Here is a 469,459-nt window from a genome sequence, read left to right as displayed (position 1 = left end):
ATTTTGAAATAAAAAATATACAGTATTTACTCACAAATATCAAAGTTATGCCTTTATCAAGAGTAATGTCACATACCCATAAACTAAAAATGAAGATATTACCCAGGGAGATACGTTGATGTGAACTTATCGCGGTTAGTCTGCGTCATTCACCCTTTGTGTAGGCCTACAGTAGCCTACATAACAAAACCTCAATGAATCAATGAAATGAATTGACAAATTTGGTAAAAGGGGATCCATATCCTTTCTTTGGTAGGTGTCATTCACTCTATTCTATGAAATGTCAATAATAATAATAATACAACTACTGTACTGTACCTAATACAAAATTTGAAGACGCCATTATTGAGCTCCGACAGATGTCGTCCCGGAAGGTAAAAAATAGACATACGTCGGCCGATGTGGGCGTGCTTTTATTATCAATTTTTAGCAACATTTTAATAATAATTATAATTAAAGATATTTGGTAATTTTTTAGTAGATAATCTTTTATCTATTTATGCATTTTATACTGTAGTTTTAAACAGAAAATAGACCTTTATTAAATAACCACTTAAATTGGTGGGGGGGAGGGTAGCTGTGTCTCAAGGACTTGGTGATTGATGATGATTGTGCCCCCCCTCCCACCTCCCACCTCTTTATCAAAAGACTGGATCTGCCTCTGCTCAAAATATAGGGGAAAATGTCACCTTTTTATAATAGGCTAGTAGGCCTACCTCAGTTTTTATATCTAAAATATCATTTAATACATTTAAAATAAAGTGAGAGTGCCATTTCCGACCATCTATATTTTCATCCCCCTTTCAGAAAGCCTGGATCCGCCCCTGGATAATAATAATAATAATAGTTCATTCTTATATAGCGCATATAAGCAAGCTCTCAATGCACCTTTAAAACATTAACATATATTTTTACACAGGTATTTTAGAGTGCTTTCAAGTTTAATCTTTCACTTGGGTACCGGGAATGCAGTAACAGCTTGAAGCAGTCAACCATAAAAAACCAACAATTGTTATTTAACTGTAAAAGGCCAATTTGCATCGGGTACATTCATTGTGCTCAATGAATATATAAAACTTAAACTCTAATAAATTGTAACATGATATGAGGAGATAAGTAAGAAAAAAACTAAGAAAGTACAAAAATTAACCAAAACATATGTTTCAATGAAATATATTTATTATTTAATTTTAAAGTATATCAACCATAACAAATGAAGTGTTGTAAATGAAGAAAATAGTGATGAATCTCATAAAGGAAAAATATTTCAATTTGCTCAAAGAAGCCAGCTAATATAATGATTTCTCAAATGAATTACTACTACATGACTACTTACTAGTATGGCCTTATTTGTATGCATCTTATTTTATCCAATCTTTTGCCTGGGTGTAAAAACAAACAGGATGGAACATCCAAAAGCGAACTGGATTCGATTATCCTACACAATACAATCTGTGGAATACTGATGTAAGCATAATTAGAGATAAAACTTGTATCCAATCACTTCTCGTTGTATGTATTGGTTGTAGTAGACGTGTGTCGACTTTATATTATCGACAAATTAAATAAATTAAAAGTAAAAAAGAACCAGAGCGCCCTCTATTCTACTACCGACGTACCGCGTACCTGGAAATTTCTCTTTATATAAGGCCGCCTAGGCCTAGCCTATCCTATATCTGTTTATTTATTGGCATTTTATAGGAGATTCGTTTTATATAATAAATAGGCACTGCACTGAGGGACAACTCCCTGTAATAACTGACCCAAAATTATTACAGAAAGTTAAGAAAAAGTAAGTGGCCTAGGCTAGGCTAGCCTGCCCCCTCTCCCTGTGGCCTGCTGGTGGAGTATTGGCCTAGCCTAGCTAGCTAGCTAGGCTACTTGGACAGCATTCTTTAATCCATGGACAGCTTAATTGATACTAAATAGGCCTTATTACTAATACTAGGCCTAGCTAGATTACATAAGGTTATATAGCTAGGACTAGCCTAGCCTTAGTACTAGTAGCTGCTCTGTTTGGTTGTGCAGCTTTTCGCTTAATAAAAAGTAGGGCTAGGCCTAGGCCTAGACTTATCAATTTTAAATTGGGGACAGACAGTCTTTCTTTCTTCAATTTCTTTTGCCCGTAACATAGTCAACGCAGTTTTAAGATAGGGCATAGAAATCATCATGTCACTTCTAATAGCCTAGGGCCTATAGCATACAGTGTGCATGTATTTTTTGTTACCTTTAATGTCATTTCTTTTTGTGTTATAGGTCTTGTGATTGATAGATAGATAGATAACGATATTATATAGAAACAAGATGGGAAGTTCAATGAGTAGGCCTACAGCCAACCTTGTCAGATGTGCCGCACTCGACCTAGGTATACAGTGGGTAATGTTTGCCGTTGCTGCTACCTTGAAGACAGAAAAATTTTATGATTTAGTAGGTAGGCAGGCCTAGGTATAATTTTTTACAATGAGTTATATCTTTGTTTTGGAGCGGTTGTGCATGAATATTTTTTTTCTATTTAATTTTTATTTATTCGGTATAAAACAACATCACAACAATCCCAGGGCAACCTGTGATTTACAAAAACAGTTAACAACAAGGACAGTAGGAAAGAACAAACTTAAGTAAACAATTCTATTATTTACTATTCTATTTTTTAATGGAAATAAAATCACACTCAATTTCCCTTAAATTCTTGCATTCTTATCAACATGTATGCTTTCAGGTAGTGGTACATTTGCTTTATTGGCTGTGCAGAGTTTGAGATGGGGCGGCCACTATCACCTCAGACAGAAAGTTCAAACTGGTATGGTTGTCACCTGGGGTCTCAGGTACATATGAGAATAATTATTATTTCAACATCATCCAACAATGAGCCGAGTGGGCCATAACAAGGTTCATACAATGAAAAAAACACAAACCTGGGTCTCTCTGTATGACAGTCAAGTGTCCTAACTACTCGGCTACCAAACTCCACCCATAATTAGAAGGTCTTATATGAAAATAATTTCGTTTATGGTGAAGGAACAAGGTAGTATAATACTATTGAAAAAGTATTCCTTTTGATCATTCATTTCTTAAACAGACTCGGAGGCTACTTGTTCTCAAGGGTAATGGCTGCTGGTGGGGACAGTCGGTTCAACAAAGTCAGAGGAAACCCTAAAGTATTCTTCATATATTGGACTGTGCAAGGTAGTAACATTTCACATACCTTGTAAAGCTTTGTCTACACTATCATAGTTTGATAAATTTTTTGTCACATAAAGTTTGATATTTACATTCGATGGCTTTATATTTTAAATTGACAAAGAAATGCCGATAGTTAGCAAGTTAAAAAGTATGCAAATAAGATGATATCATGATATCTATCTATCTTTTTATCTAGAATCTTCCGATGGACCTCCATTCTTTTCAGTGAAATGTATCTTTTTGCAGAAGATCTACGAATGTTAGCTTTCCAATTGATCCTTTGCCATGGGTTTGCCTCCATGTCACCAGCGCAGAACAACGACCACAAAACCAATGGGGTTCAACAGCTTTTTCTACTGTTGCTCCAATAATCTGGAATGGCCTACCACATTATATTCGACCAATCCGTAGAAACTCTGGCAGCATTTAAATCACAGCTCAAAACACATATGTTCAACTTGTTAATCCTCTTTCTCGCTTTTCTTTGACTTGGGAGAGCGCCATGAGCGGATTTGGCACTATGAAAATCTACATTATTATTATTACTACCTTGCGCCTTTGATTCCTAAGGTTTTTTTCTATTTTTTTTTTCAGCTTTATGGATTTTAGCAACTTTGTTGCCAACACTTATTCTAAATTTGGAGAAGGAAGATAAAGTTATTGGAATAAGAGATTATATTGGATGGGGCTTGTGGGGTGCAGGATTTTTACTAGAAACATTAGCTGATCGCCAAAAATCTGTGTTCAGGGCAGATCCTGACAATGCAGTTAGTTGATTGGTTATTTAAAACCCATAACAATTTCATTGGTTGCTATAAATACATTAGGTAGATGGATGGATAAAAATACACAATTTTGATTGGATGCTATAAATACATATTAGGTAGATGAATACAAATAAACAATTTTGATTGGTTGGTATAAATACATTAGGAAGATGGATACAAATACACAATTTTGATTGGTTGCTATAAATACATTAGGAAGATGGATACAAATACACAATTTTGATTGGTTGCTATAAAAACAAATACAACGATTAGGTTGCATGCAAGTATGCATTATATAAATATTGAAATAAATGATATAGTCTCGAAGAAATAGAGTAGTGTATAACACAAAATCAGTTGAGCAGTTTCATTACAATAGGTTTCCACATTCTTGAAATGAAAAATTCAAGATATATTCAGAGATCCATTGCATTTGTTTAATGTATAATTGTTTTTGTTTCAGGGAAAATTTATAGACTCCGGTTTGTGGAGTGTATCTCGACATCCAAATTATTTGGGAGAAATTTTACTTTGGAGTGGGATGTACTTGTCTGCTTCGTCCGTCATGAGTGGTTGGCAACACGTTAGCGTCATTTCTCCGTTCTTTGTGTGGTTCTTGCTGACGAGAGTCTCCGGAATTCCGATTCTTGAGCGACAGGGAATGAAGAGATACGGAAGTGATCCTAGATATCTGGAGTATTTGAAGAACGTTCCTGTTTTATTTCCTTTCTTTAAAAAATAACAATGACGACCAAATTAAGAAATAATCTCAAGGATAATGATGAAAAAGTTTATTGAAATAATTTATTTTTGAGAAATGTACTAATTAACAATATATAAAATGTAACTTTTTTTAATAATTTTATTGGTCATAGTTACATGCCAATCTTACTGAGACATTGGAGAGTTTTTATGGGAACATGTAAACCTTAAAGATATATTGTCCCCCAAAAACATGAAAAATGAAGATTAATAAAATCAGACTTTGAATAGACCATTTTGTAATTTTAATAACTTTAATCATAAAAATAATGTTTTCACTTGACAAACAGCAAATTATACTATTTTTTGCTTTAAATTACAGTATTTTCAGGTAAATAAATTTTGTTTAGATCCAAATTTGTGGTCAAAGTGAAAAAAGTTTTATTTTTCATTGGAGGAAAATATCATATTTAAATTTTTATTGTAAAAAGTACAATTTCATAAATTTTATCAATTCATCCACCCCAAGTTTGTACAATCATGCCCTGGTTATCCATGGTCCAAACCAATGCTCAGAAGTGTGTAGATACCATGGAGTTTATTCCATGGTAGATACTGTGTAGGGGTACAAAATATATACCAATTAAAGGTTTTCTATGTATATCATGTTTCTATAACTTTTATAACATTCAATTCAACCAATTTGCAATTTGATATATTAACATTTTTTACAAATAAAAATCAGAATTTTAAATAAAATTTGATTGTAAACCCTTATATATTATATTATATATTATTGTTATTATACTTCTGTTGAATATATATATGAATGAATAAACTGAAACCCTTTATAATGTTGATTCATATAAATAACATGGATTTGTGTTTCTTTGCTAACCTTTTCTTCTTCACTCTTTGGAATATCTACTTTAAATTTGTGTTTGGTATTTTAATTATAGGCCTACCATTTCTTTTACTTTTGATTTCCTATGACTTTTACAATGAGTACAATGTTATAATTACATTTTTTTCAAATGACAAAATAAAATGCCTCAACTAAAAATAAGATTCGCTGCTAATAAGATTGGAAAACAACCTAAAACCATGGAACTATATCCATGCTAAAACTGACTGAAATGTTTAAAATAAAATGTTGGGAATTTTTTTAATTACTTGTTTACATTGATTTGTAAAAGAAAAAAATAACAGTTACATATGCATTAACGCAACTTTGAGAGACTGAGTTCGCCCGCTATATTACGTAATAAATATATAAAATACAGTATGAACTTTCAACTATAAACTAGTACCTGGATACAACTGATCCGTAATTTACTTCCGGTCGTGTCATCTGCAATGTTATTGTTATGTAAGCTGCTGTTGAACCTTATGTAACTAAAAGAGTATCACATGTATACGTCGTGTATGTGTGGAATTCTCTAGTATTTTGTCGTTCAGTTTCTGTCTTTAGGTGCTACAGTGTAGGTGTTTCTGTTGTTCCTTGTATTCACGATAAATATGGAAACATTATTTGATGTTGAAAACGATGTTACGAGTAGTAATTCTACGCCTGGAAAGGGTACATTGGATGGCAATATTTTGGCCTGGAGTGTTGGGATAGATTTCGCTATCCAGTGGGTAGTATTCGCCATTTCTGCACTTTTAAAAACAGAAAAATTTTACGACTTAACAGGTATGATTTTGAATTAATCAATTTGCAACAGTATATTGATTGTAATGATAAATTGATTAAGCCAATCTGCTTATATATCGTTAGCCATAACGATAAATAAACAGTAAATAAAAAGATATAAAATAATAGTCTAGGCTGGGTAGCTCCTAAATAGTACTACACATATTCCTACCTAGCTAGCTAGGCCTATGTGTCAGGTACTGGTAAATTGATTTGTGTTTCAATTAATCTTTGGTTTCTTTTTTTGTTACCTTCATTCCAGAAAAGTTAAATAGAACAGTCAGTGAAGAGCCCTATCTTTTGAAAAAGAAGATTGAAGAACATTTTTTCATGCAGACTACATAAATAGTTGTATCTTGGTGTAAAATTCAAAACAGCCCACTAATTTATACCTATAATTGCTTTTTAGGAAGTGGTACGTTCATACTACTGGCTGTGTTGAGTTTGGTATTGAATGGTGAATATTATGTAAGACAATGTGTCCAGACAGGACTGGTTGTTGTATGGGGTCTTAGGTAAATCAAGTCTCTTATATAATCATAGCAACCATAACCTTACACTATATGCTAAGTGATTGGTTGAAGCAGTCAAGGCAAATTTAAATATAAATGATTACAGATCATACCTTTTGTGGAATTATAATTGTGGCCCTAAAGAAAAGTCTGATGAATATCTACTGTACTATATATATTGCTAGAAGGCCAGAAGACATGATCGCTACCCCCAGACCATCCATCTTCTTTACCTATTTCAAGTCAATCCTATTTCCAAAACTTTTTTTTCTTTGCTAATTTTCATTCTTTCTATAATTTCCAACTTCTGTTCTTAATCTCTGGTTTCTGTTTCTATTCTTTCTCCTTCATTTTTCTTTATTCCTTGTTTTTAAAACACATGTAATCTCTACCCCTGTTCTCCATTCATCCCTTTATCCATCCATTCTTTTATCCTTCCATCTATTCTTTTCCCTTCTATTCATTTAAATGTAGTATGTAACGTAAACATTGAGGAAGTCTATTTCAAGTTTTTCTAAAGAGGAAACAGTCATCCCCTGTTAATCTGTCCTCCCTCTGCTCTGCATTCTAAATCTGCACCTAATATAATTTGTTTCTTTGTATTAATTTACTATTTTTGTTATGGAACATTTAGGCTTGGGATATTCCTGTTCTCAAGAGTTATATCAGCTCCAGACCGAAGGTTTGATGATGCTAAGAAGGACCCTAAGGTTTACTTTATTTATTGGACCGTACAAGGTAATCTAGTAGAACAGTCTTATCTATTTATTTTATTAGATGGAAATCGGCAGCACTGAAATAATTAATAGTAAATAGTTGGCCATTTTGGGAATATAAAATTGACAGTTACTTGGTCACAATAAACTTTACAATACAATGACAAATAATATAATTTGTACCCCTCTTTTTCTTTTCTTCTCTTCTTTTAAACTGGTGACCATATCCTAAAAGTTTATTTCTGCAAATATAGTTGTGTTTGCACTAAACAATAAACAAACAAAACTATAATTTAGATGATTACGAATTATTTTGTAGCTGTTTGGATTTTTGCCACTTTGGTTCCAACACTGATGCTAAATGCTGAGACAAAAGACAAGAGTCTGGGGGTTAGAGACTACATAGGTTGGTCAATATGGCTGATTGGATTCCTGATGGAGACTATCTCAGACATCCAGAAGACGATTTTTAAGAAAAACCCTGATAATGCTGTAAGTTATTTTATTGCTTGGGGAGTATTTAGTTCTATTTGGGACTCTTCAATATTGAGACATTTTTTTCCTTTGTGTATTCCAAATGTGAAGTTATATCCTTTTCACATCTGCATAAATTGTTACAAGTTGTAACAAGTTTTAACAAGGTTTGATCTCCAGACTTATTACACGTTTTCACACATGCATACGCGAACCATGTGAAATCTAGAGAGGAAAGAATAGTTGCGCGTCAGTTAACACCAGGGCAATACACGCACGCACAGTAAGAACTCGGAACATCTCGGAACAAAAACACAGGTCTCTTGTTAGTGTTTTTCTTCCGAGATTTCACAATTAGGGACCCCTGTGAAATCTCTGGAGCTTTTCAAGAAAATTGTATTCACACTATGCATTGTATGCAAACCTGGTTACAAGTTGGTACAAGTTGTTACATTTTGCAGATACGAAAAGGGTATTATAGTACTTAACAAACAAGCTTTTAGATTTTCTGTTTAGATTTTCTTAGATATTCCAAATGAATAGTATACAGTAGTTCGCAAAAATAATATTCTTTGATAGCATGATAATGGATTGTAATACATTTGTCACAATAAATGAACAGATTTTACAAACCTCTATCAAAAGTTTGAAATGTGGTATTTAGATTGTAATATTTTAAACATTTGTGAAACTTATCAACTATTCGTAAAGAAACTTAGGGAATGCTTGGCACAATGCACTGTTCATCTGCCATTACTACTCGGTTTGTGCAGTAGGACTGTTGTCTTGTGAAACAAAGCTTGCAAGTTTGAACCATGTTAAAAGCGAATTATTTTTGTTATTTTTTTATGAAGTTTTAAAAGTTTTCTACTGGACTTTATTTAATATAACACTTTTAGTTGCATTGCAACACAACAGAATACTAAACTAGTAGTTATTATAGTGGATATCCTTTTTCAGCGACACTCTACAGGTTTGGCCCATTGTGAAACTACTTGTACATATGGATATAACAACTTGTGTTCTGCGGAAAACTCTTTATCTATTGTTGACAGTAGTATTTTAGGCCTAATGTGGTATGTGTTAATTATGTTTTTTAGGGGAAATTTATCAACACTGGCTTGTGGAGTATTTCACGCCATCCTAACTATTTTGGTGAAATTGTTTTGTGGATCGGTCTCTGGCTTTCAGCGTCCTCTGTCATGACGGACTGGGATTACTTCAGCGTGCTGTCCCCCATCTTCGTTTGGCTTTTAATTTCCAAAATTTCCGGGATTCCTATTTTGGAACGACAAGGAATGACTAAATGGGGAGAGGACCCAGATTATTTGATATATATTAAAAAGGTACCAGTCCTTATTCCATTCATTGGAATGAAAAAATAATGAGGTGTATACATTAAAGTAAAAAATAACATACCATATTTATTCAATTAAATGTCCTGGGCGTTTATTGTTCAAAAATGTTTTTAGGGAGGTTTTATTAAAGTAAAGGGAGGTTGTTTATTTGAGGGAGTAAAATGGTAACCTACATACTCAAATAAACACAATTATCAAGACGTGAGAAAATACAGTACAAGTTGTATAAAAATGGAATCATAGGCTCATCAATACAAATAGAAATTTGTTGTTATACAGTATTGTGTGTATATGAATGTTGCAGCCCTTTTATTTGAGGAAAAAACACCCCCGTTTATTCCAAATCATGTTGCATGGGGGATGTTTATTTCAGTGGGGCGTTTGTTTGAATAAATACGGTACAGTATACTCTATACCACGGTAAGTTTAATATATAGTGGCACTGTAGGTTAGTTAAAAATGCTTGCCTTTTAGTTTTATAGTTATGGTTTAAACCTCTTTTTAAAGGGAAAGTATGCTATTTATCCCACCTTTGTATGTAAACAGGCAAATAGATATTTACTCCTCTTGGGGGGGGGGGGGGGGGGACCTATTAAGGCAAACTAGTATGAATTTTGAATACTAGTACGTTACACACTACACTATTTCCAAAAAAATCGAAGCAACATTTGTTGATGTTTCAATGAAGTTTCAATAATTTATGTTTGAGGACATCCTAATGGCATTATTAAAGGAAGTGGCTATCGGTCAACAATGCCAATCACACTATCAACTCTGCATGTAATTAATTGGACTGTGTATCTAATGTTCAGTTTTCTATTGGTACAGTCAATCTGATTGAAAATAGAATAAGGTGCACAGTTGACCATGGCTGACAATGCAGATAGCCTCTACACCAAATATTGGTAAACCATGAAAATACTAAACTACCTCATGGTGACCACGATGATAGCAACTACACCAAATATTAATCAGCAGCACGGTCAACTGTGAAAATACTACATTATTTGATTGCCGATAGCCTTATTCTTTTAGGAAACCAAAATTACTAGATTTAAAACAAATGTTTAGTAGGTACTATTGTCATAGAATAGATATTATATATGTTTAAACATTTTTAAAACACGACATGATATCCGAGATTTTAATTTCAATTTAACTGTTTAATGTTTGTATTTATACTATGTTTTATAATTAGCAAAGATTATTTTTAAACTTCTTACAATCTTTTGTACTGTATTTTGTTATTCACTGACCTTTGAAGGTGAATACTGGTATAACGCTCAAATATTTGATTTGATTTTTATTCTTATTTACATAAATAAATACATAAATAAGCATAGTTTGCTACCTCATTCTTCTGATAATAAAATGGTTGTTTCTAAATTGTTTTGTGAAGTTAAGTTTGTTTTTCAGATGTGCAAAGTTGTTTTTAATTAAGCCAAACCATAAGAATTGTTCATCGCAATATACTATTTATCACCCAATATGCAAGTTAAAAATGCCTAGTACCTAGGCTCATAAGGCATTCTGTGATTTGTTTTAATGCGAGCAGCGTACAGTATGTTGCGTGCACGACAAATGCGACAAAGCGAAATCAAAACGCAACTGTTCGCTGAACTACGCTGTTATGCAAATTAGTAGAATGTTGACGTCATCCATTTACGTGCTTGCGAAAGCTTCCTATTTAATGACACTTTTAGCTGAAAAAAACCTGCGTAATGTACTGGTAAATTTCTTTTGTACATGAATATTAATGACTTTTGCCACATGTATTCATAACTATTCACATTTTTTTATAAAATTATTGTTACAAGAAAGAAAAAAGGATTTATTTAATACATTCTTTGGTACATATATTTATTTTCAATTTTTAAAACTTCTAGAAGAGCTGTCCACTTCATTTCAAATAAATAATTATATTATAAAATATTAGCATACAATATTAACTGTGCTATGGTAACTATATTTTTTTAATTGGTCAGATGTTTTGCCCTACTCTGACATAATTTGTACTTTATACAGTACATTGAGAATACTTGCAAAAAAATATGCAAGTAATTCTCGGTATTATTTTACTACACATTTTTACTTGTACTGTAAACTATTACACAAGACACTACCCCTTTCCTCCACAAAATATTAGAAACCATTATAAGATTGGTTCAGACCCATTCCAATTCACTACAGCACCAGGCCATCTGTGGAGAACAAAACAAAAACTAAGCATTAGTAAGGCTAACATACAGCTAAAATCACATTCTTGGGCCAACAGCAATGTTTGGTTTCCTCAAATCACTCCTTCCTCATTCCCCCTTCCCTTTTCCTTCCTCATTCCCCCTTCCCCTTCCCTTTTCCTTCCTCATTCCCCCTTCCCCTTCCCTTTTCCTTCCTCATTCCCCCTTACCTTTTCTTTTCTCACCTTTGACACAATGTTAGTAGAGTACTCCTATCAACTCCTAAATATCATTAAGGCTAAACCTCTAAATACCTTCTAGAGTACTAAAGTTCATTAACGCCCTAACCTGGTACTATTATGTATATCATTGTGCGATGTGTGGTGTTTAGTAGGACCGTACTTACTTAGTCCTTATACATAGTTCCAATGGTGGTATAAGATCATCTTCACTTGGTAATTCTGGATTTACTTGTGTTGTGTCTGAAAGATAATATAAAAGTAGATAATATAAAAGTACATAATAGTTTCAACACTAAAGTTGTCTCCAATAATACGCATGAATAACTTGTTTCTTCCAATATAGTTTTTATTTATTTTTTAGATTTGGGGTTCAATACGGTTAAGTTTTACGCTAGGAAGGGAGTTATAATAAAACTTTGTTTTTGCTGTGTTATATGGAATGTACCTCTCTCGGGTAATCATTTGCTTGGTCATTCTGGTCGATTGTTAAGAGAAAATATGTTCACTACATTTACTGTATTGCTTTATGACTTTAAATTTCTTTTTTTATTACATTTCTGTCAACTGTTACAGTACATACCAACTGTAAGCCTAATCTCCTCATCTTGCCTAGCTAGGCCATCGTAGTAGTAAAGGTCAAAACGTCTTTCAACCCTCCAGTCACTGATGAGCTCTTTCTTCAGGCAGAAAAGTACACTGAAGTGGCTCTCACTGCACACCACCCAGATAGGGTATTTAGGTGTCTTGTAGTATCTTCCAACCTAGATTTATAATGTTAATGTTTAAATACTGTTTACACTGTACTGTTAAAAAATATGGCTTTCATTGTATTTTATGTATTTCATTTTATTATCATAAAAACCATAGAAATACGGTCATTTAACAAAATTTAAATGTAGTATCATAAAAAATAAGTGAAGGCTCCCTCTCTCATTGGCTGATAAAAAGATTATCCTCACCTCACATGATTTGTAATGCTCAAATAGAGAAACAAGTCCAATATCACTACGCCTGCTTAACCCCTTGAGAAGCATACTGTCTGTACCACCAGAATCTAGTTCCATTATATCATTGAACACATTTGAGACAGCTTCACCGGTTAAATACAAGTTCACCATTTCCTGTAGATGAGGTCAAAAGATGGTTTTAACTTGTTGCCTACCAGTACTTGAGTTCTATGTTCAAATCAGATGTTTTCTCTCAAGGCCTAAAAATGTTTCCCAAGCATACAGTACCTTTCTATGGTTAGATTTTTAGTGGTGTGCAACGGTAAACACTAACTCAAATTTGAGAACGCGACTGCAGCCATCTATATGGCCTTGTTATTGATAACATTAAATGTAATGCACAGAAAAAAAAAAAGTGTACAGTACACTGGCGATCTCAATGCACCCTTCAACCTATGTTAGAAAAAAGCTTGTTTTTCTATCAGTATAAAAGAATTGATGTTTAAAGTTACCTGGGTACAATAGCCATGAGCTCCCATAAGCTTATTTGTTGGTTCATCCATGTCTACAATAATTCTGAAAGCACAAGTTTTTATTTAATTTCTCCTACATTGCAGAGATAATAAATGTTCTGGTAACACCCCAGAGGTCCCAATTCATATATTTATAGTAAACAAAGGATAGCAGACATGGCAAAGGTAGAAAATATGTTGGGGATAGGCATTTTTCACCTTTAGTTAACAAACTATGTCCTAGTGGTAGAGCGTGGTAGTAACATAATTATGCATTTTATCGAGATGTTTCTTTCCGTATAGAAAATAATAATAATAAAGAAATTGTTCTATTACTGGACAGCATAATATCAGGAACCTCCTGCGATTATCTGGAGACTTCAGAGATCACCACTACACCATAATTATTTATTTCTTGTATTATTATACATACTTATCAACAGTTCTTGAGAATATGACTGAATATAAGCTGAGAATTACTCCTGGGCTGTTTTGCCCTTCAAATGCGCCGATGTTTGCTTTCAAAAAGTTTGATAAATCCTCATACATCGAAAATGTGTTCAAATTCAACTGAAATCGAAAAGGTCTAAAATTAGAAACAATTTACAATACAGTGAAGTATGTAACCCTAATAATATCCACAAATTCTATTAATATGTACAGTAGCATGCACCCTTTGACCCTCCTACCCTAATTCCCATCCTACCCCGCACTGTCTTGGTAGACTTACCGTTTCAGTAAGGTTATCTGTTTTATATCTTCCACCAGAAGTGAAAACTGTTCGACCAGATGACCTGGTGAAAAAAGTCGGTAAATAATAAATAACTTAGTTATTATGAAACATTGAAATTTCACTTTGTACAATTGTTAAATTTTATGAATACATTATGGTAATTTACATATTTAGGCAGGTGTGCCAATATAGATAGAAGGCAATATGTTTAAGTTAAGTATCAAAGGTAGATGCTAGAATGATGGGAAGGTAGAAAATAAACATAATAAATTCAATGAGTACCCACAAGCATACAGTTGCACTTTTTCTGCTACCTGCCCGCCAGAATATATCTGCTAGGCCACCAGCAAGACATTGAGATCGTTCAGTAGGGAGTGGCTGAAGGCTTGCTGAGCTGGCATGCCTCCTTTCTCCAAACAACAACTGTTGCAACATGCAGGCCTGGACTGATGCTAATATACCACAAGGACCACCCTAAAAAAGATTTTTTAAATGTTATATAATTTAATATAAACATTTTTAATAACATAATGTGGTCCATATTTATGAGAACATTATATATAAATATATTAAAGGTGCTACATTTTAGTCTTTCGTGCTTGACTGGTTTGCTTAACATGGACATGTGATTGGTTGAAAGAGCTTCATATGATTAAGTGCATTTTAAACTATTTCAGAATGTTGGAATGTTTGACTAATAATAATAGTTCTAAAATACAATTTGTAAAATATATATAGTATTTTTCTGGAGACACATCTAGCTGCCCATAGTTTCAACCAAAAACTATCTTGAAGGCAAAGTATATTTGTATACTATTCTTGTGTTATGTGTGTCTATAAGTGTGTGTCTTACCTTCTGTTGGACGATACCATATTCTAGCCGTGCTGCATTTGAAAAGCCAAAACCTTGCTTGTACCATTCGTCATTGAATGCTGATTGCGAGGTTCCAAATATTAAATTCTTTAGTTCCTATAAAGTTTGACAACAAATAATATTTCAATATATTGCTACTTTTAATACTTCAAAGTTTTTGTTAATGCAATAATGTACATGTACCAACAATCACTTTCAAAGTTCTCAACTCAGCTGTGACCTCAAGCATAGTTTAACGCTTTCTTTTATCCACTCACATCACATCCCTAGGAGCATATCTGTTTTATACAATTTTCTTTGGTTTCACTATTTAGATACTTTACCATTGCTTGATTCAAGGTGATTGGCTTAGAGCTAAAATTAATTTTGCTTTGCAATCCAGAAGGCATTGTCTTTGGTCCAACTTCCTCTGTTATGCCATCATCCAGATCATCCACATCTCCAAGCTCAACATCTCCCAGTGTAGTGGATTTCTCTGTCATTTTAGTGCTGGATTTTCTCCTTCGACTCTGTGGTCTTTCTGGCATAGAATACCCATCCAGGTCCCTGCTTTTTCTAAGGTCTTGGTTCTCGTCTTTTTTGGAGTCTTTCTCATTTTTTTTCTTTTCTTTTAGTTTTGAGCTCCTTGAATTGGCAGCTATCAGGAGGTCTTGAAAGGAGTCTGTAGATGATTTAGTGTCTGTTTTATTGTCCTTTTTATCTGTGAGGTAATCATCAACTATATGAGTACTGTACTCAGACGTGATGTCATTGTCAAAGGTCAAAGAAGAATTTCCAGATATGTTTGCGGAAGTTTTCTTTTTATTTTTTCGACTTCTATCCTGCAAAGATTTAAAAAAAATATTACATGTATTCATACAGTATATTTAAAGAAATAGGCTAATTGTTATGTGTTGGGGAAAGAAAATGGACTACAATTAATGTTTTGTTATAAAATTAGACAGTGTTGTCATGTGTTCCAGTCATCATTACAATGGTTTTTTAAAAATCCAGTATAGGGCTGTAGCCTTACTTAAATGCATGAGATTTTTCCAGTTAGTGCCGAGTTGAAAAAGTCTAAAAATTAGGCTAGGTAAAATAATTTGGTTGGATCTAGACAAATATTCCTTGCCATCCACAAAAAAGAAAAAATTAGTTGCTACGAAACTTACATCTAGATTACTAGTAATAGGACCAGACATTCCTCTTCGCCTTGAGCTTGAGGGCCTACTTGTAGCTTGTGCAGGGGCTTCTGTTCTTGATCTATTTTGATGAAAAGATTGCCTAGGCTTGTTGTCGTCTTCATTATCAAACCTAGAGCCAGGCCTCTGAGCTGGCATGTGTATTACAGTGGCTTTGGCTGCTTTCCTGCCTGACACATCTTCTGGAGGTAACCCACTAAAAGCTGATAAGAAAAAAGGCTTATTTAAATTTACAATATTGATTATTTTGTATTATAAGTACAGTAAAATAAACAGAAAGTTCTAATAAAAACAGATACTAATATTAATTTAACTAGACAACAACTGATTGGACTATGAGATCTCACGATTGGATGTGAAAATAAATTTAGAAATGTAAAATTGATAGATTTTTAAAGATGGTAAGGTTAATTTTTTACTTCTAAATCCGGTCAAAACAAAATAAAATTAATGTGAAAATCCACTAGCAGTACTGTATGTATAAATTGTACAGTGTCATAGGAAAATTCTGTAATACACTGTAATTTATTTCCCACATAGTTTTTCAAGTCATCTATCATTCAATTTCTATTCAAAATCAATAACTACTTCCTTACCAAGTTCACTTTGATCGTACAGAGCAGATGTCTTGCTAGCATTACCGCCAGATAGTGAAGCACTGGAAGAGCTCTGGGTTGGAACAGTGGTGTTCTTACTGTTATGTTTCTCCAGAAAATATTTAGTTATAATTTCTATCATGGACCTTAGAGGTTCCTCCTGTTCCTGAGAATTGCGAATGTTCATATGGTTGATTTAAATATTTATGAAAATTTATTTAAATATTCATGATATTAAAAAGTTTTTTTAAAATTCGACTCTTTAACTTAACAGCCATGTTGATTTTTAAATAAAATAGTGACCATTTTTATTTTTCTGCAATCCGACGGATCGTTTTTATCATTTATTAAATATTTAGCACCTCCCCCGCTCCCCTAATCAATTATGCTGGATCCGTCCTTGATATTCACATTTGTGGTATATCACTTACTTTATTTTTCTTCATCAAATTATTGATATGGATTTCCTTAGCAAGTTGTGAACGATTACTTATACTATAATCGTTCCTAGGTAATTCTTTGTCCATTGATTGAAGAGTAGCTTTGAGGCTCTGGATAAAAAACAAATATAAATGCCTAGGCCTAATAATAATACAGTATATTACTTTTTTTTTTATACATGATAAATGGCTATATATAGGCCTAGGTAGTCCTCTATATTATTACTATTACTAGGCCTAGTATTATTACTATTATTATTATTATTACTATTAGTATTATTATTACTATTATTATTATTACTAGGCCTAGGCCTAGTTAGTGGTCTCACTGTATTTGGCATAATGAGTCATCAAAGTAAAATAGGTAAGTAATTTCTTAGATAAGCAAACTAGATAAACAAAATTGTTATAGCTAGGCCTAGGGCTAGGCAAAGCGTGTCCTAGTACTAAGCTAGCTATAAAATATGGCAGATCTCATTTGCGTCAGTGCGCCATGGTAACAGGACACAGGCTTGACCGGCTTGATTGATTGCCAGCAGGTGGTGGTATTTACCTTTCTACTGAGATATTCCCGAACCAATGACGCCGAAACACTTTCCACGTATTCATTTTGAATCATCTTGATTGATTCAATTATTTAAATTAATCTCTAATTTGATACATTAAAGTGATATTTCTGCTAGGCCTAGGCCCACTCATTAACAATGTAGCTACGGGACAAGACAGCTGAGTTTGCCGCGTGGAAAATAAAATTACTGCTAAACAAAAATAGCCTGTAGAGGGCTCACTTTAGTATTATGACTAAAACTGTGAGGTATATTCAGAGCGTCATTCTGACGATGGAGCATTCTCTACTTTTCTACGGAGCGCCATTTATGCCTTTATTTACTTCAGAAATAGAAATAGTACTACGGTAACTGGTCCAGTCACGGAATTTTAATATATTTTGTATGTTCATACACTGTGCTCAATTGAACCCAATTTGCCACCAGGGGAGCACAGTGGTATAAAATAGAAATAAAGTCACTACATTTTAATAAATTTAAGAAAAGAAAATCCTTTGTTGATATAAAGTTTGCGGTACACCACGTATATTAGTTCTGAAAAGAACTGTTGAGTTTCTCGACGTTTCGATCAATATGCTTTGATCGTCCTCAGTCCTCCTAATATCCTTTGTGTTTCCTTTAGCAGAGTAAAAAAGTTAAAATTTTGAAGATTGTTCAAATCATGTAAATAAAACATTTTCCGGATGAGAACCTATCAGCTCCCCTCTTTTAGTTTGCAAAAGTAATATGCCGTGCGTTGTTATGCAAATGAGTTTGTGCAGGTGTATTATGGACAAGATGGTATGTTAGTCATTCGCGGTCAACACGCCACACTGTTAAATGTTGGTAGCAAAAATGTCCGATTCATGCAAGATATTCTATTGTAAAATGTTATGAATAAACTTTGATGGTAGTTGCTGTGTATGGCCGCACCGTCCCCAGAATAAACATGACAGTTTGTCTTTGATGGTTTTTGTATGGGGTTAATGGAGAGTGAAATAAGATCAAATATAGAACATTTCCAAAGATGCCGATTTTTAGACCAATTTCGAAGCTTAGACGAATTCCGCCGCCGGGCTAGGCCTTAGGTATATACGAAGTCGAGTTTTAAAGTAGAAAACCACACCTAAAATTTTGAAGTCGCATCTGGATAGTTGAAATTTTAACATTATCATAATTATCATAGGTGATTATGTATAGTTATAAGTATAAGTGCAATTCTTGGCTCTATTTTCATTATTAGCTCTGCCCCCAACCATGGTGGGCTAGTACTGGAGACTTAATATTTAATTTCATATGTTAATGAGTTATAGGTGCACTTTCCGGGGACAAGCTCTATTGTCCCTGGTGAGTCTTATATAGTTTGTTTCATATAATTTAAAATCATGTAAAGTGCCATTTTTTTTGGGCGGTAACCTATGCATCTCTATTTTTCAAAATTATCTTTGCTCAGCCCCAAGCATGGTGGGGTACTGAAGAGTCTTATACATGTTTGAAAAAATAATAGATGTCATTTCCGGAGACCTTGCAGCTCTATTTTAAACAGTTTGGTATGCCGTGCGTTGTTATGCAAATGAGTTTGTGCAGGTGTATTATGGGCAAGATGGTATGTTAGTCATTCGCGGTCAACACGCCACACTGTTAAATGTTGATGTTGTTAATCTTTACATTAGAAGATTGTTCAAATCATGTAAATAAAACATTTTCCGGCCGGGAACCTATCAGCTCCCCTCTTTTAGTTTGCAAAAGTAATCTCGAAAAGAACTTCATGTGGAAAAGAAGCCCACCCAAGAGTACCACTAAATGAATGAGCACATGGGCTTCTTTTCGAGGATTTATGGTAGTCTATTTAATGGAAAATAGTGCCATGCAACTTTGTTTCTGATTTTAAAAAAGGTCCTGACATTTACAACCCTCAAAATATCTCTCTTTTAAAATAAAAGAAAAACAATATTCATTATTTTATTTATTTATTTATTTTTTATTTATTTTTTTTCATTTAAAAAAAAAATATTCGTAGAGGGGTTCGAACCCAATCTACTAGAGCTGAGAGCACCTAAACCTGAGCATTACCCGTTAGGCCACAAAGTAGTACATGACTGAACAGCTGATAATAGTCTATTTATACGTGTATTACGTAATTCATCAGTACGTCATAACTATCATATTAACCTTCTTAAAACCAAAATGATCAGTTAGCTCAGTCGCCTGAGCGTCGTGTTGACAACACGTATGTCGTGGGTTCGATTCCCACGCTGGTCGGTGGAATAGAGTTAAAGGCATGCGGCCACTGTGTTTGGGGTTCACAGAATTATACGTCCCCCTTTCCACCACACATCATGAGGCGACAACATCAATGCATCTGGTGATGTGCTGGAAACGACCCCAAAAGGCTGTGGCAGGGCCTTAGTGCTGAGGCAGGGAGAGCACATTTAACATCTTTTTTTTTATTTAATTTTTTTTTTCAACCTGTATTCGATCTCGTAAATTTTATGTTTGCCGCCCTCAATTTTAAAAGAAATTGAATTTATATTTTCATCGCAGGTGTACGAAACGGTTTGGTATGCCGTGCGTTGTTATGCAATGGTTGTGCAGGTGTAGTGGGAAAGATGGTATTGTTAGTCATTCGCGGTCAACACGCCACACTGTTAAATTTTGATTTTGTTAATGTTGCTACATTGGTAGCAAAAATGTCCGATTCATGCAAGATATTCTATTGTAAAATGTTATGAATAAACTTTGATGGTAGTTGCTGTGTATGGCCGCACCGTCCCCAGAATAAACATGACAGTTTGTCTTTGATGGTTTTTGTATGGGGTTAATGGAGAGTGAAATAAGATCAAATATAGAACATTTCCAAAGATGCCGATTTCTAGACCAATTTCGAAGTAGACTAATTCCGCCGCCGGACTAGGCCTTATACGAAGTCGAGTTTTAAAGTAGAAAACCACACCTACAACTTTGAAGTCGCATCTGGATAGTTGAAATTTTAACATTACCATAATTATCATAGGTGATTATGTATAGTAATAAGTATAAGTGCAATTCTGGGCTCTATTTTCATTATTATTAGCTCTGCCACAACCATGGTGGGCTAGTACTGGAGACTTAATATTTAATTTCATATTTCCATGAATAGGTGCACTCTCCGGGGACACTAAATAAGTATTTATCTAAGACAAACGCAAGTTATTAAAATAACTGATATGGCTTGAAACTAATTTTTATAGAGTACCGATATTTAACATATATACCTGGAAGTTTGAAATATTTTTGAAGTATTTTCAGAAGTATTTTTCAAAATTCAAACATGATGTGGTTCCCGTAATTTCATCTATGTTACACTGTATATAGATATACAGTACACTGTAGAGTATAGAGCATATATTCTATGACACATAATCGGTCCACTTGAGCACAGTGTATTAACATACGAAAAGATATTGAAACTTAAAAGACTTTATTTCTATTTTATATCACTGTGCTACCCTGGTGCTAAATTGGGTCCACTTGAGCAGAAACCGTAGTACAATTTCTATTATTGAAGTTAATAAAGGCATAAATGGCGCTCCGTAGAGAAGTAGAGGATGCTCCAGTCGCCAGAATGACGCTCTGAATATACCTCAAACTGTGAGAGAAATTCAAAACAATGACGCAAGATCAATGTTTCAGAACTTTTTTTAATTCGAGAAATAAAACACATTTTTGGATACCCTTGTAAATACAGAATCACATGATTATTTATTTTTATAACATCAGCCTCTATTTAAAATTAGGCCTATTGAATACTTGAATAAAAAAACACAAAGGCGATCATTTTAGTTCAAAAAGGAAAATTATTAATTTAGTTTTATATCATGTTAATATAAATTATGCCACACATGACATTTAAAAATGTGCCTATAGGTAGCCTACTTTTTATACAAATTATGCAATTTACCAAGATAAACTTAGGAAAATCGTAGGATTTAAGAGCTGCGCTTAATTATTGGACCGAGTGACTAAATATCATTTACTGTGTATTTATTTAGTTTCATCATCGATGCATATACAGCCCATTCACAACAGATATTACCGCTGTCATCTGTTGCCAATATCTGAAGAATCCATGAATGGAGCTATAAAGAAAAACACAATGCGTTAATTCACCTGAAAATAGCTCAGTCTGTACATTGAAATACTATCTTGTATTTTCGGAAAGAACAAATATTATTTTAACACGTAAATGATAATTTACATTATTATATTGTCTGTATATCCCACTTCCATATCTCATAGTCTGCTTAATTCTTAATTTACTTCTTGATTTACTGTTTGGACGATATTTTTCTGTTCACGGAAAGAATAAAAAAGTTTTATGCATTGTGTCTACATAAATATTGTCGCTATCGCGGCGACAATATTTTTGCTCGTTTGCTAGCGTATGAAAGAACCATTTTATTCGGAAAGAAACAAGAAAATAATATAGTATTAATAATTAATATGATAGTTCGTTGAGTGTAGTGCACTTATAAAATGACGTTGGCTGGCAACCAATTTGACTATTTTTGCTTTAAATTACAGTTTTTCGGGTAAATAATTTAAAGTTTAATTAAAATGGCATATTCAACTACAAATGTTTAAAGAATAATTCTTTGAGGGAGGACAATACATCATTAATAGATGCAAGTAATTTGACTCACCACAGATGACCTGTCGCTTTGTCATTGGTCAGATCGCTTGCGTTGCGTCTACTCATGGAGAAATAAGCTTATTTCTCCATGGTCTACTCACGCTGCTGCTCTAGCCAGCTACGTCCTATGAGGACTACTCATTCAGAAGATAAAGCAAGCAGCAGTTATAGTATCTAAGGCCGACAGTTTTGCGACTTTGATTTGTATGTATTTTTGCGATTAAAGGACATCTTTTTAATAATTAATCATAAATATATCTGAAGAAAGAACAATGATTAATTTTAAAATGTCGAGCAGCGTTTTTTTGTAATAAATATTTCTTGTTTATTTATTTGTTTTTATTTCGATTTTTGTCTGTCCAAGCTCAAGAGTATACGTATGAAACGCCACATGTGCCAAAATATTTATCTTTTACTAATATTAAAACAAAACTCAGTCTGGAACCCAGACTAGATCGAATCTATGCTAGACTGTCTTCCTTAATTCTCAGGTGCATGGGTGTTAACAGTTCATTCTCACCCGAAGACACCGAATCTGTGTATACCTTTTCACCGGACATCATTACTTTAGGCCTACTATCATTAAAACATACTTTAAAAAATCACACAAAGTCCAAATCCAAATGTTTGCTTGCTAAGAAAGATTTATTAATTAAGATAATAAATAATTATCACTTTTGCCGCATGGCAACAATCTTTACAATTGAAACCCATCATTGGGTTTACTCATTTTAAAGACATCAAACAACTTGCATTTTTTAGACTAATTCTTAAGTATGAAATAAATAATTCTGCAATTCTACAATATAGATGACAATGTTAAAACACTCATAACACATTGCTCTTTGTCTTCGTAAAATAATTATATAAAAAAAAATTAAAAGCAATAAATATTGCTATCCCCGGCGTTATAGATACAATTATAGAAACGTATCTAACAATATTTAAATTCATTCTATATCTTGTGCATTATTATACAGTTTCCAATAAACCACTGTGCGTAACCAACTGATGGTGTATCGAAGGTACATTTTTAATATAACAATTTTTTGTTCTTTTTTGGTTTTTTTTAATTGTTGAGTAGTATCGATTACTATACTTGCATCATCTTTCTAAAATATGTTTTTTTAATAACATATTTTTATTTTTTATTGTACAGTATATCTTTCTATAAAATAAATTGAGGTACAGCTAATTCGGTTGATGGTACACAGACATACGATAATACCGATGTTAAATCTAACTACGTAAAAAGGTGGGAGTTCAGTATATTTTTGTTGGTTATGTATAACCATAGAAAAGCTATAATTCACTATAAATTTAGAAAAAGTATAAAATTACCGTAGCAGAACTAGTACAGGTAACTCTGTGGTACGGCATGAAGATAAAATAAAAGTAGAGATTAAATTAAATTAAATATTTAAACGGAAATTGTATGCTACATGCGCATGCGTCCCAGGCAGTATAATAAGAACCAAATCAACGCCCGGTTCAAGAGTCGTGTTTTTCCAAACTAACCAATAGAAAAACCTCTGACTGTGTGCTGGTGTCCGGTGGGGGAACCATTGCAGACGAGAAGCAAAGGATGCTTCTCTTTGGTGACCGTGCATCCCAAAGGAAAGTCCATTCCATCCTCTGGCTTGTCGATTCTCTTGAGTAACTTGCCTTCTGTACCGTACATACATATGCGGTTACCGCCTGAAACGATGATGCGGTCTTTTGGGTCGATTGCGATGCCACGCGGTTTCAGCTCTTTGTTCTCGTAAGCGATGGAGAAACTGTGAACGTACTTTCCAGCAGAATTGAAATGTTGTACACGAGCATTGCCGGTATCTACAACGAAAACATGGTCTTTGCTGTTGATGGCAATAAACCAAGGGATGCGGAACTTGCCAGGTTTTGTTCCCTCAGCTCCAATAGTACGGATGTACACTCCTTCAAGCGTGAACACCTTCACGCAGCGTGCCTTGTGGTCGACGACATGAACCAACCCCTTGGTATTGATAGCAACTCCAATTGGTCCTAGAAGCTTGTCTTTGCCAAAATGACACTTCAAGGTGCCATGTTTGTCACAAACGAAGATCTCATGATTATAGAAGTCAGCAGTCACAATATCGTCGCAGTCACTTACCGCTACGTCTTCTGGACTAAATGCATGCTGCATACCGTCATATCCAATGGTGATCTCTTCCTTTGTCTCGCCATCACCGTCCATAATTACCATTCGATTGTTGAAACGATCCGAGACTATGAAGTAACCTTCTTTGGTCGTGGTAACGCTACGTGGCTGGTTGAGTTGCCCATTAGACCCACCGTATTCAAAATCAAGTCCGCCACGAGGAGCAACCTTCACATCAAACGGAGACCCGGTGACTGCATCTCCGAACACGGTTGCGTGAACTTTGAACTTTCCAGCACGATGAGGGACAAACTTCACAGTGTACGTGCCGTCAGCATTGTCGTTTGCCAAGATAGGCATGACATGATGGTTACTGGATTCAAAGCGTGCAACAACGTCACTTCCACCTTCTGCAATCTGGGTGCCCATCTCATCACAAAGAGTAATCTGTGAAAATAGCAGAAAATATTAAAATGCGATTCACACACCATATTATGAATGATCTCTCATCAATATTTGCCCCAAAGAATCAGCAAACACAAGCAGAACATTTCCTCTAGATATGCCACTGGGTTTTGGTACTCAATTAGAAAAACTTCACCAGAATTCCGGACTATATTTTCAAAATGAAAATTCTTGGAAAATACAGTAACCGTACATGAGACCTAGTATTTGAATCTAAAATATATTATTTATGTAGTATGAATGCTATTATTTTTGGCCCATTAATCTGATTGACCAATATTTTCTTACCAGAAATTCCATTTCAATACCAACAGTGGCATCTTTTTCACTGATGTTCTCCAATCGTGATTTTTCAGGGTCAGCTGGGAGAGTAGTTCCAACTCGACCAACACAGTCCTTACGAAGGTCTTGTTCAAACTCATCATTTATCTGGAACTCCAGGTTGGAGGTTTCAATCGGGGCAATATTGATCTAAATAAAAATAAATACATAACTGCTTTAGAAAATTGTGATTGAAGGAGACCTTGCATATACTTGCATTGTATTGTATTTGTTTTGCAGAAATGTAGTTCTAAATTGTCAAGAAAATGTTAGAAAATATGTCCGCAATATCTGAATTCTGAAAATTAAGAATATTGGGTACGGTATCGATCATCGGAAAAGGTAATTTCTTAGACAGCCGCAACGATTTTATTAGCCTATTAAATATCTGTGGTTGAATTATTGGATTATCAAGTTAGTGTCCTGACAAACCTTTTTGGCAAGAAGATCTTCCAATCGGTTGATAGTCTTGGCTCCTTCAGCTGGCAGAGTGACGTGGTTACCGAACGTAATAAGATTGTCAGCGAACTCGCAGCTGTCAAACAATTCCTGACGAGCAGCTGAGAGATGGTGTAGCTGTTTTTCAACGCCGTCGTTCTTGACAGCGTAAGTCCTGTCGATGTCACGAAGAAGCTCATCCCGATACTTCTGAACCTACAAAATCAAGTTACATTTATTATTCACTATAGCATATCTGAATCATCGACAACAGTTTGACAAAACATTGACTTCATTTTTTTCTCTTTGGGAGCTGGTATTATCAAGTATTTTTGTTGATAAACTGGCATGGACCAGCATCAGCATCACCAGCATTCCTCCTAATAGATTCGATTCACCACCATAATGTGTGATAAGAGTGTAGCTACTAAGGTAGTTAGCTAGCTACCAATTAATGTTTACATCTGTTTAAAAGGAGTGTTTGGTGTATTAATTACCGTGAATATATTTATTTCTGATAGCAGTTGTAGATGTAGGCCTCAATGATCAAATTGGCAATAATAATTAATGTTTTGTATATTAACGATTTGTTACATATACATCTCTTATTAATGCGCTTATGTTTTGTTTGTGCAAAAATATAGATTTATCAATGTGTCTTCGACAAAAATGAAACTTACCTTTTCACAAAGTCGTCTTGCAATTCCTTCAACAGCAGACTTTGCGGCATCAACGTTTTTCTTCAATTCTTCGCCAACACTCTCCACTCGTTCATGAGCAATATTGATGGTATCAATCTTTTCACGGCTTTCTCCAAGAAGCCCAAGCACTTCCTCCCTCTTGTCGACGTAGGTATGATGCACATCTTCAAGCTTGTGTTCGGAAGGAGGATGAGACACGGTGATACATCGAGAGCAGACGACCTCCTGACAGGTAACGCAGAATTTACTGATCTCGGTGTTGGTATGCTTCAAACAGAATGTCTGCTCCATACAGATCCGATCACTACGCAGATTTCCATTTCCATGCTTATCAACGAAGAGAATTAAACTTCTCAGAAACATGCTGTTTGGCAATTCCTCAATACCGCCTCTTGGGAAAACATGCTCCTGTGCACATGAAGCACATATCAATTTTCCGCCATTGGAATGGACGGATTGCTCCAAGCAAGCTAGGCACTGAGCGTGCAGACAAGGTAGTGTTTTAGCGCGCTCGTATCTATCATTGTGAATTGGGCACTTGAGGAAGGCCTCGTCTATCGTCTCTCGGCGGATTGAATCTTCAGCCATACTTGGGCCTAATTATTTCTTGAGTCAAAGATTTGAAAACCAACAGAGACGATATTCGCTTCCGAGATGGAAAACATCTGAAGAGTTTGGGTGAGCTGGATACCTTTTAAACTCACGCAAGTTTTGATTGACAGGAGAAACAAAGCCATTTTAGGTAAAACTGCTGATCTGTGAAAATCAGTGCGATTCTGTTTGTCTCTGGGATTGGTATCAGTTTCAGAAACGATCCATGTCGGCGGTCAGCGGCAGCTGTGACAAAACCAGTGTCCAGACAAGGACAATTATACCTGGTTATCTGTGAAGATTACAACATAACAAAATAATTCTTATTTGACTAGTTTTTCTGGAATATTTTTTGAAATAACTGTAGTAAGCAAATAGTGAAACAAATTTACTCAGTTGTTAAACAAGTGTAGTGTAGTAAATGCAATGTTAACAAACCATAAAGAAAGATAAATTTATTTGCAAGCTGCTGTTCAAGAAATTCCTGATGAAGTCATGTGAAATTATTTACATATTTCTGTTTTTTCCCGCTTATTCTAAATGTTTGTTTTCATCCTTACTTTTTACTGAAGATTTTTAAAGATAATGTAGATTTGCCACTAGCATGATGATGTATTGTCCCATAAATAACATGAAACATGAAGATTAACAAAATCACTAATAATTAGTATTGACTTTCATAGGAAAAAAACGAACAAAAATAATGATTTCACAAAATGGCTGCGCTACACACTAGGAGGAAGATAACGATCGACGATAAATAGATAAGCATCATTTTCTTACATAAAACAAAACAGAAATTAGAAAAGTTAGTTAACCATTTATGCTGTCTTAAATCCAATTCTATGACGTCATTCATTCATTCATTTGGTCAAAATCTCAAATTTCAATACGAGTGCAAGATATTATTGTATACAATTCAAAATATTTAAAAAGTATAAAAATGCGAAAACATAGTAAAAAAAGTAAAATCCGTAAAAGAAGTGTTAAAAAGAGTGCTAAAAATTAGGCCTAAGGGTAAAATAACAATAAAATAAGCGTTAAAAAAGTGTCATAAAAATGTAAAAGTATTAAAATTGATTTTGACCAATAGCCCAATAAAAATTAAAAACGTTGGGATCCTGAAATAAAATAATACTAATTACACTAAATATTTAAGTAATGCTGTCCATTCATAAAGAGGCCAACTAGTAATACGTTTAGCAGCCTAAATCGCAGAAATGCTTTCATATTCACTATTTTTTCAATCAATGAGACAAATTGCTTTCATTTATGTGAATTGAAGGGGATATGCCGGTATCGAGCAGACAACAGCCTGCAAGTACTACGGGGTCATTTCAATGTCGCGGTCTGATTCTTTTGACTAAATTCTTTCATCTGGAAACTCAAAGAAAAATATATGTAACATGTGAATCTCTTATGGTCAATGGTTATTAGATTTAATGGTTACAAAAATACAGACCGTCTTTTTGAAAGAAAATGTGTGTACTTAGCTGGAATTTCATTTTTCATAGTTTTACTATTAGTCGCGTTATCACTATGTCGGTCGGTTGGTCGGTAGTCGGTCGGTCGGTAAACACTAACTCAAATTTGCGCTCGCAACTGCAGCCATGTATATGGCCTTGTTTTCTGAAGAAAAAAAATTCATCTACCACACCCGAGGGCCGACTGGGGCTCTCGGGCCAGCTACCATGGTATCCCTTTTGGATTCGCTACTAAACTATTTTTACTGTGTTATAAACAAATTGTATTTTTAGTATTTTTTATAAAAACTAAAACAAACAATATCTCTTCCAGATTAAATGAAATGATAATGGACTGTGGTAATGGACAGAGCCATGGCTCCTCTGGTAATGGACAGAGCCATATCTCATATACTGTATCTGGTAATGGACAGAGCCATATATATTTATATATTATATATATTTTATATATGGTTCTGGTAATGGAATCAGAATACCGCCCTCAATGTTAATTTATATATATCATATATCGCGCCAACTTTTTTTTTAGAGTAAAAATAAACATTTGCGTTAGCCTAGTTACATTTAGATAAACGTTTATTTATAGAACTTCGTTTTCTTTCACTGAAATGCCTCGTGAAATAATTACATTGCAATTAGGACAATGTGGCAATCAAAGTAAGTTTAAAATCATATCATGTTATGTATTTAATTTTTTTAAATATTGGCCTTATTACCTGTAAAAGTTAGGCCTCTACTGGCTGGTTGGTTGCTTGTAATTGTATCTGGGGCCTACCTAGGCCTAGCCTAGGCCTTATGGTATGCACTAGCCTAGGCTAGAAGCGACATAACAACAAATGGAACGAAACGACCTATTCTAGGCCTAGATCATTTTGATGTTTTTTCCCTCCAAAACAATAGTTGGGAATGAGTTTTGGAAGCAACTTTGCCTGGAGCATGGAATAAGTCCAGAAGGAATTTTGGAAGATTTTGCGACTGACGGAACTGATCGGAAAGATGTTTTCTTTTATCAGGTGAGTTACAACACAACAATGTGTCAAAAATAAGAATAATTGTCAGGCTGTGCTTCTTAGGATGATATCTATCAAGCAGGTGCAGACAAATCCTCTGAGTACCCTACACAGTATCTATGTATGATGATCGTTTTATTTCTCTTACAGGCGGATGATGAACACTACATTCCACGTGCCGTGCTTCTCGACCTTGAGCCGCGTGTCATTCACGGCATCCTCAATTCACCGTACTCAAACCTGTACAATCCCGAGAATATCTATCTTTCAAAACATGGGGGCGGTGCTGGAAATAACTGGGCATCCGGATATAATCAGGTAACGAAATGAGAAAATGTTTCTGTGCTGGGTGTATACGGTCACTTGAACAAACCAAAGATATTAAAGATAAATATATTGATACAGAATATTATGTTTTTGTTGTCTATAAAAGTTTATTCAAATGTACTACAAGGGTATTAATATAAGTGTAATATTGGTGCTGAGTAATAATAAGTAATGTAGTACACTCTACAGATACAATGTGCTTTTTTTTTTCCAGTACATACAAACTTAGCTTTTTGACACCCATTCCCAGCTTATTTACTGCATAGAATATGGCCTGAAAGAGTGACATCTAATGCACTTCCCCGAAATTAATTTCTTTTAGGCGGATCGTTTACATGAAGAGATCTTTGACATCATTGATAGAGAGGCTGATGGCAGTGATAGTCTTGAGGTAGAGTATTTCTCTTCATCTCCTTATGCAATCTCATTAAATAAATAAAATTATTTGGTAACGCAGGAAAATCACGATTGTCATCTATTGTGTCATCATAATTTGTCATTGTCACATCAACTGGGTCATCACAACTTATTGTCATCAACATCAAAGTTTTCATATAGTATATTGCCATCTTTTCCTAGGATAAAGTCTTGTCTCGTTTTTCTTTAGGGATTTGTTCTCTGTCACTCAATAGCTGGAGGTACAGGTTCTGGAATGGGGTCATACATGCTGGAGAAACTCAACGACAGGCAAGTGTTGTACTATGGCAATCTAACAACAGGATGCAGAGCTCCGGAAGTCAAAGGTTTTATATGTGGCTGTGACATCATTCTACATCGCTTACACAGACACTGCACACCGCAGAGAATATGTACATAGTTGTGGCAGCCAGACATAAAGGACTGTTACGAGTTCCTATCTTAGCAAGGAGAGCTCATCGTCCTGTTGTAAAATTGCCTTGGCTGTACTCTCTTATAGCTCGATGTGAACAAAAAAAGTGCATTCTCCATTTCTAGTTTACTTTGATAGATAGGAGGTTCTACTACCTAATTATTTATGTCAACACAGAATCGGCTTTATAAAGAAAAAATCCGACCAACCATGTTTTAAAATTAATTGATTGAACAACAATTTTTTAACAAGTCCTTGGGATATGGCCTGATATTGCTAAGGTACTGGCTATCAACTTTTTTCCTTTGTCTTTTCTTGATTGTAGGTTTCCAAAGAAGTTGATCCAGACATACTCCGTGTTTCCCAACCAACAGGAGATAAGTGATGTAGTTGTACAACCTTATAACTCAATTCTGACAATGAAGAGGCTGACACAAAATGCAGATTGCGTTGTAAGTTAATAATACAGTCCATGATTAAAAATTAAGAGGCCCATTCTCCCTTTAAAATACCGAAAAATATCAGTCATGCAAGATAATAGATGTTTGTTGCCCATAGACATTTTTTAAATATGTGTTACCTTTAAATTAAAAGAAATACTGTACACAACTATAAAAATAACTAGATTTGAACTCGTCACTACGGACGAGTTAGGTTATCCGCAGCCCAAAAGCCACGTGCACGTCATACGTTAGAATATTGCACACAGAAAAAGATTATTATGACTACTATACTATACTATAGGTCCCTGGACCTATTTGTTTATCACAAATAGCCAATCAGTACTTAGTCTTATTTGGCCTGCTACATTATAGCAGTAGGTAGGAAATAAATGATTTGGGCTATACCAAATGCCGTTACAGTATAATTATACAGTATAATCTTTATACGTACTACATACAGTGAAGAATTGGTGAAAATAAGTGGCCCAAGTTATTGACGCTTTTGGACATGATGACATCATCACAATTTTAAAAACGGTATATCATGCGAAAGATAATTGCTTGGCCTAGACAATATAAAAAAATGGGGGAAAATGGAATACGGATAAGTGGAGATGCGCTCTATTAAATGTGATGAGCTATGACGAAAGAGACAAAAATCCGATATTTTATATTCGAGTGGCCATACGATGACGTCACTATGTCCAGTTGGCCATATCGATGCATGATTCTATATCTACAACTCATTAACTTCCATAATATGTAATACAAAATAAACTTCATCATGTAGTTTAGAATCTATGACTGTTTAAAAAAAGGCATAATTTTGACGAATTTTTGAACTTTTTCATCAAAAACGCACGCAAATTATCCAATTCCACGTGCTCGTATGACGTAATTTTAAGTCGAAATTGTTTAAAAGTTGGTAAAATTACTAGAAAAGGCTTAAAAAACATAAATCACGCGAAAAAATTATATTTTTGCGCTACATGCGCACGCGCGCGTAAAATTATTGCGCGTGCGTGGGAATTTTTGAAATGCTCAAAATTACATGAAACGCGTAGAAAGTTGATTAGAAGTTGATTTTTCGCATTTTGAAATTTTAAACGCGCGTGCGCGCGTAACTTTTTGTGAACCATGCCATTTTTAATCCATAGAAAGTTTGCCCTTGATATGACTTAAATGTTCACCAAATGTCATTACAAAATGACTTTTGGTTTTTAGTCTATGTTAAATACGCAAAATTCATAAAATCGCTCGTAGCTTACGCTGCGCGACTCTAAAGTAAAAAAACGAACTGTCCTGCACTTCTACAGATAGAGGTAAATCTTCTGAAAAAGTTATATGATGTGATGTTGATCAGAATTTGAGATACACGTGACACAAAATTCTGGGAAAGAAAGAAGAATAACATAGAAAACTAGATTTGAACTCGTCACTTTGACGAATTCGGGTTATCCGCCACGCAAACTGCACGTGCACGTCATACGTTAGAATATTGAGCACAGAAAAACGATTATGCCATTGGAACAATTTTAGTGTGCTCTCTATTTTGTGTCACGTCTACAGAATACAGAAATATTAAGCATAACACTATATTGTATACGTACTACATTCAGTGCAGAATAGATGAAAAAAAGTGACCAAAGTTATTGACGCTTTTGAACATGATGAGGTCATCAAAATTTTAAAAATGGTAAATCATGCGAAAGGTAATTGATTGACCTAGACAATATAAAAAAATAACGGGAAATGGAATACCGATAAGTGGAGATGCGCTCTATTAAATGTGATGAGCTATGACGTAAGAGACAAAAATCCTCTATTTTATATTCGAGTGGCCATACAATGACGTCAAAATGTCGGGTTAGCCATATCGAAGCATGATTCGATATCTACAACTCATCTTCTTTCAGAATATGTAATAAAAAATAAATTAACCATGTAGTTTAGAATCTATGACTGTTTAAAAAAAGGCATAATTTTGACGAATTTTTGAACTTTTTCATAAAAAACGCGCGTAAATTATCTAATTCCACGTGCTCGTATGACGTGATTTTAAGTCGAAATTGTTTAAAAGTTGGTAAAATTATTAGAAATGGCTGGGAAAACATAAATCACGCGAAAAAAGCATGATTTAACGCTACGTGCGCACCGCGCGCGTAAAAATTTGCGCGCGCGTGGGAATTTTTTACATGCTCAAAATGACATGAAACGCATAGAAAGTTGATTAGAAATTGATTTTTCGCATTTTGAAATTTTAAACGCGCGTGCGCGCGTAACTTTGTTTGAGACATGCAATTTTTAATCCATAGAAAGTTTGCCCTTAATATGACTTAAATTTTCACCAAGTGTCAATACAAAATGACTTTTGGTTTTTAACCTATGTTAAATACGCGAAATTCATAAAATTGCGCGTAACTTACGCTGCGCAACTCGCACGGGACTGAAAACCTTATTACGACATCTTCAGATAGAGGTCAATCTTTTGATAAAGTTATACACTGTTATGTTGAGAAGATTTAGAGATACACGCGCAACAAAATTCTGGGAAAGAAAGAAGAATAAGAAAGAAAAAAAAAAAAAAAAAAAAAAAAAAAAGATCCTGACAATAACAAGGGGTTATCCGCCAATTACGAGACCCATCTTTTAAATCCAATTATTAACACGATGACGTCATCAAATTGACATATAAAATAACAATTTTAGAAGATAATTATCTAATTAATTACATTGATACAAATTTGAAAAATGTTGGGCACGTAAAAGTGAGATGCGCTCTCGTTTAAACGCAATGAACTTTTACGCAAGAGATGTAAATGTGACTTTTTGAATTCAACTGGCCATATGATGACGTCACAACATCTAATTGGCAAAATATTCACATGAATTTGTATCTACAATCCAATAGCTTCCAGAAAACGTTTTAATCATGATTATCACTTTTTATTCTGACGAGCTATAACAGATTGAAATTTACTGTAAAGATGAAAATAGGTGACCCATGTTATTTACATTTTTAGACATGATGACGTCATAAAAATTAAAATATTTTTAACTCATGCGAAAGATAGTTGATTGACCTAGACAGTATTAAAATATCTGAAGAAATGGAATACGTATAAGCGAGATGCGCTCTATTTAATGTGATGAGCAATAACGAAAGAGTAAAAAATTCTATATTTTACATTCGTGTGGCCATACGATGACGTCATAACATCCGAGTGGTAAAGATTCTGCATGAATTTATATCTACAACATATCTGCTTAAATATTAAATTAAAAAAATTGGGGGTCGTGGATGATCCTGAGGAGCTATAATAGATTAAAAATAGGCAAAATTTTGACAAGATTTTGTCACTTTTGCAACTAAAACGCACGCAAATGGTCGAAATCAACGTGTTCGTATGACGTCATTTTAATTTGAAATGATGTCAATATTTTTTTAAATGACTAGGAAAGACTAGAAAATCACAATTCAAGAGAAAAACACATGATTTTCATGCTCCGTGCGCACCTTACGCGTAAAATTTTTCGCGCGCGCGGGAATTTTTGACATGCTTAAAATGTCATGATCAGCACAGAAAGTTGATTAGAAATTATTTTTGCGCATTTTAAAACTTTAAATGTGCGTGCGCGCGTAACTTCTTGTAAAACATGCCATTTTTAATCCTTAGAAAGTTTGCCCTTGATATGACTTAAATTTTCACCAAGTGTCAATACAAAATGACTTTTATTTTTTATCCTATGATCAATCATTGAAATTCATAAAATCGCGCGTAACTTACGCTACGCGACTCTAACGTCATATAACGAAGTTTCCTGCACATCTACAGCTACAGATCAATCTTATGACAAAGTTATACAATCTTATGTTGACAAGGGTGAGAGATATGCGTGCAACAAAATTCCGGGAAAGAAAGAAGAACAAAGATGATGAAAAAAAAGATATTTACAATCACATGGGTTATCCTGCAACTAAGTTGCGGATAACCAACTAGATTTGAACTCGTCACTTTGACGAGTTCGGGTTATCCGCCGCAAACGCAACATGCACATACTTTAAACTATATGAACTTCGAAAATTGTTATGCCATCCTGTGACATAAATTAAGTATGTTTACAGTGTTGAATTGTACCTATTTTGTAGCATACAGCATATTACAGTATTTACAGAATACATTGTATGTTATATACAGTGTAGCATAGACGAAATTACGAGACCCATCTTTTAAATCCAATTATTAACACGATGACATCATCAAATTGACATATAAAGATATTTTATATTAAGATAATTATCTAAATAATTGCATTAATACAAATTTGATGAATTTTGGGCACGTAAAAGAGAGATGCGCTCTCGTTTAAAAGCAATGAACTTTTACGCAAGAGATGAAAATATGACCTTTTGAATTCAACTGCCCATATAATGACGTCACAACATCTGATTGGCAAAATATTCACATGAATTTGTATCTACAATCCAATAGCTTCCAGAAAACGTTTTAATCATGATTATCACTTTTTATTCTGACGAGCTATAACAGATTGAAATTTACTGTAAAGATGAAAATAGGTGAACCAGGTTATTTACATTTTTAGACATGATGACGTCATAAAAATTAAAATATTTTTAACTCATGCGAAAGATAGTTGATTGACCTAGACAGTATTAAAATATATGAGGAAATGGAATACGTATAAGCGAGGTGCGCTCTATTTAATGTAATGAGCAATAACGAAACAGTCAAAAATCCAATATTTTACATTCGTGTGGCCATACGATGACGTCATAACATCCGAGGGGTAAAGATTCTGCATGAATTCATATCTACAACATATCTGCTTACATATTAAATTTAAAAAATTGGGGGTAACGGTTGATCCTGAGGAGCTATAATAGATTTAAAGTAGGCATAATTTTGACAATATTTTGTCACTTTTGCAACTAAAACGCACGCAAATTGTCTAAATCAACGTGTTCGTATGACATCATTTTAATTTGAAATGATGTCAATCTTTTTTAAAATGACTAGGAAAGGCTGTAAAATCATAATTCAAGAGAAGAACACATGATTTTCATGCTCCGTGCGCACCTTACGCGTAAATTTTTTCGCGCGCGTGGGAATTTTTGACATGCTTAAAATGTCATGATCAGCGTAGAAAGTTGATTAGAAATTAATTTTGCGCATTTTGAAATTTTAAATGCGTGTGCGCGCGTAACTTCTTGTGAAACATGCCATTTTTAATCCATAGAAAGTTCGCCCTTGATATGACCTAAATTTTCACCAAGTGTCAATAAAAAATGACTTTTGGTTTATAATCTATGATCAATCATTGAAATTCATAAAATCGCGCGTAACTTACGCTGCGCGACTCTAACGTCATATAACGAAGTTTCTTGCACATCTACAGCTACAGGTCAATCTTTTGACAAAGTTATACAAAGTTACGTTCACAAGCAATAGGAGATATGCGACACAAAAATCCGGGAAAGAAAGAAGAATAACAAAGAAGATGAAAAAAAAAAAGATATTTACAATCACATGGGTTATCCTGCAACTAAGTTGCGGATAACCAAAAAAAAAAAAAAAAAAAAAAAAGATCCTGACAATAACAAGGGGTTATCCGCCAAGTGCGGATAACCAATGAAATGATTTTTAATTTTGTTTTTTGTTTCAAAGGTGGTCCTTGATAATACTGCTTTGAACAGGATCGCTACGGACCGCTTACACTTGGCAAATCCAGACTTTACACAAATCAACCAAATGGTAATTATGTAAAAAAATCTAATACTAAGGCTAGATAGGCAAAGAACCTGTAACACAAGAATCTCTTGTTCATAAAAAATATCTATCTAAATATCTCTGCGTCGACACCTTTGAGTAGTGTGCCCTCAATATGCTTTGGTAAAGCCTTTTCTCTACTTAACTGTATAGGAGATAATATGCATCCAGGACTTTTCGTCTCAGGGATGCTTCAATATTTGTATTTGTCTACAAGAGATCTCTATAGTCAGAAAGGAGATTCATGTGTTATTAACGATGACATCTTTATCTATATCACACTTTACATTTTAACTTGATAATGTTGTCTGTGTCGAAATAGAGGTGACCAGACCATGCTGTTAGTCAAGACATTTTAAGTGGGAAGAATCCTGGATGTGGAAACGTGATTGATATTTATTTATTGATATAATATAATTATTTTTTGCAGGTTTCAACAATTATGGCAACAAGTACAACAACTCTTCGTTATCCTGGCTACATGAACAATGACTTGATTGGTCTTATTGCGTCGTTGATACCAACGCCTCGTTTGCATTTTCTCATGACCGGTTATACCCCACTTACCTTGACCTCTGACACCAAGGTAGATATTACATGTTTGTATTCAATCATTTACTTCTTGAAAAACAAAATACACAAAATTATCTATTTAAAAATGTATTATAATATGCATACACAAGAATTATTTTATTGATTAAATATTTATTATACTTAAGTTGAGTACACCTACTGTAGTGAATAAACTTAATTTGCATATACAGTACCTAATTTGAATATATTTAATTTGAATACACCTAATTTGAACATACTTAATTTAAATATACCTAATTTGAATATTCTTAATTTGAATACACCTAATTTGAATACACCTGATTTGAATACACCTAATTTGAATACACCTGATTTGAATACACCTGATTTGAATACACCTGATTTGAATACACCTTGTTTGAATACACCTGACTTGAATACACTGATTTGAATACACCTAATTTGAATACACCTAATTTGAATACACCTAATTTGAATACACCTGATTTGAATACACCTTGTTTGAATACACCTGATTTGAATACACCTAATTTGAATACACCTAATTTGAATACACCTAATTTGAATACACCTAATTTGAATACACCTGATTTGAATAGACCTTGTTTGAATACACCTTGTTTTAATACACCTAATCTACTGTTATTTTTTAAGGCAATGAATGTAAGAAAGACAACTGTACTAGATGTGATGAGAAGGTTGTTACAACCAAAGAACATCATGGTGTCGACAACATTGCGGGACCGGCAGAGTGCTCACTGCTATATATCCATACTGAACATCATCCAAGGTGAAGTTGACCCTACACAAGTCCACAAAAGCCTTCAAAGGATTCGGGAACGAAAGTTAGCATCATTTATACCATGGGGCCCTGCTAGCATACAGGTACAGAGAGATACATAATATGAAAATATAAAAGCCAAACTGCTTATTTTTAACCATGTTTACAAATTTTGGGAGATCAAAACGCAGTTAGTTATTTTTTGTTGAATTCATAATTTATAGGTTGCCTTATCACGCAAGTCACCGTACGTGCAGACTGCACATCGAGTCAGCGGATTGATGTTAGCGAACCATACAAGTATTGTAACAGTAAGTGTTCTCTCAAAATTATATGTTGATTTTCTCTGATATCTGTATTTCATGTACAGTTTTGCCCCTGCTGACATCATAGCTCATCAGTAGTATTCATCTATATTATTTTCATAATTTGATGATTATTTCGATCGTATCAGTCACAGCAACATTTCTTAAAATTAAAAACAAACTAAAGCTCTGTCTACACTATTCAACTAGTTTGACAAAAAAGTGTGATGTGCCCAAATATATGATATGTCATCGTGTCCATACATGAGGACATCACATTTTTTTTGTCATATAAAATTTGATAGTGCAGACTGAGATTTTGTGATTACCATCTAATATTATACTACTGTAGGTGAAAAAGACCCTAATGCTCTGTCTATCAAACTATAATAATGTCATATCAATAGTATATTTTGGAATATCACTACCATATTTGGGCACATCACGCTTTTTTTGTCAAACTAGTTTGATAGCGTAGACTGAGCTTTAGTTTGAATTTATAAAAATTGAAATAAGATGTGTTTATATCATATAATACGCTAGAAGTGTAGGAGTTGTTGCGTTTTATATATTGTTTTGTAACTCTACGTACTATACCAGCTAGTCAATTTTTAGTGACATCATCATGGTTCACAATTTCCCTCAATTAAAATAAAGCATTCCTCGCATAGTCATTCACCTTAAATTTAATACTGATTTACCATTAATGTTTCTATTGATTAATTACAAAATGAATCCTATGAAGTATTTTTCTAATGAAATTTGGTTGTTATCCTAACTGTAATGTAAACTTAATGTAGGCATTGATAAATGCGAAGTTGAGAACATGTAGAGGTCAGACCAAGTTTAACATACGATACAGTACATAACCATTTCCTGACTAGGCTTAAAATGTCGTAAAAGTTCATAAATAATTATCGTATAAGACAGCGTACACACTGTCTTCTTCCCAAATGTATCATGGGACTGTTACGCTTGACTGCTTTTATACGTGAAGAGTTAATCATGACACAAAGATTCGTCACCATAAATCTTTTGTCTTTTTTAACCAAATACTTATGAAAAAGTGGAGTGGCCGAACCGTAGTCCACTATAATATTGTCATGTGTTTGAGGCTCACTCACTCCATGGTTCTGGTGGTAGAACAAGTCTTCAGATAAGTACTATTGTACTATAAATAGTAGGTCCAATGTACACAAAATGCTTTTGTGCACTTTGGAGAATCTAGTACATTTTTTCGAGATGATTACTGGGTAATACCCAGATGTATTGGGCAGCGTATGTAATAATGTTTTTGTGAAATCATTTTAATAGTAATTATTCACAAGCAAGTTTACTGCATCGTACAAAATTATCAAAATATTTACAGAAAACTAAGTGGGGAAATGTTACCTTCAATCTATTCTACATTTAGTGTATTCCATTGAAAGTTCTTTACCGTCTTTTTGAAAAACACAAACATGTGAAAAATTAAGTATAACCATAAAGTATATTATTAATATTATTTATTATTTTGAGTTATTCTTTGAAAATTACCATTTATGATCAACTACATTCAATTAAAGATGTTGTGAAACCTTTGGGTTTATTTTTATCCACAGTAAATCACATAATTCCAATGTTATTAATGTTTTCTGAAAGATAAATTGAACCTTTTAAACTTCAGTTGACTTCTTGTAATTGACAAATTGAACTTTTGGGAAATGATTGTGTTTGAGACATTTCATTTCTATCGTGCATCAAGGCTGTAGCGAGAGGTTAAAAACAGACGAGGCAAAGATGCTTTAAATATAATTATATATATAACGATCTGTGCTGGGAAATTGAGGTGGGTGGTGAAAATTGACAATTTCAGACGAGGTGTCTGCCTCATGCTGACTATGGCGCTGTGCATACCTAGTCAGATGAGATAACAATGTTGCAATATGTTTGTTAAATAATCACATAAACAGGTTAAAAAATAACTATGACATAAACTGCAACACAAGCAAATTGACCAATCAAAAGCAATGGATTATTCGAACTGTTGCTTGTGACTGGTCAGTTGTTGTTGTGTCCTAATGGGAACAGAGTAGTTCTGCAGTAGAATAATTCTGACGCTTTCAGTTTGAATTTTGGAATTATAAATGTAAATATATATATATATGCTGGTATGGGGCGACTTTTTCTCATTCTCAGAGATTTCCTCATCTTTATCGTTTCAAATTAATTTCAGTATGTCACTGGGCGGTTTAGAATTCATGTACTGTGCCTGATGTGTTTTAAAAGAGCGCGCATCCATATTCTACGTATCCAAATTTGTTCAACATGTTAATATGTTGTTACTCAGATAATTCCCTTCCGAAATTGCTATCTACGTGTTTCATTTTGATCACGTCATCATGTTAAACATTGGAATAAAAGGCGGGTCCCATTATTTTCACCCATTCTGCACTGTATGTAGTATGTATACAATATATAGTGTATACTCAGCTACTGTATATACTTAGACACAGAATAACGTGACCTACTTAATTTCGTATATACAGTATATTTCAATCTGTTATAGCTCCTCAGTATGAAAGTGACCCGCATGATTAAAACTTATTATGGAAGCTGTTATATTGTATAAATTCCTATAAAAATGTTGTCTATCTGATGTCATGACGTCATCATATGGCCAGTTGAATTCAAAAAGTCAGATTTTCATCTCTTTCGTAATAATTCACCTCATTTAAAATAGCTCGCTTTTTCGTGTCTAAAATTCTTCAAATTTTCATTAATGTACCGGTAATTATTAGATAATTATCTTCTAAAATTGCTATCTTTATATTACATTTTGAAGATGTCATCAAGTTAAAAATTTGATTAAAAAATGGGTCTCATAATTTCATCTTTGCTACACTGTATTATAACATAGATTATTCCATAAATACTGTTATGCTTTATGACACAAAATAGGTACAATTCAACACTGTAAACATATTTAATTCATGTCATAGGATGGCATAATAATAATTGTCGGCGTTCATATAATGTATGTGGTGCATGTTGTGTTTGCGCGGATAACCCAAACTCGTCAAAGTGACGAGTTCAAATCTAGTTTTGATTTAGTTTTTTTCGCTTTTTTTTTTGTATCTCCATTGAGATCCAGCCACTGATACCCACAGCATTGTCATTTTTTTCAGTAATTTGCCTTTGGATTTATATATACTGCATACTGTAATATATATTCAAGACTTAATTTATTCCTTTACGATTTATACAGAGTACAAGAAGATTAATACTGTGTATTCTGCTGAAATGCTTTTAAAATGATAAAATTAGAAATGAGAGAAACATGGAATAAATCTTTAGTTAAAGAGCAGTTAGGAATTGGAGGATAAATCAGAAAAAAATAATTTGTGAAGTAATTCATCAAAATAAGTAGTTTTACCGATTAGTATTTAGTCCATCCATTGACTTTTTAGAGTTGAATAGAAGGTGAAAAATGGTAGTCGTATACAAAATATATGTAAAGTAATAATAAATAATAATTTAATAAATATATTAAATCATTAAGATCATTAACTTTACTAGTTGGTACTAGTTGGGCCTTCATTGGTAAATAAGGATGAACTGAAATAAAAATTAGAACATTATGGTCCAAACATTTATGCTCTATTGATTGGTTGATCCTATTAAAGGGCAATCGAGAGCGGCCTGTCGAGAGTCACTCTCGATAGAATCCGCACTTAAACGACTGTTCTCAAGATGAACCGCTTGCGAGCCGATCAACCGATGCTTTAGGGCAACCCAAGACATGAGAACGCAGTATAAGAAAATAGGTCACTAAATTGTTTATTTTAAATATGCAGTTAATTTATTTCACCAATAGTAAAATACAGTTACAAAAGCAAATGAAAAATAGATATGATGATATGATATGATGTTGTAATATAAATTTAAAAAAATTTATAAAATATAATAAATAAATATACTATCTGTTTAATACATTGTGTGCATAATAAGTTAATATAATATTAATAGTGAATAAACATTAAACAATGTTACGTAGAAATATCTATGTTTCTGTACAACATTCTATTGCTTTTTCTAGCACATATTGTGGACATATATTAAAAAAGCACCGTATTAAATGTACAGTATATTTTATGTGGATAAATCATTTGTTGTTTTTAGATGAAAAATGTATTAAAAAAAAGCAAATCTAATAAAAAGTTAAAAACAAAAGAAACAAGCATAAAAAACATCAAAAGTCAAAAAGGCGAGAACGGTTTAATACATTGGGTAAAAGAGAGAAAGTGGAAGTTCATGCCAGCACCTAAACCGAAGTATGGAGATACGCCCTCATCACTAAACCAGGGTTAATGAACTGCGGTTAGCACCAGTTGAGTTTCGGCCTTCTTATGATGTGTCTTAGACTTCGTCTTCACATGATGACTTCGTCTTCACATGATGACTTCGTCTTCACATGATGACTTCGTCTTCACATGATGACTTCGTCTTCACATGATGACTTCGTCTTCACATGATGACTTCCTCTTCACATGATGACTTCCTCTTCACATGATGACTTCCTCTTCACATGATGACTTCCTCTTCACATGATGACTTCAACCGGGTGGACAATGAAGAGTTGCATATTATGTTGATCGGAGTCATAGAACCAGGCTTCATTAATTCAGAATTGTATTTCAGAGAGATGACAAAAGAACTTGGAAGGCGTGTTATAAAATAAGCAAGCAAGATCTAGGCAAAGAAGGCACTGCATTGTGATTTTGCATATTATATCTGAAAAAACAAATCATATAATGAATTATAAATAGTTGGTTTTTGGAAGATGCTATTATATATTCCTCTTTCATTAACCTATTAATCAAAAATCCTTCCATCATCACCTTAAGTTTTAATAAAATTAAAGCAGAACAAATCCATCCATGTCCATCATCACAATGAATTGACCAAAAATGATTTTAAGTTTATTATCTTAATCATAAGAATGTGTCTGCGTAATTGTGTCTAACGAAATAAATGTGAAACAAATCTACACGACACACAAGTCAGCTAGTACAGTACCTCCTGCCCAATGCAAGAGACTTGTCATGTCTAAAATTGTCAGCGTCTTTTTAGTGTTAATATAAAAAAAACACTTACACAGTTAGTATACTTTGCAGCTACATATAGAAAGCTAGCACTGAAAAGATAGAAATATATATACAGACTTATATTATTTTTTGAACAGCAACAAATCATTGTCAATAATGAACTGAATATGCCAATTTTACCATTCAATCCATTAATTGTCAAAATATGATTTATTATGTATATTTTGGAAATAAAGAAAGACAATAAAGATTATTATTAACAACTAATTATTTAAAAACGTAGCCATATTTATTTAAATGAAATGGAAATAAGATCATATTTGAGGGAAAATGACTTAGTTTAGTTTTTAGCAGTGATAGGTTTGTTGCTTTGGTTTTTTTTTTTGCTAGCAATATTGATTTGTTAATCATCAGAAGTTTTCATTATAATTTCTGTGCTTATAACATCATACATAAATGCGCTAAAACAACTTACCGATTAAAATAACAGCAGCAACAACAACAATCAATATGAAGAAACATAGCAACATTCTGCAGTTTGACATAACACATGGGAAATCAGCACCAGCTTCAATATTGTGTGAACTTTTCTTCATGAGCACATAGAGAAAAAAACATATTATTTTATAAATATTGTCATTTTGTGACATTGTAGAGCAATATGACTTGGTCCTGGTTATTGACCAGATAAAAACTTGGTATAGACAGCAAAAAATATTATGATTAGGAAAGGAAAAATAAACCAGGTTACTGTAGTAACAAATGTCTGTAATGCAATAGGAGGTGAGGTGACCCTTATATACAAAATGTGTTTGGTTCTACATCTCTATAAGTAATCCTAGGTTTTTAGGGCTTGCTTATTCCATTATTGTTTTTCTTTATTCATTACAATATATGACATTAGATTATGGCCATTAGAATGTACAGTAAAACAAAGAATATAGTCTTACCATTTTCATTCCTCTCTTATCCATTTTTCTTTCTTTTTTATTTGATTCTGTAATAGAAGAGAGAGAGAGAGTTTGTATGTTTGTTCATTATACAAATTTTTCCTACTGCATGCATCTATTCACATGGGGTTTTAAGAATTTAATCTGCCAACTTGAATCCAAATTATTGGCCAAAAACGCAGTCAAAATACCCCACTTCGGATGTTTGTTCCTTATACATATTTTTCCTACTGCAAGCATCCATACATATGGGGTATCAAAATGATTTGAATTGTAAAGTAACTTTTCTATCAGTTTCAAATCAAATCAATCGGCTATGCATCCATTTTGCTACTATTTAAAATTGATATCTTTAATCTGTACTGTACACAATAGCGTAAGTTTTATAATTATACAATACAGTATTATAGCATTAAGGGGTCTTTTGAAAGTGTGTTCCCAGGTAGCAAACGTACAGTATAAGCTTAGCCTAGAGGGTAATGTTAAATCTCTGATTTCTATAGTTTTTCTCTAAATTCCGAAAACATAATATGAATGATCATTCAAGTGAAATACCTAAATACAATTTTTACAATATTTTTGTACTTACTCCAGAAAAAATCTTTACTTTCTTTGCCCATTTTTTGTGTTCGTCTGTACCCTAAGGTTTGTAATAGTGATGCAATACGGAAGATGTTGTACTGCGCATGTGGTGTTGGTTTAGTCGAGCGTCACACGCCCTCTTTTGACAATGCTTGAATAGATTTTTTGTTGAATTTAATTGAGCAGTTGATGTTGTTATTGATTGAAAGTTTACTAATGTATCCAAAGTTTAAATTTGATTTGGTAACAGTTTTTTTTTTTTATCGGTTGGTCAAAATTGAATCACATGATTGTGTCTATCTACTATTTTCAAATGCCCTCGGACCCCCTAATTTTTGCTCAATTTGTTTTCTTCACAGCTTTTTGAAAGAACATGTAGCCAATACGACAAGCTTCGAAAACGTGAAGCTTTTCTTGAACAATTCCGAAAGGAGGAGATGTTCAAGGAAAATTTGGATGAACTGGATAATTCACGAGAAGTTGTACAACAGATGATAGATGAATATCACGCCGCCACCAAACCGGACTACATTTCTTGGGGAACACATCAGGTCAGAATTATTTTTGTATTTGTATGATGTATTTCCCCCTGAAAAAATAATTGTTAACAAAATTTTTGTTGAATATGCCATTTTAATGTAACATAATTGTTATCCACTTTCACCAAAAATTGGATCGAGAGAAAAAAAATGTATTTACCTGAAAAAACTGTAATTTAAAGCAAAAAAATTGTAAATTTGTCTGCCAGCCAATGGGTTTTTGGTTGAATTTAACCATTTATTTTGTCAATTTTATAAGTGAAAACATTATTTTTTTTCGTTTTTTTTTTCTAAGAAAGTGATTAACTTGATCAAAACTACAAAATAACATATTCAAAGTCTCATTTAATTAATCTTCATTTTTCATGTTTTTGGGGGAAAATACATCTTTAAGATAAAAAAAAATTATATGCTACCTTTTTTAATGCAGTAATTTGACACGGTATTTGTGCCGTAACACATTCATATTACTCTCTCTAATTAACAATTTAATTTTAATTACAGATTTTTAAAGGGTAAATGTTAAGGTATATGTTGTGTTTCTGAAAAAAATAATTGTAAGAATTTTTATAGGCCATTGTAATGTCACATAATTGTATTATAACACTTTATTTTCTGCATAATTAGTTTTTATGGTGTATTCCATTCATATCAATACAAATTACTACTCTCTTAAACATCAAGCTGAAATTCATATACTGTAGGGTACATTTATATATAGATAAATTTGAAATACTTTAATGCTAACAAATAATTAATTTGACTAACATAATAATAAACTAGAGGGTACTCCGAGAGTACAAACCTCCACCTACTGTAGTGTAAATAGGCTAACTGCACACTACAAAGTTGTGGATAAGAGTTTGGTGTAATGGTTATGTGTCCAGCCTGTCACAGTTGAGATCACTGGTTCAAGTCCTGCTGAGGTTTTTTTTGATTATTATTATTATTTTTTTATTTCTTTTTTTTTTGTGGACCTTGATCTTTGACCCTTCAAAATTTAACCACAATTATATGATGAGTCATTGATCATTGTGGCTAAGTTTGGTGAGAATCGGATAAAAACTGTGGCCTCCAGGCTGTTCACAGACACACACACACAAACATACAGGGGTGAAAAAGATAAATAGAAATAAATTTCACTAATATATCCAGATATTACAGATTGCATTTCACTAATGTTATTTATTGGTATTTTTTTTTCACAATAGGGCAGTGAGTCCGCAAGAACATGAAATTATTTATCAACATTACTGTAAGAAATGTATGTATTGTATATAGTTCATAATTTCTAGATGTAACTATACTTCAATTTGAAGAAAATGTTACAATTTCAAAGAAGATAAAATATTTTCTAACTAACTGATATATTTTCCTGTGAAGATCAGTTAAATCTGGAACACTTTAGAGGATAGTTCCGAGTATAAAGTTATAATTGTTTAGTATAAGATATAAATCATTGCAGCAACATTGATAAAAACACCTTTGTCGTCTGCGGTAAAGCAGAAATATCGTGAAATAAGCCAATAAGTCTTCTTAAGCTCTGTCTACACTATCAAACTTTATGTGACAAAAAATGTGACGTCATATCACTACCATATTTGGGCACATCACATTTTTTGTCAAACTAGTTTGAGGTTTAAAAATGGTACTACAGGACTTTATTATCATCAGGTAGAAAATTCAACAATATTGACATTTATGTAAATTTTAGGTATTTTTCTTTGGAAAAAGCAATATGGGATTGAAACATGTATATTACGAAACTAATACTTATAAATAATTCTATCAAAAGATTTCTACGAAATCTTTTAAATAATAAACGTAGCTATGAAGATTTATCTTTGTTTAAGACGGTAGATAAACTAAGTTAACGCGATCCAATTACTTAAAAATGCGCCTCGCACAATTACCAATACCAACGCAATTATTACGTTAATCATTGATGGATGAGAGAAGCGTTTCAAGTCGAAGTTCACTTTCGTTCGTCTGTTTGTGTTAAGTATGTCACGGTCCCATAGGTCTCTTTTCTTTCAGTTTAAAATCTTATAGTAATATAAATTCGAAAATTTCTCGTCAAACAAAACTTAAAAGCTATACATTACATTAAAGTGTTTAAGTGATGGAATGATGGGAATATGAGTATTGTTTTTTTTTATCAGTGCCATTATCTAATTTTCGATAAAGATGAAAACAATCATTTGACAATGTAGATAGAAAGACTAAAATAAAGACATGACAATTTGGTGCTTACTGATTTTGTATTGTGTTTATTTTCGTTGTAAAATCGTGTTTTTTTTTGCTTATTCTAATTTTGATGATTATGCTAATAATACAATTATAGTTTTGCATACAATTTAAATCTAATTTAAACAGCTAATAATTATACTGTATTTATTTTTGCCTCAATTGTTGTTTTTGCTTTGAAATTAAGTAGAAAATTAAGACAATTTCGTGCTTATGTGTATTGTTTTTGGTTTTTTTTTTCGATTAAAAATATTATTTGCTAATTATAATTTTGCTGATTATGCTAATTATAATTGTGCATAATTAAAAATCTAAATAAAAAAGAATGAGTTAATGATTTTTACCAAGATTGTTATCTGTGCATATTTTATGTTCGCATGGTAATCGAATTTCGCTTGGAATGAGATATTAAAAATCTACCGGAAGAAAATGATAGATTTTGAATATAAACAGGTTGTTAAATGTATGTTTTCCATGTGTTATGTTATTTTCGCGAATGTTAAATATGCCTGGGCATTTTATAATGAAAAGGCATTATTTCGCGAATGTTAAATGTATGTTTTTCGTAGATATTTTATATAATATAAAATACGATTATTTTTACGAATGATAAATGTGTTTTTCGTATTAATATTTTATATTTTTTTTTATATTGTTTGTTCTTTATTTTATGGGTTTACGGTACTGTAATATTTGTTTGTTCTAAATAATATTAAAATTCCGTCGTGGCACGATTACATTGGTTGTATATGGTTTACCAATCTACATATAGTAATACCTTCGGGCCACAACGAAGTGTCCCCTTAATAGGAGTTTCCTTTAAATAGGATTTGGCCATAATGTTAAAACATATTGCCTTTAATTTATTTCACGAGAAAGTGTCCCTTATTAGGGGTGTTGAAATGGTTGGCGTTCTACTGTAGTATGGTTTCACGTTTATTGAATAAGAGGTTTCCCTTATTTTAAAGCATAAGTCAACAATATGCCTGTATATGTTCCGCAAATTAATCCTACAGCCAATTATCCGTCATATAAGGGGAATAAATTTCAATAGTAATGAACTCTGATTAAATGAACTTCTACATAAAATCAATGTTTTATTTTATGTCAAAGCTACGTGCCGAAAATAAATTTGCGACTACATAAATGCTAGCAGATCGTGATTAGATAAGCCCTTTGAGGTAAACAAGTGGAGAAAAGTAACTTGTATGCTCATTCACTAAACCATTAATAAAGTCATGTACGACTATTACAAGACCAACTACAATGAGAAACATAATCAAATGGCCAAATGTAAACCTGGTTTAATGAATGCCGAGCTGGATGAAGTGATTTTGTCCGTTTTGTGTAAACAAAGATTTACAGATGGTTTTAGTATCGGATAATGTCTTTATTTTTACTTTGAATTTAAGCATTAAGCAATGAAAGACTTAAATAATAAATAGATGTTTTTATTTAGAACGTCTGCAAGATTGAAAAGTCGGCGAGTCCATTTTAGCCTTAAAGCAACACGTAGAGAAAAGAACAAATTAATGAATAAACCATGGCTTATTACATCATGTCGATTAAAGCTTTGTCTATACTATCAAACTATTTTGACAAAAAAAAAGTGTGATGTGCCCAAATATGGTAGATATGCCCAAATTGTGGTAGTGATTATGACATCATCATGTCCATATATGGTCACATCACATTTTTTTTGTCACATAAAGTTTGAGAGTGTAGACAGAGCTTTATTCCTACTATGTTATGCATGTTCTAATGTATCTATACTATAAAAGTTTGTTTATTACACTGACATGGATGTGATGCTGAGACTGCGAATATAATTATTTTTTGTCCAGAATAAATCTTCGTGTTTAAAATTGCTATTGTTATTATAAAAATATAACCCCTTTGCAACATTAATTTCAAGCTCAATTGTTTTTTTGTTGAAAATATTTATATTTCGTAATAAATAATATAGAAACTAAACCTGAAGCTACCCTTTAATAAATCGATGCCCGATAACATTGCTCATATTTCATTCCAATCACGCAAATTTCGTCGTTGGTATTATAACAATTTCGGTTAATTTTTCCGCTACTGTTTTATCATAAACCACAAACACTGCATATTGGCTGAGACAGTTATTTTGATAGACAGAGACTTAAGAATAAGCATACAACATCATTTTCTGGCATGTTGGGAAAGAATGAATGCAACTAGGGTATAGTGTTGCTACTGTCATTCTCGCGTTCAAAAGCTGATAAAAATCGTTTTTAATTTCTATGCGCGCGTAAACTGTGCCTCCATTATATTTAGCGATGGTGGATTGTTGATATTGCTTTCACTGTCAAGGACAAAATTTAAAGACGCGCGCGTTCACATTCTGATGAAAGCCAGTTTTAATTTACCGCGCGTGTAAAAGAATTTTACAGACGCGCGCGTTCAAATGCTGATAAAATTCGTTCGTTTATACGCATGTATCTCCTTCTTGGTGTACTAGTTCATTGTATAATCAGTTTGCTACTTGTACTGTATTGTAATTGTATTCTTATGTAGTAATTATGTGCATTAACTAGTGCAGTATAAACATTTCTAGGAAAACGTAATTCGGTCTTTGAAATGATAATAATGTTTTTGTTGTTGAAACCAGGTTGTTTATGCCTATTGCTGTTTCATAGATATTTCTTTAGATAGTTTCTTTACCTTTTCTTTTACATTTTACACCGGTTGATTTCTGTTACGTAATACGTTTTATCGTTGAATGAAGGGCTGTCCGCTATTTCAATTGTAATGATCTTCGCGAAACGAAGTTTACCTTTGATAATGGAAGATATTTCTTTTCCCCATTTGATGATCTATTTGTTGATGATCTGTCTCTGATTTCATAAGCTTCAAAATGAGCTCACTTTTTAGATTGCAGATTCAATTATTTTCTCTGCTTCACGTGATCTACTTTGTTAATGACTCCTTATGAACTACTTTTGAGGAAATTGATTTACTTACAAAATTCTTGGTGGCGCTATTATTAATTACTTGCGGTAATATTGAAGAAAATAGTAGGTGATTTCTTAGATGATTTAGTTTGCGATAGACTGAAGTTAAAATAACACACCTCGGGCAGCAGGTAAGCGTTTTATTTATTATTACTGTTGTACTGTAATTATATCATTTATAATGTATACAGGTTCATACTACTGTAGGTCTACAGTAAAACCATTCCCTTTGAAGTGGGTACTCAAACAGCAAGTCCCTAAAGCTTGGTTCCCACTAGGACGCAACGCAAGGACGTAGACGCAACGCAAGCGAGTTGACCAGTCACACGCGACTGTTTGAATAATCCATCGCTTGTGATTGGTCAAACCACTTTGCGTTGCGTTACGTCCTTGCGTTGCTTCCTAGTGGGAACCAAGCTTAACAGTTAACCCTTTCCAGAGAACACCCATATTGTATGAATTGAAGGAAACACTTCGTTGGTCTCCAAAGGTGTCCTCATAATAGGAGTTCTACTTATTATATTATATTTGTTATTTCAACATTCAGTGACTTACCAAGAGACATTTTTATTTATTTTTTTATTATTATTAAGTAGACGCGCGCGTACTAAAGTGACATTAATTATTTTTGTCAGTTTTTGAGCGCGCGCGCGTCACATCATGGTTGCCAACAGCTCTTCGTGGGATACAGACGTAAAATAGACCTAATGATAAATTTCAATCTACGGAAACATCAAATGATGTGATGGATGTATCGCAAGCATATTATTTTTATTTGTGCATACACCATGAAAACAATGATATATTTTTCAATGTGTAATTTCTTCACGGTTTAAAGAGTTCCAGGCCGGGATTAAGATTCTATCTAGTCTTGGTTCTCACTATGACGCAAAGTAAGGACGTACGCGCAACAAAAGTAATTCTTAAGCGTGGTTCCCACTAGCGACGCAACGCAAGGACGTAACGCAACGCAAGTGAATTGACCAATCACAAGCGATGGTTTATTCGCTTGTGATTGCTAACTGTCTATAACTTCGCTTGTCATTGGTTAAAACGCTTGCGTTGCGTTTACGTCCTTGCGTTACGTTCTAGTGGGAACCAAGCTTTACCTTGGCGTTGCGTACTGTGGAAAACGATTTGTTTATTTTAAAAGTTTAGATTCTATATAATGTATTTTTAATGTATATATATTTTCTCTTCAAAATCTTCAAATTGAAACTCATTTAAAACTAGTTTTGCCTTTTTTGTTTAAAAAATCACTTTATTCGGGTTCAGGTATTTATACACTGAGCATTTGAAAATGTTTGAATTGGCGCGTAATACATTGTTTGTCCATATTATTATTCAAGATATCCGAACCACTTATCAGATACCCCAAGACACACCCTTTCCCCATTAACAAATGTAAAACGTCGTAAGCCAATTCTGACGTGCTCCTATGCTAAAAAGAAAGCCGATTTGGCTGATTTTCATCATGAAACACGTTACAGGACCCCGTAGGCCTACATGAAGACAAATTGTTTTCTTCTTCGGAAACATTGGGTGTGATTTAAACCGGCCTTAAGCCTACTTTGTATAGTTTAATCGAAATGAATTTGTACTTAGGGCATTGGATTAATCATACCCATCCGGTTCCTTGCATCACATCTACTGTGTCGATAATTGCACTATCAAGGATTCTACAATACTAAGGTTTGGGCCAAATCAATTGTTGCTGATATAACATTTTATAAATGTGTTTATGCATAGCAACAGATTCTAATTCTCGGTACAATATCTAGATTTCTCCACAGTATCATGACAGGTCCGTAATACAGCGTTAAATGTGATTCACATGAATGCTACGCCTGGTATCATAACGTACCCATGATATATGCACTAAAATGTGATACACATGAAACTCTGTATCATGTAAGGTTATTGAGTGATGCTGTATACGGTATTTAGACCTAAATGCCTACTGTGAAAATATCATCGTAATATGAGGAGATACAGTAGGCCTACTGAGAATCAGGTCACTGCGAGTCTCTTAAAATCATTTTCTCATTTATTCCACAACATAATAATTGGTGTCCTGAATAATGATGTCGACTCTCTCATCGTATAATTAGGTACCTCAGTTGATTGCATATAATACTCTATGGACAGTACATCAATTTCAAGCACTATAGATTAAAATTATTCTTATAATATTATTATTTCTAACTTCCAATCATAAAAGCTTGGTTCCCACTAGGACGCAACACAAGGACGACGTAGACCCAACGTAAGCGAGTTGACCAATCACACGCTACTATTCGAATAATTCATCGCTTGAGATTGGTCAAATCACTTTGTACGTCTTGGCGTTGCGTCCTAGTGGGAACCAAGCTCAATAGGCCTAATATTGGTCTTTGGGACCTTGGGGATAACAGTAGGCTAATGTATTGATTTATGATTAATATTAGGGTTGTATGCAAACGTTTCTCTTCCTGCAAGATCGACATTTCACGGAATTTTCCAAATACTAGAATCCAGCAAACTTCGTCATTGCAATTGTTGGTAGAGTTTTTACATGTTATAGAATAGACTTCGGGAAAACAAACAGATCATGTGAGCATTGTGAATGATACCAAGATCAAATCTCTGGCATAAATTCCAATTTAAACAGACGAGAGGTAACGGTGGTAAGCGGAAAAACCGCGTAGCTTGTCCCACGTAGAATATGTATCTATAAACCGCTCGTCCGCGGTTGTGTGTAAATGGTCATAATGAATAACATAGATTCTAAATTTGTATTACCGTTACCGCTCGTCTGTGTAAATTGGCCATAGACACAGCGCTGGTTTTTTAAGAACAGTTTTACAATGATTGGGACTGATGGTGATACGGATGATAAGAATGATGACAACGACGACTACTGCAACCAATAGAAAACTCGGTTGCTCGTTTATGAGACGATTAATCGTGTTCCGTAGATTACATGATCAGTGCAAGATTTATGACGGATATTGAAGCTTTCGATAGTGATCCGATAATCAACGTTGAACTACGCGGATGGTTTTATTTCGTAGTTTAAACAAACATAATTGAGCTGAAGTCCAAGAAAAGATAATCTCACCGATATGCAAAATAAAGTGTTTTCAGTGCAGGGGCGTAACGACTATGCGCTCACTGGCTAAACCCAGGGGCCCCGGAGCAGTGCCCAGAAGAAAAGAGACATTAAAATATGCCGAAAAGGCTAAAAACGCTCGAGGCCGTTGGAACTTGGAGGACCACTTATAGGTTTCCTAAACCAGGGGCCTCTGTCTTACGCCTCTAGTTCAATGCGTACGTAAATGAACGTGCGTACAGTAGTATTTCAATGACGCCGTAATGTCTACGTAGCAAACTACTCTGCTTTGAGCTTAGTTCCCACTCTGAGACGCAACGCATTAACGAACACGCAACGCAAGTGTGTCATCGCTTGTGATTGTGGTCAAATCACTTACGTTGCGCTTACGTTCTTGCTTTGCGTCTCTATCGTTGAAACAAGCATTACTCTTTAAACGTACGTAGGTGTATAAGTTGCCCTGATGTAATGATAGCTCTTCAAAGTTCGCATACACAAACCGTTTTGCGCTTTATAAAGCCGCCCACACAAAAGAGACTACAAAATCACGAATATCAATTAACTAAACTTAAAATAAATGAAAAGTGACACTAGACAGCTAGAAGTTAATTTATACCGTATGTATTGTGTAGGCCTAGTTAACAGTAATTTAGATTGTAAACAACGAAATTACTGGTTATATTTTACAATGCCGTTGAGTTTTTGTTTGGAGTTTAGAGTGATATGATAAGGCATGGGTTCGAGCCTGCCTGTGCCATATTGATTGCATCCTTAAGATGCTTTACTCTCGTCGCCTCGTCCTTCAGATGGGACGTAAAGTAGTTGGTCCCGTGTAAATATTATGTACACGAAAAGAGTAGAGGATCGTCACCATTTGCACTGTGGCTGCCGTGGGTTCACGTAGGGGCCTCAAGTAAGCTTGAGGACGATTACATTTACATTTTAGTTGATGAGCAGTTTCATAAATAGGCATAAATATGCAACAACAAAAAAAACAATAGACGTGCTGTCAAGACGTGTTTTTGCTTCATAAACAATGTTTTTCAGCAAGAACGGTATTAGTATTATTAGTTATCACTTCGTATCTAATGTGTATACATTTCAGTATTTAGTTTTATACACAGACGTACTTTTGATGTATTGAAAATGATACTGGGATTTATCCGAGACAACAATATCGTTGTATCTGCTTTTTGAAAAGCTTAATTTTCCATCAAATTATTTTTACGTTTCTTGTTCTGAAGGTACTATTTTCTCCTTTTCACACTCGGCGTCTACTTACAAAAGTCTGCACATATTTAAAATAACATAAGGACTAAATTTGGCAAAATCAAAGTAAACTCAGTGAGTCTACATGAATCGTTCTTTTTTTTTAAACAAACCACAAACAAGCAAAGCAATCAGATTTAGACGATTTATTTTGATTTTCCAAACTTAATATGTGTTACGTACTGTAAATCTGTCTTTAAAGTCAGTAGGTGCGTTTTTAATTTCATATTAATTTTGTTATTATAGAATGGACGATAATGCTACCTTTCCAGCCGCTGGAATCAACGACTATGACATTTCGTACGGGAACGACTATTACGACATTGTTAACATGTTAGACGTCGAACAGATCGCCATACCGTTTACGTGGACGTTGTTCATTGTGGTTGGTTTAGGCTTTAACAGTCTTATCATTTACGTGGTGTGTAGGTTCGGTACAATGAGAACTGTTACTAACTGCTACATTGTCAATATCTCAGTTACGGATATTATGTTCCTGGTGTTGTGTGCTCCCTTCACTATCTTCACGTATACAAAACATGTGTGGATCTTTGGAAACGCGCTGTGCCGTATTGTTATGTATCTCATGCAGGTGTGTTAATTCTTTGTGCGTATAGCTTTTTTCCTTTATCCACTCGCTCTGTTTTCAATTATGTAGCTGGCTATTTAGTGTCACACGAATATTTCACGCATGGCAGATGGTAATACTCATTTTTTTCATTATATTGTTGGGTATCTTTATTATCAAAATGTAGTTCTTTTTAAGGTGTCTGTCCACGCGACGTCACTGACGTTAATGGCAATGAACATCGACCGATATTTTGCCATCGTGTATCCACTAAAATCCATCCGTTATCGGACGGCTACCCTGGCACTCACTATCAACATATCAATTTGGATCAGTAAGTACATATTTTATATTGACTTATATCGCACGAAGAAATGGCTAATTTTGAATACCGTTTATTCTTAGCCATTTTGTCCTGGAACCTATACACTCGCTCACCGTAGGTTCAGTGTCCACAATTGCTAGTGTCAATTGCTTGTGTGCACTAGTACTATATAATAAGTATTCGTGACACTTGTAAATGCGGCATAGTTTGTTAATAGTTCAACCATGGCGTACGGTCTAGTTGATTTAATACTCTGTAATAATTTAGGTTATTGATAGATATAGACAGTATTGGTTTCAAGATTAATTGATAATGAAAAAAGTATTGAATTAGTGTATGAGAGGAATGACACTGACTACAAGCTGATCGTAATAAGCGTGGTTATATCAAGATGTCATTAGTGTAAAGTGTGACTGACTATCGACAGTCACCTAGATACGAAAGTCCTAGGTAGGTGTAATAAGCATGATAACGATTAAATTATACATTCACATAATATACAGCATCTAATTTATATCACACGTGGAGCCTGTATCATGTAAGGTTAAGTTAAGGGTTCGGTTACTACTAGATACACATGTGATCTATTACCAAATATTCCTATGATACTTTGGAATAGATACAGTACCGATAATCGGCTGGTATAGACCTACTAACTCGAGTCTCCTACCTCTCCTCCCCTGTCTCAACAACAATGATCGTCGTGTTGATGATAAAGTTAATACAGATTACAGGAAAAACCGTTGATCACTGGAGGACGACGACGATAAATACATAAGCATGCATTTTTGTTACCATATAAACAAAAGAAAGTTTTCGTTTATAACCATTTATGCTGTCTTTGATAAAAATAATATTTTAAAAATTCCAATAAAATGACGTCATGATAAATATAAAATCGTTGTATTATCACGATGTCATTGCTCTTACTGATTATGACGTCATTTGATTGGACGTGTGAAAATACCATTTTCATAAAAGGAAGCATAGATGGTTATTCTATATTTCTGGAATAAAAATTGCTATTTATTTAATACTTTTTACATGAATTTTCTTCCATTTAGTTTCATCGCTTTTATCGATTCCAATTTCCATGTTTTCAACGGTTGTGGATTTCAACGGAAGACATTACTGTGTTGAAGAGTTCAACGAAGAAGGGTTGTTAGCGCACTACATTTACGTTGTGGTCAGTACCTACATAATCCCGCTCTCCGTCCTCGTTGTCTGCAACGTCAACATGTTGCGTCAACTGTGGAAGACGCGGGAACAGCTCCGAGATACAACATTAAGCTTGCACTCGATACAACAACGAAAAAAAGTTACCAAGATGATACTTCTGGTTGTTGTCTTTTTCTTTATTTGTTGGTTACCAATACATGTGGTAAATCTGTGGCAAAGACTTGGTAATAGTATCAACAATAACTTAGCCATTTCAAAGCTCAGGATTTTTGCTCTGACACTGGCGTACAGTAACTCGTGCGTAAACCCATTTGTGTACGCGTTCATGGGCGAGAATTTTCGCGCGTGTTTTAGAAGAGCATTCCCGATGTGTACAAAAGTGAACCGAGTGAGGAACAGTAGTATGTTATTAAACAACAATCGTACAAGAGAAACACAGGTACAAAAGGACACGGTTTAAGCTTCATACCTTTCCATTTCACTGAATGCTTTAGAAGCAGGTTGAATACAAATGGAATAAGCGTTGAATGCAGAGTAAGATTTGTTATGTCATTCCGTAACCTGCATACGGTACGGAATAACGACAAGTCAATTTTAATACTTTTTAATAATATAATTTAAAAAATGGCAACAACTAATAATAATAATAATATCTTAAAATATCATCTATGTCTTAGTTTCAAATATCTGACGATGGATAAAGCAAATAGTGTTTGCAGGCTCATAATTATTACTGTTTTTTATCGTTTTGATTTAATTTGATTTACCTTTTTGCTTATTTTATTTTATGTTACCATTGAGATCCAATAGTGGCTGTATTCACTAATCACACAACTGACATATTTCATTTCAAGAGAACAATAAAGGATTTTATTTATTAGTGGTGGTATTTAGGCCTACAAAGTTTTTGAGGTTTGAAACACTATCTTTAAAGGATCTCTACCAGCCTGGTAGCTGGTATAGTCTGCTGATCCTGGTGTTGATTTTCTCCATTCTTTTTACTTCTTCCGTGCTATAATTCTACTGTATAATTATAATTGACCCTTGTGCTGAAAAAAATCGACCACACCTAGTCTACAAATAAAATGTATATTTGTAAATTAAACTGTTCTTTTCTTGACAACCGTTAAAATGAACAAAGTGCGCCGTTTATATCTTTCTGATGACCAGTTTGCAGCAGGCCCTACTTTTGAATCAGTGCACTTGAGTGGTGTTAAAGACTAAATACAGTATCTTTAACTTCAACATGTGCGTGCACTAAGCGATCGCATTACATTGTTTGTGTCGGACGATTACTCCGCGAAAAATGTGTACCTGTACGCGCGCCCTCTCTGAGAATGCAGAAGGTAGCAGGTCAAAGTCAGGTAGGACTGTCTGGGCCTACTTATCTTGAGTTGAAGGCTAATTAATAATAAAAGCAAAATTATATTTTAAAGTTTTTTTTTAGTTAGGTGGCCCTGCAACAACTCTAGACTTAAAATAGGCTAGCCTAGGCCTACTTTACTTAAGTTCTATACACTCTATCCTAAATGGGAGTAGGCTCTACCGGCTCTACTATATACTACATCCTCTAGTCTAGCTTAGGTCTCGTTGCTTGTGTGTGTGAGGCCTGGTATCAATACAATATTTAGTAAAGGCCTACTCACTAGGCCTACCCTAGAGTGGTATAATTGCTAGCTCAGCCTACAAACACAGTTCAGTAGGCCTATCACAAGTTTATTAATATTTTTTTTAATCAAATCCATTTTTTATTCAGATCATTTTTTTTTATTTCTCTGTTTAATTTTTTTACACCATATAATGATATATATACAGTACATCTATTTGCTACTATACATTATCAAAATACATCTTTATAATAACTGAGGATCTTTCTATGACACGAAAGTAGTAAAAAGATGTCAAGGGTATTGTTGATCGAGGCGTTCTACGCTGGCTCCCACTCTCAGTTGATCGACACTCTTGAGAAAGGCCTAGAAGGATGCGCTGTCAAATACACTTTGCCAGGGAAGAAGTGGCATTGGAGAGCACGGACGTCAGCTCTATATTTTTCCGAAGTAATTGCACCAAGCCAAGAATACAGGTTAAGAGTTGAGCATTATATTTTGACAGCAGAGGTCATAACCTTAATTTTTTTATCAATACCCTTTCTTGAAAAAGTGAAAATCGAGGGAAATTTTAAAAGATACCTAAACAATAGACGTTACCATAAAAGTTGGAAAAGTCAGACTATAATAGAGGGCGCTATTAAAAACAATCAGCATTTGCATAATTAATAGTATTGTATTTACCCTACTGTATATGCTATAATTATGCAAAAATACATCAGATACTCACCTATCTGGGAAATTCTTTCCCACTTGGGGCAAATCCATATTCCGTATCAATAATTTAGTACTTGCTTTTTATAGCCGTCTATCTTGTCACCACGGCAAATTCCGTGGCTAAACTGCCCCGATTTCAGTTTTCTGCCAACAGTCTGCGTATGCCCCAGACGTCCATACGTCATGCGTTAGATCATTTGCGCCCGCAGACGGTAGGTATTCATTCATTCATTGGCCACCCCCCTGGTGTCGATACTACAATAGTAAACAATGGAGCTTACCAGACTCTGCAAACTGGGAAAATTTGTTACCTATATTTAAAAATAGGGGCTACTAGTAGAGTAGTAGTAACCTAAATTTTAAATCATTCATTTAGATGTTTTTTCCATGTAATAATAATCTGGAAAAATTGTCCTTATTTGCAGGAGGTGAGAGATGACTCGTAATATTGGGAACCTCCCGCGATTATCAAGAGATTCGGGCGGTCTGTAATAAACAATATTATATTGATTATTATTAACTGATAACTTTTTTTTCCTTTAGGATTTTGTTTACCAGCTCAGTATTAAATTTAGCAGAGTTGGTAGCACTGCGACCTGATTTGTCTAGGCTGACTAAGATTGTTTACTTCCATGAAAACCAGCTTGTTTACCCTGTCCGAAAACAAAAGGACAGAGATTTTCAATATGGATATAATCAAATAATAACATGGTAAATTTAAACGTCGCAAATGCTTATTTTAATCTGGAGTTATCTTTATCTTCAATGTAGGCTAAAAAAATAAATAGCACGCCCTCTGTTGCTCTCTGTATTATGAGTGCATACTTTATTCTTCTGTGCCCAGACAAGGTCAATATTTATGTGCAGCCTGTATACAAAGAGAAACTTTATACTGTATAAAATTAATTTTATGTTTAATATTTTGCATTTTTCTTTAAGTTTAGCTGCTGACATTGTTTTATTCAACTCAAAATACAACATGGATTCTTTCTTATCATCAATTGGGACATTTTTAAAACTTATGCCTGACTTCCGTCCTAAAGGCCTTGCTGAAAAGATACGACCAAAATCAAAAGTGCTGTATTTTCCAATAGAATTTCCTCAACTACAAATAAAATATGACATTACGCATAATGATCCAATAGCAGATGTTATGGAAGGACTGACGTTAGCGGAACAGGCCAGGTCATTGCATAAAAGTCAGGAGGTGGTCAAAAAATCCAAAGACAGGTCTACTAAATCGGGTATCACCGGAGAACAGACAGTTAGCTGCGGTTCAGTTTTATCACAATTCTCATCCCCATTAAAAATAGTATGGGCTCATAGATGGTACAGTCCTAGTGCATGTTTTGACTGCAGCACTTATAATAGACTTCTATACTTATTTGACTGTAGCACTTATTTAGTCTGCTATACTTACAGTATTTGAGTGCTATACTTATTGACACTGCTATACTTAGTGACACTGCTATACTTAGTGACACTGCTATACTTATTGACACTGCTGTACTTATTTACACTATTATACTTATTTGACTGCTATACTTATTTACACTGCTATACTTATTTACACTGCTATACTTATTTACACGGCTATACTTATTTACACTGCTATACTTATTGACACTGCTATACTTATTGACACTGCTGTACTTATTTACACTGCTATACTGTACTTAGATTTAGATAATTTATACTATTTTGTGCCTAGTTTACCTGAATAAGCCAACAATGCACATTTTTTTTTATTAGTGGTACTTATTCAGAAGCATTTTTTTTTTCATTTTGTAGGGAACACGACAAGAATCCTGACCTTTTTTTTAGAACACTTTATAAACTTAAAGATAGTGGAGAAGACTTCAGGATTTCTGTTCTTGGGGAAAATTTCTCAGAAATTCCAGGTAATTATAAAGTCAGTAGAGGGCAGTGTTAAAAAATATTGTCTGCGATTTAAAAACATTAAATATCATTTATTTGTACTGCCACTGTTTAACATTCCCAAAGAAGCTAGAATAAATCAATGTATTGTTCAAATTTGATTGAATAGTGACTCTTTAACATCCTCTGTGTGGTACGGTGGAACAGCACTAGTCTCTGAATTGTACGCATGCGCAGCAGAGATCAGATTGATACGCCCTCATCTTTCAGTATATTAATTCACAAAGTGGAATCTTCCTGTTTTTATATAGATATTTTCACTGATGCTTATGAGAGACTGAAAGATCATATAGTTCATTGGGGTTATCAGCAATCAAAAGAGGACTACTATCAAGTATTGATAGAGGGCGATGTTGCTGTATCAACGGCCAATCACGAGTTTTACGGTGTTGCAATGTAAGTAGTTTTATTGGTTGATTATTGTTTAACAGTTCGATTAGGCCCTCTACGGACACACAGAAGCCAGATGCCTATCATAAACGACAGGAGCTGAAATGAACCAGTACATTGGGGTAACCTCCTACACTCTACCGTAAGATTCTGTAAGATGGTTTTTTAAAATGTACACAAGGCAGATTTGTGCTTACTTATGTCACTAATTTCTTTGATCCAAACCAATATAATAAGTAGTCCTACAGGTACATTCATTGTTTTTATTTCATTTTTAATCAATTCAAAACAAGATTACAATTTAAAAACTTCAACAAACACTATTGAAAATACTCCTAAAATTAGATTAAAAACTACTAGAATATCATTAATTAAAATATAGGAAATACTGATTTATGATTATATATCAATTTGATTTTATTAATTAAAAAACAATAATAATAATGTTACTATTATGTATGTATTAGCATAGTTTTAAATAATAAAAATATTTTTTTACAGAATGACATGAATATACTATTTGGTATAATATTTAAAAATGATTAATAATAAAACATTCATTGTTACTATTATATAATTTAAAATACAAAATAAAAAATTCCATATATTAAATTTTAAACAAATCACAGTTGATCTGACAATATATTTGTTGTAACATTTGGATTAAATAACTAGCTTTTATTATAGTAAAAAAATAATTATTTAATGATAAGGCCAAATGTATAATAGGTAAAAGGCTAAACAAAAGAGGACTATATCCTTATTTTTATTTTTAGAACATCTAGGTGTTAATAGGTTGAATGTCTAGCAAATTTTGTTTTAGCCGAAAGTGATTTTTTACACTAATACATTCTAAGATTTATTTAAAAATTTTTAATTTAAAATTCAAAATAAAAAATTCCATATAATAAATGTTAAACAAATCACAGTTGGTATGACAATATATTTGATTATTAATATTGGATTATTATAATAAAATAATTATTTAATGATAAGGCAAAATGATATTTAAAAGAAACAAAGAGGAATCTAAATTATTCAATAATTACAGATTCTGATTTGTTATGGTGCTCTTTTAACCATCATCACTGTTGTCTTAAAAGATCAAAATAGCGATCCCAGTTGATGCCTTGTAATCAGCTGTACCTGGTGTAAGGTAAAGCCTGTTCAGGTCTAAATCATGACAACTCTCTTATGGTGCTCTTTTAACCATCATCACTGTCTTCTTGAGACTGTCGTGATTATTATGGAAATGCTTCCAGTTGATGCTTGTCCAATCATTTGTACCTGGTGTAAGGTAAAGCCCATTCAGGTTTGACAGATAACAGTCATTGTGCCACCAAGCACCTTTGTGGAACTCAGCACAGTTAACACTACTACTCTTATCATTGTCTCTATCGTACGTTGTAAATTGTTGACCATTGTGCCATGATGTCAAAGAGTCACCTAAACAAACAAAATATTAAATCATCTTTAGTTTACTTCATAAATCTTAAATTAAAATTCATTTTTAAATATTTGTTTTTCTCTTCTTTTTCTCTGCATTTCAATAATAAAGAAAACCCAAGTTATATGAAACTGTACTAGAGTATATACACACACTATGATTTTTATTTTGAATTTCAATTTGTTTAACTTTATTTTGTGCACCAGATTTATCAACTTTGAAGTCGGAGTGGTCCCTAGTAGAGTCCATTTAGTGCACATATTTTACCATTGTCTTAAAATGATTTTTGTGTGAGACATACTTTGGTACATCTGAAAACCCAATTCTTAAGTGATTCTGGTGATGCACTTTCAGGTCAGAGGTCAATGATCTATTTTTTCAGGTAATTTTACAAACATCTTTATTTTAAGGCACAGTATTTGATGAAATGCATCAATTGTTTTGGAATTGGGTTCAATGTAAAGCTGATTAATCATACTACACATTAATTGTCATTAAAAGTCATTTGAGTCATTATTTGACAAAAAATATGGAAAACTAGAGGATACTCCGAAAGTACAAACCTCCGCCTACTGTAAAATTCCTCTACATAAAATGTCCACGGAAAATATTTTTATTTTTTTAAAATTTTTTTTTATTAGTTCTAAGTGTAAATAGGCTAACTGCACACTACAAAGTTGTGGATGAGCGTTTGGTGTAATGGTTATGTATCCAGCCTCTCACAGTTGAGATCGCTGATTCAAGTCCCGCTGAGGTTTTTTTTTTTTTATTATTATTTTTTTATTTCTTTTTTTTTTGTGGACCTTGATCTTTGACCCTGACCCACAAGTATATGATGAGTCATTGATCATTGTGGCTAAGTTTGGTGAGAATCGGATAAAAACTGTGGTCTCTAGGCAGTAAAATAGTTTTTTATTAGTTGTGACCTTGACCTATGACCTTTTCCCCTCAAATTCGAACTCGTCCGAGCTTTTAGGGCATAGATCATTGTGACCAAATTTGGTGAGAATCGGCTAAAAACTGTGGCCTCCAGGCTGTTCACAGACACACACACACAAACATGGGTGAAAATATAACCTCCTTGGCGGAGGTAATAAACTAATTTTTTTTTTGGTAAAATTGTTTTTATTTTAATGAATAATAAATAAGATAAGATAAGATAAATCTTTATTGTCATGAACACAACAAGGCGAACATGAAATTTGTTTTCCTTGAACACATACAATATATAAAACATTAAAAAATATCAATACAATATCTTAGTAAAAAGTTATGTTTACAGAATGAATAAAAAAACAAACTATCTTTGAAATGTTGAGTTGGAAACATGTATAGAGATGTGGACAAGTGATTTCCTACATCGAGTGGTATTGCACATTAAAGGACGAATTCTATCTGATTTATTAACAACATATTTATCATTCAACAGGTGTGAGTTATCTTCCATTATTTTCTTAACTTGGCTAATATCATCGCGCCTGTAAACTGCGTCAAACACATTGACATTCCTTCCTATTATTTTACTAGCAGTTTTCATAATACGGTCAAGTTTCTTTATTATTAGCACTCAGACTATTGTACCAAACAACACAGGTGAAAGTTACAACACTAAGAATAACACTCTGGTGAAACAAAAAAAGGACATCATTATTCACTTTGAAAGAGTTCAGCTTTCTGAGAAGGTGCAGCCGTTGATTAGATTTTTTAACAATATTTGCATTCCAGTTTAATTCACAATCTACCGTTGTTCCTAAATATTTATGTTCTTTTACAGTTTCTATCTTTTTGTCGTTTAATACAATATTATCAATAACACTTTTCTTCTTTCTGAAATCAAAAATTAATTCTTTGGTCTTATCTTTAAGTTTAATATATATTTTTGTAACATATGCTTGATTTTTTTTCAAAAACTGCCCTAACTATATGGGATTGGATATCAAAAAGAAATTTTAAATTTGCATTACAATTAGAGCTTGTATATGTAAAATACTGATTTTACTATTTTTTTTGGAAAAAATCACAAAAAAATGCTTTCTCATAAACTACTTGTAGTAGAGTGCTAAATCATACATTAAATGAAAGCCAATGATAATGTTTATATTCATTGTAATAGAATTTTTTTGTGATAAACCTATCATAAATCATAAATTTAGAAAATACTGATTTTCATTTATTTTTGGTTAAAAATTGCCAAAAATGGTATCTCGTAAACTACTTGTCGTAGAACGCTTAATCATACATTAATGAAAGCCAGTTTGTTCCGCCAGTCTAGTAACGCATGCCATCAGACCTTGTGTAATGTGCTTAAAAGTGGGTTTTTTTAATTAGAACTGAACATGTAAGTCGTTGGTCGTTTTTGTACCTGATTTTGAATTCCATTTTCTATAGGATGATAAATAAGCTCTTTCTTAGGTCACTTCATTAAATTTTAAATTGAAAGAATGGATTTGCACGCAGTATCTTTTTTACATGTGTCATGAAAAAAAGTTGCCTCCCCTAAATTTGATGAAGACCTCAAATTACGCTAGAACTCTGTTGCTTCCGTGGACTTTAGATCCTGGCACCACTGCTGCTTAGGTACAGTACATGTCTCAAATTATGTCCCAGCAGTCAATGTCCTAATCATTTAAATGTGTTTAAGCAGTCATAATTCTAACATTATTTTTATTAAATAAATCAATGTTAACTTTTTGGTTAAACCAGTTGACAAGTACTTACTTGCTACGTTTCAGCTACTTTCAGTAGCCTTGATCACGCAAATGACGTTGACATGATGTTCTGTCATTCGTCATAGTTCAGTGAATTGCGCCATCTCTCGTCTGATGTTCAGCTTTCTGCTGGTGTCCCCCTTTGGATGCTCGGGTGTCCCTTTTTATTAAGTCATCGTAGATGTGGCTCAGTTCATGTCCTCCCTGGTCTCTGTTGATGTTCATATTTGTTTTTCTTATCCAAATGGCTTCTTTTATTTTTCTACTGTAGTGTTGTGTTGTTCTTTGTCTAATATTTTTGTATTTTCAAAATCCGGTATGTGATTTTCTATGGTGGCGTGATCTGTGAAAGCTGATTTGTGTAGCATTTTAGATTGTGAATGGCGATCGCTCCTGGTTCTTGTCCCTACCGTATTTTTTTCCACGTCTGTTTTGTGTTCTATTATTCTTGTTTTTAATGCTCTGCCTGTTTCCCCTATGTATACCTTCTTGCAGTTGTGGCAACCTACTTGGTAGACTATACCACACTGTTGATCTTTGTCAATCTTGTCTTTGGGATGAACGGGACTTTCTCTTAATTTGTTTTTGGGAGTGATATATGTATTTATATTGTGCTGTTTCAATGTTCTTCTTAGCCTTTGAGTCATCCCTTCGACATACGGTAAACCAATGTTGATTCTGGGTTTTTCTTTATCTGTTGTTATTTCTTTGTCTTTGTTTGCTTTTCTATGTTCCCTTTTGTCTTTAACTCTTTTAAAACTCCAGTCTGGATATCCGCATGTTGATAAAGCTGCTTTTATATGGCTCATTTCTTGTTTTTGTCCTTCTTCTGTTGATACGATGGATTCACATCTGTCCACTAGGGTGTTGACTATGCTAAGTTTGTGTTCGAGTGGATGATTTGATTGAAAGTGTAGGTATTGGTCTGTGTGTGTCGATTTTCTGTACACTGATGTTTTTATGTTACCATTGTCTTGAATAGTGATTAGAGTATCGAGAAAAGGGATGGTGTTGTTTTTCATGTTCTCCATAGTGAATTTTATTTGGCCTGTCTGGTCAATGGTGTTTAGATGTTGGAGGAGTTCTTCTTCAAATCCAATTGGTACAATTGCCAAGACATCGTCTACATATCTGCGCCAGAAAATCGGTTTGATATGTGATGGTGCTGTTTCTGTGGCACATTGTTCCAAGTCTTCCATGAATATATTTGCCATTATGGGGCTGACAGGACTGCCCATTGCCATTCCCTCTTTTTGTCTGTAAATATCACCATTGAATGTGAAATATGTTGTGTTAAGAACTAGGCTTAACAGCTCCATGATGTCCTCCGTTTTCAAATTGGTGTTTAATTTTCTTTGGACTTGTTCCAGGATCTTAGTTTCTTTCAGTAAAGTGTTGTGTGTTATGTTGATTGTTGGTTTTATAGGTGTCTTTGTGAATAGAGATATAACATCAAAGGATACAAGTGTGTGTTTTCCTATGTCTATGTTGTTCAGTGCTTTTATGTTGACTGCTAATTGTTTAGAATTTTCCACATGGAATTCTGTGTTTCCAACCAACGGTGATAATAATTTTGAGAGCAATTTGGAGACTTCGTAGTATATTGTGTTAATATTGTCTACGATTGGGCGTAATGGATTGTTCTGTTTGTGGATTTTAGGTGTGCAGTATAATCGTGGGATGATTTCTGCAGTGGGGAAGAGTTTGGTTTTCCATTGATATGTTATTTTCTTTTCTTCTAGTAATCTGTTTAAGATTTCCACAAGGTTTCTCTTGTATTTCTTTGTAGGATCCTTTTAAAGTTTTTCGTACACATCCCCATCTTTCATCATGGTGTTTACCTTACGTTTGTAATCAGGGGTGTTCATGATCACCGTAGCTCTGCCTTTATCTGCCGGTAAGATCATGATGTTTTTGTCTTTTTTTAGGCTATGTATGGCTGAATGTTGCTCTTTTGTGATATTTGTTTGTGGTGGTTTGGTGGTTTTTAAAATGCTAGTAACCTTACCTCGTACAATATCTCTTTCCGCTTCAGTTATTTGTTCACAGGCTACTTCAGTGGCTACGATCACATTCTGGATGGGTAGCGTTTCTTTGGCAATCGCAAAATTCAGGCCTTTTTCTAGTATGTCGTGCTCGATCGGTGATAGATTCCTGTATGACAAATTTACTACCCATTTTTCTTTCAATATCGTGCCGTTCAAATCTATTTTGTTGTTGATGTTATTTCTTAGTTTCTTCGCCTTTTCTTCCCACCATGAGAGTTTGTTTACATGTCGTTCCTTTGTTTTGATAAACTCTGACTCTTGACATTTCTGTATGAAGTTCCGGATATTGTTCCTCGAGCATCCAAAGGGGGACACCAGCAGAAAGCTGAACATCAGACGAGAGATGGCGCAATTCACCGAACTATGACGAATGACAGAACATCATGTCAACGTCATTTGCGTGATCAAGGCTACTGAAAGTAGCTGAAACGTAGCAAGTAAGTACTTGTCAACTGGTTTAACCAAAAATTTAACATTGATTTATTTAATATATATTTGAAACCAGATGAAATTTTTTGAGAATTATTTTTATTATCCTTTAAATGCGATATTTATTCATTGATTATTTTTGCTACAAGGTACAAAGGGTGTATAAGGCCTGCAAAAAAATGTTGATTCTTTGTTTAATTGAAATGTGTTTTTAGTGTAAAAATTGATTGAAGATATACTAACCTGCCGTCCCTGTGTATCCACTGACTGTCAATGTATATTTGGAGTCCTCAGTATCAATACCAAAGTGAGAATATCTTGCAAACTTGGTTACATCCAAGTGATCAGTCATCTCTACTAATAGCTCAAAACTACCATCAGATGTTATACGGTTGATCTGTTCATTACCAAGCCAGAACTCTGTGTTCACATTTCCAAAACCCTCTTTGTATTCTGCCCAATTTCGGTAGAAATCAACTGATCCATCTTGTCTTCTCTGTATCACCTGATAATGAAAAGATATTATTCTATACTCTACTTTACTAAAACAGTGATGGCAAGCCCATCAACTGGAGTAAATCAAAATAAATGAATTAAGAATCTGACCAGTAATATTAAGATTAAGGTACGTCAATATTTTACAATTTAATTTTGATGTTCCTCATTTTCTACAATTATACTCATTTTACAATAATTATGCAAGTTTTTAAACATTTAGTGTGATCGTTCTTGCATTATGTTTAGAACATTACAGTTTTGTTGGTTTTACATGTGACCTTCAGGCAACTTGGAGTGGAGTTGTGGCTTGGTGGTTATGATGCTTGGCTACCACTCCAAGGGTCCTGGGTTCAAGTCCCGTCACATGTCAGGATTTTTTTCTAAGGACAAAATTACAACTCCACTCCCAAAGACTTGTAATAAGACTTTGTTTATGTAGAGCATCTTGTGAACCTCTGAGGGTCCCTAAAGATCAGCAATTGCTGGATGGATCACCCTCTTTAAATATGGTAAAAAAAAAAAAACAAAAAAAAAAAACACATCATTAGGGAGCTTTCGCAGGAGTACATAAACGTTACCTTTAACGCTATTTCCCAACATGTAATGCGTAACCTCCGCGCACTTTGTAAACAAAACGATCTGCATGTGCGCATGTATAGTGAGTGTGGGTCAAGAATCCTATTTCTGAAAAATCGCATCAGTGAAAAATGTGGAAGAATCATTAATTTCTGTTGAACAATTGGTAAATCCAAAGTTATGTTTATACATTAATAAAGCCAAATATTATTAGGACTTGTTTATTGTATTAAGCTATTTATCCACAACATTTTTAAACATTCCTAGCTAGGCCTAGTCTCTAGGCCCACAGTATTCCATGATTTGTTTTAATGTGAGCGGCATATGCGTTCAACACTTTGCATCAAAGCGAAATTAAAATAAACAAGTATGTTAACGCAACTTTTTGCTTAACTATGTTGTGCAAATGATTAGAATGTTGACGTCATTCGTTAAATTTTACATGCTCGTGCGAAAGCTCCCTATTTCATTTATTCCAACATCTGAAGTTAAAAAAACGGGAGGTAGTTTTTTTTAGGGCAACTTCGCCCTCTATCTATTTTTGAGACGTAAGGAGTGCAGGGTGTGACGTCATATGAAATACTGAATCCCCTTACCGTTCATAAACAAAAAAATTATGGCCGAGATGGTCGTACAATGGCTTAAATATCGTCAATTTGCTTGTGTGTAAGCCTTTTAGTTGTATTTTAATGCAGAAAAGAACATACATCAAAATTCAGTTATCTTTGTAATCCGGAAGAAAATGTGGAAAAACAGGAGAACAATGTTAGGCTGGGAGTCTAAAATATGAGAGTCTCCTGGCCAAAATGGGAGTGTTGGCATGTATGCTATTATATCAGCCTGTAAAGTACTTACTTCTGGCAAGGATTCTCTCCCAAATCATGCCATCGTTCTCTATATTCAGGGTTTAGCTGGTGTCTCTTTATCTTATTACAGTAAGGTATTGTGATGTGTGTTTTAGTAATGAATTAACAAGCTGTTGCAATGATGTTAGATTTACTCCTGATATCTTCAAATGAATTTTAAGTGTCTTTCAAGGATACAAGCAAAATTCTATTTTTTTCAAGTAATAAGCTAGTGTGTTATACTGTAGATGTTGGATTTGCTCTTTCAGATATATTTACATAAATTGTTACTGATACTTACTGTCCATCCTGCATCACTCCTCATCTCACAGTACACAGTAAACTGTGGTCCTCCATCATTTGGCTGTATCACATATTCACCACTCACAGCAGAAGGATTATTTTGTAAAATGTTACTACACTCCCTCATAAAACACTCTAAAATTACAAAGTTTGAAGATCACATATTAGATATAACATTCAGATAAGCCTATACATTGAGTGAAACGTCCATTTGGTTATAAGATTGATTTTATAGTAGGTCGACAATACAAGTACTTTAGGAATATGAAAGAGAACATTTCCTATAGGCAGATTCAGCAACAAAATGTCACTACCAGCAGTCAATCACTAATAATAAATGTAAACCTCCATATGAGAAATAAATTTATTTAATAATAAATTGTATACTTACTCGTTTTGGAATCAGCGGCCAGGACATGAAGAAAAAGGAAATATAAAATAATTAACATAATGACATGATATAGAATGCCGCTATTACAGTAATTTAATAATTATAAACTAGTTTTCTTGGTGAGAGAGAGAGAGAGGAACAGAATTTTACAGTAGTTGAAATAGTGAACTTTCCATGGAGAGTGACCACACGATAATGTAGGTGCATCACATTGGCCAATTAGTGTAGATATGCTAGTTTGAAGTCACAACCAAAGACATTATTTTTGATCATGCGTCCACTACACAGTCACGCATCATGCATGCGTAGAAATGTATTCTGATCGAGAATTTATAAATTTATGACTTTTGGGCCCTCCTGTTATTGCCGAATTTTTTTTGCTGTTGGTTGGGTTTGGAAATAAAATAAAAAAAAAAAAAAAAAAATATTAAACATCTCACCATGACAGTAAATCAAGAACTAAATAAAGTTTCTTCTTTCAATAATTTTTTCTTTTGGATGATCCAAAAGAATAAAAAATTTGAATACTACAGTATACAGAGATCCAGATGAACCTTTTTACTAAGTTTCTTCTTTGCTCAAATCTAATAACTTATCACTCAATATACTTATACCATGTGTAGTAGACAACACATAACAATATTCAAATTTTGATTGACAATATTGCTATTTCACAGGTTTCCCATTCAAAATTATTTGGGCGTAATTATAGATGAAACACTAACATGGGGGCATTCCAAAGTATATATTTTTGTTATGGACGTGACATTTTTGAGAATATAACTAGCCATATCTTAGAAATAAAAAATAATACAGGATTCAAGTAAAAAACATAACATATATGGCCATGAATGTTAATTATGAAAGTCAAACAAATTTATAAGACTGTACAAAAAAATTATTAAAATTGTATGCGTCACAGACAGGCAATGGACATGACTTTTAAGAAGGTTTACGTATTGTAATATTTCTCCTCATTTAAAAGAAATTTTAAAATTTGTTTTGTATTATGATGTTTCCAGATAGTTGTTTTAGATGACTTTATTAATTAATATGATTTATATGTTGTTACAGACGGGATTTTCCAACGTCGTGGACAGGACACTTTTGTCCAGGTTAACAAATTGTATAATTTTGCTATTGACAAAAATAAAATTACATCAGTTTATTCTTTTATTACAAATCAAAATATTATTCAACCTTTGTTTAATTCATTTATTTTAAAAAACATCATTAATTTAAAAGTTATGTTTCGTATAAACAAATCTTCAAGCTATTAACACATTTAAGGCGAATCTTTAATTGACATTGGCATTTGACGTCTGAATTTCTTAGTGGATCCAAGTTGAAACTGAAATTTTCTTCTATCCTTGCTTGAATTTAATATTATTTCTATTAAATTCAATCTCTCTTTTTTTTGTCTTAATTATTTTGCATCTGATTTATAAAGGTTCACAAAGAATGAAATCTACCAAGTGAAAAAAAAACTTGTTTAAATCTATTGCAATTTAATATCCCTAAGAACAGTTGAAAAGTAAGTTTTAAATATTCAGATTTTGGAATCATTATTTCAGTAAACACTAAAATGAGGAAAAAACGCCACCAAAATTTCTCAGAAGTGACAATTATGAATTTTTAAATAAAAATTATTTATGAATATGAAATTAATGAACGAACAATTTTAATAAAATATTTGAATATGAACAAACTCGCCATTTCTTGAAGTGCCCTTTTAAACTATACTAGGCTTAGTCCTAGGAAAAATCCATACCAGCATTTGTTATTTATCCTTTATGAATTTTAAATGGTAAAATAAATTGATACTTGACTCTCTTTATATATTGATAGAAATATTTTTCTATTTTATATATGGATTTAATTTATATTTGGATTTAAGTGATTCTTCATAACATTTTAGTTCATTACTTTTATGTACTAAATACATTTTGGGGAGGTCCAATAATTTTTACATTAATACTTCACTCTGTAAATTTAATTGCTATGGTGTTGCTTAATCTGTATACAATTTGTTTTAAATTCCAGCTATCAATTTAAAACAGAACCCTAGATACAACAGATCACCAAAGTAAAGAAAACACTTTCAGGAGCCAAAGAAATTTCCTACTAATAGGCGTTTCCCCGAAACCAAGTTTTTTTTAATACACTACATAAGTTCCATCAGTACACTAAATCAGAAAATTTAACTCACCCTTTCGATGTAACAAAACTCCGGCTTTTGAATTACGTTGTTTTCAACTGATGCTTCTTCTAGTATTTGCTTACTGATTTGACAAACACGATCTTTCTGGTTATAGTTGACCGACAAACAATCAGATTTCTTGGAACATTCCAGCAAACAATTTACACGGGTTATATTCTTCAACTCATAACTCCAACCCTCAAGAGCCTGCCCCTGGATAACTGTATAGAATGAATTGGTCGAAAGAACGACAATAGGCAGAAGATTAAGAATGACAACCAAAGTTGCAAACATATGCATTGCGATGTTTTGTAAATACGTATTGACAAAATAAACTGTATGATGTGCCTTCAAATGCAACTTGTTGTACACCTTATTTGTAGTAACAAGGAACTACTGTACGTTTTCATCTTCTGATGTGCGTATTATAGATGTTCCATCCAAGTAAAATACAATAGAACTTTGTCTGCACCAATCAAAAAGGTGTTAGTAATAATAAGGTGTAATTACATAACAATGTCTGAACAAACTTGATGCTTTTTTTCTAATAGCCTATCAAATTGAACCATCAAATGCATGGAGTTATAGTTTTTTAATTATTATTAAATAAATTAAAGAAATTATCATTAAATCATAACTTAAAGCAAAAGAGGACACACATCATTTTATCAGTTGACATAGAGTTCTGCGATGCTGACGTCACAACAGTAGGTGGCGCTGCGTGGTTGCTAGCCAACCAAAAAATGCGTTCAACCTGCCTGAGTGACTCCAAGGTCACCAATGGTTTGATATAGGCTTTATTGAAGTAGTCATTTTAAAACTTAATAATTTTCAATAACAACAATCTAAAATTTCAAAAGATCACTAAACATTTGTTTTTAATAATCTATTTATTCTTCAACTAGAGTTTAAGTTTAAAAAAAATCAAGCTAAGATACATAATTTGATAGAAATACAGATCTATACAGTTTATCAACATAGTAGCATTGAACGCATTTTTTGATTGGCTAGCAACCATGCAGCGCCATCTATCGTTGTGACGTCACACCGCAGAACTTTATAGGGTCAAAGTCAAACATTTAATAAATATACGATAGTATAGGCCCCAATAGTTATCTGAAATAGATGGTCATTAAAGTAATCACAATATTTGACCAGTTAAGTTTAATGGTATTCTGATAATTATGTCTTGTACCAAATAAATAATTTATAACATAAATCGTGACAAAAAAACATGATTTTCTCTTCAAATGGTCAAATACAGTATTTGACTGCTATAAAAACAAGTCAGACTTTTTTTTCAGTAAAAAATGCTTTTTATTAATGCAATAATGCACTTTTATATTCTATATGCATAAAACATGTTTAAAAAATAATTTATCAACAAAAATATCTTGCCAGTTGGGTTGCACATTTTGCTAGTTATATACTAGCAATGGTAGTTAGTAGTTTTTGTTTGGATTAAATAAGGAGCGGTACTTTTTGCTTGAGCGATTCTTAAGTTTTATTTATAAACATCCCAGGGTTTATCATTGTTAATACTGTACATAATTATTTACTTTTTTAAGATGTAAAATTGAATTAACCATGTAGCCTACTGTAGCTGGATTATAACATTTTTTTTATATATAAATTTTTAACAAATTTAGTGTTTTCATGGTTCAAGTTTCTCTAGTTATTTATAGCCTAGGCCTAGTAAGAAATGTATGCTAACCTAGCATTGTATTTGGTGATTGGAAAAATGATAAAAGGGTGGCTCAAGCTTGCTTCGCAGAAGCGGCGTGCATGAGGTAGAAACAGGAGCAAGAATATTGTACTTATCACCCGTTCGATAATCATTTTTGGAATGCTGTCTTGACCTCTAAGTGACCTGATTCTGTGTTCAGAGTTCTCAACTTTCTACAATTGATTTCCTTAGTTTTCTGTAGTAATTACATGAAATAAGTAATTAAATATTCCAATATAAATTGGCTGGGTAATCATCAGGAATAGTCCTGAACAGGGAGATGAGCGCTTCTGCCCACCTATGAGTTTCGGGATCCCTTTGACCTGGAGGGAGAGTACTCGTCAGGGTCTCTACCTAGGGTTACAGGTCTCAGGTTTTTAGTTCTTTTAATTAATTAGTGTTCCATGACCTTCTCATCAAAATTAATGTCTCTCATTGTTGTGCTATGTCAACATAATGTCAATGACGGCGAAATGTCCCCAATAATGGGGATAGCTATGCAAACAAGTAAGTAATATTGAATTACCTTGACTCTTAAAATCTATTTTATTATATTATATGGTGATGCTATTAAATGACATAAAATGTAAACATATAAAGGATTATTGTCCTTTACTGAATTTTCCTCTTTCAATCTTTATAATATTATATAGTATTATATGGTGATGCAAATTCAAATATATTGTAATGTTTGTCTTCCACTTGTCTCTATTCTTAGATCTTGTTATTTAAAACACGCTCTCTGCATGTAGAATAATAGCATCTGCATAATTTAGTATCTTGTTTGAAAATTAAGGTTAACCTGAATTAATTTTCCATATGTTGTTTTCACATAGCTACCACAATATTACTTAATACACTGCACTCTCCTCACCTCTGCTGGCTTGATGACAACTTGAGCAAAAAAAACCAACCACCTGACATGTTTTAACTTTAGATGTTGACTTGTCCAATGGCATTGTCTAGTTAGGAATCAATAAGTAATACAGTACAATGTGGTATATATGATCTAGAAATGGATATACAGTATATAGCATTATAAGATAAAGTTGTTCCTATTGATTCTTAAATCAATATTTGAGTGTCTATTTTGTTTTCATTAATTCTAAAAGCCAGCAAAACTTCTTTTATCTTGTTTAAAAATCTCAATTATTTCTGTTTTTACCTTTAAATGTACTTACTTTAATTGTGTTAATTTGATTTTGATAATTTTAGGTTTAATTTTATATTTTCTTTTGTCCATTTATATACTGTATTTTGTTTATATTTATGTAGTTAAGAACTGAACCACTTTGGAAATCAGTACATTGTATTGAAAGTGTATTTCAGAATAAAGAAAGATTAAATAAATAAATTAAAAAAACAAAATTGAAGAGTCAATGAATGTAGTGTGCACTGTAAAATGAACCTTTGAAGCATGCAGTCACAAATGAAAAAGAAAACAGAATCTTGTTAATATATTTAAATATACATACTGTTTACTGTTTCTTCATTCTTGTTTTGTTTGTGTAAATATTTAAATTTATAGACGTTTATTATGTTACTGTTTAATATTTTTTAATGTCCCCTAGTCGCTTATTTTCTGTCATATTTTTGTACATTTATGCATTTTATTGTCGTCTGGGGAATTGTCTTCTTTTGTAAAGCTTCAAAAGCATGTTAGTACTAGTTCCGACTGGAGAACAGCTATTATCGGACTTGCAGTTTAGGAGGAGATACAGGAACAAACTTTGGCTTAGTGCTATTATAATATGATGATCAACTAACAAAACATCTTAAACAGCCCTTTTGCTCGAGATTACATATCCAACCTTTCCAGAACTTGGAACCATCCCTCACCCTCAATTTCACTTAAAATCCAAAACCCACTCCAAAAATCATTTCAGTGCACCTGTATTGAACTAATAGTATATTTTTGAATATCTTTTTAAAAAAAGTGACCAATAATGAAATCTGATGTAATAATAAAACAATTAAAGCGTTAAATTTGACTGTTATAAGACAAAGTTTAATGTACCCTACCCAGTGAGTTTACTGGTGAAATTATTAAATAAAGAAGTTAAATTTAATTTTGTTCTTCATTGTTTTTTTAGGCTTGAAGCTGTTCATTGTGGGTGTCTTCCATTGTGTCCTAACCAGCTGGTTTATCCTGAGATATTTCCAAGTAAGTTCAAATCTTATGAGTTCAGAGTTCTCAACTTGCTATAATTGATTTCAGTAGCTTGGATAAAAAAATTCTGTAGTAATTACACAATTTCAATAGTTGTCTACATGTTTCAGAGCATGTACAAAATGAGATTCAGAAAGGCTATCACACTGTGATTGTGTTTTAACAAATTGTAATTCAGAAATGGAAATGGAAATCCAGAAGAAGGGCTTTTCGTGGATTGTGGGTCGATGATTTGTCCATCATAATTTTGTGTTTTATTAGGGGTTTCTCATAATTTTAAGCCAAATCATAAATTTGCCTAATATGTATTTCCATAGTATTTGACGAGTAGTGACGAGTTATAAACAATCCTAATTAGCAGCATACTCGTGGTTTAAAATCTTTGTTTACTTTCTCGCGACGATTTTCCAGATGAAATGTAATCAAATTAATTTACCGGTTAATTACGTAAACTTGTTGTTTTTGGCTCGAATTTTTGACTTAAAGTGAATAACTTTAATATTACTTTGATATGGCCAATTTAAATTTAGAATATTTTGACCTTCATTTTTTGTGTTTCAACCGAAAATACATCTTTAAATTACCTCGACTCTTAAAATATATTTTATTATATATATATATGGTGATGCTATTAAATGACATAAAATGTATTGGCTATTTTTCGGAAAAATCCCTGTACAAAACATATAAAGGAGTATTGTCATTTACCGAATTACCTCTTTCAATCATTATATAGTATTATAGTGATGTTATTAAATAACATGAATTTAACGTTTTTCCTCCGCCTGTCTCTACTGTGTACTACGTACATTTCTCAGGTCCCTTTCTAGCCCGGTAGCAATCTCATTCGTTAGGCCTAGAGCCTGGCTAGCCTAGTGGGTAGTAACAAAGTGCGAGGCAAATGAGGCATGCGCGGCAAGTCACACATTTATGCGAGGCATCATTTTACCATCATAAAAAAATGCGAGGCATCATTTTATCATTTCTCAAAATTGTGAGACAGGAAATCACCGAAATTGAAGTAGCCTAGGCCTCGAGGCCCGCTAGTGGATAGTTCCCTTTTGCATCTGCCTTGTATTTTAACTCGAAATTTGTTAACCATGCTTTTCCTGAATACCACACCTTAGAATTAGTAGGCCTACTTTAATGAAGACTAAATCCATTAAATTGGTGATTTTACAGACGTTTTTCTCGAATTTCGCACACTCAATGTTCAATATTTTGGTTTCTATGGAACGCCAAAAGAGCAAAATTAATTAGAGGGCTAAAAACTCTGTGGAATCCATATATTTAACGCATTATTTGGTGAAGATTTTGTCAGTCAGTAAGGAAAAATGTTACTGTTGATACTGCACACGGTTTCTTTAACCTTTTAAAGAATAAAATAGAACAATTCATAATATCCTTACTAGGATGTCCTAGGTCTAGGCAAGGTAGTGATGTTGATTTAGGATCGATTATTATTCTTTGAAAACAGAACAGTATCAGCAGTAACATTATTACAGTATTTTTATTGACAGATTAACAAATATATTGAAATAAAACGTGTTTCTCACCAATAAATGCATGAGAAATTGACGGATTCCACTGAGTTTTAGTCCTCTATTATCGTAGAAACAAAAATATTGAACATGTGTGAAATTCGCAAACAGTTTAATTTAAGGATTTATTTGTTACTTTTTATGTGATTCTTTCATTAAAGTACTCATGAGGTATACTTCTAAGGTGTGGTATTCACACGATAAAGCTAGTTATCAAATTTGCAGTAAAAATACAAGCGAAGGAAACTAGCGCCAGGTTTATTAGTACGTACATGGACAACAATAAATAAAAATCGTAATATACCTAGCCTACTAAAACAGGAATAGTGTATCATTATTAAAATATTACACCAATTATTATTATAAAAAAATGTATTAAATTATTTTCTACATAGGCCTCTAGGTTAGGGCAAAGCATATTAGCTAAAGTTTAATTTTAGGCCTAGTATTACGATTGTCGGACGTAAGTCTTTTTCACACGCGCTTCAGAATTCTCTCGCAATTTTTTTTCTTTGCGGCATGTTATTTGATCGGCATATCAGTTACCGCCAGTTATTGAACTTGTCCTGGCCATCGCTGTTCATTTTATTTGCGAGAGAGGTACACGTGTTGATTTCCTAGAGAATGGAATGTCAAAAATGTCTTTCAGCGAGAAGTCTGTGCGTTGCTGCTGAAACCACGTGCTATATATAGGAGGGGAATCGCCACAAGGCCGAATCCTCTCAGGGCAGAATCACTCCGCCGCTACTTTCTAAATAGTAAAGAGGGATTTTCCATCTCTCGGGTCTACCGGATCGAGAAGCGGGGGTGTGACAAAATATTATTTTCACTCTGCTATGTTCGAGAGACATGTTAAATTAATTGTAAAGTGAACACGCTCGAAATGCCAACAAACATGGCAGTCATTTGATGATAAGTGTCGCTATAACAATTATTGTTTATCGAAAGTTGAAGACTGTCGTTCAGATTTTTAAAATATGGCGCATACCGAATTACGGATGCACAACTTTTGAACAGTTTGGGCACTTTTGTAAAAGTAAAATTTGACACGATATGACTTGAATGAAAAAAACAATCGTTACATAAAAATAAACATGTTGAGTGTATACACGAATCTATTTAGATACGCTAGGCCTATTATACAAATATAAATAATTGATTATTATGCCTATAATATAGCATAATAGCACGTTAAGATATGCCTCGCACCTTTTTGAAATTGTAAACTATATGCCTCGCATGCCTCGCACTTTTGGAAATGATAAAATGATGCCTCGCACAAATATTTGGCGTGCCTCGCATGCCTCGCTGCCTCGCACTTTTTCAACACTCTAGCCTAGTTATTCATTATAGAATTAAAAGGTGATATACTCGACTTATTGGAAGGAGTATGCTCCTTCTAATAAATGGACCACCGGAAGAGTCCCACACCCTAGTTTATTTTATGGACAGATAGGAAGTTTAATCCCGCTAGGCTAGCCTATCAGGTTCCTAGGTTCTTTCATTCCGTCTAGGTCTAAACACGTACACTCACTAAGTAATTATTGCTAGATAAATAAGGACTCTGTGATTATGACAGGTAGCGTTAGGTTCGACGACAGTGATATTCCGTCGGCTTCACATACAATGTAAATAGATAGATAAATGAGAAAAGTAAGTAGATTAAATTCTCTTTATGACTCTTTTATTCATAAACTTGCCAACTACAGTATTGATTAACAACAAAGATACAAGAACAACGGGATGGTAATAAAGTAAATTTACGTCTCACTCACTCAAAATCAAATTGAAGAGTGGTAGAGGTTTCTGGATAAGTTGTTTACCACAATTAAGCATGTAGTTAAATTATATATGCAGAGTAAAATAGCCAATCAGAACTTTTATATGGCTTGCTACATTATAACAATAGGTAGAAAATAAATGATTTGGGCTGTACCAATTTCTGTTACATTATAAAGGAGTATTGTCCCATACTGAATTACTCTTACAATCTCTTTTAGAAGACTGTTTATACAATACAGAACAACAGTTATTTAAACATCTACGACGATTCTGCAGAACACCAAATATTGTACGTAACTATGACAGAAGTACACTGAATGAAATCACTACAAAATGTAGCTGGACATCTCTCAAGCAACAATATCTATCATTGCTTTCAAGTCAAGAATCATAATGGTGTATCACAATACAATTTCAAGATACATAATTGGCGTGAATGGTAAATCAATAACTTATATACTACTTTTCAATTGGTATGCACTTTTATTATACCTGCCTTAGTACAATTCCGACTAATTTGATACGTCTCATAACCCCCGGATGCCAGAATCTCCCTGTATTCACCAACCTCCACCCCTCTTCAATCACATCCCTCACTCAGGTTGAAAAAAAAAATCCTTCCCAGTAACCCAACTATAGCTTCATAATAAGAGGCCAAGAGGATGATGCACAACTATGATAGACCTATGGTTTAGATACTGTGTAAATGAATAGGTGTCGTATTGGCTAATGATTAAAATATCAATACAGCTACGTATGATACTGCTGAATTACCTTTGCCCAAAGCTTCTTTCTCCTCTCCCTATCCCAGCCACAATCAACAAACCCTAACTCCTTTCTAGAACAGTTCAATCCCAATCCTTCATTAGCCCCAAAACGCCAGTATCTCCGCCCCTCCCCTCCCTACACACCCCACACTAGGTTTAAGACGTTTCTAGTATAAATTATATTGAGCCATACAGTATATCACTCCCAACCATAACCCCTCAGTGGCAGTTTTTTTAAAATATAGTTTAAAACATTTCCAGTAGAGTTTAAACCATGTTGATAGGCCTACAACCAACCCCTAACTCCCAACCCAAACTCCCAACCCCTTCCCAGAAATACTTAAAATTCAATTCAAATTGATAGCCTACTACCCTTAGCCCAAGCAAAAATCCCCACCACTTCACCGCAACTCCCCCCTCCCCCTCCTGACTTTGGGAATTTTTTAAATGTAGTTTAAAACCTTCACAGTACAATTGCAGTCATTTTGATATCCCATATGTATGGTTACGTGCAGAAACAGACATTTGTATAACGAACAGAAAAACACCAAATAAGTGGAAAAAAGGTTGGGAATTTTGACCCATAACTTGTATTCAAGATGGCGGATGATGTTCAATATAGTTTAGAACCTTCCCGGTACCATTACGGTCATTTTGATACCCCATATGTGTGCAGTAACAAATATTTGTATAACTAACATACAAACATCAAAGAACAAGCAGATTCATAAGTTAAAATTCATAAAAAAAGAATTGATCAAAGTTTTGTTTTAGCTGAAAGTGATTTTTGTCTATAATACATTAAAAGTTGGAATTTTTCTTAAATTTTGTAGTAGTTTATTTGCTTTTTAATGTTTAATACTTTCACTTTTACTTTGGAAAATACATAAGCATTCATCTTGTGTTTGCTTATGTCACTAATTTCTTTGATCAAAACCAATATAAGATATATAATATGTAGGCCTACATTCATTGTAACTTTTTATTTCATTTTTAATCATTTCAAAACAAGATTCAATTTAAAAACTTGAACAAATATTAGATTAAAACACTACTAATTAATAATTAATGAAAATATAGGAAATACTGATTTATGATTAGATATCATTTTGATTTTATTAATTAAAAACAATGATAACAATAATGTTACTATTATGTATGTATTAGCATAATTTTTAATATTTAAAATTGATTAATAAAATTCAAAATAAAAAATTCCATATAAATAAATGTTAAACAAATCACAGTTGATATGACAATATATTTGATTATTAATGTTATAACATTTGGATTATTATAATAAAATAATTATTTAATGATAAGGCAGAATGATAATTTAAAAGAAACAAGAGGAATCTAAATTATTCAATAATTACAGATTCTGATTTGTTATGGTGCTCTTTTAACCATCATCACTGTTGTTATAAAAGATCAAAATAGCGATCCCAGTTGATGCCATTGTAATCATAATGTACCTAGTGTAAGGTAAAGCCCATTCAGGTCTAAATCATGAAAACTCTCTTATGGTGCTCTTTTAACCATCATAACTGTCTTCTTGAGACTGTTTTTATTATTATGGAAATGCCACCAGTTGATGCCTGACCAATCACCTGTACCTGGTTTAAGGTAAAGCCCATTCAGGTTTGACTCATGACAGTCATTGTACCACCAAGCACCTTTGTATTGCTCAGCACAGTTAGTACTGCTTCTCTTATCATTGTCTTTATCGTATGTTGTAAATTGTTGACCATTGTGCTTTGATGTCAAAGAATCGCCTACACAAACAAAATTTTAAATCATCTTTAGTTTACTTTATATATATTTAAGTTAAGATTCATTTTTAAATATTTGTTTTTCTTTGTATTATAAAATAAAAGATATTTGATATATAAAAATGGAAAATAATAATATACAATATACCCTAAAATTCGTAATATATTTTATAATTAATTTAATTTTATCTGTAAAATTGTATGCCATAAATTAAATCATAGCACAATTATATAAATAGTTTTTTAAAAATGTATTTTAATATTTTTTGATTAACTATTCTTATATCATAGTTGCTTTATTTTAATATTTTATATATTTTATTTTGTCAGTTATTATACTTTAAAAGCAATGCATTTCAATAATGAAGAAAACACAAGTTATATGAAACTGTACTAGAGTATATATACACTATGATTTTTATTTTGAATTTTTAGACTTTATTTTGTGAACCAGATTTATCAACTCTGAAGTCGTAGTGGTCCCTAGTAGAGATGAGTCCATTTAGTGCACATATTTTACCATTGGTCTTAATATGATTTTTGTGTGAGACATACTTTGGTACATCTGAAAACCCAATTCTTAAGTAATTCTGGTGATGCACTTTTAGGTCAGAGGTCAATGACCTATTTTTTTCAGGTAATTTTACCAATATCTTTATTTTGTGGAACAGTATTTGATGAAATGCATCAATTGTTTTGGAAAAATAGGTCACTTAATAACTTAATAACTTTAACATGCGTTGTTATAAGGTACAAGGAGTGTCATTCCCTGTGTTTTTGTGTAGAGAATTAGTTACTGGCAGTAATTATATTTTTTTATATCTTGAACCTGTTTGTGCAATTATTTAGCAAGCTTTTTTTGGATATTGTTCATACACATACTGTTGACTGCCTCATAAATGCCTACATTAATTAAAACAAACTAAAACTAGAAAGCCACTCCGAGAGTGCATACCTCCGCCTACTGTAAAATTCTCGTACATAAGATTTCTCCGGGAAAAAATATATATATATATATTTATGTGTGTGTCTTAATGCTGTTTGTGATTTAGGCTAATTTCACTACAAGCATGTGTATGCGAGTTTGGTGTAATGGTTATGGAACAAGCCTTTCAATTAACAATAGCTTCAGATGACTAACAATAGAACAGCAACGCGAAAATCAAACAAGTGAATTTGAAAAGAAATAAGTTGTTTAAACTACTCGCATAAAAAAAGATGGACATTAAATCAAATTATGTTTTAAAATTACAAATCACAAATTATAACTCTTGCCTCTTGTACAAAAATGAAGTTTTTTGGACAAGTAGTTTTTGAGTAAATGCAATTTCAGTTTACTTGTTACTCGCCGGCTTTTGAAAAATTCTGTCCTATCTTTTAACACTAGCAGGTCTGAAAAGTATACTAAAAAGTGGTCCAGAATTGGAACCATGGTCTCAAATGGTCCCAAAATTTAATGGAATGGACCACATATCTATCTGTATATTCATTTTGGTAAAGATCTTGTAATTACTTTTTGAGTAATCCTGGTAACAAACAGACAAACAAACACACGCGATCGATTACATATACCTCCTTGGCAGAGGTAAATAAGTAAATGTAGTTACTGCAGTAAATGCTCAAATGTCCTTTGATCTTGTGAGTTGTTCCATTACAGAATAGATAAGTTGTACCATGAGTGCATTTGAATTAATAATAGTTAGGTATCTTGATATTACAGTCAACTCTCCCAATACCGGACACCCTAGGGCGGGCATATATTTTCCGGTTTTTCGAAATTCCGGTTTCCTGAAAACATATTTTTGAAGTTATCATGTTGTCACTGAAAATGCTTGAATCACCGGTCCGAATGCTGCCCGGTACGCGGTCTAGCGTAGGGGAGGCCTAGGCTATGATTGTGTCAAGCTGCTGTAGTTTGAATTAAATAAATACTGATAGGCCTAGGCCTACTTTATTAATATTAAGCTAATTTAATTTACCTTTTTTAAAAGTTACATTATGTACCAATAAAACATGTTACAGTAGTAAATTATTGTTTCTCAATGTGTTTCTCAAAAGCTCGGACGAGTTCGAATTTGAGGGGAAAAGGTTATAGGTCAAGGTCACAACTAACAAAAAACTATTTTACTGCCTAGAGACCACAGTTTTTATCCGATTCTCACCAAACTTAGCCACAATTATCAATGACACATCATATAATTGTGGTTAAATTGTGAAGGGTCAGGGTCAAAGATCAAGGTCCACAAAAAACTAAAAAAAAAGAAATAAAAAAATAATTAAAAAAAAAAACCTCAGTGGGACTTGAACCAGCGATCTCAACTGTGAGAGGCTGGATACATAACCATTACACCACACTGTCATCCACAACTTTGTAGTGTGCAGTTAACATATTTACACTTAGAACTAATTAAAAAAAATGTAAAAAAAAAATATTCAGGGTGCATTTTATGTAGGGGAATTTTACAGTAGGCGGAGGTTTGTACTCTCGGAGTACCCTCTAGTTTATTTATTCTTTCCTTAGCACTATTTTGTCTGTGAATTATCTTGGCATCAGTTTCATATAGCTAAGTCAAGTTTTCAGAGTATATTCCTTATGGCCAGGAATCGATGTGGTTATATTTTCACGATGCGCAATCAAAAATGATGCGGTCTATGCGCGATTTTATGAAATCACGTTTGTAATCATATCTTCACAAGCATGAATCACAATTAAACAAAATTTGGTACTCATAAATTTCAGGTCATATTTCATCATATGGCAATACAATTACGTGCGTAGCGCATATAACGCTTGCGTACGCGTGCTTAAAATGTTCAAAATTGTCAAAATTTATTTTCGATGAAATTAGAGTACGTTTCAGGCAATTTTAAGCGTTTAAAAAATTGCCATGAGTGCGCAGATTTTTGCACGCGCACTTTGCGTTAAACGTTAACACGCACTCATTTTGCCTGATTTCTGTTTTACAATCTTTCTTTAATAATATCATCACATTTGATTCACGTTTCAACTCGAAATTGCGTTATACGAGCACGTCAAAAGTGACTGGCTACGCACGTATAAGTTAACAAAATGGTGAAAATATGCTAAATTTTAAAATTAATATATATCGTCAGAATGCAGGGGAACACCTATTTTTTATTTCATTTTCTTGAAGTGTATGTATCATATGTATGATTTATTATCAAATTAAGAGAACAAAAGTTGATGAAGTCATCATTAATTGCATAATAAATTTAAAAAAATAATTTCGACAATCAAACAAATTATGACATTTTCTTAGGCCAAAATAACAAACTTAACATTAACTTTCTTCCTTCAAAAGTTCATATATTAAAGTTAAAAGTATATAGTTTGATAGTGCATCATTTGTTTACATTTTAAAGATGTCATCATAGTAAAAAATTATAATTCATTGCGGTATGTAATAATCCATTTGCACCAAAGTGGTTACTGCATAGTAAATACACGGAGGAATTTTTCTACAACTGTTAGTCAGTTGTGTATGGCTCGATGGTCTGTGCTCGTGTCTATGGCATTCAAGGTACCGAGATCGAGTCTCACCTTGGGAAACGAAATAAGATTTTTTTTTATTATCCGTATTGTTTGTTCAAATTTATTTCTTAGTGTATAGATTATACACATGATTTATAATGAAATCTAGATAAAAATTAACTTATGTATTTATTATTATGTAACAACAAATGTGGTTTATGACATTATACGCATATGGATCTTTGATCGCATTGTGATACCGGCTATGGTGTTCGCGTTAGCAAGGTCCTATCATATATTATAAATAATTAAAGATTCTGAGAAAGTCAATCAATCAATATATCTTTTAAAAATCAATTATCTTTATTTAAATCAATGCATATAACCTATAATTCGTCATAGTGACGAATTAAATCTAGTTTCTATTTCATTTGTGGTAAGATTCAATTTCTTTAAATTTATTTTGCATGCTATGCTATAGTACCCTAATATTAAGTTAAGCAACCATGAGTACAGCGGGGTGGGGGACTACCCTTGTCGGCAAAATCGAGTACTTTTTGTCAAGGAATATAATAATTATACAGTATATTAAGAATCTTTCAAGTTTAAGACTCCATGAACATACTGTCACATAGGGTCCTAAACACCAAACAGAACCAACTAGATTTGAACTCGTCACTACTGACGAGTTAGGTTATCTGCAGCGCAAACGCCACGTGCACGTCATACGTTAGAATATTGCGCACCAAAAAATGCCATTGAAAAAATGTTAGTGTGCTCTCTATTTTGTGTCACTTCTACAGTATACACTATATATTGTATACTTACTACATACAGTGCAGAATAGGTGAAAATAAGGGACCAAAGTTATTGACGCTTTTGCACATATGATTAAAAAAAAAAATTCTAAAAATGGTAAATCATGCGAAAGATAATTGATTGACCTAGACAATATAAAAAAATGTGGGGAAATGGCATACGGATAAGTAATTTGGTTTGTTCCACCAGTTTAGTAACGCATCCCATCAGACCTCGTGCAATGTGTTTAAAAGTGGGTTTTTTAGATTTTTTAGTTAGAACTGAACATGTAAGTCGTTGTTCGTTTTTGTACCTTATTTTGAATTCCATTTTCTATAGGATGATAAATAAGCTCTTTCTTATATTTTATTACATAACTACGATAAAGAACTTTAAAGGTCACTTCATTTTTAAAATTGAAAGAATAGTTTTGCACGCAGTATTTTATTTATATGTATCATGAAAAAAGTTGCCTCCCCTAAATTTGATGAAGACAACTTCAAATTATACTAGAATCTCTGCTGCGTCCGGGGACTTTAGCCCTGACTTTAGATCCTGACACCACCACTGCTTAGGTACATAGTACATGTCTCAAGTTCCTTTCCTAGACTATGGGAGCAAATACCAAATGACATAAAAGATTCACAAACAATTTCAATATTTAAGGCTGCTCTAACAAAACACTATATTTCATGTTATGTATAGTTTATTTGTATTTTTCTTGTATATGGTTTTATCTTAACTGTTTGTATTGTATGGAGTGAGTGCAGAATCTGTTTGGGCTTTAGCCTATTCTCATTCCTGGTTATTTTTACATTGATGACCGAATAAATATTATTATTATTATTATTATTCTGTCCCAGCAGTCAATGTCCTTTTAAGCAGTCGTAATTAGGTTATATGCATGATATGCATATAACCTCTTGATTCTGTCAGGATCTTTATTTATTTATTTATTTATTTATTCTTTCCTTAGCACTATTTTGTCCGTGAATTATCTTGATATCAGTTTCATCTAGCTAAGTCAATTTTTCAGAGTATATTCCTTATGGCCAGGAATCGATGCGGTTATGTTTTCACGGTGCGCAATCAAACATTACGCGGTCTACGCGCGATTTAACGAAATCACGTTTGTAATCATATCTTCACAAGCATGAATCACTTTTAAACAAAATTTGGTACTCATAAATTTCAGGTCATATTTCATCATATGGCAATACAATTACGTGCGTAGCGCATATAACGCATGCGTACGCGCGCTTAAAATGTTCAAAATTGCCAGAATTTATTTTCGATGAAATTAGAGTACGTTTCAGGCAATTTTAAGCGTTTAAAAAATTGCCATGAGTGCGCAGATTTTTGCAAGCGCACTGCGCGTTAAACGTTAATGCGCACTCTTTTTGCCCGATTTCTGTTATTACAACTTTCTTTAATAATATCATCATATTTGATTCACTTTTCAACTCGAAATTGCGTTTTACGAGCACGTCAAAAGTGACAGGCTACGCACGTATAAGTTAACAAAATGGTGAAAATATGCTAAATTTTAAAATTAATATATATCGTCAGAATTCTGGGGAACACCTGTTTTTTATTTCATTTTCTTGAAGTGTATGTATCATATGTATGATTTATTATCAAATTAAGAGAACAAAAGTTGATTAAGTCATCATTAATTGCATATTCAATTTTAAAAAATTAATTTCGACAATCAAACAAATTATGACATTTTCTTACGCCGAAATAACAAACTTAACATTAACTTTCTTCCTTACAATGTTCATATATTAAAGTTAAAAGTATATAGTTTGACAGTGCATCATTTTTTTAAATTTTTAAAGAAGTCTTCATAGTAAAAAATTATAATTCATTGCGGTATGTAATAATCTATCTGCACCAAAGTGGTTACTGCAAGTGGTTACTGCATAGTAAATACACGGAGGAATCTTTCTACAACTTTTAGTCAGTTGTGTATGGCTCGGTGGTCTGTGCTCGTGTCTATGGCTTTCAAGGTATCGAGTTCGAGTCTCACCTTGGGAAACGAAATAAGATTTTTTTTTTATTATCCGTGTTGTTTGTTCAAATTTATTTCTTAGTGTATAGATTATACACATGATTTATAATGAAATCTAGATAAAAAGTAACTTATGTCTTTATTATTATGTAACAAATGTGGTTTATGACATTATACGCAGAGGGATCTTTGATCGGATTGTGGTACCGGCTATTGTATTTGCGTTAGCAAGATCCTATCATATATTATAAATAATTAAAGATTCTGAGAAAATCAATCAATCAATATATCTTTTACAAATCAATTATCTTTATTTAAATCAATGCATATAACCTATAATTCGTCATAGTGACGAATTAAATCTAGTTCTAACATTATTTTTATTCCTTTAAATGTGATAAATGCAAAAGAAACCATACAGTATGTGGGTATTCCATAAATTATTTTTACTACAAGGTACAAAGAGTGTATAAGGCCTACAAAATATGTTAATTCTTTGTTTACTTTAAATGTGTTTTTAGTGTAAAAATTGATTGAATATACTAACCTGCTGTTCCATTGTATCCACTGATCGTCAAAGCATAGTTAGAGTCCTCAGTATCAATACGAAAGTGAGAATATCTTGCAAACTTCATTACATTCAAGTGGTCTGTCATCTCTACTAATAGCTCATAATCCCCATCAGATGTTATGCGGTTGATCTGTTCATTACCAAGCCAGAACTCTGAGTTCACGTTTCCAAAACCCTCTTTGTATTCTGCCCAATTACGGTAGAAATCAACTGATCCATCTTCTCTTCTCTGTATCACCTGATAATGAAAAGATAGTAATCTATACTTCACTTTACTAAAACAGTGATGGCAAGCCCATCAACTGGAGTAAATAGAAATAAATGAATTAAGAACCTGAATATTAATATGTCCCCTTCCCGAGCTTCAGAAAATTTTTGAAAAAATCGATGCTTACTACACACTGTTTAATAGGCTAGAACAACTGTTTCCATCACATTTAATAACAAATGTTACATAATGTAAATTTAAATAAATCCTAAATACTGTACGGATCTTTTTCGACGAACTAATAATAAACTTTGATCGAAAAACACTTCGAAATGAACATTTGGTAATGCGGTACTCCGAAAATGCCTCAATAGTGCATGTGTTGTGTACTGTTTTTTAGTAGTCTGTTAACCTCAGTTGTGGGTATTTTCCGAAGATTTTAAATCGCGTTTTCTTTTTAAACTCTTGACTTCATAAATAGTAATTAAACTCTTAGCTCTTTCACTATGTATGCCTATTTACACAACTAATGCTAACCCTAGCTCTAGGCCTACTCTTCTTAATAAAAAAAAAAGTGTCCGGTCCGTCGATTCCACGTCCAGCGACGGTCATGGGTGGTTGGTTGCATCTTTTTTTATTTTTTTTTTTTAGAATTAAGTGGGGTGGCTAACGTAGAAGAATCATTAATTTCTGTTGAACAAAATGATAAATCTAAAGTTATGTTTTTAATAAAGCCAAATATTATTGCAATAAGCTATTTATCCACCAATATGCAAGTTTTAAACATGCCTAACAACTGTTCGCTTAACTATGTTGTGCAAATGAGTGGAATGTTGACGTCATCCGTTAAAGTTTACATGCTTGTGCGAAAGCTCCCTATTTCATTCATGCCAACATCTGAAGTTAAAAAAACGGGAGGTACCATAGTTTTTTTTAGGTCAACATCGCCCTCTATCTATTTTTGAGACGTAAGGAATACAGGATCTGACGTCATATAAAATACGGAATCCCCTTTCCGTTCATTAAAAAAAACCAAAAAATTATGACCTGAGATGGTCGTACAATGGCTTAAATATCGTAAATTTTCTTGTGTGTAAGCCTTTTAGTTGTATTTTAATGCAAAATAGAACATACATCAAAATTCAGTTATCTTTGTAATCCGGGAGAAAATGTGGAAAGGGAGACGAGTATAAAATACGGACCAGAACAGGAGTGTTGGCATGTATGCTATTATATCAGCCTGTAAACTCCTTACTTCTGGCACGGATTCTATCTCAAATCATGCCATCATTCTCTATATTCATGTTTTTGCTGGTGTATGTGTGTTTTAGTAATGAATTAGTAAGCTGTGGCAATAGGGAGTTTTCGCAACCTTACGAATACGATAACGAAACCGGATACGTCACACATTTGTGAAACTTTTGAGCTGATCCCCATTTCATATTCGTAAAGCGTATTCGTGTTGACGAATATCACCAGTCATATTCATAACTACAAAACGAGTATAGTTTTTAATCTATTTTGCACATTTTGCATTTGAATCAGGAATGATTCATGATTATAATATAATTATACTTTTATTGAAAGTAATTTACTAAAGTAATTTACTAAAATGCCAGGTCAATTTTGATAAATAGCAGTTTTTAGAGTCCTCACTCGCTTTGATGTTACGCTAGGCCTAGGCAGCCAAGCACTAAGCAACATGTACATGCGCTTCGCTCAAATTTACCGCATTCATATTTTGGACGGCGCCCTCAATATTTTGTTGCCATGTGAAACTGGCTTACGAAAAACGAATATGTGTGCTTGACGTATCCGTTTTCGTTATCGTATTCGTAAGATTGCGAAAACTCCCTAATGATGTTAGATTTACTTCTGATATCTTCAAATAAATTGTAAGTGTCTTTCAAGGATACAAGAAATAGATGAGTGGAAATAGACTTTTCAGTCAAACAAATTGCAACAGCCTGTAAAGTCCTTACTTCTGGCAAGGATTCTCTCCCAAATCATGCCATCGTTCTCTATATTCAGTGTTTAGCTGCTGTCTCTTTATCTTATTACAGTAACATATTGTGATGTGTGTTTTAGTAATGATGTTAGATTTACTCCTGATATCTTCAAATAAATTGTAAGTGTCTTTCAAGGATACAAGAAAAATTTGATTTTTTCAAGTAATAAGCTATTGTGTTATAATGTTGGATTTGCTCCTTTAGATATATTTACATAAATTGTTACTGATACTTACTGTCCATCCTGCATCACTCCTCATCTCACAGTACACAGTAAACTGTGGTCCTCCATCATTTGGCTGTATCACATATTCACCACTCACAGCAGAAGGATTATTTTGTAAAATGTTACTACACTCCCTCATAAAACACTCTAAAATTACAAAGTTTGAAGATCACATATTAGGTATAACATTCAGATAAGCCTATACATTGAGTGAAACGTCCATTTGGTTATAAGATTGATTTTATAGTAGGTCGACAATACGAGTACTTTAGGAATATTAAAGAGAACATTTCCTATAGGCAGATTCAGCAACAAAATGTCACTACCAGCAGTCAATCACTAATAATAAATGTAAACCTCCATATGAGAAATAAATTTATTTAATAATAAATTGTATACTTACTCGTTTTGGAATCAGCGGCCAGGACATGAAGAAAAAGGAAATATAAAATAATTAACATAATGACAGTATATAGATATAGAATGCCGCTATTACATTAATTTAATAACTACAGACTAGTTTTCTTGGGGAGGGAGAGAGAGAGAGAGAGGAGGAACAGCATTTTACAGTAGTTGAAATAGTGAACTTCCCATGGAGAGTGACCACACGATAATGTAGGTGCATCACATTGGCCAATTAGTGTAGATATGCTAGTTTAAAGTCGCATCCAAAGACATTAATTTTGATCATACGTCCACTACACAGTCACGCATTATGCCTGCGTAGAAATGTATTCTGATCAAGAATGTATAAATTTGACTTTTGAGCCCATTATTATTTATAATTTATTTAAACGATATTGCTTTTTGTGCTGATAGTTTCTCATTTATTTATACGCAGATTACACCAATATAGTAGTCTCACCATGACAGTAAATCAAGAACTAAATAAAGTTTCTTCTTTCAAATAATTTTTTTCTTTTGGATGATCCAAAAGAACAAAATATTTGAATCCAGATGAACCTTTTTACTACTTTTTGCTTAAATCTAATAACGTATCACCCAATATACTTACAACAAATAATATCATGTGTAGTAGACAACACATAACAATATTCAAATTATGATTGACAATATTGCTATTTCACAGGTTTCTCATTCAAATTATAGATGAAACACTAACATGGGGGCATTCCAAAGTATATTTTTTTGTTACGGACGGGACATTTTTGAGGATATAACTAGCCATATCTTAGAAATAAAAAAGAATAAAGGATTCAAGTAAAAAAATATGGCCATGAATGTTAATTATGAAAGTCAAACAAATTTATAAGACTGTACAAAAAAAGATGTATTATTAAAATTGTATGCGTCGCAGACGGGACAGCAATGGACATTACGTATTGTAATTTTTCTCCTCATTTAAAAGAAATTTTAAAATTTGTTTTGTATTATGATGTTACCTGATAATTGTTTTAGATGACTGAATGTTAATTATAAAATTTTAACTGCAAATTTATTAATAAATATGATTTATATGTTTTTACGGACAGAATTTTTCCTATGTCCACTTTTGTCCAGGTTAAAAAATTGTATAATTTTGCTATTGAAAAAACTAAAAAAATAAATTTTTTTACATCAATTTAGTCTTTTATTTACAAATCAAAATATTATTCAACCTTTGAAACACTGTTGAGGTCAAGGGAAAATATTAAAATTCTTAAAATAATATAAAATATTATTTATAAAATTAATTATTCAAAGAGTTATAAAGAGAAGCAATAATTGTTAAATGTTATCAAAGTAATTTATTTATTTAAAAAAAGTTATGTTTGTATAAATAAATCTTCAAGCTATTAACACATTTAAGGCGAATCTTTAAAAATTGACATTGGCATTTGACGTCTGAATTTCTTAATGGATCCAAGTTGAAACTGAAATTTTCTTCTATCCTTGCTTGAATTTAATATTATTTCTATTAAATTCAATCTATCTTTTTTTTGTCTTAATTATTTTGCATCTTATTTATAAAGGTTCACAAAGAATGAAATCTACCAAGTGAAAAAAAACTTGTTTAAATCTATTGCAATTTAATATCTTTAAAAACAGTTGAAAAGTAAGTTTTGAAAATACAGATTTTGGAATCATTATTTCAGTAAACACTAAAATGAGGAAAAAACCCAACCAAAATTTCTCAGAAGTGACAATTATGAATTTTTAAATAAAAATTATTTATGAATATGAAATTAATGAACGAACAATTTTAATAAAATATTTGAATATGAACAAACTCGCCATTTCTTGAAGTGCCCTTTTAAACTAGACTAGGCTTAGTCCTAGGAAAAATCTACCAGCATTTGTTATTTATTCTTTATGAATTTTAAATGGTAAAATAAATTGATACTTGACTCTCTTTTATATCGATAGAAATATTTTTCTATTTTATATATGGATTTAATTTATATTTGGATTTAAGTGATTCTTCATTTTAGTTCATTACTTTTATGTACTAAATACATTTTGGGTAGGTCTAATCATTTTTACATTAATACTTCACTCTGTAAATTTAATTGCTATGGTGTTGCTTAATCTGTATACAATTTGTTTTAAATTCCAGCTATCAATTTAAAACAGAACCTGAGATACAACAGATCACCAAAGTAAAGAAAACACTTTCAGGAGCCAAAAAAATTCCTACTAATAGGCATTTCCCCGAAACCAAGTTTTGTTGAATACACTACATAAGTTGTTCATTCCATCAGTACACTAAATCAGAAAATTTAACTCACCCTTTCAATGTAACAAAACTCCGGCTTTTGAATTATGTTGTTTTCAACTGATGCTTCTTCCAGTATTTGCTTACTGATTTGACACACACGATCTTTCTGGTTATAGTTGACCGACAAGCAATATGATGTCTTGGAACATTCCAGCAAACAATTTACACGGTTTATATTCTTCAACTCATAACTCCAACCCTCAAGAGCCTGCCCCTGGATAACTTTATATAATGAATTGGTCGAAAGAACACTGACGACAATAGGCAGAAGAAAGACAATCAAAGTTGCAAATGTATGCATTGCGACGTTTTGGAAATACGTATTACAAAATAAACTGTATGATGTGCCTTCAAATGCAACTTGTTGTACACCTTATTTGTGGTAACAAGGAACTACTGTAGGTTTTCATCTTCTGATGTGCGTATTATAGATGTTCCATCCAAGTATAATACAATAGAACTTTGTCTGCACCAATCAAAAAGGTGTTAGTAATTATAAGGTGTTATAAAACTGTATAAACAAACTTCTAATAGCCTATCAAATCGAACCATCAAGTGCATGGAGTTATTGTTTTTTAATTATATATTAATATAAATTGAATTTACTATGTAGCTGGATTATAACATTCTGTGATCAATGTTCGTTGTTTTTTTTTTTATAAATTTTTAACAAATTTAGTGTTTTGGTTCAAGTTTCTCTATTTTTAGATCTTATAATGCCTCTAAGTCTAATTAAAATTATTTTCATTATTTAAAACACGCTCTCTGCATGTAGAATAATAGCAGCTGCATTATTGTAAATTTAGTATCTTGTTTGAAAATTAAACTTGACATTAATTAATTTTCCATATGTTGTTTTCACATAGCTACCACAGTATTATTTAATACACTGCACTCTCCTCGCCTCTGCTGGCTTGATAACTTGAGGAAAAAACAACAACCACCTCACATTTTTTAACTTAAGATGTTGACTTTGGCATTGTCTAGTTACTGACGTTGAGGTTTAGGAATCAAAAAGTAATATAGTACAATGCAGTATATATGATCTAGAAATGGATATACAGTATATACCCATTATATAGCATTATAAGATAAAGTTGTTCCTATTGTATTTCTTAAATCAATATGTGAGTGGATATACAGTACGTACCCATTATATACTGTAGAATTATAAGATAAAGTTAATAGTATTAATAGTTAATGCGAGTGTCTATTTTGATTTCATTAATTAAATTCTAAAAGCCAGCAAATTAAAAAACAAAATTAAAAAGTCAAGGAAAAATAATAATATAGTGCGCATTGTAAAATGAACTTTTGAAGCATGCAGTCGCAAATGAAAAAGAAAACTGAATCTTGTTTAATATATTTAAATATACATACTGTATATACTGTATCTTCATTCTTGTTTTGTTTGTGTAAATATTATAGACGTTTATTATGTTATTGTTTAATATTTTTTAATGTTAGTCGGTTATTTTCTGTCATATTTTGTGTACAGTAGTACATTTACTGCATTTCATTGTAGTCTGGGGAATTGTCTTCTTTTGTAAAGCTTCCAAAGCATGTTAATACCAGTTTAGACTGGAAAACAGCGACTTACTGTAGTTGAATATTCTTGCAGTCTCCTGTTGTTCAATTTGTGTAATATTTTGATTTGTGGTGGAAAGAATGTTTAATTTTTAGGATGAATAACAATGTTTTCTGGTGGTGTAATTAGAAAGAAGTAAATCATGATTGCAACTTCATCCTCCTTATACATCCCCTGAAAAGAAATTACATAAAACGAATAATTAAATATCCAAATAAATCAATCAAAATTCATATTGTAAAACCATATTCGAATTAGAAGCCTCTCCTGGCCAGGCATACAGTATATCGGCCCGTCACAGCTTCAGCTAGTTATAGCCTAGGCCTAGAAAGGAATGTATGCTAACATAACCTAGCATTGCATTTGGTGTTTAGAAAAATGGTTAAAGGGATGGCTCAAGCTTATGTTTCGCAGCGTGCATGAGGTAGAAACATGAGCAAGAATACTTCCCATAGCAAAAAAAATTAGTAGATTTAAGTAGCCGTAAGTAGAAATAGCTCTATTTTTAGTAGCCCTAATAGTTTTTAAGTAGTCCTTTTTATCTCGCCTACTAAGGATTTTAACTCAACGAGTCAACGATGGAATGACTACTTCCCAGCTATATAAAATAGATAGTTGATTAATAGTTACTGGCTATTAATTATTTGTTAATAGTCTATTGATAGGTCATTGGTAGCCCTTGTATAGCTATAATAAGTAAACAGTAGATAGATATGATACTCATAGATTTCTAATAGCTATCTGATAGTCCATATCTATCTATTGTATAAAATAGATAGTTTATTAACAGTTACTGGCTATTATCAGTTTGTTTATGTCTATTAATAGGTTGCTGGTAGCCCTTTGTATAGCTATTATAAGTAGACAATAGATAGATTTATACAAATGTGTTACTCAAAGATTAAAAATAGTGAAAAATCTATCTAATACTATTAGTGGGGGTTTTGAATTATGCTAATGAGGTAAAACCTATTAGGAACTATCTAAAATCTACTTAAAATCTACTTAGTAGGTGCTTAGATAGTTATAGCTCTATTAAGGCAATAACTTATAAGGCTAATAGATATAGAGCTATATCTACAGTACTAAGACTTTTTGTTATGGGTTACCACCCGTTCGATAATCATTTTTGAAATGGTGCATGTGAGTGCACATGCTGCTGACCACTTGCTGTCTTCACATCTAAATGACCTGATTGTGACGTAGTAAAATGGTTCGAGAATTTCTACGCAGCATTCAGTATTTGCAAAGAAATTGGTCTAAAAAACACATTTTTCATAAAAAAATGTGCCATTCTAACAGAGCTTAAATGAATAAAGGAGAAATAAAAGGTGCCCCAGCTTGAACAGCGCTATTATCGGACTTGCAGTTTAGGAGGAGACTTAGGAACAAACTTTGGCTTAGTGCTATTATAATATGATGATCAACAAACAAAACATTGATATTCTTAAACAGCCCTTTTGATCGAGATTTAACATATCCAACATTTCCAGAACTTGGAACCATCCCTCACCCTCAATATCACTTTCAACACCCACTCCAAGAATCATTTCCGTGCCCCTGTGTTGAACTATAGTGTATTTTTGAACAGCTTTTAAAAAATAGTGACCAATAATGAAATCTGATCTAATAATAAACTATTTGACTGTTATAAGACCCTACCTAGTGAGTTTACTGGTGAAATTATTAAAAAAAGAAGTTAAATTTAATTTTGTTCTTCATTTTTTTTTTAGGCTTGAAGCTGTTCATTGTGGGTGTCTTCCTTTGTGTCCTAACCAGCTGGTTTATCCTGAGATATTTCCAAGTAAGTTCAAATCTTATGAGTTCATAGTTCAACTTGCTATAATTGATTTCAGTAGTTTGGATAAAAAAATTCTGTAGTAATTACAAAATAGTTGTCTACATGTTTCAGAGCATGTACAGAATGACATTCAGAAAGACCATCACACTGTGATTGTGCTTTGACAATTGTAATCCAGAAATGAAATGGAAATCCAGAACAATGGCTTTTTTTTTTAAAGCCAAATCATAAATTTGCCTAATATGTATTTCCATAGTGTTTATCTATTTCCATACAAAAATGATATGGCAGCACTGAAATAATTAAATATTCCAATATTGAATTACCTCGACTCTTAAAATCTATTTTATTATATTATATGGTGATGCTATTAAATGACATAAAATGTAAACATATAAAGGATTATTGTCCTTTACCGAATTACCTCTTTCAATCCTTACTACATTATATAGTATTATATGGTGATGCTATTAAATAACATGAATTAAAAAATATTGTAACGTTTTTCCTCCGCCTGTCTCTACTGTGTACTATGTACGTTTTATCGGGTCCCTTTTTAGCCAGGTAGCAATCTCATTCGTTAGGCCTAGAGCATGGCTAGCCTAGTTATTCATTATAGAATTAAAAAGTAAGGTACTCGGCTTATCGGAAGGAGTATGCTCCTTCAAATAAACGGACCACCGTAAGAGTCCCACAACCTAGTTTGTTTTATGGACAGATTGGAAGTTTAATCTCGCTAGGATAGCCTATCAGGTTCCCAGGTTCTCTCGATCCGTCTAGGTCTCAACACGTACATACACTAATTATTGCTGGTTCTAGGACACCTACCCCCTAGACAGTTACCCCCGGATGTTTACCACCCGGACAACTACCCCCTTAGGACAACTACTCCCCGGACAACTACCCCCTTAGGACAACTACCCCCTTAGGATAACAACCCCCCGGACAACTACCCCCCGGACAACTACCCCCGGACAACTACCCCCTCCCTTAGGACTATATTTATGTTCAATCTTTTACTTTTGTTTAATTGTTCCTAGGGGGTTATTGTCCGGGGGGTAGTTGTCCTAAGGGGGTTGTTGTCCTAAGGGGGTTGTTGTCCTAAGGGGGTAGTTGTCCGGGGGGTAGTTGTCCTAAGGGGGTTGTTGTCCTAAGGGGGTAGTTGTCCTAAGGGGGTAGTTGTCCGGGGGGTATTTGTCCGGGGGGTATTTGTCCTAAAGGGGTAGTTGTCCTAAAGGGGTAGTTGTCCTAAGGGGGTAGTTGTCCTAAGGGGGTGGTTGTCCAGGTGGTGGTTGTCCGGGTGGTGGTTTTCCGGGGGGTAGTTTTCCGGGGGGTGAATATCCGGATACGATTATTGCTATGTAAAAGAAGGACTGTGTGATTATGACAGGTAGCGTCAGGTTCAGTGACAGTGATATTCCGTCGGCTTCATGTACAATGTAAATAGATACTGTAAATCTTCTAATTGTTTTTTAGGGTGGGTTAATATTAGAAGCGGGGTTACTATTAGAGTAGTGGGTTACTAGAGTAGTGGGTTACTATTACTAATCTTAAATTAGGCACCTGAAAATAGTAACCCACCCCAACTTTTCCGGTCAGCAAATCATACCAAAATAATAAAACAGTATGAATAAATAAATTTGTTTGAACTCTAACTTTATTTTGTAAACTAAAAAACACTCAATCCTTCCCACTCCCAAGATTAACATGCATTATCTCCTTGTCTTCAAAATATGGCTGCATCATAAACGACCAGTCTTCATAAATGTCATTTTGTCAATAGTTTTTGTGACTCTAATATTAACCCACATGGGTTATTATTAGAGTAGTGGGTTATTATTATAGATTGACTTATAAGTGTGGGTTACTATTAGAATCCTTCCCACTCCCAAGATTAACATGCATTATCTCCTTGTTTTCAAAATATGGCTGCATCATAAACGACCAGTCTTCATAAATGTCATTTTGTCAATAGTTTTTGTGACTCTAATATTAACCCCCATGGGTTATTATTAGAGTAGTGGGTTATTATTATAGATTGACTTATAAGGTGGGTTACTAGGGGGGTTACTATTAGAGTGTTTGTTACTATTAGAAGATTAACGGTAGATAGTAAGTAGATTAAATTCTCATTTATTCATAAACTTGCCAACTACAGTATTAGAATAACAACAAAGATACAAGAACAACGGGATGGATGGTCCAAAGTAAATTTACGTCTCACTCACTCAAAATCAAAACGAAGAGTGGTAGAGGTCCCTGGATAAGTTGTTTACCATAATTAAGCGTGTAGTTATATTATACGCAGAGCAGGACTTAGTCTTATTGGCTTGCTACATTATAACAATAGGTAGAAAATAAATGATTCGGGCTATACCAATTTCCGTTACATTATAAAGAATTATTGTCCTATACCGAATTACCTCTTACAATCTCTTTTAGAAGACTGTTTATACAATACAGAACAACAGTTATTTAAACATCTACGACGATTCTGCAGATCACCAAATATTGTACGTAACTATGACAGAAGTACACTGAATGAAATCACTACAAAATGTAGCTGGACATCTCTCAAGCAACAATATCTATCATTGCTTTCAAGTCAAGAATCATAATGGTGTATCACAATACAATTTCAAGATACATAATTGGCGTGAATGGTAAATCAATAACTTATATACTACTTTTCAATTGGTATGCACTTTTATTATACTTGCCTTAGTACAATTGCGACTAATTTGATACGTCTCATAACCCCCAGACGCCAGAATCTCCCTGTATTCACCAACCTCCACCCCTCTTCAATCACATCCCTCACTCAGGTGTAAAAAAAAAAAATCCTTCCCAGTAACCCAACTATAGCTTCATAATAAGAGGCCAAGAGGATGATGCACAACTATGATAGACCTATGGTTTAGATACTGTGTAAATGAATAGGTGTCGTATTGGCTAATGATTAAAATATCAATACAGCTACGTATGATACTGCTGAATTACCTTTGCCCAAGGCTTCTTTCTCCTCTCCCTATCCCAGCCACAATCAACAAACCCTAACTCCTTTCTAGAACAGTTCAATCCCAATCCTTCATTAGCCCCAAAACGCCAGTATCTCCGCCCCTCCCCTCCCTACACACTCCACACTAGGTTTAAGACGTTTCTAGTATAGATTATATTGAGCCATACAGTATATCACTCCCAACCATAACCCCTCAGTGGCAGTTTTTTTAAAATATAGTTTAAAACATTTCCAGTAGAGTTTAAACCATGTTGATAGGCCTACAACCAACCCCTAACTCCCAACCCAAACTCCCAACCCCTTCCCAGAAATACTTAAAATTCAATTCAAATTGATAGCCTACTACCCTTAGCCCAAGCAAAAATCCCCACCACTTCACCGCAACTCCCCCCTCCCCTTCCTGACTTTGGGAATTTTTTAAATGTAGTTTAAAACCTTCACAGTACAATTGCAGTCATTTTGATATCCCATATGTATGGTTACGTGCAGAAACAGAAATTTGTATAACGAACAGAAAAACACCAAATAAGTGGAAAAAAGGTTTGGAATTTTGACCCATAACTTGTATTCAAGATGGCGGATGATGTTCAATATAGTTTAGAACCTTCCCGGTACCATTACGGTCATTTTGATACCCCATATGTGTGCAGTAACAAATATTTGTATAAACTAACATACAAACATCAAAGTACAAGCAGATTCATAAGTTAAAATTCATAAAAAAAAGAATTGATCAAAGTTTTGTTTTACCCGAAAGTGATTTTTGTCTATAATACATTAAAAGTTGGAGTTTTTCTTAAATTTTGTAGTAGTTTATTTGCTTTTTAATGTTTAATACTTTCACTTTTACTTTGGAAAAGACATAAGCATTCATCTTGTGTTTGCTTATGTCAATAATTTCTTTGATCAAAACCAATATAATAAGATGTATAATACGTAGGCCTACATGCATTGTAAGTTTTTATTTCATTTTCAATCATTTCAAAACAAGATTGAATTTAAAAACTACAGCAAATATCCATTGAAAATATTCCTAAAATTAGATTGAAAATTACTATATTATTAATTAAAATATAGTAAAAACTAATTTATAATCAGATATCAATTTGATTTTATTAATTAAAAACAATAATAATAATAATGTTACTTTGTATGTATTAGCATTAGTTTTGAATAATAAAATTAATAATTTGTTTACAGAATGACTTGAATATATTATTTGGTATAATATTTAAAAATGATTACGGTAATAATTAAACATTCTTTGTTACTATTATATAATTCAAAATAAAAAAATTCCATATAATAAATTTTAAACAAATCACAGTTGATATAACAATATATTTGATTATTAATGTTATAACATTTGGATTATTATAATATAATAATTATTTAATGATAAGGCAAAATGATATTTTAAAGAAACAAAGAACAATTGAAATTATTCCATAACTACAGATTCTGATTTGTTATGGTGCTGTTTTAACCATCATCACTGTTGTCTTAAAAGATCAAAATAGCGATCCCAGTTGATGCCTTGTAATCAGCTGTACCAGGTGTAAGGTAAAGCCCATTCAGGTCTAAATCATGACAACTCTCTTATGGTGCTCTTTTAACCATCATCACTGTCTTCTTGAGACTCTCCCAATTGTTCTTAAAAGGATACCAAAATATGCCAGTGTGAGGATTAGTAGATGGTGTAAGATAACGCCCATTCAGGTCTGAAGAACCACATGTAGTGTACCACCAACCACCTTTGCGGTAGTTAGCAGCACAGTTATTACCACGCCTATCATTGTCTCTATCGTATGTTGTAAATTGTTGACCATTGTGGCATTCCAAAGAGTCACCTAAACAAACAAAATATTAGATAATCTTTAGTTTGCTTCATAAATATTTAAATTAACATTCATTTTTAAATAATTGTGTTTCTTTGTATTATAAATTAAAAGATATATAAAAGGGAATATAATAATTTTACAATATAACCTACAATTCGTAATTTATTTTATATTGATTTAAATTTGTCTGTAAAAGAATTGTATGCCATTACTTAATCATCTTTTAACTCTTATATCATTATGGTTGCTTTATTTTAAATATTTTATGATATATTTTTGTAAATGTAAATGTGAAATATAAATGTAAATGTGCCTTGACTTGTAGCCTAACTAGTGTGGACGACAACTTTCTTCTCCTCTAAGTATCTTTTCGTGTCGAGTGCTTCCACCAAACGGCGCCCGTTCGTCTGTCCACAACGACAGAGGATGAATGCACCAGAACACCTACACCCACTCTTAAAAGATGATCTGGTTTCTTTAGAGTGCACACGAGCCAGATATGTACACGGAACTCCAGTTTTAAAACCTTATATGTGAAGGTTTTGTTTGTCATAGAGTTACTATACTTTAAAAGCAATGCGCTTAAATAATAGAAAACACAAGATTTTTATTTTGAATTTCTATATAGAGAATTCTATAATTGTGTTGATCTATAAGGGAATATGTCAAAAGTATTCTACTGCAGACCTCGTGCAATGATTTCGTTCGTCAGCATTTGTACTTGATTTAGAATGCCATTTTCTCTTAAAATGATAGAAAAATAAATATATATATTCTATAGAATACAATATATTCAATATGTAAATATTTATTACATTACTACAATAACTACAGTACATGTCTCAAGCTATGTCTTTATGATTTAACTATGTTTATTTAAGCAGTCGAAATTCTAAAAATGTTATTATACTTTAAATGTGATAAATGCAAGAAACTCTACAATATGCTTGTTTACTTGAAATGTGTTTTTTAATGTAAAAATGTATTGAAGATATACTAACCTGCCGTTCCTGTGTATCCACTGATTGTCAAATTATAGTTAAACTCTTCGGTACCAACACGAAAGAGAGAATATCTTGCGATCTTTATTACATTCAAGTGGTCTGTCATTTCTACCAATAGCTCAAAATCGCCATCAGCTGCTGTTAAACGGTTGATTTGTTCATTACCAAGCCAGAACTCTGTGTTCATGTTTCCAAAACCCTCTTTGTATTCTGTCCAATTTCGGTAGAAATCAACTGATCCATCTTGTCTTCTCTGTATCACCTGATAATGAAAAGATACTGTAGTAATACTCTACTTTACTAAAACAGTGATGGTAAGCCCATCAACTAGCGTCAATAGAAATGAATGAAATGAGAACTGCCAGTAATACTAATTTGGTTCTTTGTATGCACGATTTGAAACATTAGTATATAATGATTGGTCTTTCTGTTAACACTTCAACATCATTGTCAACTTGAACGTTTCCACAGCCGTGTAAAGGCTTCCAAAGTGTTACAATGATTCTCTATATTCAGTGTTTTCTGTCCCTGGCACTGTTTTAGTAATTAATTATTAAGCTGTGCCCGGCAATGATGTTGGATTAACAGTACTTCTAATTTCTTTGAATAAATTGCTGCCTACGGTACTGTATACTTACCATCCAACCTCCATCTTCCCTCATGTCACAGTACACAGTAGACTCTGGTCCTCCATCACCTGGCTGTATCACATATTCACCACTTACAGCAGAAGGATTATATTTTAAAATGTCACCACAGTCCCTCATAAAACTCTCTAAAATAAAAAATAAAAAAGTTGATGTTTAAAAAAATACTGGTAGGCCCTATATTATTAGGAAAAATAACCATATTTAATGAGGGTGATCTATCCAGCAATTGCTGATCATTAGGGACCCTCAGAGGTTCACAAGACAAACATATGTAAACAAAGTCTTATTACTTCTTTTGGGGTGGAGTTGTAATTGTGTCCTGTCATGTGACGGGACTTGAACCCAAGACCCTTGGAGTGGTAACTAAGCATCATAACCACCAAGCCACAACTCCACACCGAGTTTGTATCTTTTATAAAGGAAATTCAATTTTCAATTGTAAAATTAATACAATTCATTAATGTGCACATTTTGTAATTTTAATAATTAATTTAGTAATTTATAATTCTGCAAAATTTAAACTAGTTTCCAGGTGACCATCAAACACAACTGAATCCCTAGGTGATAATCCCATGGGCTTGGTAGATATGCCTATAACGCGCAGTACCAAATCATGTAGTCTATACAAAACGTTCATCATTTGGTTTGAATTTATAGTAGCTTAATTTAATCCTGGTAAATGTACTGTAATATCTTGAAGAACACTTTTTTTATTGAATTATATGAAAATAAAGAGAACATTTCCTAGGCAAATTCAACAGCAACAAAATATCACTACCAATCATCATTGATGTGAACCTCCATATAAAGAATCAATTTATTTAATATAGAAGTTTGCAAATTGTATACTTACTCCTTTCAATGTAACAGAATTCAAACGTTTGAATTATGTTGTTTTCAACTGATGATGTTTCCAGTATTTGCTTATTAATTTGACAAACACGATCTTTCTGGTTATAGTTGACCGACAAACAATCAGATTTCTTGGAACATTCTAGCAAACAATTTAGTTTGTGTATATTCTTTAACTCATAACTCCAACCTTTAAGAGCATGCCCCTCTAGGATAACCGTATAATCATATGTATTGATCGAAAGATCACTGACAACAAAGGGCAGAAGAAAGACAATTATTAAAGTTGAAGTTAGCATTTCGACGTTTTAGAATTATGTATTAACGAATGAAACGGTTATCGTGCGACTATAATCTACAATTCGCCTTCAAATACTCGACGTACGCCTGAATGAGTTTCTTAACGTTGTGGTACGAACTATATTTTCATCTTATATGTATATGATGAGTAGATATTCCATTATCCAACCACATCAATAGACAACTCAGTGTGCACCAATCAAAATGCTGAGTGTAAGATATGATTTACATAATAATGTATGAACAATCATGAAGATATACATGCTCTTTTGTTTTTATAGACGCATTTTGTGTACAAATTACAATATTTAAAATAAAGATTACTTTCTAAAACTTTGGTTTGCTATTCGTATTTCACTTTTTAAAATTATTTCTGTTTTATTGAGAAGGTATGGTCTGATTCAATACCTGCAACAATTCATAATGCGTGGAATGTCCAGTTATAATATTTTATTTGCAAGTCCTACGTATTCCAATTGAATCTTCTTTTCTTTTTTCAATTTGTTTTTTCTGTATGCATTTCCACCACAAAAAAAAATTATATTGAAAAATTAAATTGATTGCAGACAGAAAAGTGGTACATTTGATGTAATGTTGAGGTGATAATCATGAATTTCTGTGTAATTTCTTTTTCTCATCTCTAAAAGTCTGACCAGTTAAAATATTAAATAATATGAATAATTTCAGTAGTCTGGATAAAAAATTCTGTAGTAAACACAAAATATAAATATATGGCCACTGCAATCAATAATTTGTTTAATTTTCCAATATTAAATCAACTCGACTCTTTGAATCTCTTTTAGGAGACATAAAACATAAGAAAATCTTATCTTTATCTCCAAGAAATTACATATATATGTATAGAATTTACGAACTATATAATTCATTATGTGATGAAGATGTATTAAACAAACAAATAATTATTTTCCTATATTGAATTGGCTGTTTCAATCTCTTTTGATGACTGACAAGCAAACATTATTTAAACAGCCACGTCAATTCTCTACAGCAACAATATCTTACATAGCTTTCAAGTCAAAAATCTTAATGATATCACAATTTTCAAGTTTGAAGGGTAAATCATACAGTTTGGTTTTCATTAACAAGTAATGGCTTAATTCCCCCCACCCCACTGATGACTGAAGAAAGTGCTTATTTTCAACAAGATCATGTGACACAAATAAATTCAAATAAATATGAAACATAGGGGAAACTATAGATTGAAAATTATTGGAATGTATGATCAATAGACATTTTTCCCCGCACCTGGTCATAAAGTCTTTCCGAGTCCATTCAGATGGACCGTCACAGCTGAACAATTCTGATAAACGACATTATTAATTTGAGGAAGCTTGTATCTTGCGATAATAAATAAATTCACATTCTCTTCATAGTAACCGCTTTGGTGATGTATTTCGTTTTTCTTTTTATTACATCGATTATAATCACGAATAAAATAAAATATAATAAAACAGTAAAAATCGAAATCGAAATGATAATAAAACGTTATATCCATCTATAAATTGTTGAAAGTATATGTATTGAATAAGACGCGCTTTATGTTATATTTGTTTTAATCGTCAATAATATATTTGAATAAAACTCCTTCATATTTACATAAATTAAAACATAATTTGAGTAAATTTATGATTTCCAAACAATTATTATGAAGATCCAATGTTGAAGTTTTTTTGTTTGATTGTTAATATCTTTAAAACAGCCATCTTCATTCATTGTATGTTTTTATTTCATTTTTAATAAATTTTAAAACAAGATTCAACAAACCACTTAAAGACTGAAATTCATACTCCTAAAAGTAGATTTACAAACTACTATTTATTAGTAATAAAAGGATACACTGATTTATTATCAATTTAATGTTATTTTGTAATTAAAAACGATTAATAATAATGTTACTATTATATATGTATTTGTAGCATAAATTTAAATAAAAATTAAATTAAAAATAATTGTTGTTATAAATCACTATAAATTAAAATAGGCCTACTAATAATGTTTAAACAGTGAAGTGATATGACAATATATTCGATTATTAATTTTGTAACATTTGGATTTATTTGATAATATAATTATTTAATGATAATTCCAAATGGATAATAGCTAAAAGAAACAAAAGAGGAATCTTCGTTATTCCTATTATTATTCATAAGTCAAATTATTATATATTTGTTGTAACATTTGGATTAAATAACTAGCTTTTATTATAGTAAAAAAATAATTATTTAATGATAAGGCCAAATGTATAATAGGTAAACGGCTAAACAAAAGAGGACTATATCCTTATTTCTATTTTTAGAACATCTAGGTGTTAATAGGTTGAATGTCTAGCAAATTTTGTTTTAGCCGAAAGTGATTTTTTACACTAATACATTCAAAGATTTAGATCTTAATTAAATTTTGTAGTAGTTTATTTGCTTTTTAATGTTTAATACTTTCACTTTTACCTTGAAAAATACATAAGCATTCATCTTGTGTTTGCTTATGTCAATAATTTCTTAGATCAAAACCAATATAATAAGATGTATAATATGTAGGCCTACATTCATTGTACGTTTTTATTTCATTTTTAATCATTTCAAAACAAGATTCGTGCGTATTATAGATGTTCCATCCAAGTATAATACAATAGAACTTTGTCTGCACCAATCAAAAAGGTGTTAGTAATAATAAGGTGTAATTACATAACAATGTCTGAACAAACTTGATGCTTTTTTTCTAATAGCCTATCAAATTGAACCATCAAATGCATAGAGTTATAGTTTTTTAATTATTATTAAATAAATTAAAGAAATTATTATTAAATCATAACTTAAAGCAAAAGAGGACACACATCATTTTATCAGTTGACATAGAGTTCTGCAATGCTGACGTCACAACAGTAGGTGGCGCTGCGTGGTTGCTAGCCAACCAAAAAATGCGTTCAAACCTGCCTGAGTGACTCCAAGGTCACCAATGGTTTGGTATAGGCTTTATTGAAGTAGTCATTTTAAAACTTAATAATTTTTAATAACAACAATCTAAAATTTCAAAAGATCACTAAACATTTGTTTTTAATAATCTATTTATTCTTCAACTAGAGTTTAAGTTAAAAAAAATCAAGCTAAGATACATAATTTGATAGAAATACAGATCTATACAGTTTATCAACATAGTAGCATTGAACGCATTTTTTGATTGGCTAGCAACCATGCAGCGCCATCTATCGTTGTGACGTCACACCGGAGAACTTTATAGGATCAAAGTCAAACATATAATAAATATACGATAGTATAGGCCCCAATAGTTATCTGAAATAGATGGTCATTAAAGTAATCACAATATTTGACCAGTTAAGTTTAATGGTATTCTGATAATTATGTCTTGTACCAAATAAATAATTTATAACATAAATCGCGACAAAAAAACATGACTTTCTCTTCAAATGGTCAAATAGAGTATTTGACTGCTATAAAAACAAGTCAGACTTTTTTTTCAGTAAAAAATGCGTTTTATTAATGCAATAATGCACTTTTATATTCTATATGCATAAAACATGTTTAAAAAATAATTTATCAACAAAAATATCTTGCCAGTTGGGTTGCACATTTCGCTAGTTATATACTACCAATGGTAGTTAGTAGTTTTTGTTTGGATTAAATAAGGAGCGATACTTTTTGCTTGAGCGATTCTTAAGTTTCATTTATAAACATCCCAGGGTTTATCATTGTTAATACTGTACATAATTATTTACTTTTTTAAGATGCAAAATTGAATTAACCATGTAGCCTACTGTAGCTGGATTATAACATTCTCTGATCAATTTTTTTTATATATAAATTTTTAACAAATTTAGTGTTTTGGTTCAAGTTTCTCTAGTTATAGCCTAGGCCTAGTAAGAAATGTATGCTAACCTAGCATTGTATTTGGTGATTGGAAAAATGATAAAAGGGTGGCTCAAGCTTGCTTCGCAGAAGCGGCGTGCATGAGGTAGAAACAGGAGCAAGAATATTGTACTTATCACCCGTTCGATAATCATTTTTGGAATGCTGTCTTGACCTCTAAGTGACCTGATTCTGTGTTCAGAATTCTCAACTTTCTACAATTGATTTCCTTAGTTTTCTGTAGTAATTACATGAAATAAGTAATTAAATATTCCAATATAAATTGGCTGGGTAATCATCAGGAATAGTCCTGAACAGGGAGATGAGCGCCTCTGCCCACCTATGAGTTTCGGAATCCCTTTGACCCGGAGGGAGAGAGAAATGGATATACAGTATATAGCATTATAAGATAAAGTTGTTCCTATTGATTCTTAAATCAATATTTGAGTGTCTATTTTGTTTTCATTAATTCTAAAAGCCAGCAAAACTTCTTTTATCTTGTTTAAAAATCTCAATTATTTCTGTTTTTACCTTTAAATGTACTTACTTTAATTGTGTTAATTTTATTTTGATAATTTTAGGTTTAATTTTATATTTTCTTTTGTCCATTTATATACTGTATTTTGTTTACATTTATGTAGTTAAGAACTAAACCACTTTGGAAATCAGTACATTGTATTGAAAGTGTATTTCAGAATAAAGAAAGATTAAATAAATAAATTAACAAAACAAAATTGAAGAGTCAAGGAATGTAGTGTGCACTGTAAAATGAACCTTTGAAGCATGCAGTCACAAATGAAAAAGAAAACAGAATCCTGTTAATATATTTAAATATACTGTACATACTGTTTACTGTTTCTTCATTCTTGTTTTGTTTGTGTAAATATTTAAATTTATAGACGTTTATTATGTTACTGTTTAATATTTTTTAATGTCCCCTAGTCGCTTATTTTCTGTCATATTTTTGTACATTTATGCATTTTATTGTCGTCTGGGGAATCGTCTTCTTTTGTAAAGCTTCAAAATCATGTTAGTACCAGTTCCAACTGGAGAACAGCTATTATCGGACTTGCAGTTTAGGAGGAGATACAGGAACAAACTTTGGCTTAGTGCTATTATAATATGATGATCAACTAACAAAACATCTTAAACAGCCCTTTTGCTCGAGATTACATATCCAACCTTTCCAGAACTTGGAACCATCCCTCACCCTCAATTTCACTTAAAATCCAAAACCCACTCCAAAAATCATTTCAGTGCCCCTGTATTGAACTAATAGTATATTTTTGAATATCTTTTTAAAAAAAGTGACCAATAATGAAATCTGATGTAATAATAAAACAATTAAAGCGTTAAATTTGACTGTTATAAGACAAAGTTTAATGTACCCTACCCAGTGAGTTTACTGGTGAAATTATTAAATAAAGAAGTTAAATTTAATTTTGTTCTTCATTGTTTTTTAGGCTTGAAGCTGTTCATTGTGGGTGTCTTCCATTGTGTCCTAACCAGCTGGTTTATCCTGAGATATTTCCAAGTAAGTTCAAATCTTATGAGTTCAGAGTTCTCAACTTGCTATAATTGATTTCAGTAGTTTGGATAAAAAAATTCTGTAGTAATTACACAATTTCAATAGTTGTCTACATGTTTCAGAGCATGTACAAAATGAGATTCAGAAAGGCTATCACACTGTGATTGTGTTTTGACAAATTGTAATTCAGAAATGGAAATGGAAATCCAGAACAAGGGCTTTTCGTGGATTGTTGGTCGATGATTTGTCCATCATAATTTTGTGTTTTATTAGGGGTTTCTCATAATTTTAAGCCAAATCATAAATTTGCCTAATATGTATTTCCATAGTATTTATCTCCATTTCCATATATTATATGGCAGCACTGAAATAAATAATTCAATATTCCAATAATAAAGATGTACTGTCCCTTTGACTAATTCGAACAAAATTTTGAAGTATCATAATAGTTATTAACTTTCACCAAAAATGTGTCCAAAAAAATCATTTAACTGAAATACAGACGTTTTTTTGTTAAAAAAATAACTTTGACTTCCAGTCAAAGTTTTCGATCAAAAAATATCTCATAATGCAACACACTTTTTTGGCTACTCTGTATGCATAATCATAAAACTTCCTCGCGATCTGTGTGAAAACACCTTATTAACCGTGACGAGTTATAAACAATCCTAATTAGCAGCATACTCATGGTTTAAAATCTTTGTTTACTTTCTCGCGACGATTTTCCAGATGAAATGTAATCAATCGAATTTTTGACTTAAAGTGAATAACTTTAATATTACTTTGATATGGCCAATTTAAATTTAGAATATTTTGACCTTCATTTTTTGAGTTTCAACCGAAAATACATCTTTAAATTACCTCGACTCTTAAAATATATTTTATTATATATATATATGGTGATGCTATTAAATGACATAAAATGTATTGGCTATTTTTCGGAAAAATCCCTGTACAAAACATATAAAGGAGTATTGTCATTTACCGAATTACCTCTTTCAATCATCATATAGTATTATGGTGATGTTATTAAATAACATGAATTTAACGTTTTTCCTCCGCCTGTCTCTACTGTGTACTACGTACATTTCTCAGGTCCCTTTCTAGCCCGGTAGCAATCTCATTCGTTAGGCCTAGAGCCTGGCTAGCCTAGTGGGTAGTAACAAAGTGCGAGGCAGCGAGGCACGCGAGGCAAATGAGGCATGCGCGGCAAGTCACACATTTATGCGAGGCATCGTTTTACCATCATAAAAAAATGCGAGGCATCATTTTATCATTTCTCAAAATTGTGAGGCAGGAAATCACCGAAATTGAAGTAGCCTAGGCCTCGAGGCCCGCTAGTGGATAGTTCCCTTTTGCATCTGCCTTGTATTTTAACTCGAAATTTGTTAACCATGCTTTTCCTGAATACCACACCTTAGAATTAGTAGGCCTACTTTAATGAAGACTAAATCCATTAAATTGGTGATTTTACAGACGTTTTTCTCGCATACTGTTTGCGAATTTCGCACACTCAATGTTCAATATTTTGGTTTCTATGGAACGCCAAAAGAGCAAAATTAATTAGAGGGCTAAAAACTCTGTGGAATCCATATATTTAACGCATTATTTGGTGAAGATTTTGTCAGTCAGTAAGGAAAAATGTTACTGTTGATACTGCACACGGTTTCTTTAACCTTTTAAAGAATAAAATAGAACAATTCATAATATCCTTACTAGGATGTCCTAGGTCTAGGCGAGGTAGTGATGTTGATTTAGGATCGATTATTATTCTTTGAAAACAGAACAGTATCAGCAGTAACATTATTACAGTATTTTTATTGACAGATTAACAAATATATTGTAATAAAACGTGTTTCTCACCAATAAATGCATGAGAAATTGACGGATTCCACTGAGTTTTAGTCCTCTATTATCGTAGAAACAAAAATATTGAACATGCGTGAAATTCGCAAACAGTTTAATTTAAGGATTTATTTGTTACTTTTTATGTGATTCTTTCATTAAAGTACTCATGAGGTATATTTCTAAGGTGTGGTATTCACACGATAAAGCTAGTTATCAAATTTGCAGTAAAAATACAAGTGAAGGAAACTAGCGCCAGGTTTATTAGTACGTACATGGACAACAATAAATAAAAATCGTAATATACCTAGCCTACTAAAACAGGAATAGTGTATCATTATTAAAATATTACACCAATTATTATTATAAAAAAATGTAATAAATTATTTTCTACATAGGCCTCTAGGTTAGGGCAAAGCATATTAGCTAAAGTTTAATTTTAGGCCTAGTATTACGATTGTTGGACGTAAGTCTTTTTCACACGTGCTTCAGAATTCTCTCGCAATTTTTTTTCTTTGCGGCATGTTATTTGATCGGCATATCAGTTACCGCCAGTTATTGAACTTGTCCTGGCCATCGCTGTTCATTTTATTTGCGAGAGAGGTACACGTGTTGATTTCCTAGAGAATGGAATGTCAAAAATGTCTTTCAGCGAGAAGTCTGTGCGTTGCTGCTGAAACCACGTGCTATATATAGGAGGGGAATCGCCACAAGGCCAAATCCTCTCAGGGCAGAATCACTCCGCCGCTACTTTCTAAATAGTAAAGAGGGATTTTCCATCTCTCGGGTCTACCGGATCGAGACGCGGGGGTGTGACAAAATATTATTTTCACTCTGCTATGTTCGAGAGACATGTTAAATTAATTGTAAAGTGAACACGCTCGAAATGCCAACAAACATGGCAGTCATTTGATGATAAGTGTCGCTATAACAATTATTGTTTATCGAAAGTTGAAGACTTAATCCTTAATCCGAATTACGGATGCACAACTTTTGAACAGTTTGGGCACTTTTGTAAAAGTAAAATTTGACACGATATGACTTGAATGAAAAAAACAATCATTACATAAAAATAAATATGTTGAGTGTATACACGAAACTATTTAGATACGCTAAGCCTATTATACAAATATAAATAATTTATTATTATGCCTATAATATAGCATAATAGCACGTTAAGATATGCCTCGCACCTTTTTGAAATTGTAAACTATATGCCTCGCATGCCTCGCACTTTTGGAAATGATAAAATGATGCCTCGCACAAATATTTGCCGTGCCTCGCATGCCCCGCTTGCCCCGCTTGCCTCGCTGCCTCGCACTTTGTCAACACTCTAGCCTAGTTATTCATTATAGAATTAAAAGGTGATATACTCGGCTTATTGGAAGGAGTATGCTCCTTCTAATAAACGGACCACCGGAAGAGTCCCACACCCTAGTTTATTTTATGGACAGATAGGAAGTTTAATCTCGCTAGGCTAGCCTATCAGGTTCCTAGGTTCTTTCATTCCGTCTAGGTCTAAACACGTACACTCACTAAGTAATTATTGCTAGATAAATAAGGACTATGTGATTATGACAGGTAGCATTAGGTTCGACGACTGTGATATTCCGTCGGCTTCACATACAATGTAAATAGATAGATAAATGAGAAAAGTAAGTAGATTAAATTCTCTTTATGACTCTTTTATTCATAAACTTGCCAACTACAGTATTGATTAACAACAAAGATACAAGAACAACGGGATGGTAATAAAGTAAATTTACGTCTCACTCACTCAAAATCAAAACGAAGAGTGGTAGAGGTTTCTGGATAAGTTGTTTACCACAATTAAGCATGTAGTTAAATTATATATGCAGAGTAAAATAGCCAATCAGAACTTTTATATGGCTTGCTACATTATAACAATAGGTAGAAAATAAACGATTTGGGCTGTACCAATTTCTGTTACATTATAAAGGAGTATTGTCCCATACCGAATTACTCTTACAATCTCTTTTAGAAGACTGTTTATACAATACAGAACAACAGTTATTTAAACATCTACGACGATTCTGCAGAACACCAAATATTGTACGTAACTATGACAGAAGTACACTGAATGAAATCACTACAAAATGTAGCTGGACATCTCTCAAGCAACAATATCTATCATTGCTTTCAAGTCAAGAATCATAATGGTGTATCACAATACAATTTCAAGATACATAATTGGCGTGAATGGTAAATCAATAACTTATATACTACTTTTCAATTGGTATGCACTTTTATTATACCTGCCTTAGTACAATTCCGACTAATTTGATACGTCTCATAACCCCCAGACGCCAGAATCTCCCTGTATTCACCAACCTCCACCCCTCTTCAATCACATCCCTCACTCAGGTGGGAAAAAAAAAATCCTTCCCAGTAACCCAACTATAGCTTCATAATAAGAGGCCAAGAGGATGATGCACAACTATGATAGACCTATGGTTTAGATACTGTGTAAATGAATAGGTGTCGTATTGGCTAATGATTAAAATATCAATACAGCTACTTATGATACTGCTGAATTACCTTTGCCCAAAGCTTCTTTCTCCTCTCCCTATCCCAGCCACAATCAACAATCCCTAACTCCTTTCTAGAACAGTTCAATCCCAATCCTTCATTAGCCCCAAAACGCCAGTATCTCCGCCCCTCCCCTCCCTACACACCCCACACTAGGTTTAAGACGTTTCTAGTATAAATTATATTGAGCCATACAGTATATCACTCCCAACCATAACCCCTCAGTGGCAGTTTTTTTAAAATATAGTTTAAAACATTTCCAGTAGAGTTTAAACCATGTTGATAGGCCTACAACCAACCCCTAACTCCCAACCCAAACTCCCAACCCCTTCCCAGAAATACTTAAAATTCAATTCAAATTGATAGCCTACTACCCTTAGCCCAAGCAAAAATCCCCACCACTTCACCGCAACTCCCCCCTCCCCCTCCTGACTTTGGGAATTTTTTTAATGTAGTTTAAAACCTTCACAGTACAATTGCAGTCATTTTGATATCCCATATGTATGGTTACGTGCAGAAACAGACATTTGTATAACGAACAGAAAAACACCAAATAAGTGGAAAAAAGGTTGGGAATTTTGACCCATAACTTGTATTCAAGATGGCGGATGATGTTCAATATAGTTTAGAACCTTCCCGGTACCATTACGGTCATTTTGATACCCCATATGTGTGCAGTAACAAATATTTGTATAACTAACATACAAACATCAAAGAACAAGCAGATTCATAAGTTAAAATTCATAAAAAAAGAATTGATCAAAGTTTTGTTTTAGCTGAAAGTGATTTTTGTCTATAATACATTAAAAGTTGGAGTTTTTCTTAAATTTTGTAGTAGTTATTTGCTTTTTAATGTTTATATACTTTCACTTTTACCTTGGAAAATACATAAGCATTCATCTTGTTTGCTTATGTCACTAATTTCTTAGATCAAAACCAATATAATAAGATATATAATATGTAGGCCTACATTCATTGTAACTTTTTATTTCATTTTTAATCATTTCAAAACAAGATTCAATTTAAAAACTTGAACAAATATTAGATTAAAACACTACTAATTAATAATTAATGAAAATATAGGAAATACTGATTTATGATTAGATATCATTTTGATTTTATTAATTAAAAACAATGATAACAATAATGTTACTATTATGTATGTATTAGCATAATTTTTAATATTTAAAATTGATTAATAAAATTCAAAATAAAAAATTCCATATAATAAATGTTAAACAAATCACAGTTGATATGACAATATATTTGATTATTAATGTTATAACATTTGGATTATTATAATAAAATAATTATTTAATGATAAGGTAAAATGATATTTAAAAGAAATAAAGAGGAATCTAAATTATTCAATAATTACAGATTCTGATTTGTTATGGTGTTCTTTTTACCATCATCACTGTTGTCTTAAAAGATCAAAATAGCGATCCCAGTTGATGCCATTGTAATGAGCTGTACCATGGTGTAAGGTAAAGCCTGTTCAGGTCTGAATCATGACAACTCTCTTATGGTGCTCTTTTAACCATCATCACTGTCTTCTTGAGACTGTAGTGATTATTATGGAAATGGTACCAGTGGGTGCTTGTCGCATCAGCTGTACCTGGCGTAAGGTAAAGGCCATTCAGGTTTGAATAAGCACAGGTATGGTACCACCAACCACCTTTCCTTTTCTCAGCACAGTTAGCACCAGACTTATCATTGTCTCTATCGTATGTTGTAAATTGTTGACCATTGTGGTATGCCAAAGAGTCACCTACACAAACAAAATATTAGGTCATCTTCAGTTTACTAATAAATCTTTAAATTAACATTCATTTTTAAATATTTGTTTTTCTTCGTGTTATAAAATAAAAGATATTTGATATATAAAAAGGAAAAATAATAATATACAATATACCCTAAAATTCGTAATATATTTTATAATTGATTTAATTTTATCTGTAAAATTGTATGCCATAAATTAAACCATAACACAATTATATAAATAGTTTTTTTTTTATTTATTTATTTTTTTTTATTAACTATTCTTATATCATAGTTGCTTATTTTAATATTTTGTTTTTTTCAGAGTTATTATACTTTAAAAGCAATGAAGAAGAAAGAAGAAAACACAAGTTATATGAAACTGTACTAGAGTATATAGCACGTCACTATGATTTTTATTTTCAATTTAAATATTTCTTTAACTTTATTTTGTGTACCAGATTTATTTATATTTACTTTGAAATCAGAGTGGTCCTTAGTTGTTATCACTGGGTCCTTGTTTAGGGACCACTGTCTACAAAATAACTTTAATGTGCGAGTAGCTACAGTATTTTATTGTAAGGTACAAGGAGTGTCATTCCCGGTGTTTATCTGATTTTTACAACAAAAATTATTTTGGGTAGAGAATTCTATAATTCTGTAGTTACTGGCAGTAATTATACTTTTTTAATTTCTTTAACTTTTGTTTGTGCAATTATTTAGCAAGCTTGTTTGAATATTATTCATGCACATACTGTTGACTGCCTCATAAATGCCTGCATCAAAACAAACTAAAATAAGTAAATGTAGTTACTGCAGTAAATGCAGTATAATAATTTTAACATGATACCTCTTGATAAGATAAGTTGTTGTACTGTCAGTGCATTTGAGCATTTTTGGTTATCCGCACTTGGCGGATAACCCCTTGTTATTGTCAGGATCTTTTTTTTTTTTTTTTTTTTTTCTTTATTCTTCTTTCTTTCCCGGAATTTTGTTCGCAGCGTATCTCTAATACTTGTCAACATAAGATTATATAACTTTGTCAGAAGATTGACCTCTAACTGTAGATGTGCAAGAAACTTCGTTTTATGATTTTAGAGTTGCGCAACGTGACTTACGCGCGATTTTATGAATTTCAATGATTGATCATAGATAAAAAACCAAATATCATTTTTTATTGAAACTTGGTGAAAATTTAAGTTATATCAAGCGCAAACTTTCTATGGTTTTAAAAATGGCATGTTTTACAGAAAGTTTAAAATTTCAAAATGCGTAAAATCAATTTCTAATCAACTTTCTACGCGTTTCATGTCATTTTGAGCATTTAAAAAATTCCCACGCTCGCGCGCATTTTTGTTCGCGCGGTGTGCACGTAGCGCTAAAATTATTTGTTTATGCATGATTTATGTTTTTCCAGCTTTTTCTAGTAATTTTACCAACTTTTTAAACAATTTCGACTTAAAATCACGTCATACGAGCACGTCGAATTGGATAAATTGCACGCGTTTTTGATGAAAAAGTTCAAAAAGTCGTGAAAATTATGCCTTTTTTTAAACAGTCATAGATTCTAAACAACATGATGAACTTTTCTTTTTTTTTACATATTCTAAAAGTTGATGAGTTGTAGATATCGGATCATAAATCGATATGGCTAACCGGACATTGTGACGTCATCGTATGGCCACTCGAATATAAAATATTGGATTTTTGTCTCTTCATAGCTCATCACATTTAATAGAGCGCATCTCCACTTATCCGTATTCCATTTCCCTCCATTTTTTTATATTGTCTAGGTCAATCAATTATATTTCGCATGATATACCGTTTTTAAAATTGTGATGACGTCATCATGTCCAAAAGCGTCAATAACTTGGGTCACTTATTTTCACCTATTCTTCACTGTATGTAGTACGTATACAATATATAGTGTAAACTGTATATACTTAGACGTGACACAAAATAGAGAGCGCACTAACATTTTTTCAATGGCATAATCGTTTTTCTCTGCGCAATATTCTAACGTATGACGTGCACGTGGCGTTTGCTCTGCGGATAACCTAACTCGTCCGTAGTGACGAGTTCAAATCTAGTAATATAGTTAGATTTGTTTCAGGCCTGTAAGTGGAAGCGCCATCCAAAAATGTACTTTATAGACAGTTTATGTAATGTAAGGCTTTTACATTATATTTGAGACGTGACATGAATGGGTAATCAAAAAGTATCAAATGATTAGTATTTGTTGTTTAAACTTTTAAATACTGTGGTCTAATTATGACATGACTGGTGAAAACATGGGGCTATGTCACAAAGGTGTAGGATTATTTTTGCATGAGATTCACATCAATATCATTATTACCTCCACCAAGGAGGTTATAATTTCACCCCTGTATGTTTGTGTGTGTGTCTGTCTGTCTGTCTGTCTGTCTGTGAACAGCCTGGAGGCCACAGTTTTTATCCGATTCTCACCAAATTTGGCCACAATGATCTATGCCCCAAAAGCTCGGACGAGTTCGAATTTGAGGGAAAAGGTCATAGGTCAAGGTCACAACTAACCAAAAACTATTTTACTGCCTAGAGACCACAGTTTTTATCCGATTCTCATCATACTTAGCCACAATGATCAATGACTCATATAATTTTTGTTAAATTTTGAAGGGTCAGGGTCAAAGATCAAGGTTAATAAAAAAAAAACCTCAGCAGGACTTGAACCAGCAATCTCAACTGTGAGAGGCTGGATACATAACCATTACACCAAACTCTCATCCACAACTTTGTAGTGTGCAGTTAGCCTATTTACACTTAGAACTAATAAAAAATTTAAAAAATATATATATATTTTCCGGGGACATTTTATGTAGGGGAATTTTACAGTAGGCGGAGGTTTGTACTCTCGGAGTACCCTCTAGTTAGAATTGTTTTGTTCTATTTTTCAGATGTTTTTAGAAGCTTTTCTTTTAACGTTTGTCCAATTTCTTTAGCTTTAATATGTTGCATAATAATACTGTATGGGCCTTGGCTATGATATTGGATGTTTATAATATGGCGGCTTGTCAAGAAAGCTGTAATCTATTTGACCTTTGTAATTACAAAAAATATCTTAATTTAGCTACATTAGGCCTAAAATATCAAGTTATTCACGAAAAATTCTGTACTTGAAAATAATGCCATTTACAGTATTCATTTGAAATCAGTTTCTTTTATTTCTAACCTAAATAATTTCCAAATATTTTGGTCAAATTCAATTTCTGTCTTTTTACTTGATATTTTTTACAATACATGATTTGCAAATAGAAAAATAAATAAACAAAAGACTGTTCCCATAGCTACACCATTATGGCAAACTTGGCTGGAGAGTTTCATTGGTAGGAAAACAGTAACAATGAGTGAACATAATTTAATACTATTACATTTTACCATGTGTTCCTCATTTTCTATTTCATTTGTGGTAAGATTCTATTTCTTTAAATTTATTTTGCATGCTATGCTATAGTACCCTAAAATTTAGGAACCTTGGTGGTGCTAGGTGGGGGACTACGTTGGGAAGCGTAGCTCCCCCGTCGGAAAATGCTAGTACTTTGTCAGGGAATATAATATACAGTAGATTAAGAATCTTTAAAGTGTACCAAGACTTACTGTCACATAGGGTCCTACTAAACACCAAACAGAACCAAATGAAAACAAACGGAAACAAACAAGACCAAACAAGGTTCAGAATGTTACAAATACGCACCAAACGAGGATAGATACTTTTTCATTTATTATTGAAACATTTACGTTAAAAATGATGAATTTCAGCAACAAACAAGCTTGTACACAAACTACCAAATTAGAGTATCTATCTACAGTGCCTTTATTGATAGGAGAACAAATAGTATATTGCACAATCAGTAGGTTATCACTTTGTGTTCATTCTTCTTACATTGATGTTTTTAACATAAAATTCAAAACAAAATATATTGTACCATGATGATGGAAGATTTGAGAATTTAAAATTCAACACTTATAAATTTAAAACTCTTACTTAAATTATGAAACATATTATTTCGCATACACCGGGCAGTTTAGAATTAATGTTCTTTGCCTGTTGTGTTTATATATAATTATATATCGTTTATATATCTTTATCGTTTCAAATTAATTAATTAAATTTCAGTATATCACCGGGCGGTTTAGAATTAATGTTCTGTGCCTGATTTGTTTATATATATAAAAAAGTATCTCTTCGGAGATCCCGCCTCGTGAATAAAAATACTGTAAGATGAGGGCGTATCAATTTGATCTCTGGTGCGCGTGCGTACAACTGAGGACTAGTGCTGTTCCGCCGTACCACGTCGAGAATGTTAAAGAGTCACTATCCAATCGAGTTCGAACAATACCATATAAGCCCCAGTGGTCTAATGGTTAGGAAAACTGCATATCAAGCAGGCGGTCCAATTCGAGTCTCGGTTGGGGCGACTTTTTCTCATTCTCACAGATTTCCTCATCTTTATCGTTTCAAATTAATTAATTAAATTTCAGTATATCACCGGGCGGTTTAGAATTAATGTTCTGTGCCTGATTTGTTTATATATAATTATATATATATATAGTCAAATAAAATAATAAACCCATTTTTATGCTTCATAGAATTTAATATTATTTAATATATTTATTTAAATTTATTGTTTTTTGCTAAAAGTTGGGTTTTAATAATAATGAGTATCTACCCTTTTTTGGTGGGTATTTGTAATATTGTTTGTTATTATTGTCTTTGTTTCCATTTCGTTCCGTTTTGTGTTTAGTTCACACACATGATACAATTAAAATCATTTGCGTTCATTTCGTAGCTGGTTTTGTAGCTTCAATATTTTAGTGTATTGCGCCAGTCTAATCATGCATGCCATCAGACCTTGTGCAATGTGTTTAAAAAAAAAGTTGTTTGTTGGTTTTGTACCAGATTTTGAATTCCATTTTCTATAGGATAATAAATAAGCTCTTTCGCTATTTATATTTTATTACATAACTTCATTTTTAAAAGTGAAAGAATGGATTTGCACGCAGTATTTTATTTACATTCACCTAACAATGAAAAACCTGCCTCCCCTAAATTTCATTAAAATTATGCTAGAACGCTGTTGCTTCCGTGGACTTTAGATCCTGGTACAATACATGTCTCAAAAACATTTAAATGTGTTTAAGCAGTCGTAATTCTAACATTATTTTTATTATCCTTTAAATGCGTTATTAAAATAAAACCCTACAGTATGTGCGTATTCATTGATTATTTTTACTACAAGGTACAAAGGGTGTATAAGGCCTGCAAAAAAATGTTGATTCTTTGTTTAATTGAAATGTGTTTTTAGTGTAAAAATTGATTGAAGATATACTAACCTGCTGTTCCTGTGTATCCACTGAATGTCAAAGTATATTTGGATTCCTCAGTATCAATACCAAAGTGAGAATATCTTGCAAACTTCATTACATTCAAGTGGTCTGTCATCTCTACTAATAGCTCATAATCCCCATCAGATGTTATGCGGTTGATCTGTTCATTACCAAGCCAGAACTCTGAGTTCACGTTTCCAAAACCCTCTTTGTATTCTGCCCAATTACGGTAGAAATCAACTGATCCATCTTGTCTTCTCTGTATCACCTGATAATGAGAAGATAGTAATCTATACTTCACTTTACTAAAACAGTGATGGCAAGCCCATCAACTGGAGTAAATAGAAATAAATGAATTAAGAACCTGAATATTAATATGTCCCCTTCCCGAGCTTCAGAAAATTTTTGAAAAAATCGATGCTTACTACACACTGTTTAATAGGCTAGAACAACTGTTTCCATCACATTTAATAACAAATGTTACATAATGTAAATTTAAATAAATCCTAAATACTGTACGGATCTTTTTCGACGAACTAATAATAAACTTTGATCGAAAAACACTTCGAAATGAACATTTGGTAATGCGGTACTCCGAAAATGCCTCGATAGTGCATGTGTTGTGTACTGTTTTTTAGTAGTCTGTTAACCTCAGTTGTGGGTATTTTCCGAAGATTTTAAATCGCGTTTTCTTTTTAAACTCTTGACTTCATAAATAGTAATTAAACTCTTAGCTCTTTCACTATGTAGGCCTATTTACACAACTAATGCTAACCCTAGCTCTAGGCCTACTCTTCTTAATAAAAAAAAAAGTGTCAGGTGCGTCGGTCACGGGTGGTTGGTTGCATCTTTTTTTCTTTCTTTTTTTTTAGAATTAAGGGGGGTGGCTAGCCACCCTATTCACCCCCTAGATCCGCCACTGCTATGATGCTACGTCAATATTTTACACTTTAATTTTGATGTTCCTCATTTTCTACAATTTGATTATACTCATTTTACAATAATTATGCAAGTTTTTGAACATTTAGTGTGATATTGTTCTTGCATTATGTTTAGAACATCATAGTTTTGTTATTACATGTGACCTCCATGCTTTAGGGACCTTTTGCAGGAGTACATAAACGTTACCTTTAACGCTATTTCCCAACATGTAATGCGCAAGCTCCGGGCACTTAAAACACATAAAAAATGTAAACAAAATCGATCTGCGTGTGCGCAGATATAGTGACGTGTGGGTCGAGAACCCTATTTCTGAAAAATAGCATCAGTGAAAAACGTAGAAGAATCATTAATTTCTGTTGAACAAAATGATAAATCTAAAGTTATGTTTTTAATAAAGCCAAATATTATTGCAATAAGCTATTTATCCACCAATATGCAAGTTTTAAACATGCCTAACAACTGTTCGCTTAACTTTGTTGTGCAAATGAGTAGAATGTTGACGTCATCCGTTAAAGTTTACATGCTCCTGCGAAAGCTCCCTATTTCATTCATGCCGACATCTGAAGTTAAAAAAACGGGGGGGTACCATAGTTTTTTTTAGGTCAACATTGCCCTCTATCTATTTTTGAGACGTAAGGAATACAGAGTCTGACGTCATATGAAATACGGAATCCCCTTTCCGTTCATAAAAAAAACAAAAAATTATGACCGAGATGGTCGTACAATGGCTTAAATATCGTAAATTTTCTTGTGTGTAAGCCTTTTAGTTGTATTTTAATGCAAAAAAGAACATACATCAAAATTCAGTTATCTTTGTAATCCGGGAGAAAATGTGGAAAGGGAGACGAGTATAAAATACGGACCAGAACAGGAGTGTTGGCATGTATGCTATTATATCAGCCTGTAAACTCCTTGTACTTCTGGCACGGATTCTATCTCAAATCATGCCATCGTTCATGGTTTTGCTGGTGTCTCTATGGCTGACAGTAACGTATTGTGATGTGTGTTTTAGTAATGAATTAGTAAGCTGTGGCAATAGGGAGTTTTCGCAACCTTACGAATACGATAACAAAAACGGATACGTCACACATTTGTGAAACTTTTGAGCTGATCCCCATTTCATATTCGTAAAGCATATTCGTAAAGCGTATTCGTGTTGACGAATATCACCAGTCATATTCGTAACTACAAAACGAGTATAGTTTTTAATCTATTTTGCACATTTTGCATTTGAATCGGGAATGATTCATGATTATAAAATAATTATATTTTTATTGAAAGTAATTTACTAAAGTAATTTACTAAAATGCTAGGTCAATTTTGATAAATAGCAGTTTTTAAAGTCCTCACTCGCTTTGATGTTACGCTAGGCCTAGGCAGCCAAGCACTAAGCAACACGTACATGCGATTCGCTCAAATTTACCGCAGTCATATTTTGGACGGCGCCCTCAATATTTCGTTGCCATGCGAAACAGATTTTTACTGGCTTACGAATACGTGTGCGTGACGTATCCGTTTTCGTTATCGTATTCGTAAGATTGCGAAAACTCCCTAATGATGTTAGATTTACTTCTGATATCTTCAAATAAATTGTAAGTGTCTTTCAAGAATACAAGAAAAATTCAATTTTTTTCAAGTAATAAGCTAGTGTGTTATAATGATGTTGGATTTGCTCCTTCAGATATATTTACATAAATAGTTACTGATACTTACTGTCCATCCTGCATCACTCCTCATCTCACAGTACACAGTAAACTGTGGTCCTCCATCATTTGGCTGTATCACATATTCACCACTCACAGCAGAAGGATTATTTTGTAAAATGTTACTACACTCCCTCATAAAACACTCTAAAATTACAAAGTTTAAAGATCACATATTAGATATAACATTCATATAAGCCTATACATTGAGTGAAACGTCCATTTGGTTATAAGATTGATTTTATAGTAAGTCGACAATACAAGTAAAAGTACTTTAAGAATATTAAAGAGAACATTTCCTATAGGCAGATTCAACAACAAAATGTCACTACCAGCAGTCAATCACTAATAATAAATGTAAACCTCCATATGAGAAATAAATTTATTTAATAATAAATTGTATACTTACTCGTTTTGGAATCAGTAGCCAGGACCTGAAGAAAAAGGAAATATAAAATAATTAACATAATGAAATGATATAGAATGCCGCTATTACAGTAATTTAATAACTACAGACTAGTTTTCTTGGGGAGAGAGAGAGAGAGAGAGAGAGGAGGAACAGCATTTTACAGTAGTTGAACTTCCCATAGAGAGTGACCACACGATAATGTAGGTGCATCACATTGGCCAATTAGTGTAGATATGCTAGTTTAAAGTCGCATCCAAAGACATTAATTTTGATCATACGTCCACTACACAGTCACGCATTATGCCTGCGTAGAAATGTATTCTGATCAAGAATGTATAAATTTGACTTTTGAGCCCATTATTATTTATAATTTATTTAAACGATATTGCTTTTTGTGCTGATAGTTTCTCATTTATTTATACGCAGATAAACCAATATAGTAGTCTCACCATGACAGTAAATCAAGAACTAAATAAAGTTTCTTCTTTCAAATAATTTTTTTCTTTTGGATGATCCAAAAGAACAAAATATTTGAATCCAGATGAACCTTTTTACTACTTTTTGCTTAAATCTAATAACGTATCACCCAATATACTTACAACAAATGATATCATGTGTAGTAGACAACACATAACAATATTCAAATTATGATTGACAATATTGCTATTTCACAGGTTTCTCATTCAAATTATAGATGAAACACTAACATGGGGGCATTCCAAAGTATATTTTTTTGTTACGGACGGAACATTTTTGAGAATATAACTAGCCATATCTTAGAAATAAAAAAGAATACAGGATTCAAGTAAAAAAATATGGCCATGAATGTTAATTATAAAAGTCAAACAAATTTCTAAGACTGTACTAAAAAAGATGTATTATGAAAATTGTATGCGTCGCAGACGGGACAGCAATGGACATTACGTATTGTAATTTTTCTCCTCATTTAAAAGAAATTTTAAAATTTGTTTTGTATTATGATGTTACCAGATAGTTGTTTTAGATGACTGAATGTCAATTATAAAATTTTAACTGCAAATTTATTAATAAATATGATTTATATGTTTTTACGGACGGGATTTTTCCTATGTCCACTTTTGTCCAGGTTAAAAAATTGTATAATTTTGCTATTGAAAAAACTAAAAAAATAAATTTGTTTACATCAATTTAGTCTTTTATTTACAAATCAAAATATTATTCAACCTTTGAAACACTGTTAAAGTTTAGGTCAAGTGAAAATATTAAAATTCATAAAATAATATAAAATATTATTTATGAAATTAATTATTCAAAGAGTTTAATATAAAGAGAAGCAATAATTGTTAAATGTTATCAAAGTAATTTATTTATTTAAAAAAAGTTATGTTTCATATAAATAAATCTTCAAGCTATTAACACATTTAAGGCGAATCTTTAAAAATTGACATTGGCATTTGACGTCTGAATTTCTTAGTGGATCCAAGTTGAAACTGAAATTTTCTTCTATCCTTGCTTGAATTTAATATTATTTCTATTAAATTCAATCTCTCTTTTTTTTGTCTTAATTATTTTGCATCTGATTTATAAAGGTTCACAAAGAATGAAATCTACCAAGTGAAAAAAAAACTTGTTTAAATCTATTGCAATTTAATATCTTTAAGAACAGTTGAAAAGTAAGTTTTAAATATTCAGATTTTGGAATCATTATTTCAGTAAACACTAAAATGAGAAAAAAACGCCACCAAAATTTCTCAGAAGTGACAATTATGAATTTTTAAATAAAAATTATTTAAGAATATGAAATTAATGAACGAACAATTTTAATAAAATATTTGAATATGAACAAACTCGCCAAGTCTTGAAGGAAAAATTTACCAGCATTTGTTATTTATTCTTTATGAATTTTAAATGGTAAAATAAATTTATACTTGACTCTCTTTTATATCGATAGAAATATTTTTCTATTTTATATATGGATTTAATTTATATTTAGATTTAAGTGATTCTTCATAACATTTTAGTTCATTACTTTTATGTACTAAATACATTTTGGGTAGGTCTATTCATTTTTACATTAATACTTCACTCTGTAAATTTAATTGCTATGGTGTTGCTTAATCTGTATACAATTTGTTTTAAATTCCAGCTATCAATTTAAAACAGAACCCGAGATACAACAGATCACCAAAGTAAAGAAAACACTTTCAGGAGCCAAAAAAATTCCTACTAATAGGCGTTTCCCCGAAACCAAGTTTTGTTGAATACACTACATAAGTTGTTCATTCCATCAGTACACTAAATCAGAAAATTTAACTCACCTTTTCGATGTAACAAAACTCAGGCGTTTGAATTACGTTGTTTTCAACTGATGCTTCTTCCAGTATTTGCATACTGATTTGACAAACACGATCTTTCTGGTTATAGTTGACCGACAAGCAGTATGATTTGTTGGAACATTCCAGCAAACAATTTACACGGCTTATATTCTTCAACTCATAACTCCAACCATCAAGAGCCTGCCCCTGGATAACTGTATAGAATGAATTGGTCGAAAGAACGACAATAGGCAGAAGATTAAGAACGAAAACCAAAGTTGCAAACTTATGCATTGCGACGTTTTGGAAATACGTATTACAAAATAAACTGTATGATGTGCCTTCAAATGCAACTTGTTGTACACCTTATTTGTGGTAACAAGGAACTACTGTACGTTTTCATCTTCTGATGTGCGTATTATAGATGTTCCATCCAAGTATAATACAATAGAACTTTGTCTGCACCAATCAAGAAGTTGTTAGTAATAATAAGTTGCTATAACAATGTATGAACAAACTTCTAATAGCCTATCAAATCGAACCATCAAGTGCATGGAGTTATTGTTTTTTAATTATATATTAATATAAATTGAATTTACCATGTAGCTGGATTATAACATTCTATGATCAATGTTCTGTTGTTTTTTTTAACAAATTCTATTTTTAAATCTTATTATGCCTCTAAGTCTAATTTAAATTATTTTCATTATTTAAAACACGCTCTCTGCATGTAGAATAATAGCAGCTTCATTATTGTAAATTTAGTATCTTGTTTGTTGACAGTTGACATAAATTAATTTTCCATATGTTGTTTTCACATTGCTACTACAACATTACTTTTTAGTAATTGTTGTTGATGCAACGATTTATAATAAACAACTACTAATATAATGTAAAATAGCTGTATGTATAATTTATTTCCAAGTGAATAATATATTAATTAGATCCAAATCGATGAACAATAGATAAGATTGCAACAAGCTAGAAATGATGTGTATCAGATAAGGACGAATGTTACTGTGTTAAAACTTTAGATGTCTGTGATATAATAGTTTCACTAGTCACATTCTATGACCAATAGGAATTAAGAATGTCATTGGTGTGCTTGCCTTATGCATAAGGAGTGACCACATTCTTACATGTAGACTGGTGGACTGTGGTTCATTAACAGTTATTGCTTTACTAAGAAAAGTTGGTAACTGTCTAATGAAAAAAAACAAACAAATTAAGTTAAGGGACAAAATGTACATATCTCTTGGGGAGATGAATCTTCCTGCCAGTAATTCTGACAGGGTCAGTAGCAGTGCTTGTAACGTTATCATTGATATTTGTATCAGATTTAAAAGAAAAATTAGCATTATTATTTACAATGTCCAAAATATGAGTGTCCAAATATGCACATTTTAAACGGTCAATAGAAACACTGTCCTGACGATTTCCTAAATCAATCTTAAAGTGTTTAGGTGTTCTTGATATAATGTAATGTTAATGTAATGTTGTTCAATTTATATACAATCAAAAGATTGTCCCAAAGCGCTCGAACTGGTCCAGTATAAGGTGTCTCTAAAGGTTTTCTGACCGCGTCTTTGCGCAAGTGCTTAAATCAATGAGTATATGATGGTTGTAGGTTTGTAAACGTGTGGTTGCTGGTTTTATGTCTTGAATGGTACGTTTTAATTGGTCAATATAAAAACTGGGGTCCAAAGTAGATGTGTCTGATGGTGCAAAGAATTCGCCTGGAAGGGATAAAGTTGTTCCATAGAGTCTTTTGGCAACGGTGTGTCCCAAATCTTCTTTCACCGTAGTACGAATTCCCATCAAAACAGTAGAAATGTGTTCAGACCAATTGTTTGACGTTTGTTTAGCCTTTAAAGAGGCTTTAAGTTGCCGGTGAAAACGTTCAATAAGACCGTTTGCTATCGGATGGTAGGATGTTGTTCATATTCTTTTCGCTCCTAACAGTTCAGTAAATGCGATGAACAGCTTACTCTCAAACTGAGCACCACGGTCTGTAGTCACAATAGATGGTGTCCCGAATCGGCATATCTAGTGGCCGTTTCTGCTGTAATATCGGGTAGTAGGATTGCTTAGGGCCAATGAGTAAAACGGTCAATGCAAGTAAGAATGTATGTAAATCCATTAGAATGTGGTAAGGGTCCAACCAGGTCTATATGAATGTGTTGAAAACATTCAGTTGGCGTATTAAACTTTGACAATGGTGCGTGCGTATGACGATGGATCTTTGCACGTTGACAATGTGAACATGATTTCGCCCAATTACGTACATCTTTGTATGTCGTTGAGATATCAATCGCTGTGTAGCTTTAATACCTGGGTGTGATAATGAATGAAGGGAATCAATATAATGATACATTGTTGGTACTTTACCTGGGCTTAATTGAATTGTAATACTATACTAAGAGTAAAATGTAGTTTTGATAATTAAATGTTCTCTTACGTAAATAAAAGACACAAACGTACGTTCTCTATAAAAATATATTACATTTTAATGAATGTTAACAAATATGCCTAATTAAATGATTTTACAATCAATGGTCATTTTTATTGGCACACATTTGCACAAGACCTGTAAATTAAAAAAGCATACCTCTCGTTTTGCGCCATCAAATCGGTCAGTAAGTAAGCCAATGGGTACGAGTAAGCCAAAAAAATTGGTACGAGTAAGCCAAATAATTAGGTACAAGTTTGCATGTGTATGGGTTGGTTTGGGTACGGGTTAGCCAAAGTGGGTACGAGTTGACCAGTTATTTGGGTACGAGTTAGCCAAGTTGGGTACGAGTTGACATGGGTAAGGGTTAGTTTGGGTACGGGTTAGCCAAACAAAGTGGGTATGAGTTGACCAGTTATTTGGGTACGAGTTAGCCAAGTTGGGTACGAGTTGACATGGGTACGGTTTGGTTTGGGTACGGATTAGCCTAAGTGGGTACGAGTTGACCAATTATTTGGGTACGAGTTAGCCAAGTTGGGTACGAGTGATCATAACGCCATCCTGATACATCCTAAAACAGAAGTCCCGCGAAATATGTGTCATAAAATTAAAACTCAACCGTACCGTGACAGCTCTTTAAGATGTTTCGGACAGTGGGTCACAGCATACGAATGGGATAACGTGTACAATATAGTTGTTGCTGAGTCAAAAACTGACGAGTTTATCTCTCTGCTAAATGGAGCATACTCCGATATGTTTCCAGTTATTACTAAGCGTGTGAGAGAAGCTTGTGGCTTGTTATTCTTGTTGCTCATTAATGATGCATGTGTCGGAAGCTGCAGAAGGTGGAAATACGTAGACGACCGCACCCTGGTAGAGGTAGTTAGTAAAGGAGCAAGGCCTGCAATGCAAGAGATGCTTAATGATGTTAATGATTGGTGTAGAAAGAATAATATGATCCCAAAGCCCTCTAAGTGCCATATAATGACTGTTATCTAAATGGCTCCAACCTTGATGTAGTAGAACATATGAGATTGCTTGGCGTCATAATTCAAAGTAATTTGAAGTGGGACCTCAACACTCAAGATATTGTCTCACAGGCATCAAGAAGACTCTTTGCTCTATGTATTTTAAAGAAAGTCAATTTTGTTCTTGATGACCTAATCACTGTGTACACTTCCTACATTAGGCCCATCTTGGAATACGCTTGCCAGGTATCGCATTGTGCTATTACCAAGAAAATGGCCAACAGCATTGAGACCATCCAGAAAAGAGCATGTCGAATAATGCTCAAGATTATCCAACATTTCCAGAACTTGGAACCATCCCTCAATATCACTTTCAACACCCACTCCAAGAGTGTATTGTATTGTATCCCCTGTATTGAACTATAATATATTTTTGAACAGCTTTTAAAAAATAGTATAGTGACCAATAATGAAATCTGATCTAATAATAAAACTATTTGACTGTTATAAGACAAAGTTTAATGTACCCTACCTAGTGAGTTTACTGGTGAAATTATTAAATAAAGAAGTTAAATTTAATTTTGTTCTTCGTTCTTCTTTTAGGCTTGAAGCTGTTCATTGTGGGTGTCTTCCATTGTGTCCTAACCAACTGGTTTATCCTGAAATATTTCCAAGTAAGTTCAAATCTTCTGTGTTCAGAGTTCAACTTGCTATAATTGATTTCAGTAGTTTGGATAAAAAAATTCTGTAGTAATTACAAAATAGTTGTCTACATGTTTCAGAGCATGTACAGAATGACATTCAGAAAGACCATCACACTGTGATTGTGCTTTGACAATTGTAATCCAGAAATGAAATGGAAATCCAGAACAATGGCTTTTCGTGGATTGTGGGTCGATGATTTGTCCATCATAATTTTGTGTTTTATTATGGGTTTCTCATAATTTTAAGCCAAATCATAAATTTGCCTAATATGTATTTCCATAGTGTTTATCTATTTCCATACAAAAATGATATGGCAGCACTGAAATAATTAAATATTCCAATATTGAATTACCTCGACTCTTAAAATCTATTTTATTATATTATATGGTGATGCTATTAAATGACATAAAATGTAAACATATAAAGGATCATTGTCTTTACCGAATTACCTCTTTCAATCTTTATTACATTATACAGTATTATATGGTGATGCAATTAAATAACATGAATTTAAAAATATTGTAACGTTTTTCCTCCGCCTGTCTCTACTGTGTACTACGTACATTTCTCGGGTCCCTTTCTAGCCTGGTAGCAATCTCATGCCAAGGAGTGGCAAAAGAGGTCGAAGGACCACTGTCGCCATAAGGCGTGCAACACCAGCACTCAAAGCATACAATAAAACATAAAACATAAATAATATTAAATAAATAAATATTAACCCCCATGGGTTATTATTAGAGTAGTGGGTTATTATTATAGATTGACTTATAAGGTGGGTTACTAGGGGGGTTACTATTAGAGTGTTTGTTACTATTAGAAGATTAACGGTAGATAGTAAGTAGATTAAATTCTCATTTATTCATAAACTTGCCAACTACAGTATTAATTAACAACAAAGATACAAGAACAACGGGATGGATGGTCCAAAGTAAATTTACGTCTCACTCAATCAAAACGAAGAGTGGTAGAGGTCCCTGGATAAGTTGTTTACCATAATTAAGCGTGTAGTTATATTATACGCAGAGCAGGACTTAGTCTTATTGGCTTGCTACATTATAACAATAGGTAGAAAATAAATGATTCAGGCTATACCAATTTCCGTTACATTATAAAGAATTATTGTCCTATACCGAATTACCTCTTACAATCTCTTTTAGAAGACTGTTTATACAATACAGAACAACAGTTATTTAAACAGCTACGGCGATTCTGCAGAACACCAAATATTGTACGTAACTATGACAGAAGTACACTGAATGAAATCACTGCAAAATGTAGCTGGACATCTCTCAAGCAACAATATCTAACATTGCTTTCAAGTCAAGAATCATAATGGTGTATCACAATTTTCAAGATACATAATTGGCGTGAATGGTAAATCATGAACTTGTACTACTTTTCAATTGGTATGCACTTGTATTGTACTAGCAATTATACCCGTCCCAGGTTGGGGGAGGTTCAAATTTAGTTTAAAACCTTCAGTACAATTCCAATTAATTTGATACGTCTCATAACCCCTCGGACGCCAGTATCTCCCTGTACTCGCCAACCTCCACCCCTCTTCAATCACATCCCACACTCGTGTGATTAAAAAAAATATCCTTCCCAGTACAATTTTCTATTTGAAAAAACCCAACTTTAATGATGCATAACTATGATAGGCCTATGGTTTAGGTACTTTGCAAACTGTGTAAATGAATAGGTGTCGTATTGGCTAATGATTAAAATATCAAATTTTGATACAGCTAAATTACCTCTGCCCAAGCCTTCTTTCTCCTCTCCCTATCCCAGCCACAATCAACAAACCTTAACTCCTTTCCAGAACAGTTCAAATGTAGTAACTGTTCCCAGGTACAATCCCAATCATGTTGTCCTTCATTAGCCCCAAAACGCCAGTATCTCCACCCTTCCCCCTCCCTACACACCCAATACTGGGTTTGAGACGTTTCTAGTACATATTATATTGAGCCATATATCACTCCCAACCCATAACCCCTCAGTGGCAGTTTTAAAATATAGTTTAAAACATTTCCAGTAGAGTTTCAGCCATGTTGATAGGCCTACGACCCACCCTAAACTCCCAACCCCTTTCCCAGAGATACTTAAAATTCAATTCAAATTGCTAGCCTACTACCCTTAGCCCAAGCAAAAATCCCCACCATTTCCTTTACCCCAACTCTCCCTCCCCCTCCATTTTGACCCATAACTTGTATTCAAGATGGCGGATGATGTTCAAATATAGTTTAGAACCTTCCCGGTACCATTACGGTCATTTTTATACCCCATATGTGTGCAGTAACAACAATTTGTATAACAACAAACATCAAAGTACAAGCAGATTCATAAGTTAAAATTCATACAAAAACAATTGATCAAAGTTTTGTTTTTGCTGAAAGTGATTTTTGTTTTAATACATTAAAAGTTGAAGTTTTTCTTAAATTGTGTAGTAGTTTATTTGCTTTTTAATGTTTATATACTTTCACCTTTACATTTGAAAATACATAAGCATTCATCTTGTGTTTGCTTATGTCACTAATTTCTTAAATCAAAACCAATATAATAAGATGTATAATATGTAGGCCTACATTCATTGTAAGTTTTTATTTCATTTTAAATCATTTCAAAACAAGATTCAATTTAAAAACTTCAGCAAATATCCATTGAAAATACTCCTAAAATTAGATTAAAAATTACTAATTATTATTAATTAAAATTTAGGAAATACTGATTTATGATTATATATCAATTTGATTTTATTAATTAAAAACAATAATAATAATAATGTTACTATTATGTATGTATTAGCATAGTTTTAAATATTACAATTAATATTGTTTTTACAGAATGACTTATAATATTTGGTATAATATTTAAAAATGATTAATAATAAAACAATTATTGTTACTATTATATAATTTAAAATTCAAAATAAAAAATTCCATTTAATAAATTTTAAACAAATCACAGTTGATATGGCAATATATTTGATTAATATGTTAAAACATTTGGATTATTATAATAAAATAATTTTAATGATAAGGCAAAATGATAATTTAAAAGAAACAAAGAAGAATCTAAATTATTCAATAATTACAGATTCTGATTTGTTATGGTGCTCTTTTAACCATCATCACTTTTGTCTTAAAAGATCAAAATAGCGATCCCAGTTGATGCCTTGTAATCATAATGTACCTAGTGTGAGACAAAGCCCATTCAGTTCTGAATCATGAACATTCTCTTATGGTGCTCTTTTAACCATCATCACTGTCTTCTTGAGACTGTGGTACCTATTATGGAAATTCCACCAGCTGGTGCCTGTCGAACCCTCTGTACCTGGTGTAAGGTAAAGCCCATTCAGGTTTGAATGATGACAGCTATTGTACCACCAACCACCTTTGTTAAACTCAGCACAGTTAGTACCGATAGTGCTACCGCTTCTCTTATCATTGTCTCTATCATACGTTGAAAATTGTTGACCATTGTGGCGTGATGTCAAAGAATCACCTTAACAAACAAAATTTTAAATCATCGTTAGTTTACTTCATATATAATATATTCATATATATGATACTGTACTAGAGTATAATTATACACACACTATAATTTTCACTCGGGATACTCGAGTCTAGGACTCGCTCATTTTCTCCTCCTCCATCTGGACACTATTGAGTAAAAAGTGCGATTTATAAAGTACTACTCCTCCCTTATTCATTGTAGTATTGAGCTGGGATTTGGCATGAATATACAACAGGGACATGTCCTCAAAGCTATAGAGCCATATAAGTCCTCAGAGTGGTCCCTAGTTAATATCACTGGCTCCTGGTTTAGGGACCACTGACTAATCCTATTGAATTAGAACAGGTAATGAATGCAAAAACAAAAATAACTTTATTGTGTGAGTAGTCTATGTTATTTTAAGGTACAAGGAGGGTCATTCCCTGTGTGAAACACCATGGCTTTCACCGTAGTTTTTCGAATGAACGTTGCAACATTTTGTAAGGAATTTAATCATATTTTTATCCATATATTTTTTTTAAATAACAAAAAATATAATATAATGTACCACACAGTGATATATTTTCGAATAGTTAGCCGTTATTGAAGAGATAATAATTTTTAACAAAAAGTCGCGTTGATCGGCGGGCTAGGCCAGGCCGAGCTAATCGGAGTCGCTACTTCATTGTTGATTTTCTCAAAATGAAGATTTCCTGAGCTATAAATAGTGACTCATATGTTTCATTAATGTGTTATTTTTTTTTTTTACTATTTATACATATTTATAATTTTTTATCAAATATTGCAAAATATTACTTTTCAGCCTTTTGGCTGCCGTTGTATTATTGATTTCTTTTTTATGAATAAATATACCTGAAGTGATATAATAAACCAATTTTAATAAACAACGCCTCATTTTAAAGCTTATTAAATATAGATTATAAATATATAAAAATCTAAAAATTGTTGACACTATGCCGATTTTGTGATGCCATGCCTCAATTCTTTAGTTACTGGCAGTAATTATATTTTGTTCACTCTTTATCCTGTTTGTGCAATTATTTAGCAAGCTTGTTTGTACACACACATACTGTTGCATTGACTGCCTCATAAATGCCTACATTAAAACAAACTAAAATCAGTAAATGTAGTTACTGCAGTAAATGCAGTATAATAATTTTAACATGATCTATTGATAAGATAAGTTGTTGTACTGTGAGTGCATGTGAACATTTTAATATTGTTAGATTCGTTTCAGGCTCGTAACAAGCTATTCTGGAATGGGAAGGCCATCCAAAAATGTACTTTATAGACACTTTGCATTCAAGGCTTTTACATTATATTTGAGACGCGACATAAATGGATAATCAAAAAGTATCAAATGATATAGTTATTTGTTTTTTAAACGTTTAAATATTGTGGTCTAATTATGACATGACTGGTGAAAACATGGGACTATTTCACAAAGGCGTAGAATTATTTTTTCATGAGGTTCACGTCAATATTATTATTAGAATTGTTTTGTTCTACTTTTCAGATGTTTTTAGAAGCTTTTCTTTAATGTTTGTCTAATTTCTTTAAGCTTTAGTATGTTGCATATACCGTAGTCCTACTGTATGGGCCTGGCTATGATACCGGATGTTTATATATGGTGGCTTTTCAAGAAAGCTGTCATCTATTTCACCTTTATATACAAAAAATATCGTAATTTAAGCTACATTGGGCCTAGAATAAATATCAACACACTAAAATGTCAAGTTATTCACGAAAAATTCTGTACCCGAAAATAACGCCATTTACAGTATTCATTTGAAATCAGTTTCTTTTATTTTTAACTTAAATAATTTCCAAATATTTTGGTCTAATTCAATTTCCGTCTTTTTACTTGATATTTGTTTATACAATACATGATTTGGAAATAGAAAAATAAACACCATTATGGTAAACTTGCCTGGAGAGTTCCATTGGTAGGAAAACAGTAACAACTGAACATTTACCATTTGCATATTTAAGCTAATTTGCATACCTTCGAGATGAGTGTCAGAGGTGTGATGCTCAAAAAATAATCACCTTATCATATGTAACCATTTAAAAAAAAAAAATCTCTGTTTGCAATTTGTTTCACTCAAAATCTGTCGGGGAATGCTAGTTCTTTTTGTCAGAGGGAATATAATATACAGTAGATTAAGAATCTTTAAAGTGTACCAAGACTCCATGATACTGTCACATAGGGTCCTACTATTACTAATCACCAAACAGAACCAAATGAAAACAAACGGAAACAATCAAGACCAAATGAGGTTCAGAATGTTACAAATACCCACCAAACAAGGATAGATACTTTTTCATTAATTTTTGAAACACAACTTTTAGCAAAAATTGTGAAAATTTATGTTAAAAATGATGAATTTCAGCAACAAACAAGCTTGTACACAAACTACCAAATTAGAGTATCTATGGCACACCTACAGTGCCTTTGATAGAACAAAACGTGTTGCACAATACGTAGATTGTTATCATTTTGTGTTCATTCTTTTTACGTTGATGTTTTTAACATAAAATTCAGGTGAACAAAATATATCATACCATGATTCAAATTTTTACAAAGATTTGAGAATTTAAAATTATAACTTTATAACTCTTACATAACTTATGAACAACAAACATCATATTATTTATTCAAATAAATAATAGACCCATTTTTATGTATTTAATTTTTTTATTAAAATGTATTGTTTTTAACATAAATTTGCAACATTGAGTATCATTTGGTCTTGTTTGTTTCTATTTGGTTCCATTTTGTGTTTAGTAGGACCGGTCACATACACAATACAAATACAATCATTTGCGTTCAATTCATAGTAGCTTCAATATTTGCCAGTCTAGTAACGCATGCCATCAGACCTTGTGCAATGTGTTTAAAAGTGGGTTTTTTTAGATTTTTAGTCGCGTGGAAGCGACTCTATAGTTCACTATGTCGGTCGGTCTGTCTGTCTGTCGGTCTGTCGGTCTGTCTGTCGGTCTGTCTGTCTGTCGGTCTGTCTGTCGGTCCGGTATCACTATGCATTGTAGCACACAAATTAATGGCTGTTGGCCTTGTTTAGTTAGAACTGAACATGTAAGCCGTTCGTCGGTTTTGTACCTGATTTTTTATTTCCATTTTATATAGGATAATAAATAAGCTTTTTCGCTACTTATATTTTATTACATAACTACAATAAAGAACTTTAAAGGTCACTTCATTTTTAAAATTGAAAGAATGGATTTACACGCAGTATTTTATTTACAATACATGTACCATGAAAAAAGTTGCCTCCCCTAATTTTGATGGAAAGACAGCCTCAAATTACGCTAGAACTTTGTTGCTTCTGTGGACTTTAGCCCTGACTTTAGATCCTGACGCCACCGCTGCTTAGGTACAGTACATGTCTCAAGTTCTTTCCCAGCAGTCAATGTCCTTATCATTTAGCTGTGTTTAACCAGTCATAATTCTAACATTATTTTTATTATCCTTTAAATGTGATAAATGCAAAAGAAACCTTATATGTGTCCATGGATTATTTTCACTGCAAGGTACAAAGGGTGATAAGGCCTTAAAAAAGGTTAATTCTTTGTATACTTAATTTGTTTTTAAATGTAAATATAGATTGAATATACTAACCTGCAGTTCCATTGTATCCACTGATTTTCAAAGTATAGTTAGAGTCCTCAGTACCAACACGAAAGTGAGAATATTTTGCGATCTTCATTTCATCCAAGTGGTCAGTCATCTCTATTAGAAGCTCAAAACTGCCATCAAATGTTATGCGGTTGATCTGTTCATTACCAAGCCAGAACTCTGAGTTCACATTTCCAAAACCATTTTTGTATTCTGCCCAACCACGGTAGAAATCGACCAATCCATCTTCTCTTCTTTGTATTACCTGGTAATAACCATAGATAGTACTTAATGAATAAGATAGTGTTGTACTTCACTTAATAAGATGTAGAGGTATAAATGCCAGGTTAGTGATCTGGTCGGTTGTAGGTTCGAGTCCAACCCAAGAATTACTTGTCGAAGTATTCTCAATGTAAAAGTAAAGTACAAATTATGTCATAGTAGGGCAAAACATCTGACCAATTACACCCTGACGCAAGGCTCCACAGTAGTTACAAACAATTTAAGATATGATCATGATGCATGACAAATGTGTAATTATGCATGTGTTTGTGCACAATGCATGTTTCTAAGATCACTTTGAAATGCAGGACCATCCCACACAATGCGAGAAGGTTGTTTACGATGGAATAAATGAATAAAGATAAAACCATAATGACAAAACCCATTTTACTGATGAAATAACCAACAATAAAGAAGATTAATTTAGTGTATTGTAATTTAAAATTTGATATACTTATTTTTTTTACAGTTAGGTGTTAGCTTGTAGTGTTTAACTGCGAATAGTAAGCTGCAGCCTAGCTGTATTACATTACTGTACCATCTCTAATATCTAAATTATTGTTTTTATACTTACAGTCCAACCGCCATCATCCTTCATGTCACAGTAGACAGTAATCTCTCGTCCTCCATCTCCTGGCTGTATCACATATTGACCACTCACAGCAGAAGGATCATTTCGTAAAATGTCACCACAGTCCCTCATAAAACACTCTAACATTACAATTTGTAAAGATTTCGATCCAAGTCGGCCCTAAACTGTCTCGGCCAAAGTCAAGCCGGCCCCAAGTCAAGTCGGCCCCAAGTCAAGTCGGCCCCAAGTCAACTCGGCCTCAAGTCAACTCGGCCTCACATCAACTCGGCCAAAAAATAATCGGTCAACTCGGCCCCGTTAAAGTATGGAACGCAAAAAGTGCAAAGGAAGGGGATTGATGACATTTTCGTGCGTCAAAATTCAATAAACATGTCCGATATGCGAGGACATTTATTAGGTGTAATAAGATTGTTTGGTTGAATCATTGATGTATAAAATAATGGTAACTCCATGGTTGAATCATGTGTAGATATTTTCAGTGTATGCATTTGATTAGGCGACAACATCTGAAACCAATTCGTAGCTGCGCCTCCCTCTGCGCCTTTGGCAGCTATTTCGATATCTAAAACTGCTACGTGTTTTCGCTGACCGGGGGATTCCCCTTTTTTAAAAACGCAAATCATGAAAAAAAACGATATGTACGATCATTTTTTCTATGGCCAAATGGTGGAACGTAGGCCTACGTCTTCGATTTACTAAAATGCGGTACCTGCACGTGTTTTTGTAACACGCAGGTACTTCTATTCATATCGGCAATGAGATCATTTTTTTATATGAGTATTTTTTTTATTTCTTCATTTTTTTTAAAGCTTGGATAGTAATAATCATAATAATGTTAAGCACTTTTTGCGTTCCATACTTTATTGTGACCGAGTTGACCGATTAGTTTTTGGCCGAGTTGACGTGAGGCCGAGTTGACTTGAGGCCGAGTTGCCTTGGGGCCGACTTGACGTGGGGCCGACTTGACTTTGGCCGAGACAGTTTGGGGCCGACTTGACCTGCACCCTTTGTAAATGATAAAAAAATATCAAAGTAAGAAATCATTCGGTTAATAGAAGACCTGCTTTACTATATAGATTGTAACGATAAAAAAAAAAGTATGAAAACAAGGAAGTTACAACATTGTATCCCACAACCTTACTATTTTGATTTTAAAATATGGGAGGTCTAAAATTGGGTGAAGCTTTGAAAAATTGGCTTTTATTTTATTATTATTATTTATTAAAATAAAATACAAGATTGTGACATTCTCTTTTGAGATATTGTCAGTCATTCATGCACTCTCCTACACCTAGCATCACTACACAAACAAAGTGTGAAGACGCGATCATGGTAAGACGTGATCTATACAGCTCAGCAAAAACAGCTTTTTAAACGTATTTTAATGCCTTCTTTTTCGCTGTATTTTACTTTGAAATCATCTTTTATACATCTCTGTTTTGACTGTGTGTGTTTTGTTGCATATTAAGACTTGTTTTGCGAAGAAACTATAATCTCTGTTTAAATGTGCATTACCCATGGGCATCAAAGCACAAATAGAGCCAACGTTAGGCTACAGCATTTGCATAACATAATTTGCATATCCAGCTGCAGCATATACAGTATACCAGTATGACAAAACAGAAATACTGGAGTTTATTTTTCTAGTCCAAGTAGTGGCAGAATTCCAGACCACCTGATTCGACTACGAGAGACAGTACAATGAGATCTTGTGCTATGTTTTCCTGAATATGAAGGAAGGAGCTTTACATAAGAAGGAAGTTAGCCCTTCTCGCAGAGGACATACCATCGGTTATTCAATTATCAACAAGATTCCCGACTCCCGACTTAATAACGTTTTTAAACCCAGCGCATGTATGTTGAACGACTCGGCTGCAAACTGATGTACAATTGGCAAACAACAATACCGAGGACTTAATCGAGGGTTTGCGCTATGTTAAAGAACCAAGTTTAACTCTTAACCAGAGCCGTTAGCGATCTTAGAATAAAGACCAATGAGTGTCTACCCTCATTAGTTGCTATCGACAACATTCAATCCATTCTTCAAGCTGATACGTCTAATAACTTCATCAGCCCAAAAAGTCCATCAGTCATTATGGATTTAACAACTGAAACTTCCATTACGACTACACCCGCAGAACTTTCTCCTAAATTGTTGTCTGGTGAGTTTGCAGCTGTCCCTGTCAACCAGGTGACAGACGATTTGATATCCCAAGCAATACCAGGCTCTGACTTCGCAAATTTTCAACTCCAAATAAACCAAAGGAGGAAGTTCAAACACCACGCTTATAGACCTACGAAAAGCCTCCATCGCTTTTTCATACGTTTAGTGGAAGACTTCATCAATCTACTTCGAATGCAGCGTTAAGAAAACATATACATGACATCGGTATCCGCAGCGTCACTGATATAATTTCGCTGAAAAATCGCAATCATCCTTGCCTCATTCTGTGTTGTGTTGGACAATGAATCTGATACCCTGATCATCTCATCACCTGAATCGTGGCCAGACAGAGTTCGCGTGAGGGACTTTACACCTAGAAAGCCGAGGAATAACTTACATTGCTTCAAACATCATTCTACCTGATGAGGTTGTGAAAAAGTTAAACACAATATTTAAAAAATTTATTTGGAATTAGATCGGAGCGAATATGAATTAGGTGGATTTCAAGTGTTCCACCTTGGCAACTATTTAGAATCTATTAGTTTATCGTGGATAATAAAATTGAGTTGTGTCTGTTGTGTCATCTGCAAAACAAGTCATTTTTAGCTCGTTCCTGTCCTCTTTCGACATTAAAGAATTTAGACACATGTCCGTTATTGATTAAAATGAAGGATTTTTCCAAAGTTTAGTCTTTTGAGAACATCTATTAATATCGCCTATTAATCGAGTCAAATGCCTTTTTAAAATCAACGCATAGCATTATTCTCGAGTTTCTTGAGATATCTTCAATTAATCTTATATTTTAGTGTATATTTCTTCCTTTAACAAAACCGCTTTGATCATAACTAATAATAGAATAACTTCTCGTTGCTAAGCATTTGGTTAGAATTTTATAGTCTATCTTTAAATGACTGCTAATAGGACGCCAATTATCTCGTGAGTGGCGGGGTAAATCTTTCCCTTTGTGTATAGCATTTAAGAGATTGAGATTTTGTTAATTCACCAAATTTGTATGATCATTAAATGAATTCACTACTTGTTATCCTACTTTAACCCAGAATCTTTTATAAATTCAGGTGAGAGCCCATCATACCCAGGGCTTTTATTATTTTCAATCATTTTTAGTGCATTTAAACATTCCTCATAGCTATACCTTCACATATATTTTTATCTTTTTCATCTAGTTTCGGAAAAGTAATTCCATCTAGAAATGATTCTATATTTTCTGTAAGAGTGTCGTTTTCAGATCTATATAGTTCAGAAAAGAAACTGACCTGCATGTTTAAAATGTCAGAGTTGTTTGTGATTTCTCTGTTGAATTTGTTTGAGTTTTTTTATACCTCTTATTTTTTCTAGATTAAAAAATATTTTGATGACCTTTCACCTTCTTCGCACCACTTTTCACGAGATCTTATTTGAATGCCTCTAACTACATGCTCGTAAAGCGTTTCATATTCCAATTTTACCTTGTTATATTGACGTCAAAGGGACAATAAGTTTTGTATTTTTATTTTAACTGATTTTTGTTTGATTTACTCGAATCCGTGAATTTTTATACCAAATTCATTTTTAATTTCAATTTTTTTTAAGAGAGAGAAGAGAGAGAGTGAAAGTGATAAGGTTACACTTCAGAGTCAATGGTTTTGGCTAACTCAATTTTTGCTTATATGTATAATAATGTTTTTTTTCTTTTATATAACTTTAATTTTGCATGCCACTATTATAACCATTTTTATATTTTAAATAGATTTTTTAAAAAAAAGGGAAACAGAGGGATGTAATGTAATGATATACATTTATAATTGAGAAATCAACCTTTGTATCAGAATTCAAATAAGTTCACAAACTTGGCCCAGAAAGTCCAGAGGAGAGTTTGTCCAGATGTTTTAAAAGTCCATTTAGCTCATAATTAAATCCCAAAAGTAAACAGTTTATTTGACCTCTCTAACCGTTCCCATCGTAAAACAATTAGATATTGACAGTTTTAAGCAAAGATTCGACAGGGCCAATTCATCATTGTAACCTCCCCAGATAAGATCAATCATTAGCTCCATAAATGATGTAATTGACATAGTGTATGCAAATGAACCGAAGCCAATATACCCCCAAGAGCCCAGACACACCTTACAGCCACTTCACGGAGCACACACACACCTCACAGCCACTTCCTCAGAAGCAGACCTACACACCTCACATCTCACCAACAGCATCACCTAATCCTCTGTTCCTTATCCTTATACTTATAATTGTATATTATATTGTATCAAGTATTATTGAATAAACAATATATGTGTTACTGCAGTCAAGCGAGTAAGAGTCTTCATTACAAGTCAGAAACCTCATAACACTATATTACACTACGCGAACATTTTCATTAAACCAAAGTTTGTTGCACAACTACATATGTACATGCATCTGCTGTCCAAGTTACAACATTACTGCTATCGCCGTTTTTGAGATCTGCGACCAACAAAAAATGAGCAGAAAAAATGAAATTTTTGACAATAACAATAGGCTATCACTCTACAGGGAGCGATAACCTAATTATCACTCTACAGAGAGCGATAGCCTAATAAATACAAATACTACTTACTTCTTAGTGGGCATACATCAGTATCTGCTATTGTTTGACTGGCAGCCAACACAACCAACATACAGCCAATTACTATCTTTGAATTCATTTTGTATCAAACTTAACTTTCTAATAGAAATATTTTTTATCCTGCTATGTCTCCTTTATATATGCTCCAAGCTCAATACTAAATCCGATTAAACATTGTACTTTACCAAGGGAGAGGTGTACAATTAATCCTTCTGTAAAGGAGATTAAACATTCAACCTTTGGAAGCAATTATTCCTGTTTTATAATTCTTGGGAGTGGTCTGGATTTCCCATATTTCCTTAAGTAGATTAAACATCACATTTGGAAGCAATTATTCCTGTTTTATAATTCTTTAATTAATAATTCTTTAAATACTTCAAGTCTCATTTCTCATTATCTTTTGGATAATGTATTTGGTTATTTCATCAATTATCTTCTTATCCTTTTTTTTTTACCATTTCTTAATTACCATTTTTTACCCATGACAAAAAAAGTGAATTGTGTTCCTGATGAGGGTAAACATCACTTTTATTTTTAATTAATGATAACATTAGGATACTTTCTTAAGCTCTGTCTATACCATCAAACTGTATGTGATGTGCCCATATGTAAATCATTACCATTTTGGGCATATCACTACCATATTTGGGCAGATCACACAGATCAAAAAAAAGTGTGACACTTTTTTTTGTCAAACTAGTTTACCAAAATCATGACAAATAAAGATTTATAAAAATGTCGTAGACTGAATTCATTCAAACTTAACTAGAACAGAGTAATAATATAGTTCATAAAATTAAGTGTTATATGACGATGTTCAATTTTAGAGCTTGGTTGTTAAATTACGATTTATACATTTATACAACGTTGTTATACCTTACATTACAAACTTTATATATATGGCTCTGAAACAAAGATTCAAGATGGCTGTGCCCATGTGGATCTATAGCGTCAGATTTTAAATGAATATTTTTAGAGTTTTGAGCTAATTATAAGTTGCATAGAAGAGTAATAGATAATTAGGTTGGTTGTTTATACTATTGTTGCTTATATTGATTATTGTTTTTAGTGTTTTGCACAAGTGAGATTTGGAGGGATTGAAATTTGGAGGATTACTGTACCGTCATTTTCTTGAGTTGAGGATTTAAGATAGTTTATCTCTAGTTGGGTAAGTCGGAATGGCCAAGTGCTAGATTGTTGATATTAACAATACATGTATTATTATTATGGGAACAATGCTACTGATTTAGGCCTAGTTAATGATTTTATCAGAAATATTCTTAATGTTATATAGATAAAGAAATGTTAAGAACTTGTTGTTTGTTTTGAGTAGATATTTATATAGTTGAGACAGATAATGTATTGTCAACTTCAATACATTTTGTTAAAGAATTTCTCTGATTGTATTTTAGGGGTTTTTTATTTTCGTTTCATTGCTGTTGTGTTCTTCACTTTGAGTACTTATTCATAAATAAAGAATACCAAATTGCAACCAATCTTTTTATTGTATCGTCGTTACTTCTGGTGTGTGCGCCCTGACAAGACATAAGAATAGAACCCGAACGACGACAAAAACAAACTTTGAATATGCCATTTTGCAGTTTGAATGACGTCCACTTCCACAGGAACAGAAAAATAATGATTTTTCATGTAAATTTATTTTTTCAAAAATACGGTAAACAAACATTCTACAAAAGTTTGTCCACTTTTCTTAAAAGGACATCCATGACTTACATAGTCTGATCGTGGAAGACAGCTAGCCATCACAAACATTCTGGAATCCATTCTGTATCAGCAGTTATTTTTGTGTTTGAATTGTCGGGGAGTTGCATAGGATTTTATTTCCTTTCGTTATGTGATAATGAATCCAATAATTTGGAAATGTTGATTTTGAAGGAATTAATTATTTTGTACGAATTTCTGATTTTTTTCTCGACGGAAAGGGGATTCCCCTCACATACTGCTTGTGACGTCACACACTGCAATTCATACCTCTTTATAATAGATAGAGGGCGCTGTTGGCCTTAACAAAACCACCTCCTGTTTTTTAAACTTCAGATGTTGGCATGTATGCTGTTGGGTATGTATTTTAAGACAACAAACATCACAAATGAAAGAACAATAATAATATTACAAACAACACATTAAGTTCTTAACTCCCAACAATTGCAATCACATGCAAAATTCACTTACATAATAATAAAATTTCACTAAATCTGTGATTGGTTTTCATTAGATTCTTCTGGTAAAAACCTAAAGTTACTAAATCATTTAAAATGTTGTGTTAAGAAAACAATCTCTTGCACTATTTGCTGTGTCAGTAGGTAAAGTAATTTCCAGTATAGATTATAAAATTATTAAATATTTTATACAATTACTACTGTACATAGTTAAAGTTCTCCTTTTGGTGCTCTTTTAACCATCGTCTGTGTAATCTTATGGCTGTATTTAGTTCCCTTGAAATGATGCCACAATATACCTTTGTCATAATTGGCAGCTGCAATTGTACCTGGTGTAAGGTAAGGCCATTCAGGGATAAGTGGTAACAATTTTTAAACCACCAACCAGCTTGGGAGTTTTCAGCACAGTTCTTACTAGACGTTCCATCACTGTTGTCTCTGTCTTATGTTGAAAACGGTCTGTCCTTATGGTATGCCATAAAGTCACCTAACAAAAGAAAGATCAGGTTTGTTTCAGAGTGGTCAGTCTTATTTTGTTTCGAACTTGGGTTTTTAGGTGTTGTTTCACACTTAGGTTTTTTAGACTCTGGTTTGAGTTTTTTTTCACACTCTGGTTGGAGCACACCCAGGTTTGAGTGAATGCTTAGTTTAAAGTAATATTTTAGTATTTTTATTTCATTATTTTGTTTTTATTTCCCTCAAAGCTTTTCCAATTCCTACCACTGAATACATCCCTGATAAAATTAATTTGTAATGCCTTCACCTGCATTTCCTGTGTACCCACTAATTCTGAGACCTTGCTTGTCTTGTTTGTTTCCGTTTTGTGTTTAGTAGGACCGATCACATACACAATACAATTAAAATCATTTGCGTTCATTTCATAGTGGACTTCGTAGCTTCAATATTTAGTTCGTTCCGCCATTCTAGTAATGCATGCTATCAGATCTTGTGCAATGTGTTTAAAAGTGAGTTTTTTAGATTTTTTAGTTAGAACTGAACATTTAAAGTCGTTTTTGTACCTGATTTTTTATTTCCATTTTCTATAGGATAATAAATAAGCTCTTTCGCTATTTATATTTTATTACATAACTACGATAAAGAACTTTCAAGGTCACTTCATTATTAAAATTGAAAGAATGAATTTGCACGCAGTATTTTATTTACATGTACCATGAAAATTTGATGAAGACAACCTCAAATTACGCTAGAACTCTGTTGCTTCCGTGGACTTTAGATCCTGCACCACTGCTGCTTGGGTATAGTACAGTACATGTCTCAAATTCTGTCCCAGCAGTAATTGTAATTCTAACATTATTTTTATTATCCTTTAAATATGATAAATGCAAAAGAAACCTTATATGGGTCCATAGATTATTTTCACTGCAAGGTACAAAGGGTGATAAGGCCTTAAAAAAGGTTAATTCTTTGTTTACTTATTAGTATTTGTTTACTAGTTAGTATTAGGCTTAGCCTAGACGTTTTAGCCTTGCTGGCCTAGGATTGTTTGGTCGTTTGTTGACATAATTAACATATTAAAATAGGTGTATTTATAAAATCCATATAAATATAACATTTAATATAATATTAAAAACCAAATGCTACTGTTTTAATCAATGTGAATGAAATATAGGCCTTGGCTAGGGCTACCTTTTATTTGATTCAAATGACAGGAAGCTATTTAGATGTTATATAAAACAAATAATGAATGTTTTATATTCATGTATTTAATTCGTCACTATGACGAATTATAGGTTATATGCATTGATTTAAATAAAGATAGTACAAATAATGGCATTTGGTGAATGATGAAAGGTTATATATCAACGAGGCAACGCCATTATTTGTACCATTACACTCATAAATATTCATTACTGTATTTGAATAATAACATACGTTATGATCATCTTATTGTATGATGCTTTAAAATCCAAGTTTTACCTAAATGTAAATTGAATTAAATTGAACTATTCAACATTTTGATTACTTGAATTCTGCCATATAGCCTATAATTGCTAAAACCATGTTAAATGGCTTTAAAATGGCTCGTATTTAAATTTCTAAATGTTCTAGCATGTCAGTTAATAACTTTTATATTAAGTATATCGAGACAATATTTACATGTGCAAAAATATCCAGTCGTCAAAGTGTTTGGCAAATGGTTGGAGAAAGGTCCAGTTGGCGAAAGGTCCAACTTTAAGAATAGCTATTTAGAGACTGAAATATCATATAGTTCATTGAGATTATCAATCAAAGTATTGATAGAGGGCGATGTTGCTGTATCAATGCCAATCTTTTGGTTTTTTTTATTTAATTAGATTTTTGAATCCACAATTGAGAAAATATTGACTAGGCCGCCGTTTCGCAACATATGGATCGCGACCCAATGTTTGGGCCATGAGAACAAAATGATGGGTAGAACATGGATTTACCTACCAACTGGTTCTACGACGACGCTAGTTTTCTGTAGTTTGCAAAAGAGTATGTAACTTGACTGAAAAACTGTGAACTTTGATGTACCGGCAGTCCAAATGATGTTATACACTTAGCGATGTTATTCAGGCCCTAGCCAGGGGAACTTTGTATGGTTCGGGAGAACCCCTTGATGTTAGCATTGAACGCAATTTATGCTGTCCTTAGTCTTGTGTGTTTACCGGTGGAAAATGTATGCTACAATCATTTTGTCAATTGCGAGTGCACTATTATTATCATTTCTGGCCAACTAGAGGTGCTGTTTATCATGATTTTTACGTGCGAGATTACCATTTCCAGTCATCTAGGGTTGTCATTTAACAAAATTCGCTTTGCTTTGCAGGCCCCACTACATGAAAAATTTACTTTCACCTTTACCTTGGAAAATACATAAACATTCATCTTGTGTTTGCTTATGTCACTAATTTCTTTGATCAAAACCAATATTATAAGATATATAACATGTAGGCCTACATTCATTCATCATTTCAAAACAAGATTCAACAACTGCAGCAAATATCTACTGAAAATACTCCTAAAATTAAACTAATTATCATTAATGAAAATACAAGAAATACTAAATCTATTGATTTAGATATCAATTTTATTTTATTGATAATTAAAAACAAGGAATAATAATAATGTTACTTTTGAATAAATTTAAATAATAATAAAATTAATAATTTTATGCAATCAATTATTGTAATCAAAAGTTGATATGACTTGACTATATTATTTGATATAATATTTAAAGAGAATTAATAGCACATGTTCATTGTTACTATTATTATATAACTTAATATGATAATAATAAAATTAATAATAAGAATAATAACAATAATAATGATAATATTTAATAATTTTTAAAAATAACAGTTAATTGATATGAAAATATAGTTGATTTTTAAAGAGAATTAATAGCACATGTTCATTATTATATAACTTAAAATGCTAATAATAAAATTAATAATAATAATAGTAATAGATTAAATTTAACTAGCTTTTATTATAATAATATAAAATAATTATTTAAAGATAAAATAAAAAATAGCTAAAAGAAACAAAAGATGAACTAAATATTATTCTAAACTTTAATAATTCATAAGTAATATTTAATGATTACATATTCTGATTTGTTATGGTGCTCTCTTAACCATCATCACTGTCATTTTTAGACTGATATAGTTTGATGACCAGGAAATTCCTTTGCCATCATGTGTACCTGGTGTAAGGTAAAGGCCATTCAGGTTCGAAATAACACAGTTATTGTGCCACCAACCACCTTTGAATGTCTCAGCACAGTTACTACCGCTTCTCTTATCATTGTCTCTATCATACGTTGTAAATTTTTGACTATCCTGGTATGCCAAAGAGTCACCTAAACAAACAAAATATTAAATCATTTTCAGTTTACTAATCAATCTTTAAATTAAAATTCATTTTTAAATATTTTTTTCTTGGTATTATAAAATAAAAGATATTTGATATAAAAAGGGAAAATAATAATTATACAATCCTATAATTCATAATTTATTTTATAATTGATTTAAATTTATTACTAAAATGGTATGGCAAAAATTAAATCATAACACAATTATATAAATGGTTTTTTTATAATCTATTTGTATTTGTTATTAACATTAACATTTTTTTAGTGTGTTATTTAGTTCGTAGTTCTATTTTGATGTAATTTGACGATTTTTTATGTTAGTAACTGTGCCTGATTGTGCTGTCTCATGTTTTTTAGTCTTGAGAACTGTTTTTTGCGTGTTATACTCTCCAACTAACAACCTGCAACATAGGCTAGGCTACCCCTCTTCCGCTGACCGCTACAATGTGCAAGCAGAATACCACCGGCACTTGCAATGACTTAACAGCATCTGGAAGCGTGTTCAGAGCTAGGCCTAGAGGAAGGAGAGCAGGGTGGAAAGCACGGCGAAGGATCCCTGTCATACTTAATGTATTCCCGATTGAATCTAAATGGCCTCACATTATTAAGGGTAATAGAACCACTGTGAGAACTATTATCCATATTGCAACTTCACCGAAGCAGGATAACAATAGGCTAGCGATAGAGAAGAATAAGCAACAACTTTTGCCTAATTTCTTATTAACGAACGCCCAATCGCTGATCAATAAGCGTAATGAATTTCATCTGTTATGAAATAAAGTAAAGCAAATTAAAGATTTAACATCATCTAAAATGGGTCGAGATCTAAATATTAATGTTACAGACATATCCGCCTCTGATCACATAGATATCGCTAATGCAATTAATTCCCAGTTTGCTAGCATTAATAATGACATACCCCCACTAGACTATTGTATTTTACCGGCATATTTGCCATGTAACAATCCTGTACAGCAAGATAAATGGGAGGTTTATAATAAGTTAAGAAAAACCAACCCACATAAATCAGCAGGACCTGATAAAATACCCCCTTAATTCTTAAAGAGTTTGCCCTTGAGTTAAGTGAACCCCTTACTAATATTTTAAATTGCTCATTTAGGGAAGGAAGTCTCCCCTCCCAATGAAAATCAGCTGTGACTGTTCCTATCCCCAAGGTACACCCACCAAAAATTGATAAGTTAAGACCTATCTCGTTAACATCTGTCTTTGCAAAAGTGGCTGTAATAGTAACAAAATTTCACAATTACCATCCAGAACCGCCCGTTTCAGTAACAGTCCAATTATTAATCGTAATCGTTTTTTCGTGGTGTTTTTTTTATCTACTCGACTCGACAGCGAATATATAAATAAATTTCCCACGGTAGAGGCATGATGGCACCACACGGTAAACTACAATGAAGTAGTAGTAGTAGTATAGGCTTAGGCCAACTTCTAAAAATAAAACGTCCAGTCGATCCAGAAACGATGCCGACAACAAAAAGATTGTTAAAATTCTAAATATAGTATCGGAACGTTGATCGCGCACACAGACCTAGATTTTTTTGGGGATCATATGGAAGGCCTGGAAAGCGACGAAGATCGTGTACCTAGATTTTGTGTCACATGACATGAAACGCTATACTCTCTACTCTAAATTAACTCATGTTTTTTTTCACTCAAAATTAATTATGGTCGGGGTTAGCTACAGGATACTAGGGCCATTTTCATTACACAGTGACATGTCGTAATAATTGTTAAATCTTAACATGGAATATATTGATTTTGCATATATTTTGTTTATGTTTACGTTGGCATATTTATAATTCGTTAGTCAAGGTAGGATTAAATAATTTAGCGTAAGCCTAGGCCGCTGAAACTAGACTCCACTCCGATGTTGATTCGGCGCACGATGTCGTCTCGTCCGGCTAAATTAGGCTAACCACCAAAATGTGTCGTCTCCTACTAGGCCTAGCCTTTAGGTAGGATTTTTAGGCGGCGCCGATTTTAATTAGTGAACAGTACATTGTTAATTTGCGTTGTCCATGTGTTTTCTAAAGACGATGACAATGTTGTTTATTAACCCTACGAACCACCCTACGATCGACGCGTTGATAATTATAATAACAATAATTATACGAACAATAGGCTACGATCTACATGCGTAAATATAGCGGTGGTCGGCGTCATGAAAATGGTGGTCGGAAATTCCGATTCCGAATAAAAATAAATAGTATTGCAATGCTATATCCATTCATCGGAAATCAATACATTTGTATAAATGCATAATAAATCTATCAAAATAGTATTTTTTTTAAAAGAAAATCAGCCTTTCTTCAACATTATGATGCTGTACTCGACCTGTTCAACCGGTTTTCAGCTAATAAAAACAATTATCGTAGGAGGAGATAGGAAAATGCGAAGCATTCTCGTATTATTGTGTGCGGGTATTTTTAAAGATGGACATCCATTAGACAGTGTATACCACGATCGGAAAACACCCTATTTGGGGGAAATCGTTGAACCTAAATTTGTTTTAATTAGTAAACAGGGTGGTTAAAATCAGTACGAACCAACTTTATATACCATCGAGTAAAAATTCTAGAAATAACCCGCGATTTACCGAATTTTGCCCTTACGTAAATTTATATATAGATTATATATATATATTATATATCATTCATAATTATTGAAACACAACTTTTAGCAAAAATCATGAAAATTTTTACAAACAAGCTTGTTCACAAACTATCAAATTATTATTTCACATATTTATATATTCAAATAAATAAAAAAGCCATTTTTATGCTTCATAGAATTTTTTTACATTATTTCATTTATTTGAATGAAATTTATTGTTTTTAACATATTTGCACGATTTTTGATTACGATTATTAATGAACAAGTACATGTATCTACCCTTGTTTGGTGAGTATTTTTAGTCGCGTGAAAGCGACTCTATAGTTCACTATGTCGGTCGGTTGGTCTGTCTGTCTGTCGGTCTGTCTGTCTGTCTGTCTGTCTGTCTGTCTGTCTGTCTGTCTGTCTGTCGGTCCGGTATCACTATGCGTTTTATCGCTTTCTGACCTTATCTTGATATCAGTTTAATCTAAAAAAAGTCAATTTTTCACAGAATATTCCTTATGGCCAGGAATCGATGTGGTTATGTTTTCACGGTGCGCAATAAAAAATTACGCGGTCTACGCACGATTTAACGAAATCACGTTTGTAATCATATCTTCACAACCATGAATCACAATTAAATAAAATTTGGTACTCATAAATTTCAGGGCATAAATCATCATATGGCAATACAATTACGTGCGTAGCGCATGTAACGCATGCGTACGCGCGCTTAAAATTTTCAAAATTTATTTTCGATGAAATAAGAGTACGTTTCAGGCAATTTTAAGCGTTTACAAAATTGCCATGAGTGCGCAGATTTTTGCGCGCGCACTGCGCGTTAAATGTTATTGCGCACTCTTTTTGCCCGATTTCTGACTTACTTTTCAACTCGAAATTACGTTATACGAGCACGTCAAAAGTGACAGGCTACGCACGTGTAAATTTAAAAAATATAAATGTTTTTAAACATTTCAACATTTTTAAACATGTTCAGTAATTTCGGTCAGTATAGTTTACTATGTCGGTCGGTCGGTCGGTCTGTCTGTCGGTCCGGTATCACTATGCATTGTAGCACGCGACTTAATGGCTGTTGGCCTTGTTAACATTCGGTCTTGTTTCTTTCCACCATTGGTGCCGAAATATAGTTGGGGAGCCAGAAAGGGTTCACTTGCACCCTCTAGCAAACTATACCAACAATGTTTTTTTGCTTCCTTATATCAATACAAATCAATTTTTTGCTGTTGGTCGAAAACAAATTGGGATGCTTGGTCAGTACAGTGGCCAAAATATCAATATGGTCAAAGTTAAGACTTTACGTAACTTGGTAACTACTGGATGTATTGTATTTGTGCCAATCTACTCAGAAGACCAATATTTCTATTCACTCTAATGGGAAACTTTTGCCAAAAGTGGACAGAAATCCCTTTTCTGACCACTGGTCAAGAAATTAGCCATATGAATATCTCAGCAACAACAATATATTGCTGAACACTTCTGTTTTAGTTTCATCACAATCGGACTACGAAAAGTTCACTATCTTACGACCGGTAATTTTAAGTAATTGGTAATATTAATAAAATAATATGCAATTTTTATATTTGAATTATCATATTGGGCTTCCACCTGCTGCCATTAAAAATTGCGTTAATCTATAGAATATTAAATTATGCATTTGACCATGTATGTTGTTATCGTGTCTTCTGTTCTCACGTACAACAAACATGTTTTTAATATATGGCATAAGCAGTGGTTTCTTCATAAATTATCGATGTGATTATATTTAAATTGTAGTTCCTGGTGATTGGCTAGTAGTTATGTCATCCACATCACATCCAATCACATGGTCTAATCGAAAGAAAACTGCGATCCCTGATCTGGGATTGGCTGGCTATGTATAGCGATACGTCACCACTGACTCTACTACTTTCTAGCGCTCGTTTCGTTTTGAAAAGTAGACGCAAACCGGGCAAACTTAATCATGAACAAACACGGCATAAAAGTACCTTGTCTATTACTGTATTATTATTCCCACAAGAAGTAGACAACAATGAGTAGGCCTATATAGATCATGATTACACGTTGATAGCTACTACACTTAAGATTAGCCTACCAATAGGCCTACCTAGGCCAATATCAATGTCGGCAAATCATAGGGTTTACTAGTAAGCCTAGAAGGCCTGGGCCTAGTATCCTTGCTGATTTTGTAATTTTACATGTATGCTGAGACAACAACTAGTTGTTGTTTCAGATGTAGGGCTATTACAGGTCATAAAATGCTACTTTAAGGTCATAAAAACATTAGTGTACATCAATCGCGGCAGATTTCGAACATGGTAAAATGAGTGTTTTTTTAAACCCAAAGGGTACTACAATTTAATCTTGTAATTACATTTATTAATAATCTTTTAATATTTCTGGGAGACCGTTTAATTGGAATTCAGAAAAGTTATATTAAATTTGTCGCATAAAGTTTTGTTCTTAGCCATAGCAGCTAGCGCTAAAAATATAAAATATTAATCACGCCACCAAGATAAGAGTGCGCGAAAGCATACCGGTAGCCAACAAGATTAAAGGTTGTTGAGCAATATATTAGGCACGCGACCATTTAGTTGTTAACGACGGTTAATTAAACTGTGTTTATTTTGTAACATTGTGGGCAGTCATGGAAGCTTTGATTTCAAACTGATGCATATTCTTCTATTCTTTAATCCATGGTAGGACCGGTCACATACATGATACAATTAATATAATTTGCGTTCAATTCGTAGCGGCCTTCGTAGCTTCAATATTTGGTTTGTTCCGCCAGTCTAGTCACGCATGCCATCAGACCTTGTGCAATGTGTTTAAAAAGTGGGTTTTTTTAGATTTTTTTGTTAGAACTGAACATGTAAAGGTCACTCTATTTTTAATATTAAAAGAATGGATTTGCACGCAGTATTTTATTTACATGTACCATGAAAAAAGTTGCCTCCCCAAAATTTTATGAAGGCAGCCTCAAATTATGCTAGAACGCTGTTGCGTCCAGGGACTTTAGCTCTGAATTTAGATCTTGACGCCACCGCTGCTTAGGTCTCAATCATTTAACTGTGTTTAAGTAGTCGTAATTCTAACATTATTTTTATTATCCTTTAAATGTGATAAATGCTAAAGGAACACTATATGGGTCCAAATATTATTTTCACTGCAAGGTACAAAGGGTGTATAAGGCCTTAAAAAAGGTTAATTCTTTGTATACTTAATGTGTTTTTAAAAATGTAAAAATTGATTGAATATACTAACCTGCCGTCCCTGTGTATCCACGGATTTTCAAAGTATAGTTGGAGTCCTCAGTACCAACACGAAAGTGAGAATAATTTGCGATCTTTATTTCATCCAAGTGGTCAGTCATCTCTACTAGAAGCTCATAATTGCCATCAAATGTTATGCGGTGGATGTATTCATTACCAAGCCAGAACTCTGAGTTCACATTTCCAAAACCCTCTTTGTATTCTGCCCAATTACGGTAGAAATCAACCAATCCATCTTCTCTTCTTTGTATTACCTGGCAATGACCATAGATAGTACTTTGTAAGAACTTGAGATGAGATAAGATGTATTTAGTGTATTGTAATTTAAAATTTGATATTCAGTACTCATTTTTTTACAGTTAGGTGTTAGCTCGTAGTGTTTAACTGCGAATAGTAAGCTGCAGCCTCTCTAATATCTAAATTATTGTTTTTATACTTACAGTCCAACCACCATCCTTCATGTCACAGTACACAGTAATTTGTGGTCCTCCATCTCCTGGCTGTATCACATATTGACCACTCACAGCAGAAGGATAATTTCGTAAAATGTCACCACAGTCCCTCATAAAACGCTCTAAAATTACAATTTTGTAAATGATAAAAAAATATCATAAAGTATAAAAAACAACACCTCCTGTTTTTACATTTAGTAAAACAAAGTGTTGTTATTCATATTTATTATTTTTAGTAAATTTTAGATTTAATTCATTTTTATTTTCAGATCCATTTCAGTTTAAAATCATTTTCAACTTTCAGTATCAATTTTCAGTACAGTAGTTTTTACATCTATCCAGTCATCTGTTTACTGAATATCTCTGTTTACATGTTCCTTCCCAAAATGCCAAGAATTGGCTTAATTTAAAAAAATTATGACAAGCAAAGCTGAACAGAAGGATCATTTTCCAAAATTTCACCCCAGTCTCGGATAAGGCACTTCTAAAGTAATTTCAGTTTTTTTTAAATATAAAATAGATACAAAACGACTTAACTTAACTTAAGCCTGTTTAAATGTGCATTACCCACCAACACACAAAGAGAGCCAGCGTTAGGCTACAGCATTTGCATAACATAATTTGCATATCCAGCTGCAGCAATGGCCGGGTCTAGTATTTTTTAGATTCTCACGCAGCAGAACAACAACGAACAGGAATACATTAAGAAGTTTGTGAGTAACCTGCTTGACATATACCAGTATGACAAAACAGAAATACTGGAGTTTATTTTTCTAGTCCAATTAGTGGCAGAATTCCAGACCACCTGATTCGACTACGAGAGACAGTACAATGAGATCTTGTGCTATGTTTTCATGAATATGAAGGAAGGAGCTTTACATAAGATGGAAGTTAGCCCTTCTCGCACTGGACATACCATACCAATTATCAACAAGATTCCCGACTCCTGACTTAATAACGTTTTTAAACCCAGCGTCTGTATGTTGAACGACTCAGCTGTTAAGCAATCTGATGTACAATCGACAAACAACAATACCGAGGACTTAATCGAAGTTTGCACTATGTTAAAGAACCAAGTTTAACTCTTAACCAGAGGCGTTAGCGACCTTAGAATAAAGACCAATGAGTGTCTACCCTCATTAGTTACTCACAGTAACTCACCGTACACCACTCTAAATGAGTGGTGCAAGAGGCTGGTGGGCCGGTCGTGGCCCTCTATTAGCCCCCCTCGTCTTCCGAAATTGTCTTTTAAATAGTATGGTTGTGTCAACTTCTACTGTACTGGCAGGGAGAGCATTCCATGAATTTACGACTCGTTGGGTAAAAAAATGACTACGGCAATTTAATCAAGCATTATTCTTTTTCAATTTATGTTTATGACCCCTAGTGGCGGTATATTCAGACTTTTGAAAAAGTAAATCACTATCAATAGCCTCTTTGTTAGAAAGAAAATTATATGTTTGAATCATGTCCCCTCTATGTCGTCTTTCTTCTAAGGTTGTTAAATTAAAAAATGTTAACCTATCTGCAACACTATATGGACAATATTGTCTACAAGTTCAACTTCTGTTAAGACTTTACCCCCATACTTCCTTAATTCAATTTCACTGGTTAACCCCCTAAATACTAACTTGTTAACTTTTCTTTCTTTTTGGATGGCTTCATTAACTTCATCGCTAATTAATTTATTTGATTTCTCATAGTCGACATGCTCACTAATACTGTTATTAGTTAATTTCATATTATCAATTTCACTAGATAGTAAATCAACCTTTGACTCCAGTTTCTCACAATGTTTTTGGACATTGAGTACCACAGCCATGACATTATTAACAGATCTACTACAAGACTTGCAATACCAATGAAACTGGTCCATTTCTTGATCTTTTAAATTTCCGATAGTAGAATACAATTCACTAGAAACCCCTTGACAATTACAGTGAAACCATAGCTTGCAAAGTCCACATTGCAATGCCTCATCTTTATCAGCAACCTCCAAATCACATTTACCACATAGACTACTTGGATCAGTATTAGTACTGCTATTAGGCTGGTCTTTTTTATTACTAGTCTTTTTTTTGCTAACTGAAGTTTGCTTCCGAAGCGCCGACGCCATGGCTCGTGAATAACCCTGATGTCCTACGGTCACGCTACTCACCAGGCGAGCTACCTGTGTCTCAGCCTAGGCTAGGCCTAGAACAAAATTCGCCAAAAACAACTTAAACAGAAACCATCCACAATCCAAAAATCCTAATCTAGAATAAAGGGAGACCCAGCTATTAAACACTGTAAATATTTATGAGAAATTGAAAAGAAAATTAAGATATATGCTGATTTAAAATTGCAAAAGATACCACAACTCGAAAACACGTCCGTTCTCTCCTGCGCCCTCAACCTCAATCTGTCCGTTCTCTCCTCCTGAGCCCTCAACCTCAATGATAGTTGCTATCGACGAAATTCAATCCGTTGTTCAAGCTGATAACTTCATCAGCCCAAAAAGTCCATCAGTCATTATGGATTTAACAACTGAAACTTCCATTACGTCTACACCCGCAGAACTTTCTCCTAAATTGTTGTCTGGTGAGTTTACAGCTATCCCTGTCAACCAGGCAACAGACGATTTGATATCCCAAGCAATACCAGGCTCTGACTTCGCAAATTTTCAAATCCAAATAAACCAAAGGAGGAAGTTAAAACACCACGCTATAGGCTTACGAAAAGCCTCCATCGTCTTTTCATATGTTTGTTGGAGGACTTCATCAATCTACTTTAAATGCAGCGTTAAGAAAACATATACACGACATCGGTATCCACAGCGTCACTGATATAAATTCGCTGAAAATTGCAATCATCCTTGCCTCATTCTGTGTTGTGTTGGACAATGTTCGCGTGAGGGACCTAGAAAGCCGAGGAATAACTTTTTTTTATTACTAAAACTAACTTACATTGCTTCAACCATTGTCCTACCTGATGAGGTCGTGAAAAAGTTAAACACAATATTTTAAAAATTTATTTGGAATTAGATCGGAGGGTTAAATGAGGCACAACGACCAGCGAATATGAATTAGGTGGAATAAAAGTGTTCCACCTTGGCTCCTATTTAGAATCTAAGTTTATTGTGGATAAAAAAATTGAGTTGTGTCACTGTTGTGTCATCTGCAAAACAAGTAATGTTTAGCTCGTTCCTGTCGTGTAAATTTTGAGGTAGTTTAATACACTTAATTTTGTCAGACTGTCTATTTGTAAGAAAGTCGTTTGTATGATCATTAAATGCATTCACTACTAGTTGTCCTACTTTAACACATAATCTTTTATAAATTCAGGTGAGAGCCCATCATACCCAGGGCTTTTATTATTTTCAATCATTTTTAGTGCATTTAAACATTCCTCATAGCTATACCTTCACATATATTTTTATCTAGTTTCAGTAAAGTAATTCCATCTAGAAATGATTCAAACTTTTCTGTAAGAGTGTCGTTTTCAGATCTATATAGTTCAGAAAAGAAACTGACCTGCATGTATAAAATGTCAGAGTTGTTTGTGTGTTCTCTGTTAAATTTGTTTTTTTTATACCTCTTATTTTTTCTAGATTCAAAAAGTATTTTGATGACCTTTCACCTTTTTCGCACCACTTTTTACGAGATCTTATTTGAATGCCTCTAACTACGTGCTCGTAAAGCGTTTCATATTCCAGTTTTACTATATTAAGTCTATTTTTACCTCCGCCAAGGAGGTTATATTTTCATCCCTTTATGTTGGTGTGTGTGTGTCTGTGAACAGCCTGGAGGCCACAGTCATAGGTCAATGTCACAACTAACAAAAAACTATTTTACTGCCTAGTATAGAGAGCACAGTTTTTATCCGATTATCACCAAACTTAGCCACAATGATCAATGACTCATCATATAATTGTGGTTAAATTTTGAAGAGATCAAGGTCCACCAAAAAAAAGAAATTAAAAAAAAACGTCAGCGGGACTTGAACCAGCGATCTCAACTGTGAGAGACTGGATACATAACCGTTACACCAAACTCTCATCCACAACTTTGTAGTGTGCAGTTAGCCTATTTACACTAATAAACTAATAAAACAAAATTTATTTTCCGGGGATATGTAGGGGAATTTTACAGTAGGCGGAGGTTTGTACTCTCAGAGTACCCTCTAGTTTATGTTAATTATTGTAAGAAAGTTAAGTCGCATTTTAAAAATAAGTTTTGTATTGACTACAATATTTGTGAAATTGTTATAATTTAATCACGATTTAGATAGCATTTACAGATTATTATTGCCATTTTAATATATTTATATTTTACATTGATTGTATATGTTGTACAAGACTGCTTCTCTTTCTGGAGATTTTATGAAATGAATAAATAAACCAGATTTGAACTCGTCACGGTGACGAGTTAGGCTATCGCGCAACGCATAGTATCATACAGATGATATTTATAAGGCTTAGCCTAAAGTAAGCTGCACCAAAACAATTATACAAACAGCATAGCATCGATAAAAATCGTTCAACAAGCGTCAACAGTTGACTGTATTGGCATTGTAAACGGTTTAGTTGACGGTTATTTTTTATTTTACACCACCCACCCATGTGTCTGAAGGAGAATGTTTTATTTTATTTATTTATAACATTATTGAAAATTGGAAGAAAATTGATTGAATTTGACAAACTGTGCTGAAAGAGATAAAAATCCAAATTCTAAATTTCACATGAATTCATATTTACAACTCATTAACCTTTATAATAAGTGATAGGGGCTCACCAGCCATCCGGGAGAGCTATAATCGATTCAAAATAGGCATATTTTTACACAAAATTGCATAAAATTAACCATTTTTAGGTGCACGATTTTTAAAGTTTAACGTACACGTGTGTCATTATTTTACATTCATAATTCATCAAAAATTAAAGGAACTTATCATAAAAGGTATACAGAACAACAATCGCGTGCAAAAATTTTTGTCTGTCTAAGCTGCATACGAGCTAAGTATGCAAAAGCGCGCGCGCAACGCGAACTTTTTTGAAAAATGTGAAATGCTTAAAATGTCCTGAAACGTGTAGAAAGTTGATTAGAAATTAATTTTGCTGATGATACAGGAAGATGACCCTTGACACGAAGCATCCGTGTGTCCATTTCAAAAAGGCTGTTAGTTTTGAATTTACAGTCAATTTAAGAATTTCAGATAAATCGTGTGTAGTTACGCGAACATATTTTCATTAAACCAAAGTTTGTTGCACAACTACTAATAATATATACGTGTATCTGCTGGCCAAGTTACAACATAACTGCTATCGCTGTTTTCGAGATCTGCGACCAACAAAAAATGAGCAGAAAAAATGAAATTTTTGACAATAACAATAGGCTATCACTCTACAGAGAGTGATAGCCTAATAAATACAAATACTACTTACTTCTTGGTGCTATACCTGCTATTGTTTGACTGGCAGCCAACACAACCAACATACAGCCAATTACTATCTTTGAATTCATTTTGTATCAAACTAACTTTCTAATAGAATATTTTTAATCCTGCTCAGATGTCTCCTTTATATATGCTCCAAGCTCAATAATAAATCCAATTAAACATTGTACTTTACCAAGGGAGAGGTGTACAATTAATCCTTCCGTAAAGGAGATTAAAAATTCCTGTTTTATAATTCTTGGGAGTGGTCTGGATTTCCAATATTCCCGTAAGTAGATTAAACATCACATTTGAAAGCAATTATTCCTGTTTTATAATTCTTGAATTAATAATTCTTTTAAATACTTCAAGTCTCATTTCTCATTATCTTTTGGATAATGTATTTGGTTATTTCATCAATTATCTTCCTATCTTTTTTTTTTTACCATTTCTTAATTACCATTTTTTACCCATGAAAAAAAAGTGAATTGTGTTCCTGATGAGGGTAAACGTGACTTTTATTTTTAATTAATGATAACATTATGATACTTTCTTAAGCTCTGTCTATACCATCAAACTGTATGTGATGTGCCCATATGTAAATCATTACCATTTTGGGCATATCACTATCATATTTGGACAGATGACACTTTTTTTTGTCAAACTAGTTTGATAGTGTATTGTCTCCCAAAATCATGACAAATAAAGATTTATAAAACAAACTTTGAATATGCCATTTTGCAGTTTGAATGACATTGTCCACTTCCACAGGGACAGAAAAATAATGATTTTTGCTTTAAATTACAGTTTTTCATGTATAATTTATTTTTTTTAAACATTCTACAAAAGTTTGTCCACTTATTCTTAAAAGGGCATCCATGACTTTCATGGTCTTCTCGTGGAAGACAGCTAGCCATCACAAACATTCTGGAATCCATTCTGTATCAGACTTTGAAGCTTGCTCTCACGATATAACTATACAGGTCTTTCTTAGCCCAAGACTGTGTCGGATCTTGACAAGTCTCCTTATTTATAGGCCTTTACAACAACAGGATGAAATCTTGGTTTCAATCACAGCAAGGTACTTGAAGTTATCATAACTTTCGTTAGGAGAGTAAACAGCACATGTTGAAAGCAGTTATTTTTGTGTTTGAATTGTCGGGGAGTTGCATAGGATTTTATTTCCTTCGTTATTATCGTATTTTAAGACAACAAACATCACAAATGAAAGAACAACTAGATTTGAACTCGTCACTACGGACGAGTTAGGTTATCCGCAGCGCAAACGCCACGTGCACGTCATACGTTAGAATATTGCGCAGAGAAAAAATTGAAAAAATGTTTGTTTGCTCTCTATTTTGTTTCACGTCTAAGTATATACAGTTTACAGTATATATTGTATACGTATGTACTACATACAGTGCAGAATAGGTGAAAATAAGTGACCCAAGTTATTGACGCTTTTGGACATGATGTCATCACAATTTTAAAAATGGTATATCATGCAAAAGATAATTGATTGGCCTAGACAATATAAAAAAATGGGAGAAAATGGAATACGGATAAGTGGAGATGAGCTCTATTTTATGTGATGAGCTAGGACGAAAGATACAAAAATCCTATCTATATTATAAGTGAGAGAGTTTGTACGTCTGTCTGTTTGTTTGTTTGTTTGTTTGTTCGCTATACAAATTTTTGTTACTGCACATAATCTTACATATGGGGTATCAAAATGACCTCAATTGTACCGGGAATGTTCTAAGCTATATTTGAACATCTTCCGCTATCTAGGATCTAAGTTAGGGACCAAAATGTGGTCAAAATGGCCCACTTTTCCCCACTTTCGATGTTTGTTCATTATACAAATTTCTGTTTCTGCATGTAACCATACATATGGGGTATCAAAATGATCGCAATTGTATCGGGAAGGTTTTAAACTACATTACAAAAATTCCACGAGTCCTGGTGTTTTTGTGGGAGGTGGGTGGGGTGGTTTGTGATGTCATTTTTGCTTGGGATCGGGGTTGTAGGCTATCGAATTGTAAAATTATACTACAAATGTTTTACAGTATTTGAATTATCCTCAGGAAGGCGTTTGGTGAAATATAGATATAGATATACATATTTTAATCATTAACCAATATGACACCTATTCATGTACACATTTAGCAAAGTACTTTAACCATATCCAGCTATGTATCGGTCTCTTGGATTAGTCTCATTACAGACATTCATTCCTGTCTGAACATATACACGTTCTTTACTGTTACTGTACTACTATATTTGAACATCATCCGCCATCTAGGATCCAAGTTAGGGGCCACAATGCATGGTCAAAATGGCCCACTTTCGATGTTTGTTCGTTTTACAAATTACTGTTTCTGCATGTAACCATACATATGGGGTATCAAAATGATCGCAATTGTGGTTGGAAAATGTTAAAGTATTTTAATTATCCCTGGAAAGAGGCTGGGAGTTTGGGGTGGGGATGTAGGCCTATCACCAACACCGAAACTGTATTGGGAATGTTTTAGACTACTTTTGAAAACTGCCACTGAGGGATTATGGGTTGGGAGTAATGGCTAACATAATTTTTATTGGAACCTTCTTAAACACATCACCCAGTATCTGGGGTGTGTTTGAAGTGGGAGGAGGAGGACCGTAAATGCTGGCGTAATGAAGTAGCCTATATGATTGGAATTGTAATAGGAAATGTTACTACATTTGAACTCTCCGGGGGAGGAGTTAAGGTTTGTTGATTGTGGCTTGGATGGTGAAAGGAGAAAGAAGGCTAGGGGCCGCAGTATCAAAATTAGATATTTTAATTATCAGCCAATATGACACCTATTTATTTACACAGTACTTAAACCATAGGCCTATCGTAGCTATGTATACCCTCTCAATTTGAAGCTGAAGTTGAATTGAATTTGTACTGGGAAGAATTTGTTTTTAAAAAAGAGTGTGGGGTTTTATTGAAGAGGGGTGGGGGTTGGTGAGTATAGGGAGGTAGGCCTACTGGCGTCGGGTGTTATGATTTTAAAACCCGCCCTGGGGCGGGTATAATTGCTAGTACTTTATATTCGAGTGGCCATACGATGACGTCACAATGTCCGGTTAGCCATATTCATGCATGATCCGATATCTACAACTCATCTACTTCCACAATATGTAATTATAAAAAAGTTCACCACATAGTTTAGAATCTATGACTGTTTAAAAAAAGTCATAATTTTCACAAATTTTTGAACTTTTTCATCAAAAACGCGTGCGAATTGTCCAATTCGACGTGCTCGTATGACGTGATTTTAAGGCGAAATTGTTTGAAAAGTTGATAGAAATTCATAAAATCGCGCGTAACTTACGCTGCGCAACTCCGACATCGTCGAAAAGCTTGGCTGCACATCTACAGCTACAGGTCAATCTTATGACAAAGTTATACAATCTTATGTTGGCCAGAATTAGAGATACGCTGAGAACAAAATTCGTGGAAAAAAAAGAAAAAAAGATCCTGACAATAACAAGGGGTTATCCTCCAAGTGCGGATAACCAATAATAATAATAATATTACAAACAACACATTAAGTTCTTAACTTCCAACAATTGCAATCACATGCAAAATTCACTTACATAATAATAAAAATTTCACTAAAACTGTGATTGGTTTTCATTAGATTCTTCTGGTAAAAACCTAAAGTTACTAAATCATTTAAAATGTTGTGTTAAGAAAACAATCTCTTGCACTATTTGCTGTGTCAGTAGGTAAAGTAACTAATTAATTTCCAGTATAGATTATCTCTATCTCTGAATATTTTATAAATTTATGAATTACTATAGTTCTCCTTTTGGTGCTCTTTTAACCATCATCTGTGTAATCTTATGGCTGTATTTAGTTCCCTTGAAATGATGCCACAATATACCTTTGTCATAATTGGCAGCTGCAATTGTACCTGGTGTAATTAGGTAAGGACCATTCAGAGATGAGTGGTAACAATTATTGACCCACCAACCAGCTTGGGAGTTTTCGGCACAGCTCTTACTAGACGTTCCATCATTGTCTCTGTCTTATGTTGAAAACGGTACTCTGTCCTTATGGTATGCCATAGAGTCCCCTACCAAAAGAAAGATCAGGTTTGAGACATTTTTTAAGTTCAGGTTTTGTTTCAGAGCGGTCAGTCTTATTTTGTTTCGAACTTGGGTTTTTAGATGTTGTTTCACACTCAGGTTTTTTAGACTCTGGTTTGAGTTTTTTTTTCACACTCTGGTTGGAGCACTCAGGTTTGTTATTTAAATATTTTGTTTTTATTTCTCTCAAAGATTTTCCAATTCCTACCACTGAATATATCCCTGATAAAATTAATTTGTCCTCACCTGCACTTCCTGTGTACCCCTAATTCTGAGAGTATAGTTAGACCATTCAGTACCAATGCGAAAGTGAGAATATCTTGCATTCTTCATAGCGTTTGTATGATCAGTAATCTCTACTAAGAACTCAAAATCACCATCAGATGTTATACGGTTGATCTGTTCATTACCAAGCCAAAAGCATATAATTCAGTTTTAACCTTTCGGTCTGAGATCGGTCTTTTAATATAAACATTGCACTTACTTGAAGGGCATCCATGGTTTTCAGGTTCCCCAATTGGCTTACTGCTAGCACAACCAACGTGGCGCAATTCATTGTGTCCCACTATAACTTCTTCAACACAAAAGACAGCTACCTTCCTATCAACCGTTTTCCACTACAACGCCAAAGCGTCGTACGACACGTTGTACACTAATCCCCAACTGTCCAGACACACATTCTTTTAGTCGAGACTCTGTTGGATCCTTGAACGCTCCAGCTATATTATCATGAAGGAACTAAATTAGTTTTATTTAATTTATTTCCATGGATATATCCGTGTTAAACCTTAATTCCTCAATGGCTAAACAAATCATGCTTAATTCCTTTAAGGAAATAAATAGAAATGTTGGAAGTAATTCAACTTTATACTTTTAATTGTTTAGGGGTTGGGCAGGGAATTTTTGATTTTTATTATTGATAATAAAATAAATAAAGCACTTTAGAGAATTTAAAATTCAACACTTATAAATTTATAACTCTTAAATAAATTATGAACATTATATTATTTTGCATATTTATATACAGTATTCAAATAAATAATAGACCCATTTTTATACTTCATAGAATTGAATATTACTGTATTGTTTTTAATATAAATTTGCAACATTCTGAGCCTCGCTTGTCTTGTTTGTTTCTATTTGGTTCCATTTTGTGTTTAGTAGAACCGGTCACATACACAATACAAATACAATCATTTGCGTTCAATTCGTAGCGGCCTTCGTAGCTTCAATATTTGGTTTGTTCTGCCAGTCTAGTCACGCATGCCATCAGACCTTGTGCAATGTGTTTAAAAGTGGGTCTTTTTAGATTTTTTAGTTAGAACTGAACATTTAAAGTCGTTTTTGTACCTGATTTTTTATTTCCATTTTCTATAGTATAATAAATAAGCTTTTTCGCTATTTATATTTTATTACATAACTACAATAAAAAACTTTAAAGGTCACTTCATTTTGCACGCAGTATTTTATTTACATGTACCATGAAAAAAGTTGCCTCCCCTAAATTTGATTGAAAGACAGCCTCAAATTATGCTAGAACGCTGCTGCGTCCAGGAACTTTAGTCCTGACTTTAGATCCTGTCACCACCAGTGCTTATAGGTACAGTACATGTCTCAAGTTCTTTCCCCATCAGTCAATGTCCTTATCATTTAACTGTGTTTAAGCAGTCGTAATTCTAACATTATTTTTATTATCCTTTAAATGTGATAAATGCAAAAGAAACCCTATATGTGTCCATAGATTATTTTCACTGCAAGGTACAAAGGGTGATAAGGCCTTAAAAAAGGTTAATTCTTTGTTTACTTGAAATATGTTTTTAGTGTAAAAATGGATTGAAGATATACTAACCTAGTTAGTTAGTATTAGGCTAGGCTTGCCTAGACGTTTTAGCCTTGCTGGTCTAGGATTGTTTGGTCGTTTGTTGACATAATTAACACTAAAACAGGCGTGTTTATAAAATCCATATAAATATAACATTTAATATAATATTATTAAAAACCAAATGTTACTGTTTTAATCAATGTGAATGAAATCTAGGCCTTGGCTAGAGCTACCTTTTATTTGATTCAAATGACAGGAAGCTATTTAGATGTTATATAAAACAAATAATGAATGTTTTATATTCGTGTAATGGTACAAATAATGGCATTTGATGAATGATAAATGTTAAATATCAACTCGGCTTATTGTATGATGCTTTAAAACCTAAGTTTTACCTAAATGTAAATTGGATTAAATTGAACTATTCAACATTTTAATTACTTGAATTCTGCCATATAGCCAATAATTGCTCTAGGCAGTAAAATAGCTCGAATATAAATGTCTAAATGCTCCAGCATGTCAGTTAATAAATTTTATATTAAGTGTGTTGAGACGATTATTTACATGTGGAAAATATTTGTCAAAGCAAATGGCTGGCCGGAGAAATTAACTTTGTTTTACAAGGGTAGCTCTAACAGCTGTACTATGCTGCAGTACAGGTGTCTTACAGAGGCCCTCTTAAAAACAATACAAAATGCTTACTACATTCAAACATCAAATTACAAGCAGATTCATAAAAGTTAAAATTCACACAAACAATTTAGAAAAGTTTAAATTCATTGAAGTATAACAATTTAAAATATAAAACTAGATTTAATTTGTCACTATGACGAATTATAGGTTATATGCATTGATTTAAATAAAGATAATTGATTTTTAAAAGATATATTGATTGATTGATTTTGTCAAAACCATATACCATAAGCCATATACACTTGAATAAAACAATCCGATCAAAGATCCCTCCGCTTATGTCATAAACCACCCTTACAGTACATAATAATAAAGACATTACTTTTTCACTAGATTTCATTATAAATCATGCTTATTATAATTTATACACTAAGATATAAACTAAACAAACAATACAAATACAAAAAAAAATTGTTAGACTTGATCTCGGGACCTCGAGTGCTATAGACGGGATCACATGAGACCACCGAGCCATGTACACCTGAATAAAAGTTGAAGGAAGATTCCTCCGTGTATTTAGTATGCAGTAACTACTTAGGCGCAGATAGATTATGACATACCGCAATGAATCATAATTTTTTACAATGATGGCATCTTTAAAAATAAAAAAAAATATGCACTGTCAAAGTATATACTTCCAACGTTAATATATGAAAATTTTAAAGAAAAAGGTTAATGTTAAGTTTGTTATTTCGGTCCAAGAAAATGTCATAGTTTGTTTGATTGTCAAAATTTTTATTTTTTAATTTAATATGGAATTAATGATGATGTAATCAACTTTTTTTCTCTTATTCTCTTATTTTCATAATAAATCATACATGTGATAAATACACTTTAAGAAAATGAATTGCAAAATAGGGGTTTCCGAGCATTTTGACGACCTATTTAGCACATTTTCACCATTTTTTTTACACCTGTCACTTTCGACATGCTCGTATAACATGGTTTCAAGTTTTTTGATTGCGCATCGTAAAAAGATAATCACATCGATTCCTGACCGTAAGGAATATTCTCTGAAAAAATGACGTAGCTAGATGAAATTGATCCCAAGATAATTGATGAACAAAATAGTGCTAAGGAAAGAATAAATAAATACAGATTCTGACAGAATCAATAAGGTTATATGCATGAAAATGCATATAACCTAGAAATATGAAATTCTTCATAAAAATTAAATTTTGCATAAATGAGTCAATTTTGGTGAATTTCCAAACAATTAAAATGATGTTTCTGGTGTTCTCTTAATCACTGCCCTCTTGTAACTGTTGCCAACTGATGTTGTTATTAGAACATCTAGGTGTTAGGTTAAACCCATTTAGGTTTGAAAGTGTATAGGAAAGTTTTGTTTTAGTGATTTTTTACATTTATACATTGAAAGCTTTAGATTTAAATCTTAAATTGTGTAGTAGTTTATTTGCTCTTTAATGTTTATATACTTTCGCCTTTACCTTGGAAAATACATCAACATTCATCTTGTGTTTGCTTATGTCACTATATTTCTTTGATCAAAACCAATATTATAAATATAATATGTAGGCCTACATTCATTGTAAGTATTTATTTCATTTTTAATCATTTCAAAACAAGATTTAACACTTAAAAACTACAGCAAATATCTACTTAAAATACTCCTAAAATTAGATTAAAAACTACTAATTGTAATAAATGAAAATATAGGAAATACTGATTTATGATTAGATATCAATTTGATTTTATTAATTAAAAATAATGAATATAATAATGTCACTATTATGTATTAGCATAGTTTTAAATAATAAAATTAATATTTTTTTACAGAATGACATGAATATATTATTTGGTATAATATTTAAAAATGATTAATAATAAAACATTCATTGTTACTATTATATAATTTAAAATACAAAATTAAAAATTCCCTATAATAAATTTTTAAACAAATCACAGTTGATATGACAATATATTTGATTATTGGTTATAACATTTGAATCATTATAATAAAATAATTATTTAATGATAAGGTAAAATGATATTTAAAAGAAACAAAGAGGAATCTAAATTATTCAATAATTACAGATTCTGATTTGTTATGGTGTCTTTTAACCATCATTACTGTTGTCTTAAAAGATCAAAATAGCGATCCCAGTTGATGCCATTGTAATCAGCTGTACCTGGTGTAAGGTAGAGCCCATTCAGGTCTAAATCATGAAAACTCACTTATGGTGCTCTTTTAACCATCATCACTGTTGTCTTAAGACCTGAATCAAATTGTTTCCAGTTGATGCCTGTGCCATCACTTGTACCTGGTGTAAGGTAAAGGCCATTCAGGTTTGATTCATAACAGTATTTGTACCACCAAGCACCTTTGTATTCCTCAGCACAGTTACTATTGCCTTTCTTATCATTGTCTATATCATACGTTGTAAATTGTTGACCATTGTGCACTGCCAAAGAGTCACCTATACAAACAAAATATTAGGTCATCTTCAGTTTACTAATAAATCTTTAAATTAACATTCATTTTTAAATATTTGTTTTTCTTTGTGTTATAAAATAAAAGATATTTGATATATAAAATCGAAAAATAATAATATACAATATACCCTAAAATTCATAATATATTTTATAATTGATTTAATTTTATCTGTAAAATTGTATGCCATAAATTAAACCATAACACAATTATTAAAATTTTGTTTTTAATTTTTTTTTTTTTTTTTATTAACTATTATATCATAGTTGCTTATTTTAATATTTTGTTTTTGTCAGAGTTATTATACTTTAATTTAAAAGCAATGCATTTAATAATGAAGAAGAAAGAAGAAAACACAAGTTATATGAATCTGTACTAGAGTATATACACACACTATGATTTTTATTTTCAATTTCAATTTCTTTAACTTTATTTTGTGTACCAGATCTATTTATATTTACTTTGAAATCAGAGTGGTCCTTAGTTGTTATCACTGGCTCCTTGTTTAGGGACCACTCTCTACAAAATAACTTTAATGTGCGACTAGCTACTGTATGTTATTGTAAGGTACAAGGAGTGTCATTCCCTGTGTTTTGTCTGATTTTTACAACAAAAATTATTTTGGGTAGAGAATTCTATAATTCTGTAGTTACTGGCAGTAATTATATTTTTTTATTTCTTTAACTTATGCGGAAATTCACCACGCGATGGAATGTTTAGGGGGCCTAGCGCTTTCTTGTCACGCTATGAACTGCATGGTTCGTCGTGATCATACTTTGTTGGAGGCCTAGAAAATATGAAAGTTACCGTACCGCCATGGTTCCTAAATATATTTTGAAGATTTTGTTTGTTGTTAATCAAAAGTACTTCACTGTTAAATTAATACTGATCTATAATTAACGATTAAAATTATTTTTCATGTATATAGTCCTGATGCGTAAAAAGTTTTGTAAGAAAATGGAAAGTGATATCAATGCGCAAAATTTCGTCTGCTCCTCAAATACTCTCTTGTCATTGGCCAATGTATAGCCTTTGTTACCCAGACGTGTGCAACTCAACTAAAAGCTCGACTTCATTAAGTCGAACTGCAAACTTTGACTACTTCTTTTATGAATCGAATTTGAAGTAATAGCTTGAACTACGACTTTTTTAAGTCGAACTTCGAACTACGACTAAAGTCCAGTTTAAGAATACGGGCGTTAATGTTTTTGGCTGTTTCTACAAATCTACAAATGCGACTTATGTCCGATTTCGCTTGCATGTGCCACAATTTATTTGAATACTAGTACTGTATAACATTTTAACATGTGTTCCTCATTTACATCCGCCAATGAGGTATATGTAGTAGGTCGCGTGTGATTGTTTGTGTGTCTGTTTTTCAGCAGGATTCCTCAAAAACTTATTACAAAATCTTTACCAAAATGAAAATACAGATAGATATGTCGTCAAGGACCACTCCATTAAATTTTAAAGGCAATCCGGACCACGGTCCTAATTCTGGACCACTTTTTAGTATTATTTTCAGATAAAAATATCTAACAGGGCCGGTAGGTAAGTGCTAAAAGATAATTTTAAAAAGTAAACTGAAATTGCATTTTCTCAAGAACTACTTGTCCAAAAAACCTCATTTTTGAACAAGAGGCAAGAGTTATAATTTGTGATTTGTAATTTTAAAACATAATTTGATTTAACGTACATGTTTTTTGATACGAGTAGTTTTAAAAAACCTATTTCTTTTTAAAATGTATTGAATGCACTAACCTGCAGTTCCTGTGTATCCACTGATTGTCAACTTATAGTTAGAGTCCTCAGGACCAATACCAAAGTGAGAATATCTTGCAATCTTCATTTCGTCCAAGTGATCAGTCATCTCTACTAAGAGCTCAAAACCTCCATCAGATGTTATACGATTGATCTTTTCGTTACCAAGCCAGAACTCTGTGTTCACATTTCCAAAACCCACTTTGTATTCTAACCAATTACGGTAGAAATCAACTGATCCATCTTGTCTTCTCTGTATTACCTGATAATGAAATGATCTATACTCTACAGACTTACAGTACTAAAACATTGATGGCAAGCCCATCAACTGGCGTAAATAGAAATAAATGAATTAAGAACCTGACCACTAATATTACGATGAAGGTACCATGTGTAAACTTGTGTATTTAACGCCATCATTAATATAATGAACGCCGAACACTTGGACAGTAATCCGTGGATTAGCTTACCACTTCCGTGAACCAAGCCAGTCTTGTGCCGTACATGTGAACGTACCCTTAGTTAGCTCTGCCAAGGCTTTTGGAATTGCACTTGCTGATATCTTTGAATAGGTTGGCCTATACTTACCGTCCAACCTCCATCTTTCCTCATGTCACAGTATACAAGTAACCGTGGACCTCCATCACTTGGCTGTATCACATATTCACCACTCACAGCATTAGGATAATGTTGTAAAATGTCACCACAGTCCCTCATAAAACACTCTAAAATTACACAGTTAGCGTTATAATAAAAACATTTTGTTTTGAATACACAATATTTCAACATAAACTGTAACTTATATAGGTTTCATTCAGTGATGTAGCCACAAGAAATAAAGTGGTGCGGTTGTTGCAAGAAAAAGGAACACTCCCCTGTGCAGCCCATGGTTATTAAAGGCCTTTGTAAATAAGTGGTCAGGTTGAAACCGTACCTACCTGCCTTGTTATTTCAAAGTATTTTTTAACAAAAAGGTTGTTAAATGTTAGCATAAAATTCATTATTTTAAAAGAGCATTTAATTTAAGTTTTTTCAACTTGTTTGCATTGTCGTGAGATGTTTTCCAGGTGATTGTACTAATGTTCTTGTGACCAATGAATCATTCATTCATAGAAAGTACTGATGTAGAAGTCGGCGACTGTAGAATGGACCAGAGACCCGAGTTATATATTTTGTTTGTCTCCATTTTTCGTTTAAATATTTTACTTACTTGGAGGAATTGGTAGACACATGTCATCCTGACATGAGTGACAGGTAGCCAGTACAGCTAACACACAGCAAATCATGAATGCTCTGGAATACATTTTGTGTTACACTTGAAAGCTCACTAAATACAATTGACAGGTTATTTTCATTTAACTAGATTAGAAAGTATGCAGTCAAACGACAAGTATCATGAGAGTTGTATTTTCACCTGATTAGTCAGGGAGACTATGTCGAATAATAAAGTCCCGTGCGATTTTTATGAATAGAAAATACCACCTATCTAGACATGTTGAGTACAACCCAAGTAACAAGAAAACACATGTTGACAACGTTGGAAGGGTGGCAGAGGCCCGCCATCTTGAATTTCAAAATGGCCGCCATTGAAACTCTAAGTGTTCATATCTTGGTAACCACAGACTGTAGAGACTTGCTTTTGGTCTCAAATTGTTCATAATATAAAACTTTATATCAGTTCTAATGGAACATTTATCCCCAAAATGACCGGAAATGGCTTTTCTGACCTTTAGCCCTAACTGACCGGAAGTTTTGTATCTCCTTAACTGGTGGACGTAGCGACTTGATTGTGGCCTCAAATTGTTCGTAATATAAAACTTTATATCAGCTCTAATGGCGCCTTTACCCAAAAAAGTGACAGAAATTGCTATTTCTGACCTTTGACCCTATTTGAATGGAAGTTTCATATCTCCACAACGGGTAGACATAGATACTTCATTTTGGTTCCAAAATGTTCATATCATACAACTTTCTATTTGCTCTAATGAAAACTTTCCAAAAATAATGACCGAAAATACAATTACTGACCTTTGACCCAGTTATCTGGATTTGTTCATCTCCATACCGTACTGTTGACATAGTTACTTGATCTTGATATCAAACTATTTAGAGCATAGTTCTGTTGTTAATTGTCTTTTTGAGTTATTATTATACAATTATTTTATGGACTAAATTGTTTTACGGTATAAGTTTAATACAGCAGTTCATCATCAGTGTCATCATCATCCTCATCATCAGTGAGACTTGCCTGCTCTTGGTTGTCACATAATTCCTAATCGTCACAGCAACTGCAAAGGTATGTGCAGTTTAAACCGGGTTTTTTTGCACTTGGATTGGTTGGTTGTGCATCGTGTTTTTGCACAGTGGCACTTCACTAGGTCGATAACACCCTGGGGTGCTTGAGGCAAAGATGTCATAACTGCTTTATAATTGCCATCTACAATATCCCAACCAAAATCTTGAGGCTCTGGTATAGTTGGATTAGCAATGACATCGTTGTTCCATATTATAGCATGATAGTGTGCCCTTAAAATGGCAGGCCGCAATGCACCCAGCGTTGGAGACAAACCCTTTGATTGGTCTTGTTCCTTCTTAAAAAGCCACCACCTAACATTAGCAACATTTTTTTAATCTGTGTTTCGTATATAGAGCTTACACACAAATGATGCTTCAGATAGTTCATTTGTTGTTCCTAATAATTTCATGGCAGTTGGATGTAGTTCCTCCAAAACCTTCCAGAATGTAGTTTTGCCTTTTCCAGAAAATATACGAGTAATATCTGCACCTGAGAAAACATGCAGTCCTGGAAGGACTGCTGCTTTGGACTCAAACAGTGTTCTGTGGATTGCACTAATAGAATTGTCCTGCGGGTTTTGCCAGTGCCTGTAACAAAGTTTGTATTTTGACATATAATGGGGTATCGTCTGATGGCTAGTACAAGTACGTAAATGTCAGGTGAGTATATATCTAGTGTGGTAGCACCATTCGTTGTTGCATCAACGGAATGCAAAATGAGTTTGGTATCAGCTTCCACCTGACTACTTGCAAGGTTGCTTACTTCCCTATGTGTAGCCTTCGCTTTGTTTCGCCAGGCAAACTACAAGATGCTTGTTTCTTCCACATGATCTAATATCTTTTCAGCTAAATACGTCGCCAGTCCATCTTTCGTTGATACATAAGCAAGAAGACCGTGCCTACTGATTGTACCGGTTGAAGTTGAATCTGTAATGTGGTAAGCTACAGCTTTATTGCCACCTAGCCGTCTCGCACGGTTTGAAGCTTTGAGTGATTCTCCAGTATCATAGCGGTCACATACCAAATGCACCTCATCACAGTTATTTTACCATACTTCTGCCAGTGTCGTTCAATGAAATGTTCTGATAGATCCAAGCATGTTTCAATATTCTCTAGTTTACTTAGTGATTGCAAATAAGCCATAGCATCGACAATACATACTTATTTATAGTTCCTGACAACTTTTTCTTCTGTTGAGTCATTTGTTTCGTGAGCGACTTCTATCGTTTTTGGTAGCTTTTCAAGAATCGTCATCAAGTCACTCTTCGACATTGTAGGAAACAATGAACCATCTGCTGCAAATAAAGCTCTTGGGACAACAAAAAACTGTACCAACGGCTTGTCTGAGTAAAATAACTGTTGTATTACTATTATAATGATGCTTTGATATTGATAAATATCTACTGGGAAGAAAAGTCATTGTCTCAGCTTCTTTAGCGAGAGCAAGAGCCACTAGAAAAAACTGTGTACGTGAATAAGGGTTTAACGAAATACCAGTTAGCCCACCAAGTACTTGATGAGACGTGATCTGGAACAATAGCACAAAATGGCAATGAATTTTTATCTACCACCCAGTTGCCATCGTTGAATTCTATCCATATTTCTGTATCTGATGCTCTCATGTCTGCCAGGTACGCAGGGATTAACTGAGCGTAATTTAATTTGTCATGTGCGACGAAATATGGTATAATGTTTCGGTAGCTTTAAGATGAAGACTCCAATTGGCAGTTCACACTGCGTGATGCTTGATTGTGATTGGCTAAAAGTTTAATCAACTGCCATGGTTTCCTTTTCCTTATTAGATACAGTATAATGGATATGTATACTTGATTCATTAGCACAACTGTAAATATGCATGTTATGAACAATTTCAGACCAGGATTGTTTTATGTCAAGCAGTAATGAAAATTTGAAAAATTCCACATAATTAGGGTCAAAGGTCAATAATTGCATTTCCGGTTATTATTTCGAAAAATATTTTATTAGAGTAAATAGAAGGTAGTATGTTGTGAACAATTTAAGATCAAAATAAAATGTCTACGTCCATTGGTTATGGACGTTATTGGTTATACTTCCGGTCAATTAGGGTCAACGGTCAGATATGGCCTTTCCGGTCATTTTGGCGGGAAATGTTCTATTACAGCTAATATGAAGTTGTATATTATGAACAATTTGAGACCAAAAACAAGTCTCTACAGTCTGTGGTTACCAAGATATGAACACTTATAAATTTCAATGGCGGCCATTTTGAAATTCAAGATGGCGGGCCTCTGCCACCCTTCCAACGTTGTCAACATGTTTTTTCCTGTTGTTTGGATTGTATTCAACATATCTAAATAGGTGGGATCTTCTATTCATAAAAATCCCACGGGATTACATAGTCTCCCTGACTAGATCTACCTTGCAGTGTATTAGAAATCGCCAAGTTTCTAGCCACATGCAAGTTACTGTTACAAGTTACAAAAACACCCGCAAGTTACTATCACATGTCTAATAGAGTCACTTGCTTATGGTGTTACTTGCCTATAGAGTGACTAGCCAAGGAGTCGCCAACCTAGCCTATGGAGTGACTAGCCTTTACAGCCACTAGCCTATGGAGTGACTAGCCTATACAGCCACTAGCCTATGAAGTGAATGGTATAATAATAGATACCTACCCTCATTGTGTGTAAATAATTGATTGATTGAAATAAAAGCACAAGTTTATAGAAATTGTGAAATTTTAGGGGCTCTTCAATCTCAAACATAAACTGTAAAATGAATTAAAGTTTAAAGACATCATCAACTTCCCTATCAATCTAAATTGAAAGAATGTAATACTTACAACTATTTTCAATGTTTTTTACACCTCAACTGAACGATGAAGCGATTGTCTCAGATCTCACAGTGCAGTATTGGAACACGTCTCTTTTATGGAGATTGGTTGGGGAACAACCCAGATGTTTTCTAATACACCCTTTCAACTAAAAGGTTTTTATAATAGGATTTCTCATGTAATCTCAATGTTACAAATTACATTATACTGAACAATATTTGAATTGCATTAGTTTGTTTGGATATTTGTAGATAATTTGTTTAGCTAATTGATTCGTGAATGAGATGAAACACTCTTGTAATTTGCTGTTTGTAAACACTCAAGATAGAATTGCTTTGTTGAGACTTTTTAATTTGTTTAGCTAATTTGTTCGTGAATGAGATTAAAAACTTTTGTAATTTGCTTTTTCAACACAGGATGATAATTTTGATTTTAATTAATGTGAATGAGTTCCTAGTTATCTATCTCTCTCTCCTAGTTTCTCTGTTCATATTTGTCCATATGGCCCAGTGTTATATCAACATTAATTAACACAGAAACACTCTCATGCATTTAGTTTGTTATATTTATAGCTTACTGTATGTAAAAAATGTTTGAGGTAGCTTTGTACGCTTATATAACCAAAAAGTTGTTTCCATCCACACTCAAATGAAATCAACCAGTCTGTATCTGATCATATTAAGTACATTTGTAATTAAATGAGAAGATGTGCCTAACTCTTGAATGTCTTTTTTTTATTTTAGTTGCATAAATGTTGTTATGTCTTATACTTCTAATGCTACATACTTGTTTATTTGCCATAAATGGTATTTTTAAAGTGCATTCATTTTTAAAATTTTGAAAGTATTAACATTTCAATTGAGATTCAGATACTGTAAAAAAATAAGTGACCAATAAAGAAATTAAATCTAATAATAGCAATAGCATACAGTCTAAATTGGACTATTGTAAAGACAAATGTTTCTTACATTCTCACTTTAAAATGGCTGACCGGTAAAAATATTTTAAAATAGAAGTTTAATATATTGTTCTTTGTTCTTCATTGTTCTTTTAGGCTTGAAGCTGTTCGTTGCGGGTGTCTTCCATTGTGTCCTAACCAGCTGGTTTATCCTGAGATATTTCCAAGTAAGTTATATTGTTCTCAACTTACTATATAATAATTTTGGTAGTCTATTTTTTTTTTGCAAAAGTCAATTTGTGCTGTGTGTACAGTAGGTCATAATTGATTTGTCTCTAATTTAGTTTATTCCATTTCCATGTGACAATATGACAGAACTACAAAAGTAATTCAATATTCCAATATTCTCTTTTATTATATTATATGGTGATGATATTGTTTAATAAATTTAAACAATGTTTGTTTAATTTTGTTAGGGTTACATGTTTAAAGCACTTTTGTATCCCATTCCTTTATTATTTTATTGTATTTGTATTTGTTTTTTTTTATTTTGGAATAAAATTTTTTATAATTGATTGAAAATAAATGATTATTGTCCCATACCGAATTACTTTTTTCAATCTCTTTTAGAAGACTGTTTATACAATACAGAACATTATTTTAACAGCTATGACGATTAGATTCTGCAAAACACCAAATATTGTACGTAACTATGACAGAAGTACACTGAATGAAATCACTGCAAAATGTAGCTGGACATCTATTTTTTTCTTGTTTTCAAGTCAAGAATCATAATGGTGTATCACAATTTTCAAGATACATAATTGGCTTGAATGGTAAATCATGAACTTATAATATTTATAATAAGAAATTAGTTAAAATGCAATGCAAATGAATTTTGCCATATAGCCAATAACTGCTCTAGGCAGAAAACCATGTTAAATGGCTTTAAAATAGCTCGCATTTAAATTTCTAAATGCTCCAGCATGTCAGTGTATTGAGACAATATTTACATGTGCAGAAAATATTCAGTCGTCAAAGTGTTTGGCAAATGGTTGGAGAAATTAACGATAAGCAAAATTATCGGTCGAAGAAAGGTCCAGTTGGCGAAAGATCCAATAGAATATAGAATAGATCTCTGCGGCTTATGAGAGACTGAAAGATCATATCATATATCATCATATAGTTCATTGAGGTTATCAACCAAAAGTATTGATAGAGGGCGATGTTTCTGTATCAATGCCAATCTTTATTTTTTTTATTTTACAGTGTTGTAATGTGAATAGTTTTATCAATTAATTAGATTTTTAAATCCTCAATTGAGAAAATATTGAATAGGCTGCCGTTTCGCAACATATGGGTCGCGACCCAATGTTTGGGCCATGAAAACAAAATGATGGGTCGCGAAATTGTTCCGATGCTGAAATTGTTTATCAATTATACACTGATCTAAGATGTGAATGTTCTCAGTTTTGTAGAATCTACAAAACTGATATTTAGAGTTTTTCCTTGATGCGAGCAGCGTACCGGCACAATCGGGAATCGACAATGGAGAAATCCCCTTTTAGAACGTGTATTTACCTACCAACTGGTTCTATGACGATGCTAGTTTTCTGTAGTTTGCAAAAGCGTATGTAACCTGACTGAAAAATTGTGAACTTTGATGTACCGGCGTGAGAACTTAACAATGAACATTCAATAAAAAAAAGTTCAGCCCAAATGATGTTATACTCTTAGCGATGTTATTCAGGCCCTAGCTAGGCAAACTTTTTATGGTTCAGGAGAACCTCTTGAAATTAGTATTGAACGCAATTTAAGCTATCCTTAGTTGCGTGTGTTTACCGGTGGAAAAAGTATGCTACAATCGTTTTGCCAATTGCGAGTGCACTATTATTATCATTTCTGGCCAACTAGAGGTGCTGTTTATCATGATTTTTACGTGCGAGATTACCATTTCCGGTCATCTAGGGTTGTCATTTAACAAAATTCACTTTGCTACAGGCCCCACTACATGAAAAATTAAAAAATAAGGTTTTATACTGTTCTACGATACTCACTAAAATCGAATTTTCGTAATATTTTCGGAGAAACATGAAAAATGAAAGTTTTTATTAAATTTACTAATTTCACATTTACTTTGAAAAATACATCAACATTCATCTTGTGTTTGCTTATGTCACTAATTTCTTAGATCAAAACCAATATTATAAGATGTATAATATGTAGGCCTACATTCATTGTAAGTTTTTATTTCATTTTTAATCATTTAAAACAAGATTCAACACATCACTTAAAAACTAAAGCAAATATCTACTGAAAATACTCCTAAAATTTGATTAAACTACTAATTGTTATTAATGAAAATATAATAAATACTGATTTTTGATTAGATATAAATTTTATTTATTAATAACTAAACACAATGAATAATAATATTACTAAATTTAAATAATAATAAAGTTAAAGACCCCTTCCCTGCAATTTTGGACGTTTTTTGGAAAATAATACATATATATCACTTTAAAAACATTAAACCATGTCATTCCTTGTCTTAAATGTACGTTTTATGGTAAATTATGATAAAAAGTGAGAAACAATGCACTACCTAAGTAGCTCGCGGCGATCGACCTCTCGTGGACGGTCTTAGGCCTAGCCTAGCTAGGCTTAGTTTTGTAGGCCTAGCTGGTAAACATCGGTAACGTACGAACATCGTACGCTAGATATATACCTAGCCTGACGTTGTATAGTTGCTGCATTAATTGTCTTTCTATTTTTGCCAGACTCCGTTGATACAAATTGGGGAAAATCCGGTATTTTCGCTGAAAAGTTAGGAGTCTTCCATTTGTTTTGGCCTCACGATCGATCGAAAAGTGGGCGAATTACAGGTGAAAAACAAAAATATCAATCCGCGCGCAATGCATTTTGGGATTTATAGCGGGCCGCTATAATTATTAGAATCGACTTATTTTTCACATTTTAACCGTTTAAAAACAAAATAAGTTATCGCAATAGGACCATATAGTATTATTTTTACATTAAATATAGTTTGTGATCTTAAATTAGATCTAAAAAACGTAGGGAAGGGGGCTTTAATAATTTTATAAAAGAAATTTAAACAAATCACAATATGAAAATATTATTTGACTATTAATTTTATAACATTTTGATTAAATAACTAGCTTTTATTATAATAAATTAATAATTTAATGATAAAGCAAATGATAATTAAAAGAAACAAAGAGGAATCTTCCTATTAATACTATTATTATTCATAAGTCAAATTATTCAATAATTATAGATTCTGATTTTTTTTATGCTGCCTTCTTAACCATCATAACTGTTGTCTTAAGGCCTATCAAAAGTATACAAGTTGATGCCATTGTAATCAGCTGTACTTGGTGTAAGGTAAAGGCCATTCAGGTATGCATCATGACAACTCTCTTATGGTGCTCTTTTAACCATCATCACTGTCTTCTTGAGACTGATGTTACTACGGAAATGCCTCCAGTTGATGCCACTGTAATCAGCTGTACCTGGCGTAAGGTAAAGGCCATTCAGGTTTGAATAAGCACAGGCATGGTACCACCAACCACCTTTCCTGTGCTTAGCACAGTTATCAATATCCTTATCATTGTCTATATCATACGTTGTAAATTGTTGACCATTGTGGTATGCCAAAGAGTCACCTACACAAACAAGATAGTAGATCATCTTTAGTTTACTTCATATATCTTTAAATTAAAATTCATTTTTAAATATTTACATTTATTTATATTACAAATAAAATAAAAGATATTTGATATAAAAGGGAAAATAATAATAATAAATATACCCTACAATTTGTGATTTATTAACAGATTTAATTTTTGTTGTCAAATTGTGTGCCATAGATTAAATCATAAACACAATTTATAAATAGTATTAATTTGTTTTTAAGTTTTAGTTATGAACTATTCTTATATCATATATCCTTTATTTTATATATTTTGTTTTGTCAGAGTTATTATACTTTAAAAGCAATGCATTTCAATAATGAAGAAAACACAAGTTATATGAAACTGTACTAGAGTATACACACACTATGATTTTTATTTTAGATTTCAATTTGTTTAACTTTATTAAGTGCACCAGATATATCAACCTTGAAGTCTAGAGGGTCCCTAGTTGTTATCACTGGCTCCTTGTTTAAGGACCACTGACTAATCCTATTGAGTTAGAACAGGTGATGAATGCAAAAACAAAATAACTTTAATGTGCGAGTAGACTATATGTTATTGTAAGGTGTTTTGTCTGATTTTACAAAAAAAATTAATTTGGGCCGGTAGAGAATTCTATAATTCTGTAGTTACTACTGTAATTATATTTTGTTCACTCTTTATCCTGTTTGTGCAATTATTTAGCAAGCTTGTTTGGATATTAATCATACACATACTGTGGCATTAACTGCCTCATAAATGTCTACTACATTAATCATACACATACTGTTGCATTAACTGCCTCATAAATGCCTACTACATTAATCATACACATACTGTGGCATTAACTGCCTCATAAATGCCTACTACATTAATCATACACATACTGTGGCATTAACTGCCTCATACATGCCTACTACATTAATCATACACATACTGTGGCATTAACTGCCTCATAAATGCCTACTACATTAATCATACACATACTGTTGCACTGACTGCCTCATAAATGCCTACTACATTAATCACACACATACTGTTGCATTAACTGCCTCATAAATGCCTACTACATTAATCATACACATACTGTTGCATTGACTGCCTCATAAATGTCTACTACATTAATCATACACATACTGTTGCATTGACTGCCTCATAAATGCCTACTACATTAATCATACACATACTGTTGCACTGACTGCCTCATAAATGCCTACTATATTAATCATACACATACTGTTGCATTGACTGCCTCATAAATGCCTACTACATTAATCATACACATACTGTTGCATTAACTGCCTCATAAATGCCTACTACATTAATCATACACATACTGTGGCATTAACTGCCTCATAAATGCCTACTACATTAATCATACACATACTGTTGCATTGACTGCCTCATAAATGCCTACTACATTAATCATACACATACTGTTGCATTGACTGCCTCATAAATGCCTACTACATTAATCATACACATACTGTTGCATTAACTGCCTCATAAATGCCTACTACATTAATCATACACATACTGTTGCATTGACTGCCTCATAAATGCCTACTACATTAATCATACACATACTGTTGCATTGACTGCCTCATAAATGCCTACTACATTAATCATACACATACTGTTGCACTGACTGCCTCATAAATGCCTACTACATTAATCATACACATACTGTTGCATTGACTGCCTCATAAATGCCTACTACATTAATCATACACATACTGTTGCATTGACTGCCTCATAAATGCCTACTACATTAATCATACACATACTGTTGCATTAACTGCCTCATAAATGCCTACTACATTAATCATACACATACTGTTGCACTGACTGCCTCATAAATGCCTACTACATTATTCATACACATACTGTTGCATTAACTGCCTCATAAATGTCTACTACATTAATCATACACATACTGTTACATTGACTGCCTCATAAATGCCTACTATATTAATCACACACATACTGTGGCATTAACTGCCTCATAAATGCCTACTACATTAATCATACACATACTGTTGCACTGACTGCCTCATAAATGCCTACTACATTAATCATACACATACTGTGGCATTAACTGCCTCATAAATGCCTACTACATTAATCATACACATACTGTTGCATTAACTGCCTCATAAATGCCTACTACATTAATCATACACATACTGTTGCATTGACTGCCTCATAAATGCCTACTACATTAATCATACACATACTGTTGCATTAACTGCCTCATAAATGCCTACTACATTAATCATACACATACTGTGGCATTAACTGCCTCATACATGCCTACTACATTAATCATACACATACTGTTGCATTGACTGCCTCATAAATGCCTACTACATTAATCATACACATACTGTTGCATTGACTGCCTCATAAATGCCTACTACATTAATCATACACATACTGTTGCATTGACTGCCTCATAAATGCCTACTACATTAATCATACACATACTGTTGCATTGACTGCCTCATAAATGCCTACTACATTAATCATACACATACTGTTGCATTGACTGCCTCATAAATGCCTACTACATTAATCATACACATACTGTTGCATTGACTGCCTCATAAATGCCTACTACATTAATCATACACATACTGTTGCATTAACTGCCTCATAAATGCCTACTACATTATTCATACACATACTGTTGCACTGACTGCCTCATAAATGCCTACTACATTAATCATACACATACTGTTGCATTGACTGCCTCATAAATGCCTACTACATTAATCATACACATACTGTTGCATTGACTGCCTCATAAATGCCTACTACATTAATCATACACATACTGTTGCATTGACTGCCTCATAAATGCCTACTACATTAATCATACACATACTGTTGCATTGACTGCCTCATAAATGCCTACTACATTAATCATACACATACTGTTGCATTGACTGCCTCATAAATGCCTACTACATTAATCATACACATACTGTTGCATTGACTGCCTCATAAATGCCTACTACATTAATCATACACATACTGTTGCATTGACTGCCTCATAAATGTCTACTACATTAATCACACACATACTGTTGCACTGACTGCCTCATAAATGCCTACTACATTAATCATACACATACTGTTGCATTGACTGCCTCATAAATGCCTACTACATTAATCATACACATACTGTTGCATTGACTGCCTCATAAATGCCTACTACATTAATCATACACATACTGTTGCATTGACTGCCTCATAAATGCCTACTACATTAATCATACACATACTGTTGCATTGACTGCCTCATAAATGTCTACTACATTAATCATACACATACTGTTGCACTGACTGCCTCATAAATGCCTACTACATTAATCATACACATACTGTTGCATTGACTGCCTCATAAATGTCTACTACATTAATCATACACATACTGTTGCATTAACTGCCTCATAAATGTCTACTACATTAATCATACACATACTGTTGCATTGACTGCCTCATAAATGTCTACTACATTAATCATACACATACTGTTGCACTGACTGCCTCATAAATGCCTACTACATTATTCATACACATACTGTTGCATTGACTGCCTCATAAATGCCTACTACATTATTCATACACATACTGTTGCATTAACTGCCTCATAAATGCCTACTACATTAATCATACACATACTGTTGCCTTGACTGCCTCATAAATGCCTACTATATTAATCATACACATACTGTTGCACTGACTGCCTCATAAATGTCTACTACATTAATCATACACATACTGTTGCACTGACTGCCTCATAAATGCCTACTACATTAATCATACACATACTGTTGCATTGACTGCCTCATAAATGCCTACTACATTATTCATACACATACTGTTGCATTGACTGCCTCATAAATGCCTACTACATTATTCATACACATACTGTTGCATTGACTGCCTCATAAATGTCTACTACATTAATCATACACATACTGTTGCATTGACTGCCTCATAAATGCCTACTACATTAATCATACACATACTGTTGCATTGACTGCCTCATAAATGCCTACTACATTAATCACACACATACTGTTGCACTGACTGCCTCATACATGCCTACTACATTAATCATACACATACTGTTGCATTGACTGCCTCATAAATGCCTACTACATTAATCATACACATACTGTGGCATTAACTGCCTCATAAATGCCTACTACATTAATCATACACATACTGTTGCACTGACTGCCTCATAAATGCCTACTACATTAATCATACACATACTGTTGCATTAACTGCCTCATAAATGCCTACTACATTAATCATACACATACTGTTGCATTGACTGCCTCATAAATGCCTACTACATTAATCATACACATACTGTTGCATTGACTGCCTCATAAATGCCTACTACATTAATCATACACATACTGTTGCATTGACTGCCTCATAAATGCCTACTACATTAATCATACACATACTGTTGCATTGACTGCCTCATAAATGCCTACTACATTAATCATACACATACTGTTGCACTGACTGCCTCATAAATGTCTACTACATTAATCATACACATACTGTTGCATTGACTGCCTCATAAATGTCTACTACATTAATCATACACATACTGTGGCATTAACTGCCTCATACATGCCTACTACATTAATCATACACATACTGTTGCATTGACTGCCTCATACATGCCTACTACATTAATCATACACATACTGTTGCATTAACTGCCTCATAAATGCCTACTACATTATTCATACACATACTGTTGCATTGACTGCCTCATAAATGCCTACTACATTAATCATACACATACTGTTGCACTGACTGCCTCATAAATGTCTACTACATTAATCATACACATACTGTTGCATTGACTGCCTCATACATGCCTACTACATTAATCATACACATACTGTTGCATTAACTGCCTCATAAATGCCTACTACATTATTCATACACATACTGTTGCATTGACTGCCTCATAAATGCCTACTACATTAATCATACACATACTGTTGCATTGACTGCCTCATAAATGCCTACTACATTAATCATACACATACTGTTGCACTGACTGCCTCATAAATGCCTACTACATTAATCATACACATACTGTTGCATTAACTGCCTCATAAATGCCTACTACATTAATCATACACATACTGTTGCATTGACTGCCTCATAAATGCCTACTACATTAATCATACACATACTGTTGCATTAACTGCCTCATAAATGCCTACTACATTAATCATACACATACTGTTGCATTGACTGCCTCATAAATGCCTACTACATTAATCATACACATACTGTTGCATTAACTGCCTTATAAATGTCTACTACATTAATCATACACATACTGTGGCATTAACTGCCTCATAAATGCCTACTACATTAATCATACACATACTGTTGCATTAACTGCCTCATAAATGCCTACTACATTAATCATACACATACTGTTGCACTGACTGCCTCATACATGCCTACTACATTAATCATACACATACTGTTGCATTGACTGCCTCATAAATGTCTACTACATTAATCATACACATACTGTTGCACTGACTGCCTCATAAATGTCTACTACATTAATCATACACATACTGTTGCATTGACTGCCTCATAAATACCTACTACATTAATCATACACATACTGTTGCATTGACTGCCTCATACATGCCTACTACATTAATCATACACATACTGTTGCATTGACTGCCTCATAAATACCTACTACATTAATCATACACATACTGTTGCATTGACTGCCTCATAAATACCTACTACATTAATCATACACATACTGTTGCATTGACTGCCTCATACATGCCTACTACATTAATCATACACATACTGTTACATTGACTGCCTCATAAATGCCTACTACATTAATCATACACATACTGTTGCATTGACTGCCTCATAAATACCTACTACATTAATCATACACATACTGTTGCATTGACTGCCTCATACATGCCTACTACATTAATCATACACATACTGTTACATTGACTGCCTCATAAATGCCTACTACATTAATCATACACATACTGTTGCATTGACTGCCTCATAAATGTCTACTACATTAAAACAAACTAAAATCAGTAAATGTAGTTACTGCAGTAAATGCAGTGTAATAATTTTAACATGATCTATTGATAAGATAAGTTGGTGTACTGTGACTGAATTTGAACATTTTAATATAGTTAGATTTGTTTCAGGCCTGTAAGAAGCAATTGCGAAGTGGGAGGGCTATCAAAAAATGTATTTTATAGACAGTTTAGAGAGTACTTTGCGTTCAAGGCTTTTACATTATATTTGAGACGTGACATAAATAGGTAATCAAAAAGTATCAAATTATTAGTATTTGTTGTTTAAACGTTTAACTATTGTGGTCTAATTATGATATGACTGGTGAAAACATGGGGCTATGTCACAAAGGCATAGGATTATTTTTGCATGAGATTCACGTCAATATCAAATATTAGAATTGTTTTGTTCTATTTTTCAGATGTTTTTAGAAGCTTTTCTTGTTTGTCCAATTTCTTTAGGCTTTAGTATGTTGCTATTGAAAAAAATGTTAGTGCGCTCTCTATTTTGCGTCACGTCAAAGTATATATACGGTATACACTATATACTGTATACATACTGTACTACATACAGTTCAGAATAGGTGAAAATAAGTGACCAAAGTTAATGACGCTTTTGACTATCACAATTTTAAAAATGGTAAATCATGTGAAAGATAATTGATTGACCTAGACAATATAAAGAAATGGTGGAAAATGGAATACGGATAAGTAGATGCGCTCTATTAAATGTGATGCGCTATGACGAAAGAGACAAAAATTCTATATTTTATATTTGATTGGCCATACGATGACGTCATAATGTCTGGTTAGCCATATTGATTCATGATTCGATATCTACAACTTATCACCTTCCAGAATCTGTAATTTCAAAAAAGTTCACGACGTAGTTTAGAATCTATGACAGTTTAAAAAAAGGCATAATTTTCACGAATTTTAAAACTTTTTCATCGAAAACTCGCGCACATTTTTCAATTCTACGTGCTCGTATGACGTGATTTTAAGTCGAAATTGTTTGAAAATTGGTAAATTTACTAAAAAAGACCGAAAAAAAAAATCAAGTAAAAAAATTGATGTTTTTGCGCTATGTGCCCACGCGCACGTAAAAAATGTGCACGCGTGGGAATTTTTGAAATGCTCAAAATGACATGAAACGCGTAGAAAATTAATTAGAAGTTGATTTTTTCGCATTTTGAAATTTTAAATGCGCGTGCGCGCATAACTTTTTTCGCAATCTGCCATTTTTAATCCATAGATTAATCGTATGACGTCATTTTAATTTGAAATGATGTAAATCTTTTTTAAAATGACTAAGAAAGGCTGTAAAATCATAATTCAAGAAAAAAACACATGATTTTCATGCTCCGTGCGCACCTTACGCATAATTTTTTTCGCGCGCATGGAAATTTTTGACATGTTTAAAATGTCATGATCAGCGTAGAAAGTTGATTAGAAATTAATTTTGCGCATTTTGAAACTTTAAATGCGCGTGCGCGCGTAACTTCTTGTTAAACATGCCATTTTTAATCCATAGAAAGTTTGCGCTTGATATGACTTAAATTTTCACCAAGTTTCAATACAAAATGACTTTTGGTTTTTAATCTATGATCAATCATTGAAATTCATAAAATCGCGCGTAACTTACGCTGCGCAACTCCGAAATCGTCGAAAAGCTTGGCTGCACATCTACAGCTATAGGTCAATCTTATGACAAAGTTATACAATCTTATGTTGGCCAGAATTAGAGATATGCGTGCAACAAAATTCGTGGAAAGAAAGAAGAACATAGAAAACTAGATTTGAACTCGTCACTTTGACGAGTTCGGGTTATCCGCGCAAACGCAACATGCACATACTTTAAACTATGAACCTCGACAATTATTATGCCATCCTATGACATGAAATAAATATGTTTAAAGTGGTGAATTGTACCTAATATGTAGCATACAGCATATTACAGTATTTACAGAATACACTGTATATGTTATATACAGTGTAGCATAGACGAAATTACGAGACCCATCTTTTAAATCCAATTATTAACACGATGACGTCATCAAATTGACATATAAAATAACAATTTTAGAAGATAATTATCTAATTAATTACATTGATACAAATTTGAAAAATGTTGGGCACGTAAAAGTGAGATCCGCTCTCGTTTAAACGCAATGAACTTTTACGCAAGAGATGTAAATGTGACTTTTTGAATTCAACTGGCCATATGATGACGTCACAACATCTAATTGGCAAAATATTCACATGAATTTGTATCTACAATCCAATAGCTTCCATAAAACGTTTTAATCATGATTATCACTTTTTATTCTGACGAGCTATAACAGATTGAAATTTACTGTAAAGATGAAAATAAGTGACCCACGTTATTTACGTTTTTAGACATAATGACGTTATAAAAATTAAAATATTTTTAATTCATGCGAAAGATAGTTGATTGACATAGACAATATTAAAATTTCGGGGGAAATTGAATACGTATAAGCGAGATGCGCTTTGTTGAATGTGATGAGCAATAACGAAAGAGTAAAAAATCCTATATTTTACATTCGTGTGGCCATATGATGACGTCATAACATCCGAGTGGTGAAGGTTCTGCATGAATTCATATCTACAACATATCTCCTTACATATTAAATTAAAAAAATTGGGGGTCGTGGATGATCCTGAGGAGCTATAATAGATTAAAAATAGGCATAATTTTGACAATATTTTGTCACTTTTGCAACCAAAACGCGCGCAAATGGTCTAAATCAACGTGTTGGTATGACGTCATTTTAATTTAAAATGATGTCAATCTTTTTTAAAATGAATAGAAAAAACTGTAAAATCATAATTCAAGAAAAAAACACATGATTTTCATGCTCCGTGCGCACCTTACGCGTAATTTTTTTCGCGCGCGTGGGAATTTTTGACATGCTCAAAATGTCATGATCAGCATAGAGAGTTGATTAGAAATTAATTTTGCGCATTTTGAAATTTTAAATGCGCGTGCGCGCGTAACTTCTTGTGAAACATTCCATTTTTAATCCATAGAAAGTTCGTTCTTGATATGACTTAAATTTTCACCAAGTGTCAATACAAAATGACTTTTGGTTTATAATCTATGATCAATCATTGAAATTCATAAAATCGCGCGTAACTTACGCTGCGCGACTCTAACGTCATATAACGAAGTTTCTTGCACATCTACAGCTACAGGTCAATCTTTTGACAAAGTTATACAATCTTATGTTGACAAGGATGAGAGATATGCTTGCAACAAAATTCCGGGAAAGAAAGAAGAACAAAGAAGATGAAAAAAAAACTAGATTTGAACTCGTCACTACGGACGAGTTAGGTTATCCGCAGCGCAAAAGCCACGCGCACGACATAAGTTAGAATATTGCGCACAGAAAAACGATTATGCCATTGAAAAAGTGTTAGTGCGCCCTCTATTTTGCTTCACGTCTGAGTATATACGGTATACACTATATACTGTATACGTACTACATACAGTTCAGAATAGGTGAAAATAAGTGACCAAAGTTATTGACGCTTTTGAACATGATGACGTCATCACAATTTTAAAAATTGTAAATCATGCAAAAGATAATTGATTGACCTAGACAATATTACAAAATTGAGGAAAATGGAATATGGATAAGTAGAGATGCGCTCTATTAAATGTGATGAGCTATGACGAAAGAGACAAAAATCCTATATTTGATATTGGAGTGGCCATACGATGACGTCACAATGTCCGGTTAGCCAAATGGATGCATGATTCTACATATACAACTCATCTACTTTCAGAATATGTAAAAAAAAATAAAATTGACCATGTAGTTTATAATCTATGACTGTTTAAAAAAAGGTATAATTTTGACAAATTTTTTAAATTGTTTATCAAAAACGCGCGCAAATTGTTCAATTCTACGTGCTCGTATGACGTGATTTTAAGTCGAAATTGTTTGAAAGTTGGTAAAATTACTAGAAAAGGCTGAAAAAACAAAAATCAAGCAAAAAAAACATGTTTTTGCCCTACGTGCGCACGCGCGCGTAAAAGTATTGCGCACGCGTGGGAATTTTTGAAATGCTCAAAATGACATGAAACGCGTAGAAAGTTGATTAGAAATGGATTTTTCGCAATTTGAAATTTTAAACGCGCGTGCGCGCGTCACTTTCTGCGCAACCTGCAATTTTTAATCCATAGAAAGTTTGCGCTTGATATGACTTAAATTTTCACCAAGTTTCAATACAAAATGACTTTTGGTTTTTAATCTATGATCAATCATTGAAATTCATAAAATCGTGCGTAACTTAGGCTGCGCAACTCCGAAATCGTCGAAAAGCTTGGCTGCACATCTACAGCTATAGGTCAATCTTATGACAAAGTTATACAATCTTATGTAGGCCAGAATTAGAGATATGCGTGCAACAAAATTCGTGGAAAGAAAGAAGAACATAGAAAAAAAAAAACTAGATTTGAACTCGTCACTACGGACGAGTTAGGTTATCCGCAGCGCAAAAGCCACGCGCACGACATAAGTTAGAATATTGCGCACAGAAAAACGATTATGCCATTGAAAAAGTGTTAGTGTGCCCTCTATTTTGCTTCACGTCTGAGTATATACGGTATACACTATATACTGTATACGTACTACATACAGTGCAGAATAGGTGAAAATAAGTTACCAAAGTTATTGACGCTTTTGAACATGATGACGTCATCACAATTTTAAAAATGGTAAATCATGTAAAAGATAATTGATTGACCTAGACAATATTACAAAATTGAGGAAAATGGAATATGGATAAGTAGAGATGCGCTCTATTAAATGTGATGAGCTATGACGAAAGAGACAAAAATCCTATATTTGATATTGGAGTGGCCATACGATGACGTCACAATGTCCGGTTAGCCAAATGGATACATGATTCTACATCTACAACTCATCTACTTTCAGAATATGTAAAAAAAAATAAAATTGACCATGTAGTTTATAATCTATGACTGTTTAAAAAAAGGTATAATTTTGACAAATTTTTGAAATTGTTTATCAAAAACGCGCGCAAATTGTTCAATTCTACGTGCTCGTATGACGTGATTTTAAGTCGAAATTGTTTGAAAGTTGGTAAAATTACTAGAAAAGGCTGAAAAAACAAAAATCAAGCAAAAAAAACATGTTTTTGCCCTACGTGCGCACGCGCGCGTAAAAATATTGCGCACGCGTGGGAATTTTTGAAATGCTCAAAATGACATGAAACGCGTAGAAAGTTGATTAGAAATGGATTTTCCGCAATTTGAAATTTTAAACGCGCGTGCGCGCGTAACTTTCTGCGCAACCTGCCATTTTTAATCCATAGAAAGTTTGCGCTTGATATGACTTAAATTTTCACCAAGTTTCAATACAAAATGACTTTTGGTTTTTAATCTATGATCAATCATTGAAATTCATAAAATCGTGCGTAACTTACGCTGCGCAACTCCGAAATCGTCGAAAAGCTTGGCTGCACATCTACAGCTATAGGTCAATCTTATGACAAAGTTATACAATCTTATGTAGGCCAGAATTAGAGATATGCGTGCAACAAAATTCGTGGAAAGAAAAAAGAACATAGAAAAAAAAAAAAAAAAAAAAAAAAAAGATCCTGACAATAACAAGGGGTTATCCGCCAAGTGCGGATAACCAAAAAAAAAAAAAAAAAGATCCTGACAATAACAAGGGGTTATCCGCCAAGTGCGGATAACCAAAAAGATATTTACAATCACAAGGGTTATCCGCAACTTCTAAGTTGCGGATAACCAACTAGATTTGAACTCGTCACTTTGACGAGTTCGGGTTATCCGCGCAAACGCAACATGCACATACTTTAAACTATGAACCTCGACAATTATTATGCCATCCTATGACATGAAATAAATATGTTGAAAGTGCTGAATTGTACCTATTTTGTAGCATACACCATATTACAGTATTTTACAGAATAAACTGTATATGTTATATACAGTGTAGCATAGACAAAATTACGAGACCCATCTTTTAAATCCAATTTTTAACACGATGACGTCATCAAATTTACATATAAAGATAAGAATTTTAGAAGATAATTATCTAAAAATTTACATTAAAACAAATTTGAAGAATTTTGGGCACGTAAAAGTGAGATGCGCTCTCGTTTAAACGCAATGAACTTTTACGCAAGAGATGAAAATATGACTTTTTGAAATCAACTGGCCATATGATGACGTCACAACATCTGATTGGCAAAATATTGACGTCATAAAAATTAAAATATTTTTAATTCATGCGAAAGATAGTTGATTAACGTAGACAATATTAAAATTTCGAGGGAAATGGAATACGTATAACCGAGAAGCGCTTTGTTGAATTTGATGAGCAATAACGATAGAGTAAAAAATCCTATATTTTACATTCGTGTGGCCATACGATGACGTCATAACATCCGAGTGGTAAAGGTTCTGCATGAATTCATATCTACAACATATCTGCTTACATATTAAATTTAAAAAATTGGGGGTCGTGGATGATCCTGAGGAGCTATAATAGATTAAAAATAGGCTTAATTTTGACAATATGTTGTCACTTTTGCAACTAAAACGCGTGCAAATGGTCTAAATCAACGTTTTCGTATGACGTCATTTTAATTTGAAATGATGTAAATCTTTTTTAAAATGACTAAGAAAGGCTGTAAAATCATAATTCAAGAAAAAAACACATGATTTTCATGCTCCGTGCGCACCTTACGCGTAATTTTTTTCGCGCGCGTGGAAATTTTTGACATGTTTAAAATGTCATGATCAGCGTAGAAAGTTGATTAGAAATTAATTTTGCGCATTTTGAAACTTTAAATGCGCGTGCGCGCGTAACTTCTTGTTAAACATGCCATTTTTAATCCATAGAAAGTTTGCCCTTGATATGACTTAAATTTTCACCAAGTGTCAATACAAAATGACTTTTGGTTTATAATCTATGACCAAACATTGAAATTCATAAAATCGCGCGTAACTTACGCTACGCGACTCTAACGTCATATAACGAAGTTTCCTGCACATCTACAGCTACAGATCAATCTTATGACAAAGTTATACAATCTTATGTTGACAAGGGTGAGAGATATGCGTGCAACAAAATTCCGGGAAAGAAAGAAGAACAAAGATGATGAAAAACTAGATTTGAACTCGTCACTTTGACGAGTTCGGGTTATCCGCGCAAACGCAACATGCACATACTTTAAACTATATGAACCTCGACAATTTTTATGCCATCCTATGACACGAAATAAATATGTTTACAGTGCTAAATTGTACCTATTTTGTAGCATACATCATATTACAGTATTTACAGAATACACTGTATATGTTATATACAGTGTAGCATAGACGAAATTACGAGACCCATCTTTTAAATCCAATTATTAACACGATGACATCATCAAATTAACATATAAAATAACAATTTTAGAAGATAATTATCTAATTAATTACATTAATACAAATTTGAAGAATTTTGGGCACGTAAAAGTGAGATGCGCTCTCATTTAAACGCAATGAACTTTTATGCAAGAGATGAAAATATGACTTTTTGAATTCAACTGGCCATATGACGTCGTCATGACATCTGATTGGTAAAATATTCACATGAATTCGTATCTACAATCCAATAGCTTTCAGAAAACGTTTTAATCATGATTATCACTTTTTATTCTGACGAGCTATAACAGATTGAAATTTACTGTAAAGATGAAATTGAGTGACCCACGTTATTTACATTTTTAGACATGATGACGTTATAAAAATGAAAATATTTTTAACTCATACAAAAGATAGTTGATTGACCTAGACAGTATTAAAATATCGAAGGAAATGGAATACGTATAAGCGAGATGCGCTCTATTTAATGTGATGAGCAATAACGAAAGAGTAAAAAATCCTATATTTTACATTCGTGTGGCCATACGATGATGTCATAACATCCGAGGGGTAAAGATTCTGCATGAATTCATATCTACAACATATCTGCTTACATATTAAATTAAAAAAATTGGGGGTCGTGGATGATCCTGAAGAGCTATAATAGATTCAAAATAGACATAATTTTGACAATATTTTGTCACTTTTCCAACTAAAATGCGCGCAAATGGTCTAAATCAACATGTTCGTATGACGTCATTTTAATTTGAAATGATGTCAATCTTTTTTAAAATGACTAGGTAAGGCTGTAAAATCATAATTTAAGAGAAAAACACATGATTTTAATGCTCCGTGCGCACCTTACGCGTAATTTTTTTCGTGCGCGTGGGAATTTTTGACATGCTCAAAATGTCATGATCAGCGTAGAAAGTTGATTAGAAATTAATTTTGCGCATTTTGAAATTTTAAATGCGCGTGCGCGCGTAACTTCTTGTGAAACATGTTATTTTTAATCCATAGAAAGTTTGCCCTTGATATGACTTAAATTTTCACCAAGTGTCAATACAAAATGACTTTTGGTTTATAATCTATGACCAATCATTGAAATTCATAAAATTGTGCGTAACTTGCGCTACGCGACTCTAACGTCATATAACAAAGTTTCCTGCACATCTACAGCTACAGGTCAATCTTATGACAAAGTTATACAATCTTATGTTGACAAGGATGACAGATATGCATGCAACAAAATTCCGGGAAAGAAAGAAGAACAAAGAAGATGAAAAAAAAAAAAGATATTTACAATAACAAGGGTTATCCGCAAAACCTTACGGTTGCGGATAACCAACTAGATTTGAACTCGTCACTTTGACGAGTTCGGGTTTTCCGCGCAAACGTAACATGCACATACTTTAAACTATATGAACCTCGACAATTATTATGCCATCATATGACATGAATTAAGTATGTTTACAGTGCTGAATTGTACCTATTTGGTAGCATACAGCATATTACAGTACAGTATTTACAGAATACACTGTATATGTTATATACAGTGTAGCATAGACAAAATTACGAGACCCATCTTTTAAATCCAATTATTAACACGATGACGTCATCAAATTGACATATAAAGATAACTATTTTAGAAGATAATTATCTAAATAATTACATTAATACAAATTTGAAGAATTTTGGGCACGTAAAAGTGAGATGCGCTCTCGTTTAAACGCAATGAACTTTTACGCAAGAGATGAAAATATGACTTTTTTAATTCAACTGGCCATATGATGACGTCACAACATCTGATTGGCAAAATATTCACATGAATTCCTATCTACAATCCAATAGCTTCCAGAAAACGTTTTAATCATGATTATCACATTTTATTCTAACGAGCTGTAAAGATAAAAATAAGTGACCCACGTTATTTACATTTTTAGACATGATGACGTCATAAAAATTAAAATATTTTTAACTCATGCGAAAGATAGTTGATTGACCTAGATAGTATTAAAACATCTGAGGAAATGGAATACGTATAAGCGAGATGCGCTCTATTTAATGTGATGAGCAATAACGAAAGAGTAAAAAATCCTATATTTTACATTCGTGTGGCCATACGATGACGTCATAACATCCAAGGGGTAAAGATTCTGCATGAATTCATATCTACAACATATCTGCTAACATATTAAATTAAAAAAATTGGGGGTCATGGATGATCCTGAGGAGCTATAATAGATTAAAAATAGGCATAATTTTGACAATATGTTGTCACTTTTGCAACTAAAACGCGCGCAAATTGTCTAAATCAACGTGTTCGTATGACGTCATTTTAATTTGAAATGATGTCAATCTTTTTTAAAATGACTACGATAGGCTGTAAAATCACAATTCAAGAGAAAAACACATAATTTTCATGCTCCGCGCGCACCTTACGCTTAATTTTTTTCGCGCGCGTGGGAATTTTTGACATGCTCAAAATGTCATGATCAGTGTAGAAAGTTGATTAGAAATTAATTTTGCGCATTTTGAAATTTTAAATGCGCGTGCACGCGTAACTTCTTGTGAAACATGCCATTTTTAATCCATAGAAAGTTGACCCATGATATGAATTATAATTTTATTAAGTTTCATGAAAGAATATTTGTTGGTTCTAAAGTTATGATCAATTATAGAAATTCATAAAATCGCGCGTAACTTACGCAACGCGGATCTGACATCATCGAAAAGCTTTTTACCAAGTTATACAAAGTTATGTTCACAAGCAATAGGGGATATGCTGTAGACAAAAATCCGGGAAAGAAAGAAGAATAACAAAGAAGATGAAAAAAAAAGATATTTACAATCACATGGGTTATCCGCAACTAAGTTGCGGATAACCAAAAAAGATATTTACAATCACATGGGTTATCCTGCAACTAAGTTGCGGATAACCAAAAAAAAAAAAAAAAAAAAAGATCCTGACAATAACAAGGGGTTATCCGCCAAGTGCGGATAACCAACTAGATTTGAACTCGTCACTACGTACGAGTTAGGTTATCCGCAGCGCAAACGCCGGTTAGCCATATTCATGCATGATTCGATATCTACAACTCATCTACTTCCAAAATCTGTAATTTTAAAAAAGTTCACAACGTAGTTTAGAATCTATGACTTTTTAAAAAAAGGCATAATTTTCACGAATTTTTTAACTTTTTCATCAAAAACGCTCGCAAATTTTTCAATTCTACGTGCTCGTATGACGTGATTTTAAGTCGAAATTGTTTGAAAGTTAGTAAATTTACTAAAAAAGACAGGAAAAAAAAAATCAAGCAAAACAATAATGTTTTTGCGCTACGTGCGCACATGCGCGTAAAAAAAATTAATTTGGGTAGAGAATTCTATAATTCTGTAGTTACTGGCAGTAATTATATTTTGTTCACTCTAGAACCTGTTTGTGCAATTATTTAGCATGCGCGCGTAACTTTTTGCGCAATCTGCCATTTTTAATCCATAGAAAGTTTGCGCTTGATATGACTTAAATTTTCACCAAGTTTCAATACAAAATGACTTTTGGTTTTTAATCTATGATCAATCATTGAAATTTATAAAATCGCGCGTAACTTACGCTGCGCAACTCCGAAATCGTCGAAAAGCTTGGCTGCACATCTACAGCTATAGGTCAATCTTATGACAACGTTATACAATCTTATGTTGGCCAGAATTAGAGATATGCGACCAACAAAATTCGTGGAAAAAAAGAACATAGAAAAAAAAAAAACTAAATTTGAACTCGTCACTACGTACGAGTTAGGTTATCCGCAGCGCAAACGCCGGTTAGCCATATTCATGCATGATTCGATATCTACAACTCATCTACTTCCAAAATCTGTAATTTTAAAAAAGTTCACAACGTAGTTTAGAATCTATGACTTTTTAAAAAAAGGCATAATTTTCACGAATTTTTTAACTTTTTCATCAAAAACGCTCGCAAATTTTTCAATTCTACGTGCTCGTATGACGTGATTTTAAGTCGAAATTGTTTGAAAGTTGGTAAATTTACTAAAAAAGACAGGAAAAACAAAAATCAAGCAAAAAAATAATGTTTTTGCGCTACGTGCGCACATACGCGTAAAAAAATGCGCACGCGTGGGAATTTTTGAAATGCTCAAAATCACATGAAACGCGTAGAAAATTGATTAGAAGTTGATTTTTCGCATTTTAAAATTTTAAACACGCGTGCGCGCTTAACTTTTTGAGCAAGCTGCCATTTTTAATCCATAGAAAGTTTGCGCTTAATATGACTTAAATTTTCACCAAGTTTCAATACAAAATAACTTTTGGTTTTTATTCTATGATCAATCATTGAAATTCATAAAATCGCGCGTAATTTACGCTGCGCAACTCCGAAATCGTCGAAAAGCTTGGCTGCACATCTACAGCTATAGGTCAATCTTATGACAAAGTTATACAATCTTATGTTGGCCAGAATTAGAGATATGCGACCAACAAAATTCGTGGAAAGAAAGAAGAACATAGAAAAACTAGATTTGAACTCGTCACTTTGACGAGTTCGGGTTATCCGCGCAAACGCAACATGCACATACTTTAAACTATATGAACTTCGACAATTGTTATGCCATCCTATGACATAAATTAAGTATGTTTACAGTGTTGAATTGTACCTATTTTGTAGCATACAGCATATTACAGTATTTACAGAATACATTGTATGTTATATACAGTGTAGCATAGACGAAATTACGAGACCCATCTATTAAATCCAATTATTAACACGATGACGTCATCAAATTGACATATAAGGAAAACAATTTTTGAAGATAATTATCTAAATAATTACATTAATACAAATTTGAAGAATTTTGGGCACATAAAAGAGAGATGCGCTCTCGTTTAAACGCAATGAACTTTTACGCAAGAGATGAAAATATGACTTTTAGAATTCAACTGGCCATATGATGACGTCACAACATCTGATTGGCAAAATATTCACATGAATTCGTATCTACAATCCAATAGCTTCCAGAAAACGTTTTAATCATGATTATCACTTTTTATTCTGACGAGCTATAACAGATTGAAATTTACTGTAAAGATGAAAATAGGGGACCCACGTTATTTACATTTTTAAACATGATGACGTCATAAAAATTAAAATATTTTTAACTCATGCGAAAGATGCGCTCTATTTAATGTGATGAGCAATAACGAAAGAGTAAAAAATCCTATATTTTAGATTCGTGTGGCCATACGATGACATCATAACACCCGAGGGATAAAGATTCTGCATGAATTCATATCTACAACATATCTGCTTACATATTAAATTAAAAAAATTGGGTGTCATGGATGATCCTGAGGAGCTATAATGGATTCAAAATAGGCATAATTTTGACAATATGTTGTCATTTTTGTAACTAAAACGCGCGCAAATTGTCTAAATCAACGTTTTAATTTGAAATGATGTCAATCTTTTTTAAAATGATTAGGAAAAATGTAAAATCATAATTCAAGAGAAAAACACATGATTTTCATGCTCCGTGCGCACCTTACACGTAATTTTTTTAGCGCGTGGGAATTTTTGACATGCTCAAAATGTCATGATCAGCGTAGAAAGTTGATTAGAAATTAATTTTGCGCATTTTGAAATTTTAAATGCGCGTGCGCGCGTAACTTCTTGTGAAACATGCCATTTTTAATCCATAGAAAGTTCGCCCTTGATATGAATTAAATTTTCACCAAGTGTCAATACAAAATGACTTTTGGTTTATAATCTATGATCAATCATTAAAATCTACAGCTACAGGTCACAGTCAATCTTATGACAAAGTTATGCAATCTTATGTTGACCATAATTAGAGATACGCTGCGAACAAAATTCCGGGAAAGAAAGAAGAATAACAAAGAAGATGATGAAGATGAAAAAAAAGATAACCAAAAAAAAAAAAAAAAAAAAAAAGATCCTGACAATAACAAGGGGTTATCCGCCAAGTGCGGATAACCAAAAAAAAAAAAACTAGATTTGAACTCGTCACTACGGACGAGTTAGGTTATCCGCAGCGCAAACGCCACGTGCACGTCATACGTTAGAATATTGCGCACAGTATAACGATTATGCCATTGAAAAAATGTTAGTGCCCTCTCTATTTTATTTTCACGTCTAAGTATATACAGTATACACTATATACTGTTTACGTACTACATACAGTGAAGAATAGGTGAAAATAAGTGGCCAAAGTTATTGACGCTTTTGGACATGATGACGTCATCACAATTTTGAAAACGGTATATCATGCGAAATATAATTGATTGGCCTAGACAATATAAAAAAATGGGGGAAAATGGAATACGGATAAGTGGAGATGCGCTCTATTAAATGTGATGAACTATGACGAAAGAGACAAAAATCCGCTATTTTATATTCGAGTGGCCATACGATGACGTCACTATGTCCAGTTAGCCATATCGATGCATGATTCTATATCTACAACTCATCAACTTCCATAATATGTAATACAAAATAAACTTCATCATGTAGTTTAGAATCTATGACTGTTTAAAAAAAGGCATAATTTTGACGAATTTTTGAACTTTTTTATCAAAAACGCACGCAAATTATCCAATTCCACGTGCTCGTATGACGTAATTTTAAGTCGAAATTGTTTAAAAGTTGGTAAAATTACTAGAAAAGGCTGAAAAAACATAAATCACGCGAAAAAATTATATTTTTGCGCTACATGCGCACGCGCGCGTAAAATTATTGCGCGTGCGTGGGAATTTTTGAAATGCTCAAAATGACATAAAACGCGTAGAAAGTTGATTAGAAGTTGATTTTTCGTATTTTGAAATTTTAAACGCGCGTGCGCGCGTAACTTTCTGTGAATTATGCCATTTTTAATCCATAGAAAGTTTGCCCATGATATGACTTAAATGTTCACCAAGTGTCATTACAAAATGACTTTTGGTTTTCAGTCTATGTTAAATACGCAAAATTCATCAAATCGCGCGTAGCTTACGCTGCGCGACTCTAAAGTAAAAAAACGAACTGTCCTGCACTTCTACAGATAGAGGTAAATCTTCTGACAAAGTTATACGATGTAATGTTGATCAGAATTTGAGATACACGTGACACAAAATTCTGGGAAAGAAAGAAGAATAACATAGAAAAAAAAAAAAAAAAAAAAAAAAAAGATCCTGACAATAACAAGGGGTTATCCGCCAAGTGCGGATAACCAAAAAGATCCTGACAATGACAAGGGGTTATCCGCACTAGACATGAAACTCGTCACTTTGACGAGTTAGTTATCCGCACGACAAACGCCACATGCACGTCATACGTTGGTATATTGCACACAGAAAAAGATTATGGCATTATGACCTGAACTGAAGAATATGATATGTTGTTATTGCTGAATTCTATTAATTTGATTCATATATAGTATACACAGTTAAATCTGTATTCATATCACATACAGTGTAGAATAGGTGAAATTACGGGACCCGCTATTTATTGCAATTTTTGACATGTTGACGGTTTTAAAATGAAACGCAAAGGTAGCAATTTTGGAAGGAAATTATCTCAGCAACAACATATTAACGTGTAGAAGAAATTTAAATACTTAAAATATTAATACGCGCTCTTTTAAATGTAATTAATTATGACGCAAAAGAGGAAAATACGACTTTTTTTATTTAACTGGCCATATGATGACGTTACAACATCCGATTGGCAAAATTTTCACATGATTTTGTATCTATAATCCAATAGCTTCCAGAAAACATTTTAATCGTGATTATCACATTTTATTCTTACGACCTATAACAGATTAAAATTTACTGTAAAGATGAAATTAATACCACACGTAATTTAAATTTTTAGGCATGATGACGTCAAAAAAATTAAAATATTTTTAACTCATGCAAGAGATATTTGATTGACCTAGAAAATATCAAAATCAGGGTGAAAATGGAAAATGGATAAGTGGAGATGCGCTCTATTAAATGTTATGACCTATTACGAAAGACAAAAAAATCCTAAATTTTATATTCGCGTGGCCATACGATGACGTCACAACATCTGATTGGCAAAATATTTACATGAATTTGTATCTAAAATCCAATAGCTTCCAGAAAACGTTTTAATCATGATTATCACTTTTTATTCTGACGAGCTATAACAGATTGAAATTTACTGTAAAGATGAAAATAGGTGACCCACGTTATTTACATTTTTAGACATGATGACGTCATAAAAATTAAAATATTTTTAACTCATGCGAAAGATAGTTGATTGACCTAGACAGTATTAAAATATCTGAGGAAATGGAATACGTATAAGCGAGATGCGCTCTATTTAATGTGATGAGCAATAACGAAAGAGTAAAAAATTCTATATTTTACATTCGTGTGGCCATACGATGACGTCATAACATCCGAGTGGTAAAGATTCTGCATGAATTTATATCTACACCATATCTGCTTACATATTAAATTAAAAAATTTGAGGGTCGTGGATTATCCTGAGGAGCTATAATAGATTAAAAATAGGCAAAATTTTGACAATATTTTGTCACTTTTGCAACTAAAACACGCGCAAATGGTCTAAATCAACGTGTTCGTATGACGTCATTTTAATTTGAAATGATGTCAATCTTTTTTAAATGACTAGGAAAGGCTAAAAAATCACAATTGAAGAGAAAAACACATGATTTTCATGCTCCGTGCGCACCTTACGCGTAAAATTTTTCGCGCGCGCGGGAATTTTTGATCAGCGCAGAAAGTTGATTAGAAATTATTTTTGCGCATTTTGAAACTTTAAATGCGCGTGCGCGCGTAACTTCTTGTAAAACATGCCATTTTTAATCCATAGAAAGTTTGCCCTTGATATGACTTAAATTTTCACCAAGTGTCCATACAAAATGACTTTTATTTTTTAGTCTATGATAAATCATTGAAATTCATAAAATCGCGCGTAAGTCACTTTGCGCAACTCTGACGTCATTCAAAATATGGAGGTGCACAACTTCAGGTAAATGTCCATATAATGACAAAGTTATGCAAAAGATATATTTACAAGAAATAGGGGATATGCTGCTCACAAAAATCCGGGAAAGAAAGAAGAACTAGACATGAAACTCGTCACTTTGACGAGTTAGAATATCCGCACGACAAACGCCACGTGCACGCACACAGAAAAAAGATTATGGCGTTATGACCTGAACTGAAGAATATGATATGTTTTTATTGCTTAATTCTGTTATTTTGTGTCATATAGTATACACAGTATAATCTGTATACATATCACATACAGTGTAGAATAGGTTAAATTACGGGACCCGCTATTTATTCCAATTTTTAACATGGTTTCAAAATGAAACACTAAGATAGCAAATTCGGAATGAAATGATATTAGCAAGAACATATTAGCGTGTAGAAGAAATTTGAATATGTGAAATATTGATGTGCGTCCTTTTAAATGTGATGAACTATTAACTATTATTAAGTATGTTTTTAACGATACGTGCGAACAGCACGTATAAGAATTTTTGATATGCTCAAAATGACAAGAAACGCGTAGAAAGTTGATTAGAAATTGATTTTTCGCATTTCAAAATTTTAAACGTGCATGCGCACGTAACTTCGTGTAAAACATGCCATTTTTAGTGCACAAAAAGTTAGCGCAAGATATAAATTAAACTTTTGCTAAGTTTCAATTTAAATTGTTATATGGTTTTCAATCTATGTTAAATACGCGAAATTCATAGAATCACTCGTAAGTCACGTTGCGCATTTCTGACGTCATTGACAATAGGAGGTGCACAACTTCACGTGAATGCCCATATGTTGCCAAAGTTATGAAATGTTTTGTTTACAAGTTTTTGAGATACGCGACTTCTTGTAAAACATGCCATTTTTAGTACACAAAAAGTTTACCCTTGATAAGAATTAACCTTACACCAAGTTTCAATTAATAATCACTTTTAGTTTTTATCGTATGATAAATCATTGTAATTTATAAAATCGCGCGCAAGTCACGTTGCGCAACTCTGACGTCATTCAAAAATAGGAGGTGCACAACTTTACGTAAATGTCCATATGATGACAAAGTTATGAAATATTATGTTTACAAGTTTTTGAGATACGCGAGACACAAAAATGGAGGAGAAAGAAAGAAGAATAATATAAAGAAAAAAAAGATCCAGGACGGTTACAAGGAGTTATCCGCTCAATGCGGATAACTAATTATCCGCTCAATGCGGATAACTAAAAATGATTTTTACAATCACAAGGGTTATCCGCAACTTCTAAGTTGCGGATAACCAAAAAAAAAAAAAAAAGTAACAGGACGATTACAAGGAGTTATCCGCTACTAAGCGGATAACTAACTAGACATGAAACTCGTCACTTTGACGAGTTAGTTATCCGCACCACGACAAACGCCTTGTGCACGTCATACGTTGGAATATTGCACACAGATAAAGATTATGGCATTATGACAAGAACTGAAGAATATGATATGCTGTTAGTGCTGAATTCTGTCAATTTTGTGTCATATAGTATATACAGTGCAAACAGTATAATCTGTATACATATTACATACAGTGTAGAATAGATGAAATTACGGGACCCGCCATTTATTCCAATTTTTAACATGGCGACGGTATCAAAATGAAACACTTAGATAGCAATTTCAGAAGGAAATTATCTCGGGAACAACATATTAACGTGTAGGAGAAATTTGAATACGTAAAATATAGATGCGCACCCTTTTAAATGTGATGAACTATTACGCAAAATATGAAAATACGACTTTTTTTATTCAACTGGCCATATGATGACGTCACAACATCCGATTGGCAAAATGTTTACATGAATTCGTATCTACAATCCAATAGCTTCCAGAAAACGTTTTAATCATGATTATCACTTTTTTTTCTGACGAGCTATAACAGATTGAAATTTACTGTAAAGATGAAAATATGTGACCCACGTTATTTACATTTTTAGACATGATGACGTCAAAAAAATTAAAAAATTTTTAACTCCTGCGAAAGATAGTTGATTGACGTAGACAATATTAAAATCTCGGGAGAAATGAAATACGTATAAGGGAGATGCGCTCTGTTGAATGTGATGAGCAATAACAAAAGAGACAAAAATCCTATATTTTACATTCATGTGGCCATACGATGACGTCATGACATCCGAGAGGTAAAAATTCTGCATGAATTCATATCTACAACATATCTGCTTACATATTAAATTAAAAAAATTGGGGGTCATGGATGATCCTGAGGAGCTATAATAAATTCAAAATTGGCATTATTTTGACAATATTTATAACTTTTTCAACTAAAACACGTGCAAATGGTATAAATCAACGTGTTCATATGACGTCCCGAGAACTACTTGCGAATTTTTTCGCAAGTATTCTCAAATGTACTTAGTATAAAGTACAAATTACGTCAGAGTAGGGCAAAACATCTAATCATTCAACTCCCTGACGCAAAACTACAATTACAATCTTGTTGGTGCAGTACCCGCTGCTTACTTGGGCTCGAATCTAACCACTAGCCATCAGCGCAAGCTCGGTGGTTTAGAGGTATGAACGCCAGGCTAGTGATCTGGAGGTCGTGGGTTCGAGTCCCACCCGAGAACTACTTGCGAATTTTTTCGCAAGTATTCTCAAATGCACTTAGTATAAAGTACAAATTACGTCAGAGTAGGGCAAAACATCTAATCATTCAACTCCCTGATGCAAAACTACAATTACAATCTTGTTGGTGCAGTACCCGCTGCTTACTTGGGCTCGAATCTAACCACTAGCCATCAGCGCAAGCTCGGTGGTCTAGAGGTATGAACGCCAGGCTAGTGATCTGGAGGTCGTGGGTTCGAGTCCCACCCGAAAACTACTTGCGAATTTTTTCGCAAGTATTCTCAAATGTACTTAGTATAAAGTACAAATTACGTCAGAGTAGGGCAAAACATCTAATCAATATATGATCAATCAATGAAATTCATAAAATCGCGCGTAACTTACGCTGCGCAACTCCGAAATCGTCCAAACGCTTGGCTGCACATCTACAGCTATAGGTAAATCTTATGACAAAATTATACAATCTTATGTTGGCCAGAATTAGAGATATGCGACCAACAAAATTCGTGGAAAGAAAAAAGAACATAGAAAAAAAAAAAAAAGATCCTGACAATAACAATAATAATATATCAAAAATTTATTAAATAATATTTATCGCATAATATACAATCTACGATAATTTAATTAATTGATATAAAAAATCATTATACCCAACTACTATCTTCGCTTCCTTATGCAGAACATCATTTGAATAAAAGAACAAATCACATACACATAATCAAACATCGTATACTCTATCTCTAACAATTTTTTCAATCTTCTATCGACTAAAGCCGAAGTATAGTCATTATCTCGGGACCGTTCTATGGTTACCACCAGGTAGGCTTACTTCATCAAGGCTTCTATGAATGGATGTACTGGTTGGGAGCAGAAAAACTAGTAGACCATACCCAGTACCTGTTTTGATTACGATCAATCGGGAAATTACCTCACAAAGTTACGCACGATTTTATAAATTTCAATGACTGATCATAGGATAAAAAATAAAAGTAATTTTCTATGGACAATTGGTTAATTCTTATCAAGGGTCATGTATTTGTGCGCTAAAAATGGCATGTTTTACAAGAAATTTTGCGCATTTTGAAATATTAAATGCACATGCGCGCGTAACTTCTTGTGAAACATGCCATTTTTAATCCATAGAAAGTTTGGCCTTGATATGACTGAAATTTTCACCAAGTGTTAATATAATCTATGATCAATCATTGAAATTCATAACTTAAGCTGCGCGACTCTAACATCATATAACAAATTTTCATGCACATCTACAGCTACAGGTCAATCTTATGACGAAGTTATGCAATCTTTTATGTTGACCATAAGTAGAGATACGCTGTGAACCTTTTGGATAACCAAAAAGACTGTTCCCATAGCTACCATAGGAAACTTGACTGGAGAGTTTCATTGGTAGGAAAACAGTTAACAATACAATGAGTGAACATTTACCAATTTATTTGATTTTGGAGGCAATCAGGACCACGGTCCTAATTCTGGACCACAGTCCTAATTCTGAACCACTTTTTAGTATTATTTACTGATCTGCTAGTGTTAAAAGATAGGACAGAATTTTCAAAAGCCGGCAAGCAGTCTTAGTAAAGTAACAAATAAACTGAAATTGCATTTTCTCAAGAACTACTTGTTCAAAAAACCTCATTTTTGTACAAGAGGCAAGAGTTATAATTTGTGATTTGTAATTTTAAAACATAATTTGAGTTAATGTACAGGTTTTATAGTTTAAAAAAAAAAATCTTTTAAAAATGTATTAAATGCACTAACCTGCAGTTCCTGTGTATCCACTGATTGTCAACTTATAGTTAGAGTCCTCAGTACCAATACCAAAGTGAGAATATCTTGCAATCTTCATTTCGTCCAAGTGGTCAGTCATCTCTACTAATAGCTCAAAACTGCCATCAGATGTTATACGATTGATTTTTTCGTTACCAAGCCAGAACTCTGTGTTCACGTTTCCAAAACCCACTTTGTATTCTGCCCAATTACGGTAGAAATCAACTGATCCATCTTGTCTTCTCTGTATAACCTGATAATGAAATGATCTATACTCTAAAGACTTACTAAAACATTGATGGCAAGCCCATCAACATGAGTAAATGGAAATAAATGAATTAAGAACCTGACCACTAATATTACGATGAAGGTACCATGTGTAAACTTGTGTATTTAACGCCATCATTAATATAATGAACGCCGAACACTTGGAAAGTAATCCGTGGATTAGCTTACCACTTGCGTGAACCACGCCAGTCTTGTGCCGTACATGTGAACGTACCCTTAGCAGGGAGTTGTAGAACTCCCTGCCCTTAGTAAGCTCTGCCAAGGCTTTTGGAATTGCACTTGCTGATATCTTTGAATCGGTTGGCCTATACTTACCGTCCAACCTCCACCTTTGCTCATGTCACAGTACACAGTAAACCGTGGACCTCCATCAATTTGCCGTATCACATATTCACCACTCACAGCATAGGGATAATGTTGTAAAATGTCACCACAGTCCCTCATAAAACACTCTAAAATTACACAGTTAACATTGTTATAATAAAAACATTTTGTTTTGAATACACAATATTTCAACATAAACTATAAAGGTTTTATTCAGTGATGTAGCCACAAGAAATAAAATGGTGCGGTTGTTGCAAGAAAAAGGAACACTCCCCTGTGCAACCCATGGTTATTAAAGGCCTTTGTAAATAAGTGGTCAGGCTGAAACCGTACCTACCTGCCCTGTTATTTCAAAGTATTTTTTAACAAAAAGGTTGTTAATAATGTTAGCAAAAAATTATTTTAAAGTTTTTTCAACTTGTTTGCATTGTCGTGAGATGTTTTCCAAGTGATTGTACTAACGTTCTTGTGACCAATGAATCATTCATTCATAGAAAGTACTGATGTAGAAGTCGGCGACTGTAGAATGGACCAGAGACCTGAGTTATATATTTTTTTTGTCTCCATTTTTCGTTTAAATATTTTACTTACTTGGAGGAATTGGTACACTACATATGTCATCCTGACATGAGTGACAGGTAGCCAGTACAGCTAACATACAGCAAATTACGAATGCTCTGGAATCCATTTTATGTTACACTTGAAAGCTCACTAAATACAATTGACAGGTTATTTTCATTTAACTAGATTAGAAAAGTATGCAGTCAAACGACAAGTATCATGAGAGTTGTATTTTCACCTGATCTACCTTGCAGTGTATTAGAAATCGCCAAGTTTCTAGCCACATGCAAGTTACTATCACATGTCTAATAGAGTCACTTGCTTATGGTGTTACTTGCCTATAGAGTGACTAGCCAAGGAGTCGCCAACCTAGCCTATGGAGTGACTAGCCTTTACAGCCACTAGCCTATGGAGTGACTAGCCTATACAGCCACTAGCCTATGAAGTGACTGGTATAATAATAGATACCTACCCTCATTGTGTGTAAATAATTGATTGATTGAAATAAAAGCACAAATTTAGAGAAATTGTGAAATTTTAGGGGCTCTTCAATCTCAAACATAAACTGTTAAATGAATTAAAGTTTAAAGACATCATCAACTTCCCTATCAATCTAAATTGAAAGAATGTAATACTTACAACTATTTTCAATGTTTTTTACACCTCAACTGAACGATGAAGCGATTGTCTCAGATCTCACAGTGCAGTATTGGAACACGTCTCTTTTATGGAGATTGGTTGGGGAACAACCCAGATGTTTTCTAACCACACCCTTTCAACTAAAAGGTTTTTATAATAGGATTTCTCATGTAATCTCAATGTTACAAATTACATTATACTGAACAATATTTGAATTGCATTAGTTTGTTTGGATATTTGTAGATAATTTGTTTAGCTAATTGATTCGTGAATGAGATGAAACACTCTTGTAATTTGCTGTTTGTAAACACTCAAGATAGAATTGCTTTGTTGAGACTTTTTAATTTGTTTAGCTAATTTGTTCGTGAATGAGATTAAACACTTTAGTAATTGGCTTTTTCAAGACAGGATGATAATTTTGATTTTAATTAATGTGAATGAGTTCCTAGTTATCTATCTCTCTCTCCTAGTGTCTCTGTTCATATTGTCCATATGGCCCAGTGTTATATCAACATTAATTAACACAGAAACACTCTCATGCATTTAGTTTGTTATATTCATTAGCTTATGTAAAAAATGTTTGATGTAGCTTCTTGTAGTTTCCATCCACACTCAAATGAAATCAACCAGTCTGTATCTGATCATATTAAGTACATTTGTAATTAAATGAGAAGATGTGCCTAACTCTTGGATGTCTTTATTTTATTTTAGTTGCATAAATGTTGTTATGTCTTATACTTCTAATGCTACATACTTGTTTATTTGCCATAAATGGTATTTTTAAAGTGCATTCATTTTTAAAATTTTGAAAGTATTAACATTTCAATTGAGATTCAGATACTGTAAAAAAATAAGTGACCAATAAAGAAATTAAATCTAATAATAGCAATAGCATACAGTATTTCTAGGTAAATTGGACTATTGTAAAGACAAATGTTTCTTACATTCTCACTTTAAAATGGCTGACCGGTAAAAATATTTTAAAATAGAAGTTTAATATATTGTTCTTCATTGCTCTTTTAGGCTTGAAGCTGTTCGTTGCGGGTGTCTTCCATTGTGTCCTAACCAGCTGGTTTATCCTGAGATATTTCCAAGTAAGTTATAATGTTCTCAACGTACTATATAATAATTTTAGTAGTCTATTTTTTTTTGCAAAAGTCAATTTGTGCGGTGTGTACAGTAGGTCATAATTGATTTGTCTCTAATTTAGTTTATTCCATTTCCATGTGACAATATGACAGAACTACAAAAGTAATTCAATATTCCAATATTCTCTTTTATTATATTATATGGTGATGATATTGTTTAATACATTTAAACAATGTTTGTTTAATTTTGTTAGGGTTACATGTTTAAAGCACTTTTGTATCCCATTCCTTTATCATTTTATTGTATTTGTATTTGTTTTTTTTTATTTTGGAATAAAAAGTTTTATAATTGATTGAAAATAAATGATTATTGTCCCATACCGAATTACTTTTTTCAATCTCTTTTAGAAGACTGTTTATACAATACAGAACATTATTTTAACAGCTACGACGATTAGATTCTGCAGAACACCAAATATTGTACGTAACTATGACAGAAGTACACATGAAATCACTGCAAAATGTAGCTGGACATCTCTCAAGCAACAATATCTATTTTTTTCTTGTTTTCAAGTCAAGAATCATAATGGTGTATCACAATTTTCAAGATACATAATTGGCTTGAATGGTAAATCATGAACTTATAATATTTATAATAAGAAATTAGTTAAAATGCAATGCATAACCATGTTAAATGGCTTTAAAATAGCTCGAATTTAAATTTCTAAATGCTCCAGCATGTCAGTGTATTGAGACAATATTTACATGTGCAGAAAATATTCAGTTGTCAAAGTGTTTGGCAAATGGTTGGAGAAATTAACGATAAGCAAAATTATCGGTCGGAGAAAGGTCCAGTTGGCGAAAGGTCCAACTTCAAGAATAGATCTCTGCGGCTTATGAGAGACTGAAAGATCATATCATATATCATCATATAGTTCATTGAGGTTATCAACCAAAAGTATTGATAGAGGGCGATGTTGCTGTATCAATGCCAATCTTAATTTTTTTTATTTTACAGTGTTGTAATGTGAATAGTTTTATCAATTAATTAGATTTTTGAATCCTCAATTGAGAAAATATTGAATAGGCTGCCGTTTCGCAACATATGGGTCGCGACCCAATGTTTGGGCCATGAAAACAAAATGATGGGTCGCGAAATTGTTTCGATGCTGAAATTGTTTATCAATTATACACTGATCTAAGATGTGAATGTTCTCAGTTTTGTAGAATCTACAAAACTGATATTTTAAATTTAGAGTTTTTCCTTGATGCGAGCAGCGTACCGGCACAATCGGGAATCGACAATGGAGAAATCCCCTTTTAGAACGTGTATTTACCTACCAACTGGCTCTACGACGACGCTAGTTTTCTGTAGTTTGCAAAAGCGTATGTAACCTGACTGAAAAACTGTGAACTTTGATGTACCGGCGTGAGAACTTAACAATGAACATTCAATAAAAAAAAGTTCAGCCCAAATGATGTTATACTCTTAGCGATGTTATTCAGGCCCTAGCTAGGCAAACTTTTTATGGTTCAGGAGAACCTCTTGAAATTAGTATTGAACGCAATTTAAGCTATCCTTAGTCGCGTGTGTTTACCAGTGGAAAAAGTATGCTACAATCATTTTGCCAATTGCGAGTGCATTATTATCATTTCTGGCCAACTAGAGGTGCTGTTTATTATGATTTTTACGTGCGAGATTACCATTTCCGGTCATCTAGGGTTGTCATTTAACAAAATTCACTTTGCTACAGGCCCCACTACATGAAAAATTAAAAAATAAGGTTTTATACTGTTCTACGACACTCACTACGACACTGGCAATTTTGAAAATTTAAACTCAGTTTTATAATTGCATTAGATAGCAGAATTAAACACAATCGTACCAATTAGTTAATTTAAAACAAATTCGACCCAAAGTCTAAATCTGACTGGTAACAGATTTACAAACTGTAGGCCTAATAGAATCACACGTACATGCATCTATTGAACTAATTTTTTGCTTTTGTTGAAACATATTAAAACACAATAAAGTTGTTCATTTCATCAGTACTCAATTAATCAGTTGATGCTCAGAACATCACTCACCTGATTAATGTGATTTAAATGAGACGCTTGAATGTTGTTTTCAACTGATGCTTCTTCCGGTATTTTTTTCATTGATTTGACAAACACGATCTTTCTGGTTATAGTTGACCGAGAAGCAATATGATTTCTCGGAACATTCTAGCAAACAATTTACACGGCTTATATTTTTCAACTCGTAACTCCAACCCTCAAGAGCCTGCTCTCGGATAACTGTATAGAATGAATTGGTCGAAAGAACACTGATGACAAAGAGCAGAAAAAAGACAACCAAAATAGTATGCATTGCGACGTTTTAGAAATTTGTTTGTTTACAGTTTTGGCGGCAATGCAATCTACAATCGCCTTCAAACTCGACAAGTTCCTGTATGAGTTTTTTAGTTTATACTGGTATGAACTATTGGAGATGTTCCATTCAACCACTTCAATAGACAACTCGGTGAACCAATCAAAATGGTGATAGTAAGATATGATTTACATAATAATGTATGAACAAAAATTAAGCATACAGAAGATGCATTCATTGCATTTTTGAAAAATAAATTTGGTGATATCGGGTTTCACGTGTCTAGGCTTCAACTTCATCGTTCTCGCAATCATCATGTTGATTATTACGGAACTAGTTGGAAATAATTCAGCAACAATGTCGTGTGAATGAAATATTGTCCCTGTAGTGGAAATATACTTTAGTTTAAGTACTGTGTATTTAATTTACCCTTTAATGTGTACCTCTATTGTAGTAAAATAACAGCCATGCTTTAAAGCTAACAAATAATGTACAATTAAAACAATAATGAAAATATTAACAATCATATATTAACAAAACGATTATTATACAAATAATGAATGTTTATGAGTGTAATGGTACAAATAATGGCATGAGGTGATTGATGAAAGGTTATATCAACGAGGCAACGCCGAGTTGATGTAACCTTTCATCATTCACCAAATGCCATTATTTGTACCATTACACGAATATTAAACATTCATTATTTGTTTTATATAACATCTAAATAGATTCCTGTCATTTGAATCAAATATAAGGTAGCCCTAGCCAAGAGGCCTACATTTCATTCAGATTGATTAAAACAGTAATATTATAATATTAAATGTTAATGTTATATTTATATGGATTTTATAAACACACCTACTTTAGTGTTAATTATGTCAACAAACAACCAAATAATCCTATACTTAGCAAGGCTAAAACGCCTAGGCTAGGCCCAGCCTAATACTAACAGGCCTAGCTAGGCTTGTAGTAGGCCTAGTACTAGATTGGCTGAAAGGCAAAACTTCGACAGACAATTGGAACTTATCTTGACTAATTATGGTTTTTCCAACGATTCCACGTCTTGTAGGGATGTCCCCATTAAGTAATCAAAATCCTAAAAATGATCTAAAGCTAATTTAAATGCCTTTTTGAATGAAATTAGTACATATATATCTCCAAATCGTACACAAAAATCTGCTGCTTTTGCATATCTGGCGGTGGTATTTACAAACAGAGGCAGGACGACAGGTGGCGCTGTTGTATTTCAATGTAATTTTTGTATTCTAATTTTTTTTTCATCCGCGAAACGTTTTTTTTTTTCGTACACAAAATGTTTAAAAAAGTACTATTAAACGATCGTTTAATAGTGCGTACTATTGCACGCCATGTGACCCACAATAATTGTCCAATCAAATGACAGGAATTTATTTAGGTGTTATATAATACAGAATGATCCACAAAGATATTCGGGAGTTATCCATGTTGAACACCCTTTAATGACCTAATATATGTACGTTATGCATTACATTTGTTGTCCTTCTCCAGCTTTGTAATTCGATTCTATTTGTTATTGGTAACAATATTTACAGTTACATTTTCTATGGTTACATCGTTATTGTACAAATCTAATAATTTATTTTCAAAGAAAAATAAAGGAATTATCATGTCATGTATAATAATTATAATCAACCACCTTCTGAAATGATTAATACGGCGCTTTATTAAAAGTGTTCATTGTATCATTAACTCAATACAATATCATTGTTGAATATGTATTATGTATTCTGAGATCGTAGAAGGTTGCAAAATACAATACTGTATTTGGGTGTATTATGCTGTGGAAAGTACTGCAATTGTGTAATTCTAATCAAAATTAGCTTAATTATTGAAAAACATACCTTTTGCATAGAATAATAGCATTTGTAAATTTAGTGTCTTTGAGAAATTAAATTGGATGGTATCGCAATAATTCATTTTTCATAATTATGTTGTTTGTATGCATCATTAAAACACTTTTTAAAATAAATATTATAGATATTACTAATTTTTTTATATTTTACTGCACAGTAAATGATAAATAATACAATTCATGTTTGGAGACCAAAAAGAAGTTTTAGACATTTTTGCCTAAAGTATTTGTGATAATTTGTAGAAAGTTTCACTTTTTGTCAACGAAATAACCCATACATATTCATCAGTACTACTACTTCAACTAGTAGGTAATCCAGATCTTTCTTTCTTCTGTTCGATTTTACTGCTTGCAATTTTATTGACGGATTTGAGGATTAATAAATAGGGAAGGTGGGCTTAAAAATTGTGAAATTAAAGGGTTAACTTAACAATACTATACTTTTGCATTGAAGTTTCCCAAATTTAGAAGGGCCCAGACAGATGAGGAACAATTTAAAAAATAAGAAAATGTCAGTTAAACTCTGGACGAATGCAATATTTGGTGGTGGGAAGTGCAAACGAGTCTCCACATCAAGCACACTTCATGGTTGGAGCTGAGGTATGAAAATTGTGAAAATATAAACCTGGAATTGCTCCCTATAATGTATGGATACTATACAAATTGCAGAAAACAATTCAAAACGCGCAGTTTACTTCAGCTTGTTGCGTTTTCTGTCCCTTTTAAAATAACAAACTGTTGGACTATCAAAAATCTTGTACATTTTTGTAAACACTACGCAAGAACCTTCTGCAACATAAATGGATTGCTTCTGCATGTTTAACTGACACACACACACACCTAGCTAGTCATCATCATCAGACACGATGGATAGCAAAGAAGCAACGTATTCCAAATCGTGCATAATACCATACAGTATTTTGATCTGATGTGCTTTCATTTTTAAATAAAGTACTGATAATTCTGTGTTATTCTGTGAGGAATACGTAGAAGTGTGATTTCAGGGCTAGATCATGTGGTTGGATGAAATATGATTTTTTAAAATAACGGTTGCATCTGTATAAAAGTGTAATGTAATATTTTCTATATTGACATGGTTGACCGTTCGTCTAGCCAACCAAGAATTCAGGTTAAGAGCTGTGAATTATCAAATAAATAGTTAAACTTTTGTGATAATTTTGTATTTGGCCATTTTATTTCTGTTACACATATTTGTTTTATGTACATTTAACCATATATTATTTGAGCTTAAAAAATCAATCACTAATGTAACAATTTCTTTAACCACTAACAAAACAAACTTCATTAACCACTAATGTAACACTAAATTTAACCACTAACGTTTTTTTTTCATTTTTTTGCGGAAAAATTCTTGTAAGTTGGAAATCTTAGACTTTTTTGTTCAAGTTCAATTTTAATCCTATGTGTTTTTAACAAACCTATGTTTAAATTTGTGCAAATACATCTCTTCACTTAGCTATCAGTCTCCACCTTTCGTAAAGCGACCGACTTTCACAAACAGCCATCTCGTAAGTAACCACCTCCCTAAAACGACCATATATCGATATGATGCCAGTGTTATTATAATTATGTACCTGGTGTAAGGTAAAGGCCATTCAGGTGTGAACGATAACAGTTATTGTACCACCAAGCACCTTTGTATTGCTCAGCACAGTTACTACTGCATTTCTTATCATTGCCTCTGTTGTATGTTGTAAATTGTTTACCATTGTGAATTGATGCCAAAGAATCACCTAAACTAAGCGGCAATCTCTCTCTATGGTCTATTACGAGAGGTGGTGGTCCTTTGGAAGAGGTGGTCGCTTACAAGTTGGTTGATCATGATAAGCTTTCCCTAATGAGAGGATATGGTCGTTTACGAGAAGTGGTCCTTTAAAAGAGGTGGTCACTTACGAGAGGTAGTGGTCGTTAAGAGAAGTTGTTCCTTAGGAGAGGTCACTAACGAGAGGTGATGGTCGTTTAAGAGAGGTGGTCACTTATTAGAGGTGGTCGATTATGAGAAGCTTTCCCTTAGAGAGAAACGTTGTCAGTATATTAGCCAAAAAAAGTCAAAGATTTTAGTTAAGTTTAATTTAGTTAAATGTAACATTATTTATCCAGTTAAAGAGAGCTGACAAACTCAGTTCCTAGATTTCCAACTTTCAAAACAAAAATATGTTGAGTTTTTAAAAGATTTCTTAACATTTTGTCCTGTTGTTACGTTAGTGGTTACATTTTCTGGTTAACATTCAACTTGTTGCAAAACAAAGATTAAAAACATCACTTAAACATTAAAAATAATTAGATTTGAAAACTACTAATTATCACTAATGAAAATATAGGAAATACTGATTTATGATCAAATATCAATTTTATTTTATTAATAAAAACGATAAATAAAACGATTAATAATAATAATGTTAATTTTATATATGTATGAGCATAACATTTTTATGTGATAAATTATTGTAAACACAGTTGGTATAAACTTGAACGTATTATTTGATATCCTCCTGTATAATCCCACCCCTACTTTATGTGTGCTTTTACAAACAGGCATATCCCCGGGTATAGTCCCAGTATTGACTTTTGGCCACTTCAGATGAGTTTTTACAATAAATGCTTACCAGTTATTTTTTTCATAAAGCATGGTTTACCCGGGTATAGTTCCATCCCCAAAGTCGGCCCAACTTCGTGTTTTAGCGGGATGAAATTATAACAGAGGATATATGGTAATAATAAAACATGTTCATTGTTAAAAGTATTATAACAATTAAAGTAATAATAAATCAATACAATTAAATACATCACAGTTGTTTTGATGGGACAATATTTGATTTAGAACATTTGGATTAAGTAACTAGCCTTTATTATAATTTAATGATAAGGCTATAATGTATAATAGATCTAAGAAACAAAATAGGAATCTATCCTTATTTCTATTATTCATAAGTCAAATAATCTAATAATAATTACTACCTGTGCCATCATGTGTACCTGATGTAAGGTCTGAATCATGATAACCCTCTTATGGTGCTCTTTTAACTGATACCAGTTGGTGCTTGTTTAATCCTCTGTACCTGGTGTAAGGTAAAGCCCATTCAGGTCTGAATAATCATGACAACCCTCTTATGGTGCTCTTTTAATCATCATCACTGTCTTCTTGAGACTGTAGTTATTAGTATGGAAATCATACCAGATGATGCCTGTCGCATTATCGGTACCTGGTTTAAGGTAAAGCCCATTCAGGTTTGAACGATAGCAGTTATTGTACCACCAAGCACCTTTGTATTGCTCAGCACAGTTATAACTTTTCTTATCATTGTCTCTGTTGTATGTTGTAAATTGTTTACGATTGTGAATTAATGCTAAAGAATCACCTAAACAAACAAAATCTTTAGTTTACTTCATTAATATTGAATTTGAATTTGTTTTTAAAATAAAGGATAATAATGAAAGGGAATATAATTTAAAAAATATTACCTACAAACCCAACTTTTTTCCCCTCAAAATATCAGTATCAATAAAACACCTGAAATGTGTTTATAACATCATGAAGGTATGATTTTATTTGAATAGGTAAAGAAGTCTATAATTGTGTAATAAAAATATTCTACTGCAGTTACGAGGTATGTGCATGTTATCAGACCTCGTGCAATGATTTCGTTCGTCGGCTTTTGTACCTGATTTTGAATCCCATTTTCTCAATTTCTTACTAGCTCTTTCATTCTGTATATATTTATTACATAACCACGATAAATATTGGCATATATATATTGAACTTTAAAGGTCAATTAATTTTTAAAAATGGATTTGCACACAAAAGTTGCCTCCCCTAAATTTAATTAAAACAGCACCACCGCTACTTGGTTACAGTACATGTATCAAGTTCTGTCCTTATGATATAACTGTGTTTAAGCAGTCATAATTCTAAAATTGCTTTTTATTATATATACTTTAGGCCTAAATGTGATAAATGCAACAGAAACCCTACAGTATGTTAGTAGTCCATGACTATTTTTACTGCTAGATACAAAGGCCTACAAAAAAAGTTAATTCTTTGTTAAATAAAAATGTGCTATTTTAGTGTAAATATTGATAGAAAGATATACTAACCTGCCGTTCCTGTGTATCCACTGATTGTCAAATTATAGTTATACTCTTCAGTACCAACTCGAAAGTGAGAATAGTTTGCGATCTTCGTTTCATCCAAGTGATCAGTCATTTCTACTAATAGCTCAAAATCTCCATCAGATGTTATACGGTTGATTTGTTCATTACCAAGCCAGAACTCTGTGTTCACGTTTCCAAAACCCTCTTTGTATTCTTCCCAATTTCGGTAGAAATCAACTGATCCATCTTGTCTTCTCTGTATCACCTGGATGATAATAATGATAAAAGTAATGTATAGGCCTACTGTACTTTACTAAACAACTGGAGTAAATAGAACAGAATTAAACGAGAACCTGACCAATAATACTAGGACTAAATGTCAATAATTACTGTACACTCATTTTACAATAATTTTCTCCTTGTTTCTTAGTACGCAAGTTTTGGAACATTTGTATAATAATTGGCCTTTCTGGCAACACTTCAACATAATTTTCAACCTGTAACGTCCCAGTGCTAGGCAACGCTTCTCTCCTCCATGACATTATTTTCTATAATAAATGTTTTCTGTCTATGCTGATCCGTAGCAGTACTTACAGTAATGATGATGCACGCATTTTCGTTTGTTTTTTAGAATGAATTAATAATTAAGGATTGATGTACTCGTGATATCTTTGAATATTGCCTACACTTGTATACTTCTTACCGTCCAATTGCCACTTTCCCTAATGTCACAGTACACAGTAAACTCTGGTCCTCCATCTGGCTGCATCACATATTCACCACTCACAGCAGAAGGATAACATTGTAAAATGTCATCACAGCCCCTCATAAAACACTCTAAAATGTACGAAGTTTGTATATTTTAGTAATTTTATTAAGAGAAGTGGACCAGTAAGGCAGGATACGAATCATCGGGTTCGAAGAGGACCAGTAAGGCAGGATATGAATCATCGGGACAGAAGAGGACCAGTAAGGCAGGATACGAATCATCGGGACAGAAGAGGACCAGTAAGGCAGGATACGAATCATCGGGACAGGAGAGGACCGGTAAGGCAGGATACGAATCATCGGGACCAAAGAGGACCAGTGAGGCAGGATATGAATCATCGGGACAGAAGAAGACCAGTAAGGCAGGATACGAATCATCGGGACAGAAGAGGACCGGTAAGGCAGGATACGAATCATCGGGATCGAAGAGGACCGGTAAGGCAGGATACGAATCATCGGGACCGAAGAGGACCTGTAAGGCAGGATACGATTCATCGGGATCTAAGAGGACCGGTAAGGCAGGATACGAATCATCGGGACCGAAGAGGACCAGTAAGGCAGGATACGAATCATCGGGACAGAAGAGGACCAGTAAGGCAGGATACGAATCATCGGGACAGAAGAGGACCGGTAAGGCAGGATACGAATCATTGGGACAGAAGGGGACCAGTAAGGCAGGATACGAATCATCGGGACCGAAGAGGACCAGTAAGGCAGGATACGAATCATCGGGACAGAAGAGGACCAGTAAGGCAGGATACGAATCATCGGGACAGAAGAGGACCGGTAAGGCAGGATACGAATCATTGGGACAGAAGAGGACCGGTAAGGCAGGATACGAATCATCGGGACCGAAGAGGACCAGTAAGGCAGGATACGAATCATCGGGACCAAAGAGGACCAGTGAGGCAGGATACGAATCATCGGGACAGAAGAAGACCAGTAAGGCAGGATACGAATCATCGACACCGAAGAGGACCAGTAAGGCATGATTTGAATTCAGTTAAATAACAAATAACATATCCTGAAATCAGAAAAAAATACAAACTTTTGTGACAATATCAGTATAACAAAAATGTATTCCCCAACGTTTTTTCGCCTTTTATCCATTCACACAAGGTCCATAGAATATATATAATCAAGAACAACGCAATTCAAGTGTTACCATAGACGTTGTGAAGCTCCAAACTTGGGCCAAAATTGGATTTTTTACCACAAGTAAAAACACCCCTATTGAAAATAAATGGTACGGTCCATTCCCATGCCCGACCAACAATTTTTTGCTTTCAGTTTGTTTATAAGTCTTTCATCATCTTGTATGAAAAATTAAATTTCAACAATCCGTGTAAGAGTCAACGTTTACCTTATTTGACAGTGAAATAACAGGAAAAATTACAAGAAAATGCTGTAATTTTTAAAATGACCGTTACTATGGCAACAAGACAGATATCAAAAATAATTGTATCTGTGTATGTTTCAATCAAACCTCTTTCATTGTGCAAATTTTAAAGAAAATCTATTTTTTTTACTTGGCCACCTAAATGTCTATATTTATAGACAACTGCTCTTAATTTCTTAACATATTGGTTTCTTATTCTATCATATTCATATCTTACCATATTCATTTTCTTAAGATATTAAGTTCTTAACATACTTATTTTCTAAAATTGCTTCATTCGCAATTTACAAATTTAGGCTGACATTTTATGTTTCAAAACCTGACCTTTTCAATTGTTTTTTAAATGAGCTGGAGATTAGATATGGATGAAACTTTACGCTATTTATTTATTATGTTGTTGTTGTTAATATTATGTACAAATATATATATAAAAAATATAATGCTTAAGAAATGAATATGTTTAAGAAATGAAAATTAATTAATTAATTAAATTAATATGTTAAGAAAATTAATATTTTAAGAAATAAATGCATTAGAAAATAAATATGTTTTTGTCTTCTTCTTGTTGTTGTTTCTTTGTTTTTTAAATATATATTTATATTGTGTCTTTAAGACTGTTATTGGCCTTGTTGGATGTAAATGTGAAATAAAATAAAAATATCTATATTTATTCTTATGAATGTGGTATGTATAATATTTTTTTGATTACAATTTATAAATCTAGTGTATGTTCTTGTAAAAAAAATGTGTGAAGTGGCGATAACATTTTGAATTAATAATACTAATAATTGATGATATTATACTGTACTCTCGCTGTGAATTATAACCGTTGAAAATCATGAATCTGTGTTAAAAATATACCGTTGATATGAATTAAACATCTCTGTGTATATTTTAGAAAATGGTCAAAACTGATAAATCGGACACCGTGACCACAGGAATTAATATAATTGTTGCGCTAACTGATATGTTAAAAGGTGTGGGTGTTCAAAACATATTGTACACATTATTATTTAGATTTGGATGTAAAGTATGATGCCATATTAAGTCATTTGGGGTATCGGCTAAGGAAACTAGGTACATTACCAAATGTCCATATTGGGTAAAAGAAAAAATGCTAGAAATGCCAAGTATTACAAACTTTTTCACCGTTCTGGGGGACAATTACATCTTTAAGCGTGATTTTAGTTAAACACCCGTAAAAAGAAAAGCATTAAATTCAATTAGTAAATTACCTTCTTTAAACATGACTGACAAATTAATAAATAACAATTTGAATTAAACTAAATATATACAGTAGAATAGACAGAAAAGGAGAAAGAAATACTAAAAAAAAAAAACAAAGAAGAAAATTCGTCAGTTTGTAATGAATTGGAATAGTTGTATGACTATGATAATATGATTAGATGTTTTGCCCTACTCTGACGTAATTTGTACTTAATATTAAGTACATTTGAAAATACTTGCCAAAAAATTCGCAAGTAGTTCTCGGGTGGGACTCGAACCCACGACCTCCAGATCACTAGCCTGGCGTTCATACCTCTAGACCACCGAGCTTGCGCTGATGGCTCGTGGTTAGATTCGAGCCCAAGTAAGCAGCGGGTACTGCACCAACAGGATTGTAATTGTAGTTTTGCGTCAGGGAGTTGAGTGATTAGATGTTTTGCCCTACTCTGACGTAATTTGTACTTTATTAAAATCAGGAATAAAAAATAATTTGGAGATTATTTTGCTATGAATTAAAGCATTTATTAACAAATGAATTTATGCATAATTTACATAAGGCTCAGAAGAAATGGACGAATAATATAAAAGATAAACTATTAAAACTATCAAAAGACTTGATGTTAATAATTTAATTATTTTATTGATTCCTTTTTTTCCTTACCTTATCGTAATTGACACAAATCCTATATATTAACGTAAACTCTGTTTTTAGGCATCAGTTATACTTTTAGGATGGCAATTATTCAAATACATGTATGTATATATGATATCCCGCTTCATGAATCATTTATTGTGGTTGGTGATGCAATATAATTGATGGCATGTCAATATAATCTGTATGTATTGGTATTTGTTCAATATATATATTTTTCTATATTTGCAATATTTTATACCGTAAATACAAATTGTAGTAGTTATACTAAGATGACAACGGGTATGAAGCGTCTTACATACGCACAGAGCCAAAATCGCATCTTGGACTTGCACAGTGTATGGACCTAACCTTACGGTTTTCATTAAATATATCATTTCATGCTATCATTATAAATATCTAACTTTCAAACTTTTGCATTCCTCTCTTTTCATTTCATCCTTTTTGTCTTGGGTGAAATACTACATTTTCCTCCACTGAGGTTATAGCCTCTCTACTCGAACACAAATAAGATAGTTTAACAAGAACATTTTAATCATGTATTTTACCGACATTTTTCATTTTTACATTTTAATTAACATCGTATCTGAAATTTTAATTCAATACTGAATTCAAGCATCTTATTTTGTAAATATACCTGTATTTTAACTACTTTAAACACTTACTTTCAATTGTCACAAATGTACTTATAGTCCAGGAGTATTAGACTTTGAGGTAGAAATAAATATGCTAAAGCTGAATTTTTCAGGATAGGTCCCTAATGTTGTCTGAAACAACATACTAAAAGTCCCCGGGTTTCCCTGTTGTGCTTCAACCCGATTGGGCCATTTTTCAAAATGGCGGCCATCTTAAAATTATTTACCATATGTTGACAACCAGTAGGTGTAAGTAAACGATCTTGGTGTCAAAATACTCAGAAGATCCATATTTATATTCACTGTAATGGAAAAGTTTAACAAAAAATGGTCAGAAATGCCTGTTTTGACCTTTGACCCTAAATTTGGATTATCTCAATATCTCATCAACGACTGGCCGTAGAGACTTCAAAGTTGTCCCAAATTATTTAGAATGCCCAACTTTCTATTCACTTTAATGAAAGAAAAATACCAAATTCCTTTAGAAACCTTCTATTTTGACCTTTGAACTATTGACCTAGACATATTTTAATTTTATAGACATCTTGATGATCGATAGGAGTACACAAGCGAAATTGGTGTCAAAATACTCAGAAGACCCACATTTATATTCACTGTAATGGAAAAGTTTAACAAAAAATGGTCGGAAATGCCTGTTTTGACCTTTGACCATAAATTTGAATTATAATCAATATCTCATCAACGACTGGCCGTAGAGACTTCAAATTTGTCCCAAATTATTCAGAATGCCCAACTTTCTATTCACTTTAATGAAAGAAAAATACCAAATTCCTTTAGAAACCTTTTATTTTGACCTTTGAACCCTTGATCTGGTCATATTTTATACCAAAATTGTATAGAAATCTTGGTGATCGATAGGAATACATAAGGGAATTTGGTGTCAAAATACTCCAAAACACCCATGTTTCTGTGTACTCTTATAGAAATAATGTACTAAATGCGATTGAAAGTGTTTTGACCTTTGACCTTAATCATTACATTTTAATGAGAATTAGTCTATTTTGTGCCTAGCTTACCTGTATAAACCGACAATAGCCCGTGCTCTCCAGAGGGAGGGCTTAGATGCAAAAAGTTAAATTTAAGTTGACATAAAGATAGACAGAATCTAACAATTCATCAGTATGGCCATTATTGCCATGAAAGGTAAAATTCATTCCAAATTGCTCAGATGCTAAACAGACAAACCAAGCCCCAATTTTAAACTATATATATATGATACATTTTACTGTCTGTTTGGGCTTTTGCCTGTTTTCACTTCTTTTATTCATTAGTAACCAAACAAATTTTATTATTTATTTATTCTTTAAATATTAAGGTTAGAAATTAGTCCTCCAAAAAATGCCACTCCTTCTCTATATGGCTAATGTCCATGTTTAAACTTTGGAGCTACACCAATTCTGAAATGTTTCCTCTTCGGCAGTGCCATTGAATATATAGCAGAGACCACTACTGGTTGATTTGACACACACTTATTGGTAAAATTGTTTTTTTTTTTTCAATTGAGCTGCACTATTACATTTCTTTGTGTATATAGGTCTGGAGTACATAATTCATCTTATAACATTTTTTAAATTGTCTAAAACTGCATACTGTACATAGTCACCCACCCAACCATTTATCAAGGTCTCAGTCTAAGTCTCATTTTAGGCTCTAGTCATACCTCCGATTCTTATCTGATATGATGCAATTTAATTTTAAAAGACTTATTGCATTTATATTTAAGATGTGAACATTTTTCTCTGTTTTTGTTCTAATCAAAATTCTCTAAAAATCGAAAATACTTCAGGACTATATGATGGTTAATAAAATAAGGGCATGAAAATCTGTTGAGGACCATAACAACTTTACAGTGACAATTTCTTTATAATCCATCTTGATAGATTTGTAAGAGTTTCATATTGTATTTTATTATTTAGGTGATTTGTCAAATGACACATTGTGACCCTTTGATACCTGAAATTATGGCCTCATATCTATATTGATGAATATTATTATTCGTCCATCGGACATTTTTTCTGGGCTGTTTCGGATAAATTTGACATCTCATGGCATGATGAATGGTATGATGTCCATCATGCTATTTGGGACTTAAATTATTAAATTATAATGTAGTGATTAAAGTCAAAGGTAAACAAACATGGGTGTTTTGGAATATTTTGACAACAAATTCGCTTATGTATTCCTATCGATCACCAAGATTTCTATATAATTATGATACAAAATACTGTATTGGCCAGATCAATAGTTCAAATGGCAAAATAGGTGGTTTCTAAAGGCTTTTAGTATTTTTCTTTAACTACAGTGAATAGAGAGTTGGGCACACTGCTTAATTTAGGACAATTTTGAAGTCTCTACGGCCAGCAGTTGATGCAGTATTGAGATAACCCAAATTTAAGGTCAAAGTTATACATTTTGAAACCAATTTCGTATCCTATCGATCACCAAGATGTCTATAAAAATAAATATGCCTACGTCAATAGTTCAAAGGTCAAAATAGAAGGTTTCTAAAGGTTTTTGGTATTTTTTTTCATTAAAGTAAATAGAAAGTTGGGCATTCCGAATAATTTGGGACAACTTTGAAGTCTCTACGGCCAGTCGTTGATGAGATATTGAGATAATCCAAATTTAGGGTCAAAGTTCAAAACATGCATTTCCGGTCATTTTTTAAAAAACTTTTCCATTATAGTGAATATAAATATGGGTCTTCTGAGTATTTTGACACCAATTTCGCTTATGTACTCCTATCGATCACCAAGATGTCTATAAAATTAAAATATGCTTAGGTCAATAGTTCAAAGGTCAGAATAGAAGGTTTCTAAAAGAATTTAGTATTTTTCTTTCATTAGAGTGAATAGAAAGTTGGGCATTCTGAATAATTTGGGACAATTTTGAACTCTCTACGGCCAGTCGTTGATGAGATATTGAGATAATCCAAATTTATGGTCAAAGGTCAAAACAGGCATTTCCGGTCATTTTTTAAAAAACTTCTCCATTACAGTGAATATAAATATTGGTCTTCTGAGTATTTTGACACCAAAATTGTTTACTTACACCTACTGGTTGTCAAAATATGGTAAATAATTTTAAGATGGCCGCCATTTTGAAAAATGGCCCAATCAGGTTGAAGCACAACGGGGAAACCCGGGGACTTTTAGTATGTTGTTCCAGACAACATTGGGGACCTATCCTGAAAAATTCAGCTTTAGCATATTTATTTCTACCTTTGGCCCTTTTTTTGTCTAATACTCCTGGACTATTATATGTATATAATATATTCATCACTGAAAATTTAAATAAACGTGACAAGAACTCACACAAGGCAAAAAAAAAAAATGAATTGGAATAGTTGTGTATTGAGGGCGCTGCGTTGTCATTCTGTAATTAAACATACAGGTGTGTGTGATGTAATGCCGTGAGTAAGCAGAGCGGGTCTTTTGTTCGTTATGTTATAGTTGTTATTTTGCATTTGCAGTTGTCAGCATATATGTAAGTTATCGTATTATATACTGTATTTAGCAACTGAATAACATGTGATTTACTTGGTTATAGTAACATTACAGTTCTTGTTCATATCGTAGGCCTATGTAGGCCTATAAGCAATTTACCAAATGTTAACTACTGTAATAATCATGCTGTGCTTAGCAATAAATGAGACTCACATTTACAATATTTATCTTAGTTTTGATACGTTTCGAAGAAGTAGAAGTAGTGCGTCCACAGATGTGTTTAGGGCGAGTTGCCGTGTCATGGTGTCACGAACACCAAGACAAATTAGAAACCCTGTCTAATGAGGAAAATGTTAAAAGATACTAACATAACTTATACACTGTCTTTTGTTGAAAAGCAAAAATGTATAAAATATAGTCTGAAATGCTCTATTTAATTATAAAGCGGAGCCTATCGGGTAATAAATACAATTGTTTTAAGGATGGGGATTATAATAGGATACACTTTTCCTTCTGTAGTTAATAAACTAATTAAATCCGCAATCAATTTGTTTTTCAGAACAAAGTCCGTGGTGTCCAAAGTATTGATGTATATAACTTAACAAAAATATAATCCTAAACTAAACTATAGTACTGTGCATATTCCGGGGTAGGGGAGTTACTTCATAAGGTCCCGAAAATCCTGTACAAATTTTCAAGAACCTACGGTACAGCCGTCGCTAATCAAACAATTCTTCATCTATACACACACCAGGGAAGAGGGTTCACACCATCCGCTAAAATGATTTACCATATAACAAGGATTTGACCATAAACAATGTTTTTGTTTGGCTGTTAATGGAGTCATTTTAAATCAACAGCAAAACGAAAACATTGTTTATTGAACAGGTTTATACACGCTAGAATACATCTCATAAACTCTCCCAGACGTTCTTTGGGGGTTGAGAATGCATGATCCTAAATTTGTCCTTTTTAGGTCATATGCATACATCAAAAGCAATATATATTTCTATATTTCTTTTCACATATACTTTAAATAGGTTAAAATACAGTTGGTCTTCTGGTTAAAATTAGTGTATTTAATACATCAAGACATATTCAGATACCAAAACATATATTAACATTGCTTAAAATGAAATCGTTGATTTCCAGAACAATTGAAGTTGTTCACAATCTTAAAATAAATGTGACATTGTTACAATTTAAAAAAAAAAAAAAAAAAGACACGTAGGTTAATCACGGTGTATTTTAATAATAATAATAATAATAATAATAATAATAATATCCTGGATTTGTATAGCGCCTAATGTTGTGAAACCTCTAAGCGCTGTACATAAACTAATACAAAAAAAGTGAATTCAAACCATGCCAAAAAAAAACCCCAAACCGCAGTAAGGGGATACGTCTTCGTCGCTAAAGCGTGGTTCCCACTAGCGACGCAACGCAAGGACGTAACGCAACGCAAGTGAATTGACCAATCACAAGCGATGGCTTATTCGCTTGTGATTGCTAACTGTCTATAACTTCGCTTGTCATTGGTTAAAACGCTTGCGTTGCGTTTACGTCCTTGCGTTACGTTCTAGTGGGAACCAAGCTTAACCAACCAACTAATTGAACCCCGGTCAGCACCAGTTGTGTCTCGGTCATCCCGGACTCAGGCGCCTCCTGCCCTACTAAAAATTGATCTAAAACAGTCTAGGTGGCATGGTAAAGGAGAAATAAGGGGATTAATATATAGGAAAATGTTTGTTGGTATACTCTTCTATGAAGAAATTTGAACCGGAAATTCGTTAATTAACAATTTATAGTACAACTATGCCATTCAACTTGTAATATTTGGGCTTTTCTCCCATTTTTGCATACCTATAGGTATACCAATTTCCATTTCCTTTTCCAACGTCTATTGTAGTTTATTTTTAGTTCCTGAAACCAATAATGTTTAAAGTGGCAAACAAACAAACAATGATGTGAACCTCCATATAAAGAATCAATTTATTTAAAATAGAAGTTTGCAAATTGTATACTTACTCCTTTCAATGTAACAAAATTCAGGCGTTTGAATTATGTTGTTTTCAACTGATGCTTTTTCAAGTTTTTTCTGACTGATTTGACAAACACGATCCTTCTGGTTATAGTTAACCGACAAGCAATCAGATTTCTTGGAACATTCCAGCAAACAATTTAGTTTATGTATATTCTTCAACTCGCAACTCCAACCTTCAAGAGCATGCCCCTGTAGGATAACAGTATACTTATATGTATTGATCGAATCATCACTGACAACACATGGCAGAAGTAAGACAATTAAAGTTAGCATTGCGACGTTTTAGAATTATGTATTGACGAATGAAACGGTTATCGTGCCAATAAAATCTACAATTTGCCTTCAAATACTCGTCGTACGCCTGTATGAGTTTCTTAACGATGTGGTACGCACTATATTTTCATCTTATATGTATATGAAGATACAGTGGATATTCCATTATCCAACTACATCAATACAGTGTTCACCAATCAAAATGGTGTTAGAAATGTCTGATTTACATAATAATCCATGAACAAAATTAAACATAAAGATATGCATGCTCTTTTGTTTTTTTAGACGCCTTTTTTTATAAATTGTGTTGCGTGAACTGTTTTGAATTGAATTCATAATGCGTGAAGTGTCCAGTATTTTTATTTGCAAGTCCTACATATTGCAATTGAATCGTGCATTCGTACGCATTACCTCTTTTTAAAATTTTTTCATTAAAAATGGCATTGATAATCTTTAATTTCTGTGTAATTTTTTTTTCTCACCTTTAAAAGGCCCACTGGTTAAAATATTGGATATAGAGGTTTAATATTGTTCTTTGTTCTTCATTGTTCTTTGTTCTTTATTGTTCTTTTAGGCTTAAAGCTGTTCATTGCGGGTGTATTTCAGGATAAATCAGCTGGTTTATCCTGAAATATTTCCAAGTAATTTGAAATAATCTATGATGATTACGATTAATTTCAGTATTCTGGATAAACAAAATTTGTCAATGAATAAGTCATTCAATATTCCAATATTGAATCACTTTCTCTTGGAATCTCTTTTAGGTGATTGTATTTTTATAATATATGATGAAGATGTTTAATCAAATTATATTGAATTACTTTTTTCAATATCTTCTGATGACTGTTTACAATACAAAACATCTACATCTATTTTCTGCACTGCTTTCAAGTCAAGAATCAAAATGGTATCACATTTTTCAAAATTGAAGAAAAAATCATATAAAACTAGATTTGAACTTGTCACTTAGAGTAGTTAGGTTTTCCACGCACACAAACACAACAACGTTCACAGTAATTTGTTATACCATCCCATAATCGGAAATAAATATGTTTTTCAGTGCTGAATTGTTTCTACCTGTACTTTGTGCCATAAGGAGGTTTCCTAGAAATGGTATAATCAATGTTTCACGTGCGTGCACGTTGTGTTTGCGTGGGTAGCCGAAGTGACAATCTAGTTAGCTTTAGGTAATGGAATACAACGTAATACAAGCAGTTGACCAATAACAAGGGATAGTTCGAATAATCCATTGCTTGCTTTGCATTATGCATTTGCGTAGTTTGTATGTATTTCTGTAGTATTTATCTCCATTTGACAATAATATTTCACAACTTCAATTAATAAGTTGTTCAACATTCCAATATTGAATCAATTCGACTCTTTAAATCTCTTTTAGGAGACATAAGACATAAGAAAACTTGTTTATCTCCAAGAAATTGCATATATATTACAGACTGTATATTTAGGCCTATAATATATTTAATAAAAATTAAACAAATACATTATTATTGTCCTATATTGAATTACGTGTTTCAATCTCTTTTGATGACTGTTTATACAAAACAACAGCTGCGACGATTCTCAAGCAACAACAAGTTAAGAATCAAGTCAAGTCAAGTTAAGTAAATGTATTGTCATTTGTAAACATATAAAAAACATTTACATTGTAATGAATTTGAACGGTTTCGGCTAACAGCAAATATATATAACTTTGTTTACAAAATTTTTCAGCCGTTGGCTCCCTTCTGTTTGTACTATTTATGTGTTTTTTTTTTAATGAATAAATACCCAATATATATCCCCCGCCGGACACCATCCCGGTATTTCTAGAACTGGTAATGGTATCACAATATTTTCAAGATTGAAGGGTAAATCATAAAGTTTGGTTTTTATTAACGCAAGTAACCTGACCAATAAGTAATAGATTATTGGAACTGTCGCTTGTCATTGGTTAATTTCTTGCGTTGCGTCCTAGTGCTTAATGCCAATTTTCGAAAATGGCCAAAATAACGATATGTTGAGGTAACATTAGGTGATTTTGACCCTTTGATTCTCTTTTAGGAGACAAGACATAAGAAAACGTATGCAAAAATATTCAAGAAATTACATGCATATGAATATTTAATTTACAGACTGTATATTATATTATATTTCATGAAAATGTTTAAAGAATCAAACAAATACATTATAATTGTCTTATATGGAATTACCTGTTTCAATCTCCTTTGATCACTGTTTATACAACAATTATTTAAACAGCTGCGACGATTTTAAAGCAACAATATATTACGTTGCTTTCAACTCAAGAATCATAATGCTGTTGCAATATTTTCAAGATTGAAAGGTAAATCATAAAGTTTGGTTGTCATTACTGTACCTGTACCACCCTGTACTATAAATAGTCCAGGCATATTTTTCAAAATGGCCAAAATATCGACAGAATGTTGAGGTAACATGCGCAGAACACGTTATGCGATTCTGCGCATGCCAATCATGAAAAAATAAAAGGGTCGGAATTTGGTACAGGGTTTTTGTTAAAAAATGGCCAAAATAGGCCTATAGACTTTTTAAAATATTGAGGTAACATGCGCAGAACAAATTGTTCGAGTCTGCAGATGCGCAGGACACATAATTCGATTCTGCGCATAACAATTATGCTAAAGTAACCAGTTATGTGAAAAAATAAAAGAGTCGAAATTTGGCTAATTTCTCTGTACTAGGCCTATAATACATTGATTTTTTCGAAAATGGCCAAAATATCGACTTTTAAAATATGTTGAGGTAACATGCGCAGAACATGTTATGCAATTCTGTGCATGTCAATTATGATATAGTAACCAGTTAGGTCTATGTGAAAAAATAAAAGGGTCAAACTTTGGCCAATTTTCGAAAATTTCCCTGTACTATAGTACAGGGTTTTTGTTAAAAAATGGCCAAAAGTATAGACTTTTTAAATGTTGAGGTAACATGCGTAAAACAAATTGTTCGAGTCTGCACATGCGCAGAACACATAATTCGATTCTGCGCATAACAATTATGCTCCAGTAACCAGAAATTTTTACTGTGCTATAGAGGACAGGGATTTTCTCGAAAATGGTCAAAATAACGACTTTAAAAAAATGTATGTTTATGCGCCGAACACCTAGTTCGATTCTGCGCATTCCAATTATGATATAGTAACCAGTTATGTGAAAAAATAAAAGGCTCAAACTTTGGCCAATTTTCGAAAATTTCCCTGTGCTATAGTACAGGGATTTTTTCGAAAATGGCCAAAATATCGACTTTAACAAAATGATGCAGAACAAGTTGTTCGATTCTGCACATGCACCGAACACATGGTTCGATTCTGCGCATGTCAATCATGATATAGTAACCAGTTATGTAACAAATTTAAAGGGTCGAAATTTTGCTAATTTTTGAAAATTTCCCTGTAGGCCTACTATAGTAAAGGGTTTTTGTTCAAAAATGGCCAAAATATAGACTTTTTAAAATGTTGAGGTAACATGCGCAGAACAAATTGTTCGAGTCTGCGCATGCCAATTATGATATAGTAACCAGTTATGTGAAAAAATAAAAGGGTCAAATTTGGCCAATTCTCGAAAATTGTCCTTTACTATAGTACAAGGATTTTCCGAAAATGGTCAAAATATCGACTTTTGAAAATATGTTGAGGTAACATGCGCAGAACACGTTATGTGATTCTGCGCATGCCTATTATGATATAAAATCATGACAAAATAAAGGTGTCGAAATTTTGCTAATTTTAAAAAAATTCCCTATATGGTACAGGGATTTGTTCGAAAATGGCCAAAATATCAACTTTAAAATGTTGAGGTAACATGCAACAGTAACAGTTTACAGTCTAATATCAGCACAGGTTTAAGGTACTTCTTGGTCATAGTTTTGGTAGTAGAATAAATCTTCTCGGATAAGGGAGGCCAATAGCGTAGAAGTTATCCCGGGTTTCTGGTACATGACATCTCATAGCTAAAGGAGTGACAAGATCCATTACACGACAATATGAATTCATGTCAGCGGATGGGACCGCTTTTATTATTATACAGTATAGTAATTATATACTACCATCGATCTCCATACTCTCCAAATACTGGACTCTCCGAAAACCTGAAAGCCCCCCAAACACTATACTTTTCTTGAGGTCCAAAAAAAGTATATAAATAGGTGTGTGTGTGTTTGTGTGTATGTATATATTTATATTTTGTTACGTTAATTGTTAAAGAAATTACATTAGTGATTGATGTTTTAAGCTCAAATAATATCTGGTTAAATGTACATAAAACAAATATGTGTAACAGAGATAAAATGGCCAAATACAAAATTATCACAAAAATTTAACTATTTATTTGACGTAACAACAGTTTAAGCTTAGTTCCCACTAGAACACAACGCAAGGACGTAAGACGCAACGCAGGCGAATTGACCAATCAAAAGCAATGGATTATTCGAACTGTCGCTTGTGATTGGTCAATTCCTTTGTGTTGCGGCTTACGTCCTTGCTTTGCGTCCTAGTGGGAACCAAGCTTTAACTACTAACGTAACAAAATTTAACCACTTAAGCGTGGTTCCCACTAGCGACGCAACGCAAGGACGTAACGCAACGCAAGTGAATTGACCAATAACAAGCGATGGCTTATTCGCTTGTGAATGTCTATAACTTCGCTTGTCATTGGTTAAAACGCTTGCGTTACGGTTACGTCCTTGCGTTACGTTCTAGTGGGAACCAAGCTTAACGTAACAAAATTTAACCACAACGTAACAAAATTTAACCACTAACGTAACCAAATCCGGTAACGTAACCAAATTTAACCACTAACGTAACAAACTTCATTAACCACTTGCGTAACAACAGTAGAAAATGAGATATGTTTGGATACAGACTATTCTGTATTTTTTTACGCAGAAATTCTTGTAAGTTGGAAATCTGAGACTTTTTTGTTCAAGTTCAGTTTTAATCCTATGTGTTTTTAACAAACCTATGTTTAAATTTGTGCAAATACATCTCTTTACTTAGCTATCAGTCTCCACCTTTCGTAAAGCGACCGACTTTTAAAAACAGCCATCTCGTAAGTGACCACCTCTCTAAAACGACCATACATCGTAAGCGACCACCCTCATTAACGACCACCTCTCTTAAGCGTGGTTCCCACTAGCGACGCAACGCAAGGATGTAACGCAACGCAAGTGAATTGACCAATCACAAGCGATGGCTTATTCGCTTATGATTGCTAACTGTCTATAACTTCGCTTGTCATTGGTTAAAACGCTTGCGTTGCGTTTACGTCCTTGCGTTACGTTCTAGTGGGAACCAAGCTTTAAGGGACCTCTTCTCATAATCAAACACCTCGTAACGACCACCTCTCGTAAGTGACCACCTCTCTTAAACGACCATAATCTCTCTTAAGGGACCGCTTATTGACATAATTGACCACCTCTCGTAAGGGACCGCCTCTTAAACAAAAAATATGTTGAGTTTTTAAAAGATTTCTTAAACATTTTCTCCTGTTATTACGTTAGTGGTTAAATTTTCTGGTTAACATTCAACTTGTTGAAAAAACAAAGATTAAAATCATCACTTCAACATTAAAAATAATTAGATTCGAAAACTACTAATTATCACTAATGAAAATATTTATTTAAAAAAAACCATAAATAAAACGATTAATAATAATAATGTTACTTTTATATATGTATGAGCATAACATTTTGATGTGATAAATTATTGTAAACACAGTTGATATAAACTTGAACGTATTATTTGATATCCTCGTGTATAATCCCACCCCTACTTTAGGCTATGTGTGATTTTACAAACAAGCATATCCCCGGGTATAGTCTCAGTGCTGACTTTTGGCCACTTCAGATGAGTATTTACAATAAATGCTTACCAGTTTTTTTTTCATAAACCATGGTTTACCCGGGTATAGTCCCATCCTCCAAAGTCGGCCCAACTTCGTGTTTTAGCGGGATGAAATTATAACAGAGGATATACGGTTTTAATAATAAATGGTCATTGTTAAAAGTATTATAACAATTAAAATAATAGTAAATCAATACAATTAAATACATCTCAGTTTTTTGGGACAATATTTGATTATTCATTTTATAACATTTGGATTAAGTAAGCCTTTTAATGATAAGGCCATAATGTATAACTTAATTTAGTGGCTATAAGGAACAAAATAGGAATCTCTCCTTATTGCTATTATTCATAAGTCAAATAATAATTACTACCTGTGCCATCATGTGTACCTGGTGTAAGGTTTGAATCATGAAAACTCTCTTATGGGACTCTTTTAATCATCATCACTGTCTTCTTGAGACTGTAGAAGTAGTCTTTATTATGGAAAGTTATCCAGGTGATGCCAGTTTTATTATATGTACCTGGTGTAACGTAAAGGCCATTCAGGTTTGATTCATAACAGATACCGTACCACCAACCACCTTTGTATTCCTCAGCACAGTTACCGCTTTTCTTATCATTGTCTCTATCATACGTTGTAAATTGTTGACCATTGTGGTATGCCAATGAATCATCTAAACAAACAAAATCTTTAGTTTATTTTTAGTTATTTGTATTATAAATAAAAGATATTTATGAAAGGAAATATAATTTAAAAAAATATAACCTACAAAAACAAATTTTTTCCTCAAAATATCAGTATCAATAGAACACCTGAAATGTGTTTATAACATCATGAAGGTATGATTTTATTTGATTAGGTAAAGAAGTCTATAATTGTGTAATAAAAATATTCTGCTGCAGTTACGAGGTTTGTGAATGCCATCAGACCTCGTGCAATGATTTTGTTCGTCGGCTTTTGTACCTGATTTTGAATCCCATTTTCTCACTTTCTTACTGTAATATATTCATATTACCAATTCAACGTCTGGATTGGAGACCAATAAAAGAGTTCTACAAGATGGCTGAACATTAGCACATGGTCTGATTTCTTAGTGAAATACTTAGTGTTCATTCATTCCCAGAGCACAATATATAACACTTACTAGATAAGCTCTTTCACTATGTATATATTTATTACATAATTACGATAAATATTTGCATATATATTGAACTTTAAAGGTCACTTGATTTTTAAAATTGAAAGAATGGATTTGCACACAGTAAAGTATTTTATTTACATGTACCATAAAAATGACAAAAGTCGCCTCCTCTAAATTTGATTAAAACAGCCTCAAATTACATCTTGCGCCACCGCTACTTGGTTACAGTTTCAAGTTCTGTCCTTATGCAATGCAACAGAAACCCTACATACCCTAAGTATGTGAGTAGTCCATGACTATTTTTACTGCAAGATACAAAGGCCTACAAAAGAAGTTAATTCTTTGTTTACTTGAAATGTGCTATTTTAGTGTAAATATTGATAGAAAGATATACTAACCTGCCGTTCCTGTGTATTCACTGATTGTCAAAGTATAGTTAGACTCTTCAGTACCAACACGAAAGTGAGAATAGTTTGCGATCTTCGTTACATTCAAGTGGTTAGTCAATTCTACCAATAGCTCAAAATGGCCATCAGATGTTATACGGTTGATCTGTTCATTACCAAGCCAGAATTCTGTGTTCACGTTTCCAAAACCCTCTTTGTATTCTGTCCAATTACGGTAGAAATCAACTGATCCATCTTGTCTTCTCTGTATTACCTGAATGATAATAATGATAAAAGTAATGTTTATATAGGCCTACTAAACAGTGATGCCAAAACCATGAACGAGAACCTGACCAATAATACTACGACTAAATGTCAATCAATTTTACAAATTGATTACTGTACACTCATTTTACAATAATTTGCTCTTTGGTTCTTAGTATGCATGTTTTGGAACATTATATAATACTTGGCCTTTCTTCAACATAATTTTTAGCCTGTAACGTCCCACTGCTGGGCAACGCTTCTCTCCTAAATCATTGACATTATTTTCTATAATAAATGTTTTCTGTCCATGTTGATTCCTGGCAGTACTTACAGTAATGATGATGCACACATTTTCGTTTGTTTTTAGAATGAATTAATAATTAAGGATTGATTTACACGTGATATCCTTGAATATTGCCTACACTTGTATACTTCTTACCGTCCAATTGCCACTTTCCCTAATGTCACAGTACACAGTAAACTCTGGTCCTCCATCACTTGGCTGCATCACATATTCTCCACTCACAGCAGAAGAATAACATTGTAAAATGTCACCACAGTCCCTCATAAAACACTCTAAAATGTACAAAGTTTGATGTGTTAGTAATTTACTTAATTTTGTACTTAAACTTTGTACTTTCAGAGAGAGAAGAGAACCGGTAAGGCAGGATACGAATCATCGGGACCGAAGAGGACCAGTAAGGCAGGATACGAATCATCGGGACCGAAGAGGACCAGTAAGGCAGGATACGAATCATCGGGACCGAAGAGGACCAGTGAGGCAGGATACGAATCATCGGGACCGAAGAGGACCAGTAAGGCAGGATACGAATCATCGGGACCGAAGAGGACCAGTAAGGCAGGATACGAATCATCGGGACCGAAGAGGACCAGTAAGGCAGGATACGAATCATCGGGACCGAAGAGGACCAGTAAGGCAGGATACGAATCATCGGGACCGAAGAGGACCAGTAAGGCAGGATACGAATCATCGGGACCGAAGAGGACCAGTAAGGCAGGATACGAATCATCGGGACAGAAGAGGACCAGTAAGGCAGGATACGAATCATCGGGACCGAAGAGGACCAGTAAGGCAGGATACGAATCATCGGGACCGAAGAGGACCAGTAAGGCAGGATAGCTTGCAAAACAACATGGTAAAACAAACATACAAATAAAAGATCAGACCACCCCACAAGTTACCTTTTATGATCTTCATTTAAGAAAACAATTTCCTTAACTACAAACGAATCATGGTATCTGTTGGTGGTAAAAGCAGGAACTCTCATACGTCCACTTCTAGGGATATAATGCCTGACATTCACATGGAGAGGATGAGTCTCATCAGTCATTATATGACAAAACAAATTTGTAACCCTGACTCTAAAACGAGAGTCAATTCAGAAGGCAATCAGACATCAGTGATTCTGCTAACTTTTCTAATAAGACGTTCTATTAATTCTTTATCTTTGTTAAAGGCAATACCTCCCCATCCCGTTAAGCAATAACTCCAAACCACACAAATAACTGACGTATAAAAAATGGTGATTATCTTGTTACAAACATTAAAAGCATTCATTTTTTAAAGACAATACATACGAGTATTTAATTTCTTACTAATATATTCTAAATTTAAAATTCATCAAAAATCAATCCTAGGTACTTATAACTACATACTTTCTCTACTTAATTACCTTCAACATCAGCAGATGCCTTTAATTTAGTGCGAAAATCTATAACCATTTCATTGGTCTTTGCAACATTAAGTTTAAGATAGTTTCTATTACAGAACATTACAAAACGGTCAATTTATATTTATAATGAATATAGTTGTCATGTTTGATAAGACCCAAGATGGTCGTGTCATCGGCAAATTTGATGACAGGGCAATCTGGGTAAATAATCGTGACCAAAGAGGATCAGTAATGCAGGATACGAATCATCAGGATCAGGCAGGATACAAATCATCAGGACCGAAGAGGACCAGTAGGGCAGGATACGAATCATCAGGATCGAAGAGGACCAGAAAGACAGGATACGAATCATCAGGATCATCAGCGTTCGTTTACCCTTAATTTTTAAAATGTTAACCGTTTTTTATTCGTAACCTTTGTCCTTCTGCCTGTTGTTTTCGTCTTCTTGTTGTTGTTTTTGTGTTTTTCTTAAATATATATATATATTGTGTCTTTAAGACTGTTATTAGCCTTGTTGGATGTAAATGTGAAATAGAATAAAAATAAAAATATCTATATTTATTCTTATGAATGTGTTTTGTGTAATATTTTGTTGATTACAATTTATAAATCTAATGTATGTTCTTCTTGCAAAAAATGGCAATTTTGAATTAATAATACTAATAATTGATGATATACTGTACTCTTGCTGGAAATTATAACCGTTGAAAATCGTGAATCTGTGTTAAAAATATACCGTTGATATGTTGTCTTTATGAATAATTGTTATTAGTTCTTTGTATATCTCCGATTTAAACATCTCTATGTATATTTTAGAAAATGGTGAAAACTGATAAATTGGATACCGTGACCACAGGAATTAATATTTGTTGCGCTAACTGATATGTTAAAAGGTGTGGGTGTTCAAAAATGTCCACCTCCTATTAAGTTGACTAAATTTAAGGTTCGTTCAAAATCCCCTGGTGGTGTTAAATTCCAGGAATGGCTCAAAGATTTTAAGACATTTTGTACATATTATTATTTAGATTTGGATGTGAAGTATGATGCCATATTAAGTCATTTGGGGGATCGGTAATGGAAACTAGGTACATTACCAAATGTCCATATTGGGTAAAAGCAAAAATGCCAGAAAGGCCATTCAAGTATTACAAACTTTTTCACCGTTCTGGGGGGGGGGGGGGGGACAATTACATATTTAAGCGTGCGATTAGTTAAATTTTTATTATTATTGCGGTTTAATTATAAATCAGAGCCTATCAGCTACTAAATACATAATTGTTTTGAGGATGGGGATTATAATAGGATACAGTTTTTCTTCTGTAGTTAAATTAATTAAATCAACTTGTATTTCAGAACAAAATCCGTGGTGTCCAAAGTACCGATGTATATAATTTAACACACATATAATCCTAAACTAAACTATAGTAGGTCTACTGTGCATATTCCGGGGTATCAGAGTTACTCCCTAAGGTGCCGACAGTCCTGTACAAACAACTCTAATTTTCCAGAACCTTCGTCGTACAGCCGTCGCTAATCAAACAATTCTTCATCTTTACACACCTGGGAAGAGGGTTTACACCATCCGCTAAAATGATTTACCATAGAACAAGTATTTGACCATAAACAATGTTTTTGTTTTGGCTCTTAATGGAGTCATTTTAAATCAACAGCCAAAACGAAAACATTGTTTATTGAACAGGTTTATACACGCTAGCATAAATCTCATAAATTCTCCCATACGTGCTTTGGGGATTTAGAATGCATGATCCTAAATTTGTCCTTTTTTAGGTCATATGCATGCATATTATTATTTTCAAAAGCAATTTATTTTTCTATTTCTATATTTCTTTTCACATTTAATTTAAATTGGTTAAAATACAGTTGGTCTTCTGGAATGTTAAAATTAGTGTATTTCATGCATAAAAACTATAATATCTTCAGATACCAACACATATATTAACATTGCTTAAAATGAAATCGTTGATTTCTTTCACAATCTTAAAATAAATGTGACAATTTCTTTGGTGCAAAAATAATGTTAAATTATTTTGTGTATTTTAAGGAAAATGTCTGATGATATACTCTTCTATGAAGAAATTTGAACTGGCAATTCTTTAATTAACAATTTATAGTACAACTATGCCATTCAACTTGTAATTGGGCTTTCTTCCCATTTTTGCATACCTATAGGTATACCAACTTCCATTTTCTTTTCCATCGTTTATTATAGTTTATTTTTAGTCTGGAAACCAATAATTTTAAAAGTGGCAAATTCAATGGTAACAAAATATCACCAATCAACATTGATGTGAACTTCCATATAAAGAATCAATTTATTTAATATAGAAGTTTGCAAAATTGTATACTTACTCCTTTCAATGTAACAGAATTCAGGCGTTTGAAATATGTTGTTTTCAACTGACGACGTTTCCAGTATTTGATTATTGATTTGACAAACACGATCTTTCTGGTTATAGTTGACCGACAAGCAATCAGATTTCTTGGAACATTCCAGCAAACAATTTAGTTTGTGTATATTCTTCAACTCGTAACTCCAACCTTCAAGAGCATGCCCCTGTAGGATAACAGTATAATAATATGTATTAATCGAAAGATCACTGACAACAAAGGGCAGAAGAAAGACAATAATTAAAGTTAAAGTTAGCATTGCGACGTTTTACAATTATCTATTGACGAATGAAACGGTTATCGTGCCAATAAAATCTACAATTCGCCTTCAAATACTCGTCGTACGCTTGTATGAGTTTTTTAACCATTTGGTACGAACTATACTTTCATCTTATGTATATGAAGATACAGTAGATATTCCATTATCCAACCAAATCAATAGACAACTCACTGTGTGCACCAATCAAAATGGTGATAGTAATGTCTGATTTACATAATAATGCAAACAAAATTAAACATTAAGATATGCATGCTGTTTTCTTTTTTTAGACGCATTTTTTTAAATATAAATTGTGTTCTAAGTTTAAAATACAAAATACAATATTTAAAATACAGATTACCTTCTAAAACTTTGGTTTGCTATTCGTATTTCAATTTTCGTTTTATTGAGAAGGACCTGATTTTCAAAATCTGATTCAATACCTGCAACAATTCATAATGCTTGAAGTGTCCAGTTATAATGTTATTTTTATTTGCAAGTCCTACATATTGCAATTGAATCGTGCGTTCGTACGCATTACCTCTTTTTCATTTTTAAATGAAAAATGGCAATGAAATTGATAATCTTTAATTTCTGTGTAATTTCTTTTTCCCACCTTTAAAAGGCTCATCGGTTAAAATATTGGATAAAGAGGTTTATATTGTTCTTTGTTCTTCATTGTTCTTTTAGGCTTAAAGCTGTTCATTGCGGGTGTCTTCCATTGTGTCCTAACCAGTAACTAGTAATTTGAAATAATCTACGATGATTACGATAAATTTCAGTATTCTGGATAAACAAAATTGTAAATATATGGCGCCACTGCAATGAATAAGTCATTCAATATTCCAATATTGAATCACTTTCTCTTGGAATCTCTGTTAGGTGATTGTATTTTTAAAATATATGATGAAGATGTTTAATCAAATTATATTGAATTATTTTTTTCAATATCTTCTGATGACTGTTTACAATACAAAACATCTACATCGATTATCTGCACTGCTTTCAAGTCAAGAATCAAAATGGTATCACATTTTTCAAAATTGAAGAGAAAATCATATAAAACTAGATTTGAACTTGTCACTTAGAGTAGTTAGGTTTTCCACGCACACAAACACAACAACGTGCACAGTAATTTGTTATAACCACCACATAATCGGAAGTAAATTTGTTTACAGTGCTGAATTGTGTCTACCTGTACTTTGTGCCATAAGGAGGTTTCCTAGAAATGGTATAATCAATGTTTCACGTGCGTGCACGTTGTGTTTGCGTGGGTAGCCGAAGTGACAATCTAGTTAGCTTTAGGTAATGGAATGCAACGTAATACAAGCAGTTGACCAATTACAAGGGATAGTTCGAATAATCCATTGCTTGCTTTGCATTATGCATTTGCGTAGTTTGTATGTATTTCATTTGACAATAATATTTCACCACTTCAATTAATAAGTTGTTCAACATTCCAATATTGAATCAATTCGACTCTTTAAATCTCTTTTAGGAGACATAAGACATAAGAAAACTTGTTTATCTCCAAGAAATTGCATTTATATTACAGACTGTATATTTATATTATATTTAATAAAAATGTTTAATAAAATTAAACAAATACATTATTGTTGTCCTATATTGAATTACGTGTTTCAATCTCTTTTGATGCGTGTTTATACAAAACAACAGCTGCGACGATTCTCAAGCAACAACAAGTTAAGAATCAAGTCAAGTCAAATTAAGTAAATGTATTGTCATTTGTAAACATATAAAAAACATTTACATTGTAATGAATTTGAACTTAAACTACGTGGTGAAACTATCCCCCGCCGGACACCATCCCGGTATTTCTAGAACTGGTAATGGTATCACAATATTTTCAAGATTGAAAGGTAAGCGTTTGCAGGATATGGGCCACAGCACCACTGCCTCAACAATGGTGGGGTCTAAGGCAAAGCGAATTTTGTAATTGTAGCCTACTTTTTCCTCCGGTAAAACACATCGACTAACAATAGGAACAGCTTTTTACTCAGGGTACCCGAGTCTAGGACTCTCTCATCTTCTCTTCCATCCGACACTATTGAGTAAAAAGTGAGATTTATAATGTACTACTCCTCCTTTATTCGTTGTAGAATTGAGCTGGGATCTGGCATGAATATACTACAGGGACATGTCCTCAAAGCTATAGAGCCGGATTTTTAAATTTCAAACCGGATGCAGCCATATGACGTCTCGAAGATGGTACCGTATAGCCGTATAAACTATTGGTAGCGAGGTTATTGATGTGTATGTGACGTCACATCCTGTCTTATGACGTCATTACAGCTTCTTTTGCTGTACCCCGAGTATCGCACATTCGTGCTTGTTAAAATTATATATTGAGGTAACATGTGCATACCACATTATTTGATTCTGCGCATGTCATTATGTCATTTTTAAATATAACTTGTTACCATGAGATGATACTAACATTTACATGTACATATACAGCAACTTTAGTGAATAATATTGAGTTTTAAAAAGTTTGAAATTTGGCCAAAAAAAATCTGAGCGGGTTTATAATATGATCAAAGCAATTTGTTACTTTAAATTAAAAAACTGTTGAAACAGTGTAGTTTGTATGAATAAATTCAACTGAATGGTAGACGTTTATTAAATCTATGTGACATGCTATATTAAATATCAAATGCAAGTAAATATATTATAATCCGTCACAGTAAGTTCAATAAAAAATCAAGCTAGTAGTAGTAAATACATTTTGTTTGGCAAACTATTCCTGGTAAACAGAAATACTAACACACACACAATCTATAGTATTTAAATTATTAGTCTTAAATAATTAATAATGGAATGTAATTAATACTTTATTTACAATTTTAAAAGTGGACGGAACCTGTAACAGTTTACAGTCTAATATCAGCACAGGTTTAAGGCACACCTTGGTCATCATAGTTCTGGTAGTAGAACAAATCTTCTCAGATAAGGGAGGCCACTAGCATAGAGAAGTTATCCCGGGTGTCTGGTACATGACAGGAATTATAGCTAAAGGAGTGACAAGATCCATTACACGACAATATGAATTCATGTCAGCGGATGGGGCCGCTTTTATTATTATGTACAGTATGGTAATTATAATACTATCATTGAGCCCTATACTGCAGGCAACTCTACAAATACTGGACTCTCCGAAAACCTGAAACTCCCCCGAACTCCATACTTTTCTTGAGGTCCTTACCGTAATTTCTGGAAAACCGACATATTAGGCCTGTACAAGGGTGTAAGCGTTTACTACCAAAACATATAGTGTATAGGCCTATATGTATGTGCATGTGATAGAGGGGGAGAAAGTGTGGACTCTAAATCAAGCAAAGTTTGATAGTGTAGACAATTAAGAATGATGAACAATGTAGGCTACAATTGAAAGAAAAACATTGTACTTATGTAAACAAGATCATAAATTTCAAGATTATGATGCAATGGTATTCCCTAACAATGCGCGTACCCTGTTAATCCTGCCATGGTATATTCGTCTATTTATTTATTCTTTTTACGGTATCTTAATTAATGTAACTAGTCCTTAGTGGGCCTCCTATCACAAGCCCCTTGGGGTTTCCTGGAGGTCCCTTTCATCTTTAAAACATATGTTTTACTCCTTGTTTGTTTTGTGTGTTTGTTTTAGGAGGTGAATAAAGAGAAATTATGTTATGTCAGAAATAAAGGTGGTGAATAAGTGAACAAAATATCACGCATTAATAACTGCATGAACTCTTAGCTGGTTGCAAACATCATCATCCAGATCTGATGGTAAATCAATATAGAGTTTCACATCTCTTGCATCAAGATAAACAGGGCACTTAAACATAGCGCCATCTATTGCAGGCATCTCCCATTTAGCAGCCTTATCAACTGGTTTTAACCAGATAACTGGCAGGGAGGAGGTCAGATTTTGCTGGTCGTTTGTAGTACTGATATTAAGACAAGCTCGTTTGCAATCCCACTTTGCATTGTTCAGTTCAAGACCTACTATGTATACTCCCTTTTCTGGTTGAACACTTGGTGGAGAAAAAGCTCCTAGAACCTTGAAAAAAAATGTAATAATTGTTTACTATACAAATAATGAATGGTAGTAATGGGAGTTGAAAAAATTAATGTTCAACCCTGGAACATTAAATGTTTCAAAAAGTAAAATGAATACAAAATATTATTTGTATGTTTATATTACTCTCTTCAAATTAACATATATTTAATCATTTATTCCGGTATTGGTCATCAACACTAAATCAACAACTTCCAAATATGATTTGGACGAGATACAATTTTTCCCATGTTGGTTTTTGGTGTCAAACTATTCATTGGCCTGTCATGTGAAAAAACTCTTAACTTGCTGGCTGTTAAAAAGAACCATTGAATATCACTTTTCCATTCAATGGAACAAAATGTGATATGAAATTAACTATTTAAAGGAAGTTAGTGAGATTTTTGTACTCAATATTTGATTTCATGAATTGATTGATTAAATTGATATTTAGTGCATTTACTTTTGTGATTTTTTATATTTCTGGAAAAGAAATGTGCACAAAGTCATGGAATAGTAGGTAACCTAAATTTACCTGCGTTTGTAGTTGAACTCTGTTGACCTCTATGTACTCCTTTCTTGCATAATCTTGAGCAACTATTTGCAAAAACAACTTTTGGTTGCTGAAAGCACTCAAATCAAAGAGGTATGTACTCTTTCCACTGCAATACTCTGTCAGAAGTCTTTGCTTCTTCTCTAAGCATTTCTTCCAACCATCAACTGTCTGAGGACACTTGTCATTGAATGTCCATGATGATGGAACATATCCAGCTGTCAAAATCTGAACATCGAGCAATGATTGTGGTGTAAGAGCACCCTCTCCATTGATGCCATCTAGAAGAATGCCGATGTCTGAAACTACTGTAATTAAATGAGATTCGTACGCATGTTTTTCCGATGACAAGTAGTTGTCCATGTGACTTAAACCATCTCCATCTTTATCAGGTATCTTCACTAGATTCTCAATAACATGTTTTATGACTTGGAGAAGGCTGCAAGCAGTCTCATAGTTGATCTTAGAAAGCGAGTCGTGCGGTCCCTTGTGAATTTCAATCAAATCGTTTATTAACAATCTAAATTTAATAAGAATTGGTTGGTATAATTTAATGTGTATATAAGCACAGTGGTCTAACGGTAGCTAACCCAGTATCAAGCAGAAGTTTCCAGGTTAGAATCTCATTTGGGGTGGGTTTTACACAGACTTTCTCATCTTAAACCATTTAAAAATTGATTAATTTCCACAATATTTGGAGTTCCTTTATGCTTGTTAAAAAAGTGAAACAAATTTGATTCTTGATTTTCTGATGCCCTGCCATTAGTTGGACTCTTCCCTGGCTGGACATACTCAATTTTGAAAGGATAGAAACACTTTTTATCCTCAATGTAAAACAGTGGAACATCAGCTCAATTGTGTACACTAATGCAACAGAGACATTGATATGCTGTCATATTTTCAACCTTCTATCAACTAAATTAAAGTTAGGTCTAGGGTCCATTCTATAGTCACCACAAAATACTGTAGACTTTCTATGAATGAGCGACTAGTTGTTTGCAAGAATAAAGACTTTTTTATCGTCCAGGAAAGAAATTACAAAAGAATTATAAATGAAGGTAATATACTGTACCTGCTTAACTCAATATTATGTTTCTTGATGGCAGAAGGTGGCATTCCAAGTAACAAAGGGTCTACTTCATCTTTCATGTTGTCAAATATACTTTGATATTGCCTCAACTGACTACTGCGTGGCCTTGTACTGTCATATAAGTCCTTCAGAAGACATTTTGCTCCAGTGTTTATACTTGTTGGTTGCTAAAAAGAGTCAAAAGTCATTAATACCGAGAGGAGTAGGAGGTTACCCCGGTGTGGACTACTGATCATGACTCTGAGTTCGTAAACGCTTGTCACATTGTGTTTATACTCAGGCAAGACACAAAATCAGTACTAGCTGTAACAGTATGGAAGTATGTTTCCATTAGGATCAAAAAATGGTAAAGAGTGCGTAGCTGAGCTTTGTGCATTATGCGCTATGCAAGAATGATGTATTGTTATTATATTATGAAGACATATGAATAATGTGAGGGCATATCACATTGAAATTGATGATACCACAAAATCTCAATGATCTTATGGTAAGGCATGGGTGTAATAAATGTGCGTAAAAAATTAATTGTCACTCATAATAATCATATAATTATTATGAAAGAAAGCTATACAATAACAATTATGATGAAAGATAAAATAGAAGACCCTAGTCTTTTTCTGCCAAAAAATGAAATGATACTCACTTTTAACTGATTTACAGGGATAAGGAGACTACGAACCAGTGATTGAGTGATTTGTAGATCTTGATGTTTGGTGACATGACCTCCGTAAACCAGTGATGTCATCACATCTTGGATGTGCCTATACTCGTCCTTGTCGCATCTTGATATAATGTTGCCTATAAACTCCATGGCTGATGTCAGATCCTCAGAATTCCTACAGACATAAATTAAGGAATACTTAGTGACTTTTAAAGTTCAGGTACAGGAAAATCATTTCTATTGATCATACAATCCAATAAGTATCGATTTTTATTTTTAAATTTTTTTTTTAATAATGTGAATTTACAACACCAAGTTAACTTACCATTGGTAGTCAGTTGCCATGGCAACATGTCCGTATCGTCTGCGTTGAGATAGTACAGCATGCAGTAGAGAAGTTGAAAATATCAGCTCATTTAACACCTTGCAATAAGAAGTTTAAATTTAGTTTATTTAAAACCCAGGAATAAACAAACTATCAGGAGATGTAATTGTATAAGCAAATTTATACCAGTTCACTACACATTATACATACTATATGAATTTATGAGTTTCACAGCTTTAAAAACATTTTATTGAGAAAACAGAAAGTGTTCATTTTGTATCTTTATTTTCATTTAGTTCATATTTTAAAAACATTTTTAAATATTTTATTCTAATGACAATACTCTCTGAAAGGGCTCAACATTGCTTTTGTTTATTATATTATAAGATATAATTTATAAATTTACATAATATTCAGTCTTTAGTGAAAAGGTTCATCAACATTTCTTTTGTTTATTATATTATAAGATATAAATATAAATTTGCATAATATTCAATCTTTAGTGAAAAGGTTCATCTGGATCTCTGTATAGTATTAATAACAATCTGATCTGGTAGGCGCTGCACTGCTGGCTGCCGTGGGTCCGTGGAGGGTCCAATCCGAATTTCCTCTGTTTCCAGTTAAACTTGAGGACCAGTAATAATACATTTATACATTTATACATTTAGTATAACTTTCTAAGAAGACCATATCTGACTGTTCTAATATAGATTGCGCTATACCAACTACAAGGTTTCATGTTAACATTCCCAAGCTACATTCACTCACTCATGATTAAGATGCGTCAATGAACCAGTGAAAGCTTGAATAAAAACATAAGTGTTTTTTCAATATATTGGATTACCAAAGAAAAACATTTATTAATAATATTCTTTCCACTGATTTTGTTATAAAAAAGTTTATATCAAATAATAGCAATTTTTTATTCTTATCTATTTTATACAGATTAAAAGCTATAGGCCTACCTTGCTATCTATCGATGGTCTCAGCGTGTCAGGCATTGTCTGAGTGTCTTTCATAGCACTGTTGAAATGGTACATGAAAGAACTTTTGAAGTTTGATGTTGTCTGGCAAAACACTTTAACCCCATGTTGGATGATGACAGCTGAATTAAATAACAAATGTATCATTGTAAAATACTATCAATCAATAGGTTTTAGGTTTACTGTTTTTAAAGTGTTGGGTCTCAAAGAAAGTGAAATCCACAGACTACAACCCTCTCAGACATAGAAAGCAATGTGACCAGAGTAAATGTCTACACCACTCTATAACTGCAGCAAAGTATAACTGTAGAGATCAAAGTTAACAACCAAATACCAGATAAGATTTCATTTTACCATACCATAACAGTTTAAAAACTGTTTGCATTGAAAGCAAATTTGTCCTGCAAAGACTGTCATCTGAGTAGTGTGAACTATCACATACTATACAATCTAATCTCACTGTCTTGTTCATGTTACTGTATATTTTTTCCACTCATCAAAATTACCAAAAATATGTAAAGTAAGTTCCCTCTAATAGTACTGCATTAATATCTCTACAAATTTTAATCCAAAAGCAAATTACTGAAAAAATGACAATGCTGTGGATATTAGTGGCTGTAAAACAGCCAGAAAGATTAGCAGAGCTTTATATTAGTACTTTAAAGAATTGTCTACACTATCAAACATATATGGGCACATCACATTTTTTTTGACACATACAGTTTGATAGTGTAGACAAGGCTTTAGACAATAATTTTTTTCATTTTCTAGAATAAAACCATTGTTATCATATAGTAGTATCATTTAACGAAGCAACTAAAAAAGTATACAGACCAGGGAGTAGGTTGTGACTGTCTGCAACAGTAATAATAAAAAGCCTGAAGTCAGCATGCAAGAAAACTGAATCTTGGTCTTTCTGAATGCCATCACCATCTCTACCAATCATATCCTACAGTCAAAAAAATAAGATGTTATACATAGTCTAATCAGGGAAGAGTTAAATTACTATTATTATTATTATATTATTGTAATTTAACTCTTCCCTGGTCTAATAAAAGATTCAATTCTAAATACAAATCCTTTCAGAGATGACTCTAATTTTCATAGACATTTCCCATTACAGGCACCATTGTTGGGCATGTTCAGTCTTAATAATTTATCTGGTTACGTTGGTATTAACCTAACCACCAACGTTTAGCGATTATTGGTTCAGAAGTCAACTTTCAGGTAAGTTAACTAAGCCTGAAGGGGCCATTAATGTTTCCTTCATATAGAGATGCCTTTAATAATTACATATCTCGACAATATACCCCATCATCAAAGACATCTCCAATTAATTATTCTTTCAAATTAAGTATATCCAGTAAAGAAGTGAAATTTGTAATTTCACTCTTCCCTGGTATGCAATTTTCACATAGCCATCTCCAAATACAAATACCATAAAAAAAAACCAGCTCCAATTGAATTAAAGATCTGTTTAATCATAGACCTCTACCACTATCGGACATCTAATCATAGAATTCCAAAAAAGATTAAGAACAAAGAGATATTTGAATACTAAGTGCTCTTTACCACTGTTTCATAATAAAATATTTGTTTTATTAGTTGAGAATAATGTGACTTGTGGAAGGAAAAAAGTTTACTACTTACCTTAAGCAGATCAGAAATGTTGTTGCTGTTGTGGTCCACTAAATGACAGTTATTTAGAACCAACCAATGACCTTTAATCTGGCACTCTTTGAGAAGTTTTTCTGATTGTGATGTCTGTGATGTCATCCCCATTGAAATGACGTAAACAACTTTGTTGTGGGTGGCACTTTTCGCTTCTTGAATTATTTCAGTGACTGGGTTGTAGGAACAATGACCTTGAAAAAATATAAAAGCAATATATTTTCATTTAGAAATAATCTTTTTATTTGACTGAAAACAGAATCCAGAATACCACAATATCATCCAGTCTAATTCATTCACAAAGGGACTCATAATGGCAATTAATCAACATCACAGACCAAAACAAATGGGAAAGATACTGCAGATTTAAAGTACAATTAACGCCATCAAGGCCATATATTCTTAAAACATATTTCCCCTTGTTCATTTCACAGAAAAGTTCCTATAGGAGAGGTTCTACTGTATTCTGTTTGGAATTTTATGACATTTGGATTGTTTGTTGAATGACATGTGACCAACTATCCTCTTATTAAAAAATGATAAGTGTATATGTTTCAGTGTGTTACTATAATGAATGTCAAAATTATTATAAATGATCTACCATCTGATGAAGGCAGAATAATGATAACAGGTTTTTTGCTAGATGACTGCGGAAGGACCTCAGCAACATGATGTTCATCAGTTTTGGCAACTCTTGATGCAACCTGATGCAATGATAGACATCTACATAGCTCTCTGGTCTGAAAAAAAAAAAACAGATTTAAATTATAATTTTAAATATTGAATATAAAGCATTCCAGTAATTTAAGCACTACTACTGTATCATATGTGCCACAGGTGTACAAGCACTGCAGTTATGCAAACTTAACAGCTTTTATAAGATTTATGCAAGTTTAATGCGATTTAATACAATAAAAAACAACTTACCACATTAGGTTTCACAATCTTCCACAAGAGAATCTTCTGAAAAACTGTTAAGCACTTGTCATCCATTTCCATTGGCATCAATGAAAGTAGGCTTGGTTCACACTATGCATTATACAAAATTACATATTAACAGGGACGAGTGAAATTACAATTTTATAATTTCACTCTTCCCTGATATTACTAAATAGATCAAAGGTTTTTGGCAGGTTAACTAGTTAGTTTTTTTAGAAAATTAGATTAAATAATAAAGTCTTTAAAATATACTGGTTGTTTGTGTTTGGCCGAATACATTCAAAATGATTAATGACAACGCCAATTAAAGAAAGAACTTCTAAAAACTGTCCTAAACCCTAGCCATCAATGCAAGCTCAGTGGTCTAGAGGTATGACAACCAGGCTAGTGATCTGGAGGTTGTTGGTTCAAGTTCCAAACTAGAATTACTTTAACTTGTTTACTGTACAGTTTAATCTGACATCTTATTATTCGAACTAGATTAGTAGTGGAAGCAAGATTTGTCTCAGTGTACCGTATGGATATTGCCTATAGTTAGTTAGTAATTATTGCCAAACGTACCTCAAAGTACTCTTTCCATTGCCTTGTATGTTTCTGGAGTGAATCAGTTAAGTTCTGAAAACATGGTAACAATGCTTCAAGCTTTCCACAGCTCTTCCAACTCTGAACACAAAAAAATAATATTTTTGTAGAATAAAATGAAATCAGAACATGAATATTTATTCAACATTTAATCTTAAGAAACACTATTATACTCATAAGTATCAACAACTTTTTGGTTCATTCATTAAGCATTTGTGTCTATTTGTCATTCAATGTGAATAATGTAATGTCGATGTCCTGTATTTGTTTTTAGTTCTGTTTAGTTCAGAGTATACTATAGGACTACAATCACATCTGTACTGATAAGGAGAAAAATTAATGGAAGAGTGTTACCATGTCTGACATCCAAGATGGCTTGCCATCCATCATACTGGTCTCCATGGCAGATACAAGGACATCATCTTGCTTTACAAACAAATCCCATTCAAGTGTTGTCACTTGACTTTGTGATCTTAAATTAGCTACTGCAACTAGAAAGATGAAGATCTCTGAATGCAGCTGGGATGTACCCAGTGAAACATATTTGTGTATATCATGCGTGAGGGCGTTCATCAATTCTGTCGCTCGAGCCTTTGGTTCTAGCAAGATACCAGATTCCTTTCTATGACTTTCAATGATTGACCGACAGATAGCAATGAAATCACAGAGAGATTGATAATACAGAGGGTTCAGTGGCATCATCGAGTTCATGACCTCATACAGAAGAGTAGCATGTTTAGAAACATCATGGTATTCTGTGACTTTGCTTTTAATCTGATCCAAGTAGAGTAGGCTTTCATGAAGACTCGTCTTTGTGTTCAGCATGTTCTGTTGGTATTTAAGAAGTTGCTCAAGCATGCTGGGCTCATTAAGAATGCCAACTTTCAGGTCAATGGTGCTAGTCAGAATGTCCATCTAAAGATAAAAATAATACATAGAAAAATATCAAATAACTGACATTAAATTTGAATCTCTTCCTTATCTTTTATCATCTATTGACTCTTTCCTTTTTGATAATCTTTAATTTGTTTTTTGTTTTGCTTATTTAATTTCATATCTATTTTATTTTGTATGTACTTGTCTAAATATCTTGTTTACTATTATAAATTTATTTTAGTTTAGATCATGGGACTGCTGACTCTTGTAGTTATAGTAATCTTATTTGCTTCAGCAGTCCCTGACCAATTCATCTCTGTATATTTTACATAATATGATTTGTTGGTCAAATAAATAAATGAAAATGATGCTCCTAAAAAATTGGAAAAACCATTATATTGAGATATGGTGTCTTTTCAGAGAACATACCTCAACCTTGTTAATGAAAAAATGTTGATCCCGAACATCACCCTCCAATGCCTTAACCTGGTTGTCATACTCGGGTCGTTCAATCTCAATTGCAATGTCTAAAATCTGATTGGATAAGCCTTCAGGGCTGATGGCTAAGTCTATCACTGAAGTACCTTCTGTAGGTATAGTGAAGATGTTAGCTCCTGTGTAAAATAACAAATATTGAAAACCACAATTGTCAATAGAAAAAAAAAATCCTTTGAGTGTCATGGATAGTGAATTATGACTGAAACAGGGCTTTCTTGGCCAATTACTCTTTGAGGATATAGGGACACTCTTCAGATGGACATGCTATTTGTAGTACAAGAAATAAGAGGCTGGATGGTGTTTTCACATGGCAACTCAACTCCGGAAAAATTAACTAACTATTAATTTTTTAACATATCATTTGACCAGATTACAAGTCAGAGATAAAAACAGAAAATTATAAAATGAGTAAACCTAACCTTTAAGCTTCACTGGCACTGAAGAGCTGAGAAAGAGATTGAAGTTAGGATGGCAGACATAGTCATGAAGACCAAACGTTACTCGTCTCTTTCCATCCAATCCAAGAACAAACTTCCTTCTCAATACATTGGCAAAGTTAGAGGTCAAAGGTCGTCGTTCAAGATTCTTAATGAGCATTGTCAAACCTAGTGTAATGCTCTGAATCAGCTTGATATCAATAGATGGATCATCGCTAGAGACTATCAAAATGTCAGCTTGAGGGCGCTCCATTTCAGGATCAATGAGAATGGTTGATGGTTCTGATTGGTCAGTTTGACTTGTTGTTTCCAAACCTACCTCACTCTCAGCATAGTTTGGGTGACGCGGCGTATCTCCTCCAATGCTATTTTTAAAAAAACATACCACAATATACAATTTTGTTTCAAATTTATTAACCCCACACAGTCTACTATAGGACAACAGATTTGTGGATGTAAACACAATAATAATAAGCATAACATTACTTTAAATCTGTAAGTTTTCTTAGCTTAATTCTAAGGACAAAAGGCAATGACAATGTTGTGTGAAATTGTGAACATTTGGTAGACGTAGTAGGATTGATATTATAAAGCAAACTCCGAAAAAAGTGAGGCAAGCCAATCATTCTATATTTCACCTTCATCTCCAGTAGGCTTGTATATCATTTTTAGATTGTCAAACTAATGGGCTGTTTATAAAAAAAAGCAATGATGTTTTGTATTAAAGTACCTTGTTCCAGTGACTGGGGTCTGTGGATAGTCTGTTTCTGTGGTTTCACCACCAGAGGATTCCAGAAAACCAGCTCTAGATTGGCCATCACTGTATTCTGATGCTTGGGCAAAGGCTTCAAGTACTTGTGATGTCAGAGGTGTTCTGATCTGGTTCTCCTCAAACAATGTATCTATGGATGAATAAGATTTAGGATTTTGAATATTAGGATCTCAGGAAGTAAAGGCTGTATGAACATATTTCTGTGTTTAGGTATGCAAATGGGAAGAAATCTGATTTAATATATCAATGTAGAAAGCAGAAGAGAAATAAGTAAGTTTTAACAGAAATGGAATGGTGTAAGTGACCAGGTTACAGATTTTATGTAATGTACATTAGTTCTTGACAAAAGAGTAAATCAGTGCACTATCAAATAGCATATGATTGTAATGGATGTACTGTATGTTGTGATAAAATTAGATTAACTATAGTAAAAAAAAAACAAAACTCAATAGTAAACCTCTAAAGGTGTTATGAAGACAACACAAAAACACCTTTAACAAAATGTTTTAATGTTGTTACAAAACCAAAGAAATTGAAATGGTTTTTGGACAAATAAGCATAATGGTAAAATAAGCCTTAAAGATGCATATTTTAACTTTTTTTGTAGAAAATATTAGCCTTAAAAAATACCTTCATCACTATCCACTTGTAACTCTTTGTTACTGATCATTAAAACCCATGTTTCAACTTGCTGATCTGGATCTAAAAGCAACGGCCATTGACGCCTCCGCCACTGGCAGCAGGCTCGCATTATGAGTGCATTGTCAAATGCATATTTATCTTGAGGAATTTCAAGACTCTGCCAACTTCTTTGTTCCTCTTGGTTGCTTAAAATTGCTGAAAAAAAACCATTTAAAAATTGGATTTTTACTAAATCAATAATTTAGTCAAAAAAGTATGTTACGGAAAATGACAACTAAGAGTCATAGTTACTTCAATTACAGCTTCAGTTTTTAATTATATTTTCTTCTCGAAATGTTATTAATTGTTGATTGTGTGTCAGTAAGGTTAAACAGTCTTGAAGGAAACTTTGCAAGATTACCTTCCAAAGAAAAGTCTTCACGAACAAGGCATGGTTGAATGACCATATTTGTCATATCATTCCTGGAGCTCAGGCTGAAACCTTCTGTACTTTCTCTTGAAAGAAAGGCAGGTATGGAGAGATCATCACCAGATATACTGGTTGAACCACCGGTTGCATCTATTCCATTTAACTAAAGAACAGAATTTAAACGATAGAATTTTATGCTAAATGAAATATATCACTTGTAACAAAATGATTTAATTTATAGTAGAGAGATGAAAAAATGATTAAAAAGTCACCCCAAGTTAAACTATTTTATGAAACATGCTTGTGAAAAGTGAATTATTAACTAAAAAATGACACACATGCATATCAACCTTTTCAGTCACTGCAATATCTTCTTTTGAACAAATTTCACCGTCCTGGTCTGGGTGGAATCTTCCATTCTTGCATCTCAACAGCCAATCAGCAAGCAACTCTTTCCTTGTCCTTTCATTCATTGGACCATGGTAGCAGACACATGCTGCTGCAAGAAGCGCATCGCCTGGAGCAGTTTCCAAATGCTTCTCGGACTGAGAGAGGGCATTTTTCCATGTAGAATGCAGTGATGACATGTTTGTCATCAAATGTGTAGCTCGACTAATCTTTTCCTCTATTTGCTGATAAAGAAAATATGAAAATTCACACATAGAAAGAATAAAATCAAACTATGTTTAATCTAAAAGCCTTGTATCTGTTACGAAGTGTATGATAACAAGAAACTTATAACATAATGGTCTTAGTTACCTTTATTGACATTTCAATTTCCAGAACACTTTTAACACTTTCATCATAAACTTGTACCTGTTCCTCTAGAGTAACTTTTACCTCCTGACATTTGACCCTTTTCTGGCCAAGGTGAGCTTTTGCCTAGAATACAAAAATGTATAATTTGAAATTGAATACTTCATGATAGGCCATATAAAGCTTACCTGAATAAAAAACAAATGTCCTATTACACTAATGACACCCTTTGGGAGAAATGGAATAATCTATCATGATATTCTCAAAGCACACAAAGTGTACAAACCTGATCCAGCTTAGCCTCAGCTACTTGAACCTGTTTTAACTTGGGGTTTAAGGCTCGATGAAGGCAGGCATATGCATACACTGCATGCACCCACTTGCACAGGGACTCAGCTGCGTTACTGACCACTGCCACAACTTCTGGCCTAAAGGAAGCATCCTGAATAAACATGATGTTTAGCTTGTAAAAAACATCATCTGGCATTCTGTCTTTCTTGTAAAATTCAAGATCTTCAAAGAAGTTGTCACGGTTGATGAGTAGCTTTCCACTTGCCCAGCTATAATATGCAAATTATATGCAAATTAAAAACAAATAATACTACAGTATTATGTCAATACAATTTAAAAACCAATCCAATAAAAGCTAACAAATAAATACAGTTTTGGAGGAAGTTGCTGAGATTCACAAAGACCAAGTCTGGTACCTATTTATAGTATTGTTATAAACAAGCAAAATATCATGTGTATTTATATCACCTAAATCATATCTATATATTATTAAGCAAATCTTAAAACTTTTCATACAGTATTATACTGTAAGAAAATAAAAAAGTCAAACTTACTCGTATGGCTGATGAAAGAGTAGACAGAGAGCACTAACAACATTGACGACAACCGCTGGTGGCGCTCTATATGATCGAATCTCATCAAGATCATGGGAGTTCAGACTCTTCAATGCTGTTAGAGCGGCTTCATATATTGGGTTGACCTAAAGCAAGCAATAAACTGTTTTAAATGTAGAAAATAAATAACGCACTTATAAATTAACATTCTCACACAAGGATTTCTTTATTGAATAGTCCCATCTTTTTAATCAAAATTCAGGAGGAAAAAACGGATGAGAGGACATGATTATTTCAATACCTTGTCTAGTTCATCTTGAGCTTCCTTCTTCATTTGTGCAAGAGGTCCTTCCATCTTCAAAATAGAAATTTCATCTAGTCTGCATTGTTCTTTGGCCTAAAAAATAACAAATATAAAAAATTCAATAATTTGTAATGACTGTACATTTCATATGATAGTGTATGGTTATGTCATTTCCCAGTTTTGCCATGAATTTGATATTTTCTGTTTGTACCATTATGTGGTTTTTATTCGAAATAGCAATCAATTCTTTTGTCTTCAATATCTACTGTCCATGGGGTGCGGTCGCAGCCACAAGAACTAACATATTATTCAAAAACTAGAAACTACACTTTTTGCAGAATCCTAAATTCTATCTTACTCCAATATTATAAAAAGTCTCTGGAAAACAGAAAGTTTTTGCAGGATTCTAAATTCTGTCTTACACTTGAAATACATTCTAAAAACAAGACATTTCCAGAAATTGGTACAGTTTTGGAAACTGCAGGAATGGTCTTATGTTCAAATTGGTCGAAATGGTATGACTACTGAAATTCAGTAGCAGACTCCTTACATCAGCATATTCTTTCTTTAGCTTGTCAACTTCTTGAAGCCTTTCTTGAGATTCTTGCATAGCATCGGCATGGAGTGGCTTCAACTTCTCCAGTTCAATATTAAAGCTCCTTATACTTTCATAAGCATCATCTATGCACTGTAATGCTTTCTTGTACATCTCAATGGTTTTCTGTAAGGAATATTAGAAACAGTAGGTATCAAGCAAAGTAATCATAGTACTTCAATACAAGTCTACTCCTCCAATCAAAATAGATGAATATTTCCTTTTTAAAATTAAATATACTTAGCAATTGAATTCATCAAAATAATTCACCTACAAAATTCAAAGATGTAAAAAAAGTTACTTACCATATACTTTTTGCCAAGACGTGCAGCGACAGTTTTGAAGAGGTCAATGAACTCAATAAATGTCAAAGGTGAGAAGAACCTGTAACTCTTGTGGAAGTGTTTATCAATTGCTTTGATGGAGGACTGATGAATGTAGGCCATGGCATGACTTATGCAGTGTACCTCAGCCTCTACCTTTTTGAAACTCCACGGCACCAAGTAAGCCTAAAAAGTGATTAAAAATGTGAAGTACTTAATACATCAAACCTAATTAATCACAAAAAAATGTATTGTACTAGAATTTCAAACTTTTTATTTCTATTATTTGTTATATTTATCAATTAAAAAAAATAATAATACCTTTCTAGATGACATACTAAGAGTTCTTTGATCCAGCCACTGAGTGGCAACACTTACTAGACCGTCATGGCTCCAATGCTTGTAGACATCCACACAACAACTGGAGTGTAAGAGGCTAGGATGTCGACTAAAGCAATCATGCAAAGAACTGATATCACCGCCTTTAAATAAAAAGCATATGATAAATAAATTATAACCTAAAGAAATATAACAACGTTATAAAGTATTTTTGTTAAATACATGACTTGAGATGCATTTTACCTGGACAATGAAGACTGACCACAACATGAAGGTTTGTCAGGACACGCCTAAAGAACCTTTCTTGAGCCATCTCCACTCGCTGGCTTCTATGTCCACTAGATTTTGATCCAGGCAGCATCTGTAAGGCAATCTGATCCAGATCGTCTTTGCTGTACAATCCAGGGAAAGTACCTGGAATGAATAAATAAAATAAAAAAGGCATGTAAAGCAAAGAAATATTCATAGAATGTGAATGTTGGCTAAAATTAAATTAATATGTTCAAAACTAATTAAATATAGAGATTCTTTAAACTATGCAATTTTGCCAACTGTACATCACCAATTTCTTGTTAATCAATGACAGCAAGAGATCAAATTGTGTAGCAGAGCTATACTGCCCTGATTTACGAAAGGGCATTATCTCAATTTTTTTCAAAATTGAGATTTTTGTCTTACATGACTTTTGAGGGTATAATCTATCATTTAAACTTAACAGCTACTAAAAAAATTTTCTATAAATATGAAAAATATTAAAAAAATTAAAATCAGTTTGGGCATTATCTTTATTCATACCTACAAAAAATTCAGCAGAAAGCATTATCTTAAAAAAACAATACACAACAGGAAATAATCGCTTGACTGCACACTGAAGTAGTAACAATTATCCAATCAGAGGTCGACTTGATGCATGCTAATTAGCACGCTCAAACTATGTTTGTAGATGTTAACTAAAATAAATTGAATCTTTTAATCAAAATATTGTATTTGACAACACTAAAATAAATTTATGCGGATACCAAACTAAAATGGAAGAACATGACTACAAAGGACATTTTCAAGTGCCTATTTAATGAGTAGGCCTTGAATAGAACTTTTTGGGTGTGGCTGTAAGTAAGCGTAGTCATTACATTGAATTCCATTACATTGATTATTCCTTTACATTGACTATTCTATTACATATTAATATATTTGCATAATATTAATAAATTTGTACTTTTTGACAACAAAATGTCTCATACCGACTTCTACGCATACCAAAAATTCATGATGTTAAAGAAGTACTATTTTAAAAAGTTGAAACAAAATTAAACCGGAAATGTGAATATATGGATACCAGTTATATGTCTAGAGAATTTTTAAAGAAAAACAGGAATTCCACAAATTAAAAAAGACAACATAATAAAGAAATTGATTCCACAAACAGAAAACTTTTGGAAAAATCTACCAACTTCAAACGTACGCAATCTGTTAGAAAACGAATAAATATATCAAATACAAAACTTGTAAATATAATGCATAAAGCAATAATCTGTATCAAGAGAGAAAATGCGATAAATCACTGTACATCGAGTTTTTATAAATGGTTGTTTTATGTTTTTGTCATCAAATTTCATGAAATCCTTCCAAAGTGAGCACCAAAATCCCGCCCCCCTAAACCCATCCCCACCCCCACAAACACCCTCCCCACCCCTCGCCCAACAGCCACATGTTACTCCCTCTCATTACCTTTAACCTATCCCTAATGCAACATATTTGTCTTGTGCTATTAGATGTTTTGTAGTGTACATTCTATGTAAATATAGAGATAATGCCTTTTGTTAAATTATCTATTGTTATTAGTTAGTATGAATAATTTACAAGAAGGAATTATCTCAATTTTGACCCCCTAAAAAATAAATTATTAAAATAAAATTCATGTTACATATTTTCTATATATGTACTAATACCTATTATAACTGAAAAACCATTAATTTGTATTTAGATTTTTAAAGATAAACTCAAACACGTTTTGCTTATTTACTCAAAACTACATTTTTTGAGATAATGCCCTTTCGTAAATCAGGGCAGTATAATACTCTAAGATCAAACATTTTCTTTTGCTGTACTAACACAGCAGTATCAATTGGTAGTAGTATTGATTCATAAAAGTAAAATATAAAACTATGGGTACATCGTATTACCTTCTTTCATTAGTGCTGTAAGATCGAATAAAGCTTGATCTGTAGGCTCACAGCTTACAAGCAATACAGAAGGTTTTCCTGCCAAACCAGCAACTGCACATGCCTTCTTTATGGCTTCACGGACCCTTACAGATCGGTCTTTTGTCAGAGAATTAGGCTTAGGTTCAAACATCTTAAACTTAGCTGCAGAAGCAGCAAGTCTAGTTAAGCTTGAACGTCCAATCCCTCGTGCCTGTCCAATTAATAATGCATTGCCACCTTGTGTTCCCTGAAAAAAATGTCTTTCATGGTAATCAGAGCGGTCTTATGAAATTACTCCCATCAAAAATTTGGGAACTAACCAAAGTTGAACAATTTGACAAAGCTCCTAAAACACATCTTTTGCTTGTTTAAGTAACTCTTTCAGGTTTCCATTCTGTTAAGCAATTTCAATCTTGCAAAAGCACTATATAATTACAACATATCAAACTTGTGCAAACACTTGTATTGTATCTGCTTAAAGTATGTACAGAGAGGTACAGAACTGTTACCACACTTTCCAAACCATCCCTCCTCAAACCAAAATCAATGAAATGCAACCTTCAGTTTAGACAAAAAAAAAAGTACTCCAGAATTTGTGGTCACCAATGCAAGAGGTCACCAGCCTGGGAAGGTGAGCATGAGGATTGCTCTAAACAATCTGAAAGTCACATAAATCAAAAGAATAAATCCCTACCAACATTCTTGTCAATTTGGCTATATGTCGCAAAGTCTCATCAAAGAAAACAAGTTCCATTGGCTGATTGGCACCTTCGTTGTATAGATTTAAACATTTCTGCAATCCATGTTGTATCTGACCTGGGTTGACCTCACCATAACCAGTAGCTGAAATAGAAAACAAATGCATATTGGTAACTTATGATTCTTTGAAAAATAAATAATAATAATAATAATAATAAAACCTTACTTTTATCAGAATCTCTTCTTGCATCAATGTTTATGAACTTTGTGAACAGGACAGAGGATAATTTTTCATCGCTAGAACAGATCTGTGGGTAAAAAACGATTACTTTGTTGATTGGTCACTTTTATCTTGAAGTTTATCATTTTAGTGTTGATTGGTTGATATCCCTTTCCTATCAAAATCAGTGAATTCTGATTAGCTCCACGCAATTCAACGCAACTTGCTGGACAACAGGCTTAAATAACCATCATTTCAATTTCTTCAAAACACATCTTTCAATTGAATAGAAACTGCTTACCTGGTGCATGGGGATAAGGGGCCCATTGAACTGCTTGTCTATTGTGAATGCATCCCCAATAAGTCCAGGCTTAAATGTCACACCCTTCTTCTCCTTTGATGACTTTCTAGAAGAGGATTTGGTCATGTCCTTACGGATAGGTGTTAAAGGTACAGAGCTGCTTTGCTCTGCTACAGACACGACAGTGGGCTTTGGTATGTCAAAGTTTGGTTGGGTATCATTATCTTCTCCAGTTTCTACAAGAAATATCAAATTTAACTATGAAACAAATTTACTTTTTGAAAAAGTTTTTTTTAAGCTATTTAAATGCAAACTTCAAAAACAAAGATCGACTGAGATTTTAATTTATTTAATGACTGTACAGCAGAACATTGGGGTGTTTCAAGATGATAAAGAGTTACATCAACTCTGTATCTCTTTGGGTTGAATTTGTTGTTCAATAAAAAAATTAACACACAGTCAAAAAAGCGCTTTCTAATTGGAATTCTTTAATTTGGGATACTTAAATAGTTATCTCACCAGAAAATTCCGCCACTGCAGTCTTACCTCCAGATTTCTCTATCACACAACCTGCATCTTCTAGTTGTGAATCACGGGGGACAGTTGAAGAATTTGTCAGTGGTGACCTGTCTGGTTCTGGAGAGGTTGCCTTTGCTGCAACGTTCTCAGAAGTTTCTGAAGTATCGTCCTGGTTCATGGATGTTGCAGATGTCAAGGTAGTGACTGCAGAAATGCTTGCTAAAATGTCAAAAGAAGGTTCACCTAGTTAACAGCAATCAATCAATCAATCAACTTTATTTCTATCAATATGAATACAAAAAGTAAATTGCTTGTTGTACCACCTTGAAATACATATGATAATAAGGAACAATTGAATGGCAGACCTTCGATGTTAAAGAAAGAAACCACTTACACAAGTTACTTTATTCTTTGTTAATTAAGTTTGATTAATTTGGATGGCTTTATGTCTGTGTCATGCATCAGAAAAAGTACAACAAAGTAAGGACAAGGGTCAGAGTTGGATTCCAGAATGTCTAGCCTATTATAGACATTTACTTTGGTTGTTATCAACGTCAGTTTAGAGTCAATTGTCTTTTGAGGTTTACTTACAGTCATTGGATGATGCTTGCTCCGTAGCCTCTGAAACAGAAGATGGAGTCCAAGGATTGTCAGTACCAGGAGTACTTGTACACTTAGAAGAAGTAATATCATCATCTCCAGCCTCCTCTTCATCACTATTAGCTACCTGTAAAACAAGAACAGATGTCCAAACTGGTTATTTTATTTGAGAGAGAGTGGGGGTGGAGGAGGGGGAGGAGTGGAGACATTGGATGATACCAAATAGATGGTGGCTTGTTTAGCATATTATTCAGGATTTTAAGTTTCAGAGTGCCGTCTCTAGCTATGTCTGGCCTGGATGCTTACTGTCCTTTATGGTAAATACATAACACTGAAGAATGGAAGAATGCATGGATTTAGCTTAAGTTACATACATTTTCTAATTTTAGCATACTGAGACATAAACATATTACTGTCAGGATGTGCTATATACAATACTTACATTGTATTTATAAATGTGTAATAATAATATTGGAATACAAAACCAATGCAAAAACATAAAATGCAGCAAGAATGCAAAGCACAAACACACAAGGCAATAAATTGTGTGATTAAATTTCTACAATTTTGGACTCTAATTTTTCGATAATCATAGACATAACATAATAAATCTTCAAATCTTTATTTTTAAATCAAAGAAGAAGAAATGTAAATGGGAGATGTCTTTGTAGAATTAAATTAGCTATACTCTTTGTATAATATCAAGAAAACAACCACACAATCCACATAAAACAAGGTACAAGGGTAAATATAGTATTAAGTGTTAAGAAGAATTAAAGAATTGTATAATTAAATTAGCTATACTGTTTGTATAATATCAAGAAAACAAATGCACAATCCACATCCAACAAGAGGTACAAGGGTAAATATAGTATTAAGTGTGTAGGGTGTTTACAATAGTGGAAAAATAGAGGGAGTTTTGTGTAGATACTGTATAGGGAAAGAAGTAGGTACATTATGTAGGTAAATTATCAAATAGAATGATTCTTTAATATGGTTGTCTTATATCTGATATACGAATGTGTGTTGTTTGGTATAAAAACAAAAAGAGTATTGAAATGTGTGCATGCAACAATTACACTATGATACATACATTGCCATATAGCTATATCAACTACAGCATGTTTAGTAAAAGTCATAAAGCAAGATCAAAGTATATTGATGGAAACGTCAAGAAACTCAACAGTTCTTTTCAGAACAAACTTTACATCAACATATTGATTTCGCATGCAAACCTTCAAACAAAAGTCATAATGTACTAAATCATTGAGGTACTTATTTGATAATTTACAGTAAGTAAGGGTAGATAAGCACGGGTTAACACTACCAATACACAACAACTATGACAAAATATAGTTTTTATTTGTCTTGACTTACAACAGGTGATTCACACACAAAGCCAGGAGAATTGGCTTTCGATGCTTCAGAAAGAGTAGGAGACAAAATCTCATCTGTCTAAAAACAACATAATGTGAACACAGTGTTTATTCATAAATATGTGTGTGTGAACAAGAGAATGGTGTGTCAAACAATTAAACAATTATTTGAATTAATCAAAATATCACAGTGTAGACAAATTATATATTAAATATTTAAAAATAATACAGTGTATTTGTCTATGTAGACAAAAACTATTATATGCAAAAGTAATAACATAGAAAACAGAAATTTGTATGGAGAAATTTAAACAACGAATTGGGTCAGGTTTATACCTCTATGATTGGGCATAAACTGTACTAACATTTTCACAACCATGTACTAACAACATCTAGTTTGAGAGAACCCTGATACATTGGGTGGACTGTTTGTAACCGATGTTCAAAGCGTTCAACAACATTTCTTCCTGATACATTTTGATACAGAATGGTTTTTCAGAAAGCAAACTGTACTTGTATTATACATTATACTGGTGGTGCTGTTTATTGACTTACTTGGATATCTTCTGCAATACTAATCATACCAGGGTTCGTTTCCCCAGAACAAAAATGTTTCTCTACCACCTGATGTAAAGTATCATTGTACCAATCAAAATCTAAAGAAATAAAGTAGGAATGTACATGAAATAAATGAAATGTTCTATTGTTTTCAAAAGAGGTGTTCTAACTTTTTGGAGAAGGGCAATAATAATAATAATTTTATTTTGGTATAAAAAAAATAAATAAAATAAAAAACGTAAATAAAAAAATATTTAAATTTAGGAATGTAATTTTTACCTTTTTAGTTAAAAAAAAATTCACAATTTTTTTACTCTACTCACCATCTTCTGTTACTAGTCTATCAGAAAATGTTCTAGTGGCTTCGTGACACCAAAGCCTGACAACCATTCTCATCATTGGGGGTACTGACAAAGCCTCAACTCTTCTTGATTTTCTTCTTCCATAATTTCCTTAAATATTAGATAAAATAAAAGATTATTTAATAAAATAGCAAGTTGATGATTTTTTAGCCTGACTAATTACTTGAAGACACTGAAAAGAAAAATTAAAATTATTCACACAAAACCATGCTGCCCATGGCAGAGGAAAAAAAAAGAAAAGAGATGAAACTAATGAATACAATTACAAACAATTGAAAACAAAAAGTTGTTTTTAAAAAAAGTAAAACTTAACTTAAACAGTAGCAATACATTCACCATACCTGCCAGTGATCTTTGATGTCCATGTCTAGGCCTTCCTCTTGTTCTAGCTGACAGCAAATACATACCTTGAACTACCTTACCAATGTCATGCAAGGAAAAGGTATAGTGTGGATTGAGAGGGCTTAGAGAAAACTGTTTCCTCACAGCGGAATATAAGTCTTGAGAGGCTGAGAGTATGGCCTATAAAATAGATTCATACTTATTACATTTTAACACTTTTTTCCCCTTTATTATACATTTACATACAGAAGTTGTAAGAACCCAAACATATTTTTTTTAGAATTATATTAAAAACGGCAAAACAAAGAGCAATTACCACCACTGCCATTGCACATATAACCAACATCACCAGACTGCCACCACAAGATACTTCATTACTTATAAAAGACTGCCATTCATAACCAACATACATGCCACAGCCAGACCTCCATCGATATCATACTGCAACCACCATCACTGTCATTACACACATAACCAACATTATCATACTGCCACCATCATCACTGTCATTACAAACAACCAACATCACTAGAGTGCCACCACAAGATACTTCATTATTTATAAAAGACTGCCATCCATAACCAAGATAAATGCCACAGCCATAGTTACATCACTGTCATACTGCCACCACCATCATCACTGTCATTACAAACAACCAACATCACCAGACTGCCACCACAAAATATTTCATTACTTATAAAAGACTGCCATCCATAACAAACATAAATGCTACAGCCATAGCTATGTCATACTGCCACATACCTGAACATAAATGTCACTACTCCCAACAAATTTCAATAAATTTTGAAGGAAAAAAACAAAGACCGACAACAAAATAGTTTATTACAAACCTGAGCTAACTCATGGTGTCTGTTTAACGAGTAAGCAGGAAATTCTTCCAACCAAGCCTGCATGGTAGAACTATATAACTTGCTGTATGAATCATGAGATAATGCAAAAAAGTTCAACACGGTAAAAAGTCGTGTAATGCGTGGAGAAAGCACATTTGTACACAATCCGCTACCAATGCCAGCTGATCCAGGAGCGTTGCAAGCAGCAATGAAGTTAGCTCTCTCCATAGGTTGGAAGGTGTTACGTGACCTGTGGTAAATACCTTCACAGTTGATTAACTGCCGAACTAGTTCTAGACAAGGTTGTTCTCCTAAGTTAGGAAATATAGAAATCAGCATTTACTTGAAATGTTAAAATGGTAAAAGTTTATATGGCCAGTGAGGTTCAGGGCGATGAATGAAATGTGTGCAAACATTTTCAGTAAGTTGAAAATATTTGAAGGCCTTACAAATTTAAACAATGTGCCAGTGCTTAGTTAGCGCATATTTCTGCACGTTTTTCTGAATCATAAATGCACAGGTTGCAGACCATGTGATTATTGCAAGTAGGCCAAAATGACCACTGACCAATGATGGCCACTATTCCATCATTCGGCCTGAGAAACAACCTGTTTACAGGTACCAATTACCAATATTTATACTACCTGGATGAATGACAATATCCATATCCAATTACAGTAGCCTGGTTCCCACTTGCTAGTAATTTGACCAAACACAACAGGATGGATCATCCAAATTTTTGCTTGTGACCAAAACTCTTGCGTTGTGCATATGTCTTGCGTTGCGCCGAAGTGGGAACCAAGCTTAGTGTTACTAGTTTTAGACTATTTAACATATGAATGAAATCGAATCCTGGAATGCATTTTTCCACAATTTATTTTATAATTATTGAAATTTTATTCTTACCAGTTTTTTTCTTTTTAGGACAGCAATTGAGATCATCTATAAAGATAATGTTGCTCTGTTTGTTTATTTTACCAGTGCTGATCGAGGAATTAGCTTGGTTCTTAGTTTGCAACTTACTTACAACAAACTCTTCAAATTGTCTGCATGAAAACTTATCTGAAAATGTTGTCTTTACGAAGTAATGTCTTGGCTGAACTAAGTTCTGTTTACAAAGAGAAAAATGACAATTATCAATTTAGTTATTTTTCTGGATTGACATCACAAAACAAAACAATAAATCATTAATTTGTTAAATTTACATTAACCCTATAAATTTATGTCATTAAATCTTAAATACACGTTCCCAATTAAAGACCATTTTTGGACCATCTCTAATTGCATCTGCCCTTTATAATGAACTTTAACTCTCTGGGTCTGCCCCTGGTAGCAATGAGGTATCACTTTATGAAGCTCACTACACTCAAATCCTAAGCTTATTCATCAAGTGTTTTGGTCTATACTAGGCTAGATACAACATTTCATTGCCAGGTTTTTTTTGTTGGCAAAATAGATGACTTTTGTAGAATTAATTACATTTTTCTTATTAGTTTGTAGGTTCACACTTGAAAAGAAAGAAAGCAAACATTGATTAGAAAAACAAACAAGTATTATCAGTATGCATTCCAGAGTGTTTGTAATTGGCTATATGTTGGTTGTAGGCCTACTGGCTACCTGTGACTCATCAGAAGAATCTGCAAGTCAGCTGGATGTGTGTACTCCTCCCCCTCCCTCTCCAAGTAAGTTGAATATGTATTAGCTAGATAGAAATAAGAGAATATATCTAGGGCAACAGACACTATTTTTTCTGCCCGCATACATATTTTAGACTTTTTAAAAATGTTTTAGTTAAAGTTGAAATTGATATTATTGTTAATGAAAAAAAAAACCTTTTACAAAAGCTTATTTGAATGTCGATCTTAAAAAATAATATATTTCCACATCAGATATTTGAATTTTTTATGGGGCTTTACTATTAGCTATTGTGATGTACTAAACACAAGAATGATAGTCTAAAAGTTCAATTGCTGAAATTGTGATAATTTGATGAGGGGAAACAAAGCCTTTTGAAATTTTTTATTTGGCCTAATGCGCTGTTACTTAACACAAACTTTGTATTTGTATAGGATATATATTTCGGGACTGCGACGAAATATTGCAACAAGACCCTTCTGCTGTGAGTGGTAATTATATGATACAACCAAATGGATCAGGGCTAGTGTTTATTGTAGATTGTGAAATGAGGATAGATGGAGGTTGGACAGTAAGTATCACCACTAATTTGTTTAATGATAAACACACCTTAAATCTTACACCAATCTTGCACAAAATCTCCATTAGTAACCAGCTTCCACTCCATATCTGTTAGTTTAAATTTCTTTAAGCAATTCAAGTCAATTCGAATTTTACCTTTTTGGTCTTTTAGTACTCTGAGACGTTAGTAAGCAGCGTTTTATAAAATTTTATTATTAATAATTATTTTTATTTTTATCTGAGTTAGTAAATCCAACACAGTGTTTTAAGGTTTAGTAATGTTTCAAAGTCAACACTTAAGTAGCAAAAATAGGCCCTCCAGGAAGTAAGAGCAGCAGAGTAAGCTAAAGAAAAATATATTCCTGCATTGCCACCCACACTAAAGTCCTACAAATCGAACAGTTTCTGGTCTACTATATGTTCTCCAGTAGAACATGATTGCAATCGGCATACGATATTAAATTACCAGAGATTTAACTGAGCACGGATATTTCTTGTGTTTAAACACACTGTACGCTTATAGTGTAAGCTTTCAGTAAGTACAAAATTGTCATTTTCAGGTGATACAAAGAAGAGAAGATGGATTAGTTAATTTCAACCGAAATTGGGCTGACTACAAAGAGGGTTTTGGAAATGTAAATTCAGAGTTCTGGCTTGGTAATGAACAGATCAAGCGTATAACATCTCATAGCAGTTTTGAGCTCTTGGTAGAGATCACAGACAAATTGAACGTAAATAAGTTTGCGAGATATTCTCACTTTAGCATTGGTGCCGAGTATTCCAACTACACTTTGAAAATTAGTGGATACAATGGAACGGCAGGTTAGTATTTACCAACAAACACATTTCAGAAAAAACAGACATAACCTTAGAATTGTCTCACAGATATGTACTACTGTTCCGGTAATGCAGAAAAAAATGCATCACTGCTATAATGCTGCTGTACTATAATACTTATCAACTCATAAAAAAAACTTAGAATAGTGAGTAAAACTTATTTTTGAACTAAACTAAAGATGATCTATATTTTTATTTAGGTGATTCATTGACTTACCACAACTGTCAACAATTTACAACCTACGACAGAGACAATGATGGGAGTGGTAATAACTGTGCCAAGGTTTTCAAGGGCGGCTGGTGGTACAATTCATGTTATGAATCAAATCTGAATGGGGTTTACCATACACCAGGACCTATTCGTTATGGCATTCCAAACAATGGCATTATTTGGTATCATTATGATGAAACTTTTACTTACAATCAGAAGATGACACTGATGATGGTAAAAAGATCAGAGTAACAATTATCATCATATTAATTGATTATTATCATTAATTTAATTGCTAGTACTTTACAGCATTTGTGATTTTTTATGAAAGGAAATTGGTACGGTCGACATAATTTATTTCTACCTATTTTAATAATGTAGTAGGCCATGTAAGACTAATTTCTGATTGGCTATTTCACTTTAATTAACTAGAAAAGTAGTAATTGATATGAGCATTGGGCCATCCATCCTGTTTAACAGCTATTTAATTATCATTAATTATTGTACCTGTTATTAATATTTGTAATGTTAATATAAAGTTTGCGGTACACCACGTGTATTAGTTCTGAAAAGAACTGTTGAGTTTCTATATTAGTTCTGAAAAGAACTCTTGTGTTTCTAGAGAAACTCAACAGTTATTTTCAGAATTAATATACGTGGTGTACAGCAAACATTATTTTGATTTCCCAATGCAAACCTTCAAACAAAATATTTGTAATGTTAATAAGTTTCATGAATAAAAGGGTTATAAAGACTCAATGAGAATTTAACCTTATTTGTACTTTCCTTAGTTATAATTTCTTTACTGTACAGATGCAATATCATCCTCTTATCTGTAAATTAGGGTGTGGGACATTTTCCCGTGGTCTGTTTACTAGAAAGAGCACACTCATTCGGAAAACCTGATCATCATACCTCTAACCTATAATAAATAAACTAAGCTAGGCCCTATACTTATGCGTTTATTATCTGGCTATAAAAGAACTACCCGACGTAGTAGAGAAAACCCTTTATTAAAAATAACACGTTCAAAAACACCTTTTTCAGGGTCGACTTGTATACAGACGCGTTTAGGATTAGTATAGCTCTCAAAATTAGGTTGGAATGACATTTCAAATAATTTGGCATAGATATCAATGTGATATAATCTAATGACAACATTTAAGTATTCATTCATTCATATTCTTTATCATGCACAGAAGGACTACTAGTCTCGCTAATAAATACCACACATTACCACAAGAATACAATCCTTTCTGCTGTACAAGCTTAATAAAGCGGCTTTAAAATCAATTTCAATATCATTTTGCGAAATGATGTACCTTATCTTGGCCAAACGTTACAGTTACAAACTTTTGTTGATTTAGGTCAAGCTTAATTATAATCCTGTCTTGTTACACAATTACAAAGTGTTTAATCCCATTCACGAATCAATTAGCTAAACAAATTATCAAAAATATGCAATTGCAAACAATATCTGACATTCAACATATTGCAATTTTTAACATTCAGATTAAAAGAAACGTTTTAGTCGTGTTGATTACCATCTGATTATTCCCAAACTGATCTCTATATAAAAAAAGTAGTGATATTACACTACATGAGACTAAAATTGTTCACCTGAGGTGCAAACAAACACTGAAAATACTTTGTAAGTATATTACACTTATACATTGATTTGGATTGATATGGAGATTAAAGATTGACAGATTTGAAAATTTCTGAAAATTGAACACATATATATTTTTGTGTCATTCTCTATTAAAGTGTGTGTTTAAAATAAACACTTTTTTAAACACTATTTCTCATTTAAAAAAAGGCATGAAGTTATGTGTACAGAATATATCGGTATATTACTCTCTTGTATATAGCTTTGGTTTTTACTTTCAATTATAGTGCATGCTTCTCAATGTTAGTGCCTTGAACCATGGAGGTATCCTCCATGCTTGAACTATAGGACTATAATGAATCAAATGCACATTTCTCACAAATAAAAGATCTGTTAAATTCTGTACACGATTTTCTATATTATCAAAACGATGCTATCTCCCATACATGAAACGGAATAAGTGTAGTTAAGCTAGTGACAGAAATTAGGCTTGTGTTTAAGTATAATTACATTTCACGCCAGGGAGGGTTAGAGGTTGATTCAAAGAATCACGATTCAAAGAATACTACCCCATTGAATGCATACTTTTTTATTATGAATTAATTACAGATCAACTAAAGAAAGAAATCAATGCGCTTCCAAGTTTCATACAAAATGGATTCCAGAGTGTTTGGAATTTGCTGTATGTTAGTTGTACTGGCTACCTGTGATCCAACAGAAGAAAGTTGGGACATGCGTCCCCCTGCAAGTAAGTGGGATTTGTAATCTAAATAATAATCTATATAAAAACATTTTGTTTGAAAAGAATTGCTAAAAGACAACACTAAATATAACAAATACTATTAATTAATGTTAAATTTTGTAATTGTAGGGTATTTATTCCGGGATTGTGGTGAAATTTTGCAAAATCATCCTTCTACTGTGAGTGGTGATTATGTGATCAAGCCAAATGATGGAAAACCTGAGTTTACTGTCTATTGTGACATGAGGAAAGATGGCGGATGGACAGTGAGTAGAAGCATAAATATATTCAGCTTTGATATTTATTGCAAATTCCTAAAACACTCACAAGAAAAATGAGCACATCATAAATACGCAAATTAATTTCCTATAGTGTATTATGCTTATCAAATTCCTTTGGGCAAAGATACCATTACTAAACTGAATAATAAACAAAAATTTATTATTACTATAATTGTCATTAAAATTATTATATTACGATTCAGGTGATACAAAGAAGAAGAGATGGGTCAGTTAGTTTCTACCGTAATTGGGCCAACTACAAAGAGGGTTTTGGAAACGTGAACTCAGAGTTCTGGCTTGGTAATGAACAGATCAACCGTATAACATCCGATGGTAATTTTGAGCTCTTAGTAGAGATGACTGACCATTTAAATGTAATGAAGTTTGCAAGATATTCTCACTTTCGTATTGGTACTGAGTGGTCGAACTATGCCTTGAAAATCAGTGGATACACAGGAACAGCAGGTAAATAATTTTATTGATCAATCAGCAGAGATATAAAAATATTGTTTTGGCATTATAAAGTGAATATACAGCTTTGAACATAGTAAAATAACAATTAATATATTATGAAAATGAGTATGAGTGCAAGCTTGATACAAAGTGTTAAAAAAAAAGAGTAGAATTTCATGTGACTCTAATTAAATAACAAGAATCTACACAGGTGTGTTATAAACTTACATACTTTATCCTTTTTTTCAATTATTATAATAATATTTTGTTTGTTTAGGTGATGCTTTGACACACCATAATAGTCAACGGTTTTCAACATACAACAGAGACAATGATGTGTGGAGCGGTGGTAATTGTGCTGAGTACCGCAAAGGTGCTTGGTGGTACAAAGACTGTTATCGTTCAAACCTGAATGGGCTTTACCTTAAACCAGGTACAGCAGATGCCAAAGGCATTCGATGGAATACTAATCATCTTTACAGTCTAAAAATTACAGTGATGATGATTAAGAGAACACCATGAGAAAACCTTGTACTACTTTTAGTAATTATCATTTGTCCTATATAATATTTAATTCAAGAATAACAGCAGTTTAATTTGAATTGTTTGATATATTGAGCAAAGAGCCACTATTGGCTAATCACGTTTGGTTTTATAATTATTATATATATTTATTAATAGTATTAATAAATATAGTTTTGGTCTAATTACAATGTTGTTAAAGTAATATTCATTTGGTCTTGGTTACTTTAGTGATTAATTATTAATGAATTGAATTTATTTGATTATACTGTTACCATATTAAATCCTCGAAATAACACCCCCCCCCCCCAACCATCTCTCTCTCTCTCGTCTAGTATTAATAATTATATTTCAATATAATACGCCATTTACCCTTACGTTTATGCCCTGGGCCAGCCCAAATTGTAAGTGTAAATGGGGTCTAGGCTATAAAAATAGTAAAAATAATATTAGTATTAATTATTAACATACTGTAGCTCTTGATATTCAAATACATTTTTATTAAAATATCATAAAACATTTTAAAAGATATAGTACATCCAGGCATTTTCCCTAATAGCTTATATACAAATTTACATTTTCAAGGGAAAAATTCGGTAAATCGCGCCTTACTTCTAGAATTTTTACTCGATGGTATACAAAGTTGGTTCGTACTTTCGGTACTGACTTTAACCACCTGATGTAACCCTGTTTACTAATTAAATTGAGTTAGATAATTAGTTATTGACAATTAAAATGAATTTAGGTTCAACAATTTGCCCCAAATAATGGTGTTCTGATCATGGTATACACTGCCTATCTTGAAAAAGCACCATAAGAGAGTTTTCATTATACATTTAGTAATTCAGCTCATAAACATATAAAATGCCATTTTTTTAAATTGTTACAAGATGCAGTGAGATAAAAAATCATGTTTGGTTATCATACTTTATGTGTTATATTAATTATTTTTAATTAATATAAAGACTAATTTTGGTGTAATTTTATAAATGTTTGTCTCTGGATGGAAAACAAATGTTATATGTTTATGAATGTTTTGACATTATGACAAAATAAAATGAATTTCAGTGAATATAATGTGCTTAAATTATTATTATTAGTGAGACATACTGTACAGTAGGGCCTACATACATTATGATTTGATGATAAATTAAATAATAATAATAATATTAATCATATCAGATTTGTTTTTAAATCTATTCTAATAATATATATTAGTAATACCTTTAATGAATTAATTTTATTTAATAATATAAGCTACTACTTTGGCTTGGATATGAATTATTTTATTAATATTATTGATACTATAGTTTTACTAATTTAAAGATGTATTGTCCCCCAAAAACATGAAAAATGAAGATTAATTAAATCAGACTTTGAATATGCTATTTTGTAGTTTTAATAAAGTTAATCACTTCCATAGAAAAAAAAACGAAAAAAAAATGTTTTCACTTATAAAATGACAAAATAAATGGTTAAATTCAACCAAAAATCCATTGGCTGGCAGCCAATTTGACCATGTTTTGCTTTAAATTAGATTTTTTCAGGTAAATACATTTTTTTTAAATCCAATTTTTGGTCAAAGTGGATAACTATTAAGACTTCTAGGACAAGGTTTACATTAAAGTGGAATATTCAACAAAATTTTTTTTTTTAAATATTTTTTCAGGGGGACAATACATCTTTAATAAAACGTTATCTACAGATGGTTTTATATCATAGATAGATGTGATATTGATATACCACTCAACAATAGACTTTAATCACATTATAAGAAATCTGCTGAGAACTAACAACGTACTTTTGCATGCCTGAAATTAACCAATCCAATATTAGTGTGGATGAAAAACTTGTTGCAAAACCTGTTGTAAAATAGTCTATTAATGATTAAACTAATTATTAATTAATTATGAATTTTTGACATAAGCAAATAAATACAACAAATTAGAGAACAATAAATGCATGAAAGTGTTTCTGTGTTATTTAACGTTGATATTCGTAACACTGCACCATATGGATAACTTGAGACAGAGAAACTAGTAGAAAGAGACAGATAGCTGAGAACTCATTCACATTAATTAAAATCAAACTTATCATCCTGTCTTGTAAAAGCTAATTACTAAAGTGTTTATTCTCATTCACGAACAAATTAGCTAAACGAATTAAACAGTCACAACTAATTCTGTTTTGAGTGTTTACAAACAGCAAATTACAAAAGTGTTTCATCTCATTCACGAATCAAATTATCAACAAATCTCCAAACAAACTTATACAATATTCAAATATTATTTAGTATAATGTAATTTGTAACATTGAGATTACGTGAGAAATCCTATTATAAACCTTTTAATTGAAAGGGTGTGGTTAGAAAACATATGGGTCATTCCCCAAACAATCTCCATAAAAGTGTTCCACTGTAAGATAGATTCATCTTTCAGCTGAGGTGTAGAGAACATTGAACATACAGTTGTAAGTATTACATTTCTACTTGTATATTAGTTTAGCCTACTGACAACTTAAATTCTAAAATTAGAGATTGAAGACAAGTCCATATTGACAGTTTTTAAGATGTCAGAATGTGGCATCTTTTGTGTCATTTTCTAAAGTGTGTGATTGGTTGAAATCAGTATTTTCTTGAAAAGATAATGACTTAGAAAATGAAAATGACATATTCTTTTGCATGTAGCATAAACATATTTATTCAACAGTATTAAAATACTCTTGAAATATTCATTGATATATACTTTTTTTCTGTTGGAACTAGCCTTAAAGCCATCTGGGCTTTATTCAAGTTTCTCCATGATAAGTGCATTCTACTTTAAAAAAAATCAGGTATTGTTATTACATAATGATGTTTTTAATATGAAAATAAAATTGAATTGAAAAAAATATGGTAGAAAATAAAGGTGAAATTTATATTAACTCCCAAACATTTATAAAACAAGATAATTGCTTCCATATTTGATTATTAATTGTTCTACTTCCCTTCTATTGGGTGATTTTGTGAGGAAGGTGTGATACAGAATGGACTCTAGAATGTTAGTAATTGGCTGTATGTTGGTTGTGGTGGTTGCCAGTGTCCAATTAGAAGAACATGAAAAAGATGATTGTAAATGTCCTTCAAGTAAGTATTTTATTTATAAAATATTAACTAAATATTGTTTAAATATTTGCATATTATTAATATACTTGATGAATATACTTTACGTAACAAAATCCAAAAATTATTAAACGTATAATAAAAAATAAAATAGATTTGAAGTTGTCACCAGGACAAGTAGGTTATTCACGCAAACACACACACATACCTGGTTTAGTTTTATTTAAATTTTCAACATAACATCAACAAATGAAAATAAGAATTGTGAAAGAGAATTGTATCAGCAATAATATATCTAAATTTGAGAGAAAAAAGACAACTGATGATATGCAACATGCTTTATTGAATATGAGGACCTACAATATGATGAAAGTGTTGAAAATCTATTTTATTTATCAAATATGGCCAATTGTATATAATTGTGGTCACATTTCATTAGATTTTGGAAGTTTATATGGGCTGTATTTTAGTTTGGGTATGGCTATTTATTTACTACCGAAATCAAAAAGTATAAATCAGTTAATTATAATAACAATAATGCTATTTTAATGCTTTAGATCAAATAATTCTTTAATATTTTGATGAAATCAGTAAAAACAAATTAGATTGATATTGAAGTTGATTCTAGGACAAGGTTTCATGTCATAAAATCTTCATTTAATACACTGATGTAAATATTTCGACATGAGCTGATCTGTGTCACTATCTATCATAAAACTGAAAATTTTCAATAATTCTCTGTTACTGGTTTTCTCTTGCATTTTTAGAAGATTGTGGTGGCCCCATTGTCAATGTATACGGTTGTGCTAGTGGTGGTGGCAGTTGTCAAAATACTAGCGATGATGAGTGTTGTAAGATGGTGTCTGATAAACTTGATGCCATGTCTAGTCAACTGTCTAATATTGAAAGTATGTTGAACAGCAGTGGACTCACCTTTACAAGTCAGTATACTATAATAATATACAAAGAATGAATGTTTATATAAGTTGGATGGTGAGAATATTTCGTGAGTTGATTAAGTTTTCAACAAATGAAATATTTTGTCCATTCAACAAATACAAAACATTCATATTTGTTTTATAAAAAATCTATTTTTATTCAAGTTCTCCTTGTAAATTACTGAAAAATGCTAGGCTGGAGGGAAGCTAAGCCACTAAGAAAATCGATGCTCCAGCTTTGGACGCAGAGTAGAACAGATATAGACGACGCGCACAGCAAATTGATTTCCGAACGCGACCAGCCAACAACGTCGCTTTGTAAAAATTCTCAAAATATTTACAGAAAGCTGAACATGCATTAGAATTAGAGCGCGTTCATTATCACCGTTAGATATTAATTTTTCGTTAGATAGTGCTAATTCCACACGTGAGCGTATTGACCAATCAAATTGCAAGAATACAATCAGGTGTGTTATACATAAAGCATGAGAAAATTATTTGATGTCATATCAACAGATTGGGAAGTTGTCTTCAGAGCCAATGCAGGAGCCGGTGGTCCAAACCTACTTCAATTATGGAAAGGTACAACATCATTGAATGATGATGTTCCAGGGGCTAAACAAATAGATGGTAGTTTTAAAGCACCGTATAAAAGCTCACTAGTGGAGAAATGGGGTACTATCAACATTAAAAAGGTAAGTCACTTGTTAATTATTTCGACTCAGTTGATAATAAAATGGCAGCTATTTTAATTCTCCATAAATCACATTTGGTAGGAGTTAAGTTCCTTAGGAAAAAATAGGCTTAATAAAATCTTGCGTAAACATGTTGCAGGGGCGGATCCAGGATGTTGAAAATGGCCAACAACAGGAAAGGGTCACCTTTGTAAAAACGTTTGTTTTGCCTCTCAAAAAAATAAGGGTATTAAAACTATAAGTTTGCTGTTACTAGTGTCAATTGTTATACTGAAATGTAAAATAATATACAAACTACAATATGTACAAGACACACAAATATATCATAATTATATCCTTGTGTAAATTATTGGTAATACAAACTCAAAAAAACAAAATCAACCTGTACCATATTATAGGTAAAATTTGCTTTCTACGACGATGGTGAAGAGGTGATGACGTTGATATTTAACGGTGTTGGAAGCAACAAAATTAACTGGTTCAACAAGGATCGTATTTTACAAACACCATACCCAGATATGCTGACTTCTACATTCAACTATTTTACTATTGGTCCAGTTGCAGGGTAAACTATTTCATTTTGATTCTTGTTTCAATGTTTTGCAATAACTTTTATTTGGTGAAGACATTTGATTCCAATTACAGACTTAGAAACGTTTTACCTATTGCATTCAGAGGGATGGCATTTTAAAATGTAAAGTTTAAAGTTAGAAATGAAGATAATAGTAATCAAATAGTATTTTAAAATCAGTTATTTTCTTCATCATACTTTTACTATTAGAAAAAAACAGAGGTACCGATTGATTTTTTGTGTCTCAACTATTTTGGTGACCTCTGTATTCCTAAAGTTTTGACAGAATTAAGAATGAAGCAATGAACTGTTATTATATAAATATATAACATTATAGTATTTGCATTTGTTATACAACAGGACATGCCCTGTGTGTCGTATGTGGTACATCAATAAGACCCATGGTGGATGTCCTAAAGATTCAGGCTGGGTAGTTGTTACTTCAGCAACTGCATGTGGTTGGGACAGAAAATTTGGTGCAGCACCCCAGTTTTTATTTTCCAACAGAAACGGTATCAATTTTTGGGAATCAGGTACATAAACAATTTATTTAAATTTCAGTAAACCTTTGAAAAATATTGAATTCACTCAAGAAATATTATCACTCCAACAGTGCATAACTTACCTACATAAAAAAGTTTTTTTTTTTTTTTAAATACTGTGCCTTTTAAGGTATTTAGGGGGTTTGGTGTAATGAGTAAACATGCATATAGATTTCCATGGTTTTCTTAGTTTAAATCATCATAATGATGACGGTGGCCGAACGGTTAAGACAGTGGAACCGTAATTACGTAGCTATAACATCGGCAGGGGTTCGAGGCTCACTCACTCCATGGTTCTGGTGGTAGAACGAGTCTTCTCGGATAAGGACTATAAACCGTAGGTCCAGTGTACACAACTAGCTCATGTGCACTTTAAAGAACCTAGTACATCTTTCGAGATGAGTAGGGGGTTACCCCGGTGTATTAGTACATCACAGCCACTGATCATCAACTGGGCCCTCTGGGAGACCAGTCTTTGACTGAAGAGGTTACCCAGTATAAATATATATTAAAAAAAAAAAAAAAGAATTAACTACCCCAAGATGATGGATCATTGTGGCCATGTTTGGAAAGAATCAGATACAAAGTGTGGTCTGAAAATATAAAGAAATAGTTTTTTGTAGGTTGTGACCCTCCACTTTCCGTCAATTTTGTTTCATTGTGGTAAGTTTGGTAAGATTCGGATAAAAACTATAGCCTCTATGCTGTTCAATAAATAGTAATAAGAATCTAATGCCGCTGTAATTTACTGTTTTTCTTTTTATTCACAGATAACCCATCCAGCGCTAGTGTGATGGCAATTTATATCACATCCTAAGTTTAACATTTTTGGTATTAAGTTGTCATGATCTAAACTTGATTGTAATGCATTGTAATCTGGTATTAGATAGTCACTTTATAAACAATATACATCTTCAATATAATATATGTAATTAAAGACTTCAGTTATTAACAATTTAATTCAAAAATTAGTTCCATAAAGCTGAATTATTTGCTATAATTACAATTATTTTATTTTACTCAGTGAAGCATTTAAATAAAATATTTGTGTTTTACCACAAGAGAATCTAAGCGTTTGTGGTGTTTATTTTGTTTGTTCTTTAATTCCTTGGGAGACAACGATGATGATTTGCTTAGCTTTTTGACTATATAAAACACCTGCTTGTATTCTTGCCATTGGATTGGTTAATTACGCCAAGCCATTCAATATTTTGCACCAATGAACGATAAATGGCACTATTTGACCATTCAGCTTTTTGCAAAAAATAATTAAAAGATACTTTTCACCATGCGAGGCTGTTGGCACATGTAATGCATGCCATCAAGAACTGTTCCCCTTTCTAACCAAAATTGGAGCACTGCCTTTTTGAATGGCCTAGCGTCCCAGCCTAACTTTAGACAATGATTCAAGATGGATTAATTGAACAAGTAATTTAGTGTATTATAAAACAAATAATGAATGTTCAGTATTTCAACTCTTGAAATTCCCACCAATCAACATTCATTATTATTTGTATAATAACAAGATACAGCCGCATTCGCACTGTTGAATTTAAAGGAATACATTAAAGAGACTGTGGTTAATATTTCACTCGGTCCCACAAACATATAAATTGTAACCATTCAGAGGAAGGTCAACAATATTGTGTGGGTATGTAAAATTATAAGATTGCAAGTATCAAATTATTTCTTTTTCGGAATGGGTGAAGTTTGAAGGTTAATATGCTATGAAAGAGATACATTTTTCTCGATGCAAGGAAACTATAATGCAAGGAAATATTTCCCAAGGGCAAGACATTTTCCCTTCAAAAGGCACATGAGCATTTTGATTACACCCCAAATAAAACATCATCCTCACCATCTTTCCAATATGAATATACCTTACACTATACTCCTTATACTGCAGTTTCAAGATGACAGTAATACAGTAGCACCATAAGAAGGCCTTTAATTTCCTCCGCCAAGGAGGTATATGTAGTCGATCGCGTGTGTCTGTTTGTTTGTGTGTTTGTTAGCAGGATTATTCAAAAAGTTATTGCAAGATCTCTACCAAAATGAAAATACAGTAGATATTTGGTCAAGGACCACTCCATTACATTTTGGAGGCAATCCGGACCAGGGTCCCAATTCTGGACCACTTTTTAGTATTCAGACCTGTTAGTGTTAAAGGCCAGGTGCGGGCAAAACATTTCTATAATTCCAATAATTATCGATCTATAGTTTCCCCGATATGTTTCATAATTTTTGGGATTTTATTTGTGTTACACAAGCTTCTTATCAGTGGGGGGATAGTTAAAATTACACAGTAAAATCTCTATTCTTTTGTACACAAATTTTGTAAATAGAGAGGCATTTAAAAAAAACTATGAAAAATAAACGGTGTGGTAAAAAATGTTATCAGGTGACTAAATATAGATATATAACTTGAATTTTACATTTCTAGTATTTTTATTCAACTTCAGAGTTTTATGTTCATGCTATAGCAAAAATTATCCACCATCTTTTTTCACCTTCTAGGAAGTCACCAGAGATACTATTATTTTAAGGGAATTTCATATTTTTTCGTTTTGATTTCTATTACAAATATTTGATTCAAGTACAATTAACCAGATATTATATTTAAAATCCATGCATGTACCTGAGCTTTAAAAGATAGGAGACAATTTTCAAAGGCCAGCAAGCAGTCTTAAAGTAACAAGTGTACTGAAATTGCATTTTCTGGAGAACTACTTATTCCAAAAAATTCATTTTGTACTGTAAAATTGTGATTTGTAATACCAAAACATAATTTGATTTAATGTACAGGTTTTTTGATACGAGTAGTTAAGCATTATTAAGACACAAAAAAAAATTGATATATATATATATATATATTTGCTTTTTCCTGGTGAAATCTTATGTAGGAGAATGTTACAGTAGGTGGAGTGCCATTCTAGTTTTCACAGTAATATTATAAATAATTTACCTTTAAATTAAAAGATTTTATATTAAGATGTAGTGATATTATGATATTAAACTCATCGCTACATTGTCTGTCCAACACTGTTCGACCTTACGACCATAATATCCTATAGCAAGAACAACATGGCAGTAGTAAACTTCAAGACAAACTGCAAATTACAACATTTCCAACCATTCTTTGGGGTAGAATAATTCCAATGTATGAATAGGAAGATTATTCTCAATTATTGAATTCATATTTAATGTAATAAACATGTAAAGGTTCAAGGTTTAACTTTTCCAGATAAATAAAACAATTGTTTTAAGATATAGTATAATTTGAAAAGCATTGGTAACTATATGAGTAAGACTAGTGATTGGAAGTGCTGCTCTATTGATGGTTGGCATCTGTAAGTCACATCAGTTCCAAGCGTTTGTGGTGTTTATTTTGTTTGTTCTTTAATTCCTTGGGAGACAACGATGATGATTTGCTTAGCTTTTTGACTATATAAAACACCTGCTTGTATTCTTGCCATTGGATTGGTTAATTACGCCAAGCCATTCAATATTTTGCACCAATGAACGATAAATGGCACTATTTGACCATTCAGTTTTTTGTAAAAATGTTGATACTTTCACCATGTGAGGCTGTTGGCACATGTAATGCATGCCATCAAGAACTGTTCCCCTTCCTAACCAAAATTGGAGCACTGCCTTTTTGAATGGCCTAGTGTCTCAGCCTAACTTTAGACAATGATTCAAGATGGATTAATTGAACAAGTAATTTAGTGTATTATAAAACAAATAATGAATGTTCAGTATTTCAACTCTTGAAATTCCCACCAATCAACATTCATTATTATTTGTATAATAACAAGATACAGCCGCATTCGCACTGTTGAATTTAAAGGAATACATTAAAGAGACTGTGGTTAATATTTCACTCGGTCCCACAAACATATAAATTGTAACCATTCAGAGGAAGGTCAACAATATTGTGTGGCTACGTAAAATTATAAGATTGCAAGTATCAAATTATTTCTTTTTCGGAATGGGTGAAGTTTGAAGGTTAATATGCTATGAAAGAGATACATTTTTCTCGATGCAAGGAAACTATAATGCAAGGAAATATTTCCCAAGGGCAAGACATTTTCCCTTCAAAAGGCACATGAGCATTTTGATTACACCCCAAATAAAACATCATTCTCACCATCTTTCCAATATGATTATACCTTACACTATACTCCTTATACTGCAGTTTCAAGATGACAGTGATACAGTAGCATCATAAGAAGGCCTTTAATTTCCTCCGCCAAGGAGGTATATGTAGTCGATCGCGTGTGTCTTTTTGTTTGTGTGTTTGTTAGCAGGATTATTCAAAAAGTTATTGCAAGATCTTTACCAAAATGAAAATACAGTAGATATTTGGTCAAGGACCACTCCATTACATTTTGGAGGCAATCCGGACCAGGGTCCCAATTCTGGACCACTTTTTAGTATTCAGACCTGTTAGTGTTAAAGGCCAGGTGCGGGCAAAACATTTCTATAATTCCAATAATTATCGATCTATAGTTTCCCCGATATGTTTCATAATTTTTGGGATTTTATTTGTGTTACACAAGCTTCTTATCAGTGGGGGGATAGTTAAAATTACACAGTAAAATCTCTATTCTTTTGTACACAAATTTTGTAAATAGGGAGGCATTTAAAAAAAACTATGAAAAATAAACGGTGTGGTAAAAAATGTTATCAGGTGACTAAATATAGATAATATAACTTGAATTTTACATTTCTAGTATTTTTATTCAACTTCAGAGTTTTATGTTCATGCTATAGCAAAAATTATCCACCATCTTTTTTCACCTTCAAGGAAGTCACCAGAGATACTATTATTTTAAGGGAATTTCATGTTTTTTCGTTTTTTGATTTCTATTACAAATATTTGATTCAAGTACAATTAACCAGATATTATATTTAAAATCCATGCATGTACCTGAGCTTTAAAAGATAGGAGACAATTTTCAAAGGCCAGCAAGCAGTCTTAAAGTAACAAGTGTACTGAAATTGCATTTTCTGGAGAACTACTTATTCAAAAAAATTCATTTTGTACTGTAAAATTGTGATTTGTAATACCAAAACATAATTTGATTGAATGTACAGGTTTTTTGATACGAGTAGTTAAGCATTATTAAGACACAAAAAAAAATTGATATATATATAATATATATTTGCTTTTTCCTGGTGAAATCTTATGTAGGAGAATGTTACAGTAGGTGGAGTGCCATTCTAGTTTTCACAGTAATATTATAAATAATTTACCTTTAAATTAAAAGATTTTATATTAAGATGTAGTGTAGTCAACAATGTTTGCTATCATACAAACAACTTTATAAATATTTAAAATAATGTAATTAATTAAAGATGTATTGTTTTTTTTACTTGGTTAATGGTTAATTTGACTATTTTTGGTTTTAAATTACAATTTTTTCAGGTAAATAATTTGTTGAATTCCAATTTTTGGTCAAAGTGGAAAACTATTATGTGACATTAAAATGGCATATCCAACAAAATTAATTTTTAAATTAATACATTTTTTCAGGGGACAATACATCTTTAATATTAAAAAAACTGTTGAGGTGAAATAACTTAATGAAGATTTACAAATAATAAGGGGAAAATCATTCCAATGGAGTCTTAAAACAAAGACAGAAATGGCAGCAGCTTTGGTTCTTCTATGGAATTTCTTCTATAGAACATCTAGTCTATGTGTGGGTGAAACTATCATTTCCATTTTCAAATAATTTAATTTCACCTTATTATTTTGCATAGAAACTATTAATTGTTCAATACTATCTATAGTATGAGATAATTCTCAATTAATATCAACTTGCAGTTGACAGATTTGTCTATCAATTATCATCTGCATTAATACTATTATGATATTAAACTCATCGCTACATTGTCTGTCCAACACTGTTCGACCATACGACCATAATATCCTATAGCAAGAACAACATGGCAGTAGTAAACTTCAAGACAAACTGCAAATTACAACATTTCCAACCATTCTTTGGGGTAGAATAATTCCAATGTATGAATAGGAAGATTATTCTCAATTATTGAATTCATATTTAATGTAATAAACATGTAAAGGTTCAAGGTTTAACTTTTCCAGATAAATAAAACAATTGTTTTAAGATATAGTATAATTTGAAAAGCATTGGTAACTATATGAAGACTAGTGATTGGAAGTGCTGCTCTATTGATGGTTGGCATCTGTAAGTCACATCAGTACCACCTAATAATTCTTAACAAAAACAACATAAATACTAAAATAAATGCCCTCTTGATATGAAAAACTACAACGCAATTAATATTATAAGTGATAAAAAAAATATTTGGTAAATTGTAGACTGACATCTACTGTCAATAAATTATACTACAAGTATGCGTTTATTCACAGGAAAGGTGGGGGGGGGGGGGAGGGTGCAGTAGGGCACATTTATTTGTTACATTTTATAATTATACAAATGACAAGAATGTACTTCAGAAAACAAAATTAAGTAGAACAAAACAAAATGAATCCTCCATATAAAACAAAACAAAGTAGATATCAAAGTAGGGGTAATTTATTTACTCCAAAAATATACAACATTATTTTCTCTATGATGTTTATAAAACTATAATTGGACAAAGTTTTGGTCAATAACCGGCTACAGAGCTTCATCAAATCGTAAATAGTTTATTATAATTAAATGCAAGCAAGTTTTTAAATTCTCTGGTTTTTGCTAAATGATGTTTTCTTTTTGTAATTGACGATTTCTTTGAATGTTTTGCTTCTTAAATTTTGCTATAACTTTATGTGTCCTTAGACCAGGATAAAATAAAATGTTTATACAGGAACTTCACAACACTAATGTAAATCAAGCTGGCTTATCATTCAAAGTGCGTATTTCTGTGTTATTTAACGTTGAAATGCATAATGTACACTGAACCATATGGACAAGTAACTGGAGACTATAGAACTCATTCACATTAAATCAAGCTTATCATCCTGTCTTAAATGTTAACAAAAGGAAAATTAAGTGTTTAATCTTATTCACGAATCAATTAGCAACACATATTATTTAAAACTATTAAAAAAAATCCAATATAAAAGCCAAACAAAGTGTTTCATCTCATTCACGAATCAATTAGTTAAACAAATTATAACAAAATATCCAAACAAACTTACACGACATTCAAATGTTGTTCTGCATAATGCAATTTGTAATATTTAGATTACATGAGAAAACAGAATATAAACTTTGTTGTTTGGCTAGAAAGTATTTGGGATTTTAATCCCCACAACCAATCTTTATAAGAGAGAGACCAGAGACAATGTGTGTATCATTTAGCTGAGGTGTAGAGAACATTCAGGTGTACAGTAAGTATCACATTTTTTATAACTTGTGTTCAGTTGAAACATAGAGATATTATAGTCTACTATAATATCTCTATGGTTGAAACCAGCACATCTATTCTATTCAGATTATTTAAGCAAGGTGGTACAATCAGTCTTTAAAAAGACACCTGACCCTGATAGACAATTATCAGTTTTAATGGTATGATGCCTGAAAACATTGACGATTACTATCTTTTTTATTTATTAATTTTGTAGTATATGATGCATATAGGCTAGAGTAAAGTGACTGTAGGCTAGTGACTTGGTGATTCTATAAGCTACTGACTACATAGGTTAGTAACTCCATAGACTAATAATATTGACTAGCGACTACATAGGCTAAATGGCTTCTTTATGACTACACATGACTACATGCTAATGGCTTAGTAAACTCAATAGTAGGCATAGTGACTGACCCCAAAGGCTAGTTACTTCATAGACTAGTGTCTACATAGGGTTAAATGAATTCATTATCATTATGCCATAGACTAGTGATGACATAGACTAGTAACTACATAGTTTAAATGACTTCATTATGATTACATAATGATGGCTAGTTACGCCATAGACTAGTGACTTAGGTTAAATGACTTCAATGATGGCTAGTTACTCCATAGACTAGTGATGACAGAGACTAGTGACTACATAGGTTAAATGACTTCATTAAGACTACATAATGATGGCTAGTAAACTCCATAGAAGGCATAGTGACTGACTCCATAGGCTAGTAGTGACGATACAACAGTAGGCTAATGATTTCATAGGATAGTGATTCTACCACTCAGGCACAGGATTAGTTGTAGCAGGGAGGTAGGTTGTAGCATTGTAAGAATCAGGCACAGGATTAGTTGTAGCAGGGAGGTAGGTTGTAGCATTGTAAGAATCAGGCACAGGATTAGTTGTAGCAGGGAGGTAGGTTGTAGCATTGTAAGAATATAGCATATAGTACTGAACCATTCTTGTACCTTTCTAGACACCAAAGAGTGTGATGACATACTGTAGGCTAATAAATCCATAGGATAGTGACTCCATACAGTAGGTTAATGAATCAACAGTGACTCCATCACTAGGCACAGGAATCGTTTGTATTGAATAATAAGAATAACAAATTTGAAGTAGCATTGAACCGTTCCTGTGCTTCTTTAGGTTCCAAAGGCACCTATGACGCTTGATTGTTTCAGTATTGAGTATCTCTAAAGGCTAGTGATGAAAAGGCTAGTGATAAAATAGGCTACCATGGGATAGGGATTCCTAATACATTTTCCCATTAGACATTTATAGTTATATAAATGCATACTTTTTCTAATTTAGTTAAATGATCTCCTCTCAGGTGTATTGAGTGAGCTTTCAAGTGTTCAGTATGGATTCCAGAGATCTTGTGATTTGCTGTATATTGGTTGGACATTTGTTGGTTGTACTGGCTACTTGTGATTGTGAATTTCAAAACATGTGTCCTCCTCCAAGTAAGTAGTACATTTTTTCAAAGCTTAGGTATGGAAAATAGATAAAAAGAGCAATGGTGTATCCATAGGTAAACACAGTATTTCTTCAGCTTATACACACATATATATTTCCTAAATGTAATGCCTTTTAAAACATATTTTGTTGAAGCAGGACAAAACATGCTTTTAATCAATACCGAAGTATTAAAATTAACCTTATCATAATTTTCCAAAATTAAACAAATTCTTGGCATTTTGGGAAGGAACAGTAAACAGGGATATTCAGTATTAACAGATGACTGGATAGATGGAAAAACTACTTTAGAGAAAATTTATACATAAAGTTGAAAATGATTTTAAATTGAAATGGATCTGAAAAAGCTTGAAAATAAAAATGAATTAAATCTAAAATTGACTAAAAATAATAAATATGAATAACAACACTTTATTTTAAATGTAAAAACAGGAATTGTGTTGTAATTCTTCCTATTGTTTTCATACTTTATGATATTTTTTTATCATTTACAAAATTGTAATTTTAGAGTGTTTTATGAGGGACTGTGGTGACATTCTACGAAATGATCCTTCTGCTGTGAGTGGTGAATATGTGATACAGCCAGGTGATGGAGGACCAGAGATTACTGTGTACTGTGACATGAAGGATGGCGGTTGGACTGTAAGTATAAAAACAATAATTTAGATATTAGAGTGGTCTAGTCTGCAGCTAATTACTATTTGCAGTTAAACACTACGAGCTACACCTAACTGTAAACAAATAAGTATATCAAATTTTAAATTACAATACACTAATAAATCTTCTTTACTATTGGTCAAGTTCTTACAACTTTTTTCTTATTTTCATCACTAAAATGGGTTTTTCATTATTGTTTTAGCTTTATTCATTTCTGCCATCGTAAACAACCATCTCGCATTGTGCGGGATGGTCCTGCATTTCAAAGCAATTTTTTAAACATGCATTGTGCACAAACACAAGCATAATTACACATTTGTCCGTATCATGATCATTTCTTAAATTTTTTGTAACTACTGTGGAGTAGCTTTGCGTCAGGGTGTTTAATTCATCAGATGTTTTGCCCTACTGTGACTTTTTGCTTTAAGTACATTGAGAATACTTCAACAAGTAATTCTTGGGTGGGACTCGAATCTACGACCAACCAAATCACTGAAACTGACGTTTATACCTCTAGATTTCTTTAGTGAAGTACAATACTATCTTTATTCATTAAGTACTATATATGGTCATTACCAGGTAATACAGAGAAGAGAAGATGGATTGGTTGATTTCTACCGAAATTGGGCAGAATACAAAGAGGGTTTTGGAAATGTAAACTCAGAGTTCTGGCTTGGTAACGAACAGATCAACCGCATAACATTTGATGGCAGTTTTGAGCTCTTAATAGAGATGACTGATAACTTGGATGAAATGAAGATCGCAAAATATTCTCACTTTCGTGTTGGTACTGAGGACTCTAACTATGCTTTGAAAATCAGTGGATACACAGGAACGGCAGGTTAGCACATTCAATCAATTTTTACACAAAGAATTAAAAGTATTATTTTTCTTTATAGGCCTACACCTTTGTACCTTGCACTAAAAATAGACTAATACACACTTTGTGCCTTTTTGTTGTTGCATTTATCACTTTTTGAGTATAATAAATTGAATTGTCAAAACAATTACGAATGCACATAATAAATTGAGTTAAATGATAAGAACATTGACTGGAATTAAATGGTTTAAACAAGCTTACAGCACAGTAAATTCAACATACCTTAATTTGGATTTTCAACATGTAACACATTGCCTTCATAAGAAGAATCCTACGTTGCATCTAGTTATGTACCAGTTTAAACTTTCACCCGAATGTAATGAAACACATGGCCAAGGTTCCAATTTAATTTTAAGGTACTACACCATATTTTGAATAGATTTGAAATATAACAGATTTTAGCTTGCCAACGAAATTGTTAAAAATGAAATAGAAAATGAGGAAAAATGTTGTAATAATATTAAATCAAATTGGCAAATGTTCAGTGCACTGATTAAGCTAGGTTATAATGAAGTTGCCTTTGGTATAATATAAGCTATAAAAACAGTTGTGTTTAATAATTAATTAATTTTGACTCTACAGCTCAATATGTCGGTCGGTTGGTTGGTAAACACTAACTCAAATTTGAGAACGCGACTTCAGCCATGTATGGCCTTGTTTTATATGAAAAATAAAGAAAAAGAAAAACAGAAATTTGAAATTTATTTAGGTTAAACTTAACAATATGACATCTAAAGATAAAAATGCAACATGATATCAAATCTGAAAGAAATTGGACCAATATTAAAGAAAACTACTATATAAACAATCAACTAAAATAACTAAAAATGGAATATAACAATTCTAAAAATGATATTAAAATGTTCAATGAATTTGCTCCCACATTTAACAACAACATTTCAATTTACTGTAGATAGCCATAATAAAAGTACTTGCAGTCAAAGTAATAACAACTTGCCCATTTAATTATGGAATAACTCCTAAAGGTAAAAAGACATTTATACTGTGGATTAACAAAATTATGTATTTTCAGATAGGCCTACTAAATCACATAACATCAGAATTTGTCATAATACATAAGTCTCACAACTTTGAAATACTCTAAACTCTAAACTGACTCATCTTCTAGTACCTCATAAATAGTTTTATTAAGTTATTAAATTTTATTATTTTAAATGTTGTAGTTACTAAACCACTTTGGAAATTAGTTTTCGCTTCCATTGTTGTTTTTGGAAATCATTACATTTGTATTGAAAGTATATTACGGTTAAAATATAAAAATAATATTAATGTTTTAGTCAATGTCAATTTTATCATATTTTCATAGTTGTATTTTATGTTGTATGTAATATGAATTAATATGGTTCATGTTAAAAGAAAAACAAGTAAAATAATAAGTAAACATTGAATGAGCAAATTATAATTATAATATATTTATTTTTTTTTTGAAAAAAAAAAGGTTTATGATTTAAAAAAAACAAAAAACAGGATGTTAATCTAAAAAAAAACATAAATTAATCAAAACACTCATTATATTAATTTTTTCCATGTTTAAATAAAACAATTGTATATGTAAAAACTTTATGTATGCAGTAAACTAAAGATGATATGTTTTGTTTGTGTAGGTGATTCTTTGGCATACCACAATGGTCAACAATTTACAACGTATGATAGAGACAATGATAAGTGGAGTAGTAACTGTGCTGAGAAATACAAAGGTGCTTGGTGGCACAAATCCTGTCATCAATCAAACCTGAATGGCCTTTACTTTACACCAGGTGCAAATGATGACACAAGCACCCACTGGTATCATTTCAATAATAATAAGAAAAGTCTCAAGAAGACAGTGATGATGATTAAAAGAGCACCATAAGAGAGTTTTCATTATCACTTTAGTAATTTGTCTAATTTGGCTCACAAATATAAAAAGTGGCAAATATTGATGTTATTAAAGATGCAAAAATCATGTTTGGTTATCATACTTTTTGTGTTATATTAATTATTTTAAATGAATAATAAAACCTTGGTTTAATAACATAATGACGAAATAAAATTAATTTAAATATACAGTGCTTCAATTTAATCACATACAGTACATAAGTTTATGATTACGATAATTTATTAAATAATAATTATAGTATTATCAGAATTTTAAAAAATATATGCCAATATATAATACTACATAGTAATATCATTATTAATAAAAGATACTACTGTACTTGGATGACGTGTTATAATCTTTAGTAAATCATTATTATTGATATTTTAGTTTTACTAATTTAATTAAAAGGGTATCTGGTTTTATGGTTATACATTCTTTATAATTCATTCATTCAATCTTTTATTTTGGAATATTGCAAGTAATATTGGATTTAAATTAATTAAAAATAAACTACTAATTATTACTACTCATCTCAGGATTGGGTTATTGGTACAACTATGGAGTTATAATAGTATCCATGATACAACTCAACAATAGACTTTATTCACATTTAATATCAGAAATCTGCTGAGAACTAAATTCTAAACTCTTTAGAAAAACATACTCTTTGCATGACCTGCAATTCAATATTAGTGTGGATAAAAAACTTGTTTTGGTCCATAAAATAGTACCAAAAGGTATCAAAGCCTCTTTGCCTGTAAAATTGTTTTTATTAATGCTTAACTAATATTAAATATTAATTATTAATAATTTTTTCTCATAAGCAAATAAATACAACAAAGAGAACTAGAAATGCATGAAGTGTTTCTGTGTTATTTACCATTGATATTCATAACTGACCATATGGATAACTGGGGACAGAGAAACTAGGAGCCCGTTCGGATGGAACAAATTTACATGTGTAATGGTCGCGTGTGGTGTAAATTTTGAGATAAACTTGCTGTTTCAAAAATCCACCTCATGAGGTGGATTTTTCAATTACACCTTAAACCGCAAGCTGATTAACCGCAAGATAAGGAGCAATTTGACCTTAATAGTGTAAAGAGATGCATGAAATTTGTTTTTTTTACATTACACATGTAAATTGTTCATCGTCTGAACGATCACTGATTACATATGTAAAGTTACACATGTAACTGATTTTATGTCCGAACACAGCCTAAGAGAAAGAGACAGTAGCTGAGAAAATCAAACTTATCATCATGTCTTAAAAAAGGCAATTACTAAAGTGTTAAATCTCATTCACGAACAAATTAGCTAAACAAATTAAACAGTCACAACAAAGCTAATTCTGTTTTGAGTGTTTACAAAAGTTTTTCATCTCATTCACGAATCAATTAGCTAAACAAATTATCAACAAATATCCAAACAAACTTATACAATATTCAAATATTGTTCAGTATAATGTAATTTGTAACATTAAGATTACATCAGAAATCCTATTATAAACCTTTTAGTTGAAAGGGTGTGGTATAGAAAACATCTGGGTTGTTCCCCAATCAACAACTATAAAAAAGGAGTGGATTCCAATATTGCACTGTCAGACCTGTGGCAATAGATTCATTGTTCAGCTGATGTGTAGAGAACATTGAAAATACAGTTGTAAGTATTATATTTAAAATTGTATATCAATTTAGAATAATATTAAAAAGGAATGTTTGATGACTTTAACCGTTGAAGTCTAATGTTGGGAATTGAAGAGTTGGTCACTATTGAGCAAGCTATGTTTAAATGTGATAGTACAGCAATACTGGTCCTGTTTTATTTATTATTAAACTCTATCTATATAAAGGTGAGTCCCGTGTTCATTCTGAACGTAGGGGAAGGAGCTGTTAGGAGCTCATTGTACTAAGCCTTGGCATTATGTGGTAGGGTGGCCAGTTTCTTTCCATGCCGCCTTTTTCTCCCTAGTATTTTCAACTAGGTACTCATTTACAGCTGAGTGGACTGGGAGTTGTTGGGAATTGAACCTGCGTCTATCTGTATGACAGTCAAGTATCCTAACCACTCAGTTATCCATATACACTATCAAAATAGTTTGACAAAAAAGTGTGATGTGCCCAAATATGGTAGTGATATGATATCATCATGTCCATATATGGGAACTTTACATTTTCTTTTGTCAAATAAAGTTTCATATTGTAGACAGAACTTTAGAGTTGCTTTAATTTATTAAGTTATTTTTATTTTCATCCTTTCTTAAAACTGTGGCCGTACTTGCGTAAGACCATAAGCTTCAATTGGCTAGTTATTATTATCTATAGGCTATTGATTTTGATTCCATATATTTAGTAACTCCAAAGGCAATTGTGAATCTAGGTACCTGAAAATTCCCAATTTTTTCATGTGTTTTTTTTAACCAAAGACACTGTCATAATATTTGTGTATATGGGTATCTTTTCTAATTTAGTTTAAATTTGTCAATTGTATTAAGTGAGCTTCCAAGTATGGATTCCAGAGCTTTAGTCATCGGCTGTATGTTGGTTGTGTTAGCTACCTGTCACCCAAGTCAGAATGTGTGTCCCCCTCCCCCAACAAGTGGAATATTTATTTGCTATTAAAGAATAGTATATAGATAACAGGGCAATGGTAGAACAGGAATATTACTTTTACAAAAGCTTGTCTACATAAATATGCCAGGCTTATATTCTAAATGTTACCTTAATCTAAGAAATTGTTTTTTTAAATATCAAAACATTACTGTACTATGGGAGATTACATAATGTAAAATAAACACAGGCAAAATGCTTTAGGATATTTTTGGATAAATGAAATGATAGTACTTCAAAAGAAATGTCAAAAATATATATGATATTTTTGGAACAATCATTTTCAATATCATGTTAAACAAAGTAACTAATTAATGTTTTGTAAAATGTGCTGTATTGTGTACTATAGCAAGCTTTTTTATTAATGCAAGACAAACTTTGTCATTTTAGGATCTTTTATCAGGGACTGTGGTGACATTTTGTTAAATTGTCCCTCTGCATTGAGTGATGAATATGTGATACAGCCAGGTGATGGAAGACCACGGTTTACTGTGTACTGTGAGATGAGAAAAGACGGGGGTTGGACAGTAAGTACAGTGGCGCAACGCCAAGACCCATGGTAGGTCCTCAAATGGTGGGGCGCAAAAAAAAACCCCGGAAAGGGTCTGGACAAAACCCCCTTGGCCACTCTAGCATTAAAAGCCTTTTTTGACATATTTTAATGCCCATTTTGATTCAAAATTTTGTAAGCAATATTATTTTAAACAGAATGTTTTATTTATTTTTTTCTGAGCCCTGCTCTGGCCCCTTGAGCTCCAGGGTCGCTGGGGTTAGCCAGTGAGCACTCTTAACCGTTAGGCCACAAAGTAAGTATCAGCACAAATTTATCAGAGGGGTGAACCTAATACAGTGTTGGTTGGTATTTTTTGCAAATCTAATATGGCATGATTAGGGTTAATACATGTGCAAGACCAAACCACACTTAAGTTCTAAAAATTGCATAGATAAGTAATTCATTTAAGCTAAATACTACTGTAAATGAATGACAATTATAAGTAAAATTACTGCGCAAGTTCTTATTGCTATAAGTATAAATAACATAAAAATATATAACAAAATATATTTATATATTGTCAATAACAGGTAATACAAAGAAGAGAGGATGGATCAGTTGATTTCTATCGTAATTGGAAAGAATACAAAGATGGCTTTGGAAATATGAACACAGAGTTCTGGCTTGGTAACGAACAGATCAACCGCATAACATCTGATGGTGATTATGAGCTTTTAATAGAGCTAACTGATCACTTAGACATAACAAGGGTTGCAAAATATTCTCACTTTCGTATTGGTACTGAGGACTCTAACTATACTTTGACAATTAATGGATACACAGGACCAGCAGGTTAGTATCTTCAATCAAACATAATAATTTCAAAATAAAATTTGTCAATAAAATGTCATTAATTAATTTAAGTACGTTAAAATTGGTTTAATATGTTAAAAAATCACACTTAATTATGTACAAAGTAGTCTTTAAAAAGAAATATAGTGGTACAATAAACATTCATATATAACTAAATAAACCAGAGTACTATCTTTGGAAAAAAACATACAATTTAAAAAGAAGCAATCACCTAAACTAGGAGACTCTAAACTAGGCAGTTGCTCTAATAATTATTTAAGAAATGAAAATATATCAACATGGTATACATATAATTATTATGGTTTTCAGCATGTATCTGACACAGTGATGTGACACTTTGTATATTGTATTTTTTTTATCTGTTTTTTAATATCTCAGAGCAAACATAATTTCTATGTATATTTTTACATGCAAATGACAATAAATGAAAGTAATTTTCTACTAATGAATGAATAAATCTAAAGAGTTTTCACGCTTTATACAAAAAACTTTAAAAAAAATTAATTTAAATAAAAGAATAAAAAAGTAAACTAAAGATGATACAATATTTTGTTTGTGTAGGTGACTCTTTGGCATACCACAATGGTCAACAATTTACAACGTATGATAGAGACAATGATAAGATGTCGAGTTATAACTGTGCTGAGAAATGGAAAGGTGCTTGGTGGCACAATGCCTGTTATCATTCAAACCTGAATGGGCTTTACTTTCCATCAGGTACAGATGATGACACAGGCATCAACTGGGTTAAACATTTTGATAGAGGTCTCAAGACAACAGTGATGATGGTTAAAAGAGCACCATAAGAAGACCTCTATTATACTACTGTAATTCATTAATAAAAATTAATTTCAGAAATTCAATATTAATATTATAGGCCTATAATGAAAGCTACTTATTGGCTTTATTGGCATTTTATTAATTATATCTACAGTATATATGTGATTTGTTTACAGAAACTAATAAATCATAATAATATTATTATTTGTATTTCAATCTAATTATAATATCTATAAAATTATAGATAATCTTAATGAATCATTAATTAAAAATTATTGTATTTCTTGGCAGTCATGGTATTAAAAAGTTATTATTAACGGATTCATTGATTTTCTAAAAATATCTGCTCTAGTGCCTACTGTACATTTAGTATATATAAGTTTTTGTGACAAAAAATGTGATGTGCCCATACAGACATGATGATGTTATATCACTATCATATGGGCACATCACACTTTTTTTGTCAACTAGTTTGATAGTGTAAACAGTGCTTTATAGTATTCTACACATCAGGGAGCTCATCAACATTAAGGGAGCTAATATAAAAAAATCCCAAAATCATTAGATGTCATAAAACAGGCAACTATATCCAGGGTTCACAAGCCAGGAATTTAACTGCATAGAAATAGTAAATAACATCTTCAGCAAGCAAAACAATAACTATAACTGGGCAGAAGAATCATGATGCAATCGACATTATAAAATAATGGTAGAATAAATAACAATCACAACTCCTTAAAAGAAGTGATAGGAGAACCTGAAAGTACAGTATTGTAACAGACACCTGTCTATTTGAAAGCTCTTTTCTCACTAAGTTTCCTGTCAAAGAAGTTTGAGGTAATAAACATACATGCATTTAATGCATTTTACTGTACATCAGCAGAAAACAAGGCTTTATTCTGTATTCTAGTATATGATGTGTATTTAACAGCTCAATGAACTGAATAGAATAACATCTGTGTTGTTCCCAAACAAATCAAAAGAGAGGTGTCCCAATACATTGTGAGACATGTGATAATACATTTTGTGTGTAGGGAACATTGAACCAGTTGTGAGAATTACACTTCTATTTGAAACTAAAAGCATTTGATGACCTTCAACAATGTTTGCATTCACAATTTTTAGCAGTGAACTTTGACTGAACAGACGTAAGTTGACTTGCTCCATCTAAAACTGACTTTAATAAGCTAAGTGATTATTTTTTGGCTCTTATAACTCTTGTCACCACACTTATTCACTGACGAACTTTCAAGTCAATTATGGTGAAAAAGGAGCCCAAGAACGTCGCCAAACATGACACGGTGGATGAATCTGGTTGGTGCAAATTTCAAAAGCTACCGACTGAATTCAAATGTGGAATTCAGGGGAAGCTGGACTCTGTGCTGAAGGATCAACAAGCCATACTTACGAAGATAGACAACATGGAGTCTAAGCAAACTCAAATAAAGCAATCGATTGAATTTATAAATAATTCACTAGCAAACCTGGAAAATCAGGTAGATATTTTAACTTTTAAATTAAACTACTTCTACTGTTGAAACCAGTGAATCTAACTGTTTCCTTGCAAAAACCAAAACAAGTTCGATTGCTATTCTAGATCTTTCAATTTGGTTTATTGGAAGACAACAATGAAAATGCAATAGATAAAATTAAGAATTTGATCACTAATAAACTGAACTTAGTCAATATTGTAATTAAAAATGTTCACTGGAATAACTAGGCACATAGTTGCTATTAAAATTCATCCATCATCTACAACACTGTAAAGATGTTGTTAAAAACAGCCCATTTTTGTCACATGACTTTAAATGCGCAATATATTTACATTAAAAAACAAAGCATTGAGATGTGCTGATCAAGGTGTAAAGTGAGGAGAAAAAGCTTACTTCCCGTAGCAGGAATCTCTACATAGATTGTCAGTTATACTGAGAACAAGAACTGATTGGCCTGGAGGTGGTGTAGCAATATATCTAGATCAGACACATAAATACATATTGCATAATGATCTTTATTTTATTATTTCCAACAATTCTGAATCTATTTTTATTAAAATTAAACCCCTGACAAAAAATATTTCTGTAACGAAACCCTGAATTAACATTAACAACTATTTCTAAAATTATTCATAATGAAAACTGCAGGGATTTCAATATTGATGTACTAAACTGAAATTCAAACATCCAAATTTATCAGTAGGTCTACTTTGTTCAAAACGTACACGCTTCCACAATGACTTCAACCCTTATCGATAAAATCTCCAGCAGCATTATTGTGAATTTTCTATTCAGATATCTGATCATTTTCCCATCTTCTTTCTAAATAATTCGTCTGACAATACAATGAAGTAGGAGTCTAAATGTATTCATAAATAAATTAATAAAAAACATTTATCTTTTAAAATAATTATAATCATTATATTTCTTGTGTATAAAATATAATTTCCTTGTATTTAGAAAAGATGAATAAATTAAAATATCATTTAATTCATTTACTAAAAATTCTTTTAATCCTTTATAGCACTTTGATTTTACGATATCTTTCCTATGGTAATGTTGCATGGGCAGTCTGCATTAATAAATTTGAATCAGTATGTCCTTGGCTAAGTACTGAAACTTCAAAATACGACTACATCTTGAGACTCATGCATTGCGTATTTGTGCAGGTGTTTCCTTCAAATCCAAAACCAAAAGTCTTTTTTATAATTTTTGTATTCTTAATATCTATGATTTGAATAAACTTGAAATAGCATATACCAATATTTATAGTACTGACTGTTTACTGTCTTCTTTTTTTTCAATTTAGTTCAACCCAAAGGAGCCACTTAATTGTAGAGCAAGGTTAAAAAAATGGTTTAATTGTTCTACAGGATTTATACCAGGAATTTGCTGTTTGTTGGTTGCACTGGCCGGTATCATTATCTGTAGTCAGCTAATTTTTCCTTTTCCGAGCAGTAAGTAGAATGTATATAAAAAAGCTTTGCTATGTTCAACAATTGTGGGAAATTCATTCATTCATATTTTTATTTTGGAATACCATGATTACATATCCATAGCAACAAAAGAATCTAAGAAATAATAAAGGAAAATGATCCGATAAAGGTAAATTTATTTTTGTTTCTATTCACAGTTCATCCTAGTTTAGCCTCACATATATATTATCTTTATATTAAAATTATGCCTAATTCTAAGATGTACATTTAAAAACATTATAGTCAAACTATATGATATTATAAAAGAAAAGAAGTCTCAAATGGAATATTTCATTTTTATGGTTGAATACATTGAAACTCAATTGGTCACTTCCACAATTTTCTAAGCAATGATTTTTTTATTGAGGCTTAAAATGTAGTTCAATTTTGTTGTATTGAATTGAAATTATCAAAGTTATGACTATTTATGAATGTTGAAAGTTGTACTACAAAGCAGATAAACATGTATAAGGTCTTTATGGAATAATATTTCTTATTAATTCCACAAATTGATATTAAGAAGCAAGCCTTATTAAATACTACAGTATGTTGTCTTTGATAAACTTTGAGTATTTCAGTAATTAAGGATAAACAACTGTCAAGGATTATGTTTTGGATAAAAAGACAATTGTATCAAATTAAATAATATCAGATATTTTCTTTTCAATCAAACTTTGTATTGTTTGCAGTTTTTCGAGACTGCGATGAAATTAAAAAAAAAAATTCAACTGCTCTTAGTAAAGATTATTTGATACAGCCACATGATGGAAGACCAGCGTTTACTGTGTACTGTGACATAAGGAGAAGGGGTGGAGGTTGGACAGTAAGTATAATCACTAATTTATCAGCGGTGAAAACTGTATACAGTGTTTTTGTGGCTCAGTATTCATTGCAAATCTAATAAAGTATTGTTACAGGCTATCATTCATTGAGAAAACAACATCACACATCAAGAATAATTTGCACAACATTTGTAAGAGCTACCAGAGGGAGTAGATTCATTAGATGCAAGACCAACCACACTAAAGTTTGAAAACTTGCAAGAACAAACAAAATAAAAATACATTTTAACAAATGTTTTCTATAGTAATATTACTGGTCAAGTTTTTTCCCTATTAGTAGTAGTGTATAGATTAGCTTACGATAGTATAGTATACAGATATTGCCTGCTTAGAGGTGAAATATAAGATTTGACATCCCCGAGGGAATGATATTATGTTCGAGGGAATATATATATCCCGAAGCGGCAGCTGAGGGATATATATAATTCCCCGAGAACATAATATCATCCCGAGGGGATGTTAAATCTTATATTTTACCGATATAAAAGGCGATATCTGTTATATTACATAGCCAAGAACAAGTCTGGGTCGGGTGAAGCTAGGCTAGGCTATATCTAAGCCTCCTTGTTGTATTGTATGTAAACAAGCTGCCTAGACACCTTACCTTGTGAAGAATAATATACAGATAATTACTAATTAATGATTCCTTGGCAATAAAATATTCACTAGCCTAGGTCGTTTAAATAATAACAGAAGAATTTCCATCAATAAGCCTACATTAATAATAATAATATTATCATAGGCCGAATAAATAACAATTCGTCTTCTTCCTTCAAGCCGAATCACCGGATGTTCAGTTGCAAGTATCGTGCGTCGCGCGCGTACCGGTTACTACTGTGAGTATTAACCAATCACAAATGGTCTTTCATCACATCTAGGGAGGACTAATAACAAATGAGGGCGCTATGTATGCATAGTTTAAATAGTTTAGTTGATTAATTTCTTCAAGCAAGTTCCGTGGCGCAGTGCGTGAAGCGTTGTCTGGTGATGGAGGTGACAATTCCACCGCATTCCATCGCAGGTTCAAGATCCAGTAGATGACTTTTGTTTAACGCGAGTGTTGCCACACGAAAATTACACAGTCAATATCATCGAACTCGAGAATTTATATGATTAATGACAGGGACACGATAATTACGCGAAAATTACTCAGTCAATATCATCGTTCTCGAGGATATATACGATTTACGATCCTCGCAGTGGTTGTCATGTGATGCAGTTTCAACCAATCACGTTCACGTATTTACATAGGCTATGTAATATAACTTATTAAGTATCATCTGTTATGGTTATCATCAGGTGATACAAAGAAGAGAAGATGGATCAGTTGATTTCTACCGTAATTGGGCAGAATACAAAGATGGTTTTGGAAATGTGAACTCAAATTTCTGGCTTGGTAATGAACAGATCAACCGTATAACATCTGATGGCAGTTTTGAACTTCTAATAGAGATGACTGACCACTTAAATGTAATGAAGATTGCAAGATATTCTCACTTCCATATTGATGATGAGGAATCTAACTATGTTTTGACAATCAGTGGATACACAGGAACTGCAGGTTAGTATCTTCAATCAAACATAATTACGGTAATATGAATTAATATGGTTCATATGTTAAAAGGAAAAAATGTAAAATAATAAGCAAACATTGAATGAGCAACAAATTATAATTATAATATAGTAAAATAAATCAACCATATTGTATAATTTATAGAATAAAAAAAGACAAAAACACTATTTTTGGAGAAAAAAAAGTTTTATGGTTTAAAAAAAAAGAAACAATCTCCTCAAAACAGGATGTGAATCTCAAAAAAACATAAATTAATCAAAACACTCATTAGGTATACATTATTTTACATAGCATATATTAAATTTGTCCATGTTTAAATAAAACAATTTTATTAAAAAAACTGTATGTATGCAGTAAACTAAAGACGATAAGTTTTGTTTGTTTAGGTGATTCTTTGGCGTACCACAATGGTCAACAATTTACAACGTACGATAGAGACAATGATAAGAGTAGTGATAACTGTGCTGAGCATTGGAAAGGTGGTTGGTGGTACAAAAGCTGTTATGAATCAAACCTAAATGGCCTTTACCTTACACCAGGTACAGATGATTTGACAAGCATCAACTGGTTTCATTTCCATAATAATCGTGCCAGTCTCAAGAAGACAGTGATGATGGTTAAAAGAGCACCATAAGAGAATTTTTATTATAACTTGACTTTAATTTGGCTCATAATTATATAAAAAATGGCAAATATTGATTTTATTAAAGATGCAGTGAGATCAAAAATCATGTTTGGTTATCATACTTTTTGTGTTATATTAATTATTTTAAATGAATAATAAAACCTTGGTTTAATAACATAATAGTGAAATAAAATTCCATTATAAATAAAAGATACTACTGTATTTGGATGACGTGTTATAATCTTTAGTAAATCATTATTATTGATATTTATTTTAGTTTTACTAATTTAATTAAAAGGATATCTGGATTTATGGTTATACATTCTTTATAATTCATTCATTCAATCTTTTATTTTGGAATCTTGCAAGTAATATTGGATATAAATTAATTAAAAATAAACTACTAATTATTACTACTCATCTCAGGATTTGGCTATTGATACAACCATGAAGCTATAATAGTATCCATGATAGATACAACTCAACAATAGACTTAATTCACATTATCAGAAATCTGCTGAGAACTAAATAACTCTTTAGAAAAACATACTCTTGCATGATCTGCAATTCAATATTAGTGTCGATAAAAAACTTGTTTTGGTTCATAAAATAGTACAAAAAGGTATCAAAGAATGTTTGCCTGTAAAATTGTTTTTTTTAATGCTTAACTAATATTAAATATTAATTATTAATAATTTTTTCTCATAAGCAAATAAATACAACAAAGAGAACTAGAAATGCATGAAGTGTTTCTGTGTTATTTACCATTGATATTCATAACACTTGACCAAATTGTTAACTGGGGACAGAGAAACTAGGAGAAAGAGACAGTAGCTGAGAAAATCAAACTTACCATCATGTCTTGAAAAAGACAATTACTAAAATCTCATTTACGAACAAATCAGCTAAACAAATTAAACAGTCACAACAAAGATAATTCTGTTTTGAGTGTTTACAAAAGTTTTTCATCTCATTCACGAATCAATTAGCTAAACAAATTATCAACAAATATCCAAACAAACTTATACGATATTCAAATATTGTTCAGTATAATGTAATTTGTAACATTGAGATTACATGAGAAATCCTATTATAAACCTTTTAGTTGAAAGGGTGTGGTTAGAAAATATCTGGGTTGTTCCCCAATCAACAACTATAAAAAAGGAGTGGATTCCAATATTGCACTGTCAGACCTGTGGCAATAGATTCATTGTTCAGCTGATGTGTAGAGAACATTGAAAATACAGTTGTAAGTATTATATTTAAAATTGTATATCAATTTAGAATAATATTAAAAAGGAATGCTTGATGACTTTAACCGTTGAAGTCTAATGTTGAGAATTGAAGAGTTGGTCACTATTGACAGTTGAACCAAGCTATGTTTAAATGTGATAGTACAGCAATACTGGTCCTGTTTTATTTATTATTAAAGTCTATCTATATAAAGGCGAGTCCCGTGTTCATTCTGAACGTAGGGGAATGAGCTGTTAGGAGCTCATTGTACTAAGCCTCGGCATTATGTGGTAGGGTGGCCAGTTCCTTTCCTTGCTGCCTTTTTTCTCCCTAGTATTTTCAATTAGGTACTCATTTACAGCTGAGTGGACTGGGAGTTTTTGGGAATTAAACCCAGGTCTATCTGTATGACAGTCAAGTGTCCTAACCACTCGGCTGTCCATATACACTATCAAAATAGTTTGACAAAAAAAGTGTGATATGCCCAAATATGGTAGTGATATGATATCATCATGTCCATATATGGGCATATAACATTTTCTTTTGTCACATAAAGTATTGTAGACAGAACTTTAGAGTTGCTTTAATTGATTAAGTTATTTTTATTTTCACCTTTCTTTAAACTGTGGCCGTACTTGCGTAAGACCATAAGCTTCAATTGGCTAGTTATTATTATCTATAGGCTATTGATTTTGATTCCATATATTTAGTAACTCCAAAGGCAAGTGACTCTAGGTACCTGGAGATTCCTCATTTGTTTCATGTTTTTTTTAAACAAAGACACTGTCATAATATTTGTGTATCTGGGTATCTTTCCTAATTTTGTTTAAATCTGACAATTGTATTAAGTGACCTTCCAAGTATGGATTCCAGAGCTTTAGTCATCGGCTGTATGTTGGTTGTGTTAGCTACATGTCACCCAAGTCAGAATGTGTGTCCCCCTCCCCCTCCAAGTAAGTGGACCAATCATTTTCAATGTCAAGTTTAAACAATTATTTTGTATAAATTTGCTATATTTTGTACTACAGCGATCTTTTTTTTTATTATTGCAAGACAAACTTTGTCATTTTAGGATCTTTTATCAGGGACTGTGGTGACATTTTGTTAAATTGTCCCTCTGCATTGAGTGGTGAATATGTGATACAGCCAAGAGATGGAGGACCACAGTTTACTGTCTACTGTGATATGAGGAAAGACGGAGGTTGGACCGTAAGTATAGTGGCCAAAAGACCTCTGGTGGGCCCTCGAAAAAAGACCCCGGAAAGGGTCTTGGCAAAGCCTCCTTTGCCACTCTGGCATTAAGTCTTTTTGACATATTTTAATGCCCATTTTTCATTCAAAATTTTGTAAGCTATTATTTTTTTTAACTTTATACCTGTATTAATTACAGAATTATTTGTTTTCTGAGCCTTGAGCTCAGGGTCTCTGGGGTTTAGCCAGTGAGCATTCAAAACTGTTAACCTCTGAGTAAGTATCAGCACAAATTTATCAGAGGGGCTATACCTGGTTTTATGGCTTAGTATTTTGTGAAAATCTAATACGGCATTATTATGACACTACTGCCAGGTTAATTACAAGACCAAACCACACTAAAGTTCTAAAGCTTGCATATAGATAAGTACATTAGCTAAAAACTGTAAATTAATGACAACTAATCGTAAAAGTAAAATTAATGGTAAAGTTCTTATTCCTATAACACTTAATAATAATACAGGTATTATTTATTATCATTAACAGGTTATACAAAGAAGAGAAGATGGATCAGTTGATTTCTACCGTAATTGGACAGAATACAAAGAGGGTTTTGGAAACATGAACACAGAGTTCTGGCTTGGTAATGAACAGATCAACCGTATAACAACTGATGGAGATTATGAGCTCTTGGTAGAGATGACTGACAACTTGGACATTAAACAAATTTCAAAGTATTTTCACTTCCGTATTGGAACAGAGGACTCTAACTATGCTTTGACAATCAATGGATACACAGGACCAGCAGGTTAGTATATCTTCAATAATAATTTAAAAAAGAAACAGAGATTTAAAACAATTAACAATTTTTGGCTGAGTTGGTATAGATAGTGAATATAATAGTGGATTGTGAGTACAGTACATTCATCTGATTTGTTACTTTTATGTTCAACGAATTTAAAAATACTTTTATAACTATAAAAGACAAACCCAAATATTAATCTAAAAAAGTTGACAGTTTCAATAAAACGTCATTAAGGTAAAATATAAGTACTGTATGTTTAAATTGGTTTATACAATATTAAAAAAAAATCATACTTATATACAGTAGAATAGAAGAAAAAAATATCTTTTGTACAATGAACATTCATTGTATAACCAACTAAATATGTAAATATATATAATGTATACTGAGTATGAATTTGGTTATCCGTTGTCAAGCGAGGTCATTCATGCTCACTGCTGATTGGACGAAAGAAAAAAATTGTACGGTTTAAGAAAACAAATGGCTTGATCTATCGCTACAAAGTCTGAGCCCGAAGCAGGTACAAATTCAAATCATACAAATTTGGTGTGAACGATCCTATTCTTTACTGTGATGTCAACACATCTTTAAGAAGAACTAACAATTAGGAGGCGCTAAACAGGGCAGTTGCTATAAGAGTTGCGCACATAATGACCTGAAGAAAATAGTGTGCTCTCTATTTTGTGTCTAAACAGTATACACTACACTGTATACATACTACATACAGTTTAGCATAGGTAAAATTACAGGACCTGTCTTTTATTCCAATTTTTAACATGATGACATCATCAAAATGAAACACGAAGATAGCAATTTTGGAAGGAAATTATCCGAGGAACAACATATTAACGTGTTGAACGTAGCATATAGATGCGCTCTCTTTAAATGTGATGAACTATTACGCAAAAGATGAAAATATGACTTTTTAAATTCAACTGGCCATATGATGACATCACAAGATCCGATACACAAAATGTTTATATGAATTCGACAATTCAACAGCTTCCAGAAAACGTTTTAATGAGTATCACTTTTTATTCTGAGGAGCTATAACATATTGAAATTTACTGAGAGATGAAAATAAGTAACCAACGTTATTCACACTTTTGAACATGATGACATCATCAAAATTAAAATGTTTGTAACTCCTACAAAAGATAATTGATTGAGCAAACAAATATTAATATCTGGAAGAAATTAAGTTACGGATAAGCGAGATGCGCTCTATTAAATGTGATGAGCTATGACGAAAGAGGCAAAAATCCTATCTTTTATATTCAGGGGGTATGTCGTAACATCCGAGAGGTAACAATTTTGCATGAATTCATATCTACTTGCATTATAAGTTTAAAACATTTTTTTTTTTGACATGCGCAAAATGCCATGATTCGCGTAAAAAGTTGATTAAAAATTAATTTTGCGCATTCTAAAATTTTAAATGCGCATGTAACTTTGTATGAAACATGCCATTTTTTAAGCATAGAAAGTTGACTCATGTTGCGCAACTTTGACGTTTTTCAAAAATAGGAGGTGCATAACTTCATGTAAATGTAGATATGTTGACAAAGTTACGACATTTTATGTTTTAGAGAAACGCACCGGACAAAAATAGGGTGGAAAGAAAGAAGAATAATACAGAAAAAAAAAAGTTGATGATGATCTCATACAATCACAAGGAGTTATTCGCCAAGGGGCGGATAACTAATAAGTTATGGTATACATATAATTATTATGGATTTCAACATCTTTCTAAAAAGTTTTCACGCTTTATACAAAAACTTCTTAAGATAAAATTTATATAAGATTAATAATAAGTAACTAAAAATGATTTATTATTTTGTTCTTTAGGTGATTCTTTGGCATTTAACAATGGTCAACAATTTACAACGTACGACAAAGAGAATGATGTGCATGCATCAGTTAACTGTGCCGAGTATGTCAAAGGTGCTTGGTGGTACAATGCCTGTGGTTATTCAAGTCTGAATGGGCTTTACCTTTCACCAGGATCTACTTCTACTACTAGCATATTTTGGTATCATTTCAAGAACAAGTGGGAGAGTCTCAAGAAGACAGTGATGATGGTTAAAAGAGCACCATAAGAAGACCTCTATCCTAATTCAAGCTATAAAAATTCATTATTAATACTACTGTGCCTATGTGAAAGCTAGTTGTTTGCTGTTATCTACAGATTATATTTTTGATTTGTTTACAGAAACTAATAAATTATTAATATTATTATTTGTATTTCAATCTAATAATTATAATCAAATTATAGATAATCGTATTATGAATTATTAATTAAAAAATACTGTATTGCTTGGCACGGATTCATTGATTTAAAAAAAATTAAAATAAGAGTATTTGTAATCAGTATCTGTTTAAGTTCTGTCTACATTATCAAAGTTTATGTGATGTACATGTATGGACATGATGATGTTATATCACCACCATATTTTGGCACATCTCACTTTTTGTTGTCATAGTTTGATAGTGTAAACAGAGCTTTATAGTATTCTACACATCATGGTGCTCATCAACATTAAGGGAGCTAATATAAAAAAATCCCAAAATCATTAGATGTCATAAAATAGGCAAACTATATCCAGGATCACAAGCCAGGAATTTAACTGCATAGAAATACTAAATAATCTTCAGCAAGCAAAACAATAACTATAACTGGGCAGAAGAATCATGATGCAATCGACATTATAAAATAATGGTAGAATAAATAACAATCACAACTCCTTAAAATAAAAGAAGTGATAGGAGAACCTGAAAGTACAGTATTGTAACAGACACCTGTCTATTTGAAAGCTCTTTTCTCACTAAGTTTCCTGTCAAAGAAGTTTGAGGTAATAAACATACATGCATTTAATACATTTTACATCAGCAGAAAACAAGGCTTTATTCTGTATTCTAGTATATGATGCGCATTTAACAGCTCAATGAACTGATATAGAATACCATCTGTGTTGTTCCCAAACAAATCAAAAGAGAGGTGTTCCAATACATTGTGAGACATGTGATAATACATTGAACCAGTTGTGAGAATTACACTTCTATTTGAAACTAAAAGCATTTGATGACCTTCAACAATGTTTGCATTCACAATTTTTAGCAGTGAACTTTGACTGAACAGACGTAAGTTGACTTGCTCCATCTAAAACTGACTTTAATAAGCTAAGTGATTATTTTTTGGCTCTTATAACTCTTGTCACCACACTTATTCACTGACGAACTTTCAAGTCAATTATGGTGAAAAAGGAGCCCAAGAACGTCGCCAAACATGACACGGTGGATGAATCTGGTTGGTGCAAATTTCAAAAGCTACCGACTGAATTCAAATGTGGAATTCAGGGGAAGCTGGACTCTGTGCTGAAGGATCAACAAGCCATACTTACGAAGATAGACAACATGGAGTCTAAGCAAACTCAAATAAAGCAATCGATTGAATTTATAAATAATTCACTAGCAAACCTGGAAAATCAGGTAGATATTTTAACTTTTAAATTAAACTACTTCTACTGTTGAAACCAGTGAATCTAACTGTTTCCTTGCAAAAACCAAAACAAGTTCGATTGCTATTCTAGATCTTTCAATTTGGTTTATTGGAAGACAACAATGAAAATGCAATAGATAAAATTAAGAATTTGATCACTAATAAACTGAACTTAGTCAATATTGTAATTAAAAATGTTCACTGGAATAACTAGGCACATAGTTGCTATTAAAATTCATCCATCATCTACAACACTGTAAAGATGTTGTTAAAAACAGCTCATTTTTGTCACATGACTTTAAATGCGCGATATATTTACTTTAAAAAACAAAGCATTGAGATGTGCTGATCAAGGCGTAAAGTGAGGAGAAAAAGCTTACTTCCCGTAGCAGGAATCTCTACATAGATTGTCAGTTATACTGAGAACAAGAACTGATTGGCCTGGAGGTGGTGTAGCCATCTAGATCAGACACATCAATACATATTGCATTATGATTTTTCTTCTATTATTTCCAACAATTCTGAATCTATTTTTATTAAAATTAAACCCCAGACAAAAAGTATTTCTGTAATGTACCAAAACCCTGAATTAACATTAACTACTATTTCTTAATATACAGTATATTTATTTTTTATGCATATTGTTAATTTTTATGTATTTTTTTCGTCATGAATCTGTTTTTTTCTGTGATGTTTAGCTTTTTACAATATGTACTACAATAATTTCAGACTTGTTCTGCCTTTTGTAATGTTTTTTTATATACCTAAATAAATAAACAAAAATAAAATTTCTAAAATTATCCATAATGAAAACAAAACTGCAGGGATTTCAATATTGATCTACTAAACTGCAATTCAAACATCTAAATTTATCAGTAGGTCTACTTTGTTTAAACCTACATGCTTACCACAATGACTTCAACCCTTATCGATAAAATCTTTAACAACATATTGTGAATTTAAATATATCTGATCATTTTCCCATCTTCTTGCTAAATAAATTGTCTGACAATACAATGAAGTAGGAGTCTAAATGTATTCATAAATAAATTAATAAAAAAACATTTATCTTTTAAAATAATTATAATCATTATATTTCTTGTGTATCAAATATAATTTCTTTGAATTTAGAAAAGATGAATAAATTAAAATATTATTTAATTCATTTAATAAAAATTCTTTTAATCCTTTATAGCACTTTGATTTTACGATATCTTTCTTATGGTAATATCGCATGGGCAGTCTGCATTAATAAATTTGAATCAGTATGTCCTTGGCTAAGTACGGAAACTTCAAAATACGACTACATCTTTAGACTCTTGCATTGCGTATTTGTGCAGGTGTTTCTTTCAAATCCAAAACCAAAGTCTTTTTTATAATTTTTGTATTCTTAATATCTATGATTTGAATAAACTTGAAATAGCTTATACCAATATTTATAGTAATGACTGTTTACTGTCTTTTTTTCAATTTAGTTCAACCCAAAGGAGCCACTTAATTGTAGAGCAAGATTAAAAAAATGGTTTAATTGTTCTACAGGATTTATACCAGGAATTTGCTGTTTGTTGGTTGCACTGGCCGCTATCATTATCTGTAGTCAGCTAATTTTTCCAAGCAGTAAGTAGAATGTATATAAAAAAGCTTTGCTATGTTCAACAATTGTGGGAAATTCATTCATTCATATTTTTATTTTGGAATACCATGATTACATATCCATAGCAACAAAAGAAATAATAAAGGAAAATGATCCGATAGGTAAATTTATTTATTTTTTTTTCTATTTACAGTTCATCCTAGTTTAGCCTCACATATATATTATCTTTATATTAAAATTATGCTTAATTCTAAGATGTAAATTTAAAAACATTATAGTCAAACTATACGATATTATAAAAGAAAAGAAGTCTCAAATGGAATATTTCATTTTTATGGTTGAATACATTGAAACTCAATTGGTCACTTCCACAATTTGCTAAGAAATGATTTTTTTATTGAGGCTCAAAATGTAGTTCAATTTTGTTGTATTGAATTGAAATTATCAAAGTTATGACTATTTATGAATGTTAAAAGTTGTACTACAAAGCAGATAAACATGTATAAGGTCTTTATGGAATAATATTTCTTATTAATTCCACAAATTGATATTAAGAAGCAAGCCTTATTAAATACTACAGTATGTTGTCTTTGATAAACTTTGGGTACTTCAGTAATTAAGGATAAACAACTTTCAAGGATAAAAAGACAATTGTATCAAATTAAATAATATCAGATATTTTCTTTTCAATCAAACTTTGTATTGTTTGCAGTTTTTCGAGACTGCGATGAAATAAAAAAAAAAAATTCAACTGCTCTTAGTAAAGATTATTTGATACAGCCACATGATGGAAGACCAGCGTTTACTGTGTACTGTGACATAAGGAGAAGGGGTGGAGGTTGGACAGTAAGCGCCAGTTTGGCTGTTATGTCACGTACGGCGCTCCATATGAGCTCTCTCGTTGTTGTTGTTTTACATACGAATGTTTACTGTTTGCTTTGTTAATAAAGTTACATTATTGTTATACCTCAAGTATCGGTTATTCAGTTGTATTATCTGTGTGAGTATTGTCTATATTATTACCAAGTTGGCGTGGTGGCAGCGTCAGGAGACGAAAATCCTACGCAACACATTTTACTGCCCACAAGAATATCGACTTACCGTCTACACAGGAGGCAGACTTAGGCCTAGCCTATAACTATAGTACTTATACTGCCGTTATCGCACATCCACAGGCGAGCAACTGACCGGCGCATACTGCCGTCGCTGTAATTCTCCGTTCGTCAATAGAGGAATAACGTTTTCATTCAGTACACTTTGTATAAACACCACAACAATGGCTGCATCCAATCGTGCCCCCAAGCAATGGTGCTTAGGTAAAAACGAAACAATAAACACATTTGAGAATTGGCGTCAAAACCTCATGTACACGTTAACATTAGACACTAAATTCGCCAATTTCCTGGTGGAAGGTTTCTCGTGGGGCAAGAAAACCAGAGCTTCCCCACTCCGAGGGTTCACTGATGACAATGGTTTTGAAGACAACGTAGCTAATGCTTTATCTGCACAACAGAAAGTAACCATGTTGGAACTAATGTTAGGTCAAATTGCTAACTATTGCCCTGTAATCTCAAGAAACACTATCGTAAAATCATCCACATCACTACCTTGCATCTGGCAGTGCATACGATTACATTACGGGTTCCAATCTAGTGGGGCTCATTTCTTAGAGTTTGCTAACATTAGTCTGGGCCCAGATGAACGCCCAGAGGATCTATACCAACGTTTGCTAGCTTTCATTGATGACAATCTTCTTCAAGCAGACAGTGTTATAACTCACCACAATCAACCTATTACGGAAGACGAAGAACTCACCCCTTCACTTGAAAACCTACTCACACTGACATGGCTACGCTTAGTTCACCCTTCACTTCCCCAACTCGTCAAACAGAGGTATGGCACAGAGCTTCGCTCACGTACACTGGCGTCCATCAAGCCTGAAATTTCACAAGCTATGACTTCCCTATTAGAAGAAATCAAAACTTCCGATGACACAAGAGTCATGCGTTCAGCGATTTTACCGTTTCAAAGACCAGCTTCTCTTCCTTCTCAACCACCGCGTTCCCGCTACCCACCTAAGACATTCAATACTCAGACATACAATAACAAACCAAATAAATGCTGCCCATTTTGTAAACAAGGTGGACGACCAGACCGCCACTTTCTCAGTGAGTGCAAGTTCCTTCCGGAACGCGACCGCCGCTACATGGCACGTGCCCGGGCCGCAAACATCTTCGACGATGACGACAGCTACTGCTATGAACAGGATTCCACCCGTGTCGAGGATCCCAACGACCCACCATCTGGTTCATCCTCAGCTCTTCGAATACAGGTACGTCAGTCGCCATATCTCGAAGCCTTTCACGGCTATAATACCGTACATATTACTATAGACAGCGGTGCTACTGGCAACATGATCCGTGAATCAACTGCACGTTTACTTGGCGTTCAGATTAAGCCCAGTAGTCAATCAGCACACCAAGCCGATGGATCTTCACAGTTACAGGTTATGGGCGAGACAAACGTCACCTTTACACGTGACAATAAAGACTTGACTTTCAATGGCCTCGTCATTAAGGACCTCGACGTTGAGCTACTCGCTGGTACACCGTTCATGGAACAGAATGATATTTCTATCCGCCCCGCTAAGCGTCAAGTAGTTATGGCCGATGGCACAACATACATCTATGGCTCCTTGCCTACCACTTCGTCCGAACGCCACTCGATCAGACGCGCTCATGTTCTCCGTGCTCCTTCAACACGCACTGTGATATGGCCAGGTAGTTACATTGAACTTTCACTCCCAAATGACCTCACCGACATAGACACTGTTGCTATTGAACCTCGCATTGATGCACCAATCTCGAAAACATCTTTGCCATCTCATGTTTGGCCTGAACCACGTATCATATCGTGCGTTGCCGGACGAATTCGCATTCCTAACCTGTCAGACGAACCCAAAGTGCTTTCACGCCATGAACAGTTTTGCCAAGCTAGCCCTGTGTTTACACCTAACCTACCTGACACTTCATCATCCCCGATTAAACCACCAAAGCTTAACACTACAACAGTTCACACTTGCTTCTCTGATAGCATTAAGCTGGATCCGGATAGCATTCTACCTCGCAACATACTCGAACAATTTACTAGCCTCCACAAGGAGTATGATGACATTTTCAACCCTTCCTTTAAAGGTTATAATGGTGCTGTAGGCCCGTTTGTTGCCACCGTAAATATGGGACCAGTCCAACCCCCACAACGCAAAGGTCGTCTTCCTCAGTATGCAAGAGACAAGCTCCTCGAACTACAACACAAATTTGACGAACTCGAAACACTTGGAGTTTTTGCCCGTCCAGAAGATGTTGGAGTTGCTGTAGAATATCTCAATCCGTCATTCCTCGTGAAGAAACCCAACGGCGGTTCCAGATTAGTGACATCCTTTGCCGATGTCGGCAGGTACAGCAAACCACAACCGTCACTCATGCCTGACGTCGACTCCACTCTTCTTAAAATCGGACAGTGGAAATACATTATAACAACGGATCTCACCAACGCTTTTTACCAAATTCCACTTTCAAAACCGTCCATGAAATATTGCGGAATCGTCACTCCATTTCACGGTGTCCGGGTATATACCCGTTGCGCAATGGGCATGCCGGGGTCAGAGACCGCATTGGAAGAACTTCTAAGCAGAGTAGTGGGTGATTTTTTAGAAGAAGGTTCAGCTACAAAACTCGCTGATGATCTTTACTGCGGCGGTAATACAGTTGAAGAGGTCTTGAACGTATGGAGAAGAATCCTTCATGCACTATCCAACTCAGGACTACATTTATCCGCTACCAAAACCGTTATCTGTCCTAAGACTACTAACATTCTTGGGTGGATATGGAGCCAAGGGACACTCCGAGCTAGCTCTCATCGCATTTCAACATTATCTAGCTGCCCGAGACCAGTCACCGTGACCGGATTACGATCGTTCATTGGCGCATTTAAGATGCTATCTCGCGTTCTCCCGCGATGTGCACCTATTTTGTCACCTCTTGAAGCTGCTGTCGCTGGACGACAATCCCAAGAGAAGATAGACTGGTCTGACGAATTGCTCGCTAGTTTCGCAAGTGCGCAATCTATCCTCAACTCACCACACACGATTGCCATCCCACGAGCAAGTGACCAATTGTGGATTGTTACTGATGGTGCCGTCAAGAAATATGGCATAGCTTCCACCTTGTATGTCTCCCGTGACAGCAAACCATTACTCGCTGGTTTTTATAGCGCTAAACTACGCGGACGACAAATGACCTGGTTACCATGTGAAGTCGAAGCTCTTTCAATTGCCGCATCCACAAAACACTTTAGTCCATTTATCATACAATCCGCACATCAGGCACACATTTTGACAGACAGTAAGCCGTGTGTCCAAGCCTACGAAAAGTTGTGCAGAGGTGAATTCTCTGTGAGTCCTCGGGTTTCAACCTTCTTATCCACTGTTAGCCGCTATCACGCATCTGTTCACCACCTCGCAGGTTCCGCAAATATGCCGTCTGACTTCGGGAGCAGGAACGCACAACCTTGTGACGCTCCTTCTTGCCAAATCTGCTCTTTTGTCCAACAAACCGAAGACTCTGTTGTTTTCCAAGTGAACATTAAAGACGTTATATCTGGCTCCACTAAGCTACCTTTCACTAGTCGTCCTGCTTGGCTGGCCATCCAGTCTGAATGTTCGGTCCTACGACGCACTCACGCTCACCTTTCTCAGGGTACTCGCCCCCACAAAAAAGTCACAAACATTAAAGATGTCAAGCGCCTTCTACGGTTTTCTACCATAGCCAAGGATGGTCTTTTGGTCGTTCGTAGGGATGAGCCACTCGCACCCGTACGCGAATGTATTGTTGTTCCTCGTGATGTCCTCGAGGGCCTTCTCACAGCACTTCATCTGCGTTTTGACCACCCTTCGTGCCATCAGCTTAAAACGATCGTTCGCAGATATTTCTTCGCTCTCGACATGGATGCCTCTGTGGAGCGTATCTCAGCAGGATGTCACCACTGCGCTGCCCTTCGCTCTATTCCACATACCGTTATCCCGCAGTCCACCGGAGACCCACCCGATGCAGTTGGTACCACCTTCGCTGCTGATGTAATTAAGCGTGAACGACAACTTATTCTAGTGATGCGAGAGTGTGTAACATCATTTACAGTCGCGTGCATTATCGACAGCGAACGTCACGACAGTCTACGAGACGGTTTAATCCGCCTTTGTATTGAGCTCAGGCCTCTTGACGGCCCACACGCTGTAATTCGCACCGACCCTGCTCCTGGATTTGCTTCGTTGGTCAGCGATAAGTTGTTAGCGCACCACAGAATAATGATTGAGCTAGGAAGAACCAAAAACCCAAATAAGAACCCAATCGCCGAAAAGGCCGTACGTGAAGTGGAAGACGAACTTCTTACACAAGAACCCACTGGTGGATTAGTCACCCCAACTATGCTCAAAATTACTATGGCTTGCTTAAACTCTCGACTACGCTCATGTGGTCTCTCTTCTAGGGAGATGTGGACACAACGCGACCAATTTACTAACGACCAAATTCCTCTGTCTGACAGTCAATTAATTATCTCACAGCACAAACGTCGTTTAGCCAATCATGCACATAGTGAAAGATCAAAGGCTCCAACGGGCCGTTTTCCAGCAAGCTCCGATATTGATGTTGGTGATCTTGTGTACGTCTTAGCCGATCGCAACAAGTCAAAGGCCCGTCATCGTTATCTCGTAACGTCGGTTGATAACACTTGGTGCAATATCCGCAAATTTATCGGTTCTCAGTTACGTAGTACGGCGTACAAAGTCAAGCGTACTGAATGCTACAAGGTTCCCTCGTCACCATCTCCTCGATCGCAACATTATTACCAAGAGGACTCGAACAGCGATGACGATTATCAAATTCCTGAGCCACCGCGTACAAACATACCTATTGAGCTGTCAACCCCAGCCGATCACGCTTACCAGGTTGATCCATTGCCTACCGGTACCGACTCAGAGTTCTTAACTCCTGCTGCTTCTGATGAGGTCCGCCCTCTCACTGACCTCCATAAAGTCGTTATTCCACCACCAGTGATAGAACCCAGACGATCTACTCGCAGTCATCGCTTACCCACTCATCTTAACGATTTTGTACTTGACAAGTGACTTCTGATAAGTATTGTGGGGCAGAATAATCCCCAAGCTGGAGGGCAGTCTACCCGATGAAAGCTCGTTTTTCAATTTTTTATATATGATTCACAGTTTGTCCCGATTTGCCGTTTTTGTTGTTGACTTTGTTTTTTTTTGAGAAAAGGAAAAAAGGTAGTCACGCCAGTTTGGCTGTTATGTCACGTACGGCGCTCCATATGAGCTCTCTCGTTGTTGTTGTTTTACATACGAATGTTTACTGTTTGCTTTGTTAATAAAGTTACATTATTGTTATACCTCAAGTATCGGTTATTCAGTTGTATTATCTGTGTGAGTATTGTCTATATTATTACCAAGTTGGCGAAGTATAATCACTAATTTATCAGCGGTGAAAACTGTATACAGTGTTTTTGTGGCTCAGTATTCATTGCAAATCTAATACAGCATTGTTAGGCTATCATTCATTGAGAAAACAACATCACACATCAAGAATAATTTGCACAACATTTGTAAGAGCTACCAGTGGGAGTAGATTCATTAGATGCAAGACCAACCACACTAAAGTTTGAAAACTTGCAAGAACAAACAAAATAAAAATACATTTTAACAAATGTTTTCTATAGTATTATTACTGGTCAAGTTTTTTCCCTATTAGTAGTAGTGTATAGATTAGCTTACAATAGTATACAACTTATTAAGTATCATCTGTTATGGTTATCATCAGGTGATACAAAGAAGAGAAGATGGATCAGTTGATTTCTACCGTAATTGGGCAGAATACAAAGATGGTTTTGGAAATGTGAACTCAAATTTCTGGCTTGGTAATGAACAGATCAACCGTATAACATCTGATGGCAGTTTTGAACTTCTAATAGAGATGACTGACCACTTAAATGTAATGAAGATTGCAAGATATTCTCACTTTCATATTGATGATGAGGAATCTAACTATGTTTTGACAATCAGTGGATACACAGGAACTGCAGGTTAGTATCTTCAATCAAACATAATTATTTCAAAACAAACAAAAGTTTATAATAATTTATTTTTGGCAGAGGTGGCAAGATAGTGGATGTTATAATGGATTGCGATATAATACTAGTACAGTAATTCAATACATTTATCTGGTGCTTGATTTTTTACTTTACAAACAAATAATAATATATTCAAATAAACAGACCAACCCAAATATTAGTCTAATGAAGTTGACAGTATAATCAAATAAATATATATACCTTATTACAAGGATTCTAAACCAAAGTATCATCTTTGTAAAAGGCGTACCTTACAATTTAAGGGTCACAAGAAATCACTATTTACTAGTTTACTGAAAAAACAAATTAAAATAATTTACAAATGGTATATTATGGTTTCCAACATGTATCTTAATTACTATGCTCTATACAAAATAAAAGAAAATTAATTTACTTTTAATTATAAGATTACTAAAACTAAAGATGATTGTGTTTGTTTAGGTGACTGTTTGAAATACCACAATGGGCAACAATTTACAACCAAAGACAGAGACAATGATAATAGTAGTAGAAGTTTAAACTGTGCTGAGCATAACAAAGGTGCTTGGTGGTACAATGACTGTCATCTGTCAAACCTGAATGGCCTTTACTTTACACCAGGTACAAATGATGAGAAAAGCATCAACTGGAGGCATTTCCATAATTATCCTCATGTCAGTCTCAAGAAGACAGTGATGATGGTTAAAAGAGCACCATAAGAGAGTTTTCAAGATTGTATATTGTATTGTATGATATTATTGTTATTTGATTCCGACGACCCTTTCAAATAGTAAAACATATCAGAACTTTTCAAGGGCTTTTAAGAACAACATGCACAACATAAATAACTGTAAACTAGAGGGTTCTCTTGCTTTGCTCATTTTACCTTCTTCTATGGAATATGCCTCTAGAAAACTTAAGTATTGCTTTGGAGTAAGTCTCTCATATATATGACATATTGAAATAAAATGATAAAAAATCTTCATTATGTTAATGTTGCACATCAATGCTGCCACAATGATTTACTGTGCTGTTCATGTTTCTGTGACTTCGCATTTAATTTGCTATTGCTTTACAAATTTTAAAATGCATCTGCCAAATTTGAAGACAACTATTTTATCTGCCACAACCGTCAATAGCAAACAGAGTGTTCATCTGATACATGGCATTACAAACTATAATTGTATACACTCCATTGGTTGAAATATAAATTATTCTAATTACTGCATAATATAGAAATATTGCTATACAAGATGCTGTTATATTGGTCTACCATAGAGAAAATAGTTGAAGGCTAGACAAAAATAAAGTTTGTGGGGTTTTTGTTGCAATTGAAATCAAAAAGAAAATGTATACTATGTATGCTATTATATTTATAAATTCATGGAAATGCAAAACATTGATGAAGTAGCCTATTATATTTGTACTATTTATATGGTCTTGACACTTACTTGAATTAGTGAGGTCTTGCCACATCCTGGTTGGCCAGTTAAAATTATGTGATAGTTGGATGACACAAGTAAATCAATCAGGTTGAAATATCGTTCAATCTGTAAAACAAAAACAAAAAATTGGATGAATAGTTTTAAAAGAGTTAATATTTTTTTGTTTGGAAAGGTGCAGAGTATTCGGAAACAATGTTTAATACGCAGAAAGCGGTTAACATTCAGTATTAATGGTATCATTAATTTATGTTTTCATTTTTTTTTTACAAAGCATCTTGTCTTTTATTGTGTATCACAATTACTGAACCTCAATGAACAACTTTTTAAGCATACCTCAGGAATAATGGTGTAGTTTGAGGGCAGAGTTTTCACTTTTTCTGAGACCTGATCACTGATGTCATGTACAACAGCCTGACTTTGGTCTATACACCAATTGAACACACTCCCACTGCTGGGTATATGGATAGTGTGTGTTGTCTTGCTCATAAGATTTCTAACAAATACGTCAAATTTATCTGCACAACTATGAACAAATTATAAATAAAAATTAGATGAAGAATACAATTTACAATATGAAACTTTACTATAAGCACTCATAAAATTAACATAATAGTTTGGAACAATTTGATCAAAAACATAATCTAAATAATATTCTAAAATTGATGCACTCAATTTTAAGCAATCTCACATGGTGAGATACGTGCTTGCCATGCAAAGGATATTTTGTTGAGAAACATACTATTTTCATGCTGTAGTAATAGATAACATAATACAGGCTTGTAAATATCCTGTAATTAAACTAAACAAAATCCAACTAGGCCCAACCTGCTACTAAGATGACCACCAAATGCCCATATGTAAGCGTACACAAACATTGTAGATACATGTCTGATTTGTGTAGGTTTTGTGACTGATGAGTCCGAGGAAACGCTGGCCAGAGGTGATGGTTTGTCATCTAGTTGAAAAAAAAGTATTTTATATGAATCCTGAAAACTGTCCGTTTGGTTTTATTTAAATTGTACTATATTGCAATTACTGAAATTAAAATAAAGTATTTATACCAGCACTTAATCCTGATGAAAATACATCTTCGTTGATTAATAGGAACCGATCACAGAGAGCAGACATTATACGAATAAAGGAAGCCACTTCCTGAACACCACTAGCAACCTTGTTATTTGTTCTTACTTCGCTATGAAGATTTGCCATCAAAGCTGGTGTGCATTGTTCAGTAATGAATTCAATTGTCGATGGAAACAAATCATTGATATGCGCTTTCAACAGTTGAAGACTAAAAATAGAAAATTAAATTGTTAAAATATTAGCTGATTGATATTAATGACCTAATCATAGAAATCTTCAAAATCGACTTGAAATTAGTACATTGTCATCCAGATATAATTATCTGTTCACAATTATCCAATAAATTCTTCAATATAATCCAGATGTGTAAATTGGACTTCCAGTTTTAGAGAGCCTTGAATCCATGCCGATTGTACGGCTAATAGTCGTATCCTTGGCCTCTCAATATAAACAATAACCCTAATAATTTGATACTTTATAATGGCAATGTAATCAAAATGAATACAAATCTAATATCATAATTAATCTATATCATTATGAACAACATTTGTTTACCAATCATTGGAAAGTTCCCAATGAGATTTAGCTTCCCCAAGCCATGAGTCGATCATAGATCTCCACTGGACAATGTCCATTCCGAAATGTACAATAGAACAGCGAGCGACCGTTGCAGGTGATGCTGTAGACAGGTCTGTAGTTTCAAACAAAATAGATGTGGAATCTACAAAAGAAAAAATAAAGAAAAAAATGTAATAACGGAAGTATAATTATAAAATAAAAAAATGTATAATTATTAACGAATCAGTGTCTGCAACCATACAAAGTAGTATAGTATGTCTACCATGATCAGCCAATCACAGTCCTACCAAAATGACTCAGTAGATATAACAGTCCTCAAAATTTCACTGAATTTTATGTCAATGACGAGGACACAAGAATTACACACAAATGACTCAGTAGCTATAACATATCTTGATTCACTGGATTTTAAATATTCAATGATGGGGACACAAGAATTACATGAAAATACTCAGTAGATAAACATCTCCTTGTAAAATACAACTTTTATGATCCTCGAAATGGATGTCATGTGATGCCAAGCCGACCAATTTCATTTCATGTTATATTAGGTAAAAACTAATGATTAACATTATTGAAAACCTACCACTTCTGTTCATAGCTATCCCATTTCCTAAATTGACTGTTCCATTTTCCGTGAGTATTGCATTTAGACTTTCAGACCACTCTGGGTCAATGGATCCATCCATTATAATCCAGGTATCAATGATACTCGGTGGGTTTAGTAAACCCTTAACTTTTTTATTTTCATTCTTTTCTTTGGAAGTCAGTATTTTGGCACTTTCATAAGTGGTGGAGCTGTCACGAAGTGATTTTGTGAACACACCATCTTTCCAACACTGCCTCTCGATATCGTAGCTTCCGAGCATCTAAAACAAATCAATGACAATTTACACACTTCCTAATTGGGTTTTATTTTAAATTTGATTAAAACAAATCTTTTTACAGGCATTGGTAATCACAGTTTTTTAAAAGTTTTTCTAACGCAATTTTTAATTACTCCTAATATTTACCTGTTCAGTTGTAAGAACAGATGCGTAGAGAACAGCAAGGTTCACTGGATTATAGCAAGGATGACCGGAAGAACTTGAAAATGCTTCACCCTTACGAAGGATCCGATCCATTGTAGAGGAACGCTGTAACACTGGAGACTTGTCCTAAAAATAAATAGGTATACTTATTAAGGAAAAAAATACCTGCTTATTGCTGGCTGTCACAAGGCTGTGGTACTGTTTTGGTCATAAGACAACCTACATCCTAGTCTAACATAGTCAGGAATTAAACACAGAACTCATATATTATATCATTATTTCACCTGACAAACATAAACATGAACAGAATAAAATGTAAAACAATGAGGCAGGATTACCTAAATGTAAAGAAAAAACAATCGAGTGACTCTTCACATTGAAATACTAAAATTATTAAAAAGTTAAAATGTTCAAATACAATGTACACACTTCAGATTCAATTGATTCAATACAATAATAATTACAAATTTAGCATCAAGTTGAAGAGTAACATTTACTATATGTTTTTTAATGTTCAATTTAAGATTTTTTGGCAACAATAATACTAATTTCATTTCTTTCTTCCAACAGTAAAAAAAAATGAAAACAAGACAATCATGAAAAAAAAAACAATCAGAGAGAGAAGAAAACAAAGAAGTAAACTGAATAACTATTGAGTGATTACTGTACATAAATATAACGCAATGCTAATCTATAATAACTTTAACTTAAAACAAAGTATAGAATAAGTAAACAAATCTTACATCAGTTTTTGTGGAATAGTGTGATTCCTGTATATTTGATGTATAATCACTGTGCAGCTTGTTTAACGTTCTTGCTAGCGTCTGATAACAGACTGTTTTCCCTGAACCAGCTGGACCTAACAAGATGGTGCCAATGGATGTCTGTAGGTTTTTGTATAATTCTAAAACCTGCCAAAAGAAAAAGAAAACAAAATGTGATAACTACACAGATTCGTTTGATCAGAAATCATCACTACAATAATAACAAGACATTACTCTTAAATTAAAAAGCAGTAGTAACCAGTGGCATCAAAAATACTCTATCTGTGGTATAATACATACATATCTATATAATATCTTAGGAATCAATGTTATTATATAATACCATTGCAGAGGTACTATTTTTCAACTCATTGGATTATGTTCATATATTACAAAAATGGATTGTTGGTTACTGTAAACAAACATTTTATTTCTAAATAATGTATAATATAATATTTTTTATATACTTCATTTATTGTATTGCATATATTTCATAAGGTCTGCTCTTTCACCTTTGACACATGTTGTGGAGTGGCTTGAAGTTTATCCTCAACAAACTGACTCTGTACAGCATCCATCAACACTGGATCATGTTCCTTAGCTGAGTTTGGCAGACTACTTTGGGGAAAGATACTTCTGAGTATGTTCTTAACTATCTGGGTTTCTTGCATGTTGGTTAGGTGTGGAGTGAGACACATCTGCAGACTGTGAACCAGTGCTGTTTCTTGGTGTTGGTCTTCATCTTTTTCAAAGTTACTGTAGTCCATTGGTTCAACTGAACCACCTTTTAAACAATAAATTGTTACTTTAAAGACTTTAAGGATGACTTTAGAGGCAGCAAACTTTCATATTTATTGTGTGAATGTACCTCAAATAGCAAAATACATGCAATGTGCTAAAATGTTAATAACAATGTAATTTAAAAAAAATAAACTACAATCCACTTTACATCACCTCCATCACATCAACAAATGGCAACTATTTTTAATATAAACATTTTTGGGAACTAATTCACACAGTCTCACAGACTTCACACTTTTTTAAAAGAAGGGCTACCATTCTGATTCAGTTTATGAGATCACACTGGAATCTAAACTCAACTATATAAGTTTAAATTAATCTCTGATTTAATTTATCTCTCCTCAAGACAATTACATCTGTAACAAACCCGATCTACATACTACATAAGCTCAAAGTAATCTTTTATTTGATTTATTATTTCCCTCCTCAAAGTCAATTACATCTATCACAAATTTTACCCATACTACATATCTTTACCTGAAAAAGATGATCTATTAGGCAGTCCTTTTGTCCCTGCAAAGCTGTTTGTAGCTGGTAACTGTACATTTCCTCTCTCATGTTGACTGGTAGCAGCTAGCCTTAAAGCCGTTTTTAGAGTTCCCAAGTTGATGTGATATTCTGGCCTGTGAGGGAGCTACATAAAATATATATATTGGATTATAATAACTGAAATTTGCATCGTTAAAATTTGCATTATTGTTGAAGGTGAAAAGTCTACAAATGGGTTGTTATGGTGTCCGCTGATATTGTGCAACCGATTGTCTTTATCAATATTTTCGTAATAAGTACAGTTTGTAAACTAATGTATACCTGGATTTCAAGACAATCTACCAATGTTGTTATTTTGTCTGCCAATGTTTTTGCTTCTTTAAAACCATTGCAAATTAGCATCCCTTCAAGAATAACACCAATGTCTGGTTTTATTATAGAAACTGGACGCATCAGTACCTAACAAAAGATAGTAGAAACAATTTATAATTTATCTTGAAGATTAGGACTTAGAACCGAGACCCCTTGTCCCTTCGATGTCATATTACTGAAAACTCTTTAATCTTAAATCTTTTTCAAACAAATATTACAAATCATGTACGTAACCGTAATCATTAGTTTTAGAATTAAAAAAACAAAGAAAACATAAAAACACACGCTGTCAATACAGGATTCAAATGATTAGTTTCACATTCAAATATACATTTTATATCCCACCTGAAATTCCCATGGTATGGTGGGGGACTTGGCTTGACAAAGATCTTGTTTGACATGGTTTATTAACCCGTCTACCCAACTATCTATGATGTATTCAAGGGCATTAGCTTACTACTTACCCTTAAGTTCTGCGGTATATCTGCTTCTGTGTGTCGTGAGGTATTAACCGTCATAAAGCAACCGAAATTGGCATTGGCTTTAACTAACTGACCTCCAAGGGTCAGATTTCCAAGATAAATTGGTTTGTATTTCCATTTCTGCAGTTGTTTAAAACCTTTGACTGAGCTAGACTCATCATCATTGCCAGCTGCTATTAAAACAATGATTTAATTGTATAAATTAAGGACATTCTAAAAATAAAGAAATGTAATGTGGTGTTTCTTCTATAACCCAAGTTTATCATAAAATAGTGGTCTTGAGCTTGCAGGATACAGAAATGGAGGGCTATTATATGTTGTCTGTTGAACATTCTTTTGTAAGTTGCAAGTTCATTTATACAACCATTCAGTCAGTTTAATTAGAGTAAATTATAACACTAAACAGAGATTTAATATATTTAATTAATACTATGCTTTCAAATTTTTTTTAAATACAACAATTTTAGTCTGGAGCCTCACATTCATGATAGAGCCATTTTTTAGATCTTTTTTTTCAAATTCTAAAATAAAAAAAAACTCTTTGTCATTCTAGGACCACATTAAAAACTAATACATTGTAGTAATAATAATACTTACAATTATACAAAACATAACATAATAAAACAAAAATGGATGACAAGTAAATTAGTCTACAGATACAATAGGTCAGTAGTAACTGATCTTAATACTTTACCATTATTATAATTATCTTCAAACAGAGGTATGGCATTTGAAGCATTCTCATAGTGGAGCTCAGCATCAATCAGCGATGTCTTGCTAATAGAATGTCGCCTCTGTCGCAGATGAGGCATATTCTCAGCCAAGTTGCTTTCAGATACTGTATCTTTAAATTTTACCTTTTTTCCAGTTTTCTATTGAAGTATAAAAAGAAGTATGCAATTCTCAGTTGGTGAACATGAGTTTTACATGTAAACATGAAAAGAATGTAAACATGAAAAGAATGTAAACATGTAAACAATGTACGCATAAAATGCATTACAGTCCCACCTTAACGTAACAGCTTACCTTAATTATAGTTGAGCTAGTTGTGTAGATTTTGCAAAATTCAGAATCTGGTAATTGTGAGCTGGAATGCAGAGAAGTGAGAGAGTTTCTTCTCACAAGCTTGGACTAAAGCAGGAGAAAATTATTATATTAGGAGAAAATTCTGATAAAACTACATTCTTTATTATAAAAATATGCTTTTATTCCTTCCACTTTAGACAAGAAATATTTCTTACAAAAAACGCTGGTCGACTTTTGGACGTTAACAGTTTCAATTCATTATTACCTTATCAAACTTAGATGTTCCCCGTAGGACATACTGACTACACTTTGTGTTGCTTAAAGCCCTGTACGCGTTTAGAACAAAATTCAGCTGCTGGGCAAGTACAGACAGAAAACCTGCATTTCATTTAGAAAATAAAAGAATATATTAAATAATAATGTACTTCTGATTGCTTGTTTCTATCTGGGGTTATTGCATGTTAACAACAGTACAGATAGGCATATCTTTCTGTATAACACAAGTGCTTCAATTCAATTTACAGTTGAATACTATTTCTAAAATATGTAATGAAAAGTAAAGTAATCAGAATAAAGTGTGGAAAGCTGTGAGTCTGAGACTTCGTCTTGCCTGCCTTTGTTTGTCAAATGTATAGTTTATTGCCTCATCCTTCAGATACAAAGAGTTTGATCTATGCAAATTATTGGAATGATACTATTCTGTGGTAGTCATGTAAGGTAAAAAAATCCGGACTTCCTTCGGTTTCAATGTTAAATTGAGGACACATTTAAAACTCACCTTGAGGAACATAGTCAACATCTTCAAACAGAAACCATGATCCAGACTTGACGGCACCTTTTAGCACCTGTATAATATGCTGCATGCTGTTTGCATGACAACTTGTAAAACTAAAAACATGGCGACCCATTGACTAAAAAGAAAAACAGGAGAACAATATGCAACTAATCATCTTATGAATGATCACATATGATACTAATGCTGCAGTGAGTCTATTGAGGGAGATTTGATAATTACGTTTCATCAAAGTGCATCACATTATTTGATGGAGTTTGATGTATTTTGATGATATTGTTCCATCACATTTTATGTGATGCTTTTTGGATAAAGTTTAATAGTGTAGACAGAGTTTAATAAAACCTAACTACTGGCACAGATTGACTTAACCAATAGGTAAAATTTAACTAGTTTATATCTAGCCAAAATAATGTAACTTAAGTGAAAATAAATGAGGTAAAGAATACCTGTGCAAGATCATGAATCAATTCAGTTTTCCCTGTAGCAGTTTGTCCAATCACAGAGCCACATTGAAACCTATTGATAGCCATTGTTAATCCAAGTTGGCACCTGTCTGTAAGCGGTGTGCATACTGCTCGTAAACTTGGGCCTATGTACTCATGGTCGTAGTTAAACACATTACCCATCTGCTGTACTGTGCACTCACCAAACACATAGCTGGAGGTTACTTTGATGGAAGATCTTACACCAAATGTGGGCTCACTTTTGGAATCTTAATAAAAATTTATAAAAAGTTTATGCAATAAACATCTTTATTTGTTCAATTAAAATTCGAAATGGCAAACACAAATAGACTTTTAAATGTTCTGGAAAATACTGGAAGAAATAAATACCCAAACCAATTGAATCACAACTTTGGACAATGATCTCTCAAAATTGTGTTTTAAATTTTACTTTAATGTTTATGATAATTAAACTCTTATTAGCATATCACATTTTGTCAAGGACAAAACTGATACAATAAACACATCATGCAAAAATATCCATGTGCTTTTGTGTTTTTTCAAATGGAAAAATAAAGCTGTATAACTTACCAATTAAAGAAGGAAAGTTAGAATTGGTCAGCTTTCGAGATGGCTTAGCACATAAGACCTGTTGCCAGATCATTTGATGTTTCAAAACACTCTCCCACTCAAAGCACCGTTTTGAAATCGATGGTAGTGACAAAAGACCTGAAAAATAACACATACATTATACATTTTTTTAAATATTATTTTATAATTCATGATTTATTTGAATGAAAATTGGAAATGAAAGAAGACTGTAAATCTCTCATCATAGTTTAGATGAAGAAAGATCTCCATTCATTTAAATGGATGACTAGCAGTGACAATGGTATCATCTCTCAAAACATTTAAAACATTTAAAACATTTCAACAAACAAAAATAACTCAGAACTGAAAAGAATTATTACCTTCAGTTATGCGCCGTTGATGAATAGTTAAGGCAATCAAGTTTTTCAGCAACAACTGTAAACGACTTCTGGGACCAAAACTTAAATTTCCAGCTGAGTTTTCATTTAGGATAGTCATATATTGTTGTATTCTACTATCCAAACTTTCCCTAGTTAAAATCAAACAGATAAAAAGTTTAGAGTATAATAATATAATGACTGAACATCAAGAGCGCATACTGTACTTGCACTCACAGCCATGATTAAAATGATGATGATGGCAAAGCTAATGGTTATGATGATAATGACATCAAGTAACATACTTTATCTTGAGTAAGCATCCTTTATCCTCTTTTTCCAAAGTTTGTCCAACATTTCTCTCCCAATTGATCGCCTCCGCCACCAGGACACTTTGAGCCGGGAAGCGCAGTAGCCAATGTTGATAGCTTCTCTTGACAGCATTCTTAAGTTGCGACTCCTCTTTACTCTTGCTCTCTTTAGTTTCCTCAAGAACAGACAATTCCTCAAGGATCTTCTCCGGAGCGATGCCATCTTTTGACAATCTGGCTTCCATGCACATCTGAAGAAAGTTCCCCATACTGCTCTTGAGATTCTGTTCCAGGCACCTAAACCAATCTGCGATATCATTGGTTGATTCAACAGCTGATATTAGAGGTGTACTTTCTCCATGATGGCCTTTGATACCTATAACTTCCAGTTTATGAGCTGTACAGAAACAAAGGGACATCACCATATTGTTGCCAGTAATTAGGTAAAGTCAAAGTTGTTATTATTCTTCTTTATACTGGGTATACTTCCAGAGGGCCCATTACACAACTGACAAAGTATTACAAAATACAGAAAATAAAAATGGCACCACAGCAAAAACCTAGCAAATCAAAACATATCTACAACTCTCTCCCCAAAACCAAAGTTATCGTAAGATCTGGAAAAACCAGATATTTCGAACCTGTCATTAGATAGTATTAGACATTGCAGTCCTGGCAACATCGATTTTGTAATACTATTATTATTAATGTTCAAACAAAATTTAAAAAGCATAAATAATTACTTACAGTGTAGGTGCATATCCAGCATAGTTTTTATGGTAGCTGCTGCACTATTTGGTATGTCAAACGTAAGTGCAGTGATGCTTGGAAACAGCTTCTTCACGTACGGAACCCATGCTCGCTTGTCCCGCGTTATAGTCAGTAACACTATAAGGTCATCATCACTCATGAAATACAGTCTTGGAAACCTGTCACGTATTTGATTAAGATGCTCATGTAGATCTTTTATAATGTCATCCTACAAAGTAAAAAACTTTTCACTTAAATGACAGGGGTCAGATTTATGTACATGTAATTATAATCGTCCTCATGTTGAAATAGAAACACGACAGCCAGTAGTGCAGCTCTTACCATGACAAGCACACCGAGTAATGATCCCCTACATTTTTCAAATAGTTCTTTTAACATGGACGGCTTTACATCCCATCCGAAAGAAGAAGCAGTAAGAGCAAATCATTTTGCTAAAGATACAAATAATATGGCACAGACAGACTTGAACCCATGCCTCACCTCACATGCTAGTCTGATCCCTTACCATTTCACCCTATCACTTTCCTAAAGATCTATGAAAAACCTGATTTTCCTAGATGTGCCCAACATTGCTTAACTTTGGTGATCTTAAGAGAACTTGTTTTAAGTCAATACAATGATTTTGCTTTTATATTATTATACCAACCTGATCTTGAATCATACTCTCAAATCGTTCCCTCAAAACATCTCCTTGTAGAAGTCGTCTATTTTTTTGCCCGATGCGTTTGTTTAGAATTGAAAGAACTTTGGGATCACCAACAACACTCTTCATTACTTCCTAAGAAATATTAATATATAAATGGTTTAAATATATATTTAACATATCAAATAAATGTTTATATATCATTTTTCTCCAGGGTCATGTATTTCGTAGGCATATACATGTGCTACTCTTCTAACATGGGTGAATGATGTACACTGGAATGATGGTTTGAAGACCTTATCTGATTGATTGAATTATGGCCTAAAACGATCAGCCAGACCGTAATTATTGCGGACTGTACATTTACCTCATATCTAACATTGACACTGTTGAATTTAACTGCTTGTTTATGTAGACGGCTGCAGAATTTCTCAGAGCTAAACAGATTGCTTAAGTATAACCACTGAAATAAATTTAAATAGTTTAGTACATTTTTAGAGGAAAAATAGCTATTGAGTAATTGGTTAGCTTCAGAACAATTGAAGAAAAAAATGAAACCAATGTTCCACCGTCTGCAATTAAATTGTGAACAATCTATTCAACTAGAAAAACAGTGTTCATCAACAGATCCGATACTAAACAGTAGTGGAGCTGTAGCTTGAAAGGTTAATGTGCTTGCCTTCCAATCCCAAGTTCCGGGGTTCAATCATGACCTAGTACCATGACTATTTCAACTCCTGATGCATATAAAAAAAAAACAAGATTGTAAGTTTCTTCAATCTGCAGAAAGCTATACAAATCTTACTTTGTGCTGAGTTAGGGTCCACAGGTCAAGAAGTTCATCAACTTGTTGCAGATTATGGCTCCAAATCTCAGCTTCTGTTTTCAATCCAGACAAGTGAGGAGACACTAGCATAGACTGAATAGTCACTCTACTGTCCTGTAAAAGAAACATAAATAAGTTTTGCAACACACAGGATGTGGTACACACTCACGCACTAAACACCATGTGCACTACAACACTATGCATAGTAGGCTTACCACAAACGCTTATGATGCTAACATTTATGGTATTCCTTTCAAAATAAAACCCCTCAACCTCACTCCAAAATATATCTGAATGCATTGGCGCTCTAACTACGCATGTGGTACTATATGGATCACATTGTATTGTATAGCATGTGGAACGTTCAGCCCTATTATATACAAAATATTTTTTCCCTCCATGGTTCTAATAGTATCCACTTTCAGCATTGCATTGTGGGAAGTATATTTAGAAGTGCCAGAAATTGTTTTCCACACTGTTTATGATATTATATAATATCTTCATTTCAAACTTTAAATTTCTACTTTTGCTTTTAAGATAAATGTGCGCATTGTATATTGCTAGATGTATTTGAGATGTTACGTAGCGGTAGACGATACCAGTCCATCACTTCTCGTAGTAATAGGTTTCGCAACAGCAGTAATTGTGTTTTTTGTTATTTATATCTGTATTTTGTGTCTCAGAGCAAACACAATTTCTATGTATATATTTTGTTTTACTGTATATGCAAATGACAATAAAAGGAAATGATGATTTCCACTAATGAATGAATGAATGAATATGTTTTTTGAAGAATGCTGGAACAAATAGCACGAGTTGATATACCTCAAGAAGATACTTTAATTCCTCAATGGCAATCAATGTATACATGTCCACTTCTGTCTTTAATATCGACGATGAGCCTTTGTTCTGTTGGCTGCTGTACATCTGCTCTGGGATATGTTTAGCAAGCTTGAACTCCTTCTCATCCCACACTTTGCGGATCTGTTTCAGCTTTGTTTCCAGGGTGAATTCAGCAAGAGCACCGTTACATATTGTATTCACCTGGAGGCTGTGCTCGCTTAAGTTAAAAGACAGTAGTTCTGCAACTGTAAACTGCTGCCCTGGAATGTATGTCTGGCCTAGGCTTACAAACAGAGCTTTCCAGTGCCTTGGCTGAATACAAAACATTATTGGTTATGAAATAATAGACAAACAAATTAAATCAATGATGAAATATTTCCAACTTGATTTGTTCATCTTCACAATGCAACATTAATTCATTTATGGTCGCAATCAAACTAACTAGAAATCATATGCAAAAATGTAAAAACAAACCATATAAACAAATGTCAGGTTAAAAAAAACAAATAGTGATAGTTCCTATTTGTTTAAAAATGGGATACTGTATGTTTTATCATGGGGAAATAATTAAAGATGTTTTAGAATTAAAATAAGTTGAACTTGAACTTTAACACTGTTGAACTAACCTTAAGAGAATCACTTGAGAGTTTCAGAAGCAGTGGAAGATCTTTCTTAAAGTCACTAAGCAGCTTGAACCAATGTACAAGAACTGCATCGTCACTTGGTAAATCTTCTTTGAACCGTTTTGCTGCAGTGTGCCATAGCTCTACTTTATCAATAGCCTTTTGAACACTCATCTGTAAAGATATTTTGACTGTGATAAACCTTGGGGCACAAATTGTTTCAGAAAAGTGCATTAGAATATGATGGTAAACTGCTTAAAAGAAGAAAATAATGATATTGTTTGAGAGCAAGAAAAATGGTAGATTTGCAAGAATTCAAGCTTATGATTTTGATTATATTCTTTGGTATGATGTTCTAGTGGCATTATCCTTTGGACATTGAACTATTTTCTCAATAGTTCAAATGAAACTGTGCTTCATAAAGCTGTCTACACTATCAAATTTTATGTGACAAAAAATGTGATGTGCCTATAGTTGGTCATATCATTACCATATTTGGTCACATCACACCTTTTTTGTCAAACTAGTTTGATAGTGTACACAGAGCTTAACTGTAAATAATTACACATGATTAAAATGCATAAATTTGTAAATAGCAACTTAAGATTATTGATTAATTGCGTCAATTTTGGATAATCTTGAATGTCTCCATAATATTTAGTGTTAACGAGCAGGCAATAATAGACCCCAACAAATTTATGACTCAATCACAAAAAAATACCTTTCGGAACAATTGCCTCATCCATTCTTGTATAGCATAGGTAGATACTTCAACATACTTCCATAATTCCAGCCTTGTTACGATTCGCTGCATTGCGTAATCCAAGCGCGACGTATCAAATGCTTGTCCTGTGATCATCTCTTTGTGCTTGCTGCATTTCAGCATATCTTGTTGGACTACTTTGAATTCATCAAGAAGCTACAAATAATAATTAAACCATAGTCATATCTAGATTGTCAACTCCAACAAAATCAAAGCTCAAAATCAGTGTTGTTGTACAGGCCCTTCAATTGGGTATTAGAAGACTTTGACTGGCCATTTTTTGTGAAAATGTGAACATTTTACATACCTTTTGACCTACACCAAGAACCTTGGTTGGGTTTTGAGATGGATCCAGAAAAACACCAGAAGTTGAAGCTTTCAGGATTCTCTCCACTTCCTGCTGCAGCTTCTGAAAGTGTTCCTGCAGTTGAATTTGCTTTAGAGGAAGCTGCGTGTTGACAAACTCGGCTGCCTCTTGCAAATGCAGCAAGAAGGCTTCCCAGTTGTGCCATACTCGTTCTTCAAACTTTTCCTCTTCTGGGGTTAAGGATCGATAGCTAAGTCTAATGACCTGTGGAAATAAAAGCGTTGGTGATAGGGAGAACAGAATCTTGAAATAGGTAATATGACAGATAGAGGATAACCAGTGTTCTCCCCAGGCCTTTGAAGCGTCACGGTACCGAATTAATCGACTCTCTATGGATCGGTGGGATTTACTTTTTCATCGGTAACGTACGCAAATCACCAAATAACAAAGGCGCGATTGATTTGCTAGGCGCAATTCATTGCTAGCTGCTTTGATCGTATAATACATTCAAGAAGACTATGATCGTTTTGCTGTTTGCTAGCGCGCTATGATTTTATATTTCCGGCCAACTAGAGGTGTCTTACTGATGAGTAGGCCTAGTTTTATTTCATCGGGGACTTCTCCCCGACGTTTGTATTGAATGCAAAAAATAATTTTTATCGAGTATGTTTAGAGGCAGAAAAAGTAGGCTAGGCTACGATCGTGCTGTTTGCTAGCGTGCTATGAAGTGTCCTTTCCGGCCGGAAAAACTAGTTTTATTTCATCGGGGACTTCTCCCTGACGTTCGTATTGAACGCAAAAACATTTTCTTATCGCGTATGTTTATATAGGTTTTGTTGTTGACAAACTAGAGGTGTCACTGAACATGAATGTTACACGCGAGAGTACCATTTCCGGCCATCTGGGATAACTATTAGTCATGTTATCAGGGGTGGTTGTAGGGTCGCTTCGCAATGTGTAGCCTGCTTGGACAAAAACATGTTGGAGCTCAACCGTCTCCAAGCTGTACAGTATATGAACTTATGTACACCAAGGTTACCCCTAATTGTCTCAAAAGACTAGGTTCTTTAAAGTGCATAATTTTAAAACTATTATTACCTCAAATAAAGACTTGATGTATTCAACGTCTGTCTGTAGCGCCGCCATTTTTAGTTTGTAGACACTGTATCGCTGAGCATACTCCGCAAAACCCTCTGTTGTTGTTTCTTTGCATTTCATTCCCTATTTGAAAGTTGGAAAAATCAATTAAAAAAACGTGATCATTTTATTAGTTTCTGCAGGTTCACATAGAAGATCAAATATAAAATTCTGAATGTGAACCTAGCTATTCAAGTCTATATGTACAATAGATTGTCCTATATGAAAGTGTTTAGGTGAGTATTAGTTTTTTAGTCCCACCATTGGAGGGGTTCTTATTTCCATGTCATACATGTTGTAATATGATATGAATTGCTTCACTTGCCTGAACAACATCTTGCACCTCACTTATAAAAGCTGTAGAAAAGTGTTTGGCCTCCTGAGCCGTAAAATCAAGTAAATCTCGGAAAGCACCATTGAGGGCAGGCACCAACGTCTCCTGTATAACACCACAGTCGACGTAAAATAGCTGGTTATTACTCGTGAAGAACCTGTCTACATTCTTAACACGTTCAACCCATTTACGAATCTGGCTTAACTGGGTCTGCAGGAAAAAAATTAATTTGTTTTTTATTCTACATCAAAATAAATGTAGTAGTAGGAAAAATAATAATAGAAAAATGATTCAAAATGAATAAAGGAAAAATTATGGTAAAAGATAATAACTCTACATAGAAAAACTATTGTAGATCTAGAAACAACAATCATCTACATTGTAACAACAAATAACGTAGAAGTACTGTAGGTAAAAAGAACACATAGGTAAATACCATACTCCAAATATTTAAGTGGTCCTAGTTTTAGAAACTACTGTAGATCTAGATCTATAAAAGCAATCATCTAGATAAATGACAGAATTGAAGTAATCACCATCTATACATAGTAAACTTTCCACATATTTCTGTGGTCCTAGTTTTAGTGAACTATTGTACAGTAAATCTATTTATTCTATCAAAAGCACTCATTTCTAGATTTCTAATGATTTTACCCTTGCATCATCATAGCTGATGGTAAACCCATGCTGTAAAGAAAGCCACAAAATGGATACAAATGAACGCATTATATATTATGAAAGGCCATATTCAACCATTGAAAGTTTATGTTCACAGCTTTAACAGCTTTTTAACTAAATAAACCTTTTGTTTAGATGTTATTTAAAACATTATTATATTATTAAAACGGCCAATAAAAACAAACAACAGGGACAACAGTGTACAATTACAATGCTTCTATCTGATCTTTCACACAAATACACACAAAACAGATTTGGAATTTTTGGTTGATTAAAAAGTATGTGGTGTAATGATGTTTTTAGGCATTAAAATTTGAATGAGCACTATTTTTGTCTCTCTTCAAGTGTACAAAGAATATATGCTGGAGTAACAAATACTTTCAAATTCTCAACAATGCAAACTGAAGCATGGTTTCCATGGCCGATGTAGAGTTGTAGAAGATCATCTTGTTGATAGACAGAATATTCTTTGGGCCCAAAATTCTTTTTTACCATTAAAAATAAAAAATCATACCTCTATTGTGTAGGCTTGTGCCTTGTGCCACGCCTTGGCTGAATCTTCACTCCATGATTCTGTAAATTTGTGTATCTCTGTCAGCCATGAATGTTCCGAACAGAATGTATCGATGTCTTGGATAGCATCGTTGAGTAACTTGAAATACATCTTGTAGGAAACTTGCATTTCAACACTTTAATAAAGGAAAAATAATCTAATAAATGTGTTTTCTAGACTCTGTGCACCTTTTAAGGATCATGTGAAAACTATTCTTACTGCAGTTACTGCAGTAAACTACATTTTCATACTGCAATAATGTACAGTATGATTTTCAGTTTCAATGTAGAAGTTTATGAGGCAGACAATGTAATAAACAGTGGTGTATATTGATTATCAAACAAATCTTGCATAATTAGGTTTACAAGTAAACAAAATGTAGTAACTGCAATACAATAATTTTGACATTTCTTGATAGGAAATAATGTATTTTTTCATCATCTTTCGCATACCTATTATTTGAGGGGTGCATTTCTAGAAATAGAGTATGATGATACATTCTACAGTAACAGACATACTGATGATGATGATGATGATAATGATTCAGAAAGAAACACTTTAAAACTTACTCTTGAGATAGCTTTTCCTGAAGATTGACCTTGTTGAGGGCGTTATATTGGCCAATGAATCCATGTCCTTCTACAGCAATACTGGTACAAAGATTCATTCTTGGAACTAGGTCAGGGGTCAACACTCCCATGATATCAGATTCTTTTGTTGGATCCTCTACAAAAATAAAAATATACAGTACATAATTTGATCATTGAAAACCAGTGGCCATATTCACTAATAACACTTAATTAATTAAAGAAATATTTCCCTTAAATATTAAGAATTTCCCTTAAATTGTATTCACTTAGATAGGAGTAATCTGCATAATCACAAAGAATATTGAACCTTACCTCTAGTAGACATGGTTGGTTCCGTCAGGTGTGTACTCACGCCATCATTTTCTGATGATGATGTTTCATTTTTTGTTTGTTGAATAACAGGAATCACTGGACTAGCAACACTCGCACAATCAGCTCTATAATGTTGCCAAAAATCAAAATTGTATTTAACTGCATTTCTGAGTATAGACTAAGAATAGGACAGGCTGCTTAATCAATAGCGGCATCAAAGGAATGCATACAGCTATTGATGGTTTTGGTGGTAGAACAAATCTTCTCAGATAACGATTGTAAACCATTTTTACTTGCCTTTAAGCATGCATCATTCAGAATTACTATCCCTGTCAGTTCTTTTATACATGGTTGCCAAGGATATGATCCTATGGCAAGAAGCATGTTATAGAAAGTTTAATATCTAATCCACTATTATGAACAGTGGTTATAGATAGGAATGTTATTGCATAATAAACTCACGGTTGTGTGCTGTGGTTTGACATGGCTGATGTTGTTTCCTCTTCACTGGCCAATGCCTTGTCATCCATTGATGTCGCTTTCTCCCACATCACTTGCGCTACACCTTGTAAGCTACTGGTTACAATCTCTGAGAATTTGTCTTTACTTGGGAACAAACTCAAGCCACCTAATGTTATGAAATCAATAGAATAAATAAATATACATCAAATATTAATAAGGCTTTAGCACCCACAAGTACCTGGTTATAAGCCTGCCACTAGAAATAGACCATAAGAAGCCACCTTCAAGTGAATCATAATTCATTACAAATTAATAGTTTATCAAGTCAAATTTCATATTATTTCACACATCAAATATCAATGGAAAGTGTTAAAACACAATTATTCCAAACCCTTGATATGTCAGGTATTACATTCATGACGCAATTATCATAGTGGTAAAGTATTCTGGGAACTCAGTGGTGATTACTTATGAGAAGTGGTCAAAGTATAAGTTAACTGAATAATTACAAACAAAATACAAAAAGTTTACCAAACTCACTTGATTCATTAAACACAAGCTTGGCAGAAAATAGAGCCGTTCTATTGTCTGCTCGTCCCTCCACCATTGTATGGTTCACAAAGGTACAAATGTTAGCTCTTGCGAGTGCCAGCAGGTGGGCTAGGAGCATTTGATCAACCAGCTTCACAAAGTTACCTAGATATCTGTTTCAAATAAAAACAGTTGATTAAAGGACCAATACTACATCAGATTTGTGGGCAATGTGCCACGCTCTATACCTAAATACATGAATATTATTATTATTTATGATATACATACAACTATCATTATACAGTATTATTTTCATTATTATTTTTTAAAATCATAAAACACTTTCACAGTGCTTATGTAGCTCTAACATTTTGAAAGTAACAAAAATTCCTAGACATTCAGGAAATGCAGAAATGTGTCTAGCTTGAAGAATGATTGTTCAGTAGGCAACAAACCGCAATCATGAACAAAATCAAGCCTAGCTTACTTGTTAACGTTGAATGAGACGAAAGAAGCAAGATGTGTTTGTTTTATTTATATAAATTTCCAAGGATAACCATAAGCAAAATCATTCACTATCCTTCTTAAATGTGGCAATCCTCTTCACAAGAAAACATATACTGATAGAGTATTATATTTTGTTTTGCTTACTTTGCTTCATCCTGGGCATCTCTGAGGTTTTTCTCTCTCTGTTCTTTCTTCATTCGTTGAACATGCAAGGAATCTTTTGAGCTGAAACAAGAAATAGAATGAATAAAATTCTCAAATTCAATACGTAAAGTCATTTTTACTAATTCTTTTGATTCTCAATCAAGCTTATGCATGAAAGGTTTTGCAATCGTTTTTGGCTCTTAGTACAAACATTCACTCACAGAAATAAATACAAACTATGTTTCAATATACTACGGTGTAAAAACCCGAATAAACAATTATTTTAAAATCAACTGAACATGTTAGAACACATGGTGTTTTGGTAATCGCAATCATTTTGAAATGTTATTGCTTTTATATATCTTTATATAAAACAGTTAATAATAATTGAATTTTTATGAAATATGTTTTTGTACTGTACATGTATTGTATTATCGAGGGCCTCAATGATCAGCTTTGATGAATGGGCTACCATCATGAAACATGGTTAAACAAAAAACAATTCTTGTACACAAATTGTTTTTACTTACAAAATTAATTTTTCATTTTTTGTTTGTGCTTCGCAAAAAGTTAACTTGGCAATTGTATCTTTACAAGTTGTGTCTACAACCAATTTGCAGTATCTGAAGAAAGAAGAGTGATAATTGGTAATTAATGAATAAGCAAAACATATGATTTGTGTCTAAACAAATGATGTCAACATCAATATTACAAATACTGTAGGCCATCAGCTGGTGCAAATATATTGACAAAACGAAAAATGGGGAATACATGTTTAAAAACAATGACCAACTCTTATTAAGGAGACACATGTTTAGGTCCCAAATAGGGATTCTATCTTATTTATTATTTAGAAAATAGGCTGGATACAATTGACATAGTGCGGACGTACATCTACATACTCCCGCCCTCTCACAAGCCTGTCAATTCCTTAGGAAACCACTGGGCCATCTTATTCTATTTTATCACAACCCATATTATCAACGTCAATATCTTTATTATCTTAGAATAAAATATTTTATTTCACAACTTACTCAAAGAATTTATCAAGTAACTGTTCTCCAGCTATTTTTTTCTTCTTTGTAATTTGGTCAAATTCAGTCAGTGTGTAGCAGCGACTAGAAAAAAACAATGATAAGCAAAATATATAAATAAATTATAATTATACAATAACTGTACGTAACTGATGTCAGATCTGAAATTAGATGAAAGATATGTACTGTATTAAGTTATGTCTACACTATCAAACTTTATATGAAAAAAAATGTGATATGCCAATATATGGACACGATGATGTCATATCACTACAATATTTGGGAACATCACATTTTTTTTGTCAAACTAGTTTGACAGTGTAGCAAAACATTTAGCTAAAATGTCAGAGATAATATCGGGCATAATGAAAGAATACTGTAAGTATTATTTATGCTACCTGATACAGACATCCAACAAAGGCGCGTCTTTATCCTATCCTAACTGTGTGATATGTAAAGATGGGCCTTAATTGTTGAGGTGTTTGGATGTAGCAAGGAATTTGTTTGGTTGTGGTCCCTGCAGTAGCATAGATTGATAACTTTGGGAAATTAGAAGGTTCCCCACGAGCACAAACGAAGAAAGTGTTTTAGATAGAAGAATCTATATGCAAGTTGTTTGCCCTTTTGAATAGTTTCCTCTCTTATCGTAATTGTTTATAAAATAGATCATAATAAATCGTAATACCTTTTGTTGAATGGTAGAAATTCTATAGTGTGAAGTTCCTGCAGTAGTCGCGATACATGCAGTAAAGATGATCCAAAAGTAGGATTACATTTTAACAAGATGTTTGAGACATGGTGATGGGTCTTGCAAAAAGCCTTGTAACGTCGGTTGGCCCTCCACCTGTAAGAGATATATTAAGAAATTGTAAAGTGCAATGTGAACCATACTATTCCACAAACAATGGTTCACATAAAAGTGATTGGTAGCAACTGGAATAGCATATATAATTATAAAATGAGAATCTTGTGGAATCATTATTAAAGAACTATTAAACAGCGGACATCAATCAATATTTTTTCTTATTTTGGTTCTCTTGGTAAATTTTTTATCTTTTATGATTCTTTTTTTGAATGGATTAGACAGATTCCCTTTTTTACTCAAGCTCAAATTCTGTTCTGCCGAGCACTCATATGGGAGTTTCAAAGTGTTGGAGAATGGAGCAGTAAAAATGGTCCTTCTGCATCATCTTCCTTTTTTTTTTTTTGGTTACCTAGTCATTTCAAACTAGAGACAGCAAAATGACAGGAGCTAGGTCATGACAATTTTTTAGTCTTTTGTGGAAAAAAGAATCTTGATTACTTACGTTAAAAATACTTTCCGCATAATAAAATATTTAAAGAATGGGATTTTTGTAAGTGCACTCCACAGAACAGCCTCACGATGCCAATCAAACAATTCCATGCTCTCAGCAGGTTCTCCTTTCACCTTATGCATAATTCCAAAGCATGAAATAATCCAGTGTTCCTCAGGATTAGCCTGAAAATAAATAATTGTTTTTAAATATAGAATGTTTGTTTTCTGAATATTACACATAGTAATGCTTCTCTATGATTTAAACTAAAAAACCTCAGTCAAGGAATCTATTTATGTAAGTTTTTTGTTTTAAAAATGTTTTCTCTAATGCACCAGAGAGCTTTAAAACTACACTTGAAAATTATCTGCTATCTTGGATTCAATATGGCGGCCAAAATGGTATCTAAAATTGTACACATGTTTTTATGTTTGTTTATTATACAAATTTACAGCTACACCTGCATGCATCTATACACATGGGTTATCAAAATGACCGGAATTGTATTGGGAAGCTTTAAAACTACATTCATTGAAACCAGTCCAGGGTATCCGTGAATATAAAGATTCAAAAAATTCAATAGAAATATTTAATTTATTGTTTGAGAGGTGTTCATCTATACTGAAATATTTCGGTACAGATCTTACAAAATAGATTAGAATGCAGGATAGTGTAAACTAATTCAGAAACATTTACCTTATGTTTTGGGACAACAACCAAGTCATATGGTCTGAAATGACGAGTCTCAGCTTTGTTGAGGTAAACAAAATTAGCTTTGCCTAAGTGACGGCCTTTCCCAAACATCTCAACAGCTTGTTTTCCAGTAATTTGTACAGCGTCCTATCATAACAAATTAAAAAATGGAAGTATAAAAAATTGGAAAAAAAAACATATATAAACATACGTATATGTGTATAGTACATTCAAATGTTGGAAGAAATTCATCTGGTTGTGGAATAGGTATTACATAAAATTTCTTTTTGAACAACCAAAAATAGTATAAGCGAACTTACAGTACGTTTCGAAACCTATCAGGTTTCATTCTCAACTGGCGTTTCATTGTCTAGCGTTGTTAATCCTGATAGGTTTCGAAACGTACTGTAAGTTCGCTTATACTATTTTTGGTTGTTCAAAAAGAAATTTTATGTAGTACATTCAAAATTGTAAATTCTGACCAAACATTTTAGATAGTATGGTATATGGTATGCCCACATACAGTAGGGACATACAACATGTATTAACATAAAAGACTAAATAAAAAACACTACCGCTATTATTGTCACAGTGGTCATGATTAATGTTAGCAGGTTATCAATATAATAAAAGATGCAAATTGAAAACATACTTGTTTTGGGTGTTCTTCAGCAGGAGTATCAACTTGACATTCTGACTCTGTCAAGCTTTGTATGTCATCACTTAACGCTTCACTGGTTTCATGCTCAACTGTTGTCTCGGATACCTACAGAGAGGCAATAAATGAAAACAATTAGTAAATACAGTTAACTCTCCCAATACCAAACTCTCTGAAAACCGAACACTTTTCCAAAACCAGATATTTAAGTCAAAAACGTCTCAAAATCTTTTTTAACATTAAAAACACATTTAGAATATCATACTTTTTGGAAAACCAGACATATCAGGCTACCCCAAGGGTGTCCAGTATCAGGAGCGTTGACTGTAGTAGCCTATCCTTTTATAACTAGTTATTCAGGGAACACCCTAACGAAGCTGCCTTCTAATCCCAGGGTCCAGGGTGCAATGCTGACCTAGCCCAGCATTAAAGTTTCTTCTCCACTGAAATGGAGCTGTGCAGAAGCTTGGTGGTTAACATGCTTGCCTTCCAATCCCAAGGTCCAGGGTTCAATCCTGATCTAGTGCTAGGGCTGTAAACTCACTACTCTTTAAACTCTAATCCTAGGCCTCAAATGAGACTTAGTTTATAAGCACAATTAATTATAAAATAGTTTATCAATCGCTGTTGGATGTGTATGAAATAAGAAAATAATTAAAAAATGAGAGTTCAGTTTATAAGCAGAAAAAGTTTATCTATCATGTAATTGGAGAGTTACTGGATGTGTAGGAATTTAAAAATTAAAAAACCAGCTGGAATCTGAAAAAGATTTACAAATTGTCTTACCTTTTCTGGTAAGTCAATATTAAGAGCAGCTGCAGTTAGTCCAAGTCCCTCACTCCAAATTGCCTCTCCTAAACACAAAAATCAAGATATTATACAGTTGACGCTCCTTGTGTGAATATATATCTTTCAAGGTCCCACTAGGACACAACAAAACAATGTAGAAACAATGGAAGTGAGTTGACCACTCACAAGAGAAAGTTCAGAACATCCATCACTTCGAAATTGATCGAATTGGTTGAGAAACGCTTACATTGGATCCAAGTGTGAACCAAGCATTAGTGGACATATCGAACAATGGCCACACAGTTGAACGCAATAAATGGCAGACATATTTTTCTTTTTTTAACCATATTTAATGAGGGTGATCTATCCAGCTATTGCTGATCATTAGTGACCCTCAGAGGTTCACAAGACAAACATATACACAAGATGCTCTACATAAACAAAGTCTTATTACAAGTCTTTGGGAGTGCAGTAATTTGGTCCTTAGAAAAAATCCTGACATGTGACGGGACTTGAACCCAGGACCCTTGGAGTGGTAGCCAAACATCATAACCACCAAGCCACAACTCCACTCCTTTTTGTACTTAAAATTTGTATTTTTGTATAATACATGTCAAATCATATGACATGTCAAAATGTTGTGACAATATACATTGATGCATAACCCCAAGAGCCAAACCAGAAAGGAGGTTTTTAATTTAAAGAATAGTATTTGTCAATGTCCTATGCATTCTCGGCTCTTATCCCCTCCCAACTGACTTACTTTGTGTAGTTTCCACAACCACACTGGGTAACGCTTCTTTCAAATCACCAAAACAAAGACCTCTGGGAGAGATTTGATCATGAACATTCTAATAACAGAAAATAAAGAAATTCATAATATAGTTACATAAAAAACAAAAACAAAAATATGAATAGTATATGTAATGCTAAATAAAAAGACTATATTAAAGCTAGTTTGACAAAAAAGGTGTGATGTGCCCAAATATGGTAGTGCTATGACATCATCATGTCCATTTATGGGCACATCACATTTTTTGTCACATAAAGTTTGATAGTCCTGTGTAGCTTATACAATAATAACTTTATTTTGAGTGATGTTTTTGCATCAGTGGCACAATCTATTCGGTAGTGCATCCTAATAAAATAAAACCATTACAAAGTTAAAAGCTAAAATACAAGTCAGAGGCCCCTTATAATTAACTTGAAAAAATACACACTACAGAACCAGAGCTTATTGTTAATGCCTTAGGTGCCTCCTCCTTTAATACACAATGCTGGATCAGCTCCGGAAAGTGTACAACACATGAAAAACAAACCAAAATAACAAAAGAAAAACGAAACCAGAAATTTGTGTAAAAAATGTCTCACCTTTGCACCAAGCTGATATGGATCCCTGCCATTGGGAAGTATCACAGGAACAATGCGTCTACGAACGGGGGTTACTGAAGGTGAAACTGAAGGTGGCGTTGGTGTTCGGTAGTTACGGATGTCACATTTAAATTTATCCTAAAAAATAAATAAGATGAGTACATTTAAAGGTTTTTTATGGCGAGATATTCCCTTGAAGTATGACAATCAGTGGCGTAATGGCTATGAGTGCTCACTGGCTAAACCCAGGGCCCCGGAGCTTAGCAATGCCTAGAGGAAAAAAAGGCATTAAAATATGTCTAAAATGGCTAAAAACACCCGAGGCCTCCAGCATTGGAGGGCCACTAAGAGTTCCTAAAACAGGGGCCTTAGGCCTCAGCGTTATGGGTACTGAGGAGTCGGGGCTTGCTGTTGGATGGATTGCATATGAAATCAAAATACAGGTTCAATCTATTTGTTGCCTGACCATAATCAGAGTCACGTGAGAGATCACGATGCATAGCAAACTGTAAAATCAGTTTCTGTTTATTTATTTGTTGACTCATTCACCTTTGGATCGGTGGCACTCACAACATGCGGTGCGGTCCAAAAACAAAACAACAATTTGAAAAAAAAAACAAAAAGAAGGAAAACATAATGAGAGAAAAAAAAAACTAAAAGAAAATTAAACTATATACAAGCAACAATACAACAAAAACAGTCATTGTATTACTGTAACCTTTTATTAAAAATTGATAAAATTTGTATTTTGTATATTGATATTGTTTTTGTGTTTCCCTGTCTACTTTGGGATTTTGATATTAAAAAAACAAATGAAACAAATGAATCACTACATACATTTTCAACTTTAATAAAACCCTTTAGGTAATAAATGATCCTGTACACTTGTGATAATCGAATGTTAAGTTATTATCTTCATTTAATGAAAACTAAAGTACTGTACCTTTGGGAACATGCTTGCAATTATGCTTTCAAGTTCCAAATCTTCAAACCGATGTTTTTGATTTTCTAAATGGAAACCGATTCTATCTATATAGTGCTTAATCTGAAGGGAAAAAACAGTAAAAAACAGTAATTCACCAGTGTCTATTTACAGTTAGGTGAAAAGGTCAGAAAAGCTATCATGGGCCTTTAAAACCTCCAAATAACTGGTCCATTGTGGCTACCAAATTGTTCACAGAAAATGTCATGATCATTCAAGATTATGAGATTTAATTTTTTTTTTTAAACAAGGTACAAGCTTGGTTGGTTGTGTGTTTGTACATGATTGCGTATAAATAAATTTCAACAATACGGAGACAAGATTATACACATCATTAATACCATTATAATGATTTTGTTGTTATTTGCCCTAAAGTTGATTTGTTTTCCCGATTCTTTAAGTATGTTTAAACACTGTGTACATTGCTTTGTTTCCTGTTAACTTGTGGGTGGTGGGTGCTTTAAATCTTTTGAGTATATACATATATTTTATGTTTTTATATAACATCACCTGTAAGTGGGAACATTGTTCCTGTTGGAATGTTTTTGAATAAAAAAAAATAAAATAAAATACACACATGATTACTGTTTAAAGATGTATTGTCCCTTTGACTAAATTCCAAAAAAATTTTTTAAAAAGATTTCGAAAAAAAGTGGGTCATTTTGAAGTATCATAATAGTTATTAACTTTCACCAAAAATTAGTCGAAAAAAATCAATTAACTGAAATACAGACGTTTTTTTGTTCAAAACATATCTCATAATGCAACGCGCTTGTTTGGCTACTCTGTATGCATAATCATAAAACTTCCTCACGATCTGTGTGAGAACACCTTCTCAACCGTGACGAGTTGTAAACAATCCTAATTAGCATCATGGATAATGCATACTCGTGGTTTGAAATCTTTGTTTACTTTCGCTCGCGACGATTTTCCAGACGAAATTTAATCAAATTAATTTACCTTATAATTACGTAAACTTGTTGTTTTTGGCTCGAATTTTTGACATAAAGTGAATAACTTTAATATAACTTTGATATGGCCAATTTTAATTTAGAATATTTTGACCTTCATTTTTTGTGGTTCAAAGGACAATACATTTTTAACTGATTAAAGTAATCAATTTAGTGGCATGTTCAAGTCTGGTATAGATAAAACATACTGTACACAAAAGTTTATTTACAAAGAATCTGAACCTTGTAATTTTGGTTGTAAAACCATGGTGTAATGACTAGGCCATCATATAGTACAAGCATCAACCACCAACCACAGTGCTGGAGTTGATTTTGACACTTACCTGAGGGTTTGATTGTAAGTATTTTGAATATGGCTTGCAGATGCCTAGCACTTCTTTTAGGTACATCCATTGGTAATAGCTAAAAAAAAAGGTTTCATTTGAGTTTTTTACCATTTTTTAACATTATTTTTATACTGAATAAAAAGAAATTAATCACTTTGGTATAACTTAGCTTTAAAGGTATAGTATGTTGTCACACAACAAAATAAATCTTTGGATAGGCCATTTTGTAGTTTTATTTAGAGTAAATACATTTTTTTAGACACAATAAACATTAGAATTAAATATGAGAGTGACAGGCCATACAATATATGTGGATCTCAACTGAATTGAGATGGTTTATCGTGGGTGAAAATATTTGTTAGTAAAAAGGTGAGTTTTTAAAAGCTGTTTAAATATGGTGGTTGTGTTAGCTTGATAGGTAGACTATTTCAAACGGTAGCTGCTGCTCATATAAATAAACATTTCCTTTAAAATTGAGTTGATGGTTGGTTATGGTATGAAAGGAGAGAAGCTGAGGAAGACCGCAGAGTTCTCCTGGGTGAGTATTTAAAAAAGATGCGACAAGAAAATATGATGTGTGCAAAGACAAGATACTTTATTTTCGAAAATTACCTATCTTGTTGAAGTGTGGAGATGAAAACATTGATGATTTCTTGAGTGAGATTTGCGATAAGATTTTCCGACGGCTGTTTGTTTGTGAAATTGTCTAGATGACGACGTGTCTCTAAACACCATGCCAGAGCCTTATCTCCAGGAGTCATCACATACTGTTCCGGAGTTGAGGCAAGATTTGCTTCTTCATGTTGTAGTTCCAAGCTGGGAACTACCAATACTTTTACATGATTGCTTTTTGCAGTCATTTTTTTCTATTTAAGGTCCCTGAAAATAAACGAGATCAAAAAGGTATCAAAACATACATAGGCCTAGGCCTAGATAGGCCTAGCTAGTACTAGTAGTATAGGCCTAGAGTATTATTAGTAGTGGGGTCTATAAATATCATTCTGTCTCGGTTCATATATATTATTAATTATAAGCCCCTACCTTAGAGGCCTTTCTCTACTAGGCCTAGCCTGCAACAACACGGTTCAGGTAGTCTAGCTAGGCTAGAGGTCCAGCCTCTCTATCTAGGCCTAGCTAACCTAGCTAGAGGCCTGGCCCTAGCCTATAGAAATAGGCCATCGGCATAGGCCTAGCCTAGCTAGGTTTGCATGATTAACAGTAGTAGCCAAATAATAGAATATCATTAAATTATTACTACCAATTTAAGACAACATACCCGTAACATATCTACATCATTTTTTATCTGCTTTAAAGGTTTTTATTGCAGTTTAACCACCAATTTCCGGTAATTATCAACACATACGGTAGGACGTGTGTGTGATTTGTTGTCTGTTGTCATGTTATGATGAAGGAAGGCTATTGACTAATTTCAGCAATGAAAAGGGTTCTAAAAACAAGTGTATTTTATTAGCATTTTGGAATGTTAAAAAATGTTACTCTTTTCTCGCCTTCGCGCGCATTATTACTATTTTTCTATTTCTCGTGTTAAAAAATAATTTCTTAGGGATTAATTTATTAATACTGACCGTCGGACTCAATTTTGTAATTATGTCTTTTTTTTGCCGCGACCCAGTTAGTATCAGGACAAAATCAGACAACGGAAAGTTTGTGTTTTTAGTGTTTGTGAATAATATAAAAATATGCAATTTGTTTATTTAAATATATTATATTCTATATCATAAAGCCCCACCACTCCTCGACCTACCGGGGTGGTATATTAATCCTATTGTGATGATTGATATTGAACACTCTACCATAAATGATTATAACAAACAGATAATTCCGAACTTAACCGGACTTCAACCCGTGTAGAACAATTGACCAACGCACAATTGCTACAATAGAAACACTCGACCAATTTATGTTAATGATCTGATAGCTCTGTATTCGTGAGTAACAAATACCATTGTGTATTCCCAGTCTATCCACCTGCCGAAGTGCTGTTAATTGTGTTATTCACGTAGGTATAAAGAGTCATAGTTTCATAGGAAAATCTTAAATAATTATATATCAATACTTTGTTATTTTAGCACTGACCATTCATCTACTATTCTTTTACTCTATTGTACTTCTCTAGGCGCCGAGGAATTCTCTTAATTCAAAACCTGGATCTTGAGAACTGAGAAGTTTACGAATTCGTATGCCACCAAGAGGCCTATAAGTGTGGCGAGAGCTCATTCGTAGACATTTCTTACGCTTGGTTCCCACTAGAGTGTCGCAGGCATAGACGCAAGGAATTGAACCAATCACAAGCGACAATTCAAATAATTCATCTTTGATTGGTCAAATCACTTACGTTGCGTTTAACGTACAGTACTTGCGTTGCGTATGTAGTGGCGGGAATCAAACATTAGAGTTGTTATTGTAACCATGCAATAGCATTGTGCTAATTACGGATTCATTGCTAAAACTATTTACTGTTTGTTTGTATCTTTAATGAAGTTACGTCATAATGAATTTGGGGAATATTCGGAAGTGATGTGGATCTGCAGACGTATTTCCAGAAAGCGTATTCAATACGTCACAGAGGTCCTGATTCATTTTCTCTGAAGAATATTGAGCAATTCACCAATTGTTTACTGTGCTTCCATCGGTTGGCGATTACTGACAAAAGTGGACTTGGAAATCAACCAATGATGATCAAGGATTTCCCGCACATTATTTTTATGTGCAATGGTGAAATTTACAATTTTAAAAAGGTATGTTATAAATTGTTATACCTAAACACACCCTGCATGCGATCCCTTTATGATGCTGAACAATTTTTAAAATGTGTCGTCGATAATTACGTATATGAAATATCTCATAATTCTAACAACTCCATGATAAAACAAATAAATATTAACTACTAATACGGGTTTTTCTCGGGGTTTTTTTCAGTTACGTGACCAGTATAATTTCAACTTTACTAGCGATTGTGATTGTGAAATCCTTATTCACTTGTATGCCCATGGCGGAATAGATTTTATGGTCAAAATGCTCGATGGAGTGTATGCATTCTGTGTCATTGATACTCAAGCTAAGAAGGTAAAGCCACTAACACTCTACTACTCCTTCCACTTCAACTTCAACTATTAGGACTTCCACTCTACAGTAGGTCTATTTTACTAATACTTCCACTACTACAGCCACTCCAAGTAACACCATGTACTAGTTCTCAAGTCAATCATGATCTTCAAGGTACAAATGTACTATACCAAATGTTTTCTTTGTTTATAGGTGTACATCGGACGTGACACTATTGGAGTCCGCCCAATGTTTCGTTTGTATCAAGAACAACAAGGTTTCCTTGCCTTCTCATCAGAAGCGAAAGGAATAATAGGCCTAGATCTTAATAGTATTGATAAAGCAACAGAAATCACACCTCTTCTACCTGGAATATACGAGGAGTATGATCTGGGAGTTGATGGAAAAGCTTCATTTGTAAAGGAAAAGAAATTCCATGAAATTGAGAAAATCCCAAAATGGGTATTCGACACTTCATGCCCAATGCCTACAGGTAAGCTCTTTTAAATTGATTATTGATATATTAAGTAATTTATTATGAATTGAAATTTAATGTTAATGTAACGATATAATTATATCAATTAACTATTTTTAGGAGACGATCATGCTGCTAACGTTCGACTTCTGTTTACCGAGGCTGTAAGAAAGAGATGTATGGCAAAGAGGAGGATCGGTTGCTTTTTATCAGGTGAAAGTCTAATGTTCTATACTTTACTTTAGATCTACTATATTTTTGTTATTTTCAGTGCTTGTATCAATATTAACTACACTAAATACTACAATAAGTACTATTGATATAAGCAACCAAAATATTCATAACAAATGCAATACAATTCGAAAATGATAGTGTAATGTAAAGATGTTAACCTTGTTCTTCTTAATGTCAGGTGGTTTGGATTCAAGCTTGGTATCTGCGTTAGCAACAAAATTCGCGAAAGAAAATGGAGTAGAGTATGCGTTGCAGACGTTTTCGGTTGGCTTGGAAGGAAGTACAGACATTGCGGCTGCCCGCAAAGTGGCAGCACATATTGGCAGTGAACATCATGAGATTGTCTTTACTTCAGAAGAAGGCATCGGAATTATTGAAGACGTGATATATTCTTTGGAATCTTATGATATTATTACTATACGTGCATCTATTGGTAAACATTTTTATAATCAGTATGGTAACAAGGGCTGTCGACATTTTAATTAGGCTAAACGTCTTGTGGTTGCTGCGAGAGGGAAGAAATTCTTCTTCTAAAATTATTGTCATTGATTCATTGTGTTTATATTATTTTAGCAATGTACTTAGTTGCAAAGTACATCAAAGAGAAGACAGACACAGTTGTAGTATACGCTGGTGAAGGCGCTGACGAACTTTTCCAAGGATATCTTAACTTTCATATCGCTCCAAGCCCAGAAGAAGCAGACCAAGAGAGCCATCGCCTACTTAACGATTTGACCTTGTATGATGTTCTTAGAAGTGACCGAATAACGGCAGCTCACGGGTTAGAATGGTTTCAGATTTAAATATTTAAAATGTCTGCAAAATTAAAACTCAATTACTTCCAATATGGGTTTTATTAACAGTTGTTACAATTAATAATAATAGATAATATTCATTCATCCATTTCCAGATACAAATATTTGACAGAGATCTACGATTGAAAAAAAACCAAAAAATGTAATAAACTCTCACATTATCGCATGAATCATAATGCAATGTTTGTAATTTGTGATCGAATTGACGATAGATGGTGGAAATCATTAAGCTTTTTTTTTTCGCGCAAATTGATGATGCTGAAGCATGCGTATTACTTCATCTTCATCTACTTTTTGTTACCGGAAAAAGGGCCAATCAGAACGAATCGCGCGAATATATTCGCTAATGACAACCGTAATTATAATACACAAATAGATGTTGTAAGCGCTAACTCAATTATTGAGGATATTTTAGCCAAGGATTTTTCTTTAACGTACCAGTATAATTTTTAAGTGAAATTTTTTATTTTTGGTTCCGATTTTCTTTCGAATTGTGAAAATGCTTTATTGTTTTATTATGTACAACAATTTCTTGTTAATTCTGGAAGATTTGATTGATGTTTCTGTTAGTTTTTTGTTTTAAAATTGTTAATCTGAGGCGCCTTGAAGCTAAGGTGGTTCCACATTTAAAGGCGCCTCTGTGTAATATAGGCCTACTTATAAAAAAAAACAACAATCAGGCTTAACTCATTTTTCCAATTCTATATTTACAAATTGAAAGAACGCTTTAATTAGAGAAATTTACATATTTTTCAGGCTTGAAATGCGTGTTCCATTTTTGGACCATCACCTTATATCCTACGTTCTATCCATTCCTCAACAAGAACGCGGAATTCGCTTCGGTATAGAGAAGTATCTTCTTCGCAAAGCATTTGATGGGACTGAACTGCTTCCTGATGAGATCCTATGGAGACCCAAAGAAGGATTCAGTGACGGGGTTTCTTCCACTGAAAAATCCTGGAACGTCGCGTTGAAAGAGTTTGTAGAGGATAAGGTAGGCTAAATTGTAATGAGTGAATATAAGATGATTGCGTAAGTGCACTTAGAGAAACGAATGAATGTTTTGATGTAGACATTTCATTGTCAGAATTAATAGTATTTTCTCCATACTATTAGGCCTAATATTTATTCCGCGTGGCGATTATTTAGTCAGAATGATATTTCCCAATTTTACCATTAGCATTTCGTTTCGTTTCGTTTATTTATTTTTTCCACTCACTTATATATATATATATTATATAATTTACACAACATATATTAAATGTGGGTGGATGGAGGTCACAGTAAGTTCACTGAACTTTAAGTCGTGACCCCCGTAGGCCTATAAGTATACTAACATTGCTTATTTTCACGCGTACAAGAAAAATAATACTTCTGTTTTGTGCAGTCAGAAAATTGTATAAGTAGACATACATGATACAGTAGCTTGATAGGTAGGCCTACACAGAAGGCACTCGATACATTATCATTTCACATAAATTAAATTCTGTAGGTTACTGAAAGCATGATGAAAGAAGCACCGTCACTGTACCCATTCAATACTCCGACAACAAAAGAAGCCTTCTATTACAGACAAATATTTGAACGTCGATTTGGGAACCGATCTTCGTGGATTCCCTTATACTTGGTTGCCCAAGTGGACAAATATGCAAGACCCATCTGCCCGTGGGATGAAGCACTATGAAAGTGTTCAAAGCCGTGAAGACACTAATACTCGATAGGTATTAGGCCTAAGCTATCATATGCAGATTGATAAAAGGACCGGTAAACCCGATATAGGAGCAAACTAGGTTTTGAAAACGTTAGCTGGGTTTATATTTACGGGCAGCTAGTTTAGTGGTTAGTGACAACGCAAGGACGTAAGCGCAACGCAAGGAATTTGACCAATTACAATGCGATGGATCATCCGAACTTTCGCTTGCAATTGGTCAACTTGCGTTGCGTATTTGCGTCTAAGTTAACCAACTTTAAGGAGACAATGAGTAATATTACTTTTAGGCTGTCAGCTCTCGGTTTTATGTGTGAGTTGTTCTTTTGAAATGAAGTTGAGTGAAACTAATGCAAAGGTAAAGAATTCCATGTTTTAAAGATGCAAATGTAAAAAAAAGACTCTACTATTACTAAAGGTATTAAAGTTCAGGTACAGATATGGATTTTAAATACAATATCTGGTTAAATATAAATAAAACAAATATTGAACAGAAATAACGACGAAAAACATGAATTTCCCTTAAAATAATCAAACACAAAAGTTTGCAAAATCCTGCAATATATAAAAGCCAGACAGATTTTTTTCAGTAGTAGTAGTATCCGGTGACTCTAGAAAATACAAAAAAAGAGTTAGTGAGTAGGTCTATACAGTGGATAATTTTGGTATAGCACGAAAATAAAAATCTAGTTGAATAAAATAACCAGAAACGTAAAATTCAAGTTATATGCCTATTACCTATATTTCATCTGATAATATTTTTTACTACCGTTTATTTTTCCTAATTGTTTAAAAATGTCTCCCTATTTACAACATTTGTGTACAAAAGAATAGGGATTTTACTGTGTAATTTGAACTATCCCCCACTTAAATAAGAAAATGCTTATTTTCAACAAAATCATGTAGCACATTAAAAATCTTAAAAAAGTATAAAACATAGGGGAAATTAGGAGGCCTATATCGATAATAACGACATAATGATAATGACATTACCTGATGAATTTTGTGGTTTTAACAAACCTTACAAACGTTTTCAAAACCATGGCTAATTGTGTCATTCCTTTGCTGTGCTAATCTTCAACAGAAGGCATTGACAATTTAATGACGTGTTCCCATACAAAACCATCCCTTAAAATATTGAATGAATATCTGACAATACCATTTGAGTAATCCTGCTAACAAATATAGAAAGAAACAAGCACTGCACACATGCGATCAACCCCACACCTCTCGCCATTCAGGCGGAGGTAATAATAACATATACATGGCAGCAGTCGCGTGCTTAAATTTGAGTTAGTGTTTACCGACAGACCGACCAACCGACCGACCGACATAGTGAGCAGCTGTAGAGTCGCGTTTGCACGACGCCACTAAAAAAGACAATTTCCCAAACGGCGGCGCCCCGTACAACGTTAAGTCGATCTCACCACGATACACAGTGAGTCGGTCCCGTACGATGCTGGAACGTCCACTGGGAAACAGGTTATTGTGGGAGAGAGAGTCGTATGTGTCTGTCCACACCGAATTGGTTTAATTTCACCGAAAGTAAAAACTGATCATGTAAGTATGGCATGGAAATTGGCTCTGATGGTCTCATTATAGGTAGAAATATAAAAAATATGCAATGCCTAAATTACACAAATAAGAGTAGGTACTTCTTTAAAGAAAATGCCAAAATTAACCGTAAGTTATTTCATTTACTTAAAGGTGGCAACTCTGTTCACAGGAAAAACATACACATTTATGATGAATGGTTATTACAATAAGTGTTTGTAAATGGGTTGAGTACTGAACAAGATTGAACCCAGGACCTTGGGACCAATAGGTGATCATAGCCACCAACCTATAAATCAACTCCTACTTTATACTATAAAGTTTTTTTTTCTTGACCAGACCTAACCAAACATTCCAACATTAAAAAAAAAAATGTTAAAGCCTGTATATAGCATTTTCAGTTACCAGTTTTTGTTACGCTAATCTAAAAATAATTTCATGGCGATTCATTAAATATTAACCAACTTAGAGTAAATCATCAATTTGATCAAAACCTACTCAATATTCTATCTAAACTATTATATACGTACACAAGTGGCTTTACTACCCGTTTGTTGTCTCAAATAACATCAATATTAGTTTTTTTATGGTCATTGTTTATATTAAACTTATCAGTACATACAGTATTTATCTGAATTTAAATTTCTCTTCATTCAGGAATCATATCCGTAGGAAATGTCATTATTAATAATCTTAAAACTAATTCACAGATTGTAAGAGTTAAATTTATTTAAGCGACAAAAAAAGTTTTTTTTCTTTTTTAAAGAAGTACAGTTACAGATTACAAACTTTTTCATCCTTCACAGGAAATACAATAATGATGATATTGAAAATTTAACTAATAATTCATATTATAAAGGGGTTTAAGATTAGTCCTTTGTAGGATATAGACATATTTCTTCGTAAATTTTTGAAATGACAGGTAATTTTTATTAACAATTGCACTCGCAATACAATTATACCTGACATAAAAATTGTTTCAGACAAAGTTTAATCTTTCTCATGAAAGACATACCCAGTGATTCCCATCTAAAAAAATTGTACTGCACCGTCGAGTTTCCGTAGGCCTATTTATACAATGTAAGCCTATATATTTATACAACAGAATGATAAAATATCGGTAACGATACAATAGATTTATATTTATTATTGTATTTCAAAAGTTTTAGAGTGATGGTACAATAGAAATATCCAATAGGCTTCCTAAAGTGAAATGAATGGATGAATGAGTTCATTCATAGCGCTATTCGTTAAGCATTAACAATCTAAGCTCAATAAGCTTAGATAAGCTAATAGTAGGCCTATTTCAATAGCAGCAGAGTGCTATAATAATAGGTCCATGATTTTATCAAACGCATTCAATTCTGGACTTACAACGGTAAGTAATCAACAAAATAATTTAACCAAGTAAGTGATTAATTAAGTTTTAGGTTGTTTTAATATTGCCATCCTAAATGTTTAGATACTCCCTGTTTTGATACGAATTCCAGTAAAGTCGTCTCTTCTCAAAATGCAGATGCATGCACGGAACAACTTTGAAAATGGTGGTTTGATAGATATTTTAATACTTTTTTCCGAATGGAAATTAGAACTCCTCATTGGGGAGACCCACAAAAAACCCTCAGCGGCCAACTAATGTGTATGTGCCATGCCACAATACAATCGACTATAGAATGTCATACTGATGACCGGATAGTTAAATCACTGAGAGCTATCCAAACAGGTTTAGATGATTTTGATAATTGGGCAAATGTGAATTGACCCTTTCCAACCAACTGTATGGATGTCGCCTTTCAAAGCCCCACCTTTCAATTAAAACGATGTTATGTGGACAGGAAGTGACAAACAGTCAACATATTGAAGAGTCTGTGGTCATTCAAATTAATTATTGAATTTACCAATAATAATCGATGGATTATTCGTTTATTCAATTCAATATTTTCTCCACACATATTGTAGGGCCTATATTAACAAGGACATAGCTGCAGTCGCGTGCGCAAATTTGAGTTAGTGTTTACCGATCGACCGACCGACCGAAATAGCTATTAGAGTCGCGTAATAATAAAACATAGTGGGTGTGAAAGAAAACCTATATAAGTTAAAACTTGGATTATGGATTATTCGAATTGTCGCTTGTCATTGGTCAACACGTTTGCGTTGCGTTTACGTCCTTGCGTTGCGTCCTAGTATGTGGAAACTAAGCTTGACAGCGGTGCAGCAGAGAATACAGGTATGTAACGTAAGTACGTAAGTGAGTTGACCAATCATGACTGTCGTTTTCAATTCAACTTTATTTCAGACAAACTGTCCATATGAAACATATAAATACAATAAAAAATAATACAAAGCATTATGTGACAACCGTCATGGAGAGAGGACTAATACTTATTTGTTGACATATAGTGCCTCTTAAAATATGTGGATTATGTTTTGAGGTTTATTGGATGTAGACTGTAGACATTATTATATTATTGATTACTATAGTTTACAAAACAACACATTATTATGGCTATACTGATACTAGTTAACACACGTAAAAGTATACATGAGATTATATATACAAAAGTTCTGTCCATTTTCTATGCAACTTTGAATCTTTTAGAATACGAGAAAAAACACATGTAATTAAAGTATTACAGCTTTTTTCAATTTTTGTTTTGAAACAAAAAATTGATTTCCGAATGTACTCATAGAAGGAGGGAACATGGTTATCAACAAACATAGCACTAGCACTACAGCTCCTTGAGCGTCTTAAAATCTTTCTAAGTGCGTTATTAACTTGTCATTGGTCAACAAGTTTAGGCCCTATATTGCGTTTACGTCCTTGCGTTGCGTCCTAGTGGGAAACAAGCTTGATTATTTTACAACTATTATTTGAAGGTACTGTTTTGTTTGTATCTTTAAAGAAGTTACGTCATAATGTGTGGAATTTGGGGAATATTCGGAAGTGATATGGATCTGCAGACGTATTTCCAGAAAGCGTATTCAATACGTCACAGAGGTCCTGATGCGTTTACTCTGACAAATATTGAGAAATTCACTAATTGTTTACTGTGCTTCCATCGATTGGCGATTACTGACAGCAGTGGACTCGGAAATCAACCAATGATGATCAAGGATTTTCCACATATTATTACAATGTGCAACGGTGAACTTTACAATTATAAAAAGGTATGAAGTGTACAGCAGACCTCTCTTGTTGTTAGGGCTACCTATGATTACACATAACACCCTTCAATAAATAAACCGTGCAAGAATAATTGAAAACAAATAAATCGCATTAAAGATGCTGCTTAAATCAGGTCTATGCTCATATCAAACTATTGTTTGAAAAGTTACTCGGTAACTCCGAGTTGGCGAACAAAAAATGTTGTAAAGTTTGCTAGGCTACACACGCAAACTTTTATTTGCAAGTTCATCAAGAAAAGTTCTTCAAGGTTTGCTCAGTAGATCAGTTGACAAACTTTGGCAAACTGCAGAGAAAACAAATGCGCAGAACTGTAAATTGTCATTTATTATTTTTTGTAATAACATACATGTCTGTCCATTATTATTCGAATAGTTTCTACGTTTTGCAAAGCGAAAGACACGTGATAGAAATGGAAATCGTACCTATTCTACTATCCTACTATTCTACTATTCTATCCTACTCGATGTAGGAAATCATTTGTCCACAACTCTATTCATGTTTCCAACTCAACATTTCAAAGATAGTTGTTTTTTATTCCTTCTGTAAATATAACTTGTTTACTATATAGTTTTAATGTATTGTATTGATATTTTTAATGTTTTTATATATTGTATGTGTTTTTAAGCATCAAGGAAAACCAATTTCACATTCGCCTTGTTGTGGTCATGACATTAATAAAGATTTATCTTATCTTATCTTATTCGTTTCTGTAGTCAAACATAATAAAATAATATTCATTTGTTCGTAATATTGAATTGCACATGCACTACATTTAAACACGATATGTAACACATCACTGAATTACAGTACTATTAAACATTGGTCGCATTACGTATTATGTTAGTTAGGTTAATTGTTCCAAATGTAGGGGACAAGTTTTGAAAATGAATTCAATTCACCATGAACTGTTGTTATTCTTTCTAAAAACTCAGTGATAAAACAAATACATTTGGGTTTTTTTCAGTTACGTGACCAGTATAATTTCAACTTTACTAGCGACTGTGATTGTGAAATTCTTATTCACTTGTATGCTTATGGCGGAATAGATTTTATGGTCAAAATGCTTGATGGAGTGTATGCATTCTGTGTCGTTGATACACAGGCTAAGAAGGTATAAATCAATTTTACAGTGTACCAATTCCCACTTCTACTTCTACTGCCACTTCTAATACCATCACTTCAACTACCACCACTTCAACTACGACTACCACTTTCATTTCTACTACCATTTATACCTCCACTACTACTATAATATCACTTCCACTACTACCCACTTCCACTTCTAATACCACTTCCACTACAACCACTTCCACTTCTAATACCACTTCCACTACTACCATTTTCACTTCCAGTACCACTTCCACTACTACCCACTTCCACTTCTAATACCACTTCCACTACTACCCACTTCCACTTCTAATACCACTTCCACTACTACCCACTTCCACTTCTAATACCACTTCCACTACTACCCACTTCCACTTCTAATACCACTTCCACTACTATCCACTTCCGCTTCACTAGCTTCCTGCTACTACCACTACCACATCCACTACGAATACTGCTTACTTCCACTACCACTAATAGTAGGATTTCTACTATTATTTTAATAACACTACACTATACGTACTATCACTACTACTTAAACTTCTACTAATTATAGTCACGTCACTTCTACTAGCATTTCCACTATCACTACTACTTCCATTTCTACTAATTATAGTCACGTCACTTCTACTACCATTTCCACTATCACTACTACTTCCACTTCTACTAATTATAGTCACGTCACTTCTACTACCATTTCCACTATCACTATTACTTTCACTTCTACTATTTATAGTCACGTCACTTCTACTACCATTTCCACTATCATTACTACTTCCACTTTTACTCTACTAGTAAATGTCTATTCCACTTTTACTACTAATGTCTATTCCCCTTTTACTGCTGCTACTACTCTGCTACTGGTAGTAGGCCTACTACTAATACATACTGCTCAAATTCTATTACCACTTCCACTACCACTAATACTTCCAAATAATATACTACCTTATAAACTACTCGCACTAAAACAAAACTACTACTTTTACTTCTACTATCACTAACTAACAATACCACCTACTAATTATAATACTTCAACTTCTACTACTACCGTTACATCTTTAACTACTATTACCTACCACTACTACTTCGAATATATCTGTTTTCTTTGTTTACAGGTGTACATTGGACGTGACACTATTGGAGTTCGCCCAATGTATCGTTTGTATCAAGAAAAACGAGGTTTTCTTGCCTTCTCATCTGAAGCGAAAGGGATAGTTGATCTTAACTGCATACAAACAGAAATTACACCTGTACTTCCTGGACTATACGAAGAGTATGATGTGGGGCTTGATGGAAAAGCTTCATTTGTAGAGAGAAAACGGTTTCATTCAATCGAAAAACTACCAAAATGGGCAGACACCTCATGCCCGATGCCTATAGGTATAAGCTTCTAATTTATCTTTTATCAAAAATTTAAGTCAGCATGACATGAGTGTGTTTCTTGTCTTAAAAAATGTCTGAAATTGTACGATTATATGCATAATGTTAATTAACTAATTCATTATAGGAGACGATCACGCTGCTAACATTCGAGTCTTGTTTACCGAGGCTGTAAGAAAGAGATTTATGGCAAAGAGGAGAATCGGTTGCTTTCTATCAGGTAAACTCTAATTGCCTATACATTTTCTGTTGATAAGAATTAGACATATACATAACAGACAGCTATCATTTGCAAAGATTTGGTGAGAGACAGTATCTTACCGAATGATGGCGATTTGTTTACGAAACTACGATTTTTTTTTCTTTTTTAATGTTAGGTGGTTTGGATTCAAGCTTGGTATCTGCGTTAGCAGCAAAATTCGCCATAGAAAATGGAGTAGAGTATGCGTTGCAGACGTTTTCGGTTGGCTTGGAAGGAAGTACAGACGTTGCTGCTGCCCGAAAAGTGGCAGCACATATTGGCAGTGAACATCACGAGATTGTGATTACTCCAGAAGAAGGCATTGGAATTATTGAAGACGTGATATATTCTTTGGAATCTTATGATATCATTACTCTACGTGGATCTATTGGTAATCTTTTTTATTCAACCGTAAAATTCAATTAAACGTTTCTATTAAAAGGCCAAATCATTGTAAACAATTTGATAATGTGTCCTTTGTTGCACGTAATAGGCTGATGAATAAATAAATTCAACTATTTGCTTGACGTAGTGTTCTATTATGCTCTCAATGTATTTTGATCCCATTTTTACTGTCACTAATTGTTTACATTTAGCAATGTACCTAGTTGCAAAGTACATCAAAGAGAAGACTGACACAGTTGTAGTATACTCTGGTGAAGGCTCTGACGAACTTTTTCAAGGATACATTAACTTTCATCTTGCTCCAAGCCCAGAAGAAGCAGACGAAGAGAGCCGTCGCCTACTTAACGATTTGTACTTGTTTGATGTTCAAAGGAGTGATAAAATACCGGCAGCTCACGGGTTAGGAGAATTTAACATTTAGAATATACCATTGAAATGAATAATGAACAAATAATTATTGATAATTCTCTATTGTACATTTTACAATTTAAAGAACACTTTTTCTAACTAATTCAAAGATTATCTTTGCATATTTCAGACTTGAAATACGTGTTCCATTTTTGGACCATCATCTTATATCCTACGTTCTATCCATTCCTCAACAAGAACGTGGACCTCGTTTTGGCATAGAGAAGTATCTTCTTCGCAAAGCTTTTGATGGAACTGGACTGCTTCCTGATGAGATCCTATGGAGACCTAAAGAAGGATTTAGTGACGGCGTTTCTTCCACTGAAAAATCCTGGAACGTCGTGTTAAAAGAGTTTGTAGAGGATAAGGTAAGTTTTAACCAATTAGGAACATATTGAAAACTATCGTTCCTGCACTATATGGTTCAAGCATTGGCGTACAACTCCCATTTACTGATGTTGTGGCGCTATTCACGATTGTCAGCAGAACTGTACAGGGAAAATATTTTCATTCATTAGAATGTTTGAATATTATATGACTCGTTATTTTATTTTACACGTATCTAAAATCACAAAAGCACTAAAATAGTTACATTTTATTCGTTTGTTAACCATTCTCTTTTGAATCGGTGGCAATCAAACGAAATGCCATATTCGGTTGGTTTGAGTGATTTAAACATCAAAGGTTGCATTATTTTCCCCCAACGTGTTAAGACAGGAACTCAATAAAGGGTCTTTCACACCGGTTTCGGTCTGGCACCGGCAAATCAAGTCGCCGACGCCAATGTTTCGTTTTCCACGCGACTACGCTCATATCAATTTGCGCATAGCCGCGTGGAGCGTCGTGAAAACGAAACATTGGCGTTCGACTTGATTTGCCGGTGCCGGACAGGAACCGTCAAGGAATAGGTGTGAAAGACCCTTAATGCATGAACATAATTATTACATTATTAGAGTATTATAATCATTAATGTTTGTATTTCTTTTAGGTTACTGAAAGCATGATGAAAGAAGCACCGTCACTGTTCCCATTCAATACTCCGACAACAAAAGAAGCCTTCTATTACAGACAGATATTTGAACGTCGATTTGGGAACCACTCTTCGTGGATTCCCTACATGTGGTGGCCCAAATGGACGAACATGGTAGACCCATCTGCTCGTGGAATGAAGCACTATAAAAAAAGTGTTCATAACTGTGATGACGCTAATTCTTCATAGTTATATTTAGTCGTAACGAAAACATGTGACAATGAAAATAATAATAATTTCTCTAACTAGAGGGTGAGCTCGCTTCGCTCGCTCCCCCTCTAGGAAGTGTAGACGATGGTTCTCGGAATGATAATGTCCTTCTTGTACGTTTTCTGTCGGTTACCATTATTGAAAATGCTTGACATTCGTAAAATTAAACTATTCTGTTTCACAGTGTCTTAGATGATTAATAACATTTTAAAGTATAGTCTTTATTGTTTGGTAGGGCCCTTATATATATGGCGGAGGTGGGGAGGCGGAGTTCATTTGAGGGAAGTGCTTATTCGAGGGATATATGTTAAATTGTTTAGTTTTAATAATATGGTAACATTTATAATCAAATGAAATCCTCTAATAGATATGAAAAGTGGTAAAAAAGAATAACAAATGCTTGGTAAATTGTAGATAACAGTGCGATGAATTCTACTACAAATAGTATAATTGTGTTATTATAAATGTGGATGGGATGGACGTTTATTAGATAGTTGGGTTGGGTGGCGGGGAGGAGGGGGGGGGGATTATTATTCAAAGTGATGTTTTATTGGAGAAGCGTTTATTCAAATAAATATCATCCTAATAAGTATTAATACATTATTTAATTTAAACATCTTTTGAAACTAACTGCCGTGACAGAGTGGGCCGTTTCGGCCCAAGAAAGAAGACATTACGGCTTGCAACATGGGCAGACATCTCGGTCCTAACGGGACACAGATAGCCTACAGTTATTCCTGCCAGCTTACTTAATAAAACTCAGCTATCGGGATTTCGCTCGATTAATGTCTTATCATCAATTCTCCCTATGTAATTTTATAATACTATTCCCCACAATATATTCCGATTCTTTATGGCGTATATTTAATTTGATCTTTATTAATTTGCAGTATAATTTTTATTTTTTAACTACTGTACCTTTCACACGCGCGATCCGTTCCTAAAATAAACAAAAAACTAAAATGGCTATGACTAATGGCCAACTTACGCTCCAGGCCTATACTATCTGTTTTTTTCTTCCGTCTTCCAAAGGGACACTGTATTGATTGATGGAAAGTGCCTGTTTCCAGTCACCTTTAGGGTCAAATCTATTATTTTAACTGCTCCCTTGTGTATAAAAGAGAGAAAATAGTTGAAACCATGTTGCTGCAAGGTGAACTTATCGTAAACCCGGAAATTACTTGACCGCGAAGAATTGAAATTGAGTAGAAAATCTACTGTTGAAATCATAAAATAATGTTGTTAAAAAACTCTTTGTAATATCTTCCTAAGATAGAAATATGGAAAAATAGCGTCGAACTGAACACTAATGTTATCAAATCTATGTTTCGCGGTACATCTGAGATAGATAAGGTAGGTATTCAAGGCGGAGATTTGTACCGAAGTTTTTGCATTGTGCTCGCCTATGTCAGAATTAACCATAATTTATATATAGAAGCGCTACGTTCACAAGGCTCGAACTAGGTAGAAATTACGTAATTTCATATGCTATGCGAAAGAGATGGGATTCCAGATATTGTTTGAAAATATGTCAATAAAGTTGGCATTCTTGATTATATTGCATGGTAACTAGAAGACCACGTCAATTGACTGCGTTTTCAAAACTAGTAGGCCTACAACAGTTTGTTTGAACGCCTCAAAATCATACACTGTCAATGGTCTATTGTGACATTCTTATAATTCACCGAAGCATACTTATACACGCAAAATAAGAATATACTATCCGTAATATAAAATAATATTAATTGTAATAAAGCAAAAATGTATGATTAAATTCTCTCTCGGAGTGTTTATTTAAATTCCCCCATGGAATATATAGTTGTATTTGTTACTCATGGGTAATGAGGTGGACCTGTACAGAAAATGTCAAAGAAAATTTCGATTGAAGTTCGATTGAAATCAACCCCTAGCACCTAAACATTTCCTAACTTGTAATTATTAGGTATTAGCGCACTAAAAAACTAAAATGACCTATGAGCCAAAATCCATGAACATCCTATAAACATAAAAGTACATCAGAATGTTTATTTTGTTTGGTAATACTGTAGCTAAAAACACGATCTCGCGATGTACAAGTCCTTGTATTGACTAGAAATAAATCATTTATTTATTTCGCTCTGACTGGGTGTCACCTAATAATATAAATCTGTCCAGACCGGCGCCCCGTATGTAAAATAGAAAAATACAGCTGGCGCGCAGCAGCTCTAGGTTTTTTCTGTGCTGCCCCCTGTGCGCTGTTTTTGCTGCTGTTCTTATCTCGAGCCGAGAGCCGAGCCACTCTTGCTGCTGCTGAGGCGGCCGGTGGAATGTAAAACTTCGTCCAAGGAAAAAACGAATCATGTAAGTTAAGGCTGGGCCTAGCTAGTGATATATATATATATATTGGTAGACAATTATACGAAATAATAAATTACGTCGCGTGTGTAGAACTAGGCCTACTAGGCCTAGCTGTAGAGTGTAGGCATAATTATTAATACTAATAATAGGCTAGGCTAGGCCTAGCTAGCCCAGCCTAGGCTATAGGCTACCTAGGCCAACGTTATTATCTAGGCCTAGTAGCCCCCTAAGCTAATAGGCCTAGACTATAGGCCTAGGCCTAGCTTCATAGAAATCAACGGCAGATCAACTTGTCGGCGGCCCAACCAGTCATCCAATAGCCTATTATTATAGGCTAAATAGTCTTGGCGGTCCTACTAAAACCCGGCCCGAGCCGAGCAAGGTACTGCAAAAAGTGCCCGAGACCGTCTCTAGACTAGACTCTATTTGACTATTCTATTATAACTTTTAGATGATTCGATCGTCACCGTGCATATATTTGTTCTAATTAGATTAAATTTATTGTCGGTTTAAAAATAATTACAAACATATAGGCCTAGGCCATCATCATAATTATGTATTTGTTAAAGAAAAAGATACAATGAAACACCTAAAACTGGGACTGCCTGATCCAATTAAATTATCTGAAAAAGGATGTAGGCCTATCATGCCTCGCAGTTTAACAAAAACTTAATCTGTATTTGGGCGTTTAGACTATGCATGCGGCTCAATTTGGGCTAATCCTAACTTAGTAATCCTAGTCATTTATTCCATCCAAAATTTGTGCAGTTGAATTTGTTGGTACAGTCATATAAGCCTAAATTAAATGATAACTATAAATCTAGGGACCTACCTTAATAATATACCTACTCCTAGCTTCATTTAAACACCCATAAATAGAAAATAACATACTGTATATTATTTTATAGGATGAATTGCAAGACTGCTGTTAGTGTTCTACAGGAGTTATGTGCCAAGAAGGCAATAACGCCAGTTTACGAGACGATTGGTCAAGAGGGTGCATCGCACCAACCGACATTCACCATTCGGTGTACTGTAGGTGATGTTACCGGTACAGGTGAGGGCCATAGTAAGAAATCCTCAAAACAAGCTGCTGCAGAGGTGGTCCTCAGACAGTTGGACGTAGCGATTCCTGTTTCAGTAAAGAGTGACAGTACCGAGACGTCCACAGATGGATCTGTGTAAGGAAAAATAAAACTTTTTTTACTGCAGTTACTGCAGAAACTAAATTGTGTCTACACTTTAACCTGTTCAAAGTCAACTAGTGACACGGTTTATTGCTGCAGTAAAATGTAATGTGTAGTTACTGCAGTAATAACTGCACTAAAATAATTTTAATCAGGAGAAATAAACAGGTTTATATAGTTTCTTCAGCTGGTGTGAAATTAGGCCGTGTATCAAAACAGTTTATCTGTCCTATGTTTTTATTATATTGTATTGTTTCATACATATTATATTTTTATTTCCTAAATCTGAAAGTATAGACTTAACTGGGTCTAGGCCTAGCTTGGTTGGGAGAGAGAGAGAGAGAAAGACTGCATTTGCCCACATTCTATCCATCCAGTATACAATTTATATATTTATTGACCATTCACCTTTGAATTGGTGCCACTCACACTAATATGCAGTCAAAACAGAACCTAATGGAAAACATGAATAACTAAACTAAAAAAACAAAAACTATTTGCAAATAAAAATATAATATATCAATCATTGGTACTGGTACTGGTCCTTCTAACCATGATACTAGATCACATATGGTGGCTATTGACTGTATACAGTTAGTGCTTACGAACACTACATGTTGATGCTCAATATAATAGCACTCCTGCATCCCACTAGACCACTATTGTGTATATATATATGGATTATGGATATGGAGTATAAAAAAACAACATTTTAAATTTTTGAAATCAGATTTCCTTTCTATTTCCACTAGGAATCAAGATGCATCAAATCCTGTCGGGGAGCTGCAAGAGTTGGTGACATACCTGGGTTGGAGGAAACCAGACTATGAAGAATGTGAAGAGAAAGGACCACCACATGCCAAGGAGTTTACAATGAGGATTCAAATTGGTAGCTTTGAGGAGAAGGGTAAGTAAAGCTTAGAATTGACCAATCACAAGAGAGAATTATTCAAACTATTGCTTGAGATTGGTCAATTCAGTTGCGTTGCGTCCTAGTATCAAGCTTTACATATAGTCTACTGACTATATGTCTTTTACAGTACCAAGTCCATTACACAGCTGTAAAGCTATGTGTACACTATCAAACTAGTTTGACCAATAAAGTGTGATGTGCTCAAATACGGTAGTGATATAATATCACATATTTTTTCTGGCAGCCAATTTGACTATTTTGTTTTAAATTACTATTTTGTCAGGTAAAAATTGTAAAACTATAACATAAACTATTATGTGACATTAAACATTGTTTTTCCAATTTAAACGTAGGTATAGCCAAAAGTAAACGACTTGCTAAACGTCTGGCAGCATCCCAAATGCTGTTGCGAATCAAGTCTTTGCCGCCAGACACAGACCCTGGTTCGCCCCTCAAGGCTGCTCAAGACATCAGGAAACTAGTGGACATGAAGGTAAGAATAAAATCTAATATTCCTGGTAGTAACTTTAATAAATAATTTTCAGAAGACCAGATATGCTCTTTGTGTGGATGTTTGTTTAAAGTGCACACATTTTCTAATACTGTATATGCCATTATTTTGGGGGTGATTTTATTTTTGCTTAGGAACAGTACCGCAATGTTGAATAATTTCAAATTGTTTTTTTCTTTGTAATACAAAAAAAAAAATCGTAATTTAAGCTACATTAGGCCTAGGTTAGAATGACACTTTTAAATAAAATGGCGTCCGCAAAAATATCAACACCCTAAAATGTTGATATTGGTAAATTGCGAAGATTCTATACGCGAAAATAATGGCATATACAGTACCTGCCTGCAAAAACTTGTTATACCACAAAAATAGGAGTGATCCACCCATCTCTGCCTAGCGAACCACCCAATTATATATTTGCGTAGCATCATAACCTTTGAAAATAGCATTAAAATGATTTTAATCTATCTGAAATTATGTCTGCCTTGCCCTACAGCAGAAGAAAGGAAGCCCATCTTCATCAACACAACTTAAAGTGAATCAGTTGAACCTACTGCAAACTTCATCTGGAGAAAAGATAGATATTCTACGAAGCCAGGATTTAACGTCACACCATGGTAAAAGAAATGTTTTGTACAAAAAAGCTTCTAAAATTAAAGAAATATTGTCTTGAAAAATGTTTTTTGTTGAATATGCCATTTCAATGCCATATAATAATTGTCCACTTTGACGAAAAATTGGACTCATTGAACTGGAATTAAGACAACTAGGAAAGCACATCGAAAGACAACAGAATTCTGGGTAAACACAACCCTTTTTGGGTTTTGTTGGGTTTTTTTTCTGCGAAATGAAAAACTTTCCTACTTTTGGCCCAAGTTTGATCTTGTTCATCTTTATTTTTGTTTTGGGGACACTACATCTTTGAATTCCTCAACAGATTGAGTATGGCAATAATTACATGTTTTACTTTTTACAGACTCCAATTACTGTTCAATGCTTCAAGACTTAGCTGAAGAACAGAACTTTGAAATACGTTATATTCCTATTGAGGAGACTAGTATCAGTGGTCGTAGACAGTGTCTTGTACAACTAACCATGTCCCCAGGAAGTAACGCACCTCTGGCCGTCTGCATGGGCACAGCGGATACACTCGACCAGTCGAAGGCGGAGGCTGCCCTCAATGCTCTAAACTTCCTGAAAGTGCTGTCGACGAAGGGAATGCCAAGCGCAAATCAGTGAGAAATCGTTACAAAAGGTTACCCTCCCAAACTGATGTTGGCTGATGTCAACAGATTTGCCTACTGCCCAACAGGTGGTTGACAATATGTAGAAAATATCACAGCTACAAACCATGCCTTAGGGACAAGCTAGAGTAAAGAGCAAGATAAAATTAACCATTATTATTAAATTATTTCAGCTATTCAATATTGAATGTATTTGTGTAAATGTGAAGATAAGAAAGTTTTAGTAACTTCAGATCATCAAAAAAGATGAAACTTTAAAAAAAAAAGTTTTTATTAATGAAAATTGATTAAAATCATCTTTAAACCGAATAATTTAAAACATATTGGCCACAACAAACAACTCTTAACAGATTTTGGTCTACATAGTTTAGTTTCACCTTCTTCCATTTAATTTATTACTTGGCTAAAAGAAAAACAAACTTTATTTGTCTTCATAAAAGTACAAAGACATTTTTCTTGAACAGCAATTTCTATTTTAAAGATACCTACATCAAGAAAAGAAAAATAGTCAATGCACACTTTGATCAATAATCGCTCTGATTGGAGAAGTCTTGTTTAGTGCGCTATGTCACAAGACGTTCAGCGTTCGTGATGACGTACATAATATTATTAACAAATTATGATAAGTGTACATTAACATGGGAAGGCATTTGAAATACTTTTTGCATGACAATGTCTACAATTGTCAAGTTATCATCCTGAATTAAACAAATATATACATTTAAATAGACCACGCTTATTGATTTGAAAGAGGTATCTAAAATTTACACTGCTTCGGCCGAAATATTAATTTGCGCAACCCATCTTTAATAATCTCTGCAATTTGTTTCATTTTTTTTTCTATAATGGTTGAATTTTCTTGTCCTTTACTCTATTGTCTAAAAAAGCTGTGGCTAAATCATAGGTGTCATTTAGACAGCTACATAATACACAATATCAAATTTAAATATTTTATTATGAATTCTAACCATCTGAGAATGGATGTTACATTTTAAGGATGGATGCTCAAGTCACTAGTGTCAAATTTGTTTTCTGTGTTTATTGGATATTAAAATATAGCTTATTAAAGAGTTATTCAAATTTCAGTAAATCATTGACATCTGTTGATGGATGTTTTATTTTTATGATGGATATACCACCTTGAAGTTGGTGAATCCAATAATTTTCAAGTAAATTTTCTTTTGGATGATCCAAAGTCAAATAAAAATCGTAAAATCGTAAATCCAATAATTATTAGTGAGCTAACAAAATAAGCAATATTTCTTTACTATTTTTATGGCAAACATTGAATATGGTAATATATTGTGTACTATGGAGCTCTTTAAATGGTGAATAGGGATTATTGTATTTATAAGATTACATTGTTCATTGGAAAATAAGAACATAAAGGTGGGTAGCAAAGGTCAAAGTTCATTGAATATTTAAAAATTACAAAACTTGTTAAGACATTTTCCCTAATGTTCCCATTAAAGAAAAGTTAAAATACAATATAAATATTTAAAAAAAAAATTTAAATGATAATGGAAAACGTTATCATTGAGAAAAAAAAAATGCTTTTGGAAATAGATGATGAATTTTGGTCCGTGGTACCTTTAGTAGCGGTAGACCTTTCCAAACGAAAAACAATGATAATAATTTGAAAGTAAAATGCCCAAGAAGAAGCAAAGGGTATTATGGGTAAGTGCCAGATGAATACTGGTAGAACGTTCATTTATAAACGTTGTCGTTAGGAAAACGTGTGCATGTGTTTTTAATTACCGATATTTTAAATATAAATGTTTTTATGGGCACTTGCAAAGAAGAAAAGGAAATTTTTAAATAATGCAGTTTTCAAAGAAAAATGTGTTTTTAATTTTAAATTAATAATGTTAGAACATACTAGTTTAATTATCCAAATTTTAAGTGTTTTATAGAAATTTGTCATTATGAATAGACACTTATTAAAAGCAGAAATTAGAAAAGATTTAATAATTTGTTTTGACTACATAAGTAGCAAAAAATATTAAAACAATAAACTTAATTTGAGATTAAGTATCGGATTTTAGTTTTACAATACAATGAATAAATTGTTTAAAAAAAATGTGATTAGATTAATTAGGTTAATTAATTCATGCTTATAAAATGCACAAAATTGTTTTGATTTTATAATGACTAAGTTTTAAAAAGAGATTAGAAAGTTATCCTTTTTAAATAAAATTTTGTATTCATTTTTGTTTCTTCAGCAACCGAATCATGTCATCCAAGAAATTAAGTATACTACTGTGATTATGTTTTAAAACTTACTAGATTTTAATGTAAAATAATGCTAAAGATAGTTTTTAGAAAAAACCTCTTATTGTAATAGGTAAACAAGAATCAGTGTCTTTAGAATAGGCCCTATTATGTAAAAGTTTGATTGTTTGTCCAAGCATGGAACATATGCAGGAATACACTAAGGTTTAGTCTAGGTTCATTTCAACTTATGGTAAAAAGATAAATATTTTTGGCACACATGGCATTTCATACATGTAATACTTTTTAAAGACTTGGGGGATGGGGATATGTTGATACATATTTTAATTATGTTAACATCACATTGTTTCACATAATATTCAACAATTATAATTTTGTGTATAAATGTGTACCGTATTATTAAACCATGAATGTGGGTGGGGGTATAATTGGACTGAATTGCGCACAGGTGTGAAAATATACATCTAACAACATTCTTCTCTCCTAAGTACCCCTTTGTGTTGTATAACTGTCAACGCTTATGCATCATGGAAATGGACCGGTACACTGAATTGCGCATATACGGTACAAATATTTTAAAACAGAAGTATGGAAGCTTTACTAAACAAATTATCTTGGTATAACATGCAATCCCCTTCCAAATACTGTTGCATTATTTATCATTCTCACTAAGACTAAAAGGGAATAATACCACTAAATATTTATTGACTTCGAAACAATTTTCGAAAAAAAATGTCAAATATTCAAAAGAAACAACCCTGTATTTATGTAACTTAAGTGAAAATATTTTGTATTTAAGGGAAATTTCTTGCTTAAGTGCAATTTCTGACTACACTTAAAAACTCCAAAAAGCAGAATGTTCTTCCCAGTTGAAATTATAATATTTGAAAAGTTGGACCGAGGGTGTCTGGTTTGGGAGAGTTGTCTGCGCCAATATACAAGGAAATGAAAACAGAAAAAAAACTTTGCCAATTTTTTGTTTAAAGAATATATCACAATTGTTTTGATTTAGACTGATGTGTTGGAGATATTAACATGAAATAGGATCATCAACATCTTATGACAAAAATGTATGCATGCATTATGTAGTAGTGTTGTAGCATTAAAGTGACAAATTGAGTGTAGTTTCCGTAAAATGAATAAAATGTTTTATTGTAGGACAGAAAAACGATCTAATGTGTCAGGTTTTTTGTCTGACTTCACCAAAAAATGTACTTGAATAGTCCAGGTTATGGACGGCAAGTGGGCTAAACATTTCGGCACACCTGGCGTGCATAACTATACTTTTCTGCAACTTTTTTACTGTTTGCTAAACCGGAGTTAAAATCAAACAGCATAGTAATTTAATTTGTTTTTCTGTACTTGTATAGTCTATGTTCTTGATAGATGGTGATTTTGGCACACATAGCATGTAATAACTATACTTAAGCAAAAGTGCTACATAACAGCTATTAAGCGCTTAAGTGGCTAAACACAGGAGCCCCCAATGCAGCTACCCAGTGTTGGAGGGCCCCTTAGGAGTGCTAAATTGGGGTCCTTTTCCCATTGTTCTACGTCAAAAAATAATAATGAGTCTAGTACTTGTAGAACTTGTATAACCTGCAGCGTAAAATGAAACAAAACATATACAGTAGTTTATATTGAGTTTATTAATTCATTAAGTTCACATGCAAATATTGACAGACTTGATAAAATTATATTTACAAAATCTGTACTTTTAATTTTATTTATTGCATTTTACATGAAAAATATTGAAAGACAAGTTGTATGTACAAAATATGCACAATTTTATCGACTTCATTTTTACATTAAAACAAATATTACATTTCAGAAGTGACAGACTGTATACAGAATGTAGAAAACATGCACAACAAAATAATAAAAATGTATTGTATCTGCTTTACTAGTGATGTACTGAGACAAACTTCTATATTGTTGTTTTAAATCAATACTAATTAAAAAGCAATTTGGCATCAGGTTAATCATGGAGGAACCCTCCATGGATTAATTAAGACTCTGTTCTATTGCATGTTTTAAACTTGCAGAACAATGTATTGTTTGTGGTTTAGTAGGCCTAGTCAGTTTCTTTGAAATGCTTTATTGTTTTTCCTACGTCCATTATTACAAAATAATAAAAATGAATGAATGAATGTATTGGACTGATTGGGGTAGAAATTTAAAAAAAAAAAAAATACTTTTATATAAATTTCATTTTCTCAATTCATCTTGGTCATTTGTGCATTTATTTTTTTATTTGTCCCATTATCTATCCATTATTCATTCATTCTCTATCAGTCTCATTTTTTCATCCATTGAAAACTCCAATAATTATTATTTATTCTCTAAAAGTATACATGGTATACAAACATATTGGGTGTGTATGTACAGTATAATATGTTTTATAGCCTACTTTAACATATATTTGCGAGTACAAGCATACAAGATAGTAATATATTGATTTTCCATTACAAGCTTTCATGTTGGGACGATAGCCAATGTAGAAGGTAATTTAACAGACCGCGACAAGTGGAATGTATATTACATCTACATTCCACAATTGTCACAGTCCTATTAAACTACTTCTGTTTACCGACCCAAAGTTAAAGCCACACAGATTTTCACTGGCTTACAATAGGAAAACTTATTTGTGGAGAATTCATTCGTTATCGTATTTGCAAGAAACCTCCCTACGACTTAAGGGTCTTTCACACCTGTTCCAGTCTGTCAACGGAAAATCCAATCAAACGTCCATGTTTCGTTTTCACGCGGCTACGCGCATATCGATTGACGCATAGCCGGGTGGAGCGTAGTGAAAACGAAACATTGATGTTCGATTCGCCATACCGGAACAGGTGTGAAAGACCCTTTAGACCACTTTATTTGACCTTTCTAATATAATACAGATACAATAGGCCTATCCTCTGTCATAACATCCAGTAGGCCTAATCATTTAACGTCTGACTTATTTTCAATAGCACACATTCTTTGTTTTAAAATTTTCTGATATTATGAAACTGACTTTCATATATCTTCCTGAAACAACTTCTTACAATCAGCGCCCTCTGCAGTTGACCTTTCTGATACATCTTCCGTCCCATCAGCCTGTAATCTTTTAACATTCATTTCTGTATTTCCACAAGTTTTCTCACCTACATCCGATTCTTGTTCATCTTCACAATTTTTACTAATAGACAAGTTCTGTAAAGAGTTTCTTACATAGACATCAAGGCTATTATCAGTAGAGGATCGTTTTAAAGGCTTGCGCTTTTCGAATTCTTCTAGTACGTCCAACTCCGGCAAACTTCTCAATATAGATAAGGATCCAGAATCGCTGCAAGGAGATGTTGGTGTGGAAGAAAAGTAGTCCGAATCACATGAAGCAGAATCACTTATAGAATCATTGTCTAAAAAGAAAAAAATGAATTATTACGCATGAAATAAACATTCTAAAACAAAAATATATAACTAGGCTACATAAAGCATTTGTAATTGAGATATACTGTATTGTAACTGCAATGGACTTCATTGTAAAGATATGGGTAGACAACATTATTGTATATTGTAGCCATGGAAAACTATGACAACACTATCAACAAAAAGTCAAACAATCATCTATAATTAAAAGACAATCACTTGAATAACCATTGATACTCACTTCAAAGCTCCCTACCAATCACAAAAAAACAACTAAACCCAAATTTCTATAGGAACAATTATTGTACTTAACACCTATTGATGGTAGGATTTATTAATGAACTTGAATTCCATTTAGTGATGTACTAGACAAATGTAGGCTCTATTGTTTTAAACCAATACTAATTTAAAAGAATTTTGGCACCTAGATTAATTAAGACTCTGTTTTACTGCATGTTTTAAACTTGCAGAACAATGTATTGTTTGTGCTTTACTAGTGATGTACTGAGACAAACTTCTATATTGTTGTTTTAAATCAATACTAATTTAAAAGCAATTTGGCATCAGATTAATCATGGAGGAACCCTCCATGGATTAATTAAGACTCTGTTCTATTGCATGTTTTAAACTTGCAGAACAATGTATTGTTTGTGGTTTAGTAGGCCTAGTCAGTTTCTTTGAAATGCTTTATTGTTTTTCCTACGTCCATTATTACAATATTACCAGAACAAGTTGTGGTATCATTTGTTTTTAAACTGCTAAGCCCCCTGCAAACTATTTTATCTCAGTATCCTGAAAACTGATTCTAATATTTTTATTTCATTTTGAAAATTGTATTTGTTATCAGTAGATATTATCATTGCTTTGTTTAAAATATGGGAAATATTTTAAAATATCGAAGATTTTGGGAAAATTTATTATATATTGGTAAATTATCTAATAAAATGTAATAGAAATTTGCATTTATTAAGTATAAATTGATTTAAAGGACAATTAGCTTAGGGAGGTCCAGTAATAGGAAAAGCATATACTTTAGCACCCACTTACAGTATACATTATTTTTCCTATTCTCTAAGAGATAAGATAACCATAAGTGATTTCATCCACAAAAGAAAAATAATTTCATTTATTATCCTTATTGGTGGTACAAGCTTAACTTTCAGAAAGAATCTGGTGGGATTGAACCAAGCACTCTGTGATCGCCATTGGTAGCCGAGTATCTTAACCACCAAAGAGTAAATATTCACGATTAAAACAGCAAGTTTTAACGGAAGAAAGACATTTCGGTATACTACTCATTGTTGGTCTCTAAAAAGGTTAAGCTATCATACAGATTTGTTTTAGTTTTTTGATGACATATAAATACCAGATTAATTTAAAATAACCTGAAACCCACACAGCTTAAGAAGTTGATGAGTTTACCATGAATACTCATAACCTTAACCTAGATAATACATGGAAAGTTGTTTATCAAATTTGTATTTTATAATTTTTTTTGTAGATTGAAAGTATTCAGCATTTTTGCTGCTATGTTTTAATCTTTTTGTTTTATGAATAAATATCAATGAATAAATATCAAAATATTCATATTGAATTTTTAAATATTATAAACAGAATTTTACTGTAGATATTGCTCAATAGATATTAGGGATGTAAAATGAATCAGTTCAGTCTAGTGGAAGAAAAAATTACAAATTTTTTGAGAATTATCAAGATATGCGGATCGCAGATCGTACACTTAACAAAATCTGAGATACATACATTCATATTAACAATTAATCCAATTATTGCATCACAACCAACTTAAACTACATGGATGAACTTTGTTTAATTTCTTTAACATTCTCATCTCTCAGACACATTTTTATTTAAATTTTCTTTCTTATAAACCAGTGGTTCCTAGATTTTAAGGACTGGTTTCTTGTTTAGGGACCACTGCTTAATAAAACATAAACAAAACTATTTTCTGGCTGTATTAAATATGTTTGTTTAAATATTTGTTTTTCTTTTTTTAACTTACCATCATTGAATTTAATTTCTAGGCTGTCTGCCTCGCTTCCAAATGAGCCTTCTAGACTGTCTTCCCCTACACCAGCTTCGCGAGGTCCCAGTGGAAGACTAAACTGCCTCTTTTCATGGATTTCTTCTGAAATTTGTTCTAATCTGACCAAGGCATTCCTGTACGCTTGCTTCCTGTCCACCAGTAACTTCTGTATATCTATCACCTCTTGTTTAATTTTTAAAAGTTGGGTTTCAAATTGAAACTTCTGCTCATAATAAATTCTGAAAATGGAATGTGTTTAAAGTGTCATTTCTATCCATAATAATGGTTTCTAAACCTTTGCAAAATCAGATGTTATTACATAATGGATGGATCTTTGTATAGAATATGTTTAAAGTGTCATTTCTATCCATAAACAGGATTCTAAGCCTCAGATATCGCTTTAATAATATGTCATAGATGGATCTCCTTTAAATATATGTTTAATTTCTATCCCATAGTATGGATTCTCAGCCATTGAAGTGTGATTTTACAATGCTTTTAAAAACATTTGATTAAATTACCTTGACTTGGCAATTGATTTGCTATATTTTTTCTTCAATTGTTCACTTCTTTTCTGTGCTATGGTGTAAGTTGCTGCTTTTTCAAGGTGCGTTTTTTCACTTTCTTTACGTTCTTTCTCAGCAGCATTTAACTGTGAATCAAACATATTACTTTTAGCATTAAAAATATGATTTTAAAATAATATAACCATTGTTCATTTCAATTTCATTCGCTACAGATGCCATCAAGGGCAAATATCTGCATAAACAGACAAAACAATATTAATTATTTACAATGTAGTTCAATTTTAATATTATCTGGGAGGGCAAAAGGGAATTGATTGAACATGCCCTTTAAACCATGGAACAATCAAATGGGTTTTTTTTCAGAATCTGTATTCCTTTTACCCATTAATAGAGAAAACTGCTCAAGAGCCAAACTTTTGTGTATCACTGTTAATATTTGGATGATGTGGCTTTTAAATGTTTTTGATTGATACAAATTTGGAGATGGTGCACCAATAAAAAAATCTAGAATATTGCGTACCAAAATATTGATTGATAACAAAGATGATGGGGATATATTTTGGCAGTACCTGGTGTTTAGGGGCAATTGAACTTTGACCTTCTTTACTGTAACACTTTATCAGTACAAAGCTCTATAGATTTGATAAGTTATCTTGTTTATTCTGTATGTCGATTATTGATTGAAGTTATACTACTTGTACAACTTGTGTACATTATACAGTTCATTTATTACATTGTGTGTGATTGTTTCATTCTATTGCAAACTGTGTTTAAATAAAATGAGAACACTATGACAAAAGATCTGTGTGGTTGTAACTATATTAATGTCAGCTACTTCAATGCTGGAGTATTTACTAAGGCCTCTGTAGACACATTTTAGTGCCTAGGGCATGTACTGTCAGAAAGGCAAGCTTAAAAAATGTTTATAGCATTTTGAAGTTTCTTGTTCCACTGTGTAATAAAATAGACTGACAGTTGAAATCTAAAGGTTTTTAAAAGTATGTTAAGCTCTGTCTACACTATCAAACTTTATGTGACAAAAAATGTGATGTGCCCATATACAGACATGATAATGTCATATCACTACCATACTTGGGCATACTTTTGTCATAACTAGTTTGATAATGTAAGACCTTTAACATTCAAAAGGGAAATCTATACATTCTTTATGTACGTTACAATGCTTTAGCATGTTTAACTATCCAGTTATTATTATATTAAAGGTGCACAAGGTTTAAGTGAATGTAAATGGGTCAAATTTGAGTGTCAAAATTGTGACTAAGTGCGAAAAAAGTGTGGTATGTGGTAACTTCATTTCCTGCAGGTAAACATTTGTAACATCGTTATTGTTTCCTGATGAATTCTAGGAATATAGTTAACTATAAAAACTAGGTGTGAAAAGTATAATTCAGTTCTTGCTAAAGCCATAGGAAATAGATTTACATATTTCATTTTTCATTTTTTTTCTGGAAGGAAAAAACTTTTTTACTTGAATTAAGCCTACTGTACACATCAGGCATATATCGATTTTCTTAAAAATTCATAAAACATAAAAAGAAGGAATTCTACATTCCATAAACATGAGGCTGGCACTGGCATATTGTATGCCACCACATACTTCATGTAAACTGTCAATTTTGAGTTGATGCGATTGAAATCTGTAATGATAGAAGTTTACCAAAAATCTTCGCAGCGTAATCTTGAGAGGTACTGACATGAAAAATGTTTTTCCCCTTACCCCAGGTAACACAAAATCTAGTAGGCCTACTTGTTTACCAAGAACCGGGAATCTGCTTTTAATGTAGGCTGTAACTGATAATATGCATTGAATATATCACTAGACTAGAATCCTACACTTGACATTACTTACCTTTCCAGTAGCGTGATTTAGCATTTCTTGCAGAGCGCTATCAAATTCTCTAGTCTTGTTCCCTGTTACTGATGCTTCCTCGGCAAGTGCTATAGTCTCCTTTGCCAGTTGACAAACGCCAACTGTTTTTTGATATGTGCTAACCGATTCCTGCACTGCTCTTTGGGCCTGAAATAAATGGAAAGAAAAAGAATCTATAAATATTGAATTAAAAAAGTAAAGGCCTGATACGATTTTAAAATGAGGAAATAAGCAGAATAGGAAAAGAACTTTTTGAAATTAGACAGATGTACATTCATAAATTCAGAGTTGTTTTTGCTTATAAAGGTCTTTAAGTAAAATGCTTTTGATTTTGGAACACCCCAAGGGTACAGTTTTGGGGCAGGTTGACTGTCAACACTCGGCACAAAAACAGAATCCCCAACCTGGCAGACAACAAACCCACTGGATTCAGAGTCAGGGTTGCAAATGTCTGAACCAATCCAAACCATTAAATACAATTTTATATACCTACCGTACATGTTTCTCCTCTCGCTTGATAATAGAGTAACGCTCTATTTACAGTTTTCCCACAATACTTTGCAGTTAATTGTAATCTTGTTTTACAATCCGCCAATGTTGTTCGGAAACAATTTCTTTGATCCTGAAAAAGATCATTTTTTCAAAATTGATTTCCCGATTATCAATACATAAGTATTTTTATCAATAAAATATAAACATTATTTTATGAAAATTAGAGGTCAACACTGGATAACAAAGATAGCGCAGACAAAAATACAAAACACCATGTTGCGATAAACTTGACAATATCTATTTACTTTTTATCAGTTCTAGACAATATTTGCGATAACAATATTATTAATATTGTACCCTGGTACAAATTATACAAACAGAAAAGATAAGAATTGTAATTAGTTCTGCAAGTATGTTATCTACATTTGTATTTTAGATTTTTTTTAAATGTTGATCTATGATCCATTAAGAAAAATAATAAAGGCTAGATCCTAAAGTCTTAAATAAAATCATTAAAAATTCCTATCTTATAACATTAGTATAAAAGTCCTGAGCTAGCACCATTTTAGGAAGGGGCTTATTTCACAATGCTTGTTCTGCTTTACCACTAATGAAAAATAAGTGGGGTTTATATTTTATAATAAACAATAGACATTTTATAAACCGGATTTACCCTTTAAGTTAATAATTTAAGGAAATAAATTATAGTGTTCCCAGTGGAAGGGAGGAAATGTCAGTTGGCCACTAATGGACACCAAGACGGAAGTTTAAAACCAAGGTTGGTAATAATAAAGTGTACTATCAAAACAACAATTACAGCAGAGATGAGACTACTGGCCATTCAATTCAGGAAGCACTGGGATTTACACTTAGTATAATAATATTAATAAAAGATAGGATCTTTAATTATACTGTGAAGAAAAATATTATAAACATATAGAATTTTGTGCTGCGATTGTTAGGTGTTTAAAACCAAGCTATTGCCGGGCTGTCTATAACTGTTCAGAAAATCGGAGCACTGCCATTTTTAATGGTATAGAATTTGATTCAATATGGAAACAGTGAATTAATTAAAATAAGTCTATAAAACAGTAGATGTGTCATTGTATTGCATTTGATAAAAGGCCGACTGTCCCAGCTCTACCTCATTAAATAGGACATTCCATCTTTTAATTCATAAAATATTCCCTCCATTTAATGTAATATTCATTTAATTAAATACAATAACATGCAACAGTATCATACGTTCAAAGACATTATCATACGTTCAAAGACAGTATATACGTTCAAAGACAGTATCATACGTTCAAAGACAGTATCATACGTTCAAAGACAGTATCATACGTTCAAAGACAGTATCATACGTTCAAAGACAGTATCAAACGTTCAAAGACAGTATCAAATGTTCAAAGACAGTATCATACTTTCAAAGACAGTATCATACGTTCAAAGACAGTATACGTTCAAAGACAGTATAATACGTTCAAAGACAGTTATCATACGTTCAAAGACAGTATCAAACGTTCAAAGTTGGTAAAAAATCCAACCATGGACCTATAAATTATGATCAGTATGAAACACAAAATGTAAATTTTTTCTGTTCAATGGTTTTATGGTATGTTGTAATGAAATGAAAAACTCATAACTAATATGTCAAACAATGTGTTTTTCAGATTTCCTATTTATGAATTCTAAAGAAATTTAAGCCATTAGGATATGGTTTCTATTACTAATCTAAAAAACATTCAAATATTTTCATTGATTTAAATTTTCGACATTAATTACTTTTCAATTAAATTGGTGGTTTCATGAAAACGTTTAATGATTTTGGCAGATAAAACAAAAATATCAAACTACACAAAAAGGAATGTTTTGCGTGGCCTTGTGAAAAGAAAAAAAAATTAAGGGGAAGTTAAAATTAAAGATTCACTTCTTTAACAAAAGAGGCAAATCTTCTCAACAATTGATTCACTCTTTTTTTCAGTGACAAAAGAGTGAATTGACAGTCAAATGCAAATGAAAATAAAGAGTGAATGTTAGTGTCAACTACACTGAACATTAAACATAAAGAATTAATTTTAGTGTCAATGCACTGAACATTAAAATGTTGTTTAAACACACTCAGAGTTGATGCTATTATAGTTTTTAAACTTTAATGTGATTTTGTTAACTGCAGTATTGACATAAAAGAGTACTGTATGAGGTATGCTGTTATTGTACAATTAAGAGATTATTCTACAATTGATTGACTATCACATATTAGAAGTTGAGTAAATGAAATAGCATTGGCTTTGAATTACAGTTAACACTTACCTCCAATTTCTTTTCATATACATTAATGTCCTCTGAAGATGTATTGAGAACCTCTAACTCCTCCTGGAATTTAAAGAAAAACTCATTTACGATAGAGAATTTAAGGGAATTCTCTACAAAGTTTCATGTAACAAAGCATATAATATGTTTAATAAACGAATATCGAAATATGTAAATAAAACTTACAGTAAAACACTATACTAATAACAGTATTGGTAAGATACAAATAAACTAAACAATTAGGCATATAGCTAGGCTAGGACACCAAGGAGATAATGAGATGTTTTTGGATGGATGTTTGCTATATTATGTGTTTTTTTAAATACTTTTTAATGTACAAAAGAATTAGTTGGTTATTATAACCGATTATAAAAACTCTGCGTGAATAAAACCCTAGCTGGCCTCTACAGTAGGCTAAAGCATCAACAATGCCCATCAAAAAACCAAAGTCCACTAAAATATGCAAAGCAGTCTCATTGACATTATACACAGCTGCCCTGGTGATGGCTAACTGGGCTAAAAAACATACTTAAGTTTCAGTCTACGACTATATTTTATACAACAAATAGTTGGTGTTAAAGCACATACCTGAATTCTTGGGTCCAGTTCTTCGCAGTCCATTTCGGTGGTCATTTCAGGGATTTGATTAGTCCTAGGCCCACTAAACCCGGAGCTACTACCTGTCTCGAACAGAAGTAAACAAATGCTTTGCTGGTGGTGGTGGTACGGTACCAGTAGCGCGTGTCACTCGCTATGATCAGTGGGTTAATCTTGGTTAATCGGAAAACAAGTGTCCAATCACATTCGCGTATAAGATATGACGTAAGAGAGTTCTAACAATGATGAAAGAACTTCTCTGAAAAGTTTATTATGATTCCTCACAGAAGGTAGGTCAATGGGTTAATATAAAATTTACAGTACTTTATACCAATATTTAAAAAAAGAAAAGGGATGGAGTGTCTGGTCTTGAGAGGCCAACATTTACAAAAGGCAGGCAAAAAACAGAAATCGCGAAACAATTTTTGGCAATAGATGTATTTTCGATTGGAACAAATTACCAGAAAATATCATTTCTGCAAAAACTGTGGAATCCTTCAGCGAAAAATTGAGGGCCCCTCCTCTCCCAAGTAACCAATGTCAACATATCTTGTTGTATAAGTTTCTTTACAAATGTATCGTAGGAATAATTAAATTAATAATAAAACACCATGTTTTGCTTTGTTGTATTTGTAACCTCTGTGCTTGCTAAGGGTATATATATTATGTATCTTGAATCTTTACAAAAATAAATAAGGCAGGCACGTGATCTCATTGTATCACGGAACATCAAATATATTAAATACAAATTGTAATTACCCCCTCTACGTAGCTTTTCTACTAACAGGGTAGACCAGAAATTGAAAAGAAGAATTTCTCTATGGTTCTACTCTGGCAGCTCTACTAATTCTTCTGTCAACTGTTCCATTGTTTTTTCCATTGATTGTTTTCCAAAATGACTGGTTAATAGAAACACCTCATCTTATGATCATCATTTACGATTTAATATATAAAATTAAGAAATATAGCACATACACGAAGATATTCCTCTACTTAAAACGTGAATTCCCGAAAACGTAATTCTAAAGATTCTCTTAAACGTAATACAACAAACACATTTTAGCAACGAATAAAAAATAAAATTCCTATTAATTATATTATAGAAAGACGAAAAACGGTATAGCGCCTCCAATTAAGTCAGACAGACTAACCTTTATTTTAGAAAACAGTTAATGTATTGTCCCCCTAAAACATGAAAAATGAAGATTAATTAAAACAGACTTTGAATAGGTTATTTGGTGTTTTTAATCAAGTTAATCACTTCCATAAAAAAAACGAAAACAAATAATGTTTCACTTACAAAATGACAAAATGAATGGTTAAATTCAGCCAAAAATTCCGTTAACTTGCAACCAATTTGACTATTTTTTGTATTAAATTATATATAAACACATGTTTTCCGATCTAATTTTTGGTCAAAGGGGATAATTATTATGTGACATCAAAATGGCATATTCAACCAACATTATTTTTTCGGGGGAACAATACATCTTTAAGTTTGGTCTCTACTGCCATCTATCCGATGTTAGTGTTTTATTGTTTGTCTCGCTTTTATAAAGTCTTCTAAAATTTTACTCCTCCAATTTGGTTCTCTGAAAACATTGTCTTTTGATAATATTTCCTATTATTAATAAGTCACGAACTTGTTTTTTATATTTGAAGTGTAATTTAGATAACATGAGTACGTTATTTCAATGCATGCATTCGATAGGCTACTTCACAAGAACATTACAGCTTGTTGTCCATTAGACGAATCTAGGCCTCATTGCTGAAAGTTTTTCCGGTAGTTAACCTAAAGATGAATAATTGTCCATCAAAACATGAAAAATAAAGATGAATAAAATCACTTTGAAAGGTAATTTTTTAGTTTTGTTATGTCGATCAATAATCTTTAAAAACAAAAACAAAAATTACAAAATTACGACAATCAGATAAATTTATTCATACTTTATTTACACATCTTGTTAAATCATGGAGTTTTCCCTCCATGGTTAAATCAAGGCAATCTAACAACACCAGCATGACGCATAGACTTCCATATTCGTAATGAATTACGTCATTCATACAATTACTCACCCATAACGGAGTGTAACTAGCGCCATCAGTAAATTTAAAACAATAGTGATTTGGCTATTAACAAAACTAAACGATTAGATTTAACCAGAAACTCGCTTCCGGTTGACCTGTCACTTTTTTTCAATTTAGTCAAAGTCAGTAAATAATTAAAATAGTCCAACACGATATTCGCTCTAAGGGGAGCAATACATCTTGAAAAGTTTACTAATATAGAATAATTTACTATATGATGACTGTTTCATAAAATATATTAATAACACACTAACTAATCAGTTAGTTATAAAAACCATGGGATATTATACGAAAGATGCCTATATATAGGGATATACATTATTATTAGCGATTCAAATCTATTTCACTTTCGGCCTTTTACTATACGGTCTACTTAATGTTGTCAGCTCATTTGTTTTTATTCGCAATACAGTACTGTACAGTATGCCAAATTAATGTTCACAAATCATAGAGTTGTACCAAAGCCAACACTGAAAACATTCAGTTTACTCTCTATATTGGCATATATAATACCTAGATGAACCTTTAAATCAAAGAAATAGAAAAGAAAATGTCCGGGGAATAGTTCGAATCATAACAGCAATACAATGCCACTTAATAGGAGTCTATGTATTTAAAGATGTATTGTCCCTCTGAAAAAATAATTCTAAACAAAATTGTGTAACATAATAGTTATCCACTTTGATCAAAAATTGGATTGGAAAAAATGTATGAAAAACAACGGAAGTGATTAACTTTATTAAAACTACAAAAAGCCTGATTTAATTAATCTTCATTTTTCATGTTTTTTGGGGAATACATCTTTATCATTATCACACAACTTTTAGAGAGCTCGGAACTCCCGGGAGTAGTCTCTAAGTTTTAAAATAATACCTCTTTTTAGTCCATGCTTAACTTGCTGAATATACAATAATGTGGTGTACTTATCATTAGTCTGGATAATTTACCTTAAAAAAGCAATACAAAAGCTGTGACAACTATATTAAATTGTTGTCTCAGACAAAAGGCAATTCAAACTGTTATTGAAGTGTGAATCTGAACATTGTGTTTATATCGTTAGATCTGAAATCTGAAATTTCGAAATGTCCTAAACAATAGCCTAGTTACAGAAAAGGTTATAGTTTCTATTTCATGACGTCGTACCACTGTACCATGTATATGGAAGGTTGCAGTGTAAACTATTATGGTGGCATAATCAAATACAATGCTATGTTTTCTCATGTATAAACATAAACATCATTTGTGGTCTATAAATTAACCATAATTGTTTTTATCGTGGGAAATACACGCATGCCCAAATTAGTACAGGCCCCATGTAGAGTTTTCATATTTAGCAGCAATATTCGTCGATTGCGTATATACAGGTCATAAACATCTGTATTACAATGCAATATTAAATAAACAACAAACAGCTAAATATACAAAGAAAACAATATTGAAAGGTAAGTCACTGTTGAGAGAGCATGTATAATTGGGGAATTCCCAGTCCTTAGAATTTCTAATTTCTATTGCTTCTTACATACAACTTTAGAAATCTGTACATACGGGTAATTCTTATTATCCGGGATATATAACTTCAGGAAATACTGTAACGGGTAGCCCCTGAAACTCTAGTAAGATATTAATAGCTGAGGTTTCGTCAAGCTCATCTATAATTATAATGGTACGTCACACTTTGGTTTTGATATGTTTTATTTGACAGTAACTATAGTACGGGTTTATTCAGTAAGCAACTACACACAGGTTAGTTACGGTACAAGAGATTATTCACTTTGAAACTAATTTTGTACAAGCGTTTAGAGTAAACTTAAATACTTAAGAATCAGAGCGATTTTGAAAATAGAAGGAACATTTGAAGAAAACAGGTGGAGTGGCGATCTTTTTACGGCTTTCAAAATGATTTTGTTTATAGATATTTCGCAAAAACAATTAGTACACATACTGATGCTGTTTTTATATCATTATTCAACCATTTTTCTGTCGGTCAGTGCTGTGTCCTGTTCAAGTGAGGACAAACGCACCAACCCTATAACATGTACAGCTAGTGGAATCAGCACAGAATGTAGACAGTGCGCACAAACGGATGGTCAGCACCATACAGTAGATTGTATAAGTCTCCAATTTTCTGAAATTCCACGATGTAACACAGAAGGTGTTGAAACTTTAAATCTAAGAAAAAATAGGATCGAGCAATTAAATGATGATTTCGAGGAATATGTTAATTTGAAAACACTTTACCTTGAAGAAAACGTGCTGTCTGAAATCAAACCGGCGGCGTTCCATAAACTGACTGTCCTGAACGATTTGAGGTTAAATGAAAACTTCATAGAAGTTCTGCACGAAGAGGCGTTCGAAGGTTTAAACGAATTAGAAAGCATGTATTTATCGTACAATAAGTTAAAATCCATTCCGGCTTCAACGTTCCACAATCTTCCAAAGTTAAAAAAACTGTATCTTGGTAACAACCTGTTGTCGTCTTTACCAAACGATGTATTTCACGGTTCAATGATCACTCACCTGGATCTATCAGATAATTTGCTTACAGGCATTCATAGTGAAATGTTTAAAGACCTTCCAGATTTGGAAAGTCTTGTTTTAAGAAACAATAACTTGACAGAATTTCCTGAAATCGCGCTTGATTTCATGCCTAAAATGACTAGGTTTAATTTAGCGGAAAATAAATTTGATTGTAACTGCCAAAATGACGTTATAAACTTGTCAAAAAAGATGAAACTACATCCTAGATGGACTCCACCAACGTGTCTAAATGGAATGGACTTTTTAGAATTGGAGCATGACTGCCCTAGAGAAAACGCAAGTACAAAACAGCACACAAAATCCCACGTAACAGACCCTATGAACGCAAAAAGTAGGCCCATTGATGGGGCAAATGAAATGGCTAATTATGAACTTTATATCGTTATTCTCCTCTGTGTGATTGTATTATTTTGCGCCGTGTGGGCTACGCATTTATTAGTTAAGCGTTACAACCGGGGCAATATTAATTCATCCACACAGAACACCAGTAGGCCTATCGCACAAAACCATGGCATAGACACCATCTCCTCACGGGTGTCATCACCCGACAGTCAACAGAACAATGCAGATGCCAGGCCCGTTGATGACAATCGAAATAATATACTTTTGTCTTGTCAGGTGAGTGATGGAGTTGGCATGGCAAGTGTAACTGTACAAAGAAACTTCAACATATCATTGTCAGACATTGAAGAGGGTAGGTCAAGACTTTCCCCGCATAATATCAAGACGTATGTGTGAATAAACAGCTGTATGTACCTACGATACCATGTCTAGTGACGAACATAGTATACCCCATGGAAGAAGGTTGCTGACAGAAGACGCAATGCATGCTGTTTATCGTCGCTAGGCTTGATACCGGGTAGATTAAATTGACTGAGCAGCTCAGTAAAGACTTAAAGACATGTTCAAACATTTCGTATCATTATTAACACGGATTGAAAAACCTGCGCATGAGCTTAGACCTACGGTAAAAATTGTAAGGGAGTCGAAACGAAAACGCAAGTGGCATACAATTTAAATCTTGGAGTAGGCCTATAGAAAAAAAAGCTTTAACTGTTAGACGCACACCTAATACCTCCAGAGTACGCCGCTGATATCGACAACATTCCATCCAGAATAAAGAGCAGTGCAATTACTTCAGAGATTTGATGTGAATTTTATCGAATTTCTAAGAGAAGACAGAAATACGCCATGAATAGTAGATTGATACGCAATATATCGAACCATTAAATACTTACCTTGTTTGTATATTATAATTAAGACACTTGTATATTATAACTTATTAAACAATCATTTATGATTGTACCATTTATGAATTATAAAAAAACTAATATTAATATAGGCCTAAAACTAATATTTATAACATTTCGATTTATTTCAAATAGATATGTTTTGTATAGTTTTGTGTGTGTTAGCCTAAACTTTAGTACCCTAATGTGTTCATAACTTAAATGTATTCGCATTATTCCAATAATTTGTAATTCGTGAGTTACAGAAGTATTGGCTATACCATGGAGACTAATCAAGGCAATTTAACAACAGGAGACTGAGCTCGTCCTGCCAAGATAATAACTCGTAATAGTCCTTTGATCTTAATGTCTGGCTGCGACAAATACTAACAGTACTGCACTATGTTCTCCGCGGCGTGGAACGGATCATGTCGCAGCCGCAAATAAACCTTTTGATCTCCGGAGCTCAGTATGCTGTTGTTAGTTTGCTTTGGCCAACATAGGAATTAATATGACTTTGTAATGTTCACTAACATATCAAACTTTTTAAGAATCTGTCAAAACACGAATACAATAAAAAATACATGATTAGTTGACAGAATCGACAGAACAAGGAAATGTTGGCATATATCCAATGTTTTATTGTTTGAACGATTTCCTAGAAGTAGGCTATTCCATTATATAAGTTCAGGTTTCTACAAAATTATACATGGATTGTATGTAGACATCATTAAAACTAAACTAAAAGCCTGCATGGCTAAAAATAGAAATACATGCACTAATACTATACTGTATTACTGAATTTGTTTTTTGGAAACAAAGATGGCGTGCTGCAACACTGTTTATCCAAACTTCACCATGTCTAAACCATGGACCTAATTACGTTCATGTCTAAACTCGGGACGCCCTTTGGAAACATGATTTTGGGAGTTTATCAGAAAGTTTCCTTCTCTTCTTGCCAGTAGTGGAAGAGTTGATTTTGTAACGCTTTGGGCAAAATTGTCTGTAAAGTCTACACTATCAAACTTTATGTGACAAAAAATGTGATGTGCCCATATATGGAATGACAATGTCACACATACAGTTTTCCCACACACTCAAGTTCAGTGCATCTCCACGAATGATTATATAAATGAAACGCCATCGTTCATCTTAAAATGTTATATTCTATAGATGTTTGTTAGCATTTAAAAAGGTTTTATGTACAGTTTTTATATAGATAGTCAACTGATAGAGATGAAAAGTATACCTAATTACTTTTGGGAAATAAATATTTATATTTCTTAAAAACTCAGTTGTGTTTCTATTACAAATTAAATTATTTTATGACTTAATTGTAGTAATAAAATAAATTCTTTATTATATAAAATATTTGAGACCGGCTTTTTGTTTCACGCGATAGGACGATAAACAAAGCTCGACCACGAAACCACCAGGCCAATTTGCAGCGGTAACGGTAAGCGGTAAACCGCGTAGCTTTCCACACCCACGTATAATCTGTATCTATCTTGAGTGGAAACCGCCCGTTCGATTCGCGTTGTGTGTAGGCCTAAATGGTCATAAGTAATAACAGTTATTATCTGTACTACCGTTACCGCTTGTCTGTGTAAATTGGCATAAATAAGCCGTCTGATTGTTCTGCTACGCGGCAACTACTCTTATTTGCCGTAGCCTTGCTTTTCGATTTGAAGATCGGAATCGGCAGGTTTCAAATCAAGTTGATTAAAATAACAATTTACTTTAGGATAGTATAGGTGCCAGTTACAAAACAAATAATGAATAATTGTATTATTTTAAAGCTCTGTATACACTATCTAATCAAGCTTTAGAAAATGTGATGTGCCCATATTTATCATATATCACTACCATATTTGGGCACATCATACTTTCTTTATTTTTATAGTGTAGACTGAGCCTAAGAATGGTCAACCTTCCAACTCATGGAAATATTCTTCCCATTCAACTCATCGTGTGTTGGAATTATTATGTGCATGTTTATAGCATGGAGCTATAAATTATAGCTCCATGTTTATAGTGATCAGGTGAAATGAAAACCATAAAAGGAAATGAATAAGTTTTTGTTTATATTTCATATTTAGCTTTAGTCGGATATCCTGTATAGGCCTCATATACATTTTATATAGCGAAAATAAATAACCTATGATGTAACAAAACTTATTATTATTGTTTTATCTGGAAATGCGTTGATTGAACAGTTCAAATTAATTCCAGTTAATTGACAAAATATCTGTGATTCCGATTTTCGTTCGCGATAATTTAGAAATAGTATGGAATGCATGGAGATATTAATACGAACGTTTACAAGATATAGTATCCAGTGGCATTGCATGGTACCATTGAATCAGTGTTGTTATGTACAGGCCATCATTGTTCTGGAAGAAAACAAACTTTACAGATTACTTTCTTCTCGACTTCGTCCATTCAATGAATTTGTTTAATTATTTTGTGAAACAGCTCATTTACATACAGGTGAATTGTGTGTTGTGCATATGCCCAAAGTTTCAGTGTGACAGCAGCAGAGTATGAAGCTAGTATAGGGCTTACAGTGTATTACCACCTTTGATGGTACAACGGCGACATTAAAAGTGATTACATCGAGATACCTGTTACATTAGCATTTCGTTATTTAAAACGTGATTTTTAAAATGTTATATTTGATAATGCCCTGTTATTCCGCCACTAATTTACATAAAAGTGATCGTGTGGTGTGCACACACGCAAATTTTCATCGTGTAAAACTGTCTAAGGGCCTGTTTCTGCTGCAACTGCTCAAAATACGGTATAAAAATACGGTATAAAATGCGGTATTTTTTATACCGTATTTTTTAGTACCCCGTTTCTGCTAACAATACTTCTTGGGTGGTCGTGTTAAATTTCATCCTTTTTACCCAAATTGCCATTCATTTTAATTTGGTCGATAATTAAAAGTCGCAATACCTCACTTTCAACAGGCTAGCCCTAGTGATAGAGATGTTGTGAGAGCACAGAAAACATCGTAATGGGGACAACTAAATTCGTTCCTCCCCGAGTTATTGTCTTTTGCAATGTTGTACTGCTTTCGCAGGCTCTTAGCTTTGAGTTTACGTGCTTTGGAGACAAGTCTATTCCGTACTCCTGCTTTATTTTTTTAGAAATGTCTTTATAAATGTGGTTGTCCCTTTTATTACCTTTTAGTTGGCCGGACATTTAGCTTCCCCTCCCCCTCCTTCCCCACACCCTCCTTCCCCACACCCTCCTTCCCCACACCCTCCTTCCCCACACAGATTTATATAGTAAATACTGTGACGTCTTTCGCTCCACATTTTCGCCGAATATATCTATACAGCTAACAGCAACAGAAAATAAAAAGACGATGTTGACCTCATGTCGTAGGTCAAACAAAATACGGTATTTTTTATTTGCAGCAGAAAAGGGTACAAAAAATACGGTATAAATTTGTAAATACCGTATTTTATCCACAAATTTTGTGGAGAAAATACGGTATACAAAATACGGTATTTTTTTTATGAGCGCAGTTTCTGCTGCCAACAAAATACGGTATAAATACGGTATTCAAAAAATACCGTATAAAATACAGTATTTTCTTGGCAGCAGAAACAGGGCCTAAGAGCAACATAATTTCTATGTATTTATAAGCAAATGATAAAAGAAATGAATAATACGTTATAGGTACATAGATATATAGATGTCTTATCTTTTGTTTTTCGTTTTATTATCGTAATAGATTACTTAATGTCATTCATTCGAAATTCATATTTATAAATTACATATTTCACAGGTCAACATTTCTTTTATGGTCCTTAATGATATACTTATTCCTAATCTTTTGTATTCTTACTTAGTCTAAGTGCAGTCAAGCTATCGATACAGTACTATTTCGAGCATGGAGTACTTTTCTAAAACGTTACAAAAATGTCCTCCATAACATTAACAACGACAACCCTGTGTGCTCAGGGATCACAGCACATAACAAAATTCATCATGTTACAAAAACAAACTTTATAGATTTCCTTAGGCCTACACGGCATGGCATTTGGAAGAAACTATTATTTTTTCTCCATTTCATTAAAAATGTACACATGTAGTACTACAGAATTTCAAACATTCGGTAGGCTGGCGATATCATTTCCATTCATACTATTAGTATTAAACATCATTTTCTGTTTATACTTAACTAAGGAGAAAGTACGTACATCTGCATGATCTTAACTTTCTATTTACAGTATATTTTAATCATCAAGAGGTATAAAATGTATAACACTCTAAAAATAGTAACATTTATGCAACATAACTATGCTTTGTTTTGTTACGTCAAGCTCCAATTTACGAATCATAATTATATAGTCAGTCTCCTTTACGGACAACTCCTCCCAAACAGTCCCTATGATAACATAGTATGTTTGTCTATAGATCTGCATCTCCGAGATAGGTGCCGTAACTGTGCATCCTATCCTGCGGCGAAGAGCTGGACTTCTCTCTTCCATCTTCACTGCCCTTCAGCCATGTTAGAAAGCTACATAGTATAAAAAGCAAACGTTTTGACAACGTCACAAAAAAAACCCCAAAAAGCACAGCGATTAATTCGACGATGTGATGCTGCAGAATTTGAAAGAGCGCTGGGAGAGGCACCCTCTGTCAAAATTATATCGTATTTATTCAAATAAACGTCCAGGGTGTTGCATTTATTCTAAAAAAAGTGGTGGGGGTGGGGGTGTAAGTCTAGATGTTGAATGTAAATGTTTTATAACTGTCACGGAAAGACTTGTCGCCTTGACATTTAAATAATTTTCTTTTTTACACAAAAATAAGGACGCTAACAGTGGTTTTGAAAACAAACAAGTTATGATGACTAATGATAAAAATATGACGAAATAGTGACATTTTAGTTGCTGAAAAATCCGTACAAAGTCACAAAAGCGTGTATATTTATTTAAAGAAACGTGCCAGACTAAAGCAAATTCTAATCCTAAAAAATAAAAGAAAACAACAATGGGATAGAAGTAAAAAATACACGTATCCGGTAACAAAGTTGAAATGATTGGCAACCTTCACAATGCATGAAACCAAGCACTATTTATATAATACATAGCACTAGTAGTAAAAAATATCAATTCGAAGCAGGCATGCAGTAATACATGTGTGGGCGTCAAGCCGGTAAATTCAAAAGGGGATTTTTAGAAAGTCGTCGTCACCATTTTAAGCACCCTTCCTATTTCCCCAATAAAATACCTATTATTTTATTATAGTTTACTTCTATAATGTTACGGTTTACTTTATATAAATTTTTTATAATAGCACAAATCTTAAAATGTGCATTGTGATTGGAAAAAAGGACCAATTAACTATTTTATCTTTTTCGCCCGCCCGCCTGCCGCCACTTACAGCTGGTTGCGATGTAGTAAGTCACCTAAAAATAGGTTTCGTATAAAACTCTTTTAATAACAGTTTGTAGGGGAAGCGGGTGGTGTAGTGGTGGATTTAGGACGACCGTCACGATTGTATCCTTGTATGCCTTTCAGAGTTTATTTTCAAAACATACAGTTCTATATTATTAGGTACTTTATAATTGCACACAGTTGATATCCAGTTGAAGAAACTTTGAGAAACAAAACCATTGTATATTAAAATTTGATTGTATTTATTGAATGTTTAGGGTAGTTCAGTTTGTATACGTATACGTGTACAAAGCCTGCCTTATACACATTCGCACACCTCCACAATATTTAAAAATAACAATGATGACATGCAAACAATTATTGGCTTAGAGGCATTTCATTCCATTAGAATAGATAACAATTCAAAGAGAAAAAAACTTGGAAGAGGTAGGCCTATGCATACAGTCAGTATCCACATTTTAAATAGGCCTACAGTAATTTCGGTGAAAATGGTATGAAATTCAGAAAACCGCTTAACTTCAAAGCTGTAATTTAAAAGTTTACACGATGCTATAGTTTGCAGTGGAATGAAATAAATCGGAGATGGTCTTGTATGTCATCAGATAATATTAAACATTTCCAATTCTCCCCACTCATCTCAAATTATCGTCACTTTTGATTCGAGGAAATAATGATATTGTGCACATTGATGAAATAACATGCACGATGAAAGGAAAATAAAGATAATATTGTGAATTTGCCAGACTAGACAGTAAAAATGATTTGAAAACTTCACATGCAGCACATAGCACATGTGATGACGACACTGATGTAAAATCTGCACATGCAAGTAGTAATGGGAATATGATGATGGCGACACCCAATCAAGGAAATGAAACATCTCCCTTCAAACTTACAGATTGGAATCTTGCTCTGCTTCCTGTGCTATGACCTGTGACCTAAAGAAAGAATATAAGTATTATACTATTTTGTGTTGTCACTTTAATACGCGCGCGTGCAAACAGACTACTAAATCATCAGAAACTCAACGCGCGCGTCGGTTTTTGTTCTCTTTCTGATGGAGCCTCCAATCAGATTATTTTACGATATTGAGATGTTTATTTCATGGAGCTATACAATTATAGCTCCATGATACTTTCTTTTAACATAGATAAAACGATTGATATGTTATGCAATAAAACAAAGCAAATGTTTAAATTATTAAAAAAATACGATACAAACATGTGCAAGCAATAACCATGCATATATTAATACGTTTATTTAAGAAAAAAATAAGGTTCTTACCAGAGTGTAAAATGTAAAACAATTATAGTTTTACATTTTGAATAAAACTGGAATTCCCAGAGAGTTCAAACTCCGGAAAATTGGTTGGTTGAACTGTTAGCATCAGAAGTTCGATATACAACGTAACAAGTTTATTAATATCATTATCTCCGGGTAATTTTTAGCCACAATTCAATAATTAATTTGTATGTTTTTTGTTATATTCCCAAATATGGAAGACTCGGAACATCGAATTTAATCTATTTTCCCCTTTACTAACCCGTATGAAACATGAATGAGAGAGAAAAAAGTTAAAATATTGGAGTCATGAGAAGCCTATACTTAAAATATAACATTTATTGGTAAATAATATTGTCCCCCTAAACGAATTAAGAATTATTTTTTTAAAGTTGAATATGCCATTTTAAAATGGCACATATAATAGTTTTTGACTTTTACCAAAATTGGATCGAAAACAAAAAATTAAAATCTTATCTTTAATTAAAACTACGATTGATTGGTTTCAACCACATTTTTCGACGAACAATTTTTGGTTTCAGTTACGTCACAACTTCCCTATTTTGAGTAAGTTTAGCGTCACTAAAATTAAGCAATATTTATCTAAGAATTGAAATAATTGATGTGCATGTGATTAAAAACGAATAAATTAATTCAATATTTACTAAAGAGTAGCTCTGGGTATAAAAAGTTTTATTTTTTATCGTCGTGTGAAATATCCCCTTCCTAACACTGGCGCTACAGGACTTTTTGTAATGCAACGCTCTGTCTACACTATCAAACTTTATGTGACAAAAAAAATAATGTGCCCATATTTGGGCACATCAAGCTTTTTTTGTCAAACTAGTTTGATAGTGTAGACAGAGCATTATAAAAGATATGAAATTCACCACAATTAACTGTGACTTATATAAATTTGAGGCATTCTTATGAAAAAAGTATCACACAAAAGAACAATTAATTTTACACAGGAAAATACTTTTTTCTTTGTGTTATTCGAAAAGTGTAAAATGTCACCAAAAAATTAGATATCAAATAAAGCTTATGGTAAACAAGCCAATGAATTGATCAAGCTCAGAGTTACCGGATGTAGTGTTACAATGTAAATTGAATATAATGAAGTTATTATTGTATTTCAATAGTAACACAATGTATAAAAATAGGGTCTATACACATTTTGTTGCAACATATTTCAAATCATTGTATAAGTACGGTACATCAACAATTCTTTCTATCTAAAGAGTCATCGGGGGTTACGTTTGAAGAATCGCGAAATGGTAGAGACTTAGGGCCCGATTCTATCACAAAAGAACGGGTTTCTTTATAAACCGGTACTTAAAAAAGATCGCGTTATAACCGGTATTTTACGATCGAGACAGGAATTTGGGTTTTTAAAACTGGTTCTATAATACATGGATCCGTTTCTGTTGGCAAGAAAACATCGTTCTTTAAAAATACGGTATTTTAATCCGTACTCTTTTGCTCAGTAGAAATAAGTACGGACAACCCGCGTTCAGATAGCTTATACTTTTTTAGGTAAACAAATAAATTAGTCATGATTTTCATTCCTCTACTTTGAATATGTTACGTGACGGAAGCATTGACTTTGCGTCTGAAATAGCAATATTCAAAAGTAATAAGCTGATTAATATTTGATTAATAATGTCGATTTAAGCAATATAGATATATTATTATGATGATTGTTGCGATATGATATTGTTATTATACAATGTTCGCACTAGAAAGTGAAGCATTATATGTAAGCTATATTCACACTTGTCTCGAGAAATTATATAAAGAATTGAATGTGAAATGGCACAAGTGTAAATATAGCTTTAAATGCTGAATGTACGTTAATTCTGCGCATGTGCATATGATCGGAAAGTTTTTGTCAATGTTTGGTACGCATGTGCAGATGATCGGAACGTTTTTGTCAATGTTTGGTACGCATGTGTAGATGATCGGAAAGTTTTTGTCAATGTTTGGTACGCATGTGCAGATGATCGGAAAGTTTTTGTCAATGTTTGGTACGCATGTGCAGATGATCGGAAAGTTTTTGTCAATGTTTGGTACGCATGTGTAGATGATCGGAAAGTTTTTGTCAATGTTTGGTACGCATGTGCAGATGATCGGAAAGTTTTTGTCAATATTTGGTACGCATGTGCAGATGATCGGAACGTTTTTGTCAATGATGGATGGATGTATGAAGTTAATGATCAATAATTTTATATACCATGTTTGTAACTAGCGTGTTTGACATCTTGATATGCTGGAGGTCTATGACTAAAACAAAACAGAAAAAATTAAATTAATTGATTTTAATAAAAAGACGGAAAATTATATTATTTAGAAGGCAGGCTGATACTAAAAAACAACATAAAAACCTATCGTATATTCATATCATATCAAATAAACAATGGTAGGTATAATATTCTGTCTTAGTGTTAGCCCCAAATATGCACCCCTATGGGAACAATGGACTCTACCACATTTATATCCAATCTATTTTTGCATAATCATTACTGCAACAAGACTATCAAATCAACTCAAATTTAATTTAAATGCTATCTCACAACTGTAACAAATTTATTAAGGGATCGTGTTATTTTACCATCATCCTCACATTAAATTCTTTTACTGCAGTTACTGCATTAACTACATTTTTTACTGCAATAATGTATGGTTTTAGTCTGTTTCAAGGTAGAGAATAATAATAAATAGTATGATTACCACAAAAAGCTAGCTAAATAATTTAATAAACAGGTTAAAGGTAAACAAAATGAAGTTACTGCAGTAGAATTATTTTGACATGGTTCCTAATACTTTTACACTGCAGTGGCCAAGAGAACTCAAATCTTGCGCCTATTTTAAATAATATTACTGTTAGCTTTCTATTGTGGTAATTACTGTATTAAAAAAATTATGAAATATAAAATTTATTATAAAAGTCAATAAATGATAAATTACTAATATTATTAATTCAACTATTTTAAGAAGATGAAATACTTATTGATTGTCACATAATAAATATAATGTTTTGTACAATATTTACAAATTTTGAAAAATAATTTGGTACACATAACAAAGAAGTCGATAGTTTTAGAGGGACAAACTCAAAATGTGATTATACATTCCAACTCCTCCTTTTGGACGACTCAACTAAGGGGAAACCCCTGATAAAGGGCAAGAGAGTTGATGGGTTTCGAACTTAGACCTCAAGTTTCACAAGCTGAATTCTATACCATTCAGCCACAGAACTGGCTTGCAGAAAACAGTTGACACAACCTATTTAATTGACATTAACTTATTTACAGTACAATAACCTAATTTTTCTAATAACTTAGCAAATGAAAGTTAAACACTGGACCGAATAAAAAAATGGAATGGAATTATATATTTATCTACAAGGATTTAGTTTGCATTGAACTTTTAATTAAAAAAAAATGATTCTACAATTAATATTCATGATTTCTAAACCTTTGGCTTGTATAAAAAATACAGATTGAAAAAAATGATTGTACCCTACAAACCTAATGGAATAGTCCCACGACACCCTGTTAGCTTCCTAATGTAATCACTCTCATTAAAATTTTATTTATTTAAAAAAAAATTGTTTACCATGGTTTTCGAATGTTATAACTTATAAAAAAAACAAATATTTCTAACCTCTGCAGATCTGTAGTTGGCCCAACAAAATTGCAATAATAAATATTGATGTTTTAATTTATATAAAAGTATATAAAAAGTGTAAAAAAGTATAAATATTTTTTATATTATTTTTATAAAAGGAGAGCACCATCTTATTTTCTTATATACCTCAATATCACACTGCTCTTTCACACAATTAAAAAAGATATGTTTTCTATCCAATAATATTTGAACTTAAATGTGAAAGCCCTAACATTTTTTTTGTAACTCGATTCTACATCCCGTATACGTATGACACGCCATGTGTGCAAAACGTTTTCATTTTATAAATTTGTCTAGAAGCTAGACTAGGCCTATGCATATCAATCAGCAAAGTCATTTTGTTTACAAGTTCAGATTTTCTCACTTTGATTAGTTCAAAGTTTGATCTTTATCTGGTAAATACAATATTGTAAACCATATTGTAAATTTATCTAACAGTAAAATTTAATTAATTGCTGTCTTTCATAAAGATAATTTTTATTTCATAGCAGCTTTGCAATGAAATGCACATAATGTATTTGTGGACAATGGCAATTTGTAGTACTAATTAGCATAATATACAGCACTACAGTATATTAAAATTATTTTAAATTTGGAAAATTAAAGAATTTGTTTTCATATTTTGTACTTGTATTTCATTGCAGCATTGTTTGTATTGTATGTTTAAATTCACTTTAAATTTCATTTTTACCATGTCGTTTAAATGACAATAATAATATTATCGTATCCTCATAGTTGTCCTGGGAGTATAGTTGACCTACAGTAGGAGGGAATTGTCCAGGGTTAATTGTGTTGTCCGGGAAATATATTTCAGGGGGTAGTTATCAAAGAAAATTTTGTTCATAAGAAATTCTATTTTCCATATGAACATGGGGGAGTAGCTGTGGCCTAGGCAATAATTCTTACATTGTATATTTACACTGAAACCCAACATGCATACATGCCGATTTCTTTAAAATGAAAAAGACATGGCATAAGGTATTAGTTAAATTGTATACAATCACATTCAACATTGTAAACTACCATGCATCACATCAACACAATACACACACAGGGTGATGATGACACTTTTGGCTACGTTCAGACTTGAGACACTGTCCTGGCTTGAGTTAAGATATGATTAAAGTTAACTCAGGCTCATGTTATTATATGGCATAGGCTAGGTACTCTGCCTTGGCTTTTAGGTAAGTTAGGTAGCCTGAATGTGGGCTAGGTACCTTACATGTAGGCTCCCTACCCTCCCTGCATTAAACAAGTTGTATGGTTCCCTATGTAGGCTCCAGTATCTGCAAGTCTGAACAGGCCTAAAAAGAAACAGGATCTGCAGAGGTTGTGTAGAGGACATGCGCAAGAGACACACAAAAGCTAACGGTATATCTAGCAAACACACACTTTGAAATCAGCAATATACTGTACTGCACATAATAATAATGGCATGCCCTGTTTAGTGCTGTTTTAATAGCAAGGCATTGTCAGCCTTTTTTAAATAAAACTTGTTTAAAATAATCGATTTATAAAAAAGTTATTCAAATATAGTTATGGGCAGCCAGTGGTGCCTGAAATAATAGGCATACTATTTGCTTGACAGGCTTTAGCCCAGGAATAAGCAAACAGTAGACCAACATTATATATATTTAAATATTATTGTTTTGATTGGGTTTTATTTGTATCTCCATTGAGATTCAGCCACGGACATTATTGTCATTTTTTCAGTAATTTGCCTTTAGATATTTAAATTTGTTTGTTTTTCTTAAAAATGTCAAATAAAATTATTTCTGGCAACAAATAAAAATGGGCATGATACGAACAAATGCATGGCAACCATTAAAATAAAGCTTTTGACACATAACAGTAAGAATCACCTTTACCGTCTGCTGCCCGTTGACATTAAACATTATCAACATTTGATAAAACTGTAATTACAATATTAGCAGACAGAATCTTGAATTTTAAATTCTCATAATTTGAAAGGTCGATAACAGTATTTTAACTTCATAAGTGTGTGGGCTAGACATACCGTTGGTCTCACATAAACCCATGCAGTTAGCTAGAGAACAGTCTCCTTCTCTAGATAGGATGGTGGCTTGTACCTTCGAACTTTGTTCTTGTCCCCTGGCCTCATCAATTCTTTATTCTGTTGAAAAGAAATATTTTTATTATATCATTAAATGAATTAATGTAATCACACATATCTGTTGTTGACAGATTGCTGTATGTAAGGAAGGTTGACGATGTGAATTCTGAGATGCGAGTGTCTGAATCTATCTGCATTGTGGTGTACGTTGCGTTACCAACATAACCTTTTAGGTATACTACACTAATTATCTCTCTCCTCTATCAAGTAATCTTCCTAAATTATTATTTGTAAATACAGTGAAACACATCCTTTGGGACACTCCTATTAAGGGGACACATTTGGGACCCCAAAAAAAAGTGTCCCCTTAATAGGTTCTATTCATACCAAAAAAGCCATACACATTCATTCATTCATTCATATATTGAATATATGGGCCAAAATATTAAATAGCATGCATGCTGCTCTCACATTTCACTCAGTTTCTGAGCACTTAATTTATTCATTCTGTTTTACAAAACGATTTTGATGTATTTAACATAAATATTATTGTTAGAAAATAACTTACATTTGGACTGAACCAATCACTATCTTCATGTAATTCTTTTTCTCGTTTTTTATCCTAAAAAAAAAAATTAATAGAAATTAAACAACCATAATTATGCTCAACAATTTGAATAAAATGTGGCGTATTTGATTGGAAAGCCTTAAGCTCAGTTTACACTACCATACTAGTTTGACAAAAAAGGTTTGATGTGTCCAAATATGGTAGTGATATACCCAAGTATGGTAGTGCTATGACATCATCATGTCCAAATTTGTCACATAAAGTTTGATAGTGTAGACAAGGTAAACATTAATTAATGAAAGCTTGCTAGTACTAATGTACAAAATACCCAATGGTGGAAAAATGCTCGCTTTCCAAAACAAATTTGTGTAAAAACAATGTATACAACCAAAAGAAAAAAGTTCAACTTACTACATAATGAATGAGGCAGCTACATGGTACCCAAACAATTAAAGATATGATAATAGTTGCTCCGACAATATTGTCTTTTATTATTCGACCTGTAAGAAAAAAAAATGAAAAAAATAATTTCATTCACAGTTTAGTAAGGGACAATGCTTTGAGAGTGGAATTGTTCTTATGACAAATTTTGGAACTAGGCCAGAGGTAGGAATATACCATGGAACTGGGATGGAAAGACATATGGCAAGCTACGTGTCAAATACAGATATGACAGGTCTAACATTGTGAGCATTTATTAGATAGATGTTAATTTTCAGACATGAAACTGGTACTGGAGAAGAATTGAACCTAAGCTCCTACATTGAAAGACCAGTACCATGCCACAGTGTCACACTAACCTAATTTGCTTATTGTGATCCCTTCAAATACATCAAAAAACCTTTCAATTAAATCTTGAGTTTGAGATTCACATACACCCTAAAAGAAAAGCATACATGTATTATATTTGAAATATAGAACTTCTATAAGGGGGAGGGGGACACCTTCAGGACCCAACAACAGTGTCTCCTTAATATAAGGGGCCCTTGAAGGTTGGTCGTCATAAAAATAATGACCTATTTAATGTAAAAAGTGTATGGAACCCGTTTTTTGGGACACCCCTATTAAGGGAACACCCATATTCAGGGACACCCCAACTAATGTGACACCCCTATAAGGGAACACCCCTATTAGGGGACACCCCTATTCAGGGACACCCTTACTATTGCGACACCCCTATTAAGGGGACTCATTAAGGTGAAAAGAATGAGTTTTTATGTAAATACTGTATATGTTTTAACACAATGGCCAACCTTTATTGAGGGGACACCTCTATTAAGGGGACATTTTTTTTTGGGTCCTGAAGTTGTCCCCTTAATAGGAGCTCCACTGTATTTTACAATCTTCATTATGCTTTGCACTGTTGTGAAAGTAATACAATAATAAGCGGTGTAAAAAGATATTAAATAATAGAAATGATAAAAATATGGGTACTTTAATACAATATACAGTATATACTCATTTTAGAATACATAAAACGTATAACTTACTTGGTTGCAAACTCCATGGTTACACGGTCGCCCATCAGGGACGCGCTGTGGTGATTTTATTGAGACATTGTAAAATAATGTACAGGCATCTGTTTCAAATCTTTTACAGCACCAATAACAAGACTCGGAAGCTGTTGGATAAACACACACAGTATTTAATTTGCAAAAATTCACAAAAGCGGGAGACTAACTGTCATCTGAAGGATGTGCAGCTCCCTAGATAAGTGGCTGTGTGTGTAATAGTACCCAGGGGTAACCCCATATTTGTATCGAAAGATGTACTAGGTTCTTTAAAGTGCACATCAGCCAGATGTGTACACTGGACCTACAGTTTATAGTCCTTATCCGAGAAGATTCCAGAGCCAGTGAACCTTGAACCCTTGCCGATTTTATGGCTACTGTACGTATTACGGTTCGCTCGCTAAATAGTTTTTTCTGATGCATACTTTTTTTTTTAAATGGTAACAAAGATTTTGGGTTTTTTGTGACCTCAAGAAAAGTCTGGTTTTGGGAGAGTTTCCAGTTAACTTTAAAAGTTTGTATGGCCAATCATGAAGCAAACACTGATTATGCATGTGAACAATGGCCTTTCTTACATACTAATAGAAATTTAGGTTTCAAGTTTAATTTATTTAAATATACTCACAATCTGTACATATACAGGAAATCATACCATTCACTTCACAAAATGGCATACATATACCATTTCTACACTTTCCACTTTAACAATAAGAAAAAAAAAACAATTCCGATTTACACATATAAATTGCACAGTATTGTATAGGGTGGAATTGAGATTTTAATGCAAATTTTGACTAATATAGTCTTTTAGATATCATCAAGTAATTTCAAATAACTGAAATTTGTTTATATATTTATTTCCTATATGTAATTTTGATTAAGTTGTTAATCAAATTTGTAGAGTTTTTTGATCAAATAAAATATATAATAAATTATTACTATTATCTAGTAAACAAACAACTAATAAATACAAATAAATTTAAATTATCTTCCACAAATTCATTGCTTGATTATATATATAAATTTATTATATATGACGTTATCCAAATTCCTTCACTTGCACTGATGAAGGGCTAGTGTTGCCCGAAAGCTCTGCTAACTTTTCTGGCTGTTTTACTTTATCGTTTTGATTTAGCTTTTTTTTTTTGTATCTCCATTGAGATCAGCCACTGATACCCACAGCATTGTCATTTTTTCAGTAATTTGCCTTTGGATTTATATATAAATTTATTTATTTATTTATTTCAACAATATTTTATGAGGGTGGTCCATCCAGCTGAAGCTGATTTATAACAATATAACAGGTAAAAATGTACAGAACAAGAAGAAACAGACAACATCAAACATGAATAAAAAAAGAAAATCTACACAATACAATTGAATGAGATCCATTATTTACGTTTAAAATTCTAATTAAAAAAGGAAAAATTCTTCTTACTTTTCTATACAAACAGTGTCATCTCTCTTGGGTACAGCCTTAGGGCAGTTAGCACTTCTGCCCGTACAGAATGCGTCTTGCTTACAACCGGTATCTGCATACTCTGTTTCACGGCACGCCTTTGTTTTTGGGGCAAATTGGCATCTTTCACAACACGGTGAGTTCTTATCACTGGAGAGTATATTAACATTTATTCCTTTTCATTTATTGGGCAAGGGGGACTAGGCGAACCACTTATTGTGCAGCTCAGCTAATTACTGTTTATACCAGAGTTTGAGAATTGTAGTGGAAAAAATGTAAGGTTGACTAATATAAGACCTTATTATAAACGTATAAAAATTACCAAAAATTAATTATTTCACTATTAGTATTACTTTATCCTATTTTTTTAAAAAATATATTTTGTATTTGTTTTTTTTATTAAAATATTATTGTATTTTAGGTTCTCTAAAATTACAAAATTAAAATCAGGAATATAATAAATTTGTATCCAAACAATAGAGGGCCCTTTCAATTATTTCCACTCCAATTAATAGAGGGCAGTAGATACACTAACCTGCATTGCTTTTTAGGCTTCAGTTTGCATTTCAAGTGGCAGCATGGATCACTCTCCCCTTGGGCAAGTAACCCAGCATCACATTCTTCATTTGCATCAACCCGGTAATTACCACACACATTTGAACCTTGTGGTTCTGATATAAAAATGAATATATAATTTATTATTATCATGACAAATATTATAATTCATGCATACTAGTGGTTGGAAATAGTTACACATTTTAGTGCCATGAAAAATGAACTGTCATTGGAATGGCACTGTACAAGAATGAATTAATTTATTTACAAGGGTCTAGTGTGCTGTATCATCCATTGAATCTCATATCACCACTAAAGCCCTGTGTAGCCATAAAACAACATATTCAGTATCAAAGTACTAGGAGGAAAATTCAAGTATGGTGCGCCATTTTAAAATCAAATTGTAATTGCAAAATGCTATGTATAAATTACATTATCATTTTAACTAGACGATTGCTGCATATGGCACCCCGTATTTCAAGGAGATGCATTTACTTTCTATGATAGTAACGGAATAACAAGACTTGTACCTCTAAAGCAACGGGAAGATTTAGCTCTCAATACTTGATTGATCATACGTTTGCTGCATGCGGAAAATTGCTGCGTAGAAATAAAAAAAATAAAAGGAAAAGGTTAGGAAAAAATTGAAATTGAACAGGGTTGATGGGGAAAGGAGATGGCTATCATTTTCTGGTAATCCTTCTGGCCCTGTTTCTTTTTGGTGGAGTAAATAAAACATAAACATACCCTCAGAATAAGATAAACTTACATCATGATTAACCTTCTTGCCGCTGACAGATGCAGGATACATAAGAAAGTTACCATCTACATCACCGGGGGAGCATTCATTGTTGCTAGATGTCGGGTCATGCTCACTTCCAAAATTATGTCCCAATTCTGTAGCATAAAATAAAGATATATTTCTTACATAAGGATACAAGTGATCAATAGCCACCACATGAATAACAACCACAGTTGAATAAGTGTTGCAGTTTAATAAGTGCTACTGTCAAATAAGCTCTGTCGAATAAGTGCTGCAGTTAAATAAGTAATGCAGTTGAATAATCCCTGCAGTTGAATAAGCGCTACAGTTGAATAAGCGCTACAGTTGAATAAGTGTTGCAGTTTAATAAGTACTACTGTCAAATAAGCTCTGTCGAATAAGTGCTGCAATTGAATAAGTAATGCAGTTGAATAATCCCTGCAGTTGAATAAGCGCTACAGTTGAATAAGTGCTGCAGTTGATTAAGTGCTGGTGTCAAATATTAAGCACTAATGTTGAATAAGTACTGCAGTTCAGTTGACTATCAAGGTCAAATAAGTACTAGTGTCGAATAAGTGCTGCATTTGATTAAGTCCTAATGTAAAACATTAAGCACTATTGTTGAGAAAGTGCTGCAGTTCACCAACGGCGAATGTCAAATAAGTGCTAGTGTCAAATAAGTGCTACTGTCAAATAAGTGTTGCAGTTGAATAAGTGCTACAGTCAAATAAGTGTCACTATCAAATAAATGCTACTGTCTAATAAGTAGCAGTTGATTAAACACTAAGGATACAGTAAATGTATTTACCATGAGCTGTAACCAGTTCAGCTTCGTCTGTGAGTACCCGGCGCCCCCAATTTATTGTGGTTGTTAATCCAGTATTAAGATATAATTCTCCGCTTGAAGATGGGTATGCTATAATCATAAAAAATTGAAAAGTATGTAAATATTAGACATAGACCTTGCATTGAAATATATTGTATAGTTGTTAGTATGCAAAAGTTGTTCTTACACTGTGTACAGATGCCACCAACAGCGTTAGTTCTCTGTGTTCCTATGTATGCCAAGCCAAGTACGCCGTTCGAGAAGTCTTGGTATGTAAATAAGTGAGCCAAGCAAAATTTCATGTGATTTTGTTTGCTGTACATCTGCAAGTAAATAGAATTACAACATAATTTCTCACTCAGTTTACAATGTACTAAACAATTATGAATCATGTGAAAATTATTTTACTGCATTAAATAATGATTATAGTTTGTTTCAATGTAGAAGTTTATGAGGCAGTCAATGCAATAAAAAATGTGTATGATTAAGACTCCTAAACAGCTTTTTAAATAATTGCACAAGAATAACAAAATGTAGTTTACTGCAGTAACTGCAGTAGAATAATTTTAACATGGTCCCTTAATGGCTAATAACTTCAATGTTATATTAAATATCAATGTTAGAAATTTGGTACGCATTCTCAATAATATGACTGTGCATGTAAAAGATTACAGTAATTGATATTGTGAGTGCCATAACTCATCTTTACCTCAATGAGAAATTCAAACTGGCATGTTCTGCAATTGCCTTAAGCTCTGTCTACACCATTGAACTAGAATTTTTAAAAAAAAGTGTGATGTGCCCAAATATGGTAGTGATATGACATCATCGTGTCCATATATGGGCACATCACTTTTTTTTCACATAAAGTTTGATAGTGTAGACAGAGCTTTAGTTTTAAAAATCTGTTATGATCCAGTAATTGAGATTGGTCGTGAGCTTTCTTAACGGCCAATCACCATCAAATTACTTATCACCTGATAATTCACATCCTAATATGGTATTAGATTTTTGTATTATGTTATGCATGAAGGGTTTTGACATAAGATTACCTCCAACAGATCCTGTACTTCCCACACTTCACCATTTGGTGGATCTGTATTGTAATGATTTTTGTGTAACTTTGTTTTATGAACAGTAACCTGTGAAAAAGATATTATTTATTATTTAATTATGTAAGAATAAATGAAAAATCTAGCCAAAAGTTTACTGCAAGTATGCATTCCTGTTTTATTTTTTAAAAATGTCCATATTACAATAATATTATGAGCGAGTTATTTGGTAAAAGGGTCTGTATACAGAGCAGCTTCGTAGGTATTGGTCTGTGGCCCACTTAATCTGTGATTCTGGAGGTAGAACAAGTCTTTGACTTCATACTCTAAGTACATCATGGGATATTTTTAATACTTTATCAAAAACAATCAGGAGAAATTGCTACCATTAGAAGGAGATCATGCAAAATATCGGGAAGCTCTTGCGATTATCAGGATTCTAGGGAGGTCGTAATGTATCATCACTAGCAAGCATTATAATTTTATGCATTTTACCTCCGCAACTTCAAAGTAGAATCCGCCATAGTTTCTGCCATCCCAGTTTGTTCGTTTATAGATCAAATTGACTCGGTCCACTAAGGAGATCTGTCGTTGAAAAAAGATTGTAAATTTTAGTTCACATTTCCAGTCACTCTCCAATCTCATAATAGCTTTTGTTCGCGGAAAATTAGAAGATAAAGAATGTGATTTAATAGCTTTCGTTCGGGGACATTAGAAGATAAAGAATGTGAATTAACAGACTGTAACAGCTTTGTAATATGGACGGAATGCATGTTACACTCTTCACAGACTGTAATCTTTGTCTACCATCCCAAAACATAAGCTAGCTAATGGTATATTGGTATTAATATGATTTGACAAACATTTTTGATACAACTTAATTATTTAGCATTATTATTCCATTACTTTATTCATTCATTCATCATTAGAAATTTATTCATTTATTATTCTGTATTTATTCTGAAACACGACCTTCTAGAAACTGTCCAGACTGACATTGACTTAATCAGACATTCAGATTTGTACCAAATTTTATACTTACTAAGTAATTAATTGTCTGTGACATACTACTCTGTCCCATGTTGACATAGAATATGTTATCTGCTGTTAAGAGTAAGGGGCAGACATGCCTTGGAGGGGGTCGGAGTGACCTCCTTGTTCTTGAATGGTCATCTAAATAGTAAATAATAATATTCAGTTATACCAGTACATGCAACCATGATGGCCATACAAGTACATATATACCATTGTGAATGCCATATGTATGTATAAGAACGTATATGGCCAACAACGATGGCCATATATTATGTATGTATAAGTACAATTTTGGATCAGCGATGACCTTATAAGTAATGTTAAATGTTAAAATTGTATTTTGTGAATGTGCACAACCCCAGGGAAGAACAATCATGAGTTTTTAATCTTGGCCTCCGTGATTAAATAAAATTGAATTGAAATTGATATGAATGCCACAACAATGCAATATTATAAGTACGTTTAATTACATATGTAAGCTGACCATATAAGTACGACAAGAACACATGTCAAAGTGATGGCTATATAAGTACAAATAAGAACATACTGTATGGAATGATGCAATACAAATACTTATTACACATACTTGTATGGCAGCAACTGAAGCATATGACAACATACAAGATTGTCAATATACATATATTTATAATCTTTTTTGTTTGTACCTTCATTTTCATTGGTGTAATGGTGATGATGATGATGGTAGTCTTCTTCCTCTCCTCTTTCGTATTTCAAATCTTTTGGAAGGTGATTACCATGCGCACAATATGTATGCCTATATAAATAAAGAACAATAATGATGGATTACTTACTTGGATAAACTAAAGCTCTGTCTACACTATCAAACAAGTTTGACAACAAAAGTGTGATGTTGTCAAATATGGTAGTGATACGTAACATAACAATTAACATATAAGGACACATCACATTTTTTTGTCACAAAGTTTGATAGTGTAGACAGAGCTTTACAAAGGCCATTGACACGAAAGGAAGACATTAATACCCCCTTGAAAAAATAGACATTTACCTACAGTATCTACCTATAGTATAATTCACTTTAAATAAAGGGCTTAATTATGAAAGTTTCTGAAGTATCAAACTTTAGGATGCGAATTTATTAGTTTTAAAAAATGGCTTCGAAAACAAGTAAACATCACGTTTCAGAGGACACATAATTATAATCAACCACTTACGTTTCATTTACTTTGCGATCAGATTTTCGGTATGAAATCATAGTACCATTCCTAGCGTCTGTTAAATGCCTCCACGAAGGCTAAGAACACAAAAATTCAGAATTATTACAATTTTATAATTGATAGGAATATACTACTGTATTTGAACATCAAAATAGTGGCGAACATTTTGTACTTTCGAATCTCCTTCTAAACTACAGTACAGGCACCTTTTTTTGCTATACCATTTTATGTTTATTTCTAACAACAATTAACAAACATGAGATAATACAAATGGAAGAGAAAAGTATGAAACCTGAAGATCCGACTTATCGATCGTCTCACCCACTTTGTTTTAAAAATTTATGACATTTAATGAATATGTAGCTTAGTTTGTTTCACAGTGGTAAAAATGTGACCTTCTGGGAAGGAGGCAATTTTAGAAATCTGATTTTCAATTAAACATGTTTTTAGACTAATTACGTACTTTATTTATTTACTAATTTATGTGATTTTGGAAACATTTTTTTAAGCTTTGCACAACTCCAGAGTTTTAATATCAAGTCAATGTCAAAGAAAGCAAACATATACTAGTTTGACAAAAAAAGTGTGTTAGGCCCAAATATGGAAGTGATATGACATATATGGGCACATCACATTTTTGTTATTGTCACATAAAGTTTGATAGTGTAGACAAGGCTTCAGAACAATGCAATCTTTCTCATATTGCCTCATACAGAAAATGAAATGACTAATTTGAATTGTAAATTGACTGTTAACTTTCATAAAATTACTCATAGAAAATGTGAAAGGAAGTCTATCGTATCCAAGCTGAGCTTTCCTATGATGACTCATTGAGATCTAAGAAAAGGTTGCGAAAGTGTCATCGGCAGAACTGACTCAGTCGGATGGTTTACAATTGTTTAAATGTACATTCGTAGGAAACAGATTACAATCAATTTTCCACTAGCCCAAATGTCAATTGGGATAGTTTGACAGATGTTAGTAGCCCACACTCAAACACAAACAATCACACAAAGATTGACTATTTTGTGGGTTGGAAACTGGAAACTAGCCTAAAGTTATTGGCCTAGTTTGGGCTAGCACTGGTTTGATTTTCAATAGCTAGTACTGGTCTGATTTTCAATAGGCTAGTACTGATCTGATTTTTAATAGGCCAGTACTGGTCTGATTTTCAATAGGCTAGTACTGGTCTGATTTTCAATAGGCTAGTACTGGTCTGATTTTTAATAGGCCAGTACTGGTCTGATTTTCAATAGGCTAGTACTGGTCTGATTTTCAATAGGCTAGTACATGTATATGAAACAAAAGAAGTAGAACAAACATTTAATTTTTTTCTTTACAGTAAACGAACGTAAACAAATTTCAATTAGATAATTATTATATTTAGAATATTTATCAGACATATGATACTGACCTCAATAATATATGTTTCTTGTTCTGTTACTATTTTAGCATTTATTGTGTTACCATCCTCTATATGACAATGGACATGTGAATCATAATCATCTGTATAAACAAATAATAAAAAAAAAAAGATTAGCAATTTAAATAAAATCCAAATATCTGTCAATTAATCATTCAACATCAATCAGTCTTTTTTATTAATCTATCACCAATAAAATTGTAATGATATAAAGGGATTTTTAATGATATAACATAAAAATATAGCTTAAAGGTATATTGTCCCCAAAGACAATAAATCAAACTTTGAATATGTCATTTTGTAGTTTTAATAAACTTATTCAATTTTGCCTTTAAAGGCCAGGTGCGGGCAAAAAATTTCTATTGATTATACATTCCAATAATTATCGATCTATAGTTTCCCCTATGTTTCATAATTTTTGGGATTTTATTTGTGTTACACAAGCTTGTTGAAAATAAGCACTTTCTTATCAGTGGGGGGATAGTTCAAATTACACAGTAAAATCTCTATTCGTTTGTACACACATTTTGTAAATAGAGAGGCATTTTAAAAAGCTATGAAATATAAACGGTGTGGTAAAACATTTTATCAGATGAATAAATATAGGTACTATAACTTGAATATTACATTTCTGATATTTTTATTCAACTTCAGATTTTTATTTTCATGCTATAGCAAAAATTATCCACCGTATATCCACCATCTTTTTTCACCGTCTAGGGAGTCACCAGACATGTTATTACATTAGGTTAACTACCTAACTACTGAAAAAAAGTCTTTCTGGTTTTTATGGAAGAATTTTGCCAAATTTTGTATTTGACCATATTAAGGGAAATTCATGTTTTTTCGTCTTGATTTCTGTGACAAATATTTGGTTTATGTACAATTAACAAAATATTATATTTAAAATTCATGCCTGTACCTGAGCTTTAAGGAAAAGAATCAACAAAAATAATGATTACGTTTATAAAAATACAAAAATAAACAGTTATCTTATCAACGAAAAACCCATTGACTTCCAGACTTTTGGCCTATAACACTTTTTTAACAAATTATTTATTTATGGGGGAAAATAATAGTTGTACTGTAGTATTAGTGGTACAACATGCTTGCCTTTTAATCACAAGGTCCAGGGTTAGTTTATCTAAAGTATCTCTGTAAAAAACAAGTTGCTTGCTGTTGGATGTGATAATCAAAATTACCTCTTAAGTGTCCTTCAAGTATACTATCTCTATCAAAATCATACTCTTCTTTTGTACCATCTTCTCCTATTGCATAAGCTTTAAAATTGGTTGATAAAGCTGTTTGAGATGGTCTAAGTTCCATATCAAATTTCCTTTAAAAAGAAAAGTCAAATAAATTTTATTTTATATCAACTTACTTGGCATTGTCTGATAAAAGAATAACTCTAGTAAAAGCTGAGATAGAGGGTAATTAATATACTGTAGTAAGATTGACATTCTGATGGGTTATTGGATGGTGAACTATCCACAAAGGTTAAACAAACTAATTCGAGTGAGCCCAATGACAATGAACCATTTTTTAATCTTTACTGGCTAAAAATATTCAGATTTGTTGGGGTCATACTATAGGCCTACAAACATAATATAATTAATGCATATACAATGACTGAAAACACCACTATGCCAATGAGCAGGTCAACAGACTTTTGTATTTATATATATACTGTACTTATACTATATATAATGCAAAAAGGTTCACATTGAGACTGAGGCAATAGAAAAGCATTAATAAAATAATTAACTAAATAATACGATTTTACATACTTTCCTAGAGTTGTAAAAGTAATGTATCGCACATGTCGATCAAGGTGATCGGCACCTCGTTTGACTATGTGATGTTTGATGTTGTCCGTGTGAAGAGTATCGTAGTAGTGCAGGGCATGATGAAGGCTTCCTGCAAAATGTAGAACGAAAGATCATATTTATCATGTTTTAATCTAATTCACAGTCTTGCCTAGTACTACTACTAGGGCCTAGTGGTAGTGCTATTTGTATGTCTTTCTTATAAATAAAATTGTTCCCTTCTTGCTCAATAGCCCACATTTCCCAGGCCAAGACATATTATTAAAACATATAATATGGGGGTTCCTTATTATATGCTATGGACTCCGACATAAATGAATAACATCGATCGTATAGTGGTTGGATGTAATGAGGTCATTTACACAATAATCCAGACAAATATTAATTATTATTCCAGTATTTTGTTTTTTGAATGAAAATGTATTTAGCGTGCCCTTCAAATTTGAAAAAAGCATAGGCCTTCTAGTGACGCTCCATTAGGTAGGCAAATAAATCGCTTGATTTTGCGAGGAATGTCATTGGATTGCACAATAATGCATGATGGAAGGGGTTTGGGAGTAAACAATGTGTACCTACAAACAACAAATCATGTGCGTGATGTTTGCCCCCAATCCTTCCAACAATGCGAACGCTATTTGCGGAAAACCTTATACAAAATTCTGGAACTTGTTTTTATATTTTGCGAACAAAATAAAAGTAAACACGACATTGTTAAAGCCTTTAAATAATAATAATAATAATATATAAAGGCTACTACTCGTAGGGCCTAGCTAAAACATAAGTAGCCTACATAGACCTGTCCTATCACAGAGGCCTACAATAAGTAGTCCTGACGGATCCCGACAAGACTAGCTAGGCCTAGGCTAGGCCTGGTTTGGAGCTAGGCCTAGCCTTGCTTCGGTCAAAGCAAGGTTATTTTAATACTAATTTAAACCAAATGTGGTTATTTTCAAATGTATATAAATACCCACACACATACCTTGACTTCTCGGTAACAGAAAAACACAGATGGTAATAAAATAAAGTTCTAATATATCGATTTTCGGCATCACGAACAAAATAATTTACTAGGCCTAGCCTAGCAGCTTACACACAGGAAATACCTGACGATCCGCGAGGGATGATCGAGGCCGACGACCCGACGGACACAACAAATCAATGAAAAATACAAGAGGGCGGCAGACACATTTTTTCTCTCCTCATTATCTTTCAATATCTGTTTCAACAATATTAAAAATCTGTAATCACTAAATTAGATAACAAGGTTACACTTCGTTGAATAGAACAGTCAATCATTCAACTCATGGAAATAATATTATCCCCATTTAACTCATATTATATTAATAAATCCATCTCAAGATGAAATAAAATCGTAACTTTATAGATTTAGAAAGGTAACTTTAGATTTTAAAAGGTTAAAAACAAGATCGTCACAAATGTACTAAACAAGAAAAGAGGACAATAAAATATTCATTTTTTTTATTACAGAACGAAATCTTCATTAAATAATGTACAGTACAGCAATATTAAATTCAGTAACAGGTGTAGATCCTGTCCGGTATTCATCAATCACACTTATAAGCAGTATCAGACAAATTCTGAAACAGTCTTATGTTGGCAACCAAAACATGAACAAGCTAACAATTGCAAATCTATTAAGGGACCATGTCAAAATTGCTTTTCTGCAGTAACTGCATTTTTTTTACTCGTAAACCGGTTTATGAAATTATTCAGCAAGCTTTTTTGTGTAGTAATCATATACACTGTTTTATTACAATATCTGCCTCATAAAACTTCTACATTGAAACAAACTAAAAGCATATTGCAATTAGAAAATGTAGTTACTGCAGTAATTTTATAGAATAATTTCGATTAGGTCCCTCATTGGATTGTTTATTTGCAACTGGACATAATTTCATGTGAACCATCTCTTCTAGTGACAAATCTCCTCTCAGCATTCTTAAATCAAACATAAAAACCATAAATATTATTTTCAACAATCAGTCCTCATTTAAAGGTTTTTATTTTCCCGCCCATCTTATATAACTCAATTCTACTGCAGTAACTTTATTTCTTAATGCAATATGTTTTTAGTTTGCTTCAATGTAGAAGTTTATAAGGCAGACATTGCAAGTTCACTGATACTGCAGCATATATAAAATTGTTGTGGCTGTATTCGCGATCCAAGTATTAACAATTACAAAATATTATAAAAAGATATCATTTTAAATTAACTAAATAAAAAGAAAAATTTTGAAATAAAAATTGATACTATAATAACAAATAACATTCAAATTAATTAAATTGATTCAAGAAATGAAAAAGATTTGATGTATACATTTTTTTAATAAGCCATTATGGATAAGAGCCAACATTTCATTACTTTCCGTCACAAAAACCATGATGACTTACCGATAAATAGCGGTTACACTATAATGTATTGACCGACACCGACTCTACAGCTCACACTATGTCGGTCGATTGGTCGGTAGGTAAACACTAACTTGAGCACGCGACTGCATAAACGTGTTGAAGAACGCTACTTTAACGTCTTCAATGGTCAACAGGTTCACATTAAACGCGCTCTATTTCTATTACGTATTCAGAACGCTATAGTTGTTTTCAAACGTCTTCAACACACACTCTCCAAATTGGTTCAAGCATCTTTTTATAATTTGAATAAGGGGGAAACAGTTTGTTATTGTAAAACTCGTTGGTGGGGTGAACAGATGACGCCCTAATAAATATCACTGTTATGTGTATTGCATGCAGTTCCATGCATAGGCTAAAGTTTTTGATTTCGTTTTTAAAGCGGGTTTTCAGAGAGTTAACCACACACCACACAATCACTTTATGTCGGTTGTAACTTGGATATGATTCAGATCGACGATTTTTGTTTTACTAAAAATATACTTTTCGTACTATTTGTTGTTATCAATGTAAAAACGCTTTGCAGCTTTTATATTATGTATATTCTCTATTATTATGTTGTGTGAACATACGCTTGTATTGTGAATGTCAACATGTGAATCTCCTGTACTGTGTATAACTGAATAAAGTCAAGCTTAACATCCTGCTTTGAGTGTTTACAAACAGCAAATTACAAAAGTGTTTAATCTTTTTCACGAACCAATTACCCGAACAAATTCTAGAAAAAATGTTTTAATTAAATCCTCTCAAATGTGTACAAAATCCAATTAGGATATTGGGCCGTATTCACAAATTTATTTTCTCTTAAATTTAATGTTTACAGAGGCAAATTACAAAAGAGTTCAGTTTTATCTATTTCACGAGTCAATTAGCTAGCCTACTAAAACTTAGAAGATATTCAAATACTATTCAGCATAATAACTTGATTCGGATTACATGATAAATCCTATTATAAACAATCATTTGAATGCATTTGATGAGAAAACATATGGGTTTTTTCCCAATCGATCTCTATAAAAGTAGGCCTACTTCAATATTGCACTATGTGAGAAACGAGACATACGATTCATCATTTAGCTGTCGAGTAGAGAACATTGAAAGTAAGTATTACATTTCTATTATCGATTTAGATAGAAAACTGTATGTTGGAGAACGAATAAAAGTCTCCAATTGAACAGTTTTCTACCTTCACAATGTGAAAGACAAATGTTAATGCTGTTTTTTATCCGTCTTTTCACCATTTTAATTTAAACTTTTGTTTTGTTGTTTTGAAAAAGACTTGCTATGAACCCAACAATATGATAGGCCTACCTATAACGAAGTGTGACTCTCTTACTTATTTTGTTCCATGTAATTAAAGCGTGTTTTCATGTATAGGCTAGAATTATAGGCTATAGTGACTCTTTACTGCAGGCTGGTAACTTATTGACTTCATAGGCTTGTTGACTGATCAGGTTTTTTGTTGTTCTTAAGCTCTGCTCTGTCTACACAATCAAACTTTATGTGACAAAAAATGTGATGTGCCCATAGGTCTACATGGACATGATGATGTCATATCACTACCATTTTTAAGCATATCACTACCATATTTGGGCATATAACACACACACAAACTAGTTTGATAGTGTAGACAGAGCTGTAGAACAAAATTCATAGTATGACTATACCCTTTTCTAATTTTAGCTAAACACCAATTATCAACGCCAATTGTACTGAATGAACTTCTAGTGCTAGAGTATGATGTATATCCGAGATTTAGTACTTGGTTGTATGTTGCTAGTGTTAGTTACCTGTAACTCAACAGAAGAACCTGGGGATCAGGATATGTGCACCCTTCCAGGCAAGTGTAATAATAAGCTAGGTAGGGATGAGTTATACTGTAAATAGCCTATTGTCTTCAGCCTCTCCACCTACCTACTGTAGAATGAGAATCGATTTCTATAACATAAAGATAAACAAAGATAGGCCCTACGCCTGTTCAGGAAATAAAAAGAATATGAATTATTTTAGATAGCAATAGCTGCTGTATTTTAAATATCGATGATACAAAAATGTATGAAAATTAAATTAGATTGAATTAAGCTTGAGGAAATGTCTAAATAGGCCTAATCTATAACATTAATAACAGATTACAGTTCTCAGTTTCAAAGAGTAGGCTATCAACGAGGCATACTCATTATTAATATTAATTATTGAAACCATTTTAAAGATCAAAATACCTGGGTTGGCATTTTTTGCTATCAGTTATTTGTTACGGTTATGTAATTTTAGTGAAATGTTTTAACCGGGACTGTAGTGACATCTTAAAACATGATCCTTCTGCTTTGAGTGGTGAATATGTGATACAGCCAACAGATGGAAGACCAGAGTTTAATGTTTACTGTGACATGAGGGAAGATGGTGGATGGACAGTGAGTATAGAAACATCAATTTATTGAAAGATATCGAAGAGAGTACAACCAACACTGCAGGTTTTATGTTTGTCACAAATTCCTAAAACAACACTACATAAATTTAAGAGCTAGACCTATTAACAGGGGAGAGAGAGTAGATCCAACATTTTAAACATAATATCTGGTTAATTATACATAAATCAAATATTTGTAATAGAAAAAGACGTAAAAACATTAATTTCCCTTAAAATGGTCAAATACAAATTTTGGCAAAAATATATAAAATACCAGAAACGTAAAAGTTATATTACCCATATTTAGTCATCTGATTTTTTACCACACCGTTTATTTTTCATAGTTTTTTAAAAATGCCTCTCTATTTGTGTACAAAAGAATAGAGATTTTACTGTGTAATTTGAACTATCCCCCACACTGAAGTGCTTATTTTCAACAAGCTCGTGCAACAAATAAAATCCAAAAAAATGTGAAACATAGGGGAAACTATAGATCGATAATTATTGGAATGTATGATCAATAGAAATGTTTTGCCCGCACCTGGCATTTAACATTACCATTGCTTATACAAATGTATTGAAAAAAAGATCATACTAAATTTGAATTACGTTGAAAGAAATAGTATAGTAGGTTGTAAAGCTTGAACCAGGTCATGTAGTCAAAGGGTGCAGTGCTTGATTCAATGCAGAATAGAAACAATCAAAGGCGCTAGTTAACTTGAACATTTTAGTACACTCAGACTGTTTCATAAGGAGTACCTTTCTATCTCCAGGTGCTTGACTCAGAATGTTCTATAGTAAATACTCAGGGGTCAATTTTTAAAAAGGCAAAAAATTAATATTCAAATATTATCCATTATTCTAGGTAATACAAAGAAGGGAAGATGGACTGGTTAACTTCTACCGTAATTGGGCAGGATACAAAGAGGGTTTTGGAAACGTACACTCAGAGTTTTGGCTTGGTAATGAACAGATCAACCGTATAACATCTAATGGTGATTTTGAGCTCTTAGTAGAGATCACAGATCACTTGGATGTAAAAGGTTTTGCACGATATTCTCACTTTCGCGTTGGTACTGAGTGGTCAAAGTATACTCTGAGAGTAAGTGGTTACAATGGAACGATAGGTTAGTATATCTTCAACCAAAATTTAAGCTAAATAAATGCATGTCAGAGTAAGCCAGAGATAGAAAACAAAATGATTTTTTAAATATTAAATAATGATGTAAACTAAAGAGGGTCCATGTTTTGTTTGTTTAGGTGACTCTTTGGCATTCCACAATGGTCAGAAATTTTCCACCTATGATAGAGACAATGATAAGAACGGTGGGAACTGTGCTGCAATTTGCAAAGGTGCTTGGTGGTACAACTCTTGTTATCATTCAACTCTGAATGGACTTTACCTCACACCAGGACTTTCTTCAGGCAATCGACACAGAGGCATCATTTGGTGGCATTACAAGAAAACTACTGATTACAGTCTGAAGAAGACCGTGATGATGGTAAAGAGAACATCTTAAAAAACTTAATTATTATCTAATCTTACAGCAGCTGTGATTTGCTTACAAATTATTCCATATTTTAATTATTATATAAATTATTTTTTTGTTCAATATGCCATTTTAATGTCACATACTATTTATTCACTTTAACCAAAAATTGGATCGCGAATACAGCCACAACAATTGTATATATGCTGCAGTATCAGTGAACTTGTAATGTCATGCCTCATAAACTTCTACATTGAAACAAACTAAAAACATATTGCATTAAGAAAATAAAGTTACTGCAGTAGAATAATTTTGACATGATTCCTAATTGAATTGTTTATTTTAAGTGCAACTGGACATAATTTCATGTGAACCATCTCTTCTAGTGACAAACCTCCTCTCAGCATTCTGAAAACAAACATAAAAACCATAAATATTATTTTCAACAATCAGTCTTCACTTAAAGGTTTTTATTTTCCCATCCATCTTATACCACCCAACTCTCACTCTCTCTCTCGCCTCAATATGTTTGACTTTGTTGCCTTCATTCAATCCCTCTGACAAATCATTTTGTTCGACATCTCCGTACTAAGTTTATGGTGGACGCCCTTATTTTGCACGCTCCATTTAAACACAAACATTTAACCTTGATTGTTCTTCAAAATTAATTTTTAAAAAACCCAGCAAAATTCAAGGTACAAAGGCACCTTTGATCATGTTTTGTAAGTGTAATTAAAATGTTTGATTGTTATTATTAATCAAGGCAAAAAAAATAATCTAACAATATGAATTACAGAGGTCCCAAATTGGTGAAGTGGAAATTCTGGGTAATTTTTGAAAGAAAAAATGTAAGCATGCGATGCGTCAATTTTAAGCTTGCGGGACAACGCGTGCTACTCATAAATTTTATGCTATCACTATACTACTGAAGTAATTTATTTTCAACATCAAAACTAATAATAGGCAAAACCAATCTGAAAAATATCATGTTAATACAAATTTTATTTACAATATATCGTATTATTTACATTTTCAGTAGTAATTACTATGACTGACCACTTTGTTTTTATTTGAGAAATAAATTTATTATTGAATTGAAATACTCTGTTGTTTGTTAACATTAAATTATGTTCCCCTGTTGCTTGTTTAGTTACTTGCAGCAAAGAAGGGTCAACCTTCAGATGATAACAATCTGTACTCAAAAACATATTGAGCTTGTATGACATCAAATTTACAAGTGTTTTATGAGAAAGACTAGCTCTATATTGGGTTCTTATATGACCCATTACACTGAAAGCCCTTTCTACATGGAATGAGGCAATATAACAGTTTCATTAGCCTACAAAGGTGTGGAAATCGGATTGAACCTGTAACATGTATGAAACGAGAAACGAGAAACTTTATGCCAAAATTCCTCTAGACTTAAGCTAGCATACTTTGTAGGTATTTACACTTTCTAAGTTAGTGGCCTGATAATCTACAACCTCATCCTCATCATTTAATTACTGGCACAGAAAAACACTGTGAGAACCTAGAAGCTACATTGCAAATGACATCACATCATGTTAACTTATCCTGATCAGTAGGCACTAAATATCTAGATTACCTGGAAGTGGAATTGACGTTTTTGTCTTGTGTAGAATGCTAGTCATGTGAAATATGCTGTATTGCTGAAAGATAAATTATTTATTTTATTTAATAATTTTGGTATAAAATATATCTCTACCCGTCCCCATTCACTCTCTCTCTCTCTCACCTATAAGGTCTCTTTTCAGGATGATTGCACTCAATTGTAAATAAATGTATTTTTCCCATATATGTATTTATATTGTATTTTTTAAAGTGGTATTGGCGAATACAGCCACAAAAATGTTGCCGAATGAAAAACGAAAATATGTCATTCAATATTATTGATCTATAATATAATAAGTCATTATAGTCTCTCTCCTTGATCTACCGTCTTGAAACCTCGCTACATACACAATACAGTCTTTGTGACGTGTAGTCTCACAGACACTTTATCAAAGATTTATAGCACCCCTAAAATTATTACCTTGTGTTGTTTCATGAATATCAAAACTGCCATCAACTACAACAGTTTGTGGTTTTTGCTTTTTTACAACTTTTTTAGTTTTATCCGTAGCTCCAACCCGCTTTTTCCGCTTTCGTTGTGGTAACGCACCAGTTCTACTAACTCCTCTTACATCTGCTGCCCTCTTTTTCATCAGTTTCAATGACATCTCAACATTTGATGTCAAATCTCCGTTATGTGGTGGGTTTTGCCTTGTACACTCGAGTATTAATTCCAACTGCATATTCAACTGTTCTAACATATCCACATTAGTTGATAAGCATATCAAGTCACTTAAGATCAACAATTTCTCCCTACAAGTGTTTGCTATTTTTCTGAGAGGCGAGTTTCTTGAAGGAACGGTAACTAATTGTTCACTTTCCTGCGGACAATCATCTTCTACATTTTCTAGTAATGTGGTAATTGGGTGTGCATTGTTATGAGCCTCATCTTAAGGCAGAGATATGTAAATACGCCTTTCGGCCATTAGATTCTTGCCACTTTGAATAGCGTCTCTCAGTGCTCGACTTCTCTCATTAAGACTGGTCTTTTTATATGAATTTGACTAAAAAGGTAAACATAGTTTTAGTTTATAATTTGTTTATTTTTTGGTGAAGAAAAACGAAAATTTCAAAACATATGTCGATAAGAATTCTTGGTAGAATGGACAATAAATTGGTATTTATATTACGCTTTTATGCGATAAGCATCTCAAAGCGCAGTTAACTATATGTTACACATACAACAACTTTCAACTAAGGGTCCCTTTGTGCCACTGATGTGGACAACTTTCCATAATTCATTACAGGTAGGCATGCTATCTACAATAACTTAAAAAGTTAAATGCATTGAAATTTATATTTACCTTAAAGTCTGGAAACCTAATCATTTCTGTTAACTTAATTTTTGCTGGGCAGCCTATTTTTCGTGAACATCGCAATCTTCTTCTCTTTTTGCATGCTGGGTTGTCACCCTGGTGGTGATTTCAGAACAAATATTAATAAACATGAAAAATGTTCTCCATGAACACGACAAATCGTATCACAGGAGGTACACAGGATACTGTAGGAACAAAACTCGGCCATAATCTATTATTAAAAAGAATTTTTCAAGTATTTCTAGCACAGACATGTGTGTTACAATGTAAATTCAACACACCAAACAATAATGCTTGGTTCCCACTAGAGATGTACTGTAATACAAGGGACAAAAGCGTAAGTAACATAAGTGATTTAACCAATCACAGGCGATGGATTATTATGGACACCTCAGGATGTAAATCCCATTTGGGGATTTAGAGGGCTATTCCTGGTACTACATAAAATGATTGGTTTTTTTTGTTTCATTGTTATCTGTTTTGTTCATGAATGGTATCGAAATAAATCAAATTTAAACAGTTGTTGTCATTGGTCAACTCGTTGCAGTGTGTCTACATCCTTTATCTCTAGCTTTAAAAATATTAGTAAAATGATATTTTATGGAATTTACCTTCAGTTCTTTTTCTCTAATTTCTGCTTGTTTAATTTTGTTCTGTTTGTTTCTATCTCGTCCATACATACAAGATAAAGTATATGTAGATGTTATGATGAACGGCACTCCATCAGTAGATTGGATCCCACTTTTTTCATGTGCAAATCGTACATAGTGAGATGCAATACCTTTTTTTAGAATGAAGATTTATTTTAATATGTTTTAAGAGTTAACATGGGCACCAGTTAAATTGGGCTCAACTTCTTTATGTTAAATCATTTTGTAATATTTACCTGGTGTGGATGCATTAATAATGCCAATGCTTTTTGAATGCACATCCTGCTGCTCGGTGGTGGCAGTCGACAGTGGAGAGGGAGGTAGGCCTACGGCATCATTGTCATTCAGTGGAGCCAATTCAATTTCTCCAAAGTTGCCCCGCTTCCGGCTTCCAACAAAGTGCAACGATTTAGAATGTTCAAATTTCTTACGTAATTCTAACCAATCAGACACACATGAAACCCATCCATTTAAGTAATTTTCTGAAGGTGATTTAAGATGTTTTGCCCAGGGCAGCGGACAACAAAACTTTTCTGATGCCATGCTGTTGCTGTAGAAGAAGAAAGATTATGTTAACCAATATATATTTAAACTTTGTTCTTCCTCAGTACTATTCATGATTTAATCTGGAAGAGGCACTCGTCAATTGATTTAAATTGAGTCCGACTGAAACGGGAGTTCCTCCTAATTTAATTCAGCTGACGCAGAAGCCGTTCTACATTACTGCCTAATTCTAATAAGCAGGCTACATTCTATATACCCAGTCCAGCCATGCCTAGTATACAGGGGTATACGGGCCTATGTCCTAGCCTAGTTAGCGTTTCATAGGCCTAGCCTAGATTCTATTGCCGGCCGCTTTGGCTCGCGCGGGCGCTTTGGACCTCTTTTGGTCATCATAACAGGCCTAGGTAGGTAGGCCTGGCTAGCTAGGCATTCATATAGGCTTAGGCTAGTTATTAATGAATCAATCAACAATGGGTGATGTATTGGGTGATACTTAATAATACCAATGGGTTAAACAATGCTCCTGACCTATTATACCTTTGTTAAAGAACCAAACTAGCAGCTAGGCTTAGTGTTTTTAAAACTTCGTCGACGACCCGCCGACCCTTTAAAAAAGTATGCCAGCCTAAGTATGACGCGCCTAATGAGCCACACATACACAATACTGTTTGTTACAGCGGTACATAATCTATAGATAGCTGCACAATATCCCGGTATATCTTGTGATAATTCAAAACCATACGTTTCTATTTTACGCAAACAGATACAACTAAAAGTAGTGTTCAATAATAGTTTTATTAATATTATCCAACTTTCCTTAGTTTTATTAGCATTACCATAAATCCACACAGTAATACAATAGGCCTAATGAAATATTTCAAATTTGTTTTTGCTATTTCAGATAGGCCCTAATTTTGAGTAATTTAAATTGACTACCCTACTATGCCCATCAAGACAAAAGACAATGAATAAAATATTTAAGACACAAATTTCAATTAAAATATATGTTTAGAATTTCCAAAGTCTATAGCATATATTGCATGCTACATATTATTTATAAAACATGGAATGAAAGGAATGGGTTGAGGTATACTTAAAATCTCAAAAAATAGTAGTATAGTCTAGAGATCCAAATGGAAAAACCTGTTTTCCAAGGACTGTCCTGGGAACAACCCCTATTTAAGTTTCACTCACTGTACAAAGTGTTGTAACACTTGGAGGAGTGCATACACACAATGCAAGCATCCATTGGCTGGGGCCGTCAAACTCTGACGATAATTTTAGTCGCTTTTAAAGATGAAAATCATTGATTGGGCACTCGGTATTGTTTTATTTTTTGAGGAAATATATTTTTCTCCCCAATAAAGTCATTCATCCCTGACCTATTGGGATTCATTCAAGGGGGACTACCAATGAAAAAACACAAACAAAATGAGACTGATTGAGGGGACACTTCAAATGAGAACGCAGTATTTAAGGGACAATGTTATTGAGGGGACACTCCAAATGAGAATAATGTTATTGAGTGGTTACTCCAAATGAGGATACTGGAGGGATACCGCAAGGGAAACTGTTATTGAGGGGACAATCCAAATGAGAATGCAATATTTAATGGATAATGTTATTGAGTGGTTACTCCAAATGAGACTACCACAAGAGAAATTGTTATTGAGGGGACACTCCAAATGAGGTCCCTTAAACACAACTTCTATTGATGGAACACTACAAATGAGGGGGGACTCCTTATTGAGGAGACACCTTGTTCAAAGGACATCCTACAGTAAATCATGATGCTCATACTATTGAGAGGGGACACTTTTTTGGTCCTGAAATTTCTACTATCAAACACTAAGTTTCAAATCATTTACCTAACATAAAATAGCTGCCGAGTTTGTGATTTTGTTATACACACAATATTAAAATAACTAATATACATATTGCATATGCTAAAATAAACTTTTTCTTAATAGCTAACAATCATATCAACAGATAAAATAACCAAATAAGGTATGATTTTTGAAAAGTAAAATACATAAAATATGTTGTAATAATGCAATAGTCACGTATAGGTCAGACATCGTTTGCCTCTAACCACCCAGGTGTACAAATGGGTACCTGGTAAGGTCAAAACACAACTGCGCTGATTACTAGCTGTAACATTGTGGAAGCACGTTCCCATACATGTATGATCAAAATAATCAGGGTAATAATGTGAAAATATCATTTGCACATATATATGTATATATGAAATTTGCTCTATATAAATGAATACATTATCATTATATCAGACTTCAGACTCAAACTGTTCAATAAACTGTATAAGATGCTTATATGCAGCACTGAAAGCATATGCACATGCTCAACAACCAATCAGTGATGTGATAGCTCCTGAAACTACCCCACATAATAAATTGGATTTTAAACATGTGCAGATACTGTATAAACCGCACTCTTGTTTTAGTTACTGCAACATTATGTAAGTTGTTGTTATTAAATTTGTTGGATATGTTTATATTCTTAAATTTTATTAGGTTTTATTTAAATTAAATTGTTTACTGTATACTGTACCTAAAGCTAAAAATACCATTTTTATCAAATATTATTTTTCAAATATATCCAGAATTAGAAACATAAAAATATATAAATATTTGTTTGAATTCTACTGTATAACTGTGCATAATTCTAGTAACAATCAAAACATATTTGGCCATATGAAATTACAATTTAGTTTTTACAAACGCAAAAGGTCATCCAGAAAAGTAGAATCTAAATTCCATTTTGCTCTGGCCAACTTTTCATCCTCATATTCTCTTCATGTTGTTTTATCGTATTATCGTCTTGGTTAATTTGTTTCTTTAGAGGTAATGGGATATCGTCGTTTGTACGTGATGTCTGTGTGTGTAACAAGCCTTCGGGATGATGTTCTCCTCTTGTGATTTTATTGCACAAGGTCAAAAGGTCAAAGTTAATCTTGTCCGTGATTACAGAATCATGTTTGTAATCTGGATGCTGATCTACATAATCTCTCATCCACCGAGCAGTCGTTTTCAATTTACCTGAAAAACAAAACACAATAAAGTTTCAACCTATTGAATAAAAAATTCAGTAGTATACCCAAGACTGGGAAGCTAGGCCAATCAAAAAGCACTGCTCCAATTTTTTTAACTTGAAAAGTTATAGACGGCGCACACTAGAGGTTGATTTTCTAACGCACTAAAACCATTATCAGTGATATCGCTTTTCTGTTCATTAGAACTAATATTGAACAGCATGTGACGCATAATTAACCAATCAAATGGTAAGAATGTACTCGGTTTACCTGCTGCCCGGTCCGATATCAAGTTTAGATACGTTAACACTGTACACCTTGTATCCACATCAACGTTAACGGAGCGGAGATATTGGTTGATGAGAGGTATCATACCAGGGAAGTCCGCACCGCCCTCTATTGGGCCGCCATTGATAATGGTGTTAATGTCCATCAATGCATATTCTTTATCAATATTGCCTGTGCATTGTTTCGGACCTGAAAATAGAAATAAACAAAAAACACAGGTTAGTACAGTATTCAATATTAAAAAATGCAGTATCTGAACGTGTGAAGAATAGCTACAGCACATATACATTATTGAACTTAATCTGCAAGTGCTCTGACAAATAACCAATAATTTTGTTATTACCGAAAAGATTTAAATAAATTTATTAAAAAATATGTTAAAAAAAATACTTACATGTACGAACATCTTTCCTGAAATAGAACTTTCCATTCAGTACTGAATCTCTCTTTTGAGCTTCAATGAGGTTAGCATCTACCTGTGAGGAAAATGGAATATTCCTACATTTACTGTCAACTATCTTAAAACAGGACTCTTCTAAATATTGAAAACTTCTTTATATCCAGATTCCCAAAACTTTTTCCAAAGATATAAATCTAAAATTTCACACATTTCAATTTAACAAAAATGTATTTCATCAAATGCCATACAAATAATATAGAGCATAACAAAACCTAGAAGTAATTTTGGGCTAGTCAGGAAGTCCAGTAATGTAAGAGTTTGCTTTACTGTGTAATACTGCATCTATTATTAAAATAAATGAGGGTAGAGTCCCAGGGGGCCTGGGTATTAAAATTTGGGGAGAATTAAGGGTATATATATACTCGAGCCTGGGATTACTGATCAGTCATATTATGTCATTTTTTTTAGGAGCATTAATAAATGTACAGCAGTATGAGTAATTAGAAATTTCTAAATGATTGATGGTACAAGCAGTGATTCTGTGGTCTGTTTTTTTAAAAACCTGAACCATTAAGGAACATATAAATGTTTAGGAGCAATATTGGACACATTATCTGCACAAGTTTTCATACCTTTGAAATTGGAAGCAGAAAGTTGAGCTCAAAGCTTAAAATAACCCTTGTTATGAGTACCATAAACACAACATAAGCAGCATTCTCAAAATCTGTTAACTGAACCTAAAAATAAGGAAACAAATATCACTGTTTTGTTATCACCACATTTACATACACATTTTAGGAAAAACAATTTGATTTGGTTCATGTTAATTGGTTTGTATTATGACTGAAAAAGTGAGTTTTCAAAATGTTATATTTTTAAAATGCATAAAAACAAATAAATAATTTAGGTTTTAAAGATTGCCTCATCAGAACATAGGCTACTGACTGATTAGCTGACACAGCTCTTTAAACCTGTTTTCCAGTCGATATCGAGTTGCATTAAGTTTATAACCGGAATAAACAATTTTACAGAAAAAATCAACGCCAAAAACCATTAAAATCTCCAATTGTTGAAGTTGAAAAACATGCTTTAAAAGTTAATACATTTTGTGCAAACATGAACTCATTTTGTAAAAAAACAAACCATACCTCCATTGGTCTAAACTCTACCCTCCATCCTATCGTAGAGTTGACTGGTGGTGGTTTAAATCTCATCGTTTGCCAATTTGTTGATTGAATATTCTGTATTGTAACGAAACAAATACTACTGTTAATCAAACAATAAATACAAGGTTTGAAATTTCCCCTTTTCAACTAGAAAATCATTGCTAGCTGTAAAAAATCAATCAATCAATCAAACAAAGTTGAAAGAATCAGAGCAAATCTTGACGAACTCTACTCTAGTTATCTGTAATACAGTCAGAAACAGAAATATGCGTAGACACAGGGATATCATATACAAGATACAAGGGATATGCCAATAGGGGTTAGGAACAGACATACAGAGATAGGGATATGCCCAGACAAAAAATGGCTTTTTAGTCGCGTGCACGCAACTCTACAGCTCACTATGTCGGTCTGTTGGTCGGTCTATAAACACTAACTCAAATTTGTGCACACGACTGCAGCCATGTATATGGCCTTGTTTGGATAGGAATATACCAAGACATACAAGGAGATATGGCAAGACACACAGGGAATATGGATATGGCCAGAAACAGGAGATACTGGGGGATATGGATATCCACATAAACAGGGGACACACAAGGGACACATAACAGGATATTCTAAGAAAGTTTACGGAGATACACAAAGCCATGGAATATATATACTGTATTTTTTCTCTTATTTTTTTTTAGATTTGTATTTTCTAACCTCAAAATGGTCTGAATCTTGAGTGTCATCCTGATTAATAAGCTCAGAAAATAAAGAAACAGGATCTCTGATGAAAAGATGAGAAATATGTTGTGCAAGTAGTCGATCAATTCCTAATAAATTTTATAAAAAATAAATAATTATTACAAAATGAATAAAAGATTTTTGGATCAAACACATATGGAAACGTACTCCCATATGGCAGCTAGTAATCAACGCAAATTGTGTTTTGACCTTTACCAGGTCGACCTGGGTGAAGAGAGGCAAACGTAAAGTAAAGTGTCTTGCTTCGGATACAAGCCATGTGACCAGTGGTCAAACACACTGTGTAACACGCCCTCACATAAATAAGACACCTGTACATACCAGCATTTTGAAGTCGTTTACACACATCTTGATCGATTACCAGATCGATGTCATTATAACGTTCACTTGATTCACAGAGGTAGCTATCGATAGAGTCATATCTTGATTTGTAGATCCTATGCTTGTTCTCCTTTAGGTCCTATGATATATAAATAAAGTAGAACCTCTATTAAGGGGAAACCTTCATTTAATTTCGGGAGACATGGAATTGGCTCAACAGTAAGGAAATTTCGGGAACTTGGGAGTTCTTCCAATGAAAATCGATATCGGATAATTTTTTATTAAATTGTTACCCAATAAGTTATTTTATCCCATTCATTTTAAAGCAATTAAATTACCTTGAGCCCTCTTTCTTCATCTGTCCTGTCATCTACCGAAGACGAGATGACATACCAGCGACAATCAATATCAGAAACATATCCACGGTAGAATGGCGAGGCCGCACTTAATGATAACTAAGAAAGTAAATAATTAAAAATAAAACATAAATAAATTGATGAAAAATACAAACAAAATGTGATGTGCCCATATATGGACATGATGATGTCATATCACTACTATAATGAAGATTCGAACCCGTTATCTTCTGCTTGTAATCTGGCAGAACAGGAGAAATATTCCTTACCATTATTGGACAGAACGGGTTCAGTTGGTCATATAAGCTTCTAGCCTCTTCGATACAACATCCTTGGAAAGTCATTTGAATGCAAGAGTTTCCCATGCCAAACGCCATAGCATCCATATAGATGTGGTCTGGGAGAGCTGCTCTGGCAGATTCACCATCTGCATCATTTGGGAACTTCTCAATGAATGGAGAAGGTGTGTTTGTATCTTTATAGACTAAAAAATATAATTAATTAAATAATAAGTAATGATATAAAGTTTGTGGTAAACCACGTATATATACAGTTCTGAAAAGAACTGTTGAGTTTCTGGATGTTTCGATCAATATACTTTGATTGTCCTCAGGAATGAGAATGTAGAAGAAAGTCCAGGAAACTGGGAATATAAGTGAAATTGGGTGGGACTGGTGTGAAAGCTAAAACCAAAGCAAGGTTCACAGTGGGAGGGATTAAAATTAGATATAGAAGAGCATTTTTCTCATAAAATAATAATTAAAGTAGATAATGAATACCAACAGTAGTTGTCTTATGTGGTGGCAATGCTTGTTAATATGCTCATGCCTACTACTGCGAAGATCTGGGTTCAAGTCCTGGTTCTTACAATAAGGTATTCCAATTTATAACACACTTAGGTTTATTCTTGCCATTTGATTAGTTAACTACACATCACATGCCTAACGCATGTCTACCTAACATGATATCTAATGGGGATAATCAATGGTTCTAATGCACCTTTTTCTAAACATTTTGCGTGCAATAGGGGGGTTGCTCTGTAATCTATACTTTCTTTAAAATGATAATGTACTGCATGATTGCAGTGTGTCTATTGTATAGGTTAATCTTACTTGGTACATTTATGCAAACTTTCTCGCCTCTTCTTTTCCGAATGTTTCTAGTTAATGTCCTGAAATTAAATAAAACCAATGCTTAATTTGAACCTTGGCACTAGGTCAGGATTGAACCATGCACTAGGTCAGGATTGAACCATGCACTAGGTCAGGATTGAACCATGCACTTGTCAGGACTGAACCATGCACTAGGTCATGATTGAACCATGCACTAGGTCACGATTAAACCGTGCACTAGGTCAGGATTGAACCTTGGACCTTGTGATTGGAAGTAGAGCACGAATCAAATCAAACAAAACAACAATTTAAATATGGCATTATCATCACTATATTTTATTGATATACAATTTACCTATATCGTGGATGATCACTAAATATCACCTCATCGGGAATAAATATTGATTTTGATGCACCAGCGTCTGTTGGAGTTGGCTCGTATGAAGGGTGTGTAAAGTTAGGACAGCCAAGCCTAGAAAGAAAGTAATAAGATATATAGCTGTGTTTAGACGCTCTTCAGATAACACTGCTCATGCATGTTTTCTGATCTGAATCATGTGCAAACAAGGCCATGGCTGCAGTCGCATGCTCAAGTTAGTGTTTACCAACCGACAGACCGACCTACATAGTGTAAAAGAGATATCTAATATCCAACAATGAATTTGAGAATTCTATTCCAAAAAATTAATATTTACATAAAAGTTACATACATTATACATACTATTTACATGTTAAATAAACATATTGAAAAATTTCAGAACTATGTCATCATGGAGATATTAAAGTGAATACAGGTAGTTCACTATTATATCTGTATGAGGTCACTTGAAATTTTTCTAGCGTAAAAGAAACCTATCTTATAATATCCAACAATGAATATGAGAATTCTATTCCAAAAAATAAATATTTACTTTGAGATTCAAGTACTCCACTTCAACATAACAATTTGGTAAATAAACATATTGACAAAATGTCAGAACTATTATGTCACCATGGAGATATTTAAGTGAATAGTTCACTACAATATCTCTATGATGTCACTAAAGCTCTATGTCACTAAAGCTCTATGTCACTAAAGCTCTGTGTCTACACTATCAAACTACTTTGACAAAAAGAGTGTGATGTGCCCAAATATGGTAGTGATATAATGTCATCTTGTCCATATATGGACACATCAATTTTGTATTGTCACATAAAGTTTGCTGCTTTAGGCAGACATGTTGAAATTTTGCTAGCGCATAAATAAGAAATGTTTTTAATATCCAATGATATCTCTATGATGTGGGATACAAGAGACAAGAAAATGTGATCTGAATCAACTGATAATAATAATATTGTAAAGAACCTAATACATCTTTCGAGACGAATAGGGGGCTACCACTGTGTACTAGTATACACACAGCGACTGTCACACACAAACATTTATCATAACTCAACAAGATTGATTTTCAGCATACGCTGTTTGGTTGACTCTAGTTGACTAGAATAATAAATATTTAAAAATGTGGAACGGTTGCAAAATCAGACATTTTGAAATAGACTGTAGTGTATAAATAATGACTTAGTTCCCAACCTTGGAAATGCCGTCAAACTCAATGGTGCCTCTCCATTCTGTTCATCCAGTAGCTTCCTTACCTCTTCACGCCTGATAATAGAAAGAAAAATTTGTAAAAACACTCTCTACACTGTTTTTACAAAACAAATGGTTACTTTATTGCGACTGATAATGTCAAATTGATCATTATCATTTGATTGTGATCAGTACATCATCGATTGATCATGATCACTTGGTTGTCAGTGTCAAGTTCATGATTAAGCAGAATCTTAATTTGTTTTGCCTACTTTTCATAAGAAATTGGAGCCAGCCCTGAAATGGTTTAGACTTAGTCTGTCTACATTAACAAACTTTATGTGACAAAAAAATGTGATGTGCCCATATATGGACACAATGTGATATGACTACCATATTTAGGCATATCACACCACACTTTTTTGTCAAACTAGTTTGATAGTGTAGACAGAGATTTAGAAGTGGATTAATTGAATAAATGTAGGTGTGTTATAAAACAATGAATATTTTCATATTAATATGCAATGGAACAAATATTTGTATTTGGTGAAAATAAAATCGTAAAATATTCACTCATAAATATTCATTTGTATAATGAATTCCAACAGATTGTGCTCTACCAATACTGTACAGAAACTTAAATCCATTTTTCATTACCGTAATCTCATGTTGGCCTCTACAATGTTGAAATGTGCCAATGTGCCACCGTAAGGCTTTCCTGGTGTTCCTTCAACCATGTAGTTAGCATACTCAGGACGCCAAGTCGTAGGGTGGTTTCTGAAAAGAACAATATTTGAAAAAATAAATAAGATATAAAAAAGTATGGTATACTGTGTTAAGCTTGACAATTGAGTAAACTTTAAGAAACATCTCTACACAAAAATAAATCTGCTAACTTTATGTACCTTTTGGAGTAGCAGGGAAGGGAGGCTTAGCACTCCTAAGGGGCCCTTCAATGTTGGGTAGTTTCATTGGGCTGCTCTTGCTCTGGGCCCCCTTAAGCTTTGGGGCCCCTGCGTTTAGCCAGTGAGCGCTCATAGCCGTTACGCCACTGGCTATTATATTATTATATGCTATTATCAAATTTGACAAGAGCAAGAAATACAATTAAAAATTAATTGGGTAACTAATATACACAAATAGGAATTTCGCTATTATATTATTAATAATTACAAAAAACTCAAGGTTGAACTACTTTAGAAAAGAAAAAAAAATCAATCAATGCATTAGAAGATTTTATATTTAAAGGGAAAATTTACATTAACTACACTAAGAAGAAAATCAATACATTTTCTATATAAAAAAAACAATTTTGAAGGGCATTTGTGTTTGTAATTTAATAAGTTCTTTTTGCATGTTTGATTGTTCATCAATGTACTGTACTTACGATGGACTTGTTTGCTCTTTTTCTTGAAGAATTTTAAGAAGCTCAGGTCCTCTGAGATTTAATTGGGCTCTTTGGTTGTTTTGGTCGAGACGCACCAGCATATATTCAATCTATAAAATAATGATGTTTATGAGTGCGATGGTACAATTAATTTCATGATGTGAAAGATAAAATTCTATTTTCGCGAGATGAAAAAAAAAAGGAATATTAAACAATTGTTAAATAGTATATACCATTATGTATTATGTACTAATGCACGCCATGTGACTGACACCCACAATTGTTCAATCAAATGAGAGGAATTTGTTTAAGTGTTATATAATAATAAAGGCTTATATTATAATTAACATACTCAACATAAGGTTTAGACCTAAAGGTTAGCCATGACAATCATCAAAAAGGTCAAAGTGATTTTTAGTATAGTATACAGTAATATATAAGCCAACCTATTCAATTTCATCTCACAGTGAGTGCATGGATTTATGCCTCAAAGCTGGCATAGCCTTGTGGAAAGAAAGCCTTTACAATCTTCCATGAGCAATGGAAATTTTCACTGATAAGGACCTTACACCCTCCAGGTAATTCAGAGTGTCTGTCAGTTGTTGACAAGGCTAGAGTAATACATATTTACAGAGGCAAATTTACATTAAAACTGTAATGTGTGTATAGCATTCAGTAACTTAGATATCAATTGTGGGTACAGCATGAATGTAGTGCATTAAACATGACATGGCAAAAATTCTTATCTACTGTACTGTGTACTCCAATAAACAAATAAAACAAGGTACACGTTCTCACGAACATTGCCACATCATTATTGCATCAACAAGATGAATAGACAATTGTTACGAAATTTGGAACTCATATCATATTTCATTGTCCAATAAAATTGTATTGTTAGTCTTAATATTGTAACACACATATTATTATTTTATCGTAAGGGTTAATAATTTACTTGCAACAAACTAGCAATTTGATTTTTGAAATTGCTAACTTAAATTTTAAATCAACAATATTTTGTATTTCATTTTTGGCAAAACAATATTTTTAGTTTACACTAATAAATTATAATACTGTAAGGGATCATGTTAAAACTATTCTACTGCAATAAATGCATTTTGCTTTCTCGTAAACCTGTTTAATACAATTTAGCAAGCTATTTTTTGGTATTTATATAAACTGATTATTGCAGGGTCCGCCTCATAAACTCTTAAATTAAAATATCATACATTATTGCATTAAGAAAATGTAATTACTGCAGTAACTGCAGTAGAATAATGTTTGTGAATACTAAAGAAGATTTCCAATCCTAATCTTGAGATTTCCAGTAATATGGCCTCATTACACAATAACCAACCTTGGATTAAATCTAGCTATATTTTATTGCTTCAAAATACTGTACAACAATAACAGTACAATCAATTTTGTTTAGTCATGCTAAATCCATACAGAGATGGTTTTAAAAGAAATGCATTCTTCAGTTGTGGTTTTCAATCAAACAGTTGTGGTTCAAATCCTGCTTGTTCTCAAACATTTTCAAACACTGTATATAACATTTGTAAGGTTTTGTTTACATGAGGTTGACAAAGCAGTCACAGTTTGGTGAAATATGATATGAGTTTTTAAATATATTTTCTTCTATTGCTGCATCAATGCACACCATTGAAAAGTGCACTGGTGTGCAACATTGCCAAATTAGTACACAGCATTTTATTTGTTGTCACAATTACCATATGACCAAGTATAGTCCCATGGGATCTGAGTATGAAATCTTCAGAAAAGGGGATGGGACTATACGAGGAGTGGTCAACATTAACAATGGAATTTAAAAAAAAATCTACAATTGTCCAAATTTAGCAATATCATGGATTGGGATTATACTTGAACATGGGATTATATTGGAGGAATCCATTCATAGTTTTAAGAACAGAATTCATGACAGTGTATGGTTTAATAAAACCATAGTTAATGTACTTCCACAATCCAACCTGCATCCGTGTTAGTGCAAAATTTTTTTGTGGAAGATGTTATTCGTTAATTTCTGGTTGAGTGTTGGCATGTATGTTTTAGTATGTTTTGTATGGATGTACTCTCCGAAATAAATCAAATGAATGAATGTGAATGAATAAATATACGGTAATTCACTGTTTTGACTTGCCTCATCTCCCCATTTGAGTACGTCACCCTTGCGATCTTTTAGTCTCTCGTACAGGTTGATGAATTGCTCAACTCCGTGGTTTCTTACATGTTCAGCAAGCTTCTTGGTTTCTTCCCAAGATAAAGGTGAGCCCTCCGACAGCAAGCCCATTGTCAATCTATTATAATGAAGAGCTTAATGAACATTACTATACCAGTGTAAATTTCCTCTTCGACGATTTAATATTAAAATAAAGAACAGAGACTTCTCAAATCTCAGAGTTTCCCCGATATATTTACAATCCGATCCTGGCCCTCTCTGCTCTCTTTTCTCTGGGCCTACTACTAGCCTAAGCCCTACTACTAGCCTAAGCCCTACTACTAGAGGCTAGAAAAGCTAGGCCTAGCCTAGGCCTTCCTATACAGTATTACTAGGCCTAGCCTATGCAAGCCTTGACTTCTTTGAGAGAGTGAGCCTGCTGCTGCTGAGGGATTCCCTTGAATGAGGAAGCCCTCCTGGCCTCGGCCCCTATAAACGCCATAAAAGAAAATATATATTGATTACTTTACCAAACCAAACAAATTAATGATTCCACGGCTAATTTCTATCGTAGGCTAGGCTACGCCAGCAATACATTCACGAACTCTTTGCGGTGTAGCTAACTACTATACTACTGCGGGACTTTTGCTTAGTCATATCGCGCGCTACACATAGTACACACACCACCTGGCCTCTCGTGTCGGCCGGGCGAAAAAATAAATAGAAGTGGGCGGGGCTAAAGTAAATAAATAAACGTATGAGGCGCGCGGGTGGCATTTGTAAAGACTTTTTCACAAATCTTTTTTTTTCTAAATCGAAAACACACAGTTGTATTGTATTAGTATAGGTACGTATACATCATGATATTATGCATATAAAACACTTCGTAAGTAATAAATTAAAAGAGCTTTATAATACAAAGAATAGGACTAGGCTAGTCTAGATAGAGAATTCCACCAGGCCACGTTTACGCACGCAAGTTTTTTTTCTTGCGCAAATTGACTTCGAAAGATTAATCTATTGTCGCAATTTTATTTCTATAGGCTAGATTAATTTGACTGTTTGTTTGTATGATGCTAGCTTCATAAATACGACCAACCCAAATGGTCTACAAAATGTTGTATAATAAAGCTCTCGTTCACTCTACTAAATAATTGAAGTGCGCCCTCTCTATCGACACACAATTAAAGGTTCTCAGAGTGGTATTATTCTTTTCAATTATAACTGTGCGCTGATAATTAGGCATGTAAAATTATATCTTATGGCGATTTTAGAGGAAAGGAGCGACGAGTTGCTAGATTCTCGGTGCTGTATCTCCACAATTAGGCCTACGAAAATAATTGCCCAGTATCATAGAAACTTTCTGAAATACAGCATATCATGTGTATCGCATGTGGTGGCCTGTATCATGAAAGATTAGGTAAAGGTTATGATCTGCGATACTTTTGCAACATTTAAGATGCTGTATTACTGAATTGTCCACCATGATACTGGAAATATCTAGATAACAGTTATAGCGACAACCATCTTATGATATTCACAGAGTAACGAATCGAATACGGCGCAATAAGTAAAATTAAACCGGAAACACATAGAAAGTCGGTGTACGTTCCATTTTATTACCAATACAAAAATACATACAATTTATGCATAGAAATCTAATTCCATAAAATAATACAACCGATTTTATTTTAGAAAAAGTAGTACTTTGTTAATACCAAAATCACATCAAACATAAGCTCCCACATAGGAGGACGCAAACGACGTTAGCCGCAACGAATTTGGCCAATCAAGAACGATAGATTACTGGAACTGTCGGTCGTGATTGGTCAATTCATTTGCATTGTGGCGTACGTAAGTGAGCTGCGTCCTAGTTGGAACCAAGCTTTAGTACTAAATATCGCACTATATTATTATTCAAATACCCTCATTTTCCTTTTTAAATTAACTATTAAATTTCTTTGCTAAATATATACAATTACCAGTTGAATCAATTGTGTTAAGCGGTGAATTAAGACAAGATAAAGAGGAGAATTTCATTATTGAAAAGAATCCCACCCAATAGTACTGAAAAAAGAGATAGCCTATGTGCTTCTTTCCGAGGTTTTACGGTATTCATTGCATCAACACAACGCCGTTGAATTACCGTTTAAACGTAACAACATAGTGAGTTGACCAATCACAAGCGACAGTTCGGATGGCCCATCGCGTCGCGTCGTGATTGGTCAAATTACTTGGGAACGGCAACCAACAGTTAACAGTTTGGTGAAAAGAAAACCATGCGTGTATCGGCTCTAGCAACTGTTGACTAATAATAATGATATAAAGGCAAATAATCTTTAGGCCTAGGCATTTGTCTATTGATAATCTCTAACTTCGTTTATAAAAGAACATTATTTGTTACAATATATCTATATATGACAAACATGGGTAATAAAATGCAAACAATATAAAAATACATCACTATTCTATAACACTGTACAATTAATACTGTTATGCAAAATATTCATTTTTGTAATTATCATTATTTTATCATCATTGTTATTGCTGGAACAATACTATTGTGCTTATTTGCTTAGAAATATTGAAAGAAATAAAATGCAATACACACGACGTCATGTGTTCTGAATGTTAATTCGGTTGTCTTTGCAAAGACTTGTAAATGATAGAAATAGATTTGTGACGTATATGTATTTATGCCATTACGTAATACAAGGATAGGTGTCGTGTGTATTGCTTCTTCCTTGAGGTAAATATCCTAATAATGCCATCCATGCGCGTCGCGTACTGTTGTTATGTGTATTAAAGACCAAGTTTAGCATAGTTCCCAGGATTTGGTTTAGCAGAGCAAAAAGGAAAGTTATGGCAAGGATACCACCAAGGTACAAACATCTTTTCCATTTCTGTAATATAATTCTGATTAAGACTTTGCATGTGAAAGTGGACCGCAGTACGGATTTCATCAAGAACATCTTGATGTTTATCCAGGGGAAGTGGTGATGATTCTCCGGGGTCAAGGGACATGTCAAAGAGCAACGGTTCTGATCGGAAGTTGCGATTACACCCAACATGTATGGTCTCATCTACGAAAATTGCCTTATAGTTCTTGTAAGTCACGGCTGCTGGATGGTCGGGGTCACACCAGTGAAAGAGAAAGAGATGCTGTGTCGGGGTTTTGACGTCTGACACGAATGGCAGCAGACTCTGACCATCAATGATGCGATCTGAAACTGGACGATTCATAACATCAAGAACAGTTGGATAGAAATCCATAATCGACGTTACGGCGTCGACTTCTGACCCAGCAGGAATCTTCCCAGGCCATCGAATCAAACCTGGCACGCGGATTCCTCCCTCCCAATTTGTGGACTTGAATCCCTTTAATCGTACATGCTCTCCTCTACTGTTTTTAACTTCTCCAGCTGAACCTCCTTGGTCGACCGGAACGTGTGCCAGTGTATGAGGCTCATATGTAGACAGTGGTCCATTATCAGACGTCAGCATCACCAACAGATTACTATCCAGTTTATTTCGCTTCAGTTCTGCCATTACTTTACCGATGCTCCAGTCCATCTCTCTCAGAGCGTCTGAATACAAACCAAGGCCTCCAGTGTCTTTGAAACTTTGTGATGCAAATATTGTGGTGTGCATCTGGTTGTAAGACATCATTAAAAAGAAAGGCTTTGATCGCTCTTTACCTCTTTCTTCGAGGTAATCGACGGCTTCTCGCGTGTACTCCAGAGTGAGGTTGTCTGTGTAGTACGGTTGCTGTATAATCTCATCATTTCTGTATAATATACAACTTTTAGGATTCAACAGTGAAAAGTGTATCACATAAAGAAAGTACAGTATATAAAATACAACTAACCCTTTAGTTAACATAGCCACACCGTGCATTTCTATAAATCCAAGCATTTTTAGTACTGGTATTAATAAAGCCATCGTAATGAAAATGCTAGTATGTTCAAATAATGGATACAAGAAATTCTGTAGTGTCCATTGACCCTTGTATGTGTTACCACATGTATATGCGTGGGTTAGTGGTGTACCGACCCAGTAGTCGAAGCCATGTCTCATTGGCAAGTACTTTCCACCAGGTCCGTTTCCTATATGCCACTTTCCTAAAAGTCGTGTGTCGTAGCCTTTCTCTTTGAACACCTCTGCCATAGTGAGTTCGTCATGCTGAAGACCTCCATTCGTTGCAGAGCTAACAAACACTTGCCATTGCATTAGTCGTCCTTTTAAGATGCCTGTTCGTGGAGGAAGTCTTCCTAGAAGATACAAAAGAGCAACGGTTAAGAGTACGGTTAGGCATATGTTTGACACTGTATACTATTATTCATACACCTAAATAAAAATAAGATAATATAATTCCCGTCCATCGGGTGACAGCAAGCGATACGGTAACCACCTCTCTGTGATCTGATTATGACGTAGGAAAAAAGACTGAGAAATACCGAATGTGGCATTCGGCTGTCCCAAAGAAAGTTTAAAAACACATTTTTTTGCGCACAAATTCCTCCGACATATCTTAATAGAGAAATTAAAAGATGCCCCAGCTGTACTGTGTACTGTGGTTTAGGAGGAGATACTATACATTTCTGGTTATAGTGCTTTTAATAGATGGTTACGTAATGTATAACGGTATAAGATACGCTGTAAGCTTGTATCTGTTAGTATAAGTGTAGGATGAACTTGAATCAGGCCATCGTTGTTGTAAACAATGAATTTAAATTATTGCAATATACTTGTACGTGAATACAAGGGTGAATAGCAAAAATGTATCTGGACATTAGCAGAGAGACATCAGTAACGGATCATCTGCCATATCGGTTTACTAAAACAGTACGCTCGCTTATATACTTTTCATAGGGTAAGCGAAGTGCCTAGAATTATATGCCTACACCACAATTTAAACAATTTCACACCAACCGCTTTGAGGTTTCAATTTAAAAGTGAAATATCGAAAAAATTATGAAAGCTTAACCAAACAATAGAGGGCGGACGCTATATAATTCAAAGTTACATAAAGTTAGAGAGAGTGCTATCAAAACCTATTTGGACGTACGTAGATAATAGTATGCGCGTGTCTTGATTTTCCTTCCTGATATGATAATGAGTAAAAACCCAAAAAAGTATTTTACTATAGTCTGTTATGACATGTCATTATTATTGATTGATTGACAACCGTTGTTATGACAATAATATGACAGGAACGCCTGTCAAGGGAGTGATTAATTGACTGACTGGAATGATTGCTTGCTTGTCTGCTAATGGTTGTATCAGCGCTCAAGATGTTTTGAACACAAAAATAATGGTATTTTGCACGATAGGCTACTATACGCTATAGCAACTTATTTGTAATAAAATATGGTAGATCTAAAAAAATACAGATGGTTTATATCGACTTCTGTAGTTGCATAACACTATTGTATAAACTATATAGAACATACAAGTGAATTAATCGGTATTAATTTATTTTATTGATACCTTGTGATAAAAAAAAACCCAACATTCTAGAACAACGCTCATACAGTACTAGCCGATTCTAAATTTGTTCAGTATTAATAGGGATATTCCATGATACAGCATCACATGTCATACACATTTGATACCGTATTACAGAATTTTGAGTATAACACTGGACATATTGTACAGTAGAGATACAGCACTGAAATTCGGGCGTATATCCAATACTTCTACTAAACTTCTGTTAGAAGTACATACTAAGATCATAAAATACATCATACAATGTACTCTTCAATGTTTCGTCCACTAAACCATGTAATCCAAGCGGAAGAATGAGCTTAAAACAAATAGCAGCCTATGCTAACTCCTTTATCCCCTCTGGTATCACGCAGCATAACACTCATATTCACATTATTTCGAAGCTAGAAGTGTAAAGACTTGCCTCACGACAATCTCTTAACAGAAGACTGAGAAGAAACTTTATGATGTTTTTATAATGTGTAGCGTTATATTACGGATGTAAGTTTTTCTGTACGACGATGATGATTTCCCTTGTGGACGAATAAAAGTTATAGATACTCAATCCTAAAATGTGGGTGTGTGGCTTTAAATGTTGGCCATATCCGGGGTTGTTGATCTCAGTGTCACCCATTGACATAGTCATAAATAAACCATCGTATGGGGCTGTCTCGCTGCGAGTGACAACTCATGGAGAGGGGCAGTCCGAAGAGCAGTCGCAGTCGCAGTACCATTACGAGGTGGTTGTTAAGAAGCTTGGTTCCCACTAGAACGCTACGCAAGGACGTAAGACGCAACGCAAGCGAATTGACCAATCACAAGGAACGGTTCGAATGATCCATCGCTTGGATTGGTGAATTCGCTTGCGTTTCGGCTGACGTCCTTGCGTTGAGTGTTATTGGGAAACAAGCTTTAGTAATTTGACAAATCACAACGCGATGGATCATCCGAAAACCAACTTGCGCTGTGCATACAGCGTCGCGTTGCGCCCAGGGAAACAAAACTAGTTTATAATCCATATCGGCAACAGATAGTTGATCCCAACGAATTCGACCCTTAGATATAGATCATATCACATCGCCTGCATGTGAATGGACACAGCATGCATTCCCAATGTGAATGGAGAGCGATACTATATCAACAACCAAAGCACGGATACTCATTCCTAGCTTTATAAACATAAATACCGAAGTAGCTACATTTTATGTACACCGACAGATTAATTAACAGTTAAGTGTGGTTCTCACTAGCACGCAACGCAGCGACGTATCGACGCCGCAGTGCTGTAATGCATAATCAAGTGGGAACCGACGACGCAACAGTGCTACAAAAATCGCAGATTTGATTTCAAGCAGGCATTTGCTTATGTTGCGTAGATTCCGTTACGTTGCGTCGCAAGTGGGAACCAAGCTTACGAGGAAAAAGAACGACCGCCTTTGATAATAAGCATCGCACTTAAGTACGAAATAATGCAGCATTTGGATTCCGTGCTCTTCTATGCAGCCACGTACTCCGCGGAGAAATCAGAAAGATAAGAGCCGCATTAAACATAGACTAAAACAGGAAGTAGGCGCAACGCAAGCAATTTCATTAATTGTGACGCGATGAATCATCCATCAACTCACTTAACTTGTGTTCCAAATCATAGTATAAGCCAACGTCGCGTGTTCGATGGTCAATGCCAATGGCGTGGTGTAAAGTGACATTGATGGTGTTCACACGCAAAGGCGTATACTACGCCAGTCTTAGCTAGGCCTGCATTCACACCTTTTCCGTTTCACGGAATAGAAGTGTGGTGTAACAGATGAATTCGCTGAAAATATCTAAAAAGCACTACACGTGATTGCAATGGTCTTAAAAAAAACTGACTGCAAGCACGTAATACCCTAGGCTTAAACTTAAAACCAACGCTACTGGTTTCGTAGGTTCAACTTGGGTTCAATAGCCTGTATTACCAGCTTAAACAATTCTGTCTTGCATAAGCTCAAATATAATGGGATAATTGGGAATAGTGAACCAAGGGTATTTTAAAATCAATTATGAAATGAATCAAGTAAACCCACCCTAAGTCGTAAAGTACAAACGGTTTAAGTGACATTATATCAATAATCGCGTTAACGGGTGGGTTTAAAATTCAATAAAAAAAAAACTGCTTTGCACGCCCTGAACTTTATGGATTACTCGGGTTTATGCTCACTGTTGTCCCCTGGGACAAAATAGACTAACTGCTTACTTTTCTTCTTGTTCTAAAGATAATAATAACAATCTTTTAATATGCATTGACTTCATAAACATTCACTATCAAGTTGTTAAAAACTACATTCGATTCGGATACTTGCCTTTAATATAAAAAACGTAGCCTTGCGTATAAAGGTACATTTGAATGGATCAATCTTGGTAGACATTCACTAGTCTACGGCCCTACAATCGTTTAAACATAAACTTCATAGAAGAATAAAAAATATAATGTATATATTTTACATTGTTGAATTTTTAAAAATATTTTGTATGTGGACGGCACCCGGTCCCAAGGAAGAACAACACCATATCTGTCCTCCGTGGTTAAACAAAGTTGAATGGAATTGTAAGTTTTTTATTCGGGTTTTGTCAAATTTATCAATAGTATTTAGTTTTAAGGCTAATATGTTTTCATGGTTTTCACTAGCGCCTTGAGCACTTTAGTGGATATGTGCGCTGTATAAATCTTATTATTATTATTATTATTATTATTATTTATTATAAGTAACTCTGCGATGTATTGATGGAGATTAAAGCGATTGAGGAAGAAGAGCCACATTATTTAGAAGAGCCAATTTACTTGAAGTGTGGTTAGGCCTATCCATATCAACAACAAAAAACAACAGAAGGGAAATATATATATAAAGATATATGTATCCAATTTTGTTTTGGAAAGAAACTTGAATTGAAACAAGTATTTTGTTTGGTTATACATAATGTTCATAGCTGGCTTGATTTTTAAGATTGATTTGAAGCCCTAAGCCCGGTCTAAGTTCATATACCACCTCAATACAAGCCTCAAAGCCTTCGATAACGCCGAGATGATTTCATAGAATGCGCATCGATAACATCCATATCTAGATTGAGAGCCTAGGGGGACAGTAACTCTCCGATGAAAAAATGTTGGGTTGTTAAGGTTTCGCAAACTGCTATTGTTAGACTAGTACGAAGGCTTAATAGATGACACTTTCTCCCGTATCTCAGAGGTTATATGAAGGAGAATACCGTATTTGTTCAATTGTGCGTGATGTCTGTTTTAAACGGTATGAAAACTTAGCGCACCACTCAGTTGACTAACAATAGCTTCACGTATGCCCAACTCATATAATTAGTACGGAAACTTAGCGTACCACTCTTTTTCTTATACATTTCTTTCGAGAACGCAGTATATGTCTCTTTATGGCTTCCGTATATCAAGTTGGGCACAATGACGTTAATGATGATAGTCAGATGATGAAATAACTATGATGATAAAACGGTGACGACATCATGTTAATGATGACAATTATGATAGGAAATAAGGAAATAGTATAGTAAATATTATTATATAGTACGGTTAAATCGATTGCAAACGAAGTTACGCAGGCATATATTGATTGTAATAATGCACACTCATTTGGTCTAGGGTACAGTCATTCGGTGATCACTCTCCATATAGTGGCTCGCTTATGGCGCTGTGATTGCTTTGAAGTTTAACCATCTAGTTGACTGGGGGTAGGCTAATAGGGTTTGAAAGAACCACCCACAACTGACCTTTCAAGTGCCCTGGGGGCATCAGCAAAAGTGCCAGTAAAGTAGGTCTAACTCATGCACGGCAATTTTTGGTCAGCCCTACTTAGCCAGCAGGCACATTATTATAGGATAGGCCTAAATCTAGCATTTCTTCAGTTACGCTTTCATTTGCCTTTTTTGCGGGAAAAGTCCTTCACAGGCTTGCACTAATCATATCGCAATTTTCATCTTCTATCAACAAACACAGTAATTTAATTACAAATTTGGGAAGTAATAAAAGCAAAGTCTATTTCAAATTAAATTCTCATGATAACTGTAAACACCTGCAATATGCATAAGTTACAACGTTTATAGATCTTAAATCATTATAAAGTATTAATTTGTAACTTTAATTGAATTTATGGGGGTAAATTTATTGTCTTGAATAATGGCCTTGCATATTAATACGTCACGGCCTTGAATGTTATTTTTTTACACATTTTTGTTCCACTGAGCACGCAATGTTTAGCCCTCAGAAGGATTTAAACAGTTTTATGACAATAAAATAATGACAATTTTGCTACTAGAAAAATCATTCTGCAACGCAACGTACTGTAACCGACGCAACGTAAAAAAAACGCTTCGTATCCGCTTCTAATGCTTGGTTTCCACTAGAGACGCAACACAACCACGTAGCACAACGTAAGAGATTTGAGCAATCACAAGCGATGGATTTTAGGCTATTCGACTGTCGCTTGTCATTGGTCAATTCGTTTGCGTTGCGTCTACGTCTTTGCATTGCGTCCCAGTGGAAACCAAGTTTTCGTGTTCTGTTCCCACTTGTGATTTCATAGAATGCGCATCGTTCCCATAAAACAAGGTGAAAACATTCAAAAGCATTATAGTTATATATATATATATATAGTATACCATTAGTATATTACTTTCTTGGATATGTCCTTAAACCAAAAGACAAATATAACATACAAAATAAAACGAGACATATTTGACGAATGGGTTGATTATGTACAATTACGATCACTGAGGGAATAAATGAATGTTGTAAAAAAAACAAGAGTTTATTTAATATCACGTGATCCGCCGTAAAAGTATTTTAGCAACCATTAATTTAGTCGTTTTTTCATTAGGCAGAAATTATGATGTTAGGTTAGTGTGTAAAGATTAATTATAAGCAGAAATAATTCTGGAAATCATGAATCAATTGTTCTAAAAGTTACGTAAGAATTGGATCTCAAAAGTGGTTCACATTAGGCTCAAAGGCCACGATCCGTATATCAACCTTTTAGAATTGTGCTTCCTAGTTACCCAATTCATGTACGACACTATTATAGGCCACTTGAGACAATAATTGTCTCCTGACTACAACCTTTCCAATCTTAAAGAGTTCGAACTCCGTCGACGTGTTCTTTTTGTTTTTTTTTATATTGAGAGATTTATTCGAGGGTTAGGTTCAGTTAATAGGTGTTGGAGTTGAACAGTGACATTCGTGTGTTGTGGATGGGCCTGTTTACTATCGCTTGTCATGAAACAGCCCCGCAGTTTGTCTCAGATGAGTACTATCGATGATCACCTGCTCGCTTGCGGTGATGTCTTGTTTTTTTTCTTGTAATTTTAGCCTAAAAAGCAGCGGGTAGGCTTTATTCATATAGAAGACAGTTAAATAGGCCCCGTTGTCTGGTATTATTCCAGGCTGAGAGAGAGAGTGAGAGAGAGAGAGAGATATAGTTGATTCAAGACTCGCGGAGAAAAAAATCCTCCAAACGTTTACTATACGCAAGGCAAATGAATATTCAACATTTATATTAGTGTTCGAAATTCATTTTAACAGCCGAAGAAAGAACGCGCTATAACCGCCACATGAGAGATAATTAAGAAGAGCATTCTTTATACCATCATCAATACCTGGTATCAAATGTAACCTTCCATGATACAGACATCACATGGGATGCTGTTTTAAGGAATTTGCCTATAATACTGAAGAAAAATTACGATGTGCAGATACAGCACTGAGGATTATGGATGGATATCTGAACTAGAAATCATCCAGTCAGTCTATAATCATTTTACTTTTGTACTATTCTAATAGTTTAAACCTTGCCAGTAATATAAAATAAAAAAAAAAGCATTTCGAACATGAAATGGGTCGCTATCCAATTACCACATGCATAAAACTGACAAATGTTTTATAGTCGGACAGAAACCAAATTGCAACATTGGCAAATTGATGCATACAGCATCAACAACATGTATACCTCTAGGCCTCCTCTACATACTTCTCTCCAGCGTCATCTTCCGATTTCCCAGGGTAGCTATAATCTAATTATGGTTATCCTGAACGTTATGCCCCTAGTTTGAACTCCCTTTGATGAAGAAACAATTCAACAAGTCTTTGCATCAAAATATTATAATATCATATACGATATTGCAAGCAAAACGATTTGTTGGTAAAAAGTTAACGGACTTTTATCTGGTGTTATTAAATAAATATTCAACTTTGTTGAGGACAAAAGGTGATAAGATATACTTTTAAAACTAATCAAAACCAAAAAAAATCAATTTTGTTAAAGTTTGTCCCCTTTATGGGGGACATTATTATAGTAATATTACTTCGACCAAAATTTGCTGATAAAAAAAAAGTTATCTGAAAAACTGTAATTTAAAGTAACGAATAGTCAAATTGTCTGTCTGAAAATGAGGGTTTGGTTACCTTAAACTGCTTTATGTTGTCTTTTTATAATTGAAAAACCTTTTAGGCAAAATCTGATTAATCTTCATTTTTCGTGTTTTTTGGGGACAATAATAATATTAATAATAATTCAAATATTATCATAATTAATAACAAACTATAATAACAATGGAATTAAGACATAATATTTAATATTATATATAAAAAAAATATTGTTGCAATGCCACGTGAGACCGCATATCCAATCACACTTCGTAAGTCTTAAACATTTAAAATGTGCTCTTAAATTGAAGCTGTCAAATCGGATATTATATAAATCGAAGCGGCAAAAAAGGGCCTTTCACCCAGTAAACTTTCGCCTGCTCTTGCCCCATACTGTCTCACGTCCGATTTTAGATGTGAGTTCAATAACATAGGTCTGTATCCTGCTGATATTAAATTTAGTTGCTTTGGGCATTTTTACAACCGGCTGCAACATCGAACAACACTCATCTGCGCATGTACATAATATGCATTCGTGCCGTGTCCTTTGAAACACTTTTTTTTATATGCCAGGCGTATTCTTATCACCATATCAAAACAATTAACGCTCGCATTGAAATCATGATGTGCGCGCATGTGTACATCATGATGTGCGCGCAAATTTTAACGGTTCAGGCTTAGTTGCTTACACGGGTTTTAGCGATAACAAATGGTCGGTTCAAGTTTAGTTATTTACCCGGGTAAGTTGGTTTCATGGTTGATAGGAACCAAGTTATCCGGGTTTGTACAAAAATGTAAATAGTGCAAATAAAACAGAAAACACAAAAAAGAAGAGTAAACACTCTACAAGCAACTAGTTATTGAGTTGCTTTTGATTCTCTATATTTATCGATATTGTTTCAGTTTATATTATGTAGTGTAAATGTATAAATGATCTCTTGCAGAGTTTTTTTAAGATGTAAGGGGAAACTTAATATTTATAAATGAAAATATTTATATATTTAAAAAAGATTATACATAATAAAATTGTTTATTTATCAAAATGATTATGTTTTGAAATGAAATAAAGGTGAGTGAACCTCACAATTAAAAGAGAAAAAAAACCGGGTACGGTAAGTAAGCCCAAACTGTGCCAATGAAACATATGCCTACTTGAGTAAATAACTAAGCCTGAACAAGCCCTTTGTGATACGGATAACTGATTATAGACGTAACAATTATCCAGTCATTATAATGATAATAAATCACCGATAATAGCAGGCCTCATATGCATATATTAACAACAGCTTTGCGGCATATGATTTACAACTAGGCCTGTTAATATCAGATTGTAAACCATTGATAGTGGAGTCTCCTAATAAAGACCCATTATCCTTGTATGGGACGACGAGAAAGGGGCAATTTTGCAAAACGAAAGGTCGAGTTTTACGTTCTTTTGAAGACACGCTTTTTGTTGGTAGAAATATCACTCCATGAATCTTAATTTAGCAGGAAATTATTCACAATGTGAATATGATTCTGTTCTCTCTCAATTTTATAACCAATTTATCAAAATGTTATATTCCATGGGAAAAAAACTAATGCAAGCGGATGTCTAAACAGCCAATGCGCCCAATGGATTAAAATGAAATCGAGATGGAACAGATTTAAAACAAAATGGAAACAATTGTAGTTATATCCTCATTCTCGGCAAAAGACATACCACATAGGCCTAATAAATGTTATTTCCTAGATAGAAATCTATAGTCAAGAGAGACCAAGAAAGGAGTACAAGTGTATACATTACTGAACATTAAAACATTCATGTGTTGTGTCTGTCGATTCAGAATAACTAGACCCTGGGCATTTAGAAACGTTGTGGACAGACAACATTTGTTGGCACAGTTTATAGTGAAATGATAGGGCTGTTTGGTTCAAATGTTGTTTTGACAATTATCCATGCCTTGTTTTATGGTAATTGAAATTATGTGACGCATGAATGAATGAATGGCTTGTTCGAGTATTTAGCATCGTATCCATTCTCTTTTAACTATTTTTATATTGAAAACGATTTAATTGCGTTTAGGGTGCTTTCAAACATGTGAACTATATTCTATATAATTTTATTATCTCGAATTCTATATAACTTTTTACATTCTTTGATTTAGCAATAATTATATAGGCTTATACAAACGGCTATAAATATAGAGGAACTCCTATGGATTATCTATGGAGGAAAGAATTTAGTATCTTTTGATTTTCCCCCAATAAAAAAATAAAGATGAATAAAATCAAACTTTAAATAAGCCAATTTGTAGTTTTGATAAAGCTATTCACTTCGGCATAAAAAAAAAATCCTTTATAAAACGACAAAATAAACGGTTAAATTAATATATATTCAGCATTAATTATATAGGCTTATACAGTATATTATATTAATTAATGAATAATACAAATAGGACGAAATAGAAAAAAAACCCTGGGCATGGGCTTTTGGGTCTTTAAATTGCACTTTTTCAAATGTATTTTTTCTCTCGATCCAATATTGTGAAATATTTTCAGAGGAGTGAGGCGCACTTATTATTTTGAAAAAATGGATTCAGAGTGAGGCCTTCTCTTCCTCCCCACCCTCCAATATTAACACTCCATGGCAATATTCTGACTTACCTGTAAGTATAGCGGCTCGGCTAGGCGAACAATATGGATTAGCGTACATCCTATTAAACTTCATGCCTTCCTTCGCAAGCTTGTCGATATTGGGAGTTTTCACACTCTTGTTTCCATAGCAACCTAAATCTCCCAACCCGGTATCGTCCAGAAGAAATAGTACAACATTCGGTGGCCGTTCAACGTTTTGCTTTTCAACTTTGGACACTACAACTGTGGCGACTAAAAAAATAGCACATACTGCTGTATAGCATCTGACCGTACTGGCCATATTGTTAAAATAAGGAATTAAACAAAATTGAAGGCCTATTAACAGTGGGTGACTTAGACGAACCGACTGAACTCTTACACCGTCCAAGTCAAAAAGCAAGTGTAAGATTTTCTAAAACGGTAGGCCTACATTGCTGACCTGTCACAAAGTGGCGCTATAACGTTTACCGGTTATGGAAACGTTGATACAAAATAATTTAATTAAATACTAGGTCATACGATCAACCTTCACAATCTATTTTTTTACTACCCTTAAAAGTGTTGGAATAAATAGGCTCACTATCTAACACCATTTTAATCACAAATTATAATGCTTATCGGTAACGTACTTTTGATAAAAGGATAAATCACCGTTGTATGGAAAGTGCCAGCATAGTTAGGCTACGGCCATACGGCGAATTATGCATACTTTGTACATTACCGCTGTATGCAAATTTCTCCATCAACAATTGTATGAAGCGCCAGGGTATTAATCACTGTTTTATAGTCTTAATAAAAATCAAGAAATCCAAAGTAATACACTAAAATAGTGTCTTTCTACAGCATGTGAACTGAGCATTGTGATGGAGTCGTTTAAACAGAAATGGGGAAACTTGATCCCGGAGTCCCCCGCCCCATACATTTATAAATTGAGGAAGGGTGAGGAAAGATTGAAAAGAAGAGAAAAAATGGAGGATGGGAAGAAGGACTAAATTCAGGAAATTGTTGAGGTGGGGAAGGATTTGTGAATAAACAAACAAAAACCAAAGGAGAATAAGATTGTACCTCAAATCCTGCACCCACCCCAGCAATTTCCTAAATGTAGTTCCACCTTCTAGGCCTAAGATGTACATCTGTCCCTGCTATAACCAACCTACGTCCTTCTTACCCCTCGTTCTCGTAACCACCCTCCCTTCAAAGATGTGTACCTCCCCCCCCCCCTCCGCCCCTTGTTGCTCGTCTTCGGACTGTCCTCCTTACAAAGCATGCATCTGTCCCTGCTAAATCCAACCTTCGTCTTTCTTTCCCCTCGTCCGCGTAACCGTCCTCCTAACTAAAGACGTGTACCACATGCTCGAGAAAACACGGTACAATACTCCTTGTGTACCGTGTACTCGTAGGCCTACTCTAGATTTCACTGCAGACTAAGTTAGATTTTTTCGATGAAAACTGGTATGTGAAGATTTTGTTTGAAAGACTGATTTATATATATATTATTCGAAATTTTGATTATAAAAATGGCAATATTAATTTAAAATATCATTTAATACCGTACATTGATTAAATATCGACAATTTAAACAGAAAAAGAAAAGCTACAGCTAACTAGAATAATTATTAAAGCAGCTCTGAAATGTGACGACGAAGGAGTTTTGTAATGGCCCAAACTAGTATCATTATGACATAAAAGTTGTAGGCAAGATGAATTTGTCCCATTCATCTTTAATAACTACTCCCACTCGATGACATTTCAGTTCAGCTTATTGGTTTGTTTCGGGACGATAACAGTATAAAAAATCACATTAAAAAATGTTTCGTGGAAAAATCAATCTTTGTTTGGAGAAATGATCATAACATGTATCAGCAATACCATAATAGCACCCATAAGTAGGTGTCACTAGATACATATTGACTGACTATCGCAAGTCAGTTAGATACAAGATGACGCTTCAGAAGCCATCCTTTTACTATTCGAACTCACTTTGTCAAATGGTATTTCTTAGAAGGTGTGATATATGCCCCCTTCGTTTATGTTGCATTGAAATGGAAGAAAGTGGAGATTGGGGCACAAACGTTTGGAAAGTAAAACAAAAAATAAATAATTTGTTTTTGTTATGAATAGACATTTAGTGATAGAAGCGAAAAAAGAAAAAAAATATATAAGTTTATAAAAACAAATGTACTTTTCCTATTTCTAGTTAAAATAATGAGCCTCTACGCCGCTCAGTGAACTGAACGTCTTCCAATAGTTTTACCAGAAACTGTCACATGTATCCTATAACTCGTATCCTTACTTGATACAAGCATCACATGTGATACAAATAAGCTGCTGTATTACCATTGAAGAGTGAACACTCTTCCCCGCTACAGTATTATCAAAATTGTCCTATATGTAGAGCATTGAGAATCGCGTATTATCGCAGACAATAGGGAGGTTTCGCAACCTTACGAATACGATAGCGAAAACGGATACGTCATACATTTGTGAAACTTTTGAGCTGATCCCCATTTCATATTCGTAAAGCGTATTCGTGTTGACGAATATCGCCAGTCATATTCGTAACTACAAAACGAGTATAGTTTTTGATCTATTTTGCACATTTTGCATTTGAATTAGGAATGATTCATGATTATAATATAATTATAGATTTATTGAAAGTAATTTACTAAAGTAATTTACTAAAATGCCAGGTCAATTTTGATAAATAGCAGTTTTTAAAGTCCTCACTCGCTTTGATGTTACGCTAGGCCTAGGCAGCCAAGCACCAAGCAACACGTACCTGCGCTTCGCTCAAATTTACCGCAGTCCTATTTTGGACGCGCCTCAATATTTCGTTGCCATGCGAAACAGATTTTTTTATGGCTTACGAAAACGAATACGTGTGCGTGACGTATCCGTTTTCGTTATCGTATTCGTAAGATTGCGAAACCTCTCTAGTAATAACATTTTACCGATATTAAGTTATTGTCATACCTTTTAAAATTTGTTCTATCTTCTCATTATGTTGTATATTATGATTTTGAAGGAAAAATCAATTGCGTAGCGTGTCTCATCGTCTTCCCAACCACGAATATGACTTGATTAATATTCTTTGTGTTTTTTTCTAATATATAGTAAGTTTTATTATTTTAGTCAGAGCCAACCTCACTGCTATTTAGCATCGTGTACTGAAATATTGGATTGTCTGAGCAGCAATAGAAAATGATTAAGTTCGTGTATAAAATACGGGTATGATATTAAAAACAAGTTTCAAAATGCTTACATCAATTACTAACTGAATAAAAAACACTCAAAGCAAACAGTCTTAAAATATCATATTTAGTCCATTAGTAGTTTTAATGGCTTTGGTTTTTATTAAGGAATAAAATAAATTGTTTATAGATGCCGTATGTTAAATGTCAAGGAGTATCTTCTCGGTGTATGAGATGCACAAGAAATCAAGAGATTTAAAGGTACAAGCTACCAAGCCTATGCATTTCATCAAGCTTAAACTATTCCTGAACGGGATGATCGGGCAAGATATCGGTCGAAATGTGGGGATGGGAGAGAGGGCTAGCTTTAAAAATACACATCTTATAAACCATAAACTCTTTCTGAATTGAAAGTCAAGGTGTATTATAGGAGCCAGGGTCGGTCGAGTTGTGGGAATCTTATACCATTTCAAGAATGAACTGAACAAACTTTGGTCTTCTCTAGCCAAAAACGCCGTTACCGAAAAACTACTATAATCATAATCCATTTCTGTACAATATTTTTCACAGCTTCTCTCTACTTGGCTTCTTCTCACCTACCCGACTTCTTCACCCCTACCCGGCTTCTTCTCCCCTACTCGGCTTCTTCACCCCTACCCGGCTTCTTCTCCTCTACCCGACTTCTTCACCTCTGCCCGGCTTCTTCTCCCCTACCCGGCTTCTTCTCCGGGCCTACACGGCTACCGCTCATCAACCATAACCGACCGTGAGTACATGCCTGAGGTTTTATGATGTGAAGCCTCAGCCCAATCGTATTAACTATTAGTAATAACTAGATACTATTATTCCTTATGAGCATTTTAATAGTAAGGTATAGCTATCACTCAGTTCTGTACTGTATGTTTAATTGTACTTTGATATTAAATTAGGAACGTACTTTTTTGACAGTTCAAATTTTAATAATATTACATATTTATTTGATAATAAAATAGAGAATATAAGGAAGATTTTTTTTATTCATAAAAATGTTTGAAGTTTCGTTTTGCAATGATAAACAAAAAACGAAAGTTAAAGCGACCAAACGCAGTCAGCTAATTACCGGGTCTCAAGAAAGGGCTTTCACGTTGACAACTCTTAATGGTCATTTAGTAGGTCTACCTGCCGCGGCATTTTTTCGACCAGAAAGTATAAAAAAAGGGGTGAGGTGGAGAAAGGAACCTAAGCTTGTTTCCAACTAGAAAAAAAAATGTTACGAGAAGTTGAATTATCACTGTTACAACGTCGCAAAATAGGCACCGTGCTTATGTCGTCGGTTCCCATTTTTGTGTCTACGTCCTTTCGCTGCGAACAAGCTTTAATATTACCAAATGAAATTTTCTTTTTCACAATTTATGAAATAGTCAAATATTTTAAGGTTCGTGTTCAATTATAAAGACACATTACCATAAAGAAATACGCCTTGGCCTTAATAGTCAATATCTGTCACACGAGTGTAATTCTTCTTGTAAGGTATATTTTCTTTAGTAGATTTACGTATTGATAAAATGGAAATGTTCGATTTTTTTTGGAATGACGAGCGAGGATGTAATTGCAATCGAGGGTAAATTGTGATATCAAGTCCCGACTGAAGCTCATAATCGATTTGGCCTACAGAGAATATCGTCAGAGAAATGCCTGAGCCCGATCATCACAAAGCAGTATCATATTATAAAATAAATCAACGGCACATACATGTTAAAACAATATACGATAAAGCGATACACTTCTTCAGTATCAGATGATATTTCTTTCAAAAAAGATAAGTTGATAGCCGACAGATTTCTAACATTCTTTCCCGTTTTCGATTGAGAAATGTCGCCCTCTATAGTTTTGTCAAACTCGTCTTTTTTTTCTCTTCAGAATGTTAACACCAATAAATTTAAAAAACTATGTCAACAATGAAAACTATTCACGTTAATTTTATTTTCTGAAGTTTTAAATTCACAACTTACAAATTAAATAACGTTTGCAATCAAGTTTATCGACAGTACACCATAAATTGTACACTGTGTTCACACAGTTCAAACATTCAACATGGAAGTAAAGTATTTCTTTTTATAACATTACTGTAGGCCTACTTTTAACAATAAGAAAGTTGGTGATATAGTGGTTTTTTATTACATTAATTCAACAATATCGGTTGGTTGATAACAACCGATGAATGTATTTATGATGAATGGCATGGTTAATAAGAATAGTTTAAAATAAAGAATATATTTATCAAATGGTACTGTCTGGTATATTTATGCTGAATATGAAGAATTTCAAGAAGGTATGTGAAAAGTACTATAATAGCGGTAATTTTACTTTGATTTTTAATTTTGACGATGATGAAAATAATGATTGAATAAAAAAGAGTTGGCAATAATAGTGACAATTACAATGTTAATAGTGATACTGTTGATAAAGATAGTGATAATGTTGATAACGATAGTGATATTGTTGATAACGATAGTGATGCTGTTGATAACGATAGTGATACTGTTGATAACGATAGTGATACTTTTGGTAACGATTGTGATGTTTTTGATACCGATAATGACGTTGTTGATAACGATAGTGATGCTGTTGATAACGATAGTGATACTGTGATAACGATGCTGTTGATAACGATAGTGATACCGTTGATAACGGTAGTGATGCTGTTGATAACGATAGTGATGCTGTTGATAACGATAGTACTGCTGTTGCTAACGATAGTGATACTGTTGATAACGATAGTGATGCTGTTGATAACGATAGTATTGCTGTTGCTAACGATAGTGATACTGTTGATAACGATAGTGAGGCTGTTGATAACGATAGTGATATTGTTGATAATGATAGTGATACTTTGGTAACTATAGTGATGCTGTTGATAACGACAGTGATGCTGTTGATAACGATAGTGATATTGTTGATGACGATAGTGATACTTTGGTAATTATAGTGATGCTGTTGATAACGATAGTGATAATTTTGATAACGATAGTGATGTTGTTGATGACGGTAGTGATGCTGTTGATAACGATAGTGATAATGTTTATAACGATAATGATACTGTTGATGAGGATAGTGATGCTGTTGATAACTATAGTGATAATGTTGATAAAGCTAATGATATTGTTGATGACGATATTGATGCTGTTGATGACGATAGTGATGCTGTTGATAACGATAGTGATGCTGTTGAAAACAATAGTGATGATGTTGATAACAACAGTGATGTTTTTGATACCGATAATGATGCTGTTGATAGTAATGCTATTGATAACGAGAGTGACGCTGTTGATAACGATAGAGATGCTGTTGATAACGATAGCGATACTGTTGATAATGATAGTAATGCTGTTGATAACGATAATGATACTGTTGATAACGATAGTGATGCTGTTGAAAACGATAGTGATGATGTTAATAACAACAATGATGTTTTTGATACCGATAATAATGCTGTTGATAACGATAATGATGCTGTTGATAACGATAGTGATGCTGTTGAAAACGATAGTGATGATGTTGATAACAACAGTGATGTTTTTGATACCAATAATGATGCTGTTGATAACGATAATGATGCTGTTGATAACGATAGTGATGATGCTGATAACGATAGTGATATTGTTGATACGACAGTGATACTGTTGATAATGATAGTGATACTGTGGATAACAATAGTGATACTGTTGGTAACGATAGTGATGCTGTTGATAACGATAGTGATACTGTTGATAACGATAGTGATACTGTTGATAACGACAGTGATCCTGTTGATAACGACAGTGATGCTGTTGATAATGATAGTGATACTTTTGGTAACGATAGTGATACTGTTGATAACGATTGTGATGCTGTTGATAACGACAGTGATGCTGTTGATAACGATAGTGATGATGTTGATAACGATAGTGATACTGTTGATAACGATAGTGATACTGTTGATAACGGTAGTTATGATGTTGATAACGATAGTAATGTTGTTGATAACGATAGTGATACTGTTGATAACGATAGTGATACTGTTGATAACGATAGTGATGCTGTTGATAACGACAGTGATGCTGTTGATAACGATAGTGATGATGTTGATAACGATAGTGATACTGTTGATAACGATAGTGATACTGTTGATAACGGTAGTTATGATGTCGATAACGATAGTAATGTTGTTGATAACGATAGTGATACTGTTGATAACGATAGTGATACTGTTGATAACGATAGTGATTATGTTGATAACAATAGTGATGGTGTTGATGACGATAATGATACTGTTGATAACGATAGTGATGCTGTTAATAACAACAATGATGCTGTTTGATAACGACAGTGATGCTGTTGATAACGATAGTGATGGTGTTGATAACGACAGTGATGTGTTGATAACGATAGTAATGCTTTTGATAACGATAGTGCTGCTGTTGATAATGATAGTGATGCTGTTGATAATGATAGTGATGCTGTTGATAACGATAGGATGCTATTGGTAATGATAGTGATGGTGTTGATAACGAGTGATACTGTTGATAACGACAGTGATGCTATTGATAACGATAGTAATGCTGTTGATACCGATAGTGATGATGTTGATAACGATAGTGATGCTATTGATAACGATAGTGATGCTGTTGATACCGATAGTGATGATGTTGATAACGATAGTGATACTGTTGATAACGACAGTGATGCTATTGATAACGATAGTGATGCTGTTGATACCGATAGTGATACTGTTGATAACGATAACGGTAGTGGTACTGTTGATAGTGACGATGATGCTGATAAATATAACGTTGATAATGTTAAGCGATAATAACAACGATAGTTGTAATGATGATAGCGTTAGTTATGATGGTGATAATGAGAGTAATGAAGATGGAATAATACTGATAAAAGGAAATGATGGAATAATTCAGAATAGAAATGATGCTTTTAAAAATGATGGAATGTCTTTTGCTAGATTTTTGTGCAATTTCGTTTTAAGTTTTGATTATTGATATTTATTTTCTGGTGAAAAAAATGATGACAGAAAACAATGTTGTTAATAAGATGTTAATAAGATGATGTTGTTTAGAAGATGATGGTATACAATACTGGTGAAAGATGATAACAGGAAATGATGATGTTGGTAAGATGATGGATTAATACTTTAATAATGAATAATGATGATAAGATTATGATACAGTATTCTGTAATTCTGTTGACCAATGATGAGAAAAAATTACAATGCTGTTAAAGATGATGAAATAATACTCATGAATAACTTCGACAGAAATGATCCTGTTAATAAATGATATAATGCTGTTGAACGATGATGAAAGAAAATGATAATGCTGTGAATATGATGATGGATAATATTGATAAATAATTGATGTAGGTTTTCTGATGAAATAATGATGACAGAAAACGATGTTGTTAATAAGATGTTTATTAGATGATGGTATAATACTATTGAACGATGATAACAGAAAATTACGAAGTTGATAATAAGATTATTGGACGATGAATAACAGACATGAGGCTGTTAATAATGATGCTGTAATTCTGTTGAACAATGATAACAGGAAATGATGATGTTAGTAAGATGGAATAATACTGTTGAATAATGATGAAAGAATTGATGCTGTTAAATATTAATAAGATGATGATACAGTATACTGTAATTCTGTTGACCAGTGGTGAGAGAAAATGCTGTTAATGATGATGATGAAATAATACTTATGAATTACTTCGACAGAAATGATGCTGTTAATAAAAGATGGTGTAATTCTGTTAAACAATGACAACATAAAATTACGATGTTGATAACGAGATGATTGGATGATGAATAACAGAAATGATGCTGGTAATAAATGATGGTGTAATTCTGTTGAACAATGACAACAGAAAATTACGAAGTTGATAATAAGATTATTGGACGATGAATAACAGACATGAGGCTGTTAATAATGATGCTGTAATTCTGTTGAACAATGATAACAGGAAATGACGATGCTGTTAATAAGATGAATGTACAATACTGTACTGATGAAGAATGATGTTTATCGACATTGTAATAACAACTTACCGATGTACAACCTTTGTTATGAGTTACTTATTATTCAACTCTGTTAAAAAATTCAAATAATTATTAAAATTATTATATGGTGAATCAATATTTACATAGATCAGACATGATTCGATTGTTAAACAAGAACATGACATACAATCATCTGACAACAGGTGTGGTATATATATACATATTGTGTCATTATATTGATCTAAATACTTCAACACAATACATATTATGTAAAAACACAATTCTTTAATAGTAACAACCTTATCAGTTAATAATTGAATAATGTGACGGCTTATATCAAATGTACAACGCTATTGTTTATACAAATTGTCTACAAAGATGACAATAATTATGAGAATACTCAAAGTGTGACGTCAGAACCGATATTGTTTATGTACCGTACGGCGGACCTTCTATTGATTTGATGTTTATGTTTCGTTTATAATCGAGTGTGAAATAGATTCACAACCAATTTGTATGAAACATTTAAAAACATTACATACCTTTTCTTTAATTGATTCAATGACCGAAGTAAGATTTAGTGTGATGCCTTAACAGCAGGAATACGACTTACAATACTCAGACATAAATGTTCATATACATTGATGAGATAGACACATGACAATTAATAATACTTATTATACTTAAGAATATAATTGAAAACGTGTTGTTCTGTTATTGTTCAATTAATTATGTAATTGTTATGCTTCATGCACAAAGCCTCTAAGTGTTAACATTATTACTCCAGTCATTGTGTGGATCAAACACGTAATGGAAACATACTCCCAATGCAGCTTTACCAGGTAACCATTTTTACACCTGGGGAAAACGTAAGTAAAGTCTCTTGCCTAAGGATATAAGCAACGAGACGAGTGTTGGACTGAAATCCAACATCCAAACACTGCCCTAAAGCTCTGTCTACTATACTGCCCTGTCATGAAAGAACGACTCAACTGACACATTTTTCAAAAATCACTTTTTTAGCTTTTTGGGCTATTTAGGGAATAATACACCTTGTGGTATATTTAGATATTCAAAATTTTGACTAGAAATATGAAATTTAAAATTCAAAATACCACTCAATTGCAAGTGTGTGTTACTATTGTCATCAAAGACTAACTCAACTGCAAATGTCATGAAAGACTCACTCAATTGACATATTAACACCTATTATGTCATAGGAAACCCATTCAAGTGCACAACAATGGTGTTTACTGCACAGCAAGCTGTGTACTCAAATGTTGTTGTTTTAAACATTAAATAATTTGGTACTGCCCTACTAATAATTGTCAATATTTATTTTATTCAATACTTACTTAAACTTGTTTAGTTACTATTAGAGTATTAATTATATTTTTCGAATATTCAGAATTAAATACCCCGAAGAGACTACTGTATGTGAACACCATTATGCTATTATTGAATATTCTCCATCTTAAATTATTACTTAAAACTAAAAATTAAAATAACAAGAAACATGAAAAACAATATTTGAAACTTATTTTTAGATACAAATATATGTACACACTATTATATATACAGAAAAGTGGGAAATTTGATTGCCAGCAATATAACGACGGTAGTGTCCAGACAAAAATAATTTAAAAAATGAATGAATTAAATATCATGCTTTAAAAGGTGTCATTATTTTGAATAACATATATTCTTGTTCATTTTCCTCTAATGAAATAATATCACATATAAATTCATTCTTTATAAGCAAAAACCCCAATTAGTCTTAGGCTTAGCTTATAACAAGCCAAAAAACGCACAGGCAGACAATGGGCTTTGGGTGCCTTATATGACGTAGACAAAATTGGCCTAGGAACATAAATCATTTAAAAAATCACTATATAACTAAGTATTATATGAACTAAAGTCTTATTATCAAATTATTAAATAATATAAAATGTTTTTAATATTTTTTTACGTTAAATTAGTACTTTCTTGAAAATACATTTTGTAGTTGAGTTGATTCTTTCATGACAAATGCAGTTGAGTCAGTCTTTCGTGATTTTCTTGTGTATGATTGACCAAGAATGTTATGAAAAAACAGTAAAACTGACATATCTAAAATTAGAGTCAGTAAATTTAATAAAACTTTCTACACAATAAAGAGTACTTATATGTACTACTAAAAGGTGTGAAAATCAAAATAATATTATCTACACATAAGAAGGGCTAAAACAATAACACGTTTTGTTGATTATCTCAAAACTTTGGTTTATGCAGTTGAGTCGTTCTTTCATGACGGGGCAGTATACATATAAGGACACGATGACGTCATATCATTATTTGGCACATCACACATGGTTTACTGTTTATGGTTCCTGACAGTACATTTTCTCTTTTCAAAAGCGTTATTTCAAAGGTTTTTTGCAAGTCAGTTTCTTTTCTAGATGACTTGCAATAATCTGTTAGACTCAATCTAGTGACAGCTGCAGATTCAGGTGCAAGCCAGCTGTTGAATGGTTATTAGTGCTTTCGACCGTCCGAGATCGGCTGATGAGGCCTAACTATTGCCAAGAGACATACATATCGTCTTATCGTCTCTGTCACTACAATTTGTGTAGGCCTACTATCTTAAGATATTGTATTTTGATAAGTGGACGTGCCATAACGTACCATTATTATTGTCATAACTAACTGTCTGCAACGATTAACATTTTTATACTATAAATTTTACGGACATTAGAGAATAGAACAAAATGATTAGACCTATCAAATTTCAAATAAAATGATTATAATTTTTATCTCATACAGAAATAAAACGGACCTTAATATCATAACCGTGTGTTGTCAATAATTTGAAATAATAGCGTTTTTTTAAAAAAACATTTAGTGCACTTGATAGAAACGAGTTCACACATCTATAAAACGCGTTTATACCCTTGATAGAAACGAGTTCACACATCTATTAAACGCGTTTATACCCTTGATAGAAACGAGTTCACACGTCTATTAAACGCGTTTATACCCTCTATATTACATTGTAGGAATGTAGCTCTATTCTTTCTGTGTTTCTTTTCTATTGACGCGTAAATTCCGATTACGAAATAGAAACAAATACCTGGATACGCTCCATAGAAATGCGTCTAATTACCTCAATTGGGATCTATGATCAACTCGATCGTTTGAATCACAAGTTAGTTTGCGCTTGAAGCAAACGGGGTTAATTTAATCTATTGGGAACCATTTAATCACGCACATTACATGCTATATTGCGGTTAATTTGCTCTGTAGGCAAGCGTTTTATATATAAATAAATATATAATATTTTTACCTAGCTCTGTGTATATTTTCAGACATTTTTGTTCAACCTTCTGCGTGTTTCAAGCGTTGCTATTTGAGTAACAGCGAATCAGTCGGCCGTGTGGAACATAATTAGACGAATATACACGATGTTTTATTGACTTATTCAATGTAAATTTTAATTGGATATGTTTTATGGGGTTTAAAAAGTCATAATCTTTCAAGTTAATTGTGAAATTATTACTAAATTGGTCAACAATAATGTAAGCATCTCAATGTACGCATGAGAGACGTTTTTAAACGAAGAGATGATGAAACCTCTGTAAACCAAAGTGAATATTTAAGCTTGGGTTCCCACGAGCACACAAAACAAATACGTATGCGCAACGTATGATTATTCGAACTGTCGCGCGCTTGTTGTGATTGGTCAACTCGCTTGCGCTGCGGCTTAAGGCCTTACGTTGCGTCCTAGTGAAACCAATTAATAGTTTTCTTACACTTCATTTCACATTACCGTGACAAACTAGAGTGTGTGAGTGTAAATGCGTACTTGTACATCGCGACATGCAGATATTCATGCACACATTTCTTACATTTTGTTACAATGTGATTACACGGACGTGTGAATCGGGCTTTACCACACGCTAATGGAAATGAGTGACTTTTTACGCACTTTACATTTCTCTCAACCTTAGATTGACCGTTGCCAGCTTATATCGGCTGTAAATCTATCCCGATAATGTCCATCTCACTCTCCGAGGAATATTATGTAGGCCTGTGTGCGAATTTACTGTATGTTAATACAACCTACGCCATGGTATTTTATACCGCCTGCAATATAAAATTAGCGTGGCAAATTGTGATGTGAACAGCTGCGCGCGTGACGTCATTTTGAGAGCGGATACTTTATTAAGTATTCACGTCGTTTTTTACAGAAGTAATATAAGTTATATTAAGAATACAGAAAATAGATATCTGTCATCTTGTGTGATAGAACTACTGTACCCAATGACATTTACGTACACTTACTACAATTATTATACTATAAAATCCAATTTACGCAGACGAGTGGTAGCGATAAGCGGAAAACAAATATATATATATATATAATCTATGTTATTTCTTATGACTATTTACGCAACACGCGGAGTGGACGGGGGGCGGTTGAGCGGTTTTCTCTTACCGCTACCACTGTCTGTATAACGCAAGAACGTAAGCGTAACGCAAACGAGTTGACCAATGACAAGCGACAGTTCGAATAATGCATCGCGTGTGATTAGTCAACTCACTTACGTTGCGTTACGTCCCTGTGTTGCGTCTCTAGTGGGAACCAAGCATTAAGGCCAATTTACACAGACGAGCGGTAACGGTAATAAAAATATAGAATCTATGTTATTCCTTATGACCATTTACACACAAATCGGAGCGGACGGTTTCCGCTCAGGATAGATACAGATTATACGTGTGACAAGCTACGCGGTTTTCCGCTTACCGTTACCGCTCGTCTGTGTATAAATTGCCCTTAACGTTTACTGTATTACCGCAACGGTTACAACATGTGCGGCAGTTCATATAAAAATACATTAAGAAATTACTTATTATTAAGTAAGTATTTTTTAAGAATTTTGTCAACAATTTTCTATTGTAAAGTAAATATAATGAGCGCCTTCGTTACAATAGAAACAAAATTATATGTATCTTATAACAACTTTGCAATTACACTGACACACAATTGATGCAATATAAATATTGATCAGGGGAAATTAAATGCGTTTATGGCATGCACGCCATGAAAAAAAATGTAGCTTAGCTGACACAAATGATAACATTTGAACGACGACAAGAATGACATTATTTTTAAGCATATACATTTTATGATTGAATTTACTCGTTTGCGTCAAAGTGCATCATGTAATGCTCCAATATGAACAACCTCAGAATCAGAGGAAATTAAAATCACCAATTTGTGGTAAGCACTGCATAATACTCTAATGTGGACCCGCGTATTTCCGTTATGCTGGCACCAATTGTTATTAACCACAAACACAACCCGTAAGTCACCCTAATGTGAACCATCCCGTTTGAACAGATTTCTAGTGTTAACTACAAACACAACCCGTAAGTCACTATAATGTGAACCATTTCGTTTGAACATACTCCTAGTGTTAACCACAAACACAACCCGTAAGTCAATCTAATGTGAACCATTTCGTTTGAACATACTCCTAGTGTTAACCAGAAACACAATCTGATGTGAACCATCTCGTTTGAACAAATTTCTAATGTTAACCACAAACATAGCACATAAGTCACTCTAATGTTAACCATTTCGTTTGAACATACATCCTAGTGTTAACCACAAACACACTCCGACGTGAACCCTACAGTTTGAACCTGTATCCTCGTTACGCTCTCTTACGCCCTACTGTTTATGCATGGGATGTTTGATCGGAAAAAATCCATTACGTCTTTCAGTACATTTCAGTTATTAATGTACAGGTTGCTTATGATGACTCAATTTGACTCGTCTTGGTAACAGTAATTGCTTTCAAAATGTAATAGAATGCAAAACCATCATGTACGCACGTGAAAGGTTGTAGGCCTATATAACTGGCACAGGGTTAACATCAACTAAAGTTCTCGGTACGAATATGCCCCAAAGTATATCTGTTTCAATAATGCTTTCAATAATGTTTCCGAGATAGTTTCTTTTAAAGATAGTAAATAATAGATATTTGAACACGTTTTTTTTTAAATCTGGAAATGAGTGTTGAATACCAAATCACATATCGTTTTAAGACTATGATGTCAATAACAAGGTCAAAATCCGCGTTATAAATGAATTGAAATTGATTTCGCTACTTATATATCGTCAGCTAAGATATCATTTAAAAATTGAATCGAATTCACCGAATTGCTTGGCAAAAGTGATAACATGTCACGAAAGTGTTTATCATTATACATTTGTGTTTTGCATGTACGACATATTTACAGAATATTTACAACTTATTACATTAATATATTATTCAAATAAAAATAATTTCTTAAATATACTTGAATCCTAATATTGGCACTTTGTTTACGTACATCAA

At 33.2% G+C, this 469,459-nt stretch overlaps 28 protein-coding genes, 1 long non-coding RNA gene, 1 other non-coding gene and 2 pseudogenes across 44 annotated transcripts; 16 read left to right on the top strand and 16 right to left on the bottom strand.

The window, feature by feature from the left end:
• Positions 1-1,639: 1,639 nt before the first annotated feature.
• On the top strand, positions 1,640-5,522 carry LOC144839602 (uncharacterized). Its single transcript, XM_078695035.1, has 6 exons — positions 1,640-1,792; positions 2,257-2,431; positions 2,720-2,825; positions 3,080-3,186; positions 3,778-3,950; positions 4,417-5,522. Exons 2-6 carry the CDS (start codon positions 2,305-2,307, stop codon positions 4,693-4,695), a joined length of 792 nt encoding a protein of 263 aa, XP_078551161.1. The 5' UTR covers positions 1,640-1,792; positions 2,257-2,304; the 3' UTR covers positions 4,696-5,522.
• Positions 5,523-6,066: 544 nt separating this feature from the next.
• LOC144839862 (uncharacterized) lies at positions 6,067-9,668 on the top strand. The gene is made up of 5 exons (XM_078695428.1): positions 6,067-6,348; positions 6,758-6,863; positions 7,495-7,598; positions 7,896-8,068; positions 9,151-9,668. Exons 1-5 carry the CDS (start codon positions 6,174-6,176, stop codon positions 9,433-9,435), a joined length of 843 nt encoding a protein of 280 aa, XP_078551554.1. The 5' UTR covers positions 6,067-6,173; the 3' UTR covers positions 9,436-9,668.
• A 1,594-nt stretch (positions 9,669-11,262) lies between these two features.
• On the bottom strand, positions 11,263-17,854 carry LOC144839692 (putative ubiquitin carboxyl-terminal hydrolase MINDY-4). The gene is made up of 14 exons (XM_078695155.1): positions 17,664-17,854; positions 17,102-17,221; positions 16,671-16,836; positions 16,045-16,277; positions 15,217-15,714; positions 14,873-14,989; positions 14,306-14,493; positions 14,017-14,080; positions 13,720-13,856; positions 13,287-13,350; positions 12,787-12,948; positions 12,408-12,588; positions 11,992-12,067; positions 11,263-11,609 (listed from the first exon to the last, which is right to left on the bottom strand). Exons 1-14 carry the CDS (start codon positions 17,727-17,729, stop codon positions 11,561-11,563), a joined length of 2,121 nt encoding a protein of 706 aa, XP_078551281.1. The 5' UTR covers positions 17,730-17,854; the 3' UTR covers positions 11,263-11,560.
• A 5,123-nt stretch (positions 17,855-22,977) lies between these two features.
• LOC144840547 (tripartite motif-containing protein 2-like) lies at positions 22,978-27,047 on the bottom strand. 2 transcript variants are annotated; one of them, XM_078696390.1, is made up of 4 exons: positions 26,351-27,047; positions 25,662-25,886; positions 25,200-25,379; positions 22,978-24,893 (listed from the first exon to the last, which is right to left on the bottom strand). In XM_078696390.1, the coding sequence occupies exons 1-4, from the start codon at positions 26,957-26,959 to the stop codon at positions 23,841-23,843; spliced, it is 2,067 nt and encodes a 688-aa protein (XP_078552516.1). In that variant the 5' UTR covers positions 26,960-27,047; the 3' UTR covers positions 22,978-23,840. The 2 variants fall into 2 exon arrangements, with proteins under 2 accessions (XP_078552516.1, XP_078552515.1); XM_078696389.1 differs by having other exon boundaries at positions 25,200-25,382; positions 25,665-25,886.
• A 1,918-nt stretch (positions 27,048-28,965) lies between these two features.
• Positions 28,966-47,897, top strand: LOC144839990 (tubulin gamma-1 chain). The gene is made up of 12 exons (XM_078695601.1): positions 28,966-29,103; positions 29,347-29,459; positions 29,607-29,774; positions 30,106-30,174; positions 30,391-30,470; positions 30,938-31,064; positions 36,743-36,829; positions 37,275-37,430; positions 38,054-38,284; positions 38,405-38,491; positions 45,464-45,655; positions 46,855-47,897. Exons 1-12 carry the CDS (start codon positions 29,055-29,057, stop codon positions 46,876-46,878), a joined length of 1,383 nt encoding a protein of 460 aa, XP_078551727.1. The 5' UTR covers positions 28,966-29,054; the 3' UTR covers positions 46,879-47,897.
• Positions 47,898-55,478: 7,581 nt separating this feature from the next.
• Positions 55,479-58,408, top strand: LOC144839305 (G-protein coupled receptor 54-like). Its single transcript, XM_078694622.1, has 3 exons — positions 55,479-55,823; positions 55,998-56,133; positions 57,189-58,408. The coding sequence occupies exons 1-3, from the start codon at positions 55,479-55,481 to the stop codon at positions 57,761-57,763; spliced, it is 1,056 nt and encodes a 351-aa protein (XP_078550748.1). The 3' UTR covers positions 57,764-58,408.
• Positions 58,409-59,184: 776 nt separating this feature from the next.
• On the top strand, positions 59,185-98,773 carry LOC144839847 (tRNA-queuosine alpha-mannosyltransferase-like). 4 transcript variants are annotated; one of them, XM_078695405.1, is made up of 8 exons: positions 59,185-59,386; positions 60,171-60,338; positions 60,567-60,956; positions 61,419-61,528; positions 61,817-61,961; positions 77,220-77,290; positions 80,838-81,058; positions 95,035-95,447. In XM_078695405.1, exons 1-7 carry the CDS (start codon positions 59,202-59,204, stop codon positions 81,011-81,013), a joined length of 1,245 nt encoding a protein of 414 aa, XP_078551531.1. In that variant the 5' UTR covers positions 59,185-59,201; the 3' UTR covers positions 81,014-81,058; positions 95,035-95,447. The 4 variants fall into 4 exon arrangements, with proteins under 4 accessions (XP_078551531.1, XP_078551532.1, XP_078551530.1 ...); XM_078695406.1 differs by lacking the exons at positions 77,220-77,290; positions 80,838-81,058; positions 95,035-95,447 and adding exons at positions 98,518-98,588; positions 98,697-98,773; XM_078695404.1 differs by lacking the exon at positions 95,035-95,447 and having other exon boundaries at positions 80,838-81,486.
• LOC144841228 (fibrinogen-like protein A) lies at positions 68,826-73,784 on the bottom strand. Its single transcript, XM_078697485.1, has 3 exons — positions 73,410-73,784; positions 70,808-70,942; positions 68,826-69,092 (listed from the first exon to the last, which is right to left on the bottom strand). Exons 1-3 carry the CDS (start codon positions 73,698-73,700, stop codon positions 68,826-68,828), a joined length of 693 nt encoding a protein of 230 aa, XP_078553611.1. The 5' UTR covers positions 73,701-73,784.
• LOC144839854 (fibrinogen-like protein A) lies at positions 82,813-128,822 on the bottom strand. 3 transcript variants are annotated; one of them, XM_078695416.1, is made up of 5 exons: positions 128,532-128,822; positions 126,235-126,259; positions 125,836-125,972; positions 123,187-123,448; positions 82,813-83,161 (listed from the first exon to the last, which is right to left on the bottom strand). In XM_078695416.1, the coding sequence occupies exons 1-5, from the start codon at positions 128,820-128,822 to the stop codon at positions 82,908-82,910; spliced, it is 969 nt and encodes a 322-aa protein (XP_078551542.1). In that variant the 3' UTR covers positions 82,813-82,907. The 3 variants fall into 3 exon arrangements, with proteins under 3 accessions (XP_078551542.1, XP_078551544.1, XP_078551543.1); XM_078695417.1 differs by lacking the exon at positions 82,813-83,161 and adding an exon at positions 117,299-117,826; XM_078695418.1 differs by lacking the exon at positions 126,235-126,259 and having other exon boundaries at positions 82,814-83,161; positions 125,836-125,970.
• Positions 90,030-145,645, bottom strand: LOC144839886 (fibrinogen-like protein A). Its single transcript, XM_078695458.1, has 4 exons — positions 145,428-145,645; positions 105,088-105,220; positions 104,562-104,711; positions 90,030-90,121 (listed from the first exon to the last, which is right to left on the bottom strand). Exons 1-4 carry the CDS (start codon positions 145,520-145,522, stop codon positions 90,116-90,118), a joined length of 384 nt encoding a protein of 127 aa, XP_078551584.1. The 5' UTR covers positions 145,523-145,645; the 3' UTR covers positions 90,030-90,115.
• LOC144839878 (fibrinogen-like protein 1) lies at positions 135,685-167,903 on the bottom strand. Of its 2 annotated transcripts, XM_078695447.1 has the most exons (4): positions 167,858-167,903; positions 140,660-140,796; positions 139,807-140,068; positions 135,685-136,154 (listed from the first exon to the last, which is right to left on the bottom strand). In XM_078695447.1, the coding sequence occupies exons 1-4, from the start codon at positions 167,874-167,876 to the stop codon at positions 135,889-135,891; spliced, it is 684 nt and encodes a 227-aa protein (XP_078551573.1). In that variant the 5' UTR covers positions 167,877-167,903; the 3' UTR covers positions 135,685-135,888. The 2 variants fall into 2 exon arrangements, with proteins under 2 accessions (XP_078551573.1, XP_078551574.1); XM_078695448.1 differs by lacking the exon at positions 167,858-167,903 and having other exon boundaries at positions 140,660-141,107.
• LOC144839856 (fibrinogen-like protein A) lies at positions 166,847-244,742 on the bottom strand. The gene is made up of 6 exons (XM_078695419.1): positions 244,299-244,742; positions 240,674-240,810; positions 239,980-240,241; positions 239,021-239,113; positions 172,175-172,234; positions 166,847-167,202 (listed from the first exon to the last, which is right to left on the bottom strand). Exons 1-6 carry the CDS (start codon positions 244,594-244,596, stop codon positions 167,084-167,086), a joined length of 969 nt encoding a protein of 322 aa, XP_078551545.1. The 5' UTR covers positions 244,597-244,742; the 3' UTR covers positions 166,847-167,083.
• Positions 167,196-167,791, bottom strand: LOC144839891 (uncharacterized). Its single transcript, XR_013611796.1, has 2 exons — positions 167,624-167,791; positions 167,196-167,364 (listed from the first exon to the last, which is right to left on the bottom strand). It is a non-coding gene; the product is annotated as an uncharacterized LOC144839891 (long non-coding RNA).
• LOC144839870 (fibrinogen-like protein A) lies at positions 182,285-213,050 on the bottom strand. Its single transcript, XM_078695438.1, has 4 exons — positions 212,019-213,050; positions 211,419-211,555; positions 210,807-211,068; positions 182,285-183,799 (listed from the first exon to the last, which is right to left on the bottom strand). The coding sequence occupies exons 1-4, from the start codon at positions 212,113-212,115 to the stop codon at positions 183,555-183,557; spliced, it is 741 nt and encodes a 246-aa protein (XP_078551564.1). The 5' UTR covers positions 212,116-213,050; the 3' UTR covers positions 182,285-183,554.
• On the top strand, positions 208,960-209,034 carry Trnat-agu (transfer RNA threonine (anticodon AGU)). Its single transcript has one exon. It is a non-coding gene; the product is annotated as a tRNA-Thr (tRNA).
• Positions 219,042-222,635, bottom strand: LOC144841227 (ficolin-1-like). Its single transcript, XM_078697484.1, has 3 exons — positions 222,489-222,635; positions 222,097-222,358; positions 219,042-219,734 (listed from the first exon to the last, which is right to left on the bottom strand). Exons 1-3 carry the CDS (start codon positions 222,633-222,635, stop codon positions 219,568-219,570), a joined length of 576 nt encoding a protein of 191 aa, XP_078553610.1. The 3' UTR covers positions 219,042-219,567.
• A 3,069-nt stretch (positions 244,743-247,811) lies between the features above and the next one.
• LOC144839304 (dynein heavy chain domain-containing protein 1-like) lies at positions 247,812-351,778 on the bottom strand. The gene is made up of 87 exons (XM_078694621.1): positions 351,541-351,778; positions 350,877-351,143; positions 350,262-350,340; positions 348,929-349,030; positions 347,986-348,123; positions 347,378-347,465; positions 346,612-346,679; positions 345,820-345,933; positions 345,171-345,314; positions 344,487-344,659; positions 343,865-344,023; positions 343,180-343,263; positions 342,676-342,768; positions 342,146-342,226; positions 341,504-341,667; positions 340,964-341,129; positions 340,502-340,626; positions 340,169-340,325; positions 339,561-339,735; positions 338,360-338,578; positions 337,996-338,118; positions 336,898-337,161; positions 336,549-336,746; positions 335,831-336,001; positions 335,187-335,516; positions 334,341-334,475; positions 333,903-333,998; positions 333,539-333,670; positions 332,869-333,100; positions 332,116-332,518; positions 331,814-331,962; positions 331,434-331,571; positions 330,846-331,111; positions 330,382-330,514; positions 329,869-329,981; positions 329,604-329,708; positions 329,272-329,449; positions 328,560-328,750; positions 328,045-328,182; positions 327,712-327,868; positions 326,946-327,217; positions 326,404-326,580; positions 325,652-325,789; positions 325,225-325,507; positions 324,615-324,780; positions 324,038-324,267; positions 323,802-323,931; positions 323,310-323,499; positions 322,983-323,081; positions 271,198-271,399; positions 270,292-270,602; positions 269,440-269,620; positions 269,060-269,188; positions 268,734-268,834; positions 268,180-268,257; positions 266,794-266,929; positions 266,203-266,421; positions 265,684-265,919; positions 265,389-265,470; positions 265,158-265,306; positions 264,443-264,710; positions 262,503-262,673; positions 262,242-262,402; positions 261,903-262,106; positions 261,553-261,723; positions 261,000-261,095; positions 260,699-260,844; positions 260,140-260,413; positions 259,857-259,979; positions 259,448-259,729; positions 259,089-259,260; positions 258,677-258,883; positions 258,005-258,176; positions 257,257-257,639; positions 256,769-256,953; positions 255,818-256,378; positions 255,443-255,544; positions 254,870-254,971; positions 254,544-254,682; positions 253,922-254,136; positions 253,106-253,220; positions 252,254-252,393; positions 251,289-251,386; positions 250,946-251,138; positions 250,285-250,469; positions 249,195-249,732; positions 247,812-248,662 (listed from the first exon to the last, which is right to left on the bottom strand). The coding sequence occupies exons 2-87, from the start codon at positions 351,122-351,124 to the stop codon at positions 248,327-248,329; spliced, it is 15,477 nt and encodes a 5,158-aa protein (XP_078550747.1). The 5' UTR covers positions 351,125-351,143; positions 351,541-351,778; the 3' UTR covers positions 247,812-248,326.
• LOC144841226 (fibrinogen-like protein A) lies at positions 271,853-273,787 on the top strand. Its single transcript, XM_078697483.1, has 4 exons — positions 271,853-271,973; positions 272,361-272,497; positions 273,048-273,309; positions 273,525-273,787. Exons 1-4 carry the CDS (start codon positions 271,853-271,855, stop codon positions 273,785-273,787), a joined length of 783 nt encoding a protein of 260 aa, XP_078553609.1.
• LOC144839863 (uncharacterized) lies at positions 280,171-283,891 on the top strand. The gene is made up of 6 exons (XM_078695429.1): positions 280,171-280,266; positions 281,010-281,183; positions 281,697-281,875; positions 282,274-282,440; positions 282,807-282,979; positions 283,759-283,891. Exons 1-6 carry the CDS (start codon positions 280,179-280,181, stop codon positions 283,803-283,805), a joined length of 828 nt encoding a protein of 275 aa, XP_078551555.1. The 5' UTR covers positions 280,171-280,178; the 3' UTR covers positions 283,806-283,891.
• LOC144839882 (fibrinogen-like protein A) lies at positions 292,304-306,205 on the top strand. Its single transcript, XM_078695452.1, has 3 exons — positions 292,304-292,490; positions 293,085-293,346; positions 305,792-306,205. The coding sequence occupies exons 1-3, from the start codon at positions 292,365-292,367 to the stop codon at positions 306,037-306,039; spliced, it is 636 nt and encodes a 211-aa protein (XP_078551578.1). The 5' UTR covers positions 292,304-292,364; the 3' UTR covers positions 306,040-306,205.
• LOC144841224 (fibrinogen-like protein A) lies at positions 297,775-300,048 on the top strand. Its single transcript, XM_078697481.1, has 4 exons — positions 297,775-297,835; positions 298,267-298,403; positions 298,960-299,221; positions 299,804-300,048. The coding sequence occupies exons 1-4, from the start codon at positions 297,775-297,777 to the stop codon at positions 300,046-300,048; spliced, it is 705 nt and encodes a 234-aa protein (XP_078553607.1).
• On the top strand, positions 308,126-309,309 carry LOC144841181 (fibrinogen-like protein A pseudogene; annotated as a pseudogene). Its single transcript, XR_013611997.1, has 3 exons — positions 308,126-308,216; positions 308,336-308,472; positions 309,001-309,309. The product of XR_013611997.1 is annotated as a fibrinogen-like protein A pseudogene (transcript).
• A 472-nt stretch (positions 351,779-352,250) lies between the features above and the next one.
• Positions 352,251-357,330, top strand: LOC144839714 (asparagine synthetase [glutamine-hydrolyzing]-like; annotated as a pseudogene). Its single transcript, XR_013611780.1, has 9 exons — positions 352,251-352,284; positions 352,402-353,023; positions 353,205-353,351; positions 353,544-353,823; positions 353,926-354,018; positions 354,218-354,472; positions 354,613-354,820; positions 355,611-355,848; positions 356,347-357,330. The product of XR_013611780.1 is annotated as an asparagine synthetase [glutamine-hydrolyzing]-like (transcript).
• A 697-nt stretch (positions 357,331-358,027) lies between these two features.
• LOC144839782 (asparagine synthetase [glutamine-hydrolyzing]-like) lies at positions 358,028-366,558 on the top strand. Its single transcript, XM_078695273.1, has 9 exons — positions 358,028-358,122; positions 361,023-361,287; positions 362,271-362,417; positions 363,529-363,793; positions 363,921-364,013; positions 364,171-364,425; positions 364,631-364,838; positions 364,978-365,215; positions 365,836-366,558. Exons 2-9 carry the CDS (start codon positions 361,036-361,038, stop codon positions 366,064-366,066), a joined length of 1,689 nt encoding a protein of 562 aa, XP_078551399.1. The 5' UTR covers positions 358,028-358,122; positions 361,023-361,035; the 3' UTR covers positions 366,067-366,558.
• A 1,798-nt stretch (positions 366,559-368,356) lies between these two features.
• LOC144839858 (RISC-loading complex subunit tarbp2-like) lies at positions 368,357-375,699 on the top strand. Its single transcript, XM_078695421.1, has 7 exons — positions 368,357-368,427; positions 369,333-369,605; positions 370,364-370,518; positions 370,878-371,017; positions 371,532-371,652; positions 372,012-373,448; positions 373,517-375,699. Coding segments are annotated over exons 1-6 (954 nt in total). The 5' UTR covers positions 368,357-368,425; the 3' UTR covers positions 372,275-373,448; positions 373,517-375,699.
• Positions 375,700-376,856: 1,157 nt separating this feature from the next.
• LOC144839660 (SH3 domain-binding protein 5-like) lies at positions 376,857-386,002 on the bottom strand. Its single transcript, XM_078695116.1, has 7 exons — positions 385,781-386,002; positions 385,193-385,255; positions 382,881-383,009; positions 382,367-382,534; positions 380,491-380,621; positions 379,946-380,208; positions 376,857-377,915 (listed from the first exon to the last, which is right to left on the bottom strand). The coding sequence occupies exons 1-7, from the start codon at positions 385,823-385,825 to the stop codon at positions 377,533-377,535; spliced, it is 1,182 nt and encodes a 393-aa protein (XP_078551242.1). The 5' UTR covers positions 385,826-386,002; the 3' UTR covers positions 376,857-377,532.
• Positions 386,003-389,710: 3,708 nt separating this feature from the next.
• LOC144839659 (uncharacterized) lies at positions 389,711-393,043 on the top strand. Its single transcript, XM_078695115.1, has one exon. The coding sequence runs from the start codon at positions 389,774-389,776 to the stop codon at positions 391,151-391,153; it is 1,380 nt and encodes a 459-aa protein (XP_078551241.1). The 5' UTR covers positions 389,711-389,773; the 3' UTR covers positions 391,154-393,043.
• A 2,341-nt stretch (positions 393,044-395,384) lies between these two features.
• LOC144839485 (ADAM 17-like protease) lies at positions 395,385-417,438 on the bottom strand. Of its 4 annotated transcripts, XM_078694862.1 has the most exons (24): positions 417,300-417,438; positions 416,282-416,411; positions 415,697-415,830; positions 414,486-414,577; positions 413,069-413,148; positions 412,541-412,650; positions 411,883-412,013; positions 411,336-411,425; positions 410,841-410,930; positions 409,976-410,111; positions 409,771-409,878; positions 408,969-409,096; positions 408,730-408,799; positions 408,180-408,315; positions 407,624-407,794; positions 406,811-406,884; positions 406,165-406,295; positions 405,475-405,553; positions 405,086-405,174; positions 404,675-404,728; positions 404,123-404,166; positions 400,576-400,625; positions 397,958-397,999; positions 395,385-396,178 (listed from the first exon to the last, which is right to left on the bottom strand). In XM_078694862.1, exons 1-23 carry the CDS (start codon positions 417,367-417,369, stop codon positions 397,986-397,988), a joined length of 2,211 nt encoding a protein of 736 aa, XP_078550988.1. In that variant the 5' UTR covers positions 417,370-417,438; the 3' UTR covers positions 395,385-396,178; positions 397,958-397,985. The 4 variants fall into 4 exon arrangements, with proteins under 4 accessions (XP_078550988.1, XP_078550987.1, XP_078550986.1 ...); XM_078694860.1 differs by lacking the exon at positions 400,576-400,625 and having other exon boundaries at positions 395,387-396,178; XM_078694861.1 differs by lacking the exons at positions 397,958-397,999; positions 400,576-400,625 and having other exon boundaries at positions 395,386-396,178.
• Positions 417,439-420,490: 3,052 nt separating this feature from the next.
• Positions 420,491-422,677, top strand: LOC144839303 (fibrinogen-like protein A). The gene is made up of 4 exons (XM_078694620.1): positions 420,491-420,590; positions 421,022-421,161; positions 422,023-422,284; positions 422,418-422,677. The coding sequence occupies exons 1-4, from the start codon at positions 420,491-420,493 to the stop codon at positions 422,675-422,677; spliced, it is 762 nt and encodes a 253-aa protein (XP_078550746.1).
• A 118-nt stretch (positions 422,678-422,795) lies between these two features.
• On the bottom strand, positions 422,796-427,373 carry LOC144840673 (uncharacterized). Of its 2 annotated transcripts, none has more exons than XM_078696613.1 (7): positions 427,278-427,373; positions 426,482-426,795; positions 426,207-426,376; positions 425,584-425,691; positions 424,701-425,283; positions 424,254-424,317; positions 422,796-423,055 (listed from the first exon to the last, which is right to left on the bottom strand). In XM_078696613.1, exons 2-5 carry the CDS (start codon positions 426,786-426,788, stop codon positions 425,170-425,172), a joined length of 699 nt encoding a protein of 232 aa, XP_078552739.1. In that variant the 5' UTR covers positions 426,789-426,795; positions 427,278-427,373; the 3' UTR covers positions 422,796-423,055; positions 424,254-424,317; positions 424,701-425,169. The 2 variants fall into 2 exon arrangements, with proteins under 2 accessions (XP_078552739.1, XP_078552740.1); XM_078696614.1 differs by having other exon boundaries at positions 427,287-427,364.
• A 700-nt stretch (positions 427,374-428,073) lies between these two features.
• On the bottom strand, positions 428,074-440,000 carry LOC144839394 (glutamate--cysteine ligase catalytic subunit-like). 2 transcript variants are annotated; one of them, XM_078694722.1, is made up of 16 exons: positions 439,858-440,000; positions 439,310-439,466; positions 437,152-437,261; positions 436,422-436,541; positions 435,768-435,839; positions 434,550-434,666; positions 434,195-434,253; positions 433,352-433,566; positions 433,065-433,181; positions 432,727-432,865; positions 432,361-432,473; positions 431,635-431,727; positions 431,119-431,223; positions 430,481-430,562; positions 430,069-430,275; positions 428,074-429,805 (listed from the first exon to the last, which is right to left on the bottom strand). In XM_078694722.1, the coding sequence occupies exons 2-16, from the start codon at positions 439,457-439,459 to the stop codon at positions 429,516-429,518; spliced, it is 1,989 nt and encodes a 662-aa protein (XP_078550848.1). In that variant the 5' UTR covers positions 439,460-439,466; positions 439,858-440,000; the 3' UTR covers positions 428,074-429,515. The 2 variants fall into 2 exon arrangements, with proteins under 2 accessions (XP_078550848.1, XP_078550849.1); XM_078694723.1 differs by having other exon boundaries at positions 439,853-439,986.
• A 926-nt stretch (positions 440,001-440,926) lies between these two features.
• LOC144840649 (steryl-sulfatase-like) lies at positions 440,927-454,253 on the bottom strand. The gene is made up of 2 exons (XM_078696553.1): positions 453,879-454,253; positions 440,927-443,598 (listed from the first exon to the last, which is right to left on the bottom strand). The coding sequence occupies exons 1-2, from the start codon at positions 454,147-454,149 to the stop codon at positions 442,130-442,132; spliced, it is 1,740 nt and encodes a 579-aa protein (XP_078552679.1). The 5' UTR covers positions 454,150-454,253; the 3' UTR covers positions 440,927-442,129.
• Positions 454,254-469,459: the final 15,206 nt, after the last annotated feature.

Source organism: Antedon bifida, chromosome 4, assembly GCF_963402885.1.
Source record: "Antedon bifida chromosome 4, ecAntBifi1.1, whole genome shotgun sequence".
Classification (NCBI taxonomy): domain Eukaryota; kingdom Metazoa; phylum Echinodermata; class Crinoidea; order Comatulida; family Antedonidae; genus Antedon; species Antedon bifida.
The sequence above is the reverse complement of the archived record's forward strand: the minus strand, read 5'-3'. Positions and strand labels throughout refer to the sequence as shown.

Coding starts and splice junctions, on each gene's coding strand:
- LOC144839602 (XM_078695035.1), top strand. CDS start 2,305: ATGGGAAGTTCAATGAGTAGGCCTACAGCCAACCTTGTCAGATGTGCC. Junction 2,432..2,719: donor AAAATTTTATGATTTAGTAG/GTAGGCAGGCCT, acceptor GTATGCTTTCAG/GTAGTGGTACATTTGCTTTA. Junction 3,187..3,777: donor CATATATTGGACTGTGCAAG/GTAGTAACATTT, acceptor TTTTTTTTTCAG/CTTTATGGATTTTAGCAACT.
- LOC144839862 (XM_078695428.1), top strand. CDS start 6,174: ATGGAAACATTATTTGATGTTGAAAACGATGTTACGAGTAGTAATTCT. Junction 6,349..6,757: donor AAAATTTTACGACTTAACAG/GTATGATTTTGA, acceptor ATTGCTTTTTAG/GAAGTGGTACGTTCATACTA. Junction 6,864..7,494: donor GTTGTTGTATGGGGTCTTAG/GTAAATCAAGTC, acceptor TGGAACATTTAG/GCTTGGGATATTCCTGTTCT.
- LOC144839692 (XM_078695155.1), bottom strand. CDS start 17,729: ATGATTCAAAATGAATACGTGGAAAGTGTTTCGGCGTCATTGGTTCGG. Junction 13,857..14,016: donor CAGATAACCTTACTGAAACG/GTAAGTCTACCA, acceptor TTTCGATTTCAG/TTGAATTTGAACACATTTTC. Junction 12,589..12,786: donor AGCATTACAAATCATGTGAG/GTGAGGATAATC, acceptor TTATAAATCTAG/GTTGGAAGATACTACAAGAC.
- LOC144840547 (XM_078696390.1), bottom strand. CDS start 26,959: ATGGCTGAAGATTCAATCCGCCGAGAGACGATAGACGAGGCCTTCCTC. Junction 25,887..26,350: donor CAAGACGACTTTGTGAAAAG/GTAAGTTTCATT, acceptor TTGATTTTGTAG/GTTCAGAAGTATCGGGATGA. Junction 24,894..25,199: donor GTATTGAAATGGAATTTCTG/GTAAGAAAATAT, acceptor CTATTTTCACAG/ATTACTCTTTGTGATGAGAT.
- LOC144839990 (XM_078695601.1), top strand. CDS start 29,055: ATGCCTCGTGAAATAATTACATTGCAATTAGGACAATGTGGCAATCAA. Junction 31,065..36,742: donor CACAAAATGCAGATTGCGTT/GTAAGTTAATAA, acceptor TTTGTTTCAAAG/GTGGTCCTTGATAATACTGC. Junction 45,656..46,854: donor TTTCTTGGGGAACACATCAG/GTCAGAATTATT, acceptor TTTTCACAATAG/GGCAGTGAGTCCGCAAGAAC.
- LOC144839305 (XM_078694622.1), top strand. CDS start 55,479: ATGGACGATAATGCTACCTTTCCAGCCGCTGGAATCAACGACTATGAC. Junction 55,824..55,997: donor TTGTTATGTATCTCATGCAG/GTGTGTTAATTC, acceptor GTTCTTTTTAAG/GTGTCTGTCCACGCGACGTC. Junction 56,134..57,188: donor CAACATATCAATTTGGATCA/GTAAGTACATAT, acceptor TCTTCCATTTAG/TTTCATCGCTTTTATCGATT.
- LOC144839847 (XM_078695405.1), top strand. CDS start 59,202: ATGTCAAGGGTATTGTTGATCGAGGCGTTCTACGCTGGCTCCCACTCT. Junction 61,962..77,219: donor GAGTTTTACGGTGTTGCAAT/GTAAGTAGTTTT, acceptor TTGTTTTTTTAG/GCTTGAAGCTGTTCATTGTG. Junction 77,291..80,837: donor TTATCCTGAGATATTTCCAA/GTAAGTTCAAAT, acceptor AATCTCTTTTAG/AAGACTGTTTATACAATACA.
- LOC144841228 (XM_078697485.1), bottom strand. CDS start 73,700: ATGCATATGTTTGCAACTTTGGTTGTCATTCTTAATCTTCTGCCTATT. Junction 70,943..73,409: donor AGTTTTGTTACATCGAAAGG/GTGAGTTAAATT, acceptor GTAATTTTAGAG/TGTTTTATGAGGGAGTGTAG. Junction 69,093..70,807: donor GGAGTGATGCAGGATGGACA/GTAAGTATCAGT, acceptor TTTCATTATCAG/GTGATACAGAGAAGACAAGA.
- LOC144839854 (XM_078695416.1), bottom strand. CDS start 128,822: ATGCATAAGTTTGCAACTTTGGTTTTCGTTCTTAATCTTCTGCCTATT. Junction 123,449..125,835: donor GGAGTGATGCAGGATGGACA/GTAAGTATCAGT, acceptor TCTCATTATCAG/GTGATACAGAGAAGACAAGA. Junction 83,162..123,186: donor TGGATACACAGGAACAGCAG/GTTAGTATATCT, acceptor TTGTTTGTGTAG/GCGATTCTTTGACATCAAAG.
- LOC144839886 (XM_078695458.1), bottom strand. CDS start 145,522: ATGAATTCAAAGATAGTAATTGGCTGTATGTTGGTTGTGTTGGCTGCC. Junction 105,221..145,427: donor TGCCCACTAAGAAGTAAGTA/GTATTTGTATTT, acceptor TATTTTAGAGAG/TTTTATGAGGGACTGTGGTG. Junction 104,712..105,087: donor GGGAAGATGGAGGTTGGATG/GTAAGTATACAG, acceptor TTTCATTATCAG/GTGATACAGAGAAGACAAGA.
- LOC144839878 (XM_078695447.1), bottom strand. Junction 140,069..140,659: donor AGGATGATGGCGGTTGGACT/GTAAGTATAAAA, acceptor GGTTATTACCAG/GTAATACAAAGAAGAGAAGA. Junction 136,155..139,806: donor TGGATACAATGGAACTGCAG/GTTAGTATATTC, acceptor TTGTTTGTTAAG/GTGATTCTTTGACATCACGC.
- LOC144839870 (XM_078695438.1), bottom strand. CDS start 212,115: ATGGATTCCAGAGCATTCGTAATTTGCTGTATGTTAGCTGTACTGGCT. Junction 211,556..212,018: donor TAGTGTACCAATTCCTCCAA/GTAAGTAAAATA, acceptor GTGTAATTTTAG/AGTGTTTTATGAGGGACTGT. Junction 211,069..211,418: donor GCAAAGGTGGAGGTTGGACG/GTAAGTATAGGC, acceptor TTTCATTATCAG/GTTATACAGAGAAGACAAGA.
- LOC144841227 (XM_078697484.1), bottom strand. CDS start 222,635: ATGTCATGGAGGAGAGAAGCGTTGCCTAGCACTGGGACGTTACAGGTT. Junction 222,359..222,488: donor AAAATTATTGTAAAATGAGT/GTACAGTAATTA, acceptor ATTATCATCCAG/GTGATACAGAGAAGACAAGA. Junction 219,735..222,096: donor TGGATACACAGGAACGGCAG/GTTAGTATATCT, acceptor CGCTTAGTTTAG/GTGATTCTTTGGCATCAATT.
- LOC144839856 (XM_078695419.1), bottom strand. CDS start 244,596: ATGCTAACTTTAACTTTAATTATTGTCTTTCTTCTGCCCTTTGTTGTC. Junction 240,242..240,673: donor GGGAAAGTGGCAATTGGACG/GTAAGAAGTATA, acceptor ATTATCATTCAG/GTAATACAGAGAAGACAAGA. Junction 172,235..239,020: donor CTGTGCTGAGGAATACAAAG/GTGGTTGGTGGT, acceptor AGGAATACAAAG/GTGCTTGGTGGTACAAATAC.
- LOC144841226 (XM_078697483.1), top strand. CDS start 271,853: ATGCATTCCAGAGTGTTTGTAATTGGCTATATGTTGGTTGTAGGCCTA. Junction 271,974..272,360: donor TCCTCCCCCTCCCTCTCCAA/GTAAGTTGAATA, acceptor GTATTTGTATAG/GATATATATTTCGGGACTGC. Junction 272,498..273,047: donor GGATAGATGGAGGTTGGACA/GTAAGTATCACC, acceptor TGTCATTTTCAG/GTGATACAAAGAAGAGAAGA.
- LOC144839863 (XM_078695429.1), top strand. CDS start 280,179: ATGTTAGTAATTGGCTGTATGTTGGTTGTGGTGGTTGCCAGTGTCCAA. Junction 280,267..281,009: donor TGATTGTAAATGTCCTTCAA/GTAAGTATTTTA, acceptor TTGCATTTTTAG/AAGATTGTGGTGGCCCCATT. Junction 282,980..283,758: donor TATCAATTTTTGGGAATCAG/GTACATAAACAA, acceptor TTTTATTCACAG/ATAACCCATCCAGCGCTAGT.
- LOC144839882 (XM_078695452.1), top strand. CDS start 292,365: ATGAGGGACTGTGGTGACATTCTACGAAATGATCCTTCTGCTGTGAGT. Junction 292,491..293,084: donor TGAAGGATGGCGGTTGGACT/GTAAGTATAAAA, acceptor GGTCATTACCAG/GTAATACAGAGAAGAGAAGA. Junction 293,347..305,791: donor TGGATACACAGGAACGGCAG/GTTAGCACATTC, acceptor TTGTTTGTTTAG/GTGATTCTTTGGCGTACCAC.
- LOC144841224 (XM_078697481.1), top strand. CDS start 297,775: ATGGATTCCAGAGCTTTAGTCATCGGCTGTATGTTGGTTGTGTTAGCT. Junction 297,836..298,266: donor GTTAGCTACCTGTCACCCAA/GTCAGAATGTGT, acceptor TTGTCATTTTAG/GATCTTTTATCAGGGACTGT. Junction 299,222..299,803: donor TGGATACACAGGACCAGCAG/GTTAGTATCTTC, acceptor TTGTTTGTGTAG/GTGACTCTTTGGCATACCAC.
- LOC144839304 (XM_078694621.1), bottom strand. CDS start 351,124: ATGACTGCAAAAAGCAATCATGTAAAAGTATTGGTAGTTCCCAGCTTG. Junction 323,500..323,801: donor GGTGGTCATCTTAGTAGCAG/GTTGGGCCTAGT, acceptor ATTTGTTCATAG/TTGTGCAGATAAATTTGACG. Junction 258,884..259,088: donor TGAAGACTTTTCTTTGGAAG/GTAATCTTGCAA, acceptor GTTTTTTTTCAG/CAATTTTAAGCAACCAAGAG.
- LOC144839782 (XM_078695273.1), top strand. CDS start 361,036: ATGTGTGGAATTTGGGGAATATTCGGAAGTGATATGGATCTGCAGACG. Junction 361,288..362,270: donor AACTTTACAATTATAAAAAG/GTATGAAGTGTA, acceptor GGTTTTTTTCAG/TTACGTGACCAGTATAATTT. Junction 363,794..363,920: donor CTCATGCCCGATGCCTATAG/GTATAAGCTTCT, acceptor AATTCATTATAG/GAGACGATCACGCTGCTAAC.
- LOC144839858 (XM_078695421.1), top strand. Junction 369,606..370,363: donor ACGTCCACAGATGGATCTGT/GTAAGGAAAAAT, acceptor TATTTCCACTAG/GAATCAAGATGCATCAAATC. Junction 370,519..370,877: donor TGGTAGCTTTGAGGAGAAGG/GTAAGTAAAGCT, acceptor ATTTAAACGTAG/GTATAGCCAAAAGTAAACGA.
- LOC144839660 (XM_078695116.1), bottom strand. CDS start 385,825: ATGACCACCGAAATGGACTGCGAAGAACTGGACCCAAGAATTCAG. Junction 385,256..385,780: donor AACTGGACCCAAGAATTCAG/GTATGTGCTTTA, acceptor TTTAAATTCCAG/GAGGAGTTAGAGGTTCTCAA. Junction 377,916..379,945: donor AGAAATTAAATTCAATGATG/GTAAGTTAAAAA, acceptor TTTTCTTTTTAG/ACAATGATTCTATAAGTGAT.
- LOC144839659 (XM_078695115.1), top strand. CDS start 389,774: ATGATTTTGTTTATAGATATTTCGCAAAAACAATTAGTACACATACTG.
- LOC144839485 (XM_078694860.1), bottom strand. CDS start 417,369: ATGCCGAAAATCGATATATTAGAACTTTATTTTATTACCATCTGTGTT. Junction 413,149..414,485: donor AAGAAACATATATTATTGAG/GTCAGTATCATA, acceptor TTGTGTTCTTAG/CCTTCGTGGAGGCATTTAAC. Junction 406,885..407,623: donor GACACTGTTTGTATAGAAAA/GTAAGAAGAATT, acceptor TTATTGTTAAAG/TGGAAAGTGTAGAAATGGTA.
- LOC144839303 (XM_078694620.1), top strand. CDS start 420,491: ATGTATATCCGAGATTTAGTACTTGGTTGTATGTTGCTAGTGTTAGTT. Junction 421,162..422,022: donor GGGAAGATGGTGGATGGACA/GTGAGTATAGAA, acceptor CCATTATTCTAG/GTAATACAAAGAAGGGAAGA. Junction 422,285..422,417: donor TGGTTACAATGGAACGATAG/GTTAGTATATCT, acceptor TTGTTTGTTTAG/GTGACTCTTTGGCATTCCAC.
- LOC144840673 (XM_078696613.1), bottom strand. CDS start 426,788: ATGGCATCAGAAAAGTTTTGTTGTCCGCTGCCCTGGGCAAAACATCTT. Junction 426,377..426,481: donor TATTAATGCATCCACACCAG/GTAAATATTACA, acceptor TTCTAAAAAAAG/GTATTGCATCTCACTATGTA. Junction 425,284..425,583: donor TTAGGTTTCCAGACTTTAAG/GTAAATATAAAT, acceptor TTACCTTTTTAG/TCAAATTCATATAAAAAGAC.
- LOC144839394 (XM_078694722.1), bottom strand. CDS start 439,459: ATGGGCTTGCTGTCGGAGGGCTCACCTTTATCTTGGGAAGAAACCAAG. Junction 435,840..436,421: donor GAGGCCAACATGAGATTACG/GTAATGAAAAAT, acceptor TTCTATTATCAG/GCGTGAAGAGGTAAGGAAGC. Junction 433,182..433,351: donor ACCCGTTCTGTCCAATAATG/GTAAGGAATATT, acceptor TTACTTTCTTAG/TTATCATTAAGTGCGGCCTC.
- LOC144840649 (XM_078696553.1), bottom strand. CDS start 454,149: ATGGCCAGTACGGTCAGATGCTATACAGCAGTATGTGCTATTTTTTTA. Junction 443,599..453,878: donor CCGAGCCGCTATACTTACAG/GTAAGTCAGAAT, acceptor TGTATCTTCTAG/GAAGACTTCCTCCACGAACA.